The sequence below is a fragment of the Schistocerca gregaria genome, chromosome 4 (genome assembly GCF_023897955.1).
Source record: "Schistocerca gregaria isolate iqSchGreg1 chromosome 4, iqSchGreg1.2, whole genome shotgun sequence".
NCBI classification, from domain to species: domain Eukaryota; kingdom Metazoa; phylum Arthropoda; class Insecta; order Orthoptera; family Acrididae; genus Schistocerca; species Schistocerca gregaria.
The window spans coordinates 288,561,865-289,138,580 of NC_064923.1; the positions used below are offsets into that span (position 1 = coordinate 288,561,865).

The 576,716-nt window shown below is 44.0% G+C and overlaps 1 protein-coding gene and 1 pseudogene across 1 annotated transcript; one reads left to right on the top strand and one right to left on the bottom strand.

The window, feature by feature from the left end:
• Positions 1-87,430: 87,430 nt before the first annotated feature.
• On the bottom strand, positions 87,431-386,424 carry LOC126365980 (protein limb expression 1 homolog). Its single transcript, XM_050008787.1, has 4 exons — positions 386,180-386,424; positions 239,242-239,405; positions 124,320-124,460; positions 87,431-91,940 (listed from the first exon to the last, which is right to left on the bottom strand). Exons 1-4 carry the CDS (start codon positions 386,319-386,321, stop codon positions 91,527-91,529), a joined length of 861 nt encoding a protein of 286 aa, XP_049864744.1. The 5' UTR covers positions 386,322-386,424; the 3' UTR covers positions 87,431-91,526.
• Positions 386,425-436,873: 50,449 nt separating this feature from the next.
• On the top strand, positions 436,874-436,990 carry LOC126268461 (5S ribosomal RNA; annotated as a pseudogene).
• Positions 436,991-576,716: the final 139,726 nt, after the last annotated feature.

Genomic DNA, 576,716 nt, shown 5'->3' on the forward strand with positions numbered 1-576,716 from the left:
CTCGTGGATTCAGGCGAATTGTGTATATTGAAACAGCCTTCACAAGTAAATAAAGCCTCGTCGTCGTACAGGACCTAGGCTGGAAATATGTGGTGCAGGACAGTCTGCTGTAAAAACCATTGTGCAAACTGTACACATTGTGGAAAATCTTCAGGTGCTAGAGCTGTCTAGTGCTGAAGACGGAAAGGATGAAGCTGTAACACATTCCTCGCAAGGCTCTGTCCGACGCCAAGGATGTGTAATATGTCGTGTACTCGGAGATGGAGTATCATCAACATGTCGCAGAATCTCGTCTTCCATTTCGCGAGCTCACACTGTTAGATTCCGACCTGTATCACGCATACTTGCACGCGAAGTGTTAGTTTCACATAGCAGGCGATGCAGACGTACGAATGTTTGGTGTTGTGAAACCCGTCGGTTGGGAAAGCGCTGCCGACACTCTCTCATTGCAGCTCGTCCACTTCCATTTACAGTCCCGAACGCCAGATGCATGTCAGCCATTTCAGCATTGCTCAATGTTCACTGTTGTTGTCACAAGGTGGTAATGCTGCTAATAAATCGGTGTGTTTACAAGACAGATACCGCTGCCCTCACAAGGCGGTGATGCCTGTGAATGAATCTACATCTGCATCTACATCTACATGGATACTCTGCAAATCACATTTAAGTGCTTGGCAGAGGGTTCATCCAACCACCTTCACAATTCTCTGTTATTCCAATCTCGTATAGCACGCGGAAAGAATAAACACCTATATCTTTCCGTACGAGCTCTGATTTCCCTTATTTTATCGTGGTGATCGTTCCTCCCTATGTAGGTCGGTGTCAACAAAATATTTGCGCATTCGGAGGAGGAAGTTGGTGAATGGAATTTCGTGAGAAGATTCCGTCGCAACGAAAAATGCCTTTCTTTGAATGATTTCCAGCCGAAATCCTGTATCATTTCTGTGACACTCTCTCCCATATTTCGCGATAATACAAACGTGCTGCCTTTCTTTGAACTTTTTCGATGTACTCCGTCAGTCCTATCTGGTAAGGATCCCACACCGCGTAGCAGTATTCTAAAAGAGGACGGAGAAGCGTAATGCAGGCAGCCTCCTTAGTAGGTCTGTTACATTTTCTAAGTGTCCTGCCAATAAAACGCAAGCTTTGGTTAGACTTCCCCACAAAATTTGGTTGTGAGTTACTACATTCTTAATTTCTTTCACTGGGCAGCAAAAATTAAGATATTCTAAAATAATGTCATAAAATTTGGCCCATTTGCATTCGGGCCCTTTTTGCTGAAAAACTAGTTGCCATTCCTCAGATTCTAGTTAACTTTTAAAAGCATTAATGTTTTTCTCTTTAAGCACTCTTTTGTATTCTACAACCTGAGTCATTTCTTGGATGCTTGGGTTTCATAGTATACAAATTGACATTTGTGGTCTGAGTAGTGGAAGTCCACACTCCAGCATCTAATACTATCTTTTACTCCTTTACTTAGTATTATGTAGACTATTCTACTAGAAGTAGACTGAGCTACTCTTGTATCTGAATTTCCTGTATCCATAAGATTATAGGAGTTAATGGTATCTGTTAGCCTGCTGTTATGGTTACTGCCCCCCCTCCCCCCCCCCCCTCTCCCATGAACCAAGAGGACCTTGCCGTTGGTGGGGAGGATTGCGTGCCTCAGCGACACAGATAGCTGTACCATAGGTGCAACCACAACGTAGCGGTGTCTGTTGGGAGGCCAGACAAACGTATGGTTCCTGAAGAGGGGCAGCAGCCTTTTCAGTAGTTGCAGGGGCAACAGTCTGGATGATTGACTGATCTGGCCTTGTAACGTTAACCAAAACGGCCTTGCTGTGCTGGTACTGCGAACGGCTACAAGCAAGGGGAAACTACGGCCGTAATTTTCCCGAGGGCATGCAGCATTACTGTATGGATAAATGATGATGGCGTCCTCTTGGGTAAAATATTACGGAGGTAAAAAGAGTGCCCCATTCGGATCTCCAGGCGGGGACTTCTCAGGAGGTCGTCGTTATCAGGAGAAAGAAAACTGGCGTTCTACGGATCGGAGCTGGAATGTCAGATCCCTTAATAAAAGAGGTAGATCAGAAAATTTAAAAAGGGAAATGGATAGGTTAAAGTTAGATATAGTGGGAATTAGCGAAGTTCGATGGCAGGAGGAACAAGACTTTTGGTCAGGTGAATACAGGGGTATAAATACAAAATCAAATAGGGGTAATGCAGGAGTAGGTTTAATAATGAATAAAAAAATAGGAGTGCGGGTAAGCTACTACAAACAGCCATAGTGAACGCATTATTGTGGCCCACGCCTACTACAGTAGTACAAGTTCATATGCCAACTAGCTCTGCAGTTGACGAAGAAATTGAAGAAATGTATGATGAGATAAAAGAAATTATTCAGATAGTGAAGGGAGACGAAAATTTAATAGTCGTGGGTGCCAGGAATTCGATAGTAGGAAAGAGAAGGAAACGTAGTAGGTGAATATGGATTGGGGCTAATAAATGAAAAAGGAAGCCGCCTGGTAGAATATTGCACAGAGCAAAATCATAGCTAACACTTGGTTCAAGAATCATCAAAGGAGGTTGTATACATGGAAGAAGCCTGGAGATACTGGCAGGTTTCAGATAGATTATATAATGGTAAGACAGAGATTTAGGAACCACGTTTTAAATTATAAGACATTTCCAGAGGCAGATGTGGACTCTGACCACAATCTATTGGTAATTAACTGTGGATTAAAACAGAAGAAACTGCAAAAAGGTGGGAATTTGAGGAGATAGGACCTGGATAAACTGAAAGAACCAGAGGTTGTAGAGAGTTTCAGGAAGAGTATAAACGGACAATTGACAAGAATGGGGGAAAGAAATACAGTACAAGAAGAATGGATAGCTTTGAGGGATGAAGTGGTGAAGGCAGCAGATGATCAAGTAGGTAAAAAGACGAGGGCTAGTAGAAATCCTTGGGTGACAGAAGAAATATTGAATTTAATTGATGAAAGGAGAAAATATAAAAATGCAGTAAATGAAGCAGGCAAAAAGGAATACAAACATCTCAAAAATGAGATCGACAGAAAGTGCAAAATGGCAAAGCAGGGATGGCTAGAGGACAAACGTAAGGATGTAGAGGCTTACCTCATTAGGGGTAAGATAGATACTGCCTACAGGAAAATTAAAGAGACCTTTGGAGAAAAGAGAACCACTTGTATGCATATCAATGAGTCAGATGGAAACCCAGTTCTAAGCAAAGAAGGGAAAGCAGAAAGGTGGAAGGAGTATATAGAGGGACTAAACAAGGGCGATGTTCTTGAGGACAATATTATGGAAATGGAAGAGGATGTAGATGAAGAGCCGGCCGCGATGCTTTAGCGGTTCTAGGCGCTCAGTCCGGAACCGCGCGACTGCTACGGTCGCTGGTTCGAATCCTGCCTCGGGCATGGATGTGTGTGTTGTCCTTAGGTTAATTAGGTTTAAGTAGTTTTAAGTTCTAGGGAACTGATGACCACAGATGTTAAGTCCCATAGTGCTAAGGGCCATTTGAACCATTTTTTGTAGATGAAGATGAAATGGGAGATATGATACTGCGTGAAGAATTCGATAGAGCACTGAAAGACCTAAGTCGAAACAAGGCCCCGGGAGTAGACAACATTCCATTATAACTACTGACAGCCTTTGCAGAGCCAGTCCTGACAAAACCCTACCATCTCGTGAGCAAAATGTATGAGACAGGTGAAATACCCTCAGACTTCAAGAAGAATATAATAATTCCAATCCCAAAGAAAGCAGGCGCTGACAGATGTGAAAATTAGCGAACTATCAGTTTAATAAGTCACAGCTGCAAAATACTAACGCAAATTCTGTACAGACGAATAGAAAAACTGGTAGAAGCCGACCTCGGGGAAGATCAGTTTGGACTCCGTAGAAATATGGGAACACGTGAGTCAATACTGACCCTACGACTTATCTTAAAAGCTAGATTAAGAAAAGGCAAACCTACGTTTCTAGCATTGGTAGACTTGGAGAAAGCTGTTGACAATGTTGACTGGAATACACTCTTTCAAATTCTGAAGGTGGCAGGGGTAAAATACAGGGAGCGAAAGGCTATTTACAATTTGTATAGAAACCAGATGGCAGTTATAAGAGTCGAGGGACATGAAAGGGGAGCAGTGGTTGGGAAGGGAGTGAGACACGGTTGTAGCCTCTCCCCGATGTTATTCAATCTGTATATTGAGCAAGCAATTAAGGAAACAAAAGAAATGTTCGGAATAGGTATTAAAATCCATAGAGAAGAAATAAAAAAATTGAGGTTCGCCGATGACATTGTAATTCTGTCAGAGACAACAAAGGACTTGGAAGAGCAGTTGAACGGAATGGCCAGTGTCTTGGAAGGAGGATATAAGATGAACATCAACAAAACGAGGATAATGGAATGTAGTCGAATTAAGTCGGCCGATGCTGAGGGAATTAGATTAGGAAATGAGACACTTAAAGTAGTAAAGGAATTTTGCTGTTTGGGGAGCAAAGTAAGTGATGATGGTCGAAGTAGAGAGGATATAGAATGTAGACTGCCAATGGCAAGGAAAGCGTTTCTGAAGAAGAGAAATTTGTTAACATTGAGTATTGATTTAAGTGTCAGGAAGTTGTTTCTGAAAGTATTTGTATGGAAGTGAAACATGGACGATAAATAGTTTGGACAAGAAGAGAATAGAAGCCTTTGAAACGTGGTGCCACAGAAGAATGCTAAAGATTAGATGGGTGGATCACATAACGAACGAGGAAGTATTAAATAGGATTGGGGAGAAGAGGAGTTTGTGGCACAACTTGACAAGAAGAAGGGATCGGTTGGTAGGACATGTTCTGAGACATCAAGGGATCACCAATTTAGTATTGGAGGGCAGCGTGGAGGGTAAAAATCGTAGAGGGAGACCAAGAGATGAATACACTAAACAGATTCAGATGGATGTAGGCTGCAGTACGTATTCGGAGATGAAGGAGCTTGCACAGGATAGAGTAGCATGAAGAGCTGCATCAAACCAGTCTCAGGACAGAAGACCACAACAACAACAAGCTGACTTCAGAGACCTTATCTAAATATATTTGTTTTGACGTTCTCTAGCTCTTGTATTAATTTGAACGAATAGTTCCTGAACACGCTGTATTTCATACTTTTGAAAAGAATTTCGAAAATTTTGCATCATTTAAGTTGTCGAACACCTTTTCAAGATAAAAAAAAAATACTATGACTTTTCTGAAGTGCTATCTCAATTATAAAACGCAGCGTCAGACTTGCCTCACTGTCACTTTTATTTGTCTTATAGCCAAACTTTTCATCTACTAACGTTGTAACGTTGCTGATACCTGGAAAGAAACCATTAGACAAAAAATTAGATTCTCACCAGTTTCACTCCTCTTTCAGTAAGCCCTGCAGAGCATGATACTTTATCGTATATCTGAAAATGTCATCCATGCTCCTGTAAAAGAGCAGTGTGGATTCCTCCCGGGGAAGTCATATTCGGGTCAGATCCAGCATACTGAGGACTGATTTGAAATCGCTCACGTAAGAGGCGTATCACTCGTAGACCCATGGTGATGTATAACACTATCACCCATAGGACGTTTCTTGGGGAATTGTATGCTCCCCCAGGAGGTTACCGATACGGGTATGCATCCCGTTTGCCCAAGGACATTTTCCAACCGTCTGCACAGCTGCTTCTGAGGAACTAAACGTATGGTGTACAGAACTTTTGAACCACCTCAAAGATAACATATCATGTCACTGCAGACCGTGTTCCTTAGCTGGATGATAGTGTTGCCAACTATTCCGTATATCGTGAGAAATCCTGTATTTTCACTTATTTTTTATGAAAATGCCACGTCCCGTATTTTTCGAGATATATTCCGTGTTTTCAGAATTCCCACCATTCGGTCTTTTAAATTAGATGATGTTTGCTTTAATGCTCTTTGTCACTTCCTTTCCTTTGTTTTCGTCCCCCTCCTACCGATGAAATGAAATGAAATGTCGTGTGGCGAAGGCCTCCCGTCGGGTAGACCGTTCGCCTGGTGCAGATCTTTCGATTTGACGCCACTTCAGCGGCCTGCGCGTCGATGGGGATGAAATGATGATGATTAGGACAACACAATACCCAGTTCCTGTGCGGAGAAAATCTCCGACCCAGCCGGGAATCGATGCCGGGACCTTGGGATTGACATTCCGTCACGCTGACCACTTTTTTTCTTAATTTTCGCATTGTGTTGCATAAAGCTTTTACGTTTTTTGCTGTTATTTTCGTTTATTAATAGTGGGGTCTTGATTTAGTTATATTTACAACTTCTAGTTTTTAGTAGTCTGCAGTATCATAAATTTTTGTGATTTTTTGTCAGATTGACTATAGTTGGGGTATTATTTTAGCTAATTATGTGAAAGAGTATCACAATAGTAATAAAAGGCAAAAAATTGAAACAATTTAAAACAAGTTTAAAAAAGGAATACGAAAGAACATGTATATGAATAGTTAAGGAGAAAACGTTTTATTATGTAAGGCAATAAAACATTCACGTGAAACATAAGCTGAAAACATACTACATTTTGGCATACGGAACATATGTAATGGATATCAATGTGTCAATGACATATACAATGTGACATATTAATAAGAGAGAGAGAGAGAGAGGATCGTTGCGAACCTAGTTGTCTGAACGGATATTGAAATTTACAAAATTTTCCTTCGGGCCGGATTTGAACCAGCGACCTATGGATATCTGTGTATGAGTCCACTACAGTCCACCGCTCTACCAACATTTTTTTTCTCTGCAAAAACAAAAACAAAACAAAAATCATTGTAAAACAAATCACAAATGTAAAGGAACAGGGATACAGGGATGTTGTTTTTATTTATTATATTTATTTATTTTCCACAATCACCCTGTTAAAAGGAACATGTAGATCATGTAGATCATTTCATGGTATAGTGTGTGCATTACATATGGAGTGGTGAGAGAAGCGTGAGGTTCATTATCAGCTGTCAAATGTGCTCACCGACTGCACCCGGCACATTCCAACTGCGTGGGGGGTCGAGGAAGACTGCCTGAAGATAGTTGGCAAAGATTTTCCGATAGTGTGACCATCTATGAACCTCATTGTGGGCTTGCTGTAAGAAATACCAAAAGTCGAGTCGCCACTTGGCAGCATCCCCATAGAGGTACGCGATCGTCCAACCTTTGACCCAGATTATCGACTGTGATTTAGTCGCCGGAAAGTAGTCACTCTCCGGATGTAAGAAGGAAGCAGGTGTAATATGTTGCGGGGTCACACGGAGGTAGCAAGCCACCATCTGTCGTCCTAGGAGCCATACATCCTCCACCGCGATACAAGTTAAGCGGTGATGGTCGTCATCCACTTGGCGACATTTCGGGCACAGTGGAGTGTCCACTAGTCCAATTGCACGGAGTCGTTGGTTGGTGTTGAACTTGCCACAGGTGACAGAGAACCACAGTGCCCGAACGAAGATAGGAAAGAATTTTTGGTGCACATGTCTCCAAATCTTCGGCCAATGCAACGTGGGATGTTTCAGTTCAATGACATTACGACTTATCCGTCGTAGCAGCCAAACATAAAAATCCTTCGCGCATGGTGGTCTCGTGCGCGGAAGCTCGTCTCTGATATAACTAAGTTCCACGATAAATGTCGATACATGCGCAAAATGTGGCGTAATGCTGCCCACCGCCACCGGAGGTGTGAGGGACGCCGGAACTAGGAGATCCAGTAGGCGGGATGTAAGGGAATCACGCCCGCTACGCCATTGCTTGTACATCGTGGCTAGAAGGAGCGCCGTCGCTCGGCGGCGAACATTCTTAAGTCCGAGTCCCCCCTTGTCCGTAGGGAGCGTGAGCGTTGCGTATCGCACCTTGAGGGGCGACCCAATCATCACAAAATAGCCTAGTGCTGATTGAAGTCGATGCCCGAGCGTGAGTGGTAGGAGCAGGATCTGCGAAATATGCACCATTCGAGAAACCACATAAGTGTTCAGATATTCGACTCGCTGCAAAGGATCAAGGCGCCGTAGGAGATGTTGGTAGGTGTTGTCTGTAAAATACGTCGGTAGTTAACTGCCGCAGTATGTTTCACAGATGAGGTAAAGTCTATGCCGAGATAGCGGAATCGTTGCACATAAGGAAACGGACTGATTTCTTCCGGCGTAAGGCCTCTTCCAACCGGCATTGCTGCCGATTTGTTCATGTTCACTGCACTACCCGCCGTCACACTGTGGTCCAACAACAGTTCAAGGACCGTCTTCACCTCTTCATCAGAACGAACGAGCAGCAGGATGTCGTCCGCATAAGCACGACATTTGAAGGTGTAGCCCCGCAGTTCCACCCCACAAAGAGAATTTGTTAGCCTCCCAATTAATGGTTCCAACGCTATCGCGAACAGCAGCATCGAAAGAGGGCAGCCCTGGCGAATGGAACGTCGAATTTGAATGGGCCCTGCTATACGCCCATTAACCTCTACCAAGGATTGTGCGCTCCCATAAATCCTTCTAATGAGACCAGTAAAACAGTCTGGAAATCCCATTTGTTCCAGAACAGCGTACAGATAGTTGTGGCGCACCTTATCAAAAGCACTGTCAAAATCAACCGCCACCATCACCCCTTTAAGCCGGCACTTCTCCGCCAGCGCTATCACATCACGGCATTCGCCAGTAGCTGTTTGCACATTCACCGATCCACCCGGTGTCGTCTGTTCTGGAGAGAGAACGCTACGAATTAACATACGACATCGGGACGCTAGCAATCGTGCAAAGATCTTATAGTCTGCATTAAGCAGGGTGATGGGGCGATAATGTGTGACCGTAATTCCTGGCTTCGGTTTATGTACTGGCACCAAGAGGCCTTCCATAAAAGCCGGTGGAATAGGCGCATCGGAATTTAACAACTCGTTGTACATTTCCGTCCATCGCGGTGCCATTTCGTTACGAAATTCTCGATCAAATTCAGCAGGAAGTCCATCAATACCTGGGGAGCGATTCAACGCACCCTTTGCGATCGCATCATGTACTTCCTCACAGCTAATAGCATCATGTAAGGTTCCAGCGGCTTCCACCGTTAGTGTACGGGAGACGTATGTGGCTATACATTCGAGGTCATCAACGCGGTCTGCTTCCTCCCGATAGATGTGTTGGTAATGGTCGACGAATGCAGAGACAATGTCCGCTTGACGCGTCACTCTTCGGTCTTCGCGGGTAATTAACTCCCGTACCAAAACGCGTCGTCGGTGCTTTCGTTCATTCACGACGTGGTGCATGGAAGGAATCTCGTGCATTATCATATCGTGACATCTGGCGCGCACCATGGTTCCCTGAAGATGTTTCCGAGCTAAAGCCACTAGTTTAGCTTTTATCCTTTTGCGTTCGATCCAGACGTCCTGTCCCGGCGGACCATCGTCCAGGTCGCGCAGCGCTGCAAAATAAAAGTCGGTCGTACGGCGGCGCCATTCGGCCATCTCCCTGCTATATGAGATGAACGTACGGCGAAGCGCCGGTTTAGTACAAGTCAGCCACCAATCAAGCTTCGTCGCATACCTTCCAACCCTTCGCTCGCACATCGTCCATGTCGCAAGGATCCGTTGACGACATTCGGGATCATGTAGATGTTGAATGTTTAATTTCCACGGGGCCTTGCTGTTCCACACCTCTCTACGGGAAGAAGCATCGTACAGATGTAAGCGCTGTGATCGGAAAATGCCAATGGCCAGCGTTCCGCGTCCTGGACATCATTTGCATGAGCCCGTGAGATATAAATGCGATCTAATCTGCTCGCCGAATGACTTGTCACATAGGTGTATCCCGGTGCATCTCCATGTCCTAATTCCCACGTGTCACTAAGTACAAGGTCGCTGACAACGATTCGCAACTCCTGGCTGATGTTTGCTTGCGGCCTTTGGTCTTTCTGGCTGAGAACACAGTTGAAATCTCCACCAATTATTACACATTCATAACGTCCGTGGAAAAGTGAGGCAATATCTTCTGCATAAAATCGCGCCCTTTACCGCCGCCGATTGTTTCCCGACGGTGGATAAAGATTGATGATGCGTGTCCCAAACGTCGTGAAAGCCATTCCCCTGGCCGACGGAAGGTAACACACGTTTTCCACGGGGAAGCCATCTCGCACGTAAACTGCCACCCCACTCCCATTGTGATCTCCATGTGACGAATAGGATTGGTAGCCTGCGATGTGTGGGAGTGCAGCTATGTGGACTTCCTGCAGCAAAGCACTATCCACATCAGATGCCCAAATCGTTTCCTTCAGTAGGTGTATTTTGGTCGGTGAACGTACGTCATTTATATTTAATGTCGCAATATGGTTCGCATGGCGTTGAATCCCACTCTGTTGAGGCGCAACAATATCTCCCTGCATCGGCGCTGGGGGCTGAGTTAAAACACGTTCTCTCGACCCTCTCTCTTCACCTTCAGCAATTACTAGGCCGTCTTTGTGAGTGCCGGCTGCCTCTGTATGACGTCCGGCGCCTCCTCAATATCGTCATACCACATCTTTGCAGGCAGTGATATATTCGTGTCCATAGCCACAGCATCTGCGTCTGGAGAGCCAACTGGTTGTGGTTCCTCTTCAGCATCACCACGTCCCGCTACCGTCAATGTGACAGACCGCTGCGGGTCTGATCGAACAGTTTCCATTGCCTCATCCTGTTTCGTAGAGGCTGTTGTGTCGTCTCGGTCCACAGGCACATCGTCGTCGGGACAAGGGGAGTCATCCCTAGGAGATGTCGTGCGACGACGCCGTTTCCTCCTTTTCGGGGAACGTTGTTTGCGTGATCTTCCTTCCGTGTCCTCAGATTGTAGGGAATCACGGCTGCCCGACAGAAAAGCATCCGTAGGAACTGGAAGTGTTTCGAGTCCCATCGTTGTAGTTGGCGGGAGTTCGGTCGAAACTGATGTTATCGTCACAGTGTGCGTTCCAGACGGAACAGTATCCGTAGCGGCTGGAACTGCTTCGTGTACTATCGGTGTGCTTGGTAGGAGTTCGGTCTCAACTGATGTTGTCGCCGTAGGTTGTATGCTCGATGGAGCAGCATCCTCTGTCATCCCGACGTCTGCTACAAGGTTTCGGAGAGTGCCATCGGGAACTTCCACCGGGGCTGTGTCCTTTCGGTCATCAGCGGACGCAGTGAGGGCTTTGGCATAGGTGATCGGTAGTACTGTCATCGCCGGCGACGGCTCCCGCACATCTGAAGGCAGTTGCGTAATCCGCCGTTGCATACAGTTAGATCTGAGATGTCCCTCCTGGCCACAGCCAGAACATGTACGTGGTTGCCCATCGTAAATCACCACCGCCCGACAACCACCAATTGTCAGATAGGACGGTACATGCTTCTGAAGATCAATAGTGATCTGTCGCACTCCATTAAGAACGGGGTACGTGGTGAATTGTGTCCAGCGCTCTGCTGTGTGACCATGTACCGTGCCGTATGGCTTAAAAGCCTCAATAACTTCGTCAGCCGGGAGCTCAAATGGCAGCTCAAAAACACGTATTGTCCGTACACCCAGACCAGCATGTTCTACAGTTACCGTGCCGACATTCCCGTCACTATGGCAAAATCGGAGACCTGCTTTTGTCGCCTATAGAATTCTCTCACACGCCGCGTCATTTACCATCTTAACATACACCGTGGGACTAACGATGGACAGGTGAATTCCGACAATATCGTTTGGCGGTATCTTGACGTCCTCTCGTATGAATCGTTCCACTGCTAAAGCCTTTGGTCTTTCGTAGTCTTTGCAGAAATTGAATCGTAATGTAGTTTTTCTGTACTTGTTCGCCATGATTGTTGTTATTAGCCCGCGTGCAGACTAAGTCCTCAAGTAAACAAACACTCGCACACGCCGCACAGGCGGAAGTATCGGACCTCCGCTCCGCACGGCCGCTAGCGCCGAACTGCTACCGGGGCCGGAGTCCTACCGATGAATTTAGGCTTGTCAATACTACTTTCGTTTGGTTTTGCGTCGCCCGATGCATCTCGATACGTGACGAGGTATCCTCATTGACTATCGCTCAATCGCTGTAGTCGTGTTATGAGAGCACAACTTGTACCTGTTAGGCACTGAGAATATGTTGTAATGAGTTAAAGATGAGTGACTGTAGTGAATACGGTGGAGAAGAAAATTCACCAGGTAACAAAATGAAGAAGCTGAGTTTGTATCGCACTAATTGGGAGGAAACGTAATCGTGGACTACACCTGTAAACAATAATAGTCATAAATCACATACTCCAAGAAGGATTTTAGCAATGCACATGGTGGCAACACAGACCATCTTCAACATTCGACAACTTTGAGTAAATAGTATGATAGTTTTATAGTCATTATTTATTTTATATTATCCATTTCGTAATCTAGGAAATGCAGCAGTAACTGATTAGTTATTTTTATGCATTGGTAGGTCACAAAGAGAAGGAAACGAAGTCAGGCAGGCAAACAATATATCTAATTTCAGCGGCACACCACAAAAACAATTATGCAGCGCAACTGCAAGCTAACTGGTCTTTGTGTATAACAATGCAAAACGTAACCCCAGTTACAAAAGTATGGATTCTAACGTGAAACCACCTAAGGCTGAAAATGACTTGCAAGTTCGTGGCGCTCTCCATTGGTAATGCTGGAATTCAGTGTGGTGTTGGTCCACCCTTAGCCTTGATCAGAGCTTCCTTTCTCGCAGGCAAACGTTCAATCTGGTGCTGGAAGGTTTATTGGGGAATGGCAGCCCTTTCTTCACGGAGAGCTGCCCTGAGGAGAGGTATCGAGTCGGTCGGTGAGGCCTGGAACGAAGTCGGTCTCCTAAAACATCCCAAAAGTGTTCTACAGGATTCAGGTCAGGACTTTGTGCAGGCCAGTCCATTACAGGGATGTTATTGTCGTATAACAACTCCGCTACATGCCGCGCATTATGAACAGCTGCTCGATCGTGTTGAAAGATGAAATCGCCGCCGGCCGCGGTGGTCTCGCGGTTAAGGCGCTCAGTCCGGAACCGCGTGACTGCTACGGTCGCAGGTTCGAATCCTGCCTCGGGCTTGGATGTGTGTGATGTTTTTAGGATAGTTAGATTTAAGCAGTTCTAAGTTCTAGGGGACTGATGACCACAGATGTTAAGTCCCATAGTGCTCAGAGCCATTTTTGAATGAAATCGCCATTCCCGAATTGCTCTTCAACAGTGGGAATCAAGGTGCTTCAAACATCAATGTAAGCCTGTGCTGTGATAGTGCCACGCAAAACAACAAGGGGTGCAAGCCCCCTCCATGAAAAACACGACCACACCATAACACCACCGCCTCCGAATTTTACTGTGGGCACTACACACGCTGGCAGACGACGTTCACCGGGCATTCGCCATACCCACAATCTGCCACATTGTGTGCCGTGATTCGTCACCCCGCACAACGTTCTTTCATTGTTCAAGCGTCCAACGTTTACTCTCCTCATATCAAGCGAGGCGTCGTTTGGCATTTATCGGCGTGATGTGTAGCTTATGAGCAGCCGCTCGACCATGAAATCCAAGTTTTCTCACCTCCCGTCTAACTGTCATAGTACTTGCAGTGAGACCTGATGCAGTTTGGAATTCCTGTGTGATGGCCTGGATAGATTTCTGCCTATTTACACATTGCGACTATTCTCAATTGTCGGAGGTCTATGTCAGTCAACAGATGAGGTCGGCCTGCGCGCTTTTGTGCTGTACAGATCCCTCCACGTTTCCTCTTCACTATCATATCGAAAACAGTGGACCTAGTGATGTTTAGGAGCGTGGAAATCACGCGTACAAACGTATGACAAAAGTGACACCCAATCACTTGACAACGTTCGAAGTCCGTGAGTTCCGCAGAGAGCCCCATTCTGCTCTCTTACGATGTCTAATGACTACTAAGGTCGCTGATAGAGTCCCTCGCAGTAGGTGGCAGCACAAAGCACTTAATATGAAAAATATATGGGGTGTGCGTATACTTTTGAGCACACAATGTAGTTTTAAAATTGTATGGTCATTTTTGCATTTCTCCAAAGCGAAAGGATTCTCTAAAACATCTTTTGAATATCTGGAAATGGAATGGAGTGAAATTCTCAGGCACTTTCCCACCATGTAGTTAACACTAACCCCTGCTATTTAAAAGATAATAAAAAAAAGCTGGGAACCGATAAGAAGTTATTTTAAAAATAGTAATGACTGTCCTAAGGTACTGGGAAATATTTCAGTGACTGATGACCGAGGAAAGGAATTAATATTATCCTCATATTTACTGTTTTTCCTCATATTAGTAACGTAATAATGAAACATCCAAAGAAACTGGAATGTGCTAACGTAAGTATAATGGAATCTTTAGAAATAGTAAAAACTGTAATTAGTAAAATCAATCAAAGAATAGCTGACAAAATATTTTCGTTGTGCTACAAACAAGATGTTAAATGAACTGAATTGACCTAGGGCAGTTACTTAGACAGAGAGTATAGATTTCTATTACAATTTACTTGAAAGTCTAAACCACTATTTGACGAAACTTTTTCAATAGAATCTTGGATATCATTTACTTTCGTATCTGAACTTAAATTTGAACACAATCATAAACTTCTGGAATTTCTTTGGATCGAAGACTATGAAGATGCTTTGTATGAACGCCATCTCTCAGGAATGCTTGTAAAAAGTGGGTTTATGTGTTCACTTCTTTAAAAAAATTCAATTTGCCTAATTTTTTAAAGGTAGTTGTAACTGCTTTCAGTATGCCTGGATCAAATGCAGGTACAGAAAGAAATGTTTCGCTAACGAACAATAAATGGAGTGACACACGAAACAAGAGTGAGGTAGGTCTAATAAAAGGAGAACTTCAGATTAGTGTAAATTTTGAATTTAGTTGTAAGGAAATTTCTCTATTTGATAAAGAAAGTGACACGATTTTACAGAAGGAGGAACGATCTATTGCCAAATACCAGAAAGCTATGAATAAAAAAGATAAGGTTTTAAATCGCTGTAAGTGTAAATGTTTTGGTGTGTTTCTTTTCTTTCTTTTTCGTACTTGCAGAAATATAAGTAATTTGTGTTGTCAATGTAGTGATATAATTTTTTTAAATACAAAACAATAATGTAATAATGTTATTAACCATTTATTATTCTGTACTCATAGTTAACTTAAGGTTCCCCATCTTTTGCATTTATCCCTTATTTTTAGTTCTTTTCTACACCATTATCTCTTATCACTACTTTAAAGAGCTTGCAATTCTACTGGGGTAGCTACGTCATTCAATGACTATTGCACCTTTTTCTTGGAAGAAATTATCTGGTTGTGTTATTCTCTCTTTTTTAATTGTGTTTCATTGGTTTCAGAACTTTTCTAATAACTTGTTTAGGACATTGCGGCGTGCCTAATGTCTTCTGATTAAGCTTTATATTGTTCTGCAGCCGTCTGAAGTGGATGGACAGGAAATATGATTTCATTTCTTCATTATGTATAACTTCAGAACACTAACGTGCTGTACAACCTGTGCATTAGAGTCTCAGAAAGCGCAAAATTTATTTCCTAAAAATAAAGATACGCATCAATCTGGGCAACAACGTATATAAGACTGGAGAGTATTGGACTAGAGGTAATGATGCGAGACGAGACTGTAATGTCCAGTCTATGTCGAAGACAACGGATACAGGAAACTAGCAGTTTTCTGACGCTAAGTGCAGGTGACAGCAGAGTCGCCAATTCAGGTGTATATTTAGAGCGATCAGTCTTCTGGATTACCTGCAGTACGGCTGTACCAAGAAACCAGTTTACCCTTCCGCCAAAGGCTACTGGTGAACAAAAGACTTCGCCGTTGAGCACATACACAACCCAAAACAACAACAACAAGAAAAGTAAGAGACTTTACTTTTCCAACAATAACCATTGTCGTTGATCTCCACCCACGGAAGAGTCCGCGCGAGCTGTGACGGCTGTCGGTAATAGCGGAGAGAGGCAGGTCTGTCTGTGTGTGGAGCTCGAGGCGCCTTCCTTCACTGCGTAGGTCACAAAAGCGAGGCAGCTCACAGCTATAAATTACCAGAGTTAAAATGCCGGGTCTGAACCGGATCTGGGGAGAGGGCGGACAAGGGTGATTGTTAATCAGCGAAATCTCTTGGACAGATAGCTACGATGCTGAGCGGAACGAGGTCCGCCAGTTGCAGCACAAAAGATTAGAATATATATAATTACCACAGCCTTAGCAATAATCAAAAGGGAGATCAATATTTTTCCGCGTTTACGACACACGACTTTGCATAATTAATTGGCAGTTCGGAACGGCAAGCACTGTAAGCAATATTTCCATGGTGGCTGTTACAAAATATTTCTCTTCCTTTTCTCCTCACTCTTTCCTCCATACCCGTTGTAGAGAAATACATTGTGATGTGTTGCTGGAATTAAAAGCCTGACCTCCGTGAAAGAGAAGTGCATGACGGCAGGAAGATGTAATGACAGGCTCAAGCAACTGCTGAAAATAACACCAACAAGTTGATACTTAGATGCCACAACGTTGTAGTATTATGCCAAAGTACTGGCTTACGTTCCCAATTCATACTTCTCCAGTAGGCGGCATAATTTTTCGTGATTTATTTTCCTGCAAGATGCGCATTCCTTTTGTGCTCGTTGTCTTTCCCACGTGCGCCGAATGCTGACGGGTGTTTTTGGCCTCGGGCAACATACGTGCAGATTTTACGCACCAAATTTTCCTCTCGTCTTCCATCGCTACACTCGCTAGAATAAAAAGGTCACGCTTGTTACTGAATGTAACGAGATGTTTGTAAACATGTTCTGTGAATATACACTGAAGCGCCAAAGAAACTGGTATAGGCATACGTATTCAAATACAGAGATATGTAAACAGGTAGAATGCGGCACTGCGGTCGAAAATGCCGTATAAGACAACAAATGTCTGGCGCAGATGTTAGATCGCTTACTGCTGGTACAATGACAGGTTATCAAGATTTAAGTGAATTTGAGCGCGGTGTTATAGTCGATGCACGAGCAATGGGAAGCAGCAGTTCCGAGGTAGCAATGACCATTTCACGAAAGTACCGTGAATATCAGGAAACCGGTAAAACATCAAAATCTCCGACATCGCTGCGGCCGGAAAAAGCCTCTGCAAGAACGGGACCGACAACGACTGAAGAGAATCTTTCAACGTGGCAGAAGTGCAAGCCTTCCTCAAATTGCTGCACATTTCAAGTTCGGCCATCAAAAAGTGTTAGCGTGCGAACCATTCAACGAAACGTATCGATATGGGCTTTTGGAGTCGAAGACCCACTCGTGTAACCTTGATGATGGTACGACACAAAACTTTGCGACTCACCGGGCCCCATCAGCACCGATATTGGACTTTGATGACTATAAAAATGTTGACTGGACAGACGAGTCTCGTTTCAAACTGAATCGAGCGGATGGACGTGTACGGGTATGTAGAAACCTCATGGCAGGCCGCGGTGGTCTCGCGGTTCTAGGCGCGCAGTCCGGAACCGTGCGACTGCTACGGTCGCAGGTTCGAATCCAGCCTCGGGCATGGATGTGTGTGATGTCCTTAGGTTAGTTAGGTTTAAGTAGTTCTAAGTTCTAGGGGACTAATGACCACAGCAGTTGAGTCCCATAGTGCTCAGAGCCATTTGAACCATTAGAAACCTCATGAATGCATGGGCCCTGCATGTGAGCAGGGAACTGTTCAAGCTGGTGGAGGCTCCGTAATGGTGTGGAGATAGTGCAGTTGGAATGATATGGGACCCCTGACACGTCTAGATACGACTCTCACAGGTGACACGTACCTAAGCATCCTGTCTGATCACCTGCATCCATTCATGACCATTGTGTATCCCGACGGACTTGGGCACTTCCAGCAGGACAACGCGACACCACACACGTCCAGGATTGCTACAGAATCCTTCCAGAAACCTTCTTCTTAGTTTAAACACTTTCGTTGGCCACCAAACTCCTCAGACGTGAACATTATTAAGCATATCTGGAATGCCTTCCAACGTCATGTTCAGAAGAGATCTCTATCCCCTCGTACTCTTACGGATATATGGACAGCCCTGGAGGATTAATGGTGTCAGTTCCCTCCAGCACTACTTCCGACCGAGCGAGGTGCCGCAGTGACTAGCACACTGGACTTGCATTTGGGAGGAGGAAGGTTCAATCCCGTGTCCGGAAATCCTGATTTAGGTTTTCCGTGATTTCCCTCAATTGCTCTAGGCAAATTCCGGGATGGTTGTTTCGAAAGAGCACGGTCGACTTCCTTCCCCGTCCTTTCCTAATCCGATGAGACCGATGGCCTCGCTGTCTGGTCTCCTCCCACAAAACAACCCAACCAACCCAACTATTTCAGACATTAGTCGAGGCTACGCCACGTCGTGTTGCGGCACTCCCGCACGATATTCTAAAGATGTACCCGTTCTTTGGCTCGAGTGCATGAAGTACACAATTTGGGAAATACATACTGAAATCGATAGGAATTATCTCCAGTAACATAATTCCAATGAAACTCCCTGGCAGATTAAAACTGTGTGCCCGACCGAGACTCGAACTCGGGACTTTTGCCTTTCGCGGGCAAGTGCTCTACCATCTGAGCCACCGAAGCACGACTCACGCCCCCGGTACTCACAGCTTTACTTCTGCCAGTATCTCGTCTCCTACCTTCCAAATTTTACAAAAGCTCTCCTGCGAACCTTGCAGAACTAGCACTCCTGAAAGAAAGGATACTGCGGAGACATGGCTTAGCCACAGCCTGGGGGATGTTTCCAGAACATAATTCCAAGTATAGATCCAAGGAATACGGGCGGGGGAGGCGGGGGGAGGGAGGGGGTCATTGAGGACATGATTCCCACTCTCAAAAACATTTTTACTTACAGGGTGTTCAACGACGGAATCCCTGATATCAAAATTAGTTACTTCGGAAACTAAGATCAATAGACGAGTTGAAAAAAAGTATGTTTATTGTGAAAATTGTAGGAATTCTATTCAGAAATTATACAGAAGCTTCGAAATACTTCTTAAAACTACTAACAGATGGTACTATACGCTGCTCTTCTAGTACAGTATCGGTGTCCGTAATTAAAATCGCTCTGATAAAACAGTCACTGCAATCATATCAAAATTTTTTCGATTTTTCCACCACTTGCAGTACGGAGTTGGACCGGCCGCAGTGGGCGTGCGATTGTAGGTTCTACAGTGTGGAACCGAGCGACCGCTACGGTCGGAGGTTCGAATCCTGCCTCGGGCATGGATGTGTGTGATGTCCTTAGATTAGTTAAGTTTAATTAGTTCTAAGTTCTAGGCGACTGATGACCTCAGAAGTTAAGTCGCATAGTGATCAGAGCCAGCCAGTACGGAGGTTGTTCAAACGAACAACGAAATTTCCCTTCACTCCTGCACTGTTTCAACGGAAATGCTTCAAATGTCACACATATCGCCGATTCGGGCTCGTCCAGCTTGGTTTGATAGTTCTGGTAGATAGTGACTTTAAATACAAACATATCGAGGTCGTCCCCCCTCCCATCTAGTCCTTTTGCGTTCCCCTCCTCTGTCTTTCCCCACTGCCATTCGCGTCTTTCAGCCTCCCCCCCCCCCCCCCCCCCCCCGTATGAGACCTCGCTCTCCGTCGACTCCTCCCCCCCCCCCCCTCACGCATTTCGCTTTTCCTCACCTTCCCCCTTTTCTTTCCCATCATGTCCAGGTTCCCCCCATCTGCCCTCGGCTGTGGTGTGTCATATTTGTGTCAACCTTTTAGTGCAATGTTCAAGTGGTGCATGTTCAGTGTTGCTCGTCTGTTCCAAAGTGTTGCGAACAGAAATCATGCTGTCGCTGGGTGTGATTTCTATATCTCTTGCGAACAGAAACCAGACTGTCGCCGTGTTTTTTTAACTACCTGTCTATTATTTTACCTGTCTGCCTTCTGTGTATTTTATTTGCATTGCCAACCGTTTGTTTTATGTTTCAAGTTCCACAATTTTCCACCATTTTATCATTGAAGTCAACGATTTTATCGCCTACTTTTATAATTTATTATCTTCATTTAAAAAAAAAAAAAATTCTGTAAGCTGATGAGTGGCATATTAGGCTGCTGACAGGCGGTCCCCTTCAGGGTATCGAATCTCAATAAAGGAAAAAAAAAATCTCGTTGGTTGGATCCACTCACATCCAAATTGGAGAATTATGCGGCCTGGGCTACTCTCCGGGTGCAATCAATGCTTTTGGAAGAACCCCGTGCCGTTGCCGTTTGTCTGTCTGCCGGTCGGCCCATCCGTCCATCCGTCTGCCAGCTGCTGCCGCCCACTGCCCGGTGCTCGCAGCCGCGCCGCCACCCCCCTCTGCCACCCCATTTTAGTTCTTTTCCCACTTTTGCGGCTCCTGTCGCCAGTGGGCAATGCCTTCTATCGTAGATACCCCCACTACCACCATCATTTACACCTCCCTTTCCCCTGCACCCACTGTTACCTCGTGGATGGTCTCTTTTGGTCTTAACAACTCTACTCCACCTCCACTCTTCACAGTCTCCTCTCCATCTGGCTCCTCCACATCCCTGTATCCCCACCTGTATGTTGCTCCTTCCCCTGCACCTGCCCCTGCCCTTCTCCTTCCCCCCTCCTGCTCCTGCTCCTGCCCACCATCCCACTGCTATCTGCTGAGAAGACATTCCCCCCTCCCCTGCCGCCCTGCTACCACTACTCCTGCTTCCCCCACCTGAGTCACCACCGGCTACGCCACAATTGCCACCACAGACTGCCCCACCTCCATTCCTGGTGCTGCCGCTTCCCAAGACGAGCCTGCCTCCCACCATCTCCCAATTCATGCAGTCCCTCACCCCTCCTCCCAGTCCACCCTCGCAAAAAACCTTCTCAACTGCCCAAGTGGCGACCTCACCTCCAATCCTCATCCAAAAAACCACCACTTGCGTCTCTTCCTCCTGATCCCCCATTGGACACCACACCTCCTCCCGCCTCCCCAGCCCTTTATATCTTCCTCCTTGGGCGGCCAGTGTGGCTGAACTGTTCTAGGTGCTTCAGTCTGGAACCGCGCGACCTCTACAGTCGCAGGTTCAAATCCTGGCTCGGGCATGGACGTGTGTGATGTCCTTAGGTTAGTTAGGTTTAAGTAGTTTAAATTCTGGGGGACTGATGACCACAGATGTTAAGCCCCATAGTGCTCAGAGCCATTTGAACCTTCTTTCTTGCCAACCCCAATCTGAAACTTCTAGATCCGTAAATACATCCCCAGTGCCCCCATTACCCTACTTATCCCCTGCAGAGATCTCTTTCTCCTTCTTCCGTACTGACCTCCTCTAGTTCCTGCCCCACATCACCTTTGGCCCCCATACATCCCTCAGCCCTTTCCTTATATACCCTTCTTTTCATCAGCTCCAACCCCCTTGTCATTTGTCAACCCTCACCGCCATGATCACAAAACGCAGCCTGCATTGCCCTATTCTCCATGACAATCACTCCTTTTCTGACAACCTCAGTATAGCTAACCGTTTTGCTTCCCACCTATCTGAGATCTTATCCATTCCTCACGATCCCCATTTTGATTACTCTCTCTTCCCCACCGTCTTTGAATGCATTGTTCCACCACTCACCTCTAGTTTCCAGTACTTGGATCAGTTACCCACCTCAGACATAAACACTTCCATCACCACAAACTGCACTACACTCGTCCTCTGCTCCTAATGAAACACTACCCCTGGTCATGATGTTTTCACCTACTGCAACTCAAAGAATCCCCCCTGTCCTTCCTGGCTGCCCTTGCTACCATGTATACTGTACTCCTCTCCACTGGCTTTTACCCTGACCTTTGGAAGTCTTCCCATATCCTGATGTTCCCAAAACGCAACAAACCCCCCCTCTGACACTTCTTCCTATCCTCCCATCTGCCTCAACTCCATGTTCAGTAACGTCTTTAAGTCTGTCCCCCTCCTGCCATATACATCGCCACATTAACCAGCGTCACCTCCTTCCCCTCACCCAGTGTGGCTTCCAACCCTCCTCCACAGCTGATAACCAACTCCTTAACCTTATCAGTCTTCTTTTCCTCCAGCTTAACCTCTATCAATCCACTACCTTTGTTTCCCTTCACCTCCTGAATGCTTACAGTCGTGTCTGGCAACCCAGGCTCCTCTTCAAACTCCAGACCTATGCCCTACCTATCAATTTCGTCCATCTCATTGCTTCCTTCCTCTCAGGTCGTCCCTCCTATGTCATTATCCGTAATTCCAACTCCCATACTTTCTATCCCACCACCGGCATGCCCCAAACCTCTGTCCTTTCCCCTCTCCTCTACCTACTGTATACTGCTGACATGCCCAAACCTGCCTGTTCATCTCCTGTAATTTGCTGGTGACACCATCATCCTGGCCCTTTATACTACCCTTCAATGCTCCCAATGTACCCTCCAAACCCATCTTGACCAGTCCATCACTTTTTGCAACCAGTGGTCCCTTCGCATCAACCTCTCCAATATGCAGGAAATCATCATAGGCTGCACCACCAGCTCCTTCCGTCTCCATGATTTATACCTAACCATTTATAGTCTTCCTACCCATTTCACTTCCTCCCTAAAATACCTTGGCTTCACCCTTGATGGCCACCTTACTTGGACTCCCATCTCCTTACGATCCAACATGAAGTTCACAGTAGACTCCACCTCCTGAATCTCCTGTCCAGCAGGACATGGGGACTGCATCCTTCCACCATCCTTCACACCTACAAATCCTCGATCTGCCCCAGCCTTTGTTATACCAGCATTGCTTGGATTTCTGTCCCTCATAGATTCTATAAAGCCCTTCAAATCCTAGAACTCCATGCACTCCACCTCACTTTCTGTATACACCTTCCATCCCCCACACGCATCCTCTACAACCTCATCCCCTTCCCCCACCTTCTTCTTTTCCTTGAACACATCCACACCCTGTACATCATTTGCCAACTCATCCCCCCCCCCAATCTCCTGGTGTCCCTCTTTCTCTCCACCTCGAACCTATTGCTGCACCTTCACCATTGTATCCTGCCTTCTCTCCATCTCCACACCCTCCACCTCCTTTCCCAACTTCCAGCACCTACCCCTCCTGGATCATGAGCTTTGCCCTGACATCTACCCCTCCTTCCAGCTCTAACCCTATCTTCCCCCTCCCCTCCTCTGGGCTCCCTCTCTTCTCCTCTTCCCTTGCCCTGAGCGGTTTTCTTCCTTCCTCCACTCTCCTCCTTTTCCAGTGCACCCCTTCTGTCTCTCTGCACTCTCTCCTGACTTGCTTCCCCTCTCCATCTTCCAGCCCACCCATCTTCTGCCCCTTGGTGTGCCCCCTGCCCCCTTTTAATCCTGCCTGTCCCCCACTGCTCCTTGCTCTCCCCTCTTTTTCCCCTCCTCCCAGGCCTCTCCTTCAGCAGGTCCCTCCCAGAAGTTTTTATTCTTCATTGTGTGTGGTTCATCTCTTACAGAGGTTTTAAAGTGTCTTTGTTCTGGAGTTTTTTAATACTGTGGCCATCTTTTAATCTGTGCATGTTACTTCAGTGTATTTTATGTGCTCCACGAATCGCCAATTGTGTCTTTTAACTTTATGTCGACTTTTTTAACTGTCCCACAATGAACATCTCTGTGTCAGTATATATTTTAATCCCCAAAGTCTCCATGTGTTCTGTTTTTATGTCCCTCTTTTTATCGCCTTTATATGTAAAATTTTCTCCTTTTATCAAGTGTCATGTCATTCAGCTGAAGAGCAGTGGATTGTGCCGCTGCCAGACCTCCCTTGCCCATATGGGGCAGGGGAATGAAATCACAATAAAGAAATAAAAAATAAAAAATTGGTTACAAGGAGGCCAAATCAGCCCTGCTCCAATAAATTTTCAATAATTCAATGCAATGACTCCGTTTCAGAAGCATTCGTCAAGTAAGCTTATGTGGTCGCCCCACTTTGCATGAACTCCTCGGTGCCTGGTACATCTTCCAAGACTAGCTGTATAGCGATCACTTTTTCCAAAAATTGCAATGTAATGTTCATTATAAGTCATTTCTTGTTTGAAAAATGGGCGAATAATTCCTCTGCTGCCAACAGTAACTTTGGGAAAATAGAGCGGTTTCATTTCACACATATGGATGAACCCTAAAATTGCCACTTTCTTTTATTCACTATTTCATTCAGGTGGAAGTGTGTTTTAGCTGTAAAACAATTCCTTTGGATTTTGCGTGGGAACATGATTAGGCTCTGTCTCAAACTTTTCTGCCAGCTATAACGTTTCAAATCAGTCTCTGCTGCCATTCTTCATACGAATTTCGTCGGATTTTGCTGAATTACTCTAGAAACTGTTGCCACGTTTCCAGGAGTAACTACGGATTGCCTGGGGACAACATTCCCTGCAAGATCATCAGCCATGCTGCCTGTCAGTTGAAATTTGGTGAATAGTTTGCTAATGGTTTTGACAACAGGTACTTTTGAAACACTAAAGCGTTTTGAAAAATGTACCTTGTTGCCGTACGACTGTACCAGAGGAACACGGTGTTCAGTGGAATATATGTTTTCAACCTCTTCCTTGGGCACGCTAACCTCCTTTCACGTTTCAACGGTGGCACTGATCGCTTTGACATGCAGACCATCAGATCTTTTAACAACGGATCTTGATGAGTCTTCAATATGTTGCAAAGGGGCCTGTCCTAAGTACCTTGCTAGCGGCTAGCCCCTAGTTTCCGAGAAAGTCGATGTCGAAGTTCTATGCGTATCTGCTGTACTTATAACATTAATCTTATTTGGAGCAAGCGAGCGTAGCGCAGCGGCCGAGGTTCACTGCTACCACGCTCGCGGTACGGGTTCAAGTCCTGTCTGTGTACTACTTATTCTCAGTTTCGTGGCACCAAATATCATTAAAGAGTATATATAATTCCAGATACAGACAAAAGTACTGACGCCTAATTTTGACCTTGATTTTGTAATTAATGTCTATCCCTTGCGGCACAAGGAACGAAAACCTGTGTGAACAAGACTACTCATTGACGCTACAACTGCGTCAGGAAAAATGTTACCCTACGTTTTCTTATGTGTGCGAGAAACATTCGAGAAATTCGTTCGCATTATTCAAAATTGATTGACAAGTCGACACACTGATTACAAAAATTTCGTGAGAAAATTTCGAAATGCTAAAAACTAACAGAAAAATCGATTCCAGGGAACAGCCCTTGAAAATAAGTTCTTTAATTCTGAATCATTTTAGTGCATCTGATTTCATTACAGTGATCAAATACACGTGGTTCTCATCGAAATTGACTGAATTTAAATTTTTAATTTAAATCATCCGTATATTCCGCTATTGTTTGTGATTAATCAGTGTGCCTCCAAAGCAATAGCTTTCATTAAATGTGCGTGGTGCTTTACGAATTTGTGTTTTGGTTGCTTCTGCAACAAATAGCATTCTGTTTTAGCACAACAAGCGATAGCGAGTAAGACGGTTATGTAATCTGTTCTATGACTAACGGAATGCGCATTTGAAGGAAGTTTCGTGTAATGACTGACTTACTAATGAAATTGAATATTAATGGAATTGAATCCGTACTGACAGCGTGGTAACCGTTTTCTTTTCTAAATGTACAAATTAACTTTATTTCGAAACTTCAACATTCCATGAACTCAACGTGAAATTTTACTTTTTATTAACTTAAAGGTCGCTGTGGGTTTGGGGGAAAGAGTGGGCACGGTTGGATCTTGAGGCCTGGCCCATTGTCCTCCGCAACCCAACTGCCGCGACTGACTTAAGGAAAGGCCAAAAGCTAAGTACGTCGACAATGAAGAGGAGGGAGAGAAAGGCTACGGCGCTTAGCGATCTCTGCCTCGTCGCGCATCCGGCTCTGAATCTATCAAGTACATCTTCATGAAAAGATGTATTGGTTCCCAAGAGTGTGGTTCTGCATGGCTGGAGTCTCTTCAAACACCCGACAAACTGTGCAGTTCCCGAAATGCCCGTGCCGAGTCTCTGAGCCAGTACAATCTGCCCTCGGTCAAACACAGATAGATATCGCGCATTCCCCATTCCACACACGGACAGCGCGCTCACTCATACTACAGTATATGAACTGCGCGCGCGTCTGCCTAGCACTCATCCCCCGCCAGGTAAAGCTGCTATCGCCTGGACGAGTTTATATCGATAGTAGGTTGGTGGTCGCAATGTTGTGGCCGATGTGTAGTTCTTATATAGATTTTGAAGCGTGAGTTTTCGAGTGTCAACATATGTGATACACATGGTCGTATCTTTTGATTGCATCGACTTAAAAGCTTAAATTACTTACACCGTCTAGAGACCGTAGATCTTAGTACTTTCCATAAATTTCAGCGTGATACGTCTACACGTTCCTGAGGAAAAGGAGTCTTAACAGACAGATGGACAGACAGACAGCGGACAACAAACGCCAAAAGAATATTTTTTGTGTGATGTAATTACAACTTAACAATTTTCAGATTTTTCCCTTGGCGTTTAGTGAGAAACCTTACTTCTTGTCAAATTTCATGATTCTAGATCAACTGAAAGTGTCCCATAGGTTTTGATATGAGAGTTTACAAGTATCGAAATATGTGACGTAAATGGTTGTAACTTTTGACTGCTTTGATTTAGGAGCTAAAAGTTTGCGCATCACCTAGTGTCTGACATAAATTAAACATGATGTGACTATCTATTCCTGAGAAAAATGGGTTTTAAAAGACGGACAGAGAGACGGAAAACGAAGTGATACTATAAGGTTTTCGCTTGTAACAACTGAGGTACGAAACCCTAAAAAAGAAGTAAACTATTCATTATTTAAAAACTAATCGCAAGAATTGTTAATACGCTAAAAATTATCTTGACATCTGGCTGAAAATGACTTATAAGTTCGTGGCGCCCTCCATCGGTAAGGCTGGAATTCAAAACGGTGTTGGCCCACCGTTAGCCTAGTTAACAGCATCCACTCTCGCAGGCATATGTTCAGTCAGGTTCTGGAATGTTTCTTGGGGCCTGGATGCCCATTCTTCACTAGTGCTGTACTGAGGAGAGGTATTTATGTCAGTCGGTGAGGCCAGTCACCAAGTCAGCCTTCCAAAACATCACAAAGGTGTTTTAAAGGACTCAGGTCAAAACTCTGTGCACGCCAGTCCATTACAGGGATGTCGTGTAACCAGTCCATCACAGGTGAGCAAAGGGACAACAGGGGTGTGGCCCCAAAGTACCATTATCCAATATAGCGGCGATGACGTCATCCAAGATGGCGGCCTGTAGAAATGGCAACAGTGTATGACATACTCCAAGATGGCGGCCGTGACGTTAGCTGGTGATACAAGTACCGTTATCCAAGATGGCGTCTCTTGGCGGGAAAGTGCCACACCTGCCACGCCCCCTGGCAGGAACTTCAAATTCCATCATGAAAATGCAACACACCATGCCTACAGCCACTAACCTAAGAAAATGGCGGCAAAAAGGGGCACATGGGCTACCTCCACTAACCTAAGTCACCTGACCGCCACCTCTTCCTAGGAACTGATGGGAAAGGGTCTCGGCCTGTGCTGGACATGTCTTCATTTTCAGTCTTTATTTAAACAATTAGAGGCAGTACCATAATCAAGTGTGTTCACCATGGGGTCCAGATTCCAACTGACCTAGTTCACAGTACTGCCAACAGAGGGCACTGTCATCCATCCTGTGCTGTAATCCAAGATGGCGGTCTGAGGTGGGGGAAAATGGTAGGAAAAGGACTCACTCTGTGCTGAACATATGTCTTTATTTAAACAATTTGAGGCAGTAGCTCCATCCAGTCTGTTCACCAAGGGGTCCGGAGTTCAACTGACCTAGTACAGAGTACAGCCACCGGAGGGCGCTGTCGCCCATCCTGTGCTCTAATCCAAGATGGTGGTCTGGGGTGGGGGAAAATGGTGGGAAAAGGACTCAACCTGCACTTGATGTAAGTCTTTATTTTGCATGCAGTCTTTATTTAAACAATTAGAGGCAGTACCACCATCAAGTGTGTTCGCCACAAGGTCCAGAGTCCAACCGAACTAGTTTACAGCACCACCACCAGAGGGCACTGTCATCTCTTCTGTGACGTAATCCAAGATGGCGGCCTGGAGGGGGAAAAATGGCGCGAAAATGACTCAACCTGTACTGAGCTGCTGAAGGGAGGAAGCAGTGTACTTAATTTATTTTTGGAATAATTAATTTAGGGACAGATTTAACATAGTTTATTTATTACACTGATACAAAACACACGCTCTGACGTGCTTGAGGTCGCAATTCACAGCCTACAGACCCGCAAACTACTTGTAATTTACTGAAATAACTCATGTTAAAGGCTCTGCAGACACACTCACTAATTCTAAACTGGCCAAATAATGCACTGCACAGCACACAGACATGCAAACTAATTGTAAATTATCAAAATAGTGCAGTACACTGATGTCGGACACGAAATAAACTCGTAAATTGCCGAACTACTGCATATATAACGCTGTGCCAACACGCTCAAAACGCTTAAACACCCGAAAATAATGCACTGCACAAACAATCAGTGCAGGTAAATCGCGACGTACCAGAGGCCCCAACGGGAGCACACGTAGACGCCACTACGAGTCACCACCACTGATGAGCCATGCACAGGTGTCCGTTCAGGTTCAGCTAGCATGAGCAGCGGCATCCCTTTCATACTTGGCATGTGAGAAATTCCTGTCGAAAATACGTGTTCACCAAGGCACTGTTGCTGACGTGATGCTCCATAACTGTGGTGTGAGTTCAGAACCGAGAGAGAGAGAGATATGCATAGTAGCCAAAAGGTTCACAACGTTATACTGTCACAGGTTGTGCTATAGAAATATGCTCAACTGCGATCATAACTGGACAGCGGGTTCATCACTGAATTTACCCCTCAAACTGCTGCTGGTGTGGGAGCACCATCCGCCATTGTTTTCTGAAGATGAGACTGGATAAAACTATTTTTCATTTTTGCAAATAGCCATATTGCGCTGACAATTAAACCCTGCAAAAGAGCCCTACATATCGTCAAATATGGAAAGACTCTTACTCAATTACACTGGTCTGCCACTGAGGATGGGAGCGAAGACTGGAGGGGAGTGAAGACCTATTTGCAGGACTCTTACTCAATTACAGTGTTCTGCCACTGAGGATGGGAGCGAAGACTGGAGGGGAGTGAAGACCTATTTGCAGAGCAACTTAAATTAGAACGATCATATCTGTAAAGCTGGAGAAATGGCAGCAATTGCAAGATGGTTGGGGGCTACGTAAAAAGAGGTTGGAATTTTACTGTAGCAGATAGGTTCGAGAAAGGTGACTCATTTCGAGATATGAGAGTGCCAGAAATATGACTGACTAGCGGCTGTATCAACAAAGGACTTCTCCATAGCATCCAATGCAGGTATATGCTTCAATGGGACGACTTGATTCCAAATCCCAGACACTGTTTCTAGTGGATAGCGTAGCACTAGAGATCTGAAAAGCTAGTGTACATTTCTTATGACCTCAATCAGCACACCATCCACTGTTTGTGATCCTTCTCAATCAAGCATCGCCTATAGCCCAGTCGATATATCACCGAACCTCTGACAGGGCATCGAGACAGAATGTGTTACAAGTATTGGAGAAATATCGAGTGGTGGTGGCAGGAGGGAGTTGCAAATACCGGTTTCATATCATGTTCCTTAGCCAAATCACTTTCTAAATTGGGTAATTGTAGTACGAGGTTGCTCTGTCAGCGATGTGTAAGTGTACTGTTGGTCTGATACTATATACTCCATCGATCACCATCTATATTCACTGTTACGGTATTTGTTTGGACAAAAAACCATCTCATTCAGAGCTAATGTCGTACCTCGATTTGTAAAGCGGATATAGCTATTAACATGGATACTTGCATGCACCTATAGAACCAAGACAGCTTGTGATGGTAATATGGCTGAGTTTTTTTAACATTTCGTTGTTTGTGAGACGAATACGCCTCTCTTTTTAGCACTCAGTGGTACCACTCGCAAGAAAACTTATTAGACATGTCCACCCATCTTTGATTTTCGGTCACTATTATTTCATATCGCTGGCAATTAGTTATTGACGAAGTATTATGGGATGTGTGATGGATTCGCCTTGAGTATAAGGCTTATAAAGTATGTGTCTGTGTTCAGATATGTGCAAAGGAAATGACTATGTCCAGTCATGAGGAAGGTATGGATTTGACGCGGAATGCTGCGATGATGAAGGGAGGTGTATGTCAATTCATAAGAATGGTACAGATACTTCTATTTCTAGAGGCGTATCCATCATCAGGGTGTATTTCCAATAATACGCTCAACTGAAACCGCGATCCTAACATTTAATTGTAAGTATAGTGAACAATTATATATGTGACCGATTTCGTAGTATGATTGTATCTGTTCGTGGTCTGTGGTGGGAATGATACATGTTTACCGCTAACGGCAGGGTCCGTCCAAATGGAGAGGCCGGTTGCAATGCAGGAATGTAGGTGACTTCACCGTGTAGTCCTCTAGACGGCCCAATAGTGAACTAATACTTAGTATGTGATGGACAGTTTCTGTGAAAATTTTACAAGACTCAATATGAACTTGTGTTTACACTGGGCCCTTATTCTCTCCCATGTAAATTATTCCATTGACTGCTTCTTCGCTTCTGACTTCTTTATTTAGTTGAGAGAAGATCGATTGTGGTGTCTGCATCTAGCAGCTGGAAGACACATTTGCCTTTTTAAATTACAGAGATGATTCGTAATATGTTACATCACTGACATTGGTATTCACAAGTGGAAATATCACATTGCTCTTTTTTTTTTCGAGTTTTCACGTAGAGGTCTTTGGAGGCAGGAGAAGTTTCTAGTTACTCTATCGTTTACAGCAAGCTCCACCTACCTGAAGTTCAGGGTTTCTAGAGAAATAATTTTCAGTTTATGTCTTCGGAATTATGTCGCACAAGCACTATGATAGTGATATTGCTATGTGCTTGATATCGAGAAGTACCGAGAAAATGGTATGATATTCTACAAACAATGCAAAATTACATATGTTCTTGTAATCCCAGCGTCTGGAGATGTGTGTAGAAAAGCAAGCAAGCAAGCACGTCTGGAATAGAAACAGTAACACCTTTGTGCTGAGGGGGAAATGAGCCCGTCTTTGCACAACAGTTCTGAGATGACTTTGATCCACTGCGGGTGGATGACCACTTGACGTCACAGGAAATATCTAGTGCCGCGAGTATACCTATGGTGAATGTGCTTATGCTGTCTGTCTTCGTGGTATATGTATGAATGATGTAAAAGGGGTGATTTTGTATGGCACAGGATACAAATTGAATGTTTACTACATTGGTATGGTATGCATTGATATACTGCTGGGTTGGAGATCGGTTTCACGGTCTAATATTCAAGCTCCTCTCCGTAGTGAGAGAGCAGTGTAATTCAGTAAGAGTCTTTCTGTATTTGACGATATGCAGGGCACTTTGCAAGGTTTAGTTGTCGGTGCAATATGACGATCTGTGTGAAATTGTTTTTTGCCACTGAAAGTCTCATCTGCAGAAAAACAAAACAAAACACGAGGACTGTGCTTCCACACTGGTGGCATCAGTAATTCGACGGGTAAATTCGATAAGAGCCAGTCATAATGCCCTATTCATTCACAAGATATCCTTTGTGCTGGGATACAGGAACGTTTGCGTACGTTGAAAGCAGGAAGGGTAACACGTGATGGATGGGGTGCCACATTAAGACTTCGAGGAAGAATGCATTCGTCGTTATTCTGCATTATTTTTGTAAACGGGTTCTGTTAGGGCAAGAATTTCCAAGCATACACACTGAGGCATCTTGAAAGCTCCTATAAGAACGAGCGTTAACTATTCCTGGGACACTATACAATTTCCGAGAGGTCGACTTGTTTCTTATTTTACGTAGCCATGTGATGTCAGTATAACTCTGAGAACTTTTTTAGATGTGCTGGCAATGGTGTGCACATTTTGTGGTGGTGCATCAGCAGCACTGGGCAGGTAAGCACACGTACACAGCTAGACACAGCTCGAATGTCCCATTAGGATTGCGAGTAAGAGAAAGCGGTTGTGCTCTTTTGGGAAGCATTGGAACAGATTTCTGCAGCATCTGCAAGGGTGAATCACTCTGCACATAGGTCTTCACTCCTGTCTAGTCTTCGCTCCCGTTCTCAGTGGCAGAGCAGTGTATTTGAGTAAGAGTCTTTCTGTATTTGATGATATGTAGGGCTCTTTTGCAGGGTTTAACTGTCAGTGCAATACGGCGATCTGTAAAAAAGAAAAATAGTTTTTTGCCATTAAAAGTCTCGTCTGCAGAAAACAATGGCAGACAGTACTCCGACACTGGCAGCAGTTTTATAGGTTAATTCAGCAACGAACGGCCATCTAGTTAGGATCACAGTCGAGCATATTTCTATAGCACGACCTATGACAGTATAACATTGCGAACCTTTTGGTTGCTATGCATACATCTCTCTCTCAGTGCTGGACACTTACTGCAGCTACACAGCATCACATCAGCAACTGCGTCTAGCTGAACACGCATTTACGACAGGAATTTCTCATGTGTCAAGTATGGAAGGGATGCCGCCACCTCATGATTGCGGAACCCAAATGGACACCTGTGTGTGGCCTGGCAGTGGTGGTGACTCACTGTGGTGTCGACAGGTGCATGTGTTGGAGGCTCTAATACGTCATGATTGACTGTAGTTCAAAAGCGTTTTTTACCTGCACTGAGTGTTTGTACAATGCATTATATTTGGCTGTTTAAGCATTGTGAGCATGTTGGCTGGGCGTTAAATATGCATTATATCTGTAATTGACAAGTTGATTTCATTTCTCTACATCAGTGTACTGCATTATTTTGATAATTTACAAGTAGTTTGCTTGTCTGTATGCTGTGTAGTGCGTTATTTGGACAGTTTAGAATTAGTGAGCGTGTCTGCAGAGTGTTTAACATCCGTTATTTCGGTAATTTATGACCAGTTTGCGGGTCTGTAGGCCCTGAATTGCGACCCCAGGCACGTCAGAGTGTGTGTTTTGCATCAGTGTAAATAAATAATCAATGTTAAATCCGTCCCTAAATAAATTGTTTCAAAAATAAATAATGTACACTCCTCCCTCTCTCCAGCAGCCCAGCACAGGTTGAGTCATTTTCGCGCCATTTTTCCCCCTCCAGTCCGCCATCTTGGATTACATCACAGAATGGATGACAGTACTGTGTACTGTGTACTGTGTACTAGGACTCCGGAGCCCATGGTGAACACACTTGATGGCGGTACTGCCTCTACTTGTTTAAATAAAGACTGAAAATAAAGACATGTCCAGCACAGGCCGAGTCCCTTTCCCGCCGGTTCCTAGGAAGAGCTGGTGGTCGGGTGACTTAGGTTAACGGAGGTGGCCCAAGTGCCCCTTTTTGCCGCCATTTTCTTATGTTAGTGGAGGTAGCCGTGTTGTGTTGGATATGTCTGATGGAATTTGAACTTCCCACCATTTCCTGGGGCATGGGAGGGGCGGGGGTTAGTTTAGTGGAGGTAGCTCAATTGACCTATCTTCCCACCAAAATTCAAACTTCCCCCACCTTGGATAAGGGTAACTGCATCATCAGCTAATGTAATGGCCGCTATCTTGGGTGTCATTATGAGCTGTTGCCAAGTCTGCAGGCCGCCATCTTGGATGACGTCATCCTCGCCATCTTGCATAACGGTACTTTGGGGCCGCACCTCTGTTGTCCCCCTACTCAGGTGCTCAATCGTGTTGAAAGATGCAATCTCCATCCCCAAACTGATCTTCAACAGTGGGAAGCAAGAAACTTACATCAATGTGATCATGTGCTGTGATAGTGCCATGCAAAACAATAAGGGCTGCAAGCCCACTCCATGAAGAACATGACCACACCATAACACCACTGCCACCGAATTTTACTGTTGGCAATACACACGCTGTCAGATGATGTTCACCAGGCATTTGACTTACCCAGACCCTGCCATCCGGATTGTGTACCGTGATTCGTCACTCCACACGACGTTTTTCCATTGTTCAGTTGTCCAATGTTTACGCTCCTTGCACGAAACGAGTTGTCGTTTGGCATTTAGTGGTTGATGTGGGGCTTATGAGTAGCTGCTCGACCAGCAATCCAAGTTTTCTCACCTCCTGCCTATCATAGTACTTGCAATGGATCCTGCTGCAGTTTGGACCTCCTGTGTGATGGTCTGTATAGATGTCTGCCTATTACACATTACGACCCTCTTCAACTGTCGGCAGTCTCTGTCAGTCAACAGATGAGGTCGGCCTGTACTCTTTTGTGCTGTACGGGTCTCTTCACGTTTCCACTTCACTGACACATCGGAAACAGTTGACCTATGGTTGTTTAGGAGTGTGGAAATCTCGCGTACAGAAATATGACTTGAGTGACAACCAATCACCTGACCATGTTTGAAGTCCGTGAGTTCCGCGGAGCGCCCCATTCTTCTCTCTCACGATGTCTAATGACTACTGAGGTCGCTGATATTCAGTACCTGGCAGTAGGTGGCAGCACAATGCACCTAATAAGAAAAACGTTTGTTTTTGGAGGTGTCCGGAAACTTTTGGTCACATAGTGTGTGTTTATCCCATTGCGAGACAAGACTGTTAACGCTTTCGTGGGAAAATGTCTGCAGTTGGCTTCGTAACCGCGATTGTACCCATATGCGCACTTCTTCGTCCGAAGTAAATCGACAGCCACAAATGTCTTTCTTCAGAGCTCCCGAAATATGGAAATCGCATGGAGAGAGATCAGGAATATATGAAGGATGTGTAAAGGCTTCCCAGCGAAACTTCTGCAATGTAGCCCAAACAATCTTTGTAACATGTGGATGGGTCCAGGCTTTCCCTAAATCTCTTAAGATAAACGTCCGTATGTTTCATTTAAAAAGGACTCTGTTGAATTCTTTCTTCATCGTTCCCATACCCGAGCTTGTACTCCATCTCTAATGACTCAGTCGTCGAAGGGAGGGTGATTCCTATTCTTCCTTCCTTCCTTGTACATCTTTTAAATAGCAGCAAGTAGGTCGTCAAGCTAAGCGTGCCCTTCCGACTGACAAATTCACCAAGAATAGTGCCACATGAACTCAGTGACTAGGGAACATAGCGATTCTACACAATTAACCAGACAGTGGGAAGCCGTACACGACATCACAAACGTTTTCAGCAGAAAGTCTGCATACGCTATGCCTCTGCATTAGTGCGGATTTTACCACAAAGTGATAACGAACACGTGAGTGGTGCTGGCGTCACTCAGAAATCCGTTAACAGCTAGGCCTTCGTGGAAACGGATTCATTTACTTTACCATAAAAGGTATTGGGTAGAAGTAAATCAGTAACGCAGAATAGCCCATATTCAAATAAGAAGACACAAATTAAAAATGACCGCAACGCAGAAAATGTTAACCACGTTAATACCGTGTAACATCGTTTCTTGCCTTGTTAATTGTCTCAATTCTGCGTGCAGGTGTTTTCACCTAGTAAAACAGGAATGCAGACAACATTCTTATCATGAAGATATAAAAGAAAAGTCAACAGTTGGTCACCGAGAAAGTTGAAATAAATATCCTGCTTCATGTTCATGGTAACCTGAACGAGTGAGCCCAATTTCTGGCACGAAAAACACCCCCCGAAACATCACAGAACCACCTCTGGCGTGAGGTACAATCTCCAGACACAGCGGGTTAAAAGCATCATTGAGTCGTCTTTGCACTCAACGCATTGCATCGTTTCGAGAGAGACAAATTCGCAACTTGCCAGACCATATTACATAGCGCCAGTCAACTTTGTCCAATTTTTGTGTTCTTTGACCCATTCAACCGATACAGCTTTAGGTGCCATTGTGATCCATGACCCTTTTCGAAGTACCCGACGTGGTTTCATCTTGGTTTCGCCACGTGTTGAAGACACCCACCACAGCACTCCTCGAGCCTTCGGAAAGTCGTGCAATTTTCGGAAAAAAGAACGCCTGGAACGACTAGAGATAGGTCATTCATATTTACAAGACATTTATAATACACTAGTATGTTCTGCAAAAATGATTAACATTTCAGTCAATTCGGTTCAGCATGTGTCTTGTTGCCTGCCAAGGATATGGCCTGCCGTGGGGCCTGATAACTTGTTCCAAGCATGATGGCATCGACGAGTCTAAGGCGCCAATGAGGGCCAGTGGTATAGCCATCCATGCTGCTTCCACCTGGTTACACAGTTCATCTGTGGTGGTTGGCATTGGGTCACAACGCTGCACCCATCGTTTCAGCATATCCCGCACATTTTCGATTTGCGACAAGTCCGATGATCTGGAGGGACAGGGCTTAAGGATGACATCCGGTGACACCACGAATTCGTGCAGCAACATGTGGTCGTGCATTGTCTTGCTGAAAAATGGCGTCTCGGATGTTATGCACGAAAGGTATGGATTCATGACGCACGATGTCATTCACGTAAGTCACACTGGTCACAGGGCACTGGACATGCACCAGCTGTAATTTGTGGTTTTACTTAATAGCACCTCATACCATAAGGCCTTGAGCTGGCGCTGTATGTCTAGTGTGAATGCAGTCACTGTGATGCCGCTTCCCCTGTTTGCGTCGGACCAAATGCGCCCATCATTTTCAAACAAACAAAACCTGGATTCTTTCGACAACACTATCTGAAGCCATTCCTGACTCCAGTGACATCGTTCCATATACCATTGGCATTTAGTATGTTTCTGCACCTTCGTCGAAGGTAGGCGGACAAGTGGACGACGCGCACCCAATCGATGATGTAATAAACGGTGATCGGTTGTCATCCTTGATATGTGTTACACTGTTCAGCTGTTGCACCAGAGCCGAGGAGGACCCAGATCTGTTCTGCAAGCCATTCGGATGAGGTGTTGGTCTTCTCGGGGGGTGAGGGTGGTACTGCCGCAACTTTTCGTATCACAAGAGCAGCAACTGCCACTCTCTTATGCCATAACGCGGCCTCTTTCTAGCTCACTGATTTGACGCTACGGTTCACGCATACGTCTGCGAGTCATCCTGCACACTAGCTCTAATCCCACTGATCCATTACCTTCGGTTTATGTCGACAACGAGAGCTGCAGGCAATGTTACCGGAAGGTGGTGTTGTGTCGCGATACTGATGTTGATCTTGAACCCGAGGGCCGACATGGTTGAAATGCTAATCATTTCTGCAGCACATGCCCTGTGAATATGAACGTCCTATCACTACTCGTCCAGTTTGTTCTGTTTTTTTTCTGAATATGAGTGTATTTAATCTAATTATTCTACCTGATCAGATTAGGGCTTTCAGACATATCTTACTTTGGACGGGATTCTGCACACACAGTACTGCTTACGGCATAGTTATTCAAGGCAAGACAGTAATTTTAGTATGAGGAATAGTGGTGAAATTGTATCAATAAAATTAAGATTGAGTTGAATGTATCGAACGACGATGTAAATAACAGTACTAACTAACAACTACCCTTCAACAGGACCTGGCGGGCACATAGGTACCCACCGACCGCCGTGTCATCCTGCACCAATGCTCTCATTGGATGCAGTGTGGAAGGCCTTGGGTTCAGCATACCGCTCTCCGTATCGCTGTCAATTTTCGTGACATGGAGCCGCTAATACTCGGTCAAGTAGCTCCTTAAATGGCATCACGATGCTGAGTGCACACCATTTCAGTCCTCGTGCCAAGGAAAAAGCAGTACCGGTAATGGATGGTTCAAATGGCTCTGAGCACTATGGGACTTAACTTCTGAGGTTATCAGTCCCCTAGAACTTAGAACTACTTAAACCTAACTAACCTAAAGACATCACACACTTCCATACCCGAGGCAGGATTCGAATTGCTTTGAGAAGGGAGAAAGGCCTTCATTGGAAAGAAGGCCTAATTATTTCTAACAGTATGAAGAGTGCGTAAGGATAAAAGGCAGACGTTACCATTGTTTTATTATATCTATCGCTAACTGTATTTTGCAGCTAGAGATATTATTCAGTGTCTGACATAATGAGGGAGATTGTTGCAAACTCGTGTTCCTGCTACTGAAAGCCACTTCGAGAAAGTGGCTGATTTATGGAGTTGGACAGAAATGATTTTGATGTGATGGGAACGAGTGCTTCAGCTACGTTGTTTAAATGTGAGCTTTGAGGTTGAGGAGAAAAATTAGTGATTGTAAACGTTGATAAGACTGTAGAAGAGAGAGTATGGAAATCTCTGCGCTTGTCTGCACGTAGCCAGGATATCTGTGCATAAGATGTTAAAATGTGATCAGTGAACGTTAGAGGCATTCATTACAAGTTACGAGCGCTGTCAGTTTTCATGAGAAAGACCTTGCAAGATAAAATCTCTGTAATCAACGACTGGAAGTGCAAGCGAAGGTACGACTTTCTTTTTCTGGTCAGAGGAGAAGAAATTTTTATATTTTTGTAGGGCGTGGAGAGATGATGTTGCCTTCTTTCACATTGCAGCTATGTGTCGGTCCCGGCTTTTACCCATTATTACTTCTGTTCCCTTTTCTGATGAAGATGAATTTATATTTGTCCCGTTTAAGATCAAAGATGATTGCGATTCTCAGTATTTCAGGCTAATGAGCGTAAAATCACCAATAACCACAGACTGGATTTTGGGTGGATTGAACTTTAGCCATGTCGGCATTCTGGTTCAAATGGTTCAAATAGCTCTGAGCACTATGGGACTTAACATCTGAGGTCATCAGTCCCCTAGAACGTAGAACTACTTAAACCTAACTAACCTAAGGACATCACACACATCCATGCCCGAGGCAGGATTCGGCATTCTGGTAATGCACATAGGTCATTATAGAAATTGGCGATAGGTGACTTCAATTTGATTGGTTTTGCATTTTGATATAACTGAAGCTCATCAGCAAATACTTAGTACTTACAGTAAGACAGAACTAATGTCATTGGTACGCAATGGAAAGAGGTCATGACCTAATATCGACCCCTGGGGCATCTGATATTACCTGTCTTCTATTTCGCTTTGTTGTGCCGGTCATAACACGTTGCTTGCGAGATGTCAGATACGAGCAAAATCATTGCAATGTACTTGGAAAGATTTTTAGGCTGCTGGGTTTCGAAATTAAATACTAAAGTAGATAGAGTCGAAGACTTTGCTTAAGTGTAGGAAATACGTCTCAGTCACTTCCTGTCTGCCCATAGCTACTTGTCCATGGTTACTTTAAGTAAATCAGGTATTGTGCCGTGATGTTTGTAGAAACGTGACTGGTATTCGTCTAGTAGACCGCTTGTAGTTACGTAGTTCGTCAGCTGGTCGTGGAGTATATATGCTAATGGCTTGAACAGTGTTGAAAGAATATAAAGAGAGTAATAACCAAAGGATACTGTGGCAGCAACTCTTCTGAGTCCTGGTTCTAGAAGTCTCTGTTTCCAGGCCTCAGGGTGAACACTCGTGGTCAAGGAGTGATTGAAGGTATGTGTTATTGTTTCAGCATTTGGACTCTGATGCAATAGTGGCCAGTAGATACTGATCTGATAAGTGTGATGGTTTTCTTGGCAGTAATATTCTTACGACAGAATTTTTCGTGGCTGACGTCGTTTACCATCATGAAGTAATCACCAAGTTTCTGTTATGTTTGAAGCTCAGTCTCAGCTGTCGGTGAAGTGAAGTGCCGGTTTAGTTTCTCGACTGGAACAAGGGACTAGCTGGAAATTTTACTGTGCTTATAAGAAGACAACTCAAGTTTACCATAGGACAGCTGGTCTGCGTCTCTTGTCGGGTAATGTGTAGACACGCCTGAGTATATCATTTTTCACAGCCTGGTGGCTATGTTTCACTTTTGCTTCTAAACAGTGTGATTTTCGGGAGTAAATCGTGGTCTGTATGCGCAATGTCACGGTCTCTGAGTTTCATTAGTTTTTTTAACTCGTCAGTTGACCAAGGTACTGGTTCACCGTCTCACTTTTTCGGTCCTTAGGAGAACATATTCACCCTATAGCCTAGTAACGCAATGAAATCATACAGCTGGTTTAAATCATACTTGACCAACAGAATGTAAATAGTTGTTCTGAATAATTAAAACAATGTTTGAAGGGTAGATAATTTTAGTTACTGGGGGGGAAAAAATCACAAAAGAAGTCCCATAGGGTTAAATTTTGGGTCTACTTCTATTCCTTATATATACGTATGACCTTCCATTTAACATTCAATAAGCAAACTTCGTACTTTTTCCAGACGATACTACTATTATAAGAAATTCCCTTAGAGATAAAGCCTCAGAAGAGATTGTTAATGTTGTTTTTCAAAGAATTTCTAACTGGTTCTCTAAAAGTGAACCATTAATTTTGAAAAAAAAAAAAAACCACACACACTCAGTATTCAAATGGAGTCAGTTGATGTATCACATGAAGAGCATTCAGTAAACAAGGTACAATGTTCCAAATTTTCAGATGCACATATTAATGAAAACTTAAACTGGAAAAGCATATTGCTGATGGCAAAGGAATTGGAACAGCAGTTGAACAGAACACATAGTGTCTTAAAAAGGGATTGTAATCTGGCAATCTCGAGGAAATTAGAATGGGAAATGAAACACTAAAAGTAGGAGATGAGTTTTGCTATTTTGGTTGCAAAATCACTGATAATGGCCGAAGTAGAAAGGATATAAAACAGTTACTGGAAATGATAAGAAAAATATTTCTGGAAAAGAGGAATTTATTAATATCAAACATGAGTTTAAGTGTTGGGAAGTCTTTTCTGAAGGTACTTGTATGTGGAGTTTAGCTTTGTATGGAAGTGAAACGTGGACAATAAGTAGTCCATACACGAAAAGAATTGAAGTTTTTAAAATGTCACGCTGCAAGAGAATGCCGAAGGTTCGATGGATAGATCAGATAACTAATGAGGAGGTACTAAACCGAAGTGAAAGAAAAACGAAATTCGTGGCATAATCTGAGTAAAAGAAGGGATCGGTTTATAGGACACATCCTGAGGCATCAGGGGCTACTGAATTTCTTAATGGGTAGAAGCGTAGGAGGCAAAAATTGTAGAGGGAGGTCAACGGATGAATACAGTAAGCAAATAGTTATTCGGAGTGAAATAGTCTGCTCAGGATGGACTAGCACAGAATGCTACATCAAACATCTGACTAGATTTATAAGACTACCGTAGACTATCGTAAGAAAGCGTAGATTACGGTAATTTTCGTAGCAGCTTTGATCAGTTATGATCGTAACCGCGTCATTTGTACGTTAAGTGTGTTGCATACTTATCAGGCGTTAGCTTGTTTCGATCACTTTGCATACGAGATCAGAGTATTACTAGATTCCCCTAGAAACCAGGAGCGCTGAATCATCTGAAAAATGAGTGTGGATATATAAAGGGCCGTATAACGTAAGAAAGATTTTTGTAACACATAGTTATACTTCTGTCTGTAACTTAAATGTAAACAGCTTTTATAGCAAAATTAAAACTGCCATTGTCAAATTCGGGTTTTATTTGAAAATTGTTGACTTTTAACTTAAGACACAGGGATAGTATAGTAAAAATAACTGAAAAATGTATATTTATCTTATAGTGAAAAAGCAAAAATTACCTGAAAAAAGGTAAAATTTTAAAAATTCAAAGCGAAACCTATCAAACATCGTTTCAATACTTTGTCGAGGTTATATAAAACGTGTTTCTGGTAATGCTAAACTATTTTCACACTTATCAATTATAACAGGAAACAATTTCATTTGATCACGGTGAACAACTTTATGTTGAGTACAAAATAGTAAACTGTACTTATATGAAAATTAATTGTTTTGGTTACATAAAGCGGAGACCTTAGGAAAGCAACTTTTTTTTTTACTTATAAAATGCAATTTATATTTTGTGAGGATATAATATACACAATGTACTGAACTGAACGATGTACGATTCTAATTATGTGTAAAATAAGCAAACAAACAAACAAAAAATAGAGAGAAATCGTCGCTTCTCAATTCTCTTCTCAGACATTCATTAATGTTTATTTTCCCACTAATGTTACACCAGTACTACCGGTCTACCGTTTACAACGTCATGCGACTGGATTCGTGATTTACTGTCAGAGAGGTTACAGCTCGTAGTAAGTGACGGAAGGTCATCGAGTAAAACAGAAATGATTTATGGTGTTCCCGAGGTAGTGTTACAGGCCCTCTGCTGTAAAGATTTAAGAGATTATCTGAGCGGCCGTCTTAGTTTCTTTGCAGATGATGCTGTCGTTTATCGTCTAGTAAAGTAATCAGAAGATCAAAACAAATTGCAAAACGATTTAGAAAAGGTATCTATATGGTGCGAAAATTGGCAATTGACCCTAAATAATGAAAGGTGTCAGGTCATCCAGATGAGTGTTAAAAGGAATCCGTTAAACTTCGGTTACAAGATCAATTAATCAAATCTAAAGGCCGTAAATTCAGCTAAAGACCTAGGAATTACAGTTACGAACAATTTAAATGGGAAAGAACACATAAAAAAGTCACGCGGCAGGCGAACCAATGACTGTGTTTTACTGGCACAACACTTAGGGGATGTAACAGATCTATTAACAAGGGAATCCTTATCGCACCGCCACAGATTTCGTGGTAATATGGCGCAATGGATAGCCCGTCAAAAGCAGAATGGACACCAAGCATGAAAACAGGAAAAAGGTGTACTAAACTGAAAAAAGAAGCAAAATCTAAACAGTGAACGATCCAAGCTCGAGATGTGCAACATCGAGCGGCATGGAAGAGCCACAGAGGCGTGCTTGTATGGCCACGATTTTGGTTCGGAAAGAACCTCACTCGAGGTCCCTTTTTTCCACAAAATTATGGACTTTTCTTCCTATCATTGACGTTTCTGTTCTCCTTATGCAGCCTTGCCAACTGTCACACCATACATTGGTTATGGAATATGAGTCTTGTGGCCAGAATATGTTACCGTCTCAAGTAAATGTGATGAATAGTGAGAGTAGGTGAGATGCCGCATAGATCTCCCACAGAAATGAAAACAACAAATAAACGCGTGTGACTATGTTACAACAAGGGAATTCAAGAGTCAAAACTTCCAAAACGTAACGCAAGAGCCATAACATGTGCTACTCGTGTTGAATAAGTAGGAGGTTAGTACATCTGGAGGACCGTTCCTTATACCTCACTGTTGCAATCGGACACAGACACAAATCGGAATACAGAGAAGAGACGCGTCAATGATGGGAGGGAAAGTTTACAATTTTGTAAAAAAAAAAATAATAATAATATAGGGCCACGAAGGAGATTTGAACAAGAATCTTACCCTTCGTAGTCCAACCTTATGACCACATAACCACGACGCTGTGACTATACGAAGTCGGTCGATGTTGCACATCTTGAGCGTGGACCGTTCACTGTTTCTATTTTGCTTCTTTTTTCGCAGTTCAGTTCACCTTCCTGTTTTCATGTCTGATCTGTGTTTAGTGTTGACGAGATATCCACTGGGTCATCTTACCTCTAAATCAGTGTGTGTGTGTGAGGTGGGGGGGGGGGGGGGGGGAGGTGGGGAAGGGGGGGATGCAATGGGGAGTTTCTCTTGTAGGGATTGCCTACACTACGCTTGACCTCCCTCTTTTCGAATACTGCTGCGGGGTCTGAGATCCTTACCAGATAGGATTAACGGAGTAAATCGAGAAAGTTCAGAGAAGGGCACCGCGTTTTAAATTATCGAGAAATAGGAGAGAGAGTGTCACGGACATGATATAGGATTTGGGGTGGACATCATTAAAATAAAGGCGTTTTTCGTTGAGGCGGCATCTTCTCACGACATTTCAATTACCAACTTTCTCCTCCGAATGCAAAGATGCAGGTGATCGTTTTTTTCTGCGTGCTGTTCGAGAGTGGAATAATAGATAATTATTGTGAAGGTACTTCGATGAACCCTCTACCAGAGTAAAACAGAAGCGATGTCTCCCGTTCTCCACGGTAGTGTTATAGGCCTTTTGCTGTTCCTTACCTATATAATCGATTTGGGAAACAATCTGAGTAGCCGTCTTAGGTTGTCTGCACACGACGCTGTCGTTTATCGACTAGTAAAGTCGTCAGAAGATCAAAACAAATTGCAAAACGATTTAGAAAAGATATATGTATGATGCGAAAATTTGGCAATTGACCCTAAATGAGGAAAAGTTGAGATCATGAGTGCTCTAAAAGAAATCGTTTAAACTTCGGTGACACGATAAATTAAATCAAATCTAAAGGCCGAAAATTCAACTAAATACCTACGAGTTACAATTACGAAAAACTTAAATTGGAAGGAACACATAGAAAATCTTGTGAGGAAGGCTAACCAAAACGAGTGCAGAGTACCCCTGTAGGTGTAGATGTAGTTTTGTGTATAGTGCCAAAATTACCGAACTATAGTTTTCGTAGAGCGGAACTCTAATTCTAATCAGATGTAACCCGGGAAGGTGTATTGAACATTTCGTGTAAGAAAATGTACAATTCTGGTACGTTTTTTTCCCTCACTATTCTACATCTACATGGATCCTCTGAAACTCACATTTAAGTGTGTGGCAGAGGGTTCATCGAACCACCTTCACAATAACTCTCTATTATTCCAACTTCGTACAGCAAGTGCAACGTGCAAGCTCTGACTTCCCTTATATTTTTATAATGATCGTTTCTCCCTGTGTAAGTCGGCGTCAAAAAAATATTTTCACATTCGGAGGAGACTGTTGATGACTGAAATTTCGTGAGAAGATTCCGCCGCAAAGAAAAACGCATTTGTTTTAATGATGTCCACCCGAAATCCTGTATCATTTTAGTGATACTCTCTCCCCAACTTCGTGATAATTTAATGTAACCAAAGGACCGAAAAGCGATACAATAAAGGATCTGTTTGAAAAATTTCAACGGACTGGGAATGTGACGGATGAACGTGCTGGAAAGGTAGGGCGACCACGTACGGCAACCACAGAGGGCAACGCGCAGCTAGTGCAGCAGGTGATCCAACAGCGGCCTTGGGTTTCCGTTCGCCATGTTGCAGCTGCGGTCCAAATGACGCCAATGTCCACGTATCGTCTCATGCGCCAGAGTTTACACCTCTATCCATACAAAATTCAAACGCATCAGCCCCTCAGTGCCGCTACCATTGCTGCACGAGAGACATTCGCTAACGATATAGTGCACAGGATTGATGACGGCGATATGCATGTGGGCAGCATTTGGTTTACTGACGAAGCTTATTTTTACCTGGACGGCTTCGTCAATAAACAGAACTGGCGCATATGGGGAACCGAAAAGCCCCATGTTGCAGTCCCATCGTTCCTGCATCCTCAAAAAGTACTGGTCTGGGCCGCCATTTCTTCCAAAGGAATCGTTGTCCCATTTTTCAGATCCGAAACGATTACTGCATCACGCTATCTGGACATTCTTCGTGAATTTGTGGCGGTACAAACTGCCTTAGACGACACTGCGAACACCTCGTGGTTTATGCAAGATGGTGCCCGGCCACATCGCACGGCCGACGTCTTTAATTTCCTGAATGAATATTTCGATGATCGTGCGATTGATTTGGGCTATCCGAAACATACAGGAGGCGGCGTGGATTGGCCTCCCTATTCGCCAGACATGAACCCCTGTGACTTCTTTCTGTGGGGACACTTGAAAGACCAGGTGTACCGCCAGAATCCAGAAACAATTGAACAGCTGAAGCAGTACATCTCATCTGCATGTGAAGCCATTCCGCGAGACACGTTTTCAAAGGTTTCGGGTAATTTCATTCAGAGACTACGCCATATTATTGCTACGCATGGTGGATATGTGGAAAGTATCGTACTATAGAGTTTCCCAGACCGCAGCGCCATCTGTTGTTGACAATTGTAACTAATGTAATTTCGAAAGTTTGTCTGCCTGAAAATGTACTGTTGTCCCAAGCATATTGCAACAAACGGTGTATTTCTATCGCTGCTCGTTTAGTTTGTATTGCCGTTTCAAATATAACGGTCATTTTTGAAACACCCTGTATACGGACCGGGTGAAAATGACGCGCACAGGGCGGGAGCCGCTGAGAGTACATGCGCAGTGAAAGGGCTAAGCATGTGGGGGCCTCCCGCTGCTGCAGCTCATTGTATCCCCTGGGCAGTCTGTTTTACGCTAGTGACGAGCCAGACGGAGGAGCCGACGCGCGGCGCATTCCTGGGCTTTATGCTCGCGACTGCAACTGCGCGGGCCGGCTCGAGTGCAGCTTTATGACTCGCCAGAGGTTCCCACCCGTAATTAAGCACCTGCACCCGCCGGGGTGGGGGGAGTCGCAGGCGGCCCTGACCTGCGGCAGCGGCAGCGGCGCTCGCTAATGACCGAGTCGTTGACGCCTGCGCTGCGCCTTCCTCGCGCGCCGTGCCGCTGCCACGGAACAATGGCAGCCGCTGCATAAAAACTGAGGCGGCCCGCTAGCGCAGGTGCAGCGACCCCGCCGGAGCGCCGGCCGGACACACTCTGCCTTTGTGTTGCGAAAATGGAAGCTCCCCGTCCCGCGGCCGTCTCGCCACAGCTGAGACACCGCTGTGCTACCCTGCGCCACTAGCAGTTTTGTCACAGTCTGACATAACAGTCGCAAAACTCCGATCCGTTTTTGTTACCCACAGCGACAGCAGCGCCCCATGCGGCCAGCGACCGACACTTCTGAGTACGTTATCAAGTGCGAATACTAACATTTATAATGATTTGTAACATAGATTTTACAATGTGGAGTGCAAATAGCGCCATAAAAATCGACAATAATTACAACACGACAACGCATTTCTCATTATTTAGTGCTATTCTGTCAAAAACTAACATTTTGAGCCCGTGACTGTGTACAAAATATAGGTTAAGTCTTACACAACAGATTACAGCAACCAGCCACTTTTTTACAATGCTATTTATTTATTTATTTAAACAGCGCTTTTACCGGTTTAGAACCAATAGGTTCATCTTCAGACGGCTAGTTCACGTTTTACATTACATTTCGTGTTTTGTTTTCCCACTTGACGAAACTTCGCGAACTAGACGTCTGGAGATGAACCTATCGGTCCGAAACCGGTTAACGGCGCTGTTTAAATAAATAAAAAGCATTGTAAAAAGTGTCTGGTTGCTGTATTCTTCTGTGTAAGAGTCAACCTATATTCATTATTTAGTTCCATAAGGACCCTGGGAGATACTAAATAGTACTTTACACGACAGTTTATTTACGATTCTCTTGTATAGTACAGACAATTACTGATTAATGGCGTAGTCCTTTTAATAAAAAAAGCCCTAGAAAGCACCAGAAGACCTGACATTCTGCAGAAATACGTCGTATATCTACCCAACAAACGGCTACATTTTTCATCGCTACGCTTCGGCCAAATTAGTGAATGCCTAACCGAACCTAAACCTAGGAAACCAATATGAGATGTAACAACTACATTATTTAACGTACCAATTACGCCACTAGAACTGTAGCTTAAGGGAAAACCACACAGACGTCATAATAAATCGTGAAAAACAATAAAACTGTGTCCCAGAACAGAAGAAAGGACTTCCCCAATTGTTGCTAAATCTGAGCCATAAAAGGCAAGAATCTTTGATGCATTCGCTTTTGAAGCAAAAGTAACTGCACTGACAAAAATTTTCGTGTAACAGAAAGTCGAGAGAAGTGTAAGAAAGGGCGAATCATCTGACTCTATATTTAAAAAATAAATAAAAAATAAAAAAAGTTAAGTGTGAAGGAAAGTGTCTTTGATAATAACAACAGAAATATATGCTTCTCATACATGAAATGTGTTTGTATTCTCTAGGTTTCAGCGGAATAAGCTGCAAATATAGAAGTATTTGAAAATACTTCTTCATGAATGATGTATAGCTTACGTGATGGAATCAGTGTGATTCAGCTGTTTTTACATGTATTTCGCGATAATTCGTGTCTCTTCGTAATTTACTAACGCATGGAACGCAAAAAATATAACTACTATTTCGTTATTTAAGTGGAAAACGTTTAACACAAACATTATCCTTACAACACATGTGACTGTTTTCTTACCCGCTAGGCGCTAGCTGTCAAACGGTAACAACTTCCGCACCAGAGATAGTGGTGACTGTGTTTATTACACTGTGATTTGATGTCTCCTTTTACATGATCGACTTCTTTGTATCAATCGATAACTTGTGGCAAGTGAGTGTACCACAGCGCCCCTGCGGTTTATTCCTGTACCGACTAGTGAGCCTCGCCTGTCACGCGTATTCGGTTTAGTTTACAAGTTTTACGAACCTCTACAGCACTGTCATACAGGACACTACTGATAAATCCCAATTTTTACACAGATCGGCTCAGAAGAGAAGGACATGCAGAATGTGGTAACCCGAAAACTTCATGCTAATATTTGCAGCCATTTCTCCTCAGCTGCTGCTTCATTAATGCTTTACGATACAGAAAAGAAAACTTCTGCAACAGAATTTTTTTATGTATATTTCGACTATTCGTGCTAGGCATCTTCAGGAGTATTTACACCAAGATGACAGAAGTCGTGGGATAGCAATATGCACGTACATAGATGCCGGTAGTATCAGATACACAAGGTGTAAAAGGCCAGTGCATTGGCGGAGCTGTACTCTGGTCATTCATCTGAGAAAGCTTCCAATGTGATTATGGCAGCACAACGCCAATGAACAGACTTTGAAAGCGGAATGGTAGTTGCAGCTAGATGCATGGGACAATCCCATTTTGTAAATCGTAAGGGAATTCAGTATTCCGACATCCACAGTGTCAGGAGAATGCGTGAATACCAAATTTCAGGCATTACCTTTCACCACGGACAACGCGGTGCCTGGTGGCCTTCACTTAACGACCGGGAACAGCGGCGTATGCATAGAGTTGTCAGTATCAGCAGGTAAACAACACTGCATGAAATAACCGCAGATCAATGTGAGATGTACGACGAATGTATCCGCTCAGTGCCGTGAAATTTGGCGTTGACTGGCTATGACAGCAGATGACCGACTTGGGTGCCTTCGCTAAAACAGTGTGATCGCCTGCGGCGCCACCCCAGGGCTAGTGACCATATCGGTTGGATCCAGACGACTCGAAAATCATGGCCTGGTCAGATGAGTCCCGATGAAACTGATAGTAGGTTTCGAGTGTGGCACAGGCTCCACGAAGCCATGGAACCAAGTTGTCAACAAGGTACTATCCAAGGTGGTGGTGCGCCCGTAACAGTGTAGACTGTTTCTACATTCAATTGACTACGTCCAGTGGTCAGACTGAACTGATCGTTAACAGGAAACGGTTACATTCGGCTACTTGAAGACCATTTGCAGCTATAAAAAAATGTAATTTTTATGGATTACAGTGCGCCAAGTCAACAGGCCATAGCTGTTCACGACTGATTTAAAGAACATTCTGGACAATTCGAGCAAATGATTCGGCTACCCAGATCAACTTTTATGGATCCTGTCATAAATCCCATTGAATATTTATGGGACATAACTGAGAGGTCAGTTCCTGCACGAAATTCTGCACTGGGAACACTTTCGCAATTATGGACGGCTGTAGAGGCAGCATGGATCAGCATCTCTGTAGGGGACTCCCAACAACTTTTTGAGTCCATGCCACGTCGAGTTGCTACGCTATGCTGTGCAAATTGAGGTCCGACACGATATTAAGAGGTATCCCATGACTTTTGCCACCTCAGTGTGTTGTCTGATTAATGCATCCATTTGTTGTTCTGTATGTGCTAACGTCACATAGTACAGGTTTCTTCCAATTGATATGTCACATATAAACATTCATATGCACATAACCACACTGTAGCAGACTGCACATGGTTTTTGTTCAGATGCCTTGTGAATTTTAATTTGCTCAATTTGATGATTGCCAAAACCATTCTAGAAGAACATTTTAAGTTTTTGTTTTGATACTTTTAAGAAGCACATTCTAAAATAAGTCAGCCCTGAAGCAGGTGAATAAGAATATGTGCGGTGTGCTACAGTTTAGATTATGTGCAGAAGAACAATTAGATCGGATGTATCAATTGAAAGAGTTCTACGCAATGTGAATTTAGTACATGCAGAAATGCAAATGGATGCATGAATAGGACATTAAATGAATTCCACTGAAAATGCCTAATGTGAATAGACAAAAAATGTTTGATACACACAAATAAATTCAATTACAAAAGAAGGAATTTTTCTTATCTATGTGCAAAGCATAACTTAGTGTTCAGTGTAAGGTATTGTATTAATAACTGAGTGTGTAAATACTATCAAGTTTGTTTACATACTTACAAAATATTCAAAATGTTAAACATTGAACATTAACATTTATCATTTCATCATAAGGCAATAACGAACAAAATCGCATTTACCTATTGCTGTTGCTTCAGTCAATAGTTGCATGTCATTCCCAAGAACTAAAAAACCCTGTTAACTAATTAAAAGTTACTACTCGCACAATTCAGATTGAATGAATTGATACTGACCCAAGTCAGCCTCAGATACCTCTCTTTTCTCATCTTTCTCAACACACATATAGCAGTTTAACTCCATTAACATGTGACTTAGACATTTTTACATCGATGTTAATCATATTACAACAACGAAAAGCTAATGTAAAAGTCGACCATTGATTGATTGCTTTTCCAAATAAATGTAACATATTAGAGCAATTGTTGAATGATGAATTGTGCAGCTGTGAAGAAAAATTTGGTGAAAATCCAACACTTGCACATGTCCATCTTCCAACCACAATTAAGAAAAACATATGCGTCATAAAAGAGAGATGATTGCACACATGTGCACAGAGTGTAAGCTTCCAATTTGCATGACTTTCCTGAGCTAATGTGCCATTTGTGGATGTAAACTGCCTCAATTAAACCACTGACAATATTTGTATAGAAGAAGATTTTAAGTTTTTGTTCTGAGCTTTTAAGAGAGACATATTAAAATTTTAGAAATAAATTAGTTTTTCATCCTTGCGTAGTAATTTTAAATACTCTTTATTTCCACGACATGCTCCTAGTTTACACTGAAAACTAGAGTAAAAAATTTAAATTCTGATGATTAATTTTGCTAAATACTACAGTAGTTGTTGTAAGCAAAGGCTTCTGTAGCCATTGACACAGTCAATAAAATTCTTCTGGGCTGTTGACCACATTGCCAATACATAACATTCTACATGACTACTCTGCAATTCACATTTAAGTGTTTGGCAGAGGGTTCATCGAACCACAATCATACTATCTCTCTACTATTCCACTCCCGAACAGCGAGCGGGAAAAACGAACACCTAAACCTTTCTGTTCGAACTCTGATTTCTATTATTTTATTTTGACGATCATTCCTACCTATGTAGGTTGAGCTCCACAAAATATTTTCGCATTCGGAAGAGAAAGTTGGTGACTGAAATTTCGTAAAAAGGTCTCGCCGCGACGAAAAACGTCTATGCTGTAATGACTTCCATCCCAACTCGTGTATCATATCTGCCACACTCTCTCCCCTATAACGTGATAATACAAAACGAGCTGCCCTTTTTTGCACCCTTTCGATGTCCTCCGTCAATCCCACCTGGTAAGGATCCCACACCGAGCAGCAATATTCTAACAGTGGACGAACGAGTGTAGTGTAAGCTGTCTCTTTAGTGGACTTGTTGCATCTTCTAAGTGTCCTGCCAATGAAACGCAACCTTTGGCTCGCCTTCCCGACAATATTATCTATGTGGTCCTTCCAACTGAAGTTGTTTGTAATTTTAACACCCAGGTACTTAGTTGAATTGACAGCCTTGAGAATTGTACTATTTATCGAGTAATCGAATTCCAACGGATTTCTTTTGGAACTCATGTGGATCATCTCACACTTTTCGTTATTTAGCGTCAACTGCCACCTGACACACCATACAGCAATCTTTTCTAAATCGCTTTGCAACTGATACTGGTCTTCGGATGACCATTGTGCTGAGCTCAGCACAAAGCTCTGAGGAAGGCCAACACATATTGACAATTTTACATATCTACAATGTGGTCAACAGACCAGATGGATTTTATCATTGTTTCTTAATGTTTAAATTCATTGTTTGGTAAAAAATTTAAAAATAAAACATACCTTTACTTTTACTATCATTTAGAAATAGCTGGGTCCAGTGGTTCCACAACTATATACGCATTGGCACTTTCGACAATTACAGTTAATAGTTGAATAAAATGGTGTTCATTGTTGTCACAACTATTCCATCTTGAAAATATTGTTTACTAATACACAGACTGTATTACTGCAGTTGCTTTAACAACTGACTTAGGCCAGAGCTTAAACAAGGCATATTAAAACTTAAAGTCATTGTCTAATAATAAATAAGTAAGGTGACATATCATACCATGATTCTGACATACATATTAGAAAATCAGTGTGCTGATCAGTGACATCTAGGCCTATTATTATTGGTGCGATTTCAACAAATGAATTGCATGTAAGAAATAGATTAACAGGAAAATAAGAAATATGGGTTTTATATCCAGAGGGAGTAATTTTTTAAATCTTCAAATAGGGACCTTATATACGGGATGAGAGTCCATCCTATGTAATTGCGTGTGTTGTGAGAATTGTCATTTGTACATTCTGGCAGCTGAATGGTGAATCTGACATTATGAACGATCATCCTTTAAAAAAAAAAAAAAAAAAAAAAAAAATTAATGACCAAAGGGTAAGACATAATGGAAGTTTTTGACAAAGGTCACATGATAAATCTGTGTCTTACAAACGTTTCAAAACATCTACATTTATCTGATCAAGAATATATATGCTTAAAAGGCAATAAAGGACTTTTCACTTTATCGTTTTTGTCTTGTTTTCCTTGAAAGCGTCAAATAACATCGAAAATGACTGTACTCGTTAGATAGATCTGACTTTTTCATGTTTTAAACACTTTCAATAATAAATGTTTAGTTATTTGCCTTCTCATTATTCGTAGTATAGGATTTTTATTAATCCAGGTTTTAAAAACGTAAGTATCTTTTCGCTGTGAGATATTTCGTCTCACTTGCGGGAGAACATGAGTAAGAATAATACCAGGCCCCTGCGCAGCCTTTGCAGCTTGTCACAACAGCATAACAACGACAAAATACAGATTAAGAAAAAGCACAAAATCCAATGATGACAGGGAGCTCAGTGAGAATAGATAACTTCTGATGTTCGCAGACGCCGCCACCGTCGCAAGTTTCTCCACACGCACAGTCTGCAGCAAACTCAAGATTTTTGAAGTGTGCCCTCTGCACAGTTAATTGTGCATTGATGTGACCTTACCATTTGTGATGTGGATGGCAGCAGATATGCAGGCAAGTGTGTGAGAAGCAGAGATGCAACTAAAACAAGTAGCTGATTTTGACCAGAAAGTCGGTCTTGTAAGACAGGCTTTAGAGAAGACAGGTGGAAAACTTGGATTTATTGTGAGGGGTCTGACAAAATGCAACACACCCATAAAAAACAGTACATCAGAATGAAGTGCAGATACCTCTAGAGCGTTGTACAAGAATTTGAAGTCCTTGTCAAATAGACACAACAGACATCGAACGAGTTATGATAAAAGATGGTTATAGCCAATATGAAAGGCTAACTGAACCTTTTGCTGTCAGCCACTTTGAATGATGAATGCTAAAAATGTCATACCTTTTTATACTGTCATCCAGTGTTCCATTTACATTGCGTTATACTGGGCTGCATTGAATTTAAAGATATAAAAATATCACTTACCCACAACAGCATGTCGTTTATTATGGTGTACTCAGATTGCCAAATATGTCTTCACTTTAAATTGTTTATACATGGCGAATTAAAAAGCACTTTAAGAAATATACACTTAATTTTGTTTCCTTATAATTAACACTAAATTTGATATAAAGAAAACTCATTAATGTCGATAAAATATATATAAATTTCTTAGTAAAGCGAGATTAGACAAATGAATTTTGTAACATTATTTATAGAGATAATAATTGTAATAACTCGACATTACATTACAATCGGCAATATATATATGCATCTAACATTTGTGTTTTGAGTTTACCAAACAATGGAAATGTCTATCATGGATGGTGTACCCCACTATGAAAACAATGTAAATCGATTGCTGAGTCCCATATTCAGAAAGCGTGTTGTAAAATGTCTTACCTCATTTTTTCGTACAGGCTGGACAAAGTTGCAACTATCAACTGCTTCGCTAAGCGATTTGCTTTGGTGACAGAAAATTATAGCAAAGCTGTAGTGAAAAATAAACGGAAATTTTCAGTTGCAGAAGATCCCACTGATGACATATGCTTTTGTTCAGGCACCTCGTAAAATGGGTGTGGTAGCAGCTGTAGTTCTTCAGGTGCAAGTGCTTCGGTGTACTCTGTATTCTCCATTCTGTCTTCACTTTCAATCAATATACTAGCAAGATCACCCTATCACTTCCTGAACTATGTAACACTTAATTTCCAATAACTCACGAATTTAATTGTCGGACAGATTTTTTAAAAACAAAATAGCAACAGCGATAGAAATAAACAAACTGAAAACATTAACTTAAAGAAAAATAGCACAAAAAATACAAAAATACTGCCAGAAACATCAATGTCAGATGAAATAACAAAATGTGATGTCCACAAAATGAACAAAACAGCAGCCCTATTATCGATCGTCGTTATTTCACTACAACGACACCCAAAAAGTGATAACTATCGCTGTGCAAATAAATCTAAACTTTGAACATACACTCCTGGAAATTGAAATAAGAACACCGTGAATTCATTGTCCCAGGAAGGGGAAACTTTATTGACACATTCCTGGGGTCAGATACATCACATGGTCACACTGACAGAACCACAGGCACATAGACACAGGCAACAGAGCATGCACAATGTCGGCACTAGTACAGTGTATATCCACCTTTCGCAGCAATGCAGGCTGCTATTCTCCCATGGAGACGATCGTAGAGATGCTGGATGTAGTCCTGAGGAATGGCTTGCCATGCCATTTCCACCTGGCGCCTCAGTTGGACCAGCGTTCGTGCTGGACGTGCAGACCGCGTGAGACGACGCTTCATCCAGTCTCAAACATGCTCAATGGCGGACAGATCCGGAGATCTTGCTGGCCAGGGTAGTTGACTTACACCTTCTAGAGCACGTTGGGTGGCACGGGATACATGCGGACGTGCATTGTCGTGTTGGAACAGCAAGTTCCCTTGCCGGTCTAGGAATGGTAGAACGATGGGTTCGATGACGGTTTGGATGTACCGTGCACTATTCAGTGTCCCCTCGACGATCACCAGAGGTGTACGGCCAGTGTAGGAGATCGCTCCCCACACCATGATGCCGGGTGTTGGCCCTGTGTGCCTCGGTCGTATGCAGTCCTGATTGTGGCGCTCACCTGCACGGCGCCAAACACGCATACGACCATCATTGGCACCAAGGCAGAAGCGACTCTCATCGCTGAAGACGACACGTCTCCATTCGTCCCTCCATTCACGCCTGTCGCGACACCACTGGAGGCGGGCTGCACGATGTTGGGGCGTGAGCGGAAGACGGCCTAACGGTGTGCGGGACCGTAGCCCAGCTTCATGGAGACGGTTGCGAATGGTCCTCGCCGATACCCCAGGAGCAACAGTGTCCCTAATTTGCTGGGAAGTGGCGGTGCGGTCCCCTACGGCACTGCATAGGATCCTACGGTCTTGGCGTGCATCCGTGCGTCGCTGCGGTCCGATCCCAGGTCGACGGGCACGTGCACCTTCCGCCGACCACTGGCGACAACATCGATGTACTGTGGAGACCTCACGCCCCACGTGTTGAGCAATTCGACGGTACGTCCACCCGGCCTCCCGCATGCCCACTATACGCCCTCGCTCAAAGTCCGTCAACTGCACATACGGTTCACGTCCACGCTGTCGCGGCATGCTACCAGTGTTAAAGACTGCGATGGAGCTCCGTATGCCACGGCAAACTGGGTGACACTGACGGCGGCGGTGCACAAATGCTGCGCAGCTAGCGCCATTCGACGGCCAACACCGCGGTTCCTGGTGTGTCCGCTGTGCCGTGCGTGTGATCATTGCTTGTACAGCCCTCTCGCAGTGTCCGGAGCAAGTATGGTGGGTCTGACACACCGGTGTCAATGTGTTCTTTTTTTCATTTCCAGGAGTGTAAATACTAGCCACATCTAGTGGCAAATTTTATAAGTTAAAGGAAAGTAAACAGTACCGACGAATCGGCACACAGACAGTATTGGCATCCGTAGGGTTAATGACGGATCTTTATCTGACCTTCAGAGAATGAAATACTCAAGAAATTTAAATGGGAAATGTTGGAACAAAACCCTGCTGGGAAAATTTAGGTAATCTGGATTTTAAGATATTAGACCACTCGTGTATTTTGTTAGAGATCGTGAGAATAAGATAACAGTGGTTAGAGGGCTTAACAGAGTCATATAGATGGTCAGTCATCAATTTTCTTGAGGAGCACGAAAGAAAATTGATAATGGTGGTGCCATGTCCACGCCGTCATCGTCTGTACAGAGGCTTGTGAAGTATACACAGTGGTTGGGTAGAAATATGGAAAAACTTCAATAGGTACATGGTTGGTCATAAATGTAGATTCTAGCCAAGCCTGCAGGTTGTGTTGTTGTCTTTGGCCACTAAAACCATCCGTGCAATGTCCTCAATACGTTGCAACTATCTGTCGTGGTCAGAACATTGTTCTGTGCAATTGTGAGTGCATTACATCGGAGCTAAGTGAATTCGAACATGGGCAAGTTGTTGGTGCTCATATTGTGTGTGCTCCGGAACCAACAGGGCCGAAGTGTTTGGTGTTTCAAAAGGCATTGTACCGAAGATTTACATTGCACACAGGGAAAGAGTAAAAGCATCATCCGCTAAGTCACGACGCGGACGAAACTGTGTTTCGAGTGAGCCTGACAGACAGTCATTGAGAAGGTCTGTGACGTAAAATAAGAGGATGTTTACTCTGCAAGGCTGCGTTACTCGCAAGGATAATGTGACCATTTTGGCTGATGAGACCAATGCCAAGTTGAATTGTTTGTTCGCCTATGGTGATGCTGTGTTCCAGAATGACTGGGCCCTGTTCACACAGTTCACATGGTCCTGGACTGGTTTTGTGAGCATGAGAATGAATTGTCGTACCTCGCCTGGCCATTATAGTCACCAGACCTCAGTGGAAGAGCTTTTGTGATCTGCTCTGGAGAGAAGGATGCGTGGTTGCTTCCCATCATTTAGCAGGAAAAATAGTAAAAGATTCCTTTGAGAAACATACTGGACCTGCATTTATCCATTTTGAGACGAATGAAAGACAGTGGTGGTTCCACATCATACTAGGTATGCAATGTGTTGTTTTCGTAGTGTTTCCACGTCCACCTTCTGCATGTAGAATGCGATGCACACGTTTACATCGCTTCCCGACCCTGATTTTCTGTAAACAGGTTTTCAAGCACTTCTTCCCATTTGTCATGTCGTGCAATAGAGGATTTGGCTGCCGGCTTCATCCGACCCCGATTATGCGGTGGAATCCAAAATTTTCGGGACTGGTGCTGCCATCTCGAAAGTAGGAGTAGTAGATCATTGCACTGCTAGTGGTGAGAGCTGCATATCTGATGAGTCAGTGTGCGGAGTGGAATTCAGCTGGGAGGACGTGTTGCGTGTCCACAGTGATTTCCGTAATACTCCAATGTGTGGCGATTTTACGATGGATCCGCGAACAGAAGAGTGCATGTGTATCAGATTCTGTGCGAATCTCGGCAGAAGTGCTATGGAGGCCCTTGCAATGATTCAACAAGTATTTGTGGGACAGAGCATGAACCGTATGCGTGTGTTTGAGTGGCATGCTCGGTTAAGGGCCAGTCGTAAAGACGTCGAAGATGATGCTCACACTGGCCCGTTAGCTGCAAACGCCAAACATTATTGCCAAACTTAAACAATTGGTTCGTGCAGATCAATGTCGAATCTTTCAAGACCTTGCAGATGAAGTGGGTATTGGTTATGGGACATGTCAACGAATGTTGGCTGATGAATTGGGCATGCATCGTGTCGCAGCAAAATTTGTGCCAAGGATCTTGACTACCGATCAGAAGGCACAGCGTGTTGAAGTGTGCATGGACCTTTGTCAGAGCGAATCTGATGATCCAATCTTCTTGTCATGGGTTATCACCACTGACGAGAGCTGGATTTACTGTTATGACCCAGAGACAAACAATCGTTCCAGTGGAAGAGCCCGGGCTCTCCAAGACCCAAAACAGTGGGGCAGGTGAAGAGCATGATCAACGTCTTCTTTGATACCAAGGGGATTGTGCACAAAGAATTCGTTCGCCCAACCAAACAGTGAATTCTGTGTACTACTGTGACGTTTTGCGACGGCTCTGTGAAAAGGTGTGGCGATGACGGCCCGAACTTTGACGCCAAGGGAACTGGCTGCTGCATCACTACAACGCGCCCTGTCACACATCCTTGCTCACCAGGACCTTTTTGGCAAAAATCAACATGGCGGTCGTACCCGACCCACTGTACTCACCAGATTTGGCACCTTGCAACTTTGTGCTATTCCTAAAACTGAAACTGAAGTTGAATGGCCATCGGTTCGACACTCTAGAGAGGATTCAAGAAGCATTGCTGTTGGTGATAAACACTCTCGAAGAACAGGACTACTTTGACCAGTGGCAGAAGCACTGGGACCGGTCAGTACGGCCGGATGGGAACTACTTCAAGGGTGATGGTGGCCATTAGTCCAAAAGTAAGGTTTTCAACAGATGGCAGCACCAGTCCCGAAAACTTTGGATAGGACCTCGTACTTTCTTCCATTACCCCTAGTACAGGTTTTATGACTTTGGTATCACATTTTCCTGTTACTAGCATTTGTATCACTGATAAGTTGTTTTGGAATTCCAACTCGCCATGCAGTTCCCTGCTTATGGAGATCTCTCCGTGTGGTTTTGATGCTGACAGGTTTCGAGAGTGCGAAATTCAGTTCTGCAGTAACTTTTTCATCCATCGTCCTATTATTTTTCCTCCTGGCGGGGTCAGGGATGTTCTCTGCCTCGTGATGACTGGGTGTTGTGTGATGTCCTTAGGTTAGTTAGGTTTAAGTAGTTCTAAGTTCTAGGGGACTGATGACCATAGATGTTAAGTCCCATAGTGCTCAGAGAGCCTATTATTTTTCCTTACAGATCTCTTCACTGACCGTCTTCCAGGATCACTCAAGATCCACTTTCCTCCACACTGTGACTTAGTGGATGTCGTTTTAGAATTTGAATCTGACTATGTAAATTATTAAGTCGTATTGTAACATGTGTTGTCTTTACGAGTCGTTTTAAACGCACTGATGAGACTTACTCACTAGCTGAAATCTAGATCTGCAACAACGTATAAATTGGATTTGTGACTGATGGCTGTATTCCTTTTCCTTTTTTTGAAAAATATCAGTCGCTGCACACAAGTGATCCTATCAACTCAAACATGGTTCCACAGTAGTTTCCCTCCATGTAAACGCTATGGTTGCCAGAATAGAGGAGATCAACAGCAGTGTAAGAGCATTATGGGGTATCCATTTGTGACTGGAGTGATGATTTTTTGGTAGGGGGGATGGAGCACGTTGTCTCAGATGGAGAGTGCTTCTACGTGTGTAGAAATAACCTCAGGTTTGCTCCAGGGATTTGCGTAGTGAATCTTGCTGTTCATGTTGTATATTAATGACGCTGCCGACAGTATTAACAGTAACCTCAGACATTTCGCATATGATGTAGTTGTCTATAATGAAGTACTATTCGAAAAAAGCTATTCAGATAATTAGTCACAACTTGGTATGATTTCAAAGTGGTGCAGAGAATGCCAACTCGTTTTAAATATTGAGAAGTGTAAAATTTGACACTTTCAGAAAAGAAAAAAACAATGACTACAATAGTAATTCGTCACAATTGGTATCATCCAACTTCCACAAATATATGACCATAACATTTTGCGGGGACTTGAGATATAATGATCACATAGGCTCATTTACAGATGTTGGTCAAAGCTTTCGGGGGACCCATCCTGCAATACTGTTAATGTGTGTAGGATTCATATATATTGGACATGAACAAAAGTAACATGACAAACCAAGCTATATGTCGGGACCCATACACTTGCATTGGCTTGAGGTCTTTAACTAAGAAAGAGACATCGAATAATTAATATTCCATAGAAATAATTACAGATTGTAGACGGAATCTTAGTGACTAAATCGCTGGTAATCTAATTGTCGCGTACTGTAATTAAAGATTAGCCTGTTATTAAAATTCAAGGAGAAAAGAAGCTATAATAGACAGTTTCCTCACCTGCTGACAAGAGAAACTCCCCATGGCACAGAATAGCCTTTGGCAACTGCTCCTTCCAGCAGTTGGTATTGGGCCTACTTTATGATGTAGGAAGCTCATTATAGAGTAGACACTTCGAGAAATTATGTCCCGCAGCAGAACTCTCCACCCCCAAACCCGATTCCCCCCTCCCCAGCCAGCATAATTTTTTGCGAACTTCTTTTTGGGCAAACCGCTACAGTCAGATGATTCCGACGCGAACGTGTTCTGCTCTAGGCATATTACAGTTATCCTGTCTATTTTGTTATGTCCAGCGTGATCTTGATGCAGGGTGTGGCCGACAACAGTCTCTACTTTCATTGGCAGACTTGTTCATTCTACAGCAGGCAGGAGTGGTTTTGCGGTGTCAACGTTGATGTTGTAATAGCTGATCGGCGGTTGAGGCTTTCAAAGTCTAGTGCCCAGTGGTTTAGAACAAGCCTATTTTCTTATTTTGCGTAGTGGCTGTCCCATCAATATTTTTTGTTATTGATCAGATAGCCACATATTCCAGACAATCTACTTTAGTTATCCTCTTGCCTTACTTGTGTTGCAATTGACAGTTTTAGAAAGTATGATAATTTTAATGTTATCTTCCACTATGTGAGCTAGTGTGATGATGCGGGCGATCATACGTGAAACTGTGTGAGAGAGAGTGCAATTTCGTCTCATATTTCTTCTTACTTCTTTTAAGGTATTTTCTACGTCCTAGCACATTCGTTTCGACTAATTTTCGTTTAGGGTCTGATAACCGCGTCGTTGAACACTCCACAAACACACACACACACACACACACACACACACACACACACACACACACACACACACACACACACAAAGTTTCCGAACTTGTTCAGGAGTATTTTTAGTCTTTCACTGTTAACTATAGATTAATTTATTCGATTTGCTTCTGCGGAAAAAGAAGTTTACAGGCGATGAAAAGCACATAATACCCAATCACCAAAAAGTATAACACTAAACAGAGTAATGCTAGAATCCTGAGACGGAGCACGAACACTGTTATTACAGTGTGTTTAGTCTATTCTTGGTTCAAATGGCTCTGAGCACTATGGGACGTAACATCTTAGGCCATTAGTCCCCTAGAACTTAGAACTACTTAAACCTAACTAACCTAAGGACCTCACACACATCCATGCCCGAGGCAGGAGAGAGAGAGAGAGAGAGAGAGAGAGAGAGAGAGAGAGAGAGAGAGAGAGAGAGAGGGAGAGGGAGAGGGAGGGAGGGAGAGGGAGAGGGAGGGAGGGAGAGGGAGAGAGTGTGACAGTAGGTTTGAGGATGCGTGTGTGTGGAGAGAGTGAGTGAGAGAGAGAGAGAGGGAGAGAGTGTGACAGTAGGTTTGAGGATGTGTGTGTGTGTATGTGTGTGTGTGTGTGTGTGTGTGTGTGTCTGTGTGCATATGGGGTGTGGAGTGGCAGGTTATGAGCCAGGTGTCACTGTGGCCACTGCCAAGTGACCCAAGAGGTGGTGTTAAAGAGCGACACCACAGGACAGTGGATGACTGCACAAACGATTAATCTGGACTGCTGAAGTGCGGTATACCCTGTGGCAATCCGATGGGAGTGTTTGGGTTTGGCTAATGCCTTGAAAAAGTTACCTAGTTGTAACACTGAAGTATGGGGATGGTAGTGTTAGGTATGGGGTGTTTTTGGTGATTAAAACGTGGTCCCCTTATTTCGCATAAGAAAACGCTGAACGCAGAATGTTATGCTCACATTTCAAAACACTGTGTACTCCATACAGTAGAGGGACACTTGAGAGACAATAATCGTTTGTATTAGCATGACAGTGCATGATGTCATAATGCATCTTCTGTGAGCCAATTGTTTGTGCAATGGATTGACCTGCAGAGAGTTCCTATGTGGACCTAAAGGCACTCCTTTGGGATGAGTTAGAACGGCGACGTCGCTCCAGACCTTCAGCGCTTAACATCACTATTTACTCCAGTTTCTGCTCCTGAGGAAGAATGAGCTGCCATTCCACCACAGACATTCAGTACCTCACTGCAACTTCCTCAGTAGAGATCAAGCTGTCATAAAGACAAAATCTGAATGCACCCCTTATTACTGTGCACTTATGTGGTTACTTTTCATTAGATATTTTATGTCGAGCAAATATGATAGCTCAATAACTACAACTAACGTCTGATGAACCACGTACATTAACTGATGCATCGATAGGTTTGCATTTTACAGTAAAGAAACATTCGGAGATGATGGTTGTTTGTATTAGCAGGAGTATCTCTGAGGTAATAACTTGTGGATAATACATCTGAAGTGGACTGGTCTGCCCTGAGTCTCTACCTTAACCCAATGTAACACCAATGGCTTTGATTTGGACCCCAGCATCCAACATCACTATCTCCTCTGGTTTCGGCTGCAGAGGAACAATACGCCACCATTCCTCCACAAACTGTAAGATACCTCAGTGAAAGTGTCCCCAGTGAAGTTCAAGCCATCACAAAGGCGAAAAGAGGTAATCTCCCATATTAACGTCCATTAACAGGTACCTGAGTTTTTGATCAGATGGAGTATTTAATCGGACTCATTTATTAAAGTACTGGGATTCATACTCTGCAGTGTTACATACATAAAATCAGTATACACACTGGTCGCCACCACTGCATTGTCCTGCAATACAGGGTTAAACTTCTCTCTACTTCAAAGTCGATAGTTAAATTCCCTCTAGCAATCTAATTACCCTCAAGTTAGCCATTACATGGGCCATATTATATGACAAAGTTTGGCCGCCATAGTTCGTAGTCTTCAACATTGCTGCAATATGGTAACATAAATGGCAATATTGAGGCATGCCCTGCAAGACTGCTGATAGAACAGGCTGTTGCAAGTTACTGCTTTACTACTGAGATATGGCCTAGATTTTGCTAGAGTTGTCGACTAAGCACCAAGGATGGAGAATATTTCGTACAGCCAGGCCATATAGACCGAAGAGCCAAAGTAACTCGTACACCTGCCCAGTATCTTGCAGGGCCACCGCGAGGATGCAGCAGTGCCGCAGCATGACGTGGCATGGACTTAACTAACGTCTGAAGTAATCCTGGAGGGAACTGACACCAAGTATCTTGCAGGGCTATACATAAATTCGTAAGAGTGTGAAGGGGTGGAGATCTCTTCTGAACAGCACGTTGCAAGGCATCCCAAATATGTTCAATAATGCTCGTCTGGGGAGTTTGGGGCCAGCGGAAGTGTTTAAATTCAGAAGAATGCTCCTGGAGCCACTCTGTAGCAATTCTGGACGTGCGGGCTGTCGCATTGTTCTGATGGAATTGCCCAAGTCCCTCGGAATGCACAATGGACATGAATGGATGCCGGCCAGGGTGTCCGAGCGGTTCTAAGCGCTACAGTCTGGAACCGCGCGACCGCTGTGGTCGCAGGTTCGAATCCTGCCTGGGGCATGGATTTGTGTGATGCCCTTAGGTTAGTTAGGTTTAAGTAGTTCTAAGGTCTAGGGGACTGATGACCTCAGAAGTTAAGTTCCATAGTGTTCAGAGCCATTTGAACCATGAATGGATGCAGTGATCAGACAGGATACTTACGTACGTTTCACCAATGAGAATCGTATCTAGGCGTATCAGGGGTCCCATATCATGCACACTGCACACGTCCCACACCATTACAGACCCTCTACCAGCTTGGACAGTTCCCTGCTGACATGCAGGGTCAGCGCCAAAGAAACTGGTATAGGTATGGGTATTCAAGTACAGAGATATCTAAACAGGTAGAATAGGGCGCTGCGGTTGGCAACGCCTATACAAGACAACTGGCGTCTGGCGCAGTTGTTAGATGTGTTACTGCTCCTACAATGGCAGGTTATCAAGATTTAAGTGAGTTTGAACGTGCTGTTATAGCCGGCGCACGAGCGATGGACCCAGCATCTCCGAGGTGGCCACGAAGTGGGGATTTTCCAGTACGAATATTTCGTAAGTGTACCGTGAATATCAGGAATCTGGCAAAACGATAAGTCTCCGACATCGCTGCGGCCCGAAAAAGGTCCTGCAACAACTGGATGACAACTGAAGAGAATCGTTCAAAGTGACAGAAGTGCAAAACTTTCGCAGATTGTTGCAGATTTCAGTGCTGGGTCATCGAAAAGTGTCAGCGTGCCAATCATTCAACGAAACATCAGCGATATGGGCATTCGGAGCCGAAGATCCACTCGTGTACCGTTGATGACTCCACGACACAAAGCTTTACCGCTCGCCTGGACCAGTCAACACCGACATTGGACTGTTGATGACTGGAAACATGTTGCCTGGTCTGACGAGGCTCGTTTCAAATATCATCGAGCGGATGGACGTGTACGAGTATGGAGACAACCTCACGAATCCATGGACCCTGCACGTCAGCAGTGGACTGTTCAACCTGGTGGAGGCTCTGTAATGGTGTGAGGTGTGTGCAGTGGGCGTGACGAGACATGAACAGACACACATACAGACACACACAGTACATAAATAGTAAACTTGCGTCCAAGTATTTGACTTAGTTACTCTTTCTCCTGTCGACACCGCTGCAATACTAAGTCATGTAATCTGTTTGAGTAAACAAAACTTTATATTTCGCTTCAATTCAAATGTTGGCACAGGTACACAGAGGCAACTGATTTTTTGTTATCTAAGGTATTTTAGAGATGAGCATTTGTGAATTTCATAAATGTCATACGTACATGTACGATATCATAGAAAGTGTGATGCAAGGACTGCAATCTGAGAAAGGAGTATCTTGCTGCTACCGTCTTATTTTTAGAACTGCAACAGAGAGCCATAGTTATATACAATGTAGGTTTTTAAAACTTTCAAACCTTTTGAAAGCTATATCACATGTGTTTCTGTGTTCACGGCTGGCAGATTGCCAGTTGTCGTTTATTACGGTATTTGTACAAATTACTTTGCACATCCTATAATCCTGTCATAGATGTATGGCATCTGTGAAGTTCATAGTTCTTTCACTATACAGGTGGACCACAATAAAATATTAACAGAAACATTTTATTCCGATTTCAAACTATCTTCATTAACATATTAATTGAATCAGTTGTGGGTTCTTGTGAAACACTTTAAATTAACAATTTTTTGCTTGGTTATCTTCATTAATTTTCGGTGTCCTTCCATCAAAGTGCTGAAATTCTGGTACCAACAGGCAAATCGACGAAACTTGGTAAGAGATACAGGAAACTTTTACATGAAACATTACTGACGAAAAGCAGAAGGGTTATCGGCAATGCAATCTTTCATTCTGGCATTGGTCTTACAATTGTCAGAGCCTTTACTTTTAATATATTCAGATTCGTATTTCCACACTCTGGAAAAGAACTGTATTCAGCATCAGTTCAAGAGTTAAAGTTTCGGGAGTAATTCACTTATTTAAAAAGACTGTAGCCACAAACCTCCATTTCTCTTTGTCCTGAGAACTCTTTTTCTTGTGGAACCCAAAACCAGGAGACTCGCGTTTCATTTTGTAAGAGTTGTGCGCTCCCCTGCTCCGTGTTATTAACGGTACAGAAAATTGGAATAGAGATCAACATAAAGATCATTTCGGCCCTTTTTATTGCTCATGAAAGCCACACATTGCATGTTGTACCACCATACAGTGAGACCTTCAGAGGTGGTGGTCCAGATTTCTGTACACACAGGAACCTCTAATACCCAGTAGCACATCTACTTGCATCGATGCATGCCTGTATTCGTCGTGGAATACTATCCACAAGTTTATAAAGGCGCTATTGGCCCAGATTGTCCCACTCCTCATCGGCGATTCGGCGCAGAGTGGTTAATGGGTCACGTCGTCCATAAACAGTACTATTCAATCTATCCCAGGCATGTTCGATAGGGTTCATGTCTGGAGAACATACTGGCCACCCTACTCGAGCGATGTCGTTTCCCTGAAGGAAATCAATACAGTAATATCAGATATTGAGTCCGCCTTGATGAAAAACACCTTGTTATTAGTTTATTTCTTTATTATCCCAAACTAGTTTCGGCGACAAATATCACCACCATCAGTGGTTTTTTTAAATCTAAAACATTCAGAAAATAGCATAGTTATTCAAACACAGTAAAACATTTTTACATTTTTGCTATTCGTCTTTCTAAATATAGTTTTCTATTGATACTTTTATACTACCTTATTTATTGTATGTTACAACACGTTTTAAGCAATTATTGGCGCTGTTTGCGAAAAATTTCTTTTCTCTTTTTTTCTGTTGCCGTTTTTTTTTAATCAGTGAACATCATGTAATCTACAACCATGTGAACGGCTGTTAGAAAGCAAACACTAAAGGTGAACTCCGTATGTCAGCAATATATACTTGGGGTTGTGGTAGTGTTGTGGAAACAAGCTATTTGGTGTGTACTGAGCTGGTACTTAGCTATTCGTGTACTCAAGTTCGTTGATGGTATGTGACTGCTTTTATACACAGAAAAATAAAACTTTCGCATTTTTGTTTCTGATCCAGGATATTACGCCATCTTGATGTTCACGTGTGTCGTGAGGAATGTATCGCATGTGGCGAGAAAGGCTATGAAAAACCGTAGTGCGAATTACGATGACTTCTTTTCATTATTTATGTCTCTGTGTGTGATGGGGAAGTGGGTCTTTTGCGTGTGTGCGCTTTCTGTTCTGTGTCCTTGGTCAGTTCTCTCAGAGCGGAAAAGAGTGTGTTGTTGCAAAATGTTGTGTTTTCATTTATTACACTTTTCCCTTCGATATTAGTGGAGTTATGGTTTTTGTTCATTAGATGTTTGTTTTGATGTCTGTTTTGTAAACAAACTCAACATCAAGGTAAAACGGAAACATGCAGTACACACAGACAACACAGCAGACCACACCACTTCAGAAAAAAGAGAGAGATGGTACACACTAATATACAATCACAAAATATCACATAGAATAGGAAACATCTTGAAAAAGCAAGGGATCCCAATAACATTCAGAAGAAACAATACAGTTCAGAAAAGACATCTCTGAACAGTCAAAGGGACTGTGTCTCAATATCCACAGTCAACGTCTGTCTTCAGGTGTTCTGGGAACTGGGGTGATGCTCAAATGGTTCAGGCACTATGGGACTTTACATGTGAGGTAATCAGTCCTCAAGACTTAGAACTACTTAAACCTAACTAACCTAAGGACATCACACAAATCCATGGCCAAGGCAGGATTCGAACCTGCGACCGTAGCGGCTCCAGACTGAAGCGCCTAGAACCGCTTGGCCACAACAGCCGGCGTGGGATGATGCAAAGCTTTTTTTGCTGTGTGTATATTCGATCAGTCAAGCGTAAGTGTAAGTATCGATTATGGATGCTGAACTGGAGAGAGCGCTGTGTCAGGGAAGTTTGTTTTAGTGGAAGCCGTCGTGCAGAAGTCAGCAATGATGGGCGAAAGTAATGGGGAAGCGCGTCGCTCTCGCCACGGGCAGAGTCTCAACAACAGCGATGATTACAGTGTTCACTGATTATTAGTGAGGTAGTATATTTTTATTAAGAGTGGATCCTAATAAGAGTTGTGTGAATAGTTTATGAATGAACGTTGTGCGATAGTGTTTTCGTTACCATGCGTGTCGTTATTGGATTGCAGTGTATCTTGTATTGCAGTGCTTGATTTGTATGTATAGTCAGAGTGGTGTGAAACTATTAAAATTTCCAATTTTGACCTGTGTCGAGACTATCCTTTATTACTCTGTGCCTGTGTTTACTAAGAATACATTTGCTTATATTAAAACTGAATAATGACTTTGACTATCGTGGAACCTACATTTAGATCAATGTAAGTACGCAGCTCTGTAATATGATTGTAAAATTTCGCTTTCCAAGCCAATCATCCTTATCCATAAGGCATGGTATAAACTAAATTTAGGCAACTTTCTTTGTTTCCATAAATAGTTTTGACAAATATGTTTCGCGAGTATTAGATTTTAGCTACTGTGAATGGGGCTTATTTCTTCGGATTGAACAATAATGAGGGTTAAACCTTGTGCAGTGTGATAGAATGTAGTCATCAGATTCGGATGCAGTGTGAAGGAACAGAATAACTTTGAAATATACGAGGTAATAACACAGGAGAGTTAAGCTTATGTATCATGAGTAAACTTTTTTCCTTCAGATCATACTGTAATAACGACATCTATGAATTGTACATGAAGCACGAACCTTAAAATCTATCTTAGGACTGTCATATTCAAGTGCTAAAGAAAAAAACAAATGAACCACGAATGTGAGAACTGTTTGACGTCTGAAAAAGCCGAATATCCACTATTAATGAGTTGAAAGTGTATACTGAAGATCAAAATAGCTTTTCAAATGGTTTAACTTGATTGATTTTATATGTACACAGAAATTTGTATACATGAGTTATAACAACTGTTGGGTGACGTAACGCAGAGACACGGAGTGAGCAGAGCCAAAGAATATTGAGTGAAGAAGTAATTTTACATGCCAATGAATCAAACTTGTGCAAGGAATATGTGCCGTACATACGATAGCTGGTAATGCTAGCACCAAGTGATGACAGATCCACCCAGTAGCAGATCACCAAATTTTAACGCCACCACTGCACCAAGCGTCTAGGACTAGAATTAGGAGTAGGATGGTCATTACATGAAGCAGTGGAATGCACACATCGCTGCTTGGTCTATCGAATGTCGAAACACCGTGGCATTTATGAATGGGGACAATCAGCTAGAGCTACAGCAGTCTATTTTACCCAACAGTTGTAGCATATAGACGAAATTAAATAATATGTTCCATTAATACAGAGAAGTATATACAATATTTTTAAGAATTTTGGAGTTTGGTTTTGAAATGAGTATCTGTTTAATATGCTGCTTTATGCACCTTTACAACTAAGTCATAATGATAGCAAGCAGCAGTAATTCTGACAGACTATTTAAAATGAATTCCTGGTTTATTTGTTTGTTGATTCATTTATTTAAATGCTGTGTAGATCCATGAGTGAATGTTGATGTCAGTAAGACAATGGTAACCCAGATGACTTAGAATTTTAAGTATGAGGTGTAAGGAAACTACCAGCTCTTTTGTTTGGATACCAGCAGGCGACTGCCACCCTCCTAGCTTGGTGGATTTTTTCTTTATAAATCAATTTTTACTCCTCTCTCATCTTTCTTACTTTTAGGTTAAGAAGCTGTTATAATGTTTCTAAATAGATTAGGCAGTGATGTGGAAGGTACTGGCAACTTTTTTGTCGGTAACTAGCAGGTGACTGGTACACACCCCACTAGCTGAGGCTTTACTTCTTGTTTTGAGCTTCATACCTATCCTGTTTTTCCTGTCCTTAGGTTAAGAAGAAAGTTATAGAATGTTTCTACTTACATTAAGTAGTGGTTGTTCTTTACTTTGTGTTGCTATTTGGGTACTGAAGTGTATATAATTTAATTTCTTTGAAAAATATAATGACAAGACATTATTGGTATTTAACAATTCTATCAAGAACCACTTAATACTGTTTGTGGCACATGCATCACATAGAGTGGAGTTAATATTAATGTGATTGTTGAAATATAAAAGAAACCATAATTTGTGTAATTGTTCAGTGTCAACAGGTAGCAGAAATAATAATGCCATGATGAAATAAAGATAAATGTTAAATTTGAAGGAAGCATCTATTAAAATACTGAATGAAGTTATGTAGCATCTGCAAATAATTCTATCTGATCTTGAAGATTTACTTTATGTGTCACGAAAAAGCAGAGGATACTTTTGTGTATTGATTGATGAGAATAAGAATGATCAATAGATGTTGAAGGAATAAGTATCTGGAAGGAAGATGATATTGTGTTGAGAGAGATATGTGTATATCAAAAGGAGGAATAGAAATTGATGCCCTGTTGCCAACTAGATCATTAGAAATGAAGCACAAGCTTGGATTAAGAAAGGATAAGGAAGGAAATGACCCAGGTGCTTTCAAAGGAACAATCCTAGCATTTGCCTCAAGTGACTGAGGAAAAACACAGAAAGTCTAAATACGTGTAAACAGAAGTGATTGAACCATCATCCTCCCAAATGTAAGTTCTATGTGCTAACCAATGTGTTTTGTCATTTAGTATGTGTATAAGGATGATTTGGGTTAAAATGTGTAAAGGGGAGTGGAAATATAGAGTATTTAAAGGTTTATATTTGAGCAATGTCATTTATTCTCACACCATCTCATCTACATGCATTTGTATGTAATGATGGTGAAAGATGTTTGGTAATAATGGAGGAACTGAATCTCATGATTGGGAAAGGAATATCTAGTATTTGTATCATGTGTCAGAAGCAAAACTCTAGCACTATGTTATGAGTACTGAATACCAACATATTGATAAGAAAAGCTGATGAATATGCAACAGAAAGTTTGTATTTTGAATGATGTATGCCAGTAAAATAGGGAGATATTTTACTGGTCCTATTGGTAACTATGACTAAGTAGTTGTAATAACATTACCCATATCACAGCAAATGGTGCTTTCTTCGAATATGTCTCTCCCTCAGCCACCACATTAGCTATAACTATGCATACAATTATGCAGTAAACATTTAAAGGTTAAATACTTATTTTGCCTGACTGCAAGAAGTCATAAAACTGTCAGTTACATAAATTTATGTACTGAAATTGTAGTTTGTGGTCACAATTTTCCATGAATAGCGTAGGAGGATTAAGAGTTGAATAACTACTAATCTATTGTATTTTCCTCTCTCTTCATTTCGTGTGTGGTCTCTGGCGTGTGTAGAAATAAAATGATTCAGAATAATGGAATGGACAGCAGACACTAACCTAAGGATGCAAACCAAAAGTGTAGCTAAAATAATTCAGTGTTTTTGTGCATTGCTGTAAAAAAGGTAACCAGTTCTGATTACGTGGTGATCCACACAGACTATTGAAAGGAAAAAAGCTCGCCTACTTTAATGCAAAACAAAAAGCTAAAAAAATAATTACTTTTGTTGAGATGAATTATAACTTTTATATAATGTTTGTGTAAAGAAATATCACTTCGAGAGTCATAGAGATTTTATTAATAATGCATTGTAGTGAATTGATCATGTGCATTGTAATGAATGTTCCTGAATTAACGTTGTTATATAGGATTATTGCAGTCTATTACATCCTTTTTTGTTATTATTTACTGTTTTCCTGTTTCTTCTTTTCTATCTTGGGCTCCAAATAAGTCTTCTAGGGTGGGGTATGTAAGCAATCTGCAATCCCTTAGTCGTGTATTCATTAAAGTTACAAGTGCATGTAGGTATCAATTATCAAGGTTGAAGCACCGAGAGCTCTGTGTAAGTTGTAGTAGTAGTCATAGAGTAGAAGTAAAAGTGAATATAGGTGCATGTAGGTATCAATTATCAAGGCTGAAGCACCGAGAGCTCTGTGTAAGTTTTAATAGTAGTCATAGAGTAGAAGTAAAAGATGGCGTTCAAACGTAATGGTTGAGAAAGACCCACTCGCTGCAGGCAGGCCCTCAAAAATAGACGTAATTGCAATAATTAGCGCGGAAATACATTTTTATTAGGAGTGGACACAAATAAGAATGGTAACACCATATGAATAAATATTGCACAACTATTTCCACCTACCACACTGGTCATTGTTAGATTACAGTGTGTCTTAGACTGCAGTATGTGATGTGTGTGTGTGTGTGTGTGTGTGTGTGTGTGTGTGTGTAGCACCAGAATGCTGAGTGAAAATTAACATTTCTGTTAAATTTTTCATACTGGTTTTTGTTTATATTTATCTATATTTGTTTATATTAAAACTCAAAAGTAACTTTCATCACAATGGAATTTAAAATTCATTCAGTATTAGTATGCAGATCTGTAACATCTTTGTAACATCTCCCATTCCAGGTAATTTTTATCCATTACTCATTTGAGGCTCCTTATGTAACTCCAATGAACAATTTTGGAAAAATGTAATTTTGGAGTATTACAACTGCCATGAAATCCCTTTTGTCCATTTGATGGTAAAGCTGTAGTCCATGTAAACGCTTCTGGCCCTGAAATGTATTTGTGCAAACATTTCTGGGCAACACTGGCTGCTATTAATGGGGCCAACAGTGCTGCCAGTGAACACCAGTGGCCTGTATTGCTGGCAATATACAATTTCTATTATTCCTGTAAAGATACATTGAGAAGGATCTTGAGATCTGACCAATGGACTGAAAATATGTGGACTGTTAGCAGTTCATAGACTGCATCTAACTGGCTGTTAGCAACGTTTGCTAATCGTCTTCATAAGAACAAGTGACACTTAAAAATAGAGCATTCAAATCTTTATGGAAAAAATATAATTAACTAACTTTAATGGAAACTCGCCTAGTTCTCTGTGTGCAGTAAATATCATCATTCAACTAGCTACTTGGCTCTAAAACCTGAGATCTTTGTATATGAAGCAGCTGTGGACTCGATAAATGGTCACGCTCAACTTGATAAGCAGAATGTCTCAAGCTGAACCCAAACTCCACATTTGGGAAGACATGTTCAGATTCTGTCAGCTTAACGTATTGCAATAATTAATTAGGTTGAATGTAAAAGATAACCTAAAACACCACCAGCTACACGCAGCAGCAGAAGGGGTGCCACGCAGCAGCAGGTCGCTGGTTCGACCCTCTGAGTCCATAGCCAGCCAGTGGTGGGACACACCAGGGCTCGCTACTGCAGGCAGTCTTGTTGGCTTCAAACACATGCCAGAGGCATCCCGAGGCGAGGGTTGCAGATTCGGATGCTGGATCTGCATCCCGAGCGAGGGTTGCAGATTCGGATGCTAGATCGCAGGCGCTTGTTGTCGCTACGATCTTAACTATGACGGAGAAGAAGCATGCAGCTGGCCGCCTTGCGGCTTCCTGGCGAGTGACACTGAGGCAACAGCGATGCAGACTGCTGAGCCTGCTGTTGGCGAAGTCTGATGTCGCCACAACTCCATGGCTGTATAAGGCTGACGCAGGGCAGTGCGTGCACGGATCACTGAGGGAGCCATTCCACACCAAGCCATTTCACAGACAGCAAAGTGGTGTCCTCGGCATTGCGGGACCCAGTGATGCAGATCGAGAGGAGAGGGGGCACTGTAGCTGGAAATAATAAATCACTTGTGAAACTCGGACGAGTTTTTTTAATACGGCGCATCTTGACAGTTTCCATCCACGTCCGACATCTATCTACATTTGGTGTCAGTAGTCTACATACAGCATGGAACAACATGAATTCCACACACCTCGAGGACTGCTAGTTGGCTACTCAATAATGCAAGCTCAGACTGCTCAACAACGTTATTTAACATTCTGGCCTTCCTACCAAATGAATGAGGAGCAGAATGTGGACATCTTCAGTGGCCATTCCCAGCACTTAAAGAGCCTCTGTAAAACGCTTCTTTCTGTCCAGGCATTCAGAATTTTACCTACAACAAGAGTTGGAAAACAACAGTTGACGTCAGCCTAGAAGGTTCCGACCACGAGACATGTAGAAAGATTAGGGAATGACCGGCCCATCATCTTCAGGTGGAACAAAAGCCCATGAATGTCCTGCTAACGTAAACTAGACTATGATACCACGATGGACAAAAGGATTAACACATAGGAATAGCCAAGAGATGATATACTATCTGTTCAAAAGTATTCCCACAGCTATTAGTATCATTGATATAGAGTGTGTCCACCCTTGAACTCTGCTGGGAGACTTCCTGTGAGGTGTCTGAATGTCTGTGGAGGAATAGCAGCCCATTCGTCCCCAAGATCCAAACCAGGGAAGATAGTGACGTTGGGAGCGAGGGTGTGGAGCGAAGTCGGCATTCTAGTTCATACCAAAGATGTTGTGTTTGGCTCAGGTCGAGGTTCTGAACAGGCCACCCCATTTCAGGAAAGTTGTTGTCCACAACCCATTGTCTCACATATGCTACTGTAGAACAGGGTGCATTATTATGGTGTCACAAACAGCCTTCGTCTCTGAACTGTTCCTCTTATGGAAGCATTACACAATACTGTGAAATGTGTGCTTGTCCTCCCGCGTTCAGAGTTTTCTCAAGCGCTATAGGCCAACCACATCCTAACCACAAAAAACACCCCCATAGCGTGGCACTACACACCTTGCAGGCGGAGTTCTTCAAGCATTCCCCAAATCCGAACGCTTCCATCGGATTGCCACAAGGTACAAGGTGATTCAGCACTCTAAGTCATTCATTTCCTTTTATCCTAAATCGGATGGCGTCGCTCTTTACGCCACTTACAGAGCTGCTTAGCTCTAACTAAAAAATGTGTAACTTATGAGGAGCTGCTCGACCATTGTACCATTCTCTGTTCAAACTCGCTGTGAACAGTCATTGGACTAGTTGGACTGTCGACTTGAGCAGGGTTTGAATGTCTCTGATACAGATATTACTCAGGTCACCACAATTTACTAGTCTACTTTTAAAATCACCAATTTCTCCTGATTGACGAATTCTATTGTTGCTGATACTGTAACGACAACACAGTACTCCTCGCCTTCTTTTATATTGACGCATCTGCCTCTTGTAATATGTAGTGGACAATTCCTTTGTATGTAAGGGTGACCACATGCTTTTGATCAAGTAGTGCATATTATCTGAATATGAGGAAACGGTTCATACATCCTTCAACAGATACGAGATCGTCTAGGTTGACAGGTGCAATTGCCGATATTTAGTAGTACATGTTAGTTTAAATGTTTCTGTACCTGTCGAAGTGTGGATGAACTGCTTCTGCAGTTCCAGGTGATACAACTGTCAGTTTCCTGTACATGGATTTTCACATTTTGTGTCTAATGATGGAGACTTTTCATTAAGGAAATGATAGTAGTTACATTGGAAAGGAATAAATACAGCTGTTTGTATACAGAAATAAAAATGGGATAATCAGTATCATTTCCACTGTGGAAATCATATTGCGGAGGATAAGAGTAGGCGATAAAACGCTCGTATTGGACAGGAATAGAGAAGTAAATCAGCCCTGCCTTCTCAAAGGAACCACATGAATCATTAGCTTAAGTGACTTAGAGTATTTAAGAGAAACGTACATCTGGTAAATGAGATAGAGGTTTGAACTTCCCTTCTTCTTGGATGCGAGAATAACACCTCTCTGCTCCATTTGGTACCAACCATATCCCAGATATGTCTAGCAAACTTGTATGCCAGAAAAGACAGAACACCCATTGTGCTATGAAGGAGGTCTGCATGTAACATAAGCCAGGTATACCAAGGCATTTGAAGACGACTGCGAGAAGCAGAATATCTCTGGTACTACATTCCTTCAACATAATGGCTGGAATTCAAACTACGCTGAATATTTGGCAGTTGGGTTCACTTTAAAAGTGACCCAAAATATTACACTTCAATTTTCTACTAAACTGCTCAAACAAGTTTTGATCTGCATATTTGTCAAAGTGTGTGGATATAGATTCAAGGGATGCAGAAAATAGAGCCAAAAAGAAAAGGAGAGAAAGAAAAAACTTTACTGTGAAGTTAAGAGCAAAACAATAACCAAAATAATGGCAGTGTCATCGAAAATTGTCCCTGAAATCAAAATATTCTGCTAAGGACATTCAGTACCTCGTTGCTCCACACTGCATGCTTGGATGCTCCTTGGAATGCTCTCTACAGTGTTCTGGACGTTGCTGTTCAAGTCTGTCACACATTTGACAACGCAGAATTCCTGAAGTCGTCCAATGTGTAAGAACGGTTCCTGTGACGACGCACTAACACGTTTCAGTTGGTTTCAAGTGGGCCCAATGGCGTTCATGTCAGTCTGTCTCCTGTCTCCTGGAGGGAGCATTCACGAGGTGGGTGCATTGTGCTCATGAATCAGCGTCTTGAGAGATGACACATCCCCGATTTGTTGACTGCAGTAGACAATAAGTACGGGGGAATAAGTTGGATGATCGTTTCCAGGTAACGCACAGTCTGATAATTACCCTAGATAGCGATGAGAATAATCCTAAATCCATATTTGATACTAGCCCGAGTCGTGACTGTCACACCTCCTTGGTAATTTGTGGGATTGCATGTGTGAGACCTGGCACCTTCCAACCTCTTTTACGACAATCTTCAGGCACTGATGAATTTGCACTCATCAGCAAAGGCAACCCGATGCATTCCAGATGTTTCCTTCCCCACCTTCCTCGTGCTCATTGTGCTGACTGGTTTCAACTATCCAGTTCTCACTTGTTGCAGTGTATGACTCGATTCCATTCACTGGCCACATGCAAGTAATGCTGTCATAGTAGCATACATCACTCGAGTCAAAATGTTACAGAATACCGGACCCATTCCCCAAGGTCTGATCATTTTATATTGTGCAATCTCAGTCATTTGCTGATATAGAGCCCTATCCATTGAGGAGTCATTCAAGCACTTATTTCATTCTCCCACCTGTTACAGCAGATAAACGAGGATCATGCGGTGTTGACGGACAGGAATGGCATCTGGTGCGAAGGGCATTATTCAGATGTGTTTTGGGCACCATGTGGTCAGCAGTAGCACACTGCTCTCTCAGTCATTGTAAGATTTCCGGACCTTGGCATCAGTGACTGAGATTGATGGAACTCTGTTCCTTTCATTCACAGAAATTCTTAATTCTGGGCCTACATGAGTGCCACCTCTCTATAGTCTTAATCATTTATTTCTGATAAAGGTTTCTACATTGGATTGAATCGAGCCATTCTTACTGGGTATTGCGAATTTGAAAGGTTGAGTGGAAATTACTGTAGTACTGGGCTACCTTTGTAAAACATAATTATATGTATTTTTATTTATCTCCCAAATAATGTTGCGGCAATCGTTTTAAATTTTCGACATTACTGTTCTAAGACACTCTTCTGTGAACATACTCATATTTTCATGAAACTAATTTCAATTAATCGTTGTTATGGAAGACCGTTCCTCTATATGAACAACGATTAATTGGGACTATTTTCATGGAAATCTGAGGATGTTCATAGAAGAGTGTCTTAGAACAGTACTGTCGAAAATTTAAAACGATTGCCAAAACATACTTGGGAGTTGGAAGCCCGATGGTAATTCCAAAGAATCTAACGGTAGTCATAACAGAGTACCTCGCTTTCTCATCTCAACTCTCACTCAGGTGAATCTAGTACTTCTAAACTTCCTCTCTCTCCTCTTTCATACCGAACATTTTTTGGACGTTCAGCACTTACCACAAACTTGACACTATCTGCACAGTCGTTTTATCCGTGACCTATAATCCTGTATTCTATTGTGCTTACAGTAGTGCTTTCCGCATCCTTACAACCACGACTCTCCTGACGAAACTTTAACCACCTTCACCTTCTGCGAATAGATCGACTCATCCTTCCAGATTGAACAGAACCTTATTTTCTCCAGTCCATGACGGAACTTCTGCACACCCAGTTCTTCCCTAAAGCCTGCCATAAGGTACTCCTCCTCATCACTCATTTCCACTTCCTTTCCCACTCAACTCGAACCTAGTGCTTACTTTAGCCTCAAAATCAATAAACCATACGTCTCATTCGCGTCTACTGTCTGACAGTAACAAAACTATAAATCGCCAGCATAAACAACCATGCGAAAAATCGGCAGAAGACAACAACATTTGTCAATGTGATAGACATGAAAGTGTACGTTTCACCTGTTAACAGAGTCAGAGAAACCCATATGGAGTTTAATCTATAAATCACGCTTAATTTAACACATTTTAATCATTTAAACCACTTTTATGCATACAAAAACTATTTATCTATTGAACCAAGAACCACTGTAACCGCTGCTGCTGACAGGACAAAACCATCATTTGATGAGGGATGGGGATGAAGTAACTACAAAGAAAAAAAAAAAGATTTGGAATTACAAGCCTGCAGATCCGCTCGTCCACTACCACTGGGATGATATTTTTAGAGAAACTTAACACAGTATAAGGGCACAGGGCACAGCTGAGGATTGAAATAACAGTCAATCGGTGCAGCAGGCAACTCAGAAAATGCGTGCAGGGTGGGGTTCCGACCCACTACTTCCCGTGGGCTGTGTTATTGGGCTGTCTGAAAAATATTGCCTTACGAGTAGGCTTTATTGTCAGACTTGTTGTGTATCATTGCCAGCCGAGTATTTTTATTGATAGCTCCAGCGCCAAAAAAGAAAATTCTAGCAAAACGTGAATGAAGACGTCAAATTCAGATTAAAGGTAAGAAACAGCTGACAACAATCCTGCCACTGGCTGTGCTTTAACTGAATAAAACGAGACGTGTGTAGTAATGAAGAAACACACTGAAGTAGTTGCATACATGGTGCCGGCATTAATGAACTACTGATTCAGCAGTTGCTGATACCATGTACGCAAATGGTGAATTTCATCGATACTGCAATACACTGAAGAAGTGACTTAAATATATTTAAGCCTGTCAAATCTCTTCAAGTTAGTCACATTTATAATTTTCACTAGTTTCATTCATAAAAATGCATTTAGAACAATGCGTACTACCCCGTCTAGACCACGTCACTCGACTCGCTGCCAGATTTCTGCCTCCACATTCTTCTCGCCCACGGATGGTGCAATACACAGACAAGTGGACGCTCAGTAATGTGAACTAACTCGTTACCTTCCTGTGATGGTACACTGCTGGTATTTATATTGCTAAACAATGAAGGCGCATGCAAAAAAGATAGGAATGTGCTTCGATATACAAACAACTAGCATTTAAGCACAAATACACGACGTAGGTAGGTAGGTGTAACGCCATCTACATTTTGTACATAAGTAAAGATTTATGCAGCGGCTTTCTCATTCAGAAATCATATCTGAATGTTGCTGGTTTGTGAAAAGATCGTATTATGCTCCATATAAGAAGGAAAAATGTCTAGATGAAAGTTTTGGACTTTCACAGCGGCAACTTCATGGATTGTCTAGATTTGTGTTTATTATTCGTAAATCCCCTGACTGTCATGGAAATATGGACTTGAGGGGGGGGGGGGGGGGCGCATAACGCAATGCAGGGTATCAACGAACTCACTTAACTAACGCCTGAGAAGTAGACATACTTTTCGCGTGACTTTTGCCTGATTTTACACCACATTATGTTCCATAAGAAAGGGAATGGGGTGGACCGATAGGTTCAGGAGGACCATAACGCCCTGCAGCGCCTCAGGCAAAGGGAAAGACTCGATGGGTTTAGGAGGACCATACCACCATGCAGGATCACAGTGAACCCAATCAGCTAGCGCCTGAGAATTAGACCACTGTTCGCTTGATTTTTTTTATCATAAACCCACATTATGTTCCATGAGTCAGGAAACGGGACGGTCCGACGGGTTCAAGAGGACCACAATGCCCTGCAGCAACACAGGGAATGGAATGGACTCGATGGGTTCAGGAGGGCCATAACACCATGATACACGATCTCAATGGCCCTACTCAGCGAGTATATAAGAAGTAAACTTGCTGTTTACTTAGCTTTTGTAGGATCATAGGATCATATAGCAACATCATGTTCCTTGAGTCAGGGAATGGGCAGCAAGAAGTGTACGCACACTGTCAGTGAGTTGAGATCCCAAGGGTCATAGATAGTCAACAAGATGTCCATTGTTGTAGCTTCCTTTTATGTAGCAGGAGAGATAAAGTCCCTGAGGGCACTGACCCAAGTGCTTCACTGGAAGCAGGAGTGGTGTCATATCGTCCCTCCAGACGTGTACCAGTTCAGCATACACCACCAAAATGGATGTATCTGTGTGTGGAGGAAGAAAAAAAAAACGAACATTCATCATTGACATATGAGCCCAATATTTGATGTGCCGACAGTGGAGGTCTTTGGGTACAGAGCATGATCAACTCTGGTACGTATAGCCGATACGAAAAATCTGGTCAGTGGTTGCCAAGACTCTGGCACACCACCACGCTCCAGACATCTAGTGAACTGTGGCACAGAGTCAGTTCGACTCGCTGCTCAGCCTAGTTATAGCATTTTTGTTGCCAGATGTGTCAGTTTTGTGCACAAAATTTCGTAACTTTATAACCAAACCAGATAGATATTTAATCATGTTTTCTTCCTCCTGGTGTTGCAGTTTTAGTGGTTAGCGATGTAACACAAAAAGAGAAATTTTAAAATTCGTCGTGACAGTGATTTGTAGTTAGCAGCACTGTCTCACAGTAACTTTATGATAATGATGACCTGGGCATTCGGTAATGATGTGACATCAGAATGATGAACTCTTATCTTCACGGAATAAAAGCGTTCTGTACAGTCAAAAGTAATAATTCAGCAGTTGCACAGAGGGTGGCCCTACAGTTGGCTCTGAGCACTATGGGACTTAACGTCTGAGGACATCAGTGCCCTAGAACTTAGAACTACTTAAACCTAACTAACCTAAGGACATCACACATATTCATGCCCGAAGCAGGATTCGAACCTGCGACCGTAGCGTTCGCACGGTTCCAGACTGTAACGCGTAGAACCACTGGGCCACCCTGGCCGGCCGACCATAAAGTTAATTTTTTTTTATTTTAACTGGTATTTGGAGCTGGGCGCAGTAGAATTATGTGATGAAGAAATTGTTTACGAACTCTGAAAAGTCTGGTTCATCCATGAAACTGATAGATCAGCCAAAGAGAGCACTTGCTGTACATCTAGTCTGTCAGTCTTAAATAGCTCAAAGTATTCAGTTGGTGAACGAGCAACTGTAATAACGAAAGATCGTCTACTGAACTATCCATGTTGACTGAAATTTTCTCTGTACATGTTGTGCTGCGTAAGACCTGAAGGAGAATGGTCACAAATTGTGATTAGCATTTCTCTAACAAATGACGCCTTGATTGGCAGAAAACGCTCATTCCCACCAGACAGTTACTTGGCTGAGCAGCGTGGTAGTTGGTAGGCACTTCATTAACGTCTTTTACACGGCAGCAAGCCGGTGGATTTTTGTGCAGTTTGTGAGATGGGTCAATATATCTACCGAAAATGAGGTGCAGATCACTGTGATTGCTTATACTCTTAAGCATGATGATTCACCCATTTGTCTCACCTGCACACTGATTAACGCTGGTAATTACAAGTGTTTGAGACTTTTTCACTTACTTCGTCATCTTCAGGTTCACTGACACTCCAAGATATCCATCATTCTTAGATTTGTCCGCTTGTGATTATTCAGAATTCAGAATTTCTCATTTTATGTTTCGCACTACATTACAGTGGGGTATGCATTTGTGTTGTCTTCAGTCTCTCCCTCTATCTGCATATGTTTCTAAAGTAACTATATTCACTGTTCACAAGCGATTATTTTTGTGCTTCTGATGGGAATAATTATTTAGGAACTATGTAGACACCAACAAGAAAAAAATATAAGTATTTTTACATCTTGTAGGAAACAGAGTTTTTATGTCCAGCAAATTATAATATATTTTAAATTTTTGTGGCTAGATTTGGAGAAAGATTTCTAAATTCACTAGGTTACTTAGTGTGATAATATGACTGACAAACAGTTCTTTCATTTGTTTTATTGGCTTTATTTCCTTCAGATTAGTTATACAAAGGTGCTGTCTCTTTTAGCAAGCATATATTACAATGGTCCACGCCCACAGTTTGGGGCCCTATGAATTGAGCTGAGTACAATGATAACTTATCACCTTGTTGTTGCTGTAACCACCACCATCTGCTCTTTATCAATATTACTTGTAGTGACAGTATGTCATTATTATATAAGAGTGCAGTTCCTCTATAATGAAGCTGAAATCATGTTAAGTTTATGGCACTATTTACATCAAAAACACATTTACAAATGAAAAACCACTCACATAAAACATTATGCAATAATCAATAACCCTATCACAGATTTGCTGGGACATCAACTTCTTGTTGCAAAACAGGCTTCTTGTCTCACGTATGTCCCCTACATAAAGAATTACACACAGTTCAGTCAACATATTCTAGGAGTTAACTCCATTGAAACTAAATACAAGAAGTGGCACACATATATTAATTATAATAACACTTTTATATTTAATTTAGCAATTAAGATATTAATTTACATGAAATAAATATTTAAAACATAATATATCATTGAATACAGTTACAGGTTTTGAAAAATTATAGTTTAAATTAAAAAGAAGATGTACAGATCTGTAATCGTTGTTTAGAGATATTTCAAAGTTAAAATTGATCAGTGGGAATTTGTTTTTGGACATAAACTTGAAACTCACAAAAGATTTCATGGGAATCTAATTAAAATACAAAAATAATATGCCTATTTTGAAGATAAATATTATTATCATCCTAATGCTATTTTGATTGAAGCATTGTAAATACGATTACTTATCTGGATTTATAGCTTCAGAAGAACTGTGGACAAGTTTTTGTAACATATAGTTAACTTTAAAGATGTGTTGTAACTCTTCAGTTTTTCTGTATCTTTTCGCAGAAATTAGCTTATTGCAGTATATGTTACGGTACCAAAAGTCATCAAAAGAGAGAATGATTTCTTAAGACAGTATCACTTCACCAAAACCCAAAGGTGTTAGTAAAACACATATGAACAGCAGTCTTCAAACCCTTATCGATCTGAAGAAATTGTCAGTTACAAAAAATATAATTAATAAGACAGTTTCTGCAGATCAGATTTTGAATTGGGTTCACCTATATAATAAACTACTACTAAACAATCATTATCACAATGTAGAAGTTTTTTCACTATATCGTTTCATTACGAATTCAGTTCAAAACTTTTCATAATCTATAGCATCACCAATTAAATACAGAAAACAATTGTAAGCTTATGTTGCAATTAAAAATTTTATTCATTTAAATAAGATCAGGGACTCTTTAGCATGATGAACAAATAAACTATGTAAATTACAACTGTAATTGTAAATTAGATTATATCTCTAAGAGACTACTAAGATAAAAATGTTAGTTATTAATTCGGAATAAATAACATTGGTACCTTGCGCAGAAAATTTGCTTTCATTTGTCCTCCTGTTTTTCCCCCAAAAAACAGAGTCAGCTACATCTGTCAAGCTGAATCTTATAATGTGAATACTCTCATCTGTTCATAAGAGCAGTAAGATAGATCAGTCAGTAATACGGTTATCATAGTAACAGAAAGATTCGAGTTTATCTATGTGAAAATCTGGCTGTGAATTGCACAGTGAGGTGGGTAATAGCTTTATTCTCCTAACTAGTATCAATTTCTTTGCTGATTTTTCAGTTTTACCTGACATCTAAGATACCTGTGTTGGAGTATCTTTCGAGTTGACCGTATCGTTGGTAAACTGGCTTTCTCTTACCAGATATGAGTATAGGGAAGTGTGGTGTTAAAAACATTTTTCAGTTCTGTTACTAACAACATTCTCCTGATCGACTGCCAGTTCTCCCTTAATTTAAGCTACCTTTTTATGGAGTTTAGTCATAACGTATCTCCCTTTGGGCTTAAAATTCGAAATTTGTCATAATGTTAATTCTATAGGCCAGCTTCAGAAGTTTCCTAAGTTTTAATATGGTATTCAATTTAGGAAGATTGCTCATGGTGAAAGTCATAATGCTTGTCGTTGATAATGATGGTTCCTCAGTGGCTGGTGTGTCTTATGACCTGAAGTTGGTATGTGATGGCCATAATCAGTAATTTCGTATTTAAATTGGTTGTGATTGTGCTGGAAGATAAATCATTTTCAAAACAAGGATTTAAACTATCACTGGCGTCTCCAGTAAATTTGAAGTGTCGTTCTTTCCAAAATAATGATGCAGATATAACCTGCAGCTGCACAGTATAAATGTATGCAGCTGTGATACCACCAAATCACGAGACTAATTATAAATGATAGTGACTTAAACAACAATGGACAAACCAATAGCGCCAAAAAGATGGACTTCGAAAACAAACAAACAAAACGTTGTATTTTGTAACAGAACGTGAAGTCTGATATTTAACATGTAGATGAAAATCACAAGAGGAAACTAGTGACAAAGACAGAATTTTTGAAGAGAATGAAAGGAGCCAACCAACACTGTGAGTAACCAAATAAGACAAGAAGAAAAAATAAATACACATTTCATATTTACAGTAATATGACAACAACACCACAGATGAACAGAAGAATGGTAGCTGTTGCAAAGGAGTAATTAAATGCGGAGCAAGGGAGAAAAGATCTTGTGGTGGAACAAGCTGCAAGTCCATGAACTGAGGTGGAAACTAATAAGAAAATAAAGAGTAAGGAGAATGGATAAGGTGAGCAGTAAGATGACAGTTCGGTTAGTCGATATAATTTTAGGAGGACGATAAATGTGAGAAATGATGTGCAACGAATGTCGAAGCCTATGGAGCCTGTAATTGTGAAAGACTCCAGGAGCGTTTGGTCCTGACGGCACACTACTGCCTGCTCGCTGTTGCAGCCCCTCGAGTGCACAGCTGGACTCTACCCCCACTCTTCCACGTCCTCCTGCCCTTTCTGCCCCCTTCCCTCTTCTCCTCCCACCACCACATCTCTCCGCGTACTGCTCCTCCTCTTCCTCACTGCCTCCTCAATTTTATTATATTAATTTCACAGGCCCTCATTATTGGACATATTAAGCCACATTCCAACCAGTTCAGGTCAATGGCTGCAGGCTGGTGCTCCGGCTGGCTGGCTCGGCCGCTCTGATCGCCTCGGAGCTATTATGCAAATGCGGCCGTCGCGGGGCTTCTCCTCTTCGGAACGTCTCCACCTCTTTTCCTGCTTCGTCGCTCCTCGTCCTTGCACTGTTGTGCGGATTCAGAAGAATATAGATCGCGCCGGCTGCCACCAACTTCGTGACAGGACACTGGAATTCCTGATGCTCTGCCCTGCATGTGTTCGTGTCACTGTCTTTTCCTTCCCAGTTCCTCCTCCTCTTCCTCTCTCCAACACATCCACAGCCCACCTCTCCAACGCCCCAATACTTCGCTCACGACTGCTCACAATCATCAGTCTTCTTTCCTCCCATCTTTCTACTCTGCCTCTCTCGAAAAATGTTTCCCACCCAGAGACGCCATATATCTTAAACTATGAAATGCTTAAACTGTAATAGACAGAGGATAATTTCACACATCGTTTTATTCAATAATTTTAAGAAACAAATTTTTAACCAACTTGATCATTAATCTATGTCGCAACTTTCTCGAGTTAATTCGTCACATAACTCAGCGCTTTTGTACTTCATTTTTTGCACTGTTTCGTTCTAACGATGCTATCATATGACATTGCTGATTCATACCTCCGTTTTAGTAGATCTAAATATCTTCCTCCCTCGCACACTAAGACAACATAGCAGTTGCTGTTCTGTTTGACTATTATCTCTGAAGATAAATCTGAAGACAGTCTTCTTAACGGTGGAAGTAGGATTCCGTAGTTTCCAGTACTTTGAACTAAAGGCAGAACAGTATTGACTGCATTGCCTTTGTTTATCATTTACTTAAATTTTTGACCTTCCAGGATGAACTTGACTAGCTGTCTAGTGGCACAGTAGGACACTAGAGTCCCCTTCTACAGTCGGGAACGAACGTAAACTACTAATCCTTGCATTAAAGTGGCACTGACTTTATAATGCGTTATGCCTGTGAAGCAGATTCAGAGTCTTGTGATAAGATTTACATATATGAAGTCTTCACGGGTTCTCAACCGAGTAGCATCGTCGTCTCGTAGCAACTTTTCGATGGAATGCGTCTCCATCATCTTAAGGAGAAGAAGATGATGGAGACGCATTCCATCGAAACGTTGCTACGAGACGACGATGCTACTCGGCTGACGACCCCTGAAAACTTCATATGTGAAATTCGCCGAGAAAGCCTGCACTCGCATATAACAACATTTACATTCAGACAGTATTACATCCAAGAAATTAATAGCATCTGTGGAATAATTTCAATGGCGACAGGTCAGTCTCCAAATTAAGTTTTCTCTGAGCTTCCAAAAGTAATGGTGTTGGCCCCTGTTTCAGGTAAGTAGTATGGGTAAATAGTAATCTTCTTGGGACTACTGAACTAAGATATCTTCTGAGCTACTTAGTTTTGGCCCTGTCTTTATTTATGGAGCAGCTCAGTCATTCAAGCCACTGAGTGTCTCGTACGAAAGACAGAGCCCCGACATAATCTCAAAAATAAAAACGTATTTTCTGTTCTAGGTCCTTCACCTGAAACCCTCTGGCATCTTTGATATATCAGTTACGTTCCAAAAACCCCTTGTAGTTGAAGACCGATGCCGGAGTTTGCACCGCTCTCTCCTTATTGGATGAAGATTTTTTAAAGAGATAAATTAACATGATTGTGATGTAGATGTATCACGTAACTCCCGAAGATGAGAGTATCTCCATCAGGAAGTTTACCGGACTTTGAGAGTGGCGGAATTATTTTGGAGAGTCCATTATCCACTGGGCTGTAATGTTCAGCGCTTCCACCCACTACCAACCGGCCACACGTCAGTTTGTACGTGAAAGAGCGTCGAGCGTCCGGTCACTGTTGCAGGACTTAATGAGCCTCGGGGGAGGACTTCGCTGCATCAGGAATGTGGTGCACGTCCTCGCGAGGAACGCGCGGTTTTGCAGGCTGGCTTGGCAGCACGCAGGCGTAATTAAGTAGCAGACAGCAAGGTGGAGGTAATGCAAAGCAAGGCGCGGCCCCGAGAATGTGGGGAGTGTGCGCCCACAGCCCGTATCCGCATATGGCAGCCCAGTCCTCACTGATTTGCCACCGAACACGCCTCGTCCCTCATGCCAAGAGGGTTCCAGAAAATAGCTCATCCTTCCTTCTCCTCCAATAACATCTCTCTATTTTATTGTGTGCAGAAAGACTGCTGTATCTGTTACAAAGATCTTGTACTCTTGAGTGGTCGAGTTATTCATCAGTGATCGCGATAGTATAAAACTGCCAGGTAGGGGCAAGAACGTGCAGTTTTACCTTCGGTATTAAAAATTTCGAATTAAACTCAGTCAAGCATCTGACTTCCAGGTGTAAGGGAGGTTCAGTTTAGCATCGTCTGGATAGAAAACTGAATCTTCTTGAATTATATTTCTATTTTCCTTCACATCTAAATATCTGATATTTCTATTTTCTTAGTGAATTCCTGCACAACACGACTTATCTTAGCCTTATTTCTGTGTATGTTAAATGACACCTGCTCGTCTTTTGTTGTAATCATTTCTTCCCCTTTTAAAAACATTCTGCAAACTACAGAAATTTTATAATATCACCTGCGACAACTTAAAGAATATACATTCTCATTCCCTTGCAGTTGACGACCGATGCCAGAGTTCTCCCTACTTCCTCATTATTGACTGAAGATTTCGTAATGAGATAGATTTCGATTATTATGAAGTAAATATATCATCTGATGTAAATATATCACCCGACTCTCGAGTCGGAAGTTTATCTGACTTTGAGAGTGACTGAATTATGCCTCATACTGGACAGTCCGTCATCCACAGGCATGAAATGTTCACCGCATCCAGTTGTACGACGCGCCATGTTTACGGGAAAGTGCGATGAGCATTCGGTCACTTTCTGGTGTGATAGAGCCTTGACTTGATCTCAAAATCAAATATGTTGATGGTTTATGCAGCTCCCTCTCGTATCTGTAAGGCAACAATGTTATGCTGTGAAATTCCCCTTGCACTTTGTAGGCCGAGGCGAAGATTTTAAATTACTGGGACAAAAACGTGCATAATACCTATTTCGTCAACGATACAAGCTTCTCCGACTCATGGAAAACTGAAGCAAGCATGAACACTGACGGTGAACAACACATCGGCATCTCGTGTCGTGACTGTCAAAGAGTAGAGAAACGGCTGATGGTGATACCAATTCCTCGTCATCGATGTCCACTGAACAAGCGAGCTGAACAGTCTACACTGTACACCACGAACGGCTGAAGTCAAAGTTTCTGCGCAAAGTACAGTATTCGACCCCCCTTTAAGGCATCATATTTCAGGTTAATTTTTAAGCGACCAGAAAGACATCAGAAATATTTCTTTTCCTTAACGAAGCAATCGACAAATTTAATTACAAAAAAGAATCAATCATAAACTGAATGAGATCATTAATAAGTACAAAATAATTCATTAACCTTTTTAGTTTTGTTAAGCGTGTATTGCACCACACGATGATCCTGTGAAGTTAGGCATATCGGCAGATGGCAGGAGGTGCCTTAGTTTCGTCACTGCACTGCCGCCGGACACGAGCTTTAGCAGAAGGCTGCCCCTTACTTCCATTCCCCAGCGAATAAATATTACTGCAGCCCAATCACATCCGTTCGTAAATATCGTGGTTGGTCTCGCAATTCGGTCAGCACTTTCTTCTTCATTTTACAATGTGCACTCTTCTTCATCCTTATAAGGAGTTTGCAGACCAGACGAGATACATAATGAGAAGGCCTTTTAACTGTATTTTCTGATACGACACCTAAAGAGAAAACAAATTTATGCTTGCTGAGGTGCTAGAAGTAAGGCGGAATAATGAATTTCGAACGGCAGATATTGCTGTAAATTCCTAGAATAGTAGGAACAACAGTCTGAAAGAACTTAAAATGGAATGAAAATCTCTTCTTATGCGCTCTAACTCCGACGGATCATTTCTTGTTACTAATTGTGGAGAACACAATATTATTTTTCACCCTGAACAGGCTACAAAATAACTGAGAGATTGAGTATCTGAAATATCTAGCTCTTCAGGTAATTTTTTCGTTTCTGTCATGGCTCCTTACACAAAGATGTCCAGATTAAGAATAAAATGCAACTCTCTCCTGTCGTCTCGTTACAAATGTTGCATGCAAGTTTTGATATTTAGCCAAGTCACTGCAAGCAGAAGGACAACACTAAGTTCTTGTTTGCTGAATACGAAACTGTGCTACTAAATAGCATAGTATTGTATAACACGCATTAATGTCAGTTTTTCAGTGGATAGATTATTATCTAATACGGAATACATCTCTCTCCCAGAACCAGAGGAATCTTCGCTTTCACTGATAAAAGACTGACACGACTACAATTCCGTCAGGAGTATCTGAATGTGATGCGAGTGGTATCAGATTTCAAGAATGGTGGCCCCATCCAATAAACTGTGCCTTTGGAATGACAACACATGTATTCGTAGTGGACTGCGTTTGGATGCTTATGGTCCTCAACAGGATGGACGCACCTCCATTTCAAGAAAAATACATCCTATATACATTTCTTGTGACGAGGATGCACAGTTCGGTCAAACAAATTATCTGCCTGGAAGTAAAACAGTGTATTGCGGAACTATCTGAGGTGCAATATTCCCACAGTATTTATGTTCATTATTTTTATGCAATCCATTCTCACAGTGGAGAATGAAATGATTCAGTTCTGTTAACCTTACCACTGATTCTTAGTCCAATACAGTAATTATTATACAAGGCAACATATATTTTATGTGTGCTTTACGACTTTGTATTTTACACGCTGCAGATTTTGGGTTGGAACTCCATTTAAGTGTTCATATTTGATAGTTGTTATTCGTGTGTTCTGATATATTATGAAGCAAAATAGTCTATAACAACAAGAGAAAGTAAGTGGTATATAGATGACTTACAGTGTACATCAGAAAAATTAAAACGACGATTTGAGACATTGACAGGTCGATTTCAATGGTGTGAAATCTCCATGTACATCGCTTGGTCTCTTAATTTCTATGGTTGCTATAGATTCTTTATTCCACAACACATCAGAAGATACGAATGACATCTAAGAAACAGTACAATAGGAAATTGGCATGTAACTTTAAACCTAGGTTGCGTAAAATAAGAAGCTGTATTCTTGTGTAATAATAGTGTAAACTGTAAAAAGCTATATTTGTGGACATATTTTATTTGTTATTTATGTGTCAATAGGTCATCTCAACTGTTGAAAAAAAGAGCACAGCACCATACTGTTCTCATCACCAGGCGGACAGTTTAGTTGCTTGAGCTACACCCAGAGTCTTATAAACAGCATATGAGTCAAGTTACACGACACTTGCGAAACTTAAATTAGAAACGTGAACGTTGACTTCGCCACGTCATAAGAGGCTGCGGTGCAGAGTCCACTGTTTTATACTGGTTGAAAATAATCCTAGGCATGATATATGATGGCACCATAACCACTTTCAAACAATGAAGAAAGACGAACTTTGTCCGGATCATTTCTTATGTTTATTCCTTTCCTTTCCTCTTGTTTTTTTTTTTTTTTTTTTTTTTTTTTTTTTTTTTTTTTTTTTTTTTTTTGGTAACACAATGCTTGCCTTTCTGAGGAGCTGTAATGCGCATCAATTAGATACGAATCTTACAGTGGCATGTAAGAAAGAGTGAACCAGTAATCCGAATAAGCATAAAAAGTGATACTGACGGTGGTGATTGTCTTTCTTGATGTGGTTCGTTGAGCCCGTAGTGTGTAATGAGGTGGCAATGAAGACCGGTCCGTGGAAGCGTCACATTAGGTATGTTAGGAAGTGAATATGGAGTGCACATCCAAACGATGAGTGAAGTATGGCAGGCAGAGGGCGTGGAGAGGACATACAAAAAATGAGTTAGGTATGGAGAGGACATACAAAAAATGAGTTAGGTATGGTAGCCAGACAATACGGACGTTAAGACGAAGGGTTAGGTGTGGTAGCCCGGAGATACAGAGAGGACATCCAAAAGTCAGAGGATATGGAGTGGACGTACGAACAATGAGTTATGTATGGCAGGCAGAGGATATGGAGAGGACATACAAACAACGAGGTATGGGTAGCCAGAGGATATGGAGAGGATATCCAAAGTATGAGTTATGGGGAGTGTATGGGGAGGCATGCAGACAACGATTTTGGTACGATAGCCAGAGGATACAAGCATCCAAACATGATTTAGGTATGGTGTCCAGAGCTTACGGAAAGGATATACAAACAATGGTTTAAGTATGGTAGCTAGAGAACATGAAGAGGGCATTCAGTGAGTTAGGTATGGTAGTCAGAGGAGAAGGATAGGTCATCCAAACAATCGTAGCCAGAGGATATGAAGATGAGATCCAAAAACTAAAGAATGGAGCCACTACATAAGTATTGAAGAGCACTCGATTGTTTCGGAAGAAGGTACTGTGTCGAGGGCGGGAGGTGCGCAGGCGACGCGGCGGCAGTGCAGGGCGGGGTGGGGGCGGCGGCCGGCCTAGCTGTGCAGCGAGCCGGTGCCGGCCTGCGAGTGCGCCAGCATCAGGATGTCCTTCTTCTCCTTGGGGAAGCGCAGCTCGCGGCCGGCGAGGCGCGCCGCGTCCAGCTCGCGCTCGGCCTGCCGCAGCTCGCGGCTCAGCGCGCCCGCGTTCTCCTGCTCGCGCGCGATCCAGTCCAGCGCCATCTGCGAGCGCATGTCGTCGTCCAGCGCGCGGTTCGAGTAGTGCGCCACCACCTCCTGCCGCGAGCACTGCCGCTCGCGCATCGCCTTCAGCGAGCCGTTCCAGTGCAGCAGCTGGAACACTGTCATCAGCTCCTGGAACTCCAGCATTGTGCGCCCCTTGTTCGTCTCCAGCATGAACCGGAAGGCGCCGATGCCAGTGTTGGGGTTGTCCGCCTCCTCTGGGTCACCCTGTACAGAAAAAAAAGGAGAGACATTCGTTACTACGTGTCCAGAAAAAAAAGCCGTTCAAATTGATACCATTTCAATTTTTTTTAAAAAAAAAGGGGGAATTATATTAGACATTTTATGAATCCAACATTGTTGAAGCTTTCGAAGCCACATGTTGCCATAACCTGGTGCTATGTGTCTCAGGATCTGTGTTGGTTGGTTGGTTGATTGATTTGGTGGGAGGGGACCAAACAGCGAGGTCATCGGTCCCATCGGATTAGGGAAGGATTGGGAAGGAAATCGGTCCTACTTCAAAAGAACCAGACCGGCATTTGCGTGAAGCGATTTAGGGAAATCCCGGAAAACCTAAATCAGGAAGGCCGGACGCGGGTTTGAATCGTCGTCCTCCCGAATGCGAGTCCAGTGTGCCAACCGTTGCGCCACCTCGCGCGGTACGATCTTCGTCCGACGAGGGGCGTTCAATAAGCTCAAATGGTTCAAATGGCTCGGAGCGAGCCTTGGAACTTTTTTCCCTCTGCTATTCAAATTGCTACCCTCATTCGCGTTTCGTCCGCTGTGTGTCACCTGATGGACCGTGTTAATGCGTAGTCTTACGCAGACGCACGGATAACGTCACAGCCCAGCATCCTGTGATCCACTTACTGGTGCGGGCGTGGAGGGGCCCCGTCTCTTTAGAAACTATGGGACTTAACATCTGAGGTCATCAGTCCCCTAGACATAGAACTACTTAAACCTAACTAACCTAAGGACATCACACACATCCATGTCCGAGCCAGGATTCGAAACTGCGGCCGTAGTGGTTGCGCGTTTACAGACTGAAGCGCCTAGAACCGCTCGGCCACACCGGCCAGCGTTCAATAAGTAACGCAACACATTTTTTTCTGAAAGTAAGTTTTTTTAATTCAGGAGCTCAATACATCATATTATTCTTCACTACAAAAACCTATTTTCCAACGTAATTCCCATTGAATGTGAGAGCCCTAGGCATGCATGCCCGCATGGTACCACTCTACTGGTCGACGTCAGAGCCAATACCTTGCTGTGTCGAAAACCTCATCACCCACGTACTGCGTCCCACGGAGTGCGTAATTCATTGGAACAACCAGATGGAAATCGGACGCTGCGAGATCCGGGCTGTAGGATGGATGAAGAAGTAGAGTCCAATGAAGTTTTGTGAGCTTCTCTCGGGTATGAAGACTTGAGTGAGGCCTTGCGTTATCATGCAGAAGGAGAATCTCGTTTTCATCATTGTACCGACAAACACGCGGAAGTCGTTTCTTCAGTTTCCTGAGGGTAACACATTAAACTTCAGACATGGTCGTTGCACCATAAGAAAGGGCAACAATAGAATAACCGCTTAACATTTCCAGAAGACAATCACCATGACTTTATCGGCTAAGGGTATGGTTTTGAAGGAGATGTTGTGAGGCACCACTGAATGGATTGCCGTTTTGTTTTTGGTTCTAAGTGAGAAGCCACGTTTCATCGCCTGTGATGATGTTTGACAAAAAATTGTTAGGATGCTCCTTTGTTGCTCTTTATGGGTTCCCGCTAGACGGTAAGGAAGGCAGAGGACACAAGGCCTTTGAGTGCCACAACTGTTGGATGAGTGTGTCAGGACTACCAACAGATATCCTGTTGAGCAGCGATGTGTTTGACTGTGATCTGTCGATCACCTCTAATGAGAGTGTCCACACGTTCCAACATTACAGGAGAGACAGCTTTGTGCGACTAGCTGGCATGCGGGAGATCGGAAAAGTTTGCGCGACCCTGTTGCGATGATGACAGACTCCTCGCCCAATGACTCCCCATGCTTCTGTTCACTGCCACGTCTCCGCTGCAAGCGTCTATAACTACTGCGATGCTCTGGTTTTCCGCCAAAAGAAACTCAATGGCAGCTCTCTGCTTCGGACGCACCTCTGATACAAATACCACTTTGAAGGCTACGTATAGCATCGCCACCCATCGGAACTTCATGAAGTGGTTGAAGCGGGAATCGCAATTGGACGCAAAAAAGTGTCGAATTATTTACTGAACGCCCCTCGTGATTTTTCAAGCGTTTCGGCAACATGAAATGCTAGCATTGTCAAAGTTTCACCCTCCAGCGCGCCGCCAGCTGTGAAGTGTGAACCTTCGACAACGTTAGCCACACGAGTTGGTGATATGCCTGAAAAATCATTAAATAAACGTCGGCCAAGTATCTTGAGTCACAATCTAAAACAATACGTCAGTTATTGTGTAGCAGATGTGTCTAATAATTACCTCTCAGAAGCAAATGGAAAATCTGTTATGGAATTTCAGAAGAGAAAGCGAAACATTACACTGAAGAAGCACTACAAAGTAAATTTAGTCAAATGAAACTTCTCACACATCCCTGTCCAGAATAAAGGAAATCATCATCACCCTCAAGACTAGAAGTTCATAAGGAGTTCATGTACTATGTGACCAAAAGTATCCGGACACCTAGCTAAAATGAGCTACAAGTTCGTGGCGACCTCCATCGGTAATGCTGGAATTGAACATAGTGTTGGCCCACCCTTAGCCTTGATGACAGCTTCCATTCTCGCAGGCATACGTTCAATCAGGTGCTGGAATGTTTCTTAGGGAATGGCAGTCCATTCTTCACGGAGTGATATCGGTGTCGGTCGGTGAGGTCTGGCACGAAGTCGGCGTTCCAAAACATCCCAAAGGTGTTCCATAGGATTCAAGTCAAGATTCTGTGTAGGCAAGTCCATTACAGGGATGTTTTTGTCGTGTAACCACTCCGCAACAGGCCGTGCATTGTGAACAGGTGCTCGATGCTGTTGGAAGATGCAATTTCCATCCCAGAATTTCTCTTCAGCAGTGGGAAGCAATAAGGTGCTCAAAACATCAATTTAAGCCTGTGCTGTGATAGTGCCACGCAAAACAACAAGGGGTGCAAGCCTCTCCATGAGAAACACGACCACACCATAACACCACAGCCTCCGAATTTTACTGTTGGTACTACACAAGCTGGCAGATGACGTTCACCGGGCATTCGCCATACCCACACGCTGCCATCGGAATGCTACACTGTCTACCATGATTCGTCTCTCCACACAACGTTTTGCCACTGTTCAATCGTCCAATGTTTACGCTCCTTACAGCAAGCGAGGCGTCGTTTGGCATTTACCGGCGTGATGTATGGCTTATGAGCAGCCGCTCGACTATGAAATCCTGCCTAATTGTCATAGTATTTGCAGTGGATTCTGGTGCAGTTTGAAATTCCTGTGTGATGGTCTGGATAGATGTCTGCCTATTACACATGACGACCCTCTTCAACTGTCGGCGGTCTCTGTCAGTCAACAGACGAGGTCGGGCTATTTGCTTTTGTGCTGTACGTGTCCCTTCACGTTTCCACTTCACTATCGCATCCGAAACAGTGGACCAACGTATGTTTAGGAGTGTGGAAATCTCGCGTATGAAGCATGTGACACACAATCACCTGACAATGTTCGAACTCCGTGAGTTCTCCAGAGCGCCCCATTCTGCTCTCTCACAATGTCTAATGACTACTGAGGTCGTTGATATGGGCTACCTGGCAGTAGGTGGCAGCACAATGCACCTATTTTGAAAAAGATATGTTTTTCGGGGGGTGTCCGGATACTTTTGATCACATAGTGTATCTCCAATAAGACACTAAATAGTTGGGGTCTTACAATAAGTAATACGGTAAGTTACATTTGATACAAATAGTTACTTCTGAGTATTTTACCAGTCACATTAAAATAGGCTCTTGTTATTTATTTATGCACTTATTTCACTTGACGAGATTGGAGCCATCAGGCTCTGGTTACAAACACGGGGAGGACGTCTGAACACTGAGACAGATATGGTTGTCACAGTGTTGGAAAGGACATACAAACAATGAATTTGGTATGTTAACCAGACGATACAGACATCTAATCAGATGTCCTTAGTAAGTTAAAGTTACAATATTTTACTATATAATAATAATAATAATAATAATAATCTTTAAAATACTAGAGGAGTTCAGTGCGAATGATATAACTTCCTGGCAGATTAAAACTGTGTGCACACAGTTATAATCTGCCGGGAAGGTTCACATCAGCGCACACTTCGCTGCAGAGCGAAAATTTCATGCTGGAAGAAATATAATTTGGCAAACACTTATAAACACAAAATCTAATGCTAAACTTTCAGCAGAGCTTTCAAGATGCGAACAGATGCTAGACAAGGAGATGTCTTGTCCGCTATTAAATTCAGTTGTTTGCTGGGAAAGATGATCCGAAAATATGGAGTAAATGACTGAATGCAAAGTGGCTGCAAAAACAAGAATTTTATAATTCAGTGTTCACGATTTGCCGATGAACTTGCAATGCTGTCCGTAGATATAGCAACGACAACAAGAAAAATTATCATTTTGAAAAGAACAGCAGGAAAAGGAAACAAATATTCAAATGTCATACGCAGAAAGAGTATACAGGGTTATATTATTCTTGAAGCCATTCTGTTTGTTACTATGACCAGTTTCTACAGACTGACGCTGTCATCTTTGTAACATTATTAGTTGCACACGCTTGTTACAATGTCACACACATGTAGTATACAGGGTGTTTCAGGACCTCAGTGACAAACTTTCAAGAACGACAGGTCACAAAAAGAGGATCCTTTTTTAATAACGAATATATAGATTGATGAGCCAGACATCATAAGCACCTGCTTAATAGCTTATCTGTTCGCCTTTGCAACAAAATACATCACAGATTCGACAGTCTGTTGGTAGGTTTGCTGAGGTACGTGGCATTAGATGTGTATGCACAGATCATCTAATTTGCGTAAATAACGGACTGCTGATCTGCATCAGCCGTGTTGGCGCCCCGTAGTGACCCAGATGGGTTCCATAGGATTTACATAAGCGAAATTAATCGCCGAGACATCAACGTTGAGTTCACTATAATGCTCCTCGAACCACTGTAGCACGGTTCTCGCTCCGAGAAACGGACAATTATACTGCTGAAAGATCACATCGCGGCCGGGAAAGACATCAAACATGAAGGGGTTGGCAGCTGTCAGTGTGTCTTCAATTACAACCGCAGGTCCCATGCAAACGCAGGAGAATGTCTCCCATAGCATAATACTGCTCCCACCAGCCTGCATCTGTGACGCGATGCACGTTTCTAGCTGCCGTTTACCTCGATGACGGCGTTTGGTGGAAACGACTATCGACCTTGCAACAATGTGATTCTCCCGATGAGACGATACGTTTTTATTGATCGACGGTCGAATCCCGATGGTCCCATGCCAATCGTAACTGACGATATTATTGGATCAACATGTGAACACACGGAGGTGGATTGCTGCGGAGCTACATGTTCAACAATGTACCATGAACGGTGTGCTTCAAAACACTTGTGCGTGCTCCAGCATTGGGCTCTTCGGCAGAGGTGTCACAGATCACCATCTATTCTTTACAGAGCAGACAAGCCTCCGAATCCCACGTTCCGTGAAGAGTCGTGGAAGTCCAACCTTTTAGAGCCTAGTGATACTTTCACTGTCCTTATACTTCTTTTCCCGTAGATGCTCACGACAGTAACACGTGAACATTCGACCACCTTCGCCGTTTTCGAAATACTCATTCACACATTCTGCTTAATAATAATCTTCCCTTTGTCAAAAGCCGCTTATCTCTATGGATTTCTCCATTTGAAGCCCATATCTTCGCTTGGGTGATCCCCCGTCCATGTCTGCTCCGCTTACATACTTTCGCTGTCGCGTCACGCAGCCGCAACTCACCGAGTGAGGTGGCGCAGTGGCTAGCACACTGGACTCGCATTCAGGAGGACGACGGTTCAATCCCACGTCCGGCCATCCTGATTTAGGTTTTCCGTGATTTCCCTAAATTGCTCCAGGAAAACGCCTGGATGGTCCCTTAAAGGGCACGGCCGACTTCCTTCCCCATTGTTCCCTAATCCGATGAGACCCAAACAACCCAACCAACCCGCAACTCCACCAGGCGGCATTAGACGTCGCAGTGGGCAGTGGTCATAATGTCTTGGCTTTGCAGTGTACCTTAAACGCATTCTTATGATTGTAATGATGAACAACCGCAATTGGACAAAAATTACAGTTTATTATAATAAGGCACGTTCTGACAGTAAATTACATGAATGGTCCAAAAAATCCATCGTGTGCCTTAGTGCATGCTGCACACCTTCGTATCAATGCCCGTTCAACTCTGGAGAGTAGGTCAGGATTATGGAGGATTTGGCGATTTGCATCTGTGATTCGGGCTATCAGCTCAGCTGTAGTGACAACTGGAGTAACGTTTAACCATGCTCTTGACATGTACCCAAAGAAAGAAAGTATCAGATTAGGCGGACGCTCTAGTCACGCAAGAGGTCCTCCTCGCCCTACACAATGTTCCTAAAATGTACAGTTAGCTGCGCTCGCGCATCAAAAATTAAGTGTACTGGAGCTCCATGAAGCTCAAACCAGACGCCTCTGCTCACAGCAAACGGTAGATTGTTCAGCAACTCCGGAAATGTGGTCTGTCGGAATTCTAAATAGATTGCTGCTGTTAACGTAGGTGGCAGAATTACAGGTCCTAGAAAATGATTGGCCACAATTAACACCCAAATGTTTACGCAGAAACTTCGGTGGTGCGAGGTAACAGCAACCGCATGCAGGTTATCATAGTTACAGATGCGACCCTGCTGTTAAAATACCCATCAAGTGTACAGAAGGCCTCGTCTGCAAATAAAACATTTCTAAGGAAAGCAACATCATCCACTCTTTGCTGTACGAACCACTGCACAAACTGCACACGATGTGGGTAGTCGGCTGGTCCTAAAACCTGCACCTTTCACTAAGACAGGACAGACAGCAAACATAGGAATAAATGAAGAAAATTCTAATAAAAGTACTGGGGGCTTCGTCGTTAATCCGCAAGGCGGACTCAATAGAGGGCAGGCTCGCTTCCTGAATCCCGACAGTGCAGTCACAGTTCCTCAAAGAACTGTGACTGACGCCCGAACAACAGGAACTTATATGGATTTACAATAGAAAATAGCGCATTGAGAATGGCTTGCTACTAGCCTAAATCTGGATTTGCGTGATAAAATCTATAAAGGGCAACTGATTGCTGCACTCTGTAATTTATGTCACATAACGGTCGCTGAGTGCACCCACTTTCCGAATGGAAACCAACCTGACTCCCCACACAGTTGGCTGGCTCTGTTGGTAGACTTACTGGGACTGCGCACAAAACTTTCTTGTATCCGTCAGACATCATCCTCTGACACACGCTGTGGGCCTGTGCTTTTTCCTTAGCACACACTCCCAATCACTTTAAATTACTTAATCCAACGGCTAATGCTTTTGCGAGTTGTTGGTTGATTACTGAATTTTGTAAGAAATGCAGGCTGCACTGCAATTTGCGACTCTTTTCGCGAACTCAAGAACGCAGAAAATCTTGTGCTCCACAGTCACTATCTTACTGACAGCTGACAGTGAAACGGAATGACGGCCCTATTGCTGCGCGAATTCTACAGGCAGCTTCTGAAACCGTCACCGCCCGCCCACCAAAAACTTTGAAACTTTCTCTTTTCATTGGTATAAAGCGTGTTCATTTTGAATTTGTACTTGAATACACACGATTTTTCGAAAATGGGTCCAGAATTTGGAATAACTGACCACTAGATGTCATGCGAGGCGTACCCACCGCTATAAGAAAAGAGACGGACAGCATTGCGCTTACAGCAGGGAGCCAGTAATAGGGAATGGGTCGGTTAGGAGAGCTCATTGACTCCGAACGTGGGCTAATCACTGGATGTCACCTGACTGACAGATCCACCAGGAACACTTCAACCCTTCTAAAGCTGCCCAAGTCGACTATTGGTGACGTTGTTTTGCAGTAGAAATGGGAAGCAACAACCACAAGTACACCAAGACCAGGAACACCTTGGAAAAGGACCGTGTAGCATTGGGGAGAGTGGTTACAAGAAATCACATGAAATCGGCAGAGTTCCAAAGTGTCCTAGTCTTTCGAGACGGCATACATGAATAAAACTTCCTCGGTTTTCAAACCGCGTCATTTCGAATAAAATCCTCGAGCTTTCGATGACCATCTCTTCCATCGTCGTCAGGAGTTCACTGAGTCCCGGGGCTGCTACGGTTTTTCGCTTATATAGGCATGATGACATCAGCAGCAGCCAATCAGATAGACCCAATGTGACGCGCGCGTAAGTCGATCCGTGCAGCCAGCGGAGCACCAATGAAGTCAGGCGGCGCCAAGGATAGGCTCCACGTTTGTAATTTCCGCTCCCGCGTCGCGCATCTGTCTCTGCTTTCTTTCGATGGGCAACGCCCGCCCCCATGCCGTGGTGAGTGTGTACCCCTGGTCTCTATTGTAATTGTTGTTGTTCATACGAAAAATGGTTCAAATGGCTCTGAGCACTATGGGACTCAACTGCTGAGGTCATAAGTCCCCTAGAACTTAGAACTACTTAAACCTAACTAACCTAAGAACGTCGCACACATCCATGCCCGAGGCAGGATTCGAACCTGCGACCGTAGCGCTCACGCGGTTCCGGACTGAAGCGCCTAGAACTGCACGGCCACGCCGGCCGGTGTTCATACGAATCTCGGCAGCTTCCTTTATAACGGAGTCCCAATATGTAGATGCATGAGCCAAGACTTTTGTATTTTCGAACTATATTTTATGTCCGTTTTCTACGCAATGCTCCGCTATGGTCGACTTGTCAAGCTCCCTCTGTTTTATATGGCGCTTGTGCTCAGTACAACGGTTTGCGACCGTGCGAAATGTGTGTCCGGTACACATGCTGCCACATTCACAGGGTACACCACACACGCCGGAAACGCAAAGAGCAATGTCGTGGTTAACAGGGCGCAACCTATCTCGTATCTTGGGGGCGGGCCGGAACGCTGGTCTTAGCCCATGTTTCTGCAGCAGACGTCCTAACTTGCTGTTAGTTGCTCCACAGTATGGCAGGAATGCACTCCGTTTGGCCTCTTCTACTGACTCACTAGGTCTCTTTCGTCGACGGCCCTTGAAAGCGTTTGCGATGTCTCTTTTGCTGTATAAGTTTTCCCTGAAAACACGTTTTAAGTTCTGCAATTTAGACTGTAGGTGGTCGTCATCAGAGATAATCTTGGCTGTATGAACTAACGTGTTCAGGATCGCTTTCTTGTGTACAGGTTGGTCGGAACTATTGGCATTCAAGTACCGATCAGCGTGTGTTGGTTTGCGGTACACTGAATGACCAAGCTGGCCTCCTGCCTTCCGCTCAACCAAAACATCCAAGAATCGTAGCTTGTCCTGCTTCTTCATCTCGACAGTAAATTTAATGTTGGGATGGAAACCATTCATGTGATCGACGAAATGCTGTAGCGTATCTTCACCATGAGGCCATTTGAGGAAGATGTCATCAACGCATCGTAGAAAGCAAGACGGCCGTTATGTCGCAGTTTGTAGAGCCTGCACCTCAAAGTGCTCCATGAGGAAATTTGCGACTGCTGGAGACAGTGGTGATCCCATGGCTGTGCCGTCCGTCATCTTATAATATTCATAGCAGTACAAGAAGTACGTTGTCGTTGAGACGTGACGGAACAACTTAATGATTCCAGATGGAAAATGTTCGGCCAAAAAATCCAATCTTGTATTGGCACCCTAATGAAAAGTGACACAACGTCCAGGCTAACCATTAGGCCCAAAGTGCTACCAGCAGTCCAGTTAGGACAACAACTGTGCATAAGGAGTTAGACATGGTACAATGGCCGAGAATCACCTATAAGTTAAACTTCTCTATAGTCAGTGCTAAGCAATGCTCGATCACATTATACCCTGTAGTAATCGGATGGAAGGGTTTGGGTTTGGCGAATGCCTGGAGAACGTTACCTGCCATCACTTATAGAGGCAACAGTGACGTACAGGGGAGATGGTGTTACCGGCGTGTTTCACGTGTTTTGGTCTGGTTCCCTGGGCTCAAGAAAGGTATGAACACATTTTGCAGCATTTTGAACTGCGTACAGTAGAGGATCAGCTTGGAAACAATGCTTATTTGAATCAGTATGACAACACTCCGCTCTGTAAAGGAGCGTCTGTATGAAATGTATTGACCCGCCCATATCCCCGGCAAGAAAATAATTTAGCACCTTCAGGATGAGTTAGAGCTTAGACTTCTGACCAGATCCCAGCGTCCAACAACACTACCTTCTCTTATTTCGGCTCTTGAGAAAGAGAGAGCTGCCATTTCTCCACAGACATTCAGACACCTCGCTGAAAATGTCCTCACCGGAATTGAAGCTGTCAAAGCCAAAGGGTGTTACTGTCCACCAATAAGTGTCCGGTTATTCTCGGTCATACTGGCTATGTTTGTGAACCGTGACTGTGTGGCATAATTATTTATTTATTTCTAATTTATGCAACCAGTCACTTTTTTTATTTTATGTTTAATCTAACATAATACAACGCGTTTGGAACATGTTCTGTTCATCTTCAGACGTTTATACATACATACATAGATACAAAGAAATATTACTTAAAAATAAACACTCTTAAACTAGATTAATCTAGAACCCTTTATCCACTGTTTGTTACTGTAGCGGCTGGTGTGGCATTTGGGGGGGGGGGGGGGGGGGGAAGGGGGCAGTGGATGGCTAGAATTCGAAGTCAGTGATGTCTTCTGCTGGTTTTCTTCCTTGTGGTTGACTATGTGTGATATCACAGCCTGTATAGGATTGCAGTAACTGATGCAAATCTATCTGCCTCCTCCACCCCCCCCCCCCCCCCTCCCCAAATGCCACACCAGCCGCTACAGTAACAAACAGTGGACAAAGAGTTCTAGATTAATCTAGTTCAAGACTACTTATTTTTAAGTAACATTTCTCTGTATGTATGTATGTATAAACACCTGAAGATGAACAGAACATGTTCGAAAGGCGTTGTATTATGATAGATTAAACATAAAATAAAAAAGTGACTGGTAGCATGAATTAGAAATAAATAAATAATTTTCCGGTTGCTTTTGATCAGATTTTATAACTGTCATAAAATATAACGATCTTTTCGTTCAGTTTACATTTAGTGTGCATATTTTCGCGAGCACTACGAACCTAGCGTTTAACCGCAGATGATCCAGAACGTAATCTTCCAGTAACACCTCCATCTGATGATGAGCTTGCAATGGTTCGAAAACAACTTAAGATCGTAACAATCTCAAAAAGTGACTGGTTTCAAATTGTACCTACACAGACCGCCATTTTAAATCATAGCTGTAGTTCTTCATCCACATTGGTTACAACGAGTCGGCTACTCTAGCTTTCCAGAGTCACTGTCACATGTCACCACCTTTTTTCATTCTCTTTGGCCTGCTAGACTTACCAGAATCCGCTGCCACATCTCCATTCCGCCACTATTCTCTGTCGACGACGACAGACCACATTCTCTGTCCCTAAGTGTGGGAGCGAGCACAGAGCGAGCAACTGATTCTCTGCAAAGGTCAGGCGGTTTTACGAGACACCAGCGCGTGTCTCGTGGCGACGTCTTTATTCCAGCGAGTGCTCCACGCCGCGCTGCGCATGAATTATACCGGTTGAGGCTGCGAGGCTTCACGATGGCCATGTTTCCATTGCGACTGTCGTGTTCCGTAACAAAAATTAATGCTGATGGTCTGCGAACATGGATTTACTATTCGCTTTTCTCAACAGTTTGTACACAACGTCAAAACTTGCAGCCAACCATTACTGCGTGAAAAGTGAGGCAGGAGTGTAGTCGTTTTACGAGCTTTCTTCTTATTGCGTGTTCTTGAATAAATTCTGCCTGAAGATGCTTAGCCACAGCCTGGAACGCAGGGTTTGCAGCCGAAGCATGACCTGCAGCAGGGACACATATCTTTGGAGTGCAGGAGACGCAGTAAAACAGCGAAAAGCGAAGCCTACGCAAGTACAACATTTATAGCGGCCTGTTACTGGTGTGTGCATGACAGTGGGAAATTGTGCTCACGCACGCGTTAATTGCCATAGCTGCGCGCTGCCTAGGCAGAAGCATGCACTGTGGAGGGTTTGCGCCGGCGCAAAGACGAGAGCATTGTCCGTAACTTTCAACACATATAACATCATTCTCCGGTTATTTCTTTGATACAGTGGTTCCCTGTTTGCCTAGCGTTTTATTGATATGACATATTTTAACCGCAACATTCACGCCGTCAGTTTTCTTTTCGCTGTACCTGTCCAACGCCACCGAGCGACGTGGAGCGGAGCTAAGACACTGGGGTCGCACTCTGGAGGACAGTGGTTCAAATCCCCATCTGGCCATCCAGATTTAGATTGCCTTGATAGTTACGATCGACTCCTTCCCAAATCCAAGATTGTGTTCCGTCTCTAATGACCCCTAGACGTCGTCGAAATGTTAACCTTAAGCTTCCTAACTTTTTCCCAGTGCCTGAGTAAACAAATAGTAAACTTTTGGGTGAATTTCGCTGATGTAGGCCTTCTTCTCAGCGAAAAACAAAAATCTTTGGTGAATATTCTATATGTCTATGCACGATGATTCAGCTGCTCGTGCTGATGTCCTTTTAAGTAACCGGCAATGTTACATTTGGCCTGCAAAAACCACGGCCGAGATTTTCGCATTTTGCCGCTCGCTACGTGCAAACTATTAATACTACAGAAAGAACGAACAAGACCTTTTTGTACTGGGAATCGTTATCGTTGGAGACCATAGTTCTCGAGGTATTCAAGAAAAACATTCAACAATCAGCATCAACCTACCTCCACCCCGGCACTCATCCTTCACCAGCAGGGGTTTTTAGTATGTTGATCGTTCCACTGTACAAAAAATACAAAACTACACCAACCGCTCCCGATATTCAACCTTTTTTTGGCCTCTATTATCTGAGCTATTACACCACCAGCACAGACGGCTATTACGTTAACACTATTAATTTAAACGTGCTCGTGAGCATAATGAAAGAACTTTTGTAAACGTTAAGCTAAAATTAATTATGTTGACAATTCTATCCAAACTTAACCCTAACAAGCACAGTAGTTTCGTAGTCAGAAGGCCTGACAAATACAATGATGTAATAGTTTATTTTATGCTGTTAATTTCACCGGTTTTATGGGTTTGATTAGGAGGATGGCGTTATAAAGCCAGTCAATGAAGACCAAAAATGTCGATTGGGAGAAATAACTCGTGCAGTCGCAAATATTTGTACTGTGGTAGGAGAGAGTGCCATGAATAACATACTAAAAATCTTAACCAGTGGATGCTGAGTGTGGGATTGGCGGTGCGTTTACAGGTCACTTCTGTACGTTTTTCCTGAATAACTCGAAAACTACGATCTCTAGCGAAAACGAATCCCAGTACAATATCTACCTACATTAAATTTCCTACGAAGAGGTCCTTTTCATTTTTTTCTGCAGGAATAGTAGCTTGTGCCTAGCGAGCGAGAAAATATGAAAATCTCGCGCGTGGCCTCTGAAGGTCAGATATAACATTGCGAGTAGCATAGGACGACATCGATAGGGGCAGCGATTCAATCTGGACACAGAGTGAGGCAGCTAAGACAGGCCACCCTAGATATATCTAGACTCAATAATTATAACGAGGTGTGGTTTTCATCACGTTACAGCGGTCAATATGACGAATATCCTGATGTTCACATCTTTTACAAACCATGGGCAAGTCCACCTTCGCAGTACGTACTAATTATCAGTTGAAAATCACGGTTACTCAACGAAGTGGATGAGAACAACGCTCTTGGTCTGTCAACGTTTGGTGCGTGTTTTTCAAGACTCACATCATTGATCCTTGTTTAACTGATGGGAAACTAAATTCATTCAAGTATCTTGAGTTCCTAAGATATGCTGCTGTCGCAGTTAATGGAAGACATCCCACTGGACATAATGCAATCGGTGTAATATCAACCCGACGGATGCCCCTCCGATTCCGTTTATACGAGGTGCATTCAAGTTCTAAGGCCTCCGATTTTTTTTTCTCCGGACTGGAAAGAGATAGAAACATGAGCATTGTTTTAAAATGAGACCGCGTTCATTGTCAATACGTCCCAGAGATGGCAGCACCGTACGGCAGATGGAATTTTACCGCCAGCGGCGAGAATGAGAACTGTTTTAAATACTTAAAATGGCGACGTTTTCCTTACTTGAACAGCGTGCAATCATTCATTTTCTGAATTTGCGTGGTGTGAAACCAACTGAAATTCATCGACAGTTGAAGGAGACATGTGGTGATGGAGTTATGGATTTGTCGAAGGTGCGTTCGTGGGTGCGACAGTTAAATGAAGGCAGAAAATCGTGTGACAACAAACCGAAACAACCTCGGGCTCGCACAAGCCGGTCTGACGACATGATCGAGAAAGTGGAGAGAACTGTCTTGGGGAATCGCCGAAAGACTGTTGAACAGATCGCCTCCAGAGTTGGCATTTCTGTGGGTTCTGTGCACACAATCCTGCATGACGACCTGAAAATGCGAGAAGTGTCATCCAGGTGGGTGCCACGAATGCTGACGGACGACCACATGGCTGCCCGTGTGGCATGTTGCCAAGCAATGTTGACGCGCAACGAGAGCATGGATGGGACTTTCTTTTCGTCGATTGTGACAATGGATGAGACGTGGATGCCATTTAACAATCCAGAAACAAAGCGCCAATCAGCTCAATGGAAGCACACAGATACACTGCCACCAAAAAAATTTCGGGTAACCGCCAGTGCTGAAAAAACGTTTATTGGAAAAAAAATCGGAGGCCTTAGAACTTGAATGCACCTGGTACAGTAACAGCCTCTTAAGAGAAGAACATTTGGAGAGCATTGTAATGGTCTTACAGGAAACTCAAAGTTGTCTTAACACTTCAGTACTTTTATTTGTGGCAAAAATTAACACAAGGAGTCAATAAGGTAACAAATGGCTCTAAGCACTATGGGACTTAACATCTGATGGGCGATGGGCCAACACCATATAGAAATCCAGCAATACCGATGGAGGGCGCCACGGACTTGTAAGTCATTTTCAGCCAGGTGTCCGGATACTTTTGATCATATAGTGTAAGTAATATGTATACCAAGTTCGATTGAAATCGATCCACACGTTTAGGAGGAGCTTTTTACCTGCACCTTTGACAGCTTACTTACATGTCACATATACTTCACATATATTTAATATATTTCACTAGTATTTGCAAACATATTTCACCTGTACCTCTAACGCATTTCGCCTTGCCATTTCGTTTTCACAGAGCTCTTTGTTTACGACGTCACACTTTCTGAATTATGTGTTGTGCAATGATACAAATGGTTCAAATGTCTCTGAGCACTATGGGACTTAACATCTGAGGTCATCAGTCCCCTAGACTTAGAACTACTTAAACCTAACTAACCTAAGGACATCACACACATCCGTGCCTGGGGCAGGATTCGAACCTGCGACCATAGCAGCAGCACGGTTCCGGACTGAAGCCCTTAGAACCGCTCGGCCACAGCGGCCGATAAGGTAACACCAACGACTCTCGAAGCCGTGAAATGCCTTATAAGACGGGCTTGCGATGGCGTGAGCCCCAATGAAATTAAATGTGCAGTATTGTTTCTTCGGAATCACTTTATAGCATGTAGTAATGCTCAGGATGCAGCCATGATAACAAACACATGCACCATTTCTGAGTCACGTGTTTGCTTGGTATAATAGGGCAGTCGTTTATGCAACCTCTTCTCCTGTCGGCGGGGCAATGGATTCTGGCGCTGTTATGTTGACACTATTTGATCAAGTCCCATATATGTTATGTTGTTGAAGTTCCCTTAGAAACGAACAAATTATATAGATCCATCAGAAAATACAAATCGATGTCGTAATTCGGAGTCTATAAACGAGAAAAAAATAGTTGCGAACGTCTGGAAATTCACCATATTATCCCCTACAACTTGGCGAAAACGGCATCTCGATATATTTATCCATTGTGGATACATTTGGGGTGGCCTGTCTTTTATCTATTGTAGATATAATTGGGGTGGCCTGTTTTAGTTGTCTGACCCTGTTTATACAGGATGTTTCCGTAAGAGCGTGTAAAAATGTAACATGACATAGAGAATGCTCCACTGAACAATTTGAGGTAGGTAACTTGGGGTCGGAGAAGCCAGCTTAAGGTGATAGGGAAGTAAACTTATGTATCGCACTGTATATGATTACTGTTTTCCAGCTTATATACAACTAACATGGTACAAGTTTACACGTACTGTGCTGTTTATTTACATGTATCTTATTTCCTGCAAGGAAGCATGGAGGAGGAGCCTGATTACTAGGAAGTCAAGATGCAATTTTGTTTACTTTACTTGTCCGTAATATGGTTCTGTTACATCGTATTTACAGTGTCCCATGACAGTACGTGCTAAGAATGAATGACAGACCCATTCATTGGTCACTGTTATTCAGAAACATACAGTACAATAAGATGGAGCAGTAGTGGTACAATTTCGCAGAACTCACTGACATGCACCTTGTCAGCAGTTGCAATGTTCTCGCTGCTGAAAGGCTGTGCAGGGAACTATTTCCTAACTGGCACCATCCATCACGATGAGTGTTTATTTTTCTCGACTGAAGATTGCGGAAGACTGGTTCATTGGAAAAAAGAGACGAGGGACCTGGAAACATGAGGACCACACCCGATTCTGAAGAGTAGGTGTTCGAATGTGTTGCAGCGGACCCCGCTAGAAGTACTCGTCGCACTGCAAGTGAAATGGGGCTGAACGTACTAGCATGTCGCGAGTACTCCACGAACAACACTTACATCCATATTACCCACAACGAGCACATGCAATTCTTGTGACTGAAACTGCACCAAGGGCCGCTTTGTATCAGTGGTTGGTCCAACAATTAACTGATCGACCACATTTCCTGTTTATTGATGAGGCCTCATTGGATCGTCGTGGTATGTAGAATAGCGGGAATAGCCATAATTGGGACGAGGAAAACCATCACACTGTAGTAGAGCCATACCATGAAGCACTCTTTTCTGTAAATATCTTAGGCGGCATTGCAAGCGACAGTCTCATTGGGCCATTGTCTTCTACCTGGCCATGTGAACTGCCACCTGTACTTGAGGTTCGTGCAAAGAGTTCCTTCTGAGGTGTTGGAGAACATACCCTTGGCCGTTCATGAGAGGTTGTGGTTCAAATGGCTCTGAGCACTATGGGACTCAACAGTTGAGGTCATCAGTCCCCTGGAACTCAGAACTACTTAACTAACCTAAACATATCACACACATCCATGCCCGAAGCAGGATTCGAACCTGCGACCAGAGCGGTCGCACGGTTCCAGGCTGAAGCGCATAGAACCGCTCGGCCACTTCGGCCGGCCATGAGAGGTTTTGTATACAACATGGCGGTGCACCGCCCCACTTCATTGTGGATGTCTGCAACCATCTCAGTGCTGTATTACCTGGTTGCTGGATTGGAAGGGGACGTTCTATTCCATGGCCTGCGAGATCACCTATGGGGTATCTAAAGCCACTTGTGTGTGAGATCCCAGTGGAATGGAGATGGGATTAATTGTCGGAATTGTAGCTGCCTGTGAAGTGATTCGAAACACACCAGGATATTTTTCAGGGTGCCCCAGAATCTTGTTCGGCGATTCCTTGTTTGCATTGAGGTTGATGGCCATCAGTTTCAGATCATTATGTAAGATATAGTACAAATGGTATGTCCATTGTGTCAGTGATGCTATCTGCAGTTAATTGTAACTATTGTAAATAAAAAGCACACAGTGATGTGATTTTATTTCTATTATCATCGTAAGCTGGCTTATACGACCCCAGGTTTTCTATCTCAAATTGTCCAGTGGAGCACCCTCTATGTTCTGTAAAATTTTTGCAAAATATTACGAAAACACCCTGTGTATTACGTTTCCTTTAATTTTCGTCTATGGTTACAATCTTTTTGTTTAACAGATTACCGGTTTCGGTATTTAATGATCATCATCAGATCTGAAGCAAAAATGGGAAAAACATAAATACACTCGCAAACTGTATACAGCTTAATATATATAACAGTAGTACTGCTGACAACATAACTCGTGCATGTGATGTGATTCATATGTATTTTGACGATGCTGGTGCTGATTCCGCATTTAACATTTGACGATGCCACTGTGGCTGCAGTACATTAGGACTTTGTTTTTATGAAACAGGTTTGCCTCTTCGTATTTAAAGTGCACAAATGTAAATTTTGTCAGTACTACTTTTTATTATGGTCTATGTATTGTTCTTAGGCTGTATACAGTTTGCAAGTGTATTTATGTTTTTCCCATTTTTCTGCAGATCTGATGGTGGTCACTAAAGACCGAAACCGGCAATCTGTTAAACAAAAATATTGTGACCATAGACGTAAATTAAATTTATTGAATAATACGGGGCACTGTGTTTTTTCGCGACGATGTCGCAGCTTATGAAACCATATGTATCTTAAATTGAAGTCCCCGCTGCGTTTTTCTCTATGTATGTTAAGGATAATGGTTCAAATGGCTCAGAGCACTATGCGACTTAACTTCTGAGGTCATCAGTCGCATAGAACGTAGAGGTAATTAAACCTAACTAACCTAAGGACATCACACACATCCATGACCGGGCAGGATTCGAACCTGTGACCGTAGCGGTCGCTCGGTTCCAGACTGTAGCGCCTAGAACCGCACGGCCACTCCGACCGGCCGAAGGACAATCCGAGAAACTACTGCAGGGATTTCGTTACGGTTTTTACGATTAGACACGCTGATTGACGAGAAACGTTTGCGTGTATAATTTATTGCCACTTAGTGAGACAAGTTGTACGACCGCAACAAAGTAGTACTAACGGTGTAAAGCTGGGGCGGATTGGTAGTTAAAATAAATGCAATGTAGACAGAAAATAAAATTTCTTTTACGACCCATTCGCCTGGCTACATGCCTTGCCCATCTCAATTTCATTTTCATTACCTTCGTAATTACGTCTCCAGTATACGCTCTTCTACAAAAGGTTAACTCACGTCGTTCTTACTTTGGTGTACGTGTCACAAATTGTTCACTTTGATAATTTCAGTCGTTTTTATTTTTCAGTACAAAGCACGAAACGACAGTACAAATTTTCTACTATTTATATATTTGTGTGTTATCTCCTTTACCATCTGATACCTGTAACCTACTGAAATTTTTAGTTTTCTGATACTCACCTTTGGTCAGATTGCTTGGCTTAATGTCAATGTAATCTATACAATAAAGTATACTTTGAAATTAGGCTATTATGTCTAATAATGAATAGCAGGCATTTAAACTATTATTCACCCTGATTCCTATACGCTCTCAATGAAAATTTACATTTACTTTGTAATTTTAGTATGTTTTGATCTAAACACAACAGCTTCATCCAGCTGGACCAAAAGTAGGCGCAATATATCAAATGTCCACCAGCAGTATCTGACGATGAGAGTGCGGTATTAATAAATAATAGAAATTTGTTACCGATGTTACGTTTTCCGTGGATTACTATAGTTCCTGACGTAACCTTTTTTTTGGCTCGATGGCTAAGTATCTAAATATTACACTACAAAGCCGAACGTACGAGGTTCAGAACCGAGTTGGCCTTATGGTTTCTTTTCGTAACGTATCACATATTTTTTTACCTCTGGCAATGATTTATGAATGTGAAAATTGCCAAGCTGCTCTTTGTTTCGTAGTCCACATTTAACTGTAACTCGTATTCTCCCTCTGGCTGGGTACCTACATCTATATCCACATCAACATCTATACACCGGAAACCACGTTTCGGTGTGGCGGAGGGTACTTTGTGTACTACTTATACATATAAATTTATACTCCGCAGCCACCCAACTGTGTGTGGCAGAGGGCACTTTACGTTCCACTGTCATTGCCTCCCTTTCCTGTTCAAGTCGCGAATGTTTCGCGGGAAGAACGACTGCCGGAAAGTCTCCGTGCGCGCTCGAATCTCTCTAATTTTACATTCGTGATCTCCTCGGGAGGTATAAGTAGGGGGAAGCAATATATTCGATACCTCATCCAGAAACGCACCCTCTCGAAACCTGGACAGCAAGCTACACCGCGAAGCAGAGCGCCTCTCTTACAAAGTCTGCCACTTGAGTTTGCTAAACATTTCCGTAACGCTATCACGCTTACCAAATAAACCCGTGACGAAACGCGCCGCTCTTCTTTGGATCTTCTCTATCTCCTCTGTCAACCCGGCATAGTACGGATCCCACACTGATGAGCAATACTCAAGTATAGGTCGAATAAGTGTTTTGTAAGCCACCTCCTTTGTTGATGGACTACATTTTCTAAGGACTCTCCCAATGAATCTCAACCTGGCACCCGCCTTACGAACAATGAATTTTATATGATCATTCCATTTCAAATCGTTCCGTACGCATACTCCCAGATATTTTACAGAAGGAACTGCTACCAGTGTTTTGTACTGCTATCATTTAATCATACAATAAAAGGATCCTTCTTTCTATGTATTCGCAATACATTACATTTGTCCATGTTAAGGTTCAGTTGCCAATCCCTGCACCAAGTGCCTATCCCTACACATCTTCGTTCATTTCGCTGCAGTTTTCTAATGCTGTAGCTTCTCTGTGTACTACAGCATCGTCCGCGAAAATCCGCATGGAACTGCCGACACCCACCTTTTCCTATTCGGGTTGCAAGTGCCTCGCGGGAAGAACGATTGCTTGTAAGCCTAAGTGAACTCAGATCTTTCTAATTTTACTTCCATGCTCTCTTCGAGAGATGTATGTAGGAGGAAACAATATATGGGCTGACTCTCCTGGGAACGTATGCTCTCAGAACTTCAACAGCAAACCACACCGAGGTGCAGACCGCCTCTCCTGCAGCGTCTGCCACTGGAGTTGGCTGAGTATCTCTCCGACGCTTTCGCTATTGCGAACTGAATCTGTCACGAAACGTGCTGCTCTTCTTTGGATCTTCTCTATTTCGTCTATCAATTCTATCTCGTACGGATTCCAAACCGACAAGCAATATTCAGATATTGGTCAGAACAGTGTTTTGTATGCTACTTCCTTCCCTGTTGCAGTGCATTTCCTTAGGAGTCTTCCAATGAATCTCGGTCTTACCCGCTATTAATTTGATGTGGTCGTTCCAGGTCAAATCACTCTGTACACATACTTTTAGATATTTGATGGAAGTAACTGTTTCCAGTGACTGTTAAGCAATCGAGTAATCGTACAATGAAGGGTTCCCCTCTCTATGCATTCGCCACCCGTTAACATTTATCTATGTTGAGGTACAACACAAGGGCGTAACAGGTCCAGTAGGTCCATGCTTGGCAAAGCACTGCGATGTTCGAACCAACATTCGGATTGACGTCAGCTTTACCTTAACCTAGTCACAAGTTTTCCGCAAAAGTGTTGTTAGTATCCGGTTATAACTTACTCTTTGGTTTCATCGCTGAATACTAATGGTGTGCCGGCGTGTGTGGCCAAGCGGTTCTAGGCGCTTCAGTCTGGAACCGCGCGACCGCTACGGTCGCAGGTTCGAATCCTGCCTCGGGCATGGATGTGTGTGATGTCCTTAGGTTAGTTAGGTTTAAGTAGTTCTAAGTTCTAGGGGACTGATGACCTGAGATGTTAAGTCCCATACTGCTCAGAGCCATTTGAATTTTTTTTTTTAACTAATGGTGTGAAACAGCAGAGGTTTCCTAAATTAGGATATGGACAGAAAGAGCGATCCAACAGAATTAATTCTTTTAGAGTTGCCTACATGTATACCTGAAGGATTAATCATTCCGTGTCAATTACATTTGAATTTTAAAGCTGCTCCGACTGTCCGACTGTCTCTAGGCAGGGAGAACCTGAAATGCAACTACCCCAGATCTTACAACGTTCTTGATTTTCTATGGATAGGAGTTCGTTTGAGAGTGTGGGTAGTCGTGTTCAGTGTCACGTACATCTACAGAAGAACGAATTTCATGGCGTCCTACGTTTATTGGATTGGTCCATATATGAGAACATAGGATAAAACCTCACCATCAGGAGACACCACACAAACAACGTGTAACATCACTTATAGCCATGATAATGGCCGCAATTCGGCGCGTCTCCTCAAGTTCCATGAGATATGCCATATCCAGCGGAAGCACCTCGTTGGTGAATCATTTCCGTAGATTTATGAAATTGGAGGGATGCTGATTACTACGCTTCTCTCGGTGTTACAAATAGCCCGAGACATGAGTCAAACCGGGAACGTATACGTCCAGCTCTGTGATATGCATGGTGTCATCCTGGAAGATGGGAGTGTCCACAGCATCCTCAGTATGAAGATTTAGAAGAAAGGGGAGAACTTGGTCACCGAGAATGCTGAAATAAACATCCTGGTTCACGTCATGGTAACTTGCAAGACTGGGCACAACGCATGGTGCAAAAAATACTTCCAAAACGGCGCAGAATCATCTCCAACCTGCACATAATCCTCGAGACACTGTGGGTTGGGTGTATGTGCACGGCCTGACATTATGTCCTCTACTGAGGCAAGCAGGCCCACAACTGCTGTGACTGGTCGTTGATTCCCTGGAAACTGGCACTGGGATGGAGCTGATGTTCGGGCTAGTTTCAACCATGTTCTACTGGGGACGGATCTGTTGGTTGGTTGGTTGATTTATGAGAAGGGACCAAACAGCGAGGTCATTGGTCCCATCGGCTTAGGGAAGGTTGGGGAAAGAAATCGCCCATGACTTTTCAAAGGAACCATCCTGGCATTTGCCTGAAGCGATGTAGGAAAATCACGGAAAACCTAAATCAGTATGGGCGTACGCGGGTTTGAACCTACATTCTCCCGAATGTGAGTCCAGTGTGCTAACCACTGCTCCACCTTGCTCGGTGGACAGATCTGTGGATCCTGCTGGAGACAGAAGTACCTCAACATCATGCAGACAGCTCATAGAGGAAAGTGCCGTGTGTGGGCGAGCATTGTCCTGTTGGAAAACTGCACCAATATACTGTCGCCTGAGAAGTAATACATGATGACTTGTGATGTCTGTGAAGTACTGTTGTGACGTCATAATTCTTCGAATCACTGCCAGCTGAGATCTGAAATCATACTCGGTGGTCGCACACACCACGAAGGATGGACAAACACCACTCCACTTCTCTAAAATGTTGGATGAGTGATACCTTAAAACAAGTCGCCACCGTAATCGCCGAATGCTCTACCATCTGAGCTACCCACGCACTTGCCCGCGAATGGCAAAGGTCCCTACTTCGAGTCTCGGTCCGGCACACAGTTTTAATCTGCCAGGACGATACAACTACTATCTTGCGAAGGCCTATTAAAACTGTTTGCGTAAAAAGACTACTTGAAAAACTGGATCTGAGGTATGCTATTAATGACGAACTGAAAGCATAAATTGTTTACCCTAACGCCGTGTGGTTGGTCATGGAGCCTTGTCAACATCTGACTTGGTGAAAACAGTCAAACTGTCGATAGTCGACAGTACGTATTGTCAATACTGAGAATATTTTTGAACCCATCAATATTGCTTGTCAGTATTTCTAGTTTTGGAAATGCCTCAATAGAGGCTTTCAGACGGTCAGTATACTGACGCACTGAAAATATTAAGGGCCAGTTATAGTCACTTGCAACGATTCGCCGATGCCATCTGTGTCGTAATCTCGAAGCAAGCGGCACCATCTTGATTTTACGCGACTCACTACCGCCAACTACTTCTACCACGTAACAGGTTCAAATGGCTCTGAGCACTAAGGGACTTAATAGAAAAGAAACTGAAACAACTCAACAGAGGAAAGTCCACTGGACCTGACGGGATACCCATCCATTCTACACAGAGTATGCGAAGAACTTGCCCCCCCTTCTAACAGCCGAGTACCGCAAGTCTCTAGAGGAACGGAAGGTTCCAAATGATTGGAAAAGAGCACAGATAGTTCGAGTTTTCAAGAAGGGTGGTCGAGCAGATGCACAAAACTATAGGCCTATATCTCTGACATCGATCTGTTGTAGAATTTTAGAACATGTTTTTTGCTCAAGTACCACGTCATTTCTGGAAACCCAGAATCTACTCGGTAGGAATCAACATGGATTTCTAAAACAGCGATCGTGTGAGACTCAACTCGCTTTATTTGTTCATGAGACCCAGAAAATATTAGATATAGGCTCCCAGGTAGATGCCATTTTCCTTGACTTCCGGAAGGCGTTCGATACTGTTCCGCAATGTCGCCTGATAAACAAAGTAAGAGCCTACGGAATATCAGACCAGCTGTGTGGCTGGATTGAAGAGTTTTTAGCAAACAGAAAACAGCATCTTGTTCTCAATGGAGAGACGTCTACAGACGTTAAAGTAACCTCTGTCGAGCCACAGTGCATTTTTATGGGACCGTTGCTTTTCACAATATACATAAATGACGTAGTAGATAGTGTCGGAAGTTCCATGCGGCTTTTCGCGGATGATGCTGTAGTATACAGAAAATTTGCAGCAAAATTCAGGAAGATCTGCAGCGGATAGGCACTTGGTGCAGAAAGTGGCAACTGACCCTTAACATAGACAAATGTAATGTATTGCGAATACATAGAAAGAAGAAGGGTGCCAGGTTGAGATTCATTGGGAGAGTCCTTGGAAAATGTAGTCCATCAACAAAGGAGGTGGCTTACAAAACACTCGTTCGACCTATACTTGAGTATTTCTCATTAGTGTGGGATCCGTACCATGTCGGGTTGACGGAGGAGATAGAGAAGATCCAAAGAAAAGCGGTGCGTTTCGACACGGAGTTATTTGGTAAGCATTTTAGCCTTACGGAGATGTTTAGCAAACTCAAGTGGCAGACTCTGCAAGAGAGGCGCTCTGCATCGCGGTGTAGCTTGCTGTCCAGGTTTCGAGAGGGTGCGTTTCTGGATGAGGTATCTAATATATTGCTTCCCCCTACTTATACCTCCCGAGGAGATCACGAACGTAAAATTAGAGAGATTCGAGCGCACACGGAGGCTTTCCGGCAGTCGTTCTTCCCTCGAACCATACGCGACTGGAACAGGAAAGGGAGGTAATGACAGTTGCACGTAAAGTACCCTCCTCCACACGCCTTTGGGTGGCTTGCGGAGTATGAATGTAGATGTAGAAGTAGTTAACTTCTGAGGCCATCAGTCCCCTAGAACTTAGAACTACTTAAACCTAACTAAGCACACATCCATGCCCGAGGCAGGATTCGAACCTACGACAGTAGCGGTCACGCGGATCCAGAATGAAGCGCCTAGGACCACTCGGCCACCCCGGCCAGCACTTAACAAGAGATACATGCTCTTTTCGTGCGACTTCCGTTGTAATACAGGACATGAAGTCCATTTCTCATGTTTCAGCAGTCAGACGTTGTATTATGCCTACGACCAGAGACAATCCCGTGAGCCGTGAACCTGCAAGCAGCGGCGGTGCAACCCAGGCTGCGCCTCCGCAGGTCCGGGCCGGACGCCATAAACGCTGCTCCGGTGAACGCCACCGGCGCAGCCCGCCAGAGGTCAGTGTCACGGGCGCATGCGCAGACGCGGGCGTATGCGCAGCTGGCTTATTGCCCTTTAATGGATTAACGGGGCCGCGAGTTGCCCGTCTCGCTCTCAGCCAACCAAATGAAAAGGCGTGCGCTACTAATGGCACAAAAGGAAGACTCGGCTTCTCGAAAACTCTCGGGGCCTCTAACTCGCACTCCTGTACGTCGAAATGCAGCAAGCTTCCCAAGACGCTGAGTTCACCAGCATTCGCAATTACCTGTTATTCGGTGGCCTCGGAGGGGCGGATGCCATTAAGTCTACTTGCGCAGCTTATTTTGCTGTTTAGCGTCTGCTTGGGCAATCTTCTCACGAAGGAGAAAAGTGCGGTCGCGAATCCGAAGCATACCGTATTGTAATGCCCGTGGGAAAAGTTTCTTCCTTTAGTACGGTTTAATATTATTTTTGCGGTTCAATTTATATATTGCCATCCTCAGTGGAACTGAGGAAGAACTCCAGAACCCATTGAACGGAATGAAGTCTAATGAGAACACACTATGGATCGAGAACTAACTGAAAAACAAGTAATGATGAGTAGCAGAAATGTGACAGGGGATAAACCTAACATCGCAGTCTGAGGACCACTGATTAGACCGAAGTGCGAGAATTCAGCTACCTTCGAAGCAAAATAACACACGACGGACGATGTAAGGGCGACATAACAAGCAGACCAGCACCGACAAAGAGGGCATTCCTAACAAATAGAAGTCACTTGCTACCAAATATCGGCCTTCATTTGAGGAAGGAGTTTCTGAGAATGTACACATGTACGCATCGAAGTCTACCATGGACTGTTGAAAGGGAGGACAAGAAGAGAATCGAAATGTTTGAGACTTAGTGCTACGGACGAATGTTGAAAATTAGATGAACCAATAAGGTAAGAAATGAGGAGGTTCTTCGCAGGAGTAGAGGAACACGCCGAAAACACTGACAAGAAGAAGGGACAGGATAATAGAACATGCGTTAAGGTATCAAGGTAATAACGTCCGTGGTTCAAATGGCTCTAAGCACTATGGGACTTAACATCTGAGGTCATCAGTCCCCTTGAACTTAGAACTACTTACACCTAACTGACCTAAGGACATCACACACATCCATGCCCGAAGCAGGATTCGAACCTGTGACCGTAGCGGTCGCGCGGTTCCAGACTGAAGTGCCTAGAACATCTCGGCAACACCGGCCGGCTAACGTCCGTGGTACTGAGGGAGCTTCGGAAGGTAAAAAGTATAGAGGAAAACAGAGAATGTAATATACCCAAGAAATTTCTGAGGGCGTTGGATGCAAGTGCTGGTCTGCGAGGAAGAGGTTGCCACAGGGAGGAAAGCATGGCAGGCCGCATAAAATCCCTCATAAAACCGATGACTAAAAACGAGAAAGACCAGAACATTGTTAGGTAATCGAAGGTCTCACTTAGGTAACACGCCGCCGGCCGCGGTGGTCTCGCGGTTCTAGGCGCTCAGTCCGGAGCCGCGTGACTGCTACGGTCGCAGGTTCGAAACCTGCCTCGGGCATGGATGTGTGTGATGTCCTTAGGTTAGTTAGGTTTAAGTAGTTCTAAGTTCTAGTGGACTGGTGACCTCCGATGTTAAGTCCCATAGTGCTCAGTGCCATTTGAAACATTTTTGGTAACACGCCATCTTTTTATTGGGGAGTAAAGACAATGGTAGTGTGTTCAGCTGGATCTGAGATCCGTACCGATCTAGCCAGCTTTAAAATTACCCATTCATGCAATATCGAAATTTATCTGGGAAACCTGTGACCGTAGCGGTTGCGCGGTTCCGGACTGAAGCGCCTAGAACCTCTCGACCACTCCGGCCGGAAGACGAGGTTGGCCTGTAAGCTTTTGTGTTCTACGTGTCCCTTCACGTTTCCACTTCACTATTACATCAAAAACAGTGAACCTAGGGATGTTTAGGAGTGTGGAAATATCGCGTACAGACGTATAACACAAGTGACACCCAATCACCTGACCACGTTCGAAGTCCGTGAGTTCCGCGTAGCGCCCCATTCTGCTCTCTCACGCTGTCTAATGACTACTGAGGTCGCTGATATGGATTACCTGGCAGTAGTTGGCAGCAAAATGTACCTAATATGAAAGACGTATGTTTTTGGGGTTGTCCGGATACTTCTGATCACATAGTGTATGTAGGACTTCTTCGTGGTTAGGCTAAAGGAAATGGTTAATGCCTAGGTATATGAACACATTTTGCAGGAGCAGTGGAACAATTCGAAGACGATGATCGTTTTTATCAGCGCCACAATGGACTCTGTCATAAATGTTACCTGTGAGGTGGTGCTCCATGGACAGTCACATCCCTGAAATGGACTGGCCCGCCCATAGTTAGGGCATGAACTCAGTGGAGTACTTTTGGGGTGGAATGAGCAAATTCGATTTCTGTCCAGACCCCAGTGTCCAACAACACTGTCTTCTCTGGTTCCAAATCTTGAGAAAGAAGGGCTACCATTCCGCTACAGACATTCAGACACATCAAGCCAAATGCCCTCCTCATAGCTGAAGCCGTCATAAAAGGCGAAGGCTGGACAACCCCGTAATTAATGTCCGCTAATCGACGCCCATATAAAAGAACGAACACCTATATTTTTCTGTACTATCTCTGATTTCCCTTATTTTGTCGTGGTGATCGTTTCTCCCTATTCAGGGAGGTGTCAACAAAATATTTCCGCATTCGGAGGAGAAAGTTGGTGATTGGAATTTCGTGAGGAGTTTCCGCCGCAACGAAAAACGCCTATCTTTTAACGATGTCCGCACCAAATCCTGTATCATTTCTGTGACACTCTCTCCCATATTTCGCGATAATACGAAACGTGCTGCTCTTCTTTGAACTTTTTCGATGTACTCTACCAATCCTGTCTGGTAAGTACACTGCTCAGCAGTATTCTAAAAGAGGACGGACAAGTGTAGTGTAGGCTGTCTTCTTAGCAGATCTGTTACAGTTTTTAAGTGTCCTGCCAATAAAACGCAATCTTGGGTTAGCTTTCCCCACAACAATTTCTTTGTGTTCCTTCCAATTTTAGTTGTTGGTAATTGTAATTCCTAGGTATTTAGTTGAATTTGTGGTCTTTAAATTTGACTTATTCATCGTATAATCTAAGTTTAACACATTACTTTTAGCACTCATGTGGATGACCTCACACTTCTCCTTATTTGGGGTCAACTACCAATTTTCGCACCACACAGATATCCTTTCTAACTCTTTTTCAATTTGTTTGGACCTTGTGATGACTTTATTAGTCGATAAATAACAGCATCATCGGTAAACAACCTAAGGGGGCTGCGCAGATTGGCTACCAAACCGTTTATATAGATGAGGAACAGCAAAGGGTCTGTAACACTACCTTGGGGAACGCCAGAAATCACTTCCGTTTAACTCAATGGGTTTCCGCCAATTACTACCGAACTGTGATCTCTCTGACAGGAAGTCAGATCTCTCTGACGTGAAATCACGAGTAAATACAACTGTATCTCGTACTACGCTGCTGTCTACAAGCACCAGCAGCGTATCCATCACAAAGCTCATCTGTTCTAGGCGCTTCAGTCCGGAACAGCAATGCTCCTACAGTCGCAGGTTCAAATCCTTCCTTGGGCATGGATGTGTATGGTGTCATTCGGTAAGTTAGCTTTAAGCAGTTCTGAGTCTAGGGGACTGATGACCTCAGATGTTAAGTCCCATAGTGCTTAGAGCCACTTGAACCATTTGAACAAAGCTCGTACACAAATACTGTACTGGCGTACTCGGCATTTGTAAATAGTACGGCATACTAAAACGATACAGTAGAAGTGGTCAGTACATCGAAATCACACTTGAAGAAAACAGTTACTTAAATTCAGGTATAACTTCACAAGTTGAACTTCAAAAGAAAAATGGCAATAATAAAAAATAATCTCAAAATGCAAACCGAAAACTTATCTCTGTAAGCAATAATAAGAAATGTTTTGCTCGAATTAGTGTCCACTACCACCTCCTAAGATATTTACTGTTCCTCCTGGGGCGTGGGTGAGAGTGTCTGTATGGCGAATCATCGCTTTGGAGTCGAACGCCGATATGAAGCACAATAACAGGATTACCACACAGATAGAGCGAATAAATCTTTTTATCAGTTGATGAAATAATGTTTTAGTTGCTTTTTGCGAAATAGTTTAGGATTATACAGGGTGAAAAGTATTTAAACCGACAAACTCTGGGAGGTTGTAGGGGAGAGGAGTATTTAAACCGGTAGAGGAAGTTTTCTCTGGCCACAAATTAATTAAACCAACAAAAAAGTCCAGAGGATACATATCTGGGGATCTAGCAGGCCATGGTACAGGACCACCTCTGCCAATCCACGTGTCTGGGAACCGTCGGTCCAGGAATCGACGCACACCACGACTGAAATGTGCCGGCGCCCCGTCATGTCGGAACCACATGCTTTGTCTTGTAGGGAGCGGGACGTATTCCGGCAATGCTCTGGGTAGAAAATTGTAATAGTGCCTGCCATTTAATGGCCTAGGTAGCAGATACGGCCCAATTAAACAATCCCCAACAACACCAACCTGCACATTAACGAAGAACCGCACTTGATGAGCACTAGTAACTGTGGCATGTGGGTTATCCTCACTCCAAACAAGCGAATTGTGCATGTTCAAGACTCCATCACGCCCGATCGTTGCTTCATCGCTAAACAACACAGTGGATGGAAATGTAGGATGCATTTCACACTGTTCCAGGTACCATTGCGAAAACTGGGTGGATAATCAATTGGTTCCAGGTTGTGGACACGCTGTAAGTGAAGTGGACGTAACACTTGCTCTCGAAGGACTGTTCTTTGCACGAGTGCTGACTGAAGGATTCCGCTCCACATGCTGCAAGACAGCTTCCTCAAATTGCAGCGTTCTTACCGTGTGACGGCGTCCCTGTCCAGGTAATATGCTAAATGACCCGGTCTCACGCAGACGTTGGTACTCAGCAGCAAATGTCGCATGATGCGGGATACGGTGATTACGATATTGTTGTTGATAAAGCCGCTGCGCAGCTCGTCCGTTGTGGTGCGCTACGTAGTACGCACCAAGCATGTCAGTGTACTCACTCCAGGTGTATCGCTCCATTAGTAAACAGAGACAGTGCACTGCTACACTGGTGGACAGCAGTTGCCTAGAACTGAAGAGCGTAATGCGCCCTCTAACAAATGAACTAGACTTGGCCGCTGTTTCTATGTTTCGATACAGTGCATCGATACGTGGAACTGTTTCAGTGTTTCGGAACGGCTGTTTCGAAACACTGGGGTTTCATTCCGCCCCTGCCTCGGATAACCGGACCAGATTCGATCTCGAGCCAGACACAGAAACTGTATTGTTGTTTCAAAATAAGGCTGTTTCAGTTCACCTGTGCTTGGAACGGACTAATTGTATCGAAACAGGGATGTTTCATTCCGCTCTGTGCCGGACGAGATTCGGGCTCGCACAGGTACTGAAACACAACATACCACTTTTTGAAACACTTTCTAGAGTGCCGAAATCTTTTTGACAAGAAATAGCATGAAGCTTAAGACATCCGAAAATAAAGCTTCGTTTCTAGCTCACTGTCCTATTCCGAAATGGTGTAACATCTGCTTTATAAACACAAACAAAACAATAAAACAACGCATACTATTCACATTCAAAATAATAAATATGTGAAAATCATTTAGTTAAATTACACTTTTTTTAAGAACATACGCTACTCTGTTCATGTGCAATAACCATATTAAAAAACGCAAGTAATCCTACAACATTTTGAATAAAAAAGGCGTAGAGTGACAGTTATTGGACATATACATAAATTTGATGTAGGTATAGTTGCAAGCAATCTGTTTGACATATCACTGATAGTGTAATGGTGAACGGGAAAGGCTGGGAAGCATGGTGAATTTATAGTAACGGTTCGAAACACCTTGAAAGGCAAAATTTTTTCTGTTATATTTTGTTATTTATTGGAATTATTTTGCGTTATTTGTGAGTCTATAGTCACTGTGCCTATTATCCACAATGATTCCCTTTGTGTGCATGGAAATTAGCAGGATGCGTTTATTACCCATATTAACGGAATGTGGGAATCCCAGTAGCACATCCGTCGTTTCTGCAGTTTGCTCCCACCTCCAGTTCCGTTCATGGTGGTTCTTCTATCTTCAGCTACGGCTCTCCTCAGCCAATTTGAAAAGTATGAAAGTCACACGACACGAAAGCAGCGCATTTGCTGCAGGAAATACGAAACTACCAATACACCTAAGTGATAGTTTCATACTTTCTGCAATATGATTAGCGCTCTCGCACCTCATTTGTGTTTATATGGACATACTTATACAGTAGACATTCAAGATGATAAAATGAGTAGGGATATTAGATTACAAAACACAAACTGTTTCACTGTTTCGAAACAGCATATCGAAACATTACAGCGTACTGTTTCATTTGGTTCGAAACAGTTACGTGTTTCAGTTTGCCCATGTCTAAACTGAACATCGTAATACGGCCTCCACCGGTTTAAATAATCCTCATAGGAAAAATATTTGTTTTGATGTCCCCTAGAACCTCCCAGAGTTTGTCGGTTTAAATACTTTTCACCCTGTACACCGTCTGTATAAGTTTGACCCTTGGAGTATGACGAGTGTTAGGAAATTCAATGACGACGCGTCAGCCTCGAACGATATGTCTATATTTTCAAACAACACAACAGGCGGCGCTTCCACGGCCGAATCACGCACGAGCGAAGTTTGAGGCAGAAGCAGATGCCGCTAAGCAGAGGACAGCCAGACGTGAAGTAAGAAAAAGAGACGGCGGGGGACTGACCTTGAAGGAGGCGCGTGCCTCCGCGACCGCCTTCTCGATGAAGTCGTCGGAGATGCGGCGCGACGGGTGCTCGTTGAACACGGAGTTCATGAGCGCGATCTTGGCCGCGCTGCGCCGCGCCTCCGCCTTCGTCGGGCAGTTCTGCAACACAAGAGAACGGCATCGTCAGCGCTGCCGCCTAGGCGAAGCGCCGGTAGCCGGCGCGCTGTCCTCCCTGGCGTACTGGTGTTCACACGCGCCTCTGCTCCTGTGCATCTTCACTTTTTCTCCGAGCAACGAATGATCCAGTGTGTCCACAGAAACATTATTTCTTCACCTAAAGTTACGACTGAATACCTTTCCGCCTTTCCATACAGATTTTTTAATTATACCGGGTGATCAAAAAGTCACTATAAATTTGAAGACTTAATAAACCAGGGAATACGAGGTGCATTCAAGTTCTAAGGCCTCCGATTTTTTCCTCCGGACTGGAAAGAGATAGAAACATGCGCATTGTTTTAAAATGAGGCCGCGTTCACTGTCAATACGTCCCAGAGATGGCAGCACCGTACGGCAGATGGAATTTTACCGCCAGCGGCGAGAATGAGAACTGTTTTAAATACTTAAAATGGCGACGTTTTCCTTACTTGAACAGCGGGCAACCATTCGTTTTCTGAATTTGCGTGGAGTGAAACCAATTGAAATTCATTGACAGTTGAAGGAGACATGTGGTGATGGAGTTATGGATGTGTCGAAAGTGCGTTCGTGGGTGCGACAGTCTAATGAAGGCAGAACATCGTGTGACAACAAACCGAAACAACCTCGGGCTCGCACAAGCCGATCTGAGGACATGATTGAGAAAGTGGAGAGAATTGTTTTGGGGGATCGCCGAATGACTGTTTAACAGATCGCCTCCAGAGTTGGCATTTCTGTGGGTTCTGTGCACACAATCCTGCATGACGACATGAAAATGAGAAAAGTGTCATCCAGGTGGGTGCCACGAATGTTGACGGACGACCACATGGCTGCCCGTGTGGCATGTTGCCAAGAAATGTTGACGCGCAACGACAGCATGAATGGGACTTTCTTTTCGTCGATTGTGACAACGGATGAGACGTGGATGCCATTTTTCAATCCAGAAACAAAGCGCCAGTCAGCTCAATGGAAGCACACAGATTCGCCGCCACCAAAAAAATTTCGGGTAATCGCCAGTGCTGAAAAAATGATAGTGTCCATGTTCTGGGACAGCGAGGGCGTAATCCTTACCCATTGCGTTTCAAAGGTCACTACGGTAACAGGTGCATCCTACGAAAATGTTTTGAAGAACCAATTTCTTCCTGCACTGCAACAAAAACGTCTGGGAAGGGCTGTGCGTGTGCTGTTTCACCAAGACAACGCACCCCCACGTCGAGCTAACGTTACGCAACAGTTTCTTCGTGACAACAACTTTGAATTGATTCCTAATGCTCCCTACTCACCTGACCTGGCTCCTAGCGACTTTTGGCTTTTTCCAACAATGAAAGACACTCTCCGTGGCCGCACATTCGCGAGCTGTGCAGCTATTGCCTCAGCGATTTTCCAGTGGTCAAAACAGACTCCTAAAGAAGCCTTCGCCGCTGCCTTGGAATCTTGGCGTCAGCGTTGTGAAAAATGTTTACGTCTGCAGCGCGATTACGTCGAGAAGTAACGCCAGTTTCATCGATTTTGGGTGACTAGTTAATTAGTAAAAAAAATCGGAGGCCTTAGAACTTGAATGCACCTCGTAATGTAGATAGAGAGGTAAAAATTGACACACATGCTTGGAATGACATGGGGTTTTATTAGAACCTAAAAAAAGTTCACAAAATGTCCGACAGATGGCGCTAACCGCTACCGTGAATGGTGAGGATATGCCGATATGTTACAGAATCGTATCACTCCCAGCCTGGCTGATAAACAGCTGCTGGAACGTACGATGTTTATGCTGGATGGCACTCCACCCCATATTGCTAGAAGCGTGAAAGATCTCTTGCGCGCGTCGTTTGGTGATGATCTTGTGCTCAGCCGTCACTTTCGTCGTACTTGGTCTCCCAGGTCCCCAGACCTCAGTCCGTGCGATTATTGGCTTTGGGGTTACCTGAAGTCGCAAGTGTATCATGATCGACCGACATCTCTAGGGATGCTGAAAGACAACATTCGACGCCTATGCCTCACCATAACTCCGGACATGCTTTCCAGTATTGATCACAACATTATTCCTCGACTACAGCTATTGTTGAGGAATGATAGTGGACATATTGAGCATTTACTGTAAAGAATACCATCTTTGCTTTGTCTTAATTTGTTATGCTAATTATTGCTATTCTGATCAGATGAAGCGCCATTGTCGGACATTTTTTGAACGTTTGTATTTTTTTGGTTCTTAAAAAACCCCATGTCATTCCAAGCATGTGTGTCAATTTGTACCTCTCTATCAACATTATACCGTGATTTACTCAGTTTTCAAATTTATACTGACTTTTTGATCACCTGGAACTTACTTCATCAGCTTTCTTCGTCCGTTTAGAATTTTCGTACCTGGTTTCTCTTTCAACTTCACTAACACTTATTGGACGTCTGAATTTCCTCTTATTCTTAACACCATAACGGGTTTCGTATATAATAACTTCCATTAACTAATCATACAATTCGTGATATGAGAGCACTGAGCATTTTAAATTTGACATTTATTTAGAAAAGCCTTTTAAAGCAAATATTTCAGCCGATGCAGGGGGTCAAAATACCTCGACTCTGGTAATTAATCTTACTTAAAAATTAATTACTGATAATTAATTAAAACATCGATAAAGATACATCGATAAACTGCGGTAGTTTACACGAAAAACATTTGCGTGCTGCACATTAATTTTTTTTATTTTGCTAATGTCCCTAGCCACATATCGCCTTTTTAAAAAGGCATTTTCAGTGGGTGTCCTAAAATAGTACACGATTTTTTCATTATCACAAATTCGTTATCGACTTAGAAACAGTTCAGGGAATATTTTGTAATAAAGTGGAAATGTACTAGCAGTAAAGCGTCTATATCATTATCAGAAAACCATGCAGCTTCCACACACAAGTATAGCACAGAAGGCAAGCATGCACGGAGGAAGACCAAGACGAAGAGGAGATTAGTTAGGTTGGGGTTGGGTTGTTTGGGGGAGGAGACCAAACAGGGAGTTCATTGGTCTCATCAGATTAAGCAAGGACGGGGAAGGAAGTCGCTTGGAGTGATTAAGGGAAATCACGGAAAACCTAAATCAGGATGGCCGAACGCGGGATTGAACTGTCGTCCTCCCGAATGCGAGTAAAGTGGTGATAACCATTCCTCTACCTCTCTCGGTGCAATTACTAGAGTTTCCACATGGCTCAAGCACGCTTGTATGAGCATGAGTTCGTTTAGAAGAAAATATGGAGCTCAAACGAAGATGCGTGGCTTTGGCAACCATTTTGCTTGTGTTTACGGAGAAAAGAGTGGTTAAAGAAACGAAAATATTATCCCCTTAGTAACAATTCGCGGTAGGCACACTACGAAAAGTGTCTCACAGTATTGCTGTTTTTCTTCTCTTTTTCTCCGTGTGATATTGTATTCTTTGCCTTGTCATACATTACGGTACAACGTTTCTACATAATTAAACACTTTCAAAAATAACTGAATCAAATTAAATCACAGACGAATGCTTGCACAAACCTCCCCAATTCATGGTCCGAGCTCAAGCACGCACAAACTTGAACCGTGCATAATCGAAATTCGATCAACAATCAAGCTGCCTGTGCAATCCTGACGCTTACGCAAATTGATCCTACACACACACAAATATGTTACTGCAAGCACGCTTGTTTATGCAAACTTGTGAAGCATCCAGTTGTGTGTGGAGCTATATGAAGATAGGTTATGGGATGGAGAAAGTAAGGAGCTACAAAAATATTTCACCACCTTTCTTCTCAATTAAAGATATTGGCGCGTAATGAAAATCTTAAACGCAGACGGTAAATTAGGACGTGGTTGGGTTACAATGACCAAATGTTGTTGTAGATTAAGATTTAAATAAACAGTGAGTTACGTAAACGGCCAGCATGTAGATTACAGCGGAACGTAACGAATATGAACCACGCAACATAGCTGTGTTCATTTTTCACCAAGCATATCAATGTTACCACTTAATAATAGGCACAACCATTACCTGTGGTTTACTTAATTGACAACAGGTAATTTATATGAGATTATTATTTTACTGTCAGGCAGTTAACGTTCAGATACATTTTCAATAGCAAAGAGAATAACGCTGAACAGTGAAACAGTACTATGATGTAACGACAAATGACCTCAGGTACACTTGCGGCTAGTCGACAGACAGAACATTGTCGGGCCTTCTTCGAACCGACACTGAGCTGATATGTGTATCTGTAAGACCGTGCAGTGTGAGAAATCGGTGTTCCGATTTTTATTGTGTAGGTAAGTAACGCAGAGCAAGAGCCTGAACAGGCCAGAGGGTAGCTGCCTCGTTCTGGGTCTTGCTGTACGTCACTTACCTCTGGCGTTCTCGTACAGTGATTCAGTCACGTGGCATCCCCTTCCATAAAAATGCACTCGGTGTTCAAACTGTGACACACTTGAGGAGGAAATTGTGTTTCCGAAGGTTTACAACTTCATCGTCAGGAGTGATATATAAACGGTGTCGATGTATGCCTCTTCTGTTGCATTCTGCGCAACTGTTGGTGGAGTGACGTGGTGTGTGTGTGTGTGTGTGGGGGGGGGGGGGGAGGAAGATGGGGGGAGGCATGATTGTTACAAACAAATGCAAAAAAACGCCAATAAAGTAAGTCCAACTGACTGGTGCAATAGCTGGAACGTGATTGTTTACATGTATCTCATGTAGCACTCCATTTGTCTTTATAACACAATAAATTATTTAATAAATATGTACATGCAGTATATACTGAAGAGCGAAAGAAACTGTCATAGGCATGCGACTTCAGGTACAGAGATATGTAAACAGGCAGAACAAGGCGCTGAGGTCGGCAGTGCCTATATATGACAAGAAGCTCAACACAAACAAAAAGATTGCATCAAAACATGTGTTCAGTTCATAGTACTGTGAAAAGTGGGAAACAAAAACCTTAAGTGGCAGTTATAAGAAGAGGAACAACACCAAAAATGAAACATAACATACAGAAAATTGGCCACGTAACCTTGCACTCAAGATATCTCGCAGAGAATGAAGGGTAAAAGCGTATGGTACGAAAATTGTGGTTCATTCAGTTGTAGTTACACGGTCCAAAAGCAGAAATTCTCAACATACCATAATAACACAGCAAGTGTCTGGCACAGTTATTAGATCAGTTACTGCTGCTAAAATGGCAGATTATCGAGAAGTGAGTATGAGCCTGGTGTTACAGTCGGCGGACGAGCTATGGGACACAGCGTCTCCGAAGTAGCGATGAAGTGGGGGTTTCCCGTACAACCATTTCACTACTGTGCCGTGAATATCAGGAATCTGGTAAAACATCGAATCTCCGACATCGCTGCAACCGTAAAAAAATCCTGCAAGAACGGGACCAGTGACGAATGAAAAGAATTGTTCAACGTGACAGAAGTGCAAACCTTCGCAAATTGCTGCAGATTTCATTGCTGGGCCATCAAAAAGTGTCAGCGTGCGAACCATTCAAGGAAATATCATCGACAAGGGCTTTCGGAGCCGAAGGCCCGCTCGTGCAGGCCTACTCTTGATGACTGCACGACACAAAGCTTTACGCTTCGTCTGAGCCCGTCAAAACTGACATTGGACTGTTGATGCCTGGAAACACGTTGTCTGGTCGGACGAGTGTCGTTTCAAATTGTACCGAGCGGATGGACGTTACTGGTATGGAGACAACCTCATAAATCCATGGATCCTGCATGTCAGCAGGCGACTGCTCAACCTGCTGGAGGCTCCGTTATGGTGTGTGGTGTGTGCAATTGGAGTGATATGGGACCCCTCATACATCTAGCTACATAAGACTCTGACAGATGACACGTATGTAAGCATCCTGTCTGATCACCTGTACCTATTCATGTTCCTTGTGCATTGTGCATTCCGACGCGTTTGGGCAGTTCCAGGAGGACAATACAACACCTCACACGTCCAGGATTGATACAGAGTGGATCCAGGAATACTATTCTGAGTTTAAACACTTCCGCTGGCCACCAAACTCCACAGACATGAACATTATTGAGCATATCTGGCATGCCTTGCAACGTACTGCTCAGAAGATATCTCCCCCTCTTCCCTCGTACACTTACGGATTTACAGACAGTCCTGCACGATTTATGGTGTCAACTTCCTCCAGCACTACTTCAGACATTACCGAGTCCAAGCCATTTCTGCGTGCTCGCAGGAGACCTACACGATATTAGGCGGGTGGACCAGTTTCTTTGGCTCTTCAATGTTTAAGTAAACTTCTGTTAACACAATAAGATAGGCAACCGAGCACGACACCTACAACATTTAGCTTGTTTCATTTATATGTCTATAATATAATTTGCAATGTTGTGATTTACAGTAAATAGAACAAACTAGTTGCAGTTAATGTACCATTGACTTATCTTTGTACTTGATGTAAATACATTTACATGTTTGATATGTATAAGAACATGTAAAAAATGAAAAAGAAAAGTTAAATGACTGATGCGCACTGAAGAACACACGCAAAAAATGCATTGTCTGATCGGGCGTATCCGGACGCCCCTATGTAATGCGGAACTGACCGGTAAATGTCACGAGAGGCGGGTGCCTGTATAAAAGGAAGTGGGAATGACTGTGTTGTCGGTAGAGCAGCAGTGACAGCACACTGCGTCGGTCAGGGGAGGTCAGTGACTTCCAACGTGGATTGGTCACTGGATGTCACGTGAGTAACAAATCCACCAGGGACATTTCAACCCTTCTAAACCTACCCAAGTTGACTGTTGGTGATATGACTGTCAAGCGGAAACGTGAACGAATAAGTACAGCCAAACCGAGACCTGGTAGACCTCAGGTAGAGACGGATAGGGACCGTCGAGGACTGCGGAGGGTGTTTGCACAAAATCTCATGAAATCACAGAAAGTGATCACTCCTGAGTTCGAAGGCGCTACCAGTAGTCCAGCTACACCAATCACGGCGCGCAGGGATTAAAAAGAAAAAGACGTATCACGTGATGTAATTAGCGACTCCACTGGACAATGGATAACTGGAAACTAGTGATTTGGAGCGATGAATCACACTGTAACCTATGGCAGTTCGATGATAGGGTTTGCGTTCGGCGAATGCCTGTACGACGTTTCATGCCCTCGTGTATAGCGCCAATAGTGTAGAACGGAGATGATGGTTTTACGGTATTGTGGTGTTTTTCGTAGTTCTAGTACAGTCTCCTTATTGCGGTTAAGAAAACGCAGAATGGGGAAGTATATGAAGACATTTTACAGCACTGTGTACTGCATACAGTACACGAACAGTTTGTAGACGGCGATCGATTGTATGAACATTACAGTGCACCTCGTTATAAAGCAGCACCTGTGAGGCAAGGGTTTGAGGACAATAACATTCCAGAACTGGACTGTCATACGCACAGTCCCGACCTGCATCCCGTGGAATACCTGTTGAACGAGCTAGTACGCCGAATAGAGACTACAGCGCCCAACATCACTATCTTCGGCTCATGTCGAAAAATGAACTGCCTTTCCGCCACGGCTATTCAGACACTTCGTTGAAAGAGTTGAAGTCGTCAAATAGGCGAAGTGTGGACTCACCAGACATTAATATCCACTAATAGGTGTGACACTTTTGATCAGATAGTGTAATGGTATGTAGCGTCGTCTATGTGGTTCTCCTTTACCCGTACATATATTATGAGATCGAAAGAATCCGGACATCTGGCTGAAAATGACTTACAAGTTCGTGGCGCCCTCCATCGGTAATGCTGTAATTCAGTATGGTATTGGCCCGTGCTGCGATAGTACCATGCAAAACAACAAGGGGTGCAAGTCCTCTCCATGAGAAACACGACCACACCATAACACCACCGACTCCAAATTTTACTTTTGGCACTACACACGCTGGCAAGGATGACGTTCACCGGGCTTCCGCCATACCTCCACCCTGCCATCGGATCGCCACATTGTATAACGTGATTCGTCACTGCACACAATGTTTTTCCACTGTCCCCTCGTCCAGTGTTTACGCTCCTTACACGAGCCGAGGCGTGGTTTGACACTTACCGGCGTGTTGTGTGGCTTATGAATAGCCGTTCGACCATAAAATCCACGTTTTCTCACTCCCTGCCTAGCTATTATAGTACTTGCAGTGGATCCTGATGTAGTTTGAAATTCCTGTCTGACGGTCTGGATACGTGTCTGTCTATTACACATTACAACCCTCTTCAACTGTCAACAGACGAGGTAGGCCTGTACGCTTTTGTGCTGTACGTGTCCCTTCACGTTTCCACTTCAATATCACATCGGAAACAGTGGACCTAGCGATGTTAAGGAGTGTAGAAATCTCGCCTACAGACATATGACATAAGTGACAACCAATCACCTGACCAAGTTTGAAGTCCGTGAGTTCCGCGGAGCGCCCCGTTCTGCTCTCTCACGATGCCTATTGACTACTGAGGTCGATGATGCGGACTATCTGGTAGTAGGTGTCAGCACAATGCACATGAAAAACTTATTTTTTGAGGGTGTCCGGTTACTTTTGATCACGCAGTAAACACATTACTCTTTCGGTGTTATCTTCAGCAACGCTGTCTCTAATGAAAATTTTCCATGAACAGTAGAAGACGAAACATAAGCTGTTTGTAACTTGGCCTGATGATGCAAAAAGTCGTCTGTGAATCTCGCTAATGCCAGGGTAGCACCTGCAAAATTCTTCACCGGAAGATAAAGTTGAGAAACATTGGAACTAGTAACGGTTTAATACGCAAGTGACTTACGCAAAAAACTCATTTATTTAGGTTGTTTTAACAGATTTGTTACTTCTGCAACTAGACAGAGACATTAGGTGATGAATAACTCCTACGACCATAAATATGAAGTGATTACGATATGGTCAAACGTGAGTGAACTCTCTGTGTATTATATCATACATGAGACTGGCACGCTGATTGAACTTGTCCAGCTGTGCCGCTGACAAACGATCAGCCACACGGAATGCTGTGACGGGCTTTTTGTGCGCTAACCTCACAGTTGGCGGTGTTGCGTGACAGACACTCGGAACAGGTTTGCAGTTGCAAGATCAAGACAACGCACGTCTAGCAATGTTGCAGTCTTAATAGCTCGGAACCGCCCAGTGCTTGTAATTTACGCTTATCCGTTATACCAAGCTTCCAGACCGGGAAACGTAATTTAATCAAAATTTCGAATATGAATGTCAGTTATTGCCGGCTTCATTACTTTAGTAGGATTTAAATTACTTATCCCGTGAAGGGAATCCCGTCAACACTTTCTACAACAAATATAAAAAATGATATGAAAATATTGTTAGGTTGCGTTGTATTCAAACTCATGTTACTACGATTTTCGCATCTTTTTAGTTCCTTAAAAAAATGGAAGGCAAACGAATATATTATAAATAACGGTTACTTACGTTCAATTTCTTATTTCGTTACATCGCTTTAGAAGGTTAGAGATTAACTTTTCGCCGACGTAAAAGGGACGATGTACTAACTCCTAAGTCCAAGAGTGGTTGTGGTATCACTCGAGCACTTGTCTGAAGTTATTTAGGAGAAACGCGGAAAACTCGATACAGAATATTCGGAGAGGAAGTATGACAGCCGATCCTCCCAAATAAGTATTCAGTATCTTATACTACTTTAGAAATAACTTTTAATTTCTACCAGGAAACACTTTCGTCGTCGGCACTACTTTGTCGCAGTAGTTCTTCATTACGGAAACAATCTACACCACTCACCGAGAGAGGTAACTACTGATCGAGCTATAGATATGCAGCGCCATCGGACTTAATGGATACTGACATAAAATTACTTCCTAAAACTAAAAAATAAACCGCAAAGAATTATGTTCGACCACTTATTATTATCTTTTTTTGTTATGAGTCATCTGATGGTTCAAAATGACACGCCACGACTTTCTCTCCTGTCGCAGAGTAGCAGCTGCACCAAATGCCCTCTATTATTTGTTGGGTATATTCCAGTGTCTACCGTTAACGACAGTTTTTCTCTCTACAGCTCGTCATAATACCATAGAAAATATTTCCGAACGTTTCAACAGACGTCCTACTATCGTATCACTTTTTCTTTTTAGTTTGTAGCAATAGTAACAACATCATTTTGTGAAATGAGGAACCCACACAGCAGTTGCTTAATCCACAATATTTTATTGTGGCCATGACCTGTTTCGGAATACTTGAATTTCCATCACATGGTGTAAAGAATAGAATCACTTAACCACCTGAGGTCATCCTCGCTCCAGTGTTGAAGAAAAGTGCGAGGTCATCCACCTGAGTACTAAAAGAAATCCGATAAATATTGGGTATACGATAAATCGCACAAATCTAAGGGCTGTCAATTCGACTAAATACCTAGGAATTACAATTACGAGCAACGTAAACTGGAAAGACCACATAGATAATATTGTGGGGAAGGCGAAACAAAGACTGCGCTTTGTTTGTTGGCAGAACACTTAGAAGATGCGACAAACCCACTGAAGAGACAGTCTACATTACACTTGTCAGTCCTCTGGTGGAATATTGCTGCGCGGTATGGGATCCTTACCAGGTAGGATTTACGGAGTACATCGAAAAAGTGTAAATAAAGGCAGCTCGTTTCGTGTTATCGCGCAACAGGAATGAGTGTGTCACTGTTATGATACGCGAGTTGGTGTGGCAGTCACTGAAACAAAGGCGGTTTTCTTTGCGACGAGATCGATTTACAAAATTTGAATCACCAATTTTCTCTTCCGAATGTGAAAATATTCTGTTGAGACCCACCTACGCAGGTAGAAACGATCACCGTAATAAAATAAGAGAAATCAGAGCTCGAACTGAAAGATTTAAGTGTTCCTGTTTCCGACGCGCCATTCGAGAGTGGAATGGTAGAGAAGTAGTATGAAAATGGTTCGATGAACCCTCTGCTAGGCACTTAAGTGTGAATTGCAGAGTAAAGATGTAGATGTAGATGTTTTGGAACCAAAGGTTCTGTGTCAAAAGGATAAAAGGAACATTAATTCCATAAAAACCGTTTCCCGTTTCCTCGTACGGCGTGACCGGGAACACAGACAGGAAAACTATGTACTAATAAATACCAGCCATGAGTACCAACTATGTAACTATACCAGGGAAAATTTCCTATCCACAAGAATAATTGTTTTTGAAGGTCCTGGTATCACCTCTCACTATTAGTCCTAAAATATTTTACGCTGAGAAGTACTCAAGACGTTCACAGTCTTTACCTTCCCTGTCGCTGCATAATTATTTTCTCAGCTTTCTGTGAATGAACATTTCTGTTTTCTAGAGAAAGATGGCAGTGTGTGACAGTTTCGATAGCATCATTTGATGTCTCCAGTCTTGATCTGCCGTACTCGCATTGCCTCATATCCCACCGCTCACATCTCTCTGTCGGCGTCTCATTGATTTGTTACCATCTCAACAATAACTGGCAGGAAACAGAGTAGACAAACCATGCTGTATCCATTACGTATACAGTGATGACTCCTTTGTGTTTAGAAATTGTGAAGTCCCTCTCCTCTTCAAACTCCGTCGATACTGCGCATTACATCCACGAAGACAAAACGCAATTTAAATCGGGTCGTTTGCATCGGCGCGAGAAGAATGACTCGAGATATCCGGCTGGATGCGTCGGAGGATACCTGAGAACTGATAACAAAAATGAGCGTCCCCTGTCGCAGACACAACACTGCTAATTATTTTCGCGGCAACGTTCACAGCGGCGTGCTGCGTCTCCCACGTCGTTACGCGACACAATGAGACGCCTCGGTGAACAGGTGACTCGCACTTCCGCGACATGCACTAAGGTCGTTTTCTTATCTCTTTTCTTCTTCGCGGCTCGATACAGCTGTTACACAGACCGCATCACTTTGTGAAAGGTGAACAAAAAGGTAGTCTGGATTCATTATAAAAGTAACTGCTTGGCAAAAACAATAAAGAAAATAATGTAATTATCTAGAAAGTGAAAAAAGGTTGTCGCGATGTTGTTCCAAGGATATTGTCGTCGTTTAAGTGCAAATGGTTCAAATGGCTCTAAACAATATGGGATTTAACATCTGAGGTCATCAGTCCCCTAGACTTAGAAGTACTTAAACCTAACTAACCTAAGGACATCACACACATCCGTGCCCGAGACAGAATTCGAACCTGTGACCGCAGCAGCAGCAGCGCGGTTCCGAACTGAATCAGCTAGAACCGCTCGACCACAGGGGCCGGCTGTCGTTTAAGTACGAAATATCTGCATTGTTCACGAAGTGGGGGATTAGAATTTTTGCATAATGTGCTTTATCTTATAATCCTCCTTCCAATTTGTTTTGAAATGCAGATGCAGCAAATCTTAGAAATTGCATGAACCATCAATCAAATCATACTCAGTGACGTACGTCACATGCTATCCGGGCACTTTTTTTGCACTGAAATCTTACCGGAATTTTGATTTATTGGAACACAATATCCGACGTAGCACTTCAGTTCACTTGTGAGTCCCGTGAATAGCATTGTGGATTTTCTTACACTTTACTACTGTATTGTTTGTATTCGTGAATCGTTCTCGGCAGACTTCGAAGACCGACCGTAGCGGCCGCGCGGTTCCAGAATGTAGCGCCTAGAACCGTTCGGCCACCCCGGCCGGCATATATAGTGTGCATGTGTGTTTATTTACTTACAGTCTTTCAGACACGTTACTTCTCTGTAGACATTAGAATCGCTAGGAGCCATCTCAGAGTGATTCCGATCGTTTGTGGGAAATCATTCGTTTCCTTTGAGAACATTAGTGGAGCTATTACCCTTCCCTGGGGCACTATGGACGTTACTTCTGTTCTTGCGAACTTTTGCCCTTCAATAAAAAGTATTCTTCGACCAATCACAATTTGTAAAAATATTCTGCATGGGTAGTATGTTGTTTATACTATACATCTGAATCTCATTGTCTGATGCAGTTTTGTGTCCACTGTTGAGTCCCGCTTCGAATTGAGCTCCGACGACCAACGAAGACGCGTCTGGAGATGCCCTGGACAGCAGTGGGATACCAACCTAACTGTCGCCCGCCATAATGCCTGACAAAGGGGAAGTGATAGTCTGGTGTTCAATTTCACTTCAAAGCAGCAGGCTTTTGGTTGTCTTCCGCGGCACGTCGACGATATTCTACTTGCTGTTTTATTGCCTTTCGTCACAAACCCATACGGGGCGTACATTTCAGCAAGATAATGCCCGCCCGCACGCAGCAAGAATTTGTACTGCGTATCTTCGCGCTTGCAGAACCGTATGTTGGTTAGCAAGGTCGCTGGTTCCCTCCCCTGTTGGAGCGTTACGGACAGGACTCCCAATCAGCTCGGGATTTTGACGATCTAACGCGCCAGTTGAACAGAATTTGGCACGATATTCCTCAGAAGGACGTTCGACAACTCTATCAATCAGTGCCAAGCCGAATAACTGCTTGCGTAAGGGCTAGGGGTGGGCCAGCGCGTTACTGAATTGTTCAGTTTGTGACGCTCTTTCTCTTGAATAAATCATCCAGTTTTTTCTGATATTATAATCATTTGCTTGTTTGTACACCTACATAACATCTACTGATTTCCGTCCCATTCTGGTAATTCGTTTGTGACGCGTCGCTTTCTTTGTCTTAGAATGCATTTTGCATTCGAAGTAAAAAGTTGATGGTTATGATTTCATGAAAAGGTCTCGTGGGAACGAGAAACGCCTTTGCTTTTACGGCTCCCTCCATCTCGATTAACATATCCGTGATACTCTCCCTCTATTGCACGATAATACAAAACGAGCTGTCCTTCGACGCACTTGTTAGATGTTCTCCATGAGTTCTATCTAGTAAAGTTACCATAGCGCGCAGCAGAACACCTGAAGAGGACGGACAAACCGAGTGCAGGATAGATTTAGTGCACCATCTAAGTGATCTGTCAATAAAACAAAGTATTAGTCTCTCCTTTCCCACAAAATTTTCTGTGTAACAGTTATATTTATTTAATTTTATTCGTCCAAAGGTCATCTCACAATAATTTAGGAGCTGTCATGGCTCAAAACGCAGAAATACACAGAATACGTAAGTATATGAGGATAGGACACATGGTCGGTAACGGCCTCGATGAAGCATCCATGCAGGAATTTGCCTGAAGTGATTTAGGAGAACCCACATCAGGACTTCCGGACAGAGCGAGATCTATCCCCTCGATTATGAGATCAGTGGCATAGCTGCAACGGCTCATTCGGTTGGTCGTTGCTATAACGTTCCAATTGAATATGTTCGTAAGTGTGATACCTAGGTGTTTTCTTGAATCAAGAACCTTATCGTATAACCGAAATATTAGGCAATCTTTTTCAGCAATTATGTAGGGGACTTCAATCTTTTTATTGTTCATGGTCAACTACAAAATTTGCAACATGCAGATTGCATAAGGCAGGATTTTTAAATTTTTAGTGGTATGATTACTCAAAAATAGGTGTTCTAGTTTTGGTTTATAATGCTGACTCTGAAAATTACTGCCGTTTTCTTATTTAACGTCAGGGTGTTCCATAAAATAAGACCTCACCTTTAACAGCGTTATGTAATTGAAGAATAAATATTAAAATAAAATTTCAATCAAAAAATATATATTTATAATTAGTTTTCTTTTTTGCCTATAGTGAAAGTACTTTCAAACTTTCTCTTTTGTTTTATTTTCTCTCAGAACATACGTCTTTACTGTCTCTTGTCAACACCCAACAACAGTCTGTCACCATACTTTCATTGCGTCTTCTCTCCTAGTGCCTCTTCTCCATCCCCTTTGCGTCCTGGAGGAAGAGTTGTCCTTGCCCTTCGTTATACACTGAGGAAACAAAAGTCGTGGGATAGCGATATGCACATAAACATATAGCGGTAGTAACGCGCACACAACGTGCAAAAGAATAGTTTATGGCGGAGCTCCCATATTTGCCCGAGCGATTAATGTGAAAAGATTTCCGGCGTGATTTTGGCCGCACGACGGGAATTAACAGATTTTGAAGGCGGTTTGGTAGTTGGAGGTAGACGCACAGGATATTCCATTTTGTAAATCTTTAGGGAATTCAATATTCTGAGATCCACGGCGTCAAGAGTGTGCCGAGGACACCAGGCATTACCTCTCACCACGGGTAGCACGACGGCCGTCGGCCGTCACTTAACTACCGAGAGCAGCGGCATTTGCGTAGAGTTGTCAGTGCTAACAGACAAGCAAAGCTGCGTGCAATAACCGCAGAAATCAACGCCAGACCTACGACGATCGTATCCGTTAGTACAGTGCGGTGAAATACGGCGTTAATGGGCTACGGTAACTGACGACCGACATCTCTTGCAGCGCCTCTCCCGCGCATGTTACCATAAAGGTTGGAACCTAGGCGACTGGAAAGGTTAGATGAATCCAGACTGCAGTTTGTAAGGGCTGGTAGAAAGGCTCGAATGCGGCGCAGAAACCAAAAAGCCATGGACCCAAGTTATCAACAAGGCACTTTGTAAGTTGGTGGTGGTTCCATAGCGGTACCGGTTTTGTTTACATGGAATGGACTGGGTACTCTGGATGTTCGGCTACTTGGGGATCATTCTGAGCCATTCATAGACTTCATGTTCCCAAACAACGATTGAATTTTTATGGACGATAATGCGCCACGTCACCGGGCCCAGTTGTTCGCGATTGGTTTAAAGAACATTCTGGACAATTCGAGAGAATGATTTGCCTAAACAGATCGGCCGATATGAATTCCACTGGACATTTATGAGAAATATCAGGTCAGTTCGGTCACAAAGTCCGGCACCGGCAACACTTTCGCAGTTATGGACGGCTATAGACGCAGCATGGCTCAGTATTCCTGTAGACTTCCAGCGACTTGTTGAGTCCAGGCCACATCGAGTTGCTACAGTACGCCTGGCAAAAGGAGGTCAGACACGATATTAGTAGGTACACCATGAATTTTGGCACCTCCCTGTAATGTCCCAGATCGCCAGGGAAATGGTTCGTTTGTAAGTGTTGGTAGTGGCCTTTTGCATTCGTGTTAAACCCAATCTCTTGAAAATTTTTTAGCGTATTTTGACAGTTATCCTGTAATTTGAACGACTTTTGCTTCCTAGGAAGTTCTCTGTAAGAGACCTGAAGAAATTTCAGGGAACCTTTTATCTGTCAGTTACTGTATTCTAAAACTTGTGGTCCTCCATCGGCTTCCGAATAAGAGAACCAAAAAAAGTTGCAGCTTTAAATTTTTCCTGACTGGTGAACGAAAATTTCATAGAAAGGCAGGGCACATTTTGTGGAAGAGCCCTTACAAACTGCTTCATCAAGCCCAATTTTATATGTAGTAAAACTTTTTTTTTCCTAATCTACAACTGGTCCATGAAAGATGTTTTTAAACCAAGGCAGAAAATATGTCCAGTTCCTACCTGGGTGCGCCACTCATGCAAAAATGTACTTCCTATAAATAAAAACAACATAAATTTTCTGTCATTATGAACAAAACTGTATGTTCCATGAAATTATGGGGCTGTAGCCGGAAGACATCATCTTATTGCCATGATGTTTCGGCTGCAAAATGTAATCTTCAGGTTTGTGTTTAGCACTGGGGAGTGTTGGTTCACATTTCTAACTTGGCACTGTGACGCACGTGGAAAGGCAGCCGCTCCATGAGCGATGCCTGCCGAGTTAGCACCTCTTCGAATATTGTTCCATCTGTGGCGCGCGGGCGCAAGCATTTTGGTGATTCTATATGCGCGCTATATGTCGGAATGCGGAATTGAGGAGTTAAAAATTCAGATGTCAAATAATAAAAAAATAGGTGTCACTAGTCATAAAATGCATCCTTTCTGTAGATGTTAAATAAATCATCGGTTGACACGTTTCATCCAATTGTAAGCCAGTTTCACGACTAATAAGATCTTCCTTCCAAACGTATTTCCACCGGTTCCTTACTAAATGAATGCCACAAAGACCTCGTCGAGCCCAAGATTGCCGCAGTAGAATAGTCCATGGAATGTCCTGTGGAGATATAAAGCTCGGATATCAAAATTGTATGCGATAGAACAAAACTAACCACATTTTTGAAATCAGAACCAAAAGCTAGTTAGAAACAAATATTTATTTTCAATTATTTGTATATTTATATGGAGACTGATGTTATCATTTGCATCGATAAGCTCTTGCCGGCCGGAGTGGTTCTAGGCACTTCAGTCTGGAACAACGCGACCGCTACGGTGACAGGTTCGAATTCTGCCTCGGGCATGGATGTGTGTGATGTCCTTAGGTTAGTTAGGTTTAAGAAGTTCGAAGTTCTAGGGGACTCAGATGTTAAGACCCATAGTACTCAGAGCCATTTGATAAGCTCCTGGGAAGGACTCAACAATCACCTTGCTTGATAACTGGTTTCTGGAAAAGCAAAGTAAGCTGCTCTAACGAATTTTCGTATTTTTGAATGCTACGTTTACCTGCTACATCGCAATTTCACGTGAAACTGCTTCAAAATATGTACTAACGAGCTACAGTTTGCAAAACTAACAAAAATGATGATACAGTCGTAAAGGCATCAACACAAAGCATAACATTTCTTCGGTAATTGCCTCTTTGCAGTTAACGAATTCTGATGAACTTCGGGGCAAAAAGCGAGTGCTATCGCGCCCGTTCGTTCGGTGATATGCTACCTGCTGACAATATAATTCGAGAATGAAATCCAAACTGTAATTGCCAGCGCTGGCGCGATATATAGGCAGGCCGCACGCGCTGTTGTCTCGCACTTGCACGCCTCGATCAAAGGTGTCATCATGCAAATACAACATTTGGGAGCACCCGTAAATCATGGCGGTAATTTGTACCTTTTTGTGGGCCCAGTGTCTGCGGAGAACTAACGGGTGTAATGATGTCTGTGGCCAGGCGAGGCGTATTGATAAAGTGTGCCGTATATCTGTCATCGTTAATGGCCGCCGGCGGGAACCTGTGGCTGCTGGCTGGTGGATGGGCCGAACAGCTGATCGCAACGGGGGCAGTCCCAGACAGCGCGTCACGCTCGCGAGGGAACAGACCGACCGCGTTACATCTGCTGCGGTACACGCGCACTTCCACACGACACTGGTACCAACATCGCCCGCTTTGAAACACCCTGCCAGATCAAATCAACGTGCCGGGTCAGCACTCTTGTAAGGAAACTTGCGTTTTGCGAGTAATATTCTTAGCGGCTGAGGTTTCCAGGCAGCCCTTGCAGCTTTGACTGCACCAATCTCCCTCGAAAAGTAACGGCAGTTAGGTCATAAGTAAATAATGCAACAGAAAGGTATGGCCAAGCTTTCACGAAACATTCGTCACGCATAGAGGGTCTATTCAAGGGAGACACACTGAAAGGCAATATTATAAACTGAAGAGCCAAATAAAATGGTACAACTGCCTAATATCGTGTAGGGCTCAATAAAGTTCATATCATGGGAGTTTGGTGGCCGGCGGAAGTGTTTAAACTCAGAAGAGTGTTCCTGAAGCCACTCTGTAGCAGTTCTGGACGTGTGGGGTGTCACATTGTTCTGCTCTAATTGCGCAAGTTCGTCGGAATGGACGCATGTGATCAGACAGGATGCTTACGTACGTGTCACCTGTCAGAGTCGTATTTAGACGTATCAGGGGTCCCATATCACTCCAGCTGCACACGCCCCACACCATAACAGAGCCTCCACCAGCTTCAACAGTCCCCTGCTGACATGAAGGGGCCACGGATTCATGAGGTTGTCTCCATACCAGTACACGTCCATCCGCGCTATACAATTTGAAACGAGACTTGTCCGACAAGGCAACATGTTTCCAGTCATCAACACTTCAGTGTCGGTGTTGAAGGGCTCAGACGAGGCGTAAAGCTTTGTGTCGTGCAGTCATCAAGGGTACACGAGTGGACTTTCGATGATGTTTAGTTGAGTGGTTCGCACGCTGAGACTTGTTGATGGCCCAGCAATGAAATCTGCAGCAATTTGCGGAAGGGTTGCACTTCTGTCACGCTAAAGAATTCTTTTCAGTCGTCATTGGTCCCGTTCTTGCAGGATTTTTTTACGGCCGCAGCGATGTCGGAGATTCGATGGTTTACCGGATTCCTGATATTCATGGTACACTCTTGAAATGATCGTACCATACAATCACCACTTCATCGCTGTGTCCCATAGCTCGTGCGCCTACTATAACACCACTTTCAAACTTACTTCAATCTTGATAAGCTGCCTGCAGCAATAACCGATTTTACAACTGCCAAACACTTGTTGTCTTATATAGCCGTTGCCGGCCTCAGCGCCGTATTTTGCGTGTTTACATATCTCTGTATTTGAATACGCATGCCTATACCAGTTCCTTTGGCGGTTCAATGCAGAAAAGGAAGAGGACGTAGTTGGAGATGAGATAGGAATGTCATACTGCCAGAAGGATTTCACCGAGCACGGAAAGACCTAAATCGAATCGAGGCCCCTGGAGAAGATGACATTCTGTCACAACTACTGATATACTTGGGAGAGCCAGCCAAGACAAAAGTATTCCATCTGTTGAGCAAGATGTGAGAGACAGGCGAAAACACCCCAGACTTCAAGAATAATGTAATAACTCCAGGTGCAAAAAAAGCTGATGCTGACAAGTGAGAATATTAACGAACTATCAGTATGATAAGACATGGTTTGCAAAATACTGTCACGAATTCTTTGCAGAATCAAGGGAGAACAAACGGACTCCTGTTTTTGTATTACAAAAATGGATGGAATAGCGTCGTAAACAATAATAACTGTACCGTATCCACACTTGTCATCTGCCATAAGGCCTGTACGTCGCTGTGAAGAACTGCTGACACCAGTGCCACCTTAGAATGTGACAGTGAGTGAAGAAAAACCACTGTGAATCAGACGAGTCACATTTTTTCTCTCAAGGTGATCTCAATGATCTTGTTCGTGCTTTAAATTGGTCGAAGTACCAGGCTGAGCTTTCATCTTCGCGAAAAATGTGATGGAATCTTCTTCTTCGAGACAAGAATGTACGTTTATCTCGTGACCACAAACTGGTTTTTCTGAATAATTTTCCAGTGAAGGTGTCATGGCTGTTTGTAATGATTTCCACTCCGTTATGGAGACTCATGGCCAGGATTTCAGAGTAAATGAGTGACAGTTATTCATAGATTTCAGCAATCTGAAAGCAGTACTTTGTTGCACAGAGATGAACTTTGTCCGAAAGCTGGAACTTTCAGTACAGGGATGAACGATTGCCTTGACAGAGGTATGTGGTGAATAGTTCTACTGCACATTAAATGAGGCCTCTTCTAAACTTTGTGACATCCATGGTCAAATAGTCAAGTGGATTCATATACTTGCGGTAGAAATTTCCAAGAATCAGTAAACCAAAAATAAAGGAAGGCATGTTTTTTTGGGCCGCAAATTAGAGAAATAATATTTGACAACTTTTTTTTGATTTGTTGAGTGACGTCAAAAGAGTACGCAAGGCCGTCTTTCACAAGAACTCTTTAGGCAACCATGGGGCAAAGAACTACTGCGATACTGAACAAGAACTACTGAGATAAAATGACCTTATGGAATGTAACATATCAAGTAAACTACATTCTTGGAATGCTCATCCGGACTTCGTCCCGAATAACTGTGGCGCCTTTAGTGACGAACAAAGAGAACCAGTCAACAGGGACATTTCTGAAATGGAAAGCATTATCGTGGCAAGTGGAGTACCACAGTTTTGTCCAACTACTACTGGTCCTTACAGATGCGAAGTATGGAAAGGAACTGGGAGGGAATTATTTTTTGCTATGATGACCCACATAGGAGTATTTGGTCTCAAAAACAGGTCAAAATTATTTTTTGCTTTTCTCGCAATGGGAACAAATAAAATACATTATTTGACGTTAATTACATGTTTATTTACAAAATATACCAACTTGACTTGCGAAGTATTACAATATACAGGGTAGGACAAATAAATGTGTCTCGGAGAACAGAGTTCCAGCGAAAAAAGAAACACAGCAGAGGAAAGGAAATACAGTACTAACCTGACTACAGCAGATGTTGAAAGTGATCATCTTCCAACAGGATGGAAAGACTGCCCATGCAGCCGCCCTAATCTTAGAGCACATTTACAAATCTTCACCCCTGATAGAGTAGTTAGGAGAGACCAGTCTCGTTGTGGCACTAACTGGCCACCCACGTCACCTGATCTGTCTGTGTGCGATTACTCCATGTTGGGAGCCCTAAAGTCTAAGGTGTATCGCAACAAGAACTGCAGCAGAAACTTTCGGATGAGATTGGAACACTTCCATCAGTTAGGCTTCGATCCCCCTTCAGCAGCTTGCTGGTCAGGACCCAAAAGCGCCAATAAATGAATCTTGGTCACTCTCAGTATCTACTATCGTCATGTTAGTGCTGTATTTTCTGTCGTCTGTTGTGTTTCTTTGTACTCTTGAAATCTGTTCTCCTGCCCCATCCTGTATCTATTCAGCGTCAAAATGTTGGTCATCGTCCTCTTCGTCATCTTTGCCTTTCTCTACATCTTCATTGTTACCATTTTATAGAGAGGTAGTGGGTGTACTTGTGACCATTAAAATGACTGCCTCTTGTGAAAATGGGACTCTTCTATGATGGCTTGCTCTGCTACAACTTAAATATGGGTCTGAACATAGTAACAACCTGTGTGAAAATTTACGAGCAAAATTTATTCTGTATTGCCGTATGTTCTTGCTACGGGCCTAAGCTGCTTTAGATATGACTTCGGCAACATGCATTAAAACCTTGTGAACAGTTGGTGACATAAGATGCCAGCCTCACATGTGTGAGTGTGAAATCTTATGGGACTTAACTGCTAAGGTCATCAGTCCCTAAGCTTACACACTACTTAACCTAAATTATCCTAAGGACAAACACACACACCCATGCCCGAGGGAGGACTCGAACCTCCGCCGGAACCAGCCGCACAGTCCATGACTGCAGCTCCTTAGAACGCTCGGCTAATCCCGCGCGGCCCATCCTCACAATTCTGTCTAAATTTTTGCAGTTTCACGAGCAAAGGCGTCAAATTTCTCAGTACCAGTGCTGTTGCCACTTGAAATCAATTTCAGGATTACTTCGAATCGTTTAGTTGAGTCCAAATTGACGCCAGTGATTCGAGACGAGCATTTTGGGTCGGCAGTCAATCTGGTAAATATTTTAACTGTTTCCAAGGCATCTGCAGAGGAATAAAATTGCCTAAAAATTGTCATGTTGCAACAGTTTTACTAATTTAACCTTTCTCTCTGAATGTGTAAAAAATAAAATAGCGGATGAGGGTGGACAATGATATTGTGTCAAACAATTAGCATCGATCTAGATTTCTTGCCTGCAAAAGAAAGATAGCTCGACAAGACAAACATTGAAATCTCAAAATTTTGAGGTAACAAAAGTACCCATCGAAATCTGCTTATAAACCTACAAATTTAAACAGTAAAGGTGTTATGATTTTAGTTACATTAAACCACAAAGGGGAGAGGAACAAAGAGGGCACGGACGAGCACACGTATTTTCCAGTACGTCTGGTTTGCGACTGACTTTTCAACAGGCAGCTTGAGTGTACAATAAGACGGGCAGGTTGTCGATATTGAAGATTAATACATTTGAAAGAATTTTAGGGATACTTGGCGATTTTGATTTTTAGCCGATTTTAGAGTACAAATACTCCTACGAGCGCGCAGTAGCTACGGTGACAGACTGACCTAACAATAGTAAAGAAAAGATGTGCATTTAAATAGTCAATTATGATCAGGCAACTTTAAAGAATGGCCTTGCGACGGTATATGTCAACGTCATTGCGTCACAAATCCATTTGGCGCTCGAGTCCCAAAGAAGGACTTTCCACTTTCCTGACAGTTTCACATGGCGTAAACGTTCTATACGTTGTACTCAAATAGGGGTGGGGGGCAAAAATATTAAAAATGAGGCCGATACAGAGATTCTAGAAGTAGATCTGGATTCAGGGGAGAATTATCTTCCAGAAACAGTGAATAGTGTAAATGAAACCAGTAATATCTAACTCTATAGAAGTGACATCGCCTGCCCGGTTAGCCGATCGGTCTACGCACGGCTTTCCAGAGTGGGAAGGAGCGCCTGGTCTGTGGTCCCCGGCACGAATCCGCCCGGCGGACTTGTGTCGAGGTCCGGTGAGCCGGCCAGTCTGTGGATGGCTTTTAGGCGGTTTTCCATCTGCCTCGCCGAATGCTACACTATGTCGGTGATGGTTGCGCAAACAAGTTCTCCACGTAGGCGTGCACCACCAATACTCTACCACGCAAACATAGGGGTTACACTCGTCTGGTGTAAGGTGTGAGACATTCCCTGGGGGGGGGGGGGGGGGGGGGGCGAACCACACAGTCATCCTGGGTTCGGTGTGGGGCGACGGAGGGGTGAAGTGGACTGCGGTCGTGGGGTAGTGGACCACTGCTCTTCGTTAACCGTTAACATACAACATACAACTATAGAAGTGACACATTCTCAGTGAAAATATGATGCGTCTCTACACCCTGAAATATTCAGAATTTGCGAACTGCAGAAAAAGTGATGTTCATTCTCGTCTTTCAAATACAAGCCCCATTCATACGAAAGATGACACCTGTCTCCTACGCTCAATACTTACACTGATCTAGATCGTATCATCAGTTATTTTGAAACAATTTTTATTTCGTATTTGTGGTTAAAAAATAATTTCTTCATACTGTGATAGAACCCTACAAATGACTTTCCCTTGAAAGCATGACTTCGCTTTATATCCTGAAGAATATTCGAGCTATAAGAATCTTGCTAACATCTCTAAAATTTCGGACTGCAGCCTAATGTATCCTAATGTATCCCCTCTCAGTTGTTGGATCATTAAAACTGCTTCGCTTTTCTCTTATGATTTCCATTCCACTTTACGACACTTAAAAAGTTTAGTCACTGCTCTTATTCACAAGATCATTGTGTCATCGGCAAATAATGACATTTCATTGTACGTCCGCAGCATCTCCTGTTGATATCCGTGAGAATTAAACTCATGATGATAAACAAAAGAAACAATTGCATCTGACTTTACCTCTATCCAGATGTAAATTCGAATGAGTACGTCTTTCGTCTTTAGTGAGTACTTTACACACTTGCTTCTTTCGTTAATTTTAGTAACTCTTGTTGGAACCCCTCGCACCTCTAGTCAGTTGAGTTAAGACGCAATTTTCTCAAGGAGTGACATGGTACTCTGAGGTTTATTTGAAGATGACGTTGAAAGCCGTATGTTTGACATTTTACGTCCTCTCCATTCTTTTATTTGGGTACTTCAGAATGAGCCATATGAAGAGCTCTGCCGTCTTAAGGACGTGAGACATCTTCTCCAGCGGCCTATACAGTAATTAATTTTCAATTTCACATTAATATTCATTTCCTTTAGCCATTTTGTCCCGCTGTGTCGTGGCCCCTACCGCGCAGTACTGGACGTGCTAAGTTCTCAGACAGAAATTCTGATTTAATAGACAGGGCTTGCCTCTGCACTCGACAGGAAATTGGGCAGTACTTTAGCTTAAAGCGGTTGCACAGCACTGATTCTAATTATCTGCGATGTAGGTAAAACGATACAGTTTCATACAATTTACTGTATAAAGCCATTCGAGACATAAAAGAAGGCACTGGGTGATATTTCAATGGAAGTGATTAAATTCAGAGGCAAAATGACTGAGAAGAAACATATAAAATTGTTCAAGAATGTTTGCGAAGGCAGAAAATTCTCGAATAATGGAACAACGGCTTATTTTTTGTCCATAAGACAGGGGACAACAAACACACAAAGAGCAATGGACCTATCAGCGTCGTATCTGTAACGTACAACATATTCACAAAATTGTCGGCAGGCGCACGCACGCACGCACGCACACACACAATATATATATATATGTGCATTCATGCTCATAAATTAAGGATAACGCTGATACATGGTGAAACAACGCTGTGGTGGGCGGTTTGCAGGTTTAAATCACCTCGGGGTACGACCATGCGGTGCATTTGACCGCGGTCGTCGCACGGTGGCCCTGGCAGCAGTCCACATACGCAGAGGTGTGTTGATGCATGTCAGAATACGGTGCAGCGAGTCAGTGTGCAGACGTTTTCAGACGTGCAAATGGTCGCTGTGTGTTGAAAATGACTCAAAGAACACATATTGATGACGTTATGAGGGGTAGAATACTAGGGCGACTGCAGGCTGGTCAAACACAGCAGGTCGTATCACGGGCCATCAGTGTGCCACAAAGTGTAATTTCAATATTATGGCAACGATTCCAGCAAAACAGTAAAGTGTCCAGGCGCTACAGTACGGGGGTTCCACAGTGTACAATTCCACAAGAAGACCGATATTTCACCATCAGTGCCCGCAGACGGCCACGGAGTACTGCAGGTAGCCTTGCTCGGGATCTTACCGCAGCGACTGCAACAGTTGTCTCCAGACACACAGTCTACAGACGACTGAACAGACGTGGTTTATTAGCCCGGATATCTGCAAGGTGCATTCCACTGACCCCTGGTCACAGCCTGGTATCAAGAATACAGTACATGGTCATTGGAACAATGGTCCTAGGTTATGTTCACAGATGAGTCCAAGTATAGTCTGAACAGTGTTTCTCGCCGGGTTTTCATCTGGCGTGAACCAGAAACCCGATACTGACCCCTTAATGTCCTTGAAAGGGACCTATATGGAGGTCGTGGTTTGGTGGTGTGGGGTGGGATTACGATTGGTGCACGTACACCCCTGCATGTCTTTGACAGAGGAACTGTAACAGGTCTGGTGTATCGGGACGTCATTTGGCACTAGTATGTCCGCCTTTTCAGGGGTGCAGTGGGTCCCACCTTCCTCCTGATGGACGATAACGCACGGCCCCACCGAGCTGCCATCGTGGAGGAGTACTTTGAAACAGAAGATATCAGGCGAAATTGAGTGGCCTGCCTGTTCTCCAGACCTAAACCCCATCGAGCACGCCTGGGATGCTCTCGGTCGGCGTATCTCTGCACGTCTTCAAACCCCTACGACACGATCCCAGCAGCTGTGACAGGCACTGGTGCAAGAATGGGAGGCTATACCCCAGTAGCTGCTCGAACACATGATCCAGAGTATGCCAACCCGTTGTGCGGCCTGTGTACGTGTGCATGGTGATCATATCCCATATTGATGTCGGGGTACTTGCACAACAAACAGTGGGGTTTTGTAGCACATGTGTTTCGAGACGGTTTTCTCAACTTATTACCAATACCGTGGACTTACAAATCTGTGTCGTGTGTGTTCCCTATGTGCCTATGCTATTAGCACCAGTTTTGTGTAGTGCCACGTTGTGTGGCACCACATTCTGCAATTATCCGTAATTTATGAGCATGAGTATATATCAGCCTGGGGCACACCTGAAGTTACCACACCTGAAGATTCTGTTGAAGTCACCACGTTCAGGACGACATACTGCTCCCTGTCTGTTACAAAACTTTCTATCCAAACGCATATATCTTCGGACAGACCGTAAGCGCGCACTAAGGGTAGCAAGCGACAATGCGGAACTGAGTCGAACGCCTTTCGGAAGTCGAGAAATATGGCATCAACCTGGGAGCCGGTATCTGGAGCCTGTTGTATATCATGCATAAAGAGGGCCAGCTGTGGCTCGCATGACCGCTGTTTCCTAAAACCGTGATGGTTTCTGCAGATGACCTTCTCAGAGTCTAGATAGATCATTATGGAACTCAAAATATGTTCCATGATTCTGCAACAAATCGATGTCAGTGAAATTGGCCGGTAATTGTGTGTATCCTATTTTCTGCCCTTTTTATGGATTGCTATGACCTCGGCCTCCTTCCAGTCCCGTGGAACTTTCCGTTGTTCCAATGATCCCTGATAGATGATGAGACTTAACTCCTGGGGTCATCAGTCCCCTAGAACTTAGAACTACTTAAACCTAACTAACCTAAGGACACCACAAACATCCATGCCCGGGAAGGATTCGAACCTGCGACCGTAGAGGTCTCACGGTTCCAGACTGTAGCGCCTAGAACCGCTCGGCCACTCCAGCCGGCGATGATGGATAAGAATGGTGCTATATTTGTAGCATAGCCATCGTAGACTACTGGCCATTAAAATAGCTACACCAAGAAGAAATGCAGATGATAAACGGGCATTCATTGGACAAATATATTATACTAGAACTGACATGTGATTACATTTTCACGCAATTTGGGTGCATAGATTCTGAGAAATCAGAACCAAGAACAACCACCTCTTGCCGTAATAACGGTCTTGATACGCCTGGGCATTAAATCAAACAGAGCTTGGGTGGCGTGTACAGGTACAGCTGCCCATGCAGCTTCAACACGATACCACAGTTCATCAAGGGTAGTGACTGGCGTATTGTGACGAGCCAGTTGCTGGGTCACCATTGACCAGACGTTTTCAATGGGTGAGAGATCTGGAAAATGTGCTGGCCAGGGCAGCAGTCGAACATTTTCTGTATCCAGAAAGGACCGTACAGGACCTGCAACATGCGGTCGTGCATTATGCTGCTGAAATGTAGGGTTTCACAGGGATCGAATGAAGGGTAGAGCCACGGGTCGTAACAAATCTGAAATGTAACGTGCACTGTTGAAAGTGCCGTCAATCCGAACAAGAGGTGACAGAGACGTGTAACCAAAGGCACCCCATACCATCAAGCCGGGTGATACGCCAGTACGGAGACGATGAATACACGCTTGCAATGTGCGTTCACCGCGATGTCGCCAAACACGGATGCGACCATCATGATGCTGTAAACAGAACCTCGATTCATCTGAATAAATGACGTTTTGCCATTCGTTCGTCGTTGGGTACACCATAGCAGCTGCTCCTGTCTGTGTTGCAGCGTCAAGGGTAACCGCAGCCATGGTCTCCGAGCTGATAGTCCATGCTGCTGCAAACGTCGTCGAACTGTTCGTGCACATGGTTGTTGTCTTACAAACGTCCCCATCTGTTGACTCTGGGATTGAGACGTGGCTCCAGGATCCGTTACAGCCATGCGGATAAGATGCCTGTCATCTCGACTGCTAGTGATACGAGGCCGCTGGGATTCAGCACGGCGTTCCGTATTACCCTCCTGAATCCACCGATTCCATTTCCTGCTAACAGTCACTGGATCTCGACCAACGCGACAGCAATGTCGTGATACGATATATCGCTATCGTGACAGGTAAGAATCCGACCTTTATCAAAGTCGGAAACGTGATGGTACGCATTCCTCCTCCTTACACGAGGTATCACAACGTTTCACCAGGCGACGCTGTTTGTGCATGAGAAATCGGTTGGAAACTTTCCTCATGTCAGCACGTTGTAGGTGTCTCCACCGGCGCCAACCTCGTATGAATGCTCTGAAAAGCTAATCATTTGCATATCGCAGCATTTTCTTCCTGTCGGTTAAATTTTGCGTCTGTAGCACGTCATCTTCGTGGTGTAGCAATTATAATGGCCAGTGGTGTATATTTGTAGCATAGTCAACACAAAATCTTACACGGATACCGTCTGGGCTAGATGCCTTCCTGGCGTCTAAGGATCTTAATTCTTTTACAATCACAGATGCACTAAACACTATGTCAGCCATCCTTTCGTTTGTTCGATAGTTGAAAGGGGGAATGTGGCGATCACTTTCGTATGGGACCTTTCCATGGGCCCGTAGTGGCGAGTGTTCTGTTTTCCGTTGACTACCCCTTATAATTTCGCTACCGATCGGAGGATGGAAAAAAAATAGACTTGAGTGTAGGTGTAGAGAGACCATATCCATGGTACTTCTATCCTGCTGTCAACGCTTTACACTTACTTTGTTGGGAATCAGTGCACGTGTCTGAGCAGAGTAGTACAGTCGGAAGGAGTGCCCGCTTTGGGAGCGGCCGGTCGCGGGTCTGTTTTGCCGCCAGAGTGAGACAGCTGCGGTGTCTGCGAGCGGCGCCCGGCGGCCGGGGTGCGTGGCCAGCTGTGTGGCGGGCAGATTTGCGGCGGTAACGGTCCGGGCCAGCAGCCGCGTTTGTGGCCACTGACCAGGGCTACCTCAAGGACAGCCGGCGAGCGCTCCGCCGCTGCCGCCGCCGCCGCCGCTGCACCGGGAGGCACTCTTCCGGCAGCGCAGTCTCATCCACACGGGTGACAGGGGACACTACACGGCGTGTTTTGATAGCAGTGATAAAAGGTAGCAAATGTCCACAGTCGCGCATCGTTGCATAACGTTAGGAGGTACCACAATGTTATCTTCGACATCGACATCTATTCAAATCATTACACTGTGCATATTAACCCAATACCTGAGTACATTAGTGGGCCCTAATTTCATACACAGTATTGCAGTTATTTTTCCGCACTACAGGTAAATCTTAGATTTTGATCTTACCACTACACGGTTCCTATTGTATTGGCTAAAATTTACAGACACGTGAAATTTGGCACGGACTTCAATGCGAGATGCCTTTATAGGTTCCACAACGAAACATTGTCTGTAAATTTGGTAGAAAATCCGAAGAAATTCTGGTCGTATGTAAAGTACACAAGCGGCAAGACACAGTAAATACCTTCGCTGCGCAGTGCCGATGGTACTGTTACCGACGACTGTGCCGCTAAAGCGGAGTTATTGAATGCACTTTTCCGAAATTCCTTCACCAGGGAAGACGAATGGAATATTCCAGAATTTGAAACACGAACAGCTGCCAGCACGAGTTTCTTAGAAATAGATACCTTAGGGGTTGCGAAGCAACTCAAATCGCTTGATACAGGCAAGTCTTCAGGTCCAGATTGTATACCGATTAGGTTCCTTTCAGATTACGCTGATACAATAGCTTCCTACTTAGCAATCATATATAACCGTTCATACCGATAGATCTGTACCTACAGATTGGAAAATTGCGGAGATCTCACCAGTGTTTAAGAAGGGTAGTAGGAGTAATCCATTTAACTACAGACCTATATCACTGACGTCGGTTTGCAGTAGGGTTTGGAGCGTATACTGTATTCAAACATTATGACTCACCTCGAAGGGAATGATCTATTGATACCTAATCAGCATGGTTTCAGAAAACATCGTTCTTGTGCAACGCAGCTAGCTCTTTATTCGCACGAAGTAATGACCGCTATCGACAGGGGATCTCAAGTTGATTCCGTATTTCTAGATTTCCGGAAAGCTTTTGACACCGTTTCTCCAAGCGACTTCTAATCAAGCTGCTGACCTATGGGGTATCGTCTCAGTTGTGCGACTGGATTCGTGATTTCCTGTCAGGAAGGTCGCAGTTCGTAGTAATAGACGGTAAATCATCGAGTAAAACTGAAGTGGTATCAGGTGTTCCCCAGGGAAGCGTCCTGGGACCTCTGCTGTTCGTGATCTATATAAATGACCTGGGTGACAAACTGAGCAGTTCTCTTAAGTTGTTCGCAGATGATGCTTTAATTTACCGTCTAGTAAGGTCATCCGAAGACCAGTATCAGTTGCAAAGCGATTTAGAAAAAAAGATTGCTGTATGGTGTGTCAGGTGGCAGTTGACGCTAAATAACGAAAAGTGTGAGGTGATCCAAATGAGTTCCAAAAGAAATCCGTTGGAATTCGATTACTCGATAAATAGTACAATTCTCAAGGCTGTCAATTCAACTAAGTACCTGGGTGTTAAAATTACGAACAAATTCAGTTGGAAAGACCATGTAGATAATATTGTGGGGAAGGCAAGCCAAAGGTTGCGTTTCATTGGCAGGACACTTAGAAGATGCGACAAGTCCACTAAAGAGACAGATTACACACTACACTCGTTCGTCCTCTGTTAGAATATTGCTGCGCGGTGTGGGATCCTTACCAGGTGGGATTGACGGAGGACATCGAAAGGGTGCAAAAAAGGGCAGCTCGTTTTGCATTATCACGTAATAGGGGTGAGAGTGTGGCATATATGATACGCGAATTGGGATGGAAGTCATTAAAGCAAAGTCGTTTTTCGTCGCGTCGAGATCTGTTTACGACATTTCTGTCACCAATTTTCTCTTCCGAATGCGAAAATATTTTGTGGAGCTCAACCTACATAGGTAGGAACGATCATAAAAACAAAACAAGTGAAATCAGAGCTCGAAGAGAAATGTTTAAGTGTTCGTTTTTCCCGTGCGGTGTTCGGGAGTGGAATGGTAGAGAGATAGAATGATTGTGGTTCGATGAACCCTGTGCCAAGCACTTAAATGTGAATTGCAGAGTAGTCATGTAGATGTAGATGTAGAATCTACAAAAGTTATGCTACCTGCAGCGTTACAGGTGTGCCAGTGATCTATAAACTGATGGATGTTGGCCTGGCCCACTGAGCTAATCCCAGTGGGCATGCCCCTGGCACTGGGCTGGCCAGTAACTTGGTATCGCTACAGTCTATCCTAGGAAAACTTATCCTATCTTGCTACATACTAACCTATTTTAAGTCTAGTGTCACAATTGGTGCGTGTCCTATCCGGTTAAATGTACACTGGATCATCTTCAGATCCAAGTAGCTGCGCCAGCAACACGTCTTGTCAGACGTATCAGAGTAAGCTATTGAGTACTGTTGATGCAAAACAAGACGGATTGCTGAGGCATACTACTTAGATCAGAAAATGGTCCAGACGATCGAAACATGACATTTGATTAAAAATGTTTTAACTGAGACGGAACAATAAATGAGAATTATGTTAAACATCAATGCAGCTGCTGAATCTTCCAAGACGATTATGGCGGCTACGGTGGGTATAATGATTGTTAGTAAGCCGCTGTATTAGCTCATAATTTCTTAAATGGCCATTACACGAGATGTTTGTGGGAGGCATAATGCGCTGTCATACTCTTCCTGAAGGTACTCTCTCGAAATTTAAACAGTGAACATTTCTGTGATGCACGACGCCTCTCTTGTAGCGTTTGGCAGTGGAGTTTGTTGAACTTCTCTGTAACGCTCTCGCGCCGACTAAAGCATCCCGTGCCTCTCCGGATTAGCCGAGCGGTCGCAGGCGTTGCAGTCATGGACTGTGCGGCTGGTCCCGGCGGAGGTTCGAGTCCTCCCTCGGGCGTGGGTGTGTGTGTTTGTTCTTAGGTTAAGTAGTTTGTAATCTTAGGGACTGATGACCTTACCAGTTAAGTCCCATAAGATTTCACGCACATTTGAATATTTTTTAAAAGATCCCGTAACGAAACGCGCAGCTGTTCATTGGGTCATCTCTCTCCCTCTCTGTCTCTCTCTCTCTCTCTCTCCTACCTCCTCAGTGGCACAAATCTCAAAGAAAAAAAGGCATATGACGCGATTTTTGCCTGAATATATGTTATAAAGGTTTGATTATAAACAAAAATTCAATGCAGATCGTATGTTAACAACCATTATGTTTGCAGATAAATGACTAATAAGTTAAACCAGTGGCTAATTTTGGTTGGCAGCAACAGTACTCACACAATGTAACATAAAAGGCAAAGTACATATGTGATTTAAATAAAGGATAAAATCCGATGTAAAATATTTCCTAACCTAAATACAATCTTTATGTATGTATTTCAGAAAATAAAAGAAAAAATACCGCTGGGTATGCACTTTGAGTGTTAAAGAAAAGCAGTAATTATGAATTTGCAAAAAAGGTGAATCTACATTTAATTCGTTGATATTATTTCGATACAGCTCGAAATGTGGGGTGCTTGTTCGATTTGCTTCTTATCTAGACGAACGTAGAAGTCGAGAAAAGAGACAGGGTTGGGACACTTGTGTGGAGAGTCATTTCTGCAGATCCTGGAGCTCCTCCTAGGATAAGAGGCTTTTTACAGGTTTTACACAGGAACACTAAGAATTTATTTCCTGTCTAGCAGAGTAGCATAGCGCCTGTATTCTGATATACGTCTTCTTTTTCCTGGCCTTTATCTCATATCTTGAAGGGGTCGGCACGTCGTTTTTAGGTTTGGCACTGTTTGTGGTAGAGGATGGCCGGATGACCTTTCAATCGCCACCCCTTTGCTCCGCGGGACGGAATACGTGTACCCCATCCGTCTGCTTTTGGTGTTCTCCGGTGCGAACGTGTGCTAACGGTTTTTTAGTATTTGCAAATCGTGTAACTCCAGTGGGGCGTGTGTACCAGCCAGTATTAACCTAATCGGATGTGGGATACCGCCTAAAATCGACACCCAAGCTAGCCGGCACACCGCCTCTCGTCGTTAATCTGCCAGGCGGATGCGATCCAGGGCAGGCGCGAGTAAAAACACTTCTAGCCCGGAGACGTACTGCTGCAAACATTGTCAAGCAACAATGGCCAGTGGCTGCAATTATTACAGCCTGCAATTGTTTCGTGCTACATTGACGGGCTATGTTGTATGTAATATGCAATTTCTATTATCCTTGTGAACGCTATTTTAGATGCGAGAACATTTTACGGAGAGGACTTGGGGCTCCATGAACCGGATGTCTAGCGTATTTCATGCAAATGCAATAAGGCATACATCAGGCAGACTGCCATAGAAAGGAAAACGAGGACACACTGACCTCAAGCAGCCAACCAAATCCGCGGTTGTGAAACATCGCACAGTTACAGGGGGTCAATGAAACATGAACAAACGGAAGTGGTAAAACATAGCTCGCTGGTTTTGGACTGTATTTTTAACCATAGTACAATAAAGGGGCAATATTTTACATCGCTACTAAACCATCGTAAAGTTTACTACTACCTATTTTATTAGGGGCGTTAAAAAAAAAACCGAACCCATAATTACAGAAACTAGTACCTGTATGTTAGAAGTATTGACCCTGGCGGTTGAGACACTTGTCCCACGGTGAATGGCTGTCTCATAAAATTCCCGGGGCTCCGATGTTAACGAGTTCCGCATGTACAGCTGAGTTTAGTCGTCAGAGATGGAATCGTTTGCCCCTCAGAGCCTTTTTAAGGGGACCAAAAATGGCGTAATCACGGGGAGAGATGTCCGGACTGTATGGAGGGTGGCCGAGAACGTCCAATTTGAATTTCTGCAAGAGTGCCGCGACTGTATTAGCCGTATGACGCTTTGCATTGCCGTGGGGCAGAATGATCCCACGGGTGAGATTGCCTGGTCGTTTCGATTTGATCGCTTGGCGAAGGGTGGTCAAGGTTTGCGAGCAACTGTTTTCCCGTGCTGCAGGAACTGAAACAGAAGGGGGCCATCTTGGTCAAAGAAGGACGTCAGCACAACCTTTCCTGCACTAGCTTGGACGACGAGGTCCAGCTGTACATGCGGAACTGGTTAACATCGCAGCCCCGGGAATTTTATGGGACAGCCATTCGCCGCCTTGTGTCACAGTGGGACAAGTGACTCAATAGCCAGGGTCAATACTTCTAACATACAGGTACTGGTTTCTGTAATTATGCCTCCGGCTCGTTTCTTTTTTATCGCCCCTTCTATTCAAAAGAAGTCAAACTATATGTCATGCGTTCGTTAACCGCCATTATTTGGTCTTCAATGGTATGTTACATACCAAATTAAGCACGAAATGTCCAGTTTCATACATTTTTGCAATCGTAATTTTTGCGGGGTTTTAGTGGTCTAGGGTTAAGAAGGTGTTGAAATACGAGTGGCTGGCAACATACAACATCTTAGTAAAGCGTGAGACCCGGCGCTCAGCCAAATGAATTCCCAACGTCGGCCGACAGCAACTTCCGCGTCAGACGGGAGTGGTATAAGCACTGAGTGAACGGGCCGACATTCGGCGATCTCGTCCCCCACCACTCCTCTTCATACGCCGTTCGAGAGGATAGCGAGGGAAGAGGTGGGAAGCGATAAGAATATAAAGGAACTGCCATCTAGTGAAGACGCTCTTTCTGCAAGTGTCAGCTGAGCATTACAGTTATACCCCTCTCAAATGGAATGCCATGCAGGCGATCTGGCGAAATAATTTTGTTGATAGAGTTCATTGCGGTTTATGGATTACATGGTGATGCATGTATTGAGACTTGTGGTCATCTCTTTGAACAGATACCACAACGTAAGTTCTTGCTGTAAGATATAAATTAATTATGCGAACCAAAAAGTAAATAATAATGTAACATGATTGTTTTCATATTTCAAAACCGGAGAAACCTTAAGTGTTTATAATTTTGACTCTAAAGGTTTGGGACATTCTGTACTAATTGCATTTGGTAGGCCATTGCACACTGTGTGGTGCAAGTGCTGCCCTAGTTCGCCTCTCTGTCTTCATGTAGCATTCGTGAACAGTGCGCGGGAAAACTAATTTCAGGATAGAAATGTTTTCATTGATTCATTTAGGAAGTTGAGTCTAACTACATGAACCGGTGACAAAACGTCCAGCTTTTCTTCGGACCTTCTCAGTCTCTAAGGATACCAAGAGCTACGAGAAAAAACCACATAATTAGATTCTGCTGTACTTAACAATACCTTTTGGAATTAAACTCATACTGGCATCTGGAAGGAATGAGGTTTGAATCTCTATCCGGCCATCCATTTCAACTGTTTATGCGTTTTTCTAAATTTAAAGGTAAATCATGGGATGCTTCCTCTGATTTTCATTCCCATTCTTGTCCATTTTGAGCTTGTGCTTCGCATCCGATGATGTCGTCAACTGGTCGCTAAACCCGAAACTTGTTTCGTTGCTTACCCCCGTGCCTCCTTTCTCAACATCTAAATTCACGTCGCACCCAGTGAGAACAGTGTCACAACTCAAAATTGCAGTACTTGAGAAAACTCGAGTTAGTGAAATCTGTAAAATGTATACTGAAATAGTATTTCTTTCCTTTAAATTTCATATGAGTGTTTTTGGCAGTAGATTCCATTATATTCTATACAACAGTGATACTGAATTGTGGTTCTTCTCTTGTCGAATGTGATGTATAATCAGGTAATTACTAATAAGTACCATTAATTGCGTTAGTTATCTTGCTTTTCTAGAAACGTTTCTTGTTATGATCCTACATTAATATTTTTGCCTCTTTTGCAGCCCCAAGCAACATATTTTTTTACCCACTTTAATGTTCTACGACATTTAAATCTCCGTCAAGCAAAATTAGTACTAAGTCAGAACAAGAAATAAAAAAGTTGAAATTGTTTTAATAGGAAAATACAAAACGCAACATTATAATTTACGAAAATTGATACAATTTAATAAGGAACATCAAATTAATCACAATGTAAGGATCACAGTTTACGAAAACATAAAATCATGAACCGGCTTTTATAATGTAGGAATATATTTCGCCGAGAAAATGGATTCTCTATAGAAGAAATTTCCACTTTTTTCTTGTACGCTGCAACGCACTGCTTTGCAGAAATGTTAAATTGTTTTCTCCTGTTGATGATGTTCTGCGTACTCTTTTTGTCTGTACGTGGTTTTTACAAAAAGAATGCCTAGTTACTCTCTGCACTTTGAGTGCTCTTGTGTCACGTCCATGTCATTTATGCTCGCACTTGTGATTCCCGCACAGCTAGGGACAAACATTTTTTTATTATCCTCGTTTTATCCATCGTGGAATCTGTATCCTTGATTGTTACAACGTCTGTGATTACTACGTGTCTGTATCGTACACACACAGTTTCGACGATTACAGCTGTTGTAAATATTACGAAATTTCGTAATACTTAAAACAGTTGTCATCGTTAAAACAGTGTCTGTTGCATCAGAGATACGTGTGTATCTGAAGAGCACTGTAATGTAAGGTAGAAACACTGTATAAACACAGATATTGTAATAATTAATTATATTAAAAAGTACATTCAATTTACTTTGTACATGAAAAGGGTAACAACTCCGAATGCACCGTTCTTCTCGAATGATCCGTGTACATCCGCCGGGAGCAAGGCTACACTGTTATCGCTGCGCCAAATCCTAAATAGCCTGCTACAAAACTAACTGCCCTCCAGTGGACAAGTTTCGAGATAGAGATGTGACGTTTATCGCGCCCATCGGGGCACCTTACACATATTTCTCAGTGATAAAGCGAAAAATTGACGTTTGTCAGCTTGTGTCACGTTCCGAGTTAAATAGCTGCAGCCTAACTTTCTTGCGACTGATTGCCATGACTTATCACCAACACCGTTGTCAAACAGTTCAGGCTCATCTGGTCGTCCTCTGTAACTGAGTGGTCACCGCGGTTAACTGTTGTGCGGAAGATCCAGGTTCGATTTTCGGTACTGCGAGGAATTTTTCCTTGGTGGAAGCTGGAAAAGTGTGCACTGAGCCTCGTGATGCCAGCTGAGGAGCTAGTTTACCGACAAGTAGTGGCCCAGGTCTGATAAACAGACAATGAACCCTTCATCACCGGAGTCAGAGGAAGGCGATGACATGGCAATTAAAGCCCGTCCCGATCTGCCAGTCTGTGGCCAGTATGCAGATATTGTATATCAGGATATGCTCGCCAGCTTACGCACAACACGCTGTTGGTTAGTTGACTCAGGAAGAGAGGATCAAACAGCGAGGTTATCGGTCCCGTCGGATTAGGGAAGTATGGGGAAAGAAGTCGTCCGTGCCCTTGCAAAGAAACCATGCCGGCATTTGCCTGAACCGATTTAGGGAAATCACGGAAAACCTAAATCGGGATGGCCGGACGTGGGTTTGAACCGTCGTCCTCCCGAATGCGAGTTTAGTATGCTAATCACTGCGCCACCTGTACTTGCTTACACTGCTTTCAGGCTAAAGTTTCCGCCCCAACTGCCAATCGCCTGAAAGTCTTTGTGCACTTAAAAGCAGTAATAATTTAGTCGACTTGGGTATTATTGGAGATGGTGTAATAGTCAATCGCAGAAGTGTAGAATAAGGAAGTTTTAGAATTCGCCCGAAACGATTCAAGAAGTACGTTAAAATTCTTCTTTTCCAATATGTGTGCAGTGCCTGAACAATTCAACCACCTCTTTTGAGATTTAAAACAGCCGTAGGGATTGACTTCGTTGAGTAATAAACGAGGTAATGTTTTGTACTGTTTCTGTACATACAAAACATCTAATGTACAAAAAGTGATTAAAAAATAAGGAAAAATCAAGTTTCTCGAAAAATGCAACGTTCAATGCAGTAATACTGATATTGTTTTCTCCAGAATGCACAAATGCAGAATACAGTGAGGTAACAAAACTTCTGGGATAACGATACGCACATATACGAACGGGGGCAGTATCGAATACTCAAGGTATAAATGGGCAGTGCATTGGCGCAACTATTATTTGTACTGAGGTGATTCATGTGAGCCGGCCGATGTGGCCGAGTGGTTCTAGGCGCTTCAGTCTGGAACACTGCGAGTGCTACGGTCGCAGGTTCGAATCCTGCCTCGGGCATGAATGTGTGTGATGTCCTTAGGTTGGTTAGGTTTAAGTGGTTCTAAGTTCTAGGGGACTGATGACCTGAGACGTTAAGTCCCATAGTGCTCAGAGCCATTTGAACGTTTTTTTTTTTTTTCATGTGAAAAGGTTTCCGACGTGATTATGGTCGCAAGACTACAGACTTCGAATGCGGAATGGTATTTGGAGCTAGACGCATGCGACATTCCATTTCGGAAATCATTATGGGATTCGATATTACGAGATCCACAGCGTCAGAAGTGTGCCGAGAATACCAAACTTTAGGCACTATCTCTCACCTCGGACAACGCAGTGGCCGCCTGCCTTCACTTAACGAACGAGAGCAACGGCGTTTGTATAGAGTTGTCAGTGTTAACAGACAAGCAACACCACTTGAAATAATCTCAGAAGTCAGTGTGGCACGTAAAATGACCGTATCCGTTAGGACAGTGATGCGAAATTTGGCGTTTAGTGGGCTATGGCAGCAGACGACCGACGCGAGTGCCTTTCCTAACAACACGGACATCGCCTTCAGCGCATGGCCTGGGCTCGTGACCCTAACGTTTGGACCCTCGACTAGGAAACAGATGCCTGGTCATATGATTCCCGATTTTAGATGGTAAGAACTGGTGGTAGGGCTTGAGTGTGGCGGAGACCCTGGGAAACCATTGACCCAAGTCGTCAGCAAGGCACTAAGCATGCTCTTAGTGGTTTCATAATGATGTGGGCTACGTTTACTTGGAGGGACTGGCTCCTCTGATCCAACTAAACCAAAAATTCTCTAGAAATGGTTATGTTCGTCTACTTGGAGACCATTTACAGCCATTCATAGACCTCAGGTCCCCAAACTACGACAGGATTTTTTACGGATGACAAAGCTCAATGTCGCCGGACTACAATTGTTCGCGATTGTTTTGAAGAACATTATGGACAATTCAAGCGATTGAGTTGGCCATCCGTCGAATATTTATGGGACATAATCGAGAGGTCAGTTCGTGCACAACCCTGCACCGTCAATACTTTTGCAATTACGGCCGGCTGTAGGAGCAGTATGGCTCGGTATTTTTGCAGGGAATTTGCGACGACTTGTAGAGTCCAGACCACGTCGAGTTGATGCACTACACCTGCAAAAGGAGGTCCGACGCGATTTTGTCACCTCAGAGTAGGGCAACGTTCATTCGAATTCAGAAAGAGCCTGGAGACGGATAGTATACTCACAATTCAATAGTTTAGTTTACGTCTGTAGATGCTATGTCATCGAGACGTTTCTCGGATAATAAAACTGTTTTTGTCTCTTTGCTGCACAAAATAGTGTAAAGTGTCAACATAGTCAGAAAGGTGTCCATTACACAAGAACACGCATTTTTTGATACTTTCATGCAACCACAAGAAACAGTCTTTAATACAGTTCAGTTTAAGAGGAGCCTAAAAGTTTTATTGATTACATTTGTGGTTTCTTCCGTCTCTTCTTGGTAGAAAAATTTCATACAAGGTTGAAAAACAAAGAAACTGTGTTTTCGCTCTACTAATATTTGTTTATTTCGAACCGGTTTTCGTGTTATTGGACCATCTTCAGTAAACAAGTGGCTACCGTACACAAAAGAAAGTAGAGTGTAGAAAAACAAATATTAGAAACAAAAACTCTTTCAAGAGAATCAGAATCTTCGCTCATGCCATTAGCTGATATATGTCAAATCGAGCAGACATCATTTATTTTATGCACCAATGATATATAGTTGCAGTATTGAATTACAATACACAATATGGACACAGTAATAAACACAGTAAATAAACAATACACACAGTACTAAAGTCTGAAAGCCTTATGGACATGATACTGAAGGTTGAGAGAAAAAAACGAAGTAAGGTATACGACAAATCTTTTGTGTTACAAGTCTGTGATCATTGGGATTGAGGTCTGAGAGTGTGTGGCTGATTGACTAGACGATGAGAAGCTTGAGAGTAGGGATGTCCTCGTCTGTAAATGGTCATTCAGAAACAGATGCGGGTTTTGAGCTAAAAGCTTATTTACCTCAGGTTCTTCTAATAGTGTCCGCTGCTCGTGATCTCGCGGAACCGTTCTCGCTTCCCGAGCACAGGGTCCGGGATTTTCACTTGCCCCGAGATGACTGGGTGGTGTTGTGTCGTCTTCATCATTATCATTCATCCCCATTACTGTTGGAGGAAGGCAACGGCAAAAGACCTCCATTAGGACCTATCCTAATACGGCGGTGCGGGTCTCCTGCATCGTTCCCCTATGCTCTGTCAAGAAGCATGGGACTTCATTTCCATTTTTTCTAATAGTCAAAGTTCATCGAGTGATTCTAATAGGCTTTTGGCAGAAATCTTCATGCGCAGTTACGAAAATATGTTCACAGACAAAGAATTTCTCACTTTTAAATATTGGTTTAGATACCTCCAGCCACTCCAAAAAGTTTCGAGGCTGCATTAATACAAGTAGAGATAGGCTAATATGGTGGTTTTACACATCCTCCCCCAACTTGAGTACAATACGAAGAAAGTTCATACAACCTAGTGAAATTGTCAGAGAAGTCCTTCTCTGGGACGGTGTTTAACTCGTGCGCCACAATGACGTCAATGTCATTTGCGCGTCAGAGCGTTGACCCGTCATGCGGATTTCTGCACTTTGTCGTTTTGTGGTACGTTCGTATTCATAAACCCAAGTGCCGTCACTGTTATGAGTTTTTTCAAAGAAAGAACTATTCACGGTTTTCCTTTCAATCAAGTCGTGGAAGGAGTCTTCGCCGTTTTTGGTCGGGGGTCAACGTGTGCGGAACAAGCTTTGCACCCACTTCTCTCTTCTTCAAAACATTCCGAATATCACCTTGATCACTTAATTTAGAGACGCTGCTCCGTTGCGATTTGCGAAACAACATCGTTAACATACTTCGGTTTCACAACCCCTGCTTATCAGTAGATGAATAATTGGGGTGAAAGGAATGGAAATAAAACGTGATGGGAAAGAGATAGGAAGAAAATAATGACTCCTATCCTCACAGGGCATTGCGGCAATGGAACAGCGGGTGTTGACAATTTGAAGCGAACCGGTACTCGATTCTGAAAGCTCCGCTTTTCTAAAATGGTTCCCTCAACCGTCTCGGCCATCCGGATAAGTTTCCGACACGCCAAGATTCCTAAGCTCTCACTCGCCGCTCCGCAGCAACCCCCGTCGATTAACCCCCTACCCGCAGATATCTGATTCCCGTATGAGTTCAGACGTTGGATGTGCATCCGCATTGAAACTACTTCAGCAAACAGCCGTCGCGCCCATAGACTCATAGATATATCTATACTACTGAACAGCACCTGCTCACAAATGACTGGTAGAGAGCACATCTCTTGTCTGCAGTTGTTAGTTCATGCTGTCACCGCTGTTACTGCGCTGATGTCGCTTGTACATCCGGAAAAATATCAATGTAAGAACTTTTTGGACATGCACGATGTACGCAGACGCAACACGAACAGTTCGCTAGAAGCACTTCTGATTTCTTAAAATTGAAAAAAAAAAAGGAAATAAACAGCGATATTAGAGCAAGAAAGACTAATATTATACGCCTTCTGTAATACCAAGAATCGATCGACGTGTTAATACAGCAGTTTTATTACTTCTGCTCCTTAAAGAAATGCTATAAGTGATTTACCAGCTTCTGTTTTCATCTTAGTCTCAAACCTCATAGCGAAAAAGACTATTACAATACATACAAAACTTTTACTACTCAGGATACATTCATATTGATCTAACCCCATTGTGACAGGCGTCACAGAATGCTGGTCGCTTTGGGCGACCTTTAAACAGAGGTAAGACCCAGTAGCTTAAGTGGAGAACGCTCTTTAAATTTTTTCCCCTTGTAAGACCCGAGCACCTACACGTACTCTCCGAAGGCATCCAAGACTGTGAGCACAGGTGAGGGCAGTCAGAAATACGGTCAGTACGTTTTACTCTGGCCGATGCCCGGAACTATAGTCTTATGACCCCATGATGACCAAAGTTAATTAATTTCCTACTCCACGGAGATTTCGTGCTGTTCCGGAGGAACGACGTAATTAACAACGTTGATGGAACAATTATGTTAATTCGGGAAGTCTGCTATTGGATTGTTTTCCAGACCTAAATGATGACGGACTTAAGACCAGTAATCTTTGGACATTAAAGCTGACGTATGAAGCGGAGCGCACTTCTCTAAATTACTCATTAAAGCACCCGCCAGATCCATCACAGCACATCACATCACATCGCATCGCATCCAGCAGTATTAGTTTAAAAAGCGGGCGCTCTCGCCGTGCATCGGCGTCCAGTTTTTCTTTGTTGGCCGCCTGTTCCAATTTGAATACGGGCCATTGATGTTATCTGGCGCGCCAGCGAGTACACAGAGGTTACTGGCGCTGCCCGCCTTCCTCCCACGATCGCCCGCTCGGCTGCCGAGTGGGTAATTTTGGGAGCAGATATAATCGGAAACGTTTTAACGCGGCCGATCGTAAAATCTTCTGACTTATCGCCCTATCAGTGAGGATACTGGCGCGGACTTTATTTGCATTTATTTTAAGGCATTTTCGTTTCTAGACGTTTCGCTGCGAGAGCTCGTGAAAAATCAAATTCTTCAGCCGCGTAAGGCTTGGTCTTTAGTATCACCTATATTTTCGCCAGTTCGAGGAAAATCAATGTTGGCATTAAAGAAGCCGTTTCACGTATTCTGTGCATACCAACGAGTTTAAATTTTGTTTCCTGGGGCTTTGCATTTAGCAACTGAACTTTATAAGAAGACTGACTGACAAAACTGGCATTGCTCGATATTCTTTTTGCCAGTTTTCTATTATAAAAGAAAACAAAAAACTATATTTGCAGTAGCGTATCGAAAAAGTTTCATTTTCATGTCACAGCTACATGGTGCATCTACAACGCGATTTTGTAAACGTCTCTATAGGAACGCATCTCAATAGCTCTACAGACGGCTATTGTTTTCGTCTGCAGCCGTTTGCGATTTGCTGTTAAAGCTGTCAAATCGCTAACAGAGGTTGGGGATTTCCTTATCCCTTTTAGAACTGTTTTTTTTCTGAAAGAAGGAAAACATTTTTATGCTGGAATCCTCTTAGGTTATTTTCTAATGATTTTAGATGCAACATGCGTAAAAAAACACGTACCCATTTCCAAAATATACTTTTTGTATACTTGCCTTCTTTTACAGACTAAAATAACTAATTTTCATATATTCATTGTCGTAATAAATAAACTGATTACTCAGTAATTATCACGCAAAATAACGATAATGATATTCATTGATAAAATGGAATGTAACTAACCAACCACTTCCGTGTATTCTGACGGTTACAAGCTGCTTCGTACTGCTACAATAACTCGTGATATTTTTATACTGAAGCCCACAGACGATAGAACTCGTACATGATAGAAAGACTGAACATTCACAAATGTGTACAAGTGGTTTCCAGTGGGAAAAACATTTATGTTACAAGTAAGAGGGAGTAAAGTTCAATACACACAAATGTAGCCAGTGGTTCTGAAAGGGTTAAATCGACTAGACTGTAAGATTGTCTTAATAGTAAAGAATAAATGTATTAAAACTTCATGCGTGAAGTGGCATTTTTCATGTGTCTCAGTCTTTATCACATCATCTTTCTTAAAATATGCATGGTATAATAATATAATTATGTAATTAAATTCAGCGGCGTATGTCGATACTGTCTGCAAAATATATTACAGAGTTAGCAGCACAGAAGTAATCAATTTAGATGTCATGCCTGATGCGGCAATTTTTCACGCAGCTCATTGTTTATGACGTCATATCTGCTGAACCGTAATAGGTAGCTGGCTGTTCTTACACCCACAGCTATTGTTGCATGACAGTAAAGGATATGTGCACCAAGTTTGGTTTAAATGGTCCAATGGTGAAGGGGAGATGTGGAACACACACACACACACACACACACACACACACACACACACACACACAAACACACACACACACACACACACACACACACACACACGCATCAATATGACGGATTTCAAATCGGCCACTGCCGTTGTGTCCTGATCACAGGGTCCAGAAGCGGCGATTTTCAGTCAGAATAAGTCGGGAGGTTAACACCAGTGTCCCAGCGTCATACAGATGAGAGAGGTCGCATGACGTGTCTAAGCTTCAACGGCTGCCTCGTTATGTCTTCGCGTTTTGTCTGCACTAAGTATGACACTGACCTAATCTTACAGCAACTTTTCCCTTTTTTCCCCAATATTACACCTACATGTTTGTATTCTCAGGTTATCTTCTGGGTTTCATAACTAATCTACTTATTTAAGCAACATTCAGTATTTGATTACAGCTTTCTTCTCATCTAAGCTTCCAATCATCAAGTTCCATACTGCCCAGTTTCTAGTTACTAATGTATAATATTAAACAAAATTATAATAACACAGTATGTTACAATACAACAAAAACAACATTTCACTGATCTCACAATGCTTCTATGCCACTTGTTAAATTTTATTCGCCCATTCGTACGCAGTCGCTGTCACACGTCGCATCACGACAATTAATCCCTTCCCATCGACACTACTGACCTGTATTTACACCTCCTCCGATTTTCTATTTTTTTAAAAAGGAATGGTGATAACAGCCACCACTGTTTCCACCTAGTTTCATAGTTTCATCGAATTACTCCACTTATCCGGTTTCAGTCTTCCAACCCCATCATACTTTATACACTCTTATTTTTATCCTTCCTCCATCCCACAACTATGCACGGTCGGCATGGTCATATATTGTAATTCTTATGGTTAATTTATGGGGTGAGTGGATCCCTTTCCCGTCGTATCCTGTATTGTGTGTAGTGTTATCATGTGAAAGTGTGTGAACGTATTGTTTTTCCGAACTGTGTAACTGAGGCAAGACTTGTGGAACAGCCCAATATTCACCTGGTAGGAGGTTGGAAATCGCCTAAAAGCCATATTCAGTGTGACCGGATCACGGACACTGGGGTCTGGTCGTTCATGCACCGAGCGTATTCGGTCCAGGGCTGATGAACCATGCTTCATGACTTCGGCAGCAAGTTTTCCGTGTAAGGGTATTTGCATAACTGACGGGTGGTTTTGGAATTCCAACTCGCCCTGCAGTTCCCATCCTATAGAACTCCATTCGTGTTGTTTTGGAGTTGACAGAGCAGCTACCGCCATCTTGTTTTTCGTCACAATCCTGTTCAATGACCGTTCGTAGAGATCACTCAACACACATTCGTTCTTGTTGGATAATATTTTCCCGCTTGCCCTGAATGCGATTTTAAATATTGGAGACGGTGTCTCTAGAAACAGCGGACACTTCGGCTGCCTTAGGTACGGAAGCACTCATCAACAAGCACCAGCAGTTCGCCCACGTTCGAACCACTTAGCGCCGACATAATGCACTCAGATCTATACAGAACACTGTTCTGACCACGACAGACACTTGCAAAGTATTGAGGACACTGCACAGATGCCGTCCATGGTCAAATACAACAGCACAACCTACTGGCTCGATTAGCTAGCGTCTGCATTTGTGTTAAAGCATGCATTTTTAACGGTGTTTCCACGTTTTGTCCAATTCCTGTAGCCTCAAACAAGCGGAAATAAACATCCGGTCATGGCAATATACATGAGCTTACACCAAGCGCTGGTGAATATTACAAAATTTGCGTCTTACAGTTTGTCATTGTAATACAACAGTTTTGTTGTATAACATATATAGCAAAATTAGATGTATGAATGCACGGTCTCGCGGTCACATGAATTAATAAAATCGTCTCGGTCTTCCAGCCACGTAGGGTGGTTACAGCCTCCCCTAGCTTTTGACCGAGATCTCCTCGGCCATTGTCAAATGGTAGACGGCTGCCGCATCGCTGTGGCCTCGCCTTTGTATAGCAATGTTGCTGGCTGTGACGTCACTGGTGTCCTCTTCCTCTCCAGCTGTGATAATGCGCCCCACGTCCGTCGCACCCGCTTTGAACTCGCGATGGCCGGATCCCAGGCTATGCTGAACTGCAAGCCTATGTCCATGTTGATGGCGTTTCCAGATATTTTTATTCCTACCTCTTCTTTTACGGTGCCATCCCTAAAATCCCTTCGTTCTCATAATGACAGATTTTTCGTCGAATAGAATTCGGTGTTGATTTCCTAAAGCGTGTTCTGCCCCTGCTGAGTTTTCAGGGTAGCGTAGGCGTAACCAATCCTCGTGATCCGCCCGGTCTTGCTCCACAGTGCGAAAAGTTTGGCCGACGGAGTAGCACCACACTGACATTTTGCACACTCCAGGCGTTCTAAAGCCTAGATCGTCCTTCAAAGGCTTCGTGGGCTGTCGTTTTTTTTCTGAGGGCTTGAATACTGATGAGACGTTGTGTCTCTTCAGGTGCCGGCTAATCTTTCCCGACACTGTGCCACAAAAAAAGAAAAATGGAAGATCCTTGTTCTGCTTTTCTGGGTGTCTCACTGTAAATAAGCTGTGGTGATTGTAGCTCTTTTCCCGAAAGACCCTTCCGAGGTAGCTTAGTTCTAATGGCAGATTTTCAGTGTCTGAGACGACTATCACTGTGAACGAGGGTGTTCAGAACGCCACGTTCTGTGTTTCTGAACACCCTCGTCCACCGTGCCATTACAACTAGGCCACCAGCTAAGAGTCTTGCGGGAAAAGGGCTACAGTCACCGGCAGGTGTCACAGAATAACACGCAGGAAAAACAACATAAAAGAAAACAAAAAACTTGCGATTTTCCCTTTCCGTGGAACAATTTTGGGAAAGATCAGCCGGCACCTGAATAGAGAGGACGTCTTATCAGTGTTCAGGCCCCAGACAAAATACAACACCTCACGAGGCTTTAGAAGGACGACCTAGGGCTTAGAACGGATGGTGTGTAAAAAATAAAATGTCTGTGTGGCTGCTAGCTACGTCGACCAAACATTTCGCACGGTGGGGCAATGACGGACGGAACACGGGAGGCGCAATCGCCTACGGTATCCTGAAAAGTCAGCCGTGGCCGAACACGCTTTAGAAAGTCGACAACATATTCCATCCGACGACACATATGTCATTAGGAGGACGAAGGGATTTTGGAATAGCACCATAAAAGAAGAGGTAAAAATAAAAGTATCTGAAAATACCATCAAAAAGGACGTAGGATTGCAGCTCAGCGCAGCCTGGAATCTGGCCACCGCGACGCTGAAGATGGCGCGATGGACGCCGGACGAAAACATCGCTATAGTTGGCGAAGAAGAGGACACCAGTGACGTCACAGCTAGCAGCGCGGCTACAACGGCCAGGTCACGGCGACTCGGCAGACGTCTACCACCTGACAATGGGCGCGGAGAGCTCGGTCGAAGGCTCGTGGGACTGTAACCACCTGAAGTGGCTGGAAGACCGAGAAGATTCTAGTAAAATTAGATCTATTCACACACCACACACAAGCGAAGTGTTGAAGTGTGTAAAATAAAGGGACGATCAGAAAAAGTTCAGTCCATTCTAAAAAAAATGTTTAATACGAGCATGAATTAGTGTAGTATCTTAATCGAAGTCTGAAGAAGTGCGGGGGTAGTTAGAGCAGTAGGCAGGCTGCCCTGGTCTGGCCACGGCCGGGGGCTGTGGCGGTAATGAGAGGCCGTGCTCCGTGGCGCGCTTCGAGTCCGCATACACAACCACACGCACGCTATTATCGATTTCGTTATCCGTCGGGCCGTCTATGCTCCCGCGGGTGCCCGCTCTGGGCGCGTTACAACGACCCGGCCTGATGAGATGGGTCGCGGGGATCAGTAATTGCTCGCGCCTCCGTCGCCTCGGCTCGACCTGGTATCGTCCAGATCTCCCAGTAGTCGCTGGAGCAGCCGCTTCCAGCGCCAGCATTCTTAGCCAAGAGTGTCACATCAACCCCTTGCCTCTTTTTTTATCTCCCGCGTTCGTAACGTCTGAATAAATGTACCGACCACAAAACAGTGCTTACAATAAGGAGAGGATCATCATCTACAACGTAATGAGCATGGAAATTACTGCATCCAAAAGGTGGCATCCTCTGGCTTCTGTACGTCCAATTTCATCCTGCATAGTCGGCCTGAGTGGCCGAGCGGCTCTAGGCGCTACAGTCTGGAACCGCGCGACCGCTACGGTCGCAAGGTCGAATCCTGCCTCGGGCATGGATGTCTGTGATGTCCTTAGGTTAGTTAGGTTCAAGTAGTTCTAAGTTCTAGGGGACTGATGACCTCAGCAGTTAAGTCCCATGGTGCTCAGAGCCATTTGAGCCAGCCTCCTGCATAGTGCTCGCAGATCTTTAGTAGTACAATAGAATTGTTCGATGTCCTTGATAGTAGTCCTCGTTAAGACGTCACCAAGAATGATATCCTCATACCTATGTCATCCTAGATAGATGCGGACGGAAGGGAGGATCGGTCATGTGGGTCAACCCCTCTCCCCAAAGAAAATTCTGAGAGGAAAGTAGGATGAGAAATAGTCTCTAAAATAGAAAATAAATATAGAAATTACGGGATACATTTAACTCTGTATACTTCTCAGCAGACAAAATGAGACGCTGCCCAAGTCGATGGGATTTTGACCTGTCCGATAACATTCCAGCCACGTAAAGGCGAACATCACTGTTTAATATTTTTGCGGGATCTGAAACTTAAAAACCTCTCTCACACCGGCCTGATTTAGCTTCACTGATCAGGATAGTAAAAAACATGCGTATATTAAGGGAATTTTCATTCACAAAGCAGGCTTATCACATTCACATAATTCAGTACTGTTCTATCCTGATTAAATTGAGCTTAACTTAAATTCCATAAGGCAGTGAAGCAATTTCGAAGTCTCGGTGCGACGAAAATTGTCAGTCGATCGCCTGAAAACATTTGTAATGATTATTAACTTTCGGTGATAAACTGGATATCTTGAGCTTACAAAACGGCAGATTCGTCCAGTGTAAATCAGACGTTCCCGACTGATCCCGTGCAACACAGCGTAGTAAGCAGACACTGTCAATAATAGTCAGTTAAATAATACGCGAACACACTTACTTTAGTTTAGATCATGTATTAAATTCCTTCTCATACAGAATCTCATCAAGATGGCGACTAGCTCAACAATACATACATATACATCTTCGTTCTTTCACGGCTAATCGGCAAGATCTGCATCATTCTTTTCATAAGAGAAAACATAAATAGCAGAGTAGCTATTCCATGGAGTTAAGGCACGGTCCAAGGAATAATAGGGCTTGAAACTACTTTGCATTGATAATCATCGTATATTAAAGTTTAGGAATCGGTGAGATAAGAAGCGGTATTTCGAGACATGTACTGAGTTATATAATTTATAAAATTTCTGAAAATATTTCGGAGAGACCGCTGCAAGAGATATTACAACTGGTTGACCGTCCCTGCCCTTCGACAACAAATCCAACACGGTTCCTGAGTCCGCAGGTAGAACCGGCAAAACACAGGCAGTTCGGTAAATTATGACAGGAAGGTGCAGAACACCAGTAAGGAAAAAAAAGGAGCACTTGAATTTTATATCGCCTAAACTGTGACATTGTCAAAGTTATGAGAGTTCGTTGCTACTAAGGTTTTTTAGTCTATTGCATGACAAAAATGCCTCTGAGCAGTATGGGACTTTACATCTGTGGTCATCAGTCCCCTAGAACTTAAGAGCTACTTAAACCTAACTAACCTAAGGACATCACACACATCCATGCCCGAGGCAGGATTCGAACATGCGACCGTAGCGTCACGCGGTTCCAGACTGAAGCGCCTAGAACCGCACGGTCACACCGGCCGGCTGGGTCATCGTTCCCTAGCCTTACACACTGCTTAAACTAACTTATGCTAAGAACGACACACACACATGCCCGAGGGAGGAATCGAACCTCCGACGTGAGGGAATGATTTCAAGAAGTCATGGAGAAGTCCTGAATTGATGCTGTAGTCCTGTGTAGGACGACAAGTGATTGGTAGAAAATGGAAAATTCAGGGCAGACATCATTATCTCCAGGATGTCTGTGGACATTACATCTGTATGTGAAATGCATCCAGGCCAGCATGTCTTATGTAAGGTGCTACTCCACGTCCATATCATCCGGCTCCGTGGATGGCCGCAGTACATCCCATTAAAATGTTCCTAATGCTGGTAATTATAAGAAACCTACGAGATCTTCTTATCTTGCTCTGTTGCATGGCACTATTACGCAAATGTAAGGTGTTTCAAAGAGATTCATCCGATTTCGAGAAACTGTATCTTCTTTGAGAATAAGGCCAGAAACTGGGCATGATCTGTTGTAACTTCGGAACTAGAAGTTTACCGTGGTGCCAGATGTTGGTCGATCGTTCATGTGGATTTCGGTCGCCGGCCGCGGTGGTCTAGCGGTTCTAGGCGCTCAGTCCGGAACTGCGGGACTGCTACGGTCGCAGGTTCGAATCCTGCCTCGGGCATGGATGTGTCTGATGTCCTTAGGTTAGTTAGGTTTAAGTAGTTCTACGTTCTAGGGGACTGATGACCTCAGAAGTTAAGTCCCATAGTGGTCAGAGCCATTTTTTTCGGTTTCGGTCGAAATCTGCCGAGTGCATCTAGCTGATTCGTTTGCTTGCCCAGTTGGTTGGTTGGATAGTTGGTTGATTTCGGGAAGGGGACCAAACAGCGAAATTATCGGTGCCACTGGATTATGGAAGGATGGGGAAGGAAGTAGGCCGTGCCCTTTCAAAGGAGCCATCCGAGCATTTGCCTGTATCGGTTTAGGGAAATCACGAAAACCTAAGCCAGGGTGGCTGAAAATGGGTTTGGACCGTCGTCCTCGCGAATGCGAGTTCAATGTGCCAACTAGTGCGCCACCTCGCTGGGTTTTCTTGCTCGATCATTACCGAATACATGGCGGGTGGAGATGGCGATATGACTGACACCAACTACAGGTATATTGCTTACTTCGTTGCAACAGGTGGGATTCAGTTACAGCTATATGGCGTGATTTCCGTAGACGGAACGGCACTGCACTTCCTGCAGTTCAAAGCATTCGTCGATGGCACATGCAGTTTCAAGACACTAGTTGTTTATGTACGGCAGTGCTGGCCACGGTGTGTCAAACCGCACGCGAACCCGATGTGCGGGCCGCATGAGGGCAGAGAGTCGGCCTGCCTCGGCTTTGCACTTAGGCAGAATCGTAATGTCGCTGCTGTGTCAGCTTCTGCTATTCGTTCTTGGTACGAAGGATGTTCACAGGTCCAGCGGCCGTATGTACAAAAAGGGCATTCTAACGATTTATCGTCACAAGCAGCTTAAAATTAATGCGAATGAGAGAAGAGAGGGATGAGAATTCTTAATAACCATTACATAGTCGCATAATCGACACGTACCTCAAATTTACTATGAAATGACATTGCAACACCATGCAGAAAGAATTTGAAGATTTTGTTGACAATAAAACAGCAAAAAATTACAACTATCTACAGATGGGATTCACTGTTCTACACATCAAGAAACACTTTGTGCTAAGTTTGCAGACATGGAGCAAGTGATGAAATTGGTAGTACAGATAGTAAAATTTCCTAAGTCACACACATTATTGCACTATCATTTACAGCAGTTTTCGGTGGATTTCAGCGAAGAGTCAAGAGACATCCAGGAACGATTTTTCTATTCAAAATCCGCTATTGTTGAATTTATGAAGAAAAGAGGTTTGCAGAAACTGCAATTAGAACGTCCAGAATTGATTGCACACTGACTGCAGTAAGACGTTGCAGCGTGAGAAAGAACTTATTTTTGATTTATAAGGAAGGGAAGATGATTCGGTTGAATGTTCCACTGACATCGAGGTTATCAGAGGCGAAGCACTACGTCGGATTATGTCAAGAATGGGGAAAGAAATCAGCCGAGCACATTCAAAGGAGCCGTCCCGGTATTTGCCTCGAGAGATTTGGGGAAATGTCGCATATCCTAAATCTGAATGGCCGGTCGCGGGTTAGAACCACCGTCCTGCCAAATGCGAGTCCTGTGTGCTAACCACCGCGCCACTTCACTCGGAATTGTTTCTGATTTGATGGGGCTGCATTTAAAAATAAAATAGCATTGTAGAAGCGACAAATTCCGACAAAAGAACTGCCGCAGTCTATTTCCCTAAGCTCACTAACGTTAAGGAGAACGATATGTTTGAAAGATTTATTGTGGCCTTGAAAGAATTACAACGGTTGTTTTCTAAACATTTTGATGACACTGCCAGTCTGTTTTCAAGCGCTTGACGTTTCAGCTGGAAGCGCCCCTGTGCATGTGCAGATGGAACTGATTGATTTCCAATGCAATTCCCGTTTTAAAGACAAAGCCCTTTGCGTTAAAATTCCCTAGAACATCTGCATAGTTTTCCTAAGGGAGAGTTTCCACGTCTCCATAATGACGTAAAAGTGCTATAATAGTTCGATCAACTTATGTATGTGAAAGGCATTATTCAGCTATTTAGTTTCATAAGTCACGATTACATCGCAACCTGAGTGGGAAAATCTGTGAAAGTGTGTGTGTCTGTCAGTATGCCGACAGTCTCTGCAAGATAAAAATTGTAATATGTCTTCAGTGCGCCAAAAATAGTTAATAATACTGAAAATTTGTAGAAGTATGAAATATGAACTCGAATCTATGTAATGTGACTGCATGATATCTACATGCGGCACTTTCGCATTATCCCCTCTTCCCCCTCCTCAAGCTCAGAGTATGGGGCGTAGCGGTGGGTAAATTGTGCTGGCAGTCTAAGGGCTACGACACACAAGCTAGTCCACAACAGCTCGCGAGCTGGGTTCTTGGCCGCCCCTTACATAAGGAAAAATTCACAGGTCGGCTCTAACCCCCTCCCCCTCCTCTCCCTCCCCCCTACCACCTCCCCCCTTGTCCCCCCTCCCCCACCCTCGAGCGCTAACTCAAGGCGTACAACTCACTGAACAGAGTTTTGCATCTACTCTTCAGAAGCCTGCTTGTTGTGCCAGCTGCCGGCCGCTGTGGCCGAGCGGAAGAGCGCTGCTGCTACGGTCGCAGGTTCGAATCCTGCCTCGGGCATGGATATGTGTGATGTCCTTAGGTTAGTTAGGTTTAAGTAGTTCTAAGTCTAGGGGACTGATGACCCCAGATGTTAAGTCCCATAGTGCTTAGAGCCATTCGAACCATTTTTGTGCCAGGTGAGATTTAGCCACTTATCATCTCCTGGCGTGTTTTGCTCCAACCTTTGTTATCAAAATCATACAGGGTATAATTCCTACAAGCCTTTCATGATAGTGTCCACCTTTGTAGATCAGAGGTGCCGGCACGGTAGCTCGGAGTCTTTGGTCAGGTGTTGGTCACCCTCTCAGTGAAGTTTTCAATAATGAATTTTAAGAGGTGTGGTGCTACATCCGCTCAGTCCTAATGACGAAAATCGAAAACAAGCAGGTAGGTGGAATAAAAAGAAGTCCGAGCAGTAGGTAGAGTTAAACAAAATAGTGGTTAGCGTTTCTGGATCCTATGCGGATGACCCTGATACGATTCCCGGAACAGCCAGGGATTTTTCTTCCTTGGCGGGGGGTGGGGGCGGGGGGGGGGGGGGAAGGGGGAGGGGAATGGAGCGAGGTACACTCAGCCTCGTGATGTTAATTTAGGAGCCATCAGTTAAAACTTCCGGCTATTAGGCCATGGTCGACTAATAAAACTTTCTTCTAACGTTTCCTGTCTTATTGCGGGACACATCTTCAGAATCACCCGTAGTATCGAAGAGGAAACGGTAGAAGAAAGTTTTATAAATCGACTAAGGCCTAATAGTCCTGAAATCTTACGTCATGTCAGTACCAGCCGTGACAGCTACATTGTATAATCAGTTTAGTAAATAGTTGAGTGAGAAATAGCGGCTCCATTGTCAAGGAAGCCCACAAAGGCTGAGAGAGCGGATGATGACCCCGCATCCTTCCATACCGCGATTGGAAACGCCATCCTCCGTGACACGAGACCAGTGTCTTGAACAGGCGCCTTCTCACTCGGTGTTAGCATGGAACTGTTAGGAACGTTACTCCTTAAGGGAAGAGCTGAAAGTAGGTGTACCTTATCATGATCGCAGGTTCCTGACGCCAGAGTCACTTATAAAACGAAAAGCCAGGACGAAACCTAATCCGATGTGGTAAGGTCAACGTCTCCCTAACGGTGACAACTGTATGTGAAATTAGAGTGACTCTAACCTTCAGTGACCTATGAGTATAGTAGAGGTGGAAGTTAGTATCAAAACACACCATTTGAAAACTGATTGGCACGCCGAGGATTACAGTCTGACATCCTCTGCGCTTCAGCTCTGGCTTTCAGTTTCTCAACACGGGTCGGATGGAGCTCAGCTCATAGAAAACGTGTGAAGTGTTAACGAAACAGCGTCCATTGTGAGTGTATGTTTACGAACGCCTTCAGAAAATAAACTGCAACGATTATGGGCGCGTAGCCACTAGCCGTCAGAGTTAGAGTGGCACCAGAGATTAAGAAGAGAAAATAAGAATCAGACTCTTGACATCGCAAGTTGGGAGGTGCAAGTTATCAAGCAGGATGGGGGTAGAGAATGGCCATGAGCGAGCCACATAAGCAACAGCTTAGCGAATCAGATTTTGGCGTAGCTTCAACTTCTAACGAAAGGTACTTTGCACTGAACGAGTGGCATCGTGTTGGCTATGACATACAATAAAAGTTTCGTAATAGGATCAATTAGAATTCTTTGATTATGAAGGACTTCGTTGTCAAGTCAGATATCGCACTGACAGTAACTTCAGACGTTCTAGGGGCAACAAAATGATGGACTTATTCGAATGGGCTGTCGTGCTAGTTTAATACAGCTGTCGCCGTTTCTCCCTCCTTGTACATCCAGTCTCCATATTTCACATTTATAATTTGCATTGCTTCACCTACATCTTGTTTTCATGATCTTGCTGGTCTATCTTTCTTTCTTCTTCCACTGCTCTATCCGTTTCGGCCATCTTGTACCATCCATTCTTCCAAAATGCCAATTGTGTCTATAAGAGTGTTTTCAGCATCCATTTTCCTCCGTAATTTCTTTCTGTGGTCCAACTTTGATATTCCACTAGTTCCCCTCCAGGAGGCGATGCCCACAGCAAGAAGCCTCCGTGTATATCTCTTATTAATTATTCTGGTTTCTGATCAATAAGTTGCAATACTTTCTACAACTGTATGATGTTTTACTTTTTTAGTCCCGATTGTTAGTTTTTGATTCCATGAGGCAGAAATTAAGTGTTGGATTGCCTTCTTCATTGCTCAACTTTATATTTTATTTCTTCTCTGCTCTTTCCGCTATAAAAAAGGCTTTCAAGAGAAGAATTACACATTTTTTGGCACATACGCTAAGGTGACAAAAGTCATTGGATAGCGATATGCACATATACAGGTGGCGTGAATATCGAGTATACAAGGATTAAAATTACAATGCAGTGGCGACGCTATCATTTTCATCATCAGGAAGTTATTTCTGAAATTATTCGTATGGAGCGTACCCATGTATGGAAGTGAAACATGGACGATAAATACTTTGAACAAGAAGAGAATAGAAGCTCTCGAAATGTGGTGCTACAGGAGAATGCTGAAGATTAGATGGGTAGATCACATAACTAATGAGGAGGTACTGAATGGGATTGGGGAGAAGAGAAGTTTGTGGCACAACTTGACTAGAAGAAGGGATCGGTTGGTAGGACATGTTCTGAGGCATCAAGGGATCATTGGAGGGCAGCGTGGAGGGTAAAAATCATAGAGGGAGATCAAGAGATGAATACACTAAGCAGATTCAGAAGGATGTAGGCTGCTGTAGGTACTGGGAGATGAAGAAGCTTGCACAGGATAGAGTAGCATGGAGAGCTGCATCAAACCAGTCTCAGGACTGAAGACCACAACAACAACATCGTTTTCACCTAGGTGATTCATGTGAAACGGTTTCCGACGTGCTTATGGCGACACGATTGGAATTAAAAGTCTTTGAAAGCGGAACGGTAGCTGGGGCTAGACGTATGGGACATTCCATTTCGGAAATCGTTAGGGAATTCAGTATTCCGAGATCTACAGTGTCGAGAGTGTTCTGAGAATACCAAATTTCAGTTATTACCTTTCACCATCGACAACGCAGTGGTCGACGGCATTCACTTAAATGGCAGTGGACGATCGACGCAAGTGCCTTTGCTAACAGATCCGCATGGCCTGCAGCGCCTCTCCTGTGCTCGTGACCATATCTATTGGACCCTAGACGAGTGGAAAAGTGTGGGCTGGTCAGATGAGTCCCGGTTTCAGTTGGGAAGAGCTGATGGTACGACCCTCACGAAGCCAAGGACCTAAGCTGTTAACAATTCACTGTGCAAGCTGGTGGAGGCTCCATAATGGTGTGGGCTGTGTTTAGGTAGGATGGACTGTGTCCTCTGATCCAATGAACCGATCATTGACTGGAAACAGTTAAGTTTAGCTACTGAGAGACTATCTAAAAATGTTCAAATGTGTGTGAAACCGTATGGGACTTAACTGCTAAGATCGTCAGTCCCTAAGCTTACACACTACTTAACCTAAATTATCCTAAGGACAAACACACCCACCCATGCCCGAGGGAGGAGTCGAACCTCCGCCGGGACCAACTGCACAGTCCATGACTGCAGCGCCTGAGACCACTCGGATTGGAGACTATCTGCAGCCACTCATGGACTTCATGTTTCCAAACATAATGGAACTTTTATAGATGACAATGTGCGATGTAACCAGGGCATTGTCTTTCACAGCTGGTTTGAAGAAAATTCTGGACAATTCGAGCGAATGATTTGACTAACCAGATCGTCCGGCACGAATGTAATCGAACGTGTATGGAAAATAATCAAGAGGTCAGTTCGTGCTCAACATACTGAACCGGCAACACTTTCGCAATTATGAAGCATGGCTCAGTATTTCTGAGAGAAACTTTCAGTTACTTACTGAGTCCATGGCACCTCAGCTGCCTATGCTGGGAAAAACGAAAAAGGCTCCGAGCACTATGGTCATCAGTCCCCTAGAACTTAGAACTACTTAAACCTAACTAACCTAAGGACAACACATAACACCCATCCATCACGAGGCAGTGAAAATCCCTGACCCCGCCGGGAATCGAACCCGGGAACCCGGGCGCGGGAAGCGAAAACGCTACCGCACGACCACGAGATGCGGGCTGGGAAAAAGAAGGTCCGACAGTGTATTAGGAGGTACCCCATAACGTTTGTCACTTCAGTGTAGGACTGTTGAGAGCGGACCTTCCAGCTTTATTCCGAATCACCTCGACCTCCCTCCCCTCACGAAACGACTACTTTTTCGGCAGTGAGTGTAAATTAGTATAAGATTCTCTCTTTCCTTCTGATGAAGGCGCTGTAGTCCTACAGTTCATAAGAAGTATGGGCAAACTTTCTGAAGGCATACCAAGGAATGGAAAAGGGTACTGAGTTTCACAGGAAAACATTTATTCAAGGATCTCTACAGTTGTATAGCTGTACACTCATGATAAGATGCTTTCATTTAGAATGTTTGGTTTGGTGAGCTCCTTACCATCTCCTTTGCTAAACATCTCAATCCCAGAAAAATCTGCGCTATAGCAATTAATGTGGAAATCATCACATCCACCAAGAGCAAAGAAATAAAGTAAGGTCAGAGATTAATTTCCACAAGGCTTTGTAGGCAACGACAGAGGAAGGAAATTAGCCGTGGGATGCTTGCAACGTCCATCCCGGTATTTGTAAGGAGAAATTTAGAAATCTACAAACAATATAAATTAATATGACCGAACCGTAATTTGAATCCGGCCCGATACAAATACATTTCCGGTGTCAAACAATGCGCTCCCTTACTGAAGAGATTATCTCTTATATCAAGTAACTGCAAGATTAGTTAATGAAAGAATCAGTTAATGAAGATCAGTCAATGAAAGAAGAAACAGGAAAGGGCAGTTTTGAAGATACAGGGTGACAATTATCGAACTATATGAAAAAAACGTAAATTAGTCACAAACGACGATGTTTATTCAATATGTAAAAGTGACTACAGATTTTCTGATTTAGGTTTAGACATGTTCGATATGCCTGCCATCATTGTCAATGATGTGGCGCAGACGAATGGCTCAAAATGGTTCAAATGGCTCTGAGTACTATGGGATTTAACATCTATGGTCATCAGTTACCTAGAACTTAGAACTACTTAAACCTAACTAACCTAAGGTCATCTCACAACACCCAGCCATCACGGGGGCAGAGAAAATCCCTGACCCCGCCGGGAATCGAACCCGGGAAGGACGAATGGCGAAACTCTACATGACCTGCTGAAGTGTCGGAACCACGACGCTATCGATGACCTTATGAATGGCTGTTTTCAGCTCAACAATGGTTTTGGTGTTGTTGCTGTACACAATGTCTTTAATATAGCCTCACAAAAAGAAGTCGCACGTGTTCAGATCTGGAGGATTTGGCGGTCAAACGAGGCCCATGCCAGTGGCCTCTGGGTGCCCCAGAGCCAGAATGCGGTCCCCGAAGTGCTCCTCCAGGACATCAAACACTCTTCTGCTTCGATTGGGTCGAGCTCCGTCTTGCATGAATCACACCTTGTCGAAATCAGGGTCAGTTTGGGTACCGTTCGGTAGTCACTTTGCCGTCAGGGAATATCGCACCGATTATTCCGTGACTTGACACCGCACACCACACAGTCACCCGTTGAGGGTGAAGATACTTCTGCATCGCGAAATGCGGATTCTCAGTCCCCCGAATGCGCCAATTTTGCTTATTGATGAACCCATCCAAATGAAAGTGGGGTTCGTCGTTAAACCAAACAATACTAATTCACATCATGCCCCGTGACCAACCGTGTAAATTTGAACATCCTAATGCAAACCGTTCAGAAGATATGACGATTTTATTTCGTGTAGGTCAAGAATTGTCACCTTGCAACATTACAGGCGTTCACGGTTTGAAGCTTATGACAGCAAGCGTGACTCTTTCAGCCGTAACTTTCATTGGGACACAACAACTGCGCCGTTTCTAGTGGTTTGCCACTAAGTGACGTGTATGCAGCTGCTGATACAGTGAGAAAGCTACAGAGGAGGAGGGTTTAAGATGGTAAATCGAGCAAAGAAAACAAGAAAAAGAAATAGAACCATAGCTGCACTCGATGTACACCAAACAAGAATGAGATTTTCACTCTGCAGCGGAGTGTGCACTGATATGAAATATCCTGGCAGATTAAAATGTGTGCCGTACCGCGACTCGAACTCGGGATCTTTGCCTTTCGCGGGCAAGTGCTCTACCAACTTTTTTTTTTTAAATCTCATTTTGTTCGTTACAGTTCACTGCAATTGTTCGTGGCGGACGTCCCCTGACGCCCACTGAAGTTCGTTATTGATCCATTCACTCAGTTTTTTTTATTACGGAGGGCAGCTAACCCTCTGACCGAACACGCTGAGCTACCGGGCCGGCTACCATCTGAGCTACCCAAGCACGAGTCACGCCCCGTCCTCACAGCACAAATTGGCGAGTTTCTAGAACACCGCCGTCGTTTATCAACAGCCTCAAATCCACGTCTGAGTACCTTCATTTAGGTCTGGATATCGAGACTGTTTACGAATCCCCGTCCTCCCCTGAAGAACAAAATGTAAAGAGTAATGTCGTATTACTATTGGCTCTGAGCACTATGGGACTTAAAATCGCAGGTCATCAGTCCCCTAGAACTTAGAACTACTTAAACCTAATTAACCTAAGGACATCACACACATCCATGCCCGAGGCAGGATTCGAACCTGCGACCGTAGCAGTCGCGCAGTTCCGGACTGAAGTGCCTAGACGCATTACTATTACAATTTAGAAGTTATTCAGTTATGGAATACAAACCACCCAGTGCTATTTCAGTAACAGGCACAACTGTTTGTGTGCAACAAGATGTAAGAGCCTTTACGAGTCACAGGTGTTGTCTGGAATTTCTTTCGTTTGTCATTGGTAAAATTCAGTATAACGACAGTTCTGTATGTTCATTGTTCATTAACTCTCCGTCACAGCCGAGGTCGCTAACGAACGCTTTTGCAATGACGCTCGACTCATAGGAACTCTAGTTCGAATGCTGGTGGTGGAAAACTTTCCTTGCCAGTATTTGGCCGATAAGGAGAGGAGAGTTGCTGGCGTTAAGTACCTGATCACCAGTCTTTGCGCCGGTGTCTTAGAGTGAATTCCAAACCTCTCTGCAGTGTCTCATGAAGTGAGGGCATGCGATACTGTTGATGGTGATCCGACCGTCCGATGGGGATTTTAAGTGTCTGGCGCAGTTGTTAGATCGGTTCCAGCTGCTACATTGTCAAGTTATCAAGATTTAAGTGAGTTTGAACGTGGTGATATAGCCGGCGCACGAGTGATGGGATACAGCACCTCCGAGGTAGCGATGATGTGGACATTTTTCCCATACTACCATTTCACGAGTGTACCGTCAATACAGGAATCCGGTAAAACATCAAATCACCAACATCGCTGCTGCCCGAAAAAGATCCTGCAAGAACGGGACTTACGACGTTTGAAGAGAACCGTTTAAGTGACAGGAATGCAACCCTTCCGCAAATTGCTGCAGATTTCGATGCTGAGCCATCAAAAAGCGGCAGCGTGAGAACCATTCAACGACATGGGCTTTCGGAACTGAAGACCCTCTCATGTACCCTTGATGACTGCATGACACAAAGCTTTACGCCTCGGCTGGGCCCGTCAACACCGACATTGGACTGTAGATGACTGGAAACATGTCGCCTGGTCACACGAATCTCGTTTCAAATTGTAACAAGTGGATGGACCTGTAGGGGTATGGAGACAACCCCTCATGAATTCATGGACCTGCATGTCAACAGGGGACTGTTCAAAATGGTGGAAGCTCTGTAATTGTGTGAAGTGTGTGCGGTTGGAGTGATATGGACCCCTGATACATCTAGCGCCTCTGACAAGTGACACGTACGTTAGCATCCTGTCTGATCACCTGCACCTATTCATGTCCATTGTGCATTCCGACGGACTTGAGCGATTTCAGCAAGGTAATGCGACACCCAACACGTCCAGAATTGCCACAGACTGGCTCCAGGCACATTCTTCTGAGATTAAACACTTCCGCTCGCCACCAAATTCCCCAGACATGAACGTTAAAAAAAAATGGTTCAAATGGCTCTGAGCACTATGGGACTCAACTGCTGTGGTCATTAGTTCCCTAGAACTTAGAACTACTTAAACCTAACTAACCTAAGGACATCACACACATCCATGCCCGAGGCAGAATTCGAACCGGCGACCGTAGCAGTGGCACGGTTCCGGACTGCGCGCCTGGAACCGCGAGACCACCGCGGCCGGCGACATGAACATTATTCAGCATATCTGGGATGATTTGCAACATGTTGTTAAGAAGAGATCTCCACCCTTTCGTGTTCTTAGGGATTTATGGACAGCACTCCAGGATTCTATCAATATATGGAAGATGGCGCCTCGTAGTGCCGATTTTTTTGCGCAGCAATTGACAGTTGCATACGAAAATGTGTGTTAAAATGTGGCTGCGTAAAGTCTATGATATCGGTTAGCTGGAAAGCCACTGATATTTTAACTATATTTGTATGTTACTCGCTCAATTCTCAAAACATATTACTAATTAGTCATTTGTTCACATGTATATATGCATATTACTATTTATGAGGCCATGTGCACGACTTTTCTGTTTCTCAGTTAATTTGGCCACTAGTCATTATTATCACAAGATTACAGATACACATTTTATTTAAAATTGACGCCAATGACAGAATGGTACTAACGAATACAAATATTAATAATCGGTATGTACACAAAGGCTCATTTGTAGTTGTTAATGTGCCTGCGACGAAGAAAAACAAATATCAGTCATATATTGCTCAAATTGCGAGATACTGTGGTTCAGGTAGTGATTCTGGGATAGCATACAATGCGAAATATCTCCGCAAACAAGGAATGAAGTTTGTTTGGCCAAAAGTGCCATATATTGACTGGACAAACGAAGAACAAATAACCTTAGTTCCAGCTGCACTGGATGTTTTGAAAGGAGGATTTAGGTTTAAGATGGATGAAATTGAAGGTATTATGCTCAACTAAATTTGGGGCTATGTGTGTGTGGTACTCCATTCTAGTACCTTTCATTACATTATAATTTTCATGATGGATCGCAATATTTATGTACCAGACTAGGTATTTTCTTTTCTTTTGTGATTCTTAATAAAGCACTTAAGAAAACTGTAGATCAGCATATTTATTGCTGGATGGTCAAAGTTTCATTGTGTTTTTGAAATACTGACCACAAATGGAATGGTAGTTGACAGTTGTGGAGAAAGTGTTGGCTGGTCACTGCATCCCCAAATCCATGCTAACTTTGATCACCCTAAAATTTTTCCATCACTTCCTCTGTGTTTTATAAAATGTATTGTACTAATTAGTATGTAATCCTTTCATACAAGCTCTATTTTGACTAGCCTAAATATTACGTAAGTTAAAAAAGTCAGTCATGATAATCAAATCTGAATCTAAAAATGGGTCAAATTATACCCGGTTTACGATATAGATACTCCATCAAGGGACTCGTAGCTAACAGTATTGAAACGGTAGAAGAAGCTGCAACATTCATTCAGTGAACTCTAAACGGAAAAAAATATTTGCTCTTAAGCATTGCACTGAAAGCTGTGCATTATGCAGCAGGTTAAATTTTCTGTAGATTTCCAGTAGAAGAAAAAAAGAAAATAGAGTAAAGTCTGCAGAACTAAGATGTAAGGTTTCTTGGGGTACACCTCATCCATTTTGTACAGGAGTACATCGTAGTCGTTAATAACTTTTCTCTGAAATGCATTATTCATTCGTACATTCCGTGACAAGTCCTTTCTCGTTTCATTGATTTTTTACTTACTTAGATGGCTTTACAGAAACAGTGACGGTGCGAACATAGAATAAAACAAATGCCGCGAAATGTACACAATATAGGACAATAAGTCTGAAAAGTAATTTGGCAAAGAATACTATTGAGATTAATGAATCGACAATTGCAATGAAAAGTTGGGAGAGAACTGAACGAAGCACAGTTCGGCTTTAGATGGGGAAATGGTACATGAGATGCAATTGGAATTTTACGAATAATTGGGGAAAGATACATACAAAATGGTAGGGATGTTTCGAGCAGTTTTCGTTTACTTGGAAAATGCCCTTGATAGTGTTCAGCAGATTAAATTTTCATATATCCCGAAGAAGATTGTAATTAATTGGGGGGAAAGGAGGCTAATAAGCAATTCATACGTCACATACAAAGTAAAAGAGAGAACAGAATGTGAGATGACAGAAGGAAGTAAAATTAGGAGAGGAATAAGACAAAGCTGCTGTTTTCCACATACTCTGTTTAATATTTGCTTAGATAATTTAGTTTAAAACTGCTTCCAACAGAAGAGTAGCGTGATGATAGGAGAAAGGTTAATAATTTACATACGATTTGCGATGGTGTAGTATTACTGAGTGGAAATGAAAAGAACCTGATAAATAAATGAATATATATAATAACAATAATCATAAAGGCCTGTAGCAGACCATCCGCCTTAGGAGTTATGTAAGCAAAATGTGAGTACATGCTCCGTCTAATACTGCTACAGATAAACGAACAAAACGCATTTGTATACCTTTATTAATTGTTTATAGAAGGATTCATGTGAATGAATACTTTGTTAAAATGAAATTATAATTGTGACATACGACTTCATTATGCTTCCCCTTTCTGGAATCCGCTCTCCATGTTAGTAAGATTCGCATAACTGTTGCTTTAGGAAGTTAGTTTCAGTTTGTAATCTGCCGTACGGGTAGCGTACCTGCTGACGTTTCCCTAGTAGTGATTTAGTTTCCAGTACTCACTCAGCGGAAAGTGTCTCATCCGGATTTACGACCCAGTGGGCGAGTCAGCGACCTAGCAGCGCTTCGAACCGCGACCTTGAGCGCAGCGACTCGTGGTGCGGTCCGCGGCAGCTGCGACCACAGACTGTTTCTATTAGCTCTGCGTGTTTCATGGGGCGACGTACCACTGAAAGTCAACAGGTATGCTAAGCGGTAGGTTCCGCGATAACCTCTTACACTGAACTCGACTACTTGGACTACAGCCCACCGGAAGACAAAAAAGAAAAAAAAAAGGCTATTGGCGTTCCACAAAAGAAACGTTCAGAGATAACCTGGGCCGATACTCTCTTCGGCAGCGATCGTGACATGGAACACAATGATCACTCCCTTTCCTGTTGTCCAGGCACAGGAAGGTTAGTGGCATCTCGTTCCACAGTAAAAAAGTACAGGCGCTATCGGAGGCAAAACTACGTAGGCAGATGTGTGCTTATCGATTTCTGTCACCCATGTACGTCAGTAACAGTTGAATAATTTGTGCGCATAAACGATTTTTTTTTTATTTCATTGTAAGTGTTCTGGATTGTAGCGGGGCCCACGAGAAATATATGCCCCGCAACGAACTCAACGAACTTGTCACCTCACACTAGTGGGCTTGTTCGCCGCGCTTCGCGGACGCACGGTTACGTGCAGGGTGCACGGGAAATCAATACGTAATTAAAAAGGTACCCACTAAAGGGATTAAATTTGTCATGTTCTATAAGGCAGCTTGCATGTATTTAAACAAACAGTCAAGAATTATTAAACGCGTCTGGAATAGTTACTCTCCCCCCCGCCAGAGACGGCTGTTGGTACTCGTAAGACCTGCAGTCACACTTGCTGTAATGCTCGGTTTGTAGCTACTAGTAATATATGTGACATATTGCGCATACATTGGAAAAGAAATCCACTACTGTACAGCTACACTACTGATGACAAATAGCCGGAGACAGCGTCTGCCGTAAAATATCAAGGCGTAACTATCCACAGCGACCTTAACTGGAATGACCTTGTAGTGGGAACAGCAGACACCAGACTCAGATTCATAGGAAGAATCTTAAGCAAGTGTAACTCATCCACGAAAGAAGTGGATTATAAGGCGCTTGTTCGCCCGATTCTTGAGTATTGTTCATCTATCTGGGATTCCGATCAGGACTGATAGAGGAGATAGAGAAGATCTAAAGAAGAGCAGCAAGTTTCGTCACGGGATCGTTTGGCTGGCGAGAGAGCGTTACGGAGATGCTAAACAAAGTCCGCTGCAGATGTTACAAGAGAGATTTACTATTCAAATTTCAGGACAGTACTTCTCAGGTAAAGTCAGACAACATATTGCTTTCCCCCACATACATCTCGCTTATTGACCACGAGGAGAATATTCGAGAAATTAGAGCCAATACAGCAGCTTACCCACAATCATACCTCCCATGCACTGTTTCCATGTGTAACAGGGTTCGAGGGATCCGATAATGGTACCGAAAGTACCCTCCGCCACACACCATTAGGTGGCTTGCGGAGTATGATGTAGATGTAGAGGAAATGCTTACGTTTCGGCACCGTGTTTATCCTTTCCTCTGTCATCAAGAATACAAACACGCCAATACACTGTACAAGTTCTCGTCGCTGCCACTTACAAGAAATAGTTACGCTAAAGACACAAAACACAGGAAGGCTACCAACATGCATGCACCGCCTACGATCGATAGCGACAAAGGCCAACTGTGACGTATCGAGGAATCACACTTGTTTTTGATCATAACATTCAAAACGTTAGTACTCTTCAACTGATGACTGTGTAATCTGTGGTAGCTGGAGTTACGCTCTACCAAAACTACGCTTCGGTAGTTTTGGTACGTTACATAAATGACGTAATAAATGGTAGAATTATCTGTAATATTGTTACAGAAAGCAACATAAATGAAGGACTGAGACTGAAACTGGGAGACGACAACTGCTCTCTACTTTTTTTGTTTGTTTTGTACCTAATTAGAGGCGCACATCGTTCAGTGTTAGTCCATTGCGTATTTTATATCTTGACAAAAAATAAATTGCATTTTATAAATAATAAAACTCAACTGATCGCATACCTTGTGCGCTTTTATAAAACCAAAGCAATTAGTTTTTATGCAAGTTAATTTTACACGCATAAACATAAAAAAATTGTATTTTTTAAATTTCATATTGAATTATGAACTCTCCATTGGCAAAAGATTCTGGAACAGTCCCCCATTCGGATCTCCGGGAGGGGACTGCCAAGGGAGAGGTTACCATGAGAAGAAGACTGAATAATCAACGGAAGGATACCTTTCTACGAGTCGTGGCGTTGAATGTCAGACGTTTGAACGTGGTAGGGAAACGAAAAAATCAGAAAAGGGAAATGCAAAGGCTCAATCTAGATATAGTAGCGGTCACTGAAGTGGAAGAAGACAAGGATTTCTGGTCAGATGAGTATAGGCTAACATCAACAGCAGCAGAAAATGATATAATGGGAGTAGGATTCGTTATGAATAGGAAGGTAGGGCAGAGTGTGTGTTACTGTGAACAGTTCAGCGATAGGGTTTTTCGTATCAGAATAGACAGAGAACCAACATGCCGATGTCGCAATCTGAAGTTGAAGAGATTCAGGAAGTGTATGAGGATATTGAAAGGGTAATACAGTATGTAGAGGGAGATGAAAATCTAATAGTTTTGGGAGACTGGAATGCAGTTGTAAGGGAAGGAGTAGAAGAAAACATTACAGGGTAATATGGGATTGGGACAAGGAATGAGAGAGAAGAAAGACTGATTGAGTTCTGTAACAAGTTTCAGCTAGTAATAGCGAATACTCTGTTCAAGAATCATAAGAGGAGGAGGTATACTTGGAAAAGGCCGGGTGATACGGGAAGATTTTCAGTTAGCTTACTTACATTATGGTCAGACAGAGATTCCGAAATTAGATACTGGATTCTAAGATGTACCCAGGAACAGATATAGACTCAGCTCATAATAGTGATGAAGATTTGGCTGAAGTTTAAGACATTAGTCAGGAAGAATCAATACGCAAAGAAGTCCGATACGGAAGTACTAAGGAATAACGAGATACGGTTGAAGTTCTCTAAGGCTATAGATACAGCAATAAGGAATAGCTCTAATAACGGCCATCACAGAAGTTGGGAAGGAAAACGTAGGAACAAAGAAGTTAACTGCGAAGAAACCATGGGTAACCGAAAAAATACTTCAATTGATCGATGAAAGGAGAAAGTACAAAAATGTTCCGGGAAACTCAGGAATACAGAAACACAAGTCGATGAGGAATGAAATAAATAGGAAGTGCAGGGATGCTAAGACGAAACGGCTGCGGGAAAAATGTGAATAAATCAAGAAAAAAATGATTGTCGGAAGGACAGGCTCAGCATTCAAGAGAGTCAAACCAACCTTACGGTAACATTAAAAGCAAGGATGATAACATTAAGAGAGCAAAGCGAGTTGCACTGTTAAATGCAGAGGAGAGAGCGGATAAGTGGAAAGAATACATTGATAGCCTCTATGAGAGGGAAGATTTATCTGATGTGATAGAAGGAGAAACAGGAGTCGATTTAGAAGAGATAGGGGATCCAGTGTTAGAATCAGAATTTAAAAGAGCTTTGGAGGACTTAAGATCAAATAAGGCAGAATAATAGATAACATTCCATCAGAATTTCTAAAATCATTAGGGGAAGTGGCAACAAAACGACTATTCACGCTGGCGTGTAGAATGTATAAGTCCGGCAATGTACCATGTGACTTTCGGAAAAGCATCATCCACAGAATTCCGAAGACGGCAAGAGCTGACAAGTGCGAGAATTACAACACAATCAGCTTAACAGCTCATTCATCCAAGTTGCTTACAAGAATAATATACGGAAGAATGTAAAAGAAAATTGAGGATGCGCTAAATGACGATCAGTTTGGCTTTAGGATAGGCAATTCTGACGTTGCGGTTAATAATGGAAGCAAGACTAAAGAAAAATAAAGGCACATTCATAGGATTTGTCGGCCTGGAAAAAGCGTTCAACAACGTAAAATGTAGCAAGATGTTCTAAATTCTGAAGAAAGTAGGGGTAAGCTGTAGGGAGAGACGGATCATATACAATATGTGCAACAGCCAAGAGGGAATAATAAGAGTGGACGACCAAGAACGACGTGCTCGTATTAGAAAGGGTGTAAGACAAGGATGTAGTCTTTCGGCCCTACTGTTCAATCTGTACATCGAGGAAGCAATGATGGAAATAAAAGAGAGGTTCAGGAGTGGAATTAAAATCCAAGGTAAAAGGATATCAATGACACGATTCGCTGATGACATTGCTAGCTGCAGAGGGCAAAAACTGTAGAGGAAGACAGAGATTGGAATACATACAGAAAATAGTTGAGGACGTAGGTTGCAAGAGCTACTCTGAGATGAAGAAGTTGGCACAGGAGAGGAATTCGTAACGGTCTGCATCAAACCAGTTTTGTGTAGGCTCAACGAAGTACTGATTCAATGTCTGATTTGTTTTAGTTTTGCATTTTTTAATGTTACTTTTTTTAGGACATTGCGTTTTCAAGGGCTATGTGATAAATCTGTATAGTTTTTTATTTTTACCAGAAAATTGTTCCCTTCAGTTTAGCGTAGAAATCAGAACTTTTCGAATAAAACCTAAATTAAACATTCACAATTTCAATTTCACTACAAATACTATTTTTAAGCACAGATAGAAGGCTAACTACGGAAAACAAGTGTTCCGTAGGTTAAGTGGCCCTTTTTATATCATCATTAAGTTTCTAGGTGGTTCGCCGCATCCTGATTCTATGGGAATCTAGAAAGACACTGATCGCATACGCAGAGAAAGCGATCGAAATGAAGTAATGTGCGATATGTATGCTACACATCTAACGTAAAGGTTACAATCTTAACTGACCAAGACTACTAGCAAAACCTACCATAGTCTACACTTACTTAAGGTAGCCTATGATAGCTCTACAGCTCTAGTACTACCGGAAAGGCATGGGACAGCTGCAAGAGGCGAGAATGTCAGAGTGAATGGCCAAGAGACATGTGATGTTGGACTAGGGCAACTCAGAGGCTAGGGACGCTAGTGTCCGCTGGGCGGCGTTGCTACTATACTTTAGCACTATGCGTAAGTAACTGGCACACAGAGATAGAATTTTATAACTGTATACGCTAGGTGTTATTATACGTTTTGTAGAAGTGAGCTGTACCCGCCTGGGTAGCGGTGCGCATTAAGGCGGCTATTCCGGGACGGGGAGGTTCGCCCGTCGAATTAACAATGAGGGTCGGCGTGCTGTCCAGCCTGGATGTAATTTTTAGGTGGTTTACGACATCCCACTAGGTGAATACCGGACTGGTACTCTCAGTTACGCGAATCGCAAGTACTTTCGCTCACATTCAAACGAATAACACTACGCACAGACAGCAGAGATACACATATTCCGTAACTGAGTGGCCAAGGGAAGGGCACCTCTTAAATTAGCCATGCCGATGCGGAACTAAAGGACAAGAGAAAAAAGAAGCAATCGTGAATTGTAAATGCGATAATAATGCTGTCAACTTTGTAGTTCCAGAATGAAAACCGTTCTTTATTTAAAGAGAAACACTTTTGGTGGAGTTCATTCCAGGGAGTTTACCATATCATAGCGCGAAGAATAAGATTTATCAGTCGATGTGAGTGGCAAACAAGTGAAAAACTAAACACTAGGAATGCATATCCTGATCGGAAATATATGTAAAGGAGTTGTACATGAAGAATACGATCCAGCAAACCAATTAAAACAACAGGAGCTTAGGAAAGACGCCTTTAGTGTTACATTTTCTAAAGCATCGTGTGGTGGCCTTACTCTTAAGTGGAAGAAATTTGCAGCAGTGCATTCGTTTGCCACAAAGTATTTGTTTCATATTACGATTTTTCTGTTCATAATTTTTGCAATCTCTCTCTAGTCTTTTAAAAGTAAAAGTAATAAATACTACTGCAGTGCATAAGACTTCATTACTTGATCTTTCAGGTAGCTGTTACATCACATTCCTAGGTCTCCTAAGTACATTAAAGCACCTCTACTAAACGAAATAAATGGAAGGAAAGAAATAACTGCAATGAAGGAAAAAAATGAAACTATCGTATGGAACTGTTGGCCGGGATGTCCCAGTCGGGTTCGGCCGCCAAGTGCAAGTCTTATTTCATTCGGCGCCACATTTGGTTACTTGTGGCCGGTGATAATGAAAGGATGATGAGGACAACACAACGCCAGGCCCCGAGTGGAGAAAATCTCTAACCTGGGAATCGAACACGGGCCCAGTGCATGGGAGGCAAGCACGTTACCACCCAGCTAAGCAGGCGGACCTGTAATGAAGAGAAAGACAGAGTTGAATTTCCTCACACCGAACTGCAGGTGTTGTGCCACATACTTCTAATTATTGTGTGAAACGCACAGAGAGAACAGTTTTCTCAGATACGTGGATGCTTTAAATCCAGGAAGTTTCTATCTTTAATAAGAGACAGTATGTTAGACATATGTAGTTTTAGAAATCGCTGTTTTTCGCTGTCTTCAAACCAACAGATAGTGCTGCTTCTAACACTCACTTTGCAACATCCAAAACTGTTGCTGATTCTAATCGAAGAGCAGATATGAAGAGAACTGAGAAATGATAAATAAAGAACAGTTAGTTAATACTTCATTTTTTCCAGTATTTGGAACACTTGATATTATGAAGTCAAGCCATTTTGTTTTCTCATTAAGGGGTGTTGCGTGATTTTGGTGCTAAGGAAACAATGAGTGATCAGTAGTTTAGAGAGAGACGTGGAACTAATCACATTATGTGTAACCTTAAAACCACGTATTAGCAAATATTACGCGTTGCAGACCGCTTTGCAAATATAAAGGGCACTTGTGCATTAGCTTTGGACGTTGTGGGGTGTGGAAGACGCGTTATTAGGGTTGCACATTACCACTGAGAATTTATGTTAAACATTGTGAAGATTATAATTTCTGCTATTGTTGAATGTGTATGTAGCAAAGTAATACACCAATCACTAGACTAATGCCTTATTCATTAGGTTGCACAAGAATCAAAGCAATTGTGTGTTAATTTTATTAAACTGGCGCTGCAGTCAGGGACCGGGTCAGCGCCTTAGATCGCAGCTCTCGTCATTGCCACGAGGTGTCACTCAATACTCGAATTAAACGTGGAACAGAAGAGATTCGTGCCTTCAGAGAACTTCCCTCTCGTTCGCAGCTTAAATTGTATAACTTTCATAAAGTGACGATACTCAGTTACCTGAAGTTGACCTCTGAATTTTAGTCATAATGGTCGGTAACAAAATTATCGCAAGTCATCCAGCTGCAGATACTTAGAAGGGGAGGCCGCGACGTTGGGATCACAGATTTACTTCAAAATTTTTACACCTTTAGTAGGCTATTGAACCAAGATAATGTGCTAGTAGCAAGGTGCACTACTCTGGCAGTTCCGAGAAAATCGCAAGAGAAGTTTTATGCGTCTGATACCTGGCGTATGTATAAGTGCGTAGGGACGAGACGTTAGAGTTCATTCTGGTCACGTGATTAGAGGTCGAGTCCTCTGCTCCCGCTAGAGCATAATTTTTAATCAATTTTTTTCATCACTGGTCATATTATTTAATTTATATCAGGTTTGAGAGGTAATACAATGAACAATCCACCACGTGTATTTGTATGAAGTCTCAACCTATGTTTTCCATGTCTGTATGACAAATACTATCGTGGAACATGTGATGTTGAGACCACATACGACGAGTAATTGTACATAATCTTGTGGTCTGGCGCATTACTGATTGTGAATACCGTCATTAGCGTAATTATTTATCTACAACTGACTTGGGCTTTACAAGCCTGTCCCTCTCCCATGAAAATTAAATTACAGACAGTAAAAATCCAAATAATGTATGAAATTTACTACAACTTCATGAAAATGCCCTTTTTTCAATATATTATTCCTCAAATGCAATATAAATTAAATAAGGTGACCAGTGAAGCAAAAAAAAAAGTTTAAAAAGTGTTAGTGGGATTCGAACCGTTCCCTCGTCCACGAAGCTCTTGCTCGACTCTAAAGATAACAATTGGATCACAATGACTTCTTACACCCGATACCTTCGCACAGATACATTAGTTACATAAAAAAAATTTCTGCATCACCACGGTTCCCAGAACACCTGAAGGTAGACAGACTGTAAATATTGCATCACAGAAACAGTCCCTCTGACTGTTCAGAGATGTCACTAAACCCGTCGAAAGATGTAAACAAGCATGCATGACCAGCGCCTACTAGATGGAGAGACGTCCGACAGCCGATCAGCTCCAGTCTTTCCACCAGGAAGGAGGTACACGGCTGATGTTGTCTGTAGTTCAACCATGCCTAGATGGTCAATACCGCGGTTCGTTAGCGTCCGATTTTTTACTTTGTGCCAGGAAGGGCTCTCAGCAAGGGAAGTGTCCAGGCGTCTCGGAGTGAACCAAAGCGATGTTGTTCGGACATGGAGGAGATACAGAGAGAGAGAGAGAGAGGGACTGTCGGTGATATGCCTCGCTCAGGCCCCCCAAGGGCTACTATTGCACTGGATGACCGCTGCCTACGGATTATGGCTCTGAGGAATTCTGACATCCCGCCGTAGGTTCGAGTCCTCCCTCGGGCATGAGCGTGTGTTGTTCTTAGCATACGCTAGTTTAAGTAGTGCGTAAGTCTAGGGACCGATGACGTCAGCAGTTTGGTCCCGTAGGAATTCACACACATTTTTTTGAACCCTGACAGCAACGCCACCATGTTGAATAATGCTTTTCGTGCAGCCACAGGACGTCCTGTTACGACTCAAACTGTGCGCAATAGGCTGCATCATGCGCAACTTCACTCCTGACGTCCATGGCGAGGTCCATCTTTGCAACCACGACACCATGCAGCGCGATACAGAGGGCCCAACAACATGCCGAATGGACAGTTTAAGATTGGCATCACGTTCTCTTCACCGATGAGAGTCGTATATGCTTTCAACCAGACAATCGTCGGAAATGTGTTTGGAGGCAACTCGGACAGGATGAACGCCTTTGACACACTATCCAGCGAGTTCAGCAAGATGGAGGTTCCCTGCTGTTTTGGGGTGGCATTATGTGGGGCCGACGTACACCGCTGGTGATCATGTAAGGCGCCGTAATGACTGTACGATACGTCAATGCCATCCCCGACCGATAGTGCAACCATATCGGCAATATATTGGCGAGGAATTCGCTTTTATGGTCGACAATTCGCGCCCCCACCGTGCACATCTTGTGAATGACTTCCTTCGGGATAACGACATCTCTCGACTAGAGTGGCCATCATGTTCTCCAGACGTGAACCCTATCTAACATGCCTGGGATAGATTGAAAATCGCTGTTTATGGACGTTGTGACCCACCAACCACTCTGAGGGATCCACACCGAATCGCCGTTGAGGATTGGGACAATCCGGACCAACAGTGCCTTGATGAACTTGTGGACAGTATGCCACGACGAATACACGCATGCATCAATGCAAGAGGACGTGCTACTGGTGTAAGTAGGCTGTTTAGGTTTTCTTATTGGTAACGCCACATAGCGCTCTGTATGAAAAATCACTGGCTGTGCTGTGCGCAGACTGTGTCTAGTTTGCATTGTTGTCTGCCATTGTAGGTCGGGCAGCGGCTGCTGGATGCTAACAGCGCGTAGCGTTGCGCAGTTGGAGGTGAGCCGCCAGCAGTGGTGGACGTGGGGAGAAAGATGGCGGAGTTTTGAAATTTGTAAGACTGGATGTCATGAAATGATATATATATATATATATATATATATATATATATATATATATATATTATGGCTATTAAGGTAAATACATTGTTTGTTCTCTATTAAAATCATTCATTTGCTAACTATACCTATCAGTAGTTAGTTTTCTAAGGAGACGTTTCACTGGGTACTAGAGACACCGGTGTTTGCAGCAATCTGTATGGTGGTACAACATGCAATGTGTGGTTTTGATGAGGGCGGAAATGATGTTTATGTTGATAACTATTCCAATTTCCTGTACAGGTTCCGGAACTCGCGGAACCGAGGTGAAGCGAAACTTTTGTTGATGTATGTATTTTACAGCCTCCCTCCTCAATGCTCTACGATCGCTGCCCGCCAGTATCCAAGGTACGCTTGGTTTTGCTTTAGCTGTTGGTTGTTCCTTCGCGTTTCCACTTCGCAATCACATCAGCAACAGTCAACCTGGGCAGCTTCAGAAGGATTGAAAAGCCCTGATGGATGCGTTACTCAGATGACATTCATATTTAACTGGAAGAACGCGGAAGGTTGAAATTAACAGTACAGATAGTCTGCGAAAATCATTAGAGTCCTCTAACTGGGACTGTATCAGGAATGGTGTCTTACGAACCTCTGCCTCTGGTCCCTTATTGTTCATAATATATATTAATGAGTTGTCATTTTATATTTGTGAAGATACAAAGGTACTGCTTTTTGCTAATGATGCAAGTATAGCAAACCCACTCAACAAACCAGAAATTGCTGAGGAAATTGTAAATAATGTGTTTCAGAAAATTATGAAATGATTCTCTCCCTAAAGTTTGAGGAAACACGGTACATACAGCTCTGCACAGTAAATAACATACCACAACTAATAAATATAAACTTTGAATAGAAGTAGTTTTGCTAAGACAGAATATTCAAACTTTCTGCGTGTGTGCATTGATGAGAAACTGAATTGGAAGAACCACACTGATGATGTGCTGAAACGTCTGAGTTCGGCTTCTTGTGCTATTAGAGTTATTGCAAATTTTTGGTGATAAACATATCAATAAATTAGGCTATTGTGCATATTTTCATTCACAACTTTCATCTGGCATCAAATTTTGGGGTCATTCATCATTAAGAGAAAAAGTATTCATTGCTCACAAGCGTGTGATCAGAATAATAGCTGGAACCCACAAAAAATGTTGACAAGTGTGTTGGTGCCTAAGGGACAAAACTCCTGAGGTCATCGGTCCCTATTCTTCCACACCCGGAACAGCGCGGCTGCTACGGTCGCAGGTTCGATTCCTGCCTCTGGCATGGATGCGTGTGATGTCCTTAGGTTAGTTAGGTTTAAGTAGTTCTAAGTTCTACGGGACTGATGACCTCAGAAGTTAAGTCCCATAGTGCTCAGAGCCATTTGAACCATTTTTTGACTTTGGCACAGAAAGGAGTGAACTGTGCTGCCACAAGTGTCTGGCCATTTACGAAACAGCATTAAAAGTATGACAGATAGCCAAGCACCATTTAAAAAAATTGAAACAGTTTCTGAATGACAACTCATTCTATTCAGTAGAGAAATTTTTAAATGAAAAAAAAAGGATAGTCTACGTTGGAAGCTACTGGGCTCTCCTGACAGAGCCATCCTTCTGCTACTGCTTCTCTAATAACAACACAAAACTCCTTGTCTGCTTTTGTACTGCCGGATACGGCTCTCGTGAGTTGTAGTGGTCAGTTTCTCACTACATTGGGCTGTGCGGATACTTTTGATCCTATAAATTACATTTTGGGACCACCCGTTTGCAATTATGCCTGTCTTGCTAGGTACGATCCATGTATAGAGGGTAACTACCAGTTGTGCTGCAAGAAAGAACGAGAGCAAAAGCGTCGCGGCATTTCGTGGCAGACGAGGACGCGTTTGCGATGCTGACAGCCAGGTCTTGCCCCGAGCGAGGCCCCGCTGATTGGAGCGTTCTTACCGTTCCTGCCCCCTTATTCCCGTAATGGCGTAATCCCGCCACTGCTGGCGGGGCGAAGAACATTGCGAACGCTGTTGGCGGCGGGATGCGGGCGCGCCGCCCCCTAAAAACGACATGCAAAATTCATGCTGCAGTCCCTCTTGTTATCCGCTTTTGGCGAGGCCGGTGTGACGGGCGCTTCTTGCCCCGGCCGACCGATGTCGCCACAAATAAACAGCGTGAGAAGGGTTGCAGCGGCGCGGCCGGGCTCGGAATGCACCTCGCGTCGCGCCGCCGGCTCCCGCAAATTTTCGGCCGTCCTTCTTATGCCTGTCGTCCGCATCCGGACGCAAAAACTGAATACATATCACATGAGTGGCAGCGGGCCGCCGCTTTGGTACTGCGCCCTGCGGTCGCCCGCCGGTCCTTTGTTCACGTCCGGGCCAGGGCCGCTCTGCAGTCTTCTGCATTAATATTTATTTACGACGCACTCCGTCCCGTGCACGAGATAATAAAACGCTGCAGCTGCCCGGTTCCCGACGAACAGATTGGTCCAACTTCGATAAATATCTCGGCCCGTCCACGGCCCGACGGCGCTGCCGAGGGGGGGGGGGGGGGGGGGGCGGCTTTTCAGCAACAGATAGCGATATAGTTACTACTCATCGGAAAAACTTAAATACTAATTGTGTAAGTTTTGTGGTTTATTTTTGGTGTTCAAGAAAAATTACGTAAGCTCTGTTTTCAAAAACATTCCACAAGTGTACACTGCATTTTTTCGAACAGTAAAAAAGAAATGGTTCAAATGGCTCTGAGCACTATGGGACGTAACTCGTGTGGTCATCAGTCCTCTAGCACTTAGAACTGCTTAAAACTAACTAACCTAAGGACATAACATACATCCATGCCCGAGGCAGGATTCGAACCTGCGACCGTAGCGGTCACGCGGCCCAGACTGTAGCGCCTAGAACCGCACGGCCACTCCGGCCGGCTTAGAACAGTAGTTTTCGGTAGTGAATATACACTGAAGAACTAAAGAAACTGGTACCCTGCATAATATCGTACAGGGCCCCCGCGAGCACGCAGAACTGCCGCAACACCACGTGGCATGGACTCGACTAATGTCTGAAATAGTGCTGGAGAGAACTGACACCATGAATCCTGCAGGGCTGTTCGTAAATCCGTAAGAGTACGAGGGTGTGGAGATCTCTTCTGAACAGTACGTTGCAACGCATCCCAGATTTGCTCAATAATATTCATTTCTTGGGATTTTGATGGCCAGCGGAAGTGTTTAAACTCAGAAGAATGTGCCTGGAGCCACTCTGTAGCATTTCTGGACGTATGGGGTGTCGCATTGTCCTGCTGGAATTGCCCAAGTCTGTTTACGTACGTGTCACCTGTCAGAGTCATATCTGGACCTATCAGGGGTCCCATATCACTCCAACTCCACACGCTCCACACCATTATAGGGCCTCCACCAGCTTGAACAGTCCCCTTCCGACGTGTAGGGTCCATACCCGTACATGTCCATCCGCTCGATACAATTTGAAACGAGACAAGTCCGACAAGACAAGGCGTTTCTACTCATAAACGTAGTAGTTTGCGGAAGGGTTGCACTTCTATTACGTTGAACGATTCTCTTCAGCCCTCGTTGGTCCTGTTCTTGCAGGATCTTTTTCCAACTTCAGCGAAGTCTGAGTTTTGATGTTTTGCCCGATTCCTGATATTCACGGTACACTCGCGGAAAATCCCCACTTCATCGCTACCTCGGAGCTGCGATGTCCCATCGCTCGTGCGGCGAGTATGACAGTATGTTGAAACTCACTTAAATCTTGATAATCTGCCATTGTTGCAGCAGTAACCGATCCAACAACTGCGCCAGACACTTGTCGCCTTAAATAGGCGTTGTCGACCGCAGAGCCTTACTTTGCCTGTTTACGTATCTCTGTATTTGAATACGCCTGCCTATACCAATTTCTTTGGCGCTTCAGTGTATTACGCAGTCATATAATAGGTCAAGATAAGTTTGCGATAACGCAGTGGTTAACGCACCTGCCTAGTAAGCAGGAGATCCCGGATTCCAATCCTTGTCCGGTACATATTTCCGCTCGTCGCCGCTGATTCCGCGTAACTTCCCGATGCAGCTGACATCAGGAATCCCTTCCATTTACTTTCCTTTCTCACCCCCCCCCCCCCCAACCCCGTCCTCCACGTTCAGTTTACATATAATTTATCACAGCTGTGGATTCATGCAAATAGACAACACCAGGAAGGCAAGCAGAGTCAACATTCTGCTGCCCGTGTCCCCTCTTAACCCCTTCCTCTGTCACACCGCACTTTCCGTAACAATTAAAATACTCAAGTTGTTAATCACACGTCCTTAATTTCAGTTTAGTTTTCTTTTTCCTTGTACGGAGTTTAATAAGTTCACGTGTAGTGTGTAACGTGTTGTGCACCATGCCGCCCGAAAAAAGAAATGTCGTTAAGCGAGTAGCTGACCATCCTGGAACATTTATACAAATCAAGTTTGCGAGAAAAACTTTTCATGCAGAAAAAAAGTTTCAAATAGACCAGCGTGTCAAGACAAGTGTTCATATTGCAGGAATGCAACAGAAAGGACCACTATAACAACTGTTGACGCGTCAAGTAACGGCTTTTATCTCCAAAGGTAACAAAAAAAGAAAAATCGCTTTAACATGGATCTATGTGAAGCATACATTGTAAATGACATTCCTCTTCACAAACTCACGAACCCAATCCTCTAACGTTTCCTGTGCCAATACTGCTTAATTCAAAATATAACACATGAATCCACATTGCATAAAAATTACGTACCGCCGGTTTACGTACGTGTTTTGGAATAAATACGCAATGAACGCAAGGAGAACATTATTTGGATTTCAGGAGACGAGCCTACCAACACGTGTGGCCGTTGAACAGCAAATTTAACTGTCGGTGTGTTAAAACAAGAGCCTTCTTCTTCCTACTCGGTGACCTGCAAAGAACTTGAAAAGACAAATCAATCTACTGTCGCCAGATTTGTGAATGAGGGTATTAGAACAATATTTTCAGAATCTTCTTCAGATGAAAGGGTGTTTGTGTTTCTCTCAAATGCTGCTCCCTGCGTTATCAGAGCAGGAAAAGCCTTCCAAGTATGTTGTCCCAATATGATCCAAGTGAAGTGCTCTGCTCGCGAAGTACATCGCCTTTCTGAAGAAGTACTGTCCACGTTTGGAAATGTAGTTAAACTGGTTTCATCCACAAAGAAAATGTCACTTAAGGCACCTGCTCGTATAAAGACCTACGAAGAAAAACTACCGAATGTGTCTTTATCTTCCGAACCAGTGGTGACTCCTTTGTGTACATCGATCGATTCAGTGTTGTTTTACAATGAACATTTAGAGGACATCAGTGGCGTAGCAAAAGACTTCGTTAGTGCAGAGGTTTTGGCTATGATTAGCACTCATTTTTCCCATGTACCTGCGTTGAATGACTCTATTCAATTAATGGATAAAATGAGTGAACTGCTCATTGCTGGAGGTATTCCCGAGGAAACTTAAAGAAAAGTTTGAAAACATTTTGATCAATAGTCCAGGCATTGAACTTCTGTCACAAATTGATAGTTTTATTATTGGGACGAGTGAACTTTTGCCATAAACCGTAAGTGTCAACATAGTATCCATATTCAAATACTGCCCAGTTACCTGGGTTGTTGTGTAACGGTCCATTTTTGCTTATGAAAATGTTTTAAGTGATCGAGGTCACAATCATACTACCGACCAATTGGAACGGTATCGAATAGTTTATGTTTACAATAGCAGCAATGTGTAAACTAATTTTTAAACGATACTTTAGTCCGATAATATTAATTAAACGTTAATGTTATTCAAAAAATTCCTGATTGTATGTTGTTTTTGAAATAGAATGTTACGGAGGTCATGTGCGGTATGTCTTTTAAGCTGACCTGCGCATGTCGATTTTTTGCGGCAACTAACTCGCATCGCATTCATTTGTTACTGATAATAATAGCAAACAAGGAAAAATATTTGAAAAACGTCGTGCGTTGCCTTTCTACATTTTTTTAAAAGCTAATCTCAAAAAGGACCCGCCTAATCTCTACCACAAAGTATACAGATCATGAAATCAGCATTCTAAATGTTCGAGTTTTCGCGTGGTCGGCGCTCTTCCTCGCACTCGATATGCATTGGTCAAGTTTCGAAATATATCGCACGCAGTAACGACTGTGTTCTTTATTATTTGGTATTGTACATTTCGACATTTTTCATGCATATTTTAAGCTTTTTCCATCCATATTTGCACGCACATTTTGAGCTTTTTATGTTGCATATAATCCAGTCTCTAATCATTACACACCAGAGTCAAAACAGCAATCAAAACAGTGGACAAAGGCTGGTGAGGACGAAGACCATTTTGTCAGCTGTTAAGGTGATGGCCACCTGGAAAAAGGGAGAACCATAAATGGATGTTATTGTGCTTCATTGCCGGATCGTCTGAAAACAGACCAAGGTTGGCACACAAACAAGTGCTCTTTCACCACGATAATGCACCGTTCCACACATCAGCAATAACACTGGCGAAAGTGCATGAGCTGGACTTTGAATTGGTTCTCCATACATTATTAATACACACTGTTCACAAGAATTAGACCCAAGTGGCTGCTTCCCGTCTCCTCACTTAAAACTTGGGCGTGCTGGGAAGAAAATTTCATGAAATGTGAAAGTGATAGTTGCAGTCAACGAGTATTTTACAGAGTTTGATAGAACCTCTTAATATTTGTCCGATGGGATGAAAGAGCTGGTGGATCACTTGACCAAGTGTGTATCCCTCAAAGGAGACTATGTCGAGAACCAAGGCGAGTGGTTTTTCTTGGTTTTATAGCAGACTTATCAAATCATTCTCGTGGTTCTTCTACGCACGCCTTAAACGTCAGTATATCACCTGAAACGCTGGCACACCGACTGGACACTGCGTTTATGTGTTCGACTTCACTTTCTGAGACAGCATACGACAGCAGATCGGAGATTAAATGCCCATCTATGCCCAAAGAGGGTTTGGAACCCACGATCTTTCAGATACCATCTACGCGACTCACGTGGTGGCTAATCGGACCGGTGCAGCGCTCTCGTTTTGGACGTCCATGGCGTCGGCTCTTGTGCGTCGCGCACGGAAAGAGTCTCTCTCTCAACGGTGCAAGAATAACAACAAAAAATTAAAGTATCTCTTTACGGGTCGCCTAACTGGTTTCCTACACTCTGCCTCGTCTATTTTCGGTGGAAACTAATAATTGTGAATGGCTTGTAATATAACGTTGGTAGCCTCTTGATGAAGATTAAATCCCATTTACCTCCGCTGAGATGCGACAGCGCCAGGGGGGCAGTTAGTGTCCCTCCCACCCCCTTCTTGGTAGGCCTATCTGTCCTTGGTCTTCACAGAAAGCTGTTCACTATCTCAGAAATATCTCTTTTCTCGTGCTCGTCAGAGACGAAAATAATATGGATGCATTGCTGAGGATAATGTCGTGTGTCGAACATCCTCATTGACATGAGATGAATGAGTTTTCAGCGTATGTAAGCACATTTCCACAATTTACATCGTCAGTATACTACATAAAACATATACCAAAACTACATCTACATCTGCATCTACATCAACTGACTTCTGTATTTCTCCATAACTTAAAACAAAGAAACAGAAGAAGTTAGGTTCTGTTGCAGCTCAAACATTTTACTGGCTGTCACGGATTACTGATCAAGAGCAAATTTTTTTCCGACAGTAAGCAGTTTTTTGAGTTATCAAACTTCTGACTGGTTTGACGTGGCGCGCCACGAGATCATTTACAATGCCCACCTTTTCATCTCAGAATAGAATTTGCAACCTACGTTTTCAATTATTTGCTGGACGTATTCCATTCTCTGTCTTCCCCTACAGGTTCTACCCTCTACAGCTCCGTCTAGTACCGTGGAAGTTACTTCCTGGTGCCTTAAGAGCTACACTGTTGTCCTGTCTCTTCTTCTTGTCTGTGTTTTCCATAAATTCTTTTCCTCGTTGATTCTGCGAACGACTTCCTCATTCCTTACCTCATCAACCCACTCAATTTTCAATATTCTTCGGTAGCACCACATCTCAAAAGCTTCGAATCTTTTCTTTTCAGATTTTCCCACAGTCTGTGTTTCACTATCGTACAATGCTGTGCTCCAAACATACATTCCCAGAAATTACTTTCTCAAATTAAGGTCTACGTTCGATAGTAGTAGACTTTCCTTGGCCAGGAATGCCCTTTTTGCCAGTTATCAGTTTAAAAGATAAGCACTTCGTTATAATAGATGAGTAACTGAAGCCTTCGACATTTACCCAAAACTCTTAACACCAGGGTAGAAAAAAGCATATATTACATTTAAATGTAATATAGTTAACCTGCACATGAGAAATAGTACACATTAACACTGAATACCCACAGATATCGTATGCATCAGCACGCTAAACCACAGTAGGAAAGCAGCTGATGGCTGATCTTGGATGGAAAATTTGCTATTGTGGCTAATTCACATCTAACGACGCTTAACTTTTCTGTGTAGTGGGGAGGGATTCGAAGGAGGGGGCATCACCCTTCTGACTCTGATTTGGTGCAGCTCACCCCGCTTACCTCTACTGTGCTATTGTCTACCTTCTTCTTCTTCTGCTTCTATCGACCTTGTGCCTGAAGATCTGAAATTTAAGGCTTGTTTTGGTGGTCTTCGATCCAGAATTCTTTGTAGATATTCTAACCACCTTTGTCGATTGGACTCGATCTTCTCATTTATAGCACGTCCCAAAGATCTACTTCTGAAAGTTATTTGTGGTTTATATTCTAATATCTCGTCATATCATACAGTTTTCGCCCTCTATAGCTCTCTCTACTACCTTCAAAGTGATTCCCTGACGTAACGCTTACCTTATCAACATGTCGCTTTCTCTAGATATTTTCACATATTCCTTTCTTTGCCGATTTCGCAGAGAGCCAGTCCATTTCTTATCAGCTCATATCTATGTATCCTTATGGACCTCCACATCTCAAAGGCTTCGATTCTCTTCTCGTCCAGTTAAGTTACTGGCCAGTTCTCCAAACATAAGACGTTTTCGTTATAAGTGCCTCAGTAGCTGAGACAGATAAAGAGTGCTAGAGCCGTGGTGTCACGTCTGTAGATGCCAAGTTTGAACTGAAGGTTAGAATCTTGGTGGTGGAAGAAGTATCCATCGCCAGAATTTGGCTATGAGAGGGAAGAGACCCCATTTTGCCTTCGCCACTGATTGAACATACCGAAATTTGGCCTGGGTTAGGAAAATTTGGTTAAGGGAAGAGTAATACATACAAACTCACGTGTAAAGCAATTATTATTGGTGGACGACTAATCGAGAAGAAAATCAAATGGGAGTCATGTCAGGGGTGATCAAAACGTTTCCGTTGGAGTGCGTTGCTGCAGGGCATATGCAACTCAGCGCGACTCCAATGCTGGCACGTAAGCACCTACCTGTAGCCAAGGTATTAGAGTGGCATTTGTGTCTTTCACACGTGCGCGCGGTAAATGAGGAAATGTGAACTATGGTGACGTTATTACCAAATGCGTCCAAACAGGATCAACGTGCCGTTATTCTTGTCTTGGTTGCCGAAGGATAAACACCGGTAGACATCCAACGACGAATGAAGGAAGTTCATGGGGTAACATGTCTGAGAAAAAGTACTGTTGTAAAATGGTGTGCCAAGTTCCATGCTGCTTCATGGTAACGTACGTCCCCATACCGGAAACGTCGCAAAGCAGAAATTACGCCAACTCGAGAGGGACACACTCGAGAACCCGCCCTATAGTCCTGATATCACCAAATGCAATTATCAGAACTTCGTCACCTTACAAAAAGCGTTGAAGTGTCGGCAGTTCCTATCGGACGAGAAAATACAGCAGGGAGTTGCGGACTTCTTGAAGCAGCAGGACACGGTGTTTTACCAGAGGGTTGGTGCTTCTTAGGGATGACTGCCTCAATGCTCAAGGCACACCAATTATGGACTGTACGGCCTACGAATGCAAACTTTTCGATCACCTCTTGTGATATATCTTCCACGTAATCGTTGTCGCTAAGCATTATACTCTCTGGTTGCTCAGGTGAGAGATTTACTGTAATGGTAAATGAATCAGCAAGACCAGACTTGTAGATAGACTCCGTGGATAGTTAACATGATTCAGATACGCAATTGAAATTCGACTACATGTTCAGTTTCCAACTCCGATATCCTCTTACCTATTTATTCCAAGGCAAATTGATATCGCGTCCTTCGATTTGCGTCAGACCAAAATGATCATTTAAGTTCCGAATCCACGATGAGGTTAGCAAATCTGTAGCGGCTTTGACAACCAAATCATTACTATATATCGAACGGTACCACAACATTTGTACGCGTCTTCTCGTGGCATCCTCTAAAGAAACACGAATAGTAGCCAGGTAATGGAGCGAATCAAAGCAGCTGCTTAGTTACAATTCCTCGTAACGAAATTTTAATTAGCTCAAACGGCAGGCAAGAAATCTAGTCAGAGCTCTACCTGCAGTAATTTATTGTTGAATGCGTGCTTTCTATACGTCAAATACTGTGAGTGGTGGAGAGAACTAGTTTTAGACACTGCCTTCCAAAGTGTACGGTTTTCTTTCGTCGTCTTAGTCTTCTCTGAGAATCTCTTTTCCTCCACCTTCTGCTGGATTCTTTCGCACCATTGTAAATAGCCTGCAAGGAGATATTTTGAGACCGTCGAGGACGTAAACACCTTTTTCGTCGTCTATTTTTTCGGCAGCTCCCAATATGCAATAAAAGGCGCACTACTGAAACGCAACTTAAATGACATGTAAGAACATTCTATACGAAACTTCTTTGAGAACTAAAAGCAGTAATTAGGCACCTTCCGCTAAATGCGTCGTTATGTAAATAATACGTTTTCAAGTCCAATTAGCAGGGAATATGGGATTCTACTCTTAAGACTTTCTTCTCGTTTTGGGTCTAGGGAAAATATCAATCATGGTTTAAATATGATATATTTCACATCATGCTCATCTCTTATTTCTGAGACTGCCAAATTTTTCAACTTCTTCTCAGCATTACAAGTCCGCACGTCAGTTTTTTTGGACTGCAAAAGGAACTCTGTCGTAAGTTGGTTTTTCTTTCTTTCTTTTTCAGGTGCTGCTTCTGGTAATATGCTGCACGAAGCAGTAACTTATGTTGCCTTTATAAAAACTATGGGCCTAACTGTAAGCAACATGGACATTCAGCATCCATTTGCGGCTACACATTAACGTCCTCCATTCCCGGCACTGCCGTTTCTGCGTTGTCTCCTCAGCCCTGGATATACTCTCTGTCCAGAGCAATAAATTCTCTTGACTTTCAGTTTATTATCCTGTTCACATTGCAGCAATTAGTCGCTGTTAGAGATTCAGTATTATCATCCCAGAAACTAACATTTTTCTTTATAGAGTCCCGTCCACCTTTACCATTCGAACGGTACCACAATATTTGTACGCGTCTTCTCGTGGCATCCTTAGAAAATGTACAAGTGTATAATAAGAAGCTACTAACAGGGATGCAAAATATTGACACAAATCATTTACAGATTAGTGGAAAAACTGTCAGAACCGATCTCGGGGATCATAGTTTTGGGTTCCGGAGAAATGGGGGGACGCGCGAGGCAATACTAACGTACGATTTATCTTAGAAGATAGGTTAAGGAAAGGAATAACCTACATTTATAACATTTCTAGATATGTAGAAACCATTTGACAATGATGATTGGACTAAAATCTTGGAAATTCTGGAGGTAGTGGTGATACAATACAGTGAGTGAAAGATTATTTACAATTTGTACAGAAACCAGACTGTAGTTATAAGAGTTGAAGGACGTGAAACGGAACAAGTAGTTGAGAAGGGAATTAGACATGTTTCCAGCCTGTCCTAAATGTTATCAGGTCTGTAAAATGAGAAAGCTGTGGAGTAAACGAAGACGAAAGTTGAGAACGAAATTACCATCGAGGGAAAGAAATAAAAACTTCGTGGTTTACGTATGATACTGTAGTTCCGTCAGAGACGACGAAGGACTTGGAAGAGCAGTTGAACGGAAGTGATAGTGTCTTGAAAATAATGTTTAAGGGAGAACAAGGAGATTGACGGTAACCGAATGTAGCCGAATCACGTCAGGCGAAGTTGAGGCAATTAGATTAGCAAGTGAGACACTAAAACTAATGGATAAATTTTCCAATTTCGACGACAAAAAAGGACCGATGATGATCGAAGTAGAGAAGATATAAAATGCACTTTCGCAATAACAAGAAGAGTATTTCTGAAAAAGAGAAATTTACTGAGATCTAATATGTTAGGAGGTCTTTTCTGGACGTATTTGTCCCTAGTGTAGCCTTGTACAGAAGTGAAATGTCGGCGATAATCAGTTCCGAGAAGGAGCTTTTGAAATGTGGCACAACCTAAAAGAAGGGATCGTTTAATAAATTCCATTTTGAGGCATCAAAGAATCGTCGGTTTGGTAACGGTGGGAAGAGTGTGTGTGCGCGAGGGTGGGATTGTAAAAACTGTAAGGGAAGACCAGTGCTCGAATACAGTAGGGCAGGTTTCGGAGATTTGTGGTAAGGTCTTATGGGACCAAAGTATTAAGGTCATCGGCCCCTAAGCTTACACACTACTTAATCTAACTTACGCGAAGGACAACATATACACCGAAGCCCGAAGGAGGACTCGAACCTCCGACGGGCGGGGGGGGGACAGGGGGGGGGGGGGGGACAGGGGGGGGGGTCAGAGGGTCTGCAGGGGGGGGGGGGGGGGGGTTTCCGCGCGAACTGTGGCAAGGCGCTTCAGAGCGCTACAGCGGGTTCAGATGGATGTAAGATGCAGTTAGTATGCAGAGATGAAGAGATTTTCACGGATTACTCTACCGTGGGTAGCTGCATCAGAACAGTCTTCGGACTAAAAACAACAGCATTTCTTACCGACTGCTTGTGAAACGGTATCACGCGACGCACATCTGAAACGGTAAATTTACTATAGTGCTGTTCAGTTATAAATCGAGTTTTTATGCAAAAAAGAAAATAATTTTGAAATTTCTAGGTGCATACGCGGAAACGATGAAGACAAAACTGCAAACATCCAGATCCGCACAACATGGAAAAACAGGGAAATACAAATCGACTGAAGGCCGTAGGACGGCACCGTCGATACGACAGTGTGATTGCTATTACCCAAAGGAGTGACAGCCGGCTGCGGTGGTCTCGCGGTTCTAGGCGCTCAGTCCGGAACCGTGCGACTGCTACGGTCGCAGGTTCGAATCCTGCCTCGGGCATGGATGTGTGTGATGTCCTTAAGTTAGTTAGGTTTAATTAGTTCTAAGTTCTAGGCGACTGATGACCACAGATGTTAAGTCGCATAGTGCTCAGAGCCATTTGAACCATTTTGAAAGGAGTGACAAGTCGATCGCGGCACAAACAGAACTAAAGGTCGAATGAACCGTTGCACGCGAAAACCCACGCGTAATACCCTTACGTTGTACCCGTCCTACCTGTTCTTTCCTCGCAACCCACTGCCGGCATGTTTCAGACTCTCTGAGACAGCGACCATATACGAAATCTGGAAGTTAAATTCATGCCAGTCAAAGAAGACACCACGAAGACGGAGGTAAAATAAACTGAAGCCGGCACGACTCAAATTTGCCAGCTTTCTTTCAAAAAAATCTGTAAGACAAATTATTATGTGTGCCTTCGTAGTTAGAAGCATCTACCGTAGAACACATACCCCTTACTGACAAACAGCAGATCGTTATGGCCCGGCACCTGGGAATGAGTATCTCGGAAACGGCGGAGCTGGTCGGCTATTGGTGTGCTGCTGTCTTGCATGGATAGTGGCTGAAAGAGGTGAAACCACGATTTTCTCTGCCTCGTGATGGCTGGGTGTTGTGTGCTATCCTTAGGTTAGTTAGGTTTAAGTAGTTCTAAGTTCTAGGGGACTGATGACCATAGATGTTAAGTCCCATAGTGCTCAGAGCCATTTGAACCAATTTTTTTGAAACCACGAGTACGCGACAGGGTATTGGGAGTCCATGTTTCTTCGCAGAACGTTGGGGGTCTGAAGCTTTCCCGCTCTGTAAAGCACGATAGGCGCGATTTGTGGTAAACCTGATGACAGTGTCCGATGCTGGTGCAGGTGGCAAGTGTTTCGGAGAAAACTGTTCAATGCACTTGCAACAGGCGACCCTTACGTGTTCCCATGTTTACCCGCAGCCCTTCAAGCTGTAAGGTTGGTAGAGATTCGTACGTCCGTGAAAAGATCTATGCGAGAAGCGTACAACAATTATCACCGTCACACCTTAGCAATAGATCTGACGGAAAACCCGAGAAGATTATGGTCGTATATAAAATAGCTAAGCGAGTCTGGGGCTTCCATTCGGTCCCTTGTTGACCAGTCTGGTGTGGCAGGTGAAGATGGCAAAACGAAAGCCCAAGTTTTAAATTTCACGTTCAAGAAATCTTCAAGCAGGAGAAACGTACAAACAAACCGTCATTTGACCATCGGACAGACTCCAGTATGGACGGCAGAGAAATAAGCATACCCTGCGTAGAGAAGCAACTTAAAGATTTTAAAACAAATAAATCACCATGTCTGGATGGAACCCCAGTTGGATTTTACAAACAGCACTTACTCTGAGGCATTGGCCCCTTACCTAGCTTGCATTTATCGTGAATCTCTCGCCCAGCATAAAGTCCCAAGCGACTGGAAAAAAATTGCAGATGACTCCAGTAAATAAAAAATGTAAAAGAACGGAACCGCAAAATTACAGACCACAATCGCTAACTTCTGTTTGCTGCAGAATCCTTGAACACATTCTCAGTTCGAATATAATAAACTTTCTTGAGGCTAAGCAGCTTATGCCCACGAATCATTATGGCTTTAGAAAGCATCGCTCGTGCTAAACTCAGTTTGCTCTCTTCTCACATAATATACTGAGAACTATGGATGAAGGGCAACAGAGAGATTCCATATTTCTAGATTTCCGGAGAACATTTGACACCATGACCCACTGCCAGCTGTGGCTAAACACTATGGGACTTAACATCTGAGATCATCAGTGTCCTACGCTAAGAACTAATGAAACTTAACACGCCTAAGGACATCACACACATACATGCCCGAGGCAGGATTTGAACCTGCGACCGTAGCAGCGGCGCGATTCCGGACTGAAGCGCCTAGAACCGCTGGGCCACAAGGGCCGGCATGGAGAATGTTCCACTCGGTCTTCTGGCTTACCCTGCACTGGCGGGCCAACTTCTTCGTACTGACACGGCGGTCGCCTTCCACAGTGTTAGTCACATTTTCCTCTAAGTCTGTTGTCCGAACATTTCGGGTACGTCCTACACGATTTCCTGCTGCCTAAAACGACCCTATCTCAGACAAACGTAGAAACAATGTTGCAAACATTGAATGCTGTGGTTGTTGTCAGCGGGGATACAACCATGCTACCCACCACCCGTTGCCATTTGCCTTTGCGTAAGTATGCATCATGTCGGCAAGCTCTCGATTCGAATACTGAACTATTGTGTACAATGCTGTATCACATCCACTACATAGTGAGTCAGCAAGTGCAGAGAATCGGACAATTGCTGTAGCAGCAGATCTCGCTAGGGCATGACGTATGAAGAACAGTATCGCCCTCTAATAGGAAACCATGTGCACTGTAAATATGGTTGCAGGGTACAACGCATATTAGACAGCAGTCTCTGTAACAAAGTAGAAGTGAATAAATGGTTTCGAGCATGGGAACCATGCATTTCCGGACATAAGTCCGTTAGAAAGTTTTTGTTCCGTATACTCACATGGATCAATCCCTGAAGTTTGTACACGGTGGAAAACATCACCCTGTAGAAGAGCTTTGCAACAACTGTTCAGAAGTAAAGTGCTCCTAAAATAGTGAAAAACTAGTTTATTTTGTGACAACTACGTGCAATCGTAGAAGCAAGGACGTACATAGCACAATATTGCACACACTAGAGGAGTACTCAAGAACAGGTCGCACAAGCGTTCTGTGTGCGGCCTCCTTCACAGGTGAACCACTGTTTCCTAAAATTCTCCCAAAAAAAAAAAACAACCAAAGTCGACCATTTGCCCTCCCTACCACAGTTCCCACGTGCTCGTTCCACCTCATATCGCTTTGCAACGTTACGCCCAGATATTTGAACGACTTGACTGTGTCAAGCTGCTCGCTAGTAATACCGTATCCGAACATTACAGGTTTTTTCTTCCGACTCATCAGGATTAACTTACATTTTTCCACATTTAGGACTAGCTGCCATTCGTCACACCAACTGGAAATTTTGTCTAAGTCGTCTTGCATCTTCTACATCTACATCTACATCCATACTCCGCAAGCCACCTGACGGTGTGTGGTGGAGAGTACCTTGAGTACCTCTATCGGTTCTCCCTCCTATTCCAGTCTGGTATTATTCGTGGAAAGAGGGATTGTCGGTATGCTTCTGTGTGGGCTCTAATCTCTCTGATTTTATCCTCATAGTCTCTTCGCGAGATATACGTAGGAGGGAGCAATATACTGCTTGACTCTTCGGTGAAGGTATGTTCTCGAAACTTCAACAAAAGCCCGTACCCAGCTACTGAGCGTCTCTCCTGCAGAGTCTTCCACTGGAGTTTATCTATCATCTCAGTAACGCTTTCGCGATTACTAAATGATCCTGTAACGAAGCGCGCTGCTCTCCGTTGGATCTTCTCTGTTTCTTCTATCAACCCACACTGCTGAGCAGTATTCAAGCAGTGGGCGAACAAGCAAACTGTAACCTACTTCCTTTGTTTTCGGATTGCATTTCCTTAGGATTCTTCCAATGAATCTCAGTCTGGCATCTGCTTTAGCAACGATTAACTTTATATGATCATTCGATTTTGAATCACTCCTAATACGTACTCCCAGATAATTTGTGGAATTAACTGCTTCCAGTTGCTAACCTGCTATTTTGTAGCTAAATGATAAGGGATCTATCTTTCTATGCATTCACAGCACATTACACTTGTCTACATTGAGATTCAATTGCCATTCCCTGCACCATGCGTCAATTCACTGCAGATCCTCCTGCATTTCAGTACAATTTTCCATTGTTACAACCTCTCAATATACCACAGCATCATCCGCAAAAAGCCTCAGTGAACTTCCGATGTCATCCACAAGGTCATTTATGTATATTGTGAATAGGAACGGTCCTACGACACTCCCCTGGGGCATACCTGAAATCACTCTTACTTCCGAAGACTTCTCTCCATTGAGAATGACATGCTGCGTTCTTCCCTGCCAATCTTCGTGCAGTCGATCAACTTCGACACCTTACCGTGCCCCACGGCAAGTAAGTTATAATCCGTCTAGTATATCTTAGGATATGACTTGTTCCTACTTTAAATTTGTGTTACTAAGACATCCATTGTATAATGCTTCTGTTTTAGGTACTTGAAAATGGCCTAAAGCTGAAATTACACAATCGTATCAAATAAAGAGAAAGGCAGCTGAAAACATCAGGTAACCAATCAAAAAGGTCAGACAATGTATATAGTGTAAAACAGACTAACGCCCTATATCCTACTTAAACAAAATTAACGATCATAGTGTAATAAAATTAATACACAAGTGGAGCAGAGACGAATGGGGAATCAATTTAGGTACGAGACGGGCCGCAAATTGGAACATCCACTGACATTGGCGACTCTCAAAAAGGGCAGATTGTTTTTTCTCGGACCTGGGAACGAGCATCCTGAAATGTCGAAGCTGTTCAGTTGTTGGCAAGCTAACGCCGTGTACATCTATGGGAAGCGGTTGAAGAATAGTGAAACCTAGAGTACGTGTTAGGCTTGCACGTCTTATCACATGACGCTTACCTTTCTTTAAAGCAGGGTAGACGGCGCTCTGTGGCGGAAGTGACGACATAGCACAGTGCTAGTGAAGAAATAATCGTTTCGTAGCAATCCGAACAACAGGGTTTGTTAAACATGGCGATCCAAAGCAGACAACACGACGTTTTCCCATGTTGTCTCAAAGACATCGTCATTTACGACTGGAGTAGCTGTGAAGTCGTCGAAGGGAAAACCACAGCGATTCACGAAAGGTTTTTGTAAATTTCTTCCAGTTATGGATCATAATATTTTACAACACATGATTAATTTCAGTGTATGATGTGCATCTTCAGGGACTGAGTCAATGAAAAACTGTTTCTCTCAAATATTGAAATTGGTCATCACAGACCGAAGTTAATCTGTTGTAAAATATTCCGGTCTCATAACTGGAATGAATATCTAGAAAAGTGCGAGAAGGACTCGCGCTCTGAGTTTTTCCACACAAACTTAATTATGTACATAGATAGTTCACCTAAAGGTTTTGACGAATGAGTATCAAAATAGCCATTTTTTTATTGCGTTGAATTGAAATATTTAATTGCTTACAGCGGCAAGGAACCGTAGATCCTAGTATTTGACATAAATTTCAACTTTGTTTCTTTATATATTCCTGAGAAAAACGTCCTTCGCAGACGGACAGACAAACAGACCTACAGACAATAAAATGATCGTATAAGGGTTCCGTTTTTACCGATTGAGGTACAGAACGCTAAAAATACTATTGGAACGGGCGCAGGATCAGCGATATCGGATTGTGAACCAATAGCAACATGTCGCGTGGTCGGATGAATCACGTTTTTTGTAACATCAGCTTTGGACAACGTGAACGTAACTGAGAAACACCTACACCTCTTCACGCTTGACTTCTTCCCCGACGGCGATGGCTTCTTCTAGCACGATAACTGTCCGTGTGCCAGAATCATTATACAAAGGTTTGAGGAGCGTGACAGGAACTTACGCTGACGTCTTTGCTACGAAACATGCCTGATTTGAAGCAAAACATCTGGGACAGTATCCGGCGCCACTTGCGCGCTCACAAACCACTGGTCCGTAATTTGCAGGAGTTGCGTCCCTTGTGGGTAATATCTGGTGCTACTGTTTGATGATCAACTATACTGCTGTTATAGATCTACCGCAGAAGGACAAACCTAAGGACTAGTTGCCGGATGACTCCTGTTTCATAACCACGGCTCTACGACAACGACGCAACTCCGAACGATGGTTAACTTTTGATTAATTAACGTCCACTCTGCAGTTACATTATCTTGCTCTACAAACTGAATGTATAATCATCTGGAGTGATGAAACACCAAAGAGCAAAAAATTTTCTTAAAAGTTTTACCTTTTAGTTCATTCGCTTTTTATAGTTTTTACAAGATATATAAATTGACTTGTGTGGATAACGTATGTAGCTCTAATGCTCTCTGTTTGCAGAAGACGCAGCAGTGCATTGGAAACTGACATCGTTAGGAGGTTGGTACGAAACGCAGACAGACTTGATCAGTGCTTGGTGCACAGATTGGCAGCTGACTCTCAGCACTCGAATGAGATTCAGTCACGCCAGTTTCCTTGTTCTCTTGTATCTCTTAAAATTAAATAACTGAGATACGAGTGATGATGCAGATATTAACCATTTAATCTTCACTTGTTCTAAGTTTCAACGACACAGAAAACAATTCCTCTGAGAATCGGGGTAAAGTTAATGTATCATACCCTACATACATTACTGGTCTTTGAATAAACATGACATAGTAGTTCTTAAATGTCTGGTAAGATGTATTTTAGTCAGCAGTTTTAAAATATGATCACAGACGCGCAGTCACCCCTTTTTAATGATCAGCTATAAAATTAATCTCATGCCGTAGATGTTCCTGAGACATATTGGGTCTCATCTTTATCTACGTTAATGATGTAGCGCATCTACCTAGTAATCAGGAGACCCGGGTTCGATTCCCAGGGCTCGAACAAATGTTAATTCATTGCTTCAGCCTAAATCATATTTATAAAGTTTTTTGTGTCAAAGAGGTTTGCTAATACTTTCCGTCCGCGAAAGTTTGGGTATTATTTCTGTTTTTAGAAAATATAAGACTTTTTCTTTCTTGCTATTAGTGAATGTATGTTGCCTAGTTTATCTTAAAGAAACATATTCATTCCTGTTTTAAAACCATTCAGTTTTTTGTAATTGTTGATGACTAATTAGTTTAACTATTGAGAACTAATTGCTGATGGGTTAATAATGTAATACTTGACAAAGCGAACGGGATACACGGCCGTAGTAGCAACTAACACGTTCACGTGACCAGCTACGGTACTGAGAGGTAATCCTGCGCCCCTGGGAGATACGACAAAGCTGCAGGGGACCTCTCCCGGTTAATTCTTAAACCATCTTAGTTACTTGTTGTTTTTGTGTCACTCCTCTCTGTGCCTGCGTCCCTACTCGTTATACCCCTCGTTCTGCTCTGAGGAGGCACACAATGCTGACCGAAGTGGTATTCAAGCATCTATCCCGAAGAAACATAAGCAAACCGCTCCCAATAAATATCCTATTTACTATGAGACTATGAACACTACAACGAAATACACAGCTCTTACTTCACAGTACCGGACGTCAGGGCACAGAGAAAAGCTGTTTATGAGGTTTACTTTACAAATGTACAAAAATAAGCGAGTCATTGTGTGCTATACATCAATATGTAATTTCAGGAGAGTTATACTACGAGGGGCGTTCTGAAAAGTAAATTTCGACATTGTTTTTGAAGGAGAAGATGGTATACCAGGTGCAGCAAACGCCATGTGAATCGACACCCGATGCTGGCTCAACAACGGGAAGGACCTGAGCGGAGGACGAATGACGCATGAGCAGAGCGTCGAAAGAGAAAGATTAGCAGCAGACCAGCGAGCCTGAAGTTATTCGGCTACACATCACGATGACGAACATGTACTGACATTGTGATCGCAAACCCTCCGGACCCACGAATGTAAACAGTATTGCACCGAATTTTCCCAGGGTAGTTCCTTCAAAAAACACTAATCGTACTTTACAGCGAATGACTCAATGTCAGTGACGACTGTGTCAAAAAATAGTGGAAGGTGTATAGTGCGTCATGCGATTGTGTGTTTGTTTCTGGCAATATAGTTCCCACGTGAACAACAATTACTAAACTTATTTTCGGAACGTCCCTCATACATTAGATTTTAGTGAAAAGATTACCATCAGTGGTTTAATTAGACGAAACGTGAATTCATATGCAGCCCAGTGTGAATCAAAGTCGCTACAGCGATAGAGTACAAGAGTTTTCGTCAAATAAAAGTGACGCTCAGTGTTTAATTCCTGTGATATGCAGGACATTTGCGTGTGGACGAGTCGCGCCCGACAGCGTTCTCCTAATAATAATTTTGCAGTGTACGATATTATAACCTCCCTTCTGTTTCTTCAATGTGAACACGACTGTATTCAGGTCTTCGGTTGGCTTTGCCGAGTAAAATTGACATTGAAGGGCAAAAATAAAAAATGCGAAAACAAATACAATGTAATAGACGGAAAACTACGATGTCGTTTACCTCCGTGACTGTCGATCGGTCACTAGAGTCAGTTACAAACGTCGAGTACAATAGCTGATCAAAAGCCGCGGACACCTGTTAGTGGACATTAAGATGGCGCATGTTCATCTTTATGACTGCCTGAACTCTGATGGCGACACTTTCAATGAGGCGTCTGAAAGTCTGTGGAGGAGTGGCAGCCCATTCTTCCTCAGGAGCTGGAACCAGAAAATTTGGTGATGATGGACGCTGGGATCTGGAACATAGTCAACGTTTTAAGTCATCCAAGGATATTTTAAGTGATCCCAACGGTTTTCCGTTGATTTAGATTGGGACACTGAGTAGGCCAGTCCATTTCAGGACTATTATTGTGCACAAAACATTCTCTCACGTTTGATGGTTTACGACAGGGTGCATTGTCATGCTGAATGAAACAGTAATCGTCTTCAAGCTGTTTTTCTGCTATAAGCAGTACTATATGATGTTAAATGTGTTCGTATTCTTCTGCATGTAGCGTTTTCTTAAGTGCAGTAAGGGGACCAGACACTAACTACGAAAAACATCATACAGCAACATCACCTCATCCGTCCTTCGGTTGGCACTAAACATGATGGCACGTAAATTTTCCGCCCAGAAATCGGCGGTACACAGCACCTGTTAACCTGTTTGGCAAACTGTAACGTAGATACTGAAGCGATCCTGACGACTCACCTCCAGATTTGCATAGGGGCACGTGTGTATTGCGGTAGCGTACCATGTCATCGGCTCTGAATCCCGCTTCACCTGCATCATCGAGTGGTACACATTAATTCTCGCAATTAAAACGCTCGATGTATCAAAAACCATTGATTTACAGATATCTTATAGAAACGTTTCTTCTAGTTCTGCCCAATATTACACTATGTGATCAGAATTATCCGGACACGCCTCTAAAAATACGTTTTTCATATTAGGTGCATGTGCTGGCACCTACTGCCAGGTACTCCATATCAGTGACCTCAGTAGACATTAGACATCGTGAGAGAGCAGACTGGTGCGAGCGTGCGTAACTCACGGACTTCGAACGTGGTCAGGTGATTGGGTGTCACTTGTGTCATACGTCTATACAACGGATTTCCACATTCCTAAACATCCCTAGGTCCATTGTTTCCGATGTGATAGTGAGGTGGAAACTTGAAGAGACACGCGTACAGGCGGACCTCGTCTGTTGACTGACAGAGACCGCCGACAGTTGAAGAGAGATGTAATGTGTAATAGGCAGACATCTATCAAAACCATCACACAGGAATTCCAAACTGCATCAGAATCCACTGCAAATACTATGACAGTTAGGCGGGAGGTGAGAAAACTTGGATTTCATGGTCGAGCGGCTGTTCATAAGCCATTCATCACGCCGATAAAGGCCAAACGACGCCTCGCTTAGTGTTAGGAGCGTGAACATTGGACGATTAAACAGTGGAAAAGTGTTGTGCGGAGTGACGAATGACGGTACACAATGTGGCGATCCAATGGCGGGGTGTGGGTATGGCGAATGCCTGGTGAACGTTATCTGCCAGCGTGTGTAGTGTCAACAGTAAAATTCGGAGGCGGTGGCGTGTCTCGTACCACTTCTTGTTTTGCGTGGCACTATCACAGCACCTTCTTGCTTCCAACTGTTGAAGAGCAATTCTGGGATGGCGACTGCATCTTTCAACACGATCGTGCACCTGTTCATAATGCACGGCCTGTGGGGGAATGGTTACAAGATAATAACATCCCTGTAATGGACAGGCCTGCACAGATCCCTGACCTGAATCCTACAAAACACCTCTGGGATGTTTTGGAACGCCGACCTCGTGCATCGCCTCACCGACCGACAACGATACCTCTCCTCAGTGCAGCACTCCGTGAAGAATGGACTGCCATTTCCCAAGAACCTGACTGCACGTATGCCTGCGCGAGTGGAAGTTATCATCAAGGCTAAGGGTGGGCCAACACCATATTGAATTCCAGCATTACCGGTGGAGGGCGCCAAGAACTTTTAAGTCATTTTCAGCCAGGTGTCCGGATGCTTTTGATCGCATAGTGTGCTTCCTGTAAGAATAAGCGACAACTTTTTAAAAATATAGTGTACACATCTCGCATAAAGATCATGACACTAAAATCAGAGAAATCCGCGGGATCGCTGAAGGATGCCAGCAGTTTTTGTTTCCGCGTACGAACCACGAATGGGAGCAGGTTGGGGAGGAGGAGGGGGCGGGGGTGGAATGAAACTGGTATGCTAGAACCCTCCATTACATAGAGGAGCACGGCGGCCTGCGCACAGCTGATTTAGATGTAACTACTTTTTCTGAGTCATTTCACCGAATACTTAGCTTAACATCAATGTGGCAGGATAAACAGCTACGTCAAAATGTGTTATTTACACAGCCACCCTATATTTCGCCACGTATTACCGTAATAAATTGTGAGCGTGTCCGCACTCCGTAGATGAGCTAGCACAGCGATGAAGTAGCCCCGTGCAGATAGCGACTCGCCCGGTTGGCGGGACTCGCGGCATGTCCCCGCAGCTCGTAAAGCCGCCCCGTGACAAGGCGGCCTTAATCGCGGCGAGCAGCGCCGGGGACGGGGCAGCGGCACGCTGCAGAGCGCGTGCGGCAGTGCACCGGCCTGGGAATGGAAACCGGAAAATCTGCCGAGCCGGCCGCCTGCACCGGAGTACTGACCTCCGCCGCCGCCAGCGCCTGCGCCTCCCTCGTCTGCCGGCGACTCCGCACCTCTCCCTCCCTCCCTCCCTCCCCTTCTAATCTTACCAATTAAAGCTCGGGAGGGTGAGGATCTCTCTAAACACCGAGAGTAGGCTGCTGGGAGGACACGGGTTACTCCTAGTAAGCACGTTTGTTTTCGTAGTCTTTTTCTTGGACCTAAGCCATTCATTCTGGCTACACGTTGTAGCTGTCACACTACTCAGTATAAAAGAGGATAAGCTCAGTCAGTTTCGAATAAGTCTCGCCACATTGTTACACTCTTTTGTCGCTCCACTTTAGTAATTTAACACTGATAATTCTTTTAGACACCTGGGCATTTATATTGCAACACCTTTAAGGTGGCAACAAACAATAATCATACTGGCACGAACTGTAACATATGCTACAATACATAAGTGATTAGCATTTCATCTCAGCCGCGTAAAATACACTACTGGCCATTAAAATTGCTACACCAAGAAGAAATGCAGATGATAAACGGGTATTCATTGGACAAATATATTATACTAGAACTGACATGTGATTACATTTTCACGCATTTTTGGGTGCATAGATCCTGAGATATCAGTACCCAGAACAACCACCTCTGGCCGCAACAACGTCCTTCATACGCCTGGGCATTGAGTCAAACAGAGCTTGGATGGCGTGTACAGGTACAGCTGCCCATGCAGCTTCAACACGATACCACAGTTCATCAAGGGTAGTGACTGGCGTATTGTGACGAGCCAGTTGCTAGGCCACCATTCACCAGACGTTTTCAGTTGGTGAGAGATCTGGAGAATGTGCTGGCCAGGGCAGCAGTCGAATATTTTCTGTATCCCGAAAGGGCGGTACAGGACCTGCAACATGCGGTCATGCATTATCCTGCTGAAATGGAGGGTTTCGCAGGGATCGAATGAATGGTAGAGCCACGGGTCGTAATACATCTGAAATATAACGTCCACTGTTCAAAGTGCCGTCAATGCGAACAAGAGGTGACCGAGACGTGTAACCAATGGCACCCCACACCATCACGCCGGGTGATAAACCAGTATGGCGATGACGGATACACGCTTCCAATGTGCGTTCACCGCGATGTCGTCAAACACGGATGCGACCATCATGATGTTGTAAGCAGAATCCTGATTCATCCGAAAAAATTACGTTTTGCCATTCGTGCACCCAGGCTCGTCGTTGAGTACACCATTGCAGGCGCTCCTGTCTGTGGTGCAGCGTCAAGGGTAAACGCAGCCATGGTCTCTGAGCTGATAGTCCATGCTGCTGCAAACATCGTCAAACTATTCGTGCAGATGGTTGTCGTCTTGGAAACGTCCCCATCTGTTGACTCAGCGATCGAGACGTGGCTCCAGGATCCGTTACAGCCATGCGGATAAGATGCCTGTAATCTCGACTGCCAGTCATACGACGCCATTGGGATCCAGCACGGCGTTCTGAGCCCACCGATTCCATGTTCTGCTAACAGTCATTGGATCTCAACCAACGCGAGCAGCAATGTCGCGACACGATAAACCGCAATCGCGACAGGCTACAATCCGACCTTTATCAAAGTCGGAAACATTATGGCACGCATTTCTCCTCCTAACACGAAGCATCACAACAACGTTTCACCAGGCAACGCCGGTCAACTGCTGTTTGTGTATGAGAAATCGGTTGGAAACTTTACTCATGTCGCCAGGTGTTCAGGATTGGCATCACGTTCTCTTCACCGATGAGTGTCACTGTGTCGCTTATGCCTTCAACCTTTTGTGAATGCTCTGAAAAGCTCATTTACATATCACAGCATCTCCTTCCTGTCGGTTAAATTTCGCGTCTGTAGCACGTCATCTTTGTGATGTAGCAATTTTAATGGGTAGTAGTGTACACTATTTTATCATTCTTCCCCAACAGCCAAACCACAGAACGCGCTGGTGCTGGACGTTGGGATCTGGAGCGAAGTCCTAAATCACCCCACAGGCGTTCCATTGTGTTTAGGTTAATACTCTGGGTAGGCCAGTCCGTTTCAGGAGTGTTTTTGCCCGCAAACCATTACCTCACATATGCTCCTTCATAATAGCGTTCTCTGCCATGCTGATGCAGCCATCGTCTGCGAAATGTTCTTCTGCTGCACCCAGTACAGAAAGCTGTGAAATGTCTTCTCCGTTTTCCTTAAACGCTATAACAACTTTCTCTGTACTTCAGTGTTGGTACTACCTTCGATATGTGAAATCACGCATGATAGCAGCTAATTTCTCTAGCCATTCACCAAAACCACAAGCTTCCATGGAAATGCCCGGAAGCACAGAGTGATTCAACACTCCATTCGTTGCCTGTCGTACAGCGTCCAGTTACACCACCTCAAGCGTCGCTTAGCATTGACTGCAGAAATTTGCGGGTGATGAGGAGCTCTCGACCCTTTTTTTTTAACTCCCTACGCACTGCTGGTAGCACTTTGAAAATCCCTGGTCATTCCTTCCAATGATCTGACGCGAGTTTTACAACCATCCTCCTCACTGCTCGACGGCGGCTGTTCATCAGTAGATATTGTCTGACTGGTGTTGCTTTAGCTGTGGTTATTACTTCGCACTTGAACTTCACAAGCACATCACCAACAATCGACTAGCGCAGCTTTAGAAGGGTTGAAGTATTTGTTACTCACGTGACATTGTACTGAATGTAAAACCGGGGGCCCAGAAACGACGGAGACGCTCTGTCCCCGCCGCAGCCGCAGTGGTCCACAATCCCTACGAAGACTACCGCAGTCCTCTTCACCCCTCCGCCTCCCTTCACCGAACCACTCTTACAGGATTATTGTGCGGTTCGGCCCCCAGTGGATTCCCCCACGGAACGTCTCACACCAGATGATAGTAACGCCTACGGTTGCGTGGTAGAGTAATGGCGGTGTACGCCTACGTGGAGAACTTGTTTGCGCAGCAATCGCCGGCATAGTATAGCTGGGGCGGAATAAGGGGAACGAGACCGCATTCGCCGAGGCAGATGGAAAACCACCTACAACCATCGACAGACTAGCTGGCTCACCGGACCTCGACACAAGTCCGCCGGGTGGATTCGTGCCGGGAATCAGGCGCTCCCTCCCAATCCGGAAAGCCGTGCGTTTGATCGCACAGCTAACTGGACGGGATGGGTGACACTGAGTAGTCCACCTTCGAAGTCACTCAGCATTCACGACCAACTAATTCTCCTGCTACTGCTTCTCTACAGAAGTAGATACTATAGGATATGTTACATGTATTTACTGTGGTGACGATACTCACGTCTCCAGAGAGTATCGCACCACAGTCGATAAGCCGCGCTCGAAACACTCGTAGCGCAGCAACTGCATGGGATGGCAATACAAACTATACCGAGATCCAGCAGGTACCACAGCTGTAAAAACCATGGACATCACATGTGGATAGCGACTCGTCGGTGCCTTGCTAAGTACCGTACCACCGAGCTACGGCGGAGAATTCTATTCAGAGCGCAGAGTCGTGTACAGTCTCCAGTTAGAGCCGAGTTTACAAGATGCCGCGTTCGTCTGTCGTTTCCGAGAATTAGGCTCCGTAGGCATTGTAGGCCAGGTCTGCGAAGGCATCATTCAGAGGCACAGTGACAGGACTTTCATACTTTAGAAGACTTGTACACACATCAAAAAATGTTTTGCATCACCTCCGTTCCCAGAACTCCTGAAGATAGACGAAGATTGTGGATACTGTATGACACATAGTCCCTTTGACTGTTCAGAGATGTCACTAAACCCGCCTAAAGTTGTAAACAACCATGCATAAGCAGCGCCTATAGACGGAGGAGGTCCGAGAGCCGATCATTCCAGTCATTCCACCAGGAAGGAGGTACACGGCTCGTGTTGTCTGTAGTTCGACCATGCCTAGACAGTCATTACCGCGGTTCGATCACGTCCACCTTGTTACATTGTGCCAGGAAATGGCTCTCAACAAGGGAAGAGTCCAGGCGTCTCGGAGTGAACAAAACCGACGTTTTTCGGGCATGGAGGAGATAAGAGAAGCAGGAAATGTTGATGGCATGCCTCGCTCTGGCCGACCAAGGGCTACTACTGCAGTGGATGACGGCTACCTACGGATTATGGCTCGGAGGAACCCTGACAACGCCACCATGTTGAGCAATGCTTTTCGTGCAGCCACAGGACGTCGTGCTACGACTCAATCTGTGCGCAGTAGGCTGCATGATGCGCAACTTCACTCACGACGCACATGGCAAGTTCCGTCTTTGCAACCACGACACCATGCAGCGCGGTACAGATGGTCCCAACAACATGCCGAATAGACCGTTCAGGATTGGCATCACGTTATTTTCATCTATGAGTGTCGCTTATGCCTTCAACCACACAATCGTCAGAGACATGTTTGGAGGCAACCCGGTCAGGCTGAACGCCTCAGACAGATTGTCTAGCGAGCTCAGCAAGGTGGAGGTTCCCTGCTGTTTTGGGGTGGTACTATATGGGCCGCTGGTGGTCACGAGGTGCCGTAACGGCTGTACGACACGTGAATGCCATCCTCTGACCGATAGTGCAACCATATCGGCAGCATATTGGCGAGGCATTCGTCTTCCTGGACGAAAATTGTACATCTATATCTACATGGATACTCTGCAAATCACGTTTAAGTGCCTGGCAGAGGGTTCATCGAACCACATTCACAATTCTCTTATTCCAATCTCGTATTGCGTGCGGAAAGAATGAACACCTATATCTTTCCGTACGAGCTCTGATTTCCCTTATTTTATAGTGGTGATCGTTCCTTCGTAGTAGGTCAGTGTCAACAAAATATTTTCGCATTCGGAGAAGAAAGTTGGTGATTGAAGTTTCGTGAGAAGATTCCGTCGCGACGAAAAACGGCTGTCTTTTAATGATGTCCAACCCAAATCCTGGGCCCCCATCGTGCACATCTTGTGAATGACTTTCTCCATGATAATGGCATTGCTCGACTAGAGTTCTAACCATGTTCTCCAGACATGAACACTATCGAACAAGCCTGGGGTAGATTGAAAAGGGCTATGTATGGACAAAGTGACCCACCAACCACTCTGTCTCCGCCGAATCGCCGATGAGGAGTGGGACAATATGGACCAATCAGTGCCTTAACGAACTCGTGGATAGTATGCCATGTCGAATACAGACATGCATCAGTGCAAGAAGACGTGCTACTGAGTATAAGAGCTACTGGTGTGTACAGCAATCTGGACCACCAGCTCTGAAGGTCTCGCTGTATGGTGGTACAACATGTGATGTGTGGTTTTCATGAGCAATAAAAAGGACGGAAATGATGTTTATGTTGACCTCTATTTCAGTTTTGTGTACAAGTTCCGGAACTCTCGGAACCGAGGTGATGCAAAACATTTTTTGATGTGTGTAATTTAATTGTGCTGGACATTTCACAAGAAGAAGCATCCTTTACGTTGAGTATTTCTTCATATTTAATAAATATAATTTTATTACTAATTGTTGGCAATCTTTATATTTGCAGATAACTTACGCCGCCCCCTGCATTTCGAACATTTACCATGCATCTTGACATATTCTTCAGCCCTTCTCAATTAATCACGCACTCTTACAAATACACCTGTCTCCATCGTGACTGCGTCACATGCATTAGTTACACGCCACTGTAATGTCTGCACCTCGTTGGGTATGCACCAGTGTATTTAATTTTTAAATGTTCACAGAGCCAGAAATCCAATGGATTCATGTCTGGTGTACGGGAAGTTTAAGCCACTGGGCTATCTTGAACAATCCAACGTACATGAAACGTTCGGGTGAAGTACAGTAACATGATGCGCTGAAAACGGAATGGTGCGCGCCGCACATAATTCACAGTCGTCGTCTTTCTGCAAAAGCGACAGTGATTCATCGTCCAGAAATCGGTGATACACAGAACCTGCTAATCTGTTTGGTAAAGTTCATGTCCTTACGAGTCTGCCGCAGAAAATACCTGATCATAGGTTGATCCTGAAGAGATCCTAATGCTCCACCCGCAGCACCTGTCGACATGCTCGTTAACCAACTATCCCATCTCTTATGAATTCTGCCTCATTTGTAAATAAAATACACTTCACCCATCACAAGTAAATCGACCCATGTCTCAACGGGTACTGGTTTTGTACGTTACGTTTCATCTACTTTTCGCCAACATATCTCCTGTAGTAATATGTGGTACTTTATTAATCATCCTGTATGACAACAGGTACCTCGACTGACTAATGCGGCTTCTTTGTAGAAAGAGAGGTGCTCACACGACAGTGTCAAGACGTTAGGAGCACTGGTGACTCTCAACTCGACGATCGTTCCTGCGGGTTCCCTTGACGCGGCAACAGGTAGAGGAGTCCCGATGGTAGCGTGCCCAGCGGCAGCGTGTCTTCTTTTCATATGGCTCTCACGACGGACATATCCGTGTGTGGAGGCTCAGAGGAGAACGAACACTGGCAAATTACATTCGACTTCCCCCTATGGGTCCAACATCTGTCGTGATAGTAAGTTGCGTCACTGGGTACACAGCACCATCATCTACGTCCGCGTATCCGGTAATTAGGACATTAGTCGTTAGGTATTTCATATGTTAGACTGGTGGCTGTGCTCTGCTTTCGAAGTCTCTGTGACGCTGTCTTTCAACAAGATAACGCAAAACCACATCTTTCCCGTGGTTTCCTTTCCTATGTCGACATTGTTCCACTGGCCAACACTTTCTCTTGGACCTCTCACTCATTGAAAATATCTGGTCCTGGTTTGCCAGGACATTAGCACGGCACTGCTCGCCAGCCAATACGACTGACAAATTCCTGAAATAAGAGTTGAAGCACCGAATACTGATACACTCGTATACGGCATCCAACCTCAGTTAGACTCGAAGGTCAGCAGTGTTAGGGCAGTTTTTTCTGCCAGAGGTGTCAGCATTGTGTACTAAATTTCACAGCCAAATCACCGACAAATTTAATTATTTACTATCCCTTCTATAACATACATATACACACACACACTAAGCAAAACTCAGTTTTTGCTATCTTTTATTATGTTACTGTTTTAATGGTCAGCAGTGTGTAAGTTGGTTCTCTGGCAATAGTTTACAAATTACAGTTTCACAAAAGTTTTTTAAGATAAAAAGTGACTTAAGAAGTCTGACTCTTTGTAAATAGTATGACTTACATAATTATGAACCACAATCTAGAGCTATGTTTTTCTCTTACATTATTGAATGTAAAGGTAGAAATGAAAAAGATCTCATGGAGCTAGTGTTTCCAACAAATAACGGCGAAAACAATCCATAGCAATAGTGAACCGAAAAGACTGAAATGGTAAAGCCGCGTGTTGGAATACACCATTACTTCCTTTCTGCATGAAATAACTGTTTTGACCAGTGATGTATTAGAAACATTCAGCAAAGATCATGTAGTAGTAGCTATTGTTGAAGAACTAGTTACAGTTGCATAGTACCATTTTTTAATTTTTTGCTAAAATAATGACAAAAAATTCCATGGTTTCGCTGCCAATCCTGTTAATACCCATATCATTAAAATGTTTTCCTATTTATCGTATAACATGCTGCACCAAAGGGATAAAAAACTCTGCGTTGCAGAATAATGTTTTATCAACCGCTCTACGACTTTCTGCTGTTTCTACGGGCATTTTGGAAAATTTCTAAAATTTGTGACACATATTGTTTCCGTTGTTTTTTGCCATCTTTGATGATCGATCATGAATATTGTTCAATGATTGTAGTCGAAATTCACGCCGAGAAAAACGTTTTCCAGACAACGCGAGTGCTAACAAAAAGTTATTAGAGCCATAATGATTCATCGAAAATAACTTGCACAGAGATTCAAAACTTGGTTTCCACTAAGTTCAATGATGAATATTCCAACAGTAAAAGTAAAATCACTTCAATGTCTGAAACAAAACTAACGAAAAATATTGTTTTCTGTTCCGTTTTTGTTGTTTCTCTGTGCAGATTATTCGCTAATTCTATAGCGCGACGCACACATAAATTGACTCACAGGAGACTGTTTCATTTGCTCCCACGTTTAAATATACGCCGATACAGACATACGTTCTCTAAGCCCGCCGGATTTTCTGAGCGCGTTTAACGCTCCGTTTCCAGGTTTCAGGGAGACGTATCAGCCACCAATCGAATCCGCGATTAACGACTGCAACTGATGGGCCAGTCAGGCAGCCTGGAGCGGTATTGAGCCGGTTTTCTATGACCTGCCGCAGATACAAGCTACGCAAAAATTTAGAAAACATTTTGACACCTTAACACAAATTTAGTTTAGATGCATACGGATGTGGTATGCGAGATTCCTTCCCCAGTGAAGTGGTGATGTAAGGGAGGATTCCTAGCCCTGACGTATCATTAACATTGCGTCAATCCACTTAACAATACTACATCGCAGAAGAAACGGAGGAAGAAGAAGAAGAAGGAGGAGGAGGAGACAGTAATAAGATCTCTAGGTGAAATGCTTTTCCTATTTCCTCACTGCAGACCTGCTTACGTTTACAGTTACTAGATTTCCAGGTTAGTAATAACTTCCTTCCTTAAGCGATTCTGAAATGCAGATAGATTCGAACGGATAACTTTCAAGCGTGTAGTTAGTGGCGCTAAACTCAGCTCCTTCATGTCAGGACGTTTTAGGGAGAAGACGTAATTTAAAAAACATATGTTGTTTACTATTTGAAGAAACATTGTTGCCGATGCTATAGACACATATTATAGGTACAGTGATCCTATTCCTAAGAATCAAAGGGTAAATAACACAGAGGTGTTGAGCAAAAGAGGTCCTGAACGAAGCAAATAAGATGTGAAATGTGAATATGGACCATTCTGCGTCGAATTAGTTACACAGAATTGTCATTTCCGATGTCAAGATTTTGTATGCAAAGTGATGTTCATGTGGTGGTTACTGAGTCTTAGAATGACCGTTTACTATCTCAACTGCAAGAAAAATAGCCGGCCGGGGTGGTCGAGCTGTTCTAGGTGCACCAGTCTGGAACCGCGCGACCGCTACGGCCACAGGTTCGAATCGTGCCTTGGGCATGGATGTGTGTGATGTCCTCAAGTTAGTTAGGTTTAAGTAGTTCTAAGTTCTAGGGGACTGATGACCTCAAATGTTAAGTTCCATAGTGCTCAGACCCATTTGAACCTTAAGTACATCCACAAGAAGTGCGGCAGGCAAATGGGGCGACCGCGCTGGCCAATGAATGTCTCCAATCTGGAAACCAGTCGACTAGGAAAATGAAGCCGGAAAGCATTAATGGACTGGCGGTCCAGTTGGAACCATATGGCGCTGTTCAGTCTTGGAAGGAATTGTCATTTAACATTTGGACATAGCGATCGCTAGTAACCTTTACTACACGGTCATGGAGATAAGCAAAAGAAATCCGGACAGCTGATGCCAAGCGAAACCAAACCGCACCACTCAGTCACACGTTCCCCGTGCCAGTGTTTGATACGTAGCCGACGATATTTCCTTGGTTACGTGGCGCCCATTACCTGTAATTCTGTTTATTTACACCACCATCTGGATGAAAATGGGGCTCATCCGACATTAGTATGTTGTTTTGCATCTTCGGGTCGGCTTCTAAAAGGTACAGGAAGTGCAAGGTGAAAATTAGTGGGGCAACCTTGGGCTCTATACGACATGGTATGTTGTATGCGAAAGAAAGGGTTGTCACGAATGATACGTCGCAAGGAAAGAGCTGATACTGTTAGCGCCAAGGCACCTCTTGCTGCAGTACATTGACACGCTTCTTCCAATCGCTCTATGGCCCGTTATGTCCTTTGTCGCTCCGCACTTTTCTTCTTTGCACAAAGTGCAGTAGTCCTGAATTGTTGCAACCAACGTGCAATCGTCAGATGATTCGCGACTTTATCATGTCGTTTCAACTCAAAATTATGACAAAAAAGATTAACTGGACCGTGACAGGAGTTATTTTTTAAATATACCTCGATGGTGAATGTTCGGTACTCTGAGCTCCGCAAGGCCATAATTACGAATGGCCGTCCTTCCTCAACAGAGAGCGCGCATACGTATTTCGCTTAAGCGCAACTGTGGCACCGTACTGCGTGATTCAAAACTTGCTGTTCCTGCTGCCATTCTCTGTATAACTATTTAGAGCTAATACCTGATAGAGACACGAAATACAACGATCAGATAAAATCAGTGTTACGGAAGCCCTAGACTTGTCAGAGGTGAGCATCTGTAAAGGAAATTGCATACAAATTGTTCTAGTCATCTGGAGTTCTAGTATTTGGAGTTTTAACATATACTTCTGACTTTTAAACACTACCGCTGGCCACCAAGTTCCCCAGACATGAACGTTATTGACCATATCTGGGATGCCTTGCAAAGTGCTGTTCAGAAGAGATCTCCACCCCTTCGTACTCTTAGATATTCATGGGAAGCCCTGCAGGATCACCAAGCGAGGTGGCGCAGTGGTTAGCACACTGAACCATCGCCCCTCCGAATGCGAGTCCAATCTCACGTCCGGCCATCCTGATTTAGGTTTTCCGTGATTTCCCTAAATCGCTCCAGGCAAACGCCGGGATGGTTCCTTTGGAAGGCACTTCCGACTTCCTTCCTCGTCCTTTCCTAATCCGATGAGATCGATGACCTAGCAATTTGCTCTTTTCCCCCCAAACAACCCAACCCTGCAGGATTCATGGCGTCAATCCCCTCCAGCACCACTTCAGACATTAGTTGAGCCTACACCACGTCGTGTTGCCGAAGTTCTACGAGGTGCATCCAAGTTCTAAGGCCTCCGATTTTTTTTCTAATTAACTACTCACCCGATATCGATGAAACTGGCTTTACTTCTCGACGTAATCGCCCTGCAGACGTAGACATTTACCACAACGCTGACGCCATGATTCCATGGCAACGGCGAAGGCTTCTTTAGGAGTCTGTTTTGACCACTGGAAAATCGCTGAGGCAATATCAGCACGGCTGGTGAGAGTGTCTTTCATTGTTGGAAACAGCCAAAAGTCACTAGGAGCCAGGTCAGGTGAGTAGGGAGCATGAGGAATCACTTCAAAGAAACTGTTGCGTAACGTTAGCTCGATGTGCGGGTGTGTTGTCTGGTTGAAACAGCATACGTGCAGCCCTTCCTGGACGTTTTTGTTGTAGTGCAGGAAGGAATTTGTTCTTCAAAACATTTTCGTAGGATGCACCTGTTACCGTAGTGCCCTTTGGAACGCACTGGGTAAGGATTACGCCCTCGCTGTCCCAGAACATAGACACCATAATTTTTTCAGCACTGGCGGTTACCCGAAATTTTTTTGGTGGCGGTGGTCTGTGTGGTTCCATTGAGCTGACTGGCGCTTTGTTTCTGGATTGAAAAATGGCAACCACGTCTCATCCATTGTCACAATCGACGAAAAGAAAGTCCCATTCATGCTGTCGTTGCGCGTCAACATTTGTTGGCAACATGCCACGCGGGCACCCATGCGGTCGTCCGTCAGCATTCGTGGCACCCACCTGGATGACACTTTTCGCAACCGTTGAGGATAACTGGTCAAGTGATAATTGATCAGTTATCGATCAGGGTTGAAAATTATTAAGTTACTAAAATCGCTATTAAAAATGGGGGTTGGTGGTAGAAGGGTGAAAATTTATCGTCGTGTGTATTTTTTAATGCCACATCATAAAAAATAAAAATAAAAAGTTCTGCCCAAATCGATAGAGCGATAGAGCCGTTTCGGACGAGTATAGCAACTAACTCAGTGACACGAGAATTATATATATATATATATATATATATATATATATATATATATATATATATATATATATATAATAAGATTTATACAGTTCATAAACCTTAAATGCTGCTTTATTGACTTTTAATTTGAAAACTGCTCTAAAATGATGTTATGAAGGTTGTTATCATACAACTTCTCCTGGTAGGATTCGCACAAAGGTTCAGCCTAGAAGTATATAGATCCTAAATACTTCCCTGGATGGGCAAAAAGAGAATAAAGATAAATGTAAAAAAAATTAATGGGGTTTTCAAAACTAACTTCTACTGTGTCTGAAAAGGAAATCTTGCAAACAGCGTATATTAACAGTTTTAACATATATTTGTGATATGCGGCGTCTGGACGTGAAAATCATTCAAAACAGAATTTCTCAGTGAATTGGGTATTATGGAAAAACGGTAAGAATAAAGGGGAATAGGAAAGACACTGGAGGAGAAGACGTAGCAACGAAAATGATGGTTGGGTGAGTGGGGGAGACGTTTGGGGATGGCTGTAAGATTGAAGAGTTCCTTACGTCTGTTCCTCTGGTCTCACAAGGCCGCACCAAGGTCCACACTCTTAGCAGGGTGCGGCAAGGAAGACAAATTGCGGGAAACACTGTTCCGCAGATTTAATCTGAAGGGTTTATTGGCGTAAACGGATTAACTGTTTGCGCCGCCACACCATCCAGTTAGGCTAAATATGGGTTGCCAGTTTCTCTATGAATTGCGAGACAGGGTAGAGCTCCTCGCTACTCTAGAGTTAATAATTAAGAGCACTGTAGCAATCGTACCATTTCCAGCAAGATTCGGAGATCCGGCTGCTGGACTGTAATATATATATACACCTAATAGTTCATAAGTCGCCTCCAACTGGTTCCCAGTAACTGCTGCCGATTATCTCCACAATAACAAAGCGGGAACATCGTTAAGGTTTCCGCGGAAACGGACATAATTCGTTGGGTTCAATGAAAACCAGGACTAATCCGTCTCGTTCACTAAAAAACGAAACATCCAACTAGCTACTTGGTTCCACAACTCAGTTTTAGCACCCTCGACTGCTCGCTTGCTGACTGGCAGCACTTCTTCCAAATAAGCAAAAACGTTGAGCAGTCCACACCCAAGGACGGCAATCGCCCTTGCCACTTCTCTCAGCTTTCCGAAGAAAAACTTCGTGCATTACTAAGTCTCCGTACAAAGAAACCAGTAATACTCATGAATTAGCGCATCCACTCCATTGAGTCCACTAAACGCCGCACAATACTAATATTTAGCACTTCCAGTCATCCAGAATCAAGAGCAGAGTACAGGCGCCTTCACTGGCAATTCCCTGCTCCCCCTAGTAGTGTTTCTGTAAAGACTGCTTTCTGCCAGAGGCTTTCAGAAGTTTCTCTGCGACTGTCGGAAAGCGGGGGCTGTCATAGAGAGAATCACTCGAGCTTGAAGTAGCTTAGTATGCCCAGACCACTACCAATCCACAGTGATCAGCCACAACATCATGATCACATGTCTAATAGCCAGTATGTCCACCTTTGGCTCGGCTGCCAGCGGCGACGTTCGTGGCATGGAAGCAACGAGGTCTTGGTAGACCGTTGGAGGGATTCCACACAAAACTCAGGTAAATTCTGGGGAACAGGGGTGGTGGTGGTGGTGGTGTGTGTGTGTGTGTGGGGGGGGGGGGGGGGATGTGCTCTGATGCCACGTTCAATCACATCCCAGATGTATTCGATCGGGCTCAGATCTTGGGCCAGTACTTCAATTGGAAATCGCCACACTGTTCCCCGAACCACTCCATCACACTCCTGGCCTCGAGACATGGGGTATCATCTCGTTGAAAAACGCCACTGCCGGAGGGAAACATGATCGTCATGAAGGGACGTACGTGGTCTGCAACCAGTGTACGGTACGGCTTGGCCGTCTTGGTGCCTTGCGCGAGCTCCATTGGACCGATGGACGCCTACGTACATGTTGCCCAGAGCATAATGGAGTGCCGCCAGCTTTTCTCTGCCGCAGTACAGATGTCAAGGAGCTGTTCCCCTCGAAGACGACGGATTCACGCCCTTCCAACGGCATAATGAATAGGGTATCGGGATTCATCAGACCATGCAACGCTCTGCCTCTGTGATAACATACAGTGCCGATAGTCGTAGCTGCCGATGTCGTGGTGTTAATGTTGGCACATGCGTGGGTCGCGGGCTGCGAGGGCCATCGTTAGTAGTGTTCGGTGCACTGTGCGTTTAGACACACTTGTACTGTGTCCCGCATTAAAGTCTTGTGTTAGTTCCGCGACAGTTCACCGCCTGTCTTGTTTTACCAATCTGCCCAACCTATGATGTTCGACTTCGGTAACGAAGGGTGGCCGCCCGACCCTGGTTTCGCGACGTGTTCAGGACACCCTCTACAGCACTCCTCGAACACCGGACAAGTCGTGCAGCTTCCGAAATGCTCGTGTCGAGCCTCCGGGCTGTCGCAGCCTGCTCTCGGTGAAACTCAGGTAGTCCGCGCACCTTCTCCGTTCTACACACGGACAACACGCTCACTAATATTATATGCACCGTCCTTGTGTCTGACTAGCAATCATTCCTCGCCAGGTGACACTGCTATCGCCTGGATGGGTTTATATCGGTAGTACGTCGGTGATTACAATGTGGTGGCTGATCAATATACATTATAAAACTGCCTTCCCGGAACCCAATACCAATTGCAGGTTGCCTATGCAACATCGTGCAGAGGGAACAAATATTTGATTTTCAATATTTCGCGAAATCATTGACCGAATTCAACAATTTAAAATGGCGTCATAATCTGCTTATTAAGAGGTACAAACTTACGTGAAATAAAATAAGTCTGTGTTAAAAAAGACAAGTATTACCGTTAGAAACGTAGTGTTTGGCTTCAGCCAACGTAACTGACAGCGCATATACTGGGTGATCAAAAAGTCAGTATAAATTTGAAAACCTTACCACTGAATAATGTAGATAGAGAGGTACAAATTGACACACATGCGTGGAATGACATGGAGTTTTATTAGAACCAAAAAAAAAAAAAAAAATACAAAAGTTCGAAAAATGTCCGACAGATGGCTCTTCGTCTGATCAACAAAGTAAGACAAAGGGAAGATGATGTTCTTTGCAGGAAATGCTCAATATGTCCACCATTATTCCTCAACAATAGCTGTAGTCGAGGAATGTTGTGAACAGCACTGTAAAGCATGCCCGGAGTTATGGTGAGACATTGGCGTCGGATGTTGTCTTTCAGCATCCCTAGAGATGTCGGTCGATCACGATACACTTGCGACTTCAGGTAAGCCCAAAGTCGCACGGAACTGAGGTCTGGGGACCTGGGAGGCCAAGCATGACGAAAGTGGCGGCTGAGCACGCGATCATCACCAAACGACGCGCGCAAGAGATCTTCCCCATTCTGATAATACAGCTTCACTAAAAGCGCCTTTTCAGGTAACGTCAACATGCTGCGACTGCTGGCGCATCTGATTCTCTCTCTCATTACAGCTCCTTTTATACACGATTGTCATGCGCAGTCACAGACGTTTTGCTGTCCAGCGCCATCTGTCGGACATTTTGTGAACTTTATTTTTGTTATAAAAACCCCATGTCATTCCAAGCATGTGTGTCAATTTTTACCTCTCTATCTACATTATTCCGTGGTTTATTAAGTTTTCAAATTTATTCTGACTTTTTGATCACCCGGTATACCTAGACTGTATTCATCCAGTATTGGAATGAGATCAATTAGCTATTTCCAAAAAACTTTACACATTTAATTTCAAACTTAGACGAAAACTTTTCTGTCTAACACCCCACCCAACCCCCACCCACACCACCACAAAAAAAGCAGTCATACTACAGCATCAGGTATGCAGCCTCCATTTATTACTTCCTTAATACCGGTGCTATATATGCATATATCACTGAATGTATGAGCAAAATAGTATAATTGTGAGACATATGGTTAACGAGTTACAACGTCAAAAACATTGAGATGCGTGAATAACTAGCCTTTCTTAAGTCGCGCTGTTTTATACATGCGCGTTCGATTCCTTAATTAATCGAGGGTGGGGTCAGTATTTTAGGATGATTAGGCAAAGGCAAGCATATTAATACGAGGCTGAAGGAAGCCCACTTTCTTCAGAAACCGAACAAGCGAACACAGACTAGCCGGGAAATGATACGTTGCAGAAGAGCCAAAGAGTTCTTTGCTGGATTCCACTCACTCCGTCTTCAGGCCACGAGTGGCCTACCGGGACCATCCGACCACCGTGTCATCCTCGGTGGAGGATGCGGATAGGAGGGGCGTGGGGTCACCACACCGCTCTCCCGGTCATAAGATGGTATTCTTGACCGAAGCCGCTACTATTCGGTCGAGTAGCTCCTCAACTGGCATCACGGGGCTGAGTGCACCCAGAAAAACGGCAACAGCGCACGGCGGCCTGGATGGTCACCCATCCAGGTGCCGACCACGCCCGACTGCGCTTAACTTCGGTATTCTCACGGGAACCGGTGTATCCACTGCGGCAAGGCCGTTGCTTGCTGGACTCCAGATGACTAAAAACCACACACGGGCAACATGGAAGCGTATCGCTGAAGACTATAACGCAGTGAAAAGTTTGGAGAAGGTCTTTATCGAGCTGTGGATGAAGTAGATGAACTATTAAAACTGTTTCAGTTCATCGCGTGACTGCCGAAACGGGCGGCGTTAAACAAAAGGCGTGAGGTACAGTGCGGTCGCGGTGAGACATGCGCAGCTTTCGGCAGGCAGGTGAGTTGCTGGCTTACCTGGAAGCTTCCGAAGCAGGATCCGCCGGGCAGCGTGACGTAGCAGACGTAGGGCGGGCTGGAGGCGGGCACCGACTCGTAGATGACGAGCGCGCCGTTGCGCAGGTCGGCGCCGCGCGCCTGCTTCATCTGCCAGAACTCCTGCAGCGCCTCCACCACGTTCACTGCAACAGCACCACACCGGACCACGTTTCAGAGGTCTGACTCCCGTTCACTTCTAGTGCACATATCGTCGTGAGAGATGGGACCGAGGTTGGATAATGCACCTGCGCTACCTTATCAAAAGTATCCAGACATCCCTGTGTAATGACCACTAGATGTTACATGAGGCAGAACCCCACGATAGTGTAAAAGGAGATGAGGATTATGTTGTTGTCAGTAGAGAAACAGTAAAAGCAGAATGGTTCGGTTACGAGAGCTCGGCAACTTCAATCGTGGAGTAGTCACAGGATGGCATCTGAGTAAGAAATCCATCAGGGACATTTCAACCATCCTTGACCTGCCCAAATCGTCTGTTGGTGATGTGTTCTGAAGTAGAAATTCGAAGGAACAACCACACATAAATCATGACCAGGCAGACATGTCCAAAAGAGCAGACACCATATGCATATAAGTATATAGTTCTGGCAATATCGGCCATGACCTTCTTCTGTGCGGATGCACACATATTCCCCGAACTCTTACGGGACTTGATAAGAATGTCTTCCACTAGTAATGAGTGTGTTGGGGTGGGACACTACGAATGTAGTGTGTGGGCATATAAGGTGAGAATGTGGGTCTCGCGGGAGGCGTGCGCGAGATAGCACCTGCAGGCGCGATATCCTCTGTGCCCTCGGTGGCTCAGATGGATAGAGCGTTTGCCATGTAAGCAGGAGATTCCGAGTTCGAGTCCCGACCGGGGCACACATTTTCACCTGTCCCCGTTGATATATATCAACGCCCGTCAGCTGCTGAAGGTATTAATATATAACTGTAATTTCTTTCTAGATGGCTGTAGGTCATCAATGGTGTCTGTTCTTTCCATATAAGTACATAGCGATAAGAATGGTTTTGCTGCCCGCATTTTGTGCACTCCAACCTATCTTTCTGTACTTCGGTGGAGGATAAGATTTTCTTTATAGGACGTCCAACATAAAATTTTCATTTATCACGGGGACTTTTTTTTTGGCACGTATTTTCTTCACAGAATTTGGGCAATCTAAGAGCGCGTGCTGGATAGTAATGCCTCCGAATTTTTCTGCTCTATTGTCAATATCGGTTGAGATATTACATGTCATGCACCTTGCTCGGTCGACTTTGCCTGTCGCTAACGCCCCAAGTTGCAGTCCAAGGCCGCTAGAGAGCTCCAAATTTTAGCGCGTAGCATTACGGAGTGTAACGTAACTGTCTCGGTGCATGAGAAACAGCGTTCTTTAATAGAGTTTCGAACCGTCCACACATGGAGCAGTCTCTCCAGCATGACAATAGCGCACCACACACAAGGGCTGCAACATCTGTAACAATCCGGTGCCTTGGGTCCACTGTCATCGATCATCATCGATACAGTCCCGACTTGGCCCCATCTGATTTTCATCTGTTTCCATACCTAAAAGAACACTTTCGAGGACTTCACTTTTATTAGTGATCAAGCTCTGCAAGCAGAGGTGTAGTTATGTCTCCATCAACAAAGTCAAACATTCTACAGGGACGGTATCAAGAAACTGGTCTCTCGTTGAGAGAAATGTGTTCGTCACCAGGATGACCATGTTAAGAAAAAAATATGTAGACATGAAGAAGAAAGATGTAGGCATGAAGAACAAAAATGTAGAAACAATAAATTTAATTTCGCATAAAACTTCGGTATCATCATTTTTCAGCACGCCCTTGTATATTGAAATGTATATTCCAACTGCAGTGCATATTTCAAAGTAAAAATGAATATTATTAATGACAGTTTTCAAAAATACGTGAAATTCATAATTCGGTCCTTACTTCAGCTGTTAACCCTGAAAATGTGGTAGTTTGATAGGTGTGACGTGGAATGAGAAAATTATTTATCTACTTTAAGTCCGATACGGTGGCACATGATCTGCACGAATTTGTATACCATTCTCTACTATAGGTATAACTTCAGTACACTGAAAACAGAAGTCCGTTGTAGCTTCCCGTATAACTGTCATATCGTCGTAATCTTCTGGACAAATCGCAGTTACATCTTGTATGTACAAGTCTCCAGATGAGAATTTAGAATACTGAAAGATGCTTGGGGGGAAAATGTTAAGGGACAGTAGGTAACAGACAGTGTATTTAATTGGCTAAGGAATATAACCTTTCTAACTACGCTTTATGAGTGTTGTTCATGTGTGGGGTGCGTTTATTACACACCACAATCAACTTGTCGTTAATTTTTCCGGTTTCTAGACTTAAGTGTACTGTAAGAAATATCGTTTATACGTCCAGTTTAGGGCACAGTGTTTCAGCACACTTACATTACTATGTGTTACTGTGAAGAGGAAGGGAATGGTAAGAAATGCTCGACGTATCTACAAGTATCGAACAGGAGACACCATCACAAGTGCTTTGCCGACAGCTTTGAGGACCAGGGAGACTTCGTTCTGTGTATATTGATGGTGGAAAGTGTGATGTCAATTTTAGTAATTCACCTGCTACCGGAACATGTGTTCTACCGTGTTCTATAGGCACAGGTCAGGCAAGAGTCTGAAGGGCATTGCACGAGTACAGACTGCGACTACACCGCATACACAAGATTTACGGGAAACACAACTGTCGGAAGAGGGAAACCGAACTCCGAACACCAATTTTCGCTGTCGTGTTTTCATGTTAGGTCTGAATCGATTTTGATCCCCTGATCAACTACAGTTTTTCCGAGCGTCAGTTTTTTTTATACTAATGGCGTACTGTAATTCAGCTGTTCCGAGTTTGTCTCCACGATGGACTGGGATTAATAATTTTCTAATAAGTTTAACAATCTTATACACGTCAAACAATACGTTCAAAACTATTTTATTGTACCCAACCAAATCATGCGTATTGTGACCATCGTTGCGAAATGATCACTGATGGACAATTATTCTACTCCAACGCCGCGCGGGGTTAGCCGAGTGGTCTGAGGCGCTGCAGTCATGGACTGTGCGGCTGGTTCCGGCGGTGGTTCGAGTCCTCCCTCGGGTATGGGTGTGTGAGTTTGTCCTTAGGATAATGTAGGTTAAGTAGTGTGTAATCTTAGGGAGTGATGACCTTAGCAGTTAAGTCCCATAAGATATCACACACATTTGAACATTTTCTACTCCAACGTTCTGGAGATTTGTAGTCAATTATGCATTTCCGATCATTAAACCAAGCAGTTCATTAGAGAAATACGAACTATCATTAATACTAAGATCTCTAGCATGCATTAGTCCCAGGAAAGACTAACTAAACAACTACTCGTATTTTTTTCGAAAATCTAACAGTAAAATTAGTGCACAGTTGTTGTACTTCACTGTCAGAACTTCGCGGGAATGTTACACACATAACTCGTAAACTATGGGTTTAGGTAAGGCTGCCCTGGATCATCACAATTCATTACTGGGTTTTGTCCTGTTGGCGGAGGTAGGCCGTTTACTTCATTAGAACTTTGAGCTGATTTAACCAGCCAGTTTTACGTGGACACCCATGAGACATTTTTCACATTCAAAAATCAGTGGTAGAGGTGAAGAAGTGGTAAGTAAATCCTAGACCCGACAGGGGTGTGAAATATAACCCTTTGGATTGGTAGTCCGACCTGACGCAGACTAACACAATCGAGTTATTAAAAGAAGGTTGACTGCATAAAACATACATGCTGACCGACAGAATCCTCAGTGTGTGCATGAACTGTCGTTCCTCGTAGTTCGTCCAGGCTGTCCTGAAACAGACATTATATCTCTGGCAATCAAACACATACAGTTGCTGTGGAACCGTAGTCTCATTTCAAACCCTAATCTTCTTTTATCGGTTGCAATTCATGTCTTTCGCAGTTGAACTGTCACGCGGACAACTTGGAAGAATAGTGAACAGGAATTATCCTTCGCAATATCTTTAAACTGCGAATGTAACCAACTGGTTCTCGATCTGTATATCATCGTTTCACGAGCAGTGTTCTGCCACTTGAACGTCCAAATGCCAGTTCATTCTGCTTCTGCAGCTTAGCCGCCAACAAGAAGAATAGGTATTCTTTACAGTCCTTATCTGACATGTAATTTTATGGCGCCATGAAAGTTCATTCTCACGGACATTCCGTGTCAGAGTGAGAAATTCTCGGGAAGGAAGGAGAAGAAAAACAAAACTTTTTCTCCGCGTAAATGCGCGTTACTGTTGTCCCATGATCATACTCTTAGCGGCCGACAGACCGGTTTCCTGCTTGTGGAGGAGGTAAGGTGGAACTCGAGACGAGCTTGTATCATGTTTCCGGGCACACCTGGCGTATTGTATAATTTATTATCTGAGGCGTCCCGCCGCTGACAATATTTACACATTCAGGGACACGCTGTTGCTAGGAATACAGCGGCGGTAGCAATTTCAGCGTCCTCTGGTGTTCACACAGAGTTACTAAGCTTCCTACAGAATTACATCTTCAAGGTTCTACATCTAGGACTATACTGTGCTTACACAGAGGGGACATTTTGTTGTGCTGTGTAATATAAGTTCTCAGGGGACATTTTGTTGTGCTGTGTAATATAAGTTCTGAGGGGACATTTTGGAGATTTTGTTGTGCTGTGTAATAATAGTTCTTCCTGTTCCATTCACCGATGAAGAGTGGGAATTATTCTTACGGGGCAGCCTCAACTGTGTAAGCCCATTATCTAAAATGAAGAAACCTCACAACAGTTGCTTAGTCAACAATATTTTATTGAATATACGACCAGATTCGGAGCACTTAAACTCAATGGCCAAACAGCCAGGAATCTTTATATGATATTTAAGGAACATAAAGACCTGACCATTTGAGGTAGCTCTAATAATATATTTGATTCGCGACCAGCATCAACTACAGCAGATTAGCGATAACTTAACTGTCTTACACTCTGCAGAAAGAGGTAGGATATTTAACCTCCTAGATGTAATTGAAACCTTAAGGGGTCTTCATTCCTGCCCTCTCGATGCAATTAAGGAACTTACTAGTCTTATTACAAAAATACTTTAGTTAATTATGATATTATTCAGGCGGGTTTACGTGTGTAAATAACATAATACACTGAAGTCCCAAAGACACTGGAATAGGCATGATACTCAATTACAGAGAGATGTAAAGAGGCAGAATACGGCGCTGCGGTCGGCAACGTCTATAAAAGACAAAAAGTGTCTGGCACAGTTCTTCGATCGGTTACTGCTGCTACAGTGGCCGGTTATCAAGATTTAAATGACTTTGAACTTGCTTTTATAGTCGGCACACGAGCGATGGGACACAGTATCTCAAAGGCAGCTGTCAAGTGGGGATTATCCCTTCCGACCATTTCACGAGTGTACTGTGAATACCAGGAATCCGGTAAAACATCAAATCTCCGATATCGCTGCGACAGGAAAATATCCTGCAAGAACGAGACCAACGACGACTGAAGAGAATCGTTCAATGCGATAGAAGTGCAACCCTTCCGCAAATTGCTGCAAATTTCAAAGTTGGGGTATCAACAAGTGTCAGCGTGTGAACCATTCAACGACGCATCATCGACATGGGCTTTCGGATTCGAAGGCCAAATCGTGTACCCTTGACGACTGCACGACACAAAGCTTTACGCCTCGCCTGGTCTCTTTAACACCGACATTGGACTATTGATGACTGGAAACATGTTGCCTGGTCGGACGAGTCTCGTTTCAAGCTGTATCGAGCGGATGGACTGTATGGGTGTAAAGACAACCTCGTGAATCCGTGGACCCTGCATGTCAGAGACGTTAAAATGATAGTTATTATTTATAAGTACTTTTGGTTCACGCGTGCTATAGCTTTGAATGACCTGACGAAAATTCTTCAGTCGGACCAAGTTTCAGACCCAAGCCTTTCGTCAGGATGTTGAAGAGTTTTTAATCTTGGTGAAACAACGAAATGATAGAACTATATAGTGTGGATGGGGTTAAACAGGGCGAAAGGGGAGATCTGCATTGAATGCTCAACCCAGCACCAATATGTCAAGCTCGAATACAGTGAGCAGTAAGTGTCCTGTGGCCTTACATGACGTCTGATTCACTAAATAAAACAAATAAGGAAATTTCTGGTGACAAGCGCTTCTACTTTCTGTGATACTGTTATGGCGTAACCTAAACCAACTCTCATACAGTCTTTGGCAAAGAGACATCGTGTTTAATGTGAGTCTGGAACCAAGGTGGAGCTTTATGTTGTTCAATTGTCAGTAGCCAAACTGAGGACTGTCTTTTCCTGCCCGTTAGAAGTGATCATCTTAAGTGTTAATCAAACCCATACCGTAACGATATTAAGTTAGAATCACTTGACCTGCCAAGGGGGAGGATGACCACGAGAAAAAGACTGAATAACCACCTTTAGGGTAGCATTTTAAGAGTCGGAGCATGGAATGTCAGAGGTTTGAACGAGATAGAGAAGCTAGAAAATCTGTGATGGGAAATGCAAAGGCGCAGTATATACATAGCGACAGTCAGGGAAGTGAAATGGAAAGTTGAAGGCATTTGAAGATTTCTGGTCAGATGAATATACGGTAACATCGAAAATGGTACAATGGAAGTAGCATTCGTTGTGGATAGTGAAGTACGGTAGAGAATGAGGTTCTATCAATAGATCAGCGATATGGTTGCTCTCATAAGAATCAGCAGCAAATCAATGCCGTCAACAGTAGTTCAGGAACACGCGCCGACGCCACGAACAGAACAAGAGTTAGAGGAAGTGTATGAGGATAATGAAGGGATAGCCAATTATGCAATGGGAGATGTAAATCTAATAATCACGGAGGATTGGAATGCGGTATCAGGGGAACAAATAGAAGAAAGGTTTAGGAGAATAAAGGATTAGTAATAGGAATGACAGAGGAGAAAGAATAACTGGGTTCCGCTGTAAATTTCAGCTAGTAATGGCGAATGTAGCGTTCAAAAATCGCCAGAGGAGGAGGAATAATTGGAAAAGGTCGGGAGACACGGAAAGATTCTGGGTTATAAGGCAAACCCAGGAGCAGGTGTAGATTCAGATCACAATTTATTAGTGATGAAGAGTAGACTGAAGTTCAAGAGAATCGTTAGGAAGAATCAGTGCGGAAAGAAGAGGGATACGAATGTAGTGAAGAATGATGAGACACATTTGATGTTCTCTAAGGTTGGAAATAATACAATAATGAATACTATAGTAGGCAGTCCAGCTGAAGAGAAATAAATATCTCTCAACAGGGAAATCACATAAAATGGACAGATCATTATAGGTAAAAGGAAGGTAACGGCGAAGAAAGCGGGGGTAATAGAAGATACACTTCAGTCGATCAACGAAAGAAGGAAGCACAAAAATGTTTAGAATAAGAAAGGGATACGGCAGCATAGGTCACTTAGCAATAAAACAAACAAGAACGGCAGACAAACCAAGGCGAAATGGCTGCATGAAAAATTTGAACAAATTTAAAAAGGAATGGTCGTAAAAAAGAATCATTCAGCATACAGAAAAGCCAAAACAAACTTTGGTGAAACTATAAAAGGAAGAGTGTCAACTTTAAGATTGCTATGGGCATTCTACTGTTAAAAAAAAGGAGAGAGAGCGAATAGGCAGAGAGAATCTTCGAGGGGAAGGACTTATCTGAAGGCCTGATGTAAGAAATATGAGTCGATTTCAAAGAGATAGATTGAATCTGACAGTTGTGGAAGACTTGAGATCAAACAGAAGGGATAGATAACAAGTTTCTTAGGAATTGTAACTTTTCACACCTAATGTTCAATCTGTACATCAAAGAAGCAACGAGGGATATAAAACAATGGTCCAAGAGTGGCATTAAAATTCAGTGGAAAAGCATGTCGACGATGAGATTCACTGATGATATCGGCATCCTCAGTGAATGCGAAAAATAATTACAGAATCTACTGAAATGAATGGTCTAATGAGTACAGAATATGAATTTAAAGTGAACCGAAGAAAGACGTAAGCAATGAATTGTAGCAGAAATGATAATAGCGAGAAACTCAACATCAAAATTGGTGAACATGTAGTAGACAGGTAAGCAATTCTGCTACCTTGGAAACAAAATTACGTATGACTGACGAAGCAAGGAGAACATGAAAAGTAGGCTAAGAGAACATCCCTGGTGAGAAGACGTCTGATTGTATCAAACATAGGGTTTAGTTTAAGGAGAATGTGCATTCGGAATTCAGCCTTGTACTCGTATGGCAATGTAGAGTGGACTGTAGAAAGACCGGAATAGAAAAGAATTGAAGCAATGGAGACGTGATGCTGCACAAGAATGTTGAAAATTACGTAGACTGACAAGCTGAGGAACGAGGTGGTTTTCGGCACAACTGGCGAAGGAAGGAACTTATGGAAAACACTGACAAGAAGAAGGAACATGGTGTTGCAATACGTCTCAAAACATCAAGGAATAATTTCCATTGAACTTGATGGGCCTGCGGAGTGCGAAAAAATTGTAGAGGAAGACAGAAACTGAAATACATACAAGAAAGAAATGAGGTCGTTGGTTACAAGTGCTACTGGGAGATGACGAGATTGGCACAGGAGAAGAGTTTGCGGCGAGTCGCATTACAACCAGTAAGAACACCGACGACTTAGAAAAAATGTAGGGTGGTATAGTGTTGCATGTCTCGTAAATCTACGAAGACAGAATCTACCTGTTCAGTGCAAGAAACCGTGCATGAGCATACCAGATTTCTTGTCTTGAATAATGTCCGTGGTTGCTGTGTCCTGCCTTGAACAAACACAATCTTCTTGGTTTCATCCATACCTGTTGCAAGTTTAACCATCATCTGTGGTTTGCCTTTATTTTCCTTATATTACACACCGTTTTTCATGCAGTTATCTGCCTGAAGGACAGCTGATATTATGATAAACTTTGTCATCTGCAATTAATGTGGTTACCACGTTGCCACGACTCAGTGAACTTGCACTCACAAACACACATCGTGTCGCTATTAGACAGTAGCGCTACAGTTCAAATGGCTCTGAGCACTATGGGACTTAACATCTGTGGTCATCAGTCCCCTAGAACTTTGAACTACTTAAACCTAACTAACCTAAGGACATCACACACATCCATGCCCGAGGCAGGATTCGAACCTGCGACCGTAGCAGTCGCGCGGTTCCGGACTGGGCGCATATAACCGCTAGACCACCGCGGCCGGCAGCGCAACAGTACTTTGATACAGTGTGTGTTCGAGCAGAAAATTGTGTTTAGGCTGATTAGTTTCCAAAAATTATTTATAAAACAAGTCTTGTTGCATACGAGTGATTTTTCACGCACGCGTGCTGATATTCTGAGAGGGGCTGTTCCTCCCCAAGAAACGTCATAATTATTGGATATAGGTTCCGCCTGTTATACAAACACACAGCTTCTTCCTTTTACCCAAAAGAGTTTCGGTACCTTGTGCCATAATCAGTGTTTTTTTTATTGAATATTGTAAAAAGTGCACATGTTTTAGGTTTTTCTTTGTTATGGTTTTAGGGCGCAAAACTGCTACGGTCATTAGCGCCCGATGTTTCAGGTTGTAACTTATCGAACCAAGTGAGGTCTAAAGGCAGTTTTTGTTCGTTTTTGTTCTTATCGTGATTTTATATGATATGGTTTTGCAGGACGATCTGTACGGTGTCCTGTACCGACAGCTTGTCATCTGCAAACCAAACAATGCAAATGTGGAATTCATCTGCGAGTTACCAAATACTATGATTTTTAAAAAAACGTGATTTTGGTGTGACAAAAGTTTTGTGTATACATTTGTTATTACTCGCGATTTGTTGTGTCTGATCCTTCTTCAAAAAAGTGGTTCAAATGGCTCTGAACGCTATGGGACTTAACTTCTAAGGTCATTAGTCCCCTAGAATTTAGAACTACTTAAACCTAGCTAACCTAATGACATCACACACATCCATGCCCGAGGCAGGATTCGAACCTGCGACCGTAGCGGTCGCGCGGTTCCAGACTGTAGCGCCTAGAACCAGTCGGCCACTCCGGCCGACGATCCTTCTTCTTTTGCGTTCTGAGACATTGTACACTTATGTAAATGCACTTTGTGTAATTTCGGTTTTACACGCGTCTTTTCACTTCGCAAAACGCGGTGGGCACTATGTTGTTGCGTGTCGTAATCTCGTTTGCGTTCATTTGTTCGCGAGTGGGTTTGGAGCCGAATTTGAATAACCAATAATTTTAACTTCTAACAAGGAAAGAAAGACAACAGCTGCAGATCCAAAAGGTGAATACAAAGTCATAATGGTTTAATGTGTTGTAGGATACGGCAACAGAGCTGTATCGGCGACACTGGTCTGTAATTCTGCACATGCGTTCCTGTACCACTTTTAAGTAGAAGCGGGTACCCGTCTGCAAGAAAGACGTGGACGAGGACGTCGGCAGATGCGCTGCTGAGTTGGGATGAAGGCGTCAGCGCAAGTTACGCCGGCCGACAGCGCGGGGCTGTCGCAGTAGCTCAGGATCCGGGCTCGCCGCCGCATACATTAGAGGCAGCGGACGCGGCGCGCTGCCAGCAGCACGCCTCCGACACAGCCGCTGCTCGCGCCTTAAGCCCACCTCTCACGGGACGTAAAACTTCATGTTTACGTGGATCTGTACGAGTTTTCTGACGTCGGTTCCTGTTATTTCAAGCTGAGGAATCATCGGCGCGCACGCAACTCGAAACAAATTCTCTGATACTTCGGCAACGTGCAATGAAACGTTTAACCTTAAAGAAAAGCTCTCTACGTCACAAACAGACCTTTGGAGACGCAATTCTGGATTTTGTTGAAGTCCATATATGATGGATTTTTTATTACACTAAAGAATCTAGTACAGCCGGCCGGTGTGACCGAGCGGTTCTAGGCGCTACAGTCTCGAAACGCGTGACCGCTACGGACGGAGGTTCGAATCCTGCCCTGGGCATGGATGTGTGTGATGTCTTTAGGTTAGTTAGGTTTAAGTAGTTCTAAGTTCTAGGGAACTGATGACCTCAGATGTCAAGTCCCATAGTGCTCAGAGCCATTTGAACCAATCTAGTACAGGCATGCGTATTCAAATACAGAGATGTGTAAACAGGCAGAATACGGCGCTGCGGTCGGCAACATCTATGTAAGACAAGTGGCTGGCTCAGTAGTTAGATCGGTTACTGCAGCTACAATGGGAGGTTGTCAAGATTTAAGTCAGTTTTTCGTGGTGTTATAATCGGCGCACGAGCGAAACAATAACTCCGAGGTAGCGATGAACTGAGGACTTTCCCGTACGACCATTTCACGAGCGTACCGTGAAAAATTAGGAATCCGGGAAAACATCAAATCTCCGACATCGCCGCTGCCGGAAAAGGATCCTGCAAGAACGTTACCAACGACGACTGAAGAGAATCGTTCAACACGATAGAAGTGCAACCCTTCTACAAATTTCAAAGTTGGGCTATCAACTAGTGTCAGCGTACGAACCATTCAACGACACATCATCGACATGGGCTTTCAGGGCCGACAGTCCACTCGTGCATCCTTGACGACTGATCGACACAAAGCTTTACGCCTCGCCTGGGCCCGTCAACACCGACATTGGACAGTTGATGACTGGAAAGATGCTGCCTGGTCGGACGAGCGGATGGACGTGTACGCGTATGGAGACAACCTCATGAATCCAGGGACTGTTCAAGCTGGTGGAGGCTCTGTAATGGTGTGCGGCGTGTGCAGTTGGAGGTACATAGGATCCCTGGTAGGTCTATATATGACTCCGACAGGTGAAACGTCAGGTCACCAGTATCCATTCATGTCCATTGCGTATTCCGATGAACTTGAGCAATTCCAGAAGGACAGTGTGAACCAATTAGACGCAAACTGGAATTGGATGAAAAAAATATTCAGCATTTAATATCTTGGTACTGAACTGTCCAACAGTGGAAATATAGAAAAGGAAGTTAGAGAACATGTAGCAAAAGCGAACAAAGTTAAGTGTTTCAATGATATTTTTTGCAGAAACAAGCATATAGGAAAAGATGCAAAGGCAAGACTATATAAAACAACAGCGAGACCAATGATATACACAGTTGAGACAAGATGGGAATCATCAGATGCAAAAAGGCTTTTGGAAATCAAAGAAATAAAATTCTGCGAAAGATTACAGGGAAGAGAATGAAAGATAAAGGTAGAAGTTAAAGCATTATAAAAGGGTGTGAAGTGAACTCCGTTAATGAAGGTTAAATAAGAAAAAACATGAATGGGACGAAAACAGAGATAGGATGGATGAAAGGATGACTGTGAAAATCGTAAAAAAAAAAAAAAAATCATCAGTTGGCAAAAGAGATATTGGCTGTCCAACGAAAAGATGGAGTGACAACCTCAGGGTACTGAAGGAAACAGGCTTTAACCTAGGAAGAAAGGAGGAAGAAGACGAAGAAGAAGAAGAAGATGATGTTCATGAACAGAAGTTTTTATTTATGTATGCTAAGACACGACTTTCATATGGACACGGGAGAAATCGTGCGTTTTAATAGAGCTAATGGCTGAATTTTACTGCCGCCAGTTTTTCTAAACAAATTATGTGATTTGCTAGCCAGATACAGTTGCAGAGCGCTGTAGTCGCAAGTCACGTCCCACGTGACCCCAGCTGTGTCTCGCGCGATTGGTTTTAGCATCCACGTGAAGGTCAGCTGCCTTGTCCTGGTACGGGTACTACGCTATCCGCCCTGCTCTTGTAGCACAATACGTACAAGGGACGCATGCACCCGACGGGTCACGTTTTGCTAATGTTTTGTACATTTTTAGCTGTAACAAACGTTTCTCTAGTAAGATGCGGCTCTCACGCTTTTTGGCGAGAAATCGAGGTTTAGCGTTCTGCGAGCATGACGAATACCAAGTCAAAGTGCAAACCGCCGAGCAGCGGCGATGGTGCAACTGGCGAGAGGTCGAGTCACGCCTGACGCCAACAGAATGGCAGGCGTTGTGATTATCATAAGGTGAAGCGTTCACCCCATAATGGTTCAAATGGCTCTAAGCACTGTGGGACTTAACATCTGAGGTCATCAGTCCCCTAGACTTAGGACTACGTAAACCTAACTAACCTAAGGACATCACACACATCCATGCCCGAGGCAGGATTCCAACTTGCGACCGTAGCAGCCGCGTCGTTCCGGACTGAAGCGCCTAGAACCGCTCGACCACAGCGGCCGGCTATCCACCCCAGACGGAACATCAACACCACGTCAGTTCGCTTACTCCAGTACCAAACGGTGATAATGGCGTTATGAGATGCTATCCATGACTAAAAAGTCGAAATATAGTATCAAAATTGAGGAACTAGAGCTGATATTAACAAATGTTCCTAAATAAGTATATCTGATAAACTGATCAGAAGTGAAACAATAGCAAAACTGTTGTTCAAAAATATCAAAACATTAAAATTTACTTGCTATCGAAAATACATATACACATACAGACACATCAGGCAATGTGTATAAGACAGTACACAGAGCCTTTTTATCTCATACATTGTGTTTTTTGTCTCGAAATGTCAAATTAATTCAAATACAAGGCTATTTTTCTCCTCGCCGCCTACTATTTTTGTGCTCCATGACTCCCCATAGTGCCATGGAAGTGATTCTCTGTCGTCACAGCACACGATCTGTCACCTTATTCCTTTTTCTAGTTAGTATTAGGGAACTCAAATGGAAACGAGACAAATGGAAAAAGCACGCAAACTGTTTATTATTTGAAAAATAATCGTCATAAGTGTTAGAAAAATTATTCCTCTGTGAGACGGTCAACGGCTTCATGAAAAAATGTGTGTAGTTGTCTACGGAAACATGATTGTAACCAGGCATGCACCTCTTGGTCCAAACGAAATCGACGAAAACGGATGTCTTCCTTCAGAGCTCCAAAAATACCGGCGTCGCATGGGGAGGGATCAGGACTGTAAGGAGGATGCGTAAGGGCTTCGCAGGGAATCTTCTGCAAGCTTAGTCGAAATAACTTTGGCAACAAGTGGACTCGCCCCATTCGTGGCCGCCGATTTGCTTCGGAAGAAGAGGTGTACGCTTGGGTACAATTATTGTTCTGCTGACAACCACAAACGTTTTTCAGAGGCATTAACCTTCTTGCTTCACAGTGGTATAAATGAATTAACAATTATGGCGATTACTTTTGAACTAGCGAACAGTTTACTCATTTTTTTGCCAACTGTTTCGTTTCCATTTTACTGACCCTTACATTTAATATATATTTCGTTTCCTCGCTGTTTCATAGGAAAACCTCATTTCTTATATTATCCGTCCACTTAATTTTCGGTATTCTTCTGTAACACCACATATGAAACAATTCTACTCGCTTCTTCTTCGTATACGTCATGAATGCAGTAAATTCAGAACATAACCATATTTCTGCAGTTTGTTAGCGCCTGCAGTAACTGAATGACAAGGCTGGTGCTTACCAGATTTGGAACTGAAATGAATGCAGTTTTGTTCATGTGTATTATCGCATTGTCCTCCGTTTCATACATACAAACAGAATGTCATTTTAATCTCGAACAGCAGGTAAAAAGAAATTGATTAAAATTTTTAGCGGAGAAAGACATATCTGAAAACAGTCAATAGAGTTAAAAAACACAGGAAGGACACCAAAGGACATTCCAGCGGGTCAAACGGTAGTCTCCTATTTCGGGTACTGCAATTTACCAAATCAAAGCCACGAAGAACACAGTATATCAGGCAGTAAAAAAGGAATCGATCATTGTAAGAACGGACTGAAACCATGTACTCACAGCACCATTGGAGAAGAAACGTACCTCAAATATGGTAAATTATCTAGCGAATGTTGGAATGTGCTCCTTATAATGAGCGTCATCATCATTTTCAACGTATTTTGAGTAACTGCCTTCTATATTTTGCTCTCAGTCTTCTTCGATTTTAATTTTAAAAATGAAGATACTCAAGTGAAATTTTATGTGAGCGTATGTGGTACGTTAACTGGGGACCTAGAAACGACGGAGAGGCTCCGTCCCCGCTGCAGCCGCAGTGGTCCACAACCCCGCGACGACTACCGCAGTCCACTTCACACCTCACACCGCCTCACACCGATCTCAGGGTTATTGTGCGGTTCGGCCCCCGGTGGACCCTCCCAGGGAACGTCTCACGCCAGGCGAGTGTAACCCCTATGTTTGCGTGGTAGAGTAATGGTGGTGTACGCCTACGTGGAGAACTTGTTTGCGCACCAATAGCCGACATACTGTAACCGAGGCAGAATAGAGGGAAACCAGCCCGCATTCGGCGAGGAAGATGGAAAACCGCCTAAAACCCATCCACAGACTGGCCGGTTCACCGAACCTCGACACAAATCCGCCGGGCGGATTCGTGCCGGGGACCAGGCGCTCCTTCCCGCCCACAAAGCCGTGCGTTTGGCCGCACGGCCAACCGGGCGGGCCCATATGGAATTTAAATAACAATAAAATCCGATGTAAAATATTCCCCAACCTAAATACAATCTTTATGTATGTATTTCAGAAAAATAATAGAAAAAATACCGCTGGGTATTTTGCGCACCAATAGCCGACATAGTGTAACTGAGGCGGAATAAGGGGAACCAGCCAGCATTCGCTGAGGCAGATGGAAAACCGCCTAAAAACCATCCACAGACTGGCCGGCTCACCAGACCACGACACAAGTCCACCGGGAGGATTCGTGCCGGGGACCAGGCGCTCCTTCCCGCTCAGGAAATTTGGGAGATTAGTATCATCCATTTATTTTCTTACTGGTTTTAAAAATGTCTTTTAAATGTGCAACTTTCATTTGGCTGAAGAGCGCGATATTGCGCAGCAGGCAGCATCTGCCTTTCCCCACTAGGGGAAACAGGGGTCCAATAACAATACGAAAGAATGAGGAATCATTCTAGTGAAGAAACCGGTCGTAAATGGGGAAATCCACTGACATAGGCAAATTTTACAAAGGACTGATTGCTGTAGTTCGGCACCTGGTAACAGAAACAATGATGCTCGTCGGCTGCTCATGTTGTACCGTCGTGAGCATATGTAGAGAACGGTTGAAATACTGTGTAACTACGAGTAGGTGACAAGGTCCTGGATGCCCACGTCTCGTCACATAGCGTGGAGGTCGCAGGTTTGCCTGCTCTGTAAACCAGAAAAGGTGCCGACTTATGGTCACTCTCACGACGGGGTATAACGTTGCTGCTTCGGAAAGCACCGTTCAGAATACGTTGTCTGACTTAGGGCTCCGCAGCAGACGACACACGTGTTCTGAACTTGGCCCAATGAAGTTTTGACGAAATCATCAACATTACTTGTGCCGCCATATTCGTAAGCTTGTATGTAATGGTGAATTATAGTTACCGTTCATGAAGTTACTGTTAATAGCGGATATGTGCACAAATTTGTCTAACCTGTTTGAATGATACACTAGAACTCACTATCTCGTTGTCTCTGTCGCCGGAAACACAAGGACAAAATAAAGAGATTTACATATAAATTACTATACACTGAAGAGCCAAAGAAATTGGTACACTTGCCTAATATCGCGTAGCGCCCTTGCGAGCACGCAGAAGTGCCGCAACACGACGTGGCATGGACTCGACTGATATATAGATAAGGCCTACCCGCCAATGATCTTCTTCAGTGTGAATGCACTCACATTGCTCAAACTCTTACGGGAATCAGTAGACTGACGGCCGCGAGCAATGAGTGTAGTGGGCAGGGGCACTACAAATGTAGTGTGTGGACAGTAAGTTGGAAATATGGGTCTCACGGGGAGCGTGCCAGAGGTAAGTCCATGCAGTCGCACTATCCTCTGTGTCCTCGGTGGCTCAATCGGATAGAGTGTCTGCCATGTAAGCAGGAGATCCGAGGTTCGAGTCCTGATCGGGGCGCACATTTTCAACTGTCCCCGTTGCTATTTATCAACGCTTGTAAGCAGCTAATGGTCTGCGTTCCGTTGTAATTTCAATGTCTGAAGTAGTGCTGGAGGGAACTGAGACTATTAGTCCTACAGGCCTGTCCATAAATTCTAAGAGTGGGAGGGGGTAGAGATCTCTTCTCGACAGCACGTTGCAAGGCATGCCATATATGCTCATTAATGTTAATGTCTGGAGAGTTTGGTGACCAGCGGAAGTATTTAAACTCAGAAGAGTGATCCTGGACACACTCTGTAGCAATTATGGACGTGTGGGGTGTCGCATTGTCTTGCTGGAATTACCCAAGTCCGTCGGAATGCACAGTGGAGATGAATCGATGCAGGTGCTGAGACAGGATGCTTCCGTACATGTCACCTGTCAGAGTCGCATCTACACGAATCAGGAGTCCCATACCGCTCCAGCTGCCCGCACCTCACACCGTGCCGGTCGCGGTGGTCTCGTGGTTCTAGGCGCGCAGTCCGGAACCGTGCGACTGCTACGGTCGAAGGTTCGAATCCTGCCTCGGGCATGGATGTGTGTGACGTCCTTAGGTTAGTTAGGTTTAAGTAGTTCTAAGTTCTAGGGGACTAGTGACCACAGCAGTTGAGTCCCATAGTGCTCAGAGCCATTTTTTGAACCTCACACCGTTACAGATCCTCCACCAGCTTGAACAGTCTCCAGTCATGGATTGATGAGGTTGTCTCCACACCCGTACACGTCCATCTGCTCGATACAATTTGAAACGAGATTCGTCCGACCAGACAACATGTTTCCAGCCATTAATAGTGCAATGTAGGTGTTGACGGGCCCAAGCGAGGCGTAAAGCTATGTGTCGTGCAGTCATCAAGGGCAAACGAATGGGCCTTGGGCTTCGAAAACCCAAATCGATGATGTATCGTTGAATGGTTCGCACGGTGACACTTGTTTATGCTCCAGCATTGAAATCTGCAGCAACTTGCGGAAGAGTTGCACTTCTGTCACTTTGAACAATTCTCTTCAATCTTCGTTGGTCTCGTTCTTGCAGGATCTTTTACCGGCCGTAGCGATGTCGGATATTTGATGTTTTACCGGATTCCTGATATTCACGGTAAAATCGTGAAATGGTCGTTCGGAATATTCCCCACTTCACTGCTACCTCGGAGATGCTGTGTTCCATCTCTCATGCGCCGGCTATAAGACCACGTTCGAAGTCACTTAAATCATGATAACCTGCCGTTGTAGCAGTAGTAACCGATCTAAAAACTGCGGCAGACATTTGTCTTATATAGGCGTTGCCGATAGCAGCACCGTACTCTGCCCGTTTACATACCGGTATATCTGTATTGGAATAAGCATGCCTATACCAGTTTCTTTGGCACTTCAGTGTAACTGTCGTACTTAGGTGGTAGGAGGGTTATTTTGTTTCACGGTCTGATCGGTTACGAAACTAAAACTACAATGAAAACCCGATGAAGCTTCCTGCAAAAATGTTGTGCAGTGTCTCTAGTATACTGTCGATCGTGCCATGCCGCACTTTTCATTTCTGGCTGCGTAGTCACTGTAGTGAGTACATAAAGAGGCCTGGAACAATGGCGTCTCCTAACACGTGTGAAGTGCTTGCTGACATTCGAGTTCTTCATGCTGGGGATGAGGGTGGCCGGGAGGGAAGGATGGAGGGACCCGCCTGATTTCATGCACCTCACGTAACGTAACTGTCACGCGTGACAACAAACTGCGCATTGGCGCAGGAACTTTGAAGGAAAGCCTACAGACGTTCATGATGGAGAAGGTCACGGAAGAAAACGAGTGTTAACCGACGTTCTTTTTCCATGAGTGGATCAGGCGATTCGAGAAAATTACCTACGAAGGGCAGTAAAGAACAAGCAAAGAGGTATGTTGTCTGCAGGCATTGTCCTCCTCCGCAACAATGTTCGGCCACAAACTGCAGACCCAAAAAAGACGCTCCTGCAGCCCTTTTCATGTGAAGTGTTTGAGCACCTATCATACAGACCGGAATAACTCCCTCCGATTTTTAAGTTTTTGCTCACATGCTGCACAAAGATCTGCAGACCGGCGTAGGGAATTGGCAGGAGGCGCTGGAGACTGCTGTCTATGCACAAGGTACTGGTAAAATAATACAACGCTACGATCAATGTCTAAGGCGGAGTGGCGACTATGCAGAGAAACAGCTGGAAGTTGCAGTTAAAAGTTACACATAAAACAATTTTGATTTTCGTTGTTTTTTATGTTCCGCGAGCGATCGGACCTTGAAAAAAATATGCCTCGTATTTACTCATTGCTAGTAGTTTCATTTTTCTCAAAATCAGTGGCTAATAAAAGAAAAGGAGAAATTGAAGAGTTGAAGTTTTTTCTGCAAGGAATGTACTACGGAAAGTACTCGGCCCGAGAAAAGCTGGGAATACGTAACGAGAAAAACTACATCCAAAGTGAACTATGCAATGCTCTGAGGAAAAGAAGAATTTCGTTTTATGGTCTCTTGGTTCGCATGAACGCGGAGGGACCGACCAAAAGAAATAATTGACCATTTCGTCAAAACTCCCAATACGCAAATCAGTTGGTGCACGGAAGGGAAAAACAACTTATCAGAAATTAACGTTACGAGAGGAGAAATTTTAGAACGGCCAACTTTCCAAATTTTAGAAACAAGATTAGAAAGTCCGGATGTTTCTCAGGAAAGAGTCAGGTGATGCTGTGGTTAGCTTACTGGACTCATATTCGGGGGGAAGACGATTCAAGTCGCTGTGCGGCCATCCAGACTTAAGTTTTCTTTGATTTCACTGAATCTCTTAAATCAAATGCTGCGGTGGTCCCTTTGCAAAGGCCACAGCCAATTTCCTTCCCCGTGCCTGTGTTTGTGTTTCAATTCCTAAGGGACCAAACTGCTGAGGTCATCGGTTCCTAGACTTACACGCTGCTTAAACTAACTTAAATTAACTTACGCTAAGGACAACACGCAAACCCATGCCCGAGGGAGAACTCGAAACCGCGCGGCCACTGCGCGCGGCCCCTGTCCACATGCTCCCTCTGTAACTACCTCGTTGTCGAAGGGACGCTCAAATCTAATCTTCCTTTTTCTAACAATGTGAGGAAGATCATCACTATATGGACAGACGAAAGAAGAAGAGGTCACAGTCACAGAATGAATAAGTACTGGAAAGACAGAAAATCAGGAAAGAGTAAAACATCATCAACAAGTTACTTCACGTAGTCCTTAGATGGCTGTAATCGAAGAGGATTTTATTCATATCCACGTTGAAGGCATAAAATGGACATGAGAAAGACCTAATGCATGCGGATCCTTAGCCGAAAGTAATTTCAGAACTCAAATTTCTAATTAACTCGCAGCTGTGACTCCGCATATGCTTCAGAGTGCATGACTTGAAATGGATTATTATTTTCCAAGTGACCAAGGGCTGTCATATAGTACAGCTAGTAAGCACATAAAAAATTGAGCTCTGTATTTCTTGTCGAAGGGTCGCTATGCAATAAATAGATACAGCCTTTCGTAGTCGCTATATTTATTTTCAATGGCCCTGACATTCCGAATACACATCGCATTTGCAGCAAAGCTGTACAAGGATACTTCCATGCAAAACAAGTTTCGCGGAGATAGAGCCATTTTATAATAAGCGTGTGAGGTGTAGCTTTCCCAGGCGCGTAGCGTGAAGGATTGGAGGTGTCGCCTCCGCTTGCGACGGCTCTCGTGCACGCCTGACAGTCAGACAGCAAAACAAACAGTGGGACGCGTGTTCTGTGAGACGTAGCGCACACCAGCCGACGCGCGCCGAGGTCGCAGATAAACCTGCGAGGTATTTATATCGCGGAGGACACCATTAACTGCGGCCGCAATATGTATATATACGACGTATGCAAATTTCGCAAAGCCATTACGGGCCGGCCAGCTCACACGTATTATGCATACTGCAGGGAATTCGGCATTAAATTTCCCCGCGGTTCACGGCCCTTGTCCCCTTAAGTGCTCGGCCAACTTCTGCTGACGGCGGAGATTAACCGTACGTAATTGCTGGGTATTTATTTGAGAGTGTCTCCGTGTCCTCTCTGGGGCACGAAATCACTGCCGGCGGAATGGATTACCCCTGCGAGTGCTCCGTCTTCATCCTGGAAAAAGTAACGACTGGAAACTCAAGGTCTACAGTGATACGGGTGATAGTAGCACTAGATCCGCAATATTGCAGCCACAGTGCAAGGATGTACGGGAAAGTGCGGGGTTGTGGAAGTATGCGCTGGGCGTTAATGGTAAAGCCATGCTATTTATTGTCTCCTAGTGAATAAAAATACTATGTGTTTAATAAATTTACAGTATAATAAATTGAACTAGGACGTTTGCAACACCCATTCGACAGGAAATATATGGCTGAAAACCACGTATTTTTCGACACTTTCGTTCTAGACCTACGACAAACTTTTTTGCATGAGCAATGAAGATCAGCGGAGGAACAATGTAGTGAGAAGAAATTACGACATAACAACGCAGTTTATCATCTGTGAAGCAATACATTTTTTTCCTTTTTTCGGATTGGGGTTGGGTTGTTTTGAGGGAGGAGACCAGACAGCGAAGTCATCGGTCTCATCGGATTAGGGAAGAACGTGGAAGGAGGTCGGCCGCACCCTTTAAAAGGAACCATCCCGGAATTTGCCTGGAGCGATTTAGGGACATTACGGAAAGCCTAAATCAGGATGGCCGGACGCGGAATTGAATCGTCGTCCTCCGGAATTCGAGACAAGTGTGCTAGCCACTGCGCCACCTATCTCGGTTTTCCTTGTTTTCACATATATAATACTCAAGGAGAAATCGCCATTAGTGCCCCGCGTCAAGAAACTGAAAAGATCTAGGAAACTGGACTAATACATGGCGAATGAAAAAAAAAAAAACACTAATTCGCCATCTACTCATAAATTAAGATATAACTGACGTCAACAATGACTGGCATTTCTATCACACCTCAAATGTACAAGGTATTCTGCAAAACACTTCTGGCTAGGCTGACGCAGCAAGCGGATAATCAAACAGGCGAACATTAGACTGGATGCAGGAAAGGGGTTACGGAAGGGGTAGAGCAGATCTTGAGTCTGAAAAGGTGTACTGGAAAATTATGTTTCGAATGATTTGGTAGTAGCCTTCATCGGATTTAAGAAAGACTACTATCTGATTGACCGAGAAATATTGTTTGACATCTTCATAGAATTTGGAATGGACTCAAAAACAGTGCAAATTATCAAGAAACCTCTGACATAGACACATTCAAACACTCTAAAACGTTTTTTAAGTAAAACTTCGATCCCACAGCGTGATTGACGTCTCCAGATCTCTTCACTGAACGAAGTCTAGATTTGAGGTTCAAAGAATGGTGTTACAGTCAACTACCTTGCGTGCGTCAATGATCTAGAGATCCCGTCAAGATACACAGATATGGAACAGATAAACACGCTGAACGAACAGCCAGAAAAAGCTGTACTCCAATTTTTTTTATGGGAAACAAAAGTACAGGATGAGCACAAAAACTTGCCTTGCTTATAAAAATTTATAAGAGAATGACCGTTTGACATAATAAGTTACATTTGATGCCGTAATAGAGGTTAGTGTGTAAGAGGGCCATGACTAAGGAATTTATTGCTAGCGCACTCGAGCAGATGTAATTTCGATGGATTGCTCACACACTGCCTGCGATATGTAAGCTACAATAGAATCACAGACTACAGAGCAGTGTCGGCAGCAGTAGGCCGGTTGGGTCAGGTCGCTCTTAGAGAGCAGTTGTAGAGTTGTATAGCTCACAGAGTGCACTTGTGTCCTGTATGGAATTACCAAGGCCGGTAGTGAACGAGGGCGGTGCCTGACCGATGTAGTATAAGGTAAAAGCAAATATTATTACTATTTATTGCCGTGCGCATGTGTAATTTGCAACAACTGATTTTGTACTATTGTTATATCAAAGTCCTATGTAAAAGTTTTCAAAGAAATCTTAGGATAATAATCTTTCTTATAACATAACTTTTTACAGTCATTCATCTGAATTTAAAGTTTTCACTAATTTTTCCTATCCATAGTCATGCAAACTATCGTAAATAAAATCAGTTGTTTGTCACACGTAACAAAATCATGTGGCCGGCATTTCACTGGGCTGTGCCAGAAAAATTTCTTATAGGAGCACATCTATACGTGTTATTCGGGGACATAATTAAGGTAAGAATTTTCAGTTTCTTCAGAAGGATTTTTCAGGGACATGACGCAGCACTGCTGACGTCCAAACTTACCAGTTTATATTCACAGTCAGTCAATTATTGACAGGTTGTATATGAGTCGCAGTTTCATTGGGAGGTTAGTCAGATTTTTATTCCGAGGTTACGAAAAAAACTGTTGGGAGGCTCGGTCTTCTTATGGACGCAGTCCTCCTGACGTTAAATCAATAAAGCGATGGTATGCGAAGTTTAACGAAACAGGGAGCGTTGAAGATCGTCCTCGAAGTGGCAGGCCTCGTATGAGTGATGCAACTGTTGATCGTGTTCGGCAAACGTTTCAATGGAGTCCGTCGTCAAGCATCACGTGAACTTCAAATACCGCAAGCAAGTATGGTGAAGATTCTTCACGAAAGGCTTAAATTGCATGCTTACAAAATGCAAATCGTGCAGGCCTTGCAACCGAACGATTTGCTGACACTTGCTGAATTTGCAACTGAGATTCTCAACAGGATTGATGGTGCTAAGGATTACTTAAATCGCATATGCTTTACCTTTCACGTCAGTGGAATGGTAAATAGGCATAATGTCCATATCTGGGGTTCAGAGTCTCCGTATGCTACTGTACAGTTACAGCGAGACAGCGAAAAAGTGAATGTTTGGGTCGGCCTCATGCATAACAAGGTTTTTGGACAGTTTTTCTTCGCGGAAAAATCCATTACCTCTAACATTTACTTAGACGTTTGGCATCAGTACATTGCTCCATAGTTAGAAGAATATCAACCATGGATACTTTTCCAGTAAGATGGAGCACACTGGATTGGAAGGAAAGGTCCAACACCCTGGCCACCCTGCTCTCCAGACGTTACGCCCCTTGACTTTTTTTTCTTGGGCTATATCAAGATCTTCGTCACACCAGTTGCTGACGTCGACGAACTGAAGGCTAGGATACAAGTTGTTCTGGGTACTGTGACAGAAAACATGTTACGAAACACCTGGCGGGAACTGGAATACCGCCTCGACATTCTCCGAGCTACCAAGTGAGCACACGTTGGCGTTTACTAACATAAGTAGTCTTAAAAAAAACTAGTAACACTAACATATGTAACGGCAGCAAATGTAAATTATTATGTCAAACGGTTATTCTGTAATACACTACGGGCCATTAAAATTGCTACACCACGAAGATGACGTGCTACAGACGCGAAATTTAACCGGCAGGAAGAAGATGCTCTGATATACAAATGATTAGCCTTTCAGAGCATTCATGCAAGGTTCACGCTGGTGGCGACACCTACAACGTGCTGACATGAAGAAAGTTTTAAACCGATTTCTCATACACAAATAGCAATTGACCGGCGTTGCCTGGTGAAACGTTGTTGGTATGCTTCGTGTAAGGAGGAGAAATGCGTACAATCAAGTTTCCGACTTTGATAATGGTCCGATTGTAGCCTATCGCGATTGCAGTTTATCAACATTGTTGCTCGCGTTGGTCGAGATCCAATGACTGTTAGCAGAATATGGAAAACGGTGGGTTCAGGAGGATAATACGGAACGCCGTGCTGCATCCCATCGGCCTCGTATCACTAACAGTCGAGATGACAGGCATCTTATCCGCATGGCTGTAACGGACCGTGCAGCCACATCTCGATCCCTGAGTCAACAAATGGGGACGTTTGTAAGACAACAACCATCTGCACGAACAGTTCGACGACGTTTGCAGCAGCATGGACTATCAGCTGGGAGATCATGGCTGCGGTTACCTTTGACGCAGCATCACAGGCAGGAGCGCCTGCGTAGGTGTACTCAACGACGAACCAGGGTGACGAATGGCAAAACGTCATTTTTTTCGGATGAATCCAGGTTCTGTTTACAGCATCATGATGGTCGCATCCGTGTTCGGTGACATAGCGGTGAACGCACATTGGAAGCATGTATTCGTCATCGCCATACTGGTGTATCACCCGGTGTGATGGTATGGGGTGCCACTGGTTACACGTCTCAGTCACCTCTTGTTCGCATTGACGGCACTTTGAACAGTGGACGTTACATTTCAGATGTGTTACGACCCGTGGCTGTACCCTTCATTCGATCCCTGCGGAACCCTACATTTCAGCAGGACAATGCACGACCGCATGTTGCAGGTCCTGTAGGGGTCTTTCTGGATACAGAAAATGTTCGACTGCTGCCCTGGCCAGCACATTCTCCAGATCTCTCACCAACTGAAAACGTCTGGTCAATGGTGGCCGAGCTACTGGCTCGTCACAATACGCCAGATGAACTGTGGTTGAAGCTGCACGGGCAGCTGTACCTGTACACGCCATCCAAGCTCTGTTTGACTCAATGCCCAGGCGTATCAAGGCCGTTATTACGGCCAGAGGTGGTTGTTCTGGGTACTGATTTCACAGGATGTATGCACCCAAAAATGCGTGAAAATGTAATCACATGTCAGTTCTAGTATAATATACTTGTCCAATAAATACCTGTTTATCATCAGAATTTCTTCTTGGTGTAGCAATTTTATTTACCAGTAGTGTAAATTATCATAATCAGGGCAAGATTTTGTGCTCACCCTGTACATAATCGGTATTCGAACAGTACCTTGCGTAAAATAGAAACAGTGGAAAGTTTCAGTTACCTTGGTGAAACAGGATAGATGAAAAGCGGCGAAAAAGGAGCCAACGACAAAAATAGAGAGAAGACGGCAGCTGCTTTTCGTAGGATGTATGTTTTGTACAAAGCGAAGACAATTTCAAGAAAAGCTAAACTCCACAACAGAGCGATCAAAACCGTAAGTCTACAAGCAAGCGAATGCCTCAGAATGACAGGAAAGGCTATACTGAGAGAAGCAGAGAAGTTTGAGCACAAGATCTTTCGGAAAACGATGCGGCGCAGGAGTTAGCGCATTGAACATGCATCCGGGAGGACGACGGTTGAAATTCACATTCAGCCACCACCATTTAGGTTTTCCATGATTTCCTTCAATCAGTCCAGGCAAATGCCAGTCTGATGCCGGGCTGATTCCTTTGAACGAGCATGGCCGATTTCCTTTCCCATCCATGCCCAATCTGAAATCGTGCTCCGTTTGTAATGACTGCGTTGTCGATTTTACGTTGAACACTACTTTGCCTTCCTTCCTTCTGCCTTCGGATAATAATGGACGTAAGATAACCGACGGGCAATATGGACTGAGAAGAAGCGAAGAACGATACAGGAATAATGGAGGCAATAAGGATGATGAACCTAAAAACAAAATGACGACTAAATTATTTTGGACATCTGCTCAGGATGGATGATACAACACGAGTAACGAAACCGATTTTTAATATGCTAGACAACAGACCTGAAGTTTCCGATAACTGGACCTCAAGAACACTGGACTGAATCAGAAAGCTATCTCTAGCAGATAGACGTACAGATCACTGATCGACGGCTTTTACGAGTTTTGACGATAAACAAAAGCGCAACAGCGGCTGGATAGAAGAGAGAATGCAGATGCCCAGTGAACACCTGCAAACGCGTTCCGTCTACGAAAAAGGCTTCCAGAAATATCTTACTGGTACTTGACGTCATCTATAATGGCCCTAAATGAGGGTGGGGAGAAACTATTTAATATTTATAATTGATTCATTTCTAATTTATTGTGATTCGTAATGTCAAATGTTGCGTAAATATTGCGAAACAATTATGAATTATATATCTGTTGTAACCACGATATTTTGTGAAATGTGGAATAATTTTGAATACCGATGTAGTGGACACGCTGTTGATGCCAGAGACTTAGCGCAAAGAGGTAGCGCAAAGCAGAATCTTTGACGTCGCTTTAGAAACCTGTGATGGAGACGAGTGACAGCTGTCACGGCAGGAAGCAGTGGTGGAACTGCGAGAGAGGATGGTCGGAAGAGTCGGTGGCTCTGGTGCGGGGGAGGTGAGACCAGTAAGTTCTTGTAGGTGCGAGTAGCACTGCAGGAGACAAGGGCTGCCGTATATTGGCTATTAATATGAGGCTCCGAGATGCACAGGAGGAGGAGTGCTGTAGAAAAATAGCAATAACTTGGCCATTGCAGGCACCGGAACATCAGCATCACAGTGTGGAAAGAAGGGGACTTTTTGCCGCTGAGCTACTAAATCGCGTTTGCAGCAATAAAAAATCTTAAGACCAGATTCACTACGGACCTATAGTCGCGTAAAGGGCTTGCCACTGTCTTTTTTTTTTTTTTTTTTTAATATGGGCTAACAATATATTTTTCCCAAGTCATTATTACCTGGATCAGGAGCCTCTAGGTTCTGTTGTCTTGTGTTGTGAGTGTCATGCTACGAATTACGATTTTTTTAATGGTTAATGAAGGCTGTTAACTTTGCCAGAAGGTAAAACTAATTCCAAAAATGGTTCAAATGGCTCTGAGCACTATGGGACTTAACAGCTGAGGTCATCAGTCCCCTAGAACTTAGATATACTTAAACCTAACTAACCTAAGGACATCACACACATCCATGCCCGAGGCAGGACTCGAACCTGCGACCGTAGCGGTCGCGCGGTTCCAGACTGTAGCGCCTTGAACCGCCTGGCCACCCCAGCGGGCTGTTTCACTTCCATGCATGGCTACACTCGAGACAAACTCCTTCAAATAAGATTTCCTAGCACTTTGGTCTATATTTAATGTTAACAAACTTCTCTTTCTCAGATTGCTCTTCTTCCCATTGCCAGTCTACATGTTATATGCTCTCTACTTCGGTCATCAGCACTTATTTTTCTGCCCAAATAGCAGAACCCATCTACTAATTTAAGTGACTCGTTTCCTAATCTAATTTCCTCAGCATCATCGGATTTAATTCGATTACGTTCCATTAATCTTATTTCACTTTTGTTGATGTTCACCTTATATCCTCCTTTTAGGACACTATCTATTCCGTTCAGCTGCTCTTTCAAGTCCTTTACCGCCTCTAACAGAATTACAACGCCATCGGCAAACCTCGAAGTTTTTATTTCTTCTCCCTGAACTTTAATTCCTACTACAAATTTTTCTTTGGTTTCCTTCATCGCTTGCTCAGTGTACAAATTGAATAACATCGGGGATAGGCTAGAGCCTTGTCTCACTCCCATCTCAACCACTACTTCCGTTCCATGCCCATCGACTCTTATAGCTCCCGTCTGCTTTCTGTACAAGTTGTAAATAGCCTTCCGCTTTCTATATTTTAACCCTGCTACTTTCAGAGTTTCAAAGAGAGTATTCCAGTCAACATCGTCAAAACCTTTCCCTCAGTCTACAAATGCTATAAACGTAGGTTTGCCATTCCTTAACCTATCTTCTAAGAGAAGTTGTACAGTCAATATTGCCTCGTGTGTTCCTACTAGGACTGTCGTAAAATTATTGATGTATCTACACATATTCCAAAAGATACCCACATATATCGACGATATTTCTTCCAGCGACATATCGATATCAAATTTGCAATATGGAGGACCTATATTTTTATTTTATATATTTTTTCACAATTTTCGATAAACACTTGAAGCTGTTCTTTTGAAATTGTAGTAGAACATGATTTTACTTTCACTGTGTAAAGGAGTCTTGCTACTCTTTGAGCGTTCATCGTGGCCAACCTTTGTCTTCGACTGCATGTGGCAAGTATAGGTGGCACAAAAGAAGTAGTCCGAATGTCTGAGAGGTGGCGGTGAGAATGGAATAATAAGATTTCGGGTGTGAGGAAATAGCACGTCAGTTACGTTAAAAACAATAATTAACACAACTACTGTGCCATTTCTTCATATCGACCTTCTTCAAAAACAGGCGCTGCAAATGATGAAGAAAAATTTAAATGACAAGATTGGTCTCTACGGTGGTCTGAGACGTATGTGGGGAAATGATGACGTAATCGGAGCTCGGCTCGACCAACAGAAACTGCAACGTTTAGCTTCACCACGCAATTTTGACACTAGAACTGCTTGATCACTGACGTTGGGAGAAATGAAAAAATAGAAAAGTCTACATGAAGTGTTCCTGACAAATCCGATTGTGACTAACCCGAAAGACAACCCATCGGACACCTTTTATTGTGCCACTTGCGTGCAGTTACCATAATTAGCAAAGTGGTTATCGCCAAGCTTGAACGTGCATCGTTTGCCTTTCACTTTTTGCTGTAAGGAGGATTGGCAGGCTGGTAGCTCGTTGGTGTCCAGGATATCTAATAATAGTCAGTACTTAAATATACCGCTCTAATACTGGCAGTATATTTAAGATTTGCAGCCGATATTTTTGTAGGCAGGTATGTCAATATTTTATCCGTCGGTATAGCAATACTTTCCTTAGATACATCGATACCTGATAATGTCATTTTTAAAATGTCGATGTATCGGATTTCCAATATTCCAAAAAGATACTGACATATATCGACGATATTTCTTCTAGTGACATATCGATATCAAAATGGCAATATCTAGGACCTATATTTTTATTTTATATATTTTTCACAATTTTCGGTAAATACTTGAAGTTGTTCTTTTGAAGTTGTAGTATAACATGATTTTACTTTCACTGTCTGAAGGAGTGTTGCTACTTTTTGAGCTTTCATCACGTCCAACGTGCATGAGGCAATTATAAGTGGCATAAAAGAGTAGTCCAATTGACTGATAGGTGGCGGTGTGAATGGAATAACGAAATTTCCGATGTGAGGATATAGCACGCCAGTTACGTTAAAAACAATATTTAACGCAACTACCGTGCTATTTCTTCACATCGAAATTCTTCAAAAACAGTCGCTGAAAATGAGGAACAAAAATTTAAATGACAAGATTGGTCTCTACGGTGGTCTGAGACGTGTGGGGGGCAAAGATGACCTAATCGGAGCTCGGCTCGACCAACAGAAACTGCAACGTTTAGCTTCACCACGCAATTTTGACACTACAACTGCTTGGTCACTGACGTTGGGAGAAATGAAAAAATAGAAAAGACGACATGAAGTGTTCCTGATAAATCCGATTGTGGCTACCCCGGACACCTTTTATTGTGCCGCTTACAAGCAGTTACCCTTGTTAGCAAAGTCGTTATCGCCAAGCGTGAACGTGCATCGTTTTCCTTCCAATTTTTGCTGTAAGGAGGATGGGCAGGCTGGTAGCTCGTTGGTGTCCAGGATATCTCATAACAGTCAGTACTAAAATATACAGCTCTAAAACTGGCACTATATTTACGATGTGCAGCCGATATTTTTATAGGCAAATATGTCGATGTTTTATCCGTCGGTATAGTGGTACTTTCCTTCGATATATCGATAGCTGATAATGGAATATATTAAATATCTACGTATCGGATTACCGATATTTTTAAAAATATCAACAGTCCTAATTCCTGCACATCTCCGAAATCCAAACTGATCTTTCCCGAGGTCTGCTTCTACCAGTTTTTCCATTCTTCTGTAAAGAAGTGATGAAACCATGTTTCACCGCCTCTCACAGTGCTCGACGAAGGGGAAGAAACTACGCACGGATGGTCATTCGTTGCTCTTTAAAGTGTTCTATTAGGCGGCGAGGAACCCACCGCAGACACACCTGTGAATGGTGGACGAGTGTTTCAGTACAGAGACGTCCAGTTTTTTAGGGAGGTGTTTGATTGAGATCCTTCGATCACCTCGGATGAGAGTGTCAGCACGTACCAACTTTGCAGGAGCCACGTATGTGTGAGGCAGGTGGGCTTGTGCAAGAAAGCAGAGGTTTGCGTGTCTTGTTGCGATGATGACAGACGCCTCGCCCAATCATTCACCGTGCCTTGTTCACTTCCAAGTCTCCGTAGACATTCTGAAAGTGCCTACTGATATCTGCGATGGTCTGATTTTACGTAGAAAGCAATTCAATGACAGATCTCTGCTTGAAACACACATCCGTTTCAGAAGCCATTTTGAAGGTTACGAATAGCGCCGCCTCCTACCGTATATGGGGCTGAAGCGGGAGTGTTACACGAATTCCCATAACAAATTCCACGTCTTTTCAACCAAAATTGACAGATAGAGAAAAAAAAATGTGTTGCATTAGTTACTGAAACCTCTTCGTACATCTATTCAGTGTAGAAGCCTATAAAATATGTTTGCGCGCAAAGTAATGTAATGTTTTAGTTTGAAATGAAATTCAGTCATTTTTATCACCGTGTGCAGGATTAATTTCACATTACTCTGATCACTGCCTCTTGGAGTTGCATTTTTCTGTCATTAGGGTACGAGGAGCGCATGCAGAGTTATCTTAAAGCTTGATGGGATTACCAAAACGAAATGTTGATCGGCATTAGTCTGTAGCAGCTGCTATCACGCTCGCAGTGCCGGCACCCCGTATACGGTCGGTGCATGCGATTAAGGCGCCTGTCGGTGTGTCCGGCCGTACGTCAGAAGCTGGCGGCGGCATCGGGTCGCCGCTCACGTAGCTCATTACGTCTCGGGCGACGGAGCAAAACGGCAGTGCTTCGAGTGCGGCCGGCGGTACCCAGACAAACTGGGCCACTCCCGGCCGCTGATGGCTTTAATTCATTTTCTTCGTGCCCGGCTCGCGCGCCTCTGCTCGGCCGGACCGGGCATTATTTATTGGCGCCAGGAGCTGCGAGCAAAACGGCGGGCAAGTACTCCGGCGGGAGTGCTTTTAACATTCCGCGCGACGGTAATTGCGACAGCGAAACACTCTCAGGCGCACCTGGGGCCCGCCAGCGCCGGCGCGGCCGCTGAGTGCATCTCGAGCCAGCACGAGGCGGTCGCGAGCGGCTGGCGCGCCACCACACCGCGCTACAGCCACGCCACGCAAATGAAGTGAGCGCTTGAAACGCTGGCTCTGATACGATCACAGGCACTTACTTCACACGACCACCTGATTTCGTCGACATGCTATTTTCAAGTTCTTGCTCATATCCTAATTTTACACCATCACCTTGTGTGGGTGTTCAGATAGCGTACTGCCTGACAAGAAAAATGAATTATCCAGACGACATGGTCGGATGCCAATGTAACTTCGTACTTATTCATACCACTGGCGCGGCGTGAATGTAAATAATGAGAGTTTATAACGTACCTATTCTCAGCGGTGTTTGTAAGGTTTTATTGTGACACGCGTAGCTAATATTCAGGCTCTGAGCTCTGTGGGATGGTTCAAATGGTTCAAATGGCTCTGAGCACTATGGGACTTAACATCTGAGGTCATCAGTCTCCTAGAACTTAAAACTACTTAAACCTAACTAACCTAAGGACATAACACACATCCATGCCCGAGGCAGGATTCGAACCTGCGACAGTAGCGGTCGCGCGGTTGCAGACTGAAGTGCCTAGAACCGCTCGGCCACACCGGCTGGCACCTAATATTAGTGGAAATAAGGTATCGAATCTGAAGATCAATGCTTACCGATAGAATATTATTATTATTATTATTATTATTATTATTATTATTATTATTATAGTATCCAGGGCAGTACAGTACAGTTATTTACAAATTCAAAGTAAAATCTACAATACGTACATTAGACTTTGTACATGTGAAACTGATCTTAAGGCTAAAACGTCATCGGTCCTAATTGCTCGGACACTTGGTGAAACCAGGTCGTCCAGCGTGCAGGCTTCAGGTAACTTCGAGCAGACCAATACACTATGTCATCAAAAGTATCAGGACACCTGACTGAAAATGGCTTACAAGTTCGTGGCGCCCTCTATCGCTAATGCTGGTATCCAGTATGGTGTTCGTCCACCCTTAGCCTTGATGACAGCTTCCACTTTTGCAGGGATACGTTCAGTCAGGTACTGGAAGGTTTCTTGGGGAACGGCAGCCCATTCTTCACGGAGCGCTGCACGGAGGAGAGATATCGATGTTGGTCGGTGAGGTTCAAATGGTTCAAATGGCCCTGAGCCCTATGGGACTTAACATCTATGGTCATCAGTCCCCTAGAACTACTTAAACCTAACTAACCTAAGGACATCACACAACACCCAGTCATCACGATGTCGGTCGGTGAGGCCTGGCACGAAGTCAGCGTTCCAAAACATCCCAAACGTGTTCTATAGGATTCAGGTCATGATTCTGTGAGACCAATCCATTAAAGGGATATTATTGTCGTGTAACCACTCTGCCACAGGCCGCGCATTATGAACGGGTGCCCGATCGTGTTGATGCAGTCGCTATCACCGAATTGCTCTTCAACAGTGGGAAGCAAGGTGTTTAAAACATCAATTAGGCCTGTGCTGTGATAGTCCGCGCAAAACAAGGGGTGCACGACGTGTCCACGAGAAACAAGACCACACCATAATACCACCGTCTCCGAATTTTACTGTCGGCACTAAACACGCTGGCAGATGACGTTCACCAGGCATTCGCCATACCCACAATCTGCCATCAGAACACCACATTGAGTACCGTGATTCGTCACAAAACGTTTGTCCACTGTTCAAAAAATGGTTCAAATGGCTCTAAACACTGTGCAATACTATGGGACTCAATATCTGAGGTCATCAGTCCCCTAGACTTAGAACTACGTAAACCTAACTAATCTAACGACATCACACACATCCATGCCCGAGGCAGGATTCGAACCTGCGACCGTAGCAGCCGCGTGATTCCGTACTGAAGCGCCTAGAACCGCTCGGCCACAACGGCCGGCTTTTCCACTGTCCATTGTCTAATGTTTACTCCCCTTACACCAAGCGAGGCGTCGTTTGGCATTTACCGGCGTGATGTGTGGCTTATGAGCAGCTGCTCGACCATGAAATCAAAGTTTTCGTATCTCCCGCCTAACTGTCATAGTACTTGCAGTGGACCCTGATGCAGTCTGGAATTCCTGTGTGATGGTCTGGATAGATGTCTGCCTATTACACATTAATCCTCTTCAACTGTCGGTGGTGTCTGTCATCAACAGACTAGGTCGGCTTGTACGCTTTTGTGCTGTACGTGTCCCTACACGTTTCCACTTCGCTATCACATCGGAAACAGTGGACCTAGGGATGTTTAGGAGTGTGGAAATCTCGCATACAGACGTATGACACAAATGACACTCAATCACTTGGCCACGTTCGAAGTCCGAGAGTTCCGAGGAGCGCTCATTCAGCTCTTGACGATGTCTAATGGCTACTGAGGTTGCTGATATGTCAGCACAATGCACCTAATATGTAAAGCGTATGTCTTTGGGGGTGTCCGCATACTTTTTATCACACAGTGCAATGTTTACTATCTCGAAGCCCCCCGTATTCGCAGGTTGCATCTCCAGTAATGAAGCCCCACCGCTTCAAGACTTGTTTGCACCGCGGCACTCCAAGTCGCAGTTTGTTCAGAAGCTTCCACGTCTGGAAGGGTAGATACAAACCATCAGCTGAGTCTTCCTTTACGTTTTGGTTATTACTTCCAGTTATCTTGTTTCGCCACAGCTCTTTTCGGCGATGCTGTTCGAAGAAAGCTCTTTCTCGACTTCAGTATAGGACTAGCACATAAGCTTCGCTTCCGAACATGGGATGCCTGGAATCAATGTCCCGCATCTTCTTCTCAGCGGCCGCCGCTCTTCTCCGTCTGATGTCTATAAAGTGGTAGATTTTGTCAGCTGAGGTTATAATGTGGCCTGTCGATTTATGAGCGCTGTTAACGTTCGGGATGTGTTCGGTGTTCTGCCAGACTGGTGGAGCATATTCTGCCGCAAGGAAACATAGAGGTAGAGTAATCGCACATAGAAAATTTGCTTGGCCCCCTCCTGCGTTGTGAGTGAGATTGCGTATTTCTGCTGCAGCCTTTGAGCTTCATGTTGGTGCTTTTTAGTTGCTTTCCCCGCCGTATCACTTCCAGTTTTTTTCCTGTCTTCTCTGTTTCGCAACTGAAACGCACAGACCTGTTGAAAGGGGGTGTCCTATTTACCGTGACAATTTTAAGAAAGCTTTGGCCATAAATGTGAATGAAGCTGCGAATTTGATAAATGTGCTCAGTCTCTGTCATATCGATGTAGAGCGAGGTGGCGCAGTGGTAGCACACTGGACTCGCATTGGGGAGGACGACGGTTCAATCCCGCGTCCGGCCATCCTGATTTAGGTTTTCCATGATTTCCCTAAATCGCTCCAGGCAAATGCTGGGATGGTTCCTTTGAAAGGGCACGGCCGACTTCCTTCCCCATCCTTCCCTAATCCGATGAGACCGATGACCTCTCTGTTTGGTCTCTTCTCACAACCAACCAACCAACCATATCGATGTAATCATATTCTTTGGTTCAAATGGCTCTGAGCACTATGGGACTTAACATCTGAGGTCATCAGTCCCCTAGACTTAGAACTACTTAAACCTAACTAACCTAAGGACATCACACACATCCATGCCCGAGTCAGGATTCGAACCTGCGACCGTAACGGTCGCAAGATTCCAGACTCAAGCGCCTAGAACCGCTCGAATCATATTATTTGAAAGACTGCGTTTGAGACTAAAGATATTGGTCAAAGTAAGTCAGAGATCAGCAGTAGCAGTGTCTACTGGACAGCCTACCAATGTACTTGGTTTTAAAAAGGGTTGAATCAGGCTTGCTGTGTGGTGGAGGCAGCATTATTTAAAAAGGATTTTGTAATAATATGTTTTGAGGAAATATATTGAGCAAATGAGATTATATTATTGGAAGAATGATAAAAGCCAACTGTTAAGGTAATGCAGGCTTTTTTTATATGTAACTGTGAGTTTCTTATTGTTAGAATATGGCGTATGGTTGAAGAATGCTGTAGAAATCTTGTAATGAAGCACGTGGCCTTGTCTTTTTGTTGAAACAAGAGTACAGGAAGGCAATTGAGCACAGGAGCATTGTCAAGAAATATTTTGCTAACTTGTATAGGTTTGAGAACTTTATGAAAAGGTGTATTGTTGTCATGGCTTAATGAAGATTGTTGAACATGGAGCCTTTGTCCTCATTTCTGAGTCATTAAGATTAGTTCCCCCATTTTCATTTTTACTTTCATGACACTGTTTGCGCGCTCGCATTGCACATGGCGAGTCGTATACTGAGAAGCATTTTATGGAAATTGGTAAGATGCCGTCTTACATTGCATATTGCAAGTACGGCAAACGAAATTTGATTTTTGTTAGTCACATTACTGTTCTTAATAACGACAAATTTCAGAGACGGCCACGCGGGGTAGCTGTGTGGTCTTGGGCGCCTTGCCACGGTTCGCCCGGCTCCGCCCGACGGAGGTTCGAGCGCTCCTCGGGCATGGGTGTATGTGTTGTCCTTAGCGTTAGTTTAAGTTAGGTTAAGTAGTGTGTAAGCTTAGGGACCGATGACTTCAGCAGTTTTGGTCCCATACAACTTACAACAAATTTCCAATTCAGAGCAGACAAGCGTCTCAGGCGCACAAGTAGACCAACAAAATTAATTACCATCAAAGTTCATGCCCGCTGTGAGGCACAGTGAATGTCAGAGTAGGTTTGTGAACATAATATCATGTCACTTCACAGGCTTAATAAAAGTAGAATATTCAGTGAAGTGCTATCTTGTGACTTTTCAAGCAGTTTTACCAGAAAGTCAGATGTGTTAATTTTCATGTTTGTTTGCTATATGATTGCAATAACAATTCCGGTACAGTAATTGTTTGCAAGAGTAAAGATAAAGATCGGAAATATTAACGTCCAACATTTTAATCTGAATCATTCTGTTTTGCCGTCATACAGTATATGTAAATTCCATTGAAAACTGATTCCTTTCTCGCAGACGAATTGTTTGATTGTAGTAGGGTTCGAATGAACTGAATTAATCGATTGTCCTTGGTGATTGCTGTGTCTTTCTTGCTAGTTTCCTTATGATTTACTGTGTCATACGCCCTTGATAGGTACACGAATGCCACGCCTGCGATCTGCCCTCTCTCGTATCTGCCTTGAATATGCCGAGTTAGCTTGACGACACCGCCAACCGGCTGGATACAGAGAGTAAAACCTGATCGCTATCGCACAAACATTTGTCACTACATACAACATTTCGAATGTGAAAAATGGTAATAAATTAAAATGTCACATCAGTTAGTCGTAATTTCGAATGCCTGAATTTAGTTTAAATGAATCTAGATTACAGAATAAGACGGTCGCCAGCGCCAAAACGAGCAAAAATTTAAATTTAGTCAATGTAATGGCTGAAATCACGTAAATATCGCGTGAGAAAGACAAAGCAGTAGGTGAAAAAAATTCAGACGCTCTGACTTCCATGTAAAAGCTACGTGCGACTTGAACACAAAAGACATTAATTTGGAATGCAAAGATGTTAGTCACGTTAATGATCACGAATGATAAGTAAGGACTGGCTATGTGTACTATACCAGCTATTATATCAGGTGATTTCCCTGGCAATCCCAAGTACATTTTCTCTAGTGTTTTTGCAAGTATTTGCAAATTCATTTTTGCTACATGTAGATGGAGCCAGGCAACAAATATACTTCTCACCGCAGGTTTCGTGCGACGTCCATTGTCTCTGGAAAAAGTTGGTTTATTTCTCGTTACAAACAAAATGTTTTTAAAATGGAATTTATGTGCCCGTTTCATGGAGCTGTGCCAGACTAGTCATGCGCTGTATTCGGTTTCACGACGTGTCCTCTAATACTTAGTACATCGGTAAATATTTGATCAAGCGTGACGTCTTCTCTGCCTAACTTGGCCAGCCCGCATCGCGCTTGCTTCCTGCTACCGCCGTGCAGCAGGGCTACTCGGTCACTTTTGCAGGTTACTCTTTATATTTCGATCATCATCATTTAAGACTGATTATGCCTTTCAGCGTTCAGTCTGGAGTATAGCCCCCTTATAAAATTCCTCCACGATTCCCTATTCAGTGCAAACATTGGTGCCTCTTCTGATGTTAAACCTATTACTTCAAAATCTTTCTTAACAGAATCCAGGTACCTTCTCCTTGGTCTACTCCGACTAATCCTACGCTCTCTGCTGAACCCATGAGTCTCTTGGGTAACCTTGCTTCTCCCATGCGTGTAACATGACCTCACCATCTAAGCCTGTTCATCCTGACTGCTACATATATAGAGTTCATTCCCAGTTTTTCTTTGATTTCCTCATTGTGGACACCCTCCTGCCATTGTTCCCATCTACTAGTACCTGCAATCATCCTAGCTACTTTCATATCCGTAACCTCAGCCTTGTAGATAAGGTAACCTGAATCCACCCAGCTTTCGTTCCCATACAACAAAGTTGGTCGAAATATTGAACGGTGCACAGATATCTTAGTCTTGGTACTGAGTTCCTTCTTGCAGAAGAGAATAGATCATAGCTCAGCGCTCACTGCATTAGCTTTGCTACACCTCGCTTCCAGTTCTTTCGCTATGTTGCCATCCTGTGAGAATATGCATCCTAAGTACTTGAAAACGTCCACCTGTTCTAACTTTGTTCCTTCTATTTAGCACTCAATCCGTTTATATTTCTTTCCCACTGATATTACTTTCGTTTTGGAAATGCTAATTTTCATATCATAGTCCTTACATTTCTGATCTAGCTTTGAAATATTACTTTGCAAACTTTCAATCGAATCTGCCATTACAACTAAGTCATCCGTATATGCAAGACTGCTTATTTTGTGTTCACATATCTTAATCTCACCCAGCCAGTCTATTGTTTTCATCATACAGGGTGTTTCAAAAATGACCGGTATATTTGAAACGGCAATACAAACTAAACGAGCAGCGATAGAAATACACCGTTTGTTGCAATATGCTTGGGACAACAGTACATTTTCAGGTAGACAAACTTTCGAAATTACAGTAGTTGCAATTGTCAACAACAGATGGCGCTGCGGTTTGGGAAACTCTATAGTACGATATATTCCACATTTCCACCATGCGTAGCAATAATATGCCGTAGTCTCTGAATGAAATTACCCGAAACCTTTGACAACGTGTCTGGCGGAATGGCTTCACATGCAGATGAGATGTACTGCTTCAGCTGTTCAATTGTTTCTCGATTCTGGCGGTACACCTGGTCTTTCAAGTGTCCCCACAGAAAGAAGTCACATGGGTTCATGTCTGGCGAATAGGGAGGCCAATCCACGCCGCCTCCTGTATGTTTCGGATAGCCCAAAGCAATCACACGATCATCGAAATATTCATTCAGGAAATTAAAGACGTCGGCCGTGCGATGTGGCCGGGCACCATCTTGCATAAACCACGAGGTGTTCGCAGTGTCGTCTAAGGCAGTTTGTACCGCCACAAATTCACGAAGAAGGTCCAGATAGCGTGATGCAGCAATCGTTTCGGATCTGAAAAATGGGCCAATGATTCCTTTGGAAGAAATGGCGACCCAGATCAGTATTTTTTGAGGATGCAGGGACGATGGGACTGCAACATGGGGCTTTTCGGTTCCCCATATGCGCCAGTTCTGTTTATTGACGAAGCCGTCCAGGTAAAAATAAGCTTCGTCAGTAAACCAAATGCTGCCCACATGCATATCGCCATCATCAATTCTGTGCACTATGTCGTTAGCGAATGTCTCTCGTGCAGCAATGGTAGCGGCGCTGAGGGGTTGCCGCGTTTGAATTTTGTATAGATAGAGGTGTAAACCCTGGTGCATGAGACGATACGTGGACGTTGGCGTCATTTGGACCGCAGCTGCAACACGGTGAACGGAAACCCGAGGCCGCTGTTGGATCACCTGCTGCACTAGCTGCGCGTTGCCCTCTGTGGTTGCCGTACGCGGTCGCCCTACCTTTCCAGCACGTTCATCCGTCATGTTCCCAGTCCGTTGAAATTTTTCAAACAGATCCTTTATTGTATCGCTTTTCGGTCCTTTGGTTACATTAAACCTCCGTTGAAAACCTCGTCTTGTTGCAACAACACTGTGTTCTAGGCGGTGGAATTCCAACACCAGAAAAATCCTCTGTTCTAAGGAATAAACCATGTTGTCCACAGCACACTTGCACGTCGTGAACAGCACACGCTTACAGCAGAAAGACGACGTACAGAATGGCGCACCCACAGACTGCGTTGTCTTCTATATCTTTCACATCACTTGCAGCGCCATCTGTTGTTGAAAATTGTAACTACTGTAATTTCAAAAGTTTGTCCGCCTGAAAATGTACTGTTGTCCCAAGCATATTGCAACATACGGTGTATTTCTATTGCTGCTCGTTTAGTTTTTATTGCCGTTTCAAATATACCGGTCATTTTTGAAACACCCTGTATGATCCATAAATAATATGAACAACAGTGGAGAAAGGTAGCAGCCTTGTCTCACCCCTGAAACTACTCTGAACCATGAACTCAATTTACCGTCAACTCTGACTGCTGCCTGACTACCCATGTAAAGACCTTTAATTGCTTGCAAAAGTTTGCCTCCTATTCCATAATCTCGTAGAACAGACAATAACTTCCTCCTAGGAACCTGGTCATATGCCTTTTCTAGATCTATAAATCATAGATATAATTCCCTGTTCCACTTCTCCATAATTTGCCGTAAGCTAAAGATCTGATCCTGACAACCTCTAAAAGAGGCCTAAACCCACACTGATTTTCATCCAATTGGTCCTCAACTAATACTCGCACTTTCCTTTCAACAATACCTGAGAACATTTTACCCACAACGCTGATTAAAGAGATACTTCTGTAGTTGTTACAATCTTTTATGTTTCCATGTTTACAGATTGGTGTGATTACTGCTTTTGTCCAGTCTGATGGAACCTGACCCGACTCCCAGGCCATTTCAGTTATCCTGTGTAGCCATTTAAGACCCGACATTCCACTGTATTTGATGAGTTCTGACTTAATTTCATCCACCCCAGCTGCTTTAATGCACTGAAATCTATTGACCATTGTCTCCACTTCCTCAAATGTGATCCTATTTCCATCATCATTCCTATCCCATTCTACCTCGAAATCTGAAACATTACTGATCGTATTTTCACCTACATTGAGCAACTCTTCAAAATATTCCCTCCATCTGCCCAAGGCATCCACAGGATTCACCAGCAGTTTTCCTGACCTGTCCAAAATACTTGTCATTTCCTTCTTACCTCCCTTTCGAGGGACTGCTAATTACACTCCAGAATGGTTTTCCAGCGGCTTGACCCATAGTCTCCAACCTGTTTCCAAAGTCTTACCAAGATTTCTTTTTGGATGCTACAGTTATCTGTTTGGCTTTGTTTCTTTCTTCAACATTACTTTCTCTGTCTGCCTGACTTCTAGTGTGTAGCCATTTTTGATACGCCTTCTTTTTCCTTTTACAGGCTGCCTTGACTGTGTCATTCCACCAAGCTGTTTGCTTCATCCTACTTTTACACACTACTGTTCCAAGACAATCTTTAGCCACTTCTAATACTGTGTCCCAGTACCTTGTCCATTGTCCAATGACGGTAATGACTACATTCAACTAACTGGTACCTTTCTGAGATCGCCGTTATGTACTTGTGCCTGATTTCCTTATCCTGAAGTTTCTCCACTCTTATCCTCCTACAATCCAAATTTCACTGCAGATTAAATAATGATCAGTGTCATCAAAGAATCCCCTGAATACACGTGTGTCCCTCACAGCCTTCCTGAATTCCTGATCTGTTATTATATAGTCAAAGACAGATCTGGTTCCCCTGCCTTCCCAAGTATACCGGTGAATTTTCTTATGTTTAAAAAAGGAGTTTGTGATTACTAAGCCCATACTGGCACAGAAATCCAAGAGTTGTTTCCCGTTCCTGTTGGCCTCTATATCCTCTCCAAATTTACCCATAACCTTCTCCTACCCTTCTGTTCAATTTCCAAGTCTGGCGTTAAAATTACCCATGAGCAGAACACTGTCCTTGTCCTTTACTCTAACAACTACATCACTGAGTGCCTCATAAAAACTATCCATCTTATCTTGATCTGTCCCTTCACAATGCGAATATACTGACACAATCCTAATTTTCTTGCTAGACACTGTCAAATGTATCCACATCAGTCGTTCGTTTACATACCTTATTGCAAGTACGCTGGGTTCCATTTCTTTCCTGATGTAAAGATCTACACCCCATTGTGCTATTCCAGCTTTGACTCCTGACAGGTAGACCTTGTATTCTTCCACTTCCTCTTCTTTCTCACCCCTTACCCGAATGTCACTAACAGCTAACTTACTTGCAGCCTCTGCCAGCTCTTCCTTCTTCCCAGAGTAGCCCCCATTGATATTAATAGCTCCCCATCTCATTACCATTTGTCTGCCATATTTCGATATCCCGGTTAATACATATCGTTAAGTCGAATATTACAGTGGACTAATTTGGGACTGAAGTAGTGAAGGATACAGCGATCAGCCGCAAATGGTGTTAATTACACAATGGTTCAAATGGCTCTGAGCAATATGAGACTTAACATCTAAGGTCATCAGTCCCCTAGAACTTAGAGCTACTTAAACCTAACTAACCTAAGGACATCACACACATCGATGCCCGAGGCAGGATTTGAACCTGCGACCGTAGCAGTCGCGCGGTTCCGGACTGAAGCGCCTAGAACCGCTTGGCCACCGCTGCCGGCGGTGTTTTATTACATATCTAGATTTCGGTCACTGTGTGGACATTTTCAGTGCTGAGAGCCATGTAATGAACCAGTTACAATAAGGTAACATGCACGCTCAATTAAATGTTTCTCCGTGAAATCAAATCTGCTAAAGCTATTGCCTATCTGGACAAGTGCTATATTGAAACGTACACTGTCAAAGTTCTTTTATCTCCACCTTCAAGTGGGTGTATCTCCGTTGGAATGCATTTTAGATCATATGTCCGTATGACCTTTTTTGCTCCATATCACGTCAGGGATCGGTTCGTGCAGTCTGTGCCCAGTTAGCAGAATCATCTTGAATGTGCCCCCACAGGTGATCACGTAAAATTACAAGGATAGGAGTAAGAGCCTAAAACGGCACATCGGCGAACTCAGCTAATCGTGCGATATAAATGATTGTAATCGTAACATATCCAGGGTTGAAACTGGAATTGTGTTGTGACAGATTTGTGTCTGTGGCACCCGTTGTGGGAAAACTTATTGAAACAAGCAGAAAGTACATGGAAGCAAAATTTCAATACTAGATTATGCAGGAAGCTCGAAAAAGTGTCCCACTATCTTAAACACACAAGGGATGGTCTTGGCACCTACATGTCGACTTTGACACATAGGTTGCAGATATAGAGAAAAATTTTGTGTCTTCTATAGAACCATACAGTTGTATGAAAGGCACTCTTGCACGTTCCTTCGCTTTTATGCTATCCCACTCTCTGAAATCATGTTCGCTCTTTACACGACGACTTTCTTATTGAGACATTCGCGCTTTCGATATGTACGAGAGTGCTGAAAAGTAATGCTTTCGAATTTTTTATGTGAAAATTCTTAAAGGTTATCAGATACAACTTGCATTATTAACATTCTGCATCTTTATTCTTCATGCCTACATATTTGTGTCTCAATATTTTCACCCTGGCGATGCATTTCCCCCAGTGAAAGTCGAGTTTGTTGATACCATTATCGTGGAATGGTTGACATTGTTGACGAAAGCCTTAGGTCTGCTTGCACTGCTTCGTCACTATCAAAGCGATCAAAGCGTAGTCCTCGAAGATATACTGCAAGTTTTAGAAACGGAAGGAAATTTCTCGGGGCCAAGTCGACACTGTATGGAGGATGATTGATGATAGTGAACCCAAGGCATCGGATGGTTACAGGTGTCGCAGCGCTCGTGTGTGGTCTGGCATTGTCATGCTGAAGCAGAGCGCACCCCTGCTGTGGACGGACTCTTCGATTTTGAAACTCGATTACAAAACGCTGCTTGCCAAGCGCCGACATAGTTACGAAACACATCGCCGTGTTATACGCTACAATTCGGAGCACTCTAGAGGCAGACGGCTGCAAATATGTAGACATGAATAATAAAGATGCGGAATGTTAATAACGTTTGTTTCATTTAAAAACATTTAAGAATTTTACATAAAAATTCGGAGACATTACTTTTCAGCACGCCCTCGCAATCGAAAGTGCAATGTACGCATTTCTCATTCTCCTCTCTTTCATTTGCGAAAAAAGTACATGCGAGAAACGAGTGTTCTCCGTATAAGCTCATACTTCTCTTCGTTATTGTAACGGCCTAAAGTCAGCACCGGCACGCTAGTCGGGAACGACAAAGAAGAGAAGGCTGTGAGAAGAGGTCACCAATCGCACGCTAACCGACCTCCCTCCAACACGACAGCTGCGGTCCCTAGGTGAAGAGGACATAAGCGCCGCGCCCTACTGGGGGCGCCCCATTTCGTTAGCCTACGGTTCAAATGATTCAAATGGCTCTGAGCATTATGGGACTTAACATCTGAGGTCATCAGTCTCCTAAAACGTAGAACTACTTAAATCTAACTAAACGAAAGACATAACACACATCCATGCCCGAACCTGCGACTGTAGCAGTCGCGCGGTTCCGGAATGAAGCGCTAGAACCGCTCTGCCACAGCGGCCGGCGTGAGCCGAGGCATCGTAGCCTCTATCATTAGCAATCTCTATGTAGCACAGACTCGTGTTTGTCTATTCTGAAGAAGACTGATTATTTTGTATGTCGCCCTTTGCTTGCGGCACGTCTGTCGAAGTTAAGTATTAGTACTTGTCTTATTTAAATAAAACCTATGAATACGAATTGTTTGAGTGTTTGTCTGGCGAAACGAGTATGCAGGATTCATAGACACAACCATTGTCATTTTGCGAGACTTGTGGACCTATACTTACCACACAGGAAGGAAGAAGAATATCTAAAAATTTCACAGAAGGGCGGCTCGTTTTGTATCATCGCGAAATACGAGAGAGAGTGTCACTAATAAGACAAGCGATTTGGGGAGGCAATCATTTTCGTTGCGGCGTAATCTTTTTACAACGTTTTAATCACCTACTTTCATTTCCAAATTCCTAAGTATTTTCTTGACTCCCGACTATGTAGTGAGAGATGCCCATCCTTATAAAATAAGAGCTCTCACGAAAATGTTTACGTCTTCATTTTTCCGCAAGTGATACTAATAAAATACGGAGTATCTTACTAAATATGCATTTTATTTGCTAAATATCTTCGTGTTTTATACTTATCGATTGTAGAATTCTTTTACTACTCTCATTTGAAGTTCCAACACCCAATTTTTTGTTTAATTTTGGTCTCACACGATAGTTTAAATTTCGTAGCTATGTAGATTTCCGTTTCCCTCTATCTTAAGTATTACCATCATGTAACACAGATCGGTCATAACGACACAGTATGTGTTTGTACATGTCACAAAAAATATCACAAAAATTTAAATATATAATCTCTGTCCCTTTCATATATATATATAGTTCATATTGTGAGTAGGAAAAACTTCTGACGAACAGTATTTTTTTTCTATCTACTTTAAATGTGAAAATTCTTGAGCAATTCAGTCCGGTCATTCAATTAGCGATCAAGTCAAATAAATTTTATTTAATTTCTACAAAAATGGGTTAAAGAGTAACGTTAATTTTGCTCTAAGAACGGAATAAAGTGCTTCAGAGTATCAGAAATGTCTAATACTACTTTTTGTGAATCTGCTGTCAGTAAACCAACAACAAATATGATTTCAGAATCGGTACTCTTTCCATACAGAACGTAAATGGCATTACTCCTACCTGCTTTGTGCTGCTGCGCTTAACTGCCAATAATATGCGTATCCAAGCATGTAGCGCACTTCATGCCAATACGACTTTAGTTGCATACTACCTTCTATTGGCCTGTGGTGTAAATAGTTAGTAAAACGCCCATACCTGTGACTCGCGTGGTGTTCAGCATTACGTATCAACGAGTATCGGTTGGTTGACGAGAAAAGGTGCTTCACCTGATGTAAAGTGCGCGAGACTGCGAAGTTCGCTGCGACGCAAAAGCGTCCACACTGCACCACGAGTGGTTGCGGCACTGTGCGCGAAAATTGCTCACCTGGAGATACCTCACAATCCTCAGGCAGAATCCGAATAAAAAAAATGCAGTGCTAAAGACTAACTAGGCCGTAATTAATCGATAGCGACGCTGGACCGTGTAATTTCATTAATAATAGCTAGCATTCACGAACAATGGTGCGGCAGAACAATGCCTCTACAGCGAGACAGCCTTCGCGAAACGATAACCTCAGCGCATGCGCAATGCACGAATGGCAGACGCTGCAGTTACATTAGGCTATATTTACACGGGGCAGTAGAAATTGCAGCCACATGTCGGCAATATTAACGGTCAGTGCTGTCCGGCAATACTTGCGGCAAGACATTTCCAGGCCAGAAATTTTTACACGGGCCACAGTGTGGCCGAAATGAATGAAAGTGAGCCAGTGGAAGTGAATGCTCCTCTCTTGCATTTGCTTTCTAGAAGGAAAAAACTTCAAAAGGAAGAGAGAGAAACCAGGCTCTGCGGTGGCGTTCTTTTTTAAATAGGCGAACCGCCTCCGAAACTTTAACTCTTCATGTGATGCTCGCCTACACTCTTCTTTCATAATACCGAAATACGGTTTTGAATTCGTCCTTACAGCAATATGGTAGGCTGTGTACTAGATGAAGACTACGTGGGCGATCACCCTTCGATTTTAGGCAACTGGTATTTCATACAAGTTCGATTCACTGTATTAGTTTGAAGTAACTGTCGGATGTTTACGTTAATCTTTTATTGTGGGTATCAGTAGCCATTGCAAAACTGTACGAGGTTAAAGTAAAGCACGATTTCCATTTATTTTGTTGTTATTGGTCTGGTGAATCTAATAAAACATGTCCTTGACGTGTGTCTGCAGTAGTCTTCCAGAACATCCAGAGAAGCAAAGATTATTATACAAATACATTTGTTTACTTTACATTATGAATGTAAAAACGTTTATGTCATTGTTGGCAACCGTTAGTGAGTGTTTCAGTCGTTTCCTTACCTTGAAACGAGTGAGTTTTCTGTATTGTTCAGTAAAAGAACTTAATAACAACATTTTATTTGAGTGAAACGACATAGTAACTGTTGTAATTTGTAGATTATTTATAAAAAAGTTTCCTTTAAAATTTACGACAGAGGAATACGCCGATAAGGTGTTTATTTGTGGCCAATGTGATGGTAATGCTAACGGCTGCAGTTATCGCGTACGTTATCCAACTCGGATAATTCCGAATGCACGAACCATTAGCGGAGTATTTCGAATGTTATGGGAGACAGGTTCTCTATCTAGCGTGTGGGACATGTTTTATTATATTCACCAGATCAATAGCAGCAAAAAAAAAAAAAAAAAAAAAAAAAAAAAATGGAATTTGTGCTTTAACTTTAACCTCGTACAGTTTTGCAATGGCTTCATATTAGCGAAGTTGCTAAATTTCAGGCAAAATCTGTTATTAGCCGTAATTCCGCAACTAAACATTTGCGGACCTATGTTTACATGAACTTTTTTCTTTAGTTTTACTTGTAGAATAACATACTAAAATATTTTCATCTCTTCGTGAATCACCCTGTATATGAATTTCTACATTCGATTGCTCTGGACCGGCCGTTGTGGCCGAGCGGTTCTAGGCGCTTCAGTCCAGAACCGCGCTGCTGCTACGGTCGCAGGTTCGAATCCCGCCTCGGGCATGGATGTGTGTGATGTCCTTAGGTCAGTTAGCTTTAAGCATTTCTAAGTCGAGGGGACTGGTGACTTCAGATGTTAAGTCCCATAGTGCTTAGAGCCATTTTAACCATTTTGATTGCTCTGGTCGTAGACATATTTATCAAATACTTTTGCCACTTCTACATCCTTGTAGACAAGAAACAAAGCCTGTTCCTCAACATACGAGTCCCAACTTTCCAATAAAAGCGAAATTACATTGTTTCACCACTCAGATTACGTCCGTTTGCAGCGCTGCCGGAATGAGAAAGAAAAGCAAAGTTGACAGAGGAAAGAATTTATAAACAAAGACAGAAACACATATATCGCAGCCATACGAATTATTCGCCGCTCTTGGTTAACAATAACAGCAACATCTCATCGTAATACTGACGTGTGGAGCAGTTATTAGTAAACCATAATATTATTGCACCTGGGTGTGAGGGAGTTGTGGTCGGCTTATCGTGAGTTCTTAACGTGATATTTCAGGAGGACGCGCTGAACCACTTGATAATAACGGATGCCCACGAAGTAAAGACGATTTTGAATTTTACGCCACTTTGTCATACCACGGTTGGCAGCCGTGGTTTCTTCATGTTTTTTGTCTGCGGTCCTCCCTATTAGTAGCCTGATAGCTTTTGTGTGGTGAACATTGTTGTCTGATGTGTATTTTCGTCATAGAGCAGGTGACAGATGACAAATGAGAAACGTAACCAAGTGATAAAAATTTAGTACAGAAACAGTGAAAGTTCGACGGCAACAGTTCGTGAAATGCGTGTAACACTCGGACGTAATGCTGCTCCAACCGAATCACCAGTCCGGAAGCTGATCCGGAAGTTTGAGGCCACGGGTTCTATTTCAAACGCTAAGAAAATAGGACTACCGCGTTCTGTTCGATCACAAGAAAACATTGCTGTCGTGTGTGACAATATGACCGTAAGACTCAGAAAATCGGTTCGCCGGCGAGTTCAACAATTGAACTTATCGCAAAGTTCACTGCGTGAAATCCTTTCAAAAGATCTGAAAATGCATGCGTACAACATTCAACTTACACAAAAGTTGAACCCTGCAGATCATGGTTAAGAGGCACCGATTTGCTCAGTGAGTCTTGGCTCGATAACTGGAGAACGAAAACTTCACAAAAAGAACAGTTTTCTCAGATGAGGCACGCTCCCACCTCAGTTTGTACGTCAATAAGCACAAAAGCAGAATTTGGGGTACCGAAAATCCGCGAGTGACTGGAAGATGAGATGCATCCACAACGCACGTCCGTATGGTGTGGGTTCCGGACAGGAGCAGTGGTCGGCCCGTACTTTTTTGAAAATAATGAGGGAGCTGCCGTCATTGTGAACGACGACCGTTAGCGAAATATGCTTTCTGATTGGTTTTTCCCTATTATTCATGAAAATGACGATTTTCGGTTTCATACAGATAGAGCGACATGTCACACAAACGGTGAAACGATTGCTCTGCTGAAAGAAAAGTTTCCTAAGAAAGAATGGCCTGCCAGATCATGCGGTCTTACACATTGTGACTTCCTTTTTGTAAGGATTTATGAAATCGAAAGTGTAAGTGAACAAACCGTAAACAATACACCAATCGAAATGGTTCAAATGGCTCTAAGGATTATGGGACTTAACATCTGAGGTCATCAGTCCCCCTAAACTTAGAACTATGTAAACCTAACTAAACTAAGAACACCACACACATCCATGCTCCAGGAAAGATTCGAACCTGCGACAGTAGCAGCAGCGCGTTTCCGGACTGAAGCGCCTAGAACCGCTCGGCCACAACGGCCGGCTTACACCAATCGAAGGATGAGATAAAAACGGTTATTTACGGCACCCCTCCATGTATCTGTGAACGTGTTATCGAGAACTTCAATGATTGCATTGCTCGTTGCCGCGCGGCATTGTGTGGTCACATGGAGGATATCTTTCCTACATAAATGGGAGAACTTACTTGTATCTGGAAAAAAAATAGATTACATTTCCAATAAATTCTGTCCGTTCTACAGCACTTTAATATTCGTCCCCACTTCCCAGATATCCTGTATGTGCGCAAGTTTCCTGAAAGCAGTCACAGCGCGATGCGGTATTCTTACTCTCTATTGCACTTGTCTATCATAACGTCATCAAATGATTCCGATAATGGCCGTAGGAGGAGAAGTCCAACGATATCGAGATTGAGTAGTATATTCAACAATGTTGACGGCAAAATTGTTGCGAGTTCCCATTGCCGTACAATAGAAGAGTAAACGCACCTTTAGGGACAGTAACATTTATTTTAGTATCAAGTTCCGGATACTGCCGCTGGAAATCATCGAAGCTATAGTAGAAAAATAAGAAATTAGCTAATTTAAAAGCTAATTTCAAGAGACATTTGCACGCTACTTTATAACCTGCAGCTTCTAAGCATTTTGAATGCATGGCGTCAGTCATATATTTCAGTTGCGTTATTATCAGACATCAATAATACTTTCACTTCAGTTAGATTTTATGTAGCACAAGGGTAAGTTATATCACCAAACTTCACTCGACTACAAACCATGTCATATGGTTCTTATGCACTGTAGCGAAAAATGCGCCAGTTTGAAGAAACAGCTTATGATAGATTTAAAGCTGGAGTTATCTTCCAAAATGACAGTGTTTTATTATTTTGCGTAGACCAGAAAATTTCAGTCTAAATCTCACTTTTTTGTAAGGACGACTTATAGTTTGTATTTGTAAACAGGCATGACCAGAGATCACTTCCTAAGTTAATGAAGAGCGTCTTTCCTGAGACAGTTGAAAGCTTCGTCTGCGAGGCGTTCATGTGTGGCTTCCATGTTGGACAGTGATATCCGGTGTAGATTGAGTATAAGCAATTTACAACGGAAGAACGACTGCAACTATTTAAATTGTTCCCAGATTGTGGAAACGTATGCTGAAAGGTACAGTGAAGTAACTGTGGAAGTGACAGAAATTGATAACCCACAAAAAGTAACATGCAAACCTGCTAACGCATTACGCACCGTACTTAAGCGAAATTATTTGACATAAATCATCCTGATGAAATCCATGAGCAGCTGAAACGCTTGGAATAATTTTCTGAAGTCAATTAAATAAATCGCCTAGAACAGCGTGCACCATTTAGCGTTCCGAGCTGTAGTCATCGCAGGACTTCTTCGAAGACACCACACGTCATCAACTGCATATCAACCGAAGGTAAGGCCTAGTAATATCAAACTTCTACCAGGCTTTGCTGAAGAATGCAAACGACAGGCTTTTGTATTAATTAACTAACGACGGTTAACGTCCCACAGAGGGACAGGAAATGTAGAATGCTGAACAAACTAGCAGCGACATTTATCGCAGCTGTTTTCGTAAGCCGAAATTATTTAGATATAGTCACTCTTACTGTAATGGTTTCTTTCTTTGCGTGTCTGTAATGTGTTTCTGAATGAACAGCGCCCTATATTTGTACTGCATAATTACTCCAATTCGAAGACAGCAATTTTCGTCTTATATTGTGTCGTTTCCGAATAACGAAAGAGTTATTGCACGACCTCAGAAATGTGTCATGGTCTCAGATAAATCTTGAATCGTTGCAGGGAAACTGCAATGTTGTACAGAAGCAGTTGTACGGAAGTAGTTCTAAGTCTAGGGGACTGATGACCTCAGATGTTAAGTCCCATAGTGCTCAGAGCCATTTGAACCATTTTGAACCAAACTCCAACGATTTAAATCCAATCGAGAATATGTGGGACCACCACGATCGGGTTATTCACGTCATGGGTCGTCATCCGAGAAACCTAGAGCAGCTGGCCACGGCTCCACATCCCCGCCGGTACCTTTCAGAAACTCACTGACCCTCTTTTCGTGCACCTCTCACAGCGGCCCGCGCTGCGAAGCGTCGTTATATAGGCTTTTGACAGATGGTCAAACTAATACAATTGGACGACAGTGTATGATCTGTAGGTAGTGCGTATGTTAGTTAATGATTAGCTTTATCCAAATAATACCTCATTTACGACAGCGGCGAATATAATGTTGACAATTATCTTTTGCGTGGCATTTCTGCTTTTGGACCTGTTCTTCTGCATTCTATAGAGTCATCAACTTTCAAACAACGATTTTGCTCAAACCCAAAGATGTTTACACATGAATAACCCCGAAGGGAGGTCAGACACTTCTGCGATTTTTAAAATAATTTTTATTTTGTTATAGCTGTTCAAGCTGGGGCTCTTCCTTTTTTTAGTATAGATTGCCATGTGTAACTATTTCGTGTGGATGAGTGCAGTGAATGCATATGTAGTATCGTATGGTGATTGCACTGCTATTGAGGGGGGGGGGGGGGATGGAAATGAATATGGAGATCGTCAAAGTAGTTCTTTTATGGAACTATTCCTTTTGAGGTAGTCCTTTTCACTGAACTAGTTCGATGGCCTAGTTCAAAGAACTACATAGTTCATTCTTAATGTTAAAGTGCCAATAAATAAGAGCACTTTAGAAAATCCCGTAAATTAACAAATCATGAAAGAAAAAATTTATAAGTGTATGCCTACAAAACAGCGTGACTTTACTTGGGAACCTGGAAAATGAGAGGCACTGAAGATTAAAGTATTCTCATTGTAACCAAGATCATTTATCTGATTCTTCTTAGTACTTGTTCTTATCTGATAAGGTCTGGAAAAAGGAAAAACTCATTCTTCCTTAACAATTCGCAAAAATTAATTCTTAAGATGGGAAAGAAATATTTATGTGTAGGTACTGGAGCCTGAAATGAGCTAAGTGAATTAAAGGGCGACTTCTGTCTTCAGATCACATTCATTTCGCACAATTCACTGTTAGGAATTCGGATCAGCGGACGCTTAGGTTCTAAAAGTAAGGATAATTCAGTATCAAGGGAGGTGAGATTCGTTCATGTGCGTTCAATCTTACAGTAGGTGGAGGACCGGGTCTCCAACCCGAATTTCCCGCTTATCGCGCGAGCGTTCGTCTCACCATTTGGCTATCAGTGTGCGACTCACGGCCAGAACCAGACTTCCACATGTCATCATGCATGTCCAGAGGAACTTAGTATCGCAATCAGGACATCACAGCTACACCAATATTGTATTTATTTGCCGACACCGAGCAAGAGACTTTCAAGTATAACGTTTGACCTGTGCGGATGTACGAGTACAGGTTGTCGAAGCATGGTTGATGACGTATGGAAGTTTGGGTCTGGCCGTGACTCGTGAACGGATAGCCAAATGGTACGGCGACCGCTCGCGATAAGGAGGAAATCTGGGTTCGAGTCCCGGCCCGGCACAAATTTTCAGTGTCATTCCATTTTACAGTTGATGGTGCTCCTTATTCCCAATTGCGAATTCATTTGATTTGTTTCACAATTCATATTACAGGCTTCTAGGGTCTTTAGAGCAGATTTAGTAGAGAAAAGTTCTGGTAAGGAATCCATGATCGGAAGTGTACCGCTTAGAAATAAAACTCTCAGATTACCAGCTTCACCGTACGAGCTGCACGACGCATATATCGAGATCTTTTTCCGGGTCGCCGCAGTCGATCACATACTATTTTCGTCCGACCATAACATAGGCTACAACAAACTGGTAATTTAGCTACTAGGATGAATCTCCTAGAACCGCTCGGCCATAGCGGCCGGCCCAGCCTCAGCTGTCTCCGTGCTGTGAGGCGGGAGATTTCAACATTATCCAATCGTCACACTTATTTTATATCCAAACGGTACGAATTTAGGCATCGTTCACACTTTCTGAGGATTCTTCTAACGAATATCGGTCTGGCATCTGACTCTCCATCGATTGGTTGTATGTGGTCGTTCCACGTTAAATGGCTTCATAAGCGTACTCCCAGAAAGTGAATGACTGTGACTGCTTCCAGCGACTCCTCGGCAACCGTACATCATATAACTACAGGTGTTTTAGTCTATTTATGGGCAATCGCTACATTTATTTATACACGCCGGATATCCGCGCGTGTTAAAGCGACGATGCGTCGATCTAGGATCGAATCCGCCGCGTGAATTAACGACGAGGGCTGGTGTGGCTCTCAGTCTGGAATTAGTTTTTAGGCGGTTCCTACATCCCCCATGGCGCATAGCGGGCTGGTGCCTAAGTCCTGTCTCATTTATAAGATTAGAAATCTTTCGCACTCTTTCATGTGAGTAACACTGCACGCAGACAGTTGTGATACACATATTCAGCCACGTGGTGGTAATGGGGTAGTGACGGGTACGGTATCCGGTCATCCCTTGAATTAACCATGCGGAATCCCACCGTTCCGACCCTGCACCGATGCGGAACAAAAGCACAAGAAAAAGAAAAGGAAGCTGTATTTGTTTATGTTGGGGATCAACGGTCAATCCCTCGACCAAGAATCGATCCTCTGCAGGTCTGTCTTCATTTCGGTTAAATTTTCTAGCATTGAAACATCATGTACAACAGCATCATCCGCGAACAGCCTCATGGAGAAAAGGAAGATTAGGTTTAACGTTCCGTCGACATGTAGATCATTAGAGACGGAGCACAAGGTTGGATTGTGTCAAGGATGGTTTAGGAAATAGGCCTTGCCGTTTGAAAGGAGCCATCGCAGCATTTGCAAATGTTCAGATGTGCGTGAAATCTTATGGGACTTAACTGCTGAGGTCATCAGTCCCTAAGCTTACACACTACTTAACCTAAATTATCCTGAGGACAAACACACCGATGCCCGATGGAGGTCTCGAACCCCCGCCGGGACCAGCCGCACAGTCCATGACTGCAGCGCCCCAGACCGCTCGGCTAATCCCGGACAGCTCAACATTTGCCTGGAGCGATTTAGGGAAATAACGGAAAACCTACTTCTGGATGGCTGGTTACGAGTTCGAACCGTCTTCCACCTTAGCGAGTCCAGTGTGCTAACCACTGCGCCATCATGCTCGGTTACCTCTTTTAGCTTCCGATTTTATCTACTGGTTCATTTGTATACCGAGTAATTCTGATTCACCTACCTAGTGGTTTTATGCAAGGTTGGTTTTTAAGAAAAAGTAAACAGGACCTTTTTGTAGAAATTTTAATTTGGTTAAATTTTATACTGGGATACGTTTTCCTGGAGGCAACAGTTTTCGAGTTAGTCAAGAAAAACACGTTTCAAGGCCACTTTTGCACATTTTTCTTGAATAATTAGTAAACTAAGGCTCTAGCGAAAACGCGTCCCAAAACAAAATTTAACTACATTAAATTTCCTACAAGAGGGTCCTGTTTATTTTTTCTATAGGACTAACAATTTGCATGTACTGAGCAAGAGGATTTTAAAATAATGCAAATGGTATTTTAGGGCGTTGCATAGAACCTATAGATAGGGTCAGCTGAATCACCCTTTATATTGTGAGCAATAAAGGTACTATAATACTCAAATTTAGGGAAAAATGTTCCAGAGGCAATCGTTAAAATTTTCGTGCTTTTCTGGTTGGTCTGTCACTTGTTCGAAGAGAGAACTGTTCTAAATGTGCACTGTAACCTGCTCCCAAAGTCTGTTTTGTTGGTCAAAATGCCATAGCATGGGCTGTGAACTCATAGTGACACAGTATAGGTGTCAACGTCGTAGCACTCTTAGACAATCCTACCGAACAAACCAGCTAGGAAGAAAAATGGCTACGTATAATAAATGGGTTGTTCTGCTGCAATGAAGCAAGCATTTAGTCACCGCGCCTGCAGTTGCATGGAACGTGTGAAAACAATCATGCTGTGCTGATGGGATAATTTGGCCGTTTCGCAGCGTTACGTAAGTGTGAGTCTCACATTAATCACCGAAGAGCTGGGAAGGCGTTCGTTAAGAGGCTGCAGCAGAACGCCCTGCCAGTGCTCGCTCCAGTGCGTAAGGTCCCGTGACGGCAGTGCTAATACCTTTCTTTGATTTAGTACTTACAAATTGAAGATTAAAAAAGAGAAATCTATTCATCTTCGGGCGGGAGAGATTTATGCGGTGTGTGTGAGCGGTCCGTACGTAGGCGAGTTGCCTCTAACAGTTCATTTGTGTCAGGAGGCCCATCGTGCGTTATCTCCTTGCGTAGATGGACCGAAACGTATCCGAGTGGACGCCCGATGCTTTTCCATACTCCACAGCGCAGAGTAACATGGTAGAAGGTCAGATAAAAATAAGCGTGCAAGCTACCAGTGCACTGAACAGGCGGGCTGCAGTTTTAATGACTGGGCTGTGTTTCCCCATGTAATCGTTTTATAAGTGCAGTAAAACTTGTCAGTCCATTGTGGGTTGGTACAGTTTCCACGTAGGTTACTTCAAGCAACTGTTTCTCGTTATAACTATAGAGAATATTTCGGGTCGCACTCATTGCATTAAGTTCGACCACTGCATATCAGTATTTCTTGCGAAGTATTTCGAATGTGGTTCTTTGCATTGCTTGTATAAATCGATGTCATGCTCTGTTTTTGGTTACTGTTATAATAGACTTTATATTTTTAGTTCGATTCTCGTCAAAAACCGCAAGTATGATTTATAGGGAATGTTTCCGAGGGAAGAGCAAATATTTTAGGACGTGGTAGTATAGATTAATTTGAATAAAACATTCCATTTCCCACAGCCACGATTATGAAGGGTAAGATCCGAGGACGTCGGTGGCCAAGAGACGACCATTTCTGCCGATCCAGTTTTCGAAAAACATTAAGTTTAGACGATGTGTCACATGACGACTAGAAAGTGCAACAGCCGAGTTCTTGTAACCAAAGGAGCCTTTCAAATAACGCTAGAAGTTCGGTTTCAAGAAAGTATAGTTAACGAGGCCCTGTAAGACGATGCGGTACCACAACTGACACAATCAGGTGATTGCCTGTTATACCACTCCACACATTTGCAGGGAAGCTCTTTTGAAAATGTGTCTCCAAAGTGATATGTGGGTATTGTCGGACTACCGATGTGAGTTACGAGTGTTACTAATACCGCCACGAATAAAACTGACTTATTCTATAAAGAGTATTAATGGGAGTACTAGGAGATTTGCAAGTAGCTAACGACAAAATTCCAATCGCCTAACTTCATCTACTTCTTGCAGGAGTTGCAATTGATAGGGATATGGGCCGTGCATTCGTAATCTCCGTCGTATTCTTGTATGTGAAGCACCGATACGTGTACAAATGCTCTGCCAAAACAATCATGTATTTCACTTCATCCGCATTTTGTTCAGATGTAATGCCACATGTCTGTTGGGCACTGCACAAGTCTCACGCAGTTTAGTGAACTCCGGTATTCTGCCGTTACGAAATTGCCGACCGTATTCATTAAAAGTAGCAGCGGTTTTCCAGTATAAAACCGGTACACAAGTACCACATCAGCATACTTTGATTTTGTAAATATGTGCGTCATGTTTAAAAAATACAAAGGAATTCTCCCACAAATCACAACCACAGCTGGAAAATTCAGTTACGCAAACTCAAACAGAACTTGACAACTTTAACTACTGTATGTTCATTCTGTGGCATCTTGTGGGTTGCCTGCATCAGGGGTAGGGATGCACTCAGGGGCAAACCTACCCCTGATGTAGGCAACCCACAAGATGGTTTAGAGCCGGCCGTTGTTCAGAGCCATTTGAACCATTTTTGATGGCTTAGAACTAACATAGCCCCACTACTCGTGTTTTGTTATGCATCCGCCTGTCGCACACATATAGTTCCCAGGCGGTCGTCCATTCGCCAAGCACGAATAGAAGTGGACACTCGGCTCGTGTCAAGTCAGTATCAACAGAACCTCCAGACATCTTCTGGATCGTGTCTACAGTCACCGCCGAGAAGAACCAAACTGCACATTCTACCAGTGATCGTAGCTTTCGATCACTGGGTTCAGGACCAGATCAAAGTTAAAGACAGATCCGTGCAAGTGGACTTTAAACTATTGCCACAAACCAAGTCCTTATTAATGTTGGGCCGTGTAATATTTCATTTCCGAAATTATCGTAAATTGTTGGTAATTGATGTTGTCAAATGTTTTTCTTTAACTGCTGCCTAACCCTGCTTGGTCCTGGGAGGAGGCTATGTAGCTGTTGCTTACACAAAAGCTGCCTTATAACAGCAACTACTTTCGGTGGTAGGAAGTTCTCTTCCCGGATACTATTTATGTTTGATCTCAGATGTATTTGCTGAATACAACAGCTGTTGTTAGCGTCATTGGCTACTGAAGTCCTGTGTGCGAAAATGTAAATAATGATTGTTGTTGGCCTCTTTAAATTCGAGTGTTACCTTTCCTATAGCTTACCCTTCAGGTTACGTTGTCCCTTTTTTATGTGTTTTATTGTGGACTAGCTTGTCCAGTTGATAATTTGCTTGCATTTCTCCAGTACAGCCGCAAATCTTCGAGACTGAAATAGTCAGATTACCTACGACAGTCAGTAGGTTGATAGCTTTCGTCTCACGAGGTTTTCAGAGTAAACTAAGGCTTGTGAGAAGATGAACATTATACGGCGTATGGAGAGAACTAAACAGCCTTAGGAGGGTTTACTAGTTTAGTGAGATTGGTGGGCAATGTCTCAGCGGTTGCTTTCTTCTTCCGAAATGAACACACTTACCGGCTTACCTTCTTCCGGTTGTTACATTTCTCCTTTCATGTTTGAGTCTCCCGCTAAGTCTGCTTCTAAATCTACGTTCTGCAACCAATGAGTGAACTTGGCAGCGGCTGCTTCACACTTGATCATTTATTAGGGCTTCATCGCGTTACATTTGCGTACGGAACGTGGGAAGAATGATTGCTTAAACTCCCCTGTGCAAGCTGCAATTTGCCTAATCTTGTCTTCGAAATCCCTACTGGAGCAATGCATAGGGAACTGTTGTATATTCTTTGATTTCCCACTTATATCTGATACTTGAAACATTGTAAGTAGATCTCCGCGGCGTGGTTGACGTCTGTGTTCATGCGTCTGCCATTGCAGATTTTGCAGCTTCTCCCTGACCCTCGTCCAGGGTCCAGACGAACCTTTGACCATCCGTGCTGCTCATCTTTATACACCCCCTGTTAGTTCTATTTAGTATGGGTGCAACATAATTGAGCAACATTCTAGAAGAAGTCGTACAATTGTTCTGTAGGTAGTCTCCTTTGTAGACTGAATCCAACCAATGAACCGAAGTCTACTGCCAACTGCCTATTTTACCACCGTCTGAGCCTGTGTGGTCATTCCATTTCGTGTTTTTACAAATTGCTACGCCTAGGTATTTCTACGAATTGGCAGATTCCAGTTGTGATCAGCTAATATTATAGTCATACTACGTTGTTTTCGTTTTGTGAAACGCACACTTTTACATTTCTGAACATTAAAAGGAAATTGCCAATTTCAATAAAATTCTTCTGCGGGCTTGACTGCGTTGTATGTGATTATACTATCAACTTGCCGGCGTGTATCGCAGGCAGCCGAAACCTCGTTTTATTACATATGATGCGGTCACACATTCAGAAGACTTTTATTTTTATTGAAATATACTCCAGCTGCAAATGTGTTTGTGTTCATATACAAGTCTCCAAAATTTGCAACACTGAAATCTTATCAAGATCATACTCAGCCGAAGAGAAATTCCTCCTTATGCAAGACAACGCCGGCCGCTGTGGCCGAGCAGCTCTAAGACGCCTCAGTCCGGAACCGCGCTGCTGCTACGGTCGCAGGTTCGAATCCTGCCTCGGGCATGGATGTGTGTGATGTTCTTAGGTTAGTTAGGTTTAAGTAGTTCTAAGTCTAGAGGACTGATGACCTCAGATGTTAACTCCCATTGTGACTAGAGCCATTTGAACCATATTTTTGCAAGACAACATTTTCTTTTGCATAATGTACAATTTCTCCCCAGTGTCTCTTCGCAAGCACAGAAAATAAGACGACCTACAACATACAAATGATGCTTATTGCTAAATATTTGCGTAACTTTTTTAAAAAATAAGTACGGCATGTGCGAAAAGTATGAGGTAGCAAAAACTTCATAACGTCCAGACAAGTTTCCACTGATGCCGCGGGAATCCCAGTGGCACCTTGGCCAGCCCAGAAAGTCACTATAAAGGTTCCTACCAGCGCTGGAACACTTCCGAACGTCAGCTACTGTGAACGACGGGGACATCCTGGGCACTTATTTCGTTGAAAACCTTACAAGTAGTACTGTCGAACTTTGGTCTGGCAAGCTAATCCCACGCCTTTATACATCTACGACGAAGAACGAAGGAGGTGTGAGACGAGGCCGCGAGAGTGCGCGCTGGGCGACAGCAGCGAGGCCCGTAAATCACAAGCCCTCGCCGGAAACGTATAATTTGTGTGCGGGCCAATTACTCACGTTACGCCGCCCACGCGCCATGCATCACCGCGGCAATTACGCCGCCTTCCGGGAGCACGCGTGCCCGCACCCACACCTCGCCCGTGTCAGCTTCAGCGTCTACTGTGAACCGAAACCAGGCGTGGCGACAAACCTAGGCCAGAGCTCTCTTTTACAGTCTTCCACATCCCCATCTTGCAGATTCCTGGAATTCGGAAGTTCCTTGACATCTGTCTTCCACCTTCTAGACGGTCGATATCATTTCCTTCTTCCCTCTGGGATCAGCCTCCATTCTTTCTTTGGCCATATATTATCGTCCACTTGTTTCAAACGAATGTACCACCCTGCAGCTGGATGCGCGATTTACACAACCTATTTGTATATTATAACTGTATACTTCACTGATTAAATTTCTTGATGTTCAGGGGGTGACAAAGATTCGACAGCGTTGCTTTTGAATGCCTAGGGCCCGATTACAGTCACTCGAGCAAGTCAACATATTTGACTTGCATTATCCACAGCCGATGCTTGGGCAGACCTTTTCCGACCTCCTTACCAGGAGTTGCATACTGTTTCGCAAAGACAGCAGATGCAGATAAAATGGTTATTTTTATTTCCATTCACGCTGTCGGGACAGGCTAGCACTTGGATGGGCGAGCGCTATTGGCAAGCGGGATCCACTCAGCCCTTGTGAGGCAAACTGAGGAACTACTTGATTGAGAAGTAGTGGCTCCGGTCTCGTAAACTGACATACGTCAGTGAGAGAGGTGTGCTGACTACATGTCCTGCGTATTCGCATCCAGTGACTCCTGCGGCCGGTAGGGACCGTTCGGCCTTCATCACCTGTTCTGGAGGAGTTTATTTTTTTTTTTTTTGTTAATGCGTCAGGATTGGCCACGAGGGGGAAGCTGCAGGCACCCGTAAAGAAAACATATTTTTGTATGCATGGAAGTTTAATGTCGTAAACAGGCAGGCCTAGAGAAGCCGCCGGGACTGAATGGGCTACCGCCCAAGAGGGCAGGAGAGGAGGGCGTCTGGTCGGTTTGGAAGCTGCCAGCAGAAGAGAGCGAACGGCGTGTCCGCTCCCGGCTGCCGGCCGCGGTTTCACCCTCACTTGACCGCCTCCAAGCCTCCCTATTAACCGAGCGAGGTGGTGCAGTGGTTAGACACTGGACTCGCATTCGGGAGGACGATGGTTCAATCCCGCGTCCAGCCATCCTGATTTAGGTTTTCCGTTATTTCCCTAATCGCTCCAAGCAAATGCCGGGATGGTTCCTTTCAAAGGACACGGCCGACGTCCTTTCCCGTCCTTCCCTAATCCGATGAGAGCGATGACCTCGCTGTCTGGTCTCCTTCCCCAAACAACCCCAACCCTCCCTATTGGTCGGCCAGATCATAAGACGCGCAGTTCGATAGCGTTACCTCGTCAGCATTTTATTCGTGTTGTAACATGCACCCTCACATTTGACAATGATTTTGTAAAGTATTAGGTGAATGCATAAGTTCGTATGGTTTTTGTTGTGCATGTTGATTTTCCGGTTGCTATGGGTTTATTTATCGACTGTAATTTTTTATTTGTAGTTCACTGTTGCTGTTTAAGTTAATATATGTCATATGCAGATAGTGAGTGGAGCTGCGGACGCCAGAAGATGGAGTGCCAAATGGAGAAATTGGAATATTTCCGACATATTCTTCTGTTTGAGTTCAGTAGAGGGGTGAAAGCAGCGGAAGCAGCCAGAAACATTTGCGCCTTATATGAGGAAAATACCATTGGACAGAGCAGGGCAAGAAAATGGTTTTCTCGTTTTAAGGAGAATTATTTTGACTTTAGTGACTCTCTACGTACAGGAAGATCTTCGGGGTTCGATGAAGATCGTTTAAACGTGTTAATCCACAATGATACAAATCAGTGAACTCGAGAACTGCAAAATGTTATGGAATGCGGTCATTCCGCCATTGTGCGACGTTTGCAAGCAATGGAGAAGATTCAAAAATCGAGTGTATGGGTACCGCAAGCGCTAAATCAAATTGAGAAAAGTCAGTGGGTGGTTTTTGTGCATCTCTACTTGCTCGTCATCAGTTGGCTCACGAACAAACCAACCATTCCTGACCAGTATCGTTACTGGTGACGAGCAATAATATCTTTGTGCCACCACAAGGAAAAGGAAGGAATGATTGAGTCCAAACAAAGAAACAATTGCTACCCTGAGGTGTAACCGTCACTGCTGACGTTTATTGTCAACAACTGAGACATGTTGGCCGCGCGGGATTAGCTGAGCGGTCTGAGGAGCTGCAGTCACGGACTGTGCAGCTGGTCCCGGCGGAGGTTCGAGTCCTCCCTCGGGCATGGGTGTGTGTGTTTGTCGTTAGGATAATTTAGGTTAAGTAGTGTGTAAGCTTACGGACTGATGACACATAAGATTTCACACACATCTGAACATTGAGACATGTTGCAGACGAACAACGACCAGGAAGACCGAATGAAGTGATGAGACGACAACACTCGTTCGACAGCGATATGCGCATGTACATGTATACACAAACTATACATGGGAATTATATTGGCGGGGCCATCTTTGTGTTCAGGTGATTCAGGTAAAAATGTTTCCGATGTGATTATGGCCGCATGACGGAAATTAACAGACTCTGAACGCAGTGTGGTAGTTGGAGCTAGGGATTTCAATATTTCGAGATTTATATTGTAAAGAGGGTGCCGAGAAAACCCAATTTCAGGCATTACCTCTCACCACGGACAACGCAGTGGCCGACGGCCTTCACTTAACGATTGAGAACAGCAGAGATTGTGTAGAATTTTTAATGCTATCAGACAACCAACAGTGCGTGAAATAACCGCAGAAATTAATGTGGGTGTACGGGAAACGTATACGGTAGGACAGTGAGCAAAAAACACGTTAATGGGCTATGGCAGCAGACGATCGATCCGAGTGCCTTTGGTAACAGCACGACATCGTCTACAGCGCCTTTTCGGGGTTCGTGACCATATCGGTTCCATGTTAGACGACTAAAAAAGCGCCGGCCTGTGTGACCGTGCATTTCTAGGTGCTTCAGTCTGGAACCGCGTGACCGCTACGGTCGCAGGTTCGAATCCTGCCTCGGGCATGGATGTGTGTGATGTCCTTAGGTTAGTTAGGTTTAAGTAGTTCTAAGTCTAAGGGACTGATGACCATAGATGTTTAGTCCCATAGTGCTCAGAGCCACAGAGACTGGTCATATCAGTCCTGATTTTAGTTGGTAAGAGCTGATGTAATGGTTAGAGGGTGGCGCAGCCCCCACGAAGTCATAGACCGAAGTTGTGGACAAGGCACTGTACAAGCTGGTTTTGGCTCCATAATGTTGAGGGCTGTGTTTACATGGACTGGACTCGGTTCTCTGGTCCAACCGAACCGGCCACTGACTAGAAATGGTCATGTTCAGCTACCTAGAGACCATTTGCAACCATACATAGACCATAAATTCCCAAACAATGACGAAATTTTTTATGCATGACAATGCACCATGTCACAGGTTTGAAGAACATTCCAAACACTTTAAACGAATGATTTGGCCACCCAGATCAACCAACATGAATCGTATCGAACATGAGAGGTCAGTTCAAGCACAAAATCCTGTACCGGTGACACTTTGGCAATTATGGGCAGCTTTAGAGGAGCATGGCTCAATATTTCTACATAGGAATTCCTGTGACTTTTTGAGCCCATGCCAAGTGCAGCTGACGCACTATGCCGGGTAAAAGGAGGTCGGACAGTATACTAGTAGGTATCCCATGACTTTTGTCACCTTAGTGTACGTGAGTAGTGTTCGCAGTTGCGACTCAAGGTGGCACCTAAAATCAACATACATGCCAGTTGAAAGGAAACTGCTTAGGGACCGATCGATTAAAATGAACCTGGCGAAAAATTGAATGCATATCGTCATGAAGCATGTAAATATTGGACAGTCCAGCCGCTACAGCGAGAAAACTACAGCGAGGAATTCTGCTTAGCGCGACATGTACAGATGTCCTAAGTATATTAGTGGCCATATGCACCTTGAAAATTAGAAATATGACCGACTTCTATTGGATGAACAAAATGCTATGAAGAAATGCACGAAGTTTTGGGGATCTAGCAACAAATGCATTATTAATAATGAATTTAATGTTTGTAGAATGGTAACACGTATGGAATTCCTCAGACACAGGAAGGAGAATGTTTCAGTGTCTTCGCGGTGAAAAAGAAAGGCTTCCGCTAGCATATTTTGAGCCAAGAAGAGATTGGTCCACTACGTTTTCAGACATCGTCCATGTCCTACATATCTAAATGGAATTGATAGGAGGGTAGCGGCCAGCTGTGTTTGTGGCGAAATCGTCCCACCAGATCATGTTCTGTGGAACTTTACCCTAGTTGAAAATATAACAAGCATTGCTAGGCTGTCTTTAAGAGACTAAACTGTTTACAACGTAAGCAGAGTAAAAGAGGACTTTGATACTATAAATATTCTAAGCGATGTGTAGCTAGGCATATCACAGTCAAGAGACAACACAGCCAAGACGAATATCATCATAGTGACACAGTGACTCGCAGTGCGGTTTTCTTGTTAAACTAGATAAAGTTCCACGCGTGTTACATCGCTGCATCCCTCTTAGTAGGCTCGTCCCAGTGCCACACAAGACAGTACACAGATTTAAATAAAACAAAGGCGGAATAGAAATTCGATAGTTATAAACGTTAAAAATTACACGAGCACGGAGAATTCGCCACACAGTCCTCTATAACTTCACTGAAATCCGACCTATATGTGTTTTCTCGTTGCGGATATGTTTTCCGTGGTCTGTCTAGCTACCTCGCCCTACATGGCTAAACGAATGTGTATGAAAATTAACAAGAATTTTGAACCAATCTTATGTTACAGTCACAGGTGTATATCACGGACATCAGCCGTACTTTTAACATGTGAAAATTTAAGATGCAGAACGACAGTTTTCAGTCAGTGTAACCGACGAATATCGATCAAAAGACTGGTATCAATCTTTGAATATGGAGGGCGGTTGATGTATAAGGTTTGTGTCACACACGTGATCCCGGCAGCAGGAGCGCTACCGAACTCCATTAGAGATATTGCTTCCAGCGTGTAATTCACGGCGAATTCTTTCACTTCGATTTGCATGCTGTAGCTAAGACCCATTTAAGCTGTCGGCGGAACCGATACCACAGAATATTTTAAGCTGATCAGAGTCGGCGGTTTACGCGAGCTGTAGTTCCCAAGTGAGTTATCACGAGGAAGTGTAGCGGTAGCTGACTGGGTTTCAGTTAGCGTCTCTGTTACCCAAGCTGCAGTGGAGCGCAGAAAAAGGCTCAACGGACAGCAACACGCAGGAGATTTGTTAATGACTCTTTCCTAATTATTACTTTGTCGGCGAATGTTCTGACCTACATTCAGGAGGGGTATTTACAAGAATCACTGAAGTACCAAGGTACTTCTTCAGAATAGTGTGCCACGTTCGTGTTTGCGATGTTTCGATGACAGAAATGAGTGATTGTGCAGTGTGGGAGCTAGAAAGTGGATGCCAATCGGAGAAAACGGAACATTTCCGACGTATTCTTCTGTTTCAGTTCGGTTGGGTGGTGACAGCAGCGTAGGCAGCCAGAAACATTTACGCCTTGTATGGGGGTGGAAATGGAAATGAGCGTTAGGCGTCATTGGCCGGGAGCCCCCTTACGTTGCAGGTCCGGCCGCCTTGGTGCAGGTCTTATTACATTCGACGCCCCATTGGGCGATCTGACCGCCGGATGGGGATGAAATGATGATGAAGACAACACAACACCCAGTCCCCGACCCAGCCGGAAATCGAACCTGGCCCCCTTAGGTCTGCTCTCCGTCACGCTGGGGGTAATTTCATTGGACAGAGCGCGGCAAGAAAATGTTTTTTTCGTTTTAAGGAGGATCGTTTTGACATTAGTGACTTTTCACGATCAGGAAGACCTTCGAGTTTCAAACTCATTAATACACAATGATCCAAGTCAGTGTGCAAATGTGATTAACTGTGATCATTCCGACATCGTGCGACACTTGCGTGCAATGGGGAAGTTTCAAAAATCGGGTGTATGAGTACCGCATGCTCTAAGCCAAAATCATAAAAATCGACAGATGACCACATGTGCATCTCTGCTTGTTCGTCGCCAATTGATTAGGGATAACACAAGCATTCCTGTCGTTTATCGTTACTGGTAACGACAAATGGTGTCTGTTTGCTAACGTTTGGGGAAAAAAAAGGAATGGTAGAGTCCAAAAAAAGCAGTAACTCCCCATACAAAGTCTTAGGCTCATCCTCAATCCCGTCTCCAGCCATCCTGATTTAGGTTTTCCGTGATTTCCCTAAATCGATTCAGGAAAATGCCGGGATGGTTCCTTTGAAAGGGCACGGCCGATTTCCTTCCCCGTCCTTCCCTAACCCGAGCTTGTGCTCCGTCTTTAATGACCTCGTTGTCGACGGGACGTTAAACAACACTAACTAACCTAATTAGGCTCATCCACAAAAGGTAATGTCCTGCATTTGGTGGAACAGCGACGTTGTGGTGTACTACGAACTGCTTCCCCGAGTTGTAACCATCACTGCTGATATTTATTGTCAACAACTCGGACGTCTTGTAGACACAGTCCAAGAACAACGACCAGGAAGGCTGCGTGAAGTGATGGAAAAAAGGAATGGTAACGTCGGCCCGCGTTCTGCTAAACTGACGAAGAACACTGTATTGGAATTGGGTTGAGAAGTCGTTCCGCACCCACCATATTCACCCGGTCTTGTGCCCTGAGATTTTCACCTCTCCCGCTCTCAATCTAACACCTTTCAAGGAACTTCCTTTCTGGATGAAAATACGCTCCGAAAATGGCTGGAAGAGTTCTTCGCCTCAATAACATGTGATTTCTACAGTCGCGGAATCGCAAAGTAACTCCAGCGTAGCAGGCAGTTCTGAATATTGAAGGAGAATATATCTGCTGTATTTATTAAACACATCGAAAACGCTGCGAACTTACGTATCAACACAATAATAAGTTCTATATAGATATATTAAGTCACATTAAGAGGGCCGAGAGGGCTACTCCTGCTTATTAGGTCGTATCTGCAGCAGACGGATCCGAAAGGAGACGACGTACGGGGTTCGCGTTAGTTCGTGAAGGAAGAGACGGCGAGGAGGAAGAGATTTGCCTGTACGTGGCGCTGGAGAGGCCCGTAACGGCGCCAGTAGCCCAGGGAATAACGTTTGGAGGCCCATGATGGGTTTCGCAACCTCATCTGCGAGTCCAGATAACGGATGTAGCTAAAAAAATGTCTGGCCTTCTGCACCACCCAGGGACACGAATTAGGCCTATCGAATTGAAGATCTCGTGTGTAAAACAATGGTAAAGAATAATCGATGAGAAACTGAAATGCTCCATGTAAAACGTGGTATGTGATGTACTTCATATTAGCAGGTAATTTCCGATAAACCGAGAAACAGATGCTCTAATTTCAGATTCTCACTAATGTAATCATTTTCAGGATCCGTGTAAGTAACGTGTCCAGTGTTCGTGCCAGGAAAATGCTTTTCAGGGATGAGCTGTACAAATCTGAGGATGATGTGGATAACTACCACTCAGATAAACATCCTCAATACGTTTTTGAACGCAAATGCCCATCAAAAATTACTGCCTATCACGTAAACGACAATAATTATTTAAGTAAGTGAATGGTGCTAAGTTGTGTCTCTACCCATTGTTTACACGAATTAACGTGACAGTGTGGCGGCAACAGTGTTAAGGATTATACTTAACATTGTTTCTGTGCTGTAGTAAGGTGAAAATAAGATTACTTTTACGTTGTGATGAATCACAGATTAATTTTCCGTGTTGTTATACTGTATTATTGCAAAAATTGGTAATGTAAATCTTCACATCCTAAACTGGAACCATTCCCACCTTTTTTTCCGAGAGGTTTCACAGTATATCAGCCAACAAGTAAACAGTGGTAAGTCATTGTTAACCCTTATTAACTGCATTCTGTTTGTAAGTGAACAACTAAACAGTATTAAGTATGGTGTGGACACTTAAAAGTGGCGATAGCCCGTAAACGTAAACAGAAGAGATTTTGATAGCCGCGGGGAGAGGGGCTGTGTGGGGCACCAGCCTTACCCCCCCCCCCCCCCCCCTCTCCCAGAGCTTGGCGTCAGCATCCGTGATTTGTGTTTCTCCATAAGCAAAACTGACATATAGTCACATGGATCGCCGATCCTTTCTGGTGTTGTGGTAGTCGTTCCGACCCCTATGGTGGACCAGCTTTAGTCTGTAAACTCATTCCAAATCATGAGCAATTCCCAACACAAAGCGAAGTCCGTCCACAAATCAGAAGGCAATGTCTGCCGCGCAATCGCTTGAAAAGAATTAATTGCCTGTGGTTCGAGTGCAACTGTTTCAAGTGGACGCCACTTTGACTATTTGCGTGTCCCTAATCTACTCCAGTGATCTAACTGGGTAAAGCGCACCTACTTTCACTTCGAATCGGAACCACGTGTCGTTCCTGCGACTCTTCACATTGTTCAAAAGTGAAGGCTACTTAATGGCAAACTATAGTCGTCTGATCGGATCTCAACTCCGCGATCTCTCGGTTCCTAGGCACACATTTTACTTTTAATCCACCAGGCCTGACAACTGCGTGCTCAGGTAGGTGGTGTCGTATACGAGGTAGTACAGACCCGACGTCTGTCGGTATCTCATGCAACCATACGCCAAGACTACCTCTACCTAAAACTGTCGCACAAAATTTTCCGCACTATACCAATTGAAGCATTTTTATCAATAAAATTTTGGATATAATTTAGGGTTTTGAAAACAATGACTTATGTGAATTAAAAAAATCAGGAAGGATTTGCTCGGAATACTTTTTACGAGGTTTTATTGAAACATTACTGTACAATTTCTCAAAACAACCCGTTTTTCCATTACCATTGTTTACTGTCGAGATATTCAATAATATGCCGCAAAGATATTAGTAGACGCTTTGTAATGAGGTAAACTCTACGTCGCACTGCTTTCCCGCAGAACTGAGTGGCGTTATGTGAGTACGTATTATTCTCAGGTAACGCCTTTACTGTATTAGGATGAAAGTGGTAAATGAAACTACAGAACTGGGTCAAAAATGGTTCACATGGCTCTGAGCACTATGTGACTTAACTTCTAAGGTCATCAGTCCCCTAGAACTTAGAGCTAGTTAAACCTAACTAACCTAAGGACATCACACACATCCATGCCCGAGGCAGGATTCGACTCTGCGACCGTAGAGGTCGCCCGGTTCCAGACTGTAGCGCCTAGAACCGCTCGGCCACTCCGGCCGGCAGGACTGGGTCACCATAGAGAGAGGAGACCAGCGTTGTATACTTCCTCTGTAATGAGTCCGATTAGCACCAATCTCGGAAAACCAGCCGACGGTCAGCACGCAAGAGAAGAAACCACTGGGCTCGTCTGTGTTTCCAAGTTTTAATTATTCTATATAGTTAAAAATGAAATGTATTATTAACGACATTGAAAGCACTGCATTTGGTTACGGCAAAAACTTTTGCTATATCTTCTGTGTGACTACTGTGAAGAGTATAATAAAGTTGACTCACATGACACTACATACGCTGTATGAAACAAATGTTTTAAGTTATTTAAAAAATTAGTGAGAGGAATCGTCGGAAGACTATTTACGAACATCTCTGGAGAATTGATTGTATATAAACTGTCTTGACCAGCCACATAATTTTGCCGCAATTAAAGCAGTGCTACACAAAGATAGAAAGCGAATAGTCTGAATTATATATTCTTATCTCTCCATTTTAACGAGATTATTTTTACCGTTTCACACCAATTTTATTATTGGTTACAGACTTTGCCTGTGCCAAATCTATAATCAATAATAAAATCTGTGTTAGTCCCAGTTCAGTAATAATACGTCGGCTGCAGTATGTGATCTTCGGAATACCTTTGGAGCAACAGAGTCAGAGAGTCAATGCATGTTTACATACCTACAAAGAAATCAGTACGACTAAAAGAACCTTTTTAACAACAAAATTTTTACACTCCCATGAGCTTCATTCTACGAGAGTGTAAGAAGAACATACATTGATGAAAGAAGAGAACAGGTCAGAAATACAGCAATGAGAAAGTTTATAAAAAAGTATCCCTAAATAATGGTCACCCTGAACCAACGTAGCGACATGTGACGAGGATTTGCTTCCGATACCACTGCATTTACCCGATTTATTGCTGCCGCATTGCGTCAGGATCTCATGACAAACTGGAACGCAACACTACAGCTTACAATATATAGCTTAACCTGTGTCACATCAAGACGAAATTCAATAACCCCCCCCTTAGTTGTTGTACGAAAGAAAAGAATACAAATTAATACTTCTTGTACACCGGAAACCTACTCCGCAACCAAGCCACTTGTAACTCCCGCGCGTGTTCTTACAACTCCTACTTGAGGGTTCCTACCACTCTTTTGCTCGTTTACTCAGTGGGCTGTGTATATTCCGACTACGATTGCGTGTACGCTGTATAAAAATGAAGCGATTAAGTCACCATACCGAGTGACTATTTCTCTGGACTCGTTTGTGGAAGGAGCGGGATTCAGATATCTGTCCGGCCAGAGTTGTCGGAATTATTTCATTCCTCAGACCGCACTGCACTGATTTTATTTATTAATGTATTTCATATTGCGTTGTCGTTATCTTCAATCTGGGGAGTACTCTAATGTAGCTCTCCGTCCCTGTATATCTTGTGCAAGTCTCTTTATGTCTGCATAACTGCTGTAACCTTCCCGGCGGGGTCAGGGATTTTCCCTGCCTCGAGATGATTGGGTGTTGTTAGGTCGTCTTCTTCATCATCATCATTCATCCGGACTACTGTCGGAGGAAGGCAATGGCAATGCCTCCGCTAGGACCTTGCCTAGTACGGTGCTGCGGGTTTCCCGCATGGTCCCATGCGCTTCTCGGAGTATGGGACATCATCATCATCATCATCATCATCATCATCATTAACCTATCTCCACTTGAACCTGTTTATTGTAGTCAAGCCTTGGTCCCCGTCTGCGGTCTCACCCCCCCCCCCCTCTTCTCCCCCACCCCACTACTTCCTCCATTAACGAATTACTCATTTCTTCATGCCTCAGGATGTGTCATTTTAACCGAACCTTTGGTTTAGTCAAGCCATTTTTTCTTCTCCCTTCATTACTTATTCTTCTCTCTTCATTACTTATCCTATTTGCCCATCTTCACTGGACAATAACAGTGGTATTGTTACTTATGACAGCGCCACTTAAGCAGTATGATTAAGAATGGTTTTTAGAAATTTCTTCACCAAAGAAGGAAATAGTAAATAGTCCAGTATTTGAATAAGAACAGCTGCCAACAGGGGTAACCTAGATATCCTCAGTATAGCGAAGCAACTTAAGCCACTTAATAAGGTCAAGTCTTCCGGTCCACATTGTTTACCAGTCACCTTCATTTCAGCGTATGCTAATGTAATAGCTTCATATTTAGCAATCACATAGAACCGCTCGCTCGACGAAAGATCCGTACCTAAAGACTGGGAAGTTACACAGGTTACACTAATATACAAGGCAGCAAATAGCGGTAATCCGTTCTATTATAGACCCATATCACTGACATCAATTTGTAGTAAGACTTTGGAAAATATACTGTGTTCGAACATTATGAAATACCTCTAAAAAGACGATCTATTGACACACAGTCACCATGGTTTCTGAAAGAATCGATCTTGTGCAGCACAGCGAGCTCTTTATTCTCATGAAGTACTCTACATCTAAATCTGCAAACACACTTCGCAAGCCATCGTACGGTGCGTGGTGAAGGGTACCCTGTACTACTACTAGTCATTTCCTTTTCTGTTCAAATCGCAAACAGAGCGAGGGAAAAACGACAGTCTATATACCTCTGTACGAGTCCTGATCTCTCTAACCTTACCTTCATGGTCTTTAAGCGAAACGTATGTTGGCGTGAGTGCTATCGACAGGGATCTTAATTTGATTCCATATTCCTAGATTTCTGGAAGCCTTCCGACACAGTTCCTCACAAGCAGATTCACTAGTTGATCAAAACCAGTTGCAAAATGATTTAGATAAGACATCTGTACAGTGCGAAAAATGGCAATTAGCAGTAAATAATAAAAGGTCTGACGTCCTCCACATGAGTACTAAACAGTACTAATTACGGTTACAATATAAATCGTACAAAATTAAAGGCTCTCGATTCATCCAAATGCTTACGTATTGTGATTACGAGCAAATGAAAATGGAACGATCATGTAAATAATGTTGTGGGCAAGATGGACAAAAGACCGCATTTTATTTGCAGGATACTTAGATACAAAAAATGTACGAATAGTGAAGAACTACCTACGGTATGCTCGTCCATCCTCGTCTTCCGGAGTATCGCTGTGATATGGAATCGTTATCCGATAGGATTGACGGAGGACATCGAAAAAGTTCAAAGTGTGTCAGTTTGTTTGGTACTATGGTGAAACAGAAGAGGGGAGAGTGAGAGCTTGAGAGAGAGAGAGAGAGAGAGAGAGAGAGAGAGAGAGAGAGAGTGAGAGAGAGAGAGAGAGAGAGAAGCTACTTGGGGCGGTAATAACTATAAAGAAGACTTTTTCGTTGTGGAGAGATCTTTTATTTAGGGATAAATGACCATCGTAATAACAGAAGAGAACTGAGAACTCGCTCGGAAAGTTATAGGTGTTCATTTTTCCAACGTGCTATTTGAGAATAGGACGGTCAAGAAATAATTTGAAAATGATCCGAGTGCCGGCACTTACGCTTGAATTGCAGAGTAGTGTTGTAGCTGCAGATGCAGTTGCAGTCTGCTGGGCATTGACTCAAACAGAGCTTGGATGGCGTGTACAGGCACAGCTGCCCATGCAGCTTCAACACGATTCCACAGTACTAACGTACACCATGGCGCACTCGTACCGCCGTGCAACGATCAAAGTAACGTTTCAGGCCGACCATCCATGACCCCTAGCATTCAAAAGTCGAACAGATCATACGTGAGGATCTACGTTTGAACCCCCAGGACGTAATCGGCATACATTTCTCCATCACTGGAAGTGTTGTCTACCTCAAGATGTCGACGGAGAAAATTTTCAATGACATAAATCACCGTCATGCCACCGGACTGAAATTCAAACACAATCATGGACATATTGGTGCTGTGACAGTCGCCCATGCTGGATTCGGTCTCCGGACATTGCGGGTGTTTGAGCTCCCGTTCGAGGTGCCTCAGGATGTGGTCATTGCCGCTTTCCAACCATATGGCACCGTCTTGGGTCACGTTGCGGAGAAGTGGCAAACATTTACGGCCTACCCCGTATTAAATGGCGTCCGGCAAATAAAAATTGAGCTGACAAAACATGTCCCATCGTACCTGCTAATTGGCGGTTTGAAGGCCATCGTCATGTACGATGGACAGCCACAAACGTGCGCAGGATGTGGCCAGGAGGGACATGTACGTTCCGAATGTTTACACCGCCCTTTAATACAGACACCGTTACGTGAAGAAACCCAGGCTTCGACGGTCACGTCTTTACCCATCACCTACGCCAAGGTTGCACAGGACCCCATCGTACCAATCTAGATTGCGCCAGCAGCATCGTCAACGCCACCCGCCGCTGCACAACGCTCCGACGACACCAGCACGGCGTCGCCTCCAGTGCTCGCTTCAGGACCTTCCGGGTTGCAGACCGAAACCGATGCTCCTGTTGGAACCATGGACGTCGACCTCGGTGTCGTGCCGACGTCTGCCTTTGTCCAGACAGGTTTGGCGTCAGACGACGGGCGACCACATTCTGATTCAGAAGGCCACATCAGAAAACAGCGGTCGCCTCGCAAACACAGGAAACGACGGCGAACGCCTTCCGATGACGCCCTTTCTCAGACGGCCCCGCGAGATGTCGACCTGATGTCTGACGGTGATCTCCCACATTGCGTCCAGTCACGCGATGCGGCAACAACAGGCGCCCCTCCTGTGACGCCTACTCTCCCAGCCAGGGGCGTGTCCTCGCCGTTGTCAACGAATGATGACGTCGGTCCCCTTGCCACTCATGTTGCGGAATCCACAACACCCGTTCCGGAAGTACGTGACCGTCACATGTCCACGTCGTCAGCTTCCTTGGCCGATGACGTTGAAGAAGAAGTGGAACAGGCTGCCAGCGTGTCTGCACAGGAGTCCATCTCGGCGACTCTGGGGCTGGCCCCCCGCCAGTAATTATAACCGCTGTGGGACCACCGGTGGGTCTCCACCTGCCGGCTACTTCTACCGCACGTTCTGCAAATACTGGGGATGACCGTACACAGCAATGTCGTATCGCCACGATGAATCTTGCCACCATTCGTGCCCCCCATAAACTGGCCATGTTCAGAGACACTATTTACTCTGCGTATGTGGATACAGCGCTCTTACAAGAGGTGTTTGTGGCTGACTTCCTAGTTCCCACTGGATACAAAGCCCATGTTTCCCCCGCATCCGACACCGGTAGTGGCGTCACCATCCTGCTACGCGACGGACTCCCTGCAGAGGACGTCATCTACCTCCCCACTGCGCAAGGTATGGCCCTCACACTGTTTGGCGTGCGTATTATTAATATCTACGCTCCGTCCGGCACTGGCCGCCGTCATGACCGACAAATTTTTTTGCCGAAAGCGTCACACCCCTTTTCGCCGGTCCGCAGGACGATTTGGTACTCGTTGGGGATTTTAACCCGCGGACCAACTCCCGCGACATTCCCCTTGTGCATCTCTCTCAGTGGTCATCGACCGTCAACGACTTGTTTACACATGGAAGAAGCTCCACGGAATTCAACCGGGCTATACATTCTACACCTCTCACTCGTCAAGCCGCACAGATCGCATCTACGTTACCCGCTCCCTTGCTGATGGCACACGTCATGCGGAAGTCTGTCCCTTGGCCTTTTCAGACCATGATGCGTACCTCTGTGACGTCACCCTCGCCCGACAGCAAGTGTGGCATAGTCGTGGTCTGTGGAAACTCAAAGTCGCTCACCTGACCTCCTCAGACTGTCGCCGTATGGTCGAAGAAGCGTGGGCACGCTGCCACCATCGTCGTGAAGCCTATGACTCCACCTTATCATGGTGGCTCTCCTGTGCAAAGCCGACCCTCAGGAAGACTCTGATGACTTATGGGAAGGAATTAAAGGCGTGGCAAGCTAATACCCTGCACTTCTACTACACCATTCTACGTGACTGTACGACGATGCCTTTCTCGCCAGCCCGGCAGTCGATGGTCCATCGCACGAAGGCGCAGATCTCCTTGATCATGCGGCGTAACTTGGAAGGCACTGTAGTCCGTTCTCGAGCTTCTAATCGAATCCCTCACGAACGTCCGTCGATGTACCACCTCCTTCATTAAAGACAAAGAGCTCTGATCCAAGTCCTCACTGATGTGGAAGAGCGCCGGCACGACACCCAACAAAGCATCGGTTGTACTCTCCATGCTCATTTGCCAGGCTATACGCAGCCGTACCGCATTCTGCAGCACTGATCACAGAAGTAGCTCAGCTTACTACGAACGCTCTTCCGGAGGATGCACTGCATGACCACCAAGACGACATAACTACAGATGAAGTGGTAGATGCTATCAAGGGGGGTTCCGATAACAGATCTCCTGGACCTGACGGTATACCCATCGAATTTTATAAAAGTTTTCACTATTTGTTGTCTTCCACGTGGACGGCAATCGCACAAGAGCTGATGTCATCGACGATAGTGGTCCCGAGCGCCTTTCTAGAAGGCATTATTATCCCCGTACATAAACCGCGCGGGTTATCGAGGGTCCAGGACTATCGACCGATTACTTTGCTCAACAGCGACATGAAAATATTCACACGGCTACTGGCATCGCGACTCAAGAAGGTCGCACGTTACGTCACATCCTGCGACCAGACTTCCCTAGGAGGCGACAACATCCGTACGGCCCTTTGCCGTTACAGAGACATGATAGCATTAGCGCATTATCAGCGTCTCCCTGGCGCCTTGGCTTCACTGGTCTTTAGCCAGGCTTTCGACCGTGTTGACCATTTCTATTTACGGACAGTTCTTCAGCATATGGGTTTTCCTGGCGGTATTGTCACAGTGGTTACGCGCCTGTTGAGTAGTGCAACCTCTAAAATCATGTACAATGGTCGCCTTACACCGTCCGTGGTCATCGCACGATCTGTAGGACAAGGCTGCCCTCTTTCTATGCCTTGGAACCCCTGCTACAGGGCATGCGCCAACGTTTGGAAGGCATGGCCGTGCAAGGCCACCGTTTTTGTTGTACAGCCTACGCAGACGACATAGTACTATATCTGCGCAGTGAAGATGAAGTACGAGCAGCACTGACGTGGGTGGTGACTTACGGTGAAGCGTCGGGGAGCTGCCACAACGTGTCAAAATCCAAGTCCTGCTCATTGGTGAGGGCTTGCCGGAGAGATGCGGTGCCCCCCCTTAGTGTCGCCGCCACCATACGGAGTCTTGGACTTGATTTCGCAGCAGATCTGCGCCGCTCAGCGACTATCAATGGTAGACGCTTGCTACAGACAGTCAGAGCAAATCTCGCAGATCACCGGCTACGAGCTCTCGACCTTACCCAACGCGCGCAATACGTGAACATGTATCATGCTTCCCGTATACCACACGTGGCTCAAGTACTACCAGTCCCAAATCTCCTGGCCCGACGACTGTTGATGGCTCTCGGCGCCTTCGTCAGCTCGGGGATGTTATTCAAGGTGCAGTATGAATCCCTTGCACTGCCACGAGATCGTGGCAGGGTGGGACTCATCCACGTGCCGACTCGTGTCAAGGCACTATACGTCAGCTCCCAACTAAAACTTTGGCACCGTTGCCCGCAGAGCCTTACTAGCCTCCTGCTTCACAACTTTGCACCGGCCTCCTTGTCCGCCCCAGTACTGGTATCGACCATTCCAACCCCTTTTTATTACATCCAACGATTTTTCCTGGAGTTCAGTTATATCTACCAGTCCTTACCACTTACACGTTTGTACCTCACGAAAACAGTCTCCGAATTATTACAACAGTGCCGCCCGTCCAACCCCATCGAACGTAAGTATCCACAGTACGTGTGGCGACACACATGGAAGGCGATCCATGCGCGTTTACCTGAATCAGACGTTCAATCAGCGTGGTACATCACCGTGAATGGCAAACAAGCTGCACCGCATTCATCTCGCCGATTCATCCCTCTGCACGCACTGTGGAGTGGGATGACACGGATGTCCACCGGTTCCACTGTGGCACAGCGTTCGACGTCTGGACACATGCGCGGCGAATTTTGGCGTTTCTTACTCGCCTGATACCGACTCAGATCGACGTCCACATGCTTTTGTACCCCGATAAGACTTTCTACCCCTCCGCCAAAACTCACTCTGAGAATTGGAACTGTGGCCACACGATCCGCTATCTTTTTACTTCTGGCGACAACTGTGGCCACATGATCCGCTATCTTTTTACTTCTGGCGACAAGTCTACGTTAGGATATTGGACATATCTCAACGAACGACACTGCGTCCTGATTCGCAACCCATGCTATAAACAATATTTTTTCCAATTTCTTACGGAGCACTTTCGATGACCCATCTAGTAGCTGGAACGTCCAAGCCCTGAGAAGCTGAACAGTGTATAAACCGAGCCGAACTGAATAGATATGCTACCCAGAACCCACGCCTACGCCATGAGAAGACACGTTTGGACGAGCTGGCATGCTGTAGGCGGATACACTTCAGGAGCTCCTGTAAGAACTGGACTTTAACTACAAGTCGCACGACTTTCCGTAAAAAAAACTTTTCCTTATTTATTCCTCATAATTTGTTCTTAAAGGGGAAGATAAGGGTAATGAGGAGCTTCTCTGTCCATGAATTACTTTTTGTTGGGGCGGTGGTTCGCGTCTTAACACACACACAAAAAAAGATGGATAGAGCATCTGCCATGTGAGCAGGAGGTTCTGGGTTCGAGTCCCGATCAGATAAAAAAAAAAGTTGTTCTAGGCGCGCAGTCCGGAACCGCGGGACTGCTACGGTCGCAGGTTCGAATCCTGCCTCGGTCATGGATGTGTGTGATGTCCTTAGGTTAGTTAGGTTTAAGTAGTTCTAAGTTCTAGGAGACTGATGACCACAGATGTTAAGTCCCATAGTGCTCAGAGCAATTTGAATCTTTTTTTTTGCGTTCACCGCGATGTCGTAAAACACGATGCTATAAACAGAACCTGGATTCATCCGAAAAAATGACGTTTTGCCATTCGTGCACCCTTGTTCGTCGTTGAGTACACCATCGCAGGCGCTCCTGTGTGTGATGCAAAAAATGGTTCAAATGGCTCTGAGCACTACGGGACTTAACATCTGTGGTCATCAGTCCCCTAGAACTTAGAACTACTTAAACCTAACTAACCTAAGGACATCACACACATCCATGCCCGAGGCAGGATTCGAACCTGCGACCGTAGTAGTCACACGGTTCCGGACTGAGCGCCTTAATCGCGAGACCACCGCGGCCGGCTGTGTGTGATGCAGCGTCAAGGGTAACCGCAGTCGTGTTCTCCCAGTTGATACTCCATGCTGCTGCGAACATCGTCGAACTGTTCGTGCAGATGGTTGTTATCTTGCAAACGTTCCCATCTGTTGACTCAGGGATGGAGGCGTGGCTGCACGATCCGTTACAGCCATGCGGATAAGATACCTGTCATCTAGACTGCTAAAGATGGGAGGTCATTGGGATCCAGGACGGCGTTCCGCATTACCCTCCTGAACCCACCGATTCCATATTCTGCTAACAGTCATTGGATCTCGACCAACGCGAGCATCAATGTAGCGATACGATAAGCCGCAATCGCGACAGGCTACAATCCGACCTTTAGCGAAGTCGGAAACATGATGGTACGCATTTCTCCTCCTTACACGAGGCATCACAACAACGTTTCACCGGGCAACGCTGTTTGTGTATGAGAAAGCGGTTGAAAACTTTCCTCATGTCAGCACGTTGTAGGTGTCTCCACCGGCGCCAACCTTGTGTGAATGCTCTGAAAAGCTAATCATTTGCATATCACAGCATCTTCTTCCTGTCGGTTAAATTTCGCGTCTGTAGCACGTCATCTTCGTAGTGTAGCAATTTGAATGGACTGTAGTGTAATTGACGTGTCAGCGAATAATGCGCAAGTGTTTAATTGTACAGTAAAGACTTCTTGAGGAAGCTGGGAGGCGCAGTACTTGCGGGCAGACCGCCGTGGGAAGCGAAGCCCATAGCGCCCAGGGGCCGGCTGACCCAGTTCCGTGCGGCGGTCGGCCGCAGCAGCCACAGGTACGTTGCGTCGCGAGGTAATTGCCCGCCACGGGAGACGCGATCGCTGTGCGTGCCCGCTCCGATTACGCGCCAGACGGTTATTACGCAGTCTGGCCTTCAGACGTCTTGACATCGCTCGCGGAAAGTGTTTCCACGACTAAACGGCCTTCCCCCTCCTCGCCCTAGCATTTACATATTCAGACGAGGGCGGGACACACGTTAACAGTACATCGCGCCCTCCGGCGGTTCCCGGCTGCCGCTCTAAATGGCTTCTTGTCACGAGATGGGGCAGTCCGAGCGGCGGCTGCTTCAGACGTTGGGGGCTAGCAGGAGTACGCACCAGTCTTAACAGAGGGCGTTGCGAAACCCTCTGAACTGTAGTATCTCCATCTCTTGTCCTCCCGGAAAGAGTACCCTTCAGATGTATACAACTTCGTTATTTTCCTTGATCTATAGCGTCTAACTCTCGTTTCTTTGGCTTGTGCCTGTTTTCCCGCGAAGACGCAGGGTCGGCATGGTTAATCGGATATGGCAATGTTAGTTGAAGGGGTGGCCGGATGGCCTTACTGCCGCCACCCCGAAGGAATTAGTGCACCCCAACTGTCTGCGACTAGTGTAATCCATGGAATAGTGCGAAAATGTTCAGATGGCTGCTAGCCGTCGGAACGTGGGCTGGTTCAAATGGCTCTGAGCACTATGGGACTTAACTACTGTGGTCATCAGTCCCCTAGAACTTAGAACTACTTAAACCTAACTAACCTAAGGACATCACACATGTCCATGCCCGAGGCAGGATTCGAACCTGCGACCGTAGCAGTCGCGCGATTCCGGGCTGCGCGCCTAGAACCGCTAGACCACCGCGGCCGGCTCGGAACGTGGGAACCAGCCCAGTATTCACCTAGGGGGATGTGGAAAACCGCCTAAAAACCACATCCTGGCTGGCCAGCACACCGGCCCTCGTTATTAATCCGCCGTGCGGATTCGACCCGGGGCCGGCACGTCCACCCGCTCTCGGCTAACCTGGCGGGTCAACATCTAACTCTCCTCTTCTTGTATAAAACATTCTCGCTTTTCTTTGCGACGAGGCCGAGTTAAATCTGGGTAAAACTTCAAGCTTTTGACGATTGCATACATCGCCTTCGCCAGGAGAAACTGATTGTCGTGACCACAAGCTGTTTGGTCGTACTTACAAAGTCGCTTCGAAGCCACTTTTCCACAGAAGCGCCCCCCCCCCCCCCCCCCCCCCGCCCCACACGACTCACCCTGGGGCATTAGTTGCCTTCCTTGACCTTTTACTAGTTTTTCATTTCATTAAGAAAATGGCTCTGAGCACTATGGGACTAACATTTGAGGGCATCAGTCCCCTAGAACTTAGAACTACTTAAACCTAACTAACCTAAGGACGTCACACACATCCATGCCCGAGGTAGGATTCGAACCTTCGACCATAGCAGTCGCGCAACTCAGCTTGGTGTCTCAAGCGGCCGCTTGCGTCGCTTGGGCCTTAAGCCGGTCCTGCGTATTTATGCTATCATTCCAGGCAAATATCGGGATGATTCCTTAGAAAAGGGACTGTCGATTTCCTCCCCCATCCTTGACACAATCCGAGCTTGTGCTCCGCCTCTAATTACCTCGAGACGTTAAACCAGTCTACCTTCTTTCTTTTCGTGTGTTTTGTTTAGCCAGAAAATGGTTAAAAATTAAGACAGAAAGTTTTTTCTTGTTAACTATAGACGTTGAATGTTCCCTAACTTAGCTGATTCCATATAACCGCACATACATCTTGAAGACTAGAGGAGAATTCGTCCATTTCATTTATAAATGATAATATTTGACGGCGTGTTTAGCCATTAGCAGAGTTTAAAAATCCAAATAATTTTTGTGAGAGGGGTACTGACAGCAGTATTCTAGAGAAGTCAACAGTCGTCTCTTTAGTGCTCAGTCGACGAAACTACTAATAGGCGTGTTTCAAAAGTTTTTAAATAATTTAAAAGTAATTTCCTTCGTAATATTTATTCGATAATGTGATACTTTTTATCGTCACTGACTTTTTCAGAGAATTCGGAAACGTAAGAGTGAAAATTGGTTCATACACACAAATCTTGTCTTTTTTAACCGTGCGGCTTTCATTGTTGTCGTCTGAGGAAAGATAGTGGAAGAGCGAAGATGCCATAAAATAAAAGTATCTGACGTATTTGCCCTTTAGAGTTAAACCTTGAGACGAAGACAGTTACAGCAGAAGTGAGAAAGACTGAGAAAATAGTATCATTAAGGAAAGTACATCAATGGAAAACAGTCATTTCATTTCATTCCGGAGAAGGCCCTTTTAACATAAATACTCGTCCACTCAGTGGATCAATACTGTCAAGGAGTGGAGTCACTTCCTCTAAGAAATGGAGATTATTAGGCACTGTAAGGCTGTCAAATAGCTTGTGACAACTTCCAGTAAATTGGAGTGAAGATATCTCACACACCGTGTGTTAATAACAGTATAGTTTGCTTTGCTTTGCTCGTCACTGACAGGCTCCTGAACATCGATAGATGCCTTTATATGCCGGTACTAGCGATGAGAAAGTGTACCTTCAGTTAAGTGACAAGAAAAAAAAAGACGCAGTGAGACCTAACAAACAGCAGTCCCCTGTGCAAATGCTTCTGCCTGCCATTAGAATGTAATGGTGTTCGTACGGGATCACAAATAAGACGTCATGTTGGATGAACTGCTACCTTGGAATGTAGCCACCACTGCTGTGATTTATTAGGTACTGGTCAGGCGTCTTGTCGTGGCAGGTCGAGAAAAACGACCGGTAGGAATTCGCCAAGTGCTGCTGCGTCATAGAAATGTACGCTTGTTTATTACCAACAACTCAGCTAGGTGGTGATTCCCACGCCTTTTCCGTTTATAGAGCTTTCCAGAGAATGAAATCCACACGTAACTCCTACTCAAAGAAATGGGCTGGTAACTGCGGCATATTCTGAGGCATCTGGGGCATGGTTAACTTGACGCTGGTAGGTGTAGCAGAGGAGATAAATGATAGGGGAAGACAAGACTGTAATGTTAAACACATCGTTATCTGTTACAAATATTGGAAATGAAGAGAAAAATTCATGTCAGACAAACATCGACGATTTTTTAGATAACAAGATGGTTAGAGATGACGAACTTAATAAATGGCAACTCTAAAAGATGTCATCCAAGGATTTTCGAAGGCGCTCCTTCTGATAATGAAACTTCACATAAGATCAATCCAACTCACGTACCTTGTTTAGATACGGGACCCAATCACAGCAATGACGCTGGTTGCAAGCTCAACACTGCATCATAGGACACCTGTGGTGATACACGAAGTTATAGCAAAGTGACGACTCTTACTTCTGAAAGCAAACGATGCGTTGAGTGTTGAAAATTTCGTAGAATATATAACAGTGCTGTTTACGTGGCTCATACTCGTCTTCGTATCAAAATTCCCTGACGTATGATAGTTTACAAGCTCACAGTCCTAAGGTGGCTGTTTCGAATTTTCAAAAGTAGTATTTGGTCAGAAACCGGAGAGAAAATGGTCTTGTAAAGCTCTTGACCACGTATACATGAGTAAATACTCTAGGTCCAACCACAAGTCTCTCAGCAACGTCTCGTGGCTTGGGGGAATCTGACGATATTAATGGTAGCCCTCCGTCTGCCGTCTGCTGGCGTCTTTAAGCTAGGCTGACACTGCGTTGTTATTCGTGCTGTCAACAAGTATTGCCTTGGAAGCGTCGTGTTCTATTTCTCCCTCAAATGGAATATGACAATCAGAGAGTAAAGACTAATGCCATACGAAGGCCAATGCCACACGAATAATTAACCACGAAAAAGCTATGTGCAAGATGGGAGCCACAGTTGTTAGCTACCGACACTACGCCAGTGCAAATAATTTTCTCTGAGCAATAAATATATGGACTGTTGTAGAAAGTATCAAGCTGATTGTCTTCGCCGATTTATTAATCTGAATGAGACTATTTGTCAACCAGAAACGGAACAACTCTCAAACCTAAGGATGAACCAAAACATGCACAGTTGATGTTAGCCTTCAGAAAGGATGACCACTGTTTCCTGGGATCCGAAAAGCTTCCAACTTATTGATTATGTTGCAAAGATTAATACAATCACTGGCAAAATTATGCAACCCTTCTGGAGAACTAAATGAAAAACAACGTGGGAAAAAAGCGTAAGAGGTTGAAAAAAAATTTTTTTTCTTCTCATGCTCCTTCTCAGACAGTGTTTGGCAATTGTAATACAGAAACTTAAATTCAGGTTTTTGATACATACAACCAAATTCACCAGATTTGGAAATCTCTGACCTAATCGGTCCAAATGAGAGGAAATTTGTGACTGGAAAATGTTTTGAGTTTAATGAAAATGATGTTGTTACCATAGACTGATATTTTGCAATCGTTCAGAATCCCACCTCAGTAACTGAATGTACTCTGTAGAAAAACGTTGAACAAACTTATCTTGACCTATTATATGAATGCAGGTGTCTGTTCTTTCGGACATGTCTGAAAGAACATATACCATGCATCTGATTGGCCTAGCTGGGCAGTGGAGGATGCACACACACGTCCGACCTCCTGTGGTAATCTCAGGGAATGAACACGGAGGAAATGGTCAGGGACTGTGGATAGGTGGCGCTCGATGCGAATGTGGGTCGGCCGTGAGACGTGCTGAGATAGTCCCAGCACTTCCAGTAACGGTGTGTCGCCGATGGCGCAGTGGTTAGCGCACCTGCCTAGTAAGCAGGGCTAGAGTCCCGGGCGGGTAAACAATTTGAACCGTAGCCGCTGATTCCGCGCAGTGTCCCGATGCAGCTGGCACCCTTTCCTTTCGTTTCCTCCCCTCTCACCCTTCAATTTCCTTATCGTAACGTAAACTGAGACGGTGTTAAAAGCAGTGTATTTTCGTTCTGAACAAGGCATTTTGGCAACAATAAGTACTTTTCATCGTATTGAATTTTGGGAAAAATACGCTAACATACTCCGTAGATTCTCATCAGCACAAGATGTAGCCGGCCGAATTTGTTACCCCCTCCCCCCTACGTCATTCGAAATTTCAACCGCTATAGTCAGAAATGTTGAAGATCCGCATCGAAGTAGTTTGCCACTGTCAACAACACCAACTAATTACCACTACTTAAAAATCACGCAACTGAGCTAAAATATTGTTACCACCTCCTGCACAGCAAGATGTTTCACATTTGGAACCCAATAGAGAGGGAGTTGTGCGTTAGGTTTCTGGAGTCATTTGGTGCCAGATGTCTACACACTTGTCACACGATTCCTGTAAATTACGGGCCGGTGATTTGTGGGCAGATACTGATGCCTGATAACGTTCTACAAGTGTTCCATCATGTAATCCTGTCGGAAGATACCTTCACCATCAAGGAACACTTCAAGCATGAAGGGTTGCAAGTGGTCCCCAGTAATATTCACGAAGCCCACAGCTGTCATAGTGTCTTTTGATTACTGTCACATGTCCCACTGAAGCCCAGGTGAACGTCACTATGACGGTGCAGTGTTTCGAGAAAAAGTGCGCCTGGTAGATAGCGCATCAATACACGACCATCGACCTTAGGAAACAAGAAACGTGATTCATCTGACAAGATGATAGGTTTCCATTGATTCACAGCCCAATCTCGATGACCCAGTTTCCACAGCTGTCGTAACAGACAATGTCGATGGGTCAACAAGAGAAAACGTAGGGGTCGTTACGGGTCGTCTGTTGACGAGTCCCATGTTCAACATCGTACGCTGAACGATAGCTTCATAACACTTGTGCCAACACCGACATTGTATTCTGTCACCGTATTTGTCGCAGAGCGGGCAAGACTATGACATAGACCACCTGTGATTAGGCTGCCTACCCGTTCACCATCCATCTACCACTATCCATAGATGTTAACGACAAAGAGCCGTCCAGATTCGCCGTTTCCGAGATTCTCGTTCCCAGACACCAGACTATTACAACCTGACTTTTTTTCGAAGTTACATATGTCAGTGGCTTTTGCCAGATGGGACCGGTCTCGCAGCTGGAACGATTCCCCATTCGTCTCTGCTGCACTTAACATACTTTCCTTATGGTGCCACGTGTCTGCAGCCCACAAAGGCGGTGTTCAGTGACTCTGTATGCAGCTGTCGTAATGTTTTGGCTCATCAGTGTATATCTCTTAGGTAGGCTGGTGAGAATGCATCAAAACTATACGCTAACTTTTGGGAGGCAACTGGGAAGTCGGTGTCGAAGCAGACAGTACAGAGCTGTCTCCAGACGATCTAATTAGCCTATAGGCGAAAATAACCAACAATTGTACAAAACACTCAAAACCGTTATGCACTAACACCTGAATCAATGTCGTCGCGTTGTCTGCACTGACGAGTGCAGGATTTGACTTACGCTTGTTGATCAGCACAGAAGAGTATGAGGACGTCAGGTACCATTATACATCTTAGGTATGCAGTTTCACAGGTTAAGCAGGGTGTTGATTCAGTCTTTTGAGCCCGTCTTTTGCACGAACGTCGAACGTCGCTCATAGCTATCAAGGAAATTTGAGGGCTGTGCAGTATCGGATTAGGATCCAGCAACAATTTGCCGAGGCTTGGAGTCAACCTGTCAGCACTGTGTTCGTCTTTCTAGAAAGTGACGAACGAGTACACAGTGCACACCTCCAAAGGCGGAAGTCGAGCGAATGGAATGGTCTGCGGTATCAGCTGACGTGAATTGAATTGAGCCCAGTTTAAACTTGCGTCGTCACAAGAACTAGATGACCTCCGAAGGTTCACAGCCGAAAAGTGGGACAGGCCTCAGCAGCAACGACTACATTGTGGACAGCCTGTCACTGCACTGGATGGAACAACACTGTACCCATAGTTTGTTAAGAGCAGATTTCCATCTCAAAAATGCGCGAAGATGTCGAGCAGACTGTCTTAGCCAGCCGGTGTGGCCGAGCGGTTCTAGGCGCTTCAGTCTCGAACCGCGCGACCGCTACGGTCGCTGGTTCGAATCCTGCCCCAGGCATGGATGTGTGTGATGTCCTTAGGTTAGTTAGGTTTAAGTAGTTCTAAGTTCTAGGGGCTGATGACCTCAGATGTTAAGGCCCATAGTGCTCAGAGCCATTTGAACCATTTTAGACTGTCTTAATTTGGTAATTCCTTTCCCCCTTTCCTCCTGAATCTGCGCCCAAAGGTTTACGCAGATATGCAGATGGCGTAAAACTTTTTTTTGAGCAGTTTACGCTATCTGATCGTAAGTATGTGGACATCCCTACATAACTCGGAATTGACCATCAGATGTCAAGAAGTCGGATACGGCAGTATAAAAAGAGGCAGGGAGTATTGTTTTGTCAGTACAGAAGCAGTAACAGCGGAACGGGTCTATCATGGGAGCTCAGTGACTTCGGACGTGGCCTTGTCACTAGATGTCACCTGAGTAACAATTCCATCAGGGATATTTCAGCCACCTTGTAAAGTTTCGCAAGTCAACTGTTGCTGCTGAAAGTGAAAGGAGGAAATATGAGGGACAAGCGCAGGTAAACCAAGACAAAGCAGAGCTCATATACCTACGGAGAGGGACCGCCTTGGCAGTGAGGGAAGTTGGTTGCAAGAAATCGCCGAAATCAATAGAATGAATCATTCGTGAGTTCCAAAGTGCTAGTGGCAGATCAGCTAGCACAATGAACGTGCGTAGGGAGTTGAACAGAAGGGAGAGGACTATAGTCCGATCCACGAACGATGGCGGTTCGGGAAGATCGAGAAACACACAGGGATTGCAATGTTTCCGGTTCGAAGCGTGATAGTTCTGGTAAGTGCATACATGTGCTTTGCGCCAGATGTTAACGTGTACCCTGCAAATTATATTTCTCAGTTCCTTGTGTAGAATTTGTAGCTTACTTCCACCCTCAGTCATGATTACTCGCAACAGATGGAATAAAAATTCACCAAACGACTCGCTGCGATTGCGCATAATGCTCTCATTGCATACAACATTACGCTCAGAGCACTACTGAACACTCATTGGCTCTCTAAGAATACGCGACGTAGGTGTGCAGAACGAGCCTAATCTCGACCGCCATCGTTTGAAACTCCATCTATAGTCGACCGCGTCCTCATGAGCAACATACGAGGATCATTCCAAAAGAAATGCACACTTTTTTTTAAAAAAATGCAATTTTCATTCTGCATGTGTGAAAGCTTTACAGTATGTAGGTACATCCTTCCCGCTTGTTTTCAAACTTAGTTCAACCTGTTGCCGTGAGTGGCGCCGTCACAGCATGTCTTCAAGATGGCTGCTACACCTGACGTTCGTCAGAAGCAATGCGCTGTCATAGGATTCCTGTGCTGTGAGAACGAGAAAGTGGGAAACATCCACAAGAGGTTGAAAAAGGTGTATGGAGATGCTGCAGTAGATCGCAGTACAGTTAGTCGATGGGCAAGCAGGTTACGTGATGAAAGCGGGCACGGCAATATTGAGGATTGCCCTCGCAGCTGCAGGCCTCGTACTGCACACACTCCAGACAATGTGCGCACAGTTAACGAATTGGTGATTGCTGACAGATGCATCACAGTGAACGAATTGGCGCGCTACGTTGGGATAGGGGAAGGAAGTGTTTGCAGAATACTGAAAGTGTTGGCGTTAAAAAAGGTTTGTGCCAGGTGGGTTCCCTGTATATTGACAGTGGCTCACAAAGAAAGAAGAAAAACGGTATGCAGCGAACTTTTGGAACAGTACGAGAATGGTGGAGATGAATTTCTTGGAAGAACTGTGACAGGTGATGAAACATGGCTCCATCATTTTTCACCAGAGATGAAGAGACAATCAATGGAGTAGCATCATGCAAATTCACCCAAGAAAAAAAATTCAAAACCACACCTTTTGCTGGAAAAGTTATGGCCACGGTGTTATTCGATTCCGAAGGACTCTTGCTTGTGGACATCATGCTAAGTGGAACCACCATAAATTCTGATGCATTTGGGACGACACTGAAGAAACTTCAAGCTCGACTGAGTCATGTTCAACCACATCGGCAAATGCAGGATGTTTTGCTGTTGTACGACAATACACGGCCACGTGTCAGTCAGAAAACCATGTAAGCGATCACAAAAGTCGGATGAACAAGACTGAAACACCCGCCTTACACTTCTGACCTGGTTCCATGTGCCTATCATCTCTTTGGGAAACTGAAAGACTCTCTTCTTGGAAGAAGGTTTGAAGATGGTGACTTCTTGTGCACGCTGCCGAACAGTGGCTCAAACAGGTTGGTCCAGAATTTTACAGTGCGGGTATACAGGCGCTGGTTCCAAGATGACGTACGGCAGTTGAAAGGGTTGGAAATTATGTGGAGAAATGAAAATATTGTCCCTAAAGGATGTGTCTACAGACTGTAAAACTTTCAGAAGTGATGAATCACGCTGTACCCTTAGAAATGGAACCTGCTATCATGTGTAGTGGCAACAGCGAAGTACAGAGGAGGTGGTGGTATGGTATGGGGGTGTTTGTCTTAATTAAGATGTGATCCCCTCATTGCGCTTGATAAAACGCTAAATGCGGATGGATACAAACAAATTTTACAGAATTATGTGCCGCATACAGTAGAGGATGAAACAGAGAAGATGATTGTATCAGCATGACAATGCACGCTTTCATAAAGTTGCATCTTTGACGCAACTGTCTGTGGACAGTAACGTTCCTGAAATTGAGTGAACTAACCAGAGTCCCAACGTTAAACCCAGTGGAATACCTTTGGGACGGCCGGCCGCAGTGGCCGAGCGGTTCTAGGCGCTACATTCTGGAACCGCGCGACCGCTACGGTCGCAGGTTCGAATCCTGCCTCGGACATGGATGAGTGTAAACTCCTTAGGTTACTTAGGTTTAAGTAGTTCTAAGTTCTAGGGGACTGATGACCTCATATGTTAAGTCCCATAGTGCTCAGAGCCATTTGAACCTTTAGGATGAGTTACAAAATCGAATTCGCCCCAGGTCCCAGAGATATACACCACTACTTTTTTCTGTTTGTCGCTTTTGAGATAGAGTGGGCTGCTATTCCTCCACGGACATTGACATCTCACTGAAAGTGGCTTCAGCAGAGTTCAAGCCATCATAAAACAGAAGAGTGCATACAGCCCACATTAATGTCCACTAATAAGTGCCCAGACACTTCTGATCATATAGTGTAAGTTTCCATCCGTGCTGCTATACCTTTTATGATTGTCAAGCAGTGCGATTTTTTACGAATAAATAATTTTGTATGGGAAGATTAAGGCGTATCCAAGCGGGCGCACTGAGCTGTGCTTCAGAACTGGTGCTACGCCTGTAGGTGGGAGCTGTTAGCGGGCGACGTTTAAAAGGCTGCAGGCGAGCGGCTGGCGCAGACTGCCTCGGCGTCACCTATCCTTGACCCCTCCAGCCGCTACCGAGTCGGACGCGGCGAGACGAGACGACCCGAGCGGTACAAGGCCGCTGTCTGGCCACCAAACTGGGCGCATACGTAGCCGGAAAATAACCGATTTCGATCACGACGACGTTAACAGCGGCAGGGCGGGCTGAACTGAAGCCCAAATCCCATGTCGCTACTGCTCGACTTCCAGAGGTCACTGGTTCGATTTCTGGAGTTAGAAGGTATTTTAGGTGCAGGACTTTGGCGAGAAATCTTACGCTTTTTATTTCCTGTTCTCTAGACAATGTACTAGTACCGCAAGTAGCGACATGGTCGCGGATTAAATCAGTGACCCAAGAAGTCTAGAATGAACTTCTTTTATTTCCGACAACGATCACAAAACTTTTGGCCCTTATACTACCGCTTCCAGCCAACAATGAACATCTTCAGATCTGCAGCAAATCATTGGCAATAGAATACAACTAGTGAAGCGGTAGATCCCGGGTTCGAGTCCCGGCCGGGGTACACATTTTCAGCTGTCCTCATCGAGGTATATCAACAACACCTGTCGGCAGCTGAGCGTTTCAATTAATTATGATTTATTCTAGAGAAGCTGCACGGTCATCAATGGTATCTGTTCTTTCGAGAACAATTACCATCTTCATATATACAGTTAAAGGCTAACCAGCCATTGACCTTCGTCTGGTGCCAATGCGCATAGGATGCACGAACTCTTAAGGGAATCGCCACCTTAGTGTGGGCGAGTAATGAGTGAATGGGCAAATATCTATTAGGTACTTTACGTATGTAGATTGTGGACAGCTGGGAATGTGAATCTCACGGGAAGCGCGCAAGGGATAAGTCCGTGCAGTCTCGCGCTATTCATCTGTGTCCTCGGTGGCTCAAGATGGACAGCCGACACGGTAGCTCAGCGTGTTCGGTCAGAGAGCCGGTTGGCCTCTGTAATAAAAAACTGAGTAGAAGCATCTACCACCGAACTTGAACAGGATGTCTTGCGACGTCTGCAACGACCAAACACAACGATCAATAACGAAAAAAAAAGATGGATAGAGCATCTGCCATGTAAGCAGGAGATCCCGGGTTCGAGTCCCGGTCGGGGCACACATTTTCAGCTGTCCCCATCAGGTATATCGACGACAGCTGTCGGCAGCTGAGGGTCTCAATTAATTATCATTTAACTAGTGCACAGTTTACGTCTTAAAACAATAAAATATGCCATAACGAAAAATTATTACTTTCAAGAATATGAAAACATGCTCCAGAAGCTGCATTGCAAATTGCTATGACCAGTAGCAATAGAGACAGCATAACTCTGTCAGAACTGTGACCTAGTTCACATCACATTTAAATATGTGTGACGACGCTTTGCTGATTTTGTGTATATTTTTTGAAGATGCAACTATGGCTTTGTTATTTTAGGAAAAGTTATAAAACAGATATCCCTCATCATATTTTAACCATATGTCTTCGTATCCACGAAAGTAATAATTTTTCGTTATGGCACATTGTATTGTTCTAAGGCGTCATCTGTTCACTAGTTGTATTCTGTTTTCCATTATTTGCTGCAGACCTGAAGATCTTCATTGCTGACTGAAACCGGTAGTCTAAGGGCCAAAAGTTATGTGATCCTTTGCGAAAATAAAAGAAATTCATAAACCACTAATATCCTGGGGCTAAGTCCGTACTTCTCGTACCAATGATGATGCGCTCCATTTCTCCTACCCTGCGCTAATCTTTATATTTGCACACAACTACGTAACGTTTAAGATGCGGCGCTATAGAAGGATATTGCGAAATTAGGTGGAGAGAGAGAGAGGTGGTGTTCCGCAGAATCTGCAAGCAAAGTGACATGTAGGAAACTTTGACGAGTAGTAGTGATGGGGTGGCAGGAAATGTTTTGAGACGTCAGGGAATGTCTTTTATGCTACTAGAGCAAGCTACAGGGGTTAAAAACTATACGGGAAAGATTGGAATACGTTGTTGTTGTTGTTGTTGTCTTCAGTCCTGAGACGGGTTTGATGCAGCTCTCCATGCTACTCTATCCTGTGCAAGCTGCTTCATCTCCCAGCATCTCCCAGTACCTACTGCAACCTACATCCTTCTGAATCTGCTTAGTGTACTCATCTCTCGGTCTCCCTCTACGATTTTTACCCTCCACGCTGCCCTCCAACGCTAAATTTGTGATCCCTTGATGCCTCAAAACATGTCCTACCAACCGATCCCTTCTCGTAGTCAAGTTGTGCCACAAACTTCTCTTCTCCCCAATCCTATTCAATACCTCCTCATTAGTTACGTGATCTATCCACCTTATCTTCAGTATTCTTCTGTAGCACCAGATGTCGAAAGCTTCTATTCTCTTCTTGTCCAAACTAGTTATCGTCCATGTTTCACTTCCATACATGGCTACACTCCAAACAAATACTTTCAGTTTCAGAAATGACTTCCTGATACATAAATCTATATTCGATGTTAACAAATTTCTCTTCTTCAGAAGAGAATACATCCAACAAATAACTGATGACACAGGAGGCAAGAGTTACTGCAAGTTGAAGTAGTTGGCGGAGGAGAGGACAGAGCGAGGTGGCGAAATGGTTAGTACGCTGGACTTGCATTCGGACAAATGTCAAGATGGTTCCTTCCCTAATCCGATGGTACCGAAGCCCTTGCCTTTTCTATCCCCCCCCCCCCCCCTCCTCTCCCAAATCAACCAGCCAATCAACCACAGGAGAGGTATTCGTAGTGGGCCAAATCAAACCAGTCAGAAAACTGATGGAAAAAGAACAAAAAAACAAGAAAGAACACTACCAAGTTCCTCCACACATTAAGCGTCTACTATAATCCTCTTTTCTCAGCTATTCTTTTGCAATACGTCTTTATTTTGTCCTTTATCTTACTGCTTAATTTTCAACATTCATCGATAACGCCGTCTCTCATCTTTTTCCACTTCCTTCGTCCCCGGATTTCCACGTCCAAGTTGAATTTCCGTAAAATACTGCGCCCCAGACTTAACTCGCCCAGACAGCCGCTCGCGTCAGCACCGGGATTCAGGGGGGCGTGCCGGCCCCGAATTGACACGCCCGCCTGTTTGACGTCGAGGATCGCTGTTCAGACCGGCGCGAGTGTAGTTTTTAGGCAATTTTCCATATCCGACGAGATGAAAATCGGCCTGGTCCCCATGCCCCACCTCGGTTAAACTGTTTGTAAACATTTCGAAACGTCTGACAATCTCACACGCGATAACAATAGACGCAGACAGACGGAGTACACAAATTCCGCCCCAGAGGGTGGGCAGGGAAGGGGAGGGGGGGAGGGGCAGAATGGCGACAACAAGCGTATCCGAATAAGGTGAGGAGCAAGAAGGAGACTTCACTCCAGACTTATACTGTCAGAAACATCATCCTCAGTTCCATGTAACCATATAAATATGTGTTTTGTGAACAAACCTTTCTTCAATATGCCAGTCTACTTATCATTGCTTTGACCATACTACGTAATTTTTCTTCCTAGATAGGAGAAGTCTTCCACTCCTCTCCTAACGTGGCCTTTCCAATTTTGATGTTTACCCTTGCTCTGTTGTCCTTAAAACTCCTCTCCTAACGAGGCCTTTCCAATTTTGATGTTTACCCTTGCTCTGTTATCCTTAAGACAAAAAACAATACTAAGTACACTGTCCATTCGTTTCGATAGGTCATGCAAGTCATTCTTATCTCCTGCCAGAAAAACTAAGTCCTCCACGAACCTTACCTGTGGTATCTGCTTTCCTTGTACTATTATTCTTCTGCTGAAATTCTTTCCATTTACTTCACTTGTTTATACACAACCTAAACAACAGTCTTACACATATCTTGAACTTGCCTTTTCCCTCATGCTATTCCATAAAATATGATATTGTTGGTTCAAACACCACAGCAGGTTATCAGAAAGGATTTCTGCCTTCGCAAACGTTCGCATCCGTCCTGAACTGCTTCTGACTATAACGTCCTATGTGAAATAGTTTATGGTAGATGGCTGTGAGTAGCTCATGTGCAGTCTGATAATGTCTTTGTACTATCGTCATGATGGCTACAGCAGTGAAAGGAAGTATGGTGTTAAAATAGGTGCCAGCAAATAACCAGTTCCTCTTAAAAAGTGCCTTGGAACCTTCCGAAACGTCCCGACGTCACTGATTACGAGAGATACACAGATGAGCCAAAACATCATGCCACATGCTTAATAACGTGTTAGTCTACTACTGGAAAACAGTACAGTAGCGATTCTGCATGACATATATTCAACAAGATGGTACATATAGCTCTAAGCACGATGGGACTTAACATCTGAGATCATCAGTCCCCTAGGCTTAGAACTACTTAAACCTAACTAACCTAAGGACATCACACACATCCATGCCTGAGGCAGGATTCGAACCTGCGACCGTAGCAGTCGCGCGGTTCTGGACTGAAGCTCCTAGAACCGTCGGCCACAGCGGCCGGCCAGAAATTCGTCTTTCACTGCTTGCACACTGCTGCCTGTTTCCACAGCAAGCAGAGACTGTTGTATGTAGTACCTACGTAAAATATGACAACAGTGAACGGCAGAGATCTCGAGAAAAGTACACAACGAAGCTGAACAGAGCTGGATATATTTCGCCGGTATAGGTTTCCCAGGAACAATGAGTCTGAACTAAACACCAAAACTGTCAGCTTATGCTGAAGCAAACCATCCGAAACGTGTCACATGTAAAAATTTAATTTAGAGACCGGTTACGCTGAGTTTTTGTTTATAGTTCCAATTTTGTTTGTTCTGTGAGTTCATGTACTTCATGTTTAATCAGAACAAAGGGGGGTTAATTTCTAACCTCTCGATCACATACAAACTGTAACAGCCATTTGGAGTACTGACGACTAGCAACAGTATCTGAGTTGGTCGCCGCGTGGAGTGGCCGGGCGGTTAGAGGCGCCATGTCATGGATTGCGCGGCCCCTCCCGCCGGAGGTCCGAGTCCATCCTCAGGCATGGGTGTGCGTGTTGTTCTTAGCGTAAGTTAGTTTAAATAGTGTGTAAGTCTAGGGACCGATCAACTCAGCAGTTTGGCCCCTTAGGAACCGATCCCTTCTTTTAGCCACGCTGTGCCACAAATATCTTATTTCTCCCGTTCCATTCATTACCTCCTCTTTAATTATTCGATCTTCCTGACTAATTTTTCTTCTGCAGCACAACATTTGAAAAGCTTCTATTCACTTCTTGTTTTGGCGTTTTACTTTCGTACGAAGCTACACTCCATAAATTACCTTTCAGAACAGACAAGTTTATATACTGTGTTAACAGATTTGTTTTTTACAGTAACGATTTCTTTGCTGTTGCCAGTTTGCATTTTATAACGTCTATACTTCGGCCCAAATAGCAGACTTCCTCGACTAACTTTAAAGCCACATTTCCTAATTTGATTCTATCAGCATCGCCTGATTTAATTAGATTACATTGCATTACTCTTCTTTTACTTCTGTTGATATACATCAAAGAGCCTCTTTTCAAGACATTACTCATTCCGTTCATCTCTTCTTCCAAGTTCTTTGCCGTATCTGACAGAACTGAAATGTCACTGGCAAAACCTTCTATTTATTCCCCCTGAACTTTAATTCCCTTTCCAAATTTCCCCTTGATTTTCTCAATGGCTTGTTCGATGTACAGATTAAATAATACAGTCGAGATGGTACAAACTTGTGTCTTTCCCTTTTCAACTACTGTTTCGTCCGTCCCGGTAGCTGCGCGGCCAGCGCGGCAGATTGCTAACCAGAGGGACCCGGATTCAATTGTCGGAGATTTTCCCCGCTCGCCATATTTAATGAGATTATTTACAATTTGTACAGAAACCAGATGGCACTTATAAGAGTCGAGGGTCATGTAAGGGAAGCAGTTGTTGGGAAGAGAGTGAGACAGGGTTGTAGCCTATCCACGATGTTATTCAATCTGTATATTGAGCAAGCAGTGAAACAAAAGAAAAATTGGGAGTAGTAATTAAAATCCATGGAGAAGAAATAAAAACTTTGAGGTTTGCCGATGACATTGTAATTCTGTCAGAGACAGCAAAGAACTTGGAAGAGCAGTTGAACGGAATGGACAGTGTCTTGAAAGGAGGATATAGGATGAACATCAACAAAAGCAAAACGAGGATAATGGAATGTAGTCGAATTAAGTCGGGTGATGCTGAGGGAATTAGATTAGGAAATGAGACACTTAAAGTAGTAAAGGAGATTTGCTATTTGGGGAGCAAAATACCTGATGATGGTCGAAGTAGAGAAGATATAAAATGTAGACTGGCAATGACAAGAAATGTGTTTCTGAAGAAGAGAAATTTGTTAAAATCCAGTATAAATCTAACTGTCAGGAAGACGTTTCTGAAAGTATTTGTATAGATTGTAACTATGGAAGTGAAACATGGACGATAAATAGTTTGGACAAGAAGAGAAAAGAAGCTTTCGATATCTACATCTACATCTGCATCTACATGACTACTCTGCAATTCACATTTAAGTGCCTGGCAGAGGGTTCATCGAACCACAATCATACTATCTCTCTACTATTCCACTCCCGAACAGCGAGCGGGAAAAACGAACACCTAAACCTTTCTGTTCGAGCTCTGATTTCTCTTATTTTATTTTGATGATCATTCCTACCTATGTAGGTTGGGCTCAACAAAATATTTTCGCATTCGGAAGAGAAAGTTGGTGACTGAAATTTCGTAAAAAGGTCTCGCCGCGACGAAAAACGTCTATGCTGTAATGACTTCCATCCCAACTCGTGTATCATATCTGCCACACTCTCTCCCCTATAACGTGATAATACAAAACGAGCAGCCCTTTTTTGCACCCTTTCGATGTCCTCCGTCAATCCCACCTGGTAAGGATCGCACAGCGCGCAGCAATATTCTAACAGAGGACGAACGAGTGTAGTGTAAGCTGTCTCTTTAGTGGACTTGTTGCATCTTCTAAGTGCCCTGCCAATGAAACGCAACCTTTGGCTCGCCTTCCCGACAATATTATCTACGTGGTCCTTCCAACTGAAGTTGTTCGTAATTTTAACACCCAGGTACTTAGTTGAATTGACAGCCTTGAGAATTGTACTATTTATCGAGTAATCGAATTCCAACGGATTTCTTTTGGAACTCATGTGGATCATCTCACACTTTTCGTTATTTAGCGTCAACTGCCACCTGACACACCATACAGCAATCTTTTCTAAATCGCTTTGCAGCTGATACTGGTCTTCGGATGACCTTACTAGACGGTAAATTACAGCATCATCTGCGAACAATCTAAGAGAACTACTCAGATTGTCACCCAGGTCATTTATATAGATCAGGAACAGCAGAGGTCCCAGGACGCTTCCCTGGGGAACACCTGATATCATCAGTTTTACTCGATGATTTGCCGTCTATTACTACGAACTGCGACCTTCCTGACAGGAAATCACGAATCCAATCGCACAACTGAGACGATACCCCATAGCTCCGCAGCTTGATTAGAAGTCGCTTGTGAGGAACGTTGTCAAAAGCTTTCCGGAAATCTAGAAATACGGAATCAACTAGAGATCCCCTGTCGATAGCGGCCATTACTTCGTGCGAATAAAGAGCTAGCTGCGTTGCACAATAGCGATGTTTTCTGAAGCCATGCTGATTACGTGTCAATAGATCGTTCCCTTCGAGGTGATTCATAATGTTTGAATACAGTATATGCTCCAAAACCCTACTGCAAACCGACGTCAATGATATAGGTCTGTAGTTAAATGGATTACTCCTACTACCCTTCTTAAACACTGGTGAGATCTCCGCAATTTTCCAATCTGTAGGTACAGATCTATCGGTATGAACGGTTATATATGATTGCTAAGTAGGAAGCTATTGTATCAGCGTAATCTGAAAGGAACCTAATCGGTATACAATCTGGACCTGAAGACTTGCCTGTATCAAGCGATTTGAGTTGCTTCGCAACCCCTAAGGTATCTATTTCTAAGAAACTAGTGCTAGCAGCTGTTCGTGTTTCAAATTCTGGAATATTCCATTCGTCTTCCCTGGTGAAGGAATTTCGGAAAACTGCGTTCAATAACTCCGCTTCAGCGGCACAGTCGTCGGTAACAGTACCATCGGCACTGCGCAGCGAAGGTATTGATTGCGTCTTGCCGCTTGTGTACTTTACATACGACCAGAATTTCTTCGGATTTTCTACCAAATTTCGAGACAATGTTTCGTTGTGGAACCTATTAAAGGCATCTCGCATCGAAGTACGTGCCAAATTTCGCGCGTCTGTACATTTTAGCCCATCTTCGGGATTTCGCGTTCTTCTGAACTTCGGATGCTTTTTCCGTTGCCTCTGCAACAGCGTTCGGACCTTTTTTGTGTACCACGGGGGATCCGTTCCATCTCTTACCAATTTATGAGGTATGAATATCTCAATTGCTGTTGCTACTATATCTTTGAATTTGAGCCACATCTCGTCTACGTTCGCATAGTCAGTTCGGAAGGATTGGAAATTGTCTTTTAGAAAGGCTTCTAGTGACACTTTATCCGCTTTTTTAAATAAAATTATTTTGCGTTTGTTTCTGATGGATTTGGAAGGAATGGTATTGAGCCTAGTACGATATTTGGTGCTACAGAAGAATGCTGAAGATTAGATGGGTAGATCACATAACTAATGAGGAGGTATTAAATAGAATTGTGGGGAAGAGGAGTTTGTGGCACAACTTGACAAAAAGAAGGGACCGGTTGGTAGGACATGTTCTGAGGCATCAAAGGATTACAAATTTAGCATTGAACGGTAAGTTGTAGGGTAAAAATCGTAGAGTGAGACTAAGAGATGAATACACTAAGCAGATTCAGAAGGATGTAGGTTGCAGTAAGTGCTGGGAGATGCCGAAACTTGCACAGGTTAGGGTAGCATGGAGAGCTGCATTAAACCAGTCTCAGGACTGAAGAATGGTTCAAATGGCTCTGAGCTCTATGGGACTTAACATCTGAGGTCATCAGTCCCCTAGAACTTAGAACTACTTAAACCCAACTAACCTAAGGACGTCACACACATCCATGCCGGAGGCAGGATCCGAACCTGCCACCGTAGTGGTCACGCGGTTCCAGACTGAAGGGCCTAGAACCGCTCGGCCACTCCGTCAGGACTGAAAACCACAACAACAACAACATATTGAGATGGCTGGATGGCTTTATGGGCACGCACCCACTCCCTCCCAAAAAAAGACTACTGCTTTCGTTTGATGCCGTTCGACCCGTATTGCTGCAGTGTGGTTTCTTATTGTTGTAAACAACTACTCGCTCCGTGTATTCAACAACTTCCTCTACGTATAGAATTTAAAAGAGTGTGTTTATGGGTTTGTTAGGTACACAGATTTGCAGTATTAGCTGCGTTTCTTTTATGTCAGACACAGTTGAATTTTTCTGGTGGAGGAGCACGACAATATCTCGTTTTTCGAGTGTCGAAGCAGCGTGCCGGCTCCGTCTGTAGAATCAGGTAATGTGTACGGACAGCTGTGAACGCGTAGCCGCCAGCGGTGTGTGGGAACAGTTTGCGATCACGCCCAGGCCCGCGTTTGCCAAGGCGACGCACGTGCCGTCCTAAGTCTCCTGGGAAGTTGTCATGGGGCATTGCGCTGTGAATGCGAAATGTGGGCGGTCCAGCTTATTTATCAATTCCCTCTTCTTCCTTTTTGTTACATTTACAACCACTGTTGCAGTGTCCACGTACACCTGACGAGAATGCCCGTGTCGATTCGAATGTCGGGAGTGTAATATTTGTACGTGAGGCGAAACAACAACAGCAGAGGCGTAGCTGCTACTCGACTAGAGGCCTAGGCGTCAAATAGTTCGCAGATCTACACTGTCTCGGCTCCCGTAATTGCGCACTCGCTACAAAAGAGACGATTACCTCGCAGCAGTGATGGTTCCGTAGCATACAGACTGGTGATTAATTTGATTGCCGTGTAAACGGTGGGTAATGCAGTCCGCTCGGAAGGTTTCTCGTCCGGAGCGTATAAAACGAGCAATGGGACGAATTAACGGGCGTTAGTATGCATGATAGGAGGAGTATTTAATAACTCGCTGTTCGGGCGCCGGCCTTGACGGATGGAGGAAGCGGCCGCATGGGACAGAACCCGTCCGCCTCAGCGAGTGCTTTCCTGTGTACCGCGCTGGTGGGCGGGGCCGCTTCCCACGGCTGCTACCGCCCGGGCTCGGCCGGCCGAGGCGAAACGCAGCACGCGAGCGCCGGCGCGGCTGGTGTCTGCACTTGGACCACGTTGCTTGTTGTCGAAGCTACACCTGCTCCAGTACAGCAAAGTAGCTGACGGCCGTTTCTTTAGAGGGCCGCTACCACACTAGCAACCAATCAGAGGACCAGTTTGTGTCCCGTGCACAGTTGTCATATCGCTCTGCTAATTCAGCTTCCAGCTAACAGTCAAGGGCTCTAAAAGGGAAATGAACTTGCAGACAATACTACAGGAAGGGAAGAGGATATACAGGGTGTTACAAAAAGCTACGGCCAAACTTTCAGGAAACATTCCTCACACACAAAGAAAGAAAATTTGTTATGTGTACATGTGTCCGGAAACACTTACTTTCCGTGTTAGAGCTCATTTGATTACTTCTCTTCAAATCACATTAATCATGGAATGGAAACACACAGCAACAGAACGTACCAGCGTGACTTCAAACACTTTGTTACAGGAAATGTTCAAAATGACCTCCGTTAGCGAGGATACATGCATCCACCCTCCGTCGCATGGAATCCCTAATGCGCTGATGCAGCCCTGGAGAATGGCGTTTTGTATCACAGCCGTCCACAATACGAGCACGAAGAGTCTCTACATTTGGTACCGGGGTTGCGTAGACAAGAGCTTTCAAATGCCCTCATAGATGAAAGTCAAGAGGGTTGAGGTCAGGAGAGCGTGGAGGCCATGGAATTGGTCCGCCTCTACCAATCCATCGGTGACCGAATATGTTGTTGAGAAGCGTGCGAACACTTCGACTGAAATGTGCAAGAGCTCCATCGTACATGATCCACATGTTGTGTCGTACTTGTAAAGGCACATGTTCTAGCAGCACAGGTAGAGTATCCCGTATGAAATCATGATAACGTGCTCCATTGAGCGTAGGTGGAAGAACATGGGGCCCAATCAAAACATCACCAACAATGCCTGCCCAAACGTTCACAGAAAATCTGTGTTGATGACGTGATTGCAAAATTGCGAGCGGATTCTCGTCAGCCCACACATGTTGATTGTGAAAATTTACAATTTGATCACGTTGGAATGAAGCCTCATCCGTAAAGAGAACATTTGCACTGAAATGAGGATTGACACATTGTTGGATGAACCATTTGCACAAGTGTACCCGTGGAGGCCAATCAGCTGCTGATAGTGCCTGCACACGCTGTACATGGTACGGAAACAACTGGTTCTCCCGTAGCACTCTCCATACGGTGACGTGGTCAACGTTACCTTGTACAGCAGTAACTTGTCTGACGCTGACATTAGGGTTATTGTCAACTGCACGAAGAATTGCCTCGTCCATTGCAGGTGTCCTCGTCGTTCTAGGTCTTCCCCAGTCGCAGGTCATAAGTTGGAATGTTCCGTGCTCCCTAAGACGCCGATCAATTGCTTGGAACGTCTTCCTGTCGGGACACCTTCGATCTGGAAATCTGTCTCTAAAAACGTACCGCGCCACGGCTATTGCCCCGTGCTAATCCATACCTCAAATGGGCATCTGCCAACTCCGCATTTGTAAACACTGCACTGACTGCAAAACCACGTTCGTGATGAACACTAACCGTTTGATGCTACGTACTGATGTGCTTGATGCTAGTACTGTAGAGCAATGAGTCGCATGTCAACACAAGCACCGAAGCCAACATTAACTTCCTTCAATTGGGCCAACTGGCGGTGAATCGAGGAAGTACAGTACATACCGACGAAACTAAAATGAGCTGTAACATGGAAAGTAAGCGTTTCCTGACACATGTCCACATAACATCTTTTCGTTATTTGTGTGTGAGGAATGTTTCCTGATAGTTTGGCCGTACCGTTTTGTAACACCCTGTAGATGAAGATGAGAGGGCAGTGCACGGAAAGATCTAACAAGGGAATGGTCAGACTTGTCATTCCGAAACTTGTATTCATTTTATTACCACTGCTCGTTAACTGTGAAAAAGGTTCGCACGCAAAACTGTAGCTGCTGACATGAACTGAAAGTCACTTAAACAAAATCACGAAAACGGCTGTTTCTTGCTTGGCGCCTGCAGTGAAGGCTGGCCACCTCTGAAAATAGCGAGTCGTGAGCTGTTGGTATAATGGGCGTTGCGCGAATGATCGGGAAGTGCGGCCGTCTTATCGCAGCGTTCACTAAAGAGGGATATCACTGCAAGGTTTTGGTGAAAAAAGAAAACTAACATACATTTATCTGAGATGCATTTTCTGTTAATTTCTGGTACGTATTTCGAAACATATCGTCCTGACATTAGTTCGAGTTGTTAGAGATATTCCGCACATCTACATCTACACTCCGCAATACACTTTACGCAGAACATTCACTCTCCCCTCACAGGTGATGGCGAACCCTATAAACGTTTTTCTGCTTGGGTGGTTTGTTTGGGGGCAAAGGGACCAAACTACAGGGACATCAGTCCTTTTTCTGCTTGCTATGGAGATACGTAGCAGACGTAAATGAAATCATCAACAGAAAACACGCCTGAAGATTAAGTGATGTGCGAAAAGATAGTTAAACGTCTAGACGAGAATGTAAATAGCGCGTACATGTGACTGGACACGACTTAAATACTTGATATTGCAGATTGCGCATCCACAGGCGGTGAAGAAAGTTGTATTCATGAAGGCTCTTCGAGTGATAGTGCCATATACAGTCGTCAATTATCTCCGAAAGCTACATTAGGGACTAAAATTACCTTATCAGACAAGGAAACAACGGCGATGTAATGGTTAAAGGAAAGTGGTGAGAAAAGCATAAGTTTCAGTATTGTTCAAAATAAATATCACCTTGTCCACTCTGAACCTGAACTGTGTAGATGGAAAAAGGAAGTCGCTGGATGACGTATGGGTCGACTGGAAGTTGCGATAGAGTTAAATGCGCGACTTTTTGAGCTATTTACCGAAGTCAGGCAAAATTCGTTTTGTGTCAGCGATGCTACTACAGGCGATCGGGCGTTAAGTATTACAAACGCGATAGGCGCCAAAGAATTTACAGTTCTCAAAGTTTCCAAAGATCACATAAAATTGTGACAGCGAAAATAACAAAATTTGTATCGAGAAGCAGATCAGTAAATGAAGTGATTCAAACCGAAATGATAGGTGCTTTCAGTACGAATGCAAACAATAGAGTTGATAGTTTTAGTGAATATTACGTTTACAGTGGAGATCAGTACGGTTTTCAAAAAGAAATTATTGCTATAAAGCACTGTCAATCAAAGGGGAAAATCATACAGAGGCGACTGCGCAGTCCACTAATGCACTCGCAAATTCATACACTGTAATTCCCATAATTAGTCTCGATGGTTCATTGATACCTCGACTATATTTTTGTCTTCGAGAATCTACAGGTCGTTTTGGACCATGTTTCAAAAGAACAATGTTTTACGCAGATAATCTTGTGATAGGCGCATCAATACGGCAAAAAATGGAAAAGAAGACGTTGTAGTTTTCATGTGTCATGCTTTTCTTCCGTTCTGCGGGAACAAATCTCCTCTTCTTGTTCTGGTTCTTCTTCTTCTTCTTCTTCTTCTTCTTCTTCTTGATTCATGGCCATGTCAAAAAAGTTTGATTCATTAGAAGACATATTTGGAACTCAACCTGACAGAGGTAGAAATAATTCAGATTCCACCCGGCACGACGAACGTAATTCAACCGTTAGATAGAATTTTTCCATCGGTGGTAGGCATTTTACAGAAAACTAACAGCGAAAATTATTGTGTGCAGATTACTGCAGTTTCCATTTTACCACCGTGAGCCGGCAGCTGTGACCGAGCGGCTTTAGGCGCTACAGTCCCGAACCGCGCTTCTGCAATTGGGCGCAGGTTCGAATCATGCCATGGGCATGGCTGTGTGTGATGTTCTTAGCTTCAAATGGCTCTGAGCACTATGGGACTTAACATCTTAGGTCATCAGTCCCCTAGAACTTAAAACTACTTAAACCTAACTAACCTAAGGACACCACACACATCCATGCCCGAGGCAGGATTCGAACCTGCGACCGTAGCAGTCCCGCGGTTCCGAACTGCAGCGCCTAGAACCGCACGGCCACCGCGGCCGGTGTTCTTAGGTTAGTTTGGTTTAAGTAGTTCTAAGTCTAGGGGACTGATGACTTCAGATTTTATGTCCCATAGTGCTTAGAGCCATTTGAACCATCTACCACCGTGACAATATTTTCAAATTGCTATCAGTATTACTTATTAGTTTTCCTCGTCACAGTTTCATAATTTGAAGAAATGTACGTGATACTTCTGGAAATACAATGATATTAGGCCTCATTCACTTCAAACACCGGCCCAGTTTTGTTTAAGGAAGTCTAATAACGTCTATGACTCGCAGGGCAGTTGTAGTGTAGATAAACAAAAGCAAAACAAGAGTAATGGAATGCAGCCGAATTAAATCAGGTGATACTGAGGGAATCAGATTAGGAAATGAGAGACCAAAAGTAGTCGATGAGGTTTGGTATCCGGGGAGTAAAATAGCTGACGATGACCGAAGTAGAGTTGATATATAATGCACACTGGCAATATCAGGAAAAGCTTTTCTGGAAAACAGGAATTCGTTAACGTCTAACATCAATTTAAGTGTTATGAAGTCTTTTCTGTAGATATTTGCTTGGAATGTAGTGTCGTGAAAGTGAAACGTATACGTTCAGACAAGAAGAGAATCGAAACTTTTGAGATGCGGTGTTTTAGAAAAATACATAAGATCAGAAGGGTAGATCGAATAACAGTCGGGAGGTACTGAATCGAACTGGGGATAAAAGAAATTTATGGAACTGTTTGACTAAAAATGCGATCAGTTTATAGGACACGTCCTGACTATCAAGGAATTTGTCAATTTGATAATGGAAGGGAGTATGAGGGTTAGAAACCGAAGGTGGAGACGAAGGCTTGAATACTGTTATCAGGTTAAAACGAATATAACTTGTGAGAGTTACACAGAGATGAAGTTTGCGCAGGATAAACTAGTAGGAAGAGCTGCATCTAATCAGTCTTCGGACTGAAGATATGACAACAACAACAACAACAACATAACTGTTGTAGTTTGTTCTTACACGATTTGTATCCCAGAGCGGAATTTTTCTTTTACCGAATGTATGAAGTCAGCTGAGAAATTGCTTAGAAAAGAGAAGACTTTTATGATCTGCAAGGCAATCTCAATACGGGTTACATACTCAACGGGACTGCATAACTGCTACTGGAGCCATATTGCGCTTGCGCGAAACGGCGAACCGACAATTGTCAACCACTTTATTTGGATCCAGGTATAGGGCAGGTATAGCGCTCAGATCAACACCTCATCTATACTTCGGAAGACAACCTAGGCTGCGTGGCACAGGGCACTTCAGATATCGTTCTCACTTTCCATCTTTCTTATTCGACTCACGGATGGTGCATGGGAAGAACGACTGTTATTAGCCCTTCCCAAGAGATGGAATCTCTCTAATTTTATCGTCATGCTTTTTTTGCGAGACATATGTACAGTATTAATAGTGACATCAGACATAATTAAGGCCTCGAGCGAATTCATGCCTCAGCTTCTCTCCTTGCCTGGGGACGCTGGAGCCGTTTGAGGAGCGGGCACCCCACTCCAGTAAGACAGTAGCGCAACACTCATCGTCAGATCCGGCACACCAAATGTCATTCGTTATGCCAAAAGAGTCTAGGAGCCCTCGCTCGCAGCCCCACTCAAAGGCAGGTGAGCACACTACGAATAGTTTCGCGACGCTCTTGGAAATCTACTACGCGAGATTGGCCGACAGTTGTCACCTCTAGGGGAGGTGAAGAGCGGAATTATAAGCCTATAAAACCCCGTGTTCTTTGAACAAGAAGTGCCCTCGGAGCCAGTTACACGGATGTCGAACCTGTGGAGCCAAATCTATAACCAGTGATGTACAGCCCTGAATCCTCGAGTCTTGCCTCATTGCTGGTAGCACCACATCTGTCGTATGATTTGAACCTTCTGTCCAGTCCCTTTGCACCACCCATGTGCTTTTTGTATAGTTGCTGAATGACAGAAATTACTTCAGTGTTGGTTCCTTTGGATTTCTTTTCTCTCAAACTACCGAGTCCTTGTCCGGCAGAGATTTTCAGCTTTCATCACTTCCTGTCCGCAGGAAGTCACGATTTCCCACTTACCGCTTCCCTTTCTTTCCTCATTCTCTATTTCATATAAATCAATGCAAATACTTCTGTTACAGGACACTTCGCCACCTCGATTACAAGTGACAGGTCATGACCGCTCACAATGCCAAATGGTGATACACAGACAGCCCAGTCACAATAATGCAAAATATCGTCACTCGTGCTTTGGGGAATAAACGAGAGGGTTGCAATAAATTGTCTAGCGTTTGCAGATGATTTTGTCATAATATCTGAAAACCTGACACACTCAGCAGTGTTAGCCAATCTTCAGTAAGAGACAGCCAACACGACAGGTACAAGAATTTCGGCAGAGAAAACAAAATTTATGAAGAAATGTAAAAAGTTCCAAAGTTTTTTATTAATGCAGGTAGGTGTTTGGCAAATACAAAAGGTAGAAAAAATTGGCCACGACTATTCTAGAAAAATCTGCTTCAGAGGAAAGGATACACAAGATGGAAAAAGTGTATGGTATAATTAAGAATACCTACAAAAAATGCTTATTTATAAAAATAAAGCACTGCAACACAGTAGTGAAATTACGATCTTGATAAATTAGAAATTTTATGAAGAATGATTATACAGAAAATATTAGGTCCTCAGAAAAATTCAGCGTTTTGGAGATTAAGAAGAAATTTGTCAGAACTTTGAATAGGTATCAGAACGATAAGGAAGAGAATATTACTGTTTTTGGAAGTATTTACTGAATATATGATAACAGACTCACTAATCAGATCGTCCGCAGCTCGTGGTCTAGCGTTGCTGCTTCTGGATCAAGTGGTTGCGGGTTCGATTCCCGGGTGGATTGAGGATTTCTCTGCCCGGGGATTGAGTGATTGTGTTGTCCTCATCATTTCATCATTTTCATCATCATAGTCATCATTCATGAAGTGGCTAAATTGCACTGTGTAAAAACAGGACTGCGTAAATATTGGGACTTTGTACGGACGCTGATAACTGCGCAGTTGAGCGCCCCACAAACCAAACAACTAAGCAGATCTTCAAATGTTTAAGCAAAGAAATTAACACTCGCCTGGATTCAAAGGGTAAGATGTACTTGGAAAGGAATAATAGTGTTCCTGGATTTGAAAAAAAAACCGTAACGACAGTGTTCCAATGAGTAAAATATGGAAATGCTTGAGAAAACATAGTAGTCCCGATTCAATAATTAAGAAAGTTCAGATACTGTATGAAAGTTCTGAAAACAGTGTACAAGTAGGAGGTGGAAGATCGAAATGGTTTAATACAAAGAGCAGTGTTCTACAAGACAGCTCACTTTTCAAAAAAATGGTTCAAATGGCTCTGAGCACTATGGGACTCAACTGCTGTGGTCATTAGTCCCCTAGAACTTAGAACTACTTAAACCTAACTAACCTAAGGACATCACACACATCCATGCCCGAGGCAGGATTCGAACCTGCGACCGTAGCAGCCGCACGGTTCCGGACTGCGCGCCTAGAACCGCGAGACCACCGCGGCCGGCCGGCTCACTTTTCCCTTTACTCTTCATTACACTTATGGACACAATCACGAAAGAAATCAGGGAAGTACAAAATGAAGACTCTCAATGGTTTTGCTCTTGCTGATGACTGCTGTTTCTGGAGAGGTGGAAATGTAGGTTCAGAGGAGACTTAATTACTGGAATAAAAAGCTTAAAGAATACAAGTTTGGTGTCAGTAAGAGCAAGACAGTGGCGATCAAGCTGAATAGGACGCCCATACCTCGTAACAACATACTCGAAGGAGAGAAGATGAATGTGTGGAAAGTTCCAATTACCTCTGCAGTGTCATTTCAAGTGACGGAAATGCCAAACGCCGGCCCTGGTGGCCGAACGGTTCTAGGCGCTACAGTCTGGAACCGCGCGATCGCTACGGTCGCAGGTTCGAATCCTGCCTCGGGCATGGATGTTTCTGATGTCCTTAGGTTAGTTAGGTTCAATTAGTTCTAAGTTATAGGGGACTGATGACCTCAGATGTTAAGTCCCATAGAGCTCAGAGCCATTTTTTGAAATGCCAAACCGGAACTTTTAAAAGAGAGCAGAAAATGATCCAGCTTCTTCCACCAAATACGAAACCTAGTCAAGGACAAAGGAGTCCCTTTAAGAGTTAAATGGACCTTGTATAAAACCCACCTCCTGCCAATCGTGGCATGTACTTGGGGGATCTGTGATATAAATAAGAGAGAAGTGAGTCAGGTACAGGTGCGTGAAATGAAGTTCCTTAGGTCATCTGTACAAAAAACCGGGAGTGACAGAGTAGGAACGATTACGTAAGGAGAGACCTGCAGGTGACCTAGACCATGGAAGAAAGAATGAGCGCTGCAAGACTGTTCTGGTTAAGTCATGTGAAGAGAATGCACCCGACTCGAACTCCATACCAGTATTTCGAGATGGACGTACCAGGAAGAAGACCGATTGGGAGTTTTAGGTAAAGATGGAGATACCAGGTTAGTGTAGAACTCAATAGGAGAAGGATTACGTGGGATGCAATGGTGAGATAAAAGCTATACCAGGACAGAAAGCAATGGAAACATATCTTTCACAAAGTTCCTGTCAGGCTGGCTGGAAAGAAATCCTGATGATGATAGTGATATGGTGGAGAGAGAGGGAGAGGGAGAAAGAGAGAGAGAGAGAGAGAGAGAGAGAGAGAGAGAGAGAGAGAGAGAGAGAGAGAGGTATTTAGGTAAAAAATTTATTGCTGGGAGGATTGCAAAGCGTAAGGGGAAGGTTCAAAAGGTTCAAATGGCTCTGAGCACTATGGGACTTAACATTTGAGGTCATGAGTCCCCTAGAACTCAGAACTACTTAAACCTAACTAACCGAAGGACATAACACACATCCACGCCAGAGGCAGGATTCGAACCTGCGACCGTAGCGGTCGCGCGGTTCCAAACTGTAGCGCTTAGAACCCATAGGCCACTCCGGCCGGCAGTAAGGGGAAGGAAAACTGACACAAATTGGACCAAAGATAGGAAAAAGAAAGATTAAAACATTGAAGGAATGCTGGAAGAAACAGTTTAAGAACTGAAATTGTCGCTGTCGCTGTCCTTAAAAGTTCTTAACACAAAAAGAAGAAGAAGCTACTGCACAAGTTGGAGGAGGAGGAGGATATTGGTGTTTAACGTCCCGTCGACAACGAGGTCATTAGAGACGGAGCACAAGCTCGGATTAGGGAAGGATGGGGAAGGAAGTCGGCCGTGCCCTTTCAAAGGAACCATCCCGGCATTTGCCTGGAGTGATCTAGGGAAATCACGGAAAACCTAAATCAGGATGGTCGGACGCGGGATTGAACCGTCGTCCTCCCGAATGCGAGACAGTGTGCTAACCACTACACCACCTCGCTCGGTACTGCACAAGTGTCGAGTGCTTTTTCGCTCATAATGGATGTCATTCTAACATGTTTCCGAAACACATAAATCGTACATTCCAGGACATGGATCACTGATCCGCGTGGTACCTAACTGACACCTGCTATAACAGTCAAAGTGTGAAATGTGAACACTTTGTTCACAATTTAGACCTACAGAACACACAATCAAAAGTAATGTAAGTAACTAGCAATCAGGCACTTTTATTTTCATCCGAGACATACGGTCCCATTATTAAGGGTCATTGGAAGACTTGGGCTGAATACTGTGTTCCTTTCAGCTCCTGCCAGTACGACAGCCCAATAGGACTCTCTCTAATGAGCTATGGATATTTCCAACGAACTTTCGATTAGGAATTCCCATTAACGCATGAAAAGTACCGCGCAACCCGTGCGCCGCAGCGACAGGAGTGGGCGTCTGGCAAGGTAGTCGTTATCCGTCTGGCGGCGTGGCCGGCGCCGCCCGCCATAGCCAGAGGCGCATCAGGCTTTGCCGGTGCTGCCAGCCGAGCGCCGTGCGTGGGCGGCGGACCAGCCGGCCAGCCGCTTCCCAGGCTCGCTCGCTCTTCTGCAGCAAGGACAGTCTCCGGCAGACACGTCTGCATCGCGCCAGTCACAGCAGTGAGACGAACACCAGCCGAATGTAAAGTCAGTGGTCCCTACCACGACGGGCGTTCTATGACTAAAGCAATACATGTCTTTTCTCAGCTAACTTCAATTGAAAAAATACGGAATTTGTTGCTGCACATCGTGGAATATTCCCGCTTCAGCCACTATAGTTTCATTGTTCCGATAGCGCTGAAAGTGGCCTTCAAAACGGTCTCTGCAAAGGAATAGCGTTCCAAGCAAAGAACTGACAATGAGTTTCTTTTGGCAGAAAAACAGAGCGTAGCAGATATTCATAGGCGCTTGAGAAATGACTACGGAGACCTGCCAGTGAACAAAAGCACGGTGAGTCGTTGAGCGAGGCGTTCTCTCATCAACGCAACGAAGCCTCTCAAACTTGCTCTATCTGCCTCATACACCTCTCTGCTCAACTGAACTTCTCTGCTGGTACAGCTGACACGCTCGACCACTTGTTGTGGTACTCAAAGATTCGAAAGTAAAGTTCTATGTACTTACTTGGCACAAAACCCTAAGAAATTTTGGTCTTATGTCAAAGCGGTAGGTGGATCATAACAAAATGCCCAGACACTCTCTGACCAAAATGCTACTAAAACAGAGGATGACAGATTAAAGGCCGAAATACTAAATGTCTTTTTCCAAAGCTGTTTCACAGAGGAAGACTGCACTGTAGTTCCCTCTCTAGGTTGTCGCACAGATCACAAAATGGTAGATATCGAAATAGATGACAGAAGGATAGAAAAACAATTAAAATCGAAAAGAGCAAAGGCCGCTCGACCTGATGGGATACCAGTTCGATTTTACACTGAGTACTCGAAGGAACTTGCCCTCCTTCTTGCAGCGGTGTACCGTAGGTCTCTAGAAGAGCGTAGCGTTCGAAAGCATTGGAAAAGGGCACAGGTCATCCCCGTTTTTAAGAAGGGACATCGAAACGATGTGTAGAACGCTAACGTCGATCAGTTGTAGAATTTTGGAACACGTATTAGGTTCGAGTATAATGACTTTTCTGGAGACTAGAAATATACTCTGTAGGAATCAGCATGCGTTTCGAAAAAGACGATTGTGTGAAACCCAGCCCGCGCTATTCGTCCACGAGGCTACGAGGGCCATAGACACGGGTTCCCAGGTAGATGACGTGTTTCTTGACTTCCGCAAGGTGTTCGATACAGTTCTCCACAGTCGCTTAATGAACAAAGTAAGAGCATATGGACTATCAGACCAATTGTGTGATTGGATTGAAGAGTTTCTAGATAACAGAACGCAGCACGTCATCTGAATGGAGAGAAGTCTTCCGAACTAAGCGTGGTTTCAGATGTGCCGCAGGGGAGTGTCGTAGGACCGTTGCTATTCGCAATATACATAAATGACCTTGTGGATAACATCGGAAGTTCACTGAGGCTTCTTGCGGATGATGCTGTAGTATATCGATAGGTTGTAACAATGGAAAATTGTACTGAAATGCAGGAGGATCTACAGCGAATTGACGCATAGTGCAGGGAATGGCAATGGAATCTCAATGAAGACAAGTGTAATGTGCTGCGAAGATCCTTTATCATTTAGCTACAATATAGCAGGTCAGCAACTGGAAGCAGTTAATTCCAAAAAGTATCTGGGAGTAGGCATTAGGAGTGATTTAAAATGGAACGATCATATAAAGTTGATAGTCGGTAAAGCAGACGCCAGACTGAGATTCATTGGACGAATCCTAAGGAAATGCAATGAGAAAACAAAGGAAGTTGGTTACAGTACACCTCTTCGCCCACTGCTTGAATATTGCTCACCAGTGTCGGATCGGTACCAGATAGGGTTGATAGAAGAGACAGAGAAGATCCAACGGAGAGCAGCGCGCTTCGTTACAGGATCCTTTAGTAATCGCGAAAGCGTTACAGAGATGATAGATAAACTCCAGTGGAAGACTGCAGGAGAGACGCTCAGTAGCTCGGTACGGGCTTTTGTTAAAGTTTCGAGAACATACCTTCCCCGAGAAGTCAAGCAGTATATTGCTCCCTCCTATGTATATCTCGCGAAGAGACCATGAGGATAAAATCAGAAAGATTCGAGCCCACACAGAGGCATACCGACAATCTTTCTTTGCACGGCCAATACGAGACTGGAATAGAAGGGAGAACTGATAGAGGTACTCAAAGTACCCTCTGCCACACACCGTCAGGTGGCTTGCGGAGTACAGATGTGTGTCCGCTTATGTTCCTCGCCCCGCAACAGAAGATCGTACAGAGCACTGAAGGGCGATAGAACGTTTTCAGAGCAGATGAAACATGGGGTCATCACTTCGCACCGGAAACAAAACCGCAGTCCATGCAGTGGTGCCACACACCTCTCCTCCAAATGGTTCAAATGGCTCTGAGCACTATGGGACTTAACATCTGAGGTCATCAGTCCCCTAGAACTTAGAACTACTTAAACCTCACCAACCTAAGGACATCATACACATCCATGCCCGAGGAAGGATTCGAACCTGCGGCCGTAACGGTCTCGCGGTTCCAGACTGAAGCGCCTAGAACCGCTCGGCCACGCCTCTCCTCCGAAGAAAAAGTCGCACCTTCAGCCGGTAAAGTCATGGCGACGATGTTCTGCGACTCTGAAGTGGTTATTCTGTTTTATTTCCTCTCTCAAGGTGCAACTAACTCGGCAGTGTATTCTCACGAAAATGGAAGAAATGGTTTCATCGTGTTCTGCGCCACAGTATTGGAAAAGAACTTCTCCTTCTCCATGAGAATGCAAGGCCTCACACAAGTCTACTCACCCGAGAAGAGCTCGCAAAGCTTTATTGGACTGTTCTTCCTCCACCACCTTAGAGCGCGGATCTAGCACCTTCCGAATTCCATCTGGATGTTGGCTCCGACGTCGACCAGTAGAGCCACATATACTCTCCCAGCAAGGTGGCTTCATGTCTTCACACTGAACGTAGATTATGTTGAAAGTTAGGATTCTATAGCCGAAAGAATGGAGAATAATATGGCGTATTAGAGCGCTGTATAAAATCAACTCGCTTTCACAAAAAAAAATGTGCTTCACAGGTAGTTCCAGTTTTCAAGAAGAGTCATCGAGCAGATGCGCAAAACTATACGGCTATATCTCTGACATCGATCCGTTGTAGAATTTTAGAACATGTTTTTTGCTTGCATATCGTGACATTTCTGGAAACCGAGAATCTACTCTGTAGGAATGAACATGGATGCCGGGAACAGGGATCGTGTGAGACCCAACTCGCTTTATTTGCTCATTAGACCCAGAAAATATTAGATGCAGGCTCCCAGGTAGATGCCATTTTCCATAATTTCCGGAGGAGGAAGAGGAGGAAATTAGTGTTTAACATCCCGTCGACAACGAGGTCATTAGAGACGGAGCGAAAGCTCGGGTGAGGTAAGGATGGGGTAGGAAATCGGCCGTGCCCTTTGAAAGGAACCATCCCGACATTTGCCTGAAGCGATGTAGGGAAATCATGGAAAACCTAAATCAGGATGGCCGGAGATGGGATTGAACCGTCGTCCTCCCGAATGCGTTAATTTCCGGAAGGCGTTCGATACAGTTCCGCACTGTCGCCTGATAAACAAAGTAAGAGCCTACGGAATATCAGACCAGCTGTGTGGCTGGATTGAAGAGTTTTTAGCAAACAGAACACAGCATCTTGTTCTCAATGGAGAGACGTCTACAGACGTTAAAGTAACCTCTGGCGTGCCACAGGGGAGTGTTATGGGACCATTGCTTTTTACAATATATATAAATGGCCTAGTAGATAGTATCGGAAGTTCCATGCGGCTTTTCGCGGATGATGCTGTAGTATACAGAGAAGTTGCAGGATTAGAAAATTGTAGCGAAATGCAGGGAGATCTGCAGCGGATAGGCACTTGGTGCAGGGAGTGGCAACTGACCCTTAACATAGACCAATATAATGTATTGCGAATACATAGAAAGAAGGATCCTTTATGTATGATTATATGATAGCGAAACAAATACTGGTAGCAGTTACTTCTGTAAAATATCTGGGAGTATGCGTGCGGAACGATTTGAAGTGGAATGATCATATAAAATTAATTGTTGGTAATGAGGGTACCAGGTTGAGATTCATTGGGAGAGTCCTTAGAAAATGTAGTCTATCAACAAAGGAGGTGGCTTACAAAACACTCGTTCGACCTATACTTGAGCATTGCTCATCAGTGTGGGATCCGTATCATGTCGGGTTGACAGAGGAGATAGAGAAGATCCAAAGAAGAGCGACGCGTTTCGTCACAGGGTTATTTGGTAAGCGTGATAGCGTTACGGAGATATTTAGCAAAGTCAAGTGACAGACTCTGCAAGAGAGGTGCTCTGCATCGCGGAGTAGCTTGCTGTCCAGGATTCGAGAGGATGCGTTTCTGGATGAGGTATAGAATATATTGCTTCCCCCTACTTATACCTCCCGAAGAGATCACGAGTGTAAAATAGAGAGATTCGAGCGCGCAAGGAGGCTTTCCGGCAGTCATTCATCCCGCGAACCATACGCGACTGGAACAGGAAATGGAGGTAATGACAATGGCACGTGAAGTGCTCCCCGCCACACACCGTTGGGTGGCGTGCGAAGTATAAACGTAGATGTAGATTAAACAGCCGTCGTGAAATGGGTACCCAGCGGCATATGTCAGACTGCCGTCCTTAGCTACAATTACTTTGTTTCTTTGTTAACTACAACATTCGGTTGCTGCGTGTCACTACAATGCAAGAGAAAAAAGCTTTCCGATTTTGTGCTTGCAAAAGTCACTCATATATACTTAAACATCATTGCGAAAAAATGTAGTTACGTAACTAACTGCGTTTAGGCGCTATTGCAAAGCTTTTAAACGTAATGAACTGCATCATTTGATACACAGCTGTAGTCTTTTTTTATTTTGGCTGTTGATTTCGGTCAAAATCAGACCATCTACGGATCATGCAAGATGCAAACTCATCGGCCAGAACATTATACTATCAATATAAACCTGTCCAGGTGTTAGCAGCGCCATCTGTCCAGGGTTTACTACTGGTCAGACAAACGCGCGGTGTGTTTAATGTTACTGAGTTTGCTGTCCGGGTGTAGAATGGGGAAGGACGAGGGATCTGTGTAAGTTTGACCGAGGACAGATTGTGATGGCCCGGGGCTAGGCGCAAGCATTTCGGAAACTGCACGACTTGCTGCACGTTCGAGGAGTGCTGTTGTGAATGTCTACAAAATGTGGCGAAACTAAAATGGTACCACGCCTAGACGTCGTGGGGTTGGGCGGCCATCGCTCATAACATATGTCGGATGTCGCAGGCTGGGCAGACTGATAAAACAGGACAGGCGGCGAACTGTGGCGGAACTAGCATCGGACTTTAATGCTGGGCAGAGTACAGGTGCGTCTGAATACTCAGGCACCGACACTTTTAATGATGGGACTGCGCAGCCGACAACCCGTGCATGTTCGGATGTTAACACCACAACATGGGCAGCTGCTACTGAAATGGGCACGTGCCAGTCAACACTGGATCTTGGCACAGTAGCAGAACGTGGCATGATCTGATAATCCCGATACCTTCATCATCATGCCGATGGGAGGGCTCGAATCCGTCTTGTTCCTGGGGAACAGTTCCTCCCGCGTGACCGCTACGGTCGCAGGTTCGAATCCTGCCTCGGGCATGGATGTGTGTGATGTCCTTATGTTAGTTAGGTTTAAGTAGTACTAAGTTCTAGGGGACTGATGACCTCAGATGTTAAGTCGCATAGTGCTCAGAGCCATTTTTTTTAATTTTGAACAGTTCCTCGACACCTGTCCTGCGGGACGGAGACAAGCTGGTGGCGGCTCCATTACGCTCTACGGAACATTCACGTGGGCACCCATGAGTCCAATGGAGCTCGTTTAAGGCACAATGTCGGCCAAGGAGCATCGTAATTCGCGGCAGACCATGTACACCCCTTCATGACGAACATGTTTGCTTACAGCAGTGATATTTTTCAACAAGATAATGCGCCATGTCACGAGGTCAGGAGTGTGATGGAGTGGTTCGAAGAACACAGTAGCGAGTTCCAATTGATGTGCTGGCCCTCCAGCTCGCCAGATCGAACACATCTGCTGTGTGATCGAACCTGGTATCAGAGGTCATTGCCCCACTTCCCGGAATTTACGGGAACTAGGTGACTTAGGTGTGGATATGTGGCACCAACTTCCTCCAGCGACCTACCAAGGCCTTATTGCTTCCATGTCACGAAGCGTCGCCGCTGTTATTCGTACCAAAAGTGGACATAACGGCTATTAGTAGGTGGTTATAATGTTCTGGCTGATCGTGTATTTAAATGTGTATTCCACAACTGCAATAACTACTCATTCCTGAAATGTTCTGTATGCACTATCTGGTCAAAAGTATCCGTACATCTTTTAGTGTACGTTAATAGACTATGTGTCCACCCTTAGCCCTTATGACCGCTTGAACTCTGCTGCGAATACTTTCAATGTTGTGACTGAAAGTCTGTAAAAGAATGGCTGCCGTTCTTCCCCACGATCCAAAACCAGAGCAGGTAGTGTTGTAAACTGGGGCTATAGTTAGAATATCAATTTATCTATATGCTCACATATTGCAATGGGTGACACTGGCGATGTGAATGAAATAAGATATCTGATGTGAAAATATAGCACGCCAGTTGCGTTAAATACAAATTTTAACCCAAGTGTTTTTCTTCATATCGGAATTAATTAAAAACAGTTGCTGAAAATGACGAAAGAAAAATCTAAATGATAAGGTTGGTCTTTGCAGTGGGTGGACATGTCTGAGGGGAAATGCTGACGTAATCGACGGAACTAACAGAAATTGCAACGTTTAACTTCACCACGCAATGCTGACACTACAGCTTCTAGGTCGCTGGCGTTTTCAGAAACAGAGAAGCCGATACGAAGTGTTCTAGGCAAATCGAATATCTGACCTAACGGAACGAAGCACACGTCGGACACCTTTTATTGTTAGCAGAGTGGTTACCGCCAAGCTTGAATTTGCATCGTTTTCCTTTCAGTTCTTGCTCTAAGAGGGATAAGCATACTGCTAGCTTCTTCATGTCCAGAATGTTTAATTATAATCAGCACTTTTTTTTTTTTTTTTTTTTTTTTTTTTTTTTTTTTTTTTTTTTTTTTTTTTTTTTTTGGTCGTCAGTCTACTGACTGGTTTGATGCGGCCCGCCGCCACGAATTCCTTTCCTGTGCTAACCTCTTCATCTCAGAGTAGCACTTGCAACCTACGTCCTCAATTATTTGCTTGACGTATTCCAATCTCTGTCTTCCTCTACAGTTTTTGCCCTCTACAGCTCCCTCTAGTACCATGGAAGTCATTCCCTCATGTCTTAGCAGATGTCCTATCATCCTGCCCCTTCTCCTTATCAGTGTTTTCCACATATTCCTTTCCTCTCCGATTCTGCGTAGAACCTCCTTATTCCTTACCTTATCAGTCCACCTAATTTTCAACATTCGTCTATAGCACCACATCTCAAATGCTTCGATTCTCTTCTGTTCCGGTTTTCCCACAGTCCATGTTTCACTACCATACAATGCTGTACTCCAGACGTACATCCTCAGAAATTTCTTCCTCAAATTAAGGGCGGTATTTGATATTAGTAGATTTCTCTTGGCCAGAAATGCCCTTTTTGTCATAGCGAGTCTGCTTTTGATGCCCTCATTGCTCCGTCCGTCATTGGTTATTTTACTGCCTAGGTAGCAGAATTCCTTAACTTCATTGACTTCGTGACCATCAATCCTGATGTTAAGTTTCTCGCTGTTCTCATTTCTACTACTTCTCATTACCTTCGTCTTTCTCCGATTTACTCTCAAACCATACTGTGTACTCATTAGACCGTTCATTCAGTTCAGCAGATCATTTAATTCTTCTTCACGTTCACTCAGGATAGCAACGTCATCAGCGAATTGTATCATTGATATCCTTTCACCTTGTGTTTTAATTCCACTCCTGAACCTTTCTTTTATTTCCATCATTGCTTCCTCGATGTACAGATTGAAGAGTAGGGGCGAAAGGCTACAGCCTTGTCTTACACCCTTCTTAATACGAGCGCTTCGTTCTTGATCGTCCACTCTTATTATTCCCTCTTGGTTGTTGTACATATTGTACATGACCCGTCTCTCCCTATAGCTTACCCCTACTTTTTTCAGTATCTCGAACAGCTTGCACCATTTTGTATTGTCGAACGCTTTTTCCAGGTCGACAAATCCTATGAACGTGTCTTGATTTTTCTTTAGCCTTGCTTCCATTATTAGCCGTAACATCAGAATTGCCTCTCTCGTGCCTTTACTTTTCCTAAAGCCAAACTAATCGTCACCTAGCGCATTCTCAATTTTCTTTTCCATTCTTCTGTATATTATTCTTGTAAGCAGCTTCGATGCATGTGCTGTTAAGCTGAGTGTGCGATAATTCTCGCACTTTTCAGCTCTTACCGTCTTCGGAATTGTGTGGATGATGCTTTTCCGAAAGTCAGATGGTATGTCGCCAGAATCATATATTCTACACACCAACGTGAATAGTCGTTTTGTTGCCACTTCCCCTAATGATTTTAGAAATTCTGATGGAATGTTATCTATCCCTTCTGCCTTATTTGACCGTAAGTCCTCCAATGCTCTTTTAAATTCCGATTCTAATACTGGATCCCCTATCTCTTCTAAATCGACTCCTGTTTCTTCTTCTATCACATCAGACAAATCTTCACCCTCGTAGAGCTCTAAAACCGGCAGTATATTTACGAGTTGCAGCTGATTTTTATAGATCGGTACGACGATATATCGATACTCACTTTCGACACATCGAGCACCGTTAACTAAATTTTATAGATATCAATATATGGGATTCCCGCTATTTTTAAAAATATCAACAGTTCTATTGTGAACATCGTGATGTTGGACACTGGAGTTGCAGGGAGGGGGGGGGGGGGGGGGGGAGGAAGCGGGCGAATTTGACGCTCGGATTGTAATGAATGACTACAGTTGAGGTAATCACTTATTATTCACAATTAGGTTCATATTTACAAGTCAAAATATACATATATACCGTTCTACATGGTGCGCGGCCACGAGTTAAGGAATGCCCACCGACCGGAAATCCATCCATCCCCTGTTGCCACCCTCGTCGCGGCGAGTGTACCGTTATGTGCCCACTGTCCCACGGGTACAAATATCTCCAGAGAGCCCAGCAGTCTCCAGTGGCTCGGTCGAATGCAGCAACCGAACTAGGTGAATGCAAGAAGTATATTCAGAAGGATGTATGTTGGTTGCTGTAGTTATTCAGACATCAAAAGGCTTTTACAGGATAGAGCAGTATGGGGAATTGCATCAAACCAGTCTTTAGAAAGAAGATCACAACAATAACAAGGTTCTTTGTGTATTTCATTATTCTTGTGTTTTCTGTGTAGATATATAGTCGTGAAAAGTAACATATCTTGGGAAAAATTTTTATTGTGCAGTTAAAAACTGTCACTAATGTTGTGTGGACTATCTGCTAGTGTTGCGTGAGGTTGGCCTAAAAAGCCGAAAGCTGGTCACAACGAAGTATCAAAAAAATATTATTGTGGAATGAAGATGGTAGCTATTCTTGAAAGAACAAATACAATTCATGACCATGCAGCTTCTCTAGAGTAAATAATTAACTGAAACCCTTCTATCTTCATATATATAGTTAAAGGCTACCCGGCCATTGACCTTCGTCTGTGCGAATGCACACAGGTTGCCCGAACTCTTACGGGAATCTTCACCTTAGTGTGCCCGAGTAATGGTTCAAATGGCTCTGAGCACTATGCGACTTAACTTCTGAGGTCATCAGTCGCCTAGAACTTAGAACTAATTAAACCTAACTAACATAAGGAAATCACACACATCCATGCCCGAGGCAGGATTCGAACCTGCGACCGGAGCGGTCGCTCGGCTCCAGACTGTAGCGCCTAGAACCGCCCGAGTAATGAGTGGATGGGCAAATATCTATTAGGCACATTACATATGTAGATTGTTGACAGTTGGGAATGTGGGTCTCACGGGAAGCGTGCAAGGGATACGTCCCTGCAGTCGCGCTATTCCACTGTGTCCTCGGTGGCTCAGATGGCTGCCGGGACGGAAGCTCAGCGTGTTCGGTCAGAGAGCTGGTTCGCCTCTGTAATAAAAAAAAACTGAGTGGGAGTATTAACAAACGAACTTGACGGATGTCATGTGGCATCCGCAACGACCAAACATAACGATCAACAACGAACAAAATGCCAAAAAAGAAAAAGATGGATAGAGCGTTTGCCATGTAAGCTGGAGATCGCGAGTTCGAGTCATGGTCAGGGCACACATTATCAGCTGTCCCCATCGAGGTACATCAACAACACCTGTCGGCAGCTGAGGGTTTCAGTTAATTATCATTTACTATGGTGGAACACTAGTGTTGTTTATTTAACGTTTTAATCATAAAAATTAATGTATTATGTTAGCGTACGAAGATGTAATCTAGCATGTGACCTGTTACCAAACAATCTTACCTCTTGCGGAGTTTTTAAAAATACGAAGGAAGGGATTAATGGTAAAAGAACTGGATCAACAACCACGTCAAGGGCGGCGCAGGGCAGCTCAGACATACGGCGCACCGGAGGCAGGAGCCGGCGGCTACTGGCAGAACAGGTTAGTATTTCTCTCGCGGAGCAGATGGCGAGTGGAGCTGATGAACGTTTGGGGAATGTTTGTTATTCCGCGACGCGAGGCCACTTGTTACGGCGGGCAGGTCGCCGGCTTTCTCACGGCTGACTCAGTCCGCTCACGACCCGCTCCCTGTCCCCCCCCCCCCTTCCTCCCGCCCCCCCCCCCCTTTCACCCCTTCCAACGCCCAGTTTACCCACTGCTGGACTCGCTTCAGCGCATCATTTCATTCGCTTCAAAAATTCCATCTGTGAACAACACTCAGGACGAAGTGCGGTAACGAATTTGTCATTCCACAGAGGCATAGAGAACTATCTACCGGTTCATGGTCAAACGCGATATCTGTGAAAAAATATACACAGGAGAAACATGAGGATATTTCAAAACAAGAATCAGGAAATGGCTGAAACTCCCTGGCATGAACTTATCTTCGTGCAACTCACGCCTAAAAGTCAAAAATACTCAGCCAGTGACATAACACAGTGCTCGTCAATCCTTCACACTGCCGTGAATGTAACATGCTAAATATTTTAGAAGAAATACAAATTTTCCCATATTCAACGAAACATACTAACATTGTTATCAACGAAAAGATCTTCTCCTCTGCCTCAACCAACAAATCAAAAATTTCACCAATATTCTCATTAACCTTCAGTGTTGAATTACATTTCGTTGTTTGCATGATACTTTCAATTGTTCAAATGTGTGTGAAATCTTATGGGACTTAACTGTTAAGGTCATCAGTCCCTAAGCTTACACTCCACTTAACCTAAATTATCCTAAGGACAAACACACAGACCCATGCCCGAGGGAGGACTCGAACCTCCGCCGGGACCAGGCGCGCAGCCCATGACTGCAGCGCCTAAGACCGCTCGGCTAATCCCGCGCGGCCATGATACTTTAATACAGATAATACGGTATAGAACTGAAATTGTATAACCTTTGATATCAACGTCTCAATTATTCTGTTTGAATGTAAAAAAAGGGGTTCAAATAGCTCTGAGCACTATGGGACTAACTTCTGAGGTTAACAGTCCCCAAGATTTTAGAACTACTTAAACCTTACTAACCTAAGGACATCACACACACCCATACCAGAGGCAGCATTCGAACATTGCGAACGTAGCGATCGCGCGGTTCCAGACTGTAGCGCCTAGAACCTCTCGGCCATCCCGGCTGGCTGAATGTAAAACACATCGCCATTGGCATTTGCACAACATCTAAATTAATATGCTAATTTAGAGCTCCATGCAATTACGTAAATATATGAATGTTATTGGCAAACATCTTTGGCACGTGCCAAGAATCCAGTACAGAAGGCAAATAAAATTATATAGAAAAATAGCACTCACATTAAGTAATACGAAACGTTCTACACTTGAGTTAATGTATTTTGAAAGATACACTGATCAGCCAGAACATTACGATCACCGACCTGCTATCAATACAAAGCTGTCGAGACGTTACCAGCGTCATCTGGTGAGGAATAGCTGCTAGTCAGACACATCCACGGTGCATGTAGCATCATGAGCATCCTTTCCGTGTGTAGATTGAGGAAGACGCGCGATCTACCGGGTCATCAAAAAGTCAGTATAAATTTGAAAATTTAATAAACGACGGAATAATGTACATAGAGAGTCAAAAATTGACACACATGCTTGGAATGACATGGGGTTTTATTAGAACAAAATAAAAAAAACAAGGTATTGGTAGACGCGTGAAAGATCTCTTGCGCGCGTCGTTTCGTGGTGATCGTGTGCTCAGCCGCCTCTTTCGTCATGCTTGGCCTTCCAGGTCCCCAGACCTCAGTTCGTGCGATTACTGGCTTTGGGGTTACCTTAAAGTCGCAAGTGTATCATGATCGACCGCCATCTCTAGGGATGCTGAAAGACAACATCCGACGCCAATGCCTCACCATAACTTTGGACATGCTTTACAGAGCTGTCCATAACATTATTCTTCGACTACAGCTATTGTTGAGGAATGATGGTGGGCGGATTGAGAATTTCCTGTAAAGAACATCATTTTTGCTTTGTCTTACTTTGTTATGCTAATTATTGCTATTCTGATCAGACATTTTTTAGACTTTTGTATTTTTTTGGTTCTAATAAAACCCCATGTCATTCCAAGCATGTATGTCAATTTGTACCTCTCTATCTACATTATTCCATGATTTATTCAGTTTTCAAATTTATACTGACTTTTTGATCACCTGGTATTTGAGTTTGACCGAGGGCAGTTTGTGTACCCGGAGGCTCAGCACGAGCATTTCGGAAATTGTACGATTTTTCTGGTGTTCGAAGAATGCTTCGGTGAATGTCTTCAATATGTGGCGAAACCAAAGTGAAACCCCTTTCGGACATCGTGGGGTTGGGTGACACACCTCGTTATATATGTCGGACGTCGTATGCTGGGCAGACTGGTTAAACAGGACAGGCGGTGAACTGTGGCACAACTAACATCAGATTTTAATGCTGGGTAGAGTACAAATGTGCCTGAACACTCAGTGCACCGAGAACTCCTAACGATGGACCTCTGCACCCGAAGACCAATACATGCCTACAACGGCAGCTACGACTGAAATGGTCACGTGACCATCGGCACTGGACGCTGGCGCAGTGGCAGAGCTTTGCATGCTCTGATGCTTCAACTTGCCGATCTGAGGGTGCAGATCCGTCATCTTCCAGGGGAACAGCTCCTTGACAACTGTACTGCGGGACGGAGACAAGCTGGCAGTGGCTCCATTATGCCCTGGAGAAAATACACTAGGCATTCATGGGTCCAGTGGAGCAAGTGAAAAGCTCCATGACGACCAAGGAGTATCGTAAACTGGTTGCAGATTATTTATTCTACACCCCTTCATGACGACCATGCTTCCCAACGGCAGTGTCATTTTTCTGCAAGATACTGGGCCATCTCACAAGGCCACAAATACGATAAAGTGGAATTTTTTTTGGAAATTTGTGGTAAGGTCTTCGGTCCCTAAGCTTACGCACTACTTTATCTATCTTAAACTCACTTACGCTAATGACAACACATATGCCCACGCCCGAGGGAAGACTCGAACCTCCGACGGGGGGAGCAGCGCGTACCGTGACAAGACGCCTTAGACCACGCGACACGATGGAGTGGTTCGAGGAACATTGAGACGAGTTCCAATTGATGTTCTGGCCCGCCGACTCGCCAGATCGGAACCTGTGGGATGTGATTGACTGTGGCGTCAGAGCTCATCGTCCCCTTCCCCGGAATTTACGGGAATTATATGACTTGCGTGTGGAGATGTGGTGCCAACTTCCACCAGCGACCTACCAAGACGTTTCATGTCAAGAAGCGTCACCGCTGTTATCCGTGCTAAAGGTGCACATACCTGCTATCGGTCGGTGGTTATAATGTTCTGGTTGATCGTGTATTTAACTGTGCATTCCACAACTGCAACAACTAGTCATTATTGAAACGCTCTATGTGCACTATCTGATCAAAAGCATCCGTCCATTTTTAGTGCACATTAATGTCAGTCTCGTTAGCCCAACTGAAGAGTTACTCGACTGGTCAGTAATGGTTCCAAGGTCAAGAAACTTAACAATGATAGGGAGAGTGGTATGCTTACAACGTGCCTCTCCATACCGCATCCGACGACGTCATTAGCAGACGATGACACGGCGGTCGTCGGGACCAATTGGCCCGTGTAGGCCAGAAGGTGGGAGTCCTACCTTTACCCTTAACTTTATAGGAGTGGGTGCAATCACGGGTAAGATGCAACTCTGCTTGGCAGAGATTCATCTACACTGTGGAGACGCAGCTAATCATATGATATTTTCCTGGATTCGACGTAAATGCTTATTAAAGGTAGATTTTCTAATAGTTCTTTCTTAATAGTAGCTACAAAAATGGTTCAAATGGCTCTGAGCACTATGGGACTTAACATTTAAGGTCATCAGTCCCCTAGAACGTAGAACTACTTAAACCTAACTAAACTAAGGACATCACACACATCCAAACCCGATGCAGGATTCGAACCTGCGACCGTAGAGGCTGCGCGGTTCCAGACTGAAGCGCCAAGAACCGCTCGGTCAAACCGGCCGTCTAGTAACTGCAAAAAGGAAGAAAAGCTAGAACTGAATGTGCGTAACGGGAGAAGCAGAAGGAATGAACAAAGAAGTGATGAAGGAAGCAACCCCACGCCATCATTAGTAATTAATCAGAATGGGTAACGTAAATAGAGAAGGTAGGGAGTGAATTTAAAACGTGCTCCTTCCGAAAGGGATTTCTATGCCTTAAGGAACGAGTCACCCACCTTGGTGGCACCATTAAAGGTATTTATTATTTAAATCCTACAGGTGTGAAGACTTTAAATATCTCACACCGGATGACCCGTGAGAAGTAAACGGCAGTTACATTTGTTTCGAAATGAAGTCTTCGATACGTGGCAGTACACGAGGAAATCGAGGTACGAAACTGCGCATTTTTCAGTACGCATTGTATTCTCTTTAATGGAACAATCTACTTTTCTTGTCAGCAAATGAAAAATCTTAAAAACAATTGTGGGGTGATATAGAGTTTATTAATGTTCGTAGTGTAACTTTTCGCAAAAATGTTCGTTAGGGCCGGCCGGTGTGGCCGAGCGGTTCTAGGCGCTTCAGTCTGGAACCGCGCGACCGCTACGGATTCAGATTCGAATCCTGCCTCGGGCATGGATGTGTGTGATGTCCTTAGGTTAGTTAGGTTTAAGTAGTTCTAAATTCTAGGGGACTGATGATCTCAGATGTTAAGTCCTGTAGTGGTCAGAGCTATTTGAACCACTTTGTTCTTCTGGTACGCTACATTTGAAGGCTACAAACAGAAGTAAGTTTCATCTCTATTGTCACCTATATATAATATAAAGGGGGGGGGGGGGTGAAAGAATATTGCTTAAACGCTTGCATCTGATGCCAGGCATCACCGGAAAACTGCAAAGGATTTTTCGAGTCCATCCCACGCAAAATCTCTGCAACATTGCGTTCTAAAGGTGCACCAACGCTTTATGAAGCAAGTGGTCATGATGTTTTTACTCATCATTGTAGCTCTGCATTTCGTAATAAGATGATATCTAGAATTCACAATCTATTGAAACGAATGTGTATCCTCCGCGTGAAAGCAACACGCCAATTCGTACGAGCAACATAAAATGTCTCGTTGCTCTAGGCTAGCTGACCAACGTTTCTGTTCTTGAAAGATTGAAATTTAATAAAAGCTCCGAGTAACAGATATTCACCTGCTAGATGATTTATGTCCGTAACCGAACCGATATTATCTGGTGCTCGAAGATGTGGCGATAAGCAATTCCCCATGTGGTGCTCTTTTTCTACGTCTCGAACCGGACTCTCCCGCCGCCTGAGGGCGCTAGCAGAAACTTCCGGGTGATCCAGAAGAAAACAGTTCCTGTTATTGCTACGAATATTTTCATGGCTTGTGCCACGGAAGATATGTTAATTCGTATTATAATTCACATTAATATTTATCATACCAATGCATGGCGCAGCATCCGGAATTATTCATAGAGTATTTCGAAATCCGTAATAAGCGAGTAACAAGCATTTCTGTAGGTGTTTTTAGGCGTTGACATGACTGCTGATCTGTTCTAAGTCGATGGTTTCATCTACACATTTATTAGGTTATAGCGTTCGATTGTGGCCCGGAAGGATTGCCGTTCCTAGGATCTCGTTCATAGCTTATTATTTGCCACATGGAATAGTAATGCACTTCTTGCGAAAATGCTTTTAATTTTGCAGATATGGTACTAATTGAATGGATCGAAATACATATTCCATCTGTGGGACCAATACGAGAGAGAACGCGATTGCTTGTCTAATCTGGATCTGATTGTTGTGACACATATTCATGGACGCAGGTTTCTTAAGGCGTAGTGTCAGTCGAGTAACTCGGCAATGGAGGCAAACAACTGCCAGCGCTGGTGTAGTGTAAAGCCATGTTTGTGTTGTTGTTGTTGTTGATGTTGAGACAGCAGTGGATGTTTTTGGGTAGTTAGGTGGAGGTGTGGGTGATAGAAAGTCGCTACCACCCCGAGAGTCTTCTCATCTTAAACACGAAAGCAATGCGTGTCCACACTGAATCATTCACTCTGCAGTGGAGTGTGCGCTGTTATGAAATTTCCTGGCGGATGGAATTTATGTGCTACGTCGGGACTCGAACTCAGACTCTTGCATTTTAAGCGCAATGCTCTTACCGGCTGTGCTACAAAGACAGCTTCAATTCTGTCAGAGCCTCACACTTACTTTTCAGACTTCATACATACTCCCCTGCATACCTTGCGGAATAAGAACTCGTTATTAGTTGCACATGACAAATTGTACACCGACTGTAATGCAGTTTGAAGACAGCTCTATGAAAAATAGTGTATGCTGTGAAGGTATCTATTCTGTAATGCTTTGAATAAAGTGACCACAATCCTAAAATTAATTATTTCATCACGTAATACCGTACCTGTCATGCGGCAGAAAAATAGCGGGAACACACTGGTCATGCTGAAGCTTCAGTGAAACTCATAAGGATGAGAAAAAAAAGGAACTTAACATGAAGTGCCACAAGAGTTGAGTGAAGGTTTTATAAATAGTTGAGGCAAGGTTAGTGAAATGTCTGTCTGATCAAGGTAGAAACCTCTTTCCAAAAGTTATTTATACACAAGCAAACATGTGCACAAAGAGTAAGCTCTAACCGCAAGATGAATATTTTATCCAGAAGTCCCTTGTACGTGTCATACGCACATACATACTACGCAAGCTACTATTCGGTGATAGCAGAGGGTACGTTGCATTATCGCTAGGAAAGCTGCTGTTCTGCTAACCAAGCGAAGATTCTGTCCCAAATATCCTTATGCTCCTAGAGCTGCTGCTTTCATAAGGAGTAAGGTAGTACATTGTGCATAAGCTTACATTTATTTTCCCGCTGATTTTTCTATCATGTGACTTGATCAAAACTTTGGTTGTAACCCAAGTAAGTCTGTTTGATGGCTTATGCCATGTTGGTTCTTTTTTACTTTCTAGATTAAACAACAAATGGTTGCTTGTATTTTTTATTTTAACTATCTTAAATCTGTATCTTAACTATGTCAAACCTGTATCTTAACTATGTCCAACCTGTATCTTAACTATATTAAATCTGTATTTGAATTACGTTAAATCTGTATTTGAATTATGTTAAAGCTGCATACGAACTGTGTTAAATCTTTGTTTCCGATGATTAGAAATAGCTACACAGCCAAAAGCGTACAGTGGTAGTGAATGCAAAACAAAAGGCTATTTCAATCCAACCAAGGATATCAAGTGCAGACAATAGTTAACACACAGAAAATCTATCGCAACTAAAATAGCGCGACAAATCATAATCCTTGATCAGGATGATTATATTTGAAATACGTCTGACATTATAGGCACAATAAAAAGAAGTGAATGGAGGCTCTATAATATCAGTATAGTTTATATTCTGCAGTCAGTGGTGGTGGTATTATAACTTAACATGAAGTGCTACAAGAGTTGAGTGAAGGTTTTATAAATAGTTGAGGCAAGGTTAATGAAATGTCTGTTGCGAACAGAGTAATAGCAGCAACATGATCTTAATTACCAGCGAAATGAGGGTCTTTATATCTGGAAGAGGTAGATTAATCGCTTACACACGAAGTCACTCATGATGAACTGAGGCATTGATAATTAGGTGCAGCAGAGCGACTTTTCACACCTTTAAATACCTGTGTACGAACCAAGTAGAAACTTGTCATATACAGCAGAGCGAAAACCAGTTCTGTCCGGGAACGTCCAGAGGCTGCACATGTGGGTCTGACCACTAGCTTTTGTCTTTCCTCGGTTGACGGCGTTAACCAGCACGTAAATGGGGCCACCGTTGGTTGGTTTATAAATCCGACGTGTAATTCCACTCATCCGGATGGTGGACGTCAAATTAAACGGATATACCCTGCTGAAAATCTGACACCTGTCGACTTGAATTTTCTGATTCGAAACTTACGTCACATATACATGCTCGAGATCTGCCTTTTTCTACTCAAACGTATCTTCAACACTTTGTGAGCCTTTCTTACTTCGCATTGACACTACATGCACTTGGCCACCGTGCTGTAGATATTTAATGGTTTTCCCCCTATCGGTTTAGGTGAGTGGTGGAATATTTACTGAAGTTGATCAGAGCACAATATATCTTTCATTCTCTCTATGGTGACGGGATAAAAAGAAACCCATTCCGATGAGCTACTACTCGCGACTGCCAGCTTACATCGAAGGAATGACAAGCTGTTATGAACAGCTCCTACTCGCCGTGCGCATATTTCAGCTGCAGTACGCTATCCACTTGACAGGAAAAGTAAACAGCACTCACGTTTCCGTGGATCTGCGTTGGCGTCTAGTACTATGTAAATTGCGTGCATGTGATTGGAAATGACGGCGAGGCTGCTTGGCTCTGGATCATATTTCATGCAATTTATCACACGGCATGCTACGGCTATAACACAGAGCAGCGACTGCCTGTTGACATTGCCCCTCCTTCACTGCTCTCTGAGACACGGTTCTGTGCTTTGATCATTTTGCTCTTTTGTGGATTCGCATTCGGGAGTACGACGGTTCAAACGCCCGTCCAACCATCCAGATTTATGTTTTTCGTGATATCCCTATATCGCTGCAGGCGAATGCCGGAATGGATCCATTGAAAGGGTCAATGCTAGTTTCATACCCCTCCCTTTCCTAAACCGAGATTGTGCTCCGTCACTAATGGCATTCATTGTTGAAATCGCCTTCGTTCCATCCTTTTATTCTTTTGTTCGTACTTTTTTATACACAACATCTTATTCGATAACGCACATTTTCTGCATGTGTAAGAAACTTGTTCCTTTTATAGCGACTAACAGTAATACGAACGTAAACGACGAACGTTTAGTTTAGTTTTACGTACAATCGACAGGAAAGGCAACGGAGACAGACCAAATTTAGAGAAAAGAACACCAGCAGCCTTTTTGAGAAAACTATCACGTAGAATGATTTTGTAATACCGCGCATGACAAAAATCACTTCGTCAGGACAATCCGACGTCGGCTAGCCCCGAATACAAATGTGGAGTCGTGTAAATGTCCCGAATATAGTGAAACACACACAATTACTTTTATGCTTTGTAGAGATTTAACCCCAAAGTTGATAGGTGTTTAAAATACATGACAACTCAACCTCCAAGAGCAGCTGATACGAGTAAATAGTTTGTGTTGTTTACGATCCGACAAAAACTGGCTCAAATGGCTCTGAGCACTATGGGACTTAGCAACTGAGACCATCAGCTCCCTAAAACTTAGAACTACTTAAACCTAACTAACCTAAGGACATCACAAACATCCATGTCCGCGGCAGATTCGAACCTGCGACCGTAGAGGCCGCGCGGTTCCACACTGAAGCGCCTAGAACCGCTCGGTCACACCGGCCGTTTGCGACCGGTTTTAGTTTTCAAATCATCATCAGGTCTCTTAGTCTTCTTTAGCATCTTAGCCGGCCACTGTGGCCGAATGGTTCTAGGCGCTTCAGTCTGGGAGCGCGCTGCTGCTACTGCCACAAGTTCGAATCCTGCCTCGGGCATGTGTGTGTGTGATGTCCTTCGGTTAGTTAGGTTTACGTAGTTCTAAGTTTTAGGGGACTGATGACCTCAGATGTGTCCCATAGTGCTTAGAACCATTTGGACCATTTTTTTAGGATCTTACACGTCAGTACTAATAATGTCGCGCTAAATAACTTAAAATGCATCTTACGTCAGTGCTTTTAGTGGTAAAAAAGCATTACATTGTCAATAAGTGTTCACTGCACTGCCATCAAGTAGTAAAGTACGTAACATTGTCAAAACATGTTTCGTATATTTTATTATTGACGATAGAATGTATTTTACTACTTGATAGCAGTTAACCACGCTCTTATTAACACTGTAATGTTTTTTCACTAGGCAGCAGTGAAGTAGAACTAATTTTATGCTATTTGCCGCCAAGTTTTAAAATTGCCACAAGTTGCTACAAATGAGTTTCAAGATTGAAACTGTACAGGGTGACACCGAAAAAGGTAACTTCTGAAATGCCTAGTGGCAGCCGTACACAGTTGGCAGCACTGTGGAACAGGGGCCTTGAGCTGTAAACACTCGGGCTGTTCAGTATTCATGCATCAGTGGAACGGTCACCAGTGCGCTTTTGCCATAAAAATGTTTTGCAGAAACAATGATAGTACGGAGAGCGCGCAGAGGGGGTTCCGACGTTTTTAACTTAAGGCGTCGTGGTTGAGTTCGTTAGAGATACGCGATAAAAGCATGAATTATAAATTCTCAGATGCCTGCATTTCCTCTAAAAAAAAAAAGAAATATCGAAGCTGTATGGGTTACTGTCTTACGGAGCCCATGGCGTTCATTTCGCAAGCAACCAGCTGTGGGCAGAGTATTCGGAGAGAGTGTTCGCAGAATTCTCAGTTACGATTTAAAATTTCATCCCCACAAGCTACAAATCGTACAGCAACTGAGGGAGATCGATTACCAGTTGCGATTAGAATTCTGGCAGAAGAGTACGACAAACGTACACAAGGACAATGAACCTGTGGGAAAGCTCTGGATGTCAGATGGGATCCATTTTCATGTCACAGGTTACGCAATAAGCTGAGCTGCGCCTAATGGGCAGGTAGAAAAACTGTTGAAATTCGCCGGCCGCGGTGGTCTCGCGGTTCTAGGCGCGCAGTCCGGAACCGTGCGACTGCTACGGTCGCAGGTTCGAATCCTGCCTCGGGCATGGATGTGTGTGATGTCCTTAGGTTAGTTAGGTTTAAGTAGTTCTAAGTTCTAGGGGACTAATAACCACAGCAGTTGAGTCCCATAGTGCTGAGAGCCATTTTTTTGTTGTTGAAATTCATGAAAAGCCCTTCTCACGTCAACAAGGTGTCAATACGTCAGGAATGTGAAACTATGGTGCGCAGTTTCATCGCACGTGGTCATCGGACCTTATTGCTTCGATAATGAAGAGAGGATCACGGTGACTGTCACTACGGATCGTTATGTTTGAGATGTTGCAGTCTTTTGTTGCACGTGCATTGAACAATATTCCTCAACTTCAAGAACGCTCGTTTCAACAGGATAGTGCGACATCCACACTGCAAGGCAATCATCTGTGCGAGAATTGTTTGGTAATTGTGCCATCTGAAGATTTCGTGACATTCCCTGGCCCCCAAGATCACCGGATATATTCCCTTTTTTTCTTGTGGCGTTATCTTTTTCGAACGTCACTTTATTGGCTTTCGCTTGGTGCACATTCAGCTATCTCAATGATGGGAAGACGATACGACAGCGTAAGGGAGACGATTGTCTTGGCAGTTATGATGATAAGAACGAAAGGAAAACAGAACACCCAACCTCAGAGGGGAGGAAATCTTCGGCCTGGCCGGTGATCTAACCCTGGCTCCTTCGGCTAGCCATCCGCCACGCTGGCCGTGCAGCTACCGAAGCGGGCGGGGTCACCCTAAGAGTTGGGTCTCTACGATTCGGCTAACAACACTGTATGAACTGAAAAAAAACATTAAAGACGAAATTCTTGATAATCCAGCTGCGATGTTGCAGCAATCAATGAGGAACCTCAAGAGCAGATGGGAAGAATGCGTACGTACAGGTGGGCTCCATCTACAGGAAGTAATTTAAAAAAACGGATAATATAGATTACTGTATCTTAAAAGGCAAGTTGTTGTGGTTGAGGTGCTGTCAATAAAAAAAAATTTCTTGGATTCTTTCCTATGTTTATTAGGTGTTTTAAAAGCTCCCGTTTTTCTGTGTCACATTGTACTTATTAAAACTTATTGGTGTTGAGGTGCTTGTCAACATTTATTTGGGCTATTTTTTAAAATATTTATCTACGTCGTTCATGTCTTACTTCTAATTACTAATGTCACGAGACGAGAATAATCGAGAGTATATGGACATAATCAGCTCACTACATCAGCGACCCTCACACAAAGAAGTGGCCCACATCACATCGAAGTAGACTTAATTATGCTACTGTGAAAAATGAAATGAAAAACGGTACATCCAAATCATTCCTTTATTTGAGGAGTCACGAAAAATCCTGTCAACTTGGATGGCCGGACGGGAATTTGAACCAGCTTATTCCAGAATGCTAGTCCAGTGTCACGCCACTGCGTCATCTCGCACGCTATCAGCTTCCAAAGGTATATAACAGAATGAGTGGCAAACTGCCTCGCAAAGGATGCCACACACGGGGTCTTTATCAAGGCAGCTGCGTACAGGTTTTTCCATTTCATTAAATAACAGGAGTGACAGAGTTATATTTCAAGCACCTGTCATAGTGGCGAGAGTGATGTCGGCAGAGTTTTTCCACTATCACCACAGAAATGAAGTTTAGGCGGGTTCAGTTGCTGCAGATTTGAAGTAGGCAATTTAAAGAATAATATTTTCGTAAGTTTAGATAGTTTAATATGAAGACCCTGCCAGAAACTACGTCCAGATGAAGGTCGTTTCACAAATTCAATCTATATCACACACAATTAATATTACTGCTTACATTATAATGGCCCCAAAACTAATGTTTCTTGTATCGCTTTTGTTCTTTCTCTCAATATTGGAGAATCTATTTAAAATACGTTTTCTCGCCGCGATAAATATGAGTAAATTATACATTGTATATCTCGGGTTCGATTCCCGGCGGGATCAGGGATTTTCTCTGACTCGTGATGACTGGGTGTTGTGTGATGTCCTTAGGTTAGTTAGGTTTAAGTAGTTGTAAGTTCTAGGGGACTGATGACCATAGATGTTAAGTCCCATAGTGCTCAGACCCATTTGAAGCCAGTATATTCTATTATGCTAGAAACAAGTAGGTGGCTCAGAAAAATGAATAACAGGTCAGTCATAAAGCTAGCGAACCGTTTCTCACAACGCAACCATACGAGCGATCACTTAACACTTTACACGCGACCGGATCATTGTGCGTCATACACTGAAGAGCCAAAGAAATTGGTACATGTGCCTAATATCGTGAAGGGCCCCGGCGAACACTCAGAACTGCCCAACACGACGTGGCATTTACTCGACTAATAACTCAAGTAGTGCTGGAGGGAATTGACGTCATGAATCCTGCAGATCTGTCCACAAATCCACAAGAGTTCGGGAGGGTGGAGATCTCATCTGAACAGTACGTTGCAAGGCATCCCAGATTCGTGATTTCCTGTCAGGAAGGTCGCAGTTCGTAGTAATAGACGGCAAATCATCGAGTAAAACTGAAGTGATATCAGGTGTTCCCCAGGGAAGCGTCCTGGGACCTCTGCTGTTCCTGATCTATATAAATGACCTGGGTGACAATCTGAGTAGTTCTCTTAGATTGATCGCAGATGATGCTGTAATTTACCGTCTAGTAAGGTCATCCGAAGACCAGTATCAGCTGCAAAGCGATTTAGAAAAGATTGCTGTATGGTGTGTCAGGTGGCAGTTGACGCTAAATAACGAAAAGTGTGAGATGATCCACATGAGTTCCAAAAGAAATCCGTTGGAATTCGATTACTCGATAAATAGTACAATTCTCAAGGCTGTCAATTCAACTAAGTACCTGGGTGTTAAAATTACGAACAACTTCAGTTGGAAGGACCACGTAGATAATATTGTCGGGAAGGCGAGCCAAAGGTTGCGTTTCATTGGCAGGGCACTTAGAAGATGCAACAAGTCCACTAAAGAGACAGCTTACACTACACTCGTTCGTCCTCTGTTAGAATATTGCTGCGCGCTGTGCGATCCTTACCAGGTGGGATTGACGGAGGACATCGAAAGGGTGCAAAAAAGGGCAGCTCGTTTTGTATTATCACGTTATAGGGGAGAGAGTGTGGCAGATATGATACACGAGTTGGGATGGAAGTCATTACAGCATAGACGTTTTTCGTCGCGGCGAGACCTTTTTACGAAATTTCAGTCACCAACTTTCTCTTCCGAATGCGAAAATATTTTGTTGAGCCCAACCTACATAGGTAGGAATGATCATCAAAGTAAAATAAGAGAAATCAGAGCTCGAACAGAAAGGTTTAGGTGTTCGTTTTTCCCGCTCGCTGTTCGGGAGTAGAATAGTAGAGAGATAGTATGATTGAAGTTCGATGAACCCTCTGCCAAGCACTTAAATGTGAATTGCAGAGTAGTCATGTAGATGTAGATGTAGGTTTGCTCAATAATGTTCCTGTCTGGGGAGTTTGGTGGCTACAGGAAGTGTTTAAACTCAGAAGAGTGTTCCTAGAACCACTCTGTATAAATTCTGGACGTGTAGGGTGTTTTCCTGTTGGAATTGTCCAAATCCGTCGGAATGCACAATGGACATGAATGGATGCAGGTGATCAGACAGGATGCTTACGTACATGTCACCTATCAGTGTCGTGTCTAGACGCATCACGGGTCCCAGATCACTCCAGCTGTACACGCCTCACACTTTTATACAGCCTCCGCGAGCTTGAATAGTCCCCTGCTGACATGCAGGGTCCGTGGATTCATGAGGTTGTTTCCATACTTGTACACGTCCATCCGCTCAACACAATTTGAAATGAGACTCGTCCGACCAGGCAACATGTTTCCAGTCATCAACAGTACAATCTCCATGTTGACGGCCCCAGGTGAGGTGTGAAGCTTTGTGTCGTGCAGTCATCAAGGGTACACGAGTGGGCCTTCCACCCGAAAGCCCATATCAATGTCGCTTCGTTGAATGGTGCGCACGCTGACACTTGTTGATGGCCCAGCATTGACATCTGCAGCAATTTGGGGAAGGGTTGCACTTCTGTCATGTTGAACGAGTCTCTTCAGTCGTCGTTGGTCCCGTTCTTGCAGGATTCTTTTCCGGCCGCGGCGATGTCGGAGATCTGATGTTTTACCAGATTCGTGATATTCACGGTACACTCGTGAATTGGTCGTACGGGAAAATCCCCACTTCATCGGTACCTCAGAGATGCTGTGTCCCATCGTCCGTGCGCCGACTGTAACTCCACGTTCAATGTCACTTAAATCGTAATAACCTGTCTTTGTAACAGCAGCAACTGATCTACAACCGCGCCAGACAGTTGTCTTATACAGGCGTTGCCGACCTGAGCGCCGTATTCTGCCTATGTATATATCTCTGTGTCTGAATATGCATGCCTATACCAGTTGCTTTGGCGCTTCAGTGTACTTAACTGACATTCTTTCTTGTTCGGAAGTCAGACAGTGTTTCGGTTTGGAGTAGATGAAAATCTGATGCATTCTCAAGATTTCATTCACTTAATGTGTTCAGCTAACTTGAATAACAAAGTTTCCCATAGGTCGAAAATTCGCTGACGTCGTCAGAAGATGCATTTTCATAAACTGTCCGTATACCATCTTAATAACATGGTGACACAAATAAAACTAAAAAGAAAACATAGTGCAGCTCTTGTAGAACGTATTGGTGCAGGTTCCATATTTATAAAGTGAGTAATTCGCGTGTTTTAGAAAGTTGAATGAAACGTAAGATTGTGCTTGCGTTCCGTGTTGGAGGTGGCAACAACTCTTTATCTGCTTATGCTCCTGCCGAACTGTCAATACTAAAGTAATTTTGAACAGAGTATAATTCAGATGTAAAATAGGAGCATCATAAAGATATTATGAACTTGGTTCGTTTAAATGTAACACGTTGACATCAAAATTTACGAATAAGTCATTGATGAACCAAGCGGTAGATAGTCGTTAGTTTGGAAACAAGTCGACTTCCTGCAGGCTTGGTCAGCAGAGCAGGAGCACCAAAAGCGCGTGCCCGATCCACATTCCGCGTGCCGTTTACTCTGCTGCGGTATGCGAGAGAGAGGGCGGAAACTGCCAAAGGTGATCGATCGGTAGTACCTCGTGTAATGACGCAGCAGACATACGGAAGTCACGCGGACGGGCATAGGCTGCGAAATCCGTGTCTGCAAACTCAATGTTCTTCCTCTACGTCTCGCGTTGTGTTGGGACGAAACTAAACTGCACCTGTCAGCGGGTTAGCCGCGTGGAGGGGGCCACGGGCCAGTTAAACTGCAGTCGCCAGGTGCTCAAGCGTGCGAGTGCGACTTATGCCGAGCTGCATGGATAACGACTAGCGTGGTGTAGCCCCGCAGATGCGGTGCTGTCGGCAAGGCTACATGGCGAATGTCGTTGAGCGAATGTGGCGTACGTTTCTTTGCACAAATCCGGCGCGATCCAGGAAACAGCTTTTGCGGCTGCTTTATCCTTCTGCACGCGGCTAACTTTTCCTACCGTGGGCTGATTTCGGAGGACGTTCTTATATAAAAAAAAAAAAAAAAAAAAAAAGGTTGACGTTACTCATTTACAAAATCATTGGTCAAACAGAAACATTAGAGAGGAATTTGCGTCTGAAGATTACCTGTAAATTCTCCAGGCTATGTTACCGTTCGCATGGGAGCGTCACTCAGTTATTATGAACAGTAATGACCCACAAAATATCCTTGGTTATTAAATTAGTTACTTAGGTTTTCCATACATCACTTGAACCATTTCAGAGAAATGGTCCAAACAAACAGTTTGAAGGATATCTATACATGATACCTTTCGGTGGATGAATACATGCTGGCTATTTACAATTTCCTTAATAGTACACTGTCCGGCTAGCGCAGGAGAGTAAAAAAAAAAAATTATGTTACGTCTTTAAAACCATAATGTTTACGTGAATGGTGTTCAAAAGATGTTCAAAGGTGTGTGAAATCTTACGGGACTTAACTGCTAAGGTCATCAATCCCTAAGCTTACACACTACTTATCCTAAATTATCGTAAGGACAAACACACACAGCCATGCCCGAGGGAGGACTCGAACCTCCGCCGGGATCAGCCGCACAAGTGAATGTTGTATTTTGACCCTTCTTTGAATGTGTGTAGAGGATGGAAAGCGGCTTAACAAAGATAAAATTTAGGGTACTATTTAAAAAGGACTTAAAGCTATTCACATCTTCGCAAAGAACAAAGTTACAACAAAGTACAGCTGTTCACATCTTCGTAACGAACAACGTTACAAGAAAATAAATCACGCTGGTTAATGTCCCCTTGTACCTAACCTTCATTTGTCTGACACGCTTTCTTGATTTGCTTCTGGAGAAAAAGATACACTAAGACCAAAAAAAAAAGGACATGCTACGAAAGAATTATCCATATGAAACGGAAATCGGTAGATGTGATGTACATGTACAAACAAACAAATGATTACAGTTTCAGAAAAATTGTATCATCTATCCAAGAGAGATTTCACAAATTGAGCAAATAAATAACGCATTGGTCCAACACTGCCACTTATGCAAGTAGTTATTTCGCTTGGCACTGATTGATGTCCTTCTGAGGGATATCGTGCCTAATTCTGTCCCATTGACGCGTTAGATCGTCAAAGCACAGAGCTATTTGGAGAGCTCTGCCCATAATGCTCCTCACGTACTCAACTGGGAAGAGATCCCGCGACCTTGCAGGCAGTAAGATATAGCAAGTACCAAGACAAGCAGTAGAAATTCTCGCCGTTTGCTGGAGGGCATTGTCTTGCTGAAATGTAAGCCCAGGATGCCTTGCCATAAAGAGTAACAAAACGGACCGCAAAATATGTCGATAGATCATGTAGACTGGCGATGGCAAGGAGAGCGTTTCTGAAGAAGAGAAATTTGTTAACATCGAGTATAGATTTAAGTGTCAGGAAGTCGTTTCGGAAAGTAATTGAATGGAGTGTAGCCATGTATGGAAGTGAAACATGGACGATAAATAGTTTGGACAAGAAGAGAATACAAGCTTTCGAAATGAGGTGCTATAGAAAACTGCTGAAGATTAGATGGGTAGATCCGATAACTAATGATGAGGTATTGAATAGGATTGGGGACAAGAAGTGTTTGTAGCACAACTTAACTAGAAAAGGGATCGGTTGGTAGGACATGTTCTGAGGCATCAAGGGATCACAAATTTAGCATTGGAGGGCAGCGTGGAGGGTGAAAATCGTAGAGGGAGACCAAGAGACGAATACACTAAGCAGATTCAGAAGGATGTAGATTGCAGTAGGTACTAGGAGATGAAGCTTGCACAGGATAGAGTAGCATGGAGGGCCTCTTCAAACCAGTCTCAGGACTGAAGAGCAAAACAACACCACCACTGTTCTGTTAGCGTGCCACGGAAGACAACCAAAGGGGTCCTAGGATGAGTAGAAATGGCACCCGAGACCATCACTCCTGCTTATTGACTGTATGGTGGGTGACAGTCAGATTGATGTCCCACCGCTTTCTGGGGCGTTTCCCGACACGTCTTCGGCGAGGAACCTCAATGACTGGAGTAAAACTGTCTTCAGCGATGAGTTTCGCTTCGAACTGAGTTCGATCACCAGTGAAGACGCACTGCGGTCGGATACCAAACTGAATGTAGCCAGGCGTACGGCCCAACAACCAGGAGTTATTGTCTGGGGTGCGATTTCTTTTGGTAGTAGGACCGTTTTTGTTTGTAACCCGCGACACCCTTACAGCACAGCGCAACGTCGACGATATTCTACACCCCATTTTGATGCCCTTCATGGCAAGCCATTCTGGACTTACATTTCGGCAAGATAATGCCCAACCGCAATCAAGGGTTTCTCCTGCTTGTCTCCGTGCTTCCCAGTCTCTACCTTGGCCAACAAGGTCGCCGAATATTTCCGTAATTTAGAACATTTGGAGCATTATGCACAGAACCCTTCAACCAGATCGAAGTCGATCTAACTCGTCTGTTTGTCAGAATTGCCACTATATTCTTCACGTGGACATGCAGCAACTCTTATCAATCTGTGGGAAGCTGAATAACTGCCTGCACAAGTCAGAGGTGGACCAACGCGTTACTGACTTGCTCAGTCTGCGAAGCTCCTTGTTTTGAATAAATCATCCAGTTTTTTCTGAAATTGCAAAAATTTGTTTGTCTGTACGTATATATAACTTGTAGAGATTTTAGTTCCATTAGGGTAATTCACTAGTGGCGCGTCGTTTTAGTGTTTTTTTTTATAGCTTAGAGTTTAGTTGGGTTGGCCGACATAAATAGGCCTCCCTGTGTAAGGAGAAGAGATGGACCCAAAACTGAACCCTGTGGGACACCGCAATAACAAAAATTTTTGTCTCCCTCTAATATTGTTTGAATTTATTCAGCACAACTTCCCTCTTCGTATCGTACTCGGTGTGTGTGTGTGTGTGTGTGTGTGTGTGTGTGTGTGTGTGTGTGTGTGTGTGTGTGAGCACGAGCGCGCACGCGCGAGCGTCCGTGCGACTGGAGTGAGAAGAGCGGCTGGCGTGTTGTAAGTGGCGGTCATCAGGAGCGCGGGGCTGCGAGTACAAGCAGGAGGCGCGACAGTGGCCGAGCACGGAGTGTGACGGCAGCAGCGTGGCGTGGCGCGGGGTTGGAATGCGCAGGGCAAACAGGCGGCGCTGGCGCTTCGAGTTGACAGCAAACAGGGAGGCGGAGGCCGAGTTTATTCAGCTCTCGGCCGGCGGGACCTAATTGAAATCACTTAGCCGGGCCACTCCGGCAGCCGCTTCAAAGTCACCGGCCGTCGACAAAAGAAACACGCCGCTCAGCACCACGGCCTACCAGCCCTCCGCTCCCATCGGCTCGGCCGCAGCGCGTCTGCAGCGCGCCAAATGCGAGCGGCGACGTACATTCGCGAGCGACGCAGTCCGCAGAGGAACGGCGAAAGAAACAAAGGAAGAAAGGCGGGGAGCGAAGAAACGCGTGAGGAAGCGGCGGAGGAGCAGCCCGGGTAACTGCGCTAAAAAGAAGACCGGCGCGCCAGACGGGCTGGCAAAAAAGAATCGCGACGCGACGCAACGCGCCCGGTGCGTCTGTCAGTATGTGCGGCCGCTCGCAGCTGCTGCTGTTTCGTTTCCCCTCGTCTCGGCGTAGGTGCGCTGCTGCGACGAGACTCACCGAGGTGCCTGACGAGTACACACACACACACACACACACACACACACACACAGAGTCAGATATAACGGGAAGTTGTGCTAAACAATTGAAACAATGTTGGAAGGCGACAAAACCTTAGTTAATAGGGTGAAATTACGAAGAGTTCAAATGGCTCAGCGCACTATGGGACTTAACTTCTGAGGTCATCAGTCCCCCAGCACTTAGAACTACTTAAGCCTAACTAACCTAAGGACATCACACACATCTATGCCCGAGGCAGGATTCGAACCTGCGACTGTAGCGGTCGCGCCGTTTCAGACTGTAGCGCCTAGAACTGCTCGGCCACCTCGGCCGGCTTACGAAGGATGTCCCAAAGGGTTCAATTTTGGTTCGGCTCCTAACGATCTTCACATTTTAGAGGCCAAACCCGATCTCAGCTCGGGTCCCAACTTCTAACATGAAGTCCGCGCCCGAGTATAGGTCGGGCTGCGATTATATCTACGCGCGAGCCACCTATACTCGAAAACTGGACTCATTTGATATGAAAACAACGCACAGACGTCTCGCTACCTGTTTCTTGACTTGTGCTGCCTTCTGTTGTCAACTTCTAGAATTACTTTCAAGGAAATGTTATCGAACGTAACAGCTACTGTCGTGAATGGCTGAACCAATATGATCGCATCGGCGTAAACTCGTGTACGTACTCTCAAGGTTTCTCAGTTTGCTGTAACTCAGCTACAAATGCGTCACATTTGTTGAGTGAGCAAGAAATTTTTATATCTCAAGTGGAAGAAATAAGGAATTCACTTTGCATTTTTTTAAGGCCGGAAAGAACGATTATTCTTTCTATCGTAATTATTTTAAAATTTATAATCTATCAAACTTGGCCCTTTCTAGTGTGCATTCTTCTTGAGGATACATCAATTAAACATGTGCCAGTGGAGCTTTAAATAACGGCGTAAACGGCCGGTTTCCTAGACCCAATGTTCTTCTAAGTGGTCTGTCTCCATAGTGTTAACCAGCGCACACTCCGCTGCAGAGTGAAAATCTCATTCAGCAAGCAAGACTGTCTCCAGAATAAACCTTTATTAAGCGTGTCCGTCATGGAAAACACAATACCGTGTGTTAATTGAATATGTAAATACAGATAACTACGACCAATGAATTTTGAAATATTTGATTATTTCCACAAACTAGTTTGCAGCCTTTCAAACACGATGGTAGCAACGAATAGAAATGAGAAGACAACCACTACACGAAGATTGCAGAAACGAAGAAGTGAGTAGGAAGAAAAAACCGCGGTGGAGTAACTCTCTATGAAGAAGCTTGGATAACAATGCATCTGTTAGTCCACCACCATATTATTGCAGCTGGGATTGAGAGCATTTCGGTCGGCATATCGAGATTCAGCACATAACCTGAAGGCATTCACCGTGTGATGTGTTTTTTCTCGGCACAATTGTACTTGTTTACTGTAACTTCACCACAGGCTTCCGATAAAGGGAAAGTGAAATAACGTCGTAGTTGAGTGGTAGTTTCATAGTGCTCAAACCACCATTGAGACACAGAGACATGTAGTCGTGGGTACTGCCTTATCACGACCTGGAGCCTGTTTAACAGATGCAAGGTGCTAACGTCGTTGTTTGGTATACCCTTATCGTGGCCATCCAAGACAGACATACAGATTCTTTTGGAAGATCATGCAGCATGTGCATCTAGTTGTGACATTATTCGCTTGCATCCTGCTGCAGTTGAGAGTAAAATTACTGTTTCTTATTGCACCTAATCCTGTCTTTGTTTTCATTCTTATAACAGCAGACGTGATATCATTGTTACAGCGTCCAATTCCCCAACACTGGATATCAAAATACGCCAGAAGTTTTTCGCGGGAGAAACGCATACAATAACCATCACAACCCAACATGTGTATTATTCATACTTCCCGATGAAATCAAAGACATAGTGGTGTCTTGATGCGTCCACAACCCTCCCATTCCTTACTGCTGTGAAACATTCGACACAGAAATGGAATCGGAGGCACTACGTCGGTAATTGGCTCATGAAATTATGTTAGCAGCATCATGAGAGAGAATACGAAGTATTTACATGAAATGACGTGTGTATTCCCTACGATCTGAGCAGTTCTCTCAGAGGTAAAAAACGTGGCCCTATGTCGAACAGCTTTGCAAAATGGTGTCCATTGCCTTCTGGTAGAGAATCACAGTTTCCACACGAGAAATCACGTAGTAACCATTTTACTGCTCTCATATTTATTGCTGCTTCCACTTACGAATGTACATTCGCTCCTCGCATTCAATCCCGTACTGTTTTCCGGAACTAAAGCCACTGCTAAATAAAATGGGACGCCTTCTCCTTTACGAACAAACCTTTTGAAGCATTAAGGGAAGGAGAGGAACGGTTGGGGAAGGATGGTTTAGTTGTTCGTTTCTGCGCTACCTTCTGCCTCTTCTGTCACTGAAAAAAATCTGCGAAAACGGTAGCAGAATCAGGGAAGAGTTTACATCGAATAATGAAACTGTTGCGTCTGCGAACAGCAATCCTTTATAACAGGATCGACATCTGTATGCAATGATAAGACCACAAACGCGGAAGCGACCATCGAAAGGGAAAATACACACATACAGAAAAAAAAATTTACTCTAGCAAAGCGTAGGGCATGACCATTTAGACGTTTTCTTCGTATTTCGATTTGACAATGGTCCGTTGACTGGTATGTAACTAACGCAGTACGCTCTTTTTTAACTGATGACAACAAGCTCACTACATCGAAATATTGTATTGCAGGGGCCGGTAGCAGAACTCATGGAATGGAGCTTGAACCAGTTCGCAATAGAGAAGCCACGCAGCCGGTATTACAAATATAAGAGAATTCGTGTTCTTCGTCCGAGCTGATTGTGCTGACGTGATTCAGAGGTGCAGATTGAAACTGAATGCCACGGAAAAGAATTCTAAGACTGTTCATGGTATTTTGGTATAATGGGCCTCTGGTCTCCCGTGGCTCGTGTGCATTTTCGACAGATTCCTTAACAAAATACACTTTTTGTTTATTGCACTGAAAATATGTGTGCCTTTTTTAGTAACAAACTTGCCCCAATAACAATGGAACTGCAGTACAACGACTCTATGCCAAGCTGCGACTAGAACCACATCACTGTACTTCAACGTTTGAGGGTTGTACCGTTAGTATGTTTTGTGTTGTACGATTTAGTTATTGCATGTGGAAGGCTTTTCACACTGGTGTGAAGATATATTCACATGGGCAAATATAATTGGGGTAACAAACCGAATAAGTCATAGTTAATTTATTACTCTGCAACGGGCCACCGGAGGCCACGGGCATGTAATACGAAAATACGAAGAACATGTCCATGAACAACCACCCAAAGTCGGAACAGTTCGTGTTTAACTCCGGGTAAAAAAAGCAATGGAGCAGTACCGAAGAATGAGAAGCAAACAATTAACAACCATTGAAATTCTGTCGGAAGGATACCGGTCCACCTTGAATAAATAATAGCACTGGAGTAGTATCGAAAAAGGAGAAGCAAAATATATTGAAACTGTAACACTGGAGTTTTGAGCTTAGTTTTCGTGCTTGCAGAAAATAATAATGAATGAAGGGGTGCCCGCCTTAATGAATGTACATAAAGTATTGTTCTGGTTTAACATCCAAACATGTTTCACCACATCTGTGGCATCATCATTGAGTTTTTTCTTTTATTTTTACACTGTTTGTATCCTGTGGCTTCCAACTGAAAACAGCCGCAGGTCGAAATTAGTACACCATATCATCATTGTAGTACGTGGCTTGTCTAGAGCTGTGACAAGTCTGTTTTTGCATACCAAATGTGTTTTTGTATTGTCGAGCTGGACGTTTTCTCCTGCTCGTTTCTGAACATTGCATCTTGATATGCTATTGTGACTTGGACCAATGTTTCACTGCACAAAAACACTTTTGGCACACAAAAACAAACATGTCACAGCTCAGTACTCGCCAAATACTACAGCGATGACGTGTTGTACAGGACACACACAATGTAACAATAGAAGAAAAAAATAACACTGGGGATGCCACAACTGTGATGAGACATGCTTGGTTGTTGAAACAAAATAATAATTTCTATGTCTGCAAAAGGGCGGACCAACCCTTAACTGATTACCATTTTTAAACTTATCATAAGTGACGTAACCGTGGGAATGTAGTCCTACTATATTTTATTTATTTATTTATTTATTTATTGTTCCGTGGGACCAAATTAACGAGAAGTCTCCATGGTTATGGAACGAGTCAATATATGGAATTATAACATGATAGTAGAAAGAGATAAAATGAAATATAAGAAACGTATTCAGGCGGCAATTCGTAAGTATAAATAAAGAAAATCAACAATGTAACACTGGAATTTGCTTAATTTTTCAACTCTTCCAGGAGCTCCTCGACAGAATAGAAGGAGTGAGCCATGAGGAAACTCTTCAGTTTAGACTTTGGGCTACTGCTAAGATTTTTGAGTTCTTGTGGTAGCTTATTGAAAATGGATGGAACAGAATAGTGCACTCCTTTCTGGACAAGAGTCAAGGAAGTGCATTCCAAATGCAGATTTGATTTCTGCCAAGTATTAACTGAGTGAAACCTGCTAACTCTTGGGAATAAGCTAATATTGCTAACAACAAAGGAGATTAAAGAAAATATGTACTGTGCGGGCAATGTCAGAATTCCGAGACTATTGAATAGGGGTCGACAAGAGGTTCTCGAACTTACACAACGTATAGCTCGAACAGCCCGTTTTTGAGCCAAAAATACCCTTTTTGAATTAGAATAATTACCCCAAAAACTAAGACCATATGACATAAGCGTATCAAAATATGCGAAGTAGACTACTTTTCGTGTTGCACTGTCACTTATTTCAGATACTGTTCTAATGGTAAATAAAGCAGCATTTAGTTTCCGAAGAAGATCCTGAACACGGGCTTGCCACAACAGCTTACCATCCATCCGAACGCGTATAAACTGAGAGTAAGAATGAATCTGCGTCAGATGTACAAAAATGGTTCAAATGGCTCTGAGCACTATGGGACTCAACATCTGAGGTCATCAGTCCCCTAGAACTTAGAACTACTTAAACCTAACTAACCTAAAGACATCACACACATCCATGCCCGAGGCAGGATTCGAACCTCCGACCGTAGCAATCACGCAGCTCCAGACTGAAGCGCCTAAAACCACTCGGCCACACCGGCCGGCCTCAAACTGTTTCTGGTCACCTAGTACAGCCGACAACTGCCGCGGGAGGCTCAGATGTACATTAAATGATGTTATTATAACATCACCGTTTTAGAGGCATCTAGCTTCATCCTCAGATGTAGGTGATACGTATAAACAAATCTGTCTATGATATGTTTATGTTACGGGCATGTTGTGCTGTCGTCAGCTGTTCTGCAATAACGTGCACTGTCGAACCAGATACCCACATCACCACTCACGGAGTGACACCCTCAGTGACCGACCACCGAATACGCTTGCAGAGAAGCGACGTAGGTGTCCGAGTGGTTACCAAATGTTCAAATGTGTCTGAGCACTATGGGACTTAACATCTTAGGTCATCAGTCCCCTAGAACTTAAAACTACTTAAACCTAACTAACCTAAGGACATCACGCACATCCATGCCCGAGGCAGGATTCGAACCTGCGACCGTAGCAGTCGCGCGGTTCCGGACTGCAGCGACTAGAACCGCAAGACCACCGCGGCCGGCCGGAGTGGTTATCGGTCTGAGGCAAATTCATTTGACTCCGAGAAGCAAAACAGTCCGGTGAGCAAAGGGTGAGAGAGGTGGGCAGCGGCAGCAAACGGCACCGCACGGAAACGCGAGCTGTGACTCGCGTCGCGTACGGCGGGTGGGGGAGGACCGAGCGAGTGCGAGAGCGGGGCCGGGCAACGCCCAGCGGCAGCGCCGCCGAGACCGGCTTTTTATTTTATGAGACCAGTCTCGGTGGCCGTCTCATCCACGAGAGGTAATCTGTTCATTATCGACTTTAAATCACTCGCGGGGGCCGGATTTACGGCGGCGCGCAGAAGCCCCCTTCCCCTCCCGGCGGCCTCCCCTCCCACGACTCACCTCTGACGGCGCAGTCGTCGCCTTCGGCGTCGGCGTCGACGGCGGCGTCGGCGCGGCGGCGCAGGCCGCGGTGTCCGGGGCGCGCGGCCGCGGGCAGCAGCCGCCAGGGCGTGTGCGCGTGCGCGTCCGACACGACCATCATGGCGAGCGCGGCTCTGAGCCCCGACTGAGCGCCGGCCGCTGCCGCAGCCGCGCGCGCCGCCGCCGCCGCCGCCGCCGCACTCCTCCCGCCGGCCCAGCCAGTTTTCGGACTGCTCCTGGCGGGCGGGCAGCCCGGCGAGCGCGCCGGGACGGTGGGAACGCGGCCGGCGGGGGGCGGTGGGGGCGGGGGGCGGCCGCCCGCCACAACATAAAGAGCCGAGCCGGACGCCGCAGCCGCAGCTCAAGGCCTCCGCGCGGGCGCTGCCCCGGCCGGACCACCTCCGCCTCCACCTCGGCGTTGCTCTCCTCCGCCTCTTCCCGTCCGCCTCGGCCTCTCTGTCATCCGTCGCTGCCTCGCGGCCACACTCCCGCACTCCGGTCTCCCCCCCTCCCCCTCCCAGACCCTCGACCCTCCCTCTCCTCTCTCTCTCTCCGTCTTCCTCCTCTTCCCTGTCTTTCGCCCGTCACGAGGTCCTCGCTTGTGATCTCTTAATAAATCATCGGTTACGAGGGTGTGCCCACGAACCGGCGTACATCACACACCGAGGACGGGGTGATATTCGAATATGATACCGTACCCGGGTTCCTGTTAAATTAAATTCTCTCGTGTCCCCCGTGTGAATACATTACACTGTGGGAAAAGGACGCTAGAGGAAGTTGGGAGCCGAACTAGAAGTAAATAAATGTCCTGCAAGTCAGACTGGCGAAGAATTTACCAGTGTATTTTTTTCTATTTTCTAAATTTATTGGCTTTCGGGAGTTCCCATATAGCCATCTCAAGAGTGGAGTTGGGTTTTTTTGGGGGAAGAGACCAAACTACGAGGTCATCGGTCTCTTCGGATTAGGGAAGGATGTGGAAGGAACTCGGCCGTGCCCTTTCGAAGGAACCATTCCGGCATTTGCCTGAAGCTATTTAGGGAAATCACGGAGATCCTAAATTAGGATGGCCGGACGCGGGATTGAACCGTCGTCCTCCCGAATGCGAGTCCACTGTGCTAACCACTGCGCTACCTCGCTCGGTCTCAAGAGTGCAATGACGAAGTGAGGTGGCCCAGTGGTTAGCGCACTGGACTAGCATTCGGGAGGACGACGGATCAAACCCGCGTCCGGCCATCCTGATTTAGGTCTTCGTGGTTTCCTTAAATCGCTTCAGGCAAATACCAGGATGGTTCCTTCGAAAGGCCACGCCCAACTTCCTTCCCCATCCTCCCCTTATCCGAGCTCGGGCTACGTCGGTAATGATCTTTTGGTTCAAAATGGTTCAAATGGCTCTGAGCACAATGGGACTTAAATTCTGAGGTCATCAGTCTCCTAAAACTTAGAACTACTTAAGCCTAACTAACCTAAGGACAGAACACACATCTATGCCCGAGGCAGGATTCGAACCTGCGACCGTAGCGGCCGCGCGGTTGCAGACTGCAGCGCCTAGAACCGCTCGGCCACACCGACCGGCAGTGGTTAGCACACTGGGCTAGCATTCCGGAAGAGGACGGTTCAAACCCGTGTCCGGCCATCCTGATTGAGGTTTTCGGTGCTTTCCTTAAATCGCTTCAGGCAAATACCAGGATGGTTCCTTTGAAACGCCACGGCCAACTTTCTTCCCCATCCTTCCCTTATCCGAGCTCGTGCTACGTCTCTTATGACCTGTTGGTCGACAGCACGTTAAACACTAATCTCTTTCTACTCCTCCTCCTCCTCCCCCCCCTCCCCATCCTGCAACGTGGAATGTCAATTATTGCAACACAACACCCAGTCCCCTTCATGGGAATCGAACGCGGATCCCTTCAGTTAACATTCCCCCGCGCTGACTGCGCAACTACTGAAGCAGACGGATTTTGCAGTTGAACCCACTACAAGAAGCTTGTGCCTGTTCGCTGTTTGTTTGCTTGTGCACCTAATTAACTACTCTACAGAAGTCTCTCAGCTCTCGAAGCCCGAATGATCCACCACTTCTCTCTATTTTCATCATTTTCACTGCCTTTCATCCGTTACGATGTCCTCACTTGCCATTTCTTAACAGGTTATCGGTTACGAGGGTATGCCCACGTAATTTCGAAAGACTTACTAGAGACGTTCAGAAAGTAATGTAACCTTTTTTTCTGAGAGTGGGTTGGTTTTAATCAGTGTTCCAATACACCGTATTACTTCGCACTCTATTGGCCAGAGTATTCTGATTTTCAACATAACCTCCGTTCAATGCGACGGCCTTACGCCACCTCACTGGGACTGCCGATATGCCCGCATGGTACCACTCTACTGGTCGACGTCGGATCCAACGTCTTGCTGCATCAGTAACCTCCTCATCGTTCACGTACTGCCTGCGGCGGAGCGAATCCTTCATTCGGCCAGATGGAAATCGAAAGGTGTGGGATCCGTGCCGTACGATGGATGACGAAGAACCATCACATGAAGTTCTGTGTACTTCTGTAGGATACACAGACTTGTGTGAGGCCTTGCGTTGTTGTTGAGAAAGAGAAGTTCGTTTGCATTTTTGCAACACGCTGGAGTCGCTGAGGGTAGCACAGTACATTCCAGAGTAGATCGTTGCACCATGAGGGAGGACGTCAAACAACACTTCTTCAGAGACCCAGAAGACCGTCTGCGTGATTTTACCGGCTCCGGGTGCGGCTTTGAAATTTTTCTTCTGAGGAGAGGTGGAAAGAAGAAGCCCATATTTCATCCCCTGTGACCATGGTCGACAAAAACGCTTCGCGGACAGCCTCGTAAGACGGCCGCTGTGATGACCGAGCGGTTCTAGGTGCTTCAGTCCGCAACTGCGTTGCTGTTACGGTCGCAGCTTCGAATCCTGCCTCGGGCATGGATGTGTGTCATGTCCTTAGTTTAGTTAGGTTTAAGTAGTTCTAAGTCTACGGGACTGATGACTTCAGATGTTGAGACCCACAATGCTTAGAGCCATTTGAACCATTTGAACAGCCTCGTAACGCGCAAGCAATTCCACACAGATAGTCCTTCGTTGCTCGTTATGTTCTTCTGGTGGGTGTTGAGAAACCCAGCGGACACACACCATTGAATAACCAACTGGTGGTAGTGTGCCTCAGCACTACTAACACAGACGTCCTGCCATGTAGGGAGGTAATGATAATGATAATGATCGTATCGCTTTGTTGGCCGGGAGGCCCCATGCGGGGAAGTTCGGCCTCCGTATCGCAAGTTCTTTTCTGTGGTTGACACCACTTCGGCGACTTGCGAGTCAACGATGATGATGAAGGACACACAACACCCCAATCATCACGAGGCAGAGAAAATCCCTATCCTCGCCGGGAATCGAACCCGGGACCATGTGCGCAGGAAGCGAGAACGCTACCGCAAGACCACGGGCTGCGGACGTGTAGGGAGGTGTTTGACTATGATTCGTCGATCATCTCGAATAAGAGTTTCGGCACATTCCAAATTGCAAGAGTCACACCTATCTTATGCCGGTCGGCACGCGGGACATAAGATATGTCTGCGCGACATTGTTGCAATGATGACAGACTCTTCGCCCAAAGACACACAGTGGTTTTGTTCACTGTCAGGTCTCCGTAGACATTTTTCAAGCGCCTATGAATATCTGTGTTGCTCTAGATTTCCACCAAAAGAAACTCAGCAACAGCTGTCTGCTTGGAACGCTTCTCCGTTTTTGTTTCTTGAATCATCAATCTTCTGGCTGTTTTGTTGCAGCCTGCCACGATTTACTCTTCTGTGCCAACCTCTCCATTTTAGAGTAGCACTTGCAAACTATGGCCTTAATTATTTGCTGGATTTATTCCAATCTGTGTCTTCCTCTACAGTTTTTCTTCTCAACAGCTCCATCTAGTACCATGGAAATTATTCCCTGATGTCTTAACAGCCAACGGCCTGTCCCGTCTTCTGGCCAGTGTTTTCCATATATTCTTTTCCTTGCCCATGCTGCGGAGAACCTCATCATTCATTACCTCATCAGTCTACTTAATTTTCAACATTCTTCTGTAGCATCACATCTCAAGTTCTTTAATTTTCTTCTGTTGGGGTTTTCCCACAGACCATGTTTCACTATCATATAACATTGTGTTTCAAACATACATTCTCAGAAATTTTTTCCTCAAATTAAGGCTAATTTCTGATACTTGTAGACTTCTCTTGTCCAGAAATGCCCATTTTGGCAGTACTTGTCTGTTTTTTATGTCCTCCTTGCTCGGTCCATCATAGGTTATCATGGGTTGTTTTGCCATCTGGGTAGCAGAATTCTTTAACTTTGTCTACTCCTCAACTCTGATTTTAAATTTCTCGCTACTTTCGTCTTCCTTCGATTTAGTCTCAGCCCATATTCCGTACGCATTATATCGTTCATTCCATTCAACAGGATCCTCTAATTCTTCTTCACTTTCGATGAGGATCGGAATCTCATCAGCGAATATTATCATTGAACTTTAGTCCCGCTCAGGAACCTTTATTTTATTTCCGTCACTGCTTCTGCCATGTATACACTGAACACTAGGGCCGAAAGACAACACCCATGCCTTACACCCTTTTTAATCCGAGCAATTCGTTCTTGGTTTTCCAGTCTCTGGTACAGACGCCATTTCAAAGGCTTCAGCGCCGTCACGTATCGGAGCTTCATGAAACTACAGGGGCTGAAGCGGGAATATTCCGCTATGCCACACAATTAATTCCGCATTTTTTCAACCGAAATTGGCCTAGAGAACAGTGTGTTGCATTACTTATTGAACGCCCCTGTACAACAAACTTTGTAAGTTGGCGGAATTTTACATTTTTGCTGACAGGAGCAGTCATGGTAACTCTTCACCATTAGTCTACAGTATCGGTCGAACTGACACAGTAATCAGGGCAATGGACTCACATTTGGAAGGAATGGAGTTCGAACACCTGTCCAACAGTCCAAATTGGGATTTAACTCGTGTTTTCGGTAAACCGCTTAAGGCATATGCTGGGATTTTGTCGTTGATGAGGACAGACCTTATTTCCCTCCTCATCTTTGTCATATGCAAACTTTTAATTCATCTGTGAAGACCTCATCGTCCGTATAAAGTTACACCCTAACCTTTCAGTTTCCATAAAAGTAAATCGCAACTTATTTGGCGTAAAATTTGCCTATTTCTTTATCCTTCGGAATATACAGAATAAGTGAAAACTGTTTCGTATTTTGTTTCTGAAACGCGTATTAATAAATGTTAGGGCTACGGCGAAGTGCCCTACCTACAAGATGTCGCAGGTATTTGTGTACACTGTCTGACTGTGGTACCCAGAAAGGGAGAAGGGAACAAAATGAAACTCCACGGGTGGAGAGGATGGGCGTAATGATATTTAGGTGACTGAAAAAATGGCTCTGAGCACTATGGGACTCAACATCTTAGGTCATAAGTCCCCTAGAACTTAGAACTACTTAAACCTAACTAACCTAAGGACATCACACACACCCATGCCCGAGGCAGGATTCGAACCTGCGACCGTAGCAGCCCCGCGGTTCCGGACTGCAGCGCCAGAACCGCACGGCCACCGCGGCCGGCTCGGTGACTGAAAAATCGAGTCAAATTTACAAAGAACTTAACATTATGAGCCCACTTACAAAAAAACGACCTAGCGAGGTGGCGCAGTTGCTAGCACAGTGGACTCGCATTTGGGAGGATGACGATTCAATCCAGCGTCCGGCTAGCCTGATTTAAGTTTTCCGTGATTTCCCTAGATCACTCTAGACAATTGTCGGGATGGTTCCTTTGAAAGAGCACGGCCGACTTCCTTCCCCGTCCTTCCCTAATCCGATGAGACCGATGACTCGATGTCTGGTCTCCTCTCTCAAACAACCCAACACCAGCAAGGAAACGTTACACTCCCTCGGTTGGGAAGGAGGTTATAAACCCGTTACATCCTCTCCTGAGGCAAGCTGGTCCACAACTGTAGTAACTGATCCTTGATATTTTGGATACTGGCGCTAGGGGGGAGTTGAACTCCGAGCTGGTAATACACGTGCTCTATCGGGTACAGATATGGGGATTTTGATGGCGACGGGAATACCTCAACATCACGCACAGTTGCTAGAGACACGTACCATATGTGGACGGAGCTTGAGTTGTCAAAAAGTGGCACTACGATAATGTGTTGTGAGAGGTAACACAGGACGACGAACGATCTCAAAAATGGCTCAGAGCACTTTGAGACTTAACTCCTGAGGTCATCAGTCGCCTAGAACTTATATCTAATTAAACCTAACTAACCTAAGGACATCACACACAGCCATGCCCGAGGCAGGATTCGAACCTGCGACCGTAGCGGTCGCTCGGCTCCAGACTGTAGCGCCTAGAACCGCACGGCCACTCCGGCCGGCACGAACGATCTCCTAGACATATCCATTTACATCAGAGTTCCCTCAACCGCTACCAGCCGTGACCTTAAGTCATACCCAGTGGCTCCCCACACAATTATGCCAGGAGTGACACCGCTGCGTCCCTCGAACTTTGGAACAAAGATTCCTCATACTCACCGACATGGTCATCCGGGGTCATGAAGAACTGCGGCTCTTCTCTGAACACAATGCGACGCTATTTTTCAGCAGCAGGTTTCGCGGCCACGGTACCACTCCAAATGCAGCCATTTGTGATGCGCCAGCCTATGTGTAGTGCGGTAATTCCCTAGTCCGGCTGTTGCTAGCCACCGGCCAACGACACACGATGACGCAGAATATGACAAGAAGTCCATTCCTTAATCTCGGATGGTTGGCTCAGATGTGAATGCGTTACGACCTGCTTGGTGCACAATTCTGCGACCCTTCTTTGAGGTAGTCAGACGTGGTCGACCGGAACTTTGCCGAGTATGCCTGCGTTCACGTTCCTATGCAGTCCGACATCGGGCCACTGTCATATCCGAATGCTGAACAGATGTTGTTACTGCAAGATTCGACCAGCCGACCAAACGGGGACCCACAATGATGCCCCTTTCACATCGCGTCATTTGCTAATAACGCTGCCCACACGAGGCTGCGCCATTTCCGTGTCCTTCAAGGCGATCACTCATCCGATCCAGTTCACCCTCTTTATGTACCCTACCAGAGGCGGTAATAGCACTACGCACGAACAGCACTAGTTCTTTCTGGTGGCTGTTGTACTTGTCACAGAGAATTGCAGCTCTACAACATCAACATACACGTCGAAGTAACACTAACATCCAGCCATGTCTTAGGGTTTTCACATGTTTTTTTCATGCAATGTGTTTATGTTTGTCTCTGTCACCCTCTGCTTTAAAATGTCTGGCATCGAATGATTTTTTTTTATGAATATTTCGTGTCGATGAAGGTGGACTGATACATAGCACTCCGCAATGCAAGGTGCAGGGTACGTCGTAGTAGTACTAGAGACTGTTTTAACGTTCTGTCCAAGTCAATGTCATTAGAGAACGAACACGAGCTCAGATGAGAAACGAAACTGCTCGTGTGTTTTGGCCATGAGCGATTTACGGAATTCACAGAAACCTTGAGCGTAGTTGGCCGGCAGGGGTTTGAACCACCATCCTAGCGAATACAAATCGAGAATCTTAACACTGCTTCACATCTGTCGGTAAAAGATGAAAGGATATAAATGTTATGAGTGAGATCTTAAAGTATGAAGATCATCCCTCGCAATGAAAAATGTCCAAATTACTATGCCTTATGAGAAATGAAAGATTTTGAAAGAAGAAACTCAAACCACTGTTATCAGGATCATACTGCAGGGTAAGGTCATGGGATATCTGTCAGTTTCATGTTTATCGGGGAAACATTGCCAGTCAGATGACGTTCAGGCTTGTGTTCATTATTCAGTATATGGTTATTAGATTTGCGAGTGACTTAAAACCTCGAAGCTGTTTAAATTACCGAGTGACTCAAAAGTCAGTTAACATTTGAAAATTTACGAATCCATTAAATCATGTCGGTGGTGAAACTCAGTCTGAAACTGACCTTCATGCGCTTGATGTACGGGGCGATTATAATTAAAGTGCAGATACTCAGAGAGTTCCATTGTGCCCTGTAACTATCTTATGACAGCGAAACTTATTAGATACTCTAATTCTTTAATGAGCAACCTATATACGCTGGAAAAAATAGTTTCAATTTTGGCTACCAGGTGCAAATCTGGCACTGTGAATGCACGAGAGACGTATAGAAATGTTTCCATATGTAATGGGTTAGGTGCGGGTCTTGAGCAGAAAAGGTCGAACAAGTGAGAAAGACATAATGTTGACTTTATTATTAACAGCTGCTTATACAATTTGTTCAATATGAGCAGCGGAACGTCGACGAGACACGATGCTGTACAATGTCATATTTGCACCTGGAGGACAAAATTGCAACTAATTTTTTTTTCTAGCGTTAATAGGTTCCGCGTTAACACATTAGCGTAACCACGATGTTCCACTGCCGTACGATAACTACACCCCACACTGGACCTCAGTGAGTAGCTGCACTTTAATTATAACCTCCCGGTACTTGTTCTGTTATTGTGAATGTTAACATAAACATATCTACGAACTGTGGAACAAAGGTCACTGTGGCATCTCATATGAAGAGTTGATAGATCACCTGGCGAAACGTTGTGTGATTGATGGCCAACTTCATACTGATTTCGTTGCTGGTGTACAGGAGCAAGTCTTTTAAGAACGGTCACAGATAAGGCAGACCTCATAACAGTCGAAAGAAAGACATTATACAGTAGTATAGCTGAACATCCCACAAAAAATCCGGTTTCAATAGATAAAGCTATCCAGACGACACACCACTACAGTAACGGGTATCTGGTTGTGTCACGGCTGATACCCTTCACACCACTATAGGTTTATAATTCAGCCATCCCTGAAGTGCAAAGACATTCAAATGAGCTCGCAGATCTCAACCATGTGATACCAGGGTTTTGGCGTTACTAGGTTTAAGGCCCCAAGTTTCTCACGGACTTCATTAGAGCAGAAATCCCCCAACCTGCATCTATGCCACACCCGTTTCGGAAGTTATCCATGATGGGCAATATGCGTATTGCCCGTTTCTGCAAGAAGCGTATATACAGCTATAAACCAGACGCAAAGGTAAAGAACATTTCATCGCAGAGGGCTCTCTGTACAAGTGATGAATTTATTCCCCTTCAAATGCAAATGATAGCAAGACCTGGCCATCATTTTACAGGAAAATGCTCAAGCACGTACAGTGCAAGCTGTTACTGATTCGTTTGACTGATGGGTCTGCTAAGTGCTATATCACCTACTGCACTCCCCTGATTTAAGCCCTCGTGAGTTCAACTCGATTTTTAAACTGAAAGAAACACTTCACGGCATTCGCTTCAGAAGTGCTACAAATTCGTCGGGAAATAGACCACGCCGCTCGAACTGTCGAGACAATTGTCACAGCTAAGAATATCCTACGACTTCCACATCGCTGGTAACGGGTTATACACAATGCTCGTGACTACTTTGAAGGTCAGTAAAACTTTGAAACACGTATCTATTTTGTACGACCTGTAAATAAGTAGTTGCAATTATTAAAGTCCCAACCCTCGTATAATGCAGACTGATAGAGCATTTCTGAAAAGTCAACATCTGACATCAATTTTAGTGTCAAAATGTCTTATCTGACGGTATTTGTGTGGAGGTAGCTTTGTGTGGGAGACGTGGACGATAAGCAGTTCAACAGTAAGAGAAGAGTAGCTTTTGAAATATGGTTCTCGCTGTAACAAATGTGTGTGGAATGGCTTCGCGCAGAAATACGGTCTGGAATGGGGGAATTGGGGGGGGGGGGGGGGAGGGAGCCTTGGTGCTCGGTTCCTAGGAACATGGGTAAAAAATTTTCGTTTAGTGGGGATCAGCGGTCATTTGTGTAGCGATTCGAACATCTATCTTACTGTAGCTATTTTACAATATATTACGCAAGGTTTGAACGACGAACCGGAGCTGGCTGCTGGGCAAATATGTGCGAATAGATTAATTCATTTTGCAAAAGATTTTCATCAGGCTGAAATTGATGCTCATCTAATGGCATCATTTGTATGTGAACAGTTCGGATATCACGTGAGAAAAACACTTTTTTGCGAGTTTTTTACGCACGCGCTATTTCTATGTTTCAAACTTGTGTAAATCGGTTCAAATCTTGTAAAAAAAAAGTAGAAAAATAATTTAATTAGTGGTCGTCCTGTTTTATGAAATCTTTATCCACTACCATGGTATAAGTAAGATGGTTCGAAAGACAATTAAAAAGCACGTACAGGATCCGTCGTTGCCTGAGTCAACAAAAATCACCATCGGTTGCCAAGCAATGTTGGTCTAATGTCAAAATTATGATAGAATGAACAAAGGTGAATGTGTCCTGGGCGGAGTTAGGGCTGTAAAAGAAGGTAACTACCTTTTCGGCTTATCTGGCGTGTTCAAAGACATTTAACCCAAACCACCTTGACACATTCGCGCTTTTTAAAAGAGTTAACCCCGCTTCCCCAACACAGTAAGCTCTCATAGACCCCCCCCCCCCCCCACCTCCGTTCATTACGGTGAGGGATTTAAGAGAAAATAGAGACGATTGTATATGCTCCTGGAGAGTGGGATGCGTCTGCAATAGGAAGAATGTCAATATGGTTTGATGCTGCCAGATAGTCGAAACCTAGTTCCCTTCTCTTACATCCCGAACTGACCAGAAATATTCGCCTTTTTTGTGCCACGACATGATATTTCATTCTGGTATAAGAATGCTGAAGATCGTATGCCTAGATCGAATCACAATTGAAGAGATACTGAATTGGGTAAAAAAAGAATTTGACTGCATGAATTGATTGAAAGAAGTAATCGTTTAATATGACACTTTATTAGGCATGAATGTACTGTAAATTTGGCACTGGAAAGAAGCGTTGGATGTGAAAATTGTGAAGGGAGACCAAGGCTTGAATACAGTGAGGAGGTACATATGGATGTAGATTGCGGTAGTTGTGCAGCGATTAAGAGGTTTGCAAAGAACAGACTGCCGTGGGGAGGTGTAACACAGCAGCGTTCGGACTGAAGGCCACAACGATAACAGACAACATAGTCTCATGTTTCTGAATCAAATGGCTCTGAGTACTAAGGGACTTAATATTTGAGGTCATCAGTCCCCTGGAACTTAGAACTACTTAAACCTAACTAACCTAAGGACATCACACACATCCATGCCCAAGGTAAGATTCGAACCTGCGACGGTAGCGGTAGCGCGGTTTCAGACTGAAGCGCCTAGAACCGCTCGGCAACATCGGCCGGCCTTTTCTGAATCTTGCACCTGAGTGAGCCATCGAATGAGTGTGGTGGCGCTGTGGTTAGCACACTGGACTCGCATTCGGGTGGATGAAGGTTCAAATCAACGTCCGCCCATCCAGATTTAGATTTTCTGTGATTTTTCTAAATTGTTCCAGCCAAATGCCAGGATGCATCCTTTAAACGGACACGGTCGATTTCCTTCCCCATCCTTGACACAAACCAAGCTTTGGTCAAACTCAATCTTCGTTCGTTCTTTTTCATGGGTCATCGCCCAAATCTCTTCGACATAAAATAAAAACTGAAAGCCATTTTTAATGTAAGGATCGAATGCAACGTGAGATCTGTGATTAAGAATTCTGTGTTCGAGGAGTGATATTTGTTGTTGTGGGGACAACAAACAGTAATAGTGTATGGCAATCGCAATTTCGGCGTGCCCGTGGTCATGAGTGATAATTTCACATAGCGGTGCACCGGGTGCCTGTTTCACTCATGGATTTAGTGCGAGATCGAGTTGCCGGGAGTAGTTACTATTTATGTCTATTTACACCACGACATAATCCTCGAAAATGAGCTGGACTAGGCACTGCACTATTTATTTTATTATTTTTCCCGAGGAAAACTATGTGTTTTTGCAAAATCACAGAAGTTCAACATCCCGACATCCTTGTCCAAGCAGCTCCACGGAGTAAAAAACGCAGCATTTACACGCCGCCTATCGTACTGTAGACTTCACTTGTATCCAATGGAAAAAAAGGACGCACCATGCGATTGATCAGTGTTACCACCTAAGGAAAAATAAATAAATAGCTCAATCATTACATTCTGTCATTTTATGCATTAAAATATTCCTTTATTTTGCTCTGAATGACTTCTTCTCTTTAAACATTTGATGGTTTACGATGTTGCTCGTTGGCTCTCAGACAATGTACTTCTTCCGAAAAAGACACTGTACACGAGAATGAAAAAGAACGTGTGCTTCTGGCTAATGGCCAACTACAAATGTGATATCGGGGAAACTTCCTTAGAGAATTACTGGTAAAGCACTACAATATAACATAATAATAAACAGAATATCACAAATACAATTAGAACTCAGCAAGATTCTTGATTGTAGTTGCACGGTACTAAGTTGACAAATTTTCAAATAAATGCAACACGAAAGGATGAAGCACAGCCACAGCCGAAATAAGACGGTGCGAACACACAGGTGCTACAGAGCAACCGTGCTTATAGACTACGATCCCAAAAAAGACAGACAAGCTGCGTAACTAGTGCAAAACGTAGTCTCACAATTACCAGACAGTTGAGTGACCTGTAAATGTGCTACAGTTCACATAATTATTTACAAACTGAATTTCTTTCATGTTTTGTGATGTTTATTTGTGAGATATTACAATTTTACAAAACTGTAAAAAAATGGGTATATTTTAGAACAAAAATCTAAACATCCATTGTTCAATCTCCATTTATTTCTGCGACAATTTCTTCGTCGCCTCTGGCAATGTTGTGGGCAAGCGAAATTACCGAGTAGTAGGGATGGGAAATGACTATCGATGTATCAAAATATTGAAATTTTTTTCGAAATAATAACGATGTACATCGTCAGTATCAATATAAAGTATCAATATAATCGGCACATCGATTAATTGATATTCAACAATTAATATCGGAAGCGATTTTTTTTATTGCCTGTCTTGCGTTGATTCATAAGCACTATAGGTCTCATCAGCAGATTTCTTACTCATTACAACTAGTACCGACCTTTGAAATCTGATAGTAAATGTCTTGCGAGTTTACTTTAATTTCATATTCAGTTATACAAATGATCACCAGATTTGAACATGAAAGTGCCTATATTGCATATTAACGAAAACGTGTTACATTCATGTGCCCTTGCGTGCCATTTCTATCATCGCAAATGATAGGTACAAGATGAAAAATGCATACATTTGATGACAGCACTGTAGGAGAATGGCGAAAGGTATCACCCTCTGCTCCCAACTATGAGGCAGAATGTGCGCTTCTCTTACCCACTGAGTGCCTGAATCAAGAAAAGATAACGTACACTCGGCACAGAAATCACACACATTACTGCACTGGTATTTAATGAAAAATGGACTTTCTTGGCTGAAATGATTAGTCGTTATTTCAGAAATTGCTCAGAAAAATTTAGTATGCCAAGCCCCTCCTGTTATGTCCGAAAGCGTGGCGTCCTTAGTAAACTTAGTTGTGCCGGATAATGAAGCAGACTGACAGGGGAATATATTAAACAAAGAGTTCTGTTAGTATCAATCGATGATGATTATTAGTTTATTATTTAGTTTCTTGTAAATAAGTTGTTTAAAAGTACACTTGTATCTTTTATTGGTTAATGATGAAATAATAACTATTTATTGATTTTTAAATTCTTGTTAATCATTTCTGTGACTTAGATCAGTTTTTTTAAATGACCGTAAACATTGAAAAATCGACAGATATATCGAATTATCAATATTTCTTATATCAGCGTATTTGTTCTGTCTTACAACTATCGATACAATATATGTCGATATTTTCAACAGTTTGCCCATCCCTGCCTACTACCAGTGTGGCTCGGAATAGACGTAAAACTGTAGGTACCTCTGTATCCGGCTGGGTAAGTCATATCGTAGGTCGGAGGAAGACAAAGGCATACCGCCTTAGTTTTATGTTCCATATATCATTTCTACGATCAACTGTAATCATGTGGAGCGAGCCATTTTACATTCATATTAATATCAATGTGTTAATATTGGTACATGGTGCGCATTTAGAAGGTTTTTCTTTTTTTTAAATACAAATGTCAATTAGTAATTCCTACCCACCACGTTTTACATATTGCAAAGAGTGAAATTATTTTATGTAATAGGAGTTACAAGGAGAAGCTTTTTCCATTTGTTTCAAATTTAACTTTTATACTTGTCAGACATTTTATAGTTTTGAGTAAGTGATCAAATCGCAACTAGCAATTTACTCACACGACGTGTTGAGTACTATCGACAAGGAATTTCAAATTGATTTCGTATTTCTAGATTTCCAGAAGTCTTTCCATACCGTACTTCTCAAGCAGCTTGAAACCAAATTGCTTGCGCCGGCCAGAGTGGCCGAGCGGTTCTAGGTACTAAAGTCTGGAACCGCGCGACCGCTACGGTCGCAGGTTCGAATCCTGCCTCGGGCATGGATGTGTTTAATGTCCTTAGGTTAGTTAGGTTTAAGTAGTTCTAAGTTCTAGGGGACTGATGACCTCAGAAGTTAATCCCATAGTGATCAGAGCCATTTGAACCAATGGATGCGTGATTTTCTATCAGAAATGTCACAGTTCTAGTGATTGACGGAAAGCCATCGAGTAAATTAGAAGTGATTCCTGATGTTCCCCAAGGCAGTATTATAGGCCCTGTGTCGTTCCTCATATATACAGGGTGTTACAAAAAGGTACGGCCAAACTTTCAGGAAACATTCCTCACACACAAATAAAGAAAAGATGTTATGTGGACATGCGTCCGGAAACGCTTAATTTCCATGTTAGAGCTCATTTTAGTTTCGTCCACCTACGCTCAATGGAGCACGTTATCATGATTTCATACGGGATACTCTACCTGTGCTGCTAGAATTGTGCCTTTACAAGTACGACACAACATGTGGTTCATGCACGATGGAGCTCCTGCATATTTCAGTCGAAGTGTTCGTATGCTTCTCAACAACAGATTCGGTGACCGATGGATAGGTAGAGGCGGACCAATTCCATGGCCTCCACGCTCTCCTGACCTCAACCCTCTTGACTTTCATTTATGGGGGCATTTGCAAGCTCTTGTCTACGCAACCCCGGTACCAAATGTAGAGACTCTTCGTGCTCGTATTGTGGACGGCTGTGATACAATACGCCATTCTCCAGGGCTACATCAGCGCATCAGGGATTCCATGCGACGGAGGGTGGATGCATGTATCCTCGCTAACGGAGGACATTTTGAACATTTCCTGTAACACAGTGTTTGAAGTCACGCTGGTACGTTCCGTTATGTGTGTTTCCATTCCAGATTAATGTGATTGAAGAGAAGTAATAAAATGAGCTCTAACATGGGAAGTAAGCGTTTTCGGACACATGTCCACATAACATATTTTCTTTCTTTGTGTGTGAGGAATGTTTCCTGTAAGTTTGGCCGTACCTGTTTGTAACACCCTGTATAAACGACTTAGGAGACTACCTGAGCAGCCGTCTTAGGTTGTTTCCAGACGATGCTGTTCTTTATCGTCTAGTAAAGTCATCGGAAGATCAAAAAAATTGCTAAACGATTTAGAAAACGTATCTGTATGTTGGAAAATTGACAGTTGACCCTAAATAATGGAAATGTGAGGTCATTCTCATGAGTGTTAAAAGGAATCCGTCAAACTTCTGTTACACGATAAATCAGTCTTATCTAAAGGCCGTAAATGCAACTACATACCTAGGAATTACAATTACGATCTTCGTATATTGGAAAAACCGCATGGAAAATGTTGCGGGGGAAGGTGAACCAAAGACTGCGATATAGTGGCAGAACGCTTAGAAGATGCCACAGATCTATTAAAGAGACTGCCTACACCTCGCTTGTCTGTCCTCTTTTGGAGAACTACTGCGCTGTGTTGTACCCTTACAGGACAGGATTAACGTGGTAAATCGATAAAGCCCAAGAGCGGCACGTTTTGTATTATCGAGAAGAATGGGGGAGAGTGTCACAGACATGATACAGGATTCGGGGTACAAATCCTTAGAATAAAGGCGTTTTTCGTTGCGACGGTGTTTTCTCACGGTATTTCAATCACCAACTTCCTCCTCCGATTGCGAAAATATTTTGTTGGCGCCAATCTACGTAAGGAGAAATGATCATCATACTAAAATAAGGGAATGAGAGCTCGCTCGGAAAGATATAGGTGTTCTTTTTTTCTGTACGCTGTCGAGAGTGGAGTAACAGGTAAGTAGTGTGAACGTGTTCCGGTGCATTTAAGTGAGATTAGCGCAGTAGCCACGTAATAGAAGAATGTTAATAGCAGCCCTGTGCACTCCTTTTTGTAATAATCGTAACGTCAATGAAGAATAATGAGTGACGTTTTCCTTCTGGTATTGGAATTACTCGCATTTACATCATTGTTCCTTGAGAACTGTAGTAAGTTATTTACAAAAAACTCCATGAGGGCGCAACGGCACTGTGAAGCGGTACGCTAATGCATAACTCCTTAAAAGATGTTAACAATATGATCGTGGGCAAGTACCATACATTATTCTTACAACGTGTATATGAACAGTGGGAATTTCCTCTCTGAAAGGTGTTCATCCATAAAATTATTCCAAACGACGTTATTGGATGAAAACACGCGGAATCTGTAATTTTTACGATTTATCTCCTCTCAGGATTTGCATTGATTCGAAGTGCAAATGCAGCTGAAGTGAGTTGTTTTAGGAGTTCAAAAGTGTATTTTTTTCAGTACCAATCCTCATTCATAGAGATGCCTAAAACTTTCCATACTAGTTATTATTTCCACACCATGATTTACATGTATCAGTGATGTAATACCTCTAACTGCACAAAACTGTTATGTTTTGTTGGAAAGTGAGTCTTTGCACAGAATCACTCAATAATACTCACACTTTCACCATTTCTTCCGTTGCTGGGAATGAATTGATTACAATACTCGTGTAACCCGCTAAAAGAAGAAATTCTGCTTGTTGAATAATAGACAGAAGGTCGTTTATATTTGTAATAGGCAATAGCGGACTTACTATTGCGCATTGTGGAATCTCTTAAGAGATCTTTTCCCCCAGTCAGAAGAATCTGCCCTGCTTACACCCGTTGAATTGTTAATAACAGTTTTGTGTACTCTTGCGTTAGATTCGACGATATCCACTAACTGGCTATAGCACGTATTCTAATTATATCTACTTACTCTATTATGTGGTTTTATTAACTAGTGATTGGTTTTTATTGCAACTACGTTTCACTTGATAAGTATTCCTAAAATCACTTCAAAATGGCTTCATATCTGAAACTACGTAGAAATGAAAACTGAGTAAAAAGGGGTATTTTAATCCGTGAAGTCGCAGCCAGTGTATTCAGGCAATTGTAGTGTCTGTGGATCCTGTTGCAAGCAAAATATTTTAAAAAACCTGTTTTTCGTTACATAGGTTTTCCTTTTATTTGGGTACCAGTCTGTACTTTAGTTATGCGAGAAGTGTATGCAAAGGATACACGTTATGCAAAAATGCTGCTAGCATCATTTCGCGGCACCTGTACGCAGGAAGCACGCTGCAACCGTCTTGAGTAGCAGCTGCGACGAGTGATCAAGATTGCAAGACGGACCCATTCATTATATGCTCATCAGTCGAACACCCTTCAATTATTGAAAATTGCTACAAAGTATATGCGTAGGCCTTCATGAATATTAATTTGTTTTGCTGTCCAAGGCATCACACATAGACACTGCAGTATATAAATGGTTGCACTTGGGAACGTATATTTTTATGGACGTAATCGATGGAAGTTGCGGCCATAAGACGCTGCTCGACACGGTATAGAAAATGCAAGCTTAATGCAAATCCATCATATAAATTAAGAAGTCGGAATAAGCACGAAGATCAGCCGCAGTTGTTTTAAAATTGAACCCGACCGACAAGCGGTCGGGCTCAGCGCGTTCGCCTATCACTGCGACAGCATGCTATAAATTACACGGCCTTACCTTGATTTTTAGTAGCGTGCAGAAAAATTTTAACATCAGATACTCTGCAGCAAATATATGTTGAACAGCGTCTCGGGACTCCAATTAGGGGGACAAAAACGACGTTCCTCCACACGGGATACTTACTTCCACCAGACTTGCGTTCATAAATTACATTAATAACAAGTCGTTCACATCATTATGTCATGATCCTACTTTTGCCAAGATTTTCCGTAATCGGTGCTTCGACATCACGTCTAGGACACGTGATTGCAAATATTCAAGTTTAGAGCTGTATCAACTTTCTTGCTTTCTGTAACCAACGAATGAAACTGATCATTTATCTCGACACAGATGAGGAAGCCAAGTTCATTACAATATTCATACGAGAGAATTGCACAGTATCACCTGCCTTACAGCACCAGTTGCTATTGTGATTTCCCTTTCCGCTTGCAAAAGGCAGAAGTCTACAGTAAGCAGAATCAAGCTTGTGTAGCTTCTTCCTCTCTTCAATGCTTTGTCTGCTCTGAGTGCATGATGGTGCTCCTGCAGCTCTTAGCGCAAGGAACGTATTTTGAGGCCTGTGACGTCAGTTGTTCAGGCGGGAGATTAAGTTCGTTGCTATATTTCGGTTGTCTACATTACGCTAGGAATGGCATGTAACAAACCTTTCATTATAATTTCTGTGAAAGAACGTGCAATATGACTAAATTCTACTACGTGTCTGTTTTGCAGTACCAGCCACCCGATGTCTTTCCGTATCGACCGGAAATAATTTAAATTTTTAAATTATGATTTATTTTTCTTACTACTTTTCAGATTGAAATGACGGGAAATTAGAAAAAAGTAAGAGGAAATGGAATAAAAATAGCATGACACTTGTTATGAGCAAGATTATGTTAAAGAAAACGACCGTGAGGGAGGTAGTTGAAACGTTTTCAACTACTAGAAAAGAAATCGCAACCGAAGAGAAGAGACTGAAAGCAAACAAAATCTAAAAAGGAGTTGAAGAAAGTTAGAGTGTTCCAAAATGAAACAAACGCGTGAAGGGCGGCCACGGAAAGCCAATTACAAAACGGCGAAAAAACTGGAATTTAATTTAATTATTGGATCAACAAAAGAGACGGGAAGTTGCATCATGTGTTTGGAATAATTTGAAGAAGACTGGGTGCTGTGTACCAAACGTAGAGGCTGGCCACATGTGTGCATCAGGACCATATTTTATAATTTATTGGCGATTTCTGTAGAACAGTGAGGTAAGCGTTGGTGAACTGAGCTGAACTAGTAACAAGACGTTCCCATGCTTGTGTGCTCCATTATTCAGTAAGTATCAGTGTAGTTTTTCATCAACATCCTGTACTATCACAGAAAAGATAATGGTCGACATTGCAAGACACTTTCTAGAAGCCTTGTAATTGTAGCGCTTTTGTTTTCGATATTATGTACCATAAGTATAAAGTCTTTACATTGTGTTATTAATAGAACGTGTCTTGACGTAAGAGAATGGTAGATTAATATTCCGATTAACCACCACAGTTACACAGTAAGGTCTAAAATCTATAGCCCGCTTATACTGCACGACTCAAATCGAGAGTGAGTCATTTAGTACCTGAAACATAAAACTAACCTCAACAGGGAGGTTAATTTGAACACTAAAGTGTTTTACTAGGCAAGATCCTGTTAGAGGTGATAGGCCTCCTTTCTTTAAATATTTGAAAAGACTAACTCAACCAGTCGTAGGAGAACTTACTGTTTAAAGCGATCTCCTAACCACGGTACAACTAAATATTTTTCACATTAACAAACATTGCCACAGGTAAAGTGAGTGATAAAAATCCTACAACTGACCTTTGCTTCCGTAGTCTGGCACTCAACCACTGAGAAACATTTCATTTAAATGTATAAAATATCGTCTTCGTCGTCGTTGGTGGTTCACTAATAACTCTTTTACCGTGAAGTCCGCCCGCTTGGTATCGAATGTAATGAGGTGTACGACACGTGTATCGAAGATTCGTGCGTGTGAAAGAATCACAAACAATGGAACTATGCTAAACCTTATCTTCAAAAATAAAAACCTCCAGAGTTCTAAATCTCATCTTCCTAACCAAACGTTTATCGTAGCTAAATTCTTGATGAGCTGTAAAGTCATTTTCTACTCATTCACTGCTTTACCCATATGTGTGCACAGGTGTGCAAAGATTAAGAACGAAAGTAATTTTCGCATGAAGTGTCGCTGCCAAGAAAAATGTCTAGATGAAACTTGGACCAAGCACAGAGAAACCTGTTAAAGTATAGTTCAAAAAGTAATTGAAATAAACAAGCAATGAAATGAACAGAAGCGACACTTTTATCCAAAAACAATAATTACACTAAAGTCACTGGGGTCATGGTGGTCCCCCAGGCATTACAAAAGACAGGACCTAGTTTTAATAGTATGAAGATGATATCTGTTCTTTCGGACATATTCGAAAGATCAGATACCACCTTCATATAGATAAGGCTCACCGGCCAATGAGCTTCTACAGTGCGGATGCACTAACACTGCCCGAACTCTTATGGGAATCGGTACTGACTGTAATGAGTGCCGTAGGCAGGGACACTACAAATGTAGCGTGTGGACAATAAGTTGGGAATGTGGGTCTCACAGGGAGCGTGACAGAGATAAGTTCCTGCAGTCGCACTATCCTCTGTGTCCTAGGTGGCTAGGAGCGCTGTGGTCACGTGGTTAGCGTGAGCACCTGCGGACCGAGAGGTCCTCGATTCAAGTGTTCCCTTGCGTGAAAAGTTTAGTTTTTCGGTCGGGGGTTCGTTACCCTCTATAATAAAAAAAACTGAGTAAATGGATTAGTGACGAACTGAAACGGGTGTCTTCCGACGTCCGCCCCGAGCACATACAACGAACAAAAACGAACAAAACGAGATAAAAAAAGTGGCTCAGACGGATAGGGCCTCTGCCTTGTAAGCAGGAGATCCCGGGTTCGAGTCCCGGTCAGGGAACACATTTTCAACTGTCCCCCTGATGTTTATCAACGACTGTCATTGTAATTTCATTTAGTTTTAGTAGGGTGTGTGATTACCACAGACGGTAATGTAGGCCCCACAACGTGCTCCCATGCTGGCCACAGGTTCTTGTGGTAGGGGGTCGACGTGTTCCAGTACGTCTCACCAATGCATTACAAACGAGCTCGATGGGGTTTAGATTGGGGTAACTACCGCACTAGTCTATTCGCCGAATGTCCTCTTGTTTCATGAGCTCTTCCACCTGCACTGTTCGATGCAGTTGCGCATTGTCATCCATAATTATGAAGTCAGGGCCGAATGCATCCGTAACACCTGGATCCCAAGTATGATCATGTTCGATAATGCTGGACATACCCTCATATGTGACAGGTGGTAAAATGTAATGCACCCAGTATCACTGTCGAACATGACCTACATCTACATCGATATGATTACTCTGCAATTCACATTTAAGTGCTTGGCAGGGGGTTCATCGAACCACAATCATACTATCTCTTTACCATTCCACTCTCGAACAGTGCGCGGGAAAAACGAACATTTTAATCTTTCTGTTCGAGCTCTGATTTCTCTTATTTTATTTTGATCATCATTCCTACCTATGGGCTCAACAAGATATTTTCGCATTCGGAAGAGAAAGTTGGTGACTGAAATGTCGTAAATAGATCTCGCCGCGACGGAAAACGTCATTGCTTTAATGAATTCCATCCCAGCTCGCGTGTCATATCTGCCACACTCTCTCCCGGGGGGGCCGAGTGGTTCTATGCGCTACAGTCTGGAACCGCGCGACCGCTACGGTCGCAGGTTTGAATCCTGCCTCGGACATGGATGTGTGTGATGTCCTTAGGTTAGTTAGGTTTAAGTAGTTCTAAGTTCTAGGGGACTGATGACCTTAGAAGTTGCGTCCCATAGTGCTCAGAGCCATTTGAACCATTTTTTTTAACATGACCGTTTTGGTGGGACAATTGTTGTGGTGTGGTGAGGCATAATGTTGAATGAGCCGTTTTGTAAGTTTCAGTGTACGCAGTCGCCACAGGACACTAAGGGCACGATTTACAATTAAGCAACAGTTTTAGGTGTACCACACTCACTAGTCTGTGATGTCTCCTAATGAAAGATTTTAGAAATATGAAAAATTATAATATTTGCATATTTTGACATTTTGCTGTATCGCTAAAATATAGCTTGCAAACTATATCTGAAAATTATTGAAGCAACTATACTGAATAGTTTCCTTGTTACCTCTACTCAATGTATATGACAGGATTTTAAGATTATCGTTCTGTCAGTTAGTTCAAGAACCAAAAGTCACGGTATTTTACGTGTGTTTGTTTTTGTAATGCACCCTGTGAAAATTTAACCACATAACGCCCCTGAAAACCCGAGAAGGTTTTATTAATGCTGTTGGTTGTCGCTACATAGTTTCCGTGTCCTTTGTTTACTTTATTCAGATGACGTATTTATTATACCCTCGGTGCCGTAAGTCTTTCAGTGTGTGACGAAACATTAATTTTAAATTCTTATATTTTTAGAGGCTTAAAATATTCTGTGAAAAGGTTTTTCGTTACACCTCTATCTTCCAGAAAAGATTACTACACTGTTCATCAATATTTCGTGCTATTTTCCAGTTCACAGCGAGCCTTTTTATTTGACTACACATATTTTTTGTCCCATCGTCTTCACTAATGGCACACAGCTGATGTAATCAGCCCAAAACTAAATACGAAGCTGAAGCATGAATCCTGGAGACTCCATCACTCGCGAACTAATTCCTTTAATGATTCATTCTAATTCCTTTGATAATATGTAGGCCGGCCGCTGAGGAAGAACGGTTCTAGGCGTTTCAGTCCGGAACCGCGCTGCTGCTACGGTCGCAGGTTCGAATCCTGCCTCGGGCATGGATGTGTGTGATGTCCTTAGGTTAGTTAGGTTTAAGTAGTTCTAAGTCTAGGGGACTGATGACCTCAGATGTTAAGTCCCATAGTGCTTAGAGCCATTTGAACATTCGATAATATGTATGCTTGGTTTCGCACATCAGTGCAAACATGTTTTAACATCGGCCAGTTTTTCAATGTATCGTTCACCTCATAAAATATGTTAGTAGTGGCGTGAATAATAGAGGCGAAATATTTAAACCACCTTACATATTTCTTCTGAAATTTTCGTTTGTATGTGATAATTTATCTGAAAGGATCAAACGTAGATTTCTGTATTACTTCTTGGATACTGTTTTTTACACTATATATTTTCCTACGGGTTGATAACTAATAGCTTGTCATACTATGCATTGAGTGCTTTGAAATACGTTCGCGTACATTGCACTATTTCTCTACAACACGTGTAGCACGATAAACGTTTATGGGCTTCCAGAGATCTATGTTTCGGCTGTCAATGAACAAAAACATCGATCTACTAATAGTTCGACTAAAAAGTATTTAGGTTAACAAATACATCGGAAGAAGCAATTTTTACCTCGATTATGCTGCTAAATGCTGTATTTATACATGCTATAAAATTTTTAGAGTGGTAAGAAAATTTTGGATTACAGAAATGACGTACAGCCATATTGCAGCCTGCGTTAAAAGGGACTTCGTAAAGGGAAAGAATAAGGATAAGAAAACGAGTAAGAAGGAAAAATACCATCCAAATTGAGTGTACTTGACTTCGTACAGTTGGTTCTGTGACATCAATAGCCTGCTAAAAGAATGTAGTGCCTGTATTTGTTAGGGCATAGTTAGGAAAATTAATGCTGCAGTTGTTCTAAGCTGTCAATGAATGTTTGTGTGTTGCATATTCTGACGGAAGACTTCCTTTTGCTCCTACTGTTACTTGCAGAGCTACAAGAAAGTGATTTAAAACATCCTGTGTGTACCGAATATTGCAATGTAGCAGAACTTGCTGTAGTTTTTCGTTTGGAACCCTGACTTCAAATTCTCCTTTTCTGGAGTTAGTAGACTACATTTGTGAGAAATCGGGATAGAAGGTTCATGTTTCCTTATTTTCTGTCGCTAATCAAAGTACTCATCATACCAAACACGTCATATGTATGTCAGAACATCTGCTGTATAAACTTACACTGTGTCTGGGAGAGGAATCGGTTGAGATTATATTCATAGAACACGTTGAAGCATTTTTGCTTTCTCAAAAGAAATAGTTAAATAGCACTTCATGGTCTACATTTCTACAAACATTTGTAGTGGTGGTAGCATCGAAATGTTTATTAGGTGTCTATCTAGTAACACTTTTAATTCGTTTTTTAAATGTGGTTCGTACTTCTGAGCCTGTGAAATCTACTTCATTTAACCAAACAAGGCCTCTGAAACCTAGTGATACTGCGGAACTTGTTTAAGAACATATCTAGGCGTAGCTCTAATCAGTAACTGAATATGATGGCTGAATAATGGCTTCCGACTTTTCGCGAGCCCAGGCCAACCAGTAATCAGAAGCGATACTGTATATAGAGTGGCATGCCTTTAAGATCACTTATCCTTCGCGAGTCCAACGGGGAAAAAAGAGAGGTTTATTATTTCGCAGAAAATATAAAAAATGGTGTTGAGAGTCCATAGTCGCTTTAAAACATTCCATTTGTGATATGGAACTACCAACATGCTGATACAGTTCAGAGTGCCAATCTATAAATATATGCATGATCGATTATGGAATTACAAAATATTGGTGGAAGGATTAGAAAGTATAACTGCGTACACACACAAATTTATTGGTGACTAGTTCCGAACTACATGTTCATTTTAAAATTATTAGCTATGATCCAAAATTCTACCATTAGATTTAAAATATATTATAAAATCAAGTAAAAAATCTAATCAGTACTCTGTTTCTATAAAAACTATAATGCACTCCACTGTGATAAAAAATATTCCTGAATCTTAACCTCGTGCGTTATCATGATTGAGTCAGGTGCGTTTGGAATTATCAAAATGAACTGTAGAGCCATATTCATGCATATAAACACTTGCCAACATTGGAAACTCATAGGAGCTCATAAAAACAGAAGGATCAGGGAATGAAATGACCAATCAAGTCAAAGATAGGATGGAGATCCAAAAAATGTGGGAAACACTGCGTTAAAAACTCGCTGAGGCTGTGAGGATTATGACGAAATATGGTTGAGACAGTTTAAACGTGCAGTGTAATGAGAAATTCTGTAAGTATATGTGCGGGATCCAACAGGCATAAAATTACAGCTGTTGACCCGTATACTATTGCATCATTAATCAGATGTCAGCAACCTACCTCTCTACTTTTGTGGTTATGGCCGTGAACTTACATTCAAAAAATGGTGCAGATGGCTCTAAGCACTATGGGACTTAACACCTGAGGTTATCAGTCCCCTAGACTTAGAACTACTTAAAATTAACGAACCTAAGGACATCACACACACCCATGCCCGAGGCAGGATTCGAACCTGCGATCGTAGCAGCAGCACGGTTCCAGAATGAAGCGCCTAGAACCGCTCGGTCACAGCTGCCGGCCACTTACATTCAATGTCGTTGAAAATATAGCAGTATGAAGTCGACCAGTATTTTCTAGTCAACGCGTATTTTAGAACTATTATTTTTCTGCGATTTAATTTTTCGTTTCTGTTGATCTGGACGCGATACAGAGTATTAAACCAAAGACGAAGACTCACTTTGGATAGGAGGTGAAATATTAAAAACCCACAATTACACTATTGGGATAATGTATAAATACGATATCACTGTCCTCATATAGTCTTCAGCGGAAGCGGTTCGCCATTGTCACCCTCCAGTTTGTACATTTCTTGTTAGATCTGTAATTGTATCGCACACATTACAGCCACGAGTTCTCGCAAAAAAGCAGCATTGCAGCTATCATGTCAGGAATCATATTTAACGGAGGAACACAAAAAGCTGATACCGCCATACTACAGCCTGCGGCTTTCGAATGGTAGTACACTTTGATTGTAAGGAACGGTCATATGTGGGATTCGAAAATCGTTGTACGTATGTTACGGATGTGTAGAATCTCTGTCTGTCGGTCTCTCTCTCTCTCTCTCTCGCTCTCTCTCTCTCTCTCTCTCTCTCTCTCTCTCTCACACACACACACACACACACACACACACACAAAAGCTTGGATTCGGGAAGGAAGGGAAAAGAATTGAGCTGTGATCTTTACAAAGGACCAAACCGACATTTGATGAAGGGAAACCGGAAAATCTAGTGCTGAAGAAAAAAGTAATACCCTCAAGGACTTTCCTTCAATATGTGCATACAGTGTTAGTGTTAGTTTGTCACCGTCATTCGCGATCAAGATGGCCCTCAGACCTGTCTCTGCGCCCTCTGTTTTGCCTCTACAAGCGGTAACTTTGTTGATTTCAGTGGGGAACAGTGTTTACAACATTCATTCTAAGGTTCAACTATACCCTGTCAACGAGCACTTACTTCTGCTAAACAATTTCGACCATCTGAGCGGGGTCACTGGATGGACGTATAGACGAATCCCTGCACATGTTGGGCACAATGTATCGGAGGTGCATCGCTGCTTTAACGGCAGTCTGTGGAACATTCCCCGCTAGTAGAGCATATTCCGGATGTCAGAATAATACAGTACTCTTCAGAATCGACGCACTGCGCCAGCTGCGGAGCCGACGGTACATCATACAGGGAGGAAATCTGTGACATCAGGAATCACTGAGAACCGGTTGCTTGCAGCAGAGTTAACATCAAGTGTGTCTCTGGCCAAGTTACCACTGGTGCCACGACACAGCCATGTATGGCTGCTATAGTGTCGTGAAGGAGTCGAATCGAGGGCTGAAAGGTTCTCTGTTATTTTTTTCAGTGATAAGAGTTGGTTCCATCTGTATGCGAGTGATGGACGGACACGAGTATAGCGCAGACTTTGTGAGCTATTCCAAGGTTCATTGTGTGTGTGTATGGTGGGGGGGGGGGGGGGGGGGGGGCATCAGTACAACACATGTGGTGTTTCTGCAGGGTAAAGTAAGCAGTGCCCGCTACATTGCACAGGCTGCTATCCCCGTGCTACTGCCATTTCCTGAATATGAAAGGGATGTGCTTTTCTAGCAGGACAACGCATGATCACATACGGCTGCTGCGACGCAATGAGACTTATTTTCTTTGCAAGATGTGGCAGCCCTGCAGGTTTGCGTAGGCACAGTATCTTTGACCTTGGTCTATAAGCTGCTTCTCGTCCAAGAGGCACATCGATGCAACTGCTCAGTCGTTGAGTTGTGCTGTAATAAGTTAACATGTGTTTGTGTCTCTCGTCACAGAACATTGAGCGACGGTATGCCATTTCTTTTTGCGTTAAATTTGGTGAAAACGCGACGACAACTTACGGTAAGCTTCAGAAGGCTATTGGAGAGGAGGTTATGCCAAGAGCTCAAGTTTTTCGTTGGCATAAAATGTTTAGTGAAGTCAAAACGAATGTTGAAGATGAAGACCGCAGTGGACGACCATCAACTTCACGGACGGATGTCAACTTGGCCACGGTGTGTGAACTCGTACGATCTGATCGAAGATTGTCGGTGAAAATTATTGCAGAAGAACTGAACATCAATCGAGAAACGGTTCGTCTACTAATAACTGAAGATCTTGGTATGAGAAAGATTAGTGCAAAAATGGTCCCCAAAAATCTCACACCACAACAGCGAGAAACAGTAATTTTTAATCTCAAAACATATTTCAGTACTACTATAGTGACCTTCTTCACCAGATATCGCTCTGTGCGACTTTTTTCTGTCTCCTAGAGTCAAAACGGCGGTCAATGGACACCATTTTCAAACATTAAAAGATGTCCAAAAAGCTGTGACGAGGGTCTTGGAGGATATTACAGAAGATGAGTTCTAGAAATGTTACCGTCAATGGCAGAAGCGTTGGAAAAAGTGCATGCAATCAGAAGGGAATTACTATGAAGGAGACAACACTAAACTAGACTAAGACGTTAAGCACCTTTTTTCTTCACATCAGTCTCATTACTTTATTGTCACACTTCGTATGTGACATAGTGAAGTGAGAACTGATTCGTTCTCCAGGGTCCGCAAGAACCGTTGCCGAAATGTCACAAAAGGTGCAATATGCTTGGGACAGTCTATAGCAGGATGGCATTCGGCACCTTTACAATCGTTTGAGGCCAGCTTCACCATCGGAGAGCGGGGGCGGTGGGTGGCGGTGGGGGCCTGTGTACACTGTGCATTGATGCGAGTCTTTGGGTACCCTTTACTGAGGCGTATGCTTCATTTTGTCCGAATTTGATATCATGTGGTCCTATAATGATGAACTTCGCATCACCTCAATTGTCAAAAAATTACCTTGTCCTTGAGAGTGTTCGACTTCTTTTTCCAGCAGTGTAATTCCAGACGGTCAACGAAAACACAAATTTCTTCCGTACGCGAATTAGTGCCTTAAAAACTACACCATCTAGCTCAGTACCATCGGATGGATGCACAGTAGATGTTCCAGCTCCGAGGCCAGCGAGTCACAAGCTAATATTGTTCAAGTGCGGGCAGAGATCAGCCATGACATTTTCGAAGGAAGCATTCCAACACTTGCCTTAATCGTACGGAAACCACAGGCAGGACTATGGTTTGATACACATTAGAGCCACCACATGCGATTATTCTAGTCAGGAAGGATTCAGAAGAAAGAAGGAAATTAGGATTTAAGGTTCTGTAAATTAATCTTGTCTAAATGAAAGAATGAGAATGCGGCTGTTCGATGACTTGGAGAAAACAGGTATCCAACAGCCGTAACTGAATGGAACAAGTTTATTATGCCTCATTGGCACCATGTTCAGGCCACTGTACACCAAACGAGATAAGCCATCGAGTCGTTCGTGCTTACTGAATGAACCACAGCACAAATGACTGCATGTCTTAACCTGCCAGAGTGGCTGAGTGGTTCTAGGCGCTACATTCTGGAACCGCGGACCGCTACGGTCGCAGGTTCGAATCCTGCCTCGGGCATGGATGTGTGTGATGTCCTTAGGTTAGTTAGGTTTAAGTAGTTTTAAGTTCTAGGGGACTGATGTCAAGTTAAATTCCATAGTGCTCACAGCCATTTTTGAACTGCATGGCTTATCTCGTTTCGTGTACAGGAGCCTGAAGATGGTACCAATGAGGCACCGAATCTGATAGCATAATCATTCCACAAAATTACTGCTGTTGGATATCTGTTTTCTGCGAGATTAAAACCTGAAGGTCATTAATGACGGTCGCACTAGAGAAGGAATCGATGGGAAACTGACCATGTTCTTTCAAAGTAACCTCCTGGACATTCTCCCCAAGAGGTTTTGGGGAAATTACGGAAAATCGTAAGCTCGATGAAGGGACCAGGATTTGAATTGCCGATTTCCCGAAAATTAAAAGATTCGGATGATGCTAAGGGGAGATAGCGAGGAACTCACCCGGAGAGTATTTCGTGTGAAGCTGTTGCAGCGGTGACGATGGCGTGGACGACGACGACGACGACGACAACTACGGCGACGACGCCCTGGCGACTGGCCCGCCTCCAACCCGAGCTGCCGACCAATCAGAGGGCGGGCCCGAGCGTCGCACAGCGCTATGAATACATCGGAATATTTTCGGCGGCGGCGGCGGTGGCGGTAAAGTTATTGCAGCGGGTCCATCACGGCCGGGATGGAGCGTAGCTCCCAGGACGCCACGTTATATCAAAGCACCTTTAGGCAAATCGCTCTAATTAAGGTGTTTAAATTCCGGTACGTTTTTGGATGACTCCCCCGAGTTAAGTTTTATGGCGGCGCGGTTATGGCCCACGTGACGGCCATATCGAGCGGCGGCCATCGCCGCTGCACTGCCTCGGCGGTCACGACCCCGCGGCGGCGGCGGCGGCGGCGGCGGCGGCGTCGTCGTGTCGCAGCAGGCCACGGCAGGAGCAGCCGCCGACCGGGGTGACCCACACAATGGACGGCCAGGGGCCACATCCCCGTCGGCCACTGTTCCCCTAAACGGATTTAGGCGAGCGCCAGGAGGCTTCCTTTTAGCAGACATCTACATTTATACTCCGCAAGCCACCCAACGGTGTGTGGCGGAGGGCACTTTACGTGCCACTCTCTTTACCTCCCTTTCCTGTTCCAGTCGCGTATAGTTCGCGGGAAGAACGACTGTCTGAAAGCCTCCGTGCGCGCTCGAATCTCTCTAGTTTTACATTCGTGATCTCCTCAGGAGGTATAAGTAGGGGGAAGCAATATATTCGATACCTCATCCAGAAACGCACTCTCTCGAAACCTGGACAGCAAGCTACACTGCGATGCAGAGAACCTCTCTTGCAGAGTCTGCCACGTGAGTTTGCTAAACATCTCCGTAACGCTATTACGCTTACCAAATAACCCTGTGACGAAACGCGCCGCTCGTCTTTGGATATTCTCTACCTCCTCTGTCAACCCGACCTGGTACGGAGCCCACACTGATGAGCAATACTCAAATATAGGTTGAACAAACATTTTGCAAGCCACCTCCTTTGTTGATGGACTACATTTTCTAAGGACTCTTCGAGTGAATCTCAACCTGGCACCCGCCTTACCAACAATTAATTTTATATGATCATTCCACTTCAGATCGTTCCGCTCGCATACTCCCAGATATTTTACAGAACTAACTGCTACCAGTGTTTGTTCCGCTATCATATAATTATACAATAAAGGATCCTTCTTTCTATATATTCTCAATACATTACATTTGTCTATGTTAAGGGTCAGTTGCCACTCCCTGCACCAAGTGCCTATCCGCTGCCGATGTTGCTGCATTACGCTGCAATTTTCTAATACTGCAACTTCTCTGAATACTACAGCATCATCCGCGAAAATCCGCATGGGACTTCCGTCACTATCTACTAGGTCATTTATATATATTGTGAAAAGCAATGGTCGCATAACCTTGCCCTGTGGCACGCCAGAGGTTACTTTAACGTCTGTAGACGTCTCTCCATTGAGAACAAGATGCTGTGTTCTGTTTGCTAAAAACTCTTCAATCCAGCCACACAGCTGGTCTGATATTTCGTATGCGCTTGCTTTGTTTATCAGGCGGAATTGAATCGAACGCCTTCCGGAAGTCAAGGAAAATGGCATCTACCTGGGAGCCAACCAGTCCTTGCCCAATCCCATCTTCTGTTCCATTTCGAACGATCTAATGGATATGATGGAAGTTGGAGAATATGAGCTCTACAAAAAGGGCAATGGTGAAGACTTCTTATGAAGGGTTGTACATTGAGTTGACAAAAGTCGTGGGATAGCGATTTGCACACACCATACCAATGTCGGTGGTAACATGTACACAAGGTATAAAAGGGCAGTGCATTGGCGAAAATGTCATTTGTTCTCAGCACTTCATGTGAAAAAGTTCCAGAAGTGATCATGAGCGCACACGGGAATTAATGGACTTCGAATGCGAAATCGTAGCAGGACCTAGATGCATGGAACATTTCATTTCGAAAATTGTTAGGGAACTTAATAATCCGAAAACACAGTGTCAAGAGTGTGCCGAGAATACTAAATTTGAGGCATTATCTCTCACCACGGACAATGCAGAGGCCGACGGCTTTCACTTAACGACCGTGAGCAGTGACGTTTGCGTAGAGTTGTCAGTGCTAACAGACAGGCAACGCGCAAAAATCAACGTCGGACACACAACGAACTTATTCGTTAGGACAGTGCGATGAAATTTGGCGTTAATGGGCTATGACAGCAGATGACCGACGCAAGTGCCTTTCCTAACAACACGACATCGCCTTCAGCACATCTCGGCTCGTGACCATTTCGGTTGGTCTCTACGCGACTGGAAAACTGTGGCCTGGTCAGACGAGCCCCGATTTCGGCTGGTAAGAGTCTGGCACGAAATCATGGACCGAAGTTGTCAACGAGGCACTGTGCAAGCTGATGGTCACTACATAATGTTCTGGGCTGTGTTTACATGGAATGGACGGGGTCCTCTTCTCCAACTCCACCGATCATTGACTGGAAATGGTTATGTTCGGCTACCTGAAAACCATCTGCAGCCCTTCATCGATTTCATGTACCCAAACAACGATAGAATTGTCACTGGCACACAGTTGCTCGCCGACCGGAGTGGCCGATCGTTTCTAGGCGCTTCAGTCTGAAACCGCGCCACCGCTACGGTCGCAGGTTCGAATCCTGCCTCGGGCATGTTTGTGAGTGATGTCCTTCGGTTGGTTAGGTTTAAGTAGTTCTAAGTTCTGGGGGACTGATGACCTTAGATGCTAAGTTCCACAGTGCTCAGAGCCATTTGAACAGTTGCTCGCGACTTCTTTGAAGAGCATTCTGCAGAATCCGAGCCACTGATTTGGCCGACCAGCTTGCCCAACGTGAATGCCATCGAACATTTATGCGACATAGTCGAGAGGTCAGTTTATGCACAAAACCCTGCACTGCCAGCACTTTCGCAATTGTTGAACGCCATAGAGGCAGCATGGCTCACTATTTCTGCAGGGTCTTTCAACGATTTGTTGAGTCCATGCCACGTAGAGTTGGTGCACTATCCCAGACAAAAGGAGGTCCGACACTATATTATAAGATATCCCATGAGTTTTGTTACCTGAGTGTATATCGCATGGTTTTACCTACACGAGCCCAGAGCCCTCGGAGTCACTTGGCGGAGAATCCTCAGATCACCGTCAAACAGGCGACGGGCTCAGCCCTTAACAATGTTTAACTATTTCCTCCTCCACACTCTGCAGCCACGAGTCGAGCGGAAATCCCACTTGAAATTGTAACCGCACCGTTCCTACTCCGTATTAACGCGGTTCAGCTTCGACTAGGTTGTGCGCGGAAGTCTTAATCCCTCGGTATTCTTTGTTGGACCATGAACCTGGTAAACATTGTTGAACTGGTGTTCGATGTAGCGCTGGCGTCATTTAAGTAATTAACCCAGGGTGGTTTGATATATCTTGTAGGGCTCGTACGAGAGTGATTTCTCAGAAGAACTGATCTTCTTGAGCAAGTTTACCTCACCTGCTTTCTTCTTTAAATTTTGCGGAGCGGTGTTGGCTATGATAGGTAATGCCAGTACATGAACGGTATCAGTAAAAACGGCCATGGCTTCATTAAGCTGCACAGCGATCTTTTTTCTGTGGTCACTGGTTTTCGGCATGCGAGAGCCGTTTTCCCCGGCAGAGTACATTGGTGTTTACACCCCAACTGCTTCCGGGAATCTTGCGAAATAGCCAAGCTTTATTTGGGTTAGACTAATGGATCAAGGAAAAGGCCTCGCAGGATATAGTGGTTTATGCAATCGGGCGATACCTGGGCAACGGTTTAATTCAGGCTAATTCTTCTCCAAAAGTGGTGCTACTCAGCAACAAGTATGGAAGAGAAGACGGGTTGGTAAAAGAAGACAAATTTGGCAGGACATTTTAGAGAGGAAATAAGAACAGGTCAGGACACTTTCGAAGAAGACTGTGCTTACTAACAGATGCTTTAAAGGAAATGGAAAAACGGAAAAGAGAAAGGGGAGAAAAACATACATGCTTATAACTAAGGTGGAAGTGCAGAACAGTTACGTGATGACAAGAAGCATAGCAGAAGATGGAGAAAGATGGAAAACCGATGTTATGTAAAGACTTTCCTAACGGGCAGAACAAAAAATAATAAAATAAAAAAAAAAATAAAAAATAAGGAACTCATCGTCGACAGGGACGTTAAACAGTATTAGGTATAGTCAAAGTTCTAATTATCGTCTCGAAACACAAATGTTACTTATTTACTTTTCTGTTCGTTGAAAGGTATGTGTCTACAGTCCTGTGTTGAATGGGATCCCCGCGCGACAGAAAAAAGGAAAAAAAAATAAATAAAATGGCGCAGCAACTGACAAAATGGCTCTGAGTACTATGGGACTTAATTTCTGAGGTCATCAGTCCCCTAGAACTTAGAACTACGTAAACTTAACTAACCTAATGACACCACACACATCCATGCCCGAGGCAGAATTCGAACCCAGCAACTGACAATGTGAAGACAGATTACGCCATTTTATTAATGCTGCAACAAATGAAAAATTAATTACATTACTTTATTTTCTCGAGATGACAATCAAAAGTATTCCTCCAAATATTCTTTCTTTCCTGAAGTGAACTCTGTTGAATCAAGATGTTTAAAAGATCGATCAGCTCAGGTCAACAACGGTATCAGATTTCCAGGATGAGTCATTCACTCTGTGGTGGAGTGTGGGCTATTTTGAAAATTCGTGACAAATTAAAAACTTATACCTGACGGGGACTCAGACCCAGAACCTCGACTTTAGAGGGCAATGTTATTACTGTACTGGCCACGAAGTACCATTACAGCTTGCTTTACCGCCAGTGTCTCCCTCTTCTAATTTCAACATTTCACAGTACCCTTTTGCATAACTCGTGAGACTAGAACGCTTGGGAAAAAGGATATCATGGGAAAATAGCGTAGCTACAGCTGAGAGGGTTAGTGGCAGAGTTTGAAGAAGTGAGGACTGTACGTGGGTCGTGTCTGGATGGTCAGTCGTGAAGATCATTTCCCGCAAAAATCTCGGTCATGCGTTTGAGGTCCAATCCGGCACACAGTAGTAATCTAATAGGAACTTGCCCACAGTTATTGGCCCTCTTTCTACGGGATACTGCTGTTAGATGGTCGTATGGAAACAGAACGACTAAGACAGAAATCACAGTGGTTTTGACGAACGGCAACTCTGATGAATATCCCGAGACGATTAGATAGGTGCGCCAGACCGAGAGTCGAATCTGGATTTCCTCTTTTACGTGAGCAGTTGCCTTAACCAGCAATTTTATCTGCAGATTCTAAAAATAGCCCCAACAAATTCTGGTCGTACGTTAAATCTATGAACGCTACAAATATTTCAATACTTTCTCTTGCTGACAGAAGATGCTGATAAACAGAAGGAGAAATTCTAAATCTACCTTTTAAAAACTCTTTTACGGTAGAGGACTGCAGCATCATTCCCCGTTTCAATTATCGAACAAACGCAAGGTTGGCTGGCATAGTGTTTGGTGTATCTGAGATTGTAAAACAGTTAAGATTCTTAGACGCCAGGAAGGTATCTGGCCCAGACGGTATCCCCGTAAGATTTTATGTTGGCTGTGCTACAAATGTAGCACCAATCTTATCCATCAGAGATCATTGGAACTGCGGAAAGTTCCACGGGACTGGAAGAAGGCCCAGGTCATAGCAGTCTATAAAAAGGGTAGAAAATCGGATGCACATAATAACCGGCCAATTTCACTGACATCGATTTGTTGTAGAATCATGGAACATATTTTGTGTTCAGACATAATGACCTTCCTAGACTTTGAGAAGCTCATCTGCAGAAACCAACTCGGTTTTAGGAAACAGCGGTCATGCGAGATACAGCCGGCCGTCTTTGTGCATGATATACAACAGGTCCTAGATACCGGTTCCCTTGCTGATGCCATATTTCTCGACTTTCGAAATGCGTTCGACTCAGTTCCGCACTGTCGCTTGCTTCGAAAGGTGATCGCTTACGGTCTATCCGATGACATATGCGGCTGGATAGATAGTTTTCTAACAGACTGGGAGCAATATATCTTCCTGAACGGGGTGACTTCAACAGAAACAAGCGTAACTTCAGGTGTGCCCCAGGGCAGCGTAATAGGTACTCTGCTTTTTACTATTTACATCAACGATCTGGTTGATGGTATTGACAGAGGTCTTAGACTGTTTGCCGATGATGCTCTAATCTACAGAAAAGTAATATTACGCGTAAGTTGTGAACAAATCAATGAGGATTTGGAGAAAATAAATGCGTGGTGTAATGACTGGCAGTTATCTCCCAATATTAGTAAGTGTAACCTAATGCGTATAACAAGGCAAAAATCCCCATTAATGTACGAGTACTAACTAAATGTCCAGTCTTTGGAAGCGGTAACATCCGTCAAGTGATTGGGTGTGACTATTCGACATGATCCCAAATGGAATTATCAGATTACACAAGTAGCGGGCAAGGCGAACTCTAGATTGCGATTTATTGGTAGAATCCTGAAGCGATGCAGTCCTTTAACAAAGGAAATAGCTTGCAATACGTTAGTTCGTCCAATCTTAAGAGTATTGTTCATCTGTATGGGACGCTTACGAGTTGGGTCTGATTCAAGAGATTGAGAAGATCCAAAGAAGAGCGGCGAGATTCGTGACTGGTACATTTAGCCATCGCGAGAGCGTTACAAATTTTATAGAAAGTTTGAAGTGGGACACACTTGCAGATAGAGGGCGCGCTAAGCGAAAGGGGCTGCTCACTAAATTTGGAAATCCGATCTTCGCCGAGGATGTAGAGCATATATTATTACCACCAACTTTCAAATCGCGCAATGATCACCGTTCTAAGATAAGGGAAATTGCAGCTCGTACTGAGGCGTTCAGACAGTCGTTTACCCTCGCGCGATCCGTGAGTGGAACAGACGGGGGAAATATGACTTCGGCGCGAATTGTGCCCTCGCGTCACACACCGCTTGGTGGCTACCAGAGTATATCTGTAGATGTAGATTACCTGAGCACTTCTACAGGCATCATTCAAACTGTCATTGTCACTAATGTTTCCATCTGCAACACACCTACCGGAGGTTCTCCCTCGTATCTGAGAATAGTACCACTATGGAAACGAGTATGGTGGTGTACTGTGGGCTAGTTTGTCAGAAGGGATACACAGGGCGGTTTTCCTAAATGGAGACGAGCTGCAGGATGCGTTCGATGAGAGATAAGAGAATAAGGAGCACAAAACATGCTATGACACCTGTATTTCCAAGGGAGGTACGCCAACTTGAAGGTGAAGATAAAACGTGTTGTTAAAATTCCGTGTTCTCGCCCTAGACGGACCACTCGACCCGCCCAACCGCCATGTCATCGTCTGCCAATGCCGTCGTCGGATGCGGTATGGAGGGACGTTGGGTCAGCACACCACTCTCGCTCTAATTGTCGGGTTTCGTGATCTTAGAACCGCTACTAATCGGTCGAGTAGCTCAGCTCCTCCGTTGGCGTCACGATTCAGAGTACACCACGGTCCAGTCCTCCCACTAAGGAAAAATCCATGACAGTACCAAGAATGGAACCTGGGTCCCCCCACATGGCAGTCAGCCACACTGATAACTCAGCTACGGAAGTGTACAAAATGTGTTTAACACTGTAGAATATGACCCCAGTTTCAGCACCATGCAAGTGGTCAGCCAGAGTAGGGTAAAGCTTCTCTCTCTCTCTCTCTCTCTCTCTCTCTCTCTCTCTCTCTCTCTCTGTGTGTGTGTGTGTGTGTGTGTGTGCGTGTGCCTGATAGCTATTTATACTTCCGTTGAGAGAGATCAGGTAAAAATTGCAATTATATTACAATGGCACTTTCGTAACGACTGTTGGCTGTATGTCCTTTGCCGCCCAAAGGCAAAAACAAATGAATAAATAAATGGTCACAGGCAACATCAGTACCAATGTATGGGCAGGGATTACTGGCTACAACATGTTGAATGTGGAGCTTAAAACAATACTGCAGACAGAACACTTCCAGTTGCCTGGTATTTTCTCGTGTGTCCTCCCAATCATTCAAACCTGCGCTGTCGAAGATATTTTATCTCCATGCTCAAGTGGCTGCACGAAATCTGTTCAAAAAATATCGGAACTTTGTCCATAACATCTTTCTACGCATACCTTTAACTTATTGTGCATGGTCTTCTCGGGAATGCTTTCCTCCACAATTGATACACCGCTCCCAACGCCATTTCCACTTTCGGTTCAAATGGCTCTGAGCACTATGGGACTTAACAGCTGAGGTCATCAGTCCCCTAAACTTAGTACTATTTAAACCTAACTACACACATCCATGCCCGAGGCAGGATTCGAATCTGCGGCCGCTTCAGCAGCGCGGTTCCGGACTGAAGCGCCTAGAACCGCTCGGCCACAGTGGCGGGCTCCACTTCCGGAAGCAGTCTTGGTACGTCTCTTGCTGGATCGCGAGAAGTGCCTTCTACGAATTTTATCTCGTCTATCGTAGCAAATCTTCGTCCTTTCAACAGTGTTTTCAACTTTGGAAATAAAAAGTCGGCAGGAACCATGTCTAGAAAGTACGGAGGATGAGGCAGCACAGTGATTTCCATTTTTGTGCAAAAGTCACACCAACAGGGATGACTGTGCGGGTGTGTTATTATGATGCAACAGCTATGAATTGTTTCGTTTCCCTCTCACATTTTCTCGCATGCGTCGCAACGTGTCCCGATAGTACCTGTGATTAACAACTTGTTCCTGTGGCACTATTCATGAAGAACTAATCCTTCAAAGTCACGGAAAACTATCAGCATAGCTTTGACATGTGACGTGACCTGACCTGTCAAGCTATTTCGGTCTCTGAGAACCTTTCCCGGTCCATGGTGAAAACTAAACCTTGGCCTCAACATCATAACCGCAGACCCACGTCTCATTACCAGTTATGATTCTCTTAACGAATATCTCAGTCTTATTTTCGTGATCGAAAAGCTCTTCACAGATCGTGAGGCGGGGGTGTTTCTGGTGATGACACGCGAGCCGTGGGACGAACTTGGCGGAAACACAATGCATTCCAATATGCTGTGTCAGGATTTAATGACTTGATAGAACTCAAATGTTACATTATTCTGCAATTTCTCTGACAGCCTGTCTTCGATAAGCACGCAGAATTTCGTTGACGTTTCTGACATGAGCTCGTCGGTTGATGTCCTGAACGAGAGCCATCTTTAACTTCAGTCCGAGGATTTTTAAACCGTGTGGACCATTCGTAACACCGATTACGGCTTAAGTACTAATCACACTTGGCTTCCTGTATCGTTTGATGTGTCTTTATAAAGGTTTTCTGGAGTTTCACGCAAAATTTAATGCAGGCACGTTGCTCCTCTAACTCTGCCGCCTGCAAGTTGGCAAACTGTGCGAAACAATGCTCTGCTCAATACAGCACTGAATAATAACTAACAGACATACAACACATGAAACACAGGCGTGTGCAGGGATGTTAACTGCATATCACTAAAAAAAAAAAAAAAAAAAAAAAAAAAAAAAAAAAAAAAAAAACCGTTGGTGCGGAATTATGAGTGATCCAGAATTCTTTGACCAGATCTCATAACTCTCTTGGAACACATTTCTGGCCATACGTCTCTATGGCATTCTTTCCTCCTTGCAGTCTGACGCCATTTGGAAAAATCGCGCTTTATATTAACTAATGAAATGCACTGAATCGTAAATAACGGATAGAGGGAGATGAAATCCTTGAAAATTCAGAGACATGAAGTGATATTATTGCATACTGTTAAGATAAGCTGAACCTACAAAATAATAAATATGTCGTCACAATTAATTACTTTATTTCATTCAATTCATATACAGAGTGTTCCGGCTCATAGTCGCCAGGCCCATTTTCTCTGGTGTTCCGCAAATATCTGTAATTTCGTTTTTGCATAGTGTAGCTGAAGTCAGCCCAAACAAAGACTGCTCTTCCGTCTTTCAAGCGACGCCTAGCGTCAACGGATAGCGTAGGTTTGTTTCCCGTCACATGCGGAGCAAACTGTTGAGGCCATCGGTCCCTACACTTACGCACTACTTAAACTAACTTACACTAACAGACTATGCTAAGAACAACACTCACCCCCAAGCCCGAGGGAGGACTCGAACCACCGACGGGAGCGGCCACGCAATCAGTGTATTTTTCAGCCCCATTTGATAGAGCGGTTCCAGATTAGTCAAGTGTGATTTTCATTTTACCGATTTTTATTGAAAAAAAAAGGGGAGTAAAACACGAAGAATAATCAGTTCTGCAGCAGCGACTGACCAGGAAGTATCCTACAGTAGTCTATTACGAGATTGCCGGTGAATCTCTGTAGTCGCTCACAGTGTTTAAAAATTTACCATATAATATTACAAAACGATGTGAAGGGAGACGAAGACATAAAGCTAGTAGAGAGAAATGGAATGTTTGTTTGTAAGGTTTGTGTGAAAGTAAAATACACTCCTGGAAATGGAAAAAAGAACACATTGACACCGGTGTGTCAGACCCACCATACTTGCTCCGGACACTGCGAGAGGGCTGTACAAGCAATGATCACACGCACGGCACAGCGGACACACCAGGAACTGCGGTGTTGGCCGTCGAATGGCGGTAGCTGCGCAGCATTTGTGCACCGCCGCCGCCAGTGCCAGCCAGTTTGCCGTGGCATACGGAGCTCCATCGCAGTCTTTAACACTGGTAGCATGCCGCGACAGCGTGGACGTGAACCGTATGTGCAGTTGACGGACTTTGAGCGAGGGCGTATAGTGGGTATGCGGGAGGCCGGGTGGACGTACCGCCGAATTGCTCAACACGTGGAGCGTGAGGTCTCCACAGTACATCGATGTTGTCGCCAGTGGTCGGCGGAAGGTGCACCTGCCCGTCGACCTGGGACCGGACCGCAGCGACGCACGGATGCACGCCAAGACCGTAGGATCCTACGCAGTGCCGTAGGGGACCGCACCGCCACTTCCCAGCAAATTAGGGACACTATTGCTCCTGGGGTATCGGCGAGGACCATTCGCAACCGTCTCCATGAAGCTGGGCTACGGTCCCGCACACCGTTAGGCCGTCTTCCGCTCACGCCCCAACATCGTGCAGCCCGCCTCCAGTGGTGTCGCGAAAGGCGTGAATGGAGGGACGAATGGAGACGTGTCGTCTTCAGCGATGAGAGTCGCTTCTGCCTTGGTGCCAATGATGGTCGTATGCGTGTTTGGCGCCGTGCAGGTGAGCTCCACAATCAGGACTGCATACGACCGAGGCACACAGGGCCAACACCCGGCATCATGGTGTGGGGAGCGATCTCCTACACTGGCCGTACACCTCTGGTGATCGTCGAGGGGACACTGAATAGTGCACGGTACATCCAAACCGTCATCGAACCCATCGTTCTACCATTCCTAGACCGGCAAGGGAACTTGCTGTTCCAACAGGACAATGCACGTCCGCATGTATCCCGTGCCACCCAACGTGCTCTAGAAGGTGTAAGTCAACTACCCTGGCCAGCAAGATCTCCGGATCTGTCCCCCATTGAGCATGTTTGGGACTGGATGAAGCGTCGTCTCACGCGGTCTGCACGTCCAGCACGAACGCTGGTCCAACTGAGGCGCCAGGTGGAAATGGCATGGCAAGCCGTTCCACAGGACTACATCTTGCATCTCTACGATCGTCTCCATGGGGGAATAGCAGGCTGCATTGCTGCGAAAGGTGGATATACACTGTACTAGTGCCGACATTGTGCATGGTCTGTTGCCTGTGTCTATGTGCCTGTGGTTCTGTCAGTGTGATCATGTGATGTATCTGACCCCAGGAATGTGTCAATAAAGTTTCCCCTTCCTGGGATAATGAATTCGCGGTGTTCTTATTTCAATTTCAAGGAGTTACATCTCTGAGGGGAGCAACATACAAGACACTAGTGGACCAATTTTAGAGTAATGCTCAAACGTTTACAGCCTGCATTATGTAGGTCCGAGCGCAGGACGAATTCAGAAGCGCGCCGCAACGGATCGGTATAGTCCGCATAAAAGGTGTAATTGTGATCAACTGCTACGAAAACCTTTATCTTTTATAGTTGTTTTGTTTATCTTACCAGATGTCATTGTCAGATATAGGAAGAATTTCTGTCGTAGTATTCTGTCTGGATAGGTATATGACGTTCAGCCACAGTGTACATAACGTTAAAAACTTAAAATCGTCTGTCAGAACCTTATACATAAAACATAAAGAATGTCAAAAGATCCATTGGCGTCAACTATAGAACCGTACAACGCGCCTAAGGGTATGGTTGATGCACTTAAATCGCCATCATACCAACGAAACAAAAACCGGCCGTTCCTTATAAAATGCAGCTCAGTGCAAAAGAAGTCCATGACTTATAAAGCAGTTAGCAGCGACGACCCGAGTCACTCAACCAAATGCTGACGGAGATGATAAAAATGTTAGTAGCTTTCACAAGCAGACTGTCCAACTTTCTCGTTCTGCCAAGTGGTTGATCGTTGGCTATTACATAGTGTAGAATAAATGGTAATTGCCTCTGTGTGCTGTGGGAAAACTAGACGTATGGCATACTTAACCAAAAGTGACTCATAAACTGTCGAAAACAGAATTCAAAAATACTCTTCATATCTGGCTTATCTTAATGATAAGCTGTAATTCGAAGCGCCAGACTGTTTGAAGTTAATAGTTTCAATTGCGACTGATTTTTATTAGAAGATGAGAACATAATGTAGCACAATATCTGTTAGGAGCAATAACACGTCTTCAGAAACCGACATGCTACTCACCTCTACAATCCATACGTCGTGTTCGAGGAACAGCGCGACGGGAATACCCATTTATCTATTTCGGAATGCAATGCATATGACCTCATACTGTTTGAAATTGTCACGTTTGTCTTACGTAACTTTATGGTCGCTGGTCAAGCTGCTCTGGTAATGCGGAAGGAACATTAAAAAGAATGACTGCTCTTAGTTTGGAAGCAATTTCTTCCTGTGTCATTATCAAAATGTAGATGGGACGCTCATGAATGTTACGACCCATTACGCTCGCCTATAGTAGGAAACACAAAATCGAAGTTCATGCATCATGTCATAGCCGTTACACAGTTTTAAGTCCGAGGAGTAATGACGAGAAATTGCTTCCCATGCATTCCTTTTCCAACTACACTCCATGAATAACAACGCAAACACTCAATTTAACGATCCACGTGTACTCACAAACACACTCATACATGGGTGAGTCTGATGGAAGCTACGAACGTGTATTTAAAAAAAATTATAAAAGCTAAATGTGACATCAAGAGTGTTTTTTAGTAACCATGTTCTAATTTAAGGAACTAAGCAAACTAACTGTCGCTTCCCTAATAAATTTAATCCTTAGTGAAATTTGTCGTAAATTATATATCTCTTTTTTAAACCTACAACATATATCATATAATAAATACTAGAATTAAGAATAATCTAAATAAACATTTAAAGTGATTTAATTTGGCCCAGAAAGGTGTATATTATTCAGGAACATTCATTTTTAATAACTTGCTACAGGCCATAAAAAGTTTAGCTACGAAGATAATTCAGTTTTTAGAGAAACCAAAAGGATTTATTGGTGTCCAGCTCCTCCTTCATTGTCGAATTCTTAGTCGATCCAATAGATGTATATACTATTAACAATATCAGATACAGTAAGTGATATGTAGAACCCGCTTCTGCGCATCCTTGGTATAGTAATGCGATTAACGTAAATAACTGCTCTAAACTGCTTTCTGTTTGATGGCGCAGTAGCCTAAGAATTATGCACTTCTGTGTATATACGTTTACATGTTTCGGGACAATTTGGTACTAATTTTCAAATGAGAATAAGCTTGATTTCTTGACTTGTCCCACACCCTTGAGGACCATTTCACTTATGTTCTGAAGAAGGAACACTGATGAACCTAAAAAGAACACGTCCATGGTCCCACCGCGACTGTTGCTTAGTTAACAGGTATTTACGTTATTGCGTTTCACACGATTGGCCAATTTCGAACCTACAGACCACTTTCAAACGCTAGAGGTATCGACAACATGTCGTAAGGTATCCGATTATAAGCAGCGGACATGGGAGTTCCGAAAGCAAGGCCATACATATGCAGCCAGCAGGTTTAAAATACGACGTATAATGATTCTGTTTGTCACTAAGAAAATGAGCCCAAATAGTGTCGAGGAACGTGCCAGTAGATTCAACGATACCACTGTTTTATTCAGTAAGCTTGAATCCCGCACATGGATGTCACTGCTTTCGGAATTACCCTGTTCGCTGCTTATAATCTGATATGTTATGACGTGATGAAACACTCGAGAGTGGGCTGTAAGGCCGACATTGATCAATCGTGTGAAACGCAATAACGTAAATATTTGTTAATTAAGCAAAAGACGAGAAAGAATCATGAACTTGTCCTTTAAAAAATTCACGGATGCTGTATCCAGCATTTCACGGATGCTGTATCCAGCATGAAGAAAATTATTGATACATAATTTCTTGTTGTGAAAATATATGTGAAGCATTTTTTATTACGGTATATTCTACACCCTCAAGGAGTTTCTCATTAAGCAGTTACTTAACGGCAAGCACATTTTATCCAAAAGTGTTCGAAACACTTACCAGATGGCATCATTGTTTAAATGCACAAGTGTGTGCACAGGAACATTACAAAGATGGCTGTACCTCTATCATGTGTTATATTACTCCATTTCTGTGTAGTGAATATGAGAAACATATTGAAAATTATCGTAGAATGAAGGTCCAATACCGTGAACTATGTTTGCCACTTCACCAAGTCTGCGAATGGAGTCGGAAGATTGTGAATGTTATGACGTCTGTAGGCGTCGTTCGTCATCCGCGCCAGGAAAATAGCATACTGATCCCAGAAAACACTGCATGTGTTTAAATCATAGTTGACGGGAAACCTCCGAGCGACACTGCAGCTGACATTTGAATTTAAACAGCGAGTCTTGATGCACGTGAACTACTTATCTAGCGCGTTGAACAAACAGTAGGTTATTTCTTGCAAGAACTGTCACTAGAGACAATACCTGCGTTCATTAGAAGCAACTATAAAATAAGAAAGCTAATATGGCATAGTGCTATTCCTCACCACTCAAACTAAAAAGTTCTAAACACAGTAGTCAACAGGAAACAATATCGGGACGCTGTTTTGGGAAGAAAAATGAATCTTCTTAGAATACTATACGTCAAGAAAGGCCACTATCAGTACTGCATATAATTGTGAAATACTAAAATATCAACTTCGGCCTGAGTATTGCGTACTCTGCAATAGTATGCGAAACGTTTCTACATAATTTCGCAGAATATCTCGACCGGCCTACAACCCAGGAGTATTTTTTGGAAATAAATGAATATAATTCCGCCTCTGCCACAGAGATCTCTATTAAAGGCAATTGGTTTCACGAAATGTAATTACCATCTTCAGTTCAGTTTGCGTTAGATAACTGTCGTGTTCATTGACTGACATGTTATAAATTTCAAGACATTCATCACAAACTCTTTTAGATCTACTGGTAAGGCATTTGGTTCTTCATGCCTTTTCCTTGTTAACTTTACTCGAAAAAAGTATTTTAACGAAGCCGACTAGGGAAAATCGATTGGTGCAAATCGACTAGGGCGTCTTCACGAGATGATCATCTCGATGGACTGATTATTTCAAAGTAGATATGGTTACTAATGCAGTTAACGTGTTCAAAGAATATGAGGTCGAACCTTAAGAACTCCTTGAGTTCAACGAGAATCATTTTGATGCAGCGGATACGATACATGCTCTTGGTGTGGATAACACCGAAACTGAGAATGCAGCACCTGAAGTCCAAACCATACAGCCTCCTAATTATTCTTTTGGTGAACTTTAGACAGATCATGTGTATAACAATGACCTTCAACAACTACTGCTCGCATTAAGCCAAAAAGTCGACAAAGTATTTTTCAGTTTAAAGCACTGGTTGAAGGAAAGTCATTCGAGAAAAACCAGAATAGACACCGAATGCAAAGCGCAAGTGTGAGCTGTCTCACCTAAAAGCCGATGGTGGTTGATAAGGTAGCACACAGGGCCATTTAAGAAGAACACTTAAAAAAGAAAGTCTTCCAAAGAAACTCGGCTACGTTGAACCTCCATCAGAAGACTGTACAGAATGTTACAAATGTTGCACATGGTAGGACGACGATAGGTCAGATTTAGGAGGAGGAAAATTTGTGTCTGATTTTTGTTGACGAGTAACACTGATCTAGAGTTATATTAATTTTCAACACCCAAATACTTTCATTAAATATCATTCAAATAAGAAATAAGCAGCAATATTTAATTAATTAATGTACTGCCTTGTACATTATAAGCCTAAAAAGATATTCAATTTTTATCAATATGGCCATATTGTCCCAGTGTCAAAGTCATTTTGCCCCAGTGCTAGGACAAGATGAAAGTCTTCCATTAGCTTTTAAAATTGGCAAAATTATTTTGATTGTTTTAAAAATTTAGTGAACCAGATGCAATAAAATAAGAGAACAGTTTTTTTAATACGTGCAAAGAAAAACAAACTATCTCCGTAAGTTAATTTATTAAAAATTGCCCAATCTCCCCTATGTTACAGAAACTTACAATTTTTTTGTTGCGAAATCAAACGCAAATATGATCAGGCTTCTCTGTCTACTCGACACGACTACTACTACTTCTTCTTCTACCACCACCACCACCAACAACAACACCAACACCAACACCAACACCACACCAGACTAGAGAAAGCAACCAGCTCTTCGTTTGGTTTTGTGACAAGTGCATTTGATTCGGCAGCAGAGATATGTTTTACACAACTGAGGGCCTAATCAGCATCAACAGAGAGGTGAACGAATAAAATTATTATAAAGAAAAACACTACATTCCAACCCTGTTACGACGCAGCCGGGGCAAATGTGATATGGGAAGGCCATTGGATATGAAGTACAAGTTTGTTGTACAACTCTGTTGTAACAATGGAAAACTTAAATTTATTTAATGGGATGGCTTTTTTTTCATGACATGGACATTACTATCTATGTCTTTTGTAGTTAAAATCTCTAGATTTCTGTAAATTTATACGAGGTTATGTGAAGAGTTTTCTTAATGAAGTCAGTTGAGTATGTAGGAACACGTTTTTTGACATGTTCCACAGACTTATTGCAACAAACGAGTTTCAGAAGTAACTGAAGCATAGCCTTCTCCTCAGTTGCTTTATGATACGTCCAGTCGTTGGCCCTCACGAAAAAAGTAGTTTAAAGCGTAGCTATGTTAACAATCGATACAACGGCCTCAGTTTAATTTGGGTAGAGAGATAGATAGAGAGAGACAGAGAGAGAGAGAGAGAGAGAGAGAGAGAGAGAGAGAAAATGAATACGTGTGTCTCGTATGAAGTTGTGTCTCGTTGAAAGTGTCAGTGTCATGGCTTGTAAATTCCTGTGTGCCACAAAGCTACGCTTCATTATTTACTTAGCAATCAGCAGGTGCCGGGGCATCTTTCAATACTGTTAAAAGTTGGATATATTTCTATTTTTGGAAAGTGTAAGACAGTACATTAATTAATTAAACGTTCGGAATTACTGAAAGGATTCTTGTGTTGATAGCAGACATAGCTCTAGATCAGTGTTCTTCATCGACAACAGCCAGACACAAGTTTTCTTCCTTCAGAATCAGAACTATCGCCATCGAACCACGTGTAGCGTTTGTGATGCCATCCAGTCCTCTTACTGAGAGACAATGCAGACCTCACCAGAAGCAGGACACTGCACTACACTTCCTCTGGAAGTCCTTTTCTGTTGTTTTAAATGTTCTTGTTCCATTTTAAGCCGCCTCCTTTTCCAGTCAACATCTATATACAGGGTGTTTCAAAAATGACTGGTGTATTTGAAACGGCAATACAAACTAAACGAGCAGCGATAGAAATACACCGTTTGTTGCAATATGCTTGGGACAACAGTACATTTTCAGGCAGACAAACTTTCGAAATTACAGTAGTTACAATTGTCAACAACAGATGGCGCTGCGGTCTGGGAAACTCTATAGTACGATATTTTCCACATATCCACCATGCGTAGCAATAATATGGCGTAGCCTCTGAAAGAAATTACCCGAAACCTTTGACAACGTGTCTGGCGGAATGGCTTCACATGCAGATGAGATGTACTGCTTCAGCTGTTCAATTGTTTCTGGATTCTGGTGGTACACCTGGTCTTCCAAGTGTCCCCACAGAAAGAAGTCACAGGGGTTCATGTCTGGCGAATAGGGAGGCCAATCCACGCCGCCTCCTGTATGTTTCGGATAGCCCAAAGCAATCACACGATCATCGAAATATTCATTCAGGAAATTAAAGACGTCGGCCGTGCAATGTGGCCGGGCACCATCTTGCATAAACCACGAGGTGTTCGCAGTGTCGTCTAAGGCAGTTTGTACTGCCACAAATTCACGAAGAATGTCCAGATAGCGTGATGCAGTAATCGTTTCAGATCTGAAAAATGGGCCAATGATTCCTTTGGAAGAAATGGCGGCCCAGACCAGTATTTTTTGAGGATGCAGGGACGATGGGACTGCAACATGGGGCTTTTCGGTTCCCCATATGCGCCAGTTCTGTTTATTGACGAAGCCGTCCAGGTAAAAATAAGCTTCGTCAGTAAACCAAATGCTGCCCACATGCATATCGCCGTCATCAATCCTGTGCACTATATCGTTAGCGAATGTCTCTCGTGCAGCAATGGTAGCGGCGTTGAGGGGTTGCCGCGTTTGAATTTTGTATGGATAGAGGTGTAAACCCTGGCGCATGAGACGATACGTGGACGTTGGCGTCATTTGGACCGCAGCTGCAACACGGTGAACGGAAACCCGAGGCCGCTGTTGGATCACCTGCTGCACTAGCTGCGCGTTGCCCTCTGTGGTTGCCGTACGCGGTCGCCCTACCTTTCCAGCACGTTCATCCGTCACGTTCCCAGTCCGTTGAAATTTTTCAAACAGATCCTTTATTGTATCGCTTTTCGGTCCTTTGGTTACATTAAACCTCCGTTGAAAACCTCGTCTTGTTGCAACAACACTGTGTTCTAGGCGGTGGAATTCCAACACCAGAAAAATCCTCTGTTCTAAGGAATGAACCATGTTGTCCACAGCACACTTGCACGTTGTGAACAGCACACGCTTACAGCAGAAAGACGACGTACAGAATGGCGCACCCACAGACTGCGTTGTCTTCTATATCTTTCACATCACTTGCAGCGCCATCTGTTGTTGAAAATTGTAACTACTGTAATTTCGAAAGTTTGTCCGCCTGAAAATGTACTGTTGTCCCAAGCATATTGCAACAAACGGTGTATTTCTATCGCTGCTCGTTTAGTTTTTATTGCCGTTTCAAATATACCGGTTATTTTTGAAACATCCTGTAGAATCTTCTTATAGCACTTACTTTGTGTTCTGTGCGGTTTTATTTTCTCATACATGGACCTCTTTTAGGCCATGATTTAAAATCGAAAACGCTTCGCATTTGTTAAATGTCCAGGTTGTTCATTTAGTATACATGATGTTCAACAGGCGATTAATCAGGAATTTTAATGGATTGACCTCTTGGTACTGCAGCCTGAGCAAGAACAATTCCAATTTCTGTCTCGTTCGTAACAGGCCACGATATGTCGTTTCTATCGCAGCAAAAGATGTTGATTTAACACAAGGCGATTACAAGGTACGGTCTCACATTACTGGAATACATTAATTACATTAACGACTGAAGTTGGTGTGAAACTAGTGCTCAGTTGTTGACATGGTCATCAGCTTGTCCCAATAAACTTGCCCAAGCAAGTGTTTGATTTCTGAAGTAGAGTTAACAACAATAAGACACGAATAAAAGTGGCTTTGAAATGCATATCGACTGTGTAGTTATCTATAACAAACAACAACCAAACATTTTACTAGTTATTGCACATGAACTTATGTTCGACGTGAAGAAAATTATAAACCGTCAAGCAATGTATACGACAGTTATCATATGGGCACTGAACTGGTAACAACAGTTCCACTTCGCGAGTTTTTGTAGTGGCATTGCGTGAAGCGTTAGTATGAGGGGAGTTCAATAAGTAATGCGGCACATTTTTTTCCTCTGCCAATTTAGGTTGAAAAAATGCGGAATTTTTTGTGGGACATCGTGGAACATTCCAGCTTCAGCCTCTATAGTTTCGTGAAGTTCAGTAGGTGGTGACCTTTAAATTGGCGTCTGGGACGGATGTGCGTTCGAAGAAGAGAGCTTTCGCTATAAAACACGAGCATCACTGATATTCATACGTTTGCAGAATGTCTGCAGAGACCTGGCAGTGATCAAAAGCACGGGGGATCGGTGGGCGAGGCGTCTGTCATCAGATGTTCAAATGTGTGTAAATTCCGAAGGGAGCAAACTGCTGACGTCATCAGTCCCTAGACTTACAAACTACTAACGTAAACTAATTCATGCTAAGAACTACACACACAACCATACCGGAGGGAGGACTCGAACCTCCGGCGGGAGGGGCCGCGCAATCCATGATATGGCACCTCTAACCACGCGCCTACTTCACGCGCCGCGTCTGTCATCATCGCAACAGGGTTGTGCAAAGCTGTCCAGTCTCCATCGTGCTGGCTGGCCGCACACAGATGTGACTCCTATAATGTTGGGATGTGCGGACACTCTCATCGAGGTGATCTCCTTCTCCACGACACTACAAGGCCTCACACAAGTCTGCGCACGCGACAGGAGCTCAAAAAACATCTTTGGTGTGTTCTTCCTCATCCACCCTACAGCCCTGATCTCGCACTTTCCAACTTCCAACCGTTTGGCCCAATGAGGGATGCAGTCTGCAGGAAGCAGTACGTGGACGATCGGGTGATTTATTGACGCAACAAGACGTTGGCTCCGACGTCGATCAGTACATTGGTATCATGTGGAAGTACAGGCTCTCACAGTAAGTTGGCGTTAGGCAGTCGCAGTGAACGGAGATTATGTTGAGAAGCAGGGTTCTGTAGCCAGAAGAGTGGGGAATAATATGGTGTATTGGAATCCTGGGGCAACGGCCTTGCCGCAGTGAAAACGCCGGTTCCCATCAGATCACCGAAGTTAAGAGCTGTTGGGTGGGGCGGCACCTGTATGGGTGACCATCCGGGCCGCCTTGCGCTGTTGCCGTTTCTTGGGGTGCACTCAGCCTCGTAGTGCCAATTGAGGAGCTACTCGACCGAATAGTAGCGGCTCCAGTCACAGAAAACCATCGAAACGACTGGGAGAACAGTGTGCTGACCACACGCCTTCCTCCATCCGCATCCTCATTGAAGATGACACGGCGGTCGGAAGGTCCCGATGGGTCACTTGTGGCCTGAAAACGGAGTGCTAGGAATCCTGAATAAAACCAACCTGTTTTCATCACAAAGCGTTTTATTGCTTATTGAATGGCCCTTGTAAAGGTATGAACTTATATTAATGGATTAGTCATCTTAAACTTCTCATCAATTTCCTCCGGTCTCTCCTAACTTGGCTGTTGGGTGAATTAGATTATAGCTGCCTGTGACTACTAACACCAGCGGATTTCTGTAGAATAATATCGCTGGCAAGTACGTTAAATTTTTTTTAAACTGTCATATATTTAATTTCAGATGAACGACTGATATCGCGCTTACTTGCATCACAATGCGTTGCCCTCTTTACAAGTTTGCATTTGACGGACCTGATTCGACCCTAGCTTCATTTTAACAAGAAGATGAAATTAATTGAATACGTGATTATGTGATTAAAGGGAGCGTAATTAATTCTTCAAATGGGAGCATCTTATTTGAAAATCATTAGACAGTGGAGCCGGTCTGCTTATTGACAGGGGTCGCGGCAGGTATAGCCGGCTGCCCTGGAGGGGGTAAGAGGGAACTCCTTAATAAAAGGGCCGCGTATTCAATGCAAAGAACCACCGTTTAACAGCCGCTAACAGTTCGGTAATGTTGCGCAATGCTTCATTATGCATACTGGGCTGTAATGGTACTCAAACATCAACAATAATTCGTTTTCAAAACTGTTATTCTATTTTATTGTGAATAAACCCTCATAAAAACTCACGGAGCTATACTACAAGCCGCCACGCAAACATATACGAGGTGTGATTGTTAAGTTTTAAGAATGGGCTTGTAATTGTACAATGGTGGTACTTACAGGCTACTGTGATGCATCTCCTTCAGAATAGTTCCCTTCTGACTGAACACACCGACTCCAACGGTGTTACCACTTTTGGAAACCCTTCTGGAAATTTTTTCCTGAAGTGTGTTACAGACGCTCTCCGTATTTGCCTCGATGTGTTCAATCGAGTCAAATCGCTTCCCCTTCAGTGAAAATTTAAGTTTAGGAGACAGGCAGAAGTTCGCAGGGGCCAAATCAGGGAAATATGACGGTTGTGGAAGCACAGGAATGTTGAATTTGCTCAAAAATTCAACGATGGAGAAGGCACGATGAGCCGGAATATTGTCATGGTGTAGCATCCAACTCCTGGCCTTCCACAATGCAGGCCTTTTCTTCGGCATCTTTACGCGCAAACGCTCAAGGACACATTTGTGGTACTCCTGGTTAATTGTCTGTCCTTCAGGGGTAAATTCATGATGCACAATACCGGAAGAATCGAAAAAAAATCACCAACATTATCTTCACTTTCGACCGACTTTACCGTGCTTTTTTCGGTCGTGGTGAAACTTGAAGTCTTCCACTGTGAAGACTGCACTTTGGTTTCAGGGTCATATCCATATACCCACGATTCGTCACCTTTAATTACCGTGTATACCAAAGCTGCGTCATTTTTGGTCCGATTAATCAATTCTTGGCACACTTCAAGTCGGTATTGTCTCTGGTCACTTGACAACGCTTTGGATTGAATTTTGCCGATACTTGACACATGCTCAGATCTTCAGTTAAAATTGACTGAACTGCATAGAAACTTAAGTTCATCAGCAAACTCCCTAATTGTAAGTCTACGATTAGAGTGCACTAAGTCGCGAACTTTTATTCGTTTTTGTAGTGGAAAGATGGCAGGACCGTGGTTCATCTTCAAATGATTCGCGGCCATTTTTAAATCTGTTTAACCAGACAGTAAGATTTGACTATCTAATACAATTATCTCCGTAAACTGTTTCCAATAGTTAAGTCTCAGAAGCTGATTTCCCAGTTTAAAAACAAAATTTCACTCAAACTCGTTGCTCCGTTTTTACGTCCATTTTCACGCAAACGGAATCCGGCAGCCGGCCAGTGTGGCCGAGCGGCTCTAGGCGCTTCAGTCTGGAACCGCGCGACCTCTACGGTCGCAGGTTCGAATCCTGCCTCGGGCATGGATGTGTGTACTGTCTTTAGGTTAGTTGGGTTTGAGTAGTTCTAAGTTCTAGGGGACCGATGACCTCAGATGGTATGTCCCATAGTGCTCAGAGCCATTTCAACCATTTGGAATCCAGTAACAAACCCTAACAGACCGGCACTCAACCAGCTGCCACAATGAACTGAATAAAGAAAACGCAATTTCCTATCAGAGGGCATTCAACCACAAGGCATTGCATGATATGTGCAAATGTTTTATTGACCTTCATGCCTTATAAAAAATTCTGAGACTTCCGTGCGAATTTATAGTAGTACGTACCGGTGTATTCTATTGCATGCATGAAGAAACTCCTAGTACATTTGTTCCATTTTCTGAATGTGCTAGCGAATATGGACGAATTAACGGCTGGATTTGTGTTTACTGATTAAAACTGGTTGTTGGACCAGGAATGGAACTTGTGACGTTTGCCTTTCGTGTGCAAGTGCTCTATTAACTTTTTGTTTATTTATTTATTTATTGCCGACTGAGGTATTGAAACATGGCTCATAAACCCTGCTCACAGCTTTGCTTACACCAGTATCTCATCTCCGGGCTTCCAAATGCCACAGAAGTTATATAAACCTTGTAGGACTAGCATTCTTATATTGTAGAGACGTGGTTTAGCCACATCCTGAAGACTGTTACCAGAATGAATTTTGACTCTGCTGTGGACTGTGCGCTGATCTGAAACTTCCTAGTAGGGCACTTAAACTTCCACTGTGCCGGAAGGGACTCGAACCTGGGACGATTGAGCCTTTACCTGTTTGAGCCCCATACAGCAGAAAATCTGACAGGAGCTTTCAAATCGGCACACGCTCTGCTGAAATTTGAAAATTCATTCCGGATTGCTATTTACGTCACTGACCGGTCGATTACAGACAACGAGGCTACCATGAGCATAAGGGAGCAAATGTGCCCTTTGCTAGGCGCAGTCATATAGGCGCAGAGTCTGTGTAATATTAAAAAACCGGTTCAAATGGTTCTAGGTACTATGGGACTTAATTTCTGAGGTCATCAGTCCCCTAGAACTTAGAACTACTTAAACCTAATTAAGCTAAGGACATCACACACATCCATGCCCGAGGCAGGATTCGAACCTGCGACCGTAGCGATCACGCGTTTCCAGACTGAAGCGCCTAGAACCGCACGGGCACAACGGCCGGAGGGGACCAAAGCGTTACTGTCTCGCTCAATTTGTGAAGCTCTTTCTCTTGACTAACTTATACAGTTAATCTGAAATTGTAATCATTTGTATTTCTGTACATGCACATTACATCTATCGATTTCTGTCCGATTCGGGTAATTCCTTTGCGGTGCGTCTTTTGTCCACTAGAGTGTACAGGAACGTTCAAAAATGGCTCTGAGCACTATGGGATTTAACTTGTCATCAGTCCCCTAAAACTTAAAACTACTTAAATCTAACTGAGCTAAGGACATCACACACATCCATGCCCAAGGCAGGATTCGAACTTGCGACCGTAGCAGCAGCGCGGTTCCGGACTGAAGCGCCTAGAACCGCTTGGCCACAGCGGCCGGACGGAAACATTCGGCTACGTTGCTGCGCAAGGTAGGGTTTGGCAAACACGAAGACAAGCAGCATAAACTCTCGCCGTGTACGCAGCAATTTAGACGGCTGAAGGTATTTTGTATTTTGGTTAACGTTTTATGCTGAACAGCAGAGATTCCGCTATCATTCAGTATAAAGATGGAATTAGAGAGGAAAGTCGGACGCGTCTGATTGATTCCGCTTGGGAAAGCTCCTGAACGCGAAATTCCACAAAAGTGGACCGCTTGTCGTGTGAGTAGGGCTTCGGCCGTTCGCAGCTCGGCTAGGCGGGGCGGCGTGCGATGCGGCAGCCCGCATGGCGTAGCCCGGCCGCAGCCCAGCACGCACGCCCTACGGCCGCACTTGCGTGCTCCAAATTACTCGGGGGGGGGGGGGGGGGGGGCGGCTGTGGAGGAAGAAGGCTCACCACTAGCGCGGAGACTCAGCCGCTCCCCTCCGCGCACCCCGGCGGTAATTTCTTAAAAATAAAAACGCCGAGGCGGCCCGTAATCGTGCGGCCACTAGAAGTTTCGTGAGATATTCCCAGAAGCGGGCAGACCTAAGGCGTTGGCCGGCGCCTTGTTCCGCCCGCCGATGTGGCGATCCGATGCGATGTGTATCTGATGAATACATTGAACGGCGCGAGGTGCAACGGAGGCTGCTGGCCGGGGACAAAGAGCGGCCAGGGGTGGGGGCCATGCCGCTGCCGGCTGCTCGACACTGCCCGCGTATACAAGGGGTGAGGGACCGCGGCGTGGGACGCAGCGGCAGTGGCTGGGTCCAGGAGGCGTATATATATATATATATATATATATATATATATATTCCTGGAAATGGAAAAAAGAACACATTGACACCGGTGTGTCAGACCCACCATACTTGCTCCGGACACTGCGAGAGGACTGTACAAGCAATGATCACACGCACGGCACAGCGGACACACCAGGAACCGCGGTGTTGGCCGTCGAATGGCGCTAGCTGCGCAGCATTTGTGCACCGCCGCCGTCAGTGCCAGCCAGTTTGCCGTGGCATACGGAGCTCCATCGCAGTCTTTAACACTGGTAGCATGCCGCGACAGCGTGGACGTGAACCGTATGTGCAGTTGACGGACTTTAAGCGAGGGCGTATAGTGGGTATGCGGGAGGCCGGGTGGACGTACCGCCGAATTGCTCAACACGTGGGGCGTGAGGTCTCCACAGTACATCGATGTTGTCGCCAGTGGTCGGCGGAAGGTGCACGTGCCCATCGACCTGGGACCGGACCGCAGCGACGCACGGATGCACGCCATGACCGTAGGATCCTACGCAGTGCCGTAGGGGACCGCACCGCCACTTCCCAGCAAATTAGGGACACTGTTGCTCCTGGGGTATCGGCGAGGACCATTCGCAACCGTCTCCATGAAGCTGGGCTACGGTCCCGCACACCGTTAGGCCGTCTTCCGCTCACGCCCCAACATCGTGCAGCTCGCCTCCAGTGGTGTCGCGACAGGCGTGAATGGAGGGACGAATGGAGACTTGTCGTCTTCAGCGATGAGAGTCGCTTCTGCCTTGGTGCCAATGATGGTCGTATGCGTGTTTGGCGCCGTGCAGGTGAGCGCCACAATCAGGACTGCATACGATCGAGGCACACAGGGCCAACACCCAGCATCATGGTGTGGGGAGCGATCTCCTACACTGGCCGTACACCTCTGGTGATCGTCGAGCGGACACTGAATAGTGCACGGTACATCCAAACTGTCATCGAACCCATCGTTCTACCATTCCTAGACCGGCAAGGGAACTTGCTGCTCCAACAGGACAATGCACGTCCGGATGTATCCCGTGCCACCCAACGTGCTCTAGAAGGTGTAAGTCAACTACCCTGGCCAGCAAGATCTCCGGATCTGTCCCCCATTCAGCATGTTTGGGACTGGATGAAGCGTCGTCTCACGCGGTCTGCACGTCCAGCACGAACGCTGGTCCAACTGAGGCGCCAGGTGGAAATGGCATGTCAAGCCGTTCCACAGGACTACATCAAGCATCTCTACGATCGTCTCCATGGGAGAATAGCAGCCTGCAGTGCTGCGAAAGGTGGATATACACTGTACTAGTGCCGACATTGTGCATGCTCTGTTGCCTGTGTCTATGTGCCTGTGGTTCTCTCAGTGTGATCATGTGATGTATCTGACCCCAGGAATGTGTCAATAAAGTTTCCCCTTCCTGGGACAATGAATTCGTGGTGTTCTTATTTCAATTTCCAGGAGTGTATATAAATATATATATATATATATATATATATATATATATATATGTAAATTTTATAATGAGAGAAAGCTGTCACTGAGTTCGTCTTGGTGGGAAAACAAAGCATTGCAGATATTCATAGACGCTTGTAGTAAGCCTATGGAGACGAGGCAGTGAACAAAAGCATGTTGAGCAGTTGGGCGGGTCATCTGTCATCTTCGCAACCAGGTCATACAAACCTGGCAGTAAAAGCCACATCTTCAGTTTCTTAAGACTTAACTTCTCGTAGTAAGTATCAAAATTCACTAAAGCCTTGGATCCTTTTAACTGTCAAAGTGAACAGTTTTTAAAATTTTTTTGTGAAACAATAATTTTTAGTGTTTTAAAGTTCTTAATGTTTCTTTAAGTTTAAAGGTGTATTCAGTGGATACTGCCGGCAGATCTGTTTCGTTGCCGTAATACGTACATATGATGTTCCTCTTTTACGCTCTAGCTTCATAATTTGCAGGCGTTGCTAAACAAAAAATAAGAGTATGCCAGCTGTCACTGTCACAGCGGTATTCTACAGATTGTATTTTTTTAAAGTTTTTGTTCTGTTTGTCCCAATATTCCTTCTTCTTATTCACCACTCGTGTATCCTCCAAAAGACCACCATCCATTCGGTCGAGTCTGCGCACCATTAGCGCACGCACGTGCCATCCAAAGGCGGGCTCTTTACTTCCCTGCCGTCACTCAGAGAGCACGCGGCCGCGTCCCGTGTTCGCAATTCTGTATAGATCGGAGAAGTGGTAAGTGCGGTTTTACGGGTCTGCTTTTCCGTCAATAGCTACACTACTGGCCATTAAAATTGCTTCACACGAAGATGACGTGCTACAGACACGGAAATTTACCCGACAGGAAGAAGACGCTGTGATATGCAAATAATTAGCTTTTCAGGGCATTCACACAAGGTTACCGCCGGTGGCGACACCTACAACGTGCTGACATGAGGAAAGTTTCACACCGATTTCTCATTCCCAAACGGCAGTTGACCGGCGTTGCCTGGTGAAACGTTCTTGTGATGCCTCGTGTAAGGAGGAGAAATGCGTACCATCACGTTTCCGACTTTGATACAGGTCGGATTGTAGCCTATCGTGATTGCGGTTCATCGTATCGCGACATTGCTGCTCGAGTTGGTCGAGATACAATGACTGTTAGCAGAATATGGAATCGGTGAGTTCAAGAGGGTTATACGGAACGCCGTGCTTGATCCCTACGGCCTCGTATCACTAGCAGTCGAGGTGACAGGTATCTCATCCGCATGGCTGTAACGGATCGTGCAGCCACGTCTCGATCCCTGAAACAACAGACGACAAGCATCTGCACGAACAGTACGACGACGTTTGCAGCAGCATGGAGTATGAGCTCGGAGACCACGGCTGCGGTTACCTTTGACGCTGCATCACAGATAGGAGCGCCTGCGATGGTGTACTCAACGACGAACCTGGGTGCACGAATGGCAAAAGCGTAATTTTTTCGGATGAATCGAGGTTCTGTTTATAGCATCATGATGGTCGCATCCGTGTTTGGCGACATCGCGGTGAACGCACATTGAAAGCGTGTATTCGTCATCGCCATACTGGCCACCCGGCGTAATGGTATGGGGTGCCATTGGTTACACGTCTCGGTCACCTCTTGTTCGCACTGACGGGACTTCGAACAGTGGACGTTACATTTCATATGTGTTATGACCCGTGGCTCTACCCTTGATACGATCGATGCGAAACCCTACATTTCAGCAGGATAATGCACGACCGCATGTTGCAGGTCCTGTACGGGCCTTTCTGGATACAGAAAAAGTTCGACTGCTGCCCTGGCCAACACATTGTCCAGATCTCTCACCAATTGAAAACGTCTGGTCAATGGTGGCCGAGCAACTGGCTCGTCACAATACGCCATTCACTACTCTTGATGAACTGTGGTATCGTGTTGAAGCTGCATGGGCAGCTGTACCTGTACACGCCATCCAAGCTCTGACTCAATGCCCAGGCGTATCAAGGCCGTTATTACGGCCAGAGGTGGTTGTTCTGGGTACTGATTTCTCAGGATCTATGCACCCAAATTGCGTGAAAATGTAATCACACGTCAGTTCTAGTATAATATATTTGTCCAATGAATACTCCTTTATTATCTGCATTTCTTCTTGGTGTAGCAATTTTAATGGCCAGTAGTGTATTTGCTTGGCGGATTTGGTTTCTCATTCTGACCCAAAACTAGATCTTAACAGTTTTCATTTATTGTCTTCTTACCAATGGATCACTATGGTATGATTTGTTTAGGACCCATCCATCTCATACCGCCTTTTAGGGGTGTTTTGTTCTGATGCACAGTGACTGTTGGGTAAAAAGGTACCGAGCTTTTCCGCCCGGATATCTTAGTTATGAGAGTACTAACATTTTGATATTCTCATCTAAAATTTTTTAATATTTTTTAAAAGAATCATAACGTAATTTACCGTACCACCGTAATTCTCAGATTTGTTATTCCTTCTGGATTTATTGTAATACGGATGCTCACCTGAAAATGTGGTTTTTAGTCCCGTGAAACCGATGCAGATCCAATAATAATAAACTGAAGCGGTTTATTAATACCTAAGATGACTATTCATAGCTGTGGTTACCTTACCTAAAAGTTTGTCTGCGGGTTCAGGAGAGGTCACTTTCTCACCACTCGTTTCAAGTGCGTATCCAGAGAGTGGAAATTCAAGGCTCATTTCAACTTACCAGAAACACCAAAAGATCCTGACCATAGCAGAGGGAAGCGAAATGTCGATCGCGTGAGGAGAAACTGAAGAGGAAAATGATACGTTCTGTTAGCTAACAAGGTTTTACCTTGAATGACAACGGCCATAAAAGCCACACACTTCCATAAGATTTGAAACGTTTCCTTCGTCCATGCCTCAGAGTTTTCGTGGCGTTGTGCGAAATCGCACTTGCTTGCCAGTTGTGGATCCAAAGTATGTGTGCCAAAATTTGAGACGTTTATGTGCAGTGCAACCGCTTAAACAACAATACAGGATTCCTATTACAAACTTATATCGGTTTGAAAGCTTCATTTAAGGAGAAAGCCACGTAGTTTGCATGTTACAGACACTATAGATCCATTTGACTTGCATTATATAAGAACCTTAGAGAAATACATTGTCTGTCACTTATATAACGAAAAAATTTTGTCAGCTACATTTGTAATGTATCGATTTACTGAGGCATAATTTTCATAGCACGGTTTTATCGGTCATTTGTGAAACAGATCGTTTACAAAGACTTCTACTTCCACAGATAAATTTGTAAAGCTTGGACACATGAAAGGATGCCATTACCTTTAACTGTTCAGAAAAGCACTGCTAAGCAAAACAGCGGCCGGTAGACAGAACGGCAGTAGCGGGGAGAGATAGTTGTATGCGAGTCTTGGGTGAGAGGTGACAGTGATTGGTTGGCTTTGCAGCTCAGAGCAAGTGGTTCCCTTTTGAAGATGAGAAGTTTTAAGCGCTAGAGAATAGTTAAGAATGAAATATTAGTGGAGGAATGATTTTTGAAATTTGATTTTGACGCAGAAATGACTCAGCAACCAAAAGGTATTTGTCGCATTGTTTTACGTGTATTCAGCGATTATTCTAGTCTGTGAAATTTCATTGTTCAGTAATTTCAAGTGTTAGGTAAAGGGGCCGAGTCGACTGCTGTGGCCGAGGGTTCTAGGCGCTTCAGTCCGGAACCGAGCTGCTGCTACGGTCGCAGGTTGAATCCTGCCTCGGGCATGGATGTGTGTGATGTCCTTAGGTTAGTTACGTTCAAGTAGTTTCAAATCTAGGGGACTGATGACCTCAGATGTTAAGTCTCGTAGTGCCTAGAGCCATTTTCACCATTAAAGAAGACGATTTATCAGTCATACGTTCAAGATGTTAGCAAGTATCATCCAATTCTATTAGTTAAAAGATTGTGATTTAATAATTTAAAAGTAAAACTCTTAGTCATTTTATACGTCACTAATGCTTGGTGTCTGTGATAGTTAAAATTGAATAATTTTACTGAAAAGAATTTAAATCTTAGATTTGCAATTTTGAGAAAATTAAGTTCTGATTTCTATTTATTTTTCATTTACAATTATCCTCTCCCTTTCCTTAACTACCATTCATTTTGAATGCAAAGAATATTAAGTGTATCGGTAGCAAACGGAAAAAAGCTTATTATATCGTAACAACATTGTCATTGGCATCTACAGCGATACAGAATAGAACCATCTGTTGCAGGTTAGACATTCTCAAGGCGAAATTACAGAACTCATTTGAAAGTATGTTTCCTTGTTGCATGTAGTGATGGCATCCTCAACACGTAATGTACAGCCACTGTGAGTGATCATCTCGATGATAAAGTTAGTTTCATTTAATACTGTCAATATTAAAAGTTCCTTTCATTAGAAATTTACAAATTAAATAATTTTCGTTTTATTAGACACTTTCCCCAATTTCCCATCTTTAAGTATTTTGCATTAGATACTTTCAGGTTGTAGCAGGACTATAAATAAAGTAATGCTATGAAACTCTTGTCCAGAAATGCACAGTTCATCTGTAAAATAAGACTGAAGATCGGATTACTTTTAAACATTCTTCTTCAAGATACGCACAAGTGGAGAAAATGAGATCTGACTTGTTTCTTCTATAGGAGCCATGGCGTGAGCAATGCTTCGAAGAACTTACTCGACATCGGGTTCTCATCTACGTGACGAAGGCGTCCTCTTGAAAGTCAAGAGTGAAACGCAAACGAGTTCCACAGTCAGCCTTCCCTGTTGTGAATGAATCAGTTTGTCACAGCTGTTGTTGTAAATGGACGACAGTGGTATGTGAGGTCATAGCTACAACGGGGGCTGTCAACGGCGTCCTGTTCTCAGTTTGTGCGCTTAACGTAAAATGGGAAATTTGAAAATGAACCGATTTTCTAACTTATTTTGTATCCAAATTGTACATTTCGGGGCTTAGGTTTCTTATCAACAATTTATATACTAAGTTTACTTACAACACCCCCTTTTTTGTGTTTTGATGCAGCCCGCCACGAATTTATCTCCTGCGCTAATCTCTTCATCTCAGAGTAACACTTGTTCCCTATGTGCTCAATTATTTGTTGGAGGTATTCAAATCTGTATCTTCCTGTACAGTTTTTACCCTCTACAGTTCACTTTAGTACCAAGAAGGCTATTCCCTGATAGCTTAACACGCATTCTATTGTCCTGTCCCTTCGTCTAGTAAGTGTTTTCCATGCGTCCTTTCTTTTGCCGATCCCCTAGGAAACCTCATTATCCCTTATCCTATCATTCCACCATATTTTCAACATTCTTTTGTAGGACCACATCTCAATAGCTTCCATTCTCTTCTGTTGTTATTTTCTCGCTGTCCATGATTCACTAAAATACAACGCTGCGTTCCAAATGTACATTCTCAGAAATTTCTTCCACTAATTAAGGCCAATGTTTGATACCAGCAGAGATCTCTCGCACAGGAATCACCTCTTTGCCTATGCCAATTTGCTTTTCTTTTCCGCCTTGCACGGTTATTTTCGCTTCCATGATAGCAGAATTCCTTCAACTCGTGTACACCGTGATGACCGCTTTTGATGTTAAGTGTCTCGCTATTCTCATTTCTGCTGCATTTCATTACCTTTGTCTTTTTCCGGTTGATATTCATAACATGTTATATACTCATCAGACTTTTCATTCCATAACAGCTCCTGTAATTCTTCTTCAAATTCGCTGAGGGTACCAGTATGATCAGCGAATCGTATCATTGATATCCTATGATCCTTAGAAGCCTATAATAGGCATTGTGAAACGCCCTTTCGTTAGAAACGAACTCTCACAACTTTGACAACGTAATAATTTTAACGATTAAAAAAATGGTTCAAATGACTATGAGCACTATGGGATTTAACATCTGCGGTCATCAGTTACCTAGAACTTAGAACTATTTAAACCTAACTAACCTAAGGACACAACACACATCCATGCCCGAGACAGGATTCGAACCTGCGACCGTAGCAGTAGCTCGGTTCCGGACTGGAGCGCTTAGATCCGCTCGGCCACCGCGGCCGACTATGTGGTTAAAATAGGAGCGTGCATATTTCTCTTAGTACTATGATTATCAACACAGGTCTGTAGGGACTGTGAGCGTGTTAATAGGAGGTATGTTGTTTCTGTTAGCCGTATCCACTGCCAGTTGAGAAAGTATTTGTTTTTCTATGGTCTTCCTCTTTTTTGTTTTGCTTTACTGCACTTCTTGCATATTGCGGTTCTACATATGAGATCATGAACTGTGTCGGATTTATTGCCCGCAGCAAATATATGTCAGGCAGTGAATGGGCATCTTTTCCTAGGTGGAATGCTCTCTGTAGCGCATGATCACAACGCAAGCCCATCCATATGATCCAGTCCTCAGGACAGCAACGAAAAAGGTCCCGTGTTATAGTATGTAGTCTTGTAGAATTCCTTCTCTTTTCGGGACTCTGTTTTATGACATTCTATTGAATATTACTTGAGAAACTGGGAAACAGATGTATAACGAAATACAATCACTCTTAGAAAAATGTCTTAGGAAGGGGTGAGGGGTGGAGGCAGGAATCACCCCCCCCCCCACTCCCATTACCCAGCTCCCCACCCCCTCGCTGTATCTCCCTTGAATCCGTGGACGGTTGTGACTACACCAGAAACTAAGTACTCATAGCTATTTTTGAACATAATCTCGTTCAATGCGACACTAGGCGACCTTACTGGGAGGGCCTATATGCCCGCATGATGCTATTCTGCTACTCGTCGTCGGAGCCAACGTCATGTTGCATCAATAACCTCGCCATCATCCACGTAATGCTTCTCACGGAGTGCATCCGTCATTCTTTACGGTCTTCTGTTTGTTGGCGCAGAACCCAGCAGGCACACACCTTTGAGTACCTAACTTTTGGACGTTTGTGTCAGCACTGCTAACAGAGATATCCAGTTGAGCAGCGAGGTATTTGACTGTGAACCATCGATCACCTCGAATGAGGCTGTCCGCACGTTCCAACATTGCAGGAGACGCGGCTGTGTGCGGCCGTCTGGCATGAGGGAAATCGGAGAGGTTTGCGTCACCTTGTTGTGATGACAACAGGCGTAGGTCTCCGTAGACATTCCGCGAGAGCCTGTAAGTATCTACGATGCTGTGTGTTTCCGTCACAAGAAACTCAATGACAGCTCTCTGCTTGGGACGCACCTTCCATTACAGATGCCATTTTGAAGGCTACAGTTAGCGTCACCACCTGTCGGAACTTCATAAAGCAATACGGTCTGAATCAGGAACATTCCACTATGTCCCACTACAAATTCCTCATTTTTTCAAGTAAAATAGGCCGAGAAAATATGTGTAGCGTTACGTTGGACCCCCCCTCCCCCCTCCCGCCCCCGTATACCTCAAGGAAACAACTGATGATAGCAATGAAGTGTCGGAAGATGTAGAGATGAAGCTGTAAATAACTTGCTATCAGGTGATGTAGCAAGTGAGTCAGAGAGCGAGACAACTTACTTGCCCGACTACCTGTGGCGCAATACACTCACAGCAGGCAGTAGGTACACCGTAACACGCCATCTCTCACCACGTCACGACACGTAGCGTATTCCTGTGGTCTCTGGAGCGAAATAAGGCTGAGTGTGCGGTGGCAACAAATGAATTATCATAAGTTATTATATTTTGACTATTAAATAATATCATCTACAAAACTGTAAAAAGCGTAAATAATGTCCACTTACGCCTTTTAAAAAATCATCTTTTACTGTCATCTGTTTTTAAGTATTTTAAAATGTCTTAATTTCATGGAGGTATGTTTTTTCTTTGCATCTAAATGAAAGGCAGTTTGTTTTTTTGCCATACGGTTTTCAGCTCTTTTGTGTATGAAGCATGTTCAGTGGCCTGTACTACTTATTAGTTTTTAGGTATATAATAAATACATTATGTAGTAATTACAACTATGCTAATATGTTACTTTTCCTCACGTCCCCTCTTGGTTTTCAGGCTAGAAACAACTTTTGCAGCATAAGCTTCGTGGAGTTAAATTATCGTTTGGTGTTACTTACGATCTCCAGGGTTGTTAATTCAGGTGTGTGGTCTCTATACTAGAGATGATTACGCTTTTCACTGTATGTTGAACGTGTATGTTATTACAATGTTAAGTATTGCCAACTGTCGCTGTGTTCTTATCTGTCATCTTTTGGTCGTGTTGTGTATGTGTGCTTTGACATTTTTCATTTGTTGTTGTTTGTGGTGTGCGTGTGAATGCGTGCGTGCGTTTGCGTGAGCGTGTATTTGTTTTGTTATGTGAGAGAGTCTTATTCTTTGGTGTGTGTGTGTGTGTGTGTGTGTGTGTGTGGGTGTGTGTGAGAGAGAGAGAGAGAGAGAGAGAGAGAGAGAGAGAGAGGAGAGAGAGAGAGAGAGGAGAGAGAGAGAGAGAATATTTAGTCTGGCTATGCTTTACATTTCTGTTGCTAATTTAGTGACAACGTGCTGATTTGGTCATTAATTACTTTCTTTTCCACGGAAAGGGATATTTGTATATAAAGGTTTTCCTATAATGTCAGGTGTATTTCGTTGTAATTGTTCACTCTAATAATTTTCATGTTCTACTTCCAGCTTCTTATATGTTCTTTATACCTAGTTCTGAAACACCTCCCCGTCAATCCCAGATACACTGATTCACATTCTTGACACACTAACTGATATATATATGCTCCTAACTATATCCTTTGTATATTGGTGTTTGTATGTGTGACTGGAGTGTCTTTCTGGTTCTGTATGCAACGTAATATCCTTGTTCCCTCAGTATATTTGCTACTCTGTGTGTTGATTAGTGCTTGAATGTTAAAGCGTACCATTTCTTAGTCATGTCTTACTCATGCCACGAGTGTCACTGTTTTTGCGCGATTCTGTGGTGCTTGAGTTCTCTGCTTGTTTCCATTTTTCTTCAGATGTGTATTGATTTTGTGGTTGAGTCTTTGTACTATATGGGTTTTGTAAATATTGTTTGTGACTACGAGTTACATTGTTTGTAATTCTTTTTCATGGTATACTCTTCTGAGCAATATATTATTTAGTCTGTGTAACTTTTGGTTGAATGTTGGTTATATTCGCTGCCTGTCCACACCTTCGTGAGGGAACTAAACGTATCGATAAAAGAAGGTGAGACACAATTCACTGTTGTGATCATGCCTGCACACTAACCAGACACGCAGCGGTTACCACTCTCTTGAAGATCTATTCTGCGAGCTCAGACCTTATTTCTCTTTGGCTGATTTCCCATAGCATTACGACCGAGTTGGGATTTAGACAAGGATCTGCAATATTTCACATGTTCATCCTTGGTGAAATCGCCTCCAGCTGGAAGCTTAGGCTATCCGCTGTACTCAAAGCCTGCACAAAACCTATAGCTAGTAATGTTTGTGTTGAATTGGAGGGAACAGTAACCACTTTCTAAAAGCAGGCAGGGGTCCCGTAGGCGGAGGAAGCAGCTTCCCCGCATGCGCTGTACGAGAGACCTGCCGCCGGCCTTGAGCGCCTCCGGAAGTGCCGCCGCCGCAACCGCCTTCGCCCGGAAGCTGGTGACAGCGGCGAGGTCAGTTCACTAGGCGCCTCATCTCACGGCTCACTTCGGTTGCGTCTACCACTCATCTTCTTTCCCACGGCCATTCTGAAGTTGAATCCGCGAGGAAAAACTCTCAGATTCCCATAAGAAATCTTTATTTAGCTTTCGCACCTCAGGCGAATGGCACAATGTTCTTCGAAATCGATAATGAACCTCTCTTCCTTACCCCCATCATCTTTGTTCTTCGCTCAATACAACATAAAATACACTACTGGCCATTAAAATTGCTACACCAAGAAGAAATGCAGATGATAAACGGCTATTCATTGGACAAATATATTATACTAGAACTGACATGCGATTACATTTTCACGCAATTTGGGTGCATAGATCCTGAGAAATCAGTACCCAGAACAACCACCGCTGGCCGTAATAACGGCCTTCATACGCCTGGGCATTGAGTTAAACAGAGTTTGGATGGCGTGTACAGGTACAGCTGCCCATGCAGCTTCAACACGATACCACAGTTCATCAACAGTAGTGACTGCCCTATTGTGCCGAGACAGTTTTTCAGCCACCATTGATCAGACGTTTTCAATTGGTGAGAGATCTGGAGAATGTGCATGCCTGGGTAGCAGTCGAACATTTTCTGTAGCAAGAAAGGCCCATCCAGAACCTGCAAAATGCGGTCGTACATTATCCTGCTGAAATGTAAGGTTTCGCAGGGATCGAATGGACGGTAGAGCCACGGGTCGTAACACATCTGAAATGTAAAGTCCACTGCCCAAAGTGCCGTCAATACGAACAAGAGGTGACCGAGACATGTAACCAATGGCAGCCCATACCATCACGCCGGGTGATAACGTCAGTATGGCGATGAAGAATACACGCTTCCAATGTCCGTTCACCGCGATGTCGCCAAACACGGATGCGACCATCATGATGCTGTAAACAGAACCTCGATTCATCCGAAAAAATGACGTTTTGCCATTCGTTCGTCGTTGAGTACACCATCGCAGGTGCTCCTGTCTGTGATGAAGCGTCAAGGGTAACCGCAGCCACGGTCTCCGAGCTGATAGTCCATGCTGCTGCAAACGTCGTCGAACTGTTCGTGGAGATGGTTGTTGTCTTGCAAACGTCCCCATCTGATGACTCTGGGATCGAGACGTGGCTGCTCGATCCGTTACAGCCATGCGGATAAGATGCCTGTCATCTCGACTGCTAGTGATACGAGGCCGTAGGGATCCATAACGGCGTTCCGTAGTACCCTCCTGAACCCACCGATTCCATATTCTGCTAACAGTCATTGGATCTCGACCAACGCGAACAGCAATGTCCCGATACGATAAACAGCAATCGCGATAGGCTACAATCCGACATTTATCAAAGTGATGGTACGCATGTCTCCTCCTTACACGCGACAACACAACACCCTTTCACCAGGCAACGTGGGTCAACCGCTGTTTGTGTATGAGAAATCGGTTGGAAACTTTCCTCATGTCAGCATGTTGTAGATGTCGCCACCGGCGCCAATGTTTTGTGAATGCTCTGAAAAGCTAATTCTTTGCATATCACAGCATCTTCTTCCTGTCGGTTAAATTTCGTGTCCGTAGCATGTCATATTCGTGGTGTAGTAATTTTAATAGCCAGTAGTGTAATTTTTAAATGTCAACTATTTCTGCCTGAATTTTGTTTTCATTACGCTAAAGGCATTGTTATTGTTTTTGCCTTGGAGAGCCCTGCATTCAAATAGCTTTAATCACTATGGGATTTAACAGCTGTGGTCATCAGTCCCCTAAACTTAGAACTATTTAAACCTAACTAACCTTAGGACATCACACACATCCATGCCCGAGGCGTGATTTGAACCTGTGACCATAGCATCCGCGTGGTTCCGTACTGAAGCGTCTAGAACCGCTCGTTCACCGCGGCCAGCGCCCTGCCTTCAAGAACTGTATATGGCTGTAAATTAAGTTCTATTTCGCACCATTTCTCTCTCTATTGTCAAGAATAATCCTCACGAAATTTCGATCTACAACTTTCTCCTCCGAATGCGAAAATATTTTATTGTCGCCGACCTACATAGGGAGAAACAACCATCATAGTAAAATAAGGGAAAACAGAGCTCGCACGGAAAGATACATGTGTTTGTTTTTCCCGCTCGCTGTTCGAGAGTGGAATAATAGAGAATTATTGTTCAAAAATATTCCAATGTGTGTGAAATCTTATGGGACTTAAAAGCTAAGGTCATCAGTCCCTAAGCTTACAGACTGCTTGATCTAAATTAACTTAATGACAAACATACACACCCATGCCCAAGGGAGGACTCGAAACTCCGCCGGGACCAGCCGCACTGTCCATGACTGCAGCGCCCCAGACCGCTCGGATAATCCCGCGCGGCGAGAATTATTGTGAAGGTGGTTCGGTGGTTCCTCTGCTAAGCCCTTAAGTGTGATTTGCTGAGTATCCAGGTAGATGTAGATAATATTTTATGTTTAATGAATTATTTGTAAATTAGAGCCCACACCTGCATAACCTCCACCCCGAACCACACTCCACACAAATCCTATGCTACACTTCCATGTTACTAAAACGGGAAATAATTTCTGAAAAGAATCCAAATATTAAAACTTAAAGCTTACAAGGAAAACGACTAAATAAGTACCAGTAAACAAGACTGATATAGAAGGGGATGGATAATTTCAAGAAATTTTATGCAGTGCCCGAAAGGGTGTTATGCTACATCAGAACCAACTTTTTATTACCGAAAATTTGAATTTCTGCTTTACTGCGTTCCTTTTCACCTGAAGCAATTGATTCAATCGATGTTGACAGCCTCAGCTGAAAGTGGATTTATGAAATGAGCGAGAATTTCAATAGAATTATATCACAATGCCTCGGATATCGTTGGCAATGACACCAACAAGCTCCCGAGAGATGTTCACTATGTCAGCTATGTTACTGGTGGATAGTCGCTTGTCATCAAGAATCAGCTTGTGGAAAGCATCGCTTTTTGTCAGGTCTCTTGATATTGTGGACCGCTTAATGCCGGATTCACCTACTACGGTGAAATGCCTTTTCCTGATATGAGACGCACAAGGTCTGACACTGCCTCAGAGGATACTTCCCCCCTCAATGTTCACATCTCAGTGCGAATGCCGTTTGCAGTCTTTCCCTCGAGAAACAAAAACTTCAAGTCACTTCGTTTTTACGCAGACGTGAAACCTGCTATGGCTTCTGTCACAGAAATGATAACTCATGAGAGGAATGTCTTGATACATCTGCGTGACTGTTAGAGTTTTAGGATTATATTGCTACACTACACGTTAGTTTTTGACATCACATCGGCACAAATGTGACAAGAGACGGATCGCCAGCTGATTTTAAGAAAGCTACATGACGGAAACGATCGTGAGTTGTTTGAAGTAACCACCCCAATATTCGCCTGGAGCGACGTAAGAAAACAACGTAAAACTTAAACCAGCACGATCAGACGGGTTTTGCATTGAACGCCTCTGGAATACCAATGAGTAGCTTAATTGCTGCACCACCTCGCTAGCTGGTTGTACTGGGCTCTTCACTTCCTTTCCGTGACATCAGCTTGGTAGGTAATATGTCATGTCTGAAGCGATTCGTTCTTGGGATGTGTACAAAGATTGCAAGCTAAGAACTGCAATAGAGTCTCGCGTAGCTTATCTTTTTATTTCTAAATAATTTGCGCTACACTCAATGCATCTCATTACCCTGCAAAATTACCCATCAAACCAGTTTTTAAAAGTGCCTTCCAGCAGCTGCGCCCATTCGTTGACCAGCGGAGGCAGAAGCTATTCACCCGCAGAAAATCATCGACCTTTAAGTCGAGACTCGACTTAAAGAAGTAACTTTCGTAAGGAATCTGAAGAAACGCCACTGTTTTATCCCTGTCTTGAGCGACGGTTTTAAGCTGTTTTTCCATCTTGATGCAGGCATCTTGTCATTTTTCACACCCAACTGACTCTTCTCGAATACCGGAAGAAGCGACTCTATCTACAGGTCTTACAATACTGGCATTTTCAGACTTCGGTGGTTCACATTTATCGAGAATGACCCAAATCTTGTTTATTGGGTCTAGCTCCACATATTGGAAACATAGCCAGGTTTCCAGACTAAATGTTTCACTCTGCAAAGGAACTGGATTGCTTTGAAACTTCCTGTCCGATTAAAACTGTGTGCCATATCGGGGCTCGAACCCTGAACATAATCTTTCGCGGGCAATGCTCTTATCGTCTGAGCTTTCCAGCCTCTCACTAGTGGACTGCTTGATAATAGCAGAGCTTTTTTTAGCGAGGAATGCCCTGCTTGCCTGTGTTAATATGGACCTTATATCACCCAGGCTCCGTTTGTCGCTCGTTAGCTTGCTTCGCAAGTCCAAAACCGTCCGCCTTCACAGCACAGAGAATCGGGGCAGTCGAGGTTTACATTTGAGTTTAAGCAGTAACATAACTCATTATTTTGCCACGAAAACGAGCCGTCAGAAAGTGTTCTCTTATATGGTTGCTAATGACCATACCATTGGACGAATTGTGATTGAGCTACGTGAGGTTATGGCGTCGAAAACAGCTGAGAATTTTAGGGCTTCCAGCACTGGAGAAGTAGGATTTATGTACAAGGGTAGCATATTTCACAGAGTTGTCCTAAGTTTCATGTGTCAAGATGGTGACTTCACAAACCATAATGGCACTGGTGGAAAGTTCACGTATGGAAATAAATTCGAAGATGAAAACGCCACACCAAAACATACTGGAAACTCTGTCAAATCCTCATGCTAGCTAGCCCCAATACAAGTGGCAATCAGTTTTTCATAAGGACGACAAAGACTTGTTGACTGGACAACAGACACATGGTCCCTCGTACTGTTGCATTTTGAAAAGACATAACTGATATTTTATACAAAAGCTCATTTAATATCCTGGAAGACTAATAGTGTTAAACGACAGCATTGTGTTCACATTACAATTCATTCGAGCAACCTTTTTTCGATGAAACGCCACAATTTATTCAGCATCGAGCTAATATTTTTCACAGGTGGATGTTGTAATGTTATAGGTAGCTGTGAAATGTCCACTTAGCTTCTGTCAGGTTCAAACAGTTGAGTATCACCTAATAGGCATTTATGTAATCTACGAAGAAATGTTCATTTAAGACTTCGCATTCCTTGAATTGTTTGATCATTGCTCCAAAAGTTCATATTGCTTTTCTGCAATGTTCTTGTCAGCGGTGTAGGTGAATCATCCATGTTATTTCTCAAGTCAACATCCCTTTTTCTCAACAAATACTAATCGTACAGGGATCAATACGTTATGGCTAGAAAGATTTTTTAACCGGCTTCTGCTATTGCATACCTATTTTGTGGTAAAACATATCATTATTTTTGTAACATTTTACAAAATAAGGGACATAACCACCATACGCAAAAGAGCATCATAGACGCCTAGCTTCAGACCTATATTTTACGAAGCTAACTTTTATTAATCACGAATAAGAGACTCCTTTTTCATATTACCATATTACAAATACCATTTTATTTCTTTTATAGTACTTATTAACTGGGTAATTTATGTAAAGCGTTGTCACAGATAATAACAGTGACCACTATCTTAGCCCATTTCTTACACTTCGCTCGAGTTTCTAATACATAAATATTTTTGTAAATGTAATTACTTTTGTTTCAGAAGTGAATATGTTGTAGATTCTTACCGTTTGTGGTTCAGATTTAACAATAATTGTGGAATTGGTTTCTTCTGGAAAGAGTTTTATTTTTTTATGATTAATTAGCATGTCTGTATGGCTTTCCCTAAGCTACAATTGTGGTGGATTATTTCATATGTTAAATAATGTAGGTACTACATTCCATATTAGATTCCTTCGTTCCACATTCATATACGGCTGAACGCGCAGCGAACAAAAATGCTTTGCTGTTGCTTGTTGTGAAAGGTCAGATCTTCTGGTGTTTAGAACCAATTTTTTGCTTTTAAAGGAAAACTAAATTATTCAGTAAATTTCCGTACTTTACAAGGAAAAAAAATGGTTCAAATGGCTCTGAGCACTATGGGACTTAACATCTGTGGTTATCAGTCCCCTAGAACTTACAACTACTTAAACCTAACTAACCTAAGGACATCACACACATCCATGCCCGAGGCAGGATTCGAACCTGCGACCGTAGCAGTCACGCGGTTCCGGACTGAGCGCCTAGAACCGCGAGACCACCGCGGCCGGCACTTTACAAGAGAATCGTAAATAAACTACTCTGTAATGCACCGTTTCGTATCTCCCAGCGACACTACATGCACCCTCTATTGTAAAAGCAACGTTACAAATCATTTCATATTTGCTGTAACTTTTTAGCTATTGTCGATTTTTATGGCACTACATGCACCCTCTATTGTAAAAGCAACGTTACAAATCAACATTAAGGTTGGTATTCGTACTATCCGATATCGTGTTCAGATATGCCGTTTGCTGGCCGCTTGGAGCGCTGCTATCGCTGTGGATAACAAAGATAAGACAGACTGTCACAACTGTTATGTTAGACTGTGTTACAAGCATTGTCATCTTTCGTTGTCAGTGACATTGTCGTTGCTGTAGAGAGAAGCTAGTGAGCGAGCCAGCTGTTGGTCACACTTCTGAGCGGCCAGAAAATTACTTTCAGAACAGAGAGATAGATATCCAGAGACTGCTGAATTTTGCAACTATGATTTGGCAGAGAATAATATAGAAGTGAATATTCTCAGGTAAAGTTGTTACTGCATTGCTTGCCTGCTTGTAATTTATGATTTGTTTGGAAAACGAAACGTTTTAATTGAATTTTTCTTTTTTGACTTGGGTTAGTTAGTTACATTGTTCAGACATGATATATTTATCAGCACTTTTTTATGTTCATAACTACGAGAAGTACTGAGTTTCTGCAGAATAAAAATTTGTTAGGACTAGTTACATTACAGTCAAGATGATAAGATCATCAATGCATTAGAAATAATAGTCAACCAGGTGAGAAACAGAGATTTATTAAATCATGATCATGGTTTCATCGGTTTTACAACCGTCTTCTTCAGAAGATGTAGAACCTGTTAACAATTACGATACTGTATATGGAATAAAGATAGCAACATTACAGTAAGGAAAAGTACAGGAACTTATACAAAATAATTTTTGTAGAGAAGCATACTCACGTAAAATCACATTGTCGGTAGTCAATATGGGAGTCGTTGACTTTCTAGTACTTTTCATCCAATTAACGATCATTTAAATACATTATATAAAAGTAGTATCCGTTAGGGGGCTTTGTCTTAAAACATTTCATTTTTTTCTTTGTTTTAAATATCACGTATGACGCAGAATACAACATAAAGCATACAAAGGAATAAAAGAACTTAGATTAGATTTATGGGAAGAGCTTGAAATTTTCAAACACTTAGAGAAAAAATATGACTAAATTTTGAAGGATCAGCTTTATCTTGCAAGTAGACATTTCCTGGAAGGCTTTAAGCCTCTACTTCTGGCGGAGTAGCCAAGTCGACAGCTAAGTGCTGGCACCGCGTAGTATTTGCTTTTCTCAAAATTCCACGATCAGTAAGAATGTGTCTCTTGTTATTTTGCAAGACATTTTGTCATCCACAGTTGGCTGTTGTTCAGCACTTTAGTAAGGAACCATTTTAGACTTATTCCCCCCTCCCCTTCCTTTATTTTTCACTGTGTGTTTATATTCAACCTACATCATCGTGATTTCTAGGCATATACCCTGGTTAGTAAGGTTTCGTTTACTATTTTACAGGATATTTTATAACATCCCACTCCTAGTATATTTATTTATAATATCCCACTCCTAGTAAATTTATTTATATAGCGTGCTTTATCAGTACGAGCAGTCCCCTTAGCATTATATTTTTATGGTTGCGTATTCACTCACGAATGCTTCCCGTGAGGTTTGCACATTTTGTTAAGCGTCTGCTCTGTTCACTCGAGACTGAGGGTTCTTTATAAGCCATCTGGCTTTAATGACAATCTTCACCCCCCCCCCCTCCCTTCCCCTCTCCCTCTTTCCAACTATTAGTTAATATGTTAATTATGTGAATGATATGTACTAGTGAAACCACACACCCTTCTGATAGCAGCAACGAGCCGATAGGATGCGAAGGAGTGCCATCTGCCAGAGGAAACTTAATGGCTAGTGGCTCTACACTTCAGCCAGTGCGCGCGTGTCACTAGCTCTGAACGTGACATATTGACGCTCTAAAGTATCTGATGGCACATTTTGTATTTCAACGTCATTTTTATATAAATCCTTCAAGTGACATACTGTATGTTGTATCCTGCGTCATATGTGATATTAAAAAAAATGAAAGTTTTAAGAGAAAGCCCTACAGTAGAATGGCTACTACTTTTATATAATGTATTTAAATGGTTATTAATCGGATGAAAAGTACTAGAGAGTGAACGACTCCCACATCGACTATAGATAATGTGTTTATACGTAAGTATACTTCTCCAAACCATTTTTCTCATATTTCTTGTAATTTTACTTATTATAATGTTACTATCTTCGTTCCATACACAATTTCGTAATCTTGTTAATAGGTCATACATCTTCTAAAGAAGACGATAGTAAAACCTTCCAAACCATGGGCAAGGTTTAATAAATCTGTATTTGGCATCTGGTAGGCTATTTCTAACACATTGAAGCTCTTGCATTCACAGTTGCTGAAGCGCAGCCATGTTCAAGGTCTTGAAACTGCATGTCTCTTAGTGTGACAGCACGCATTGTGGCACTGTTCGCTGTCTTGCACAATGTAGAATTTCGCAGCACTGCCTTTTTTTTATACACTTTTACTTTTTGGTAGAAGTTAATTATATACAGTTATACAGTTTCAGATAGTTTGGAGACTCATCTTTATCAGATAGTGTTTCGTAATTACACCTCTAGCACTGTTTAGGACGACAACACAAACACGCGAAGTTCAAGATGGGAGACCAGTCCAGGTTTAGTTCAAAACAAGTAAACATTTTTATTCACGTATGTTACAATATCTTTTCAGCTTCAGTTTTAATACCACATTTTAACCTTTCTTTTATTTCGGCTATTATTTCTTCGATGTACAGGTTGAAATGTAGAGAAGAATGCATTCCATCCTCATGCCCTTTTTAATCCGAGCACTGCTCTGTCTTCCTGTCCTAACTTCTCTCTTTTGCATCTTGCACATTTAGAGCACTAACATGGAGCGGAAATTGACTGTGGAAGTTGAACTCTGGCACCCAGAATCGCATTTCGAGAAACGGTATTGGAGTGTTTAGACGCAAATAGAAGCCTTACTGGCAAACCGGTTTACGAAAACTGGATTTGGAAGCCGCATATACGTCATTAATGCGATATCGGTAGGATGGGCTCATGGCTGAAAGCTATCAGATTGTCGCCCAAAACGACAGATTAATGTATTTTTTTTTCAATAATGTATTACAGAATTTACTTTATCAAAAAGTGTTTCGAATTTTTTTTAGTTTTTAAATAATGACATTTAACATTTTAGAACTGTTTATCGAGTTTTCCAAACAACTAGTAACTAGACATTTAATACTGCGCCTTGAAATGGCAGTTAGATCCAGGTATTAGAGATTAGAGAGCACGGTTTTCTACGGAGTACAACCGGTCTTTGTGGCCGAGCGGTTCTAGGCGCGTCAGTCCGGAACCACGCTGCTGGTACGGTCGCAGGTTCGAATCCTGGCTCGGGCATGGCTATGTGTGATGTCCTTAGGTTGGTTAGTTTTAAGTAGTTCTGAGTCCTAGGGGACTGACGATCTCAGATGTTAAGTCCTATAGTGCTCAGAGCCATTTGAAACATTTTTTTTTTCTGCGGGTACACAGGTTTTTTATGTCCAGCTGCCCACAAGAAAGGGGAATGGCTGAAACTTCACTCTCGAAACCCTGTCTTTGTATCTCTGTACAGTGAGGTGACAAAAAGTAATGGCCGCGCGGGATTAGCCGAGGGGTCTGGGAGCTGCAGTCATGGACTGTGCGGCTGGTACCAGCGGAGGTTCGAGTCTTCCCTCGGGCATGGGTGAGTGTGTTTGTCCTTAGGATAATTTAGGTTAAGTAGTGTGTAAGCTTAGGGACTTATGACCTTCGCATTTAAGTCCCATGAGATTTCACACACATTAAAAAAAAGTAATGGGATACCTCCTAATATCACGTCGGACCTCCTTTCGCCTGGAACAGTGCAGCAGCTGTTCGCTCCCGGTACCTGAGTGGTCAGTGCACAGAATGTCAATCCTCAGGGCCCGGGTTCGATTCCCGGCTAGGTCGGAGATTTTCCCCGCTCAGGGACTGGGTGTTGTGTTGTCTTAATCGTCCTCATTTCATCCCCATTGACGCGCAAATCGCCGAAATGGCGTCAAATCGAAAGACTTGCACCCGACGAACGATGTACCCGACGAACGATGTACCCGACGGGAGGCCCTAGTCACACGACATACGACATTTTACATTTCAGCGCAGCAGCTCGACGAGGCAGGGACTCACGAAGACGTCAGAAATCCCCTGCAGAAATACTGAGTCTGCACCCGTCCAAATTGGCGAAAGTGTTGCCGGTGCAGGATTTTGTGTACGATCTCTGCTCTCGCGTACGTCCCATAAAAGTTCGATAGAATTCATGTCGGACGATCTGGTTGGGCAACTCATTCGCTCGAATAGTCCAGAATGTTCTTCAAACCAATCGCCAACAGCTGTGGCCCGATGACATAGCGCACTGCCAACCACAAAAATGAAAACCATGAATGGCAGCAAATGGTTTCCAAAGCCGAACATAACCAGTTCCAGTCGATGATCGGTTCAGTAGAACAAGAGGACCAGTGCATTCTACGTAAACACAGCCCGCACCATTATCGAGTTACCACCAGCTTGCATAGTGCCTTGTCAACAACGTAGGTCCACACCTTCGTGAGGCGTGCGCGACACTCGAACCCTACCATCAGCTCTCGCTAACTGAAATCGGGTCTCCCTGTCCTGGCAACAATTTTCCAGTCGTCAAAGGTCCGACAGATGTGGTTACAAGCCCAGGAGAGGTGCTGCAGGCGATGACGTGCAGGCGGAAAAGGCACTCGCATCGATCGTCTTCTGCCGTTGCCCATTAACGCCAAATTTCGTCGCACATCCCACACTGATTTCTGCGGTTATTTCACGCATTGTCGCTTGTCTGTTAGTAGTGACAACTCTAGGGAAACGCCGCTGCTCTCTGTTGTTAAGTGAATACCATCGGCCGCTGCGTCATCCGTTGTGAGAGGTAATGCCTGAAATCTGCTATACTCGGCACACTCTTGGCACTGTGTATCTTCGAACATTGAATTCCCTAACGATTTCCGAAATGGAATGTCCCATGCGTCTGATCAGATTACACAGGTAACGGGTAAAGCTGACTCTAGATTGCGGGTTATTGGTAAAATCCTGAAGCAATGCAGTCCTTCAGCAAAGGAATCAGCTTACAATTCGTTAGATCGTCCAGTGTTAGAGTATTGTTCGTCTGTATGGGACCCACACTGGTTGGGTCTTATTCAAGAGATTGAGAAGGTCCAAAGAAGAGCGGCAAGATTCGCGACTGGTACATTTAGCCATCGCGAGAGCGTTACAAATCTCATAGAAAGTTTGAAGTGGGACACACTTACAGATAGACGACGTGCTAAACAGAAGGGGCTGCTCACTAAATTCCGAAATCCGATCTTCACCGAGGATGTAGAGCATATATTATTACCACCAACTTTCAAATCGCGCAATGATCACCATTCACAGATAAGGGAAATTAGAGCTGGTACTAAGGCGTTCAGACAGTCGTTTTTTCCTCGCGCGATCCGCAGGTGGAACAGAGGGGGGGGGATATGACTTGGGCGCGAACTGAGCCCTCCGCCACACACCGCTTGTTGGCTAGCGGAATATATATCTAGATGTAGATGTAGCTCCAACAGCTATTCCGCGTTAGAAGTCTGCTGGCGTTACTAAGTCGGGAACTTTTTCACATGAATCACCTGAGTGCAAATGAGAGCTTCGTCGAGGCACTGCCCTTTATACCTTGTGTACGCGGTATGACCGCCATCTGTATATGTGCGTATTCCTATCCTATGACTTTTGTCACCTCAATGTATTAAGTTTTGACGCCTCACTAATTTACATTTACTATTAATTTTTTTTATCAACACATTAATCTAAATCTTCGGTTTCTGGGATTGAAAATTCTGTACACTGTATTAAAGGCATGATAGGTATGTGAAAGTTACGCTAAAGTGCAATACAATACCCTAACACGAGCGCTACCATCTTGGGAGAGTTTCACGAATGAGTCGATGAAATAAGAGCACGAAAAAGGTGTGGCTACTTTTAGTTGCCAAGACAGTTACTTCCTTGCTACCGGCGTTTCCATAAAAAGGTACATTATTTGCGAATTTCTTTTCGTTTCTTGAGATGAATTTTGGCTGTTTTCGTAACGTGAGCGTTAGATTGAACTGTCAGAAAGATTAAGACATAGTTGTTTTGGGGGACAAAAATGTCTGTACCACTTGAGAAGTTGACAATGCTGTTAACAGATTCACAGCATTTTTCAGTTGGAAACGATGTGCTGCAACTAGGTATGTCATTTCATTCATCTCACGTAGAGGTACCGGCAATACTTTTCTTTCTCGAAGACCACCTTCAAATGCAACAGCCAAAGGATGGGGAGGGCGTTTTGATCCTGTTACAGTAAATACATTCATCACACACTACACCACGGTAGTCTGCAAAGTACAGATGGAGACAGAGCTATTAGAAGACGCATTGCAGAGCCTGAAACAGTTCATCTACATCTACATGGATACTCTGCAAATCACATTTAAGTGCCTGTCAGAGGGTTCATCTCTATTATTTCTAGCTCGTATAGCGCTTGAAAAAAATGAACACCTATAACTTTCCGTACGAGCTCTGATTTCCCTTATTTTATTGTGGTGATCGTTCCGTCCTATGTAGGTCGGTGTCAACAAAATATTTTCGCATTCGGAGGAGGATGTTGGTGATTGGAATTTCGTGAGAAGATACCGTCGCAACGAAACACGCCTTTCTTTTAATGGTTTCCAGCTCAAATCTTGTATCATTTCTGTGACACTATTTCGCGATAGTACAAAACGTGCTGCCTTTCTTTGAACTTTTTCGATGTACTCCATTAGCCCTATCTGGTAAGGGTCCCACACCGCACAGCAGTGTTCTAAAAGAGGACGGACAAGCATAGTGTAGGCAGCCTCCTTAGTAGGTCTGTTACATTTTCTAAGTGCCTGCCAATAAAACGCAGACTTTGCTTAGCCTTCCCCACAACATGTGTTCTTTCGAATTTAAGTTGTTTGTAGTTGTACTACCTAAGTATTTAGTTGAATTTACGGCTTTTAGATTAGACTGATTTATCGTGTAACCGAAGGTTAACGAGTTCCTTGTTGTGTACATAGTTCCGCGTAGTCAGTGCGTACACAACTTTTCTACTAGAGCGCGCCCCGCTAAGCACAACAGCGTAGGCGCAGCACTCGTCTGTCTCCGCACTACGAGATGGCGCTGCCTTAGAGGCGGACCAAATTGAGCTTCCGCCGATCCGCGTATTAATCTGTAACGCAGCCAATGAGATTGCTGCTAATGTAGAACCTTTTCTCTTCGCGGAACACACTCGCGCAGTGATACCTGAACACGCGAGGTATTATAACGAGTGTACAGACCTCCGATTAGTCAGTCTGCATTAGTCTGTATGAGTCTTCATTTATCTGCACCAGTCTGTACCAGTCTGCATTAGTCTGTACCAGTCTATAGTCAAGTTTCAGTCTGCGCCTAATAAGATTATCAAATTCCTGTACATAACCATGAAGATAAATGTACAGACACTTTGTCAAGTATCAGAGATATGTGAGAATAAGATTAACATACCAAGACCAAAGGAACTTCAGATTGTCAATTGTAAACAGCATCCAGAATCAAGTTACGTAATGTCCATGTTTTTTTTTATTATTTTAATAAATGTGTGTGAAAATTAATCAAATTAATCAAGTTCTGTTTAAAGTTGGTCACCGTCAGTCTGCTACTCTAAGTGTGCAAGTGGCATTTCTATTGTCTGACCTAACAGCAGAAGATAAACACGCCACAATAAGACCACGAGACACATTGCTGACACTCGCCTACTTCGTTAGAGCGACAAGTCAAATAATCTGATGGTGTGTGTACCGAATGTTTTACAGTACGCACACCACATTCCTTTTAGCACTTGTGTGGATGACCTCGCACTTTTCGTTATTTAGGGTCAACTGCCACTTTTCGCACCATTCAGATGTTTTTTTCTAAATCGTTTTGCAGTTTGTTTTGATCTTCTGACGACTTTATTAGTCGATAAACGACAGCTTCATCTGCAAACAAGCGAAGACGGCAGCTCAGACTGTCTCCCAAATCATTAAAAGTCACTTCTGTTTTACTGGATGACTTTCCGTCAATTACTACGAACTGTGACCTCATTCTTGTTATTGTTGTGGTCTTCAGTCCTGAGACTGGTTTGACGCAGCTCTCCATGCTACTCTACCCTGTGCAAGCTTCTTCATCTCCCAGTACCTACTGCAACCTAAATCCTTCTGAATCTGCTTGGTGTAGTCATCTCTTGGTCTCCCTCTACGATTTTTACCCTCCACGCTGCCCTCCAATGCTAAATTTGTGATCTCTTGATGTCTCAGAACATGTCCTACCAATTGATCCCTTCTTCAAGTCAAGTTGTGCCACAAAATTCTCCTCTCCCCAATCCTATTCAATACCTCCTCATTAGTTACGTGATCTACCAATCTAATCTTCAGAATTCTTCTGTAGCACCACATTTCGAAAGCTTCTATTCTCCTCCTGTCCAAACTATTTATTGTCCATGTTTCACTTCCATACATGGCTACACTCCATACAAATACTTTCAGAAACGACTTCCTAACATTTAAATGTATACTCGATGTTAACAAATTTCTCTTCTTCAGATATGCTTTCCCTGCCATTGCCAGTATACATGTTATATCTCCTCTACTTCGACCATCATCAGTTATTTTGCTCCCCAAATAGCAAAACTCATCTACTACTTTAAGAGTCTCATTTCCCAATCTAATTCCCGCAGCAATACCCGATTTAATTCGACTAAATTCCATTATCCTCGTTTTGCTTTTGTTGATGTTCATTTTATATCCTCCTTTCAAGACACTGTCCATTCCGTTCAACTGCTCTTCCAAGTCCTTTGCTGTCTCTGAGAGAATTACAATGTCATCGGCGAACCTCAAGGTTTTTATTTCTTCTCCGTGGATTTTAATACCTACTCCAAATTTTTCTTTTGTTTCCTTCACCGCTTGCTCAATATACAGACTGAATAACATCGGGGAGAGGCTACAACCCTAATTCACTCCCTTCACAACCACTGATTCCCCTTCATGTCCCTCGACTCTTATATTTGGCATCTGATTTCTGTACAAATTGTAAATAGCCTTTCGCTCCCTGTATTTTACCCCTGCCACCTTCAGAATCTGAAAGAGAGTATTCCAGTCAACATTGTCAAAAGCTCTCTCTAAGTCTACAAATGCTAGAAACGTAGGTTTGCCTTTCCTTAATCTAGCTTCTAAGATAAGTCGTAGGGTCAGCATTGCCTCACGTGTTCCAACATTTCTACGGAATCCAAACCGATCTTCCCTGAGGTCGGCTTCTACCAGTTTTTTCCATTGGTCTGTAAAGAATAACCATTAGCATTTTGCAGCTGTGACTTATTAAACTGATATTTCGGTGATTTTCACATCTGTCAACACCTGCTTTCTTTGGGATTGGAATTATTATATTCTTCTTGAAGTCTGAAGGTATTTCACCTGTCTCATAGATCTTGCTCACCAGATGGTAGAGTTATGTCAGGACTGGCTCTCCCAAGGCTGTCTGTAGTTCTAATGGAATGTTGTCTACTCCTGGGGCTTTGTTTCGACTCAAGTCTTTCAGTGCTCTGTTGAACTCTTCACACAGTATCATATCTCCCATTTCATCTTCATCTACATCCTCTATTTCCAAAATATTGTCCTCAAATACATCGCCCTTGTATAGACCCATTCAGATATTTTTTCTAAATCATTAGTCTAAAACGGTTCAAATGGCTCTGAGCACTATGGGACTTAACAGCTGTGGTCATCAGTCCCCTAGAACTTTGAACTACTTAAACCTAACTAACCTAAGGACATCACAAACATCCATGCCCGAGGCAGGATTCGAACCTGCGACCGTAGCAGTCGCGCGGTTCCGGACTGCGCGCCTAGAACCACGAGACCACCGCGGCCGGCCTTTATTAGTCTATAAACGACAGCGTCATCTGCAAACAACCTAAGACGGATGCTCAGACTGTGTCGCAAATCGTTTATATAGATAAGGAACAGAAAGGGCCTATAATACTACCTTGGGGGAACGCCTGAAATCACTGCTGTTTTACTCGATGACTTTCCGTCAATTACTGCGAACTGTGACTTCTCTGACAGGAAATTGCAAATCCAGTCCCGTTGAGAAGTCCCTGTGCTGAGGACACGGCGAGTGAAAGCGGCGAGCAGCGCTGACAGGAGTAAGTGATGGCGCGGGCCGCCGGCGGTCACGTGCCGCGCCGGCTCGCAGGGCAGTGACCGGTGCGGTCCCCGGATCGGCTCCCGCGCAGCTCGGCGCCGCCGCAGCTGCGCCCGCGGCCGCGACCGACCGGTTCTGTGACGGTCAGTGACACACGCCGGCCGCCGTGCGCCCAATATAAGTCACCACCGCGGACCCAGGCCGGCGGCACACGCCCTCGCGCACACACCGGGCCTCTACAGCTCTTCTGCTTTGTCACGCTGCGTGCTATTGACAGGACCAGCTACATCATTGGAGACCAACTCGAGGAGAAAATTCAAATTAACACCTTTGTGATTTCACTGACCTACGACACAATTCAATTGAAGACTTTGTCGTTCCACTGACCTACGACAAACTTCTAAAGGAAGGGGAGAAAGTTCTTTCGCAAATTATGTACAGAAGCGTAAAGGCATCAGCCATCTGGATAAGTCGTCTTCTCTCCCTAGAGCGATTTTATTAAACTATCTAGAAATTTGTTGCTACCCAGTATTTGCTTTCATCTAATATACACTACAGAGCCAAAGAAACTGGTACATCTGCCTAAAATCGTGTAGGGCCCCCGCGAGTACGCAGAAGTGCCGCAACACGACGTGGCCATGGACTTGACTAATGTCTGAAGTATTGTTGGAAGGAACTGACACCATGAATCCCGCAGGACTGTCCATAAATTCATAAGCGTACTAGGAGGTGGAGATCTCTTCTGAACAGCACGTTGCAAGGCATCCCAGGTACGCTCAAAATGTTCATATCTGGGGAGTTTAGTGGCCAACACACGAGTGTCCCTGAATTCTAGACGTGTGGGGTGTCGCATTGTCCTGCTGGAACTGCCGAAGTCCGTCAGACTGTCACCTGTCAGAGTCGTATCTAGACGCATGAGGGGTCCCATACCACTCCAACTGCACACGCCCCACACCATTACAGAGCCTCCACCAGCTTGAACAGTCCCCTGATGACATACAGGGTCCATGGATTCATAAGGTTGTCTCCATACCCGTAAATTTCTTCAAAATGTTCAAATGTTTGTGAAATCTTATGGGACTTTACTGCTAAGGTCATCAGTTCCTAAGCTTACACACTACTTAACCTAAATTATCCTAAGGACAAACACACACAGCCATGCCCGAGGGAGGACTCGAACCTCCGCCGGGACCAGCCTCACAGTCCATGACTGCAGCGCCTAAGACCGCTCGGCCGTAAATTTGTCTCCATACCCGCACACGTCCAGCCGGCATTTAAAACGAGATTCATTTGACCAGGAAACATGTTTCCGGTCATCAGCAGCCAAATGTCGGTGTTGACGGGCTCAGGCGAGGCGTAAAGCTTTGTACCGACAGTCATCGAGGTTACACGAATGGGGCTTCGGCTCCGAAAGCCAATATGGAACATGTTTTGTTGAATGCTTTGCACGCTGACACTTGTTGATGGCCCAGCATTGAAATCTGCAGCATTTGCGGAAGGGTTGCACATCTATCACGTTACACAATTCTCTTCATACTTGCAAGATCTTTTTCCGGCTTCTGCGATGTCGGAGATTTGACATTGTGCTCGGTTCCTATGAGGACACTTCATAAATAATGCACACAACTTTTTTCGCTTATGCATATGTTTTTTTCAATATCTATTTACAGTATTTCGATGTAGTATCCCTACTTTCCTATGACTGGAAGAATAGAGCTTCCGAGACATTCGGGTTCATACAGGATAGTACTTCTGTTCATCCGCCGGTGACGGTGGTAGAAAGTTCTTCCAGAGAAAAGTAACAAGATCCACCCAAAGGTTTTCCCAGATTCGGGAACAAGTCGAAGTCCGGTGGACTCATGTGGAGGCTGTAGGGAGGGTTTGGCAACACTTCCCATCCAAATTCACGCAATTTTTGGACTACAACATTGACGACATGCGGGCGTGCATTGTCGTGGAGTATGAATAGCCCAGCCGCGAGCATCTGAGGTGGGGTTTTGTGCATTTTTCTGCGCAGGTTTTCCATGAAGTTACGACAAGACACTGCTGTGACACTTGTTCCACATGGAACTATCTGCCATGATGATTACTTGGTGATCATAAACAAAAATCACCATTTACTGAGTTTTGGTTGAGGGTGTAATTTTTTTTTATGTAGAGAATCTGAAAGTCTCCACTCACTAGACCGTGATTTCAACTGTTCAAAGTCGCTAATCCACATTTCATCAATAGCGACACTTCGACAGAAGAATCCTTGACCTTCACAGTCGTATCGTTGTTAGGACACGATTTCAATGCCGAGACATTTCTGCTATTCTTCAACAATCAAACACTGTGTTACACACGTCACAGGAAGTTTTCTCTTCTTAAAATCGTTTGTCAGAATAAGGAGTACTGATGGTGGAGGAATTCCTGTGGCTTCAGAGAATTCCTCGTAAGTCGCACTGTTGTCTTCTTCAGGAGCATCTGCAACAAGTTTCGCACTTCGCTCGTATGATGACGTTTTTGGCCTTCCGGGTCTTGGATTATCGCCTATACTCATACGATCACCACGAAAACAATTAATCCAACGTGAAACTGCACTACGGTCCACTGTAAACCCGCCACAACCTCCACTTTACACACTGGGTTTCTGTCGGGTTTTCGCCGCGTGTAGTTTCGACCTTGAAGTACGACATCTGGTCGTAACAGTCACAGTACCCGAGACCCCTACAGGGTCCATTTCTACCTCTCGCCAATTTTATGTCAGAGTACACAACGAAAAAACAAAAACATGTGGCGCTTCATCAAACTCCCAACTCCACCTGACGTACTTTTCATTGTTGCATCAAGCCGACCGGTGTAGCCGAGCGGTTCTAGGGGCTTCAGTCTGGAACCGCGCGTCCGCTACGGTCGCAGTTCCGAATCCTGCCTCGGGCATGGATGTGTGTGATGTCTTTAAATTAGTGAGGTTTAAGTAGTTCTAAGTTCTAGGGGACTGATGAACTCCGATGTTAAGTCCCATAGTGCTGAGTGCCATTTGAACCATTTGTTGCATCAAACAGTCCACAGTAATACCAAATTGCGCATTGTTTATGAAATGTTCCTCGTATTTGAGATAGAAACATGTGGTACAAAGCTTTTGATTTAGACCGGATCAGCAGCCATTTGTATAGCCATTCGAACATATGTCTACTGCAGTTATGTTACAATATATTAAGCAAGGTTTGAAGGACGAACCGAAACTGTTTCGAACATAAATTATGTGAATCGAATAAATCCTTTTGCAAAAGATTTTAACTGGCCTGAAATTAATGCTCAGGTAATGGTACAATTTGTATGTGCACCATTCGGATTTTACGTGCAAAAACAGTCATCCTTAAATAACTCCGGACTGGGGCAAAACTGATTGTTAAAATTTGGTCCACCGGTGTATCGGATCTTGGTCTGAAGAAAGTTTTAACTGTTTGAAAAAATCTTGCTTCGTGTAGATTTTAGGTACAAAAAATAGGTTTGTCTGGGAGGCTTTGAAGCACTCCAGTTCTATACTTTAAACTTGTACGAATCGATCAAAAAAGTGTTCGAATGGATAAAGTTAAAAGGAATTTTTTATCTAATCATCTTTATCCGATGACGAAATATAAAGGCTTAAAATCAAGCTAAATGTATAACGTAAAATTCGTTGTTACATAGATTGAATGCGCGAGAACGGTTTAGAGTAAATAAAACAAATAAAAATGCATTCTTACGACAAAATTGAAAATTCCGTTTCAAATATCTAGCTTCATTCGGATTTTACATGCAAAAAACAGAGTTTTGTGTTTTTTTACTCTCCCTATTTGCGAATCGGTCCAAATTTTATAAGAAGGTACACAAATACAGGCAAATTAATGGTCGCCCTGCTTTTTTTTATGAAATCTTTATCCATTGCCACGATAGAAGCAACATGGTTCAAATGACAACAAAAAGTCTGTACCGGACCCGTCGTCACCCACGTCACTAAAAATCTACATCGTCTGCCAAGCTATGGCGTTCTAACGTCAAAATTATGGTAGACTAGGAGTTCGTAACCTAAATGAAAAATGCGCCTATCGTAACGCAGAAAAGGTGAGTAAGATCTATGTAGAGTTATGGATATTACAGAAGGGAACTAGCTTTTCAACTCATCTGGGAGCTTCAAAGAAATTTAATTCAAAACATCTAGGCATATTCGAGCTTTTTTACGACTTAATCCTATTTACCTACCCACTGTTACATGTATGATGAAGGTTGTAAGAACAGACACAAAATTATGTGCTTTTAGAGAGCGGAATGCATGTACAATATGAAGTACCTGAGAGTAGGTGTGCAACCATAGTAGAAAATAACCCAGAGTGAGGATGCATGCAGTCTAAATTTTAATGACACATTGTGTCATACTGTATGACATGACAGATTCCATTTTGGATGACTTGATGACGTGTGTCATGTTATATAACGGGGCATCACGTATAATGTTACTTTCTTGAAACGATGCAATATATTACATAACAAGGTTACTAATAAGAGGGGCATTCAAGTTCTAAGGCCTCCGATTTTTTTTCTAATTAATTACTCACCCGAAATCGATGAAACTGGCGTTGCTTCTCGACGTAATCGCCCTGCAGACGTATACATTTTTCACAACGCTGGTGCCATGATTCCATGGCAGCGGCGAAGGCTTCTTTAGGAGTCTGTTTTGACCACTGGAAAATCGCTGAGGCAATAGTTGCACAGCTCGCGAATGTGCGGCCACGGAGAGTGTCTTGCATTGTTGGAAAAAGCCAAAAGTCACTAGGAGCCAAGTCAGGTGAGTAGGGAGCATGAGGAATCACTTCAAAGTTGTTATCACGAAGAAACTGTTGCGTAACGTTAGCTCGATGTGCGGGTGCGTTGTCTTGGTGAAACAGCACACACACAGCCCTTCCCGGACGTTTTTGTTGCAGTGCAACAAGGAATTTGTTCTTCAAAACATTTTCGTAGGATGCACCTGTTACTGTAGTGCCCTTTGGAACGCAATGGGTAGGGATTACGCGCTCGCTGTCCCAGAACATGGACACCATCATTTTTTCAGCACTAGCGGATACCCGAAACATTTTTGGTGGCGGTGAATCTGTGTGCTTCCATTGAGCTGACTGGCGCTTTGTTTCTGGATTGAAAAATGGCATCCACGTCTCATCCATTGTCACAACCGACGAAAAGAAAGTCCCATTCATGCTGTCATTGCGCGTCAACATTGTTTGGCAACATGCCACACGGGCAGCCATGCGGTCGTCCGTCAGCATTCGTGGCACCCACCTGGATGACACTTTTCGCATTTTCATGTCGTCATGCAGGATTGTGTGCACAGAACCCACAGAAATGCCAACTCTGGAGGCGATCTGTTCAACAGTCATTTGGCGATCCCACAAAACAATTCTCTCCACTTTCTCGATCATGTCGTCAGACCGGCTTGTGCGAGCCCCCGAGGTTGTTTCGGTTTGTTGTCACATGATGTTCTGCGTTCATTAAACTGTCGCACCCACGAACTCACTTTCGACACATCCATAACTCCATCACCACATGTCTCCTTCAACTGTCGATGAATTTCAATTGGTTTCACTCCACGCAAATTCAGAAAACGAATGATTGCACGCTGTTCAAGTAAGGAAAACGTCGCCATTTTAAGTATTTGAAACAGTTCTCATTCTCGCCGCTGGCGGCAAAATTCCATCTGCCGTACGGTGCTGCCATCTCTGGGACGATATTGGCAATGAACGCGGCCTGATTTTAAAACAACACGCATGTTTCTATCTCTTTCCAGTCCGGAGAAAAAAAGTCAGAGGCCTTAGAACTTGAATGCACCTCGTGCTAACAAGTAAACAAGCGGCAGTATGTCAAGATTATTTGGTTTAAATGTCTTTGAAGCTGTCAAACAAGTCTAAAAGCTAATACCCTTGTTTCACATCCCTAACTGCCCAAGACACAGTCGCCTTTTTGTACTATATTTTCAGCATTTCTCATTTTGGTAACGATATGACCGGAGACAATAGCTGTTGAAATACGGGTTAGCCTGTTCTCTTATTCTCATCTGTCTGTTATGCAGCAATAGACACTGTAGGCAGAGCTCCATATAGTTATCACGCATCCTGACACATCCTTCAGCCCTTCTTCGTAGCGGATCACGCACTATTTCAAATACCTCCTGGCTCAATTCACATTGTGTCACACGCATTTTGGTAACGATATGACCGGAGACAATAGCTGTTGAAATACGGGTTAGCCTGTTCTCTTATTCTCATCTGTCTGTTATGCAGCAATAGACACTGTAGGCAGAGCTCCATATAGTTATCACGCATCCTGACACATCCTTCAGCCCTTCTTCGTAGCGGATCACGCACTATTTCAAATACCTCCTGGCTCAATTCACATTGTGTCACACGCATTGGTCACATGCTTCTGCAACGTCTGCACACATTCGATGATTGGCCATACACGAAAGCCTTTAAATGGTCAAATACCCAGAAATCTAACCGGTTCAGGTCCGCTGAATGGGGAGGGCAAGTGGACCACCACGACCAACCCATCGCCTATGAAACAATGCGATGAGGTACTGTCACACGATACTTTGCTGTACCATCGTACATAAATCATAGTCGTCGTATTTTTGCGAACGTAATTAATCGTTACGTACAGCATGCTGGGTTATTTTTGGAATAATGTGAACACTTAATGTGTAAGTGTTAATACAAATTAATGTACTTAAGTAATAATTGATGTTTCGTTATATTTCCTTGGGAATTGTGACCTAATAATTGTACTGCGTCACACCTAATTCCATTCCTCAAGCAGGAGTGAATGAGTTTATCATCTGTATTGAAACCGCCGTAGAACGGAAACGGTATTTTTTCAGACATAGGTTCTTATTCAAAGTCTTATGTGCTCACTCCCCTCTACAAGTCCTCAAAATTTGTAATGGGAATTTACGAACACCCTGCATGAATTCTAAATCGGTGACGATGGGCAATGCGGTAAAACTAAATTCAAATTGTGGCTGCTTGCTGTTGTACATTATCAACTTTCTTTATCACGTAACATCGACAAATCTCCAATAATGTCATCATTTGACAAAATAGCAGACTTTTCTCTTTCCGCCGTTGGCTCATAGGAGGGTATGCGTAATTGTTTATAGTTTTGTATGGCTTTCCTAGTCTGTACCAGTTGCTAGACCTCCGGCTAGGTACACTGTGGGCGTGGCCGAGAGCTGCCACAATAACGTGCGCAAATCGATTTGAGTTTTTAGTTTCTTCGGCGATTATTTCTAATTGGACTCGTTAGTTCTGTGCGGACACTCAGTACTTGCTTGTAGCATCATGGGTTTGATAGCGTTCATTAAAATCCGAGTGGCAACGAGCATTTTTCACTGTTTCAGATACATACGATTTTGGACCTTAGTCAGTGCTGAATGAGTTCAGTGGCACCAACGATGCATAGTGTTCTTCTAAGATCGCTGAATCTCACCAGCATACTTCTGTAAGTGCATAGACTCGGTCGGTAATCTTTCTTTTTAAATCACTTGTGATCCTACTCACAACATAAAGCTGCAACTCTCGTAGAACCTATACATAAAGCTGTAACTATCGTAGAACCTAGCCAGTTCATTTAATGGGAGGACTTTCAAACTACTTTTACGAATTCATAGCACACTTCGCATTTCAAGTTACATCTGGCGCCCCCCGTAACATGCACATTTCTATTGTGTGGAGCTTCTGTTAGTGAGCCTATTTAATGCCTTGAGTTCACTATTATACAATAGTACTGGCCTCACAGCTGTTTTATGAATTTTCTCTTTGGATTTTATGGGGATCCCTGCGTCAACGGAACCCCTGAAAGCTTACGACTCTACCCTGTGCAAACCTCTTCATTTCCTAATAGTCACTGCAACCCACAGCCATTAGTATCTCCTTACAATAGTCGTCTCTTGGTCTTCCCCTGCAACTTTTAATCTCCCCCTCCCCTCCCCTGCAGTACTAAATCAACGATTCCTTGATGTCTCAAAATGTATCATCAACCAATTCCTTCTTTTAGTCGAAGTGTGTCACAAATTTCTTTCCTGATCACTTCTATTCAGCACCTCATTATTTACGATATTTATCCGTCTAAGCTTCAGCATTCTTTTGCAGCACCACACTTCAGACTTTACATTCTCCTCTTGTCTGAACTGCTTATCGTCCACGTTTCAGTACCACACAAGGCTACGCTCCACACAAATGTGTTCAGAAAAGACTTCCCAATACTTAAATCTACATTCAGCGTTAACAAATTTCTCTTCTCCAGAAACGTTTTTCTTTCCACTGCCAGTCTACATTTTATGTTCTATTTACTTCGGCAGTCATCAGTTTCTTACTGCGCAGCTAGCAAAACTGATCACTAGTTTGTGTCTCATTTCCTAATCTGATTCTCTCAGCACAGCCTGGTTTAATTCGACAACATTCGTATTACCCTTGTTCTGCTTTTGTTAATGTTCATCTTATATGTTCCTTCCTAGACGCCGTCCGTTTCATTCAACTGCACTTGCAAGTCCGGTCCTGTCTCTGACAAAAACACAGTGTCTCGGCGAAGTTTTCATTTATTCTCGCTGGACTTTAATTGCTTATCCAAATTTTTCTTTGGCTTCCTTTACTACTTGATCAGTGTTAGAATGAATAGTATCGGGAACAGGCTACAACCCTGTCTCATACCGTTCTTAACCACTGCTTCCCTTTCATGCTTTTCGACTCTTATGACTGCCTTCTGGTTGCTGAGCAAGTGATATGTAACCTTTCGCTTCCTGTATTTTACCCCTGCTACCCTGACAATTTCAAAGAGACAATTACCGTCAACATGGTCAAAAGATTTCTCTAAATATATAAAAGTTCAAAATATTCAAATGTGTGTGAAATCTTATGGGACTTAACTGCTAAGGTCATCAGTCCCTAATCTTACACGCCCGAGGGAGGACTCGAAACTCCGCCGGGACCGGCAGTACACAAAAAAAAAAAAAAAAAAAAAAAAAAAAAAAAAAAAAAAAAAAAAAAAAAAAAGTTCAAATGGCTCTGAGCACTATGGGACTTAACTTCTGAGGTCATCAGTCCCCTAGAACTCAGAACTACTTAAACCTAACTAACCTAAGGACATCACACACATCCATGCCTGAGGCAGGATTCGAACCTGCGACCGTAGCAGTCACGCGGTTCCGGACTGAGCGCCTAGAGCCGCTCGGCCACTCTGGCCGGCCCAGCCACACAGTCCGGGACTGCAGCGCCTTAGACCGCTCTATAAAAGTAGGTTTGTTTTTCTTAATCTAGCTTGTGGAAAGATAAGTCGTATGTCAGTATTACATCGCATATTCCATAATATCTCCAGAACGCAAACTGAGCTTCCCATATGTCGGCTTTTACAAGTTTTTCCGTTCTTCTGCAAATAATTCTTTTCAGTATTTTGCAACCTTGACTTACTAAACTGACAGTTCGGTAATATTCTCACCTGTCAGCACCATATTGGAGTTGTTTCATTTTGATATTACTGATCCCAAATACTTAATATTTTTAACTTTTGTAAATGTGACTTCATCAAGCTTGATGACAGTAGTTTGTGTGGAATCGGGGCTGAGGTTGCACATTATTAGATGAACTTCTACTGAAACGTAAGCGTAAGCCACTCATTTCAAGTGCCTTCTTTATATCTGTAGCTTGTGTGGCTTCGTGGCTAAAGTTACACATTATTAACTCGTCAGAAGACTGACAAAAAAATTTAAAAAATCTTGGTTACGCATAATAAGACGTAGTCCAGAATATGGATGGAAACAAAGCTGTCGATAACTCATTAAGACGTGCGAAACTAGCCGCTCGGCTTTGCATGAGAAACGCACAGGCCGGCGGATGCGACACGGAATGGTATCGTGTGAAGGGCTCCGGACGGTCAGCCTAAGCCGGGAAAAGTCGAACAAAAAAAGGCTGGCACGCGGCTGAGCGCTCCGCAGCGCAGGCGCGCCGTGTCGGAGGTCAGGTGTCGGTGTAATGAGCGGCGGAAACGATCAGGGATCAAGGGGTCAGTGCGCACGCGCCGCCTGACCCCGCATCCGACCCCAGCACGCGAGCGCTACCCAGCCGCGCCCCTCCGCCGCCGCAGACGGCGCGGCGCCACCGTCGCCCCGGACGCTCAGCTGGCCCAGGAAGACAGCGCGGCGCTTACGTCACACTACAGGTCTTACGAGTGCCAGCAGCCGTCTCCCGCATGGAGCATACAAGGTCTCGATAGCACACTACCAGGTCAAGACCTTTAGTGACTACCATTCCACTGACATTGATTTCCCATGGGCCTCGGACGGAGCCGAGCGTTCGCAAAGTATGGTGGACAAGCCGACTAGTGTGACATCACATGTTCGTAGCGGGGCCCGTATTTCTCGTGAGCTCCGGCCCAAGAAAGCTGCTAATCCCCTTACAGGGGCGGAGGGGCACCTGCGTATGTCTGCTTCAAAGCCGGCCACAGTCTTAAGGTTAAAACTGTACATGTGCGCCTCTACAAGGTAACTTGTCAAGTCAGAGTGATATTTGCTGTAGCACACATACGGTTAAGGTAAACTGTCAGTTGATCCCTCTAAATCTAGCCTTACCATACATCCGCATTTATGTGGACATGTCCACCAATTCAACGTAAAATCCTCATACATTTTTTTTATTTCTACTAATGTCCACATTTTTTAGTTTTGAGAATTAAGATCTTTATTTTTTTTTCATCTCATATCGTTAGTTATTGAATTACACCATCGTTTATTTTGTGGTAGAATCAATCAACTTATTAAATTTTCCTGGCAGATTAAAACTGTGTGCCAGACCGAGACTCGAACTCGGGACCATTGCCTTTCGCAGGCAAGTGCTCTACCAACTGAGCTATCCAAGCACGACTCACGCCCTGTCCTCACAGCTTTACTTCTGCCAGTACCTTGTATCCTACCTTCCAAACTTCACAGAAGCTCTCCTGCGAACCTTGCAGAACTAGCACTCTTAGAAGAAAAGATATTGCAGAGACATGGCTAAGCCACAGTCTAGGGGGAGCTTCCAGAATGAGATTTTCCCTCTGCGGCGGAGTGTGCGCTGTTATGAAACTTTCCTAGCGGATTAAAACTGTGTGCCGGAGCGAAACTCGAATTCGGGACTTGGGTGGCTCAGTTGGTAGAGCACTTGCCCGCGAAAGACAAAGTAGAGCACTTGCCCGCGAAAGACAAAGGTCCCGAGTTTGAGTCTCGGTCCGGCACACAGTTTTAATCTGCCAGGAAAGTTTCATAACAGCGCACACTCCGCTGCAGAGTGAAAATCTGATTCTGGAATCAACTTATTGTTGAATAAAAGTATTTAAATTTGTTAAGAAAAGTATTCTAATCACTTTTCAAATTTTAAAAGTAAATCAAAAGCCACATATGGCGGAAAATCTGAACCGAGCCAGAAGAAGTACAGTAAATGGAATCACGTAGTAGTGAAGAATTTCGTAGTGAATATTATTATCTTTTCACAATTGTTATTTGCAGTGCCAGCCCATAAAGTTTTTGCTGAATGGTTGTTCTCTTTAACACAGGCACAGTGGACAACGGAGAGAAATAGACTAACAGTTGAATCTGCGATAGGGATTGCAATGGTAAAATTCGATTTGTGTAAAACTTTGTGTCTGAACAAAAGGAACTTTTAAAAAAGATCTAGCCATATGAAAAATACATGTGGGACATGGTCTCAGAAGTGATGCAGGTGTGTGTGATATTTTTTATTTTGTTTCTTTCGTATGTAATATAGCCATTTGACGACCTAAAACTCAACTAATAATTTTCCATTTGGCAGTCCGAAAGGGAATAGTCTTGATATCGATATGAACATGATAGTCAATGTTGTATGGCAATCGTACTTTCTTTTTTAAAACTGAGGATGATTCTAATCTGTAGAATCGTCCAGAGATTTCGGTGCCACATCAAAGTCGGCAACTTGAGTACGTAGCACAGACATTATCGAGGACTCGTTGTAATCCTAAACGTCGTATGGGAGGCACTTCAGAAGACCACGCCTTCCTTTCAGCATAGCAGCGCCCACACGCTTAGGTCAATATAGTGTCGAGCTAGCAAAAGCTCAGCCTCAGTTCGAGACCTCATCTACAGCACTCAACATCATCATCTACGATCAACATGATAGTTAAAGTTTCTAATGAGCTGTTCATTTAAATATGTAATATTGTACCTCCAGAGAACAGTTTGTTAGTTAGCTCATCACGTCCATGGTACGGTAGTCCATGACAGTTGTAAATTATTTAGTACGCTTGAGATAAAGAAGTGTTTCAAAACAAATCTTTTATTCATTTATATGCGAGTAATAAAGTGGACTAATATTTTATGTGTTCTGCTTTAATGAGACTTTTGCTAGAGCAATCAAAGAACCCCCACTTGTCCCCGGACGAAAGCTCTTTCGCCTGGTCACAACAATCCAGTACCGATCACCGGGGAAAAAAATACATTCGTACACTGCAGTCTATGACATGACGCCAGCAGTGTGTACCTTATTGAGATTCATATTAGAACCATCCTAAAAGCGATCCCGTTGCGGGTGCCTTAATTTTGGGGTTTCAAAATATGGTAATCCTACTCTAAATCACTTACGGGAGGGCGCCCATCTGTGCGATGTGGCAACTTATCTAGTGCGTGATATTGCACAACGCTTGCCACTGCAGACTGAACACACACAGTCCAATAATGACGTGACGTAACTCAGTCCTAAGGCACGACACGTCACTGCCAGATAAATGCGGTGTGCTCCGCTTTTGTCACGCGATAAGTCTGTGCTAGTGACGGTTTACGAAAATTTTTGTTTTTGTTGTACCCAGGAAACCGAGAGATGATCCTAAGTTCAGTGGTCATTTTGTTGGCCTTGTGGAGAAATATGCTCGTATTTACGATCACGGCAGTGCTAAACACAACAAAAAGAATGCTCAAGGTAAACAGCGAGTAGGGAGTGCAAGTGAAATATCGGAGAAGGTACAGTAATTGAATTTATTATTGGAGGAGAAAGAAGATACATATCTAAACAGAAATATAGCTCGCACATGTTTGTGTGACGGAAGCCATCTGTCGGTTTAGTGGAAAGAAATATTTAATGCGTTTTTCCATTAAACATCTCTGCAAATGTGATTCTTGAGTTTCTCCCGGCGAATTTGATAATCAAAATATCCACGGGTGTACTGCCGGTCTATAGTGTCCAACGGGCACAATATTTCGGCGATCAAACATGTCACCATCATCAGGTGAACTGACGGACTGAGCTCCTGTGAACGCGCCGGCACGGAGATCCGTACGCTATGGCTGCTCAGGGGGAACTGGGTTCGGTCGCGACCGCGGCCGATTTAAATATCTTCCGTGTCAATGTGGCAAGTCGTATATTCGTCAGACGATGCGTACCGTCGAGGATCGATGCCGTGAACACCAGAGGCACACTCGACTGATGTATCCGAGCAAGTCGGCGGTCGCTGAACATTGTTTGTCGGAAAATCACGCTATGGAGTATGACCGCACGAGGATTCTGGTACAGACGTCGAGATACTGGGACAGCGTTGTTAGAGAGGCCATCGAAATTCGCACCAATGACGACCTCATAAACCGTGAGTGTGGCTATAATCTTAGCAAGGCTTGGGAACCAGCGTTTGGGTTAATCAAGAGTAAATCGAGCAAACGCATAGTTGTGACGACCACGGCGGACAGAGCCATCACACCGACGTCATCTCAGACGCCATCGCAATCTGTTCCACGGCGCTACCGTAGCGCGGGGCGCGGACGGCGGAGGGAGCGCGCCGCGGGCGGAGGGTATTTAAAACTGCCGCCGTCGCGACCGAACCCAGTTTCCCCTGAGCAGCCATAGCGTACGGATCTCCGTGTCGGCGCGTTCACAGGAGCTCAGTCCGTCAGTTCACCTGATGATGGCGACATGTTTGATCGCCGAAATATTGTGCCCGTTGGACACTATAGACCGGCAGTACACCCGTGGATATTTCGATTATCTCTGCAAATCTTTTTCCCAATTTGCTGGATGTTATATAATATCTCAGCCTTTGGAGTGTACTACGCAAATGATTTCTTAGCTCCATAGCATATGTTGGTTTCCTGGATTTTGGTGTGAGTACTCAATTCGATAGTCTACACTGTGCATCAAAGATAACTCTGCATTTACCGAGACTCTGAATTTGGTATCCTGTTTCCAAATTGATGGTACAGACTTCCTACGCGAGGAAACGAATGCCCTTCTTCTCAGTCTGAAGAATCGCAGGAATATTACGGGCTCATACTCAAGTCTTTAAACATATTAAATGCATCACGTTCGTTCATGTTACTTGCTAGTAGCGATCTTCCCAACAACTTTTGTTGATTAACATTTATTAAGTTGACCACTTCTACTGACGTCGAGCTACACATACGCCATGTTACTGCTATGCTTCTTCCAAGCCATACCAAGGTGGTGGTGCTTCCTGCCTAACGGAAATGACAGTGTGGTTTGTTAGGAACAAAGTGGCCAGTTTCCTTCCTTATACTTCCCGGTTCCGAGATTATACTGAATTGCTAATGATCTTGACCTCCACGGGGCGTTAAAATCAGTTTTACTTTTTCTTTTGTTTCAGGTGACATTCCATCACCTTCCTTGTATCTTTGACTTGGCTTACCCAACTTGTTATAGGGCAGCGGTACGACGTGGAATCTGAACCATGGTATCGGCTGTCATGTTTTCAATTACCGCCGGAGGAGAAATAAAGGATAAGTGGCAGGAAATAAAAGTTCAGAACCCGTTAAATAGCGACACGCAAATTTATGTCACGAAAACCTAGTCACTATACACTACAGTTGCATCATACTGACACAGAACACAACTCCATTCTTGTGTTACTGCAGCAGCTGATGCTGCCGGTATGACATAAAACAGCTGGAATACGCAACTTGTTGGAATAGCGTCGTTGGAATGTACCGATTACAGCGGGATGGGGACCCGTTGGAGGACATGACACAAACGTACGTGGAGGAACGGACGTTAGATAATGTACGCATTTCAGCAGTTCGTAGGGCGTGGCAACAGTTGTCTTAGGAAATAGCTCCTCAGTCTCGACTTACATCCCGAAAGTAGTCTTTTTCGATTGCAACTGTCAGTTTTATTCAAATTCATTAGCTGACATTAAAACTAGGCAGCAAGTGATGGCTCTGAATAAAGTCTTCAGCTGTAAACAGAAAACAGAGTTTTTTAAAATGTTCCTCATAATTTTTGCTAATTTAGAGTCTTGCACGAATAGAATAGCTAATATATTTCAAGTACTATATACCGTTACTGCAGCCAATGAAAATTTAAAAGCATCGAATACTGTGCGCGTTATGGTGTCGGGAAAACGGTATACATGTTACTAAAGCTGTTAAGAACAGCTTGCGGAACTGCCATGTTGTATAATATATGCCGTGCAACCCGTTACGTCGGCCATAATGTGTCGCGGCCCAACAAAGGTCGTTTCACACATGTCCGGGGACAAAACATGGAACTGTATTTCGCTCTGGGTAGCTCTGATTGTAAAATATGGGGATATTTTTCTGCGCTTAACGGTGACATCAGATTGGTGTGTCATGGTTTGAGAAAAACAACATTTACTAGATTTTTTGGAATATTGCCACCCCCCACAGGCTGCCTAGTCCAGAAGATAATATTTCTTTGCGATTTATGCTCTGAGGTAAACACGATTTCTTCTGCCTCTTTAGTTCTCACAGATGTTTCAGTGCTATTCCATCATCATCAGTCGATTTTTTGATGAGATTACTGAGCAGTGAATTTGGTTGCTTACGCTTCTGTTTGCCATGATAGGCACAGCTGCAGTTTTCCTAAAGATCGCGCTGTTCTGTAAAAAAATTATTACTCACATATTATTTACTGTGTAGCATTTACTTCCACGTATCATTAATCTAACGTAAAGAATTACACCCCGATACGTTAATTATACTGGCTTGCTAAATGTAGAAACATAACAGATAAACCAAAAAACGACTTGTTTAACAATAATGGAAGTGTAATAACTGAATGTTCGTACCAAAGTAGCAGCGGACGAGATATCTTAAATGAAGTACGTACCACGGCTCTCTTCCAAGTTATCCACCGGCTATAAAAACGGCATACATTCAGCCCGTGAAATTTTCAAGCAAACTTTTGATAGTTATTAGGATTTATTTACATCTGTCAGAATTTAGCGTATCATACGGCTATGCTATTGCTATTATTGTAATGTTGTAGTTGCTGTTGTCTGGATTGGGACAGAAGAATACTCACGTGCATAGGGCACTACCTCGTATTATTTAGCAGCAACAATTACCTGAAACAAGAGGAAAAAATAGGATTAGATTCAACATGTAACATCCAAGCAAACATTACACCATTTCTTGCTCTCTTATACGCACCACTTGACAAAAGAAGGGAAGTGCCCATAAGGGGAGGAGGAAACGAAATGACACTTCACGGGATGCGAGTATATGTGATGGTACTTTAGTGATTACAAAGACCTTGGCCGTATGAGCCCGTTTATCAGAAGACGTTGCACTTCTTCTGGTCTAAATGTATGCACTGATTCGGCTGGTGTGTCATATATGCATTGTATCCTTTCCTGAGGCAACCTGGCCCATAACTTTTGTAGCTGGTCCTTGAAATCCCGGTTACTGTCACTGGGACGGAGTTGAAGTCCGCGCTGGTCAAACACGTGTTTTGTCGGGGAGGGGGTGGGGGGGGTGGGGAGGGGGGAGGGGGGGGGGAGGGGGGGGGGGACAGACTTGGGGATCTTTCCGACCACGGGAATACCTGAAAATCAGGCAAACAGTTCACAGAGGCATGTGTCATATGTACACGAGGTTTGTACTCTTGAAAAGTGGCACCGCAATACAGTCGCATCATGGTTAACATACGAGAATGCAGAATGTCAGTGACATGCCATTATGCTTTCACAATACTTTCAGTCACTACCAGCCGTGAAGAAGTCATACCGGGTGCCCTACCCCCTCCCCCCCCCCCCCGCCCCCTTCCACCCTCGTCATACCATGACGCCAGGAATAACACTGTTGTGCCTCTCCAAAACAATGGAAGAAAAGGAACTCCTCCCAGGTCACAGCTATTCGCGCCTACGATGGTCATCCGGGGTAGTGCAGAACCGCAATTCATCGCTGACACAATGCGATGCCATTCACAAACTGTCCATGATTCCTGGTCATGAGACCACTCCAAACATAGCATTTCGTGTTGTGTTAACGGCAGCCTACGCATGGGGAAGTAATTCCCTAGTGTGGCTGCTATTACTCTCCGACCAGTGGTGTGGGATGACACAGAATGAGCAGGAAGTCCATTATTTGTTCTCGGACAGCAGCCGCAGATGTGGGAGGGTTCAATATGGTGTTCCTCACTTGTGTCCTCCAGACGTGGTCAACCAGAAACTTGACTGCGAAAATGCCTGCCTCATGTTCCCATGAAACCGTACTGTCAGACCCGAATGCGCCACAAATCTGTATTTTGCGCGATTCGACCAGCCGGACAATTGGAGACCCATTATGGAGCCCCTTTCAAACCCTGTCAGGCGCTGACAACGCTGTCTTATACGAGTACTCAGCATCTCTGTGTCAGTCACAGTGATCGCTAGACATCCGGCGCTATTCACGCCCCTTATATAGCCTACAAAAATTAGTAAGAACGCTAATATGGTGGCCGTTCTGACACACAGAATTATTATTTTAAATATTTACATTCTTGACAACGATGTGTACGTGTTACACTGACTTCCCACCATGTCTTGCCATGTTTCACTTTTTTGGCAATGCATATCTGTTGTGGTTCCTGAAGAGGGGCAGCAGCCTTTTCAGTAGTTGCAGGGGCAACAGTCTGGATGATTGACTGATCTGGCCTTGTAACATTAACCAAAACGGCCTTGCTGTGCTGGTACTGCGAACGGCTGAAAGCAAGGGGAAACTACGGCCGTAATTTTTCCCGAGGGCATGCAGCTTTACTGTATGATTAAATGATGATGGCGTCCTCTTGGGTAAAATATTCCGGAGGTAAAATAGTAACCGATTCGGATCTCCGGGCGGGGACTACTCAAGAGAATGTCGTTATCAGGAGAAAGAAAACTGGCGTTCTACGGATCGGAGCGTGGAATGTCAGATCCCTTAATCGGGCAGGTAGGTTAGAAAATTTAGAAAGGGAAATGGATTGGTTAAAGTTAGATATAGTGGGAATTAGTGAAGTTCAGTGGCAGGAGGAACAAGACTTCTGGTCAGGTGACTACAGGGTTATAAACACAAAATCAAATAGGGGTAATGCAGGAGTAGGTTTAATAATGACTAAAAAAATAGGAATGCGGGTAAGCTACTACAAACAGCATAGTGAACGTATTATAGTAGCCAAGATAGACACGAAGCCCATGCCTACTACAGTAGTACAAGTTTATATGCCAACTAGCTCTTTAGATAACGAAGAAATTGAAGAAATGTACGATCAAATAAAAGAAATTATTCAGATAGTGAAGGGAGATGAAAATTTAATAGTCATGGGTGACTGGAATTCGGTAGTAGGAAAAGGGAGAGAAGGAAACGTAGTAGGTGATTATGGACTGGGGCAAAGAAATGAAAGAGGAAGCCGCCTGGTAGAATTTTGCACAGAGCACAACTTAATCATAGGTAACACTTGGTTCAAGAATCATAAAAGAAGGCTGTATACATGGAAGAATCCTGGAGATACTAAAAGGTATCAGATAGATTATATAATGGTAAGACAGAGATTTAGGAACCAGGTTTTAAATTGTAAGTCATTTCCAGGGTCAGATGTGGACTCTGACCACAATTTATTGGTTATGACCTGTAGATAAAAACTGAAGAAACAGCAAAAAGGTGGGAATTTAAGGAGATGGGACATGGATAAACTAAAAGAACCAGAGGTTGTACAGAGTTTCAGGGAGAGCATAAGGGAGCAATTGACAGGAATGGGGGAAAGAAATACAGTAGAAAAAGAATGGGTAGCTGTGAGGGATGAAGTAGTGAAGACAGCACAGGATAAAGTAGGTAAAAAGACGAGGGCTAGTAGAAATCCTTGGGTAACAGAAGAAATATCGAATTTAATTGATGAAAGGAGAAAATATAAAAATGAAGCAGGCAAAAAGGAATACAGACGTCTCCAAAATGAGGTCGACAGGAAATGCAAAATGGCTAAGCAGGGATGGCTAGAGGTCAAATGTAAGGATGTAGAGGCTTATCTCACTAGGGGTAAGATAGATACTGTCTACAGGAAAATTAAAGAGATCTTTGGAGATAAGAGAACCACTTGTATGAACATCAAGCGCTCAGATGGAAACCCAGTTCTAAGCAAAGAAGGGAAAGCAGAATGGTGGAAGGAGTATATAGAGGGTCTATACAAGGGCGATGTACTTGAGGACAATATTATGGAAATGGAAGAGGATGTAGATGAAGACGAAATGGGAGATACGATACTGCGTGTAGAGTTTGACAGAACACTGAAAAACCTGAGTCGAAACAAGGCTCCCGGAGTAGACAACATTCCATTGAAACTACTGACGGCCTTGGGAGAGCCAGTCATGACAAAACTCTACCATCTGGTGAGCAAGATGTATGAGACAGGCAAAATACCCTCAGACTTCAAGAAGAATATAATAATTCCAATCCCAAAGAAAGCAGGTGTTGACAGATGTGAAAATTACCGAACTATCAGTTTAATAAGTCACAGCTGCAAAATACTAAAGCAAATTCTTTACAGACGAATGGAAAAACTAGTAGAAGCCGACCTCGGGAATGATCAGTTTGGATTCCGTAGAAATGTTGGAACACGTGAGGCAATACTGCCCCTTCGACTTACCTTAGAAGCTAGATTAAGGAAGGGCAAACCTACGTTCCTAGCATTTGTAGACTTAGAGAAAGCTTTTGAGCTTTTGACAATGCTGACTGGAATACTCTCTTTCAAATTCTGAAGGTGGCAGAGGTAAAATATAGGGAGCGAAAGGCTATTTACAATTTGTACAGAAATCAGATGGCAGTTAGAGGAGTCGAGGGACATGAAAGGGAAGCAGTGGTTGGGAAGGGAGTGAGACAGGGTTGTTGTCTCTCCCCGATGTTATTCAATCTGTATATTGAACAAGCAGTAAAGGAAACAAAAGAAAAATTTGGAGTAGGTATTAAAATCCATGGAGAAGAAATAAAAACTTTGAGGTTCGCCGATGACATCGTAATTCTGTCAGAGACAACAAAGGACTTGGAAGAGCAGTTGAACGGAATGGATAGTGTCTTGAAAGGAGGATATAAGATGAACATCAACAAAAGCAAAAAGAGGATAATGGAATGTAGTCGAATTAAGTCGGGTGATGCTGAGGGAATTAGATTAGGAAACGAGACACTTAAAGTAGTAAAGGGGTTTTGCTATTTGGGGAGCAAAATAACTGATAACGGTCGAAGTAGAGAGGATATAAAATGTAGACTGGCAATGGCAAGGAAAGCGTTTCTGAAGAAGAAAAATTTGTTAACATCGAGTATAGATTTAAGTGTCAGGAAGTCATTTCTGAAAGTATTTGTATGGATTTGTATGGAAGTGAAACATGGACGATAAATAGTTTGGACAAGAAGGGAATAGAAGCTTTCGAAATGTGGTGCTACAGAAGAATGCTGAAGATTAGATGGGTAGATCACATAACTAATGAGGAAGTATTGAATAGGATTGGGGAGAAGAGAAGTTTGTGGCACAACTTGACAAGAAGAAGGGATCGGTTGGTAGGACATGTTGTGAGGCATCAAGGGATCACCAATTTAGTATTGGAGGGCTGCGTAGAGGGTAAAAATCGTAGAGGGAGACCAAGAGATGACTACACTAAGCAGATTCAGAAGGATGTGGGTTGCAGTGGGTTCTGGGAGATGAAGAAGCTTGCACAGGATATAGTAGCATGGAGAGCTGCATCAAAGCAGTCTCAGGACTGAAGACCACAACAACAACAATCTGTTCGAAGATGCCAAGCTAATTTTATTTTTACCTATTGGCGATGCCACTTTGACTTACTCATGTTAGGATAATATAAGGCTTCGTCATTATGGATCACAATATATTGTCTGAAGACATTTTTTTGTGATCATAGTTTGCTATTAAAGAAACATGGTCTTATTCTGCTTCATGAATATTTATCCCCTTTTCAAATTTCTCCTTGGTTTCCTTTACTGGTTGCTCAATTTACAGATTGAATAACATCGGGGATAAGTATAGTCCTGTTTCACTTCCTTCACGACTAGTGGTTTTCTTTTATGTTCTTCGACACTTTTAACTACAGTCTCGCTTCTGGACAAGTTGTGAATAAGGTTTCGGTTCCTGCGTAGTATCTCTACTACCCTCAGAATTTCGAAGACTGTAATTCAGTCAACACTTACAAAAGCGTTCTCACAATTGGAAGATATGTAACAAATAATTGAGGACGTTAGGAGGAGCTATTACACGGCTGTGAAGAGGGTGGAAGGAAAGACGAACACACTTGCAGATCCTGTAATTGTGGACCTCTGTTTCCAGCATAATTATATTTAATATTGTTTCAAACAGAACGAACTATTCTGAACCAAGTGGGTGTCTCTGTGGACACCATGACTGATTCCAAAAACATCTAGACTGTGGTTGAACCCTAGATGCGTGATGCCCTCTGTAGTACGTGTAAAGGTAACTAGCTTTTGATTCAGTACCACTCCAACGCCCAATAAAGAAAATATGCTCTTGCCGTATATCAAACCAAGTTTATGGTTTCTTTGGGCCGTACACAGATAAGTAATATTTGGGACGTTGTACGTAAGTGTGATAGCACTGTTGCTGTTCGTGTGATACACTACTGATTTAGTCCGTAGTACTAATTGCACTCTTAGATTTTTTCGATGATACCGTTATTTACGGGAAATTTTATGTTACAAAACTATAACAACTTTAATAACTGTATATCTTTACTAAATATCCACCTTGGTGTACAAATTGGAAACTAGCTATTAATTACAAGACATGTAACGTTGTGCATTTCAAGAAAATTGAAAGACTATATAATGAGGGGAGCATCTGGCAATGCCGGACAGGCCGCGCGGGATTAGCCGAGCGGTCATGAACTGTGCGGCTGGTCCTGGCGGAGGTTCGTGTCCTCCCTCGGGCATGTGTGTGTGTGTGTGTGTGTGTGTGTGTGTGTGTGTGTGTGTCTCCTTAGGATAATATATTTTAAGTAGTGTGTAAGCTTAGGGACTGATGCCCATAGCAGTTAAGTCCCATAAGATTTCACACACACAATACCGGACAGTGGATTGTATAGGGCAAGAGCTGTTTCTAAACTCTAGCGCTAGGGACGAAGCCTGGCGCGCCTCAACAGTGAGAACAAGGCCACTCCATTTTTAGTCAGAACAACAGTTTTTCGGTGCAAGTTGTCTGTTGCTAGTGAATTTTTGGTTGGAAGACCTTAATTTTGCTGACCACTGTAGCCGAGCGGTTCTAGGCACTTCAGTCCGGAACCGCGCTGTTGCTACGGTCGCAGGTTCGAATCCTGCCTCGGGCATGGATGTGTGTGATGTCCTTAGGTTAGTTAGGTTTAAGTAGTTCTAAGTTCTAGGGGACTGATGACCTCAGATGTTAAGTCCATTAGTGCTTAGAGCCATTTGTACCATTTTGAACCTTTATTTTAAAATGCTGTTTTCTATTTTATGTAACTAAAATGACATTGTATTGTATCTTTAGATACAACTGACGTTATGTTCTGTATTTGTAATCTGTGTTTGGCCCAAGTAATAACAATGGGAATGTTAAACTACCACAACGGTGTTACTTGTTCACTCGAGAGTACCGGCGCGTTGACTGACGGGAGTAGCTGTTTCAAAAGAAACTGTGACTCCGGAGCGATATTCATTTGCTTCCTATCGCTAGCAACCTCAGTTTTCAAGAATGTCTGCTAAGAGCGTCTTCTCTGAACATGTCAACAAATTTAAACCAAACAAATAACACTTCCGTGTGTTTTGACTTTATTTATCTGATCTCCAAAGTTGGCTCTCTATTTAGCCATCTAAAACACATGGCTGCAATGTGCACTGAACTGTATGGAAAGAATATAAAGATACATATTTATAGTAAGAAGAGCGCAAGCTGACACAATTTTGTCCACCATAAATTGTTTACAAATAGATGCAGAAGTAAATTTAACAGTTTGATTTACCAGTTCACACCACTCCTGAAATTGCATCACAAGAAAAACAAGAAAATGAAATATGCATACCATTAGAACCTACAGATTTTTACCAATACTCTTGGCAAAATTAACTATCACTTTATAAAGGGGCATGTCTTTAGTAAACAAAAGAGAAGAAGCTGATTGAGGGAAGTAGTATCCAATATTCATCAATGTTTTCAAAATGCCCAAACGTTCATAGTGAAATTGGGACATGAAAACAGGAAGTGGTTTACAGCAGCTTCCGATTCAGAATCACGTCACATGCAGGAAATCTTTGATCAGTCCCAATGTGTCTGTAAACCATGGCTTTGTAGGAATTTGGGGTTGAAAAACGTCATAATAACCGCCTTTCATTTTTTGGGACACGTTCCACATCTTTTGCCATTGATGTTTGCCATGGCTCCTGACCTGACGTAAGTAGTCTGAAGTGGCAATATCAGATCAGGTACAGATTGTTTATCTAAAACGTACACTTCCTCATTATAGCAGATGACAGCGTGCGAACGCGTCCAAAGCAAATGCATTGTCTGCTCAGTAAGTACAGTGGCAACATTTTCCAAAAACACTTCGAGAATGTAACGGTTAGGTGTTTTATTCCATCTCCAAGAGAATATTTTTAAGGAGGCTCTGAGGACCAGGCACGATTATTATCTTTGCGAAGGGAGTTGAAGATATCATCTTGAGTGCTTCCAAATGTGTTACTAGAAGCGCTTTTGGGCAGTTTGAATAATTTCCGGAATTGGAATCGAGGACATAGAAAAGCATATTCATATACTCCTCTTCTGTAATTTTCGATCTACTGGTATACATACTTATATTATCGAGCCACTTAGCTGCAACGAGACGATTAAAGCTGCAATTTACACCCACACTTACCGAGCTGACTGTGTTAAAGTAATAAACTGGAATCTGGCAGCTGAATATGTCGAGATCATTTTCAAATAAAGTCATATGTGGAGAATATTGAATAGACCGGATGACAGGAAATCAAGTGTCAAACTTTGTACAGACGGCTGGCAGTTTATTTCTTCTTCAAGACGCAGTGCATTCGGTAAATGCAGTCTTTGCTTTTATAGACAGAAACGTAAACGAACACCACGCTTTGAATACAAAATTTATCTGATAACATGTGGCTCCTAATATTGAAGGGCACTCCCGTGCGCTAACTAAAAGGGCGTTCGTGGACTTCAAACACTGGCTCCAAGATAGGTAGGAACGGCTTCCCCCCTGTCGGATATTCGAATCCTCCCTCGGGCATTTGTGTGTGTGTGTGTGTTGTTCTAAGCATATGTTAGTTTAAGTAGTGTGTAAGTCTAGGGAACGATGACCTCTGCAGTTTGGTCCCTTAAGAACTCACACACATTTGAACATAAGTCTGGAGGAATAACGGCGCGCCTTTGCCCACAACCCACAACTGAAGTTCAGTGCTTTCAGTTATTTTGCCCAGCAACAGCTCTGTGTTTGGACCGTGTTGATGCTCACTTTCTGATTTTCCCTCTTTCTCCTTCTGGCACCTCAGTCGAACTATGTATACACTCTCTCTCTCTCTCTCTCTCTCTCTCTCTCTCTCTGTCTGTCTGTCTGTCTGTCTCTCTCCCCTCTACACGAGCGAGGTGACGTAGTGATTGCTACACTGGACTCATATACCGGAGGACAACTGTTCCAGTCCCCTTCCGGCCAACCTGATTTAGGTTTTCCCTGATTCCCCTCACTCGGTTAAGGTGAATGCAGGAATGATTTCTTTGAAAGGGCATGGCCGATTTCCTTTCCAAACTTTCCTAACCCAAGCTTGTGCTCCGTCCGTAATGACCTCGTTGTCGACGGAACGTTATACACTAATCTTCCTTCCCTCCTTCCACTCCCTGTCCATCCTTGTTTAAATTTTTTCTTGTCCCAACAAGTAACTATCATATAGTTTATGCGCAGGCGCGAGGTATTGTGGCCGACTAGGCGGGCCTTATGGCGCTACGGTCAGTTCCAGTACAGCACTCGTGGCTGCCGCATTGCAGTCGCAAAGTGAGGTGAGGCAGTTGCAGGTAAGTTTTTACAGTCTGACGATAATTTATGGATCTGTAGATTTAGCTTGACGATATGCACTATGGACAAACGGTGGTTACTGTTATTCTCAAGAAGGTTGTGCTATACCGACTGAAACCTAGGTAAACGGTGCAACTGAGCTTGTTGATTATTAAAATTAATTTTTTGCCATTCCTTAGAAGACCTGTTGATCTTCAGTTGTCTCCTATCATGTTGTTGTTGATGATGATGATTTCTTCTTCTTCTTCTTCTTCTTCTTCTTCTTCAGTCTGAAGACCGTTTTGATGCAGCTCTCCACGCTATTTTTTTTTTATGGGACTTAACTGCTAAGCTTACACACTACTTAACCTAAATTATTCTAAGGACAAACACACCCACCCATGCCCGGGAGAGGACTCGAACCTCCGCCGGGACCAGCTGCACAGTCCATACCACGCTATTCTATTCTCTGCGAGCCTCTTCATTCCGAATAACTACTGCAACCTACGTCCTTTTGACTCTGCTTGCTGTATTCGTCTCTTTGTCCCTCTGTACAATTTTTACCCCCCCAATCTCCTCTCCAGTACTAAATTGGTAGCCGGCCGAGTTCTAGGCGCTACAGTCTGGAACCAAGCGACCGCTGCGGTCGCAGGTTCGAATCCTGCCTCGGGCATGGGTGTGTGTGATGTCCTTAGGTTAGTCAGGCTTAAGTAGTTCTAAGTTCTAGGGGGCTGATGACCTCAGAAGTTAAGTTCCACAGTGCTCAGAGCCATTTGAACCATTTTGAAATAAGTTGGTGATCCCTTGATGTCTCAGAATCTGTCCTATCAACCGATACCTGCGGTTGTCCCACAAATTTCTTTTCTCCCTAACTACACATTTCAAAGGCTTGCAATAGTTTAATTTCCGTCATATTTTGATATTTCCGGTTCGAGGCCTTTATTAGTCGGCGCAACAATTATCAGTCATTATACTGCTCAAAGTAACAGCTGTCGTAAGCAACGCGCTCGGGAGCATAATCGTAAATCCGTGTCAAAAACTCCCGACGGAAAAATTCTCGCGGCAGCGTGGTAGCGAGTCGACGGGAGGGGAAGGGGTCACTGGAGACTGGAGGCGGCAGCGGCGGTCGCGCCCATGTTAGTTAAATTATGATAAATATTCAAGGGGCCCATTTTCCGAAATACGACCGCGCCGGTGATAGACAGGCTATCGACCCTGCCAAATACTCGTTTCAGTCCATAACTCCGTTTTGATAAAACGACTAATAGAACGTAAAAAGAAGAGGAGGCGGGAGGAAGCCGTGGGAAGGTGGCGGCTGCCCGTGGAGGGGGCGGAGGGGCGGATAGAGCGCGCAGGGGTGGGGGTAAGGACGGAGAAGGGTGGGGACAGAGGGCAGACTGGCCGCCCGTCATACAAACGACGCCAGCAGCGGCGTGTTATACTTTACGATGGCATCACGCGAAAGCCCTGGCGGGCGGCGGTGACGCGCGCGCACTGCCGGCCCACTAATTTGAATACGTTATTGCCGCTGTGGCGTAGCGCTGCAGCGGACTTTTATTGGCCCGAATTACAGTGTGGCAAGTCGCCGGGCACATTTCCATGCAAATCAGCCGGTCCAGTTCCGCGGCCCGCTAGCCGGCAAACAGCCCCCGGACGGCGGCCGGCAGCAGCCAGCGCAGGAAAAACCGCCCCCGGCGGGCGCGGCCGGCCGCTACGCCCCCGCAGTCGGCCGGCGACTGTCAGCGGCCGCAACTTGTTATCAGCCTTGACAGTTCTCCCAGGCCGGCAATCATCCTCCTCACCTCTGCTATTTTCCCCTCTTCCGTCTTACCCGGCCTGGGATTACTTCGTTGGGATTCCATCTTCTTTGAGTCTGCTTCCTTCATTCCGCGCACAGAGGCTCGCCAGGAGATTTGTAAGAGCATTCGGATAAACAACTCAATACTAATAGAAAAGCAACACTTGTCAGTCAGCATACACAGGACAAACATGCACAAACTTTAAAACAAGTTTCTCAGAGCCCTAAAAAGTGACGGCGACCATAGCATAGTTGCTGACCACCTAACAGCCCATAACCACCACCCAATTACAGTAGCAACAGATTTAAAAAGACTGAAATCCAGCCACAGCCTATACCACAAGCTGACGATAGAAGAGAACCTCAACATACAAAAGCCAAGAACAGAAGGCAAGCAAGTTTTAGATGAAAAAAAAACTACACTCTGCCTCGGGCATGGATGTGCGTCATGTCCTGAGGTTAGTTAGGTTTAAGTAGTTCCAAGTTCTAGGGGACTGATGACCTCAGAAGTAAAGTCCCATAGTGCTCAGAGCCATTTTTGAACTACACTCTGTCTAAACGCACATTAGATAACACATTAAAGTAACTTTACAGAAAAGGCTACACAAACAGCTAAAGGGGCTCAGTCTCCCTCTCTCTCTCTCTCTCTCTCCAAACAGCTAAAGGGGCTCAGTCTCCCTCTCCTCTCTCTCTCTCTCTCTCTCTCTCTCTCTCTCTCTCTCTCTCTCTCTCACACACACACACACACACACACACACACAGAGCAGAGAGAGAGAGAGAGAGAGAGAGAGAGAGAGAGAGCGAATGTAAACAAAATTCAAATTCGGCTCGAAGCTCTCGGCAACAACTGAACGCGGATGGAGTTAGTAAACACAACAACATAGTGCTCACCGCGTTTTCCGAGGTGGAAAGGCGTTTATAAAGAAAGACATTACACAAAGTACATTAATATGTGTGTGTGTGTGTGTGTGTGTGTGTGTGTGTGTGTGTGTGTGTGTGTGCGCAGTGTCCTCTGAACACAAGAAAGAAGGACCAGTAACACCAACATCTAAGCAGTAACAAATACATACGCAAAACATTTTGACACGCTAAAATAACGTTTATTAAAAATCAAGGAATGGGTTAACTCGCCGATGAAATTCACACTCATATCGCTTGGTTTGAAGATGACAGGCTATCAGTGCAGGACACCACACAGCTAGTCCTGAAAAACCACGTAATGGAAAATCACAGTAAGAAGCGAACGAACAAAAACTTTCTTTGGGCCTCACTTTGCTAAATTAGTTACAAATACTCTCTAAAATATGCTTACTTTTTTATAGTTTTCAGTAAACAAAAATCCATCGATGATGCCGAACGGTGTGGCCGAGCGGTTCTAGGCGCTTCATTCTGGAACCGCGCGGCCGCTACGGTTGCACTTTCGAATGCTGCCTCTGGCATGAATGTGTGTGATGTCCTTAGGTTAGTTTGGTGTAATTAGTTCTGCGTTCTAGGGGACTGATAACCTCAAATGTTAAGTCCCATAGTGCTCACAGCCATTTTGAACCACCGATGATGACACAGAGGTAATCAAACATGTGTCGGTAAAAAGAAAAAAAAAACAGTGTTTGCAAAGAAAGCGGAATCCACATCCTATAACAGTCGAGACTTGTTTGTGGGCTTACACCGACATGCATACAAGGGAACCATACGAACTCACCGTCCCCCTACCGATTGGATTCATTCTCAGTAGCAACAAATTTATTATTTTCATAATCTTTGTCCTGAAAAAAGTGAGGAAAATGTATTTTGGTTAGGAGGTCGGATATAAAAAGACAGTACACAAGGACTTTCAATCAAATCAATGCAGTCATTTTACGTATGTTACTGTATCAACATTTTTGACAATTTAATGTCTAACCTGCAGAGCGCTGCGCGAATCGAGATGATACTCAGCGTAGAAACACGGAAAACCGTAATTACCTAATTTTTGCGTGTTTGGTACTTTCCATGCGCTACTGCAAAGGAAACTTGGTTTACCTTCATAAACGGATAAGCGGCTCTCACTCATCACACACTTTTGTCAGATGCCACACATATTTGTTGTTAGAATTATATGTGATTAAAAAAAAATAAAGAGAGAGAGAGAAAACGGAAGTACACACAGTGGGATTCGATCCAGAGACCTCACACTTTACAAAACTAAGCGTTTACTCGCTCAGCTGCGGACTCCTTCAATATGAGCGACCATACAAAGCATACAATGACGCCTAAAATTTTCATCTGGATTTTCTCGAGAACGGTTGAGTGTTGCGCTTTCTTGTTTACATATGTTGGATGTCCTTGTCGTGTCCTACGCACTCTGTCAATATGAACCAAATTGGTGAAAGGAAGTTCGTACGGCTCGTTGTTAACCATCTGCAGAGGACTGCCTCCCTAAGGCCCTTTTAAAAGATAAACTTCCTCGTCTCATCGACTACTACTGTTAGCCATAAAGATGTAATCAGCCTCTTTAAACCAAAATGTTATGTAGTTAATCATTTCTTCTTTGCAGATCGATGCCTGCAGTACTGATACACACTGAAATCCCTGCACTATAACGTAACACGCACATAACACGCCACTACAGGAGCCAAAACAATATTGCTCAATCCACTGATAAAGCGGAATGTCGACGTAAACTACCAGTTTACTGTTAAGTCACAATTTATTTTACACCCACTACGCCTTTCAAAGGTTTAAACCTCCATCATGCTTATTTGTGTGGTTATTCAGGCATGTACGAGTATGTGTGACTAAGGTAACAAAACAAAGTGGTGCAGGATATTTAACAAGGTCAGTGTTTCAACAGTGTAAGTCGTATTTGGGTAAATCTTATGTACCAGACTCATTTCGAATCAGTGAACACAGTGTTGAGGTTACCCTGTTAAGGAAATGCTTTGTTTTCGAGCAATAAGGCCACGCACGCATGATTGGTATGCCAGTTTTGCAGGCAAACGGCAATGTTATTCCATAACGAAATTAAACTCTGCAATAAACTGCACAGTACGTAACGGGAAAGACTATTTAAAACACTAGCGGACACTTTTTTTTTCATTCTGCAACATGAATGCGCGTACACACGCACGCGCGCGCGCGCACACACACACACACACACACACACACACACACACACACACACACACACAAATGCATGTATAATTGAGTTTACAAAGGTTATATTCATTCACAATCTGTATAAGATGTAACTTTGTACAAATACGGACTTTTACTTGCCTGTTGTGAAATGGCATTTCTATATTAGTGTATTATGTGCATCATACGATGGTGTTCATATTTGATAATGAGGTCTTATCACAAAATGTTCTGGGCTAAACTTCTAAGAAATGTACAAACATTTAATAATGTCACTATCTTGACGATGTTGGATACCGCAATCGTTATTTCCTACTTGTAACACTGACTGACTCACGCTACTGCAATTCGTTACATTTCCCTCTGTCATATCACGTCCTTGAAAGCTGGTGATAAATAACTGGATGAAGGTTAATTATTAACACTCGGTCATGTAATGTAACTTGTGATGCCTCCAAAATAAACTGACTTCTGATGCAGTCTTCAAGCCTGCCAACAACAAATATACGAGTATGTTGCCTGAAAAAGTAGAACCTGCCAGCGTAGCCGAGAGCGCTAATGCGCTGCTTCCTGGTCACAGGCAGGTACGGCGGCCCCAGATTGAATTCGCCCGGTGGATTAACGACGAGGGCCGGCCAGCCTGGATGAGGTTTTAGGCGGGTTTCCACATCCCACTAGGTAAATGCCGGGCTGGTCCCCACGATCCGCCTCGGTTACAAGACTCGCAAACATTTGAAAAAACGTCCACATTCTTCCATGGCTTACACTAGACGCAGACGTCTGGGGTACACTAATTCCGTCCTGGGGGTGCAGGGTGACGGCAGGAAGGGCATCCAGCGACCCTCTGCAACTCACTGTCAAATCAATAGTAACAAGGCCGACCCTGCATTGCAGCAGGAATAAGGCCTCAAGCAAATGATGATGATGATGATGATGATGATTTCCTGAAAAAATAGAGTCTAATGGCTGGACGTTTTTAGTGGTTTGATTTAGTGGTTTGTAGGGGGATTTCAGTTTTTAAAATATAGCTCCATCGGCTTGTCAGTCAGAGAGTCAAGCAACAGTAAGGTGTTGTATTTCTAATTTGCAATGAAAACATTTTTTAACCAATGGAAGTTCACCGTAAGTGCTAACATCAATAACTATGTTAAAAGGAGTTGCCATGTTAGCTCTCTCACGCTTAGTCCAAATTTTCCATTGTTTTTGAAAACAAATACACATCTCTTTACCAAGAAATCCAGCAGATGGCATATGAAGGTGAACACTGTAAGACTTTGTTATAGATGAAATAGACTTCACCACAATAAACGTGTGCTATTCTCCTACATTCGATAAAGCTCGTCCACATGCCATTTCATATTCAAACTTTGACTGATCTTTATTGAAAATACTATTCTCTCTATACCTTTGCCTGCGATTAAGGCTTTGACCTTGGGTACAAATGCTGCAGCAGATTCAATTATGTCTTTTATGTCCTTCCTTCCTTTCGTAGAGACAAATCTTGTTATTTTTCGGGAACGAATATAGTTATCTCATATAAATTTTTCTACAAAAGTTTTCGGCGCAAGATTTTTGGCAAAAATAATATTTCACTTTCGTAAATTGTAATCATGGCCAATCAGACCACGATCGCTTATCCTTTTTTTTTGCTAAAGAACATCGATATGATTTTGGAGGTGTTTTGCTAAATCTTACCGCTGTATTAAGTAACTTCGATGTACAATTAAATTTCTTTACAGTCGCCGATACGTATTTTCTATTATGCTTCTTTTCTTAAGTTTTCTACATATGCATACTTTTACTATAGCTCTCTATAACGGTTTCTGTCAATTTGTTTCGTTTAGCTCTGTCTGGTGAGAAAGATTTATATTCGCTTGTAGAATAATATTCTTCATTCCCACTTTAGATTTCTGCACATTCATCCTCAAAGGTATTCTCATCGTCAACATGCAATGTATCATTTACAGTCAGATAGGTGAGCAAAGAACTTGTCGTTAACGAATTCGAGTAGCGTATTTGCAAAAGAAAGGTCTTTAATTTTATGATCTATCACATTACGTCACACTGGTGACTGCGTCTCGTGGTTTCGTAAAATGTCTACGACACTAACTGGTTGATGTTACGCATGCTGGCTAAAAAACAGGAGTTTATAATATTAATGCGAAAACTCCTAAGTAGAAGAATATGTTTACTAACAGTACGATCGCAAATACATCGTTATTGTACTTTAAATGTAGCTCAACATTCAACAGCATGAAACCAGAATGGTATACGGTGTGGATGGTTCCTTTTGCACGACGACAACAGTGGAAACTGCCTGAATGAACGTACCGCAAAGGCCCCATCTCACAATACCGTACAGCATACAGTGCACCGGTGTAGTTGCGTGCTAGGGTAGTCTGTGTAGTTGCGATGACCACTGTGTCCGGATGGTAGTGTGTTCAGAATATCTGCCTTTTAAGCAGAAGACCCGGGTTCGAATCCCGGCCTGGCACAAATTTCCAACTTTCTCCATTGATTTATAAATGCCCATTAGCAGCTAATATAATTAATTTCTTGGAGTCTTGGTAAATCACACATCTTGATAACTCGAAGGAACTACCACCACTGCAATCTGAAACACACATTGTATGTATCACCCATACAGTTGAAGTATCTACGTTATAAGAAGTATTTCAGTTCCTCACACATCTGGCCTACCACGGCTACGACGCGGGCAGCTGCTGCTCTGAGGGAAGCTCGCAGTCCTTGCAGGTCCCGCACTGGGTCCCAAAGAAAACATCTAATGTGGCTACGTTCTTTATCAACCTTTCCACACACTGTACCGTATGCTAGGGAGAGGGGAGCAGGGTGGGTAAGAGGCAAGGAATTTTCGTCACCTGAAAAAAAAGCTTTATTATGTTGCAAATTGAGTCTTTCTATCTACGACCTTTTTGAAATATATGTGATCAAAGGTGTAAACATAATTTTGAAAACACACTATACTGTGGAAATCGTTGATTGAAAAGATGAAGAAAAATATAAATCCTACAATATGCAGGCTTTCATGGCTTGGCAATGGTGGTAATGATGTAGTTTCCAGCATTGGAGGAAGAAACGTTAGGCGCAGAAATAAGTATGCTTTGGATCACTGCCTAATGCCCGTAAAATAAAAATCGGGAGGATATGTTGTTGTTGTTGTTGTTGTTGTTGTTGTGGTCTTCAGTCCTGAGATTGGTTTGCTGCACCTCTCCATGCTACTCTATCCTGTGCTAGCTTCTTCATCTCCCAGTACCTACTGCAACCTACACCCTTCTGAATCTGTTTAGTGTATTCATCTCTTGGTCTCCCTCTACGATTTTTACCCTCCACGCTGCCCTCCAATGATAAATATGTGATCCCTTGATGCCTCAGAACATGTCCTACCAACCGGTCCCTTCTTCTTCTCAAGTTGTGCCACAAACTCCTCATCTCCCCAATTCTATTCAATGCCTCCTCATTAGTTGTGTGATTTACCCATCTAATCTTCAGCATTCTTCTGAGGATATAGCAATATAAATATTTCCTTTGACCACAGATTCTTTTCCTGTCGTATTTACATAACATACACTCTGTATACATTTAAATAAGCAAGGATAGTGTATTAGAAAACTGAAATGTGAAAAAAAATTATGTTGCTCCAAAGCCGTACACACAAAACACAGCGTATCGTATTAATTCACATAAATCCTCCTTATGATAGGGGCTTGAACCTCTGAAATGCATGGTGGAAATAAAATAAATCGTGACTAGTAACAGTGAGCTTATAGTTTCAATCTATATCAATAACAGTCACGGTAAAGTAGAACTTAAAATGTTCGCGTTCGAAGTGAAATGAAATGTCGTGTGACGAGGGCCTCCCGTCGGGTAGACGGTTCGCCTGGTGCAAGTCTTTCGATTTGACGCCACTTCGGCGACTCGCGCGTCAATGAGGATGAAGTGATGATGATTAGGACAACACAACACCCGCTCCCTGAGCGGAGAAAATCTCCGACCCGGGAATCGAACGCGGGCCCTTTGGATTGACAGTCTGTCGCGCTGACCACTCAGCTACCGGGGCCGGACCGCGTTTGAAGTGAGGTATTGGGATGCAAATTGTTTTCTGCATTTGTAGGAAAACTACAGTTCAACACCCTACTATTGGGCACCGGTTTAACGAAGACACCTTCAGTGTTTGGCGGAAGAACTTGTGTGCTTCAGAGAAACTGAGGGCTACGCCTGCGGTAGCTTAGCTAACAGTAGGGCATCCCAAGCCGGAGAGGCCTCGGCAGAGGACCAATATAAAATTTGTCCCACATCCCACATCTTAGGACAGGGAGGACTCGAAAGGAGTGGAGAAGCCAACCTTCCTCTAAAAAAACACAAGTCGTCCAGAATGGGAGTTGGGTATGGGGCCAGTGACACCACACTATAAAAGCGTCATATTACAAACCCACAAAAAAAGCTTCAGATAATGGATGGGGAATATAATAATACGACTTTGGTAAAGGAAGAGGACAAAAGACTTGGCAATAGTAACATAGACTATAAGAACAGTGTTGAAACCTGGTACAATGATAGAAGCAGCTGAAGAGGTCATCAAGTTTAAGCGCTTCATTGTGCAATAGAAGAAGTGGTTTGACACGGCCAAGGACAGATAGATATGCGTCAATACTCTCTCCTCTGTAGTTGACCAGAAAGAACAACAGGTCAATCTGGAGCAGAATTAATAATAATAAATGACATTAGAAGAAGTCTTTTGGAATTTGAACCTATAGTCGAAAGACTCATCAGACTAAAAATAAAAGGTAAATTCTGGAATATAACCATAAAACCAGCGGTACGTACCAACAAAGAAAGCAGAAAAAGGAATAAAAGAACTGTTTTATGAAGACCTTGGAAGCAGATGTAGTAATGTACAGAACTATGACTTACTGCTAGTTTTGGGAGACTGATGCATGGGTTACGCAAAATGACTGGAAGAGTACTACAGAGATATACTTTCATAAGGGAAGTAATAAGAATGAAATTATGTTATGTCAGTTTGCTGCTAGAACTAATTTATTCGTCCCGAGAACCTATTTACCACAAAAAAGAATACATCTAGGAACATGGACATCAATAGTAAGTGGAGTACACAACGAAACAGACCACGTACTAGCAAAAACAAGATATGTCTTGTCAATTATTGATGTACACAAGCGCACAGGTACGAACTGTCATCCAGACCACTATGATGTTAAGGCCTTAATGAGAATAAAGTTAGCTGTAACACACAAAATTGTAATGAAAAAAAAGCAAATCGGAATATAGAAAAATTAAATGATGTTCAATTGTAAAAACATACTACATAAAAAATGTGTCCCGACAGCTCACGGGGATGCAATGGAGAGTCAATATTGGTGGACCAGCGATCCAGAAAATAGTGAAAGAGACAATTTAGATAAGAAAGGAAAGAAATGAATGGTTTGATGAATATAGACTAACAGTACAATATGAAACGTCATCATGCAGAGACTAATACAGAGAGCCGGCAGGAGTGGCCGTGCGGTTCTAGGCGCTACAGTCTGGAACTGAACGACCGCTACGGTCGCAGGTTCGAATCCTGCCTCGGGCATGGATGTGTATGATGTCCTTAGGTTAGTTAGGTTTAATTAGTTCTAAGTTCTAGGCGACTGATGACCTCAGAAGTTATGTCTCATAGTGCTCAGAGCCATTTGAACTAACTAACACACACACACACACACACACACACACACACACACACACACACACAGAGAGAGAGAGAGAGAGAGAGAGAGAGAGAGAGAGAGAGAGAGAGAGAGAGAGAGACAGTAAGAAGCTTTCTGGTTATAAAGAATTAAGGTACAATGCTCATAGAATATGTGAGAAAAGAAAAGCGAATAGCTGAGAGCTAAATTTCAAGAGATAGGAGAAATAAGAGAGCAGAATGAACGGAGAAGAATTCTATCATGCAATCATGAGCAAAAACAGAAACGGTAAGGTAATCAGAGACTAACAAAACATATTGCAGATATGGGCTGAGTATTTTGAAGATATGCTCAATATCATCTCATTGTCAGACTCCATATGCTCACGACAGTATCACGCCAACAGACGACAGGTTATTGCGGAAACGTCTGGTTTCTAACTTGAAACAATCATCTCAGCTTCTAAATGATCAGAATACCCAAATTTGCTGTTGAATTAGGCTTGTTGTCGAACTTCATACTCTTTTATAATGCTGGCTCAAACACTTAAGTCAGGATCGGCCACAGCACGCTAAACTTCGTGCGTGCTGGATGCGTTGACTGAGACTGCGTGGGAATGGCAGAAGAGAGTGATGAGAATTCCCAATAAGACTTTTTTGAAATCCCGTAACTGCTTCCCACTGCAAAACATAAGCTTGAAAATTTGCCTCCAAGGTGCCTTCAAGCTTCCTCGGTAATGATGCAGAAGTGTGGCGCTATGCGACGTCACCTTTGGCTCAACGACACTTCAAATGGCGAGATGTACACACATGCGAAAAAAGGTCCAGGACTCAGAAGCTGATGTGACGTGTAAAATGCGTTAATGATGCAATATTGTCACTAAATTTCACCACACTTCTACTCAACACTACCGTGAACGTGACACACGACGGGAAGGTCTTTGCAGCCACGTTTCACCCCTACTTTTGACGCTACTGCAGTGGAGATCAGAACCGCGATGCCCAGGGCTAAAATCATGCGATTTTCTTATGAATGGCCGAGGAAAACATTTCAGACACACCAACACTCAGAATCGAGTCGGAAAGGCCTCATTGGGAGGCATACATGGTGTCAAACTACTCCCTTCCTTCGGGCGTCGATTTCCACATACTTCACGATCTGGTGTGCAGGGTGCAATCATTCGAGATCTTTCAAAGCCATTTGACGAAATTTTGAAGCAGACAGCAAAGGATCCCTCTACGATTTCTCAATTCAGGAAAATCCTCAGTAGCACCCACCCACATTTAATGAGAATATTAAAAATGGGTACCATATTTACAGAGAAAACCTACAAAGTAGTCCTGTGCACCAGCAGGCAGGCAATTGCAATTGCAGTTGTGTCAAGTGGTTGTCTACCTGCAGGTGTCTAGGGTTACTTTGCAGATTCTCTCTGTAAAGGCACATTTTTAAAAATCCGAATAAATGTGGGCAGGTGCCACCGAGGGTTTTGCCAAACTGCGTTGTCGTAGAGGAACTCTTTACCGTTTTATTCATACATGTATCAATATTACCCGCCGCCATGATTACGCTACAGGAGGACATGAAACTGGATCACTGAAAAAGTATAAGCATCCATTTGTGCTCCGGATCACATTCAAATCTTGTCGAATGATTTTGAACGGTTCCGAGCGGTTGGACTCTGTGCACTAGAGCAAATATTGTGGTCTGTACTCCACAGTTCATGTATAATGAGGTTGCTAGCCCACGATGTCCTTCGAGAAGGATTTAAGTGTAAGGGAGATATCAGCAGTATCACAGATTGTCAAGAACGTCTTCCTGTTACTCATTGCGGCGGGGGTGGCCGTGCGGTTCTAGGCGCTACAGTCTGAAGCCGAGCGACCGCTGCGGTCGTAGGTTCGAATCCTGCCTCGGGCAGGATGTGTGTGATGTCCTTAGGTTAGTTAGGTTTAAGTAGTTCTAAGTTCTAGGCGACTGATGACCTCAGAAGTTAAGTCGCATAGTGCTCAGAGCCATTTGAACCATTTGTTACTCACTACAGTGCAAACTGTTGCTTTAGACTGCGAAAAGTGTGGGAATTAACACCGCAAGGAAAGGGGTGGTTTCATCGACGCCCTTTATGCCACCCCTTAAGGCCTTTTCGTGTCGATTCTGAGAGGCGACATGTTTGAAATATTTACCTCTGTCACTCATAAGAAAACCGCGTCATTTCAACGCTAGACGTCGCGGTTCTGACCTCCATCATAGAGGCATCAACAGATGGGTGAAATATTGTTAAGAGGAGCTGTGACGACCTTCCCATCGTGTGACACGTCCACAGCGGCATTGGGCAGAAGTGCGGTGAAATTTGGTGGCAGTGTGACATTAACCTACTTTACACTTCATATGCGAAGAAAAGTGCAAGTCTGAATAATTCACTGTGGCCTTGAAAGAACAACCAGAATATTTTCCTAAACGTTTACAGGACACTGACAATCTTATATATGTTTTTGGCACAGTCTGCCATTTCAGTTGAAAGCGCCTCCTTGTATGTGCATATGTAACTAATTGATCTGCAATGTAATACCCCTTATATGTTAAATCTGACCAGGGCGTCTACACTGTTTTCCTCGTGTAGAGTTACCATGTTTTCATAATGAGGTTGCAAAAGTGCCAGGATATTTCGATCAACATATGTATGTAAAACCCTTTGGGTACAGACCTTTTTCAACTTATAAAATTAAATAAGCTGTCCATATGCTGACAGTTTGTACCAGATAAAAATTACATTACGTCTTCCGAGCGCCGCAAGTAACTGAACGACACTGAAAACTTGTTTCGTTTTTTATCTACGTTGTTCAGAAATATGAAGTATAAAACCAAGTCGTATGTAGTGACACTGCATTGCCATTTAAATGTGGCACATTCGCAACTGCTCCCTCTTACCCTCGTCGTGCACAGACGGTGTGCCGTGGCCGTGAGGAAAGTGTGCAGCAAGACTGAGCTTGTAAGCCGAATCCTCTCTCGCCCCTGACTTATATATATATATATATATATATATATATATATATATATATATTAGAATTATATTTAACAGTTATTCAGAGTTTATCAAATTCGTTTCAATGTGTAATTTACTAATGTCACTGAGCTCATATTTTTCGTGTTAAATTATTGCGAAATATCAAGACAAATGTCACATTATAAGATCTGACTGTTGCTGTTGAGCCGGCCGCGGTGGTCTCGCGGTTCTAGGCGCGCAGTCCGGAACCGTGCAACTGCTACGGTCGCAGGTTCGAATCCTGCCTCGGGCATGGATGTGTGTGATGTCCTTAGGTTAGTTAGGTTTAAGTAGTTCTACGTTCTAGGGGACTGATGACCACAACAGTTGAGTCCCATAGTGCTCAGAGCCATTTGGACCATCATTGTGTGTAAACAGAAAGATAACACATACGTTATTACTAGCACATATAGTATAAACATGGTTTAGAGTTAAACGGAAGTCAAGTAACGAGTATGAAACTCGATAGCAAAGACTCTATTCACACATAGTAGTAACGTGAAGTTCACAAAGCCGACATTGGGGGCTTTCAACGCACTCTAGTACAACCTGTACTACGATCAGGGCGCTACTACCTTGACAGCTTAGCAAACTGCTACACTGCCGTCTTGGTGATGGAAACGGATACAGTTGTAATGTTAATAAAGCCTGTGTAATGACAATCTGTAGAAGATGCTTAAAAACTGAGAAATATTTTTTAGATGCAGTTACATGCAGAATAGCTACGTTCCTGATTAGTTTATGTTTGGATATTAAGGAACAGTTTTGAGGTGTCATTGAAAACCTGAATAATTACTCGAAGAATGTTCAATTTAGAAAGTTTACTGCCCCATGCGTCCTAGAGCTATACTTACTTTGATTAAACATCACGTTGATTTGCCGTAGGCAGCCTCACTTTTTTTCAAATGAGAAAAAAGTTGCGGTACTAGTCGCTGGAGTTATTTGTTAATAGCTTTTGTTACGATACCACCTAGAAGAGTGGATGAAACTTCACGGATCGTCCTGGTGCAAGAAAATTTGTAGTGGTTGAATATCGACACTGAACATAATGATGTCTTCAAAATCCTCTTCAGCCAATGTCGGAGCATTCGTTAACTATCCCGTAATAGAAATGACACTACAAAACTGATTAAGCCCGGATAGTTTTACCATAAGGTATTGCAAATTACATATGATTACAAAAGATACAAACAGTTGTTAAAAGTAAAATAAAAAGTTGATATAAAAGATATTTCAGATCACAAGCGTCACAAAGGACAGGCAGGTTTTTCATAGGGATTCGTTTGCATCTTGGACAACAGTGAAGAAATTTTATGACTGGTCAGAATAAGATCATAAAGTGCAATTTATTGTAATGAATTAGAGGGACTGCTTCTTAGCACCGCACTGAAATTATGGTGAAGCTGTCTTTCCTCAACAGGATAAGTACGCACATCTCCCGCGGCTTGTTTCGACCGTCTGAGATCTGTAGTGAGGATTGGCGCAATGTATAGCAGAAGAATGCAGAGCTTTAAGAATACTGACGATCGCTCAATATATTATGCAGTATACACTGAAGAGCCAAAGAAACTGGTCCATCTGCCTAATATCGTGTGGGGCACCCACGAGCAAGCAGGAGCGTCGCAACACGACGTCGCATGAACTCGACTAATGTCTGAAGCGGTGCTGCAGGGAACTGACACTACAAATCGTGTTCGGGTGTCCATAAATCCGTAAGAGTACGATGGGTGGTAAATCTCTTCTGAACAGCTAGTTGCAAGGCATTCCACATATTCTCAGTAATGTTCATGTCTGGGGAGTCTGGTGGCCACAGTAAGTGTTTGAATTCAGAAGTGTGTTCCTGGAGCACTCTGTAGCAATTCTGGACGTGTTGGATGTCGCATTGTCCTGATGAAATTGCCCAAGTGCGTCCGAATGCACAACGGACGTGAATGGATGCAGGTGATCAGACAGAATGCTTACGAAACTGTCGCCTGTCAGAGTCATCTCTAGACGTATCAGGGGTCCCATATCACTCCATCTGCACACGCCCAAGTCCATTACAGAGCCTCCATCAGATTGAACAGTCCCTGTTGACATGCAGGGTCTGTGGATTCATGAGGTTCTCTCCATAGCCGTACGCGTCCATCCGCTCAATACAATTTGAAACAAAACTTGTCCGAGCAGGCAACATGTTTCCAGTCATCAATAGTCCATGTCGGTGTTGACGGGCCCAGGCAAAGCGGAAAGCGTAAAGCGTTTTATCGTGCAGTAATCAAGAGTAGATGAGTGGGACGTCGACTCCGAAAGCCCATATCGCTGATACTTGTTGATGGGCCGGAATTGAAACCTGCAGCAATTTGAGGAAGGGTTGCACTTCTGTTACGTCGAACGATTCTCTTCAGTCATCGTTGGGCCCGTTCTTGCATGCTCTTTTTCCGGCAGCAGCGATGTCGGAGGTCTCATGTTTTACCGGATCCCTGATATTCACGGTGCACTCGTGAAATGGTCGTACGGGAAAATCCACACTTTATAGCTACGTCGGAGATGTTGTGGACCATAGCTCGTACGCCGAATGTAACACCACGTTCAAATTCACTTAAATCTAGACAACCTGCCACTGTAGCAGCAGTAACCGATCTAACAATTGCGCCAGGCACTTGTCGTCTCACATAGGCGTTGCCGACCGCAATGCCGTATTCTGCCTGTTTACATATCTCTGTATTTGAATAGGCATGCCTATACCATGTACTTTGGCGCTTCAGTGTATTATGCGGTGTTAGCGTGTTAATGTACAATCCTGCCAAGACCGAGAGACATTCATTTCGCTACGAACGAATTTCCGCAAAGAGCTGAAAAAAAAAAGACGGAAGACCAAGAAGTGGGCTAAAAGATGTGTGTCAAAGCATCAATCTGTACTTTCAGAAATGAAATTTCTTATTGTTTAGGAAACGTCGGATACCTCGTTGTTCACATCATCAGAGGAAACTGAATAGCATGGTGTCATGACAGTAAGCAGAAATGTTAATTTCTCGTACCATTTTTCAGAATTGACCAATGTCAGGTCAGCTGGAAAGTGAGGATATTTATTTAGTTTTCCCCCAACAGTTGTCGCAGCACAGACAGAAGATCATGTAAGGTTTAAATCAGTAAGTAATTTTTCTCTTTCATTTTCTACAGTTGTCGCATGAGAGAAAGGCAATGAAAACAGCTTGCGTACTCAATAAATCACACAGTCCACTTGTTTAATTTGTAGTCAAACTGTGCTGGAGTGAATTAATCCGTGGTCCACTGAAATGTTCACTGGAAGTTTTTTAGACTCGTTTCCTATATAATTTCTCAGTGTAGTTTGCAAGGCAAGCAAATGTATCACAATACACGCAAATTTCATATCGTCTAGCGCCGACATGTCCGCTATGAAGGCAGGGTTCTAACGCTTTCCAGATGTAAATATCGGGCAATATTATTATGCCGTTCTTGGTCTCGACTTCTGCGCAATATTACTGTGTCAATAACGGTGAATGTGTGAGGGTCGTTTTAAGTGCGGAGGGGTTTCTGGAGTGCAGTGTCTGTCCACTTCCACACCTTCGAACCGTTGGTGAAGTAAGAGTAAGGAATTACTTTGTATTTTAGTGTGTATTCTGACAAGATCATGGAGCATATGTAGCTAACTGATAATAGTGGAGCTTATCGTTCCATATGTTATCAGGGAGACAAAATTTAGATATTGATAAAACATAAGGGCATCATCCAAAAGGCCGATGGACTTACATCAATGATTAGCGACCGCTGCCCGTCTGGTAAACATTAATTTGAAATTTGTGACTGGGTTGAGTACTTTTAGATAAGGAGAAAGTAGTATGTTTTCTTGGATGGAGAATCATCTACAAATGCAGAAGGAACTTCATCCATGCCCCAAGAAAGTAGGTTGGGCCCCTGCTGTTCACGTTGTGTGTTAATCGCCTGACAGGCGGCATTAATAGTAACCTCAACTCTTTTGCAAATTATGGAGTTATCTATAATAAAGTAATATCTGTTCAAAGCTTCCACAAATAACCAGGCACTTCTTGATAAGACTGGATTTCAAAGTGATGCAAAGACTGGAAATTTGTTTTAAGTGTTGAGAAACTAAAAGTTTTGCGTTTCAGAGAACGTAGAAGCGTGGTACAATCCGGATACAATATCAGTGAGTCAGAACTGGAATCAGTGAATATATATAAATACGTGGATACTAGACTTTGTAGTGATATGAACTGGAACGACCTCGTTGGCTCAGTCGCAGATGAAACAGGTGGCTGGCCACCGTTTATTAGTAGGATAATGACAAAATACAGTCGGTCTACATAGAAATGTTGCAACCTGGGGAGTTAGTTGGGTTGTGTAATGGGCGGGGGGCTGGGCATGGAGAGAGGGACAATGGTCCAATTTATCTCAGGAGTCGTCAGTGAGAGTGGTATCAGCAATAACGTTTGTTGAGACTACAGTCATAAAATATTTCCAGTGGCTGGGCACAAGAGCACCATCAGCGAGACGTGACGTCGCCTCGCAGGATTCCGAGCCACAACTGCGTGCTGAGCTGACGGCAGTGGGGAGACAAGAAAACGTTGACTGCCCACACCTTTTGCTATACAGTGCGATCCCCTTCTCAGTGATCACGTACACAGCCTGTCGTGTGTTCAGGTGAGGACGCCAGTCTGTGGTCCAGGATGTCAGTTGTCGTGAAGACTAGAGCGAGATTATCCACCGGGAATAGACGATGTTCATGAGTCGACCACCTGGTCGGGGTGGAGATGACAGCTTGCAAATCATCCACAACGACCTTTCGTGGAGGAAAGCTGGCCGTACACCAGTCTACTCATTCGCACTATCCCAGTGGGCAACTATGGCTGACCACGGCTGCATTGGTTGCAAAAAATGGTTCAAATGGCTCTGAGCACAATGGGACTTAACATCTGAGGTCATCAGTCCTCTAGACTTAGTACTACTTAAACCTAACTGAACTAAGGACACCACACACATCTATGCCCGAGGCAGGATTCGAACCTGCGACCGTAGCGGTCGCGCGGTTCCAGACTGAAGCGCCTAGAACCTCTCGGCCACCATTGGTTGCATCTCGGGGTGTTGAAGTCAGCAAGGAGGCAGCAGGTAGACCATCATTGATCAGCTTGTCGTGGTTTCACTGAGAGTCACGGACTGTCATTCTCTCTGGTTCTAGTGACATGGACACAATGGCAGCATGGCTAAATGTGTCTTCGAGCTCCGAAAGCCTCTTTACTTAAAGGGTCGAGTCTGCAACTGTGACGTGGTGGCTGTGGACATACGAACGCATTTGCATTCGTTTATCGGTCCGCTCAGCACTCCTTGCCTCGCTATGTTAATTCATTAATTCAAAATGGTTCAAATGGCTCTGAGCACTATGGGACCCAACTGCTGAGGTCATAAGTCGCCTAGAACTTAGAACTACTTAAACCTAACTAACCTAAGAACATCACACACATCCATGCCCGAGGCAGGATTCGAACCTGCGACCGTAGCAGTCGCACGGTTCCGGACTGCGCGCCTAGAACCGCGAGATCACCGCGGCCGGCTCACAATAAACGTCAGTAGTGATGGATACACCTAGTGGAAGCATTCTGTAGAACACCACACCGTCGAAGTTCCACCGAATGTGTAAGCATTATCTTCTGTGAATGCGCACAAGTCTTTGTTGGGGGTGTTGCTGCATTTTTTGGGCTTATTCGTTCCTTTTTTCCCCTCATATTAGCTTAAAGACACCATTGCCTGTCACCAGTAACGATACAGGATATGAATGGCCGATGTTGTTCACGAACCAATTGATGATGAGCTAGCAGAGATGCACATACGGCTAACAGTTGATTTTTGTGATTTTGGCTTAGAGCATGCGGTACCCGATTTTTGAACCACATCCACTGCATGTACATGTCGCAAGGAGGTGGAATGATTTCAGTTCATCAAATTATTTGCCAGTTCTCGAGTACACTGATGGATCATTGTGGAATAATGGGTTTAAACGATTTTCATTAAACCCCGAAGATCTTCCTGAACATGGAGAGTCACTAACATCAAACACATTCCTCCATAAAACGAGATTTTTTTTTTTTTTTTTTTTTTTTTTTTTTTTTTTTTTTTTTTTGCAGTACTGTGTCCACTGGTATTACCCCATATATGGCGCAAATGTTTGCGGCTGCGTCCGCTTTTTCACCCCACTACCGAACACAAACAGGTGAATATGTCGGAATGTTCGATTACTTCACTTGGCACTCCATTTTCTAGCGTCCACAGCTCCACTCACTATCTCCAGATGACAAAATGACTGTATATACTCTCAAATGGCAACAGTTAACTACAAATAACAAATGGAAATTTATAAATAAACCCATAGCAACCGAAATACCAACACGCAAAACAAAAACACCGCGAACTGATGCACCAACTTAATACATTATTCTACAACAGTTATGATGCTAAAGGCTTGTTCCTTCAACATGCGTCAATTTTACGGCTTTTTAATTTGAAAGGCGGCTGAGCCTACGCTTAAACATTGATTTTAACAACTTCGACCCCGTAGACGTTGTGGATAAAATCAACGTGCTGGAAATGTTTTACGCTCAACAAGCCTTCGTAATCTTCTAATCTTCGAGGACGATTTTTTCGAGATTTTATTAGAACAGTGTCATACTGATGTACGAAACTGTTGTACGTGCACTGACTTTCATGTAAGTATGAAGAGAATCGAAGAGGGTCAGCTTGTCAGTGTAGGTTGCAGGGGACAACAGTTCCGCCGCTCTGGCTACAGACGAGCCAGCTGGGACCGCCTGACCGCCATGTCATCCTTAGCCAAGGGGATCACTGGGGTGCGTTAAGAGGGGCGTGGGATGCGCCATCTTTCTCAGCTTCGCAGACCTCGGTACCGCTACTTCTTTTTCAACAATTGGCATCACGACCCCTCTCGTCACCACCGCGAACTGAATTTGCATCCCCCACATGGCAGTCAGCTACGTCGACCACTTGACTAACGAGGTAGAAAAATTGTAATGGAAGACGATGTCTTTTCCTGTTCATCCCGTGCTGAGATCGCTCGCAAGGCCGACGGGCGGATATGCTCTCGAATGGTCAGCGGACAGTGACGGCGCTCGTTAAGGGTGCGGGGGGGAGGGTTGGGTGTGAAGAGGCGCGGTCAGCTCAGCCGCCGCCACCGCCCACTATGGAAATGGCCGGCCACCGTATTAACATAATGGGGGCACCAGTTTAATTACGCTCCCTGGCCAGTTGACGTAGCATGACATATCTGTCCATTTATATGGTAAGTTCGTGCTGCTCGCGCGAATCACCGTTAGGCTGATGGTCGCATGATTACACCGGACAGCCTCATGCCATAAACTCTTATAGGTTTATTATGACAATAACGCCGGTAAGCAACTCTGCTGACGCTCAACATTAAATTACGCTTTTTTTTGGTCGCTCCAAAAAAAGGGAGGGAAGAGCGGCAGACTGGCTGGCCGGACATGGGTATCAGAATGCGGGGTACCGGTGTTCGCTCGCTTTGGGAGGAGAGTTCAGCGACGGTTTCGGTGGTGGAGATTAGGCAGACATCGCCGTGTGGCACAGCTGGCGGACACAGTACTCCTCACCAGAAACCACTCGGCCAGATTACTCTTCCGTACCTCATTTAACCCTTTGTTTACCAGTGCTTACCACGCGAAACCTCCTTTTTATGTCAACTATCTAGTTTACCAGAGGCTTAATACCAGTTTATTGGCAGTTACTAAAATCCAGCGACCACCTCCAGTTCTCGTTGGTAAATAGCACACGTGTATCGCCGTTGCTGGTTTTGAGATTACCGCTGTATCTTATGCTTCTTGGGGTGTATGCTGTCTCTACCACCCCCGAAACACGAGCGACGTTTTGCAGAAATCTGCCATCAGGACCTGTTTGCAGACCTCACGAGTATGGGTAAAATCGCAGATCGCTGACAGCTCGAAATTCCCATGTATTCTTATGAAATGCATATGACGAAACGGCCATGATCGGAAATATGACTGCCTGACTGTGATTCGTTCGTCTACAGTTATTAAGTGGCCGTGATCATCGGGAGGTTTGGAGAATTGGTTGCGAATTGAGGCGGAGGCTATTCATAGCTCCAGTCACTCCAGGAAGACCCTAGATCCATCCAGACTATTATCAAACGAGCATGGGGACCTCTCCCTCGTGTAAAAGGTGGTTGGGGGGATGGGCCCGCCAGCCTGCCCCTCTTAGTGTTGGGGCAAAGAAGGCTGCACTGTACCTGCGGTCTGGCCAATATTCTGGTCGCAGGCTTGCGTCACAGACTTTATCTTGGCTAAGGGCGATTGTGTAATTTTCTTTCTTTTCAAGATCCACATGGAGTAAGGACTTTACGTTAGATTCCGCAATTACTCTTGGACCACAAATCATCCCGAAAAATGAAGTTGAAACCGGATGGGCCCAAATATTGAGAAAGAACATAAATATAAGAAGCTTGACACCCTTAGACTCTGTAGTGATTGGTCTTAGAAGCTTCGATGTAGACGTAGATATTCATGGGAAGTTCATAGCAACAGTCGGGACACACATGATTCCATCCGGTGATATTGAGTAATTAATGGAAGAACTAAACGCATTGTTAAAGTTTTCAACTTCTAAACAGAATGATGTCCTATTAAGTGAATATTTTACTTCAAGTGTTAAGGACATATCTGTTCTACAGCTTTACTTAAGTCGCTTGTCATTTCGTACTAGCCAACTCTCCCTCATACACCTTACAACAAGAGTTGCCGAAACCAGCAGTGCTGCATTTGATAACTTTTCTGTGGACACATTGAGAGTTTAGTACACTGTACTGAAATACTAACAAACGACTGTGAGGTGTATTTGCGGAACACAGACCTGAATCACGTACACAACACACACGGTGTATTTGAAAAGTGTGATGTAGTCTGTAACATAGCCTACCGTTCTGAAGAAAGTCATTCAAAGAAGTTTAATGAATTACAGTCCCTCCTTTCATTTATTTATTTATTTTTCGCAACTGCCTCTGTTGATAAACAAAGCACTCAATTTTCTATAGCCGAACATCACGGTTATGGGGTTAGAAATTGCTTGGTAAATAGCTCGGTTGTCGAGGCTACTGAACGGTTGCAGGTGATGTCACTGGTGATACCGTCGCTCGCGTGAGGGTCCTTAGTTGCTCCGGTCTGTGATCACGCAATTAACACAACTCCAGTTTTGTTGATGATAAGTGTTGATTTGTTTTTAAAATTACGCTTTGTGTGCCGCATATAATTACTACGATTGAGCTTTCCTACTACACGACTTACTCGTGTGTGGTTTCGGTTTGTATCCACTGACAAGTAAGCGTAGAGTTCTCATTGTTAATTTCAACCCATTATCATACAGTCGTTGCCACTAGCGCAGTTGAAATGTACGGTGTTACATGAGTTATGGAAGCTGGCGGAAAAGCAGAAATATGATATGGGCTGTGTGCAGAAACACTACTCAGTACAAGGGAAAATCCCTATTATGGCTACTACAGCTCAAGTTACAATGGAAGGTATATTCCCAATGGTGGCTGTAATACTTCCTTAATGAACATTGAAAGTTAGGAAGATCATTCAGTTGTGCAATGAAAATGGCAAGTGGGAAGAAATTAGCACTGGGGATACCACTTGGTTTTCTGCCAGCATATACTTTCAGAATTGTGAGGAAGTATCCACATACTTCAAAAAATTAAACTATATCTGACAGATTCGACATGATAATTTTATTGTGAATAGTACTGACGCTAGCGGTGAATTTCTCCTGTGTCAGAGTAAAGCACCAGATAACAGAGGTCATGAAACGGGAGAAGGTATTCTGCAGCTGCCGTTGTGAGTGCATAATACGCCCGGTAACGTACCTACTTAAAAATAAAGTAAAAAAAAAGGCGCGATTCCAACACAAATACTCTACAACCATGTCAGCTTTTAGGTACGTTCAATACTAGGATGTCACCTCAGGAGAATAATTGATGATTTTACTCTGTTAAAGTACTGCCTAACTAAGGAATGTCAGGAAGTAACACAGAATCACTCGTTAAGATTATAAGAAATTTTAGAAAAGCTAACTAGGAGCTACAGAGTGCTGAGTACGTTTTTCCACCTCTGTCTCAGCAGGAAGAAAACGTTGACTAAAACGACGTCATTATAAAAAACAGACAGAAGATCTCACGCGCCCTAAATCGTACCGCCCTATGTGCCTAATAAATATACAGAGTAAAATATTGGGGAAAAATATTATCAACAGATTAAAATGCTACAGGATTCTAACAGGATTAAATAATCCACAATATAGATGGGGGAAATGTATGAAGGACGCTATTAATGAGGCAAGAAAATTAGCATACATTACACACACAAAATATGTGATAGATACACATATGAGCCAAAACTTTATGACCACTGCCCATCGCGATGTCGAATGTCTCCTGGTGGTGTTGCGAGCACATGGCGCAGTAAGGAAAGAATGCAAATTGAAAAGAGTACGGGCCACAAATGCGAAAATCCACTGGTGTAAGCGGTTTTGACAAAGGGTACGTTGTCAACTCGTAGAATCGAGTGTACTGCCAGTGGTCCGCGTGTTCCCAACACGATATTTCGACGTCGTGACTGGGCGTCTTTATCAGGTGTTCCCTGAGACAGTCTGAGACAGTCTCAGGGAACACCTGATGAAGACGCAGAGTTACGACGTCGAAATATAGTGTTGGGAAGACGTGGACCACAGGCAGTACACCCGATTCTACGAGATGACAACAAATCGTCGGGAAAGTGTTAGAAAAAGGGTACATTGTTCTGACGCTCTGAAACGTCGAAGCTGGTCGCCTGTTGGCGTTCTACTGTCGTGACCACCTATGGGTAGTGGTTGACGGGTGGTGAAATAAGGAGTAGGCCTTATGTTATTGGACGACCACGTCTCATCACAAAACGTAATGATCGGAGCATTCTACACCGTGTAATCCATGATAGGCAGCGATTTGTATCAGATCTGGCGACAAAGTATAATGCTGGAGCAGGCACAAGTGTTTCGGAACACACCCTTAGTCATGCACTGTGCGGCTGGTCCCGGCGGAGGTTCGAGTCCTCCCTCGGACATGGGTGTGTATGTTTGTCCTTAGGATAATTTAGGTTCAGTGGGACTGATGACCTTAGCAGTTAAGTTCCATAAGATATCACACACATTTGAACTTTTTTTGAACACACCGTTCAAAGGCTATTGTTGAACATAGAGCTCTACATCACATGACCCCTACGTATTTATGTTTTGAGTCAACAAAATCATGAGTTACGATAGCAGTGAGCACAGCATCACTGAGTTTTCTCTGTGGACCAATAGAAACATGTCATCTGTCGAATGAATCGCATTTTTTGTTACCCCATGTCAATGGTTGGGTCTGTGCACGTTGTCGTCCAGGCGAATGGCTGCACTTACATTATTTACAGAGATCCAGGACGTTGAGGGAAGAATTATGCTGTGGAGTACATTGAGCTGGGCTTGCATGGGTCTGTGGTGGTAATAGAAGGATTCATGAGAGTCATGAGCTGCGTGAACATTATTGCGGAACCCATGCATCGCTTCATATATGAAGTCTCTCGCTACGGAGATGACATCTTCCAGCAGGATAATGGATCTGCGCACTATGAGACTCAACAGCTGAGGTCATCAGTCCCCTAGAACTTAGAACTACTTAAACCTAACTAACCTAAGGATATCACACACATCCATGCCCCTGGCAGGATTCGAACCTGCGACCGTAGCGGTCTCGCGGCTCCAGACTGAAGCACCTAGAACCACTCGGCCACTCCAGCCGGCTCCAGCAGAATAAATGTCCGCCAGAATCGTGTTACAGGGGTTTGATGTTCATTAAAGTGGACTCACAATGTTTTGGGCAGCAAATGTGTCTGATCTCTACACGATGGAACATACAACGGACCCCAGCTGCGCTCCCGTATACCACCATCCCGTAATTTGCGGGAATTACTTGACCTGTGTAGGCATCTAGGCATCTGGTGCCACTTACTTCTGGAATCCTGTCAAAGACTTGCACAACTCATACCGAGCAGAATCGCTGCTGTATTGTGTTTGCATAGTGGACCAACACGCTATTAAACAGGTAGTGACAATGTTTTGGCTCGTCGATGTATAATGATATATACATTTCTGGGCGTTCGAGAACTTATGATCCCCATCATCCTTTAGAAGAAAAAAGTGAATAGGCTGTCCAATAACGTTGTACTATTGTCTATCGGATTAGAAAACGGTGTGTGCCAAGTTCTAGACCAGTATTAACAAAATATATTAAAAATACTATTCCCACACGTCTAATCCCGGTCCAGAACCATTATTCGATCGAGTACGAAACAGTCAGGAGGTAGGAGGTAGGAGTCGTAAGGTACGCTGCCGTCTTGTTACTTGTGGCGCACGCCAAAAAAGGCTCAAATCGCTCTGAGGTCATCAGTCGACTAGAACTTAGAACTAATTAAACCTAACTAACCTAAGGACATCACACACATCCATGCCCGAGGCAGGATTCGAACCTGCGACCGTAGCGGTCTCTCGGTTCCAGACTGTAGCGCCTAGAACCGCATGACCACTCCGGACGGCGCGCACGCCGACACTTGAGATTCGCTAAAGGAATATTTGCAACTAACTCCTTTAAATCTTACACTGAGCTGACAAAACACGTGGGAAAGCGATATGCACATATACAGAGAGCGGTATTATTGAATTCACGTAGTATAAACGGGCGGTGCATTGGTGGAGCTGTCATTTGTGTTTAGCTGATTCTTGTGAAAACGTTTCCGACGAGATTATGGCCGTAAGACGGAAATTAACAGACTTTGAACGCGATGCGGTAGCAAGAGACATGGGCCTTTCATTTCGGCAACAGTTGCGGATTTCGATGTTCCGAGATGCACATAATCAAGACTACGCCAAGAATTCCAAATTTCAGGCATTACCTCTCACTAGGGACAACACAGTGGCCGACGGCCTTCCCTTATGACGGAGAGCAGCGGCGTTCGCATAGATTTTTCAGCGCTAGCAGACAAAAAACAGTGCATCAAATAACCGCAGAAACCAATGTGGGACATACGACAAACGTATCGATTACGACAGTGAGGCAAAATGTGGCCAGCTATGGCAGCAGACGACCGACACAAGCATCTTTGCTAACAGCACGACATCGCCTGCAGGGCCCTTCCGGGGCTCGTGACCATGTCATTGGGACGATAGACGACTAGAAAACCGTGACCTGGTCAGATGTGTCCCGATTTCAGTTAGCAGGAGCTGGTGGTAGGATTCGAGTGTGGCGCAGACCGCACGAAGCCATGGACCCAAGTTGTGAACAAGGCACTGTGCAAACTGGTTTTGGTTCCATAATGGTGAGGGCTGTGTTTACACGGACTGGACTGCGTCCCCTGGTCCAACCGAACCGACCACTGACAGGAAATGGTCATGTTCGGCTACATGGAGACCATCTTCATACTCCCAAACAACGACGGACCGTTTATAGATGACAGTGCGCCATGTAACCGGGCCACAACTGACACGACTGGTTTATGGAATATTCTGCACAATTCGAAGGAATGGTTTGGCCACCCATATCAACCGACGTGAATCCCACTGAACATAATGGAGAGGTCAGTTCGTGCACAAAATCTTCCACTGGCAACACGTTAGCAATTATGGGCAGCTGCAGAGGTGGTGTGGCTGTAGGGGACTTCCAACGACTTGTTGAGACCTTGCAACGTGGCGTTGAAGATATTAGGATGCATCCCATGATTAGTGGTCGCAGCTGCGACTCAAGGTAGTACCTAAAGTCAACAAAAAAAAAAAAAAATAAAGCTGGCCTTAAGTCGAACCCATATCGTCAACAAAAATGTAAATACTGGACAGATCAGCCCCTGCAAGATTTATGTTAAGCTGCTGTGTTGGCTTCAGCATCACATGTACAAATATCCGAACTGTATTAATGGTCATATGTACCTTGAAAATTAGGAAAAGGACCGGCGTCTGTTGGCTGAAGGAAACTACTAGGAAAAAATACACGAATTTTTGGGGATCCATTAGCAAATGCATTAATATTGAAGAATTTAATATTTTTAGAATGGTAATAATGATGAAGTTCCTCACACACATGAAGAAGAACGTTTCAGTTTCTCCGTGGTGAAAAGGAAAGGCTTTAGCTAAAGTAGGGGACTGGTCCAAAAATGGCTCTGAGCACTATGGACTTAACTTCTGAGGTCATCAGTCCCCTAGAACTTAGAACTACTTAAACCTAACTAACCTAAGGACATCACACATATCCATGCCCGAGGGAGGATTCGAACCTGCGACCGTAGCGGTCCGCGTTAGCGGCTAGAGCCGCTCGGCCACCCCGGCCGACGGGACCGGTCCACTACCTTTCCAGGCATGGATCATGCCATTGTAAATAGAACTAGTAGGAGGGTAACGGCCAGCTGTGTCTGTGGCGAAATCGGCTCACTAGATTATGTTCTATGGGAATGTTCCCTAGTTGAAAATCAAGCATTGCTAGGCAGTCTTTAAGAGGCTAAACTGTTTACAACGAAAAAAGAGTAAAAGAGCACCTTGATACAATACATATTCTAACCGTTGCATAGCTAGGCATAAATTATTCAACAGACACCATAGCCAAGACGAATACCATCATGGCGAGACAGTGGTTTGTAGCGTGGTACTCTTGTTACAACTAAAGTTCCATACATGTTAGGTCGTTGCATAACTTTTCCCAATGCCACGGAAAACAGTAAACGGGTAAATTTAAATAAAACAAAGGCGGAATACTAATTCGATAGCTACAAACGTTAAAAATTACATGAGCACGTAAGGAAATTCGCCACATAGTACTCTAGAGCTTAGCAGAAATCTCTCTTATATATGTTTTCTCATTATGGATATATTTTCCTTAGTCTGCCTAGCTGCTTCACCCTAAACGTCCAAAATAATGTGTATGAAAAGAATCGGGAAATTTGAAGCACTCTTATGTTACAGTCACATGTGCATATCATGGTACAACATCATTACTTTTAACATGTGAAAATTTAGGGTGCAGAACAAGAGTTTTCAGTCAGTGTAATCGACAGATATCGATCAAAAGATTGGTATCAATCTTTGAATGTCGAGGGAGAGGGATGCACGAGTTTTGAGTCACACACGTGAGCCCGGCTGCAAGAGCGCTGCAGACCTAATTTGAGATACTGCTTCCAGCGAGTAATTCACGGTGAATACTTTCACTTGGATCTGCATGCTGTCGCTAAAACCCATTAATCTCTCCGCGAAATCTGTGCCATAAAACATTGTAGGCTGATCAGAGTCTGTGGTTTATGTGACCAGTAATTCCCAAGTGAGATTACCATTAGGAAGTGTAACGCTAGTCGATTGGTTTTCATTTAGCTTCTCTGTTAACGAAGCTGCAGCGGAGCGCACAGAAAGGCGCAAACGGACAATAATACGCAGGAGATTTGTTATTGAGCCTTTCCTAATCATTACTTTGCGGCCGAATGTTGTGACCTTCATTCATGAATGGTGTTAAAATGGTTCAAATGGCGCCGAGCACTATGGGACTTAATATCTGAGGTCATCAGTCCCCTAGAACTTAGAACTACTTAAACCTAACTAACCTAAGGACATCACACACATCCATGCCCGAGCACGATTCGAACCTGTGACCGTAGCAGTTGCGCGGTTCCGGACTTAAGCGCCTAGAACCGCTCGTCCACAGAGGCCGGCAGTGGTGTTCACAAGAACCTCTCAAACACGAAGGTACTTCTTCAGTATAATGCGGTACGCCTGTGTCTGTGATGTTTCGATGACTGAAATGAGTGATTGTGGAGCGTGGGTGCTAGAAAGTGGAACGCCAAGTGAAGAAATCTCTGCAATTCCGACGTATTCATCTGTTTGACTTCAGCAGAGATATGACAGCGACGGAGGCAGCCAGAAACATTTGAGCCGTGTATGGGGATAATGCCAATGGACAGAGCATAGCAAGAAAACGATTTTCCCCTTTTAAGGAGGATCGTTTTGACGTTAGTGTCTCTCCATATTCAGGAACACCTTCGGGTATGAGGAAGAAGTCTGAAAACATTAATCTACAATGATCCACTTACATATACTCGAGAACTGGCACAAGTGATGAACTGAAATCGTTCTACCACTGTGCGACATTTGCACGTAACGGGAAAGGTTCAAAAATAGGATCTACGGGTACCGCATGCTCTGAACCAACATCGCAAAAATCACCAGGGGACCAGACATTTCTGCTTGCACGACATTAACTGGCCGCTAGCGACACTGACCATTCCTGTCCTGTATCGTTACTGGTGACAAGCAATGGTGTCTTTATGCTAACATATATTTAAAAAAAAGAATGACTGAGCCCAAACAAAACAGCAACTCCCCGTACAAAGATCTGCGCACGTCCGCGAAAGATAATGTTATGCATCTTGAGGAACAGCGGCGCTATGATATACTACGAATTGCTTCCCCCAGGTGCAGACATCACTTCTGACATTTATTGTCAACAACTGAAACGTCTTGCAGACGCAATCCAAGTACAACGACCAGTAAGACTGAATGAAGTAATGCTACTCCAAGATAACGCCCGCCTGCATTTTGCTCCATTGACACGAGATCACTCTGCACCCACGCATTTCACCTGATCTTGCACCCTGAAATTTTCACGTTTCCCGCTCTCTATTGAACACCCTTCAAGAAACTTCGTTTCCAGAGGAAGATGCGCTCCGAACATGGGCCGATGAGTTCTTCACCTCAAAACCAGGAGATTTCTACAGTGGTGGAATCGAATAATACCCCAGCATTGGTAGACTGTTGTACAGGATAATATATTGTTGACGACCAAAGTCTGTTATGCGTATCTGTTGTGTTAATTAAACTTATGGATAAACGCTAGCCGTGCGGGATTAGCCGAGCGGTCTCAGGCGCTGCAGTCATGGACTGTGCGGCTGCTCCCAGCGGAGGTTCGAGTCCTCCCTCGGGCATGGGTGTGTGTGTTTGTCCTTAAGATAATTTAGGTTAAGCAGTGTGTAAGCTTAGGGACTGATGACCTTAGCAGTTAAGTCCCATAAGATTTCACATACATTTGAACATTTTTTTGATAAACGCTACGAACTCAGGATGAGTCGCGTAAGACTTTTTCGTGCAACTGTGATGAACAGTTCAAGATACCGAAACGAGGTTTTCGGAAAATGATACTTCAAATGGCTCTAATCACTAACTAACCTAAGGACATCACACACATCCATGCCCGAGGTAGGATTCAAACCTACGACCTTAGCAGCAGCGCGGTTCCGGACTGAAGCGCCTAGAACCGCTCGGCCACAAAGGCCAGCCGAAAATTATACTATGCAGAGAGGCAGTGTTTCTTTGTTAAATGGAACGATACCTTTAAACGATGTAAGAAAGCTCTTGAAACGACGAGTACGGTGATAAAACGCTTGTCACTGTTACTTTCTAAACTTTTCACAAAGAATATCAGAGGAACATGCTGAAAATGAAAAAAAAGAAGATCGGCATCGGTCATTGCGGTGGGAACATACCATGGAGTGTTTCAAGACAACATGTGAATGTAGATGGCGCACATACTGAGCATCATTATATTCTCATGGCTCATGTATTTACATATAAGTTTGTCTATAATAATTTGTTTTGGAATAGGTAATTCTCTGAACGTACTTAAGGATGACTTGGGATCTAAACCTAACGAAGGCTCTGAAAACTCAGTGAAATAGCGGTTAAACTAAAGGTTGATTATAATTAAAGTACAACTTTGAAAACGCTGTAGAAATAACACCACCTATCAGAATGACGTCAAGTTGCAATTGAATATTATTGGAGAAAGGGGGAAAACGTATGGCAGAAGAAATAAATATCGTGAGAAAATTGATCAACAGATGGTGCTGTATGTGTCAGAATACGTAGACGAAAAGACCTCTGATGCGCTCGACCCATTGAAGTTGGTACAAACACGCCGGGTACACGCCTTTTCCTTCTTTCGCGTCTGCGACGTTTGCCATGACTGTCTCAATGCAGGACCGCGCTCTACTCGTAAAGCTGTATTACAAGAATAATGACTGTACACACGTCTCTCTACAGAAGCTCCAGACACTGACGGGTTTGAAAAAAGACGTTGTTTCGATGACTGCCGTGGGTCTGGAGGAAATGATTCGGAAATTCGGAAAGACATGTTCTTTTGGGGTGCAAACTGGTAGAGGGAGGAAAAGAATTAATTCGACGTCAGTGAAAGCAGTGGCCACAGCAATGCAGGAGGAGACGAGTGGTGGTGTGCAAAAGTGCAGTGCACTGAGAACTGCCCGGACATTGGACATACCCGCGAGCACGATGCGTCAAATCCTACGAAACAGCCTTCTTTGCTATCCATTCAGAATTAGCCATGTGCTCGAGCTGCTTCCTGTTGACCTGCCAGCGAGAGAGACCTTTACTTTAGAATGTCTTGCTCGCATGGAAGTGGACAATTATTGGCCGTAAAAGATTTTGTGGACAGACGAAGCTCACTTCAATCTGACAGCAAATGTCAATACACAGAATTGTCGAATATGGGCAACGGAAAATCCACATGCAAATCAACCAGTACCTCTTCACCTTGAAAAGGTCACGGTGTTGTGCATGTTTACGGTATCATTCACCATAGGGTCATATTTTTTCGAAAAAACAGGTGCTTCCGATCCTATTACATGTACCGCCATTGGTAAACACTATGAGTGTCTTTTGCGCAACCACCTCATTTCAGCTCTCCAACAGCGTGGATGTGTGGATGGGATCATTTTTATGCAAAACGTCGCACCTCCGGACATTGCAAATCCAGTTAAGTAGTTGCTGAAGCGCCATTTAGGAAATGCTAGAATTATCAGCCGCCATTTCCCTACAGCCTGGCTGTCCCAATCACCTGGTCTTAATCCGTGTGACTTCTGGCTTTGGGGCTGTCTGAAAGATGTTGTGTTCAGTGTTCCGACTACAAATTTAGCTCCATTGAAGACACGCAGCTTCGCGGAATTAGCCGAGCGGTCTCAGGCGCTGCAGTCATGGACTGTGCGACTGCTCTCGGCGGTGGTTCGAGTCCTCCCTCGGGCATGGCTGTGTGTGTTCGTCCTTAGGATAATTTAGGTTAAGTATTGTGTAAGCTGAGGGACTGATGACCTTAGCAGTTAAGTCCCATAAGATTTCACACACATTTTTAAAGACGCATTGCGCAACTTATTCTGAACGTGACCCCGGAAATACTTCGATCAGTTGTGGAGCATGCTGTGTCATGATTTCAACTTGTTGAAGAAAACGGTGGACAGCATATTGAACATGTTTTACTCCAGTCACACGAAAATTAATATCCCCATTTGACTTTGATTGGTACTTTTTATGCAGGACTATTGAAAACCGATGTGACTTTTTTGCAGTTTTTGGCCTCAGGATAATTAATAACCGATTTTTCCCATCCGATGTGATATGACCTTGCCGCGGTGAATGGGCTTAAGTAACTGACAGTATCACACCTGTACACCCATGCACACTGTATTGTACAGTCTTCTTAACGTCAAACGTAAGCCGTAGGCATTGTTGTATGATACATTTGTCATTTGTTGTCAAATAATACTAAATTGTGATGGTTACATCTCCATCTACTGCTACATTTTTGTAACGATTTATTTTTCTTCTGCCATACGTCTTACCCCTTCTCCGATAATATTCCGCTGCAATTTGAAGTCATTTCGACCAGTGGTATTTCTACAGCGGTTTGAAAGTTTAACTTGAATTATAATCATCCTACAGTTGACAATTTAGTAGCGCTATACTATTGACGTTTAATGTCTAAAGACGAGCACTATTAGCTTGAAATACACAGCAAATACATTAATGTTATAATATTAATAGACAATAAACATAGTGACATTACAGACTGAAATTTTCACTCTGTAGCAGTGTGTGTGCTGGCAGATTAAAACTATGCGACGGACCGAAACTCGAACCCGGGAGAGCAGGAGAGCTTCTGTGAGGTTTGGAACGTACGACATGAGGTACTGGAGGAAGTGAAGGTGTGAAAACGCGTTGTGACTGGGTAGTTCAGTCGGTGAGTACTTGCCCGCGAGAGGCAAAGGTCTCGAGTTCGAGTCTTGGTCCAGTACACATTTTTCATCTGCCAGGAATATTCATGAGGACACAGTCTGCGCTGTAAATGATATTTTGCTTAGTTCAATTGACAGTATGTCTACGATCAATAAATGATCTTTCGATTGTGGACGTTTCAATCCAGCCTCGTATACACTCGTCAAATACGCTGACGGAAAAAAATACCGCAGCACCAAGCAGGAGTCGTGCGACGTATACGAAAGTTGGTAGACGTGTTTATAAGAACCTTCAACATCGCAGCGCGTTAATATATTAAAAATTAAAAACCCGCCTCGATTGCGAAAAAAGCACCTAATGTTAAGTGCTAACCCAGGTTTCGGCGTAGATAACTACACCTTCTTCAGAACAACAATAAAACCCACAAGTGCCTAAAAAGACCTTTTCAATGATTAAAAGAACACCATAGCCATACATTTATAAGCGAAAAAGGGAAGGAAAACACAAACAGTACATGTGTACAAAGTCAAAACCACTACTTAACTTAATGGTGTACGCTCCCCCACACACCGGCCTGTGTTCGATGGGCCATGACCGGCGATAAACTACACCATTAAGTTAAGTAGTGGTTTTGACTTTGTACACATGCACTGTTTGTGTTTTCCTTTTCTTTTTCGTTTATAAATGTATAGCTATGGTGTTGTTCTAATCATTGACAAAGGTCTTATTATGCACTTGTGGGTTTTATTGTTGTTCTGAAGAAGGTGTAGAGATCTACACCGAAATCTGGGTCAACACTTAACACTAGGTACTTTTTTCGTAATCGAGGCGGGTTTTTAGTTTTTTAACAGACGTGTTTATACATCTTGTAAGAGGTCCATGATTAAGGAATTTGTTGTTAGCGCACTCGAGCAGACGTAATTTCGATGGATTGCTCACGCGCTGCTTGCGTTATGTAAACTATACGAGAATCTCACACCAGAGAGCAGTGTTGTCAGCAGTAGGAACTGTGTGTTAGCAGTTGTAGTAGCTACTAGCGAGCAGTCTGGTGTATCATGATGGCTGGGGTGGTCGTGGTGGAGCGATGGCGGAGCCTGAGCGTTGTAGTATAAGGTAAAAGCAGCCTCGCGCATATGTAGTATTGTTATATCAAGTCCAATGAAAATGTTTTTCAAAAATCGCTTAATAACAATCTTTCTCATACAAAGTAACTTTTGACAATCATTCATTTCAATTTAAAGAATTTACTAATTTCTCCGATCCTTGGTCATCCCGATTATTGAAAAGAACAATCAGTTGTTTCCTTTTATATAAGACAAATCTGTCGGCCAGCGTTGCACTGAGCTGCGCCAGAAAATTTTCTTATAGGAGCAGATATATACGCGTTATCCGGCGACCTTATTGACATAAGAATTTTCAGTTTTTTCAGAATGATCTTTCAGGGCCATGACGCAGCACTGCTGACGTTCTAAATTTACCAGTCATTGTTGAAAGGTTATAAGCGAGCGACAATTTTATTGAGAGGTTAATCACATTGTATTATTCGTAGGTTACGGAATTTAACTGTTGGTAGGTTACGCTAAATGTCAATGTCATGGTTATATTTTTTACTGTTGGGAGGTTTCGGAACTTTTACTTTTTTGAGGTTACACTAAATGTGAATAATATTCATATTATTTTATTTTGTTGTGAGGTTAGAATCTGAAACACGATGTCTGTTCAGATTTTGCGCCAGTATTAGAAGAGTGGCGCTAGCAACCTCACTACGGGGATGCAAATCAGGTTCGCTTTAAATACGCTCTGTGACGGTCGGGAACATTGGTTACCTTTGAAACTGGACCTGGTGAGTTGTTGTTAGTCAAGAATGCCTATCAGGCGACGAAGACACCGCTATAAGCACCTCACTGAGTTTGAAAGAGGCTACGAGAAGCTGGATGTTCCTTCCTGCGACACTGTAGAAAGACTAGGCTGGAATGTAGCGATTGTATACGATTGGTAGCAGCGGTATGTACGGTGCCAAGAAGACCGGGCTTCGGTCAGGACGTGTCACTACCGAGAGGGAAGTCCATAGTGTTCTTTGTCTGGGTCTGGCGCATCGTACTGCATCTGCAGCTTCAATACGAGCTGCACTTGGCACCACAATGGCACAACGAACCGTTACAAATCGGTTACTTCAAGTACAGATTCACGCCCCATGCCCTGTAGCATGCATTCCACTGACCCCAAATGACCGTCATCTGCGACTTTAGAAGTGCCAATAGAAAGCTCATTGGAGGACAGGGTTAAGGTTTGTTGTGTTATCTGATGAAAGTGGGTTCTGCCTCCACGCTAGTGTTGGCCGCGTTCTCGTTATGAGGCCAGCTGAATGCCTGAAAGCAAACTGTCTGCGTGCTGAACACACTGGATGTACACTTGGAGTTATGGTCTGGGGTGCGATTTCGTATGACAGCAGGAGCACAGATGTGGCTATCCTGACTGCAAATTTGTACGTTAATCTGGAATTTCACAGTTGCAAAGGCTTATCCCGCTCTTACATTAACCTGTGACCTTACCATATTAATCAGGTAAATTTTTTATTTAATCGTATGGCTAGGGCCCCCGTCGGGCATGCCGTTCACCGAGCGCCGGTCTTTCAATTTTACGCCACTTCGGCGACCTGCTGTCTATTAGGATGATAGGATGATGATTAGGACAGCCCAACACCTAGTCCCTGCGCAGAGAAAATTCCCCGACCCAGCCGGGGATCGAAACCGGGTCCAGAAGATTGACAATCCGTCGCGCTGACCATTCAGCTACCGGGGGCGGACAATAAGTTAAATATGTTGCCTAGATAAATGTATTTCCGAAATTTCATTTCTCGACTTTAATTAGTTTTTGGTGTTGAGATTTCCTTCCCTCGGTGTATAAACTATATGTGAGTGGCACATTCTTTTGTACAGATCTCCAAGGTGAACAGTAATAGTGAAACATGTAGTGTTTATGGCAGAGGCTATTTTCATCATGCTACACTGCCAGTTTATCAGGCCTGAACGAGATCTCGATCGTATCTGTCTCTGTAAGTGATCCACGCTTCTCTGCTGTCGTCGGCAGCTGGTGACCTTGTGATTAACTCTACTGTCTCTCGCTCATTGGTCCTCGGGTTCGATTCCCGGCGAGGTCGGAGATTTTTCTCTGTTCAGTCGGGACTGTGTGTCTGTCTGTGTGTGTGTGTGTGTGTGTTCATCATTATTTTATCATCATAATTTTGTCATAATCGATGCGGAACACGACGAAATAGCGCCAATAAAAAAAACTTGCAGCAAGAGGGCCGAACGTCCCAAATAGCGTCTCCTGGGCAGCAAATGCTATATGCACAGTCCAATTTTCTCAACACTCTATCAGTATGACGAGATTGTGACGCTCACATTATGAACATAACGGAGACGATTGAACTGCATGGTGCCGGAATTCTGTGAACTTTCTCTAGATGTCAGCGCATCAAATTGTGAAGCGAAGTGAGGACTTTGATCTCCTCGCTAAGGACGCCCAGCACAATTGACATTTTCTTAACCCTAATGTAAATGCATCATAAATATCCCAAAACTTAAAGCAATCACATACAACGCGTGGACAGAGGTGTGGAACGAAATGAAAAGCCGAAAAGGCAGACAGTAGTACAGGGTGGGTGACAAAGTAGTACTAGCCCGTGAAATAATTCATTTCCATTACGACTCATGTAAGTTGAGTTGCCTATCTTAAGGTGCATGTTTTGTTTTGCCCATCATGAACAACCTTCAACCAGTTTCTCTCTAAAAACCTAGGTTTACGAATCGAACACGTGGTAGGCACCACTTGACGTGATGCGTTCACACGGTGGTAACTTCCCCAGACACGGTCAAAAGGTAGACACCAGAATCTCCGGCTTTTTCGTTAGACCCAAGATCACAAGGTGATTTTAAAAAAATAGCCGTCTGAAATATCGGTTACCAAACTAAACTGATGAGCCAAAATTTTTACCACTGCCATCTCGAGAACGAATTCCGCTGCTGGTGGCATTGCAGGCGCATGCGGCACTAAGGAAATTATACTGGTATAATCGGAACAAAGACGAGTAGGGAATTATAGGAAGATGATATCTGTTCTTTCGGACATGTCCGAAAGAACAGATACCATCTTCATATAGTTAAGGCTAACCGGCCATTGACCATCTTCTTCTGTGCTGGATGCACACGCATTCCCGGACACTTACGGCACTCGGTAAGATGGTCTGCAACGAGTAATGAGTGTAGTGAGCAGGGGCACTACGAATGCAGTGTGTGGACATTAAGTCGGGAATGTTGGTGTCACGGGGAGCGTGCAAGGGATAAATCCCTGCAGTTGCACTATCCTCTGTGCCCTCGGTGGCTCAGATGGATAGAGCGTCTGCCATGTAAGCAGGAGATCCCGGATTCGAGACCCGGTCGGGGTACAAATTTTCAACTGTCCCTGTTGATGTATATCAATGCCTGTCGACAACTTAGGGCCTTGATTTAATTACCATTTCGGTAGGGAATCACTCTGTCGATGGTATGGGCCGGTGCCGCAAATTCAGAACACTGACATAAGCTACTTGTACAAAGGATAAATCATTGCGGCCCGGTGTCCCGAGAGCAGGCATCTCGGAAACGGTAAAGATACCCGGCTGTTCGCGTGGTACTGTAGTGAGCGTCCATGGAATGAGACTGAAAGACGATGAAAACACAAGTAGGCGACAAGGTATTGGATGTACAAGCCTCAACAATGAACAGGACAGGCGACGATCTGTGACAGACCTGAGGAAATTGCTGCTGCAGGAACAAGTGTTTCGGTGCACGCCGCAAAGACCCCATTGTTGAATATGATGTTCCGCAGGAGACGCTCTCTAGCTTTCGCGATGTTGACTCAACGACGTAGTCGGTTACGACGTAGTCCATACGGGATCATCAAGATTGGAGGAAGGATTAATAGAAATATGTCGCGTGGACAGACGAATCACTTCTCTTCTGACAATGGTCGTGTCCAGATATCGATACCATTCAGGCAACTGGCTGCTTGGAAAATGTATCGCGCCACGTATGCGGGACGGTGGGACGATATCGTGCTGAAGTAGGACAGTTGGCTGGGCTTCTGTTGTACCTTTAGAAGTAATCGAAGTCACCATGACAGCTGCTGGCTACGTAAACATTACTACTGAGCACCTATAACCGCCTATGCTTAATACGTTTCCCGGCACCGATTGTATCTTACCACGTCCGTGCTACAATGCTTGCAGGAAACATAGTCGTGAAACTCTGATGTCTCGGCCACCAAATCTGAAACACATCTGGGAAGTCATAGAGGCGCCAGATCCACGCCTACAATACCAGCAGCTAGTAATTTTTGGGAATTGCATGACCTATGCGTAGTTCTCGGGTGCCACATACCTCCGGAAACCAACAAACATTAATCGAATCCATGCCGCGCAGAATCGCTGCTGTAATGGGTTCCTAAGGTAGACTAACACGCTGTTAAGCAATTGGTCATCATAAAGTGTTGGGTTATTAGATTAAGTCCCTGTACTGTTGTAATCAATGTCTTTCGATACATACAATGCCCTTTTCAGTCAAAGCGAAATCAGATTTATAAATGACACTCACGTAGTAGAAAGGAATGATTTTAATAGTCGCAAAAATAACTGTGTGGACGATGTGACCTATTCTACACCTTATTTTCGATCTATGTGACGATGCTGTGCTGAGTATATTTATTTGTTTTGACGATGCCATTACGGCCTTATCACTTTAGGACATAGTCTAGAAAAGATCTAAGGATGGTCATTACTGACTGAAACCGGCCATCGTCAACAGAATTGATCTTGTGATCAAAGGCTGGAAGAAAAATCATTTGACAGTATTGGATCACTGTTCACATACGCGACTATGTCGCAGCTGGTGAAAATGATTTTAATGTTGGAATCTGATTGTTAAACATATTTTTGTTAGTTCTGCACTAATTGTAAAGCTACTGTAATTGTACACTAAAAAAGAGACGCATGACAAAGGAATTATCCAACTGAATTCGGTAGATGTGATGCACAGGTAGAAACAAATGATTACAAAGAAATGGCTCTAAGCACTATTGGAATTAACATCTGAGGTCATCAGTTCCCTAGTTCGGTTTAAGTATTTCTAAGGACATGACACACATTCATGCCCAAGGCAGGATTAGAACCTGCGACCGTAACAGCCGCATGGTTCCAGACTGAAGCGCCTAGAACCGCTCGGCCACAGCGGCCGGCTAAATGATTACAATTTCAGAAAAAAACTGGATGATTTATTCAAGAGAAACAGCTTCACACGTTGAAATAGTCAGTATCGCGTTGGTCTACGTCTGGCCCTTATTCAAGGCTTGCCATTAACTGATAAAGCTGTTGGATGTCCTCCTGAAGAAATCGTGCCGAATTCTGGTCCATTGGCCCGTTAGATCGGCAAAATCTCGAGCACGTTGGAGGATCCTGTCTATAATGCTCTAAAAGTTCTTAACTGGGGAGAGATTCGGCGACGTTACTGGCCAAGGAAGGGTTTGGCAAGCATGAACACAAGCAGTAGCAACTGTCGCCGTATGCGTGTGGGCTTTAACTTGCTGAAATGGAAGTCTGTGGTGGCTTGCCATAAAGTGCAAAAAAACTGGGCATAGAATATCTTCACCGTTCCGCTTTGCGTTAAGGGTGCCACGCCCGCCCGTTTGGCCGTACGGTCCAACGCACGGCTTTCCGGACTGGGAAGGACCGCCTGGTCCCCGGCACGAATCCGTCCGGTGGATTAGTGTCGAGGTCCGGTGAACCGGCCAGTCTGTGGATGGTGTTTAGGCGGTTTTCCATCTGCCTCGGCGAATGCGGGCTGGTTCCTCTTATTCCGCCTCAGTTACAATATGTCGGCGATTGCTGCGCAAACAAGTTCTCCACGTACGCGTACATCACCATTACTCTACCACGCAAACATAGGGGTTACACTCTTCTGGTGTGAGACGTTCCCTGGGGGGTCCACCGGGGACCGAACCGCACAGTAACCCTGGGTTCGGTGTGGGGCGGCGGAGCGGTGAAGTGGACTGCGGTAGTCGTCGTGGGGTTGTGGACCACTGCGGCTGCGGCGGGGACGGAGGCTCTCCGTCGATTCTAGGTCACCGGTAAACATACAATACAACACAATACAAGGGTGCCAAGGATGACAACCAAAGGGGTCTTGGTATGAAATTAATTGGCATCCCAGACCCTCGCTTCTGGTTGTCGGATTGCATGATGGGCAACAGTCAGGTTAGTATCCCGCCACTTGCTAGGGCGTCTCCATAACGTCCTTGCTGGTCATCGGGGCGCTGTTCGAAGCGGGACTCTTTATTGAAAACATTTCTACTCCAGTTAATGATATTCCATGCCGAAGGCACAAGGGCGCCACGAGCTCAGCCACATGTCTGTGAGCCACGTGTTAATGGTCCTTGTGGTCATTGAGGCACCAGCTGCATGTCGGATCGATGATGATGATGGTGGTGATGATGATGATGATGATGGTGATGAATCCGGGACTCTGAGTGTCTCTCTGTCGTTTGCTACGTCTTCACGTTCTGTCGTCTCTCTAAGTCAGCCCGCTGTGCCCGAGTGGTTCTGGCTCTTCATTCCAGTACCGCGCTTCAGTCCGGAACTGCGCTGCTGCTACGGTCGCAGGTTCGGATCCTGCCTCGGGCATGGATGTGTGTGATATCCTTAGGTTAGTTCGGTTTAAGTAGTTGTAAGTCTAGAGGACTGATGACCTCAGATGTTATGTCCCATGGTGCTTAGAGCCATTTGAACCATCTAATTCAGCCAGTTCCTTCGGCCATGGTTCACGCAGACCAGCTAAAATCGTCGAGAAGTGGCATCGCTCATATTCAAATATCGAGTGATTCGCGGATTAGTGCAACCGACTTCTCCGAGCCCTACTACACGTCCTCTCTCAAACGATGACATCTGCGTATATTGTTCACGCGTAATCTGCAAGGCATAGTTAATGCCCAACTGAGTTCACAGAATGAAATTCCGAAAGACTTTACGCCCTGGAATCGACATGTCTCCTGTTTACCGCCCTCGGCAGTTGAATGGTGAAATGGCGCTTTCAGCATCATACATTCATCCATCGGCCACCAAAGTTAAAGATTTTACGTTTTCCGTCGATACCTGCGTGAGTATCAATTTGTGGCCAATTTACATAAATAATTCGTGATGCGTAGTTTTATTGTTGTCTTGGAGTATATATTTACCTTAACTACTATTACACACCTAATATATTTCATTAATTTCTATTAAGGATTTAGTTGGCTGAATTAGGTCTCTCAAAAGACAATAATACATTAAACATATATCACTCATTCTTCCTACAACGCAAAGTAAGTAGAAACAGCAAATCCCACTATTGTCTCTACTATAACAACAAAATAAAACAACTTTCAGAATCGCCACGGATTTTTAAGGGCTGTTAACCGGAAAATGTAACTTATGGTTTATCTCCTCGAAGAACGTTGATATCAACTCTTCCATTGTTAGGCGATAATACTGTATGGACGTACTGTGTAATCTTAGCTTTATCGAAGCCATCGTGCAACCAGATAATTATACAGCGTATTCACTTCAGAATGAACTTCCTTACCTTACTCTCTCTTAAATAATCTAAAAAAAATTATCCTATGTATAGATATACAGAGAACATATCAGCAATATTTTTTTTTTTTTTTAATTGAGGTGCCCCACATATGTAATTAGGTACTGGATGTTTGGCATATAGATAACACGGCAACTTAAATAAAAATGCACTCTCCTGATTTTTCACTCTGTAATTATCATCAGTGACATTAAGGCCCTGGTTTGAGTGTCTTACGTTTCATAATATTAACGCACTTCCATTATGAAGTGCATTTTCACAAGCAGAAGTGTGTAATGCCTACCATTAGGAACATACGTTGCCTGTGAATCTGTACGGGACAATTGCGTCATCCTCTGCGTTGCGAACTCGTGGCACAGTTGTCATTTGCATAAAGATGAAGTTGTAGTCATCAGTAAAAGAGGGGCATCACCATTTCTCAGTGTAATTACGACGTTGATTACACCATAGATAACGCGGCAAACGACGTCGCGTTTTAGAAGGCAAATGACGGTAAGGTGCCGTGACTGTATTACAGACACGATTCTGAGGTCGGTAGAACGTAAAATATATTTAAGATACACGTTCTCATAGCGACGACATGACAGATCGAATTAAATTAAACTGATTAGCTCAATTTTCTGTGAACACAGAAAGCTAACATTTAAGTTTACTACTCATATGAAATACCTTTATTAAGCGCATTAATTTTTAGTTACTATTGCACAGGAAGGACTATCTTTACATAAAAAAATGTGATTAAGAAACCATACATCTACTTTGTCGATGTTTTGCATGAGACACTCATACAGCCATACACAGGCTAATCATCTAAGTTCCTACTCGTAGTGTGTCTGCACCACTGCAAAGATGAACCGTTTGTGTAAAAGCGACTCACTTGTGAGGAACGCTGACGGGATACTAACCATGCTCCACTTCTCTGTCTTTGTGAAAATCTAAGTTGTCTTATAATGCGCGTTTTTAAGAATACGGTTTGTCATTGATACTCTATTCTGTTATTTAATAGAAAAGCATTTTTATTCGTCAATAAGCTGTGTATATTTATTCGACCAGTTTTGGTTGTTTCAACCATCACCAACTGGAAGAAAAAAATTATATTTTTTTGTGGGGTCCACATACGCAACGTGTTTTGTGAATGGTGCAGGTGGGCTGTATTATTTTCAATAATAAAAAATAATACAGCCTACCTGAGCCATGTTTTCATATATCATCTGTTGGTTTCAACATGCTTATTTCTTATAAAAGAAGGTATCATATGTAGCAATGGCACAATGTAAAATGCAGCGAAAAGTTGACGTTGTGTTCGGTTAGAAATGACATTTGTAAAGAGATTTTCATTCTATATCACTAGTGGTGTAACGGGCTGTTCGAGTTGTGAGCCATTGTAGAGTGAGCATCTTTTAAACCGAACACTAAATCAGGTGGTAGTATGGAAGACCACATTCTATTTAGAAATACTTGTTGGCAGGGAATAATCAAGGTCTTTAAAGCACGCCGGTGCGATGGCACTCTACTTTGAGGTGAGCCATCCGAATTCTGGTGGTTCAAGAAATGTTTGCCGCTTATTTTTGGGCGGCAAGAGAAATGAGGTCGCGGTGTAACGTTCCAGATCTCCAGCTTTGCACCGCCAATGTCCTGAATCAAAATCGTAACCTCTCTGCAACCACTCATGTAGGCATTTGACGCAACACATTTTGATCTGCCGGTACTTTAGAGTGTGCGTCGTTAACGCCTTTACCGTAGCCCTTCTTTCATCGTAAGGCAACACAAACAAGGCACCACACTACAGAGTGTCCCAGGAATGTTGTGACAAACTTCTAGACGTTATATAGGGTGTCTTGAGGAACAATTAGAGGATAGGAACCCGTGTCCGTAAAAGACATCCAACGATGCTACTGAGCGTCGAAGTTATAGGCTCCGACGCCTGCCATTATGCCACCAATTTGGCAGCAAACGTGACTTTGCACGCTGACGGACCTGATGCGGAACGTCAGTGGTTTGTTATTCAGTGGTAGCAGCTGATCGCCACGACCGCCAGTGGAGAAGATGAAGCTAGCTGCCGCATAGAAACACCTTGTCTCCTGTGAATCCGACAGTTTGTTAACTCGTTGCATGACGGTTTCGGAGACGGGTTTCCATCTGCATTTTTTCTCCTTTACGCTGAAAAACAATGTAGAATATAGAGGTTTCCATGAGAAAAACAAATTGTGATGGAAACGCGTGACCGAGTCCTTCATCTAACGAGGCAACAGAGCATCGCATTCATAGGAGACAAGGCGTGTTTACACAGCAGCTAGCTCCATCTACTCCACTGGCTATGGTGGTGATCCGTCGCGATCTCTAAATAATGAACAACATTGCGAGACGTTAGCCTACGACACGTCGGGCTGCAGGTCTTATACCTTCGACGCTGTGTAGCGTCGTTGGACGACGTTTCCAGACACGGGCTCCAATCTTCTATGTGTTCTTCAAGACATTCTCTAAAATCCCTTGAAGTTCATTTTCAACATTTCTCGGAGACACTATATACATCCAGTCATCATAGTCGCCTACTCTTTACATATATGTTTCCGACACAACTCTCACATAGAGAGTAAAGGAGCCACAGTGAATCGAGAAAGGAAACGCTATCCGCTTAGGCTGCAGAACCAACTACTCTGGGTCTCAAATGGTTCAAATGGCTCTGAGCACCATGGGACTTAACATCTGATGACCATCAGTCCCCTATAATTTAGAACTACTTAAACCTAACTAACCTTAGGACATCACACACATACATGCCTGAAGCAGGATTCGAACCTGCAACCGTAGCGGTCGCGCGGTTTCAGACTGAAGCGCCTAGAACCGCTCGGCCACACAGGCCGGCTACTCTGAGTCTCCCAGACAGTGTCATACGAGTACTTCTTTCTTCATCGGTTTCCCCATCTATCTTTGATTAAGGCGCCCCTACCGAAAACTTTGGAATTTATTTACGTATGTACAGACTAAAGTCGACGACTTCTCGGCAAGTACAGTGTACGGGATTAATTCATGTTACCTCCACAAGCTGATTTCAGTGAACAAAGTTGACTAGTTCTGGTAGTGTTCTTTTCACGTAGGCGTCAAAAACATATAATAAAAACATCTTGGTAGAGTAGTTTAACACGTAAACCTGATTTCCAATCATCAACTGTCTTGGCCATGAAATGTACGTGAAAAGCTCATACACTGAAGAGCCGAAGGAACTGGTACACTTGCGTAATATCATGTAAGTTCCCGCGAGCACGCATAAGTGCCGCACACAACAAGGCATGGATTCGACTAATGTATGAAGTAGTGCTGGAGGGAGTTGAGACCACGAATCGTGGCAGGGTTGTCCATAAATCCGTAAGAGTACGAGCGGGTGGAGATCTCTCGTGAACAGCCCGTTGCAAGGCATCCCAGATATGATGAATAACGTTTATGCCTGGGGAGTCTGGTGGCCATCGGAAGTGTTTAAAACTCAGAAGTGTGTTCCTGGAGCCACTCTGTAGCAGTTCTGGACGTGTGGGGTGTCGCATTGTCCAGCTCGAATTGCCCAAGTCCGTCGGATGCAGTTGATTAGACAGGATGCTTACTTACGTGTCACCTGTCAGCCGTATCTAGATGTATCAAGGATACCAATTCCCTCCAACTGCACACGTCTCACAGGATTACAGAGCTTCCACCAGCTTGAACAGTCCCCTGCTGATATGCAGGGTCCATGGAGTCATGACGTTGTCACCATACCCGTACACATCCACCTGCTCGATACAATTTGAAACGACACTCGTTCAACCTGGCAACACGTTTCCACTCATCAACAGTCCAATGTCGTTGTTGACGGGCCCAGGAGAGGCGCAAAGCTTTTTGTCGTGCAGTCATCAAGAGATCTTTTTCCGGCAGCAGAGATGCCGGAGATGTGAGGTTATGCCGGATTTCTGATTTTCACGTACACTTGTGAAATGGTCGTTCTGGAAAATCCCCACTTCATCGCTGTCTCGGTTATGCTGTCTCCCGTCTCTCGTGCGCCGACCATAACGCCACGTTCACCCTCACTTAAATCTTGATAACCTGCCATTGTAGCAACAGTAACGGATGTAACAACTGCGCGAGACACTTTTTGTCTTATACAGGCGTTGCCGACCGCAGCGCCGTATTCTGCCTGTTTTACATAACTCTGTATTTGAATACGCATGCCTATAGCAGTTTCTTTGGCGCTTCAGTGTACTTTCCGCACATTTGATGAGTTTCGGCTTCTTCCCCTGTATAAACATCTTTACGTAAATTTTCTTCACCAAGACAACTGTTAACTTGGACATGACATTTTGCTTCTTAACCTATCCTAACAAGATGTTTTTATTATATTGTACTTTTACGTCGACGTGGAGGTGGTGCCTGACACCGAAAATAGTTGTTAATAAAGCATTAATCACTAAAAGCAGCTTATGGTGGCAGCAAGAGCACCTTCAGGCATGTGTGTATGGTCAAATAATAAAATACGTAGAACCTTGACTTCAGTTGTGAATGTTTCGTAGTCAAAGGAACGACTAAGACTAAATTTAAACATGAGTCATATTTTTTTCTTAAAGATTATAAAGCTGTTTGCTTAGCGCTGCTATGAGCCGTGTAAAGCAATGTGCACTTTGATTGCACCAATATCAAATACGTCTGTAGTAAGCAGAGCGCCCACCAGGGGCTCTGCAGTAGCCCGATCTTCCCCCTGAAGTCTGTTCGTTGTGTAAAACGAGCTCTAAGAGGCACGATTTACGCAGCGGCCCGCACCAAAAAATTTTACGCGTTTTACACGGTGCGTTAGACGCTGTGATTTAGCTACATAATAGCAATATCGACGGCGCCCACCGTGGCAGCCTTCCGTTGCCCCCGCCCGCCTCCAGACTTTCCCATGCATGTTTATGATACTCTCATTACTCGCACCGGCCCCCCACACAGAAACAAACGCCGAGTCATACACAATCTGGCACTGGATTACACAGCCGCGGTTCTCGGTTCCGCGATCAACTTTAAACCTTAACGAATGGCCATAAATCGTGGTCTCCACTGCAACAGGGAGCTGCAAAAGCAAATTAATGTACGTGGCCAAACTAGACTGTGGTAACACCTGCTTCAATGATATACTGCTTCGTGTGCGGTGCCCGGGCCTCTGCAGGAAGTTCGGTTCCCGTTTTTATAGCTCTTATAACCTCTCTGTACAAGTTGCGCCATAATTTTGTTTCCAGAAGCTAAACTGTAAAGAGGAGCCTCCATCGGCGCAACGGGCGAATGCATTAAGCTTTTTTAAATATTCACAATCTGGGGACAGGCTTTTCCCTCTAGCCACGTTTCAAAAACGTGATGTTCTGCCATATGATGTTTGCATTTACATTGCAACACTTTTTCGTGTCGCTAGTTCCCCACGATTTATTTCACTTCAGATTCTTCGTGTCTGTAAATATTCCATACCCAGCCTTCTCGAAGAGACGAACTACATACTACGCTTGCTGTTCTATGCTCTGCCTTGCGCCAATTACTTGTTTCTTAGCAACATTACCTCCTTTATGTAGTCCTAATACATTGGTGTGCAAAACTTAAGGACAAAGTAACTTTCGCAAGACTGTGCCGCTGCCAAGAAACATAGCTGTATGAAACTCGCGCCCTACAAAGAAAGAAATGCTATGGTATAGTACGAAAGTAACAAAGAAATACGCAATAAGAACAACAAAAATGACACATTTGTTCAAAGACAATACTTACACTGAAGTCACCGCGATCCGTGGTGGGAATTATAAAAAGCGGGACATGGTTCGTGCTGGCTGCTGTGAGCGAACGGTTCTGGCGCTTCAGTCCGGAACCGCGCTGCTGCTACGGTCGCATGTTCGAATCCTGCCTCGGGCATGGATGTGTGTGATGTCCTTAGGTTAGTTAGGTTTGAGTAGTTCTATGTCTAGGGGACTGATGATCTCATATGTTAAGCCCCATAGTGCTTAGAGCTATTTGAACCACGGTTCGTAATGAGGTGTATTATCACCATGGACAGCAGTGCATGTTCTACAGTGTGCTTCCATGCTGAACAAAATGTTGGCAAGGAGTTCTCGTAGTAGGGCGTTTTATTCCTCCAATCAGGGCAGTCGACAACTGCTGTGTGGTCGCTGATGCATGAGAACGTATTGGAGTACATTTCCCCAATACATTTCACACGTGCTCTGTGAGATTTAAGTCGGGGGAACGGGCAGGCTCGTCCATTCACCCAGTCTCGCCTTGTTCCAAAAGTACGTTCTCCCCCCCCCCCCCCCCCACGCCCCACTCTTCAATGTGGTCACGTATTGTCATTAAAAAATTAGGACGGGGCCGAATGCACCTCTAAAAACACGCACGTGGGGAGGAGTACGGTGTCATAATAACATCCGGTGAATGTACTTTGTTCTAGTATTTCGGTGTCAGTACGCCCATGCAACATTATGCCTCCCCACATCGTAATACTTGGACAGCCAGAACGATTACAATCGATGACGTTCCTGAGTGCATTACGTATTCCAACCTCTCACCACATGACTGTACGTCCAGCATAGTGGTAATATATTGCGTACTGTTTCACATCATTAAATGTATAACGCTGCAAACCAACGTTAAATTAGGGGGGAAAAAAAGAAACAGCAACTCCAAGCGAAGGGATACATCAAAAACTTGCATGCAGACGACACTTCCTTAAGTAAGCGAAAGTCAGACATACACTCCTGGAAATGAAAAAAAAAACACATTGACACCGGTGTGTCAGACCCAAAATACTTGCTCCGGACACTGCGAGAGGGCTGTACAAGCAATGATCACACGCACGGCACAGCGGACACACCAGGAACCGCGGTGTTGGCCGTCGAATGGCGCTAGCTGCGCAGCATTTGTGCACCGCCGCCGTCAGTGTCAGCCAGTTTGCCGTGGCATACGGAGCTCCATCGCAGTCTTTCACACTAGTAGCATGCCGCGACAGCGTGGACGTGAACCGTATGTGCAGTTGACGGACTTTGAGCGAGGGCGTATAGTGGGCATGCGGGAGGCCGGGTGGACGTACCGCCGAATTGCTCAACACGTGGGGCGTGAGGTCTCCACAGTACATCGATGTTGTCGCCAGTGGTCGGTGGAAGGTGCACGTGCCCGTCGACCTGGGACCGGACCGCAGCGACGCACGGATGCAGGCCAAGACCGTAGGATCCTACGCTGTGCCGTAGGGGACCGCACCGCCACTTCCCAGCAAATTAGGGACACTGTTGCTCCTGGGGTATCGGCGAGGACCATTCGCAACCGTCTCCATGAAGCTGGGCTACGGTCCCGCACACCGTTAGTCCGTCTTCCGCTCACGCCCCAACATCGTGCAGCCCGCCTCCAGTGGTGTCGCGACAGGCGTGAATGGAGGGACGAATGGAGACGTGTCGTCTTCAGCGATGAGAGTCCCTTCTGCCTTGGTGCCAATGATGGTCGTATGCGTGTTTGGCGCCGTGCAGGTGAGGGCCACAATCAGGACTGCATACGACCGAGGCACACAGGACCAACATCCGGCATCATGGTGTGGGGAGCGATCTCCTACACTGGCCGTACACCTCTGGTGATCGTCGAGGGGTCACTGAATAGTGCACGGTACATCCAAACCGTCATCGAACCCATTGTTCTACCATTCCTAGACCGGCAAGGGAACTTGCTGTTCCAACAGGACAATGCACGTCCGCATGTATCCCGTGCCACCCAACGTGCTCTAGAAGGTGTAAGTCAACTACCCTGGCCAGCAAGAACTCCGGATCTGTCCCCCATTGAGCATGTTTGGAACTGGATAAAGCGTCGTCTCACGCGGTCTGCACGTCCAGCACGAACGCTGGTCCAACTGAGGCGCCAGGTGGAAATGGCATGGCAAGCCGTTCCACAGGACTACATCCAGCATCTCTACGATCGTCTCCGTGGGAGAATAGCAGCCTGCATTGCTGCGAAAGGTGGATATACACTGTACTAGTGCCGACATTGTGCATGCTCTGTTGCCTGTGTCTATGTGCCTGTGGTTCTGTCAGTGTGATCATGTGATGTATCTGACCCCAGGAATGTGTCAATAAAGTTTCCCCTTCCTGGGACAATGAATTCACGGTGTTCTTATTTCAATTTCCAGGAGTTTAAAATACCGTACGTAAAACCAGACCTCAATGCCTTTGTAAATAATTGTTTACAGAACTGGGAAGCAAACGAAATTGTAAATACACTGCCTGACTAAGAAAGCGAAACTTGCAGAAGAGAAGGAGGAAACAAAATGAAGCTTCACACGTTGAGAGAGTGCGTGATGTTATTTCAGTGTTAAAAAATCAAGTTAAAATTTGCAAATAACTTGACGCTATGACCCCACTTATCAGTATGAGGTTGCACCTCCTGCGGCCTGGATGCATACACTAAATCCTTGGGAACGGTGTCATAAAGCTATTGTATCCTCATCTGAAACAAACCGGTCCACAACTCTTGTGACAGGTCCTTGACATGCTGAATACTGACTATGGGACGGAGTTAAGTCCTAGCTGTTGCTGTACGTGTTTTATCCGGGACAGATATTGGGATCTTTCTGCCCACGGGAGTACCTCAACATCACGCAGACAGTTCATATAGAGACACAATCATTGTCCTATTGCGAAATGGCATCAAGATAGTGCGACCTAAGAGGAAACACATGAGGAATCAGGACGACCGTGACTTGTGCCGTCAATAAGTACTAGCTGTGTCCTGAAGGCGTCCTGACGGCATCCCACACAATGAAATAAGGCCTCTCCTGAAGATTAGAAGAATGGGGTCTCTTCTTATGTCGCCGCCATACTCGCCGACGACGGTTATCCGTGGTAGTGCAGAGCCGCGATTCATCGCTAAACACAATGCGACGCCCTTCATCAGTAATTCATCCGACCCCGTCACGGCACCTCTTCAGACGCAGCCATCTGTGTTCTAATGTTAACGCCAGCCTAAGCATGGGACGGTAATTCCTAGCTTGGTTGGTGCTAGTCTCCGACTAATGGCGCAAAGTGACCCAGAATCTTACAGGGAGTCTATTATGCGTTCTCGAATGGCAACCACAGGTGTGAAGCAGTCACGATGTGCTTGCTGTGCAATACGTTAATCATCTCTTGTGGTGGTGAAACGTGGTCTACCGGAACCTTAACGAGCATGGTTATCCTCACGTTTCCATGCCGTTCAACATCGCGCCACTGTCACACCTGATTGCCTCATAAATCAGGTTGTGATTGCATCTACCGTACGGCTATCTGTATCGTTGAGTCATGCAAGCCTCCCCACCAACGGGAATGTCCGTGGTTCATGGAGGAGGCACAAATCAGGATATTACACAATTCGACCAGCCAGCTAAATGGACACCACATGAGGGCAATGAGGCAACTTTCAAACTTCTTCAAGCGCTGATAAGGCATTCTCTGGCGAGTACCCAGCATCCCGTTCCTTCACAGTCACCATTCGACATCTAACGATGTTCACGACCCTGTCAAGTCCTTCCATGCCTAGTAACTACACAAAACACAAATAACACTAACGACTGTGCTGGTCCTTCTGATTGTCACATAAAATTCGAACACCAGTCATTTACATACCTGCTGACTGTGTGTACGTGTCCGACGTCAGACTGACATCCAACCGCCTCTGCCGGGTACTTCACCTTTTTTGTCAGGCAGTTTCATTCTAGACTATTGGCTATGTTTTTTACAAATAAAATGAAACACGTATTCGGAAAAAATATCACCACAGCTGTATTTTTAGAATGTCTCTATTCTGTCACACGATTAGTTTCGGCGGCACATTATCGCCATTCTCAGGCCTCGCATATACCAAAAGAGTACTTGATATTCTTGGCTCATTTATTGTGGGTTCATTGTTACTAGCACACTGGGCTAGCTTTCATCAGGAATCTATACTCGACACCATGTACAAACACTCCTGATGAAAGGTGCCCTACGTGTGCTAGTAACACGGATCCCACAGTAAATGTGCCAAGGAAATCAAATATTGCTTTGACAGTGAGGAACCTGAGGTTGGTGGTCACGTGCCGCCGAACCTAATCCTGTGATAGAATAAGGACATTCTCAAGGTACAGCTGTGGTTGTGCTTTTCTCATATATACAGGGTGCGTCAAAAAAATGTATACACACTGTTAACTGTCATAGACAATTTATTTCCAGTTCTACAAGGTTAAATATCTGTGAGAAAGTAATGTTATGGTTCTTCAACAGGTGGCAGCAGTGGCAGCAGTGGAAAGGAAGTAACTGCAACATGGCGGACGTGCATTTGAGCTTTGAAGCGCGGAAGTAGATAATTAAGTGGTACTGGAAGTTTGAGAATGTACCTGCGGTTCGAAGACAGTGGAGAAGTGAGTATGGTACAGAAACACCTTCAAGGTTAACAATTACACGTCTACGAGACAAATTCTAAATTCATGGAACAGTGTGTGATGTGCGTAAAGGTCGATCAGGGCGACCTCCTACACCTACAAGTGATGGTTCCACAACCGCGGTCTTGGAACTGTATCAGCGTTCGCCTCAAAAATCTTCAAGGCAAGCGGCACGTGAGAGTAACGTAAGTGCTAGTAGTGTGCTAAGCATTCTGAAGAAAGGCAAGTTTCATGTCAGCATTCCAAGTCTGGTGCAACAGCTAAGTGACGACGATCCAGATCGAAGGTTAGGATTTTGTGAATGGGTTCAGGAGATGGTGAGACGTGAACCGGGATTTATGCGTAGCATAATTTGGTCGGATGAATCCCAATTCAGACTCAATGGAACTATCAATAGACACAATTGTGTGTACTGGGCTGAAGATAATCCCCACATTACAGTTGAAAAGGCTGTGAATTTGCCTGGTGTAAATGTGTGGTGTGGTTTGTATGCAAGGGGACTCATTGAGCCTTCCCGCATTGAAGGTACTGTTACTGGAGAAACGTACCTATCAATGCTTTCTGACTCCATATTCCCTACCATTCGTGCATTATCGGGTAATGATGAGTTTTATTTCCAACAAGATGGCGCCCCGCCGCACTATCATACGAGCTTATCTGGATCACAATATGCTAGGCCAGTGAGTAGGACGCAGAGGACCAATCGAGTTTCTTGCACGCTCTCCAGACCTCAAGCCGCTAGATTTCTTCTTATGGGGCACAGTAAAAGATGAGGTGTACAAACGTAAACCACGTAACCTGGACACACTTTGGAATGAGATTCAGGCGGTGTGCACAGAAATCTCATTGGACACTTTGGTACGATGTACGGAATCAGTAGTGACTCGTACTCAGAAAAAATGTATTGATGCTGAAGGCCACCGATTTGAACATTAATCACATTTACAAAGAACATTTATTTTTCCAATTGGGCTTTAAGCTTTCCATTTCCAGAAATTAACATTGTAGAACGGGAAATAAACTGTCTATGACGCTTCAGGGTGTGTATACATTTTTTGTCGCACCACACACACACACACACATATATATATATATATATCATCATCATCTGAAGTCGCTCGTTCGGCAATAAGATAAAATGAAAAATGCCTTTAACCTTGTCAGGCAACTACCGACACTATGGCCACACAAATGAAGCATCTAGCCGGCCACTGTGGCCGAGCGGTTCTAGGTGCCTCAGTCCGGAACCGCGCTGCTGCTACGGTCGCAGATTCGAATCCTGCTTCGGGTATGGATGTGTGTGCTGTCCTTAGGTTATTTAGGTTTAAGTAGTTCTAAGTCTAGGGGACTGATGACCTCAGATGTTAAGTCCCATGGTGCTCAGAGCCAAATGAAGCATCTAAAAAAATAAAGCGGTAAACAGGGGTGATAGTTTCAAGAGAGAATTTGATTGTGATGCTTAATTTATTAGGATCTTGTTCGTCATCATATGCTTCACGAGTGCTGAAGAACGATTTATTATGATCTTGCCCGCCATCATATGCTTTTCGGGTGCGGAAGAATGGACACCCGTCATAGGCTGTAGCGGATGCTGGCAATCGAACTCCTGGTTTTTTTAATGAAATTTAATGCTGTAAAATTTTGTCCTGCGATACGTTTTCGCTGGAGGTCACGTTTTTCGAGTTGTTCGAGAAAAACGTACAAAATTGACCTTCAAACGTACCTCCACCCTCACACCATCCGTCACTAGTCAAGATTTCTAATATGTTGTTCGTGGGACTACCTCCTAACACTGCAGAAAAATTTCAGACTGCATGAACTTTTCCCGATATCCCATCTTTTTTTTATCTTCATTGATTGCCCCTATCACGCCACTGGCTTAGTTGAATAATTACGAATTACAAAATTGACGCTTGTGTAAATTTTACCTCGCTATTTTAAATTTCAAAAGCCTAAAATAAACAACGGTAGCGATGTATTAGTCAAGCCTTCTAGTTACGAAACTACTGTGCTTTTAAGGGTTAAGTTTGGATCGAACTGTCAACGTAATTAGCTTAGCGTAATGTGTACAAAGTCACTTTTCTTTCATTCCCTTATGAGCACGTTTAAATTAATGAAGTTAACGAAATAGACGACTTTAGTGGTGGCATAATATCCCAATCAACAGAGAGCAAATAAAGATCGAATATCGCGAAAAGTTCATGTAGTCGGAAATTTCTGTATAGTGGTAGGAGGGAGTGTCTCGAACAACGTACTAGAAATCCTGACTGGTTTTGAATGAGTGTGGGGGTGGATGTGCGTCTGAAGGTCGCATTTATCTCTAACCGAAAACGCATTCCATGCAGTCCACATAACTGTCATGAGTGACAGCAAAGTGCGGCAATGGCGCCAGAATTTTGAAGTAGAACGTATGGACGTTCGTGGTGCAAGCGGCCAGGACAGGAAGCGAGCGTGGACCGATGATATTGTTCAGCGACTGGATCAGGTGATTCGAGAAAATCCTGTATGATGAGAAACTCAGAACAAGCGAAGAAGAATGTGACCACGCATTGTCCTTCTTTGTTACAATGTTCGGCCGCATACTGCACCTGCAAGAATGTTCTCCTACAGAGTTTTGAATGGCAAAAGACGGAACGAAAGAAAATGATTCGATCGTAATCGTGAATTGTCACATCCCAAGGAAGCGATGGAAAAGAACTACACCAAGAGGAAATGCAGATAATGAACGGGTATTCATTGGACAAATATATTATACTAGTAGAGACATGTGATTACATTTTCACGCAATTTGGGTGCATAGATCCTGAGAAATCAGTACCCAGAAAAATCACCTCTGGCCGTAATAACGGCCTTGATACGCCTGGGCATTAAGTCAAACAGACCGTGGATGGCGTGTACAGGTACAAGCTGCCCATGCAGCTTCAACACGATACCACAGTACAGCAAGAGTAGTGACTGGCCTATTGCGATGAGCCAGTTGCTAGGCCACCATTGACAGACGTTTTCAATTGGTGAGAGATCTGGAGAATGTGCTGGTCAGGGCAGCAGTCGAACATTTTCTGTATCCAGAAAGGCCCGTATAGGACCTGCAACATGCGGTCGTGAATTATCCTGCTGAAATGTAGGGTTTCGCGGGGATCGAATGAAGGGTAGAGCCACGGGTCGTAATACATCTGAAATGTAACGTCCACTGTTCATAGTGCCGTCAACGCGATCAATAGGTGACCGAGACGTGTAACCAATTGCGCCCCTACCATCACATTGGTTGATACGCCAGTATGGCGATGACGAATAAACGCTTCCAATGTGCGTTCACCGCGATGTCGTCAAACACGGATGCGGCCATCTTGATGCTGTAAACAGAATCTGGATTCATCCGAAAAAATGACGTTTTGCCATTCGTGCACCCAGGTTCGTCGCTGAGTACACCATCGCAGGCGCTCTTATCTGTGTTGCAGCGTCAAGGGTAACCACAGCCAGGGTCTCCGAGCTGATAGCTCCACGCTGCTGCAAACGTCGTCGAATTGTTCGTGCAGGTGGTTGTTGTCTTGCAAACGTCCCCATCTGTTGACTCAGGGATCGAGACGTGGCTGCACCATCCGTTACAGCCATGCGGATAAGATGCCTGTGATCTCGACTGCTAGTAATACGAGGACATTGGGATCTAGCACGGCGTTCCGTATTACCCACCTGAACCCACCGATTCCATATTCTGCTAATTCAACTTTTATCAAAGTGATGGTACACATTTCTCCTCCTTACACGTGACAACACAACACCCTTTCACCAGGCAACGTGGGTCACCTGCTGTTTGTGTATGAGAAATCGGTTGGAAACTTTCCTCGTGTCTGCACGTTGTAGGTGCGCCACCGGCTCCAACCTTGTGTGAATGCTCTGAAAATCTAATCTTTTGCATATCACCGCGTCTTCTTCCTCTTGGTTAAATTTCGCATCTCAAGCAGGTCATCTTTTTGGTGTAGCAATTTTAATGTCCAGTAGTGTAGTACCACTACAGACGACTAAGTCGGAGCAGCGAGTACTTACTGGAGGAGCTAGAAGTTCCAACTAAATGTTGCCCATAAAACACCTGTGACTCGGCGACCATTCGGACCTTGAAAAAAAAAAAAAGAAATAACATCATCCACGAAAATGATCCCACTCGAATGGCACTTTCACAAGCACGGCTATACCCACAACCTGATAAGTTAGTGTTTACCAGTAAACACTTCACACCCGATTCTCTAAAGAATTTGACTCCTTTGCATCAGACAGATTCAAACGTTAGCTTACGAATGAGTTAATGTGTTAAATATTCGACATTAAGGATGTTAGCGAGAAAAACTTGAGAAATCGTGAAAGTATAGTAGGGCAGTATTTCTAGTTTTCATTGTCTGTATAGTTCGATGCAATGTTTCGAACGCACGTTGCCTCGAATTATACAGACACTGCCCTACTGTATTTCATGGCAAAACAATTCAATCTGACTTCTCTCCCCATGCGGGAATCATACGATTTGCATGCGAGCACTGTGCGACGTAGACTCCAGGAGATATGGAAGTTTGCGTCTGGCCAGCAACCGTGCGCACATAGTAAAAGCCGTTAAGGTGACCGCTCGCTAAAGCTGGAAATCTGGGTTCGAGTCCCTGTCCGGGACAACTTTTCAAATGTTACTAGTAAATCGTATAGCCGATGTACAATCGTATTCGCAACCTGTGAATACATTTCTTAGTTTTAAAATGTTTAAAGTTTGTTGGAAATCGCTAAGTGTTCTCGTCATCAAAGAGTGGAAAAGTATAGTGTGGGTAACCTGCGCTCCGTTTCAAGCAGAAGCTAGTTTCTCTTGCATATCAGTTTTTAGTATGCCGCATTCGTGAACTTCGAGTAGGACATGGATATAATTTAACAGGTACGTTCAGTGGTATATGTAGATACTCTCATTAAACTTTGCTGCCTATAGAGTTGCTAGTAAAGAAATAAGAAATCAAAACGCCATACCTGATAATGAAGTTATACTGAATCAACAGCGGAAATGTATTAAGTGATAAAATATTTTAATTTCATCATTTTCTGGGGAGCTCAGCGAGAAGAATTTTCTTAAAGGCTTGAATTTAAGTGTAAAGTTTGTTGGGTGTAGGGAAGTGTTCTCATTTTCACATATTAGATGAATATAGTCTGGGTCAGGAGTGCTGATATTTTTTAAAATTTCGGGAATCCGATATATCGATATTTAAGGCACCAACGTTTTTGGCTAACGATATATCTAAAAGTCGTATCGATATATCGAAGTCAGAAAACATTCATAAACGTGCCCGCACACCAGAAAATATGGCTGCAGTTCACCAGAAAATGCTTTTAAGTCCTACCAAATCAACCAGACACTTGTCGGAAGAGACCGGCATATCACACCGACCATGTAGACGAATACTTCACCTGGACCGATACATGCATCCCTACTGACTGTTGTTCATGCGTTGGAAATGGAAATGCCGTATGGTTAGGGCCTTCCGTTGGGTAGACCTTTCGCTGGCGCAAGTCTTTCGAGTTGACGCCACTGCGGCGACTTGCGTGTGGATGGGTATGAAATGATGATGGTAAGGACAACATTACACCCAGTCGCTGAGTGGAGAAAATCTCCGACCCAGCCGGAAATCGAACTCGGGCCGTTAGGTATGACATTCCGTCGCGCTGACCACCCAGCTAGCAGGGGCGGACTTTTATGCGTTAAAAACCAGCGGATGCTCCCTAGCCCCTCCAGTTTTGTGAGTAGCTGTTCACTGATGTAACTGTGGTTCAAAATGGTTCAAATGGCTCTGAGCAATATGGGATTTAACTTCTAAGGTCATCAGTCCCCTAGAACTTAGAACTACCTAAACCTACCTAACCTAAGGACATCACACACATCCATGCCCGAGCCAGGATTCGAACCTGCGACCGTAGCGGTCGCGCGCTTCCAGACTGTAGCTCCTAGAACCGCTCGGCCACCTCGGCCGGCTGTGTAACTGTGAATGGCTTGGACAGGGATCTCTTATTTATGTCTGATGAAGCGTGGTTACACCTGAGTGGTTACGTCAACTCATACAGTCACAGTTTCTGGGCTGCGGAAAATCCGCATAACTTCCACGAAACACCATTGCATGTTTAGAAGGTTGGCTTTTGGTGTGCAGTGTCTGCACGCCGCTTTATTGGTCCCATCTCGTTTCATCGGCGCTGACTTCGGCGCGTTACATTGCCAACACGTTGAAACCATTTGTGGCAGTATTAACGGAGGAAGAAAAGACAGAGTTACTTCCAACAGGATTTTTATTCGAAATTATCTCAAATGGAATGATCAGATTACACAAGTTACGGCTAAGGCGAACTCTAGATTGCGGTTTATTGGCAGGACCCTGAAGTGATGCAGTCCTTCAACAAAGGAAATAGCTTACAATACGGTAGTTCGTCCAGAGTTAGAGTATTGTTCATCTGTATGGACCCTTACCAGTTGGGTCTGATTCAAGATATTGAGAAGGTCCAAAGAAGAGCGGCAAGATTCGTGACTGGTACATTTAGCAATCGCGAGAGCGTTACAAATCTCATAGAAAGTTTGAAGTGGGGCACACTTGGAGATAGACGACGCGCTAAACAGAAGGGGCTGCTCACTAAATTCCGAAATCCAATATTCACAGAGGATGTAGATCATATATTACAACTTTCAAATCGCGTAATGATCATCATTCAAAGATAAGGGAAACAAGAGCTCGTACTGAGGCGTTTAGACAGTCGCTTTTCGCTCGCGCGATCCGCGAGTGGAACAGAGGGGTCGGGGGTGGGGGGTGGGGGGAATAATGACTTTGGCGCGAATTGTGCCCTCCGCCACACACCGCTTGGTGGCTAGCAGAGTATATATGTAGATGTAGATGTAGAGCAACTGCTCACACAGCCAGCACATTTACCCAATCTTCACGCGTGATGGAGCTGTTAGCAGAGGTCAGTCTGGTTGCGGCACAAGCTGGTCACCTGATCTGTTAATGTGCGATTACTTTGTGTGGGGAGCCCTCAAGTCCAAGGTGTGTCGCAATAACCCACATAGCTTTCAAGAAGTGCAGCTGAACATTTCGGATGAGACTACAGCAGTTCCAACAGTCCAGCTTCGATCCGCTTTCAACAAGTGCCCAAAAATGCCAAAAGATGACTGATGATCACTTTCAACATCTTGTATTTGACTGGAATACTCTCTTTCAAATTCTGAAGGTGGCAAGGGTAAAATACAGGGAGCGAAAGGCTATTTACAATTCGTACAGAAACCAGATGGCAGTAATAAGAGTCGAGGGACATGAAAGCAGTGGTTGGGAAGGGAGTGAGACAGGGTTGTAGCCTCTCCCCGATGCTATTCAATCTGTATATTGAGCAAGAAGTAAAGGAAACAAGAGAAAACTTCGGAGTAGGTATTAAAATCAATAGAGAAGAAGTAAAAACTGTGAGGCTTGCCGATGACATTGTAATTCTGTCAGAGACAGCAATGGACTTGGAAGAGCAGTTGAACGGAATGGACAGTGTCTTGAAAGGAAGGTATAAGATAAACAATAACAAAAGCAAAACGAGGATAATGGAATGTAGACGAATTAAGTCGGGTGATGCTGAGGGAATTGGGTTAGGAAATGACACTTAAAGTAGTAAAGGAGTTTTGGTATTTGGGGAGAAAAATAACTGATGACGGTCGAAGTAGAGATGATATAAAATGTAGACTGACAATGGCAAGGAAAGCGTTTCTGAAGAAAAGAAATTTGTTAACATCAAGTATAGATTTAAGTGTCAGGAAGTTATTTCTGAAAGTTTAATGTATGGAGTGTAGCCATGTATGGAAGTGAAACAAGGACGATAACTAGTTGGACAAGAAGAGAATAGAAGATTAGGAAATGTGGTGTTACAGAAGAATGCTGAAGATTAGATGGGTAGATCACATAACTAATGAGGAGGTATTGCATAGAATTGGGAAGAAGAGAAGTTTGTGGCACAACTTGACTAGAAAAAGGGATAGGTTGGTAGGACATGTTCTGAGGCATCAAGGGATCACCAATTTAGTATTGAACGGCAGCATGGAGGATAAAAATCGTAGAGGCAGACCAAGAGACGAATACACTAAGCAGATTCAGAAGGATGTGGGTTGCAGTGGGTACTGGGAGACGAAGAAGCTTGCACAGGATAGGGTAGCATGGAGAGCTGCATCAAACCAGTCTCAGGACTGAAGACCACAACAACAAAAACAAAATTGTGTTTCTTTGTACCATGGAACACTATTCTTCGAGCCATTTTTTTTGTCCGACCCTTGTAGTCTGAAGGTAGTTCTATGAACCCTCTGCCAGGTATTTTGGTGTAAATTGCGGAATATTCGTGCAAATGTAGATGTCGGTGTAGTTTATACGTGGATACAACGGGCAGGCCGGCGTAAGAGCGCGCGGATCGCTGCTTAACGACCGCCCCCACTGGTTGTCCCTGCGACGAGGCCGGGCCGGTCTTCCTTCATATCTGGAGACAGAAATGACAACCGCCGCCCAGGGGCCGGGGGCTTCGTTAAAAAAGAAGCGCGGCAGAGCGCGGTATGTGGAGCCGGGGCATTCCTGGCCAGCGGCCCGGCCGTCACACGCCGTCGCCGTCGCCGTCGCCGGAGCCGTCGCCCCGGCGCTACGCGCGCTGCCCGCGCTGCCGCTGCAGCCGCGGGATTAACTATTCGGAGCGGGAGGCACTCCATCACGGGGCGTTTGTTTTTCTGTGCGCGAGTCAAGATGAGCGGCCGCGATACACGCTGACATGTGTCGTCGGCCCGCGAGCCGGCGTCGCCCTGCTCCTTCTGATTGGGACCCGGGTGCCGGGTACCGGGTACCGACCCCGCACTTGCTGGGTCCTCTACTGTCCGCTACGACTCGTAACATATTCCCATCCTCTTGCCCTTTCCGTGTTGGAACCACCACCGGTTCTGTATAGTTATGAAACAGCGGATACTGTAGGGACTCAACGCTACACTGCGCCTTAATATACAGTTATGGGTGGTCGGCGATATTCTGTATGGTAGTAATTCAGCAAAGCCTTCGGTGATAAATAGGAGTACAGAGTTTATTCTTACTCCGAAATGCTTCGTTTTATTGCATGAATTGCACTACTGGCCATTAAAATTGCTACACCACGAAGATGACGTGCTACAGACGCGAAATTTAACAGAAAGGAAGAAGATGTTGTGATATGCAAATGATTAGCGTTTCACAGCATTCACACAAGGTTGGCGCCGGTGGCGACACCTACAACGTGCTCACATGACGAAAGTTTCGAACCGATTTCTCATACACAAACAGCAGTTGACCGGCGTTGCCTGGTGAAACGTTGTTGTGATGCCTCGTGTAAGGAGGAGAAATGCGTACCATCACGTTTCCGACTTTGACAAAGGTCGGATTGTAGTCTACCGCGATTGCGGTTCATCGTATCGCGACATTGCTGCTCGCGTTGGTCGAGATCCAATGACAGTTAGCAGAATATGGAATCGGTGGGTTTATCACTAGCAGTCTAGATGACAGGCATCTTATCCGCATGGCTGTAACGGATCGTGCAGCCACGTCTCGATCCCTGAGGCAACAGATGGGGACGTTCGCAAGACAACAAACATCTGCACTAACAGTTCGACGACGTTTGCAGCAGAATGGACTATCAGCTCGGAGACCCTGGCTGCGGTTACCCTCGACGCTGCATCACAGACAGGAGCGCCAGCGATGGTGCACTCAACAACGAACCTTGGTTCACGAATGGCAAAACGTCATTTTTTTTCGGATGAATCCAGGTTCTGTTTCCAGCATCACGATGGTCGTATCTGTGTTTGGCGACATCGCGGTGAACGCACATTGGAAGCGTTTATTCGTCATCGCCATACTGGCGTATCAACCAATGTGATGGTAGGGGCGCAATTGGTTACACGTCTCGGTCACCTATTGATCGCGTTGACGGCACTATGAACAGTGGACGTTACATTTCAGATGTATTACGACCCGTGGCTCTACCCTTCATTCGATCCCTGCGAAACCCTACATTTCAGCAGGTTAATTCACGACCGCATGTTGCAGGTCCTGTACGGGCCTTTGTGGATACAAAAAATGTTCGACTGCTGCCCTGGCCAGCACATTCTCCAGATCTCTCACCAATTGAAAACGTCTGGTCAATGGTGGCCGAACAACTGGCTCGTCACAATACTCCAGTCACTACTCTTGATGAAATGTGGTATCGTGTTGAAGCTGCATGGGCAGCTGTACCTGTACACGCCATCCAAGCTCTGTTTGACTCAATGCCCAGGCGCATCAAGGCCGTTATTACGGAGCCGGCCGCGGTGGTCTCGCGGTTTTAGGCGCGCAGTCCGGAACCGTGGGAGTGCTACGGTCGCAGGTTCGAATCCTACATCGGGCATGGATGTGTGTGATGTCCTTAGCTTAGTTAGGTTTAAGTAGTTCTAAGTTCTAGGGGACTGATGACCACAGCAGTTGAGTCCTATAGTGCTCAGAGTCATTTGAACCATTTTTTCGTTATTACGGCCAGAGGTGGTTGTTCTGGTTTCGTGAAAATGTAATCACATGTCTGTTCTAGTATATTATATTTGTCTAATGAATACCCGTTTATCATCTGTATTTCTTCTTGTTGTAGCAATTTTAATGGCCAGTAGTGTAATTATAGGATGTTCACGGGTGAACTGGCTTCTACAGACTTCCATTATCGTACCCTTATTCAAGTAAGCAATTCATATGGACATGCAGCTCTTCCACCTTCACGCCTACTCTAACAAGACTGGGGGACAGCAGTCAGCCGATACCACCTTATCTCGTGTCGGACCTCCTTTGGCCCGTGGTAATGCAGCACCTCGATATGGGGTGAACAAGTGGTGGGAAGTCCCCTGCAGAAATATTGAGTCATGCTGACTCTATACAAGGCCGTATCTGCGAAAGTGTTGCTGGGCAGGATTTTGTGCACAAACTGAGTTCTCCATTACGTCCCATAATTGTTGCATGGAAATGATGTCTGGTCATCTGGATGGCCAAAATCATTCGTTCGAATTGTCCAGAATGTTCTTCCAACCAGTTGTGATCAGTTGCGGCCTGGTGACATGCCTCATCGTTGTTTGGGAGCACTAGTCTGTAACGGCTGCAACATAACAGTTTCGAAGTAATAATCGCTTCAATTGGACCAGATGACGCAGTAAATTCTATGTAACCACAGTTCACACCGTTACTGAGCCACTACGAGCTTGCACAGGCACTTGTCGACAACTTGGGTACATGGCCTCGTGGTGTTTGCGCCACACTGGATCCCTACTGACAGTTCTTACCAACTCGTTTGACCATCCACGATTTTTCAGTGGCCTAGAGTCCAGCCGATATGGTCACGAGCCCAGGAGATGCGCTGCAGGTGATGTCGTTCAGTTGGCAAACTGCACTCGCGTCGGTCGTCTGCTGCCATTGCCCAATAACGCCAAAATCCGTCCCAGTGGCCTAACGGATACGTTCGTCGTACGTCCCACACTGATTTCTGCTGTTATTTCACGCAAGGTGCTTGTCTGTTAGCACCGACAACTTAAACGAAGGGCGTCGGCAATTGCGTTGTCCGTGCTGAGAGGTAATACCTGAAATTTGGTATTCTCGACACACTCTTGACTCTGTGCAACTCGAAATATTGAAGTCCCTAACTAGTGCCGAAATGGAACGCCCCATCTGTCTAGCTCCAACTACCATTCTGCGTTCAAAGTCTGCTTAATTCCCATCGTGCGGCCATATTCACACCGGAAACTTTTTCAAATGAAACACCTGACTACAAATGACAGCTCCGCCAATGCAGTGTCCTTTTACACCTTGTATACGCGATACTACCGCCATCTGTACTCGTATATGTACATTTCGCTATCCCCTCACTTTGGTCTCCTCATTGTGTACATTGCCTGGAAAGGTAGGTAGGTTGGTTGGTTTGGGGAGACGATCGAAGAGTGAGGTCGGAAGTCGGTCGTGTCCTTTCAAAGGAACCATCCCGGCATTTGCCTGAAACGATTTACGGAAACCACGGACAACCTAAACACCTAAATCAGGATGGCCTGAAAAAAAAAATGGAGAACTCAGAAGTTATGGTCGAATCTCAAGATAGCTTCATACATGTACACACCATCTGCGGGTACGTAAATGGTTAGTATTGTAATTACCTGTGACAGAACAGATGACATATTGGATTTGTGTTGTTCGCGTTCAGTGTTGTTATGAGGCCTGGCAGGCTATAGAGGGTGTAAAGCGTGTAAATGCACCTTGATATGTACAAACATCTGTGTGTTAGTTGTTTTTTCTCTGCGTCGAACAGCCTTCCCACAGAAACGTCAGAAACTTAACGATATTTTTTGTTCGTGGCAATACTGGACCGCGAAGTGAACGATGTCTGTCAATATAGAATGTTTTGCGTCCAGGCTTCCACACTTCGGCACCTGAGTTGCTGGACCGGAGGAAATGAGCATTTCTGGCTTGCTCTTGCCAAATGTACTTGGCGGTAATAACTAACCTAAAAACGTACTACTTGTAATATCAGTAATTATTAGTTTGCAGATGACGTAAATACTGAAGTAAAGTGGTTCAATACACCGTCCTCAGACACCAATAGAAATATCTCCACACCCGTTACACACTCTCCAAGAGGCGTGAACACCATCAGTTTTGTATTCATAACGAGTTAGCAGCCTATCCTTTATCTCGAAAATATATACCCGTTAGTAACTGATTTAGAACAACATGAGTTTCGCCATCTGTGTTTGCAGAATACACTTCAGTAATAAAAGCTGATCGCTCTAAGAAGTGGACGAGTAATATCTAGAAAAAGTTCCTGCGTCTCCTCTGGACAAGTAGGCTCTAATATAGAGTACCTGACAAAAAAGTGAAGCACGTACAAGTAAGGAAGAAACTACACTCCTGGAAATGGAAAAAAGAACACATTGACACCGGTGTGTCAGACCCACCATACTTGCTCCGGACACTGCGAGAGGGCTGTACAAGCAATGATCACACGCACGGCACAGTGGACACACCAGGAACCGCGGTGTTGGCCGACGAATGGCGCTAGCTGCGCAGCATTTGTGCACCGCCGCCGTCAGTGTCAGCCAGTTTGCCGTGGCATACGGAGCTCCATCGCAGTCTTTAACACTGGTAGCATTCCGCGACAGCGTGGACGTGAACCGTATGTGCAGTTGACGGACTTTGAGCGAGGGCGTATAGTGGGCATGCGGGAGGCCGGGTGGACGTACCGCCGAATTGCTCAACACGTGGGGCGTGAGGTCTCCACACTACATCGATGTTGTCGCCAGTGGTCGGCGGAAGGTGCACGTGCCCGTCGACCTGGCACCGGACCGCAGCGACGCACGGATGCACGCCAAGACCGTAGGATCCTACGCAGTGCCGTAGGGGACCGCACCGCCACTTCCCAGCAAATTAGGGACACTGTTGCTCCTGGGGTATCGGCGAGGACCATTCGCAACCGTCTCCATGAAGCTGGGCTACGGTCCCGCACACCGTTAGGCCGTCTTCCGCTCACGCCCCAACATCGTGCAGCCCGCCTCCAGTGGTGTCGCGACAGGCGTGAATGGAGGGACGAATGGAGACGTGTCGTCTTCAGCGATGAGAGTCGCTTCTGCCTTGGTGCCAATGATGGTCGTATGCATGTTTGGCGCCGTGCAGGTGAGCGCCAGAATCAGGACTGCATACGACCGAGGCACACAGGGCCAACACCCGGCATCATGTTGTGGGGAGCGATCTCCTACACTGGCCGTACACCTCTGGTGATCGTCGAGGGGACACTGAATAGTGCACGGTACATCCAAACCGTCATCGAACCCATCGTTCTACCATTCCTAGACCGGCAAGGGAACTTGCTGTTCCAACAGGACAATGCACGTCCGCATGTATCCCGTGCCACCCAACGTGCTCTAGAAGGTGTAAGTCAACTACCCTGGCCAGCAAGATCTCTGGATCTGTCCCCCATTGAGCATGTTTGGGACTGGATGAAGCGTCGTCTCACGCAGTCTGCACGTCCAGCACGAACCCTGGTCCAACTGAGGTGCCAGGTGGAAATGGCCGTTCCACAGGACCACATCCAGCATCTCTACGATCGTCTCCATGGGAGAGTGGCAGCCTGCATTGCTGCGAAAGGTGGATATACACTGTACTAGTGCCGACATTGTGCATGCTCTGTTGCCTGTGTCTATGTGCCTGTGGTTCTGTCAGTGTGATCATGTGACGTATCTGACCCCAGGAATGTGTCAATAAAGTTTCCCCTTCCTGGGACAATGAATTAACGGGGTTCTTTTTTCAATTTCCAGGAGTGTATATAAATTTCACTGACTGAAGAGAATATGTGGTGTTATTTCACTAACTAGAAGATAGAGCCAGTGGAGGAGGAGGAGGAAGAAGAGAAGGAGATCAATGTTTAATGTCCCGTCGACAACGAGGTCATTAAAGACGGAGCACTATTTCGGATTAGGGAAAGATGGGGAAGAAAATCGGACATGCCTTTTCAAATGAACCATCCCGATATTTGCCTCTAGCCATTTAGGGAAATGACGGAAAACGGTTTGAGCCCACTTATCAGTATGATGTTGCTCTTCCTCTAGTGTGGACGCATGCACAGGTACAGATGGTATGTGTATAGGAAAGTTGTTAAGTCCTCTCCTGGAGCAAATTGATCCACAACTGTTGTAACTGGTCTTTGATATCCTCCATACTGGCACTGGGGCGGATGTCCAGTAATCACAGCGAGAGACAGAAATTCTGCATACTCGTGTGAGGCAGCATTCTTAGAACCTGATAGAGTTGAAAAGGGTCGACACTGTCGACCTCCAAATGAACAGGGGGCCGAAGGGTGCAATATCCAGATTTGTGGGGCATTCGGGTCTGCTAGTGGGCTGATGTTGGATTGAATAGGAATGTGAGGGCAGGAATACACATCTTCAACTTACAGTCGACCAACTCCTACCACCAAAGGCACGATAGCCATATTGTGCACCAAGCACATCGTAAACCATTACATCTGCTCCTGGGATCCAAAAACAAGTAATTATCTCCCAGCAACCGACTGTGTCATCCCGCACCATTGGTTGGAGACTAGCAGCAGCCAGAATTACTATCGTATGCATAGGCTGCCGTTACGCTAGAACACAAAAAGCTGCGTTTGTAGTGGTGCCGTAACCGGGGAGCTTGCACTGCAGATGAATAGCATCACATCGTGTTCACCGATGATTTGTGAGCCTGCCATTGTAGCCGAGCGGTTCTAGGCGCTTCAGTCCGGAACCGCGCTTCTGCTACGGTCGCAGGTTCGAATCCAGCCTTGGGCACGGATGTGTGTGATGTCCTTAGGTTAGTTAGGTTTCAGTAGTTCTAAGTCTAGGAGACTGATAACCTCAGATGTTAAGTCCCATACTGCCTAGAGCCATTCAAACGATTTTTTTGATGAATTGTGATTGTCCACTACCACGGATGACCATCGTCAGCGAGTGTGGCAGCGACCTCTGGTGGAGTCCCACCCGTCCAATGTTTTCTAGAGGCACAGCACTGTTCAAAATGGTTCAAATGGCACTATGCTACTTAACTTCTGAGGTCATCAGTCGCCTAGAACTTAGAACTTAGAACCTGCAACCGTAGCGGTCGCTCGGTTCCAGACTGCAGCGCCTAGAACCGCACGACCACTCAGGCCGGCGCACAGCACTGTTACACCTGGTCTCATGATGTGGGGTGACATTGGCTGTGAGTTCAGGTCACAGCTGGCAATGACTGGCAATATTCTAACAGGACAACGGGAAGTCACGGACATTCTCCATTCTCAATAGTTACCTCTCATGCGACGGTATCATAGCACCACTTATCAACAGGACAGTGCTCGTCTACATATGGCATGCTCTGTGTACTGTGTACGTGATGTTGAGGAACTCATGTGGCCAGGAAGAATGTCCCAGATAGATCATGTGTGGGACCAGCTCGGACATCAACTCCGCCCCTGTGCCAATATGGAGAATATCAAAGACAAGTTACAACAGTTGTGGATTAGTTTGCTGCAGGAGAGGGCATAACAACTTTCCGGTACACTGACCATCTGAATCAGTGCATGCGTCCACGCTAGAGGAAGAGCAACGTCATGCTTGCAAGTGTGCTCATACCGACAATTTCTTTGTAAAATCAAACCTGTGTCCGGCCATTCTGATTTAGGTTTTCCGTCATTTCCCTAAGGCGCTTGAGGCAAATACCGGGATGATTCCTTTGAATGGGACCGTCCCATTTTCTTCCCCATCCTTGCCTAATCCGAGATAATGTTCCGCCTTTAATGACCTCGTTGTCGACGGGACGTTAAACACTAATCTCTTCCACCTCCTCCTCCTCCTTCTCTGGCTCGATCTTTTAGTTAGTGAAATAACATTACACATTCTCTTCAGGCCCTGAAATTTATAGAGTTTCCTCCTTACTTATAGGTGCTTCACTTTTCTGTGAGGTACTGTATATTAGAGCCTACTTGTCCAGAGGAGACGCAGGAAACTTTTTCTAGATATTACTCCTCGATTTCTTAGAGCGGCAGATTTTATTACTGAAATGTATTCTGCCAACACAGATAGCGAAACTCATGTTGCCCTAAATCAGTTACTAACCTAACGGGGTCCGCCCCCAGTAGCTCAGTCTCTTTTTTTTCCTCTTTTTTAAATAGCCAGCACGGTAGCTGAGCGTGTTCTGTCAGAGGTTAGCTGCCCTCTCTAATAATAATAAAAAAACTGAGTTAATCGATCAACAACGAACTTAAACGGATGTCTTACGACGTCTGCCCCGAGAAGATGCAACGAACAAAAGCGAACAAAATGAGATTTAAAAAAAAGTCGTCAGCGCGATAGAATGTCAATCCTAAGAGCCCGGATTCGATTCCCGGCGGGGTTTGAGATTTTCTCCGCTCAGAGACCGGGTGTTGTGTTGTCCTAATCCTCATCATATTTCATCCCCATCGATGCGCAAGCCGCCGAAGTGGCGTGAAATCGATAGACTTGCACCCGGCGAACGGTCTAACCGATGTGAGGCCCTAGTCACACGACATTTACATTTTAGTTAATAATGGGTACATATTTTCGAGATAAAGGACAGCCTGCTAACTCGCTCTGAATACAAAACAGAAGTTCTCGATGATAGGAAATTAAAGTCATTACCTTCGATCTTTTACAGAATGCTAACTCATTCAAGCTTCAAACAGCGTATTAGAGAGTTTATACTTCTTATCTGTCGATAGCTTGCGTTTCAATCTCGTATCAAGCATTCAGTATCCGCTTAATTTTAGTCGTCTTTGTTCGGTGGCAACAATCGTACTCGAAGTTTCCCTTAAGCCTCTCAAAACTGTCTCCCTCGTTTTCGTACGAACAGTTTCTTTTATAGAGCTATTTGCGTGCAGTCTTTAAAGGTTTCGTGCGCTACTATTAACTGCTGTGTACTACTTTTCTCTGGCATAGGCCTAATTTTTGTGGTGGTTGTACCCTGAACTAGACTGCACAACACAAAGTGTCACTTTTTCGGAACCCCTTAATTGTCTCCCATTGCGACTCAAGTTTGAAATTTGGCTCAAAGTTCCCTACAACCTTCCTGCGTAGAGGCACAGATGGGTGGTGACATACGACGTCACCATCGGGATCTTCGACGCTTCAAAAAAGCATGGAGTCGACACATTCGGAAAAAAGCTATAGCCGAGAAGTTCATGCGACTTACAAGGTGGGTTAATGATGTTCTATTGGCACAAAATTTCACCAAAATTGTGCCCAATGCCACCGTGGACGTACCGCATAATTGGAAGGTCGTTATACTCACTCTTACCAACATTTCACTCTCTCTATTCACGCCTCTGCTATGGCAGCCAGAACCGCGACGCCCAGCGTTTAAATCAAGCAGTTTTCTTACTGGCTGCTGAGAAAACATTTTGGCACACCGACGTTCAGAAACGGTGCGAAAATGCCTCAGGGTGTGCCATAAAAGATCGTGGACGAAACCATCCCTTCCATTGGGGGCGTTGATTCCAACCGATTCGCGCTCCAAATAATAGTTCGCAGTACGATGAATACCAGGATGACGTCCTTGACAAACTTTGATACTTCTGACATAACCTGGACGATTCAAACCTTCGAAGAGGACATCGTGGGGCTGTAACCTCACTGAATGTGATCTGTGATCACACCTGTTTGGTGCGCTGCGCGTCCAAGGTATTTGTTCTGTCGTACAGATATTCGGAGCAGCAGACCTCGTGTGGGTTGATCAGCGAAACGAGGGTCGGGGGGGGGGGGGGGGGGGGGGGTTGAAAAATCGACATATGTGTGAATAAAACGGCAAACAGTACTTTTATGACCTCTACTCCCAGATCGGCAACACCCCTTTGTGCCACCCACTTCACTCGCACCTTTCTTGAGTACTTTAAACGGCTCTGTGCAGAGACAGCCATTCACTGATTCCTAGGTACCATTGTGATAGGAAATTATTTCGATAGACGTCAGCTGAGTGGCACTACATCGCTGAAATAGCCCCTGCTTGCCGCATGCGATATCTTTGAGGTGTCGAAGGGTCGAAAGGGATGCGTGTCATTCTGGTACCTAGGTATCAGTGAAGGGGTGCGCGGGTGGAATCAGGAGTGTTGTTGAAATTTCGGCCTGGAATCTCACTAAATGGAGCAGAATTCTCTGCAGTGATTAGCCCCGCTTCGAATTGAGCCCTGATGACCATCTAACATGTGTATGGAGACGCCCGAGACAATGGTGGTATACCAGTCTGACTGTCGCCCGCCCATAGATGTCTGCTGTGCCACTCCTTTTCAGAGCAGGACCTCTTTGGTTGTCATTATCCGCGGTACGTCGACGATATGCAACACACTGTATTGTTGCCTTTCATGGCACGCTAGCCCGCACACGGAGAGAGTTTCTACTGCTTGCTCCGCGCATACCACACCCTACCTCGGCCAGCAACGGCGCTCGGCAGTTGAGAACGTTGGGAGCATTATGGTCAGGGACATGCGAGCACCTCGAGATTTTGACGATCTAACGTGCCATTTGGATAGGATTTGGCAACATATCCGTCAAGAAGCCATTCAAAAACTCTATGAAACAATAACAAGAAGAATAACTGGTTGCGTAAGGACCAGAGGTGGGCCAACGAGCCACTGAATCGCTCGGTTTGTGAAGCTCTTTCTTTTGGGTAATCATCCAATTTTTCTGAAATTTTAATCGGTATATGTACGTCATTTCCACCAATTTCCGTTCCATTTGAATAATTCCTTCGTGGTGCGACTTTTTTTATCCTGGAGTGTATGTACTGAAACATTTATTGCAACATTCAGTACATAGAATTACGGAACTAAATGTTCCATTAACTTTCAAAAATGATTATGAAAATGAAAGTGGGTAAAATATTTTGCAAATAAGTTTTTTAAGTATACGGGAAGCGGCGACAGTTTCTGTGCGACCCAAGCAAACGTGAGTTAAAGCTGTCGGAAAAGTTACGGCGGCTGAGCCGCTGAGAGTCCACGTGCCAGTCGTCATCTTAGGGGGCGTCTGCGGTCTCGGTGCAGCGTCTTGGTCAGCGTTGTCACGGCTCATACGCTGCATGGATGTGTAATTTTAAGGTGTGACGTTGCTGAGCGTAATTCGCTTACAGGGTGAGGTAAAAATGGTTGTCTGTATGTCTCGTACATGCCCTATTCTCTCGTATCGTACGCTTATGATGCCTACACTGGTGGCAGTAAGACTGTCACACACTCTCGCTCGAACACCAGTCCTCCATATTTAGCCAACAGTCTTTCTCTGCAGCCAGGCCGCCTTTCTTCAACAGACTCCCACGTAAGTACGTTGACCATGTTACATTTTCGCAGGACTTTTATAGACATTTGGCGATCCCGACAGCAAGGAGTCGCTCAATTTGATCGATTTCTGCCTTCATGCCCTCAGGGTAAGGACTCCAAGCGCTGCAACAGAACTCTATATAGTAAATTAATTAGATATGTTTAGCCCAAGGCCTCAATGTATAAAATATCTTTGCCATCATTTAACACCCCCGAAGTTTTTTCTATCGTCTATTTCTTTTTCTTTTTTTTAAGTAATTGAGGCACGTATCGTATCCTGATTTTTACCTGTCCACTCTCATTTGCATAATGCAAGCGCACCATTTTCTGGTTCATTTTAGATTTGTAATAATAATAATAATAATAATAATAATATATGACCTGACATTTTCCATTTCTCGGAAATGATACCACTATTCTTTATTAATGATATTTCCTTTACATATGCTCTGCACTTTCCCAGAACCCTTGCGAGAAGTCCAGTTCTTCCCTTCGCACTTTCTGTTACTGATTTTACGCGATCGTCCCATTTGATTTGGTTTCTTATTATCACCCCTAAATATTTAATCTATATCACGTAGTCCAAATGTTACCATTAATCTTGTAAATGGATACTATTGTGTTTTTCGCTATGTTATTGGCATTATCGATTCATCACAGCTAGCGGCAGTTCTGTGGAAGACTTCAAATGGTTCAAATGGCTCTGAGCACTATGGGACTTAACTTCTGAGGTCATCAGTCCCCTAGAACTTAGAACTACTTAAACCTAACTAACCTAAGGACATCACACACATCCATGTCCGAGGCAGGATTCGAACCTGCGACCGTAACGGTCGCGCGGTTGGAAGACTTCAGTCTTCGCGCATTTCCTTATGATAATCTAGCGACGATAATTTACTATAGACAACAGCACTGTCAGCGAACAATCTGATAATGCTGATGACCTATTTTGATAAATCGTTTATGCACACTGCGACTAACAGCATACCTATTTAGCTCTTCTTGCGCCCTTCCAGGTTAACGATCTAGAAATCAGTGAATGTACACTGATGAACCAAAACATTATGACCACTTGCTTAATATCTTGTTTTTCCGTCTTTGGAACGAAATACATCGCTGAACCTGCGTATCACGCGTCCGACAGTTTTTCGGTAGGTTTGTGGAGGTATATGGCATTAGATGTCTACGTAAAGGTCATTTAATTCACGTAAATAACTGGCCGCTGATTTGCGTACGCGGTGACGGCGCCCCATAGTGCCCTAGATATGTTCCATAGGATTTACATTAGGCGAATTTGCTCCCCGAAACATCAACGTGGGTTCACTATAACGCTCCTAAAAGCACTGTAGCACGGTCCTGGCTCCGAGTCACGGACAGTTATACTACTGAAAGACGACATCGCCGTCGGGGAAGACAACAAGCATGAAGGAATGCAGTTGGTTTGTAGCTGCGAGCATGTCTTCGATTACCACGACAGGTGCCATGCAGTAGCAGGAGAATGTCTCATTTAGCATAATGCTGCTCTCACCAGCCTGCGTCCGTCGCGCTGAACGTTTCGAGCCGCCGTTCACCTCGATGACAGCGTATGTGGAGACGACCATCGATCTACTGTAGCAAAAATGTGATTTACCCGAAGAGCGGACGGTTGGATCCAGACGGTCCCGTGCCTACTGCAGTAGAAAGTGACGTTGTCGTTGGGTCAACTTATGAACACGCAGAGGTGGAGCTCCATGTTCAACAGTGTGCTCCGAAACACTTGCGGATGCACCGTCATTGTGCGCTTTTGGCAGAGATGCCAGAGATCACCATCTATCCTACTTTAGAGAGCAGGCAAGCCTCCAAACCCCGAGTTCTGTGAACAATCGTAGATATCCAACCACTTAGCCCCTAGTGGTAGATTCACTGTACTATCTCTTTCCGTAGATGCATGCTCACGACAGTAGCACGTGAGCACTCAACCAGCTCCCCGGTTTTCGAGATACTCTTTCGCAGGCTCTGCGTAATAATAAGCTGCCCTTTGTGATAGTTGCTTATCTCAATGGATTTCCCCATTTCCAGCACATATCTTCGCTAGGATGATCCACTGTCCGTGTCTGCTCCGCGTACCTGCTTTTGTTACCGCGTCACACGCCTGCAACGCCACCAGGCGGCATCCAGCGTTGCGGGGGGCAATGGTCATGACGCTTTGGCTAATCAGTGTACTCCGTATGAGCTATTCGACAATGTGGTACAATGTCGAATGCCTTTCGGAAGTACATGAAGTTGTAACCTACACTATCTGACCAAAAGTACCCAAAGTGGGCATTAATATAGAGTGCGTCCACTTTTCGGCTTTAAGACGGCTTTAAATCTGCTGGGGATATTTTCAGTAATCTGTCTAAGAGTCTGGAGGAATGGCAGCCGATACCTCCTCAAGAGCACAAGCCAAAGAAGGAAGTGATGTCAGAAGCTCAGATCTGGAACAAAGTCTACAATCTAACTCATGCCAAAGGTGTTCCGCTCGGTTCAAGTTGGGACTCTGGGGAGGCCGGTCCATTTCAGGAATGTTATTGTCCTCAACCCATTGCCTCACAGACGCTGCATTATGACGGGGTGCACTGTCATACTGAAACAATCAATCGTCGTCTCAGAACTGTTCCTCTGCTGTACATAGTACATAATGCTGTAAGGTGTGTTCATATGCTCCCATTTTTAATGTTTCTTAAGCATAATAAGTGGACTACACCTTTATCAGGAAGAACATCCCCATACGGTAACACCACCTCCTCACCACACATGATAGCAGGTGAAGTTCTTCAGGCATTCGTCAAATCCAAACGGTTACATCAGTTTACCCTCAGGGTATTGTGTGATTTCATCACTCGAGACAACTCCTTCCCTGTCATTCACTGTCCAGTGGCATGCCTCTTAACACCATCTCAAGTGTCATTTAGCACCGCGTACAGAAATCTGTAGCTTATCAGGAGCTGCTCAGCCATTATATCCCAATCTTTTTAACTCCCTGTGCACAGTCAGTGTCCTAACTGGACTGAAGGTAGCACTCTGGACCTCGCCACTCATCTCTTCCGCTTATTCAATGCGTTTGTTTTACTATCACCCTTCGCAATGCTTGAGATTTACTATCCGTTAGTAGATTACATCTGTCTGGCCTTGTTTTCACTTTGGTTGTTCTTTCGCGTTCCCACCTCACTAACAGTACCGAGACTCGACTTGGGTAGATTTAGAAAGGTCGAAATATCGCTGTGAATTTGTCACCCAGGTGACAACCAGTGATTAGTCCATTTTCTAAGTCACAGAGCACTCCTGTCTGACACATTATGTTGTTCCAACTTCCCTTCTGACAAAATAATACCCCCGCCTTCTCCCATACTGGCAGGTCCGCCTTTCGTGACATCTAGTGATTAATTCTGCATTAGACAGGTGTGTCTGGATTCTTTTGGTCAGATAGTGTACCTCTTCAGATCCACCTTCTATTTGCTGTGTTTCACAGGAGTAGCTATCCTTGACCCATCATAGCATAATAAATAAAATCTAGTTTCTAGATTTCAAAATCTCAAATCTCCAATTCTTGTAGCTCTGTAGTCTGCTCTCCATTCTTCATTTCTTCTTTTTTGATAACTTGGGAGACATAAATATCGTTACGTTTTAGGTCCTATGTGCAGTTAGGTAGGCAACAACGATTGATTCATGAAGTCAACACTATATGAGCAACATCTTACACAAAATGCGGGCTCACCACTGGCTTGTGCTTAATCGCTAAGGCTTACGAGGTGCGATAATAAAGTAATGAGACTGATTTTCTTTGCAAGATGTGGCAACCCTGCAGGCTTGCGTAGGCACAATATCTTTGACCTTGGTCTATAAGCTGCTTCTAGTCCAAGCGGCACATCGATGCAACTGCTCAGTCGTGAATTGTGCTGTAGTAAGTTAACATGTGTTTGTGTCTCTCGTCACGGAAATGAAGCTGCGTAATATTGTGCAATGGTACGTCATTTCTTTAAATTGGGTGAAAACGCGACAACAACTTACAGTAAGCTTCAGAAGGCTTTCGGAGAGGAGGTTATATCAAGAGCTCAAGTTTTTCGTTGGCATAAAATGTTTAGTGAAGGCAGAACGAATATTGAAGATGAAGACCGCAGTGGACGACCATTAACCACACGGACGGGTGTCAACTTGGCCAGGGTGCGTGAACTCGTACGATCTGATCAAAGATTACCCGTGAAAATGATTGCAAAAGAACTGAACATCAATCGAGAAACTGTTCGTCTAGTAATAACTTAAGATCTTGGTATGAGAAAGACTTGTGCAAAAATGGTCCGCAAAAATCTCACTCCACAACAGCGAGAAACACGGAAAAATGTGGCAGCCGATCTGTTAGATCAAACGGAAATCAATCCAGATTCGTTGAGCCGTGTTATCACTGGCGGTGAAAGTTGGTTTTTTCAGTGCGATCCAGAGGCAAAACGTCCAAGTTCGCAATGGTGCTCAAAGGGATCAATCACATCAAAAAAAGCTCGCATGTCAAAGTCAAAAGTGTGCTTCTTGGATTCCAAGGGAATTTTTCGTAAAGAGTGGATGCCTCCTGGACAAATAGTTAACCAATATTACTACAAAGAAATTTTAGAAAGACTTCGTAAAAGAGTTCTTCGTGTCCGTGCCAACATTGCTGATAATTGGATTCTGCATCACGATAATGCCCCACCCCATACTGCTCTGTCAGTACAGGAATTTTTAACCTCAAGACAAATTTCAGTACTACCACAACGACCTTATTCACCAGATATCGCCCAGTGCGAATTTTTTCTATTTCCAAGAGTCAAAACGGCGGTCAAGGGACACAATTTTCAAACAACACAAGCTGTCCAAAAAGCTGTAACGAGAGTCTTGGAGGATATTACAGAAGATGAGTTCCAGAAATGTTACCATCAAAGGCAGAAGCGCTGGAAAAAGTGTGCGCGATCAGAAGGGAACTACTCTGTAGGAGACAACACTAAACTTAACTAAATCGGTAATCAACATTTTTTTTCACGTCAGTCTCATTACTTTACTTACTTTTTTCCCTTCCATCGACGACAAATGAAAACGACTCGGCAGGAGAGACACATTTTCACAAGTGAGGTCCCAATCGATGTGGTAAGGAATACGAACGAGTACAATAATAAAGCAAACGCTACACACGAACGCGAAAGTAAATAAATCGGTTTCATGCAGATTTACCTACTTCAAAATGGTTTGGAGTAGTCAAAAACAGCGATCGACAAACAGAAAATATGTGTACTTTCTAAAGATAATGATCACGAATAACTCGCTACCGACGGGTATGTCCAGTTTTGATAAAGAGACTGTGTTACGTCACTATCAGGAGAGGGACAAGACATCACATCTTACACATTCTTTGACAGAAATTTCTTTTTCTGCAGGAACATCAGAGCGATATCGGTCAGCAAATTTATTCAAACAACTGCTCTTTGTAAAACCGAGCAGTGTTTCGTTCTCTCTGTGGATTACGTAGCACATCATCCGTCGCTAGTTACGACTAGTGCGATTTCCAAATATGAAACCGGCGTCTTTTGAAAATTACATAGTATGAAACAGTTTCTATGAAATAACCAAGCTACGGATATATAAACGTCAAGGAGAACTTGAGGTAAAATCAGTTTCAGTCCTCCTGGATTACGTCTCATTTGTTGGTTGCTAGGTGGCCGAGCGGTTCTAGGCGCTTCAGTTTGGAACCGCGCGACCGCTACGGTCGCAGATTCGAATCCTGCCTCGGGCATGGCTGTGTGTGATGACCTTAGGTTAGTTAGGTTTAAGTAGTTGTAAGTTTTAGGGGACTGATAACCTTAGTAGTTAAGTTCCATAGTGCTCAGAGCCATTTGAACCATTTGTTAGTTGCTAACTGCGCTGCCACCGAATGTGGTTTTCCGATTTCGAGCTCCTCGACACGAGAAAAGGCGGCTTCTGCCCACTCGCTGCCACGTTCTGGCCTGAGCCGCCAGCCGGTGTTGCGAGGACTGGTTTCTGCAGCGACCCGACTCTGCGCGGTCCCGCGGGATAAACGTGCTGTCGCCATCTTCATAAGCCAGATGCGTCCAGCGGTCTACTGCGGGTGATGAGGTGAAGTTTATCACCGACACTGAGTGGGTGGCATTAAATACACCGCCTGACAAAATAGACGCAGCTTCCAGAAGACATGTTTGGATGTCGATGGAACTTCCTATACGTACACACCATCAGCGGATATGTAAATTATTACAGTTGCAGTTCTTGTGATAGGAAGGACCACCACGAGAGTATTAGTGTTGTTCATGTTTAGCGTTCTTAGCAGGCTTGATATGGTATACACCAGGGTGACGAATAAATAATAATAATGGCGTGTGACGAGGGCTTCCCGTCGCGTAGACCGCTCGCCTAGTGCAAGTCTTTCGATTTGACGCCACTTCGGCGACTTGCACGTCGATGGGGATGAGATGGTGATGACGATGATTAGGACAACACAACACCCAGTCCCTGAGCGGAGAAAATCTCCGAGGCACCGGGAATCGAACAGTCCATCGCTCTGACCACTCAGCTACCTGGGGCGGATCAGGGTGACGAAAGTCATGGGCTAGACAGCGACATGCATGTATATACAAATGGCGTAGAAGAGCGTACACAAGGTAGAGAAGAGCAGTGCATTTGCGGAACTGTCGTTTGTACCCAGATGATTCATGTGAAAATGTGTGGAACATGATTATGACAGCACGATGGGAATTAACAGGCATTGAATGCGCAATGGCAGTTGGAGATAAACACATGCGACATTACATTTCTGAAATTTTTAAGGAATTCTGTATTCCGAGATCCATAGTGTCAATAGTGGGCCGAGAATACCAAATTTCAGGCATTACCTTTCAACACAGGCAACTCAGTGGCCGACGGCGTTCACTTAACGACCGAGAGAAGCGGCGTTTGCGTTGATTTGTAAGTGCTAACATACAAGCAACACTGCGTGAAACAACCCCAGAAATTAAAGCGGGACTAAACGTATTCGTCAGGATAATGCCGCGAATGTTGGTGTCAATGACCTGTGGCAGCAGACGACCGTCGCGAGTGCTTTGCTAATAGACCACATCACCTGCAGTGCCTATCCTGGGCTCGTGACCATATCGGTTGGACTCGACTGGAAAACCCTGATCTACTGAGATGAGTCCCGATTTCAATTGATATGACGGTTGAAGTGTGACACAGACCCTAGAAGCCATGGGCTGAAGTTGTCAACAAGGCATTGTACAAGCCGATTATGGCTCCACAATGGTGTGGACTGTTCACATGGAATGGACTGGATCCTCTTGTCTAACCGAATAGCTCATTGCCCATTTTCAAGCCATTCATGCAGTTCCTGTCCCCATGTAACGATAACATTTTTGTAGATGACAATGCACCATGTCACTGGGCCGAAACTGTTCACGATTAGTTAAAATAACATTCTAAAAAAATTCGGGGGAATAATTTGGCCAATGAGAAAGTTCGACATGAATCCCATCGATTGACGTAATCGAGAGATCGGTTTATGCAAAACATACTGCATTGGCAACACCTTCGCAATTACGGACGGCTGTAAAGGCAGCAAGGCTCAGTTTTTCTACAGGGGACTTCCAAAGACTTGTTAAATTCATGCCACGTCGAGTGACTGCACTATACCTGGTAAAAGCCCGCCTGGCTAACCGCGCGGTCTAACGCGCTGCTTCCCGAGCGGGAAGGCGTGCCGGTTCCCGGCACGAATCCGCCCTAGGATTATTGTCGAGGTCCGTTGTGCTGGCCAGCCTGTGGATGGTTTTTAAGGCGGTTTTCCATCTGCCTCGGCGAATGTGGCCTGGCTTCCCTTATTCCATCTCAGTTACACTATGCCGACGATTGCTACCCAAACACTGTCTCCAAGTACTCGTATAATTACTCTGCCAAGCAAAAATTTGGGATTACACTCGTCTGGTATAAGACCTTCCCCGGGGGGTCGTCCACTTGGGGGCAAAGCCGCACAATAACCCTGGGTTCGGTGTGGGGCGGCGATGGGGACGAAACCTCTCCGTCGTTTCTGGGTCCCCAGTTCAATACACAATACACAAAGCTGCGAAAGAGATGTCCGACACGATATTAGCTGGTATACCACCACTTTCGTCACCTCATCGTATAAAGGACATGAACTGTGCCAGGTACAGAATGAACACTATGAATCAAATGCAGATGACGCATATTCGTATGAGACATCGTTATCAGCACTGACACAGCTTGGGGTCTCCATTTGGCCAGCTGATCGAATCATGCAGTATCCAGATTTGTGCGGCATTCAGATGTGAAAGTGACCTGGTGTAGGACAGCATGGGAACGTGAGGGCATGAATACAGATTTGGAGCTCAATACGTCCATGCAACATTGTGGCTACGCACATAACAACATCTCGACAACCAAAACGATAATGTTCGACAATGCTGGAGGTACTCTCATATGGCGAGAGGTGGAAGCACGTAATGCTCCCGAGAACATTGTCGAACAAAATCGTTTTACTAGTCCAGGTGTTATGGTGTCGGGAGGTTCAAAATGGTTCAAATGGCTCTGAGCACTATGGGAGTTAAATGCTGAGGTTGGCAGTTCCTTAGAACTTAGAACTACTTAAACCTAACTAACCTAAGGACATCACACACATCCATGCCCGAGGCAGGTTTCGAATCTGCGACCGTAGCGGTCGCGCGCATCCAGACTGTAGCGCCTAGAACCGCTCGGCCACTCCGGCCGGCTGTGTCGGGAGGGATGATGCTGCATGTGCATACTGAACTTCATATCTCTGAACATGATACACTCACCGGTCACGTTACTGAGACACCGCACTACTTCCCCACGCGCGTATTTTCAGGGGTCCAATCGACTGTGGCATGATTTTTATGGAGGACGATGCGCGACCGCACTGAACACCGCAGGTCGAGGAGCTGTTAGAACGGGAAGATATTCGGAGACTCAAAGGTCCTATCCGTTCTCTGGACTTTAAACCCATCGAGCACGTATGGGATTCGTTGGGCAGACGTTTTTCAGCAGGACTAGTTACACCAAAATCCATCCAGTTGTTGTCGGCAGAACTGGTGGAGGAATAAAACACTATCACAAGAACTCCTTACCAACCTTGTTGCCAGCGTGTGAGGACGTTGCATAATATACACTGCACACACCCTATTAAGAACCATGTTCCGCCTTTTTTAATGTCTACAGGACCATAACGAACCGCGGTGTCTTTGGTGTAACTACTTTCTTTGAATATAAGTGTTACTTCCGTTCGTCTCATTGAATTATTTCTTTCAGTTGCCTTCTGTACTATACTGTAGCAGTTCTTTCTAATGTGTGATCCAAGTATGATATCTGGCAGTGACATATCATGTGGAAGTTAATTTCGTGCTTACGGTTGCACACAAACGTAATTTATTATACGAAAA

Bases quoted from the DNA above. Each gene is read 5' to 3' on its own strand.
- LOC126365980 (XM_050008787.1), bottom strand. From the start codon at position 386,321: ATGATGGTCGTGTCGGACGCGCACGCGCACACGCCCTGGCGGCTGCTG. The intron at 239,406-386,179 runs GTGAGTCGTGGG...GTGCTGTTGCAG, and splicing joins CGACGACTGCGCCGTCAGAG to TGAACGTGGTGGAGGCGCTG. The intron at 124,461-239,241 runs GTAAGCCAGCAA...CTTGTGTTGCAG, and splicing joins CCTGCTTCGGAAGCTTCCAG to AACTGCCCGACGAAGGCGGA.